This window comes from Typopeltis vanoorti, chromosome 23 (assembly GCF_054136105.1).
Source record: "Typopeltis vanoorti isolate ZY-2024b chromosome 23, IOZ_Tvanoo_1.0, whole genome shotgun sequence".
NCBI classification, from domain to species: Eukaryota; Metazoa; Arthropoda; class Arachnida; order Uropygi; family Thelyphonidae; genus Typopeltis; species Typopeltis vanoorti.
The window spans coordinates 38,396,445-38,921,619 of NC_143571.1; the positions used below are offsets into that span (position 1 = coordinate 38,396,445).

Consider the following 525,175-nt stretch of genomic DNA (forward strand, 5'->3'; position numbering starts at 1 on the left):
CAAAAAAATTAACGAAACAATTTAACATGATTAAGTGCTTTCTAAAACTTCACCGTCAACAACAAGATACATTTGAAACAGACCACCGTCTCAATTTGGAAAGATTAAAGAACAGAATCGCTTTTATTCCTTTATAGAGAATAGTTTAGGCCTTTTAACCCATGGAAAACAAAATAACAGAAAATAAAATAAAATAAAATGAATAAAAATTCTGTAATTCCTTTTATTCCCTAATAGTGAATAGGCAAGGCAGATTTAGCCCTATCTCACTTTTAAAGACAGATGAAACATCAATTACTACTATTAGCCAGAGATAGCTGGCCCAAGACTATCACTAATTAAAAATGCCACTGGGTGACGAGAATACGTCAGATAAGTGTTGCCATCTCTTGGTCCCTGTTCCTCATGCAAAACATTATTGTCCGAAATAGTGTGGGTTCTACTGTAGACTTTTTGAGTCTATGAGACGAAAAATCCAAAGTTCAGGAAGAAAAAGTCTAAAAGATTAGAAAGGAAAAAATATTGTTTACTATTGAATTACAATATAAGTTTCTATCGTTTATTAAAACACAACGTACCTTGCACATGAATATGAACAAGAAAGTTCAAGCTTTTGAAACACTTGATAACACAGGACTTTCCTGAATGTTTTTGTAATGCATTAAACCTTAATTTTTCACACTGCTACTCCAATTAAGTGCATAATTATTAAAGTAAAATGATTAATGAATATAATTATATTTCTAACAATATTACAATAAATGTGCTGTAATGCATTTTACACTCATTATAGACCACACCATAATGTATTGCGCACTGTTTGATACCGCCATATTCAAGGTATTGCTGAAATTCTTTTTTTCCTTTATTTGGAAAGAAAGTTAGTCCTGCTAGTCGTAACTTTTTGTAATATGCACCGCTCTTTATTGCTTTAGTAAAAACTGTCTGTGCATCCCTATCAAAGTGACGATTGCACCTATAGTTCTAGGCCGCCTAAAGAAAGACCATCAAACGGTTCTATTGCAGCCAACGATCAGAGGGATTTTTTCCTAAGTTTTTTTCGGCCAGCTGCGTGTTAGTCGATCTCCGGAATGTTCAAGTAGGATTTTCCTCCAGGAAACTGGTGTTTTTATTAGCGCGCATTAAAAAAAATAAACCGTAGGGCCTATTACAGATAATATTTCGAGTGTTTTGAGTATAGGGCCACGCGATATCGCCATGTGTTTGCCGTACTATCTTTCCCGAAATCCTGAAAAGCCGTGATTCACTATATCTTGGATTCTATGTTTTAAAAGAAGGTTTTTTTGAAAATGGAGAATAGCCATCCTTTAAAAAAATTAAAAAAAAGTCAGCTAGTGCTAATGGAGCTTCGCCTACTTCGTTTTGATAATAATAGACATTGGTTTATTTATTTATTTGTTATTTGTCATTTTTACTTGTATTGTCATTTGAGCTTATGTATGAATAGTTATAAAACCTTAAAGATAAAAAAAATCAGCTAACTCTTTTTGATTCCCGTATAGAGAGTAGCCGAGGTCGTTTTACCACTATCTAACTTTTGAAGAATGAGTGGACAGTTCAGGTCTTCACTGGTAGCCAATCAGAGATTGCTGGCCTAAGGCTCTCATTAATTTAAGCAGCCTACTGTGAAGAGATGGCTCAACAAGTGCCGCCAACTCGTGGTCCCTGACGGAAACATAATATTTTTAATATCTGGAATAGTGTGGGTTCTACCGTCAATATTCTTGAGTTTATGGGAAGAAAAACCGGAATTTCCGGGAGAAAATACCCGCTTGCCCGTGCCAGAGATTGACTCATTCGGGAACCGGTCGTTAGGGTAGGTCTTCTGGTCGTCGACTAGACTTGAGCCTATCTTCGGGCGGTTTAGCGTTGAGGAGTGGAAACACCACTATTTCCACTGAGCTACACTGGCTCTTTAAGATAAAATAAGTTTTTTTTTTCTTTTTATAGAGTAATATATCTGAAGTGGGATAAAGATCTTGATAAAGGAAAGCATAAATTGCCTGAACTTTTCTTATTTATTATTAATACATAATGGTTACAACATTTAGTCTAGTTTATTTCTCTTTATTATTCCCTCAGTTCCTCTTAATTTTCTTTGAAAACATTAAAAACACACTTTTCATCCGTGTCCTTGTCGTCGTCCAGTAGCATCCTCTAAAAGAAGGTTGCAGCAGATGAGCAGCTTTTCTGCATTTCTCTCGGTCTGTTGCCTCCGTCATTCTTAAACCAGTCCATTCCACGATGTCATTAAACCACTCTTTGGTTGACCTTCCACGTCTTCTCTTCCCTTCAACTTTTCCTTATAATATAGTTCTTATCAGATGTCCTGAGGAACCTCTCAGAAGATGTCCAGCAAATCTGGTCTTTTTTTTTTTTGCATAATGTTTTTAAGCAGTATTCTTTCCATCCCAACCCTTCTTAAAACTTCTTCATTTGATATTCTCTCTGTATAGCTAATCTTTTCCATCCTTCTACAACACCACATTTCCAATGCATCAATTCTTTCTATGTTCACTATTTCTGAGTGTCCATGACTCACTTCCATTATTTGCAAAACTCCAAATTGTTGCTTTAACTATTCCAATTCTCACATCTATTTTAATATTCTTATTTACTAAAATTCTCTTCATTTCCATAAATGCCGATTTAGCTTTATCTATTCTATTTCTAATGCCGAACTCTAAAGTTCCTTTCTGTGAGATCCAACTACCTAAATATTGAAAATTTTCCACTTCTAAAATATTTCCTCATATGATCTTTGCATTATCTCCTATTTTTCTGCCCATTATCATTATCTTGGTCTTGTTTGTGTTAATCCTTAGTCCATGTGTTAGTCCGTACTCTTCACAGAAATTTTCAATTCTTTGAACAATTTGTTGTAATCCATTTTAGCTTTCTGCCATCACCACATCATACCTTAAATTATTGACGATTCTTCCATTCATTTTTATTCCTTCTTCTACATCTTCAAGTGCCTCTCTAAGCATCTGTTCACTATAAAGTTAAAATAATAATGGTGATAACTTACATCCTTGTCTAACTCCTCTCTCCACTGGTTCTCCTGTTTCCTCTCCATTTACACATACTGATGCTGTTTGTGTCTAATATATTCTCTTTAAGATTTCCAAATCATACGAGTCAGTACCAATATTTTCTAGAATATCAAAAAGCCTTTTATGTTTCACTATATCCAATGCCTTTTCAAAATCTAGAAACCCCCAAAACACCTTTCCACCATGGTTTATTGTTTTCTCCGCAATAATTCTTAAACAAGTTGTAGCCTTTCTAGTTCCTCTGTTGTTTCGGAAACCAAACTGTACTTCATTAATTTCTTTTTATATTTTATTCTCAGTGGGAGCAATATTTGTGGCAGAATTTTTGAAGTGTGAATTATGACTTATCATTCTAAAATTATTATAATCTAAAACTCCCATCTTTTTTTGGAATGGGAATAAAAATTGATCTTCTAAACTGCTGTGGTAATTCCCGTTTCTCCTAAATTCCGTTAATAATTTGCCATAATCCTTCCATACCTTTTTCACCTATATTTCTCATAAGTTCTATCTGTATGCCATCTATTCCGAGGGATTTTCCTTTCTCATCTTTTGAATTGCTAGATTCAATTCCTCCCTCATGATGTATAAACTCTGCCCACTCTACTCTTTCGTTTGACTTTCTCCTCCTTCTCTGTCTTCATACAATTTAACTACATGTTCCTCTCATCTCTGTAATATCTTCTTTTTTTCTATCAAAATTCACTTCTTTCATTCTTGACTACTCCAATCTATTTTATCTTTCTCCTTCCTGTCATCATATTAATGTTCTTATAAACACCTTTTATGTCATATCTTTCTGCCTTTACTGTTGTGTTTTATTAATTTCATCTAACCACTCTTCCTTTTCCCGTCTTCCCTTTCCCGTGTAACTCCCTATTCAAGTCTTTATACTGCTTATTTTCCTCATCTGTTTTCTAACTAACTACCTTTCTTCTTTTTGTTATTTTTCTCAAAATACTTCCCGTTATCCATGGATTTTTCTTTTCTCTCTTTCCTCCTCTTTTTTTTAACTAAATGTAATTCTATAGCAGTAATTATGCTTTCCTTCAGAATCTTCCATTTTTCACTTACATTATCACATACTTATATATTTCTCTCCTTCATTTCTTCCTCTACTTTCTTTGTGAATTTATTCGCGGTATTAGATATTTTCAGCTGCTCTATATTCTATATAAGGATTAAACCAAGTATACAATTTCTTGCTATCTGTAATTTATAGTATAACTTAGCGGAAAAACTTCCAACAAATCTCATCTTTAAAGTTGAATAGTTAATATTAATTATTTGCCAGGTTGGTTCAATAACGGGATCGGAGTTATCATTAAGTGGAAATTTCCGTGTAGAACTAACTAAAAGCTTACTAGTGTAACGAATTCCATTCTAGCTCCTGCTCTCTCTTCTGTTTATTAATTACTTGATCAAGTTTAGAGTCCTGAATTTCAATAGGAACCTCATAGCTCCTGCTCTCTCTTCTGTTTATTAATTACTTGATCAAGTTAAGAGTCCTGAATTTCAATAGGAACCTTATTACGCCTTGAGCAGTAATAAGCATTACCTTATATTTTGTGATATTTGTTAGCTGTGCTTCTACTGTTACTATAGGGGCAAGAAATTCTCATTTAAAACTATTTGTAAGTCTTGCATGAATCGATTTAAACTTTAGTTACTATGTAGATAAGTAGAACTAGTTCTTTGTTTTGAATCATTAACTCCCAAAATCTAGCTATTATCTATGTGTGTTCTCACTAATTTTTATCGCTCTTTCAACTGAGTTTGATAGGGCTCTATTTCTACTCGCATTTCTCCAATTGCTTATTTTTTGCCTCTTGTAATAGAGGCAGAAACCTCTCCACTGAAATACAATTTATTATTTTGGACGGTTGAAATGGTATGTAGTACCAGCATCTTTTTTTTTTTTTTAATAGTTACACGTGACATACTAATACTGTATCGTTTTACTTTTCAAAATTTCCTTCCTGCAATGGATGCATACTAGTACCTACTGTTTTACAAAACAAGCTCTCATTCTCTTTTATAAAATAAATCCCACTCTTCCATCAGTTTTATGCCATATTTTAAAGTGAATGTTTTCTAGTCTTAGAATTGATTGCTGCAGCCCTTATTTGAACAGAATATTGAATAGTTTGATATGCAAGCCATGCTCTCTACTTTGTTTGCTCTACTGTGATCTTTAAAGGCCACCTATTAGTGGAGAATTAAAACTTCAACTTCTTATCCATCTATCATTTGGTTACTACATAGAAGATAACTTTAAAGGTATGGTCATATAGAATGAGCAGTATTGACGTAAGTATCAAAATGGCAGACCGGCGTGCCGAACTTGAGCGAAAACGACAGAAACTTGCGATGATAAGGGAAGAAAAAGAACGAAAACGCAGAGAAAAAGAAGCAAGAGAGGTTTGTCATGTTATAACCTTAAATGAGTGTTACTGTTACATTTATTTGCATTTAACTATGTTACAAAATAGAAGCACAATTCCGGTTCATTTGAATTAATCATTTGTAAACATTGTGCTTTTCATTATTATTTTTTGCCATTTCTTAGACAAGTGTATATGAATTATAATTTACTGTGTTCGTACAAGCACTCGACAAAATTTCGTTTTGAAATAAAGTTTTCATGTATTAGTGCCCATCCATCAAGTACATCAGTTTATCTATTGCTTATATTGCCTATTTTAGAGTTATTTCAAATGAACATCATTGGCGTGTTTCTTCCAGAATTGGCTAATCCAGTATGCTGACTTCCATTCCTTTACAGTCGGTGGGCACACTTGGTGACAATTTATTTTCTATGAGGACCAGTTTGGTTTTGTAAAGGATCTTTCTTTAGCAGTTTGTTTACAGTTTATGATAAGGTGAAAAAGTTCTTGGAGAAGGGAGATTCATCTGCAGTGATATTGTTGGCATTCATGAACACTTTTGATAGATTGCCACATTATCTAGTAAAAGAGGCAAACCAGCCAGAGAACACATACAGTTAATTGACTTAGTATTGCTCGCAGCCTAAGTTTGGTCCTTATTATAACTAAACCAAATCAGATTGGCACATGTCAATTGGTGTACAGAATGAGGGAGATGAGGGTATTATTATTCTTATTCGTGACACCTCCAAGGACTCCGAAGTCTCATCACGGGAGGACGCCTACATACAACACTCCATCTCCACTACTACAACGAATCTCTACTACCAATTACCTACATCAACTCCATCCACTGCTCACAACTACCACTTCCACAGCTACTATTTTTTGCCTGTAAATTGCGTTTGTTCTGAAGGGCTGATTTGTCTGTGTGTGGGATGAAAAACCCGAGTTTCCAGGAGAAAAAACCCTGCTACCTCCATATGAGATTGGCTAACTCATCTTTGTTTGAAAAAGTCCATATAAAGATTCCTCCCGTCATGACGAGAATCAAACTTAGGCCTTTTCTAATCGAAGGCTCAACATACTGTCGTTCTTCCAATTGGGCTACGGAGGTGATGAATTGAAGATTGGATATCTGAAAGATACCAGTAAGTTGTATGTGGGAGGAGCTGGGAAATTAATTGCATGTATTAGGAATGTGATTTTGGTAATGATATTTCATGTGGTTTGAGGGTGATATTCAGTTGTTTATTTATAAGAGTTAGGAAATGGTGATGTGAGAGTTTTTGCAGTGGTGTGTCTCTTCATTAGGATTTGACTGGAGGGATGGACAGATAATGGAAGTATCAGTGTATCACAACTAAATATAAGGTTTTGAAATTTAGGAACCACGGATGGGAGGCTGTGCACTTCAACACATCCATTCCTTAGGATCGATAAAGTCCCCCTGATTAGGAATCATGACCAATTAATTCAGCTGACACATCACTCCTCTGTTGCATCTCTCTAAGAACAAGTATTTGTGCCTTCAGGTCTTTGTGTTTATGGACTTGTTTGTCTGTTCTGAGGGACAAAAAAAAAAAAAAAAAAAGAATTTCCAAGAGAAAACCCCCCCTCTACTTCTGTGTGAAATTGGCTAACTTACTATTTGATTGAAAAGACTTGATAAAGGTTCCTTACATCATAGATCAGATTCACACCCATGTCTTTCTAACCAAAGGATTTATCTATACCAACTGAGCTGTGGAAGCTCCTCACAGGACATTATATTTTCATTTTTCATCCTTATTTTAGCCAAGCATAAACAAGTTGAAGCCTTAATAATGTCAAAGCTGTTTTTATATAGAGAACATTTGATTATGGTGAAATGTGCATAATGCTTAGCATACTCCTTTCTCAGGGTATAATGCCATAGTGAGAGTTGCCACTGTGACTGTTTTGATTTTTTTATTACATTAAAAAAATAGTATAAAGGGGTCTCAAAACGTGCAAGTGATCTAAAACAGATCACTCTAAAACTGGATCATTCCTGGATATTCAGCTTTGGTTTTGCTGGACAGCCCTATGTCAAACCTTAGATCTGCTCAATGGCAGTCAAAAACTCATCATTGTACCAAATCTTGGTTCTAACTACCAGTGGCCAGCAGGAACATATTCTGTTAAGAGTAACTGCCATTGGAATAATCTCTAATGAAGTTCTAATCAGTGAGCGCTACACCTGTGGAGATATACTAAGAGCTCACTGGAAGAAGTCATATTTCCATATTATTACAGTATTATGGATTAGAGATAATTGCATCAGGTTTTTTTTTCCTGGGAAGAAAATTGTGTTATACTTGGCAAGAAATTTTGCACCCTTATTTTTAACCAAGCACAAGCAAACAAAAATTTCCATGTAAAATATTTTCACTGTAACCAGAATGTTGCCTCGTTAATTCATTCTTTTGGCACATTCGATATAAGACATGGTGCATTGGAAAATTAACCTCATTACAACCTTATTTCTCAAAATTCTGAAAACTGCTATATTCATCAGTCAAGGCATTAAGGGCACTTGCTCAGTACCGTCGACAGGGTGTAGCATAGAGGCAGCCTGCCTCACGGCGTAGCTTAATAAGGGTGCTCATTCAGCCATATTGCGGTAGGTTACACTAACAATTCCTGTTAGTGTAGCAAGCGTGGAAAGAAGTTTTTCCAAACTTAAGCTGACTAAAAATTATTTGCGAACAGCAGTGACCCAAGGAAGATTGGTAGGTCAATTAACTATATCATGAGAGGCAGATGTAGCTTATAATTTAAATTTAGAAGAGCTTATAAACACTTTTATTGTGCGATATCCTTGTAGAGCAAACATTTGATTAATATTATTTTATAATTGTTTTGCATTAATTTTTCTCTTGTAATAAAACCAAATGGCAATTGGAGATTTTCTTATATTTTTGTCTTATAATCCATCAGGGGAGATATTTAACTGTTTGCCTCAGGGCACAATCTGATCTGTTGATGGCCCTGCACTTGCTTATTCCTTCATATCCTAATTTTGCTCATAAGTTTTGTCAGCTCATAAAAATACCAACTACATTGCTACCACTGCTAGTCTTACAGGTTGGGCATGGTTTATAAGAGCTTGTACAGTTTAACCATTATTATTCTTTCCACCTGCTTAAACATTAACTATATAAATAGTATGATTAATAGACCATAGTTTCACACAAAATAATTCAGTGGGGGACATAAAAATGCAAAGCAAAAAAAATGAAGAAATGCTTTGAGTAAGTGACTAGTGAGTTGTAGATATGGTTTCATCAGATGTTTGCATGGTGTTTTTATGACAGTGAAATAGTATCGTGTATGACTTATAAGAAAATAATATGCAGAATTAAGATTTTCACTTATAAACATGATGAAACACTTGCTAACTTGGACTTAAACAAGGAAGGTTAGTTAAGTGCAGAGCATGAATGTATCTGTTCTCTGAATTGAACTGTACCATAGTCACCCACTTTTAGTCAGTGAACATTGGGAATAATGGAAAAATGAATGTTCCTTCAGTGCTGAGCAGCTGACTTTGCTCTGTACGTATCTTATTAATCTTTCCTTCACTGATTTTAAACACTAGGGCTGATATATTATTATAATACATGTATCTCCATGGAGCAGAAGACTCATTTTCACCTGACAGCAGGCAAACTGGCCATTAGACATACACAGTTAACATAATACATTGGCCTCATAGCCCGAGTTGCTTTGGCCATAAATCTGAATAAACGAAACCAAATCGGAAGATTTATCGTGGGAAATCTATTCATCATCATCATCATCATCATGCATATTAAGGAATTATGCCCAGTGTGACCTGTTCTAGCCTCGGAAGTCATCGTTGAATTTTTTAAGAGGACGTCCTGGTTTTCTTTTTCCTAATGGTTTGTATTTTAAAGCTTGTTTTGGTAATCTTTCTATTTTCATTCTTTGAACATGTTCCATCCATTTATGTTTATATTTTTTAATTTTGTCTATTACTGATTCTTGGTTTCATTCTTTCATAATTTCTTCGTTTCTTTTGTGATCAAATAGCGTATACTTTGCAGTTTTTCTCATAAACTTCATTTCTGCTGTTATTAATCTTTGTCCTTTTGTTTTATTGTCCAGATTTCACTTCCATACAATAAGACTGGTAGGGCTAATGTATTGTATACTTTTAGTCTGGTTTGTTTTTGAACTAGGTTTGGTTTAAATATATAGTTAATTACACCTGTTATTTTTAAATATTTTGCAATTTTTACATTTATATGTTTTTCATTTTCATATGTGATCATACATCCTAGGTAGCTAAATGAATTCACCTGTTCTAAGATCTTATTATCGATTACTATCTTAGTTCTTGCTGGATCTTGTCCTTTAAAGGCCATTGATTTTGATTTTTCTGATGATATTATCATTCCCTAATCTTTGGCTATCTCATTTAAATTTAAAATAGCTTTCTGTAAGTTATCGTCAGAATTTGTAATTATTATTTGGTCATCATCAAAAAGGAGAGTGTTTAATTTCACAGTAGGAGAAAGTTTAATACCTTGATGGAAATTTTTATTTCATTTTATTATTATTTCATTTAGGTAAATATTAAAAAGAGTTGCTGAGAGGGGACATCCCTGTCTGACCCTTTGGTTTATCTCTCTCGTATATGATAGCTCATGATTTAATCTTATTTGTGTTTGATTATTTTCATATATACTTATGATAGCTTTTAGGATATTATTTGGTATTTGTCTTTCATTTAATATGTTAAATAAAATGCTTCTTTTAACTTTGTCAAATGCTTTTTCAAAGTCAATAAATGCAATATGTGTTTCTAAATTGTATTCTCTTCTTTTCTCCATTATTAATTTTAGGCAAAAGGCTGGATCTATACATGATCATCCTTTTCTAAACCCATTCTGTACTTCTAAAATAAAGTTTTCGGAATATTTCATTAGTTTACTATTTAAAATTCTGCTATATATTTTGTAACAGGAATTTAGTATGCTTATACCTCTATAGTTTTTAGGGTCATCTGTATTATCTTTTTTAAAGATAGCAATCACAATTGCTTTTTTCCATTCTATTGCTGTTACCAGTTGTATAAATTCTATTTAAAAATGATGAACTGCAACCAAGGAGAATAGAAGTTGTATCGCAGGATAGTGAAAAGAGCTCATTTGAGGCTATTTGGTATGAGATTGAGACTAACGGAACAAAATGTACAGTTTGGTCTGCTATAGACCAGATGATGGAATAGATGGAGATAGTATGCATAGGCAAATTAATGAAATGAGTGGAAGAAGAGTAATTATTATCGGGAATTTCAACTATAGTAACATAGATTTGAAGGAGGCGAGGACACGTGAAGAAGGAACTGGATTTTATTCAGTTACTAAGGGATAACTATCTGAGACAGCAATGGAAAACACTAGGGGTTCGAGAGTGCTTGATCTAGTAATAGCATTTAAGAATTTGACTGTAATGAATATGACCATGTTGCCATCTATTGGTGAGAGTGATCAATAGGGTCTTGACCTGGGAGGTGGCTAAATGTGTGAAATTTTCAATTAAGACAAGGTACATGTGGAATTACCGTGCTGGCAAGTATGACAAGCTTAGGAGATTGCTTGGTTCAGTGCTTTAGCATATAAAACTGCAAGAGCTGGATGTTGATAGGGCATGGGAAGTGGTCAAGGAGCATTTGCAGGAGGTTATGGCTGACTGTATACTTAGAGTGAAGAGTAAATCAAGTAGGGGTTAAATGGATGAATAACACCATTAAACTTGTGTTGCAAAAAAAGAAACAACTGTGGAAGGAATTTAAGGAGAAAGGTGACCTGCAGGTACATGAATGGTATAAAGCGCAGGCCAGAAGAGTAACGAGTGTGGTGAGAAAAGCAAAAACGGATTATGAAAGGAAATTAGCCATGCAAGCTAAAGAGAATCCCAAACAGTTCTTTCAATATACTGCTAGTAAAAGAAAAACTGTACATGGCAGAATGATTTTAAGGAACTGCAATGGTAGGGAGGTCACTGAATCAGTCGATATAGTGGAATTACTACATGAGCACTTTGCAAGAGTATATCATCCAGGTGGTGACGTTGAAGGAACCATTAGTTTATATGGGAATTGTGGTGAATGAAGTGGAGGAGAATAGTCTATTACAGAACCTTAATGTGAATACATCTGTGGGATTGGATGGTATATCAGCAAGGGTTTTATGTGAAGCGGCTAAAGAATTGTCAGTGCCCTTGACCTTATTGTTTAATCTGAGTCTCGGGTCTGGTTTAGTCCCTAAGGGGTGGAAAGAGGGGAAAATCGTTCCACTGCATAAAGGAGGATCCAAGACTACTGTTGCAAATTACCAACCAATCAGCATATCAGGAGTCGTTGTCAAGGTCGTGGTGAAAGTAGTCGAGGGAAAAATACAGGAATGGATTGATGAAAATGAGATACTGTATGGGGGACAGCATGGTTTTGTGAAGGGTAGATCATGCCTCAGTAACTAGGTCAGGTTTTATAACACATTGATGACTGAACTGGATAAGGGTAATTGGTTTACAGTGATACTGCTGGACCTGACTAAGGCCTTTGACAGGATACCACATGGAAGTCTAATCCGTAAACTGCAACATATGGGAATGGATATAGGGTTGGTGAGATAGATAGGAGGGTGGTTGATGGAGAGATACCAGAGAGTAGTTTACTCAAAAGTGGAGTTCAAAAGACGGCCTCTGACTAGTGGTGTGCTGCAGGGTTCTGTACTTGGACCACTGCTGTTTAATTTGTTCATTAACGATATATTGAAGGATCTGAGAGGAACGGTTCATTTGTTCGCTGATGATGCTAAGTTGGGTAGGGCAATAGTGAATGCAGAAGATGTCAAAATTTTGCAGGATGATTTGGATAGATTGGAGGTCTGGGCTAAGGAGAATGGATGTCAATTTATTGTGGCAAAATGTAAGGTTATGCATTTTGGGGTGAAAAAATTAGCAGCAGTATACCATATTGGTGGAACTGTACTCCAGGAGATTGATGAAGCCACGGACTTGGGAGTGTTGGTGGATAGGGAGTTGAAGTTTAGGGGACACATCACAAAAGTGGCTAAATCAGCTCATCAAATCACTTGGATGCTGAAGAATACTTTGACCAGCAGAGATAAGCAAGTTATTATTCCTCTATATCGAGCCTTGATAAGACCCCATCTTGATTACTGTGCTCAGATCTGGCCACCTAGGTTTCTTCTTGATGGGGAGGAGGTGGAGAGGATTCAGAGACGACTGACCAAGATGATAGCAGGTCTATGGAACGAACCTTATGAAAACGGGTTGAAGATTTGTGGGTTGCAGAAATTGGTTGATAGGTGGAAAAGGGGAGATATGATTGAAACATTCAAATTGCTGAAGGGTTTCTATAGGATTAATTCAGAGGATATTTTTGAGAACAGGACTGGTGGTGGGAGGACTAAGTGACATCCATGGAAGCTGGGCAAGAGTGTGGTTAGTAAGGGTGTTAGAGCTGGGTTTTTTACTTTTAGAGTTGTGAATGAGTGAAGTAAGCTGCCAGAGTCCGTTGTGGGTGCTATGACAGTGAATGAGTTCAAGTCAAAGTATGATAGATACTGTGTGAATGTCGAATATTTGTGATGGACATGATGTTTAGGGCCTCCTTGTTGTCGCCCGTATAATAATAAATAATAGAAGTCTTTCTTTGAATCTTGTTCTTGCATATTTATACAGTTCTGAACCTAGCTTATCTTCTCCAGGTGATTTGCCGTTTCTTGTTTATTTCAGGCTGATTTCTAATTCTTCTTTAGTTATTTCCTTTTCATTTTCATTAAGTGTTTGCCAGTTGTCTTTTTTAAAATATTTATCTGTTCACAATTCTGTGTAGAAATTCTTCTAATTTCAATTCATTGTTTAATTTTGTTTTCTTTAGTATCTGCATTTAGGTGTTTCAAAATCTTATATACATTGGGTCTTATTTTATATAAATCATGTTCTAAATTAGAAATGAATTTGTTCCATGATTCTCTGTCTTTTCTGACTTCTCTTTTAGCTATGGCTCTTATTATTTTATCTTCTATTTCATCTTCTAATCTTTTATTGCTTAACGATTTATGATAGGCTTCTTTTTTCATTTTGATTATTTCTTTGGTTGTATCATCCCATATCTTGAGTTTTTTCCTTTTATTGAATTTTTTGGTCTTTCCTAAGCTTTCATTTGCTGCTGCATTTAGTATCGTTTTTATATTAAGCCATTCTATTTCTTCACATTGTTTTATTTTATCTAGATATTAGTTAATTCTTTGTTCATATAGCCATTAAATATTTGTGTCATTTAATAGTCTAGTTTTATAAACAAATGTTTTAAAATTTTTTTTCTGTTTTTATTTGTAGCCATTTAGGTGGTAATCTTAATTTTATTTTAACAAGGAAGTGGTCACTGCTTATTTCATATCCTCTGTGAAATCTAATATCTAACGAAAACTTTGTCTTTTCATTTAAGATAAAATAATCTAATATTGATTTCCCATCCTCTTGCTGCCCAAGTATATTTATGTACCAGTATGTCTTTATGTTTATGGAAAGAATTCATTATTTTTAGGTTATTATAAATTACAAAGTCAATAAATTTTTTACCATTCCTCTTTAGAGTATGTTCTCCATATGTTCCTATATTATTATTAATTTTCGTGTTTCCAATTCTTGCACTTAAGTCTCCTGCTAAAATTACATAATCATTTTTATTTATTTTATATATATTTTGTAGCCGATTATAAAATTCAATATTATCCTGTTCTCTTCCTTTTTCTGGGGCATATAAACTAATTATTGTTAAATGATCTCATTCTATTTTTATTCTAGCTTCTATTATTCTTTCATTCCATAATTTATAATGTTTTAACTGTTTTGAAAGGGAGTTATAATCCAAATCATGACTCCTGCTTGTTCTCTTTGGTCTCTGTCAACTCCACTGTATATCACATTAAAATGTTTGGTTTTCATGGTTCCTTTTAATTTCTTTTTTGTTTCAGTGATTACTGCAATTTTAAAATTTCTTTCATTTAATATTTGGTCTAACTCTATTTCTTTATATGCTATTCCTCTTACATTCCAGTTTGCTATATGTATTATATTTTGCTGTTTCCATTTTCATTTTACCTTTTCCATTCCAGGGTCATTTTCCATAGATTCATTCCGATTACTTTTTTCTGTCAGCTTAAGAGTAGAATTATGTTCTCCATGTCAGATGACTAGCCTGACGATAGAATAGTTCAGTGGTAGGGCTGCTACCTTAAGGAGGCTTCTGAACTAGCCTTCTTCCAAATTTAAACCCATAGGAGGAATAGGGTATATTGAAGGGGAAAGAGTAGATTATAGGAGAATAGAGTAGAATTATAGTAAAGGTTTATAGAGAGGACATAGTTGTAAGGCCAGAAATGCCAAGACCCCATGGCCCTCGAGTATTCTAATAGCATAAGGATCATAAAATAAGAAGAGTTGGCTGATTAGGCCTTATAGGAAAGATTAAATTGAGTGGATCTTCCTCAGAGGATAGATCCAGCTAGGGGTCGATGGGAGTGCCACTTCCCTTATAATTAAGATGATTTCCCCCTGTTAGTCCACGAGTCCTTATTCAGTATATTCAGACCATCCCACTATATATACATACACACCTACATGGTGGGCTCCCCTATCTGGTGGCAGATAGGGGAGCCCACCATGTAGGTGTGTAATATATACACGCTCTCTATTTATTCACATAATACTTATCATACTTCTCCTTAAACTCTGATGAAGCACCAACAACCACCTCTGGTAACCCATTCCACCCATACACAACCCTCCAAGCAAAAAACCCATTCCTAACACCTTTGCTAACCACACTATCATACAGCCTCCATTGGTGACCCCTTGTTATCTCCCTTGTTGCCATGCACTGAAAAAAGCCTTCAGTGTCAGTCCTATAAATTTCCTTTGATAACTTAAATGCTTCTGTCATATCACCTCTTTTTCGTCTATCAACTAATTTTTGAAGCCTAGACTCTCAATGTGCTCTCATAGGAAGCATTCCACAGACCTGCCACTATCTTTGTCACTCACCTCTAGATCCTCTACAACTTCACCATAAAATCCAGATCTCTGCATAGTAGTCCAGATGTTGCCTTATATAGGGGAATAATAATCTCTCTATTCCTGCTTGTGTGTTCTTCAGCAGCCACATAATCTGATGTGCGGTTAAATTCACAATATGACCTCTAAACCTTCAACTCCTGGCCCACCATCACACCTAACTCCCTGCCCTCATCAGTTTCCTGCAGTTCAGTTCCATCGACATACACTGAGTTAGTTTTGCATGAGGAACATCCACCTAATAATGCATTGATCCACTTCTCTATGCAGTCATGGCTCTTTAGACGTGGGTCGAATTATCTCCATGCATAATTCGATCCATGTCCACAGCAGCAACTCTGTCAGTTCATGCTCATTCCGTGGAGGAGGATCAGCAGTTCTTGCACCCCGATATGTTATCATCCTACACATGTTCAATTGGGTTACAGTCAGGGGAGTTTGAGTACCACCAGCCAAGGCAATGTGTCAAATTCATTATTGTGTTCTTCCAACCACTCAAAAGTTGCATGAGCCTGATTGACAAGGTGCTTTGCTCGTTGAAAAATGGCACTGTGGTTGGGGTAGACCTCCTACAGATATGGATGGAAATGGTCGTCTAATAGGTCCCTATAGTGTTCACCATTCAGTGTTTGTGGGATGATAACCAACGGAGTTAGGGTATGCTGGGAAAAAGCTGCCCAGACCATCCACCTCCACTGTCCTGTTGAACCCAACTAGGGATATTGATTCATGCTGTTTACACCAAATGTGAACCCGACCATCAGCATGTTGCAGCAGGAAACAGCACTCGTCATTCCAGCAGACAACCTTCTTCCATCTGTTGAGGGTCCATTGCCACCATTCCTTGGCCCATGTGAATTGTTGTTTGCTCTGCCTGGCCATTGTCTTGGATACTCTTGTTGGTCTCTGGAACCCACAGGTGAAGCAAGGTATGCCACATGGTTCATGTCGAAAGGAGTCGAACTGCCCCACTGTTGTACTGGCAGGTGAGCTGTGTGACTGTTGCATGTCATTGCTGAGATACCAGTCATGACACCTGATGCTCACCTGTAGGATCAAGCCTTTCTGCTGGATGTCTGTTCATGGTTAATCCAATCTTGGTACACCCTTGATACAGTAGTATGAGAGCAACCAACAAGTGTGGCTGTTTCCAAAATACTGGCACTTGCCCTCTGGGCCCCAACTATATGCCCTTGGTCAAATCGGCTTACATTGTCACGTTTCCCCATTACTCGCAAAAGTTTACTTATTACCTACAGAGGTACTTTGTTATCTTGCCAAATATGTAAATTGTAGGGGGGGGTTCCTAAGGCAAAGCTAAGTATAGTAGCTCAGTGTAGTACATAGCTTTAATCTCTTCCCAAAGTACATCACCTTACACTTTGCTACATTAAATTGACAGCCATTTACCTTTTCTCATACTGTTAGTCTATTTAAGTCTTCCTGCAGGATCTCTGCACGACTTTTATTTCCATTGCTCTTCCCAGTTCAGCATCATCATCAAACAACTGAATATTTCTTGTCAAATCATTTAGAATATCATTGATATACAAATTAAACAACAGAAGACCAAGTACTGAGCCCTGTGGTACACCACTGGCCATTTGCCTTCTCCTGGACTGAATTCCTCCATAAACCACCCTTTGATATCTGTCCGTCAGCCACCCTTTAATCCAAATCACCATATTAATATCCATCCTCCATTTGCTCAAATTTATGCAATAGATTCCTAAATGAAATCTTGTCAAATGCTTCTGCAAAGTCTAGCAATATCACTGAGTAGCCATTTCCCTTATCCAACTCCATTGTTACTTAATTATAAAAAGTATGCAAATTACTAAGGCAAGACCTACCCTTCATAAAAGCATATTGCCCTTTATAGAGTATCATCATGTTGGAGGCTTAATCATGTTCCTATCAGTGGCAGCTGGTGAAAATTTTAAGTGGGGAGTGCTGCATATACAAAATAAGAAAAATAATTTATTTTTTCCTAATCAGTAACCAATTTATTAACAAGTAAATTTACATATAAAAAATTTGCTTTACTAAAAATATTATTTGAAAATAAAACCCATTCTTCTATTTTTGACTTGACAAAATTTTTCAATAACGCTCGCAAGCATACCATTCATCTGTAGCGACTTCTCAATGATCAGTGTCGGGTTCACAAATGAATATCAGTGAGTCTAGCTGCAAGTGACCGAACATGATAATTCTGACATTGCTTTAGATCGCAGTGCATTTGTTTCATGTAATGATACTTCAAAAAAGATAATTATTTTCATATTTTCGACAGTGACACTCGTCATAATTCAGCCTTGTATCTATAATAAATAAATAAATATGTTATTTTAGTAGAATAAAATAAGATTTATCAAAATTATTTTGCCCTCACCACGAATACACACCGATAATAAAAGTTTCGTATCTCACAGAAATAACGTGTGCAAACATACAATTTATCTGTAGTGACACTGCTCAACAAGCAGTGTTGGGTTCACTTGTTACATGCAATGACAAATGCAAACAAATATTGGCAAGTCTAGCTGCAGCTGACCTAACATGATAATTCCGACACTGCATTAGATTGCAGCAGTGCATTTCATAATCTAAAGCGTAAATCGAACAATTCCAGTTATTAACTATTCAATCAGTTAAGCAAGGGTGCTTAATGGTCAAAGCTGTATAACTAAGAGGAGATCTCCACATAGCCTTTAAGAGAACCGACCAGGGCTTCTGACCTAATGTCCAATACTCACCTTCTCGTGGTGCACCCTGTTGGGTATCTACCTGGATACTGAGCGAATGAGGATGGGCTGGCAATTTAGGATTAAGCCGACCAAATTGTATTCTTATTGGCTTAAACCAATATACAAAATGATGGTACAACATGACAAAATTTCATGCCGGCTGGGGTGTCGCCCAGTTAAACAAAGCCCCCGTTGTTTTCGCCAGGGAACCAGGGTGAGCAGTGAAAAGTCAGCTACTGGAACAAATCTGAAAGCACGCCCCAATTCAATATCATCAGAGTTAAAGATCAGTACCATCAACATAAGAAGCCTGAATGGCAAATAAATAGAGCTAGCTGAGGAATTAGATAAGTACCAGATCGACATAATAGGGGTGACTGAAAAAAAAAGACAAAAACTGGGGAGATCTTTCTGAGCAATAAATACAAAATTTTATATTCAGTCAATGACAATCAAGGAAAAGAAGGAGTAGCCATAGTATTCAACACTAAATACGAGGCTAATCTTCTTGAATGGCAGGCAGTCTCAAGTAGAGTGATGTGGGCAAATATCAGAATGGGGAATTGGACAATGAGACTTATTTGTGCCTATGGTCCCACAGAAGGTTCTACTGAGGTAGAAGTGGAAGAATTTTTTCATGCTTTAGAGAAAGCAACTGACACAATGAAAAATGAGAAGTTGGTCCTTGTTGGGGATCTAAATAGCAGAGTAGGAAATGATTGTCATACACACATAAATATTTTGGGAAAGTTTGGAGAAAAGAGCAAAGCTAATAATAATGGCAAATACCTGTTGGATTTCTGCTCAGGACATGGACTAGTTATTACTAACACCATGTTCCAACATAAAAATGTGCACAAATTCACATGGAGAGAACAGGCAAGGAATAAGAAAAAGTCTCATTGACTATGTTATTGTTGATAGTGATGGTTTCTCCCTGATTCAGGACACCAGAGTGTACAGAGGATTTGAAATTGGAAGTGATCACTATTTAGTCTTGAGTAGGATAAAATTGAATTTCATATTGAAAAGAATAATATATAAGAAAGTTTTAAAGCGAATAAAAGTTGAGCAGCTCTCAGATGTGAATTGTAGACTAAAATACACAAAGATTATTGAAGAAAAAAATGAAACAGTTTGAGAACAGGAATCAAACCTTGGAGATTCAGTGGCAAATTCTGAAGAAAACATTGATTGATTCAGCCAGAGAGGCATGTGGTGAGGTTGTCTGCAAGGATAGAAAAATCAGAACTCCATGGTGGACACAGGAGGCTAAAGAGGCAGTGAAGGAAAAGAAGAAACCATATCAAAAGTTCCTGGCAAATAAGTCAGCTTGTGCTCTTAGAGAATACAGAGACAAATGTAAGAAAGCTAAGCACTGTGTAAAACTAGCTAAACAAAAGTCATGGGAGGACTTTGGCAAGAATATAGAAAATAAATATCAAGAAGGTGGCAAAATATTCTGGAGGTTGTTGAAGAAGCTTAGAAATGGAGGAAAGAGTGCTGTAAAAGGAGTTAGAGATTATAAAGATGACATGGAAACCGGAGAAAAAGATATCCTTGAAGTATGGAGTAATTACTTCAAAAAATTGCTAAATGAAACAAGCAGTGATAGCACAGTAGTAAAAAACACTCGTCAGGCATACAGTCAGGAATATCCATAGTTGACATATCCATACTTGAAGTAGAAAAAGCCATCAAAGGCTTGAAATGTGGAAAGGCAGTAGGAGTAGATGATATTCGACCAGAAATGCTGAAGTATGGTGGTATAAAAGTCTTGCAGTTGCTGCACTGCATAGTTCAGAAGGCGTGGACAGAGGGACAAATTCCCGATGATTGGAGTAGAGCTCTCATGGTACCCATATATAAAAAGGGAAATAAAACTAAATGTGAGAATTACAGAGGTATTTCCCTACTGAGTGTTTCTGGCAAGATTTATGTCAGTATACTTAAGAAACAGTTGAGAAGAATTGTTGAAGAACAAGCTGGATTCAGGCCAAATAGAGGCTGTCAGGATCAGATCTTCACTTTACGACAAATAGTTGAGAAAGCATGGGAATATAACAAAGATCTGTATTTAAGTTTTGTCGATCGGGAAAAGGCATATGACAAGGTGCAAGAGAGAAGCTATTCAATACGCTACAGTTATATGATATCAATGGGGCATTATATCAAGCAATACTTAGTCTTTATTTGAGTTGATCAGCAGTTAGAATTGAAGGAAGTACAGGAAGATGGTACAATGTTAAATCTGGTGTGAGACAAGGATGTACATTATCCGCTCTCTTATTCATTATCTATATGGATCACATTATGAAGGAAAGTGTTATTAAACATGATATCAGAATTGGAGATGCTAATATATGCTCTTTGCTTTATGCGGACGATTCTAAATAAATCCACTACAAGTTTGCCAGATTCCCTGACTAAATTGAATAACTGTTGTAATAGATATGGTATGAAGGTCAGCAATAAAAAGACAAAGACAATGAAAATAGGCAGAATCATTGAAAATGTCAACTCTGTTGTGAATGGAGAACCTGTGGAACAAGTAAAAGATTTCAGCTATTTAGACACGATTTTTACTGAAGATGGTAAATTAAATATAGAAATAGACAACAGAATCAGCAAAGCTGGTATGGTGGGAAGTCAATTGAATAAATTCATATGGAATAAGAGAGAAATTAGTCAGAACACTAAATTAGCTGTATACAAGTCAGTGTTCAAACCAGTTTTAACTTATGGATCTGAAAGCTGGATCAGAAGTAAAACACTTTACCAAAGACTAGAGACCGCAGATATGAGAGTTCTGAGAAAGATTATAGGCATGAACAAATGGCATCAATAGCAATATCATATTAAAAACGAGGATATTAGGAAATAACTAGACATCGTCATCATTCAGGAATGTGTTAGCAGAGCTAATCTCAGGTGGTATGGTCACTTAAACAGAATGGGTGAGGAAAGATTAGCAAAGCAAGTGTTCTCTGCCAGGTTGGCAGGGAAACGACCCAGAGGAAGACAAAGATATAGGTGGAATGATACAGTACAAAGTGCCTTAGACGATAGAAATATAAGATCTGATAATGTTGGAGTCTTGACAAGTAACAGACTGATTTGGAGGAAAATTGTAGATAGGAAGTTAGTAATGATGTAAATTTTTCATGTAGTACTATCATATCCTGTACACCCCTTGAGGGTACATGTCAGGAATTTGATGATGAACTATTCAATCAATGTCGAAACATAAGCTGTAATTTTAACAATTTGTATTGTATTTATATAACGTTGTAATCAAACACAAAAAAAATTAATTTTTTTCGTTTTTTCCTTGCGGGTGCTGCAGTATCACAGTGCTTATGTACAAGCAGCCAGTGGTTCCTATCCACCTAGTCCCGAATTCTGCCTTTCACCAGTTACTCCAATACCTTAACTACTACTCCTGAGATGCTGATTGGCCTGTAATTTGCTAGTTCTCTCCTGGAGCCTCCTTTATTTAGTTGACTATTTTACCCTCTTTATACTCTATTGGTACTTCCTACTACTGAGTCTTAAATTGAACAGCTTAGTCAAAGGAGCTGACAATTTCCTTGCACATTCTCATAATACATGTACCGGTATGCCATCTAATCCCATGGCTGTGTTTGTCTTGAGATTCTGTAATATTTTTAGCACCTCCATTTCTTCAACCTCTATTCTCTTATCAGGCAATGTCACATCTGGCATTGCAACATCACTTAGATGGTACATCCCCAAAATACTCAGTAATCCAACTATTTGGTTTGGTTCTGTTACCTTTCCACCATCAGCACTCTTTAAAGTCATCCTTCAATAGTCATTCCTCCTTTTATTTGCCTCAGCAAAAGAACTTCTTATGGTTTCTTTTGGCCTCATCACTAGCTTTCTCTCATATGTCATTACCTTACCCTACTTGCCTATGCCTTATACTGCTTATGGACATACTGCTCACCTTTTTCTTTATTATCTCCCCCCCTCCCCCCACAACCTTTTCTTTGTGTGCAACTCCTGCTTAATGAAGCTTCTTCCATCTAACTCCTACCTGATCTGATTTTATCCTTCTGACTTTAGGCATGCATTCAGATACTGCTTTCTTCAAACACCCCTTGACCACCTCCTATGCACTAACAACATCCGTCTCTTCCAAATTCTTATGCCATTGCTCTGCTGAAAGCTGTCTCGTCAGCTGGTCTTAATCACCTGCTTTGTAATTCAACATATATTCCTTCTTAATAGAAAATTCTGCATGTCTGGCAATCTCCCAGGTCAAGACTACATTATCATTTTCTCCAAGCAAAGGCAGCATAGCTACATTGGTTAGTGTTAAGTTATCTAATGCAATGATCAGATCTAGCACTCTTGAACCTCATATCCCTTCCATTACATGTTGCTTCTGGTAATTATCTCTCAGCAGCTGTGTGAATTCCATTTCCTTCCTTACATGTGACCATTCCTCCTCCCAATTGTCCCCATAGTTGATATACCCCCATAATAATTACTCAACCTATACTACTCATCATACTAATTTGCGAGTGGAGTGCATGTCATCTACATTCTCCCATATACTTCCTAGATTACAGCAGCAGCCAGTTACATATTTAGTACTTGACCTCTATATCAAACAAATTGCCTCAAATGAACCATCCTCTGAATCTCTGTCTCTCCCCCCCACCTGATGTACTTCTACTCTTTTTGACTTTCATTCCTCTGCTATCATTAGCAACCTCCCCCCATTTTCTTCCTTCTGCCCTCTCCGAAGATGCTACATCCCTTGAATTCTATTCCTATGACCATATCATCCTCAGCCAGCCATATCTCACTAATGTCTATAACTTTTGCCCAAGTTGTGCTAACCAATGCCCCAAACTCCCCAACCTTATTTTGAATACTTCTGGCATCAGTGTACATAAACTGTAATACCCCCATCATCCTACAGTCTCCTTTGCAACTTGTATTACTTAGCCGACTAAAGTTAACCTGGGGTTTATTTTGCATCGTGTGATCACCCTCCCACTTGTCTGAGCCCACGTTCACCTGCATCTCTCCCTAAACGTTTTTGTTTTCTTTGACTTTGTACTTATGCTTTCTCACTGAGCAACACTTTCACAAGATTCCTGAGACCAAATTCATTTAGATGCAAGCCATCCACCTTATATAAATCCTTCCTTTCATCAAACTCACACCACGAATCCACAAACACCAAACCATTTCTCCTGCACAATCTGTGCACTGACTCATTTGTGGTCATAGCTCTCCATCTCATTTTGCCACTGTCATACCATGGCAACAGATTCACAACTTTTACTTTCTCATTCTTCTTTTTTCACATGTCCTAGAAAATCTTTCACGTCTTCTTGCATACCACACTTGTCACCCTAAATAAACTAAAAGATCTCTTTTACATTAATTCCACATTCTTACTGCATCACTAACATCCCATCCTTTATCTTATCTCTAGGAAAACATGATTTTGTAACCTTCCTTAAGGATTCCTTGTATTAATGAATCACCATGCAAAGTTTATTCTTATTTTCATGCTTTGCTCTTTCATGCTCTGCTTTCTCTCTCCTTCTTTCACTTCTGTCATGTCCTCCATGAGGTGGATGGCATGACAGAAGATGTTTCTCATAACTTAATCTCATGCTTTGTTCTTTGAAAAATTCCATGTAAATGCGTTATCTTTTCCATTACTATCTAGTCACTGGCTTCATTTCCCACTGTCATTCATGAGGTCACTCATACCGCTTGCAACACGAACTATGCTGATTCACATTATCATGCATTTTGTCTTTCAATTCACTGCTATCACTCTTCTTATTCTCTTCACACTTATAACATTTGCTCACAAAATACTTTTGACAAACATGTTCCCACTTTCATTCTCCTTTCAAAAATCTCTTTCAGCAAAGGCCATACTTTTTGACTATGCTGCAGCTTGTGCATCAGCACCATGATGCACAATACAGTGTACAATAAAACAAATATTAAACCTTTACAAATAAGAAAATTATGCACATTACCCTCACAAGTAATCACACAAACACTCCTAAATATAATGATGCAAAGGAAAACGACTTAATTGTTGCAAAAAAAACTTCCAAAAAAGAACTTGTCTTTTGACACTGATTCATCATTGATATCAACTAACAGGGTGCACCACATGAAGGTGAGGGATGAACATTAAGTCAAGAAATCTTATCAATTCTGTGAGTTATGTAGAGGTCACTTAAGGGTCAAAGTTACTAGAACCATTCTTTGGCATAAATAGTTTTCATTTTCCTATTAACTTGGCCTAAAGTTACAGTGAAAAAGGAGAAAAAATACAAATTATAAAAAAAAAAGAAAGGAATTAATATCTAAAATACGTGGGGAGGGGGGTCTCTTTTCAAGCAGTTTTGAGCCAAAGAGTAGTTTAACAATGAGAACTACCCATTTCTTTTCTACCACCACATTAACATTTAGATTAACATGTATTATAATTGTTTATAGATAATATGATATTATAGTGGTGATGGTTAAATTTTTTGTAAAAATGATGTTTGTGACAGAATAAACAGGATTTCTGGTAGAAAAATAAATAAAAATACAAAAAAAAAAAAATTAAAATAACAATAAGCTAATGCCTTTTATTTTCTTTAGGGAAAAAAAAATCCTTATACCCATAGTCTGAATGTACTATAGGTTCACAAATAAACCTTTCATGGATGGGAGTCACATCATCATTTTGATTTAGGTTTGGCTAATGTAAAAGGGGGTTGAAGCTTTCTTTGAAAAGGTATGCATATTTAAAACTGTTTCTATAGAGAAGACTAGCTTCACCCCACCAGATACTGTGTTTAGTGTCAGTGTTATGTTGTCACCTCTGTCATCATCAGCTGGTGTTTACCATACCTTGCAAATGTAATTTGACATACTTTGGGCAGACAGGCCGTTCTGTGGAAAAAAGAATTAATGAACATCAATATTATATTGAATACGTGAAACCTCAAAAGTCTGGTCTGGCACAACATAGTATTGATCCAATAAGATGAAGCTCATATTATCCATAAAAGCAGTTTTAAATACGAATGCCTTTTCAAAGAAAGTTGCCAAGCCCTTTTGCACTGGCCAAACCTGAATCAGAATGATTCTCTCTCTGTCTCCCAAAAGTTTGGGAATTCTCATTCTATGTAAACATCAGAAATAGTTAATATTATTTATTAATATTTTAATTTCTAGCATGCAGTAATTGTTTTCAATTGGTAAACCGATTGTTGTTGATTTGCTGTGTTCAGTACAAATATCTGTATTGTGAGAACTACCTCATAGTCATTAAAATTAATTACTGTGGTTATCGTGTACTTTGTTGTTTATATGAGAGTATACTCTATTTTTTTTTTTTTTTTTTTTGTTTGTTTATGTATGCCAGTCCAGTCAAAATTATATAATACTGTAATATTATTTATGTATATGTGTAATTTTCACTGTTAGAGAAAGTAACAGAATATAAATATGACAACCAGTAGAAACTTGTTTTATGTTCACTTATTTTAAAGGCAGAGGAAGCTTCAAATCGTGTTATTAAAGAAAAAAAGGATTTAAGAACAGAAGCAGAGGAAATTTTATCTTCATTGGGAATTGCTCCTCTGTGTGGTAAGTCATATGTTATCAATTTATGTATGTTCCTTTTTGATTTTAAATTAATGTCTTATTTTGTAAATGTTATTTTGCGTATGTTTGAGAATAACATGTTCTGTACTATTTCATACTGTGTGGTCTAGCTATACATTATCATGGCAGTTGACTACATTGCATTCCTCTCAGGTGCAATTTTCACCTGACGCCGTCATTTGCACCTCTGTATGAAACGGCATAGTCCTGTCTTACTTCCTTTTTGAATAGCTTTGAATACCTCATAAGAATAGTTAAATATCACTAGCATATTTCTTAAATTGATAAATGGTTTTTAAATATTGTCTTCTAAAATACAATGGAAACATAACATATCTAATTAAGATATACTAAAAAACTTAAAATTGTTTTTCTTTACTGAAAGAAAAATTTATTATAAAATATGAAGTGTTTTTACAGATTTTTTTTTTTTTTTAAATAAATCTTAAAATGACTTTTGATATTTTCTATTCCCTTTTGAGAAAAATACCTTAATCAGCAGTGAAATAATGTAAAAAGAGAAACATTTCTCCTCTTTTTCATGAATCACTTTTATGAATGGAAGGGAAAATATAGAATTATTCCTAAATAAAAGGCATTGTCATTTGCAGAAGTTGGCTCTCCCAAATTCTCAACTTCAGCTGTTACACCTGAGAAGCGTCATTCCCCAACACCTGAGCAAGGCTTACCTTCACAAGTTTCTCATTCGTTGCCACTTCCAAAGTAAGTAGTAAAAGCATTAATAATAATGTTTGATTTTAAATCAGAAAATAAAGGTCAGAGTTAGCAAATATGGTAGCATCTTCTGGTCAACCATAAGAATTGCATTGCCAAATATAATCAAAATGGAACCCCTATGGGGGGGGGACACTATCCTCAAGGGGAGTGGGGCCGCATCACTGTTGTATATTTGCGTGACACATCAAAAAGTTTTTTGTGCTGGTTTTAAAAAAAATGTTTTGTGCATGTGTTGCACCTATAGAAAGGCTGTTGTGTAACTGTCTGTCAAAGAGCAAATAATAACTTTATTATATTTATTACTTAATAAATTTTCTTTTCAGTGGTTTGATTACAGCAAAGTTCTTTTTAATATCAGTTCCACTCATGGAAGGTTGGAAACCTGTAGCACATTTTTGTGTTATGGGTGGGCTAAGGACTAAATTATCTGGGAACCTGCAGCAGAGACCAAAAAATGGAACTTCTCAAGCTTTTCCAGTTTTCTAGTAAGTGTATTGATCTCATCTAGATGATGAAAATCATCTACCACTGAAAGATGCTCACAAGCATCTATGCCTTGATATATGCAGGATGCTCATTTTGTTGATTGGAGCATATAAGCACTATCCACTTGGCCAGGTCTGTAAAGTACAAACAGCATTTATTGTCTTTTGTGTTTAGAGTTATTATGTATGGATACTAAATTTCTCTGTTTGTCTCCTGTAAGAACTGCACAAAAAAAGCATAGTGTTATTTAGCTTATACAGTAACTGAATTTAAGTACTGTTAATTTAATTTTTAATAAAAACTTTTGTGGTAGCCATAACTCTCTGAAAACTAAGGCAGGGGCTTCAGCAACTTCATTCAGCTATGTATAGTATTTTTTCCCCCCTTTTCTAAATGATTGGAAGAACCCTATGTATATTTAGGATGACACCAAATGTTTTAATAATACATGTGAAATTCGTATAAAAATGGTCCCAAAAAATTCAAACTGTAGAGTTTTTTTTTTTTTTCTTTTATAATAATGGTACGAAGGACATCCAGAAAGTAAGTTCCGTTTTTAAATATTTTCACTGCATCACTACGATCGCAATGGTTCACATGCATGGTGAGTTTGTTGATTCGTTAGCAAGGTGTGCCATTTTCAGACATTCTCGCAGTGCGTATGCTTCTTGGTGTGTGTTTATAATGTCTAAGAAAATTGAATTGCCCAATGCATGTGAAATTAGGTCAGTTATCCGTTTCTTGAATGCGAGGAACGTTAAAGCAGCTGAAATTCATCGGCAAATTATTGAGATTTATGGAGAACCTCATAAACACGCAATGAGTGATTCAATGGTACGAAGATGGGCAAGACTTTTTAATGAAGGAAGGACAGGTGTGCATGATGATGAACGGAGCGGGCGACCATCTTTAATGACTGACGATTTGGTACGTTCAGTTGAAGAGAAGATTCAACAGAATAGGGGATTCACTATGACGTCACTCTTGCTGCAATTTCCAGAAGTTTCACTTTCATGTCTTCATGAAATTGTGTCAGAGAAACTGAATTATCGGAACAATTCCATCATCCTCTATATAGTCCTGACCTCGCACCAAGCAACTTTCACCTGTTCAAACATCTGAAATCTTTCCTTGGTGGCCTGCGGTTTCAAAACGACGAGAAGGTCAAAGAAGCAGTCAATACGTGGTTTGCATCACAGACGGCAACCTTCTACGACGAAGGTATACAACTCTTGGTGCCCCGTTATGATAAGTGCCTGAATGGCGGAAATTATGTAGAAAAGTAGTGAAAGATGTCTACTTTAATTTCCAGTAAAGTTTTTTTTTTTGTAAGTATATTTTTGTTTCTCTGACAGCCCATTGGAACGTACTTTCTGGACGTCCCTTATATAACTGTTTTAATGAATTCAAGCATGATATCCTTTTGGCCTAAAAACACATGGAGAGGAAAATTTTTTGATTTATTGAGAGTTCTTAGTAGATCTTAATGTTTTGCTTGATTCATTGTAGTTAGTTTCTTAAATAAAATGCTATCTGATGAATGAATAGGAAGAAAAGAATGGATAGAAAGAAAAGATGAAATGATAGAGACCTTTAAGTTAGTTAAGGAATTCTATCAGATTAATACCGAGCGAATTATAAAAAAAGAGTGGATGTTAAGATGGGAAGAATGAGAAGCCATCTCCGGAAGTTGTATAAAGATGTGGTGAAGAGTAGATGGGAGAGTTATTAGTGAGTGGAGTGCATTGTGAATGCAAGTAGTGTAAAATAACTTCAAAGCTCATTGTGATAGATATGTTGCTGTTTGAGTGACACTCCCACTGTATATTAGAAATGTGATTTGCAAAAGAATAAAGTATCTGATAATAAGGATATGAGGCAGGATTGTCAAGATGTTGTGGAGAATGTACTAGAAGCAGTGAGTGATAGTACATAAAATATGAATGAGAGTTTGAAGAAAGTGGTTGAAAGTAATGTTGGATGATGAGATGCTAGTGCAGAAAGAAATTGCACACTTACGCATCCTTCTTCGCAGGACAAAACATGAGCTTGAGTGACTGAAGAAATGATTGCCATGTGATACGGAAGGGTGGTGCATGAAAGAAAGAGTGAATGGGAAAAGCATAAAAGTGTGAGAGACTAGGAGAAAAGAGATCGTATGTATGGGGATTCAATGATAAGAGGTGTACTTAATGAGGAAGTGACAGAAGCATGTTTTCCAGGTGGAAATATAAAGGATGTTAGTGATGCTGTATGTAGAAGAATGGAGCAAGCAAGTTGATTGAAATGATTTGAAATGTGAGAAATATACAATGAGAAAAGATATGAAAGAGTTGTTAGTGGAAGCGAAAATGAAGAACACGAAAGTAAAGATTGTGAGTCTTTTGCTTCGGTATGATAGGATAGAACTGAGAAGGGCCATGATTGCCAGTGAATTAATGAGAGGATTGTGCAAGAGGAATGGCGTTCAGTTTATTGAAGTATGGAGTAAATTTGATGGACTTGGAGGACTTATATATGCCTGATGGACTACGTTTAAATCGTTTTGGAGTTAGATGTTTGGAGAAAGTGTTGTTTAGTGAGAGTGTGGCAGTGCAAAACCAGGGAAATTAGGGTGAATGAAATCCAGCATATGTCTGGTCACCTCTGTGATAAATGAGCATGGGTACAATAATGATTATGCAATGCCAAATGTAATTTCACAGGTCTCCAATTTAAATGGGTTGGTAGTGACATTACACAAGATAGAAGGATGTTGAAAGTTTCTTTTTCACTTGGTTAGACTATAATTTAGTTTAATCCTTTGTCCAAGTGTGAGCAAACAAAGTTTGCGCCTGAAAATATCTTCAGGACTGGGGTCAGGTAGTACAACACCGGGCAACTTGTAGCAAAAGGTGGCCCAAGCTGACATCACTGCTATCTCAGTATCTCCCATAAAGCAAAACACATCTTCTTGTGGATATGTATAACGTTATGCATTAAGGGAAAGGGCACTACCCAGACTAGTTTCGACCTTTATTGAGGTCTCTTCAGTGGGAGCCAGGCCCAGATGTGGAGATACCAGGCAGAAGCAATAGCAAGGTCATCTCTACCTATAGGAGTTGCCAAATATACATATCCGTAAGGAGATGTGTTGCATTATGGGAGATACTGAGATAGGAGTGATGTAAGCTTGCTCCACCTTTGCAATGAGTTACCCGGTGTTGTACTACCTTACCCCAGTCCTGAAGATACTTTCAGGCGCAAACTTTGTTTGCTCACACTTGGATAAAGGATTAAACTAAATTTATTATAAGATAGAAGGTGGGGTATTGCTGATGATGGTTGTAGAATTACAACCAACAAAATTAGAAGTTAAAGAGAATATTAGGTCTGAGGGAGATAGTTCATTTGAAGCTGTCTAGTATGGACAAAATATGTTGTTGGGTGGTGTTATAGACCAGGGGGTCCACAGGAAAATAATGTAATGGCAAATCAGCACAATGAGTGCAGGCCGTACAATTATTATGGGAGACTTTTAACTATGAGAACATCGATTGGAGGGAAGAAAGGGCATGGCAAGATGGAATTGGAAATTATACAGTTTCTGAAGAATAATTACATGAAACAACATGTTATAGAGAGGACAACAGATTCGAGGGTGTTGGATCTGATAATAGCATCAGATGATGTATCAATAACCAAGGTAGACACTCTGCCTCCATTTGAAGAGAGTGACCATGTGGTCTTGTTCTGGGAAGTTGCAAAACACATAGTTTTCTGTTAAGAAGGAGTTTATGTTCAACTACAAGGAAAATATGTCAGTAGTGCATGGCAGTTGGTCAGTGATTGCTTGAGAGCTGCAGTATCAGACTGCATACCCCAGGTCAGGAGGATGAACTAAGTTGGAATTAAGTGGCTGAGAGGGATATAAAGCAAGAGCTGCAAAAAAAAGAAAACATTGTGGAGGAAATATAAAGAAAAAAGTGATCAGCATACTCATGAGCAATACATAGTGCAAGCAAGAAGGGTGACTAATATGGTAAGGAGGGCCAAATCAGACTACGAGAGAGAATTAGTCAAACAGGCCAAAGTAAACTCAAAAGAGTTTTTTCGTTATGTAGCAAGAGTAAAAATGACTATGTTAGAATGACTTTAAACAATGCTCATGGTATGAAGGTGACTGAACCAAAAGAAATAGTTGAATTGCTGAGTGATCATTATGCAAAGGTATATCATCCAGGTGGTGATTTTACAGTTGCTGATTCTACAGATGCATATCTACATTGAGGTAGATGAATAGGAGGTATTCAGCATATAAAAAATTATGAATGTGAACACAGCAATGGGACTGGATGGCTTATCAGACCATGCACTATGTGAATGTGCAAGAGAATTGGCATTACCTCTGAAGTTGTTCAATCTAAGTCTCAGCTCTGGCAGGGTTCCATGGGAGTGGAGAGAGGCAAAGATAGTTCCATTGCATTAAGGTGGCTCTAAGACAGTAAGTCTTAGAGCCACCTTATGCAATGGAACTATTGGTCTATAGCAAGCTATAGACCAATTAATATATCAGGAGTGGTTGTTCAAGTATTGGAAAAGTTGGTGAAAGGTAAAATACAACAGTGGGTGGAGAGGGATACGATACTCTGTAGTGGTCAGCATAGCTTTGTAAAGGGTTCTTAGTAACTTATTCACATTTTATAATAAAGTGACAGCAGAATTGGTAATGCTCGACTTTGCCAAGACATTTGACAGAATACCCCATGGAAAACTAATACAAAAACTGGAATGGATATGAGGCTAGTAGTATGGATAGGGGAAATTGGCTTATGGACAGACACCATAGAGCAGTATATGGTGGAGTGGGGTCTAAGAGAATGATGGTGACTAGTGAAGTATCTCAGGGTTTTGGTACTAGGGCTACTACTCTTTAATTTGTATATCAATGACATCATCATTAACAACCATGGGTCCAATGCCCGTAGGTTTCTGCTGCGATCTTGATATAATTGTGTTTTCATTGCATTCTGTTTTGTGCAAGATGACTCAATTTTATTATTATTATTATTATTATTCCGGGCAACTCCAAGGAGTCGACAGACTCATTGAGGGAGACCCTAACATCATGTCAAGAACAACTATTCGACATTCACACAGTATCTATCATACCTTGCCTTGAACTCATTCGCGGTCATAGCAACCACCACAGACTCTGGGAGCTTATTCCACTCATTCACCACTCTCCAAGTAAAAAACCTAGCTCTAACATCCTTGTTAACCACATTCTTGCCCAGCTTCCATGCATGGCCCCTAGTCCTCACACCACCAGTCCTATTTTCAAAAATATCTTCTGGATTAATCTTATAGTAACCCTTCAGTAATTTGAATGTCTCAATCATATCACCCTTTTTCCACCTATCGACCAATTTTTGCAACCCACAAATCCTCAACCTATTCTCATAAGGTTCATTCCACAGACCTGCTATCATCTTGATCACTTGTCTCTGGATCCTCTCCACTTCCTCCCCATCACAAAGAAACCCTGGCACCCATAACTGGGCACAGTAGTCCAGATGGGGTCTTATCAAGGCCCGATACAGAGGAACAATAACTTGTTTGTCTCTGCATGTTAAAGTATTTTTCAGAAGCCAAGTGATTTGATGAGCTGATTTAGCCACTTTTGCAATGTGCCCCCTAAACTTCAATTCCCTATCCACCAACACTCCCAAATCCCTTGCCTCATCAGTCTCCTGGAGTACGGTTCCACCAATGTGATATACTACTGCTATTCTTTTCACCCCAAAATGCATAACCTTACACTTTGCCACATTAAATTGACATCCATTTTTCCTAGCCCAGTCCTCCAAACTATCCAGATCATCCTGTAAAATTTTGACATCTTATGCACTCACAATTACTCTACCCAACTTTGCATCATCAGCAAACAAGTGAACACTTCCTCTCAGTTCCTTTCCTATATCATTGATGAACAAATTGAAAAGTAGTGGTCCTAGAACAGAACTCTGCAGCACACCACTAGTCACAAACCGTCTTTTGGACTCCACTCCTGAATAAACCACTCTCTGGTATCTCTCCCATCTACCACCGTCCTATCCATCTCACCAACCCTACCTCCTATCCATCCCCATCTGCTCCAGTTTACTGATTAGGGTTCCATGTGGTATCCTGTCAAAGCCCTTGGCAAGATGCAGTAGAATCACTGTAAACCCATTACCCTTATCCCATTCAGCCGTCACTGTGTTATAAAACATGAGCAAGTTACTGAGGCATGATCTGCCCTTCACAAAACCATGCTGTCCTCCATGCAGCATCCTATTTTCATCTATCCAATCCTGTATTTTCCTCTTGACTATTTTCTCCAAGACCTTGACAACGATTCCTGAAATGCTGATCAGTCGGTAATTTACAACAGCAATCTTGGAACCACCTTTATGCAGTGGAACTATTTTCCCTTCTTTCCACCCCCTCGGGACTAACCCAGACCCGAGACTCAAATTAAACAAAATGGTCAAGGGTACTGACACTTCTTTAGCCGCTTCTCGTACGACACAAGCTGGTTTACCATCCAATCCCACAGATGTATTGACATTGAGGTTCTGTAATAGACTACTCACCTCCACTTCATTCACCACAATTCCCCTATAATCTATTGCTCCATTCATTTCTGCAATGTCACCACCTGGATGATATATTCTTGCAAAGTGCTCGCTCAGTAATTCAACTATATTAACTGATTCGGTTACTTCCCTACCATCGGCATTCTTTAAAATCATTCTGCCATATACATTTTTCCTTTTACTTGCAACATATTGAAAAAACTGTTTAGGATTCTCTTTAGCCTGCATGGCCAATGTTCTTTCGTAATCCTTTTTTGCTTTTCTTACCACACTCATTACTCTTCTGGCCTGCGCTTTATATCGTTCATGTGCCTGCCAGTCATCTTTCTCCTTAAATTCCCTCCATAGTTGTTTCTTTTTTTGCAGCTCAAGCTTAATGGTGTTATTCATCCATTTAACCCCTACTTGATTTATTATTCGGACTCTAGGTATACAGTCAGCCATTGCTTCATGCAAACACTTCTTAACTGCCTCCCATGCACTATCAACTTCTAGTCCTTGCAGTTGTACATGCCATGGCACTGAACCAGTCAATCTCCTAAGCTTGTCATACTTTGCAGCCCGATAATTCCACATGTACCCTGTCTTAATTGTAAATTCCACACCTTTAGCCACCTCCCAAGTCAAGACCCTATGATCACTCTCACCAATTGGTGGCAATGTGGTTATATTTGTTACAGCCAAATTCTCAGATGTAATTACTAGGTCAAGCACTCTCTGACGCCTAGTATTTTCCATTACATGCTGTTGCAGATAGTTATCCCATAATAACTGCATAAAATCCAATTCCTTCCTCCCGTGTGTCCTCTCCTCACTCCAGTCAATACGACCATAGTTGAAATCTCCCATAATAATTATCCTCCTTCCACTCATTTCTTCTATTTGCATATGCATACTATCTCCACCATCTTTTCCATCACCTGGTCTATAGCAGCACCCAATTATATATTTTGTTCTGCTAGCCACAATCTCACACCAAATGGCCTCAAATGTGCTCTTTTCTCTATCCTGCAATTCAGCTTCTATTCTCTTTGGCTGCAGCTCATCAGCTATCATCAACAATACTCCTCCCCCCATTTTATTCTCCCTGTCATTCCTGAACACACTATACCCATCACATTCAATCCCACTAGCTATATCATCTACAGTTAGCCACGATTCACTAATGCCAATAACCTGTGGTCTGGAAGTGCCAACCATGGCCAAAAACTCTTCCTTCTTGTTCCTAATACTCCTAGCATTAGTATACATGAATTTAAGAACCCCCATTAGCCCCATCCCTACCTTGATGCCTTATATTAACTATCCAATTCTGATTTGTTGTCCTTATTCGCTCGGGCATATTATACTCATTCATACATTCAACTGCCTCCCTAAGTTCTGTATATCTCTTCCCCCCCCCTAATAAATCTAGTTTCCCTGATTTTGCACATCCACTACATTCAGCAACACTTTTTCAAGTCTCCTTACACCATATCCATTCAAATGCAAGCCATCCATCTTATATAGATCCTTTCGCCCATCGAACTCACTCCACATGTCCACAAATTCCACACCACTCGTCATACATAACCCACGCATAAAGTCATTTGCAATCATGGCCCCTCCTTTTAAACATTTCACTGTCATACCGCAGCAAAAGACTAATCATCCTAACTCTCTCACTCTTTTCTTTTGCTACCTCAAACAATTCATTCAGTTCCTCTATTATTTCCATTTTATTTCCTTTCAAATCATTCATACCTACCACAACAATCACTTCTTTCACCCTTTCCTTTTGCTCTCTAATAGACTCAGTTACATCCTTTATGGTCGTACCAGGTTGGTACGATTTTGTCAAATCCTCTACTAACACACATCTATCCTGCAAGATACTACTAACGTACTAACAAGTCTCCATACAGCACTCTCTCCTTCATTTTGTTTACGTTCACACTCATACGCTTATTTTTCCTGTCATACTTTTTATTATTGGCTGGTACACTCAGTCGACTTTTGTTCAGACGCTCTAGCTGCCGCTTTGCCCTTTGTATCGCTCCACTCAATAACGCGATCTCACTCATTGCATCTATCTCATCTTTTTTATTCTCTGTAAAACCATTAATTTGTTCCGAATTAATACCATCATTCACACTTTCTACATTCACGCCCTCACAGTTCTCTGGTACAACCTCGCCATTTCTTGTCATATCACTGTTTTCTTCATTCTGAAGTTTGACAAAAATATCACACTCTTTTCTCTATCACACAATTTGTGTATAGAGTTTCCACATCATTTGATGATGTCATCACCCCATTCTCCGTTTGGTCTTCCTCTTTTGTTCTTTCATTCAATCATTCCAAACAGCAATGTTTTTAATTTTCTCTCATTATTCATTCTACATATATGACCAAATAGACATAGTTTCCTTTTGATTATTTTCTGGATCAGGTTTTCTTTTGGTTGTATTCGTCTGTAGATTTCCTCATTATTCACTTTCTGTATCCAGCTTATTCTCAAGATCTTTCTATAGCACTTCCTCTCAAATGCCAATATCCTCCTTGCAGATTCTCTCAATGCCTGTATCTGCTGAAGATACAGGCATTCTATAATGCACAGTTTAGTTTGCAGCATTATAGCTCGGCTCTTCCATATTTTGTCCATGGCTTAAAATAGTTGTTGCTCTGGCTATTCTAATTTTTATCTCTTTTTCGGGGTCCAAGTCATGCGTCATGTGACATCCAAGATATGTGAAGTGTTCCACATTTTACAGTTGAAATCTATCGTAACTCTGTTCAGTAATTCCTGTTGTCCTAATATCATTGTTTTAGTTTTTTCAAAGTTGACATTTAGTATATATCTTTTTCCTTCTGTGTATAGTGTTTGCAATATCTGTTCCAGCCTTGCTGCGTCTTCTTCAATCACGACGATGTCATCTGCAAAGCAGAGGTAGTTTATTCTCATGCCATTTATTGAAATGACTCCACCTTCTTTAATCTTATCTAGTGTTCTTCCCAGATGTGTGATGAAGATGATTGGTGATATTGGGCCCCCTTGTTTTGTGCCTTGACTAGTGGCAAACCCATCTCCAGTCTCACCTGCTATTCTGATTTTTGCTTGTGCTTGGCTGTTTATTCTCATGCCATTTATTGAAATGACTCCACCTTCTTCTTTAATCTTATCTAGTGTTCTTCCCAGATGTGTGATGAAGATGATTGGTGATATTGGGCCCCCTTGTTTTGTGCCTTGACTAGTGGCAAACCCATCTCCAGTCTCACCTGCTATTCTGATTTTTGCTTATGCTTGGCTGTTTATATCTTTCAGTAGGCAGATCAATTTTTTGTCCACACCATAGGATTCCAAGACAGCCCATGTTATATTTTGGTCAATATTATCAAATGGTTTTTGGAAGTCCATGAAACAGCAATATATCTTTTTGTTCTTTCTTCGAGCTTTCTCTGCTATTAGTCTTAGTGCGAGTATTTGTTGCACTGTACTTCGATCTTGTTGAAATCAGGCTTGCTCATCCAGAAGATGTGCCTCCATATGCCACTTCAGGCGCTCTGTTAGTATTTTCATCAGCACTTTGCCAAGATGACTCATTGCTATTGATGACAGGAAAAGATTTAAGTTGGTTGCTGATGATGCAAAACTGTGATGTAGATATCGTGCAGGATGATTTAATTAAATTGGCATTGTGGGCACAGGATACTGATTGTCAATTTAATGTTGCAAAATGCAAGGTTATGCACTTTGAAAAGGTTTCATATGGTGTATCATATTGATGGTATTGGGTTGCAGGAAATTGATGAGTCTAGGGACTTGGGGATACTGGTGAACAAAGAGTGGAAGTTCAGAGGGTATATTGCAAAAGTTGGTAAAATAGCTCAACGAATTACTTGGATGTTGAAAAACATGCTAACAAGTAAATATAAGGAAGTTATTATCCCTCTTTATAAGGCTATGATTCAGCCACATCTTGACTACTGCACACAGATTTGGTCGCCTGGGTTTCTTGGGGGGAACAGGAGGTGGTTGAAAAGATTCAGAGACAAGTGACCAAGATGGTGACAGGTCTGTGGAATGCTCCCTACGAGGATAGGTTGAAGGTTTGTGGGTTACAAAGTTTTGTCGATAGACAGAAAAGAGGGGATGTGATAGAAACTTAAGATATTAAAGGTGTTTTAGAAAATTGATGCAGGTGAAATTTTTCAATATATGACAAATAGAGAACTAGGGGCCATCCGTGGAAGTTGTGTAAGAGTGTGGTTAGTAGAGGTGTATGGACCAGATTTTTTGTATGGAGAGTGGTGAGTGAGTGGAATGGATTGTCAGAATTGGTTGTGAATTCCCTGATGGTGAATGGATTCAAGGAGAGGTATGATAGCATTTGTGTGTATGATGACTGATTTGGGTCTCCCATTCCAGACTCCATGGAGATGCCATAAATAATAATAATAATAATAATAATAGTCTGCTTAAGTTATAAAATGATTTATATTGATGATGGAATAAAGGAAGATATCCATGCTGATGATGCTAAATTGGAGTGAGTGATAAGAGACTCATATCATTACAAGGAAGGACATTGCAATGAACCTCTTACGATAAGTCTGCTGACTTGGAGAGTGCGATAATAATATGACACAAGTCCTTGCAGACTGACTTAAGATTTAAGTGTCAATTTTTTCTGAATGTAAGGTCATGCATTATGGATGAAGGATATTGCAAAGTATCATTCAAGGGAATTTGCTGCAAGTAGTCAACAAAACCAGATACTTAGGGATTATAAAATTGAGTTATAATCCCTAAGAAACTTAGAACCATGTTGCTGAGGTGATTGTCATTGCATTGACTAACAATCCCATTGAAGAGAACATTAATTTGTAAAAGATCTGTATTCATGTGTGCAATTCTATAGAGTTGATCATCATTTCCTTAGAATCCAGATGACCATATCTGTGCACAGTAGTCCAGATGTAGTCTTATCAGAAACCTTAAATGGGAGAATTTTTTCCTTATTCCTGCTGGTTAGTATTTTCTCTACTAGAGGTTTTATCCAATTTGACGATTTAATTCCCTTACCATCCTGGCTCCTAAACTTCGACTTAATGTTCATTATAACCTCTAAATCTCTAGCTTCACTGGCTATTGCAGCAATTTCTTTTTAACGTGATACACTGCTTGCAATGTTCTTCATCCATAATGCTTAAAAACACTAATAAACTGATACACATTAACATTTGCCCATAATTCTGTGGTTAAATGTTCTAATCTATTTGAATCATCCTGTAAGGACTTTGTCAGGTATGTCCCATATCACTCACCTAAACTTAGCACCATCAGCAGACGTATATCTTTCTTTAGTGTATCCCCAGTATCATTAATATATAAGTTAAATAGCAATGGCCTGAGTACAGAACCCTGTCATATACACCATTGGTCACCTTCATATTCTTAGACTCAGCAGTATATCACTTGCTGATTGCAGTGGTATGGTCACTTAAACAGAACAGAAGAGGAAAGATTAGCAAAGCAAGTATTTTCTGCTAGGTTGGCAGGAAAAAGACCCAGAGGAAGACCAAGATATAGGTGGATTGATACGGTAAAAAGAGTGCCTTATAAGATAGAAATATAAGTTCTGATAATGTTGGACACTTGACAGGTAACAGATTGATTTGGAAGAAAATTGTAGGTAGGAAGTTAGTAATGATGTAAATTTTTCATGTAGTACTATCATATCCTATACATCCCTTGAGGGTACATGTCAAGAATTTGATGATATCACTAGCCACTTTTCTATTAGTCTGAAGTTTATTTTACATACACATGCATTTAGCATTGTATAGCAACCTTGCAGTGAAATTTGTCAAATGTGCTTTAAGATCAAGAAGTACCATGGTATATCCATTTCTCTTATGTAACTGCTGTCACTGTATTATAGAATAGGAAATTGCTAAGGTGAGACCTACCTACTTTTAAGAAACTTATGCTTTTCTAATTATATGAAGAGCCAAAGGCTTCAATTCGGTGACATGAACTTATTTAATTTAAGGGATATTAGAAACTCAAAGAGTTTCATGCTGAATATAGAAACTATATAAAGTTTGGCGATTCCAAGCGTAAGCAAATACCTGGATAAGTGCAGCACCTGACCCATTTGGTAGTGCAAGCTGAGGCAACTCATAGTAAGGGTGGAGCAATCTCCGATCACTATTCTTGGTATTTACTGATAATGTGAACTTAGCTCCTAGGAGCTGTATTACTGTTCTACATTATGAGAGAAGGGCACTACCCAGACCGGTTTCAACCTTTGCTTACGCTTGGAATCGTCGAACTTTATATAGTTTCTATAATCAACATGAAACTCTTTGAGTTTCTTATTTGGCTAAGAAACAATATGGGATGTAATATCCCTTAACTTAAATAACTTATGCTTTTCTCTTTAAAGAAATTCAGTGGTGTCTACTTGCCTTTGGATGTGATTTCTAATCAGCCTCTCGAAATATAAGGATATCTGTAATAAAATTCAGACCCACAGATTTCATCATCATCATTTAAAATATATAAATGAATGAAAGTTAAGGATTGCTAAGGCAAGACCTATCCTTTAAAAAAAAAAAAAAAAAAAAAAACACCTATACTGTTCTTTTTGAAGGAACCCAGAGGTGTCTACTCACCTTTGGATGCGATTTCTAATCAGCATTTATCCTCTCCAAATGTAGGATATCTGTATTAAAATTCAAATATCCTACAGGTTTAAAATATACAAATGAGTGAAAGTTAAGAAGTTAATAATGAAGTATTATTTTATAAAGTAGTTAGTTAAACGTATATTTCAATTTGTATGCTGTGGACAAGAAGTTTTGCAATGTTATCCTTATCTTTGGCTACTAGTCTTGTTTGGTTATGAAATAAATGTATTTAGATTAAATACTGGAGGCAAATTTTAATTTTATTAGTTGTCAAAAGTTGTAAGGGTGGTGTTATTTATTTAAACATTGTTTACTACACCCTCTGTCCAAAAAGAAACCGACCTTTTAATAGAAAATAAAACACAGGCCAATAATAATTATTCAAATAATTTATTTCAATCAATACTCTTCCTCAGCTTCGATACAGCATTTGGCACGGTCAATTAATTCATTAAATGAGTTTTTTATATCGGTTTTTGGGATACTGTTGAGGGTCGTGGTTACTGCCGCTTCAATGTTTTCAATGGTGTCGTATCACTTTCCTATCATTGGAAAATGAAGTCGGGGGAAGAGAAAGAAGTCACAGGGTGCTAAATCAGGTGAATACGGCATGTGATCCAACACACAAACTTGGTTTTTACTCAAAAACTATCTCACGATGTTCGAACAATGAGATGCTGCATTATCGTGCAAAAGTGACCAGCTGCCTGCATCATGATATTCATGCTGTATGCGACGAATTCTCGCTATCAATTGCTTCAAAATTTTGAGATAAAACTCACCATTGACCGTTTGGCCAGGCGGAACGAATTCTTTGTGGATAATGCCCTTGGAATCGTAGAAACAACTCAGCATTCTTTTGACTTCTCCAAGCGACTTTTTTTTTTTTTTTTTTTCCCGGATGTCACTCTTCTGGTGGTCTCCACTCAGCACTCTGGCGCTTTGTTTCAGGCTCATACTCAAAAACACCATGTTTCGTCACCAGTAATGATCATTTCAAGGAAGTTTGAGTCCTTGCGAGTGGTTTTAATGAGGTCCTTGCAGTGTTCAATTCGATACATTTTTTGGTTGTCGGTGAACTTGTGGAGAACAAATCGCGAATTCAATTTACGAAGGCCCAAACTCTCGGTCAAAATGTTGTGCACAGTTGATTTTGGAATCCTCAATTCATCTTCAATCAATCTCACAGACGATTTCGGGTTTTCTTTTTAATGAAATCACGCACTTTTTGGATGTTAACTTCGCTCAGTCCAGTTTTTGTTCCGTTCCATCAAAGATCAGCTCCCTCCTCTCTCAGTGCCTGGAGTATATAGAGTACCTTGTTCCTGTAAACTGGCTTACTTCGGACAGACAGGCAGATCAGTAAATCCGATTAGAAGAACACATCTGCAATCATGATTATGGTCAATTTGGCCTTGCAGACGATGTTTTGGATACAACCCACAGGATCTCCTGGGGAAAACCACCATGCTCCACCATAGTAAATTCAAAAAAGAAAGTCTGTTTTTTGAATCTGCATCTGCACTCAAGAATCAACCTAATTTAAACAAATATGGTTGCATAAAACTTCCCAAAATTTGAGAAACATTAATTATCAGAGATCCCTCTTTACATCCTAGGCCACCTGCAAACGCCCATAGAGGGTACACCACCTAGATTAGGACTTTAGTTTCACTCACTGTTGTATTGTATTTGTGTGTGTGTGTTGTTACAAAAAGTTTTTTGTAATCCCTGAAGATATCTCTGTGACTGAGACGAACTATTGGAAGCATTAAAATTAATTTTAATCCTCTCTCAGTGCTGATATATTCCATTAAACCTCCAACATGAGATGAAGAACTTCATTGTTTCAAGCCCAGCACTGGAAAGCAGTAATGGCAGTGGACTTGAGTGAAGTTTCTTACTTGCATTTCCGAACATGCAAAAAGAGTGTTATGGAATATTTCTAAGCATTCAGCTTTTCGGGGGAGTAGGAAAGGGACATAGCAGGAGAAAGCTGTGGAGTTTCTCTGTCTTCAATATGTGAAGACTGAACAGAAATTAGAAGAAAAGTTAGAAATGGAAGACTGAGTTAGAATAGAAAGTTGAGGATATCCTTGTTATGAAGAGATAAGCGAAGTTTTTTAGTCTTTAATCCATATAGGATTTATTTCAGTTAAGCTGAAAAGGAACTTTACTGATTTTCCAGTTCAAATAGAATGAGGCCAGTAAAATTTGTTTTATTTAGGATTTCTAACAGTTGTGTTTAGTTATTTCTTCACAATCTTTCATATAGAAGGCAAGGTTGTTCTGCAGTGACAAAACTGTTGTAAGGTTTTAAGGAGACTGTTGAGACTTTCTTATAGAAAGTCAATTCATTCTAAAGTGATGCTGCAGTTTTTAGTAGTTTATTCAATGGAGCTTGAATAAACTAAAAATGGCTACTTTCATATAGAAATTAAAGTTATTGAAGTATCTTGGACGAAAATCAGATATGTTTTTTTCCAGTGTTCTGTGATTTAAGATGCAAGAAGAGTTTTAACTTATGTTACTGTCAAATAGAGAGCATTTTTATTTTGTGTTGGTCTTTCAACTCTGTGAACTTGAAGGAATTTAAGTTTCTGTAAAAGACTAAAGCTCCAGGAATTTTGTCCACGTAGGATAATAACTGATGGTTTATGTGTCGTGACGTTCTATTTTCATGTTGTGTTCTAATCTGCTTCAAGTCACTCTTATTAATAAAACAACTAATTGCAAATTGATCACCGATCCAAAAGTAGGGAAATTTATAATTATACTGCGCCACCCTATTTTTAGATTAGTCTATATAAAACAGTAGGATCAATTCTTAATTAAGTTAGCAGTCTTCTCATTTAGGCCGAATTATTTACTATTCTACTTTGGGACACATGCAAGATTCGAATTTTTTATGAACGGTGCAATGAAAGGGAATTCAGGCAAACACAATATTTAGATTAACAAAATAAAACATTTAATATATGATATATAACAAATACAAGAATTCTACTTTTAAATGGAACAATACAAATAACTTAATACATCTTGCTAAGTCACTCATTCCAATTCAATGTTCTAAACTTTAACATACAATTCACAGCTTCAAAATTACAAGCTTTCTTAACTCAAGTCAATAAAACAAAACTTCTCATTTGATCAGTCTGCACATATCTATCAGTTGTACTTAATGTTTAAATTCACAGCAGGCACTAATCAAGGTAGACAATATTCCAAGCAATCTTATTTCGGACCTTGAACTTCGAAGATACGTTATAGTTAATGTTAGAATAAACAAACATGTATGACTACTCTTACCAGATACAATCTTCAATACAATAATTTATTGTGAGCACACTTATGAATTAACTTATTTAAGCTAGCAGAACACATTAAATAAAATTCTCCAACGCTTTAACTGAACTACTGTTAATCGCGGTTCACTACTCTAAACAACAGCAATAAGGTACTGATATCTTTCCTTGTTTACTTTTCTCTAACTTGTTAAATTCATTATAATTCTTCTCAGGGCAACATAGAATTAAGACGTAATCCTAGACTAACTGGAACTAATCAGAATTTCCCATTGAATGTCCAGTTCTTTATTTATCCGATTACGACATCAATTTTCCTCTACAACAACAGCTGATTTCACTTGCAGCTGAGTATATGATTCACTACGTTTTTGCTCACTTCAAAACACTATTCTCATGAATTTCTGCCCTAAAGAATTTATAATTTTCTTTCACTTTTTTGCTTGTATCCTACCTTCCTTCAGGCTCCGCAAAACTCTCTCCTTTTTTCTAATTAAAAATCTTATTGCCTTTCTTTCTCCTTTTGGTTCCAAGGTCATGCACTCTTCGACTCGTGTTTGTTTATTTCATGCGTCTCCATGACAACCAATGAACGCAAACATTTCGCTAATGTAATACAACGCTCTACTACTACATAAGTGATTACATAACGTTAAATTTTTACAAATAAGAATAAACAGAATATTTGAGCTACTTAATCAGCTTTTTCATTACGTATACAATTATTTATAACAACACTTTTCGTTACTTTATATATATATTTTAGTTATCATAAATTTCTACACATATTATTATTTAATAAATTAATAGTAGGTTAAGTTTAGAATAAATATTTAAATAGCAATCCTTAATTAAGGAACAATAAATAATTTTTATACAAATCATGATTAATATATAATAAGCAATGTTAAATGGGAATGAAAAAAATAAATTACACAACATAGTTTCATTCACAATTTAACATAGGCTCACCCTTTCTTTGAAAAATTTTTGTTATAAGAAAAATTTTTCTTTTCACACTAGGCTCCTTCACGGAAGGACTGGATTACATATTTCCTTTCTGATTCTTCAAGTAGTACCTAGTTTGACTGAAACTTGGTTCCTTATTATGTTTAGTGCATTTATTCTCTTTCACATTCTCATTAAATCTCTTATTACTATCATTATCAATTTCTGCGTGTCTTCTATGTCTGTAGTATGGGATTTTCTCTTCTGAATTAAATTCACGTTTTCTATTACCAGAATTAAGTTTTAGCTGTTTCACAACTTGGTGATTTGTTCCATTATATAGATTGGTCATTTTACCAAAATTGACTTCAACTGTTATCTCACTATTAGTGGCAATTTCTGCTTTAGGCTTTGTCACTACTACTTGTTGTTCATCAGTGACAAGTGGTGTGTCAGACTGAATGTGCACATGAGAGTTATCATCACTATCTCTTTTAGATGATTGATTCACAGCCGACTTTTTTTTAGTAGATGGTCCTAATTCAAACGGCAATCTAAACTGTTTTGTTTGATACTTAGTCTTATCACAATCATGAATTTCATTTCTTCTGGTATATCTCCTCTTGTTCATCAGGGATATTTGCTTCTTAGAAAAGTCACAAGAAAATTGATATCTTGCTAAGAAGTTTGTTCCTAAGATAATGTGAGAACTTAGATTGGAAGTAGTGGGGACCACAAGTAAGTCTTGCCACACGTACAGTCCAAATTCTGGTAGGTATATCCTTGCTCGAAGTTTTTCATGTGCCACAGAGTTTGAGTCTGAGAGAGAAGTAATCCTTACAGGTTGTCTCAGCTTGGCAGTGCTCTTCCACAGTTTGTTCTTTAAGGTTAGGAAATAATCCATTCTGATTGTAGAGGCATTGCATCCTGTATCTAATAAGATGTCGCATTTAGAGCCCAGGATATCACCTCTAATTCTCATCATTCTTTCATTAGATGCTTGATATTTCTGAATTCTGTTATTTCTCCTGTGGGTCACATATCCAAATTTTGAGTTCCATCTGTTGTTATAGTAGTTTTCTTTGTTATGGAAACAGTTCCTAGCATAATGTCCAACTTTGTTGCAATTATAACATTTAACAGGATTTCTTTGTTTTATGTCTGTCTTGGATTGAGGAATAACAGACATTTGTTGTCTAACATCATCTAATCCTCGGATTACTTTATCTAGACTATTTAAAATAGGTTGACTTTGTTTTTCAACTTCATGTTTGATCATCTCATTAATTTTATTTGAAGTGGGGTTTTGAATTTCTTGAGATCTCAAGGTAATAGTCGACAATTGCTTTACAACTTCATCAAGACTATTTAATATTGGCTGATTCAATTTATTCACCTCCTGGTGAATTAAAGTTTTTACTTCTGTCATTAGTTTCTTGTCCAATTGCTCTTTACCTTCAGTTATGCAGTTTACACTACTTGAATTTTTTCCAATATTCTTTGTTTTTCCTTTTTCAACTTTACTTCTCTTTTCTATTTCTGATTGGTTGAAGGAACTATCAGTCTTATTCACAACATTTACAAGACTTACATTGGTTGAGGGATAAAGGTCTCCTAATATTTGTTCTCTTTCCTTGACAGTTTTGACACACTCTTCTAAGGTGGAAATTTTCTTCTTATAGGCTGTTTCTCGCAATTCTTGCCTAAGACCTTGCCTAAATTGTTGGAATACTGCCCAATCTAAGTGAGGTTTATCTTCACCAGTAACATTCAAACTGTTGGCCAATGTTAATAAACGATTGTGGAAATCAATAACAGTCTCCTTATCCTTTTGAATAATTTTCTGTAACTTCCATAAATTAGGACCTACACTTCTAAGTTTACAAAATTGGGACAATAAAGTTTCCTTAAATTTAGAATACTCAAAAGTTTCCCGAAGTATTGGAGAAGAATATAAAAATGTTTTTGCTTTATCTATTAATTTACTTCTAATCAAAACTAGTAATTGAAAATCAGTCCAACTAGCTATCTCTCTAAGTTTTTCAACATAGGTAAAGAAAAATAGTACATCATCTGATTCTTCACCTGAAAATTGGGGAAAAACTTGTTGCGGGTTTACCGTACGAAAGAATTCACTATCACTCATTTCAGAGCTTGATGTGACAGCCATAATGATTAATAAATTACTAACTCAATTAATACAATCTTTCTACTTTAAAATAAACTTTTATCTTTGCCTGACTCCAGATTATAACCAGTTCACTGTGATTTATTTATTTCACTTTCTAAAATTTCAGGGAGCATTTCTATGATTGTTATCACTAAAACTAAACTCAATTTCTTAATTTATAGTTGCTAAATTTAATTCCTATCGATTAAATCACATCCTGTCGACTGCGCCATTTGTCGTGACGTTCTATTTTCATGTTGTGTTCTAATCTGCCATCTTGTTTCAAGTCACTCTTATTAATAAAACAACTAATTGCAAATTGATCACCGATCCAAAAGTAGGGAAATTTATAATTATACTGCGCCACCCTATTTTTAGATTAGTCTATATAAAACAGTAGGATCAATTCTTAATTAAGTTAGCAGTCTTCTCATTTAGGCCGAATTATTTACTATTCTACTTGGGGCACCTGCAAGATTCGAATTTTTTATGAACGGTGCAATGAAAGGGAATTCAGGCAAACACAATATTTAGATTAACAAAATAAAACATTTAATATATGATATATAACAAATACAAGAATTCTACTTTTAAATGGAACAATACAAATAACTTAATACATCTTGCTAAGTCACTCATTCCAATTCAATGTTCTAAACTTTAACATACAATTCACAGCTTCAAAATTACAAGCTTTCTTAACTCAAGTCAATAAAACAAAACTTCTCATTTGATCAGTCTGCACATATCTATCAGTTGTACTTGATGTTTAAATTCACAGCAGGCACTAATCAAGGTAGACAATATTCCAAGCAATCTTATTTCGGACCTTGAACTTCGAAGATACGTTATAGTTAATGTTAGAATAAACAAACATGTATGACTACTCTTACCAGATACAATCTTCAATACATCAATTTATTGTGAGCACACTTATGAATTAACTTATTTAAGCTAGCGGAACACATTAAATAAAATTCTCCAACGCTTTAACTGAACTACTGTTAATCGCGGTTCACTACTCTAAACAACAGCAATAAGGTACTGATATCTTTCCTTGTTTACTTTTCTCTAACTGGTTAAATTCATTATAATTCTTCTCAGGGCAACATAGAATTAAGACGTAATCCTAGACTAACTGGAACTAATCAGAATTTCCCATTGAATGTCCAGTTCTTTATTTATCCAATTACGACATCAATTTTCCTCTACAACAACAGCTAATTTCACTTGCAGCTGAGTATGTGATTCACTACGTTTTTGCTCACTTCAAAACACTATTCTCATGAATTTCTGCCCTAAAGAATTTATAATTTTCTTTCACTTTTTTGCTTGTATCCTACCTTCCTTCAGGCTCCGCAAAACTCTCTCCTTTTTTCTAATTAAAATCTTATTGCCTTTCTTTCTCCTTTTGGTTCCAAGGTCACGCACTCTTCGACTCGTGCTTGTTTATTTCATGCGTCTCCATGACAACCAATGAACGCAAACATTTCGCTAATGTAATACAACGCTCTACTACTACATAAGTGATTACATAACGTTAAATTTTTACAAATAAGAATAAACAGAATATTTGAGCTACTTAATCAGCTTTTTCATTACGTATACAATTATAATAAATATATGATAATACAGTTATCATAAATTTCTACACATTATTATTTAATAAATTAATAGTAGGTTAAGTTTAGAATAAATATTTAAATAGCAATCCTTAATTAAGGAACAATAAATAATTTTTATACAAATCATGATTAATATATAATAAGCAATGTTAAATGTGAATGAAAAAAAATAAATTACACAACATAGTTTCATTCACAATTTAACATATGCAATTGAATGAAGACTGTGTAGCAAAAAAAGTGTTTTTCATGTTATTTGAAGTTGTAACTATTAAATTATTTAAGGAATTTACAACGTATACTGGAATATTAATTAAAAGAAACCTTAATAAATACTTCCTATATTTCGGCAATGTCACATTGCCATCTTCAATGGGAGCATACAACTATGACATGTGCATGCAGCTACAAAAAGAGCAAATGAGGCAGAAGAGAGAAACTACTGTTGTTCCTAGAGTCCTAATGGTGCCCCCTAGCAGGCTATATTGGGTTGTCTTGGATGTTGGGCTGATGTTCTTGTGATGCAAGCTTCCCAAATTTGGGGAAGTCTCATGCATCCAAATTTGTTGAGGTTTGGAAAGTTTTTTAGAGCTGAGGCTGATTCTATGAACAATCTTTCATATTTAAACTTGCTGTGGTGTATTAATGTGGCTTTCTTTCAACGTATTCTGTGGCAGGTATCTAGAGCATGGTCTGCAAGCCCAGAGTGGCTGTACTGATGAAACCGGATGTAGCCTTTATGTTCCGAAATCCCAACATTTGCTGTCCTGCCTGTTTGGCCAAAGTAGGACAGTTTACAGCTGCAAGGGACCTTGTATACCCCAGGTAGGTCTAAGGGAAGTGGTTGGTCTTTGGTGGAGCAGATAAGGGATGCTAATTTTTTATATGGTTTGTAACAAGAAGTTAGGTCATATTTTTTTAAAGATTTTGGTTATTTTTTCTGAGGTGCCCCGGATATAAGGAATGATGATAGATTTAGTGTAATCTTTGTTATGAGGGGGGGGGAGGGGTTGTGGTTATCTGGTTTTAATAATTTGGATTTTTTGGGGGGTTGTAGCCATTGGCTAAGAAAGTATTAAGGATATGATTTAGTTCAGTGGTTAGGGTATTGTCTTCGGAACAGATTAATTTTGCCCAGTTCTATAGTGTTTTTATAACCCCATATTGTTGTGGGGGGGGGATTGCAGATGAATACATCTGCCTATATGGGTGGGTTTTCTGTAAACAGAGAATACCAAGGATCCATCAGGCTGGTGAGTGATTAGAGTGTCTAGGAAAGAGACTGTTGTTTTCCTCATTTTCTAAGGTGAACTGGATTCTGGGGTGTTGGTTGTTTAAGTGTGTTAAGGAGTGGAGTCTCCATCTCTTAATGGATGTAATAAGTTATTAAGGTTATTTAAGAGGTTAAGTTACATATGAGATTTTCCTGGGATACAAACCTGTTTGCTTGCTAGATTTGGAGTTTAGTTTTGGTGTTTTCTTTTTATTTTGAATTTAAGAGTCTTAACCCACTTGGAGTGCGCAAGGGAGGGAAGTAAGTACAAATAAATAACCAGCAAACTCACGAACAGTACAAGGCTCAGGCCAGAGGTGACCAGCATGGCAAGGAAGGCAAAATCAGATTATGAGAAGAATCTAGCCAAGCACGCCTAAGGAAATCCCAAACAGTTCTTTCATTATGTGACAATTAAGAAAAAGAATGACTATGGAGACAGAATCGGATAAAATAGTCGAGTTACTGAGTGACCACTTTGCAAGTATATTATCCTAGTGAGGTTACTGCTTTAACCTATGTGACAGACACTAATGTGGGAACAGAGGTGGATGAATTGGAGGTTCTTAAGTTATTGCAGAATCTCAAATTAAATTAGATAGAATATCAGCTAGGGTTTTTGCAAGAATTTGCAAGGGAACTGGCGATGCCTTTGCCTAGGCTCCTTAATTTAAGTCTCAGCTCTGGTAGAGTTCCAAGGGAGTGGAAAGAGGGTAAAATAATTCCCTTGCATAAGGGACGTTCTAAGACTGCAGTAGCAAATTATAGACCAATCAGTATCTTAGGCATGGTGGTAAAAGTACTAGAAAAATTTGTCAAAAAGAGAATTCAAGAATGAGTAGATAGAAATATTATACTGTATGAGGGTCAAGTGGCTTTCTGAAGGGTCAGTCATGCCTTAGTAATTTACTAACTTTTTATAATAGAGTAACAGCTGAGTTGGATAAAGGAAATGGCTACACGATGATTTTACTGGATTTTGCAAAGGCATTCGACAGAGCATCATGCGGAACTCTGTTACACAAATTAGAACAAATTGGGATGGATATGACACTAGTTAAGTGGATAAGAGGATGGCTGCTGAACAGATATCAAAAAGTGGTATATATATGGAGGGGCAGAATCGAGGGAAAAAACAGGTGACTAGTGGTGTGCCACAAGGTTCAGTGCCTGGACCATTGGTGTTTAATTTGTATATAAATGATATAGGAAATAACCTGAAAGGAAATCTTCAGTTGTTTGTTGATGATGTGAAATTAGGTAGAGTAATAGTTAAACAAGACAATGTGGAGAGCTTGCAGGATGATTTAAATAGGCTGTCAGTATAGGCAGAAGATAATGGATGCCAGATTAATGTGGGGGAGAAAGTAAAGTTATGCATTTTGGGATAAATGGATTACAATCCGTGTATTGCATTGGCACTGTACTCCAAGAAATAGATGTAGCTAGATATTTAGGGGGGTAGAGGGAGACAGTTAAAGTTTATACTGGACATATTGCTAAGGTAGCTCATAAGATTACTTGGCTATTGAAGAACACATTAGCAAGCAAAGATAAGGAAATTGTTATTCCTCTTTATAAGATCTAGATACACCCACCCCTGGATTACTATGTTCAAGTCTATTCCTCTGGGTTTCTTGGGGATGAGGAAGTGTGGAGAGGATTCAGAGGCAAGTGACCAAGATGGTGAGTGGCCTGGCCTGCGAAATGTTCTATGAGGATAGATTGAGAGTGTGTGGATTGCAGAAGTTGGTTGATAGGAGAGAAAGAGTGCATATGATAGAAATATTTAAGTTGCTTAAAGGGTTTTATAGGATAGATGCAGGGGAAATATTTCAGCACTTGGCTAGAGGGACCAGAACAAGAGATCATCCCTTGTCGAATAAAGGTGTGCTTGTAGGGCTGTGAGGACTAGATTTTTTTGCTCGGAGAGTTGTGAATGAGTGGAATGGGTTGTCAGAGTCAGTTGTGAGTGCTTTGTTAATGTGTTCAAGGAGAGGTATGATAGATTGTCTGGATAGATTGGATCTCCTACAATGAGTCTTCAGACTCCATGGATGTGCTCTTATAATAATAATAACATACCCCCTCCCCTCACACACACATACAGTCTACTCACCTTTTGATGTGATTTCTAATGTCTCTCAAAAACCTTGACAACCACACTAATGATGCTGATTGATCTATCATTTGCTGTGGCAGCATTCCTAGCTCCTTCATTGTATAATACAAGTGTTAAATTGTGAATGAAGATGTTTTATAAATATAATACTTCATTCATATTTAACATAATCCTCCATGTCATAAGCAAGACTTGTAAATATTATTTGTTGTTAGTCTCTTGCTTATAATGTGTTATTCATATAATTGCCTTGAATTTTGTTTGTTATTATTTAATAACATAATCTTAAGATATGTAATAGTAATAAAAAGACTGTATAAAAATATCATTCTTTTAATTTACTTTATTCTGTAAAATTTATTATAAGAAACTGTGTGTATATAAATTTAAATGTACCTTATGTGAATTATATATATTTTTTGTTATTTCTGTAAGTAAAAGTAATTTTATGGAATTCTACTGATGGGATTTGATTGGCTAATAACGGAGAAACGGAGTTTATTTTTAGTTAGCTCGTGCGCAGAGCGTGAGCTACTGTGTATGATGAGAAAAGTCAGGATATAAGCTGAACTGGTTAGAACCGGATTTTGGCGGGAAAAAGAGAACGTAGTTGGTTGGAAAACAAAAGTAAGGAGAAGCTCTAGAGACAGCATAGAGATAGGTAGCGATTGGCTGAAGGGGAATTAATATATGCCGAAAATCGACTAGGAAAGGACAAGGAGTTAATAGGCATTTTGAATTACTTCTATGGGAGTTCTGATACTATGATAAATTTCAAATGATTAGAGGAAGAATAGTGCAGAACTGAAGTTGATACATAGAAGAAAATAAAGAATTAGTAGATAACTTAAACCAAGTGCATCAAGACTTGAGTATTTCTGTGTCTATAATTCAGTTATTATAGTGGAAGATTTCTTTGAATTGTTTTGCCATAAAGTAAAATTCAACAAGAATTTTAAATGTGCCTATGCGAATTCGATGTATAGAAGCTGTAACCCGGTAAGAATTGTCCTTTCTATAACCTGTGTGAAGCAATAACAGTTAACTCCGTCAGAAATATTTTCACCTTGGCTGTAGATTATATCATTTAATCATTGGATGTAAGATGTACTGAAGTACTTTCCCCTTGAAATGATAAGCGCTATGTTGTTCTATTAAGTCTTAACTGATTGAGAGAGAATATAGAAATACCTGTCATAAGATTAGCTATTATTACATTTGGAAAGTTAAACTTTTAAAGAACTATTTTCATTCTGATTGACTGAGCATAAAGAGCTGAAAAGTGAATGTTTGATAGTTAATGGATCATAATTATTCTGAATACTTTGAACTAAATTGATATATTTGTGATTTGATTCCTCTAATTGGATAGAGAGAAATATGTGAAAGAAATACTATTGTCTTAAGAATTAAGAAGTGCTTACTTTAGTCATACTCCTCAAACTTAATTGAGGAGTCACTATTAACTAAATGTGAAATTTTTATATTTTTTTAATTGGATAATCTTTTACAGATAATTATACTTGAATGTATATGATGTACTATTCCGCATTAAATGATTTCTTTTGTTGAATTAAACTTAGTTTAATTAAACTGATTTTCTTTCATTGCACCGCTCATAAAATTAATCGGACCTTTGCGGAAGCCTTAAATGCTATTAATAACCTTGACCTGAAGATAATGTGATAATATAAGTATAGTTGATGATTGATTCCTCTATATTATTTATACTGATCTGAATATAGGGTGGCGCAGTATAATATAAATTTCTTTATGTTCAGATGAGCATCAATCAACAACTAACTAAGAAAAACGAAATTTAAAGTGGTAAGGATAAGATTAACAAAAAAAAAAACGGAACAGTCAGTTAGGTGGGACGTTCCAACACAAGATATTAGAATTATCTTGTTCTCCTTCCACTTAGGAATTGCACTTGCATTGAGACCCAAATAGCATGTCAGGGACATTGCTAACTCTTTGTCCTACATTCCTTCAGCACCTGTTTCTTCCAGTCTGGATGTTGTATTTGAATCAAACTCTTGTTTGATTCAAATACAAATTGCTTTAATACAACAATTAAAACTGTTGTAGCTTTAAGGTCTGCCTACATTTTTTCATCCACTTTACTTTTGACATCCAGAGAGCTAATGGGTCTGCTCAGAATGCACACAAGTATACCTTAATGAAGTGAACACTTTACAACTCAGTTATATATAGTGAATCTGTCACTGTCTTACTATCTGTATTCACTAAGTGTATTTTATCATGATCTTTGTTCTTTATACTCTACATAGTAATAAATATCTCTTGAATTTCCTTTTGCCTGTTTGCTTGACTTCTTTTCATAATCCATTTTGGCCTTCATCAGTGCTGGTTCTCCTCACTACTCCTGAACTCTGTTATCACTCTTTTCATGATATTGGATTCACAATATTTTTTATTCAACTCTTAGGATGCAATAAGATGTTGCTTCTTTCAAACATCCTTTAACTAATTCCTAAACTGTTGATTCCTCTATAATGCATTTCCATGCTACAAGCAACCCTTCACACTGCCACCTGCTTTATACTTGCATGTGTCTCTTCTAAATCAGAAAGTGCATATGTGGAATTATAAGAATATTTTCTATCTTCATACCAAAATGTTTCCATAACTTTTATTTAATTACTTTTACATATAGTTTTCTTACCTTTTTCTCTCCTGGTGCCTGCTGACTTGCTAGGGACTTTTGATGTGTTTATTTAATTTTTAAGGCCTGCCTTTTTAACTTGTCTACCATTGAGTTTGAAGTTTTTTTTTCCTTGTTAACAACTTCACCAGTTGCCTTTTCTGACTGAATGTCAACATTTTCTTCAAATTTTGCCACAAGTCTCCAATGTTTGGTTCTTGTTTTCATACTCTTTCATTCTTTTTTCAGTAATATTTGTGTATTTGAATCTACATTTCATCTCTGAAAGCTGGTTGACTGATTCTTTTTAAAGTTTTCTTGCATATTTTTCTTTTCAATATGATTTTCATGTTTATCCTGTTCATAACTAAATGGTGATTCCTTTCTATTTCATATCCCTTGTATACTCTTGTATCCTGAATCAGCATGAAGAGATTGCTGTATATAACATAGTAATTTTTTTATCATTTCTTGTGTCTTCTCTCCAAGTGAATTTGTGCACATCTTTATGTTGGAATGGTGTTAGTAATGACTAGTCCATGTACTGAGCAGAAATCCAGGGTAACTTCTATTAGTTTGTCTTTTTTTCCCCAAATATTTTCAAAATATTCTGTATGTGTAGTATTCATGTCCTACTCTACTATTTATATCTCCAACTTAAGGACCAATTTTTTCTCTTTTTTGTCAGTTGCCTTCTCTAGTTACCTGAAAAATTCCTCCATTTTTTTTCTTAGGAGAACTTATGGGAATATAGACACAAATAAGTCTGTCCAATTCTCCATTTTGATTTTTGTCCAGATCAGTCTACTTGAAATTGCCTATTCCATTCAAGAAGATTATTCTTGTGTTATCATTTCCTGAATATAGCATGGTGTGTTTGTTATTTCAAAGAAACACATTTATAGTATTTGTCTCTGTAATAACAATTATGTTGATATTGTTACTATTTTATACAACACTTGGAGTCCAAAGTCTCAGAGGAAGGCCACTATACACACTTCATGAACTGCCATTAACTACATAACCATCATCCTCACAATGCCGTTTAACTGCCACTAATATTTTTGTTTAATTGCATGTGTTCTCTAGCTATTTTACCTGTATGTGGATGAAAAACCATTTTCCAGCAGAAAAACTCTATTATCATATATGTAATTGGCTAAATCACCTTTAATTGAAAAATTCCATATAATCATCATCATTATCATCAAATTCCTGCCATGTACCCTCAAGGGGTGTACAGGATATGATAGTACTACATGAAAAAAATTACATCATTATTAATTTCCTATCTACAATTTTCCTCCAAATCAGTCTGTTACTTGTCAAGACTCCAACATTATCAGATCTTATATTTCTATCATCTAAGGCACTTTGTACCGTATCAATCCACCTATTTCTTGGTCTTCCTCGGGGTCGTTTTGCTGCCAACCTGGCAGAGAACACTTGTTTTGCTAATCTTTCCTCGCCCTTTCTGTTTAAGTGACCATACCAACTGAGATTAGCTCTGCTAACGCATTCCTGGATGCTGACAATGTCAAGTTCTTTCCTAATATCCTCGTTTTTAATATGATATTGCCATTGATGCCATCTGTTCATGCCTATAATCTTTCTCAGGACTCTCATATCTGTGGTCTCTAGTCTTTGGTCAAGTGTTTTACTTCTGATCCTGCTCTCAGATCCATAAGTTAAAACTGGTTTGAACACTGTCTTGTATACAGCTAATTTAGTGTTCTGACTAATTTCTCTCTTATTCCATATGAATTTATTCAATTGACTTCCCACCATACCAGCTTTGCTGATTCTGTTGTCTATTTCTATATTTAATTTACCATCTTCAGTAAAAATCGTGTCTAAATAGCTGAAATGTTTTACTTGTTCCACAGGTTCTCCATTCACAACACAGTTGACATTTTCAATGATTCTGCCTATTTTCATTGTCTTTGTCTTTTTATTGCTGACCTTCATACCATATCTATTACAACAGCTATTCAATTTAGTCAGAGAATCTTGCAGACTTGTAGCGGATTTATTTAGAAGTATAACATCATCCGCATAAAGCAAAGAGCTGATATTAACATCTCCAATTTTGATATCATGTTTCATACCACTTTACTTCATAATGTGATCCATATAGATAACGAATAACAGAGGGGATAATGTACATCCTTGTCTCACACCAGATGTAACATTAAACCATCTTCCTGTACTTCCTTCAATTCTAACTGCTGACTTACAACTCAAATAAAGACTAAGTATTGCTTGATATGATGCCCCATTGACACCATATAACTGCAGTGTATTGAATAGCTTCTCTCTTGGCACCTTGTCATATGCCTTTTCCAAATCGACAAAACTTAAATACAGATCTTTGTTATATTCCCATGCTTTCTCGACTATTTGTCGTAAAGTGAAGATCTGATCCTGACAGCCTCTATTTGGCCTGCATCCAGCTTGTTCTTCAGCAACCTTTTTTTCCACTATTCTTCTCAACCATTTCTCAAGTATACTTGCATAGATCTTACCAGGAATACTCAGTAGGGAAATACCTCTGTAATTCTCACATTCAGTTTTATTTCCCTTTTTATATATGGGTACTATGAGCGCTCTACTCCAATCATCGGGAATTCGTCCCTCTGTCCAGGCTTTCTGAACTATGCAGTGCAGCCACTGTAAGACTCTTATACCATCATACTTCAGCATTTCTGGTCGAATATCATCTACTCCTGCTGCCTTTCCACATTTCAAGCCTTTGATGGCTTTTTCTACTTCAAGTATGGATATATATATATATTCCTGACTGCATGCCTGGTCAGTGTTTTTTACCACTGTGCTATCATCACTGCTTGTTTCATTTAGCAGTTTTTCAAAGTAATTACTCCATACTTCAAGGATATCTTTTTCTCCCGTTTGCATGTCATCTTTATCATCTCTAATTCCTTTTAGCACTCTTTCCTCCATTCCTAAGCTTCTTCAACAACCTCCAGAATATTTTGCCACCTTCTTGATATTTATTTTCTATATTCTTGCCAAAGTCCTCCCATGACTTTTGTTTAGCTAGTTTTACACAGTGTTTAGCATTCTTGCATTTGTCTCTATATTCTCTAAGAGCACTAGCTGACTTATTTGACAGGAACTTTTGATGCTTTCTTCTTTTCCTTCACTGCCTCTTTAACTTCCTGTGTCCACTAGGGAGTTCTGATTTTTTTATTCTTACAGACAACCTCACCACATGCCTCTCTGGCAGAATCAATCAATGTTTTCTTCAGAATTTGCCACTGAATCTCCAAGGTTTGATTCCTGTTCTCAAACTGTTTCATTTTTTCTTCAATAATCTTTGTGTATTTTAGTCTACAGTTCACATCTGAGAGCTTCTCAACTTTTATTTGCTTTAAAACTTTCTTACATGTTATTCTTTTCGATATGAAATTCAATTTTATCCTGCTCAAGACTAAATAGTGATCACTTCCAATTTCAAATCCTCTGTACACTCTGGTGTCCTGCATCAGGGAGAAAACATCACTCTCATCAATAACATAGTCAATGAGACTTTTCTTATTCCTTGCCTCTTCTCTCCATGTGAATTTGTGCACATTTTTATGTTGGAACATGGTGTTAGTAATAACCAGTCCATGTCCTGAGCAGAAATCCAACGGATATTTGCCATTATTATTAGCTTTGCTCTTTTCTCCAAATTTTCCCAAAATACTTTTGCATGTCTGACAATCATTTCCTACTCTGCTATTTAGATCCCCAACAAGGACCAACTTTTCATTTTTCATTGTGTCAGGTGCTTTTTCTAAAGCCTCAAAAAATTCCTCCACTTCTACCTTAGTAGAACCTTCTGTGGGACCATAAGCACAAATAAGTCTCATTGTCCAGTTCCCCATTCTCATATTTGCCCACCTTACTCTACTTGAGACTGACTGCCATTCAAGAAGATTAGCCTTGTATTTTGTGTTGAATACTATGGCTACTCCTTCTTTTGCTCGATTGTCATTGCCTGAATATAAAATTTTGTATTTATTGCTCAGAAAGATCTCACCAGTTTTTGTCTTTTTTGTTTCAGTCACCCCTATTATGTCGATCTGGTACTTATCTAATTCCTCAGCTAGCTCCATTTCTTTGCCATTCAGGCTTCTTACGTTGATAGTACCGATCTTTAACTCTGGTGATGTTGAGTTGGGGTTTGTTTTCAGATTTGTTTTTCCAGCCTGGTTGACCGAGTTGGTTAGTGTTGCCAGCCTTGTTGGCCGAGTGGTTAGCGTATCCGCTCTCCAGCCAAATGGCTGCGGGTTCGAATCCCGCCGTGGGCATGGATGTTTGTGATTGTCTGTGGAAATACTAGTGGTGGTGGTCATCGGTAGATGGTATTGGCGTAGTTAATGGATTGAGTGGTGGAGACAGAGTTGTACAGCAGGTGCCCTCCCTCGATGAGTCTTTGAACTCCCTGGAGGTGTCAAATAATAATAATAATAATAATAATATAAAGATTCTTCTAATTTTCAATTTGAAAAGCATGTCCCATTGTTCTTCCAGCTGTGTTATGGGATATGGTTCTTCCCTCATATTATTGTTTAGAGGAAGAAACTGATGTCAGGGACAATAATTTAATAACTTCATTTATTTATTAAATTATTAGACCAATATTTTACCTTTTTTCACTAAGATATCTTCATGGGCATAAAGATATGAACTGTTCACTTGCATACGGATATACTAGCTGGAAAGCAAATAGTCTAAAAATTGTGGGATTTTAACTGGTGCCCTCTGAGTTTGATAAGGGGAATCTTGCTCATTCAGTTGGTAGTCTGAAGATGTTAGTCTCCCATATTTGGTAAGTTGAAGAGCTGTATTTCTTTAGATTCAGAGTGTGTCGGAGAGTCATGGCATATTTGAAAAACAGCCCAGAATTGTACCTGCTTCTGTATAAAATTTTTTCCCCCTCATTGTATCTAGTGATCTGTCACTCATATGGTCTGCAGCTTTGGAATAGCTGTACTGTAGATAATGAAATGAACATATTATATATCGACCAAAATGTCATTTTGCAAGAGCCTAATACTGTAGACACCAGAATGTCAGATATATCATGGCTTTTAGTGGTGGGTTATCAAAAAGAGGCTGTAGTTTGAAACTGATCATAATACTGTTGTCTTCGAGGATTAAATTTGACAAGCAGTGGAAAGCAGTGTAACAAATAATGAGAGAAAGCTCTTAAGCTAAATATTTGGCCAGTTTGTGGGGGGGGGGGGAGGGTTAGTAATACTCTTGACTGTGGATCTCAGAAGTACTGTATTTTTTTTTCATTTTGCCATTCTATAAATCTGTAGTGCGGGAAGGCAAAGTTTAAGTTTTTTTAATGAGGTATATATGGCTCAAGTTTTCAAAATGTTGATTCTACTCTCTGAGTAGGTTTGACATTTCAATTATAATTCAGAGTAAGCAGGGATCACCATAGTGATATAGTTATCAGGTGTAGTGATAATCTATAATGCCAGGAACAAAAATATCATTATCACTATACCTGATAACTATATCACTATGGTGATCCCTGCTTACTCTGAATTATAATTGAAATGTCAAACCTACTCAGAGAGTAGACTCAACATTTTGAAAACTTGAGCCATATATACCACATTAAAAAAACTTAAACTTTGCCTTTCCCCACTAAAGATTTATAGAATGGCAAAATGAAAAAAAAAAATACAATACTTCTGAGATCCACAGTCAAGAGTATTACTAACCCTTTTATCAGATTTTTTTTATCAGGTACTGTCGGCAGTATGAGAAGAGATTAAGATTTCTCTTTTAGACATAATTTGTAGTTACAGTATGCCTACAAATTGTCTAAAAGTGAACAAGCCACAATTATGCAACTGCTCCTAAATTTTGGTGCCATTGCATAATTGTGGCTTAGAATATTGAGAGCATTTAGTTTCTTTCTTGAGTTGAACTGATGAAAAATTAATAACATTGTTTATTCTGTTGGAAACTGAGGCTTGTGTTTTTCTGGCCAGATTTTTAACGTTTAATATGATCTTAAATTGAAGAGACAGAAATGCTGAATGTCTGGAGTAATATATATATATATATATATATATATATATTTTTTTTTTTTTTTTTTTGTAGCTTCCATCCATGACAGGTTTTCCCTAAACCTATAGTACATTCATACTGTGGGTGGGCTAAGGAATTATTTATTTTTTTCTTAAATTAATTTTATATATGTTTTTGGTATTTTTAATTAATTTATTACATATTCTGGAACCCTTTTGCTTTAGAGACCAACACAGATCTTTTTCAGGTCTCCAATGAGCTGGGCAGTGGTCTTACACCAGGCGATGAAATTCATCTCATGTCTAAAGGCAATTGCAAACATCCATGCCTAAGGTGGGATTCAAACCCGTAGACCATAGGTTGAAAAGCAGGTATGCTAACCACTTGGCCAACCAAACTGGCATTACTTTCTAAGACTGTGAAGCAAAACAAGCAGTGACAGAACAGCCTTATAAGACTGAAATGTTAGATAGGACAATATAATATATTGGAGTGCTGACAAGTAATCATTTTAATCATCTAGTGCCATCATAATAGCCTACACACACACACACACACACACACACACACACACACACACACACACACACACACACACACACACACACACACACCTTGAGGGTATACATCAGGAAATTGGTGATATGATAGAGCTTCACTTTTTTTTAAATTCATTTTATTAGATTGAAATGTTGGAGATGTTAAGAAGAATCATCTAAAGTTCAATGTTCAATATACTGAACAGCTCTCATTCTGCAATGCTTGACTAGTACTGTTGACCAACATTGATTGTGTGACATCCATTTGGTCTCTTAATATAGCAAGCTAGTGTGACAGTAAATGCATAGCACAAGCTTTAGGTGACTTAAATTGGGATTTGATTTTAATGCATAATTCGTCAGTTGTAACAGATGTTTGAAGAGTGCCAGTCTAAGTAATTTAAGTTTATCTCTGCCTTTCCATATTATAAAACCACCGCATAAGATCAGTATCTTGTTAAGGATGCAGAAAACCTTTTATAAGGCTTTTCAACTATATGAGAGGTTGGCAGGGTTTTCTTTTATGAAAACTTATGTATTTCATACAGTAAAATAGGCAAACCAGCCAAAAGAACAGATGCTATTATCAGACAATACACTAGCCTCACAATCATAGTTGCTTCATCTGTAATCCTAAATGAGGTATTTACATAGGGCAGATGGAAGGAGGGTGTGTGCGAAGTGTGACCTGAATGAGTAATTGATGAATGCAAATATGAAATTGATGACAGAAAGTGTTAGTAGCGAAAATGTCGCCAGGAAAATGAGTGCACATTCGAAAGAGAGGCGAAAGAATGTTAAAAAATCAGTAAAAAAGAAAACAAGTGATTTAAAAGCCATAACGGATGTTAATAAGGGTGAGAGTGGCAGAAGGAAACGAAATTGAGAGAACGAATGAAACTGGAAATGGCATGATGCAGGAATCGAAAGTGGAAAAAATCGAAAGAATGAATGATAGCTAAAGTCGGATGCATGTTGGACCGAAAGTACGGAAGCACAGAAGGATGAATGAGAGTGAAAGAAGAGGGTGTCGAGAGTTAGAAAATTAGAAAGAATGAATGATAGAGAGAATGTGACGCGAGATTCGGAAGTTGAATTGGATTGGATGAGGAAAGAGATGAAATGGATGCGGAATGAAATTAAGAAAATTCGGATAAAAACTATTAAAACTAATCATGATGGCACGAATGATGAGCGAGTGGTGTTATATGGCAACTCCATTATTAAAGGTGTGCTGGATGATAGGATGCACAAGGTATGTTTTCCAGGTAGTAAAATGAGTAGAGTGATTAAGGCATTGGATATGAGGAGGAAGCAAGCAAAGGAGTTGATGGTTTTAATCAACACGAATGATTTGACAGAGGACAAAGAGCAAGTCAGAATAGATGTCAGGAGTCTGCTTAGAAGGATAAAAGAGAATAGTGTGATAGGAAGGGTAGTCAGCGTGTTGCCTAGGTATGAGCAGGGCTGGCCTTCTCTATAAAGGGGCCCGGGTGCAAGAAACCTTTTGGGGCCCTAAAATATTTTTCAAAGGTAAAAATTAAAGGATTCGAAATAAATATATTTACCTGCAAATGATTTTGGCACAGGAAAACAAAAAAAAACATATTCGAAATATAATATGTTTCCACAAATGTGTACTGACTGTGCCCACTCGATCGTGGGGCCTGGGTGCATTGCACCCCCGAGATGGCCCTGGGTATGACTGTGGTGAGATGAGGCAGAGAGCAAGGATTATGAATGATATGCTGGCTGAAATGTATGAGGATATAGAAGTACAGTTTGTTAATGTGTGGAATGAGTTTGAAGGAAGAAGTGAACTAGGGGAGCGATAGACTGCATTTGAGTGCTTATGGTGTGAGTCACTTGGAGAGACTGCTGCTGGAAGGGAGAGAAGTGAGTAGAGTGAGATCGAAGAGGTGGTTATGAATGAGGAAGTGAATGGTATGAGTATAGAAAATGAGAGAATCTGTGTGCAAGAGGAGCAGGGAAACGGGGAGGCTCATGGTGGACAGGGGTACACAGCGTGAGAAAGGTGGATGCTCTGAGAGAAGGTGAGAGCATGTGTAGACAGGAAAGAAATGGGATGACCTGGGATCAAGAGGAAACAGTTGGAATTGAAAAGGGTTTTAAAATGAATAAGCAGAAAGGGAAATGACCCCGATCGAGCATGGGGAGATCACATGGAGTGAGTGGTATGAGTGGAACTAGCTGTAGATCCAGAAATGAGCTGTTGTGTTTGTATACAAATGCTAGAAGTATAAGAAACAAGGCAGATGAAATGGTTGCATTAATTGCATCTGTTCACCCAAAGATTGTCGGAATAAGTGAGACATGGTTGGAAGAGGACGACATCCTGACAGGAATAGAGATGGAAGGGTATGTGTGTTTTGTGAGGATAGAAGGGGAAAAGAGGGAGGGGGGGAGTGCTACTGATGATAGAGAAAGAGTTATGTTCATTCAAAGTAGAGATGCAAGAGGGAAATAGTGCCAGTGGTTTTGAGGCAATATGGTGTGAGATAGAGGTGAATGGAATCAAATACTTGGTTGGATGTTGTTATAGACCAAGTAATGTGGATGGTAGTGACTATGAAATGTATAATCAAATTAGCCAAGCAAATAAGAAAAGGGTGATCATTACCAGCGATTTTAATTATGGCAACATAGACTGGAATGATGAGATAGCAACTGGAAGTAAACAAAATGAATTTCTTGAGTTTTTGAGGGATAACTACCTCAGACAGCATGTAACAGAGGGCACACGAGGATTGATTATCTTGGATTTGGTCATCTCATCAGAGGATGTAATTATAAATGAGATGTCAAATCATCCACCAATTGGTGAGGGTGACCATGAGGTGATTACCTGGGTGGTTGCCAACAGAGTGAGGATCTCTGTGAGAAAAGAGTATATGTGGAACTGCAAGGGGAATGATTATGAAGAGCTCAGGAGACAGCTTGCACATGTGGCATGGAATGAGGAGTTAGCTGGAAAAGAGATCAGTGCAGCTTGGGGGATTTTCAAAAACTATCCAGTAGATGCAATGTCTAAGTGTATTCCAAGGGTGTGAGAAGGTTAAATAAGGTAGGTGTGAGATGGATGAATAAAGAGATTAAGCATGCGATACAGAGAAAGTGGGCATTGTGGAGGCAGCATAAGAGAAGTGGAAATAACAATCCCATGAGGTTTACAAAGACCAGGCAAGGAGGGTGACTTGGTTGGTGAGGGTAGCTAAAGAGAGGTATGAACAGCAATTAGCTAATGAAGCCCAAAAGAATCCTAAGGAGTTCTTTTGATATGTAGTCAGCAAAAGAAAGAATGATTATGGAAGGATGACATTGATAGGAGAAAATGTATAAAGACAGCTGTTGCAGAATGTGTTGTGGTGGAGATACTTAATGAGCAATTCATAACGGTCTTTAAATCTCGTGAATGTGACTTCATGGAGAGATTGAGAGCAGTAGATGATGGGGAGGAGAGACTGACTGTAAGTGAGCAAGAGGTGTATGGGGAGTTGAGTAAACTAGATGTTAATAAGGCTGTGGGACTTGATAATATACCACCACCACGTATTCTGAAGGACTGTGCCAGGGAGTTGACAATTGCCTTGACATATTTTTTTAATACAAGTCTTGCACTCGGTCAAGTCCCTAAGGAGGCAAGATTGTGTCACTTCATAAAGGAGGTGATCAAACTCAAGCATCAAACTATCGGCCTATCTATATGTCAGGTGTTGTGGTTAAGTTGTTGGAGAAGCTTGTGAGAACTAGGATCCAGAGTTGTGTTGACAACAATGGTATTATCTTTGATGACAGCATAGATTTGTTAAAGGTAGGTCATGTTTTAGTAATCTACTTACTTCTTACAATAAAGTGATTGCTTCCTTGGACAGAGGAGAAGGATACACAGTAATATCCTTAGATTTCGCAGAGGCTTTTGATAAAGTGCCTCATGATAAATTGATAGTCCAACTAGAGCAGATGGGGTTGGATATTAGATTAGTGCATTGGATTGGAGGCTGGCTATCTGATAGGTATCAAATAGCCAGAAAGGAAAGTAGAAAAGTCACTAGTGGAGTGCCTCAGGGGTCTGTTTTAGGACCATTACTGTTTAACTTGTATATTAATGATATAGCTGAAGATTTGGATGGAGATATTCAGTTGTTTGCAGATGATGCAAAGTTGGGACGAACCATGAAGAGTAGTGAAAATGTTGTGGCCTTACAAGAAGACTTGAATAAATTGAGTGAATGGGCATGGAAATGGAGATGTGAGTTCCATGTTGCAAAATGTAAGGTTTTAAAATTTGGAAAACAAAGATAGGATGCAGAATTTATGCTTGGTGAGGATATATTGTTGGAGGTGGAAGAAATAAGAGATATGGGGGTGATAGTGGATAAGGATCTGAAATTCACTGGACACATAGCCAGAATTGTGAAGACAACACAAAGGCTTCTGGGAATGATGCGGAGGACACTGACGTGTAGAGGTAGGGAGATTCTTGTTCCGTTTTATTATGCTTTGATTAGGCCACACATTGACTATTGTGCCCAGATTTGGTCACCTGGTTTTCAGAAGGATGAAGAGATGTTGGAAAGAGTCCAAAGGCGACTGAGTAAGGTAGTCTCTGACCTCTGGAATGTCGAGTATGAGGAAAGATTGAGAAGATGCAATTTGCAGAGTCTGGTGGACAGGAGGAAGAGGGGAGATATGATAGAGATCTTTAAGTTGGTAAGGGGTGTTGTTATAGGATCAATGCTGGAGAATTTCTATAGAAAATAGTGGGAGATTGGGAAAAACCAGAGGTCATCACTGGAAACACTGTATAAAGGGGGTATCTGGGAAGTTCTGATAAACATCAGAACAAAAATTAATTAATTTTATGTCTTCTTATATATTCTAAAAGAAAAAGAATTTATTACAATTTGAAATGTGGGGTTTAAAGGGTTTTACGATATGTTCTTTCTTGTGGTTATATCAGTTTCATTATATAATTTTTGTTTTATGTGTTTATCAGAACTTTTCAGACCTCCCCCTTGTGTGTGTATTTTATTTATTTATTTTTAGTTGAATAATGTAGTCAAGACCCTTGTCCATAGAGCTGTTGCTGCTTTTTTGAATACCTTCCTCAAATGGGTAGGTATCGTAAACTATTCAAAAAGCAGACTTATGTATAAACAATAATTACAATTGCTTTTAGGATAAAACAGTTTATTGATTATTTGGGAAGCAAAGGAAAAACTAATCTGTTCTAAATAATGTTACACATACTCAAACATCAGTTTTGCTCAAACTATATTATGTACATTTTCCATGGCTTATTTCTTCATGATACTGTCTAAAGCGCAGATAACTTTTCAGGTTCTTCTCTCTTTAATTTGATGGAATAAGCAGTGACTAAATATAATGGTGGGTTAGTTAATTACTATAGATGATTGGTTCAGGATTGAAGTTTTTGACTAGTTTTAAATAAATCACTGTTTTTTTTAACAATTTTTATGGTTTTTAAACAAAATTTAATTCATGCAATTGCTTTTTTTTCAGCACAATGTAAAAGTCTGAACCAAAACATAATTTATCGACTTTTGATAAAATGATGTGCAGTGCTTAAAGTTGTTAAGCCTATGAATTCACTTTCTTAAGCCTACACAGACACATTCTTTACTCTCATAATAATGAGCACACAGTTAACACGTTCGCTGCCACGCTACTTTGGCATGATCTGTTCCTCTACGCCGAGCAGTTTTCCTTCTTCAAGGTCAGTACGATAATCTCGTTACCGTAGGTAAACGTCCTACGAGTATACTCGTAGTTGGCTTGTACAGAGCATATACCTTCTATGGGAATACACAGTTTTGAAGCTAGCCCCACAAGCCAAGCATTTTCACTTCTTCAAGGTCACTACAATAATCTCGTTCCCGGCGGTAAGCTTCCTACGAGTATACTCGTAGCTGGCTTGTGAAGCAGGTTTACCCACTACGAGTATACTCGTAGTTGGCAGCGAACGTGTTAAAATAAAATATACATCCAATCACTATATTTTTTTGAACAGACTTTTCAGAGAGTTAGTGCTTTGGTCTTGCAGTGTTGCTTATTGAAAGTTTTTTCACTTGTTATGCCATAAATTAAAGATGGCAAGAAATTATATTCTTGATTTTATGCAAGGGTAAGCAAACAAAGTTTGCACTTGAAGTAATTTTGCAACTGGGCTACTTGTATATAGAGGCTAATGACTTCACATCAATTGCCTTAGTATCCCATAATGTAACATGCATATCCTTACAGACATAATGCTATGCATTATGGGAAGGGCCACTACCCAGACCAGTTTCAACCTTTATTGAGGTCTCATCAGTGGGAGCCAGACCCAGAAGTGATACCAAGGTTGAAGTAATGCAGAAGTCATGTTTCCATATACAAGTAGTCAAAAGGTGTCACACCTTATTCCTAAAATACTCTGTATTTTAGGAATAAGGTTGGTATCTTTAGCGTTGGTATCACTTCTGGATCTGGCGCCCATTGATGAGACCTCAGTAAAGGTTGAAACTAGCCAGGGTGGTTGCCCTTCCCATAATGCATAGCATTGCACATGTCCATAAGGTTATGTGCATTACATTATGGGATACTAAGGCAATTGATATGAAGTCATTAGCCTGTATACACAAGTAGCCTGGTCGTGAAATTACTTCATTCACAAACTTTGATTACTTGCACTTGAATAAAGGATGAAATCAAGGTTACAATTTCCTGACATCTTTAATTTATTTGCAGTGTTTCTTTTTTCAAATACCTGAGTGAACTGCTAACATATGCTCATGAATATTAATTAATCAGAATTGACTAACCATACCAGTGACAATTTGCAGGATTTATTATTATTATTTGACACTTCCAGGGAGTCCAAGGACTTGAGGAAGGGCACCTGGTCTACAACTCCATCTCCACCATTCAGTCATCAACTGACTGCAACCACACCAATGCCATCTACTGCCAATCATCCCTGGTATTCACAGACAATCACAAACATCCATGCCCACGGCTGGATTCGAACCCACAGCCTTTTGGCTGGAGAGCAGATACGCTATCCTCTCAGCCAACCAAGCTAGCTAAAAAATTTCTTTAGTCGATGACTAGAATTGAACTCACAACACTGTCTTAATCATTATCAGAAATCATTGTTTTAATAGAATGATTGCTTGCCTATTTCTGTTTCACAAAACACAATATTTTAGTATTCTTCTTAGCTCATGCTGGGGAAATATAATGCAATTTTTATATGTGTAAATTTAATATTTAAAGTTTTGTATATCCTGTTATGCAAATGCTGTCCTCCAACAACATTATTGTATTAGGTTATTACTCTTTATGCTTTAAAAAAGAAAATAAGCTTTGTTATGACCAAAAGTTTGGCTTCAATTAGTACCAAAATCCTTGTTGGTGTACTTTCCGCCCCTCTAGAATTGTTAAGTTTTTCATATCTTTCTGATAAATGTTGAACATTTGAAATTCATAATTAATCAAATTAATTAAAAATTGATTTAAATAGTATGCATTTGTTCTGTTTATATATATACATTTTTTTCTGAACATCATTTATTCTTTAAGTTAGCTGAAAAATATTATCAGAAAATGAATTTTATTTTTATTGTATTTATTAGAAAATCAAACTTAACTGTGGTTAGTGTTCACCAGACTAACATACCCCCAAGAGAAAATGTTTCTTATAATAAACAAACACAGACTACGTCAGTTAATATAGATAGAGAAGGTAAGGATAGTATTTCATTTTATTAAATAAAAATGTTTCTTCGTATACTGAGTTTATTAAGTAACTTTCAGATTTATACTGTCATCTGAAATGAAATTTAACATGACAGTATGCAATTTTTGTACATATGTACCATCAATTTATTTATTTGTATGGGTCCCCCCCCTCCTGCCCACAGTTCTTCTTCCATTCCTTGGTTGAGCCCTCCTAGTGAGGGATTAAGTATGTATTTTATGACTGTAGATCTGTGTGTGTGTGTGTGTGTGTGTGTGTGTGTGTGTGTGTGTGTGTGTGTGTGTGTGTGTGTGTGTGTGTGTGTGTGTGTGTGCATGCATGCATGCATGTTCACGGGCGGTTTGCCCTGAGGGATGAAAAACCCTCTGCCTCCTTATGAGACTGATAACATCATGGATAGGAATCAAACCCAGGTCTTTCCAAATAAAGGGCTTTGTCTATACTGACAGAGCTATGGAGGCTCTTGTACCATCATTGGATATATATAGAATAGTATGGTAGTAGTAGTATATGAAATTTAACATTATTACTAACCTCTTATCAACAGTTTTCCTCCAAATTAGTCTATTTCTCAGGAATCGAATATCAGAACTTATATTTTGGTCTTTTAAGGCACTTCTGACTATCGATCCATTTGGATCTTGTCTAAGTGGATTGATGTAGTCTTTATTTTTTTCTTTTTTTTTTTTTCTGCCATGTTTTATTAACTTTTTCTTTCCCATTCTGTTTGAGTGTCCATACCACATGCGATTAGTCTTATACATTCTGAATGCTGACATTGTCAAGTAACTTTCCAATACTTTCATTTTTAACATGATTCTGCCACTGATGCAATCTGTTTATTTTCCTAATTTTCATCAGACCTTTCATATCTGTGGTCTTCAGCTTTTGATAATGAGTTTACTTTTAATCAAGTTCTCAGATCCTTAAGTTGGTTGGTTTGAACACTGTCTTGTATAGAGCTAGTTTAGTGTTTTGATAAATTTCTCTCTTATTCCATACATATGCAGCTGATTTCCCATGATACCAGCTTTGCTTTGTTTCAGTTTTCATTCAGTTTTCTGTTTTGATATTTAATGTGGCATCTTGATGAAAAATTATGTCTAAATAGTTTTAAGTGTTAAACATGTAATGTGTTTCCCATGCAGGATGTAGCTGATGTTTTTAATATTTGTGACTTATTTCATAGTTTCTTTTTATTGCTGATTCATACCAAATTTATTACAGTAGTTATTCAGTTTAGTCATCCAGTACAAGCCTGTAAGGAATCTTGCAAGCATGTACTGGATTTCTTGAAAGTATAATATCTGCATAAAGTAAAGAGCTGAGATTAATATCTCCCATTTTGATGTTAGGCAAATGATATTTTCCTCATAATGTGATCTGTATAGATCAGTGGTGTTGACTAATTTTTACACAAGATTCACTTTTCTAATAAATATCCATATGCAATTGACTTAATAAATAAAGATCGACGTAATAAAACTTAATAACAGTTTTAAAAACTGTTAAATAAATTTTCATCCTTTGTTCATTTTTCAATGAAATTATCATAAGTAATTCTTCCTTAATGAAAAAGTTTTCATAAACCAGTCTAATCAAAATAATCCTTTGCGATACATCAACTACAACACCAAATTCTTTGAATTGAATTCTAAATGCCTGACAATCCTTGATGTCTTGCAATGATTGTTCTTTTAAATTAGAAGCTATTTCATCCACCCGTAATGGCACTGTATTGTGAGATAACTGTTATGTTGTTGATGGCAGAAACTATTTCTGACTTATTTTTGAAGTCAAAAAACAAAGAATCAGCCACTTATAAAAATGCTTTTTTTGAAAATTGCATATCACTAAATGGTTTCTTATTTTTAGCAAGAACATAACATAATCAGTAGGATGCAACTGTAGCCACCTTTGACTTTGATATTTCTTTAATAAAAATTGATTGTTGAGCTGAAAGGCTTTTTTTCTTTTCTTTTCAGTTCTTTAAGCTGCTACAAATCACTATTTTGTGGATAGTTAATTTCATAATTTCCATGTAATATTTTAAAGTGTTGTTCCAGGTTTCCTTTGTATATGGTAACACAACATGAACATTACAATTAAACAGCATTTGTCTTTTATCATAACAAAAAATAATGTCTCCCATTCATGATAGTGATATGTTTTCTTCTTTTTTGGTGGTGTCCGTGATGTTAAAATTTTTTTTTTTAATAAATAAAAAAATAAGAATAATATAAATTTATTCACATAACCAACACATGCTGTGCTTTGTATATTAGCAAACGGACTTACTGTTTCTTTGCATTGCCTGTTATGATTACTACTAGCTGGTGCTTGTCTGTTTCATAAATGTTGAATAATAGTAGTGGAACAGAGTTGCATACAACATGTATTATATGGCTATGTGAGTTGTGAATCCATCAATTGGAATTGTTTAAGCACATTTATTTCTAAGAATGGATGTACTTATGGTAATATTATTAGAATGCAAGCAGTATCTTGCTTTGAATTCTACCACACAAATTTTTAACAAAGTGCATTCTTAATAATTAGTCTTAAAATAAATATATGAATACATTCTTGGCAATCAACTAAAATTCTTTATCAACATTATGAACATCGCTGATATACGAGGGTGGTCTGAAAAGTTCACAGCCTAACAATGAAAAAACGAATTTATAATTTCAACATTTATAATTTATAATGTTCCAACAATTCGTTGTGCAGATCCCTTAATTTTCCCATTGCCAAAACACCTTTGTGGACAGGTGCATTGTCCTGATGAAAGATGATCTTTTTCTTCTGCAAACTGGATTTTTTCTCATGAATTTTTTTGCTAGTCTGGTTAAAAGATTGGAATAATATTTCCTGGTTATTGTTTTACCCTTTTCAAGATGATTAATCAACAAAATGCCTTTAGCATTCCAAAACACTGATGCTATGACCTTTCCTGCTAATGGAACCGACTTTGTCTTCTTTCGCGCTGAACAACTGGTTTCTGTCCACTGTTTTGACTGCTGTTTGGATTCTGGTGCATTGTCCTGATGAAAGATGAATCCAAGTCTCATCCATAGTAATAAATTGACCTACAAAATCAGTTTCATTCTTGTTAAAAACACTGCAAGCACTGTTCAGAGATTTTCATGAAAGTGTGTTTTTGATCTGCTCTGAGCAAGCGTGGCATCCATCTTGTGCAAAGCTTTTTCATTTGCAATTCTTCATGCAAAAATATATCCTACACATTCTTTTGAAATGCCTGTAGTCTCAGCAATTTCATGCACTTTGTCTTGCCGGTCATCCAATACCATATCGTGTATTGATCAATGATTTCTGGTGTTACACTTTTTGGACGTCATTCACGTGGATCATCTTCAATGCTGGTATGGTCACGTTTAAACTCGGCAGCCCATGTCTTAATTGTCAAAAATGAAGGAGGAGAACACCCATAAACTTTTATGAACTTCGAATGAATTTCTTTTGGTATTAAAACCTTCTTTTACAAAGAATTTTATAGCCTCACGATACTCAATTTTATCCATTTCAAGGGATACAGACAACACTTTTGCTTCAGACAGATGTATAAAACAAACTACTTGATAGAATGACTTGCAATTTCACATGGATGCTTATGACATGGATGTACCAACTTAGAAAAAAAAATCTTGCTGATAGTTTTGCCATCTATGGTCAGGAACTTTTCAAACCACCCTCATAGATGAATAACAGTGAGATAGTGTGCACCTTTGTCTCGGACCTGATTTTCTTCTTGTACTTCTTCAGTTCTAACTGCAGTCTTCCATCTACAACATATAACTGAAGCATTTTGAACAAATTTTATCTTTGCACCTTGTCACAGTGAAAATCTGATCCCACCCATATCTGTTTGTCTCTGCTCATCAAGGTATATTTCAATAACCAAGTGAGTTGATGAGCTGATTTAGCTACTTTTGTAATGTGGCCCCTAAACTTCATCTCCCTATCAACCAACACTCCCAAGTCCCTGTCCTCATCAATCTCCTGGAGTACAGTTCCACCAATGTGGTATACTGCTGCTAATCTTTTCACCCCAAAATGCATATCCTTACATTTTGTCACATTAAATTGACATCCATTCCCCAGAACTCCAATCTATCCAAGTTGTCCTGCAAGATTTTGACATCTTCTGCATTCACTATTGCCCTACCCAACTTTGCATCATCAGCGAACAAATGAACTGTTCCTCTTAGATCCTTCCCTATATTGTTAATGAACAAATTAAACAGCAGTAGTCCAAGAACAGAACCCTGCAGCACACCACTAGTCACAGGCTGTCTTGGACTCTACTCCTGAATAAACTACTCTTTGATATCTCTTCATCAACCACCCACCTATCCATCTCGCCAACCCTAAATCCATTCCCATATATTATAGGTTACGGATTACGGGTAAACCCATTACCCTTGTCTAGTTCAGCCGTCACTGTGTTATAAAACTTGAGCAAGTTACTCAGGCATGATCTACCCTTCACAAAGCCATGCTGTCTCCTGTACAGTATCTCATATTCATCAATCCATTCCTGTATTTTTCCCTTGACTACTTTCTCCAAAACCTTGACAATGACTCCTGATATGCTGATCGGTCGGTAATTTGCAACCATAGTCTTGGATCCTCCTTTATGCAGTGGAACTATTTTCCCCTCTTTCCACACCTTCGGGACTAAACCAGACCCGAGATTCAGATTAAACAACATGGTCAAGGGCACTGATAATTCTTTAGCCGTTTCACGCAAGGCCCGTGCCGATATACCATCCAATCCCACAGACATATTTACATTAAGGTTCTGTAATAGACTATTCACCTCCACTTCATTCATCACAATTCTCGTATAAACTAATGGTTCCTTCATTTTTTAAATGTCGTCACCTGGATGATATATTTCTTGCTCCGTAACTCCACTATATCGGCTGATTCAGTGACCTCCTTACCATTGTCATTCATTTTGCCGTATACAATTTTTTTTGCTTGCAGCATATTGAAAGAACTGTTTGTGATTCTCTTTAGCTTGCATAGCTAGTTTCCTTTCATAATTCGCTTTTGCTTTTTTTACCACACTCATTACCCTTCTGGCCTGCACTTTATACCGCTCGTGTGCCTGCAGGTCACATCTTTCTTTAAATTCCCTCCACAGTTGTTTCTCTTTTTGCAGCTCAAGCTTAATGGTGTTATTCATCCATTTAACCCCTACTTGTTTTACTATTCGGACCCTAGATATACAATCAGCCATAACCTCCTGTAAATGCTCCTTGACCACTTCCCATGCTCTATCGACATCCAGCCCATGCAGTTTTACATGCCATGGCACTGATCCAAGCAATTTCCTAAGCTTGTCATACTTGCCAGCATGGTAATTCCACATATCTTAATCGAAAATTCCACACTTTTAACCACCTCCCAGGTCAAGACCTTATAATCACTCTCACCAATAGGTGGCAGCATGGTCATATTCATTACAGTCAAATTCTCAGACGCTATTACCAGGTCAAGCACTCTCACACCCCTAGTATTTTCAATTACATGCTGGCTCAGATAGTTATCCCTTAATAATTGAATAAAATCCATTTCCTTCCTCACATGTGTCCTCTCCTCCTTCCAATCAATGTTACCATAGTTGAAATCCTCCATAATAATTACCCTCCTTCCACTTATTTCATCAGTTTGTTTATGCATACTATCTTCACCGTCTATTCCATCACCTGGTCTGTAGCAGCACCCAACTGTATATTTTATTCTGCCAGTCTCAATCTCGCACCAAATAGCCTCAAATGAGCTCCTTTCACTATCCTGCAATACAACTTCAATTCTCCTTGGCTGCAGTTCATCAGCTATCATCAATAAACCCCCCCCCCCCCCATTTTATTCTCTCTGTCCCTCCTAAACACTATAACCTACACATTCTATCCCACTAACTATATCATCTTCCGTCAGCCATGTTTCACTAATGCCAATAACCTGTGGCCAGGAAGAGCCAATCAAGGCCAAAAATTCTTCCTTCTTGTTCCTAATACTCCTGGCATTAGTATACATGAAATGCAGTGATCCCTTTGTCCCACCACTATCTTGATGCGTTATTCTAAATGTCCCATTCCCATTTTTTGTCCTTAGTGCTGGCTCGGGTACATTATATACATTCTTACACTCAATTGTCTCACTGATGTTCACATATCCACTCCCTCCTCCCTCCTTGGTAGTTCTAGTTTCCCTGGTTCTGCTCATCCATTTTCACTTCATTCAGCAACACTTTTACCAGTTTCCGCACACGAAATCCATTCAAATGCAGGCCATCCATCTTGTATAAATCCTTTCGCCCATCAAACTCATTCCACACGTTCACTAATTCCACACCACACCATCTGCATAACCTGCGCATAATGTCATTTGCAATTATGGCCCCTTCTAAACTCCTCTCTGTCATACCGTGGCAACTAACTCACCATTATAACTCTGTCACTCTTTTCTTTCGCTACCTTTAACAATACTTTCAAGTCCTCTCTCATAAAAAATTTATCTCCTTTCAATTCATTCGTACCAGCCACAACTATTAATTCTTTCACCCTCTGTTTTTGCGCCCTAATACTCTCACTTACATCCTTAATTTTCGCACGTAAGTATGATTTAGTTAAACTCCCATCTGTCACTCCTCTTAATAACGAGGCGCCATATAACACTCTTTCCTTCATTTCAGAAACTCTCCCACTCTTACACTTATTTTTCCTTTCAAACACTTGTTTATTTATGTTAGCTGAATCACTCTGGAAGGAGTTTTGCAGGTGCTCTAATTGCTGCTGCGCATTTTGTAGCACTGCGTGCAACCTAGCGATCTCACTCCCTACAAATAATTCCTCATTTTTTTCGTCATTCAAACCATTTTCTCCCTCTGTATAGTTGCTTTCACTCTTTCTTTGATCACCACCATCTTGTACAACATCGCAATTCCCTATCAAGCCACTATTTTCACTGACATTCTGGCTTTCTTCAACTATAACTATCTCACAACCTGACACATACTTCAACTCCTCACTTTGCTTACACTTTCTGCACATTCTTCCACCATAGTGACAACTTTCAATCCAAACTCCAGCCTCATTCGGGAATGCATACATCCCACATACATCACATTGGAGTTTTTGAACAAAGGTGTCGTATTTTTGGATGCCATTATCTTACATCGCATTGGTGCCATGTGCTATTCTATGAAACGTATCATTAAAATACTAAATTAAATAAAGCGGAATTCATACCAAAATCACACAGACACAACAAGCTACCAAAATTAGACAATATTACGTTATGATTTAAACCTATATTCTAATTTTCACTCGAATTATACTTAGCTTTTGGGAGCTCTCTGAAAACACTACACACTGTGTAGCCCTCTAGCGGCGACTTAGTGCAGCTAATATTAAGTATATATAAATAAGAGAAGTGAAAACTTCATCGCTAATATCTAAAATAACACTTGTTATGAAATATAATGGAAGAAATCATGAGTTTGTAGATAAAATATTTCAAAAAGTACATTTTCCCCACTTCTGAATAATGTCAATTAGGTGCTGACATATGGCAGTCAACACTACTAACCAGATCCCCCCCCAAAAAAATGAAAAAAAAAAAAAACTAGAAAATTTTCCAAAAATCTTTTCCTAATTAAAATTATTTTTTTTTTTATTTATGTTGTGTCGTGTCTTCTATTTCTATACTACTTATGAATTAGTAGTCACATAAGGTGGAAATACCCTATAGCTCTCGGTAATCATGGCTGCTGTGAATGCAAGGTGAACAAGGTAGAGCTCAGGCGGACCGAGCACTACTTCGTTTGCCCGGGGCAATCCAGAAGAGATTATGTATTTGCTATCGCTGCAGATGCTCAGTCATAGGTCGTATGCAATGCGTAGTGTGTATTCTCAAATTGTCTATTCAACTCGCCCACCCCCCCTCCCCCAAGATTAAATCCCGAGTGCACCACTGCCCTTAACAGAGCAAATTCTGTTAGAACTGCTTGTTCAAAGGTATTAGGTAGCAACCCTATCACTAGACTTTTTCAGCAAAAGGCTAGTAACCTGTCCTGGAAAAATTTCATATACTTTCAAGTTTCAGCCAAAGAAAAGCCAGACTGTCAGGGGAAACGACCATGATTCAGGAAAAAGGTAAAGAAATCTGGAAGAAGGAACATATAATGTAAATTGCAACTTGGAATGTATGGAGCATCACACATAAAGAAGAGGAGGTTGATGAACAACTAAACCAAGTCAGTGTAAAGATATGTATATATAGTAACAGAAACAAAGAAAAAGAAAAAAGGTACCAAACAAACCAATAACTATATGCAATCATTACGGACTAAAAAAACGAGAAGAAATACCAAAGGCAGTTATAATGATACAGAAATATATGAAGAACAGCACTGTATATTATTATTACTAGACTGTGAAAGGCTAATAGAAATTAGACTCAAATCATGAAAAGGTCACATAACAATAATCAGGGCATAATCATTTCCTGATGTTATTTAAAGAAATAATAATAAAAAAAAAACTTAAAGGATTTTTATGGTCCAGTTTTTGAGCACATCGCTTGCAAAATGAATTAAAAGTACTCTTTTCTTCTGATGAATTTGCCAGGAAACCTAGTAAATTTTTTGAAAGAAAATCAACTTCCCATTGCATTCAAGGAAATTTATAAGTTAACAGAACTTGTGATGTTGATTCTGAGCCCTGTTGCTAGTCGAGCATTCTTTTTCAGCTACAAAGAAATACGTATGTATTATAGAAAAAGACAATCACAGGAAAGGCTATGTGGCCTCAGCTTAATCGCTATTGATAAGACATTGATGATGGAACTGAAGGGAAAAAACTTCATTTTATGATGATCTGCTAACACAATTCCTAGGAAAAACATGAGATTGGAACATATGTGTAAATAAGTAAAACGTGTTATTTCAGCCTTTCTTTGATTCATTCCTGAAAAATTATAATTTTCCAAGTGATTAGTTTTTCTGATTTCTGTGTGCATTATATGGGTGTATTTAAAAATCATATCAAAATTCAAATTAACCATGTCTCACTCTAGTATTCATCATCAAATTCCTGCCATGTACCCTCAAGGGGTATACAGGATATGATAGTACTACATGAAAAAAATTACATCATTACTAACTTCCTATCTACAATTTTCCTCCAAATCAGTCTGTTACTTGTCAAGACTCCAACATTATCAGATCTTATATTTCTATCGTCTAAAGCACTTTGTACCGTATCAATCCACCTATATCTTGGTCTTCCTCTGGATCGTTTTGCTGCCAACCTGGCAGAGAACACTTGTTTTGCTAATCTTCCTTCGCCCATTCTGTTTAAGTGACCATACCACCTGAGATTAGCTCTGCTAATGCATTCCTGGATGATTTGCCAATGATAATCTAATCTCACCACAAAGTGTGAACCCTTTGAGAAATGGCATGCGTGAAGCATAGCTATTGTTCAATTGACCTTTATGTATTCCATGTTTAAAATTGTATTAACACGTCTCATTCGCACCGGGGTGTCTACCGTTCCCTTATTTCCTGGCAAGTACTAGCTTTTAGCATAGTATGCAACTACAAGGTTGAGTGGTCGCATTTTCACAAAGCTTTAGTTCCATCCAGACACTTAAACACAATTAGCATTTAAGTGTCTGGATGATATCAAGCTGATTTCAAGTTATATATATATATATATATATATATATATTTATTTTACTTTTCATAAATTGAGTGCTTTCTGTATCCAATGACTATTACAAACAGCTGTTACACATATCTCTGGAAATGAAAATTTGAAAGCAGCTGTTAGACAAATGCCTTTAGTTAGTTTTTCTTTAGTTAGTTTTATTGCCACAATAAATCTGCTCCGTTTGCATAGTCTGCAGGAGTAATGTTTCATTAAGTGTGTCATTCAATTTGTCTTTAATTATGCTAATTGTTCCTAAAAATAGTGCACAAATGTCCTGTATTTAGTGATAAAAAAGCCACTTGTTTTTCTGGCTTCTGCAGTACAGCATCTGTTCAAATTGGAAAGTTTTTTAATGTATAGGGGCATTTTCATTCTGTCTTGGAAACAACAGAAGTAGTAAAAATTTATCAATTCCTAAATAAAAATGAATACTTTTGTGTATTATGAGAGGTTTTTGATCTCCACAAAATACATGTGTGAGATATTTATTATTGATAAGACAGAAGAGCCGCTGACATTAAAAAAAAACAAAACTAGTGAATGTAGGATTCCCAAAAGTATCGATAATTTCAATAATTAAAATTTCATACATATGCCCCAGTAATTAACTATTTGATAATATCCAAATATTTCATCTTAAGTGTCATAAGACATCATCAGTACAGTTATTAAGCAACAATAGGAATTATATAAAAAAAAAACAAAGCACAGTGTGCATGCTTACATTGGAATCCCTCTATATAGACAATAGCGTGTTTAAGGATTAAAAACTATTGGGCTGTAATTAAATTAAAATATAATTGACAAATTTATTTTATACAATTGAGGATAACAATTTCCCAGACTTTTGGGACAGTGAGACAGTTGTTACGGTTAAGATTGGGTCTGTGACCTAAGGCTAGAACGCTTTCTTTATACAAATGTTCATGTTTATATATGGATCTATGTAGCAGATTGGTGTTTTGCCATTGGTTTGTCGTTTGGAGAAGGTAGCAAGTTGTGAATTTGGTTGATTGGTTTAGAGGTAGCAGCGAGTTTGTATTTCTTCATAATTTTTGACGAACATTCAGAGATGCCATATATCAAAGGCATACTATGTATATATATATATATATATATATATATATATATATATATATATTCATTTTTCTAAATTAACTGACTTAAAACTTAAAGAATTATAACACAATGACATTTATTTGAAAAAATGCAACATGTTTCGTCAAGAAGACTTCATCAGGCGATAAGAACATAGAAAGATATTAAAAGACACGAAATTAACATTGACACACTCTAAAGCTATACAATTATAAAGCCTTATACAATTATAATTATACAATTATAATTTCATGTCTTTTAATATCTTTCTATGTTCTTATCGCCCGATGAAGTCATTCTCGACGAAACATGTTGCGTTTTTTCAAATAAATGTCATTGTGTTATAATTCTCGGGTTTTAAGTCAGTTAATTTAGAAAAATGAACATATCCCAACCCCGAGTTAATAGTACTAATCACACACACACACACACACACACACACACACACACACACACACACACATATATATAAGGCAAATATAAATACGCTTGGCAGTGGTCGTGTTATTTAAAGTAGTGCAAGCTAACTTAACCCTGATGCTTTAGATTGCACTACTTAAAATAACAATTAAAATAACCTGAGAGCTTACGAGGATTTTATTCTCTTAAGTTCTCAGGTCAGATTTTGGAAACTTTCATGGTTTCTTCAAACAGTAGGTTTTGAAATAATATTGGATCTTTAATATCCACTATTTCTATGTAATTTATTATACAATTTCTTGGCTTGTGCCATATTTTAAATTTTTCATTTTTTTCTTCTCCCAACTTATCATATATCATATGGATTCATTCAAGTGCCGACAATCTGGAGCATTTGCGTGACCATTTCAGCTGCATGAAAGGAGAAGAAAAAGACCTATTTTGCTAAAGTGATTACTGTAAATAACTTGCATGGTTTATGCATCCGTCGACATGCTTTTAAGCAGTATACTCTAAAAATAAGCAATTATTGATAAGCCAATTTTTTCATCTGTAGTGATATATAGAGATTATAAAAATTAAGATATTTTAGAAACAAAGCGTATCGGAAGCATAACTTGGTTATTTGCATCCTTGACAAATTCATAGCTACATGCCTTCTTCCAGTGTCCCATTTCAATAAAATATCATGTTACTAGCACCTTTCTTGACACTGGCTGAACTATAGCATTCCTGGATAACAATATATCTCTTAGCCTTGATGGGAGAAACGTTACTAATATAACAGTCGAAGTTTCTCAAGATATTACGTGTGATATAACACAAGTTAACAATAATTTAGTTAGGAAGGATGAACATTGATTTATTTGCCAAGCAACTTTCTTTTGCAATAACTTGACTTTAAAAGTTTATATGCAGTTAAACTGCACACTACATATTAATAACAAACATGTTTAATTATTGTTAAACTAGCACTTCATTTGTAAAAAGAAATCGGCAAAGAACACTGCTTAAGTCAGCATGGTGAATGTATTGTACTGAAATGAATAACCAGTGTGAAGGAAGTTGGCTTTACAATTTGAAGTGCCATGGTGCTTTTATAAAAGTGGAATGCTCAAAAAAACATATTTGTTTATACCGAGAGCTTGGGAGGGGGGGGGTAAATGAACACCAAATAACTTCTTGATGAGATAGCCAGAAAAAAGCAAACATCACAGAAATAAAATGAACAAGTTAGGTAGCTCTAACGTAACAACTGCTGTTACTGCAGTGATTCATTTACTATAATCTTTTTTATTTTTTCCTCTTAACTCTAGAACCTAGCAGAGTGGGCACTATCATCTGCTTACCACACACACACAGCAAGAGAGAATATATTTTAATTGTGACCATTTTGAATTGCATTGCCTTTCAAAATTTGAAATGCACATTGCTGTTTAATTTGTATGTAAATGATATCTGGAGAGGTCTGAATGGTGATGTGCAGTTGTTTGCAGATGATGCAAAGTTGGGCAGAGCTATCAGGAGTAGTGTGGATGCTGTAGCTTTGCAAGAGGACTTGAATACACTGTCTGAATGGGTAAATAAGTGGGGATGTCAATTCAGTGTCTCAAAGTGTAAGGTTTTGAAATTTGGGAAGCAGAGATGGGGTGTAAAGTACACAATCAATGCAAATATCTTGGAAGAGGTAGAGGAAATGAGAGATCTGGGAGTGATTGTAGACAAGGACCTAAAATTTCGGGGACATGTTACTAAAATAGTGAAGACAACACAGCGGATAATGGGAATGATGCGGAGGATATTGACTTGTAGAAGTAAGGATGTTATGGTTCCTTTGTATAAGGCTTTGATCAGGCCACATATGGATTACTGTGCACAGATCTGGTCACCTGGTTTTCAAAAAGATGAAATTGCGTTGGAAAAAGTTCAGAGGCGATTGACTAAGGTGGTTTCTGGTCTCTGGAATGTAGAGTATAAAGACAGATTGACAAAATGCAATTTGCAGAAATTGGTGGATAGAAGGAGGAGGGGGGATATGATTGAGACATATAAGCTGTTGAGTGGTTATTACCAGATTAACGTCAGGGAGGTTTTGCACAGAATGGGTGAGGATAGCAGGAGAACAAGAGGTCATTCCTGGAAGCTGTATAAGGAGGGTGTGAGCAAGGGAGTGAGGAGCAGGTTTTTTGCATGGAGAGTGGTGAGTGATTGGAATGCTTTGCCCGAGAGTGTGGTGTGTGCAGAGACAGTGAATATATTTAAGGCACAGTATGATAAACTGTGTGTATAACAGTGGACCTCCCACAATGAGTCTTTGACTCCATGGAGGTTTTTATAATAATAATAATAATAATATTTTAAATGCTATTTCTTTTTTTTCTGAAAGAGTACAAAAATAATTTATTTTTATTTTATATTTTTTTGAATGAGAGGGGATTTAGAATTTTCCATTTGATTGAAAGGATGTAAGTTATATGCAGTTCAGGAAAACGTCTTTCCATTAGAAGCAGAATAAATGCAGCAAGTCAAACTACTGTTTTTGTTTATAGTTTGTTCTGATAAATATTTCTCCCTGCTTTGGGAATCTTTTAACAGCTAACGTTTTTTTGTTTGCTTGTGAGAAAGACATTATGCCGAAAATGTTATTTATTACTTTTTATTTATTATTTGTATTTCTTTAAACTGACATAACCAAAATGCTTTAGTGGTTATGTTTTGATTTAACAATAACACAAGATGCATTTATAGGCCCAGAGACTGCCTTGAGGCCAATAATCCTTCAAGTTATTATTATCATTATTGTAATACCAGTCTTATAAAGTTTCGCTTTACAACAGTCCGCTTATACGATGCTTTTCAATTACAAGTCGCACCCATTCATACGAGGAAGGGGGTGGAAAGTTCTGATGAACATCCAGAACAAAGATCAGTTAATTTTAGGTCTTCTTATATATTCTAAAAGAATGCATGCATAGATTAGAACCCCTCTACATACACAGTCACATGTTCATGGTTTAAAACTAATGGGCTGAAATTAGAGCTAATTAAATTTAAAATTAAAATATAACAGTTGCATTTATTTAATACAATTGAGGATAAAAAATTTTTACAATTGGATGAAACATGACTGAACAGGTTGGTGTCTTTCTTTAAGCCATGCGATTCAGAATAATTTTTTGTTTCTGAAAATTATTCTAAATATTTCTTTTGTGTACCTGACGTAAATGAATGCTTTATTTACATCATTTACACACATATATATGACTACTTAAAACTTTATTTAGCCATTACATGCATTCTGCAAATGATAAAAACAGCAGTGATTCACTATACAGTGAAATTCGCTATGCGGCGGTGGTTTGTAACGTGTTGTACGACTGGGCATGCATGTATTATTATTAGACCTCCCTGCACTCAACAACTCATGGGAGGTCCTGCTTTATACACACAGCTCATCGTACAGTGGCTTGAATGCATTCACCATCTTCTCCCACTACATTTGCAGGCAATGCATTCCAACCAACCTCAACTCACCACGCAAAAAAACAAAACAAAACATTTTTTGCTCATTTGCTCACAACCTTTTTATACAGCGTCCAGGGATGGGCTCTTTTTCTCTCCTGTATCCATCCATTCTATGAAAAAGCGATACTCATTAATCCGATAATTACTCCTTAATAGCTTATGTCTTGATGACGTCCCCTCCATCATTCTCCTATCCACTAGACTCTACAATAACATTCCCGCAATCTTCATGTTCAACATTCCAGAGACTAGAAACCACCTTAGTCAATCGTCTTTGAATCTTTTACAACATAACTTCATCTATTTGAAAACCAAGTAACAAAATCTTGGCACAGTAATCCATATGTGGTCTGAATAAAGCTTTATACAGTGGATTCATTACATCTTTATGCCTACATTTCAGTGTTCTCAGCATCACAGACATAATGTGCTGTGCTGTCCTCACAATTTTAGCAAAATATCTTCTCAACATCACAGATCCCTTATCTCTTCTATGTCCTCTAACATATCTTACCACCATTCTATATTCCGTTTCCCATCTGTGCCTCTCAAACTTTTAAATCGTACGAGCTTGTGCTGAATATTTGTGATAATCACCGTGAAGGAATTGAGGTAGAACCACCTAACTTACTCATTATTCTACATATTTCCCACGAAGTGTTATACATTTATCACAATGATGCTGCCATTTGGAATCCTTTGAGAAAAAAAGCCTTTCCTTTTTTTAGCAAAAAAAAAAAAAAACAGCCCTTAGCTGCAGATATGACTTCATCGCCTGTGGTAATTTTTGTTCCTTTCAAGTGTTTTTTTTAAATTTTGAGAATTGGAAATCGTCAGATGGGACCAGGTCTGGCGAATATGGTGGGTGAGGCAGACATTGAAAGCCCAAGTTGTGTACTGTCTGTTGGGTTTCATAAGCAGGTGCATTGTCCTGCAAAATTAACACGTCTCTGCTGAATCCCATCCTTCAGTACCTCCTTCAATTCCTTCGGAGCTGCTATAACACCTTCCCTGCTGAATTTTTGGTTGAAATATCTTTGACTGTGGAGAACTTTGGTGTCTTCGCTCCATTGACTGTTGTATGTTCTGTAGGTCATAGTGACGAAGCTATGTTTCATCAACAGTCAGAATACGAACCAAAAATTTGCACCCGATTTCTCAGAAATGACCATAGATGTTTTCTCTTTTGGTTGGCATTCAGACATTTGAGGGCACACTTTGCTGAGAATTTCTGCATGTCCAGATTTTGGTGGATAATAACCCCAACTCGTTCCTTAGATATCTCCAGAGTCTTTGCAATGTTTTTGGCTGGTATTTGTTCATCAAGGATCATGGAATGCACTGCATCGATGTTTTGGTGTGATCGCTGGGGAAGGTCTCTCTGAGCTGGTAGCATCTATGCTTCAGGATGCCCAGCATTCAACTTGGCCATCCATCTAGCAATTGTTGGTTATACTGGGGGCATAGTTCCCTAAAGTCTCACACAAAGTTTGGTGAATCTCAGTTGGGAACTTTTCTTGCAGTATGAAAAACGTGATGGCCCGCACCTCCATGTCTTCGAATTTCTTCAAAATCTCTAACATGTCTTCTTACATATCCTGAATGAAAAATAAAAAATTATTACAATTTGAGGAAACGTAGGCATTAAAGGATTGTAAGACATTTACTTCCTTTTGGTTTATATCAGTTGCTTTAATATCATTTTTGTTCCAGGTATTCATCAGAACTTTTCAGTGCCCCTTGTGCAGCTTGTTATGTTCAACTGGTCCTTGGGCCACACCACTAGTGACTTCCTCTTCTGGGATATCGTGCCCCCATACCCAACTTGCCGATACATGTCGGACAGCCAATCAGTCGAGTGCACACTAATGTATTATCCAATCCCATCTGTTCCACTTTAAATGCCAGGTTGTTATTTTGCAATCTATCAAAGGATTTAGCAAAATCTAAATATACCACAGTTTATGCATCCAATTTTCCCAATTCACCTGACTGACTTTTATAATAAATAACTATACTGCTAAAACATGATTTTCCCTTAGTAAACCCATGCTGTTCATCAAAGAGAATACCTCAAGACACATGTTGATATATCAACAAGTCCTAGATGCTGATTGATATTGAGTTTTGTCAATTCCTCATGGATATCTCCAAATCACTCACCATCAGTGTTCCTCTTCCCCACTGACCAAGTTCTGCAGGATGTTATTTTCATGAGGATGAAATACCTTTATGAAATGTTAACATCTCTATTGTATCAGTGAATGATATCCACTGAGACCAGTATAGGTAGTTAGTTAACGATCCTTCATATTGCCCTGCAAAAAATCACTTTCCCAACGAAGTCTGATAAACAGTAGATTACTGTATATAAGTGACCTGAAAGATATATTCCTCTCAAAACAATTCAAAACAAAAAATTGCACACACACATCTTCACTCTACATGCCTTATAAATCATTTTTCAGTGAACTGTATTTTCGACGAATTGTGATTTTTCAATGAATTCTTGTTTTTTGATCAATTGCGTTTCGATGAATTCTGTTTTAAATCAACTGATGATCAGTGAATTGCTTTTTTGGGGAACTGCATTTTGATGAATTGCTTTTTTGATTAACTATTGTTCGATGAAATGATTTTTGATGAATTGTTTTTTCGATAAATTGTTGTTCGGTAAATCGTCTTTCGATAAACTGTTTTTGGTGAACTCTCTGGATACCCTAGATGGGATCCACTTCTCTCTCTCTATGGGCATTTGTAGGATACCTGGGTTGTAAATTGGGATATCTGAGGATTTTGTTTCCCATATTTTGGGAAGTTTCTTGCATTCATATTTATTTAAATTCAGTTGATTTCTGAGTTCAGCTGCAGATTGCAAAAACAGTCTTTTTTTTTTTTTTTAATTTACTGTGGAGCATGTGACTCTTTTCTAGAAGATCCTGTTAGTGGTATTATCCATACATGGTCTGCAGGACCAGATTAACTATTTCAGATGAATGTTTTGTGTTCTCATCTAAACGGATGGTTTTAGATGGCTGATCTACTTGTCAGTCCAAAGTATGTCAACTTGCAAGAACAGCACTATATACTTCAATTGCTGAACTTTAGTGGACTGGATAAAGATAGCAAGTTTCTGGTGTGGCTTAAAAGTTGTGCAAAGGTTGTATTTTTTTTTTTATAGACCTGGCTATTTTTTCAGATGTACCTCGGATGCAGGAAGTGGCATTCCTGAAATCCTTCTGAAGAGAAGACTTAGGATTATGGAAGAGGATTGATTATTTTTTTAAATTCTGTAAGAACTGTAGCCATTGAGTAGGAATATATTGTTCATATAGTTGAGTTCTGTTGAAAGAGTTCCACTGGAACAAAAATTGTAGGCTGTATAGGTTAGTTTTAATGATGCCATATTGTTGAGTGTGATGGTGGTGGGAAAGTTTGTGAATATATCTGCCTGTGTGAGTGGGTTTTCTGTATACAGTGAAAGTTAAGTTACCATTTGGAAAGTGCATCACTAAAGTGTCCAGCTGCAGGATAAACTGTTGTTAATTTCCTTTTCCATCATAAACTGGATTTTTGGATGTAGACTGTTGAGGTGACAGAGGAAGGAGTTGAATGTACCTGAGCCTTGAAGCCAAAAAAAAAACTTCTATCTGGCTATGTATTGAGAACACATGATCCACAATACATAGCCAGATAGAAGTTTTTTTTTTTGGGGGGGGGGTGATTGATTCTATGGCTTGTTTTTCAAAAGGTTTTCATGTAAAAATTGGCAGGTGGGGGTGAGAGGAGGGGAAACTCATAGCAGTTCCCTGTGTTTGTAAAATTTGTTCTTCCAAGAAAAATATCCAGAATTGATGGCAAAGGAAGAGTGATATAAGATATCAGAAGGGAAAACATTTTTGATGAGTATTAAGGGTGTCAAAGCTTACCAATATATCTGTAAAGTTAGATTTTCAGTAGCGGTTTTGAAATGGCTGAAGTTTTTTATATAGAATATAGCATGACTTGGGTTGGAACGTTTGCTAGCTGTTTTGATAATGTGTAGTGTGGGGGAATCAGTGGCATCTCCTATAAGGTCTTAGGGTACTTGGGTGGTTTATGAATGTTAGGTAAACCATATATTGGCAGGAGGGGGGACAAGGACTAAAGGGTGTGAGTTATTTTGTGGTGTTAGGAAGCCAGTAAGCTTTTTTTTTTTAAATTTTATTGACCCGTGTTTTTGTGGGATGTAAGTAGTGTGGTCTTGGAGAATATTCTCCATTCTACGACTGTAATTCACAATCATAATTAGGGTAAAGGGTTAAACAAGGATATAATTTCTTGGTGAGTTTAATTTATTTTGTAACTAAGTGAAAAATCTTCCTACATCTAGGATATCTTTGTCTACAGTTTTCATGTTACTATTATCATCTCATTTTCCTTTAATAATGCACTTTTTGTTTCATTTTTAATCTTTTTTCAGTAGCCTCTAGGATATTGTGCTCTTTCTGTGTTTTGGGATTCTATCCACAAAATGTCATAAATAGGGGTGGGCCAAGATTATTATTTTTTCTATTTTTATCAATTACACACACACACACACACACACACACACACACACACACACACACACACACACACACACACACACACACACACACACACACACACACACAGTGTGCCTGTTAAGTAATGAGACAACAGATTGTTATTATATCAGAACAAAGAACTATATTTGGAATTGTCAATTACACAGATTCAAAATAATCTCCCTCCAACCCCACACAACATTTACATCTGCCACACAGGTGTTTGAAGGCACGGTGGAAGTCCTGAACAAGAACCTCCTTCACTGTCAGGGTCACACCACATTGGATGTCCTCGATGTCGCTGAAGTGCTCCCCTTTCAAGGGACACTTCATCTTTGGGAAGAGGAAAAAGTCTGCAAGGAACCGAATCTGGCAAATAGGGGTATGTTTGATCACACAGATAGACATTGGTTCCAGGAACTGCTTTATAAACAGCGCACAGTGCATGGGTATGTTGTTATGCAACAGAAACCAGTTGTTGTTGTGGAACAGTTCTTTCCTGAAATTGCATGTGGTTGTACTGATATTGCATTACTCCTAAACAGTACTGACCGTTCACTGTGTTGCTCTCAGGAACAAAGTCGCAGGAGATAATTCCAGCAGTGTTAGGGGGAGGGGGGAACAATGACCATTGTCTTGACATGTGATTTTTGCAACTTGACTTTCTTCTGCAGGGGAGAAGATGTTCCACGCTATTCCATGTTCTAGCATTTCATTTCTGGATCAAACTGAAAACAACTTTCCTCACCAGTGACAATTCTTTGCAACACATCATGATCTGATCAACTACGTAGATGAAATTTTGACATTATGCAACTCGGTACTTTCTCTGTTCATGTGTCAGCATGTGCAGCACAGACATCAAACAAATCTTCCTCTTGTGCAAATCTCTTTGCACAAGAGGAAGATTTGTTTGATGTCTGTATGTTTGATGATCAAACATACCCCTATTTGCCAGATTTGGTTCCTTGCAGACTTTTTCCTCTTCCCAAAGATGAAGTGTGCCTTGAAAGGGGAGCACTTCAGCGACATCGAGGACATCCAATGTGGTGTGACCCTGACACTGAAGGAGGTTCAAATTAGGGGGAGGGGGAACAATGACCATTGTCTTGACATGTGATTTTTGCAACTTGACTTTCTTCTGCAGGGGAGAAGATGTTCCATGCTATTCTATGTTCTAGCATTTCATTTCTGGATCAAACTGAAAACAACTTTCCTCACCAGTGACAATTCTTTGCAACACATCATGATCTGATCAACTACGTAGATGAAATTTTGACAATATGCAACTCGGTACTTTCTCTGTTCATGTGTCAGCATGTGCAGCACAGACATCAAACAAATCTTCCTCTTGTGCAAATCTCTTTCTAAGATTAATCTGGCTGTTTCCTTACTGACACCATGCTGTATAGCGAGTAGCCTAGTGGTTATTTGCCTATCGTGGACAACAATTTCCCTAGCTTTCACCACATTTTCATTTGTCTGTGCAGAAACTGGCTGTCCACAGCATGGTTCATCCTCAGGGACTCCAGCACTCAGATATTCATCACTAAATTTTTTTAGGTCTTGGTACACTTCTATAACAGTTTTTTCTAATTTGCAGTAAAAGTTTATTGTAGCTCTTTGCTCCATGATGCAACTTCTGACATGCTCCACTTGCTCACTCTTACTTCAACAGTTGCCACACGAAAACTACTGCATCACTCACTTGAAAGTTGCACCTGTGATTAGAACACACTCTAGCAGTCAAAACTATAGATATATTTGTGACTTTTATTCAAATGACTGTCCTGTAAATAATCAGTCTCATTGCTTAACAGTAATGGGCATATAATATATTTGTATTTTTTATTTATTTCTTGCATAATCTGGAAACTAGTCTAGATACCAAATGTGAAGCTTTTTTTTTTCTTTTCCCAGCCATATTAGGCTTTGAATAAGTGGGATAGTGGTCTCGCTCTGGGAAATGAAATTTATCTATCACATAAAGACATTCACAAACATCCATGCTAATGGTCTGAATTTGAACCCACAGTCTTGGTTGGAGAGTAGATCTGCTTATCACCCAGCCAGGCTAGCAAATTCCTGATATTTAAATTCTCTATTCTTAGGAAAGTCTTCCAATGACTTCTGTTATTATTTTTATATACAGCTTAAATTTTTCTTTGTATTCTCTTGGGATATCTGCTGACTCGTTTGCTAGTAACTTTTAATATGCTCTATTCTTTTCAAGAGATCTATATTAAACAGGTGTTGCAGTCACTTGCATGATATCTCTAAGCTCCTGTCATAACATTATACATTACATTTACTATATATTACTATTACATTACATTATTTACTATTATTACATTACTATACATAACTATGCATACTTACTGCAGTATGCGTGAATTTCACGTTTGGTTTTAATTTCCATTTTACATCTGAAACACAATTATGTTTTCTTGATCAAAGAGAGTAAGTGCTTGTTTTGCAGATTTTAATGTTGCTCCTTCCCCCAAACGAATGCTGTTCATACATTTACAAGACTTCGTGCAATTCCTCAGTGATCAGAATTATACATTCTGATTTTTATACAACAAATGAGTAACTCCACAAATTCACTTTAAACATATGACACTGATTAAGAGAAAGCAGATGCTATGTCTGCTTTCTCTTAATCAGTGCCTGTTCTGTCAAGTTCCTACCTTTCTGCTCTTATTCTTCATAATAGTATAATGATTTCATATGAATATCATTATCAATTTCCTAATATAATATGTACCTATAAAGGGTGCACAAGACACTATCACAGTACTGCATGATTAAATTTACATTATTACTAATTTGTTATTAACAGTATTTTGCCAAATTAATCTCTTACCTGTCAACACTACCGTATTGTTATGTATGTTATATTTCTGTCTTCGAGGACACTTCTGACTGAATCGCTCCACCTTGATCTTGGTCATCCTGTAGGTCTTTTTCCTTCCATCTTGGCATCAAACACTTGTTTTCCTTAACCTTTTACTCTCCTATTCTGTTTAAGTGACCATACCACCTTAGATTAGCTCTGCCCACATGTTCTTAACTACTAATAATGTCAAGTTCCTTCCTAATATCTTCATTTTTAATATTCTTTCTTGCAATGTTACATGGTGCTCAGCATTCATTGTGTAGAATTTATGGAGACAGAAATACACATGTTAGAGCAATTACTTTACTTACATAACACTAGATGTGTTGATCTCTATATCATTGTCATCATCAGGAAAACATATATAAACAAGACACAAGTTACATGACACTTCTTCTGGTTCCCATCTGCCATACGGCCGCGGGAGGGTAGCTATAAGCTACCATTCTAGGGAGAGATGATTATGAGCAAGGTGGTTTCCCGTTGCCTTCCTTGCCGTAAGTATTTATGACTGTAACCTGTGTGTTCACGGGGCCGGTTTGCCTGCTTGCGGGATGAAAAACCCCAGATAAACTGGCGGAAAAAACCCTGCTGCCCACGCCCAAGACCGGCTAACTTGGCTATGGCTGAGGAAGATCCTTAAGCTCCTCACGTCGTCAACGGGAATCGAACCTAGGACACTCCTTCTCCAGGCATATGGTTGCGAAGCGCAAAGAAACTAGGCTAACCGCGCGGACTACATGACACTACACAAAAGTAAATAAATCTAACTGCTTTGATAATCATTTACACTGGCCTGATCTCTTCCGAAAAAAAAAAAAAAAATTTTTTTTTCACCAAATGGTGAAACAAACTAATGATGCATTCCCCCCTTCCCTCCACTAGAGATGTAGACCTAAGGATGCAGATGCAGATGACATGCACTGGCAGATTAGCACAATGAGTGCAGGCTGAGCAATTGTCGATGGAGACTTTAAATATGGGAGATATAAATTGGAAGGAGGAACAGGCCCATGGCAAAATGGAAATGGAATTTATACAGGTATTAAGGGATGATTACCTGAAACAGCACGTGATGGATGGGGATCAGGGATTTGAGAGTGTTGGATCTGGTATGGAAGGTTTCTCAACATGTGGAATTTTCAGTCAAGAAAGGGTTTATGTGAAACCACAAAGTTGGCGATTATGACAAAATAAAGTGTCAACTTGTAGCAGCCATGTCATAAGAAGCAGCATGGAATGGATGTCATTAGTGCATGGGAAGTGGTTAGGGATTTTTTGCGCAAAGCAGTGTCAGACTACATACCCAGGATCAGGAGGATAAACCAAATAAATATTAAGTAGATGAGTAACAATATAAAGCAGAACTGCAAAAAAAAAAAAAAAAACACTGTGGAAGGAATTATAAACAAAGTTGATCAGCTTGCTCATGAGCAGTACAAGCAAGAAGGGTAAATAGTATGGAAAGGAAGGCTAAATTAGATTTTGAGAGAAAATTAACAAAGCAGGCCAAAGTAAATCTAAGAGTTTTTTGCTATTAGCAAGTGAGAGAAAGAATGATTATGGAGAGATAACTTTACTGAGTTCTGATGGTAGTAAAGTGACCGAAGCAGAAATAGTTCAGTTACTAAGTGACCACTTTGCAAGGGTATATCACCCAAATGGTGATTTTGATGAGAAATTGAGGTAGATGAATTGGAGGTACTCGGTATATTGAAAAATATCAGTGTAAATACAGCAGTGTACCTGGACAATATGCCAGCTCACATACTATGAGAATGTGCAAGAGAACTGACAATGCCTCTAATGAAGTTATTTAATCAAAGTTTCAAGTCTGGTAAGGTTCCAAGGGAGAGCAAGATAATTCCATTATATAAAGATGGCTTCAAAGCAGAAGTAGCAAATTACAGAACAAATAGTATCTCTGGTATGGTGGTTAAAGTATTAGAAAAGTTGGTTAAAAGTAGAATTCAGGAATGGGCGGATAGGAATATAATTCTTTATAGGGGGACAGAATGGCTTTGTAAAAGGTTGGTCCTGCCTCAGTAATTTATTCACATGTTATAATAAGGTTACAGCAGAATTGGATAAAGGAAATGGCTACAACATGATACTGCTGGACTTTGTAATGGCATTCTTTTTCAAATTGGAATGCAGGAGACATTGAGTTTTCAATTCTTACTGTTGCTTGATTTCCTTGATATAAGTTCTTTATGAGGGTTACTAGATGGTTTGGTATTCCTGATTCTTGCATGATATCCCACCTCAAACCTTGGAGTAATCTATGCCGCATAAAGGCTTAAGGTGAATTCCCTTGCTTTTTGATTATTTGTCTGATGTTAGATATATGATCTCTAGTTCCTCGACCTTTTCTGATTCCTGCTTGTTCTTCTGAGATTTGATGGTCTATAAAACTTTGTAATCTTTCCTTAATAATGTATAGTAAAATCTTGCTGGTATGTGAGATAAGGGCAATGGTGCGGTAGTTTCCACATTTGTTGTGATTGCCTTTTTTGTAGATTGCGATAATGGTGGAACTAGTCCAATCATTTGGTCATCATCCAGTCTTCCAGATTTTGTTGCATAAATCACGTATCCAGTTAACTGCATTCTCTCCAAGGTATTTCAGCAGATATTGAATCAGGACCTGGAGCTTTGTTATTCCTTAATTTTTTGATTGCTTGTTCTACTTCACTTCTGAGGATCTCTGGTTCCGTTTCCATATTTTCAATAGCTTCTTCATCTTGTTGAATAGCTGGGTCCTTGTAAAGCTTGGTGCAATATTCTTTCCATCTTTTGGCTGTGTCATTTAAGATCTTGTCATTTTCCTCTGAAATTATGTTAAGTTTTGATTTGAATTTTTTGGTTTTATTTCCTTAACCTTCTTGAACAAACCTGTCATTTCATTAGAGTTGGAGTGTCTTTTTATTTCTTTACAGATGTTTTGGATATAGCTGTTTCTATCTTTTTAACAAGATTTCTTAATAGCCTTGTTCAGGTAATTTGGGTTTTGCCAACTTGTTGCTTTAATTTTGTTGCATAAATCACCTATCCAGTTGACTGCATTCTCTCCAAGGTTTTTCAGCATTTCAGTTTCAGGCATTTCCTTTTTTCAATTAGTTCTAGAGTTTCTTTTGTAATCCATGGACTACCATTCTTCTTTTTTATTGGGATGTTTTTGGCTGCAGATTTTACAATGGTTTGTTTTGGTGTGTCCAGTGTGATTCAGTGCTTTGTTCCTGAGGTGTTTTGTTTTGTTTCTTGAGTTCTGATTCAATGTCCATTCTAAATTTGTTGTCCATTTGTGAAAAGTGATATCTTTTGTTGTTGTTGTTATTCTTGTTTGCTTTCAGGTGGATCTTTAGATTAGAAATTAATAATTGATGGTCTGATCCACAGTCTGCACCTGGCAGCGTTTTGTTGTAGTTGATTTGATTCTTACATTGATTTCCAGGTGCTACCCATGTGTATAGTCTCCTCTTGTGCTGTTTGTACATAGTGTTAGTGATTGTCAATTCCCTTTCAATGCAAAACTCCAATAGTTTTTCCTCCTCATTTGTTTCTAATTCCCAGTTTGTATTTTCCAATGATTCCATTTAAGTCACGTGCATTGAATCCCACCTTGGCATTGAAGTCTCCTAGAACTGTTCAGATATCCTTTCTTGATGTTGTATCCATAGTTTTATTTAGGTCTTTGTCGAATTTCTCACTCACTTCAACATCTGCATTTGTTCTGTATCCTTGTGGGTGCATAAACTTGTATCAGCATTGTTGGAATTGGGTTGGGGTTTAATCTTACTGTTATAATTCTGTCATTGACTGAGTTGTATCTTTTTACTGCTCTGTTTTTATTAACAATGATTGCAACTCCATTTTCACTGTTATGGTGTGAACCAAAAAAAAAAAAACACCTTGTTTCCCTTATGTGTCATAAAATGACCACATTCTTTCCAGTGGGTTTCAGCTAACCCTAAGATTAGTATCTTATTATTTTCCATTTCATTCTGTATTATGTCTAGTTTCCCAAGTTGCAGGAGTCCTCTGATGTTCCATGTTCCTATCTTGAAGGTCTTTCTGAGAATAGGTTTATGATAATCTGATTGGTGATTTTGAGATATGGGCTAAGGGTGTCATCAGTCTTGTCAACGTCATTATTCCTCATCCTAGTCAAATTTGGTCTATGTTGCACATTTCTTTCCCCTTCATGTGTAGAGGTACCACCCTTGGTGTGCCGAGCTGGTGGTTGCCCCTCTGTTTTAAGTCTGCATCATCATGAAGATTATCATGGGATAATAATAGAGTGGTTTCCCATTGCCTTCTCTGCTGCAGTATTATCCTGGCCATGGAGACAAACAATTCTTCATTGCCCATGGTTATCATGTTGGAGCTGTGTCAGTCCTCTGGATCTCTGCCTCTTGTAGCATACATATTACAAGAAGTTCATACTAGTAGCACTTCTGCCCATTACTAAGAATGTTAGTGGTTAGTTGATAGAGGAGGAAACACTCCTAGCCCTCAAATACTCTAATAGCTTCTGGGAGAATGGAGGACCTAATCCTGGAGTTAGAAGAGAGAAAAGAGATAGATAGAAAGTTTAAAGTAAAGAATCCCATTAGTAAGAATGTTAGTATGAGGGTAGAAGCAAGAAGTGGAAGAATAAGAGAAAAGTATGATCAAGAGCTTGAAATAGATCATATTTAGCTTTGGGACCTTGGGTTAGCCATGCCCGTGCCTGCAAGCCGCATGGGGTAAGATAACACTATTATAATTTTATTTTTTAGAATTTAAAGTAAAGAACCCTCTTTAGGAAGAATGTTAGTATGAGGGTAGAAGCAAGAAGTGGAAGAATAAGAGAAAAGTATGACCAAGAGCTTGAAATAGATCATATTTAGCTTTGGGACCTCGGGTTAGCCATGCCCGTGCCTGCAAGCCGCATGGGGTAAGATAACAATATTATAATTTTATTTTAGTTGGTTAGAATGTTTCAGATTCATATTCGTGATGGTGGACTTCAAGGATTAACATGTGTATTCTAAAGAATGAAGCTCAATTATATAAATATAAAAAAAAAAAGTTAAAATATTTACTGTAAACATATAAATATATACATCAGGTACAAATTTTTGGTACTTCATTCCTTATAAAATTAAAAGTTCTGGATTCATTTCTACCATTCTATATAACTAACTCTTTAGTACATGAGAATAATTAAATGGCCATTCTAGAATTACTCTGAGCTCAATGACATTCTTGCATACTTTGAACTCATAGCTAATTCAATTCTGAGATATGTCTAAAATACATCAAATACTTTACACAAGATTGAACACAATATTCAGCAAAAAATTCAGTTTCACTTGGCCATATGAAAACTTCGTCTGTAGCACTTATTTTATTGTTTTTGTTCATTCATTCACTCTGCCTAATCTCTCAAATTCCTTAGGATACAAAGTTAAAAGGCCTCACTTAACTACTATACTTACATATGTCTCCTTTCAGTAAGCAAGTTTCCTTAATGCATCTTTTGCTCATTTTTCTGAAGTAGGTATGACAAATAATCGTTCAGACAATAGGAATACATTTAATCGAACAGTTCCAGTTACATTTCCAATAAATGAATTTTACTGCAGATTCTATCTTGTTTCTTGGAACATATATTGCTTGCTTCTTGTATACGATGGTTTGATATACATTATACTCCCCTTCATTTATTAACTTCAGAGTTCTGTATCCTTGGAAAGTAATTAAAGATGCATATAAAAACTTTCCCGAGATTAGAGAACTTAACTTGGTAGTTTATTATACCTTTTTGGCTCTCTTTCCTTGCTTGCCTACTCTTTTTTTGGCTAGCATTCTTGTTACCAAGCCAACAATTGTTCTGAAAACAACTAACACTCATGTCCATTACTGAGATTCCAAGTGAAACTCAAGTGACAACATTGCTGTTACTACAGTGATTGCATGCCATGAGTGTTTGCCATGACTGTAAGCAAGTTTATAACTTAAATTCATTTAAGTCTACTTTTTGTTATGCAACTGCTTAGCCACATGGCAGTTCCAATAATACTAACATATACAATTGCATTAATAAATGCAAACATATTTTAAGAGTACCATATAACAAAATGTATTTCTCATTAAATAAAATTTTCACTAAGCATATATAAAACTGTAAAAAATGTACATAATAAGCAAAACATTTATGTGAGATTTTCACATGGTCACCTCATTTCTTGGGGATCAGGAAGTGGTGGAGAGAATTCAGAGATGAGTGACCAAGCTGTTTATAGGTCTGTGGAATGCTCCCTATAAGGATATGAAAGCATGTGGGTTGCAGAGTTTAGCTGACATGCAGAGGAGAGGATATGTGATAGAAACTTATAAGTTATTAAAGAGATTCTATAAGATTGACATAAAAGAAATTTTTAATACATGAGACATAGGAGGGAGAACAAGAGATCACACTTGCAAGTTGTCTGAGTGTGGTTAGTAAGGGTGTGCAGGCTAGGTTCTTTACTTGGAGAGTAGTGAATGAGTGGGATGGATTGCCAAAGGTGGTTCTGAGTGCCCCAACAGTGAATAAGTTGGAGATATGATAGGTATTGTGTGAATAATGGGTAGTGTGGGTCTCCTGCAATGAGTCTTTTGATTCTATGCAGATACACGTATAAATAATAAAGAATATTGTCTTTTCATTGTATTCATTTTTATCCTACTTCAAACTAAGTGATCACCTCCAGTTTCAAATTCTCTGTATATTCATGTATCTTGAACCTGCATGAAAATATTGCTCTAAACAGTAACTTAGTTAATGAGGCTTTTCTTATTTCTTCTCTTTTCTCCTTGTGAATTTGTACATATCGTTATGTTGAACATGGTGTTAATAACTACTAGTCTATATTCTGGGGAGAAATCCACCAGCTGCTTGTTTAGATTTGTTGCCTACCTTCTCTGATGATTGGAAAAATTTCTCAACTTCTTCCTTAGCAGAAACTTCTGTAGTACCACATGGGCACAAATAAGCTTCTTTGTCAATTTCCCCATTTTGAAGTTTGCCCATGATTGGAAGGCAATTTCAAGTTGAGTTATTTTCATGTTTGGTGTTGAATGCTATTGCTATTTCTCCCTCACCTTGATCATTATTGCCTAAATATAACATCTTATATTATTTAGTAGGATCTCACCTGGATCTCATCCAGGTGAGATGATGCCAGTTATATCCACGTGGTACTTTTTTGTTCATCTGCAAGTTCGATTTCCTTTCCATTGAATTAAAGTTACCAAGAAATTATATTCTTGTTTAATCCTTGATCGAAGTGTAAGCAAATAAAGTTTCCACATGAAGCATCTTCATGACTTAGCTACTTATATATAGAGGTTAATGACTTTTGCAAAATTTCAAATGCAAAAAAAAATGTATGTTTAATATCCCATAATGCAAAGCATACATCTTTTTGGGTGTGTATAATGCTATACCTTAAGGGAAGGCTGCTGCTGCTCAAACCGGTTTCCACCTTTTCAGGTCTTATCGGTGGGAGCTAGACCCAGAAAAGATGCCAAGGTTGAATTAATGCAAAATTGTATATTTCCCATGTATAAGCAGTAAAAAGGTATACCACTTTATTATTAAAATTCCCTAGATTAGAGAAAGGGATTTTATATATATATATATATATATATATATATATATATGTAAATATATATATGTAAATATATGTAAATAAGTTTTTTTATCTTGGGAATAATGTATATTAGGGTTACCAAGTAATTTTATAAACTTGGTTATTTTACTCCTAATCCCAAGTAAGCAAACAGTTAAGTTTGCACCTGAAACGTAGTTCAAGTCTAAAGGTGGTGCAACACCAGGGCAACTCATTGTAAAGATGGATAAAGCTCTGATCACTATTCTTAGTATTTTCCATAATGTAAAGCACATCTCACTAAGAGATGTATACTGCAATACATTATGGGTGGGGTCACTACCCAGACCAGTTTCAACCTTTTTTGAGGTCTCCTCGGTGAGTAGCTAGACCCTAAATACCAAGGTTTTAGTAATACAGAGCCTTATCAACTTTACCTATACAAGTTGCTACTAGGTGTTTTTATTTTGAATAATCTCTGGAGGAGATACAGATGTAAATAAGTTTTTTTACCTTGGGAATAATGTATATTAGGGTCACCAAATAATTTTATAAACTTGGTTATTTTACTCCTAATCCCAAGTAAGCAAACAGTTAAGTTTGCGCCTGAAACGTAGTTCAAGTCTAAAGGTGGTGCAACACCAGGGCGACTCATTGTAAAGGTGGGTAAAGCTCTGATCACTTAGTATTTTCTCACCTTAGTATTTTCCATAATGTAAAGCACATCTCACTAAGAGATGTATACTGCAATACATTATGGGTGGGGTCACTACCCAGACCGGTTTCAACCTTTTTTCAGGTCTCCTCAGTGAGTAGCTAGACCCTAAATACCAAGGTTTTAGTAATACACCTTTAGACTTGAACTACATTTCAGGCACAAACTTAACAAACAAGAAGATAAATATGGCGAGCATACATTTAACGCTAGTAAAAGTTGGTTTTATCGATTCAAAAGCTGATTTTATTTACATAATATACGAATAACGGCAGAAGCTGCTAGTTCCAATGTTGAAACTGTCGAAATTTTCAAGAAAAATCTGAAAAAGATGATAAAAGATGAAGGCTATTTGCTAGAGCAGATTTTTAACGTAGATGAAACTGGACTGTTCTGGAAAAGAATGCCAGAACGAACTTACATTCACAGAGAAGCTACATCGGCGCCTGGTTTTAAGGCATTTAAAGATAGGGTTATGCTTCTTCTTGGAGGAAATGCTGCTAGTTTTAAATTAAAACCATTTCTTGTTTACCATTTACAAAACCCCAGAGCTTTGAAAAACATTGACAAGAATAAATTGCCGGTTTACTACAGGAGTAATCCTAAGGCTTGGATGACAATTGTTTTATTCGAAGACTGGTTCTTAAATTGTTTTATTCCAGAAGTACGTGCCTACTGTCTTGAAAAAAACATTCCTTTTAAAATTCTATTGCTGCTTGGCAATGCTCCAGGACATCCTCCTCACATCAGCGATTTGAATGAAAATATAAATGTGATGTATCTACCGCCCAATACAACAGCTGTGATTCAACCTATGGATCAAGGTTCGATTGCTACATTCAAGACATTAGCTGAAAACTACATTTTCTCAAGCAATAACAACAATGGACAATGATGCTACAACATTACACGATTTTTGGAAAAATTGCGATATTAACGAATGTATCCAGAACATTGGAACTTCATGGAAGGAAGTATCGGAACAATGTATATGAGGAATTTGGAAGAAGTTACTACTGCAGGAGACACTCGAAGAGTACAATGAGCATAGTATGTTAGAACAGATTGTTGAAGAAATTGTTGAAATTGCAAGAAAACTGGAGCTAGAAATCAATATTACCAATATAGAAGGTGAACTGACTGATCAAGACTTGATTTTCTGAAATGAAAGAGTTCTAGAAGAAGAAAGGAATAATGAGGAAGATGAAGAAGTGAAATCGTTAAAAAATTTTACTGTAAAAGGATTAGCTGAAATATTTTCTAAACTAAATCAAAGACTTCAGCTACTTGAAAATATGGATCAACACACTGATCGCTTCGCCAAAGTCGAAAAGCAAATTTGAGAAGCAGTTAGATATTATCGCGAAATACATGAAGAAGAAAAGGGTAAAAAAACCCAACAGACAACATTAACCAATTTTCTGATTAAAAAAGCTATTCCTGATCGCGAGAAATAACTATATATCGTCCAAATGAGTTACAGTAACTCACCTGTTTAATTAAAGACATCGTTAATAAGTTTTTGTTTATGTTAACTAATATTTAAAGGAATTTCAAAAATACACCATTTTTGATATATGTTTGTATTTTTTTTATTAAATTTTTCTTTCTTAATTTTGCATTTATTTATATGTATATGTGCTAATAAATAATTTATAAATGTTTATGTAAGTTTATATATTTTTAACCATTTTAAGTTAAATAGAAACCTAATTTATGAAAATATAACCGAAATCAAACAAATCAAAATTAAAAAAAAAAAGCCCTCGACTTACGACGGAGACGTTGGAACGGAACCCCTTTATAAGTCAAGGACTACATGTATATACTTATGTATCTTTCTTAAAGAAAAAAGTGTATCACTAATAAAACAGAAATTCAAAAAGGCCCAAAGACACCCACTCACATGGTTATTAGTTAAATTTTATTTGCCGTCACTTTCTGACAGTAGCCGCAATTTTTGTGGTTTAAATTAAATTTGAATTAAATCACTTCCATCACTTGAAACACTTTGGCCATCTTGTTCATACTGCATTGGCAAAACGTAATTTTCAATAATTCTGAAGGTTGATTTTTTTTATTACGAACTCTAATTAATTGTTGAGATCCACTTTTAACTAGGTTGTTAATCTTGAAGCAGCCAGTAAAAACTGCGTGATTTTTCTGGAAGATGTTTTATGGAGGAATGCTAAAGAGTGTTCAAAATTGAGAATTTTATTTTCCTAGTGTGAACTTTCATATCTCTGATTATAAATAGGAAATTTACAGTTATTTTCGAGATTTTGTAAAAGAAAAGGGGTTTTCAAGATACGGAACTGTTTCTGTTGAAAAAAAAAAAACTTGTTCAACTTTTATTGGAAGTACAGCTGAGTTAGAGAGAAACAGATACTCTTTTTATCTGAAATATTATGGACCCAGATAAGATGTGATTTAGTTAATTCTCATTTTAAATTTTGAGGTGTGGTTAAAGTTCTGAATACACTCGGGTCTCTTTTTATGTGGATTTGAAGTTATGCGGTATAGTACGCCCACAGATATGAGACCTTCTGACACTTCTGCACATGTCAACAGAAGGAGAATCCATTCCGATAATAGGATAATACAGCATTTCCCAAACTTTTCCTACAATGGAAACACTTCACCAATCCTGAAATTTTCAAGGAACACCTTGGTTATTTTGTAATGTATTAATTAATAATTAATTGTTAATTTAGCTGATGATTTATGATTTATTTTGTAATGTAATAATTAATTCTTAATTTAGTTGATTTTTATTATTAATTAATAATTAATTAATAATAAAAATTCTGATCACCAAAAATTTATAATATTATTATAAGTTCTTACGAGTGAATGCAGACTCTTTCTCCTGTGTGCTGATAGTTTTCCCCTCCTTTTGTACATCCTGAAGATTGCTTTGTAGACTGGATGTGGATGAATCACTATCTGTTGCATCATAAACACCTTCAAAAAGAGATTTCTTAACAACAAAATTAAACAAAGTCCCTTGTCTCTTATTCATATTAAAATTTAAATCTGTAGGCCAATTACTTTTAAAAAATCACGGCACTATGGTTTCGAACCCTACAATATGAACTTGTGAAGAAAGTATTTAGTATTACTAGATCTTAGAACCGGATACAGACTACCTTGGTCTTCAATTTCAGTGGAAAAATTTTCTTTATACTTCCTTTGCTGATTGGTCACTAGCATTTACAACACGGATGTTATTTTGTTCAGTTTTGAGAACAGAGGATACGGCACACATTGTTGTAATCGGCTTGCAGGTAAATTTTATGATCGGTCATAAACAGCGGTATTCCCTTTCCCGAATGGTGAAAGGTTTCAATGTGCGAAAATTAACGATAATTCATGAATACTTCCACATTTAAAAATACACGGCTTGGTCATCACTAACGTTTGCTACACAGATGTTATTTAGACATTCCTGGTGACTTCTCGCTGAACACTTATTCATCTTCTGCAGAACACAGTTTGGGAAACCCTAGGGTAATCAATCCATATTGTGGGATGAGTTGTTTATTATTACACGGCGGAAAATTAACTTCTCTTTTATGATCGTTGTAGTTTTTAAAGTGGTAACTATTTTGCTTGTATAACAGTTGGAAAATTTTACCTATAAAACACGTGATTTCGCATGTTGTTGACCAATTCGTTCATTCAGCGTTATGAATAGCATGTTGCAGCACATTCTGGTGTAACGTGATAACATGTAAGCAGTGAGTGTTCGTGAAGTTTAATTTTGCATGTGAGTAAGTTTGTGTTTGTCTTTTCATTATTGTAATTGTATTGCTAATTTTTATTTTAAAGATTTAATTTGGCCCAATGGAGGAAAAAAAGCACCAAAGAAAAGCAATTTCTTTGGAAATGAAAATTGCAATTTTAGATCGCTTAGCAAAAGGAGAGGGATCTGTGGCAACTGGTAAACATTTTAATTTAGGCGAATCTACTATAAGAGCAATTAAAAAGAATAAAGTCGCAATAAGAAAATCTGTCTTTTCTGGCACAAAACTAAGTGCCAAATTATCATCGTACTCAAGAGATGTTTTATTAGAAAACACAGAACGAGTGCTCGTAATTTGGATTGAAAAATTAACTCAAAGACGAATTCCTATAAGTGGTTATTTAATTAAACAAAAAAACTCTTCGGTTTTATGAACAGATGAAGCAATTGGAGCTTCCCAGGCTGATAAAGAATTTTTGGCTGGTAAAGGATGGTTAACCGGGTTTTTAAAAAGGAATGCACTTCATAATGCGAAGATTACAGGTGAGGTTGCAACAGCAGCAGATGAAGAAGCAGCCAAAAATTTTCAAGAAAAATTAGCCAAAATTATTGAAGATGGTGGATATTGTCCTGATCAAGTGTTTAACACTAACGAAACAGGATTTTTTTGGAAGAAAATGCCTAGTTGAATTGACATCACAAAGTCTGAGAAACATGGACTGGTTATTACTAATACCATGTTCCAACATAAAAATGTGCACAAATTCACATGGAGAGAAGAGGCGAGGAATAAGAAAAGTCTCATTGACTATGTTATTGTTGATAGTGATGTTTTCTCCCTGGTGCAGGACACCAGAGTGTACAGAGGATTTGAAATTGGAAGTGATCACTATTTAGTCTTGAGCAGGATAAAATTGAATTTCATATCGAAAAAAATAACATGTAAGAAAGTTTTAAAGCGAATAAAAGTTGAGCATCTCTCAGATGTGAACTATAGACTAAAATACACAAAGATTATTGAAGAAAAAATGAAAGAGTTTGAGAACAGGAATCAAACCTTGGAGATTCAGTGGCAAACTCTGAAGAAAACATTGATTGATTCTGCCAGAGAGGCATGTGGTGAGGTTGTCTGTAAGGATAAAAAAATCAGAACTCCCTGGTGGACATAGGAAGTTAAAGAGTCAGTGAAGGAAAAGAAGAAAGCATATCAAAAGTTTCTGTCAAATAAGTCAGCTTGTGCTCTTAGAGAATATAGAGACAAATGCAAGAATGCTAAACACTGTGTAAAACTAGCTAAACAAAAGTCATGGGAGGACTTTGGCAAAAATATAGAAAATAAATATCAAGAAGGTGGTAAAATATTCTGGAGGTTGTTGAAGCTTAGGAATGGAGGAAAGAGTGCTGTAAAAGGAGTTAGAGATGATAAAGGTGACATGAAAATGGGAGAAAAAGATATCCTTGAAGTACGGAGTAATTACTTTGAAAAACTGCTAAATGAAACAAGCAGCGATGATAGCACAGTGGTAAAAAACACTGATCAGGCATGCAGTCAGGAATACATATCCATACTTGAAGTAGAAAAAGCCATCAAAGTCTTACAGTATAAAAGTGGCTGCTCTGCATAGTTCAGAAAGCCTGGACAGAGGGATGAATTCCCGATGATTGGAGTAGAGCTCTCATAGTACCAATATATAAAAAGGGAAATAAAACTGAATGTGAGAATTACAGAGGTATTTCCCTACTGAGTGTTCCTGGCAAGATCTATGTAAGTATACTTGAGAAACGGTTGAGAAGAATTGTGGAAGAACAAGCTGGATTTAGGCCAAATAGAGGCTGTCAGGATCAGATATTCACTTTACGACAAATAGTCGAGAAAGCATGGGAATATAACAAAGATCTGTATTATTTAAGTTTTGTTGATTTGGAAAAGGCATATGACAAGGTGCCAAGATAGAAGCTATTCAATATGCTGCAGTTATATGGTGTCAATGGGGCATAGTCTTTATTTGAGTTGTAAGTCAGCAGTGAGAATGGAAGGAAGTACTGGAAGATGGTTTAATGTTAAATCTGGTGTGAGACAAGAATGTACATTATCCTCTCTGTTATTCATTATCTATATGGATCACATTATGAAGGAAAGTGGTATTAAACATGATATCAAAATTGGAGATGTAATGTCAGCTCTTTGCTTTATGCAGATGATGTTATACGTCTAAATAAATCCACTACAAGTCTGCAAGATTCTCTGACGAAATTGAATAGCTGTTGTAATAGATATGGTATGAAGGTCAGCAATAAAAAGACAAAGACAATGAAAATAGGCAGAATCATTGAAAATGTCAACTGTGTTGTGAATGGAGAGCCTGTGGAACAAGTAAAACATTTCAGCTACTTAGGCAAGATTTTTACTGAAGATGGTAAATTAAATATGGAAATAGACAACAGAATCAACAAAGCTGGTATGGTAGGAAGTCAATTCAATAAATTCATATTATTATTATTATTATTATTATTATTCCTGATACCTCCAAGGAGTCCGAAGACTCATCGCGGGAGGACATCTTCAACTGTCTCTACACCTTACCTCTACTACGAATCAACGCCATCTACTGCCCACCTCCAACACCACCACAACTAGTAATTTTTGTCTGTAATATATGGAATAAGAGAGAAATTAGTCGGAACACTAAATTAGCTGTATACAAGACAGTGTTCAAACCAGTTTTAACTTATGGATCTGAGAGCTCGGTCAGAAGTAAAACACTTGACGAAAGACTAGAGACCGCAGATATGAGAGTCCTGAGAAAGATTATAGGCGTGAACAGATGGTATCAATGACAATATCATATTAAAAACGAGGATGTTAGGAAAGAACTTGACATTGTCAGCATCCAGGAACGCGTTGGCAGAGCTAATCTCAGTTGGTATGGTCACTTAAACAGAATGGGTGAGGAAAGATTAGCAAAACAAGTGTTCTCTGCCAGGTTGGCAGCAAAACGACCCAGAGGAAGACCAAGATATAGGTGGATTGATACGGTACAAAGTGCCTTAGACGATAGAAATATAAGATCTGATAATGTTGGAGTCTTGACAAGTAACAGACTGATTTGGAGTAAAATTGTAGATAGGAAGTTAGTAATGATGTAATTTTTGTCATGTAGTACTATCATATCCTGTACACCCCTTGAGGGTACATGTCAGGAATTTGATGATGATGATGATGAAGTGAGAAAAAAACTGAGAAAAAAGCAAAGCAAGCAAAGAATGAGTGACGTTACTTTATAGCAATGCATCAGGAGATCGAATGTTGAAACCTCTCCTAGTAAATAAATTTCTAAGACCACGTGCTCTAAAAGGCAAAGATATAAAACAGCTGCCAGTACATCGGATGGCTAATACAAAGGCCTGGGTAACAACTGCTGTATTTACTGAATGGTTCAATTGCTTTGTACCAGAAGTGGAAACATATACGAAGCAAAAAAACTCCAAATTTTAAAGTTTTATTAATTGTTGACAATGCACCAAGTCATCCGCATTTAGAACATCCAAATGTGCAGGTAGTGTTTTTTCCACCCAATACAACAAGCAATATTCAGCCATTAGATCAAGGCATAATTGCTACTTTTAAAAAATATTACGTTAAGCACACTTTTCAATTTATATTGGATAAACTAGAAAATGAATCATTAACAGTAAGTGACGTTTGGAAAAAATTTTCTATTTTGGACTGCTTAAATCATGTTGCATCTGCTGTCACTGAAATAAAACCACAAACTTTAAATGCCTTCTGGAAAGCAGCTTGGCCTGGATGTGTTGCAAACAGTGCAACCATGCAAACAGCTGAAATCGTTACTTTTGCACAGGAAATTGGTTGAGAAGGTTTTGATACATTTAGCCAGAATGATGTAGACATTGCTTGTGGATAATGCCTTAAGTGACGACGATATTATTGGATATCGATTAACTTTAGATATTGTCGAAGATCCAGAAAACGATAGTGAAGCAGAAGAAAAACTTGCCACCCCCCCCTCACTGCAAATATAATTCGAGGTCTTGAACTGTGCAATAAATTGGAAAATCATTTTCTTGTTAATGACACAAATTCTGAATGAGCCTTTAAATTCCAACGTGAGCTGAAAAACTATGTCTGGATATTGCGAGCTGTATAAAAAATTAGCGAAATCATCATCACAAAGTTTAATCACTGATTACATTGTCAGAAGAAAAAAATCAGCACAGAATGAGGGTGAAGCTAATTCTGTTTGTGAAGAACCATTGCCTTTACCATACAGATTTGATGCACTGACTATCTCTTCTGGTGATGAAAGTGATTTTGCACCAGTTTGCAAATGTTGCCGAATATTGTCTAATAGCAATGATAATTCTGATGACAAAATGTAAAAAAAAAAAAAAAAAAAAAAAAAAATTGTTACTTTTCAATAAAATTAAATGAATAAAGCTTTAAAATAAACTTAGGCATTCTTATTTTCCTGATTTTTCATAAACTTTTTTATGCGATTTTAGGTTTATTTTAATTCATTGCTTCAGCTTTATGCGGTTTTAGAAAATTATGGAACGTATCCCTAATTTTTCAACGTAGGTTTAGGCCTTTATTGTGCAATTTTTTATATGCAGTTTTCTGTGGAACATATCTACCCCATAAAAAGAGACCCGACTGTATTGTAAATTTCTTTTAATGTATTTTAGTATTATTAATCTGTTATTTGTTTTTATATATAGAAGTGTGAAGACTCAATTTACTTAATTATTATTTAATTTAAGAGTGAATTTTGAGAATACAGAAGAATAATCATAGCAAAAAATGTATGTACAGTATATCCTGAATAGAAATCTGATACTGCAGGCAGCCTATTTTTACATTTGGCATAATTGATGGACAGGTTTAATAACAGTACTTCTACAAGACTCTTAAACCTTTTTTCAGCATGGAGCATCAATATAACAGATATTCTTTCCTAAGACAAATTTTTAATTACATAGTCTTACAAATAAAGTAATTTGATATGGATTGAATAGGCTTTTTTTTTTTTTTTCTTCAATGAGGCATATGGGAAAATCTCTAAGGAATTGATGCTGTTTTATACAAATACAAATTTTATACAACATACAAATTTGTCTTTGAGCAAAAATAGGTAATTACATGTAATACATAATTGCATGTGCTGAATCGTAGCAAAATGGTGCATCATTGTATCAACACAGTACTCTGCTCTAGAATACAGATAGTTATAGTATTTTTTGCTGATTTGCAAAGTATATATAATATAACACTTCCCAAACCAGAAAGGATGGAAGCAATTATATTATCATTTTCATCCTTACTTTACCCAGACTTACACAAATCAAAGTCAGGCGAAATTATCTTCATACTGGCTTCTTGTGCATAGAAAACAGTTGACTTCGTATCGAGCTGTTCTTTGCATCCCACATTGCAGATGTTGTGGTAAGAGTCATTATCCAATTTTGTTTAATTTTTATTGCAGTCTCATTAGTAGGAGTTAAACCCATGGAGATACTGACAGCTCAGTTTGGCAGAATCATAGTTACAATGTGCAAGTAGCAAAACAGCAAGTGATCATATTATTACAATATTTGTGAATTGTAAAAAATCGGTCAAGTATAATATACATGGCTTGAAAAATTTTGTTTCCTAATCACAGTCAGGCAGATATCTCACTAGTCAATAAATTATAAATTAAAGATACCAAGAAATTATATTCAGCAACTATCTGTTGTCAGCCTGCGTGTACTCTATCAGTATGTTTAATCATGTGTTTAATCCCAGATTTCAGTTTATAAGCTTTTGCTAATGCTGTATCTATTTTTAATTCTGTAACCACCGGTAGTGAGGCAATATGGTAATACTTATATATATTAGTGCATTTATCTGTCTGAAGAAAAAATTCATGCATTTTATAAGTGTTAAAAGACCATTCATTATTATTTTTTTTATTAATGTACTATTTTTCACTACATTTTCATTTCTAATAATTTTCTGAATTCTGATTATCTATGAAATATTTCTGATAGACAGGCCCAGTGATAGATCTAAATATTGAAATGTAAGTGGATGACATAATGATAAAATTATCCTGCAGTTGATAGCATATGTTGTCACATGCTTGCAATTTTAAGTTTTGTTCTTATTGTGTTTCTCTCTTTGTAATTGTATTGACAATGACTAGGAAACCTGGGTGAATGTTCATGTTCTACAAATTCGCAATTTTTCCTAACGTAAGTGGTATTCTGTTATTGTGTGATAATTTTATCAAGCAGACCAGTGATGTCATATGACATGGCAGCAACTCAGAAAACAATCAGAAAAACATTTAGGTTTGAATCAAAATGAATACTTCTTGCTGAACTTTTCAATTTTATGGTTTACTATTAATTGTCCAATTCTACATATCATCGGGCAAGAAATGAACTAATTACTGCTGCCCTATGTGTATCTATTTTAGGATGATATGCCACAATTAATAGATTACCTCATGGTATGATTGAGTGTTTTTAAAGATAAAATGCCATGTGCATATCCTATTCTCTCATCGGTCATATTTCATTGCAACAAAACAGGCATTTGTAATAACTAGTATTTCCCAATAAAACTTATTTTCCAATAAAACTGATAATTAGACTGAAACGCCTTTTTTTTCTTTTTTTTTTTACTCATCAACTAAACATTCTTACTCATCATGAATGAGTAGACAAAGGCATTTTTCAACCCCAGATCATATATTTTTCCAATTGAACAACAAGAAAAAAAAACTTGCAGAAACTTGTCTGCATGGTTACTGCAGGAAGAAATGGGGAAAAAAATTACATTAAGAAAAGTGAATGATTTATATATTTTCAAAAGATGGAAATGGGCTGTTCTGTTGGCATGTGTAAAAAAGATAAGTTCTTGAAACAAAAGAGTACTGTTTGATAAGCAAGTTTTAAGTTGAAGATGCACTTCATTTTGCTTATGTATAGTTATATGATAGACTATTCTATTTTCCAGCATCTTCTATATGAAGAATACATTAAGAACTGAGGAATTTTGCAGTCATAGCAAAGCTAGTTTGATGCTATAAAATGCAATTAATGGGAATAGTTGTTGGGTTCCTTGACTGTAATGTCTCTTCATCTCGTTCACTTTTCAGAAGTTTTTATCATCATTCTTTGATTCTTAGGAAGCCAACAGTGATTCTTCATCCCAGAGTTGCTTGGATAGTATTGTTGTAGCTTCATAGTAGAACAAAGATGATATATAGTTACAGTGAGAGTAGTATATATCATCTTTGTTCTACTATAAACATACTGTAACATACTGTAACATACTGTAGAAAGTGTCAGCCCAAGTTCCATAGGTGATTCTAAAGAAAATTCACTATGGAAATTGTCTAGTGTAGCAGACTATTCTTGTTCTTACAAGCTGCTATAGTGAAAATTGACCATGAATATCTTTCTAGACTGTAAGAAAGAATTTTAAGTCATGTGTAAGGCTCAGTAATTTTGCCCACATTTGGAATTCCAAATACAGTTGAAAATAGTTACTATATACTGTATTAGACTTAAATGATACATGATACAAATATTGACAATTCAAGCAATTGTTAACAATACATATTTTTTTTAAAAAAGTTAAAAATTGTAGTGTATACAATAAACATCTATAACTTAGTTGTTGTATACATATTCAAGAACTTTTGCCACTCATTATTTATTATGCATGTGAAACTAAAACACTTAAATCTGGATGCCACTTAGATTATTTTATACCTGTTTTCAAAAGTAACTAGTTGGTAACAAAAGACTGCAGTGATGGAGCTGCTAGCGTATATAAAAAAATTTCATTTATTACAATAAGAATGTTTTTCATTCATCTGCAAAAATATAATTACTCTTCAGCTTTGTCCAAAAAAAGTTGTTCAAGCAAAATATTTAAATTTGGATCCCCCCCCCCTGATTTGTCCCTTTTAGTTTCCATATGGTTCACTTTATTTGGAATTTTCTCTGATGGTGTTCTTAAAACACACCCAAACCATCTCAGTATCCTTTCTTTTCATAACGTGTCGCTTGTCCATATCTTTTTCTTATAACCTTGTTCCTTATTCTGTTCAGTTCAGTTTAGATGTTACTCCTAGAATCTTCCTTGCCAAGTCATCACTGCTACTAAAAGCATTTTGATTTTTCTAGATTTAAATTTGTCATCCTTGGGCCTTGGATTTGCTGACTTTTGTGAAGCCTACCAAAGGCATAACTTATAATAAGTTTATCGATGTCTCCATTATTCTATGATTTTGCTGAAATTATCAATCTGCTCTTGTTTCATTCTGTGTTAATATTTACATTCTTCCTATTTGCTACCTTGTGTCAATTTAGCTGAATTACTATGCGTCAAAAATTGCGTGCATTTGAACGTCTCTTGCCTATCAGTATCTGCTGAACATTTTGCTTATTTTAGTATCATCAATACTAGTGCAAATGCACCTTACACCTTGAGATGACAATTGTGAAGAGACTTGGTACACTTCTTCAACCTTTTGGTTCTGTCCACTGCTGGACGAAGGTCTCCCCCAAGATTTTCCAGACCACTCGGTTTTCTGCCTCTCCCATCCATCTCACTCCTGCAATTTGTTCCAGTTCATCCCTCCACCTTCTTCTCGGTATTCCTCTTTGTCTTGCTCCATCCATCCATTGGTCTCCACTCTGTTGTTTTTCTAGTCCATCTCCTGTCACTGCATCTAGCAATATGGCCAGCCCATCTCCACTTAGCCTGTTTAATGTATTTTACAATATCCATGACACCTGTTTGAGATCTTATCCAGGTACTTGTCTTCCTATCTCTTAATGTTATTTTTAGCATACTTCTCTCCATGCGTTGTGTTGTTCTCAGCCTTTTGTTTAGGACTTCTGTTAAAGTCCATGTTTCTCCTCCGTATGTTAGGACAGGAAGTATGCACTGGTCGAAAACTTTCCTTTTTAGACTCATAGGGATGTCACTTCTGAATATGTCTCATTTTTCCATAAGCCATCCATCCAAGGTGAATTCTTCGTTCAATCTCTTTTCTTTGGCAATCCTCAAAGGATAACAATTGGCCCAAATATACATATGAAGTAACTTGTTCTATGGTTATGTATTTATTCATCATTATTTTTGTTTTTACTCTATTTATTTTTAATCCAATTACTCTGGAGGCTTCATTTAGCTTATTTAGCCTTTCTTCCAGATCTTCAAGATTATCTACTATTAGGACAATATCATCTGCAAATTTCAGATGATGCAGCCTTTTTCCATTTATGTTCACTCCTTTTGTTTCCCGATCAAGGCTTCTAAAGACTTCCTCTAGTGCAGCTGTAAATAATTTGGGAGATATGGTGTTGCCTTGCCGGATACCTTTTTGAATTGGGAACTTTTCACTGTTTTTATATAATTTAATTATAGAAGTTGCATTATTGTAAATATGTTTTAGTGTTTCAATATATGGTTTCTCAGTTCCCTGGGTTTCAAGTGCTTTTAGTGTTGCAGATGTTTTAACTGAATCAGATGCTTTTCGTAGTCTATATGCCAGCCTGGTTGGCTGAGTGGTTAGCATATCCACTCTCCACCCAAAAGGCTGTGGGTTCAAACCCCACTGTGGGCATGGATGTTTGTGATTATCTGTGAAGTCACTAATGGTGGTGGGTGGCAGATGGCGATGGTGTGGTTGCGGTTCATTGTAGTTGGTGGATTGAGTGGTGGAGACAGAGTTGTAGAGTGGGTGCTGTCTGGCCTATATAATAAATAATATAGGCCAGACATTAGGGTTTATTGTATTCAATTGATTTTTCAGTGAACTGTCTTAATGTGTGAATATGGTCCAAAGTATTGTAATTCTTTCTAAATCCAGTTTGTTCACAGGATTGCATTCCCTCTAGTTTAGATTTTATTCTATTATTTATAATTTTTGTGATGACTATATATATGGTCGGGAGTAGGCTTATAGGTCTGCAGTTTTTAATTTCTTCCTTATTGCCCTTTTTAAAAATTAATATTAGAAGTGACTTGTTCCAATTTTTTGGAATTTTTCTCTGTTTTAGGCATTTATTAAAGAGTTTAGTCAGCTGTTTGATGACAGGACTTCCTTCCATTATATACAGAATGTATACTTGGTATACATTCTGTTCTTGGTATACAGTATAGCATACACATAGGTGTTGTCGTGACGTTCTATTTTCATGTTATGTTCTAAATCCGCCATCTTGGTTCAAGTCACTCTTATCAATATAACAACTAATTGCAAATTGATCACCGATCCAAAAGTAGGGAAATTTATAATTATACTGCACCACCCTATTCTTAGATTAGTCTATATAAAATAGTAGGATCAATTTTTAATTAAGTTAGCAGTCTCTTCATTTATTTAGGCCGAATTATTTACTATTCCACTCGGGGTTCCTGCAAGATTCGAATATTTATGAACGGTGCAATAAAAAGGAATTCAGGCAAACACAATATTTTGATTAACAAAATAAAACATTTAATATATGATATATATAACAAATACAAGAATTCTGCTTTAAAATGAAACAATACAATCAACTTAATACATCTTGCTAAGTCACTCATGCCAATTCAATGTTCTAAACTTTCACATACAATTCACAGTTTCAAAATCACAAGCTTTCTTAACTCAAGTTAATAAAACGAAACTTCTTATTTAATCAGTCTCCACATATCTATCAGCTGTATTTAATGTTTAAATTCACAGGAAGCACTAATCAAGGTAGACAATATTCCAAGCAATCTTATTCCGGACTTTGAACTTCGAAGATATGTTAATGTTAGAACAAACAAACAAGTATGACTACTCTTACCAGATACAATCTTCAATACATCAATTAATTGTGAGCACACTTATGAATTAACTTATTTATGTTAGCGGAACACATTAATAAAAATTCTCCAACGATTTAACTGAATTACTATTAATCGCGCTTCACTACTCTAAAAAAAAGCACATCAATAAGGCATTGATAATTCTCCTTGTTTACTTTTCTCAAACTAGTTAATTTCAATATAATTCTTCTCAGGGCAACATAGAATTAAGACGTAATCCTAGACTAACTGGAACTAATCAGAATTTTTCATTGAATGTCCAGTTCTTTATTTATCCGGTTACGGCATTAATTTTCCTTTACAACACAGCTGACTTCACTTGCAGGTAAGTATATGGTTCACTATGTTTTGGCTCACTTCTAAACACTATTCTCATGAATTTCTGCCCTAGAGAACTTATAATTTTCTTCCACTTCCTTTGCTTGTATCCTACCTTCCTTTCTGCTCTGCAAAAACTTCCCCTCTTCTCTCTAATTAAAAATCTTCTCTATTTTTCTTCTCCTTTTAGTCCGAAGGTCACGCTCTCTTCGACTCGTGCTTGTTTATTTCATGCGTCTCCATGACAACAAATGAACGCAAACATTTCACTAATGTAATACAATGCTCTACTACTACATGAGTGATTACATAACGTTAAATTTTCACAAATAAGAATAAACAGAATATTTGAGCTACTTAATCAGTTTTTTATTACGTATAGAATTAATTATAATAATACTTTTCGTTACATCTTATATATTTTAGTTATTATAAATTCTGCATATATTATTGCTTAATAAATTAGTAGTAGGTTAAGTTTAGAATAAATTTTTAAATAGTAATCCTAAATTAAGGAATAATAAATAATTTTTATACAAATCATGATTAATACAAAATAAGCAATGTTAAATGTGAATGAAAAAAATTAAATTACACAACGTAGTTTCATTCACAATTTAACAGTGCCATGTTGTTTTGCGACCAACTTTTTAGAAAGTTAATTTACATTGTATTTACAATAGCTTCTTAAAAATCAAACTAGTCACTGACAACATGACACTGTGTATACCTACTAGTTGGATAACAGTAAATTTCCCATCTCAAGAAGAAAGTTGCACTAGCATTGTTTTACGGATTGAAATTATAGTGGCCATTGGCAAGCAACATGTTTTTAGGAGCGGTTATTAGAAAATGGTGCCCATAACTTACCGCAGACACTACAGTTGTTATTATTTGATAATAGTGTTAGCAGAGCTTGAAATATTTTGTGTTTGCTCACCAATCAAGTAATTAGATGTCAGCTTAGGTTGAATACCATTTGTCTAATACACTGCTTGGAAAGAAGTCAGTGGACACTGTAGTGTGAGAAACAGTTTTTTGGCATCATCCTTAATAAGATGTAGGACCTCATTTCACTCCGTTGACTGCAGCAACCTATGGGAAATATTATGCATGTGGAATATTTTCCACATGCGTAAGATAGCGACGATCAATGGGAATTTTGGACCATTCTTTCTGTAGGCATATATTGAGGTCCTGGACTGTTGTGGGGCAGACATCCCTCGACCTCACCTGATGCTCTAGTTCACTGTTTCTCAAAGTGTGGTACGCATACCCCTGGGGGTACACAAAAGGTCTTCAGGGGATACATGGCAATTTTCGGCTATGCATCATTAACACATGGAATCATTATATTTCTCAACAAATAGTGCAATTAGAGACAACCGGGATAAAAAAAACGGCAGTAACTAATGAATCGCATCTCCCCTCCAACAGAAACTTCTGTATAGACTCAAAACCATATGTTGCCGGTGCAACATATGGTTTTGCTCGACACCACCCCATCGCGAACATCTTAAAACTAAGAAATATATAGTGATTGTGTTTCAGATATTATGGAATTCGGTTGAAGAGAATTAACATTTCAACTCAACTGTTGAAATGCTAATTTGTCTTTGGTTCTCGCGATCTTTTGTTAATACCACACCAATCATATGTACTTCTTCATAGCTGCTCTATGTATCTCAAGGCTTGTAAATTAGTTTTGAAATGACACTTTTCTTTATAATTCTGAATATTCTTTAATTTGATTGTTGCTAATCAAGGTACAGTTATAGGAGGTATCATGTCAAACCACCTCAGATATATGGGGTCCCTAAAATTCACAACCCCATTCATCCAGTAGTTGACATCCTAGACAATTTTACCTATAAATGCTAAATCGTTATCCAAATTACTTTCCCCTCTAACAGGCAACTCTTCCTCATTTATTAAAATTCTCTTCACTTTAAAACATTAATAAAAAAATTGCATCCTGATAGATTGACATCATGTTCAGCTTTGACATTATTTCTTTTATTAAAACATTAATAAAAAAATTGCATCCTGATAGATTGACATCATGTTCAGCTTTGACATTATTTCATTCTTTACCATTGTACCTTTGTCAGAGACCCTTGACCTCATTAAGCCACATTTCCTCTCTGACATTTTTGAATTTATTCAGTCAGCATTTGTTCTGGTTATTTTTCATGGAAAAAGAAAAAAAAATTCAAACAGCCAGATGAGAATGTACCTCCCACTCATGCACGCGCACACACACACGCAAACAAAATCCCTAGCCAATTTCTATATGGAACATTTGAAAACCAGGCACCTCAACACCAGTAGGTGCCTGGACTTATGGCCTGAACATGTCACACATATTTTGAGTGCATTTAAACTGCCAACATCCAAAAATGCACTTCATGATAGAAAAATAAAGTAATAATTTCTTCACTTTCTAGACACATTAGTGTTCTAGCAATGACACAACTACCAACTGGTTCATTACCCTTTTCTGTTTATGGAAAATCCACACACACACACATGGAAAAAAAAAAATGCCACACCCACAGTATGGCATCATTAACACTTCACTGAGCCAGAGCTAATGGTTTAAATGATGTAGCCCGTGATACTGAACTCTGGTACCTTCTCAACACTTTATAACCTATGGCTAGAACCCCTATAAAATGGATAAAATATTGCATGCCTCCCCACATCCTTCCTGTAGCCATCACACAAAATATAGCAAAATCATTCCCATCTCTTATATTCATGGTACATCAGAAAGTATCGCTAAAGTTCTCCACAAATATAATCTCCATACTGGCTGTTTTCATATATTCCCTTAAGGATTCATCCTCTTGCACATCCTGGAGGGTGTCAAGTTCCTTATCCTGCAGGTTTTTTTATCTCAAGCCTATACACAAGAGGTTGGTTGATCACTCTATAGTATGTTAGTACTGTGTATGTGAAGTGAGTTGGAAAATGAGAACCTTGTTTATATTTGATTCTCTTAAGGATCAACTTCATCCTCTTGCATTTCCTGGAGTGTGCAAAGGTCCTTGTGACTGTAGATTTTTTATGTTGAGCCCACACATGAGGTTGGTCAATCACCATATAATACATTAATACATTGTATGGGTAGTGAGTTGGGAAAAGAGAATAGTGTTTACTTTTGATTTGAAGACCTATATGTTGTATTCCTTGGGAAAAACGAGAGGAAAAGTAACTTGTTCTGTTAGTTTGGAATTGAACTGTGCAGGGATGTTGGGTGGCAGCTGTATGTGTTTCAACAGATTTAGTAGAGAGTGGAATTGCTGATGGTAGTTCATATGAACATTTATCATGGAAATATTTATAAAAGATACATATTGCAGAAAACAAACCTATGTGAGAGTGATTGGAACAAGTTGGTAAGAGATACATTATTGATCAATCTGATTGCCTTCTTCTGTTGAAAGTTAATTTTTCACTTGGTTAGAGTATAATAAATTTAGTTTAATCCTTTATCCAAGTGTGAGCAAACAAAGTTTGCGCCTGAAAGTATCTTGGATAAAGGATTAAACTAAATTTATTATACTCTAACCAAGTGAAAAATTAACTTTCAACATCTTTCTCTAAATTCAGAGTAATTTATTAAAAAAGGGTGGCACACCATTTGGCAACTCCTATAGGTAGAGATGACCTGCTAATGCTTCTGCCTGGTATCTCCACTTGGGCCTGGCTCCCACTGAAGAGACCTCAGTGGGAGCCAGGCCCAACACTGAAGGTCGAAACTAGTCTGGGTTGTGGCCCTTCCCTTAATGCATAACATTAGACATATCCGCAAGGAGATGTGTTTTGCATTATGGGAGATACTGAGATGGGAGTGTTGGTAGCTTGCTCCACCTTTGCAAGGAGTGCCTTGGTGTTGTACCACCTTACCCCAGTCCTGAAGATACTTTCAGGCACAAACTTTGTTTGCTCACACTTGGATAAAGGATTAAACTAAATTTATTACCTTCTTCTGTATTATTGTCAGGTATTTTGAGGAAGCTCTTAGGGGGATCATCCTATATGCGAAAACAATATTCGATAGTTCACCAGATTTGTATAAGACCTGTATGTTCTACATACAGGAAGCTGAGGAGGCAATGGCTGTGATGTGTTTATGCAAGCACCTGATGTCAAGGTAATTCCAAGGAGGAAAATCTCATCTTGTAAAATTTGATGTGGTTACTGGAACACCACTGAAGGATGGCATGAAGATCAGAATTGAGGGCAGAGAAAGGTTGATGCTCTGTAAGCTGAGGTGATTTGTTCAGTGAAAGGTTTGTCAAATGAAAGGAGTGGAACACAGCAAAACTGTGTATTAGGTTGACAGTCAACTGAAGTGAATCATTGATATACAGAAGGAAGAAGATTGATGAGAGAACAGACCCTTGTGAAACCTTGGCATTAGTTTAATAGTGAAAGGAGGTTAGCCTACTTTGGACAGACTAGATTTAGATCTGTTAACATTTGTCTTGACAAAAACAAAAATTACATCTGCAATCAGCTGTATTGCAAATTGGGACTGGCAGCCCATGCTCTGGATACTTCTCCACGCAGGATTAAATGGAAGAAGATACCTGTGCTACATAGAAGTTATTATTGGTCTGAGAGATTATTTTTAGAATCTGCATCGAATGTGAAGCACTCTCTCACCTCAACAAGTATGGCAGCATTAATTTGCCAAAGATATCTGGGTGACAGCCATTCTGGGACCAAATATAGCCTGACCTCTCCAAATGAACTTTATGGTTATCTGGCCCTTAGAGGATGCATTGTTAGAATTTTAATTATTTCTACAAGTATCTATTTTAACTGTTTCTACAGCTGTATAATGCTGATTTGAAAACTAATGAAATATTAGGAAATTCAATAAATTAATTATTTGTTTCTTTTGGTGATGTTGAAACCATGAAATATTGTTATGAATAACCACAAACACCTGACAAATTTAGTTTAATCCTTTATCCAAGTGTAAGCAAACAAAGTTTGCACCTGAAGTATCTTCAGGACTGAGGCAACTCGTAGTAAAGGTGGACCAAGGTCTCAGTATCTCCCATAATGCAAAGCACATCTCCTTGCAGACATGTATAATGCTATGCATTAAGGGAAGGGCCACTACCCAGACCGGTTTCGATCTTTATTGAGATCTCGTCAGTGGGAGCCAGACCCAGAAGTGGTGATACAAGTTGCCTCAGTCCTGAAGATACTTCAGGTGCAAACTTTGTTTGCTTACACTTGGATAAAGGATTAAACTAAATTTATTATAATCTAACCAAGTGGAAAATAAACTTCCAAATTCTTTCTCTAAATCCAGAGTAATTTAATAATAAGGTGGTACACCTTTTGGCAACTTGTATAAGTAAATATGATCTCTCCATTGCTTCTGCCTTAGTATCACAACTTCTGGGTATGGCTTCCACTGACGAGACCTCAATAAAGGTTGAAACCTGTCTGGGTCGTGGCCCTCTCCTTAATACATAGCATTATACACGTCTGCAAGGAGATGTGCTTTGCATTATGGGAGATACTGAGACAAGGAGTGATGAGAGCCTGGTCCACCTTTATTATGAGTTGCACCAGTCCTGAAGATACTACAGGTGCAAACTTTGTTTGCTTACACTTGGATAAAGGATTAAACTAAATTTATTGTAGTCTAACCAAGTGGAAAATAAACTTCCAACACAAACACCTGAACCTCTCTTTATATAAGTTTTTAATTCTATAACTAATTTGTATAACTTAATATTGAAACAAAAAAAACTTATCAAAAAAAAAACTCATTTATTACTGTTTCTTTATTAATATCACATACACAGTTGAAGAGTAAAATTTGCTTTATTCATGTACACAATATGAAGGTATATATTAAGAATATGGTGATGAGTATATTGCGATGATATGAATGTGGTGATGATAATTGTTTTATTTAGAATTTAAAAAATACATAAAAAAAACCCTACCAGTTTTGTAAGTCATAGGATTTATATAGACTGGAGAAAGGTGTAACAGAAACTGATTAAAAAAAAATAGAAAAATTACACAACATTATGAACTTCCAAGAGCATAACTGAACTTCCTTCAGCTTGAAGGTGTAGCATGGAATGAGGAGTTAGCTGAAAAAGAGATCAATGCAGCTTGGGGGATTTTCAAAAACTATGTAGCAGATGCAATGTATTCCATCGGTGAGAAGGTTAAATAAGGTAGGTGTGAGATGGATGAATAAAGAGATAAAGCATGCGATACAGAGAAAAAGGGCTTTGTGGAGGCAGCATAAGAGAAGTGGAAATAACCAATTTCATGAGATCTACAAAGACCAGGCAAGGAGGGTGACTTGGTTGGTGAGAGTAGCTAAAGAGAAGTATGAACAGCAGTTAACTAATGAAGCCAAAAAGAATCCTAGGGAGTTTTTTCGATATGTAGCCAGCAAAAGAGAGAATGATTATGGAAGGATCACGTTGATTGGAGAAAATGGTATAAAGACAGCTGTTGCAGAATGTGTGGTGGAGATGCTTAATGAGCAGTTCATAAAGATCTTTCAATCTTGTGAATGTGACTTCATGGAGAGATTGAGAGCAGTTGATGATGGGGAGGAAAGACTCACTAAGTGAGCAAGAGGTGTTTGGGGAGTTGAGTAAACTAGATGTAAATAAGGCTGTGGGACTTGATAATATATCACTGCGTATTCTGAAGGAAAGTGCCAGAGAGTTAACACCTGCCTTGACATATTTTTTTAATACGAGTCTTGCATTTGGTCAAGTTCCTAAGGAGTGGAAGGAGGGCAAGATTATGCCACTTCATAAAGGAGGTGATTGAACTCAAGCATCAAACTATAGGCCTATCGGTGTATCAGGTGTTGTGGTTAAGTTGTTGGAGAAGCTTGTGAGAACTAGGATCCTGAGTTGGGTAGACAACAATGGTATAATCTCTGATGGATAGCATGGATTTGCTAAAGGGAGGTCACGTTTTAGTAATCTATTTACTTATTACAATAAAGTGACTGCTTCCTTGGACAGAGAAGGATACACAGTAATATACCTCGATTTCGCAAAAGCTTTTGATAGAGTACCTCATGATAAGTCAACAGTCAGACTAGAGCAGATGGGGTTGGATATTAGATTAGTGCATTGGATTGGAGACTGGCTATCTGATAGGTATCAGCAAGTTGTGTATGGGGGTGCGATATCCAGGAAAAGGAAAGTCACTAGTTACTATTTAACTAGTGACTTTCCTTTTATCCATTAATATACAAGTTAAATAGTTACTATTTAACTTGTATATTAATGATAATGGCGAAGATTTGGATGGAGATATTCAGTTGTTTGCAGATGATGCAAAGTTGCGACGAACCATAAAGAGTAGTGAATATGTTGTAGCCTTGCAAGAGGACTTGAATAAATTGAGTGATTGGGCACGGAAATGGGGATGTGAGTTCAATGTTGCAAAATGTAAGCTTTTAAAATTTATAAAACAAAGATAGGATGCAGAATTTATGCTTGGTTAGAATATATTGCTGGAGGTAGAGGAAATAAGAGATCTGGGGGTGATAGTGGATAAGGATCTAAAATTTAGGGGACACATCGCCAAAATTGTGAAGACAACACAAAGGCTTCTGGGAATGATGCAGAGGACCCTGACGTGTAGAAGTAGGGATTTTCTTGTTCCGTGGTATAAGGCTTTCATTAGGCCACATGTGGGCTATTGTGCCCAGATTTGGTCACCGGGTTTTCAGAAGGATGAAGAGATGTTGGAAAGGGTCCAAAGACGACTGACTAAGGTAGTTTCTGACCTCTGGGATGTTGAGTATGAGGAAAGATTGAGAAGATGTAATTTGCAGAGCCTGGTGGAGAGGAGGAAGAGGGGAGATATGATAGAGACCTACAAGTTGGTAAGGGGTTGTTATAAGATCAATGGTGGAGAAGTTCTACAGAGAATAGTGGGAGATTAAGGGAGAACCAGAGGTCAGCCCTGGAAACTGTATAAAGAGGGTGTGAGTAGGGGGAGTGAGTGGGAGGTTTTTTTCATGCAGAGTTGTGAATGATTGGAATGCCTTGCCTGAGAGTGTGGTGTCTGCAAGGAGTTTGAGTGTGTTTAAGGCTCGGTATGATGAGATATGTGTGTGATAAAAGGACCTCCTAGATGAGTCTTTGACTCAATGAGGTCTTTGGGTAATAATAATAATAACAGAATGAAATCCAATTAAATCAAAGAACATATATGAAGTAAAGATATCTAGTTAATACTGTCGTGTTCTGTGCATAGTACATATCATAGCCATGGTCTCTGAGGATGCCAAATTTTTATTAAAAGATCAAACTTCTGCCTTGGTGTTTTGGTTGCACTATGTAAGGGTGTGGAGCATTTCTGAGGCTTGACTTTTCATACAAAACAGTTCATAAATATAGGGCATTTCTTTTTTTTTTTTTTTTTTTGCTATATTACTTAATGTTTGTTGTATGAAAGGCTAGTCTTAATCTGTATTCTCATCTCTTTTCAAGCAAGAGCAGTGAATTTTATAGAGTTCCAATTTTTTTTATGGATTGGTGTGACAGCTTTGGAGGTTATAAAATCCTTGAAATTGTAAAGCAGTGAAAGCCACTACAATGTTATAGTTATGTAGCATTGCTTCTGATTTTTCTACTCATCAACTAAATCTTCTTACTAAGCGGGCAATATACAGAGCAAAGAAATCCTTTTTTCAAAGCCTGCTTATAAATGACTATTTGTCATCACTTCTTCTTTTCTGTCCTCAAGACAGGTCGAGTCCCAATTTAATAAGAACCTTCCACCGTTCTCTGTCCAAAGTAAGCTCTTTCATGTGTCAACAATATGAAAACATTAATGAAGAAAATGGTCGTATTTTGCGTAAGACTTTCAGTAGATCTACAAATTTAGAACAGCTAATAATTCCTGTTGACATAATTCTGATTGTACGATCAGAAACCTTCTGATTTTGACTTCTCAACATCACAGACAATGTGCAGTCAGAAGTTTCTATTTTCATCCTTTTCCTTTGGGCTTCATATTTGCAACCATTTGAACAGTATTTTGTTGAGTATGATAAAATTTTATTCATTGTTCTCTGTGTGAAGACTATTTTTTTTTAACATATTGCACAACTTGTAATACACAAACACACACACATTATGATGATGATTTTGCCCACAGAAATCATAAACCTATAGCACATTAACATGGGTAAGCTTATGGTTAGATAATCTGATCTTTACTTGCTACTTTTCAAGTCAATTCTGGCTCTGAATAAGCAGAATAGTGGCCTCATATTGAGCAGTGAAAATCATACACCATAATTTACAACCATCTGTGCCACAGTGGAATTTGGTTTCACAGCATGTTGGTTGTTGTAGATGCTGTCCATTTGGACAATCAGGCTGGAGCTGTTAGTGCTTTTAATATGTTTGTTTTGTGCTTATCTTTCTTTTATTACATATATTATAGATCAGAGCATTTTAATAAATCAGTTTTACTGGCATAATTAATATTAAGAGAGTTCCAAGGTTATATTTTGATGTGTAAAATTGATTCAAGGCATATACAAGAGAGCTAATAAAACATTCCGAGTAAAACAAAAATTGACATTTTGAATTTATGAGTTTTAATCTAAAAATAAATAATTAAAAAAATGTTCGAATGATATAATCACGTAATCACAAGAAAGATATTTATTTAACCAAATATTTCGGTCTGGAAATAGCAGACCATCGTCGGTGGTATTACAAGAACAGTTTAAAAAATATACAAGCTAGAATACTAACAATAGATCGTTGAAATTAGAACATGCCGCGTGATGTTATATCACTAAGTATGAAACGAAATATTATGAAGTAGAAACATGATTGAATTTGCTATTAAAAAAAAAAAAAAAAAAAAAAAAAAAAAAAAAAAAAAATTAATGAGTAATCTTGATTAGGCTTTCCCAGATTTTTGATATAGATATGCAGTCATTACGATTCAGGTTGGGATGATGGAGCAAGGCCTCCACGCTTTCCTTGAACAAACGTTCGAACTTGTAACGGGATCTATGTAAGAGGCGCGTCTTGGACCAAAGGATGCTGTGGTCAGTTTCAATCCCGTGTTGAGCCAAACCAGACTTTTCAGGTTTATTGTGAAGAATGGATGATTGATGTTCTTGGATTCTTTTTTCAAGAGAACGTCCAGTCTGTCCAAAGTAAGAGAGATCACAGTTGCAAGGAATTTGATAAACTCCAGGAAGAGATAAAGTTGAGCGTTTGTCTTTAGGAGAAGGAAAATGAGAAGACAATTTGTTAATAGGAGAATACGTAGCTGTTAAATCATATTTCTTCAAAATTCTTGCGATAGGTTCTGAAATACCGGAGATATAAGGAATAGGTACTCGACGTATTGAATCTTTGTTGTTTTGTGGAGGATTATAAGATGTAAGAAGACGTTGAATACTTTTTTCAGAAAAGCCATTGAGTTTCATGTGTTGCTGGATAGTAGAAAGTTCTTTCTGTAGATAATCAAAAGTAGAACAATTAGTTTTGGCTCTTTTGATGAGACATTTTATAATTCCTGTTTTATAACATGGATGATGGGCTGATTCTTTCAGAATATAACGACCTGTGAATGTTGGTTTCCTGTATACTGTAGTTGTAAGAATATTTGAAGATGATCGGATGAGGAGAACGTCTAAAAAAGATAACTGGTTGTTTTCTTCTAATTCCATAGTAAACTTTATGCGATGATGTAAGGAATTAATACTGTTTAAAAAGGAAGATAAAGTGTTTTTACTGTGAGGCCAAATAGCAAATATGTCATTATATATCTTACCCAAAAAGATGGTAGAGGGAAACTAGATGTGAAGAGGACTTTTTCTAAATGTTCTAAATAAAAGTTGGCTAAAGCTGGAGAAAGAGGACTTCCCATGGCTGTTCCTTCTACTTGGCTATAAAATTTGTTTTGACATATGAAATAACCAGAATGTATAACGAAATCGAATAGTTTTATAATATCTTGAGGAAAGATGTCAGCAAGTAGTTTTAAAGTTTCCTTAAGAGGTACATTGGTGTATAAAGATTCTATATCAAAACTAACCATAAGATCTGTAGGTTGTAATGAGACATCTTTTAATTTTTCTAAGAAATCTGAGGAGTTTTTTAAAAAAGAACTCGAGTTGCCAATGTAAGATTTCAGTAATTTAGCTAGATATTTGGCTATACGGTAAGTAGGAGAATCAATGCAATCTACTATTGGACGAAGAGGATAGTCAATCTTATGGATTTTTGGAAGGCCATAAAATCTAGGAGGTCTTGCAAAATGAGTTTTAAGTCTTTCAATTGTGTCTTTATCCAAACTGATGACTTCATCAAGGAGAGAATTTAATTTCTTTAGTTGTCTGTTGGTTGGATTATAATCATAATTTAAAAAGGAAGATTATAATCTTCCTTTTTAAACAGTATTAATTCCTTACATCATCGCATAAAGTTTACTATGGAATTAGAAGAAAACAACCAGTTATCTTTTTTAGACGTTCTCCTCATCCGATCATCTTCAAATATTCTTACAACTACAGTATACAGGAAACCAACATTCACAGGTCGTTATATTCTGAAAGAATCAGCCCATCATCCATGTCATAAAACAGGAATTATAAAATGTCTCATCAAAAGAGCCAAAACTAATTGTTCTACTTTTGATTATCTACAGAAAGAACTTTCTACTATCCAGCAACACATGAAACTCAATGGCTTTTCTGAAAAAAGTATTCAACGTCTTCTTACATCTTATAATCCTCCACAAAACAACAAAGATTCAATACGTCGAGTACCTATTCCTTATATCTCCGGTATTTCAGAACCTATCGCAAGAATTTTGAAGAAATATGATTTAACAGCTACGTATTCTCCTATTAACAAATTGTCTTCTCATTTTCCTTCTCCTAAAGACAAACGCTCAACTTTATCTCTTCCTGGAGTTTATCAAATTCCTTGCAACTGTGATCTCTCTTACTTTGGACAGACTGGACGTTCTCTTGAAAAAAGAATCCAAGAACATCAATCATCCATTCTTCACAATAAACCTGAAAAGTCTGGTTTGGCTCAACACGGGATTGAAACTGACCACAGCATCCTTTGGTCCAAGACGCGCCTCTTACATAGATCCCGTTACAGGTTCGAACGTTTGTTCAAGGAAAGCGTGGAGGCCTTGCTCCATCATCCCAACCTGAATCGTAATGACTGCATATCTATATCAAAAATCTGGGAAAGCCTAATCAAGATTACTCATTAATTTTTTTTTTTTTTTTATTTTTTTTTTTAATAGCAAATTCAATCATGTTTCTACTTCAAAATATTTCGTTTCATACTTAGTGATATAACATCACGCGGCATGTTCTAATTTCAACGATCTATTGTTAGTATTCTAGCTTGTATATTTTTTAAACTGTTCTTGTAATACCACCGACGATGGTCTGCTATTTCCAGACCGAAATATTTGGTTAAATAAATATCTTTCTTGTGATTACGTGATTATATCATTCAGTCTTATGTCGCAAGTATCCTTAAAACAACTAAAAAAATGTTCAAAAACCTAATAAGTTGGAGAAGATGGTCATTAAGACCATCTTCTCCCTTCTTTCATATTTAAAAAAAAAAAAAAAACACTGGATGTGATATGTAAACATATTTATGTGTTGAGTTAGTTTTGATTGGCCTGTCATATCTGTTGATCTAATATTTGCTGTCAGGTTAATTTAATAATAATATACCATATTTCATGCACTATTTAACTTATAGATTTCATCTATAGGTTGAAGTACATCACTTCACTATATATTGTATCTGTGTGATATGAATACCATTCTAATTTGTCTTGTCTTAAAATGTAATCCATTAAATGTTTGTTTATTAAATGTTATAATTATTACAAATCACTTAAAAAAAACAGAACTTCCCTGTGATTGAGTCCATGTTTGTCCTTATTAGTTAATTTTTAGATAGTTGCATAAAGAATTGTTCAGAGTTACATCGGAAGACCTTGGAATATTATAAGTCTATTTAATCATGCTATTTATTTAAAAAAAAATAGATCATTCCTTAAAAAAACTAATAATTCTAATGTTAGTCTCTCTCTCTTTCCCCCATTCATTCATTTATTCATTCATTCACAGGATAGTAAGTACTGTTCTTAGGTGATAAGCTTTCCATATAACTGTATAAGTTGATAGTATTTTATGTTAATATTTATTCATTAAGGATATATCTTGGAACAATTTTTATCATTTAAAATACTCTCTCCTTTCCCTAACATGCAAGGCTCTTTGAGCTCCTCTCCTTTTAAGGATAATGGCTTTGTATGGAGGACTCGTAAAGGTTTGTGATCTTAATCACACCTAGTACATATTTGTGTAACTGCTTTCATCTTGAATCTTGTCTCGTTAAATGTTTTTTTTGTATTCATTGTTAACTAAGGTAAATGATAATTCTTTTTGCTGTAATTACTATTGAGTAAACTAATCATGTAATACACTAAAGGTGCATGTGATACTTTAACTTGTATATTGTTTCTCTTCCTTGTTTTACAGTTTTCTCCCTATCCCTTTCCCATTTCTTATCTACCACTTAGTGAAGCTGTGTTCTTTCAGTTTAAAATATGTAGATTTTTTTTTCCCTTTAAGGTATTAGTGTTTGTGTATGAAAACAATTGTTAATTTTAGTTATGTCCCACACCCTATACACAGTAGATATTACTCAGTTTTTTTTTGGAATTTAGTGCATTGTCATGAATATAAATCCTAAAGTAGATCTCTTGATTTAAGTTTAGGAAGTTAAAATACAATTTCCTACAATGTTATAAATTAAGAGTAGATTCCAAAAAATGTTCATATTCGATAGTATGTCATAAATTTCATTAAAGGGCACTTTGTAGATTAGTGGATTGGGGAGAAAGATTTCAAAATATAAAAATTAACATTGCAATACTTATGGTTGAACTTATACAGAACATTAATATTTAATTTTGTGCTGGAAAAGAATGGAAAATTCTCTTGAAAGACTTCCTACCATTGCAGTGTTTGTATTATTATTTTATTTTATTTACGTATTTCTGAAATTTGTCTAAAGTGGTCAACTGATTTCTTCTTTTGTTCGGTGTTAAAATTATTATTCTTTATCTGAAATTTTTATGTGATGTTAGTTGATGTTAAGATAAATTTCATCTTTTGATAATTATATATACATTTAACACTTGTTAGCTAGAAAATTATTATTATAACAATGCATTGTTTGTCATCATTACAAAAGCATTGTCAAGGATGTTTAAAATTAATAAAAGGAGCAGTATTTAATAACATCGATGCTACTAAGAATGTGCTGCGGTAAGTTTATTGGCATCATTTTCATAGCATTTAGCCACGGTGAATAGTCCAAATCTTGAATTGTTCAAGTAATTACATTTCAGTCTTTATGTTACGATAGTAGTAAGTTCCTTTTACTTCTTTCACTCCTTGCAAGCTAATTAAAATTTCAACTTTTTTCATCAGGCTTAAAATTTAAGATATTTAGATGGTGCATGTAACATCATGGCCTTACTATAATTGATTAATTTCATATTTATTTAATAATCACTAGGACAATATGAAATTCAGGTTTGAAATAGAAAACAGTAATTATCACTTGAGGTTACCTCAGTAATGAAAGAACTGTTAATAAAAACTCAGGTATGCTTTTATTAACAGTTTGTCACAGACCTACAAACATGGATGTGTCTACACAAAGACACATCCGTGTTTGTCCAGCGAGATGTTATCTTCATTACACTAGCTATCAGGAACAACAGTATTTGTTCAATAAGTTTTAAAAGAGGTATACCATGAGTAGACATATCGATACAAAATTAATAACGGAAAAAACTCGTACAAAGATTATTTAATAGTATAATTTTCGCCTGTGTGTCACAGGCATCTTCAGTACATTAAGCTCAAATTAAACAATAACTGACAATTCCAAAAAGCACCACCTAAGTAGCTGGTGTAAGATAACTAAAAAGGTCAACAACTTTCCTAAAAATAAAAATAAAAAAATAATTAAAAAAAAAAATCAATACAATAAAAAATTAGGAAAGATTAGCTGATTTGCAAATCAGCTAATCTTTATCTACGTTTACACACTATCACCTTCAAAATAGTCCCCTTGCATAGCAATACAGCATTCCTGCCACTTCTGGAATATGTCCTTGAAGTCTTCTTTTCGAAGTATCAAGCACCTTCTGCGATTTGCGCTGGATCTCCACAATGGTGTCAAAACAATGACCTTTGATCTGGATCCTCATCTTCGGGAAGAAAGCAAAGTCTGCAGGAGCCAAATCTGGCGAGTAGGGTGGTGCGGGAGTGAGATCATGTTGTTTCCACTGAGAAATTCATGTGTGAGGAGAGTTCGGTGACAGGGTGCATTGTCGTCGTGGAGCATTCAGTTTTTCACACACCACAGATCTGGCTGCTTTCGCCGAATGTCCTCCCTGAGACACCTTAAAGCCTTGCAGTAGAACTTGCTATTGACAGTCTGGCCCCCTGGGGATGAATTTTCAATGCACAATGCCGCGAATGTCGAAAAAGACGATGAGCATGCACTTGGATGAGCATGCTCTTGAAGCACGTGCACCACTCAAAACACCTCAAACGACTCATTGCAGCATCACCGTAAACTTGCTAAATCATGTCAAATGTCTGTGGCAGATTTGCCCAGTTTCATGCAGAATTTCACATTCGCTCTTTGTTCTTACTTGCTGTCCACGATGAAAACGCGCATGGTTAGAATAGTACCAGTTGCACAGCTCTCGATGTACACAGGACGATGTCTTTTGGCACACTGACTTATGAAGGTCGGTGCTCCATGTGACTTTGCATGCAACCATGTGTTGCCATCTGTTGGCATGTTACAAAACTACTCTCGAAACTTTTTGATACCACCTTGTATAATGAGGATGGAATAATTTCAAAGAAATAATGCTCAAGACTTCAGAAGACCTGATATCTCGAAGGAAAAATAGAAAGAAATCAATGACTAATGAAATAATAATTATCTGAGAACTCCAGGGAGTCAAAGATTCATTGATGGAAGCTATACATCACCCAAACCAGCTTTCATACCTTCCCTTAAACTCAAGGCAAACTATTCTACTCACACACTGCTCTGTGTGAGAAAAACTTATCTTATCCCTTTTTTTTTTTTTGACTGCATACAAACTTAACTTCCATGGATGCCACTGTGTTCTCTCCCCATCTTCCTTATAATGAAAAATTTCATCATACGATATCCTATAACATCATTCAGAAGTTTATAGACCTCTAGCATATCACCCCTCTTTCTCCTGTCAACTAGAGTCTGTCATCCACATACTCTCAATCTGTTCTCATAATGCTGATATAATTCTTCTCTGCACTCTTTCCACAGCTTCTTTATCCCCTTGGAACTTGGGAGACCAGATCTGTGCATAATGTTCCAGGTGCTGTCTTATCAAGGCCTTGTAAAGAGGCAACATGACTTCCTTATCCTTGCATATCAAGATTCGCCTCAACACTGCAATTATGGTCTGAAATGTATTTGCAATTTTTGCAATGTGACCTTTGAACTTCAGATTCCTATCCACCATTATGTCAAGATCTCTTGCCTTATCGGTTTCTTGTAGCATAATATCGCTATTATAATATGCCACTAGAAATCTCATCACTCCAAAGCGCATAATTTTACACTTACTAACATTAAACTGATAGCCATTTTCATTTGTTTAAATTTCCAGTGTATTCAAATCATTTTCTGAGTGTTGGATATCAGTTTAATGTTAGTAAGTGTAAAATTATGTACTTTGCCCTGATTGCTTTGCCTATCTTCTCATCATCAGAAAACAATTGCACATCTCCTGTTAGAACCTTCCTTTTGTGATTAATGTATAGAATAAACAACAATGGCTGAAGGACTGAATTCTGAGGTACACCACTAGTCACCTTAAATCTGGCAGATTCACTCCCATCATATACCACTTTTTGATATCTGTTTGTCAATCATCCACTATTATCTTATCCAAGTCAAGAGTTTATATTCCAATCCTGTATTCTCCAGTTTATGCAACAGCCTTTTGTGTGTGGTATCTGTCAAATGCCTTAGTAAAATCCAACATTATAGTGTATCCATTCCCTTTATCCAACTCGATTGTAACATTTTTATATAAATATGAGCAAATCACTAAACACAACCTTCCTTCACTAAACCCATGCTGTTCCTTGTAGAGTATAGCTTGTTTGTCCCCATTTCTGTATGCCAGTTCTTACCAACTTCTCTAAAATATTCACCACCACACCAGAGATACTGATAGGTGAGTAGTTAGACACATCGGTTTTTGCACCACCCTTGTACAACGGACAAGGGTGGTGCAAAAAAGTCCTTCCATTCCTGAGCTGAGACTCAAGTTATACAAACACATGAAAGGCCTAGCCAATTTCGGTTGAACATTCCTTTAGCATACATTTAGCATATATGTTCAGCATTCCTTTAGCATAGACAGATATTCCATCTGTGGAATATCTGTAGAATTTGGCAATAGAATTCCATTCTATTGCCAAATTCTTATCCAGGCTATGCAGCAGCTCTTCAACTTCGTTCTCATGCACCTCTATCTCTTTTTCAGTGTAACAGTAGCACTGTACATCATGTTCCTTACACCTGGTTGATATATCTTAGCAAAGTGAACACTCAATAATTGAACAATTTCATAGCTTCTGACACTATAGTACTATCTGCATTCAGTAGTTGTTTTTCCACATTCATTCTTTCTTTCTTTTGTTTGCAGCATAAGAATAAAATTCTTTTGGATTGCCTTTGGTCTGCATAGCCAATTTCTTTTCATACTCCGATTTAGCTTTCCACACAATACTCATTATTTTCTGGCCTGCACTTTATATATTTCATATCTCCTCTCACTCTTATTCTCGTGACATTTTTTCACATAATCTTCTTCTTATGGATCTCTTGTTTAATAAGATTGCACATCCATTTCATAATGGAGTTAATTAAAAAAAAAATGAAAAGAATATTAAGTAAATATAGAAAAATTAAATAAACTACTACAGTGTAATGAGGTAAAGGACACAAGTTGAGTGGCAGATGTCAAGAAATTAAAAACTCCCAATATCTATGACCAGAAATTCACTTGCTCACTCACTACTGGTGAGTTATCAGAGAAAAGTGGCAAGTGAAATTTCAGCCGTGTTCTAAATTCATTCAAAAAAATATCTATGTGACAAAAAATATATGATGCTACTTTATTTTCTTTGCATAATTTGCACATTTTTTCATTTTAAAACATCATTCTCATCTACTCTGAAGTCATTTTATTATAGTTGGCTGCCATAGTTTGTATGAAAATGCTCACAAAGATATGCCTTGTTGCTGTTTTTTAAAGGTGAAGTACTTTGAATCTGGAATGATAACAGGTGGTACTATTTTTTCTCTTGCCCTCTGTTCTGAACTTAAACTTACTGGGCATTTGCTGGTTAATTTTGAAATAAGTAATCAAGAATTCTCAAACAGCATTTTATTTTATATGACCAGCAAGTCATTACCATTCTTCTTACGAAAATCGGAGATTACATTAGAATAAAAAAAATAAAAAAATGAATAAATCAACACAATTTTCATTTGTTTCGCTGTCAACTATAATACAAAATAAGATGAATTTATATTCTTCTTATTCTAAAATGTTTGGAACACCTTAAATGTCTTTTTAATTCATCCTATTACACAGCTAAATTCAGTAAATCATTGACCATCTTCAAAAACTTGATAGTCTTGCTAAACATGTTTGTAGATACAGCCTAAGTAGCAGAGCAATACCAAAATAACATGAAATATAAAAAATTTGCATCAGTTATTGCTGATATTATAAGAATTACTTAAGGAAATCAAAGCCTGCAGTTGCGTGAGTCTTCTACATGCTTCTATATATATTTTAAATGAGGAGGAACTTGTCTGTCTTTTATATGAGATATATAGATAAAAGTTGAAAGAGGCATTTGCTTTCACATTTCCTCTCCAAAACCTAACAGCTGCAGAATACTTAGATGCATCTATGATTTCTTGCCATGGAACAAACTAGTAATTGGTTAGCAAGTCCTTGACAATGGGCTATTGGCAAAATTGACACATGTCGAATCTTGTATCAACACAGGTTGATACAATATATATCTTGTCTATAACTCCACACACGCGCGCACACACTGTATTATGCATAATTTGAATGTGGTCCTTAAGATCAAGTATCTGCATTTGGAAGAAATGGAAAAGGAGATAATGCTGTAACATCAACGCTTGTTAGAGGAAATGAAGAATGTACTTCTTTGCAAGAGGAATCAATTTTCTCTTAGATTTTTTTAGCTCTGTTCAAGTAACTATCACTGATTTTTCAAAAGGCAAACTACAAATTTGCTACTTAAACAAAATATCTTGTGAATTGCATCCTGAACACCCTGAAAGAAAGAGTGTTTCTTTCAGGGTGTTCAAGGCTGCTAAAGCATGCAGAGAGATATTCAAATGTTGATGATAATGTTATTTTCGACCACTGAATATTATACAAGTAAACATAAAACTGGGTTTAATTAGTTGGAGATATGTGCAGAAGTATAGCCTACCAGTTTCACTGAGTTTAAGGAGGCGGCCTTAACAGAAACCAAGGAATGGTCCTTGGTGACATCTGGAAAACACTCATAAGATCATTCAACACATTGGAGTTCAACTCTGCAGCCAATTATAGAAAGCACCTGTATAACAATGACTGCTAACATACACGCTCCATGCATCTGTTGTAGCATTTCATTTGAATTTTGATAATATTTAGCATTCGGTTATGTTTTAACCTGATACTTTAGCTCGTTTCTGTTTTAAGCTGTTTTTGTTGTTTTTTGTGTGCCCAGATGAAGCCAACAGTAAAGTCGGCGAAACTAGTAGGCTATATTTCTGTACATATCTCCGACCAATTAAACCGAGTTTTGTATGTTTACTTGTATTCAAATGTTGAATTTAAAAAAAAAAAATGAAGGAATAATGCATTTGTTAAAAAAATGTTGGTTAAAAATGAATCAGAAATTGCTGAAGATTTTTGTATTTTGATACATTTACATGAATATCTGGAAGATTTTTGGAAGGAAATTAAGATTTTCGGTCATTGTCAATAAACTTGAATAGATTCTGAGTTCATAGTTGTGGGTAAATTTTGAAACATAAAAGATCTTTTTGAAAGAATAATGAATAATAGGTGCAGGTTTACATTCTTCTCAAAACTTTATGAAATTGCAGCTATTATATCAGCAAGTGACTTCATTATATGAATGAGGTTTCAGTCAGAATGCAATAAAAGGGAAGTTGAGGCCATTAGTGAATTCCTTTACTCTTGATGATTTATTGATGACACTCATGAATGGTCATTCCATATTTATTACAGGTGGCACTAGTGGATAAGCATTATTTTGCAACTTGGAAAAGACATACTGGAGAACATAGAAGCTCTTATGTAAATGAACTGTAAAGTCAGTGGTAACACTGACTTTGGTCATTTTAACACTTTGAGTCCTAGACCTACTGGGACTTAAAGAACCCTGTGTCCTGACCATTTTTAGCTCTATTTTAAAAAAAATTGCTGTGCAGTATTTCTATGGAATATCCAAATAATTATGTTGGGAATTTTTTTCCCCCATTTGCTAGACTATAAATACATATTTAGCTTAATCCTTTATCCAAGTGTAAGCAAATGAAGCACCTGAAGTATCTTCAGGACTGGGGCAACTCATGGTAAAGGTGGATCAAGCTTCACATCACTTGCCTTAGTATCCCGTATTGCAAAACACATCTCCTTGCGGACATGTATAATGCTATGCATTATGGGAAGGGTCATACCTAGACCAGTTTAGACTTTTATTGAGGTCTGTTCAGTGGGAGCCAGACCCCAGAGGTGATACCAAGGTTAAAGCAATGCAGAAGTCATATGACTTCTGCCATTGCTATACGAGTTACGAAACCGATACGATTATTACTTATACGAGTATTATATATATATATATTATATATTTATATATATATATTACCTATACGAGTTGCGAAAAAAAAAAGTCCGCGCGGTTAGCCTAGTGGCTATGCGCTTTGCAACCATATGCCTGGGGAAGGAGTGTCCTAGGTTCGATTCCCGTCAGTGACGTGAGAAGCTGAAGGATCTTCCTCAGCCATAGCCAAGTTAGCCACTCTTGGGCATGGACAGCAGGGTTTTTTTCTCAGTTTATTCTGGAGTTTTTCATCCCACAAAGCAGGCAAACTGGCCTTGAGAACTTAACACTACAGGCCATAGGATATACCGGGGCATAGGGATGACCACCTTATCCTGTAAACGGATTGAGGTCCGATGATCAATGGATCCTCGACACCGCAAGGTAAAAGAGGGTATAAAGAAGATGAGATGATGAGAGTTGTGAAAAGGTGTCACACCTTATTAATATATTACTCTGGATTAGAAAATGATGTTGGAAGTTTTTTTTTTTTTTCACTTGGTTAGACTATAAATTATATATTTAGTTTAATCCTTTATCCAAGTGTAAGCAAACAAAGTTTACATCTGAAGTATTTTCAAGACTGGTGCAACTCATGGTAAAGGTGAATCAAGCTTCACATCACTTGCCTTAGTAATCTCCCACCTATGCCCATTTATTGAATGCCTGAATTGGCTTGAAAATGTTCCAAAAACAAAAAATATTACATAAACAAAAAATGTAAAAAATAATAAAAAAAAAAATCCTTAGTCCACTGAATGGTACTAATACTGTGTGTGTGGGTTAAGACTTAACATCTCAAAGTTTGGCAAACTGATGCATATCAATCATGTTATGAAGGAAAATGAGAGATGTTAATCATAGCTGTTTCTTTTATGTAGATCAGGGTTTCTCAAACTTTTTCTACGACAGAACACTTCACAAATCCTGAAATGTTCATGGAACACCTTGATCAGTTTGTAATGTATTAATTAATAATTAAATCATAATTTAGCTTATTTTATTGTTAATTAATAATTGATAATTAATCATTAATGATTGATAATTAATTTTTAATTAATTAAACATCAATTAAACCAACATTAAATTAATTTGTGCTGATTTTCTTTGACATATCCCATTCTGATCACCAAAAATTTAGTGAATGCAGACTTTTTCTCTTGTGCGCTGGTTTTGTAGGTTAGGTAAATATAAATAAAATACATGAGTAAATCTAAGCATTAAGAATAAACAGTCATTTATTGTCAAATGTTAATTAGTAAAAATAAAACACATAAAAATAGTAAAAGTATATTGCAAATTAAGTTCTTAATGACTCCGATGTTTTTGGGTCTTTGAATTACAAATTCTTTTGATATCAGGTACAATATTAGAAAGTTGAATTCTCATATTTGGTGTAGCGTCGAACCTGTTCCTGGACTTTGATTTGGTTGCAGCATAATATGAAAATCCTGCCTCACATAAATATGTCGTTGTAAAAGGAAGTAAAACAGAAATAGATAGTTTTGACACGCCAGAAATAATTTATTGGCAGTTCTTTGTATTTTTGTTTTAAATCAGAGTGACTAATTAAATCAATTAGATTTTCATAGTCATTTGCACTGAAGCCTGCTGGCTTAGCTGTCACTGTAAATGGATTCAGAACCCAGGAATTGTCCTCACTGGATTTTGGAAAATATTGCAAAAGGGTTGATTGCAAGTCATGCAAGTGTTCTAAAATTACGTTAGATACTTCTTCATTTACTTTAGAATTTATTTCAGTCAAAAATTCATGCAAGGTGGGAAAACAATCAAAATTATTCCGTTCAACTATAGAGATCCAGAATTGCAACTTCCTATCAAGAGATGCAATTTTATCTCTTGTATTAAAAATTGTAATATTCTTTCCTTGTAATGATAAGTTAATTTCATTGCACTTTGTAAAAATATCTGCCAGATACGCAAGACTCATCAACCATGAAGAATTCCTTAATAATTCAATAAAATTTTGTCCTAAATTATATGACATCAAGAAGACCATTAACGCACCACGAAGTTCAAAAAGCCTCAATAATGCTTTTCCTCTGGATAGCCATCTTACTTCGATATGTAATAAAAGTGCGTTATGTGCACTACCCATTTCATCGCACAAAATTTTAAATAATCTGGATTGAAGTGGTCAAGATTTTGCATAGTTGATCATTTTTTCGGCTTCATCCAAAATAGTTTTTAAATATGTACGAATTATTTTTGTAGTGCTTGTCTATGCAAAACAATGCCTTTTGGTGGCTCTTGTAGCTACTTGCAGGATACGTGTTACAACTCCCTTCCTCTTTCCTACCATTGCTTGAGCACTATCTGTACAAATATCAATACTTCTCCCAACTGATTTCCTGTTTTGCAATATAATTATTAATACAGTTGAATACATCTTCTCCGGTAGTTTTTTCTTGATGATATTCGAACACGAGTAAATCTTTTTCGATACTTTTATCAAATATGTAACGAACAAACACTAGTAATACAGCGAGTCCTGCAACATCTGTAGATTCATCCATTTGCAATGAATATTCACTGCAGTCTAAGCCGATGAATTAGCTCTTTTTCTATGTCAGCAGAAAGATCTTTGATGCAGCATGAAACAGTATCGTTTGATAATTGTACTGCATCTATTTTTTAGCAACCTGCTCGTTTAACATGCATGATACAATGTCTTTCACACAAGGCTTAATGAGCGCTTCACCATGAAATGCAATGCGGTAACTCACGCGAAAAGACGCCTCTGTTGCATTTTCAGTTGTAGCAATTGTAGCCATTTGAAGTTTAGATTTTTCTAGCGAGTCACGTCGTCTCTTAAAAAAATCTTTTCCTTTGTAATCAGTGTGTTTCGTTTCGAAGTGCCTACGAAATTTAGCTGGAGCCAAAGAACTGTTTACTGGTATTTTATTACATAAAACATCAGGAGCATGTGTATTGCCAATACACGTAAATCCATAATTTAAATAACTTTCATGGTACTTCCGTTTTGGTCTGTTCTTAGACGACTCTTGTTCTTTAATATTAGCTTTTGAAGAAACCACAGTTTGCAATTCCATATCTTCTCCAATCATATGAGTAGATGTGTCAGCAGAAGTACTTGCTCCTCCTTGTGTTAAAGTTTCTGTCTTTAAATAAGAATCCATGGGTATTTTTTCAATAATATTCCAATTCCAAGTCAGAGCTATAATAAAAACAAATATAATTTTGTTGTAAAGGTAACTTTAGTATGAAATACAATAAGATTATAAATAAGAAATGTCGAATAATATAAAAGTAAATGAATAATGCAAAATAGTGAAAAAAGACTGCAACACACAAAAGTAAATATGAATTGTAACAATACTTGTAAGAAAAGTACTAAACCGTATCAAATAATGTAAAAGCAATTGTAATAAGAATAATTTGATAAAATGTTCAGTAACAAAATTTAAACAGTTCGAAATAAATCAGATATTAATTATAAATTTAGTTAAAAGAGTAAGAAGAATTTTTTTTTTTTAAAAGTCGCCTCGCCTACTCCCTATATACGGAAATAAAAAGGCGTTAGCTGATTTTTTTTTTTTTTCCTGAGGGTCTGGTCCCAACAAATTTACTCGTAAATACCTTTCCAAATTTTGTTAAAGTTCATACATTAACATAAGTATTAATAATTAATTATGGCATAAACATAAAGAGTATTAGTACACTTATGTATACGGTATGGCATGTTGACAAATATAAATTACATTTAAATTAGTTATCAATCACTGGACTAATGAAATGTTGTAGCATGTCATAGTTTATTCAGGCAAACATCATTAAATTAATTTGTGCTGATTTTCATTTACATTTCCCATTCTGATCACGAAATATATTTATGATATTATTATAAGTACTTACGAGTGAATGCAGCCTGATGACTCACTATCTGTTCCGTCACAAAATACAATAAGAGATTTATCAGAGAATAAGTGACCAATAAGAGATTTCTCAATACCAAAATTAAACAAAGTGCCTTGTCTCTTATTCATATCAGATTTTAACTCTGTATTCCTATTACTTTTAAAAAAATCACGGCACTCCGGTTTCAGAACAAGAGCACTTACACACTGCAATACGAACTTGCGAAGAAATTATTCAGTAGTAATAGATTTGAGAACCGGATACAGACTACCTTGATCTTCAATTTCAGTGGAAAAATTTGCTGATTGGTCACTGATATTTGCAACACAGATGTTATTTCGTTCAGTTTTGAGAACACGCCGCCCATTGTTGTAATTGGCTTGCAGGCAGTTTTTATGATCAGTCATAAACGGCGGTATTCTCTTTCCCGATTGTTGAAAGATTTCAATGTGTGAAAATTAACAATAATTCATGAATACTTCCATGTTTAAAAATATGCTGCTTGGTCACTGACGTTTGCTACACAGATGTCATTTCCTTCAGTTTTGAGAACAGAAGATATGACACCAATTGTTGTAATGGGCTTGCAGGCAATTTTTATGACCCGCCATAAACAGCAGCATTCCTTCTCCCAAATGTTGAAAGGCTTTCGATGCGTGAAAATTAACGATACACAGATATTATTAGGTGTTCTGGGTCTGAGCTTTTCGACATATTCACGAATATTATCCTCCTCGGTATATTTTTACTATAAAATATTTATTCATGAAAAATGCTTAGAAAACTAAAATGACAAATTTCAGAACTTCTCGCGGAACACCTATTCACCTTCCGCAGAACACTGGTGTTCCGCGGAATGCAGTTTGAGAAACCCTGATGTAGATGCACTGCAGATTTCCTGACAAAACTGCTGTGGTATGACAATCACTAATAAAAGGATAAAGACAATGAAAATAGGCAGAAACAATGAAAACATCAACTGTATCCTGAATGGAGAGCCTATGGAACAAATAAAATATTTTGCTTTTCATTAAGCATGATTGTTATTGCAGATGGCAAATTGTTTCATGTATCTGGCTATATTGGTGATAAAGAAACATTGGAGGGAATGCAGAGGCAAATAACTGAGACTGTCTCAGAACTCTAGAATATTGAGTATGAGGACAGATTGAGTGAATGTGGTCTTCAGAGCTTGTGGATAGGAGGAGTGTGGTATGATTGAGACATAAACTGGGGAGAAGGAACCTGTCAAGTAGATACAGGGAAGTTATTGTATAGGATAATGGGTGATGCAAACTTTGGAAACTTTACAAAGGTCATGTGAATAAGGAAGCAAAAGTTTTTTTTTTCTTTCACGTGTTTAATGAGTAGAGTGCATTGCTAGAGTGAATTTGTAGTGGTGGGGCTGTAAAAAAAAAAAAAAAAAAAAAAAGATTAAAAAAATTATATCATTAATATAATAATATTTAATAGAATTTTTCTTTTCGTTCATTTCTACAAAGATATAAATGGAATGCTAAATTAAATAGAATAAAGAAAACTACACAATATTTACCTACGATGACGACAATGACGTTAATTTGTGCTGTTTGTGCTCAGCAGCATATCTTTGTGGTTGCAATGCTACCATCAAACTGCACATAAAGTGTGCGTTACCACCACTACCTTATCCCCACTAGGTAGAGGTTTGGTTCTGTCTGCAGCTCCAGCGTTGAGTTTACTAGCCAGTACTGATACTAGCCTGCACAGCACATTGGCTATTGCAGAATACAATTATTGCTACAAAATGAATTATATAAAATACTATCGAGTGGTATTGTATTACAAACAAGAAAATAATAATGGTTTATATATATATATATATATATATATATATATATATAAATTTAAGAACAGCGATAATAAAAATGGAACTTTCATTTTATACTTGAGCGGCTGCAGCCCTTATGGATGAGCTGCCACTGGGGGGAAGTCATGTGATATGATTTAAAGTCGTGAAAAATGTATTGTTTTCAGGTGTGTTGTTTAATCTTTGCCCATGTTAATTAAATTTATGATGATTACCATTGCTGTTACACCTTTTTTATATTGTACTGTTGTGAACCTTAGTGTTTGTTATGGCTGGCTGACTGCAAACAATGTGCCAATGATGCATCACATAGCTTGACAACGTCACCATTTTGTTTGTGTGTATATTTGGTTTATAAACATGTAATTAAAATGAAAATTATAAATGAAGAATTTTTAAAGAAAATGGGGGATATAAAACTTTTCTGTACTAAGTTTCATATTGTGATGAATTTTTGCCATTAATATTCTTCATACACCAACTTATTTTCAGAGTTTGAGCTATGCTTAGAGAAATTTTAAAACTTCCAAGAGATCAAAGTTGATCTTATAAATTAAAGATACCAAGAAATTGTATACTTGGTTTAATCCTTTCCCATAATACATAGCATTATACATGTCTGCAAGGAGATGTGCTTTGCATTATAGGATACCAAGGCAAGTGAATGTGAAGCCATTAGCTTCTTTATACGAGTTGCCCCAGTCCTGAAAATAGTTCAAGTGTAAACTTGTTTGCTTACACTTGTATAAAGAATTAAACCAAGTATATTATTTCTTGGTATCTTTAATTTATAGTATAACCAAGTGGAAAATCTTCCAACCACTTTCTCTAATCCAGAGTGTTTTAATAATAAGGTGTGACACCTATATGAAAATGAAAATATGACATGCAATATCACCTGTGGATCTGGCTCCCACTGATGGGACTTCAAAGGTTGAAACCAGCCTGGGTAGTGATCCTTCCCATAATAAATAGCATTATACATGTCTGCAAGGAGATGTGCTTTGCATTATGGGATACTAAGGCAAGGGGCAAACGTTTTTGCTTATACTTGGATAGAGGATTAAACCAAGTATGTAATTTCTTTGTATCTTTAATTTATAGTATAACCAAGTGGGAAAAAAATTCCAACTAAGATTCCTCATCCTCATTCCACATGTGTGGGATGAGGGGAATTAACAAACTGAATGTATTAGTTTTATAACATTAGTTCTTCAGCTGTTATTTCCAACCAACCAGTTGACTGAAAATCCTGTCCATGGTTTTTTGATAACAGTTCATCGTATTCATCTTTCTTATTGGACTAACCTTGCACTACACAAATAAGCAAACCTTATAGAATATTTACTTCTACAATATTAATTCTAATCTTTAAACCATTCTTCAGCATTGTTCTGATAACTTTGTTGATAACCCTTCATGCATGCTGTTGGCTACCTTTTCTGTTGGATAACAGTTTTAAGAGTTAATGTTTCCCAAATCTTGGGAAGTATAACACAGCCATATTTATTTAGATTAGGTTGGTTTTTCTAAATCTGCTGCTGATTCTATGAACAGTCAAGTTTGTGCTTACTGTAGTGAAGTACAGCAGTTTTATCCCCATCTGATTCTGTGCATATATCCAACGCATGGCCAGCTAGACCTAACTGACCATAATTGTGGCTGCAGATGTATTTCTTGTGTTCTCCAAGGTGGATATTGGCAGATCTCCCAGTTTGTCCATAATGTGACATTTTGCAAGAAAAAGAAGCTTATAAACACTTGGGACAGTGGTTAGGGACTGTCATTTTCAAATGGGAAACATTAAGGCTTCCTTGTCCAACAAGCAAGACTAGAGTACCCATAGAGGTATCCCTTCATAGGACTAAGCGTTTAGTCTTACTCCTTCCACTTATTGTTTTGTGTGTGTTATTACAAGTTTTGTGTTACATCTCAGAAGATGTCTGTGTGTGATGGAAATGAAATACATGAATGATTAAACTTGTGTATTGATTATTTCTCTGTGCTGTATTCGTTTATTAATTCTATTAAATGTAATTATGAGCTTATACCAGTACCTAAGCCTTCATACCTATTTGTTCTGAAAGTCATATTTCCCAATGAAATACTGTCCCATATATGATCTGAATCCTTTCTTTTAGGCTTGCACGGTGATCCGAATGCATTTTTGGAAATTATGGAGACAACTACCGTGTTTGAATAAACATGATCAAAAACATAACACTCGACAAAGACGACTTATTAGTCAGTTTTGACGTTTCTGCCCTTTTCACTAATGTCCCCATCAATGACACAATTCTCCTACTACAGAACAAATTTCCGCCCGACATTACGGCCCTCTTTGCCCACGTACTAAAGTCCGGTTACTTCGTGTGGCAAAACAAATTCTACCTACAAAAGGAAGGTACGGCCATGGGCTCACCATTATCCCCCCCAATCGCGAACTTCTACGTGGAAACCTTTGAGCAAATGGCTCTTGATTCCGCCACGCTTCGACCGACAATCTGGCTCAGATACGTTGACGATGTGTTCGCGATCTGGCCGCACGGTCGACAAACGCTAAACACATTCCTCAGCCACCTAAACAAACAACACGAACTCATACAATTTACCATCGAAATCGAAAACCAAAATTCGCTCCCGTTTCTAGACACACTAGTTACACGTCTTCCTTCAGGCAATCTATCCTTCACGGTCTACCGAAAACCGACACACACGGGCCAATACATACATGCGAATTCATATCACCACCCAGCACAAAAATATGGAGTCATAAACACCCTTAAAAACAGAGCCACAACTATTTGCTCTAACCAGCAGGCCCTGAAACAAGAACTAAAAATCATTAGTGACACATTCATAAACAATGGCTATAACAAAAATACTGTCAATAAAATACTCTATAAAACCACAACAAAAACGAATCTAGACTACAGTAAAACCATAGCTATCCCATACATTAAAGGGTTATCAGAAAAAATCAACAGAATCCTACAACATTATAACCTTAATGCCACCTTTAAACCACCCACTAAACTTAAAACCATATTCAGCTCCTCTAAGGACCCTCTCCTCCCATTAGCACATCCTGGAGTCTATTGCATCCGCTGCACCTGTAACTTACCGTACATTGGTGAAACAGGACGGACAATCCCCATACGCAAAAAAGAACACATTAGACACATTAAATATAACCATTATGGTGAAGCAGGCCTCTCAGACCACGCACTCAACACCTTACACCAAATCAACTGGAAAAGCACCTGCTCCTTACACCGCACAAAAACATGGTACGAAAGAAAATTTAAAGAATCCTGCGAAATCCTGATAAACCACCCAAATATGAACAATAAAGATGGTATGAAAATTCCAAGGATCTGGATGGCACACATTCAGCCAACCTAATTTGAAAGATTCAACACAAGTCAGGACTCTAGCCAATCTGCTATTATTAGAAACCATTCCACTCCAACGGGCTGGAATGATGTTAATATATGTATATAGTAGACAATACAAATAATAGGACTTTAGCGTTGATGTATAATTTTTTTTTTTTTTTTTTTTTCCCCACCAGAGGTCAGGCCAACAATTGTGGTAGCGGTTAGTCAGTGTCTTTAACTAACCAGTATGATTGTAGCATAGCTTGTTTCCTGTGTATGTTTGTACGCTCCAGAAGATGACCTTGACATAAAGGTCGAAACGTCGAATTGTAAAATTTTAGTAATAGCAAACTAAAGTTTTTATTCAAACACGGTAGTTGTCTCCATAATTTCCAAAAATGCACTGTCCCATATACATTACGGATGTGATAATAAAAGATTCTAAAGAAAAAAAAAACATATATACTTGCTTTGTTGATTTTAAGAAAGCATTTGACAGTATTGACCAGAAAGTGACATTAGCAGTTCTGGAATCCTATGGAATTGATAAAAAAAACTAATAACTATATTATAAAAGATGTTTATCAGAATGCAGTTGCAGCAGTTAGAATAGGTGGTGATTTGGGGAAATGGTTTAAAACAAGCAGAGGTACTAGACAGGAGAGACCCTATATCACCAAGCATCTACATTGCATGTTTAGAAAGAGCAATGGACAAACTGAAGGAAGATGCAAAAGGAATATCTATACACAGAATGAGAATTAACAATCTGAGATATGGATGACATTGTTATTATTGAAGAAGACGAAAGAGAACTACAAAAAACTCTGAAACTTAAATGAGGAAGGGAAGAGATTTGGACTTGTTATGAACTTGGAAAAAACAAAGACAATGGTATTTGGTGAGAAGAACATGAAACAAAAGATACAAGTGGATGGGATTGATATAGAAAATGTAGAACAATTCACATATTTGGGAAGTAAACTGACATATGATTTGGACTGTAAAAAAGAAATAAAGATCAGGATTGCAAAGAGAAGAACAAATCTGAAGGCCATGGATAACATCTGGAAAAATAAAGTGATCAGGCTGCAAACAAAACTAAAAGTACTGGAAACATACATCTTTAACGGTGTACTGTATGGATCTGAAACATGGGTAATAAATATGGAATCAAGAAAAAGAATTTTGGCATTTGAAATCACTTGTTACAGGAAGATTCTAAGAATAGGATGGGTACAGAAAATCACAAATGAAGAGTTGTATCGGAAGATACAACCAAAAGAGAATCTAATGCAGAAGATTATAAAACGGAAGCTGCAATTATTTGGACACATCTGTAGAAATGAGGACCGGAATATAAAGACATTTATGTTTGGTATTTTGGATGGTTTAAACAGAAGAGGTAGACCATACGGAGAATGGATAGACGATATAAAGGACTGTGTGGAATGAGTGTACAGAAACTGCTACACTATGCACTGGACAAAGAAAGGTGGAAGGAGATAGTGAAGGAGGCATCGGATACCAACGGGCAGTGAGCCCATGGTTCATGATGATGATGAAAGACAAAATTACATAACCACAGTAAGCTTCTATTTTTCAATGATTTGCACTACTCTGCAAGAGGAGCAAGCCATTGTTGCATTGAAAGAAGTGAACTTGCTATTCCAATCTGGAAAATATATTCAAATTTGTTTGTATTCTCAGTTCTTTGCACCACTGGTGACTAACAGCAAAACTCAGCATGCATCATATGTGGTCTCTTTTTCTGCATATTCTGTAAATTTCTTATAGTTACTTTGACTTTTTTTTGAATCAGCATCAGACTTGAAAGGACATGCAACATCTGTCGTTGCAGCAATTAGTATCCCACATCCGAGTATTAAACTATGTTCTGTAACTGGCATGCATGTAGAATATATTGAAAATAAACTATATATGCAAATTTCTCTATCTTCAATAAAATTTAGTGAAGATAAATGGTAATCATCCCAGTACTTTTCTGAGCCATTATTACAAGGGGAGGAAATTAAATTGTTCAAGTTAGGTGGTAGATGATTTTTAATGCTTAATATGAGATCACCATCTGATGGTTTAGTCATTAGAAGAGAACTCCTTGATTATCTAACTGCATCCCACCCATAATACTATATTTGCACCTTATTTACAATGTATACTATATTTACAACCTTTGATGGGTAGGATTGACAAAAAAACTGAACATTTTTCATAATGACATTGTATATGACTACATGCTATTTAATTTAATTATCCAACTACTTTCATTGATCTTATGATCAATTTTCTCAAGAGTAAGTTACAAAATGAAGTTATTATAAATATAAGTACCTTTGACATTGGTTAACACAGACATCGAGAACATCCATTACAGTTTTCTGCCATGATTAATTAGTTATTGAACCGACACATAATACACATGCAAGATAACAGTGTCATCTTCATTAGTATCTTAACACACAAAATAAGCTTGAAATCCTTTAGGTCAAAGCTTTTTTATCCAAGTTGACCACGTTTGATTGAGAAGTTGTGCCTTGGTCTTTATTGCATTGCAGTGTGTGTCATTTTTGTGACCCCTTTGAATTTCAAAACATTGCCACTGTAGCATTTTTGTGCCATTCCAAAACTGTTTTTTTTTTTTTTTGATAAAAGGTACATCTAAACCTCTTTTTATGCGAATTTTTTTACGCGAATTGGGATATCAAAAAGAATTTCTTTTTACATGATTTTTATTCACTCTTACGCAACCAACGTAAAGTCTAAGTTAGGAAAAAATCCGCAATTCAAGAAAATTCTGGGAATTTTGTAGAATTGCATCCTTGTTTCAATTAAGAAAATTCTGAGTTTTTTTTTTTTTTGCATTCTCGTTTCAATTAAGAAAATTCTAAATTCTTATGAATTTCATTTATTGGGAATTCCCCGAATTACATAACTGACTGCATATAAAAAAGCAGTTCTTAGCCGTTTGAATTTGGTGTTTCAGTAGACAACACAGTTACCGCATTTTTTGCATTTGCAGTTTTTAAGTGAAATCAAAATAAAAATTGTGTTATAAAATTAATAATTTTGCCAAGATATAATAAATGGTAAGCTATATGTAATTTTCGAACTTTAATTTCATAAACCGAAGATTTTAATCCAGCCCTCACATGATGTTGCCAATAACCAAAAAAAAAAAAAAAAAAGAAAGCCGTTTCCTTGGATATAAAAATTCAAATTTTAGATAGTCTTCAAACTGAGGAAGGTGCGATGGCTGTGGGTAAACATTTTGGAGTCTGTGAATCAACTGTCAGATCTATAAAGAAAAATGAAGAGTCTATTAGAAATGCGGTATGTTCTGGTACAAAATCGAGTGCGAAATTATCATCATACACAAGAGATGTTGTTCTAGAAAAGGCCAAAAAAGCTTTAGTGATGTGGATAGAAGATAATGGACAAAAAAGAATGCCAGTTGACGGAAATTCCATCAAGCAATCAGCATTGAGATTTTATGAACAGATTAAAAAACTGCAGCCAGATACTTCATCTCAATTGAGGAAAAAATATGAATTTCATGCAAGCAATGGTTGGCTGGCTAAGTTTATTAAAAGAAATGCTCTTCATAATATAAAAATTAAAGGTGAAACGGCTTCTGCTGATGAAACAGCTGCTAAAGCATTTCCACAAAAACTTGCTAAAATAATTGAAGATGGAGGTTACACTTGTGAACAAGTTTGGAATATGGATGAAACCGGCCTTTTCTGGAAAAAAATGCCAAACAGAACTTAGGTATCAAAAATGTAGAAAACTGTTGGTGGGTTCAAAGCAGTAAAGGATCGCATAACACTCCTATTTTGTTCGAACGCTTTAGGAGATCGGATGTTAAAACCACTGCTCATAAATTGATCATTAAGACCACGGCCAATGAAAGGCGTAGATTTTCAAAAATTGCCAGTTCATTGGATGGCCAACAAAAAAGCTTGGATGATCATTGATATTTTCACTGAGTGGTTCCACAAACTTGTGCCAGAGGTTAGACGCTATTTGAATGACAAGAGTCTCTAATTTAAAGTGCTTTTGATTCTTGATAATGCACCCGGTCATCCTGCCATAGAACACCCAAATGTGCAATTTTTTTTTCTGCCTCCCAATACCACATCATTGCTACGACCTCTAGATCAGGGTATAATTGCAACTTTTAAAACATATTATGTCAGATGAACATTTCAGTACGTTTTGAACAAGCTAAATGATGATGAAACACTGTCAGTTATGGATGTGTGGAAAAAATTTTCAGTTATGGATTGTATTGATCAGGTTTGATTATCATTATCTGAATTGAGACCAGAAACTATGAATGCATGCTGGAAAGCTATTTGGCCTGCATGTGTTAAAGAGAATGTTCCCTTCAATCATACTGCAGAATTCCCCAATATAATAAGTTTGGCATGTGAAATTGGCGGAGAAGGATTTGATGATCTTACTTCAGCAGATATCGAAGAATTGTTAATTGATAAACCTCTTAGCGAAGACGAAATAGTGGAGATTGTTTCTGAGACTCCTGAAAGTGAAGAAGTTAATGATCAAGATAATCCTACTTTTACTGCTGATATAATTAAAGAAGGTGTCTTAAACTGGCCATTAATTTAGGCAATTATTTTGCCCGACATGATCCAAATGAAGAACGTACTGAGAAGTTTTCACATGAGCTTAAGTTAACGTCTTCATACAGAGAATTATATCGCGACTTATCTAAAGCATCAACACAGCGATTAATAACTGAGTTCATGTTCAAGACATGACAAGAAGAATTCCACAAGTTGAGGTGGAAGTCGATGATGATAGAACCATATCTAGTAGTTCTAGTGATATTACAGTCTCACGAAAATGAAAGCTTTCGCGTTTATTGTCAGAAACTGATAGCGAATAACATAATTTTTTTATAGAATCGTTAACAAACAATTCAAATGTTTTTTTAAAGGTATTAAAATTCTTTGTATGTATGTGTGTTCTCCATGAAATGTAAATAAAAATCTTATGATCCTAACGAATTTAATGTTTTTTTTTTTTTCATATTTTGCTTATATTTCAGGTTTGGAACCAATCTTCACTTTTTCTGTAGAGTCAGTAGTTCTTTTTACGCGAATTCTGTTTACACATAATTTTTAGGAACGTATCTATCGCGTAAAAAGAGGTTTAGGTGTACTCATCTTTTTTTCAGTTCCTTTATATGTGTGTTTGTATATATATGTAGAAAGTTTTTTACCTTGGGTATAATATATGTTAAAGATGCCAAGCTATTTTAAACCTGGTTTTACTCCATTTCCCAAGTAAGCAAACAGACAAATAAGTCAAGTTTGCGCCTGCACGTAGTGCAGGTCTAAGTGACCCTCAAAGTAGTGCAACTCGTGGTAAAGGTGGAATAAGCTCTGATCACTATTCTTAATATTTACCCTTAATGCAAAGCCCATCTCCTTGAGGAGATGTATGATACTATGCATTAAAGGCAAGGGACACTGAGTAAAACCAGATTTAAAATAGCTTGGCATCTTTAACATATACACACACACACACACACACACACACACACACACACACACACACACACACACAGGTATCCCTCGATTAACACAGTTAATTAATCCCTCGATGTTACCGCGTATAATAATCAATGGTAAAAATTACAATTTGTCCATGATCGATTACTTATTAATAATTCGTTTTATGTGGTACTCTTTTAGGAAAGATAAAAAAATGAACGCAAAGTAAATGTTTAATAAATACTCATACATACATTAGTTACTGCAATTTTTTTATCAAAAGAAGTTATCAAGAGTCATTTGAACAGTTTTAGTTTTTTCTTATCGGCATAAATTCTACGATAACAAGCAAAATGACTCTCCAGACCTCGGCAAACAATCAATGAAACATAAAGAAAAAGCACTGCAAATATAATACATGACAGTACAAATTAAGTTAATATTGAATCCAACGTTATTTCATAGCCGAATATAGAAACTACAAGAGTTTCGTGCCGAATATATAGAAACTAAAAGTTTCGGCGGATGCAAGCATAAGCAACCTTATGGGCAAATTGTAGTAAAGGTGGAGTAAGCTCCAGATCACTTTCCTTCGTATTTTTCATAATGTAAAGCACATCTCCTAGAGGACATGTATGATAAATAAGCCTTTGGCTCTCTCTTTCAGTAATACATGATGGTTTATTTATTTTCAGTGAACAATCTAGAAATTATTGAGTAAAGAATAACAAAAACAACTAAACCATACTGACATCGGAGGTTGCAGTATCACTCAGATACAATTTACTGTCAATTATCACAAACCTTTACATAACATGTGTTAAACCAAACTGACAGCAAAAAACGGTGTGGAATATCACTCGTAACATATGAATGCACAGCTACTCGTGACCTTCAAGCTATATACTGAATTGTATAAGAATATTTATGTTAAACATTTTGCATGTATCTGTCAGATCATCTGTGAGCTCTGCAAGGCACGTTAATCAAACTTCTTGCTACGTATATCAAGGGATTGCTGCAATTAATTTCGCCACGTTAATCAAATCCCACGTTGTGTGTGTGTGTGTGTGTGTGTGTGTGTGTATATATATATTTTCTTTTAACTTCTTCCAACTATGCTTCATTTAAACATCACATGTTTCAATGTGTCCTTGATGGTTTTTTTTTACTTAATTTCTCCCAACTATCCTGTGTTGCGTCATTAAAATTTCATATAGTGTATGTTTTTATACTCAACCAGTTTTGTGAAGAATGATAATGTGTATTTTCAGTGCTGTTTGAGTATTGATGCAAACTTGCATACTGGACTGAAAGCAACTTTGATATTGTTGACTTCTGAGATATAGCCTATTCTGAATCTGTAACCTTTATATATGGGAAAGAGAGAGAGACTGTACTTTTAGATGTTTTGCCAATTCAAAGTATATGTGTGGAAGTTATTTCTTGACCATAATAAATTTAGTTTAATCCTTTACCCAAGTGTAAGCAAACAAAGTTTGCACCTGAAGTAGTTCAGGACTGAGGCAACTCATAGCAAAGGTGGACCAAGCTCTCATCACTCCTTGTCTCAGTATTTCCCATAATGCAAAGCACATCTTCTTGCGAACATATATAAAGCTATACATTAAGGGAAGGGCCACTACCCAGACCGGTTTCAACCTTTATTGAGGTCTCGTCAGTGGGAAGGCAGACCCAGAAGTAGTGATACTAAGGCAGAAGCGATGGAGAGGTCATATTTACTTATACGAGTTGCCAAAAGGTGTACCACCTTATTATTAATTTATTATGGATTTAGAGAAAGATGTTGGAAGTTTATTTTCCACTTGGTTAGACTATAATAAATTTAGTATAATCCTTTACCCAAGTGTAGACAAACAAAGTTTGCGCCTGAAGTAGTTCAGGACTGAGGCAACTCGTAGCAAAGCTGGCCCAAGCTCTCATTACGCCTTGTCTCAGTATCTCCCATAATGCAAAACACATCTCCTTGCAGGCATGTATAAAGCTGTGCATTAAGGGAAGGATCACATTTGAGTAAAGGATTAAACTAAATTTATTATAGTCTAACGAAGTGGAAAATAAACTTCCAACATCTTTCTCTAAATCCAGAGTAAATTAATAATAAGGTGGTACACCTTTTGGCAACTCGTATAAGTAAATTTGACCTCTCCATTGCTTCACTTTTGGGTCTGCCGCCCACTGATGAGACCTCAATAAAGGTTGAAACCGGTCTGGGTAGTGGCCCTTGCCTTAATGCATAGCTTTATACATGTCTGCAAGGAGATGTGCTTTGTATTATGGGAGATACTGAGACAAGGAGTGATGAGAGCTTGGCCCACCTTTGCTACGAGTTGCCTCAGTCGTGAACTACTTAAGGTGCAAACTTTGTTTGCCTACACTTGGGTAAAGGATTATACTAAATTTATTATTTCTTGACTCTTCTGCACTGACTTAATTTAACTTTTGCATCTTGGAATCTTTACAAAAATTTGTCAGGCCGACACAGTTTTGCTTAAATCAGACCATTTTCAGAGACACAAAGTGGTAAAGTGTTTGAAATTACAAGCAGCCCTCAGTTTACACCTCACCTCCATTCCTGAAAAAACGGGTGTGAACTGAATCAGCATAAAACGAACCCAATTTTAATGGGAGGTATAAAGTTATGTTCTGCGCAATCAAAAAATATGCACATGAAGTATGTGTAACATTATTATATTTAAAGCTTTGATAATACATACATATATATTTGTTAAAATAAAATTATTAATAACGAAAACAAAACAAAATTATATGCAAAAAATATGAAACTTTGAAAAGATATTACATATTTCAATGTTGAAGTTCCTGGTTTCGGATAACCTGCGTTTTTTAAAAAAAAAAGTATCCAGTGTTAACTACCTAGATTTTCTTTTTCTTTCTTTAAGGAGTTCAGTGTAAGGTCGAATAGATGTGATTACACTCCTTTTTACGTTCGCATTCCGTTCCCAATTGTGGTCCATTTCGCAGAGTTCATCAGGCAATGTCTCTATCCTTGCAAGGATGTGCTGTAAATTGGCTGTTTTCATATCTCTCAGAGGGCCTTCTTCGTTTTCTTTTTCCACCTTTGGATGCTGACTTAATTGTTTGGCTAATTCTTTTAAGTCTTCATTGGAAAGCGGTTTATCATGGCTCTCTAAGACTTCTGTCACATCTTCAGCTGTAATATCGTACAATCCTACCTCTCAGGCAAGTTTGGTAACATCTTCAAATAACATTCTCCTCTTGCTTAATTCCTCGAAGTATTGCATAAATGCTGGAAGAAGTTTCGCCATGCTCCTTTTAAACACTTTGCTGACACGTTGTTTCAAGCTGCCTCGATGTTGTTAATGCCCTTCAAAATATTGAATGACTGCCAATAGTCTTTAATAGTTTTTCCTGAAGTGTCCAAGACTCTTACCATTTCCATAAATGTTATATGGTGGTAATAGGCTTTGAAGATTGATATAATCCCCTGATCCATCGGTTGCGAAAGCGATGTTGTGTTTGGGGGCAGGTAAACAACCTTGACATCCAATGGTGTTCTTACTTCAGCAAGGCTTTGAGGCTGTCCAGGGGCGTTATCGAAGAGAAGCAATGCCTTGTCTGGCAAATCATTTTCTTTACAGAAGCAAAGCACGGTAGGACAAAAATAATTTGTGTACCAATCTTTAAAAACGTCTTGTATAACCCAAGCTTTCTTGTTCCATTTCCAGTAGACTGGCAGCATGGTTTTTAGACCCTTGAAGGCGCGTGGTGTCTGTGAATGGTACACCAACATTGGTTTAAGCTTCAAAGTTCCAGAGACATTTGCACCCAACAAAAGCGTAAGTCTATCTTTTGCAGCTTTAAAATCTGAAGCAGAACATTCTTTACGGGGAAATAAAGGTGCGTGATGGCAATTTTTTCCAGTAGACCCAGTCTCATCAACATTAAAACTGAGATTAGGAGGATAACTTCCTTGTTCTACAGAGTCTTGAAATTCTTTAGGAAAAGCAGTCGCTGCCGCAACATCTGCACTTGCCGCCTCACCACATAATTTGACACTATGGCACTAACTTTGAGACTAAATCTCATGAACCAACCTTTGCTTCCTAAAAATGTTTCTTTGCCTCCATCTGTCTTTTTAAGATACTCAAAAATTGCTTTCTCGGTTATAACAGCCTGCGTCAGAGGAATGTTTTTCTGATTCAAGTCATCCACCCATAATAATAATAATTTTTCAATTTTTGCATGAAGTTTACCCCTGCTATAACTTACATGTTTTGCATTTAGTACTGCTGTAGATTGTTTCACATGCTGTTTTATTCTATCTGCATTTTTCATAATTGTAGTAACAGTTGATGGAGGTAAGTTTATGCTTCTACAGACATTAGCATGTGTCTGCCCATCTTCCATTCTTCGAATCACCTCCATCTTTTTTTCAAGTGTGATTGATTTCCGCCTTCTTAACACCGAGTTCTACTAACTCTTCTGCACTTCTTTTATCAGACATGGTATGTAATTACGTACTTTATCAATTTAATAAATTTAGTTTAATCCTTTATCCAAGTGTTAGCAAACATAGTTTGCACCTGAAAGTATCTTCAGGACTGGGGTAAGGTGGTACAACACCAGGGCGACTCCTTGCAAAGGTGGAGCAAGCAACCAACACTCCTATCTCAGTATCTCCCAAATGCAAAACACATCTCCTTGCGGATATGCATAATGTTATGCATTAAGGGAAGGGCCACTACCCAGACTAGTTTCGACCTTTATTGAGGTCTCTTCAGTGGGAGCCAGGCCCACTGAGAAGGTCGAAACTAGTCTGGGTAGTGGCCCTTCCCTTAATGCATAATATTAGACATATCCGCATGGAGATGTGTTTTGCATTTGGGAGATACTGAGATAGGAGTGTTGGTAGCTTGCTCTACCTTTGCAAGGAGTCACCCTGGTGTTGTACCACCTTACCCCAGTCCTGAAGATACTTTCAGGTGCAAACTATGTTTGCTCACACTTGGATAAAGGATTAAACTAAATTTATTATATTCTAACCAAGTGAAAAATAAACTTTCAACATCTTTATCAATTTAAATATGTATGTATGTAAACAAAATTAAATAGAACAATTAAGTAGATTCAACATTAAAACTAGGTTTGATACATATACGTCGTAGTAGCTCGGTAAACACTCAAACACTAGAGTGCCTCCTAGCATCGTTTCTCAGTCAACCACACTACAGTAAGAAAGCACACACAGGCAAACCAGCATTATTGTGAATCAGCGTAAACCGAGGGCTGCCTGTATATAACATAAATTCTCACAGAGTAGCATTAGATAAAAATTTATTTCGGATATTCTCTAGAATATCTCCACATGGTAAAATTTTGGTTTTTAATCAGATAATTTTTATTGGCAGAATTTGACCTGATAATTCAAACTGATAGTACTAACTCCACACTGTTGAAAAAATATGTGATAGGCATTAGAGCCTGTTACTAAAAAAGGGCCTCCCTTGATAAGTTCTTGGACTTCCTGAAGGAGCCATGATAATAATTTGTGGTTATAAAATAATCCCCAAAAGAAGTTGGCATATCATAAACTGCTTAATGATTTTTGACACACTTTTACAGATTTTTACAGAAACACTATATGTGACAGAGATTTTTGAATAACATAAATTTGTCACAGACATTGTGGTAGTTTTTGTGAAAATATAAGAAATATTGACAGGTTGAAAATTCAATCTTGAACAGTTTCAAATCCAGAATTTTTTTTAGATTTAAGACTAAGTTGAACAATTTTTTTCTCCTCCTGTGATTGGATTATTTTTTTATTACAAAATGATCTGAAATGATCTCTCTCTCTGGCTTGATGGAATTTAATGAAATTTGGTTTTTAGGACTATTAAAATTTGTCAGTTGATTTAGTTGGACTATTTTTAACCTTAGAACACAGTTGTAAAAATTATAACAATTCTTGTGGCTCACATATCTTGGTATTTCTGACAAAAATACCAAAATATGTGAGCCCACAAGACTTGCCATTTTAAGGCATTGATTTCTCCCTTCAACACAACATTAGCACTTATCATCTTAATATGTGAATTTTTTTTTAGTTGAAACTCTTAGTACTATCAAATGACAATCCAATCAACGGGAAAAGTGTAAATCGTTTTGTTGTTTTTGGTATCTTGCAATTGTTTTTTAATACATCAGTTATCACAATAAAAGTGATTACCCACACAGTATATTTTTTTAGTTTTATCTTTTTACCTTTCACATTGGACTCTCATTCATGTTACTGCTTATTAATATTTTGCAAATTGATAATGAGATTATTATTCTAACCAAATGGCTTACCGGAAGCTGACTTTCTCTTGTAGCATGGTAGCATCATATATCTGAGTGATGTCATCATTTTATGCAAATAGAACTTAAAAAATTGCCACAAATAATAATAAAGTGTGTTTATATTCATTTTTGTGTAAATGCATACAGTCAGTTCTCAGTATAGTAAATACTTGTATGGCCATATGATTAATTTGTTATAGTGTGAATAGGTTGCTATATTTCTTTAGAATAGCATGTGGAAATTTGATCAGGATTTATCAGTAGTTTGTCATAATGAGGGTCCTTCACAACTGTAATGTGTGTGTGTGTGTGTGTGTGTATATATATATGTATATATATTAACAGTTTAGATTTATACGATTTATAAACATATGTAGATATGCATATTAACAATTTTGATTTATATATATATATGTGTGTGTGTGTGATAATCAGCTTTTACTCGGTTGTTGTGATACATTTTAAAAACATAGATTTAATGACTAAAAACCGAGATAACTTATAAAGATTTTAATAAGAATAATACGACTAGTTTTGGCTTATAACAGCCTTCCTCAGGTATTCTTAAAGGACAAGAATAGTAATAAACATTGAAGTATCAAAACAAACTGGAAATTACAGGTAAAAATTGCCACACATAATTGATACATAAAAAATTTTGTATTTTTTCAAGTTCTAACAGGCGTGCCATTGTTTATTGCAAATGTGCGTGCAGGCTCACGTGAACACCAATATTGAATAACTGCAACATGGCTATCTGGGATGTTATAACTCAAATTGTTGTTTAAGTGGACAGGGTTCAGCAGGATTTTCCTCGATTCTACAATGTTCCTCTCAAACTCATCATCACAGCGAAAGATATTATCTGATCTATCCCAGCAAACGGAGTGGCTTTGTTGATTATCATTAGGATTATTTGAAAAAAGAACATGACTGGATAACGCAGTTGCACGAGATCTTTTGTAAGAGATGTCTCCCTTATGCTCTTCTATACGTTGTTCAATAGATTTGTTAGTTTGTCCAAAATAAGGGATATTGCAATCGCACCATAATTTATATACACCTGGATATTTTAGGTTGTGATGAGTAGGTTTTGGATGGCTGATTAGAGAACAGATTTTAGGAAGTGTGGTGAAGAACGTCTTGATGTTATATTTTTTAAGGACTTTAGCTAATTTTTTAGAGACTGTGCTAATGTATGGAATGGAGATGCTACCTTTTAAAATTAATAGTTTCTGTTGTGCACTGCCTAGGAGGATCCAGAAGAAATTTCTTGATCGTTTTTTCAGAGTATCCATTTTGTTTAAAGATAAGAGTGAGGTGATTTATTTCTTTTTGTAGTTCATCTGGTTCATTCAAGAGAGAGCGTGCTCTCTGTCCTAAGGTAGATATAGTTCCAAGTTTTTGTGGTGGAAAATGATGAGAAAGATTATGCAGATATCTATTAGTATGAGTAGGTTTTCTGTACATAGAGATTTTTAATCTTTCAGAGCATCGTGTAAGCATGACATCCAGGAAAGCTAAGGGGTTATTATTTTCTAGATCAGCAGTAAATTTTATATTAGGATGTTTAGATGATGAAGAAAATCTGTGAGAGATGTGTGTCCGTGATTCCAAATAATGAATATATCATCAACATATCGTTTCCAAACTTTTGGTTTAAATGAGAAGGAAGATATGGCGTTCGTTTCAAAATCTTCAAGGAAGATGTTAGCTAGAACTGGGGACAAAGGATTGCCCATTGCCAGGCCTTGTTTTTGTTGGTAAACGGAGTCCTGATATCTGAAGTAACCAGAATGAATGCAATGTTTTAATAAAGTAAACATTTTTTTGGATAATTTGTCCTTTAGTAATGTAAGTACCTCGTCCGTAGGAACGTTAGTAAATAAAGATATAATGTCCAAACTTGCTAGAATGTCATTTTCATTGATGGGAATATCATTTATATGCGAAACAAAATCTGTGGTGTTTTTGGTGAAAGATGAAGATTTATTGGAGAAACACTTGAGATACTTTGCTAGATATTTTGAAAGTTTATATGTAGGTGAGTAGATTCCTTCTACAATTGAGCATAGAGGGTTGTTTTCTTTATGTATCTTGGGAACTCCATAGATGCGTGGGATTTATGAGGATTTATTTAAAAAAAAAGTATATAATATAAACCTTCACATTAGTAATCTTGAAGCTTTGTCAAGTGCTTATCACTAAAAGGATCCTGTTTATTATTCTTCTAAACACACACTAGTTTATTATTCCAGAATTTGAGTTCTGTGATTTGAGAACTTTTAAATATGCTACAAGGAAGCAAAAGTGTGACATCCTTAGATGTCACACCTCTAAAAGAAAAATATAAGTTATTGTGTTAGGTGATTGCTCAACTCACAGAATGAAATCTAATAGTGTAATGTTGTGATAATTTGAGTTGGTAGGGAGGCTGCAAGGAATGATAGTGAAGTCATTCAGAAGCTGCTTCATTAAACAGTTTTCGGTTCACTCCACTGTTTTAAAATCATAGTAACACAAAGGATGTCATCAAAGCATCTAACACAGTTGTACTTCAATAAACATTGCATTCATTTTGATTGGACCAATTGGACAATACAGCAACAGAAAAACATTCTGCAGGACTTCAGATATACTGCTTTCCTGCTTCACTGATTTGATAGAAAAGGCATGTATCATCAAAAGTTGAGAACAGATTTGTTTTAGATAAAATTGGTTTCTCACATCTGAATAGTCAAATATGAGCACCTCTGAAGTTTATACATTTGACTCTTCCTGATAATTTAATAGTACACAGTTTGATTTAGTGCATATCAACCTTTGTGAAAAACTATTCATCAAAAGGTTTTAACTTTTTCTGCATATATATATATATCATTGGTGTCGCTTGCCCATTTTTGTTGGGTGTACTCTTGCAGCTTATGCAACCCATGCTACAAAATTCACATCAATTTGACCGTTAGGATTGCATTTTTATCAATGCATGAAAGTTTTAAGAGTGCATAGCACATCAGTGCTCATCTTAATTGGTCCAATGCAATTAATTGTAGGATGACTTTGAATACTTTAATTCTAACCAAATCCAAATGCATTTTTTTTTTTTTTTTTTTTTTTGAGAATAATAAACAAGGCCAACAAGACTTGAATGCACTTCACATCCACTTAACCATTCTGCTGTGTTGTATTGTGAAATAGACAAGTGTCTCATGTTCTCAGTTTTTGCATCTTTGTGCTTGCTCAATAAATTTGGAAGAGGATGATGAGGCTTACTTCTTTCAACTACAATCACAATCTGCAAAATTCTGGTAGAAAATGGCACATTCAATTCACAATTGTTTCCCATTGTGAGTATGGGCAAAAAAAAAAGTTATATTAAAAACTTGTCTATATCAGTGTCAATTCACACCTTACGCATGCAAAATATATGAAAAACAGAAAACAAACCCAGAAACTCATGACAAATAACTTCATTTGGATTGGTTGAAACAATATCCAATCACAGCCACTTATTTTTGGGTACTGTTGTCTCAGCACACACCCTGTCTCACTTCTGGGCTAAGAACACTAAGAATATACTTGCTGCACCATCTGTGCATCTGATCAAAGTGTTCAAAGTTGTCCTTCTTTGTGACTGCATAACCGAGCTATTAACATGAATGTGATGCAGTGTTTATGTGCTGAAAAGTGTCCTCTTCATGAAGCATTAGTACTATATGTTGTGTTTAATTTTAGGAATCATGTGAAACCTTTGACAGGAATAAATGCAAAAATATAATATCGTTGTATTGCTATTCCACGGGTGTGCACTGCACATCTAGCACACCCTGAATATACACCCACTATATATACACACATATATATATATATATATCTCCTCACATTATCCCCCTCCCAAATGCATATGTATATATACACACACACACACATGCATACATACATATATGCACACACCTGAAACCCAGTCATCTTCTAAAGATATCTCACAAACATATGGAAGATGATTGATTGGTTTAAAAAAAAAAAGTAATCTATTGAACTTTTTTTAATGTACAAATGGGGGAATATTTTTTTTATAGAAGGAAATGTTTGGGACACACACCCTGAACCAAAACACTACTGGTACAGCTGTAACTCCAACAAGTACGTTGTATTAGAAACTCATGATTTCACATCACAAACTATATTAAGCATTAATCTCTTTGGTTTATTGTTTAAAGTTTAGAAGTGTGGCAAGAAGCATTCGTGTTTATACAGATTCACAAAATCTCAGATCTTCTCAGAACTTTTTTCTGTTGGAAATTGTTAGTGTCCAGTGTATGTGTAACATTCAGCTTCCTGATAACTAATTATCAAGAAGATCAACCTTAAACTAATATGTTATAACTGGTCATCTTTATTTGCTAGTAACTAGTTAACTTTGCATATAGTGTCATTTCAGCCTTACAAAGTAAATCTTGCATATTGAAGTTAATCAAATTATGATTCAGTATTTTATGATGTCCAGAAACCTGCAGCCACCATTCAAGTTGTGATGACTATATAGTTATTTTGAGGATGCAGTTTATATTGTATATTTACCAGAAGAAACATGAATGATTATAAAGATAGACAAGGTTCGGATTTATACATTTCTATTCATCCATTGCTTCAATGATCTGCCTATCTAGCAATGGATAGGCAGATTATTGAACAATCACTTGACCATGAATGCTACTGAGTCAAAATCAATATTGTGGTAAGATTTGTCTCCTGAGGTCTGCTGTAGAACAAGAATAGTAGAATCCATATTGTGATTTCATTGGCCAAGAGATATCAGATTCAGTGAAAGCTCGCATTCCTCCCTTTTTACAGAATCATCATGCAAGATGTAGTTGGGATACCTGAGATGAGTTATAGTCAATGTACATTATTAATATATGTATTGATGTCCCGAATATTGATGAAATGGATGTGGAAGTGTTCCTTATTGCAAGAAATTCTGTTGTTATTTTGGGAGCAGTTTTGATATATTATAGTTTTTCTAATTTTTTGTTCTATTTTTATATATCTACCCTATATATATAAAATGATAAGCCTTTTTATGTTATGTTTTTTGAAACTCAGAAGCTATCCTGAGTATCGAGTCTTCTAAATTCGCGTCATCAGAATTCAAGGAGAATCGGCCTACCAGTCTGGAAGTCTGGGGGTTGGTACCGGGGGAGGGGGGGGGGCATAGCCCTCCTAGTATATGTGTGTATGTATATATTTATGGGAATTTTGTTATATTTGCATATAAAATGCTAATATTGGCATGACTCTTTCATTTCATCGATTAAAAAAGAATAAAGGCAAACAGCTAGTAGAGGGACTTGCACACATAATTCCACACAGGGATTGTCCAGACTCTAATCAAGTGGGGCACTGGAGAGTACCCCTCCCATACACACAAATAACTAATTTGGTCTTCCTCCAGGCATGAATTAATAGAGTAAGCTGCAGTAGAATTATTCAGCTGATCAGCAAACATCTAACAGATGTGTTATCATTACATTTGGTCCTGTCCACTATCTGGTGACCAGACTACAGGAAAGTTGCTTTATTGATTTATCCTCGAATGGAGCAGGTACTGGCTCCCTAGTTCAATAATAACAGTGTGTTGAGCATGCCAAGCAAGGCCATCACCTGCACCACATGTGGGAAGAAGGGGGGAATAGACCTGATGCCCTATTTTGGAAATAAACATGGCAGTACCCACTTCACACCTCCAAAAGCTGAGCAGCAAGATTTCACCAAGCACTAAATGACAAGTATTTAGGATTAGGTGATGGTTTGCACTCATAATACAATTTAATGGAATAACTGCAGCACAATGAGAAATAATTAAACAGCAGGTTTAATTCTTTAAACCTCCATGCAATATGTAAACTCTGAAAAGCAACAACATAATCATTACTTGGGCTGACGAAGGTGATGCTACTATTGTCCTCAATTCCAGTGATTATAATCGGAAAATGAATGCATTGCTCAGAGATTGTGCCACTTATAAACCACTAGATTATAATCCCACCGTGTCTCAGAAGAAAACATTAAAACAACTTCTAAAAAATGTGATACCTTGGCTTCCTGAAGTTGTTAAAAAAAAAAACGTAAACCTTCTTGTCTCTCTCTCTTACCCCTCCTTCTCTTCTCTTCCCCCCAGATATATGGATTGCCAAAAATTCATAAACCCAATTACCTTCTCCATCCCGTAGTAGACACCTGACTTTCTCTCCTTTAAATTACTCATTTAGCTAAACCTTTAATTCTAGTTACTGACTGCATTTCTTATATAAATAATTCCACACATTTCAAATCCTTAATCCAGAATTTAGTTTTAAACAGTAATGATATATTTGTGAGTTTTGATGTCACGTCCTTATTTACAAATATCCTCCTTTCTGATACCTTAAAATTTACTGAAAAATGTTTACCCTCCCCCCCTTGACATTACTGATCTCTTTAATTTTGCCATTCATACTGGTTAATTCTCTTGGAAGGGTGCCTTATATAAACAGAAATAAGGCACCCTTATTTCTGTTAGGAATAAGGAACATGTCAATATAATCAAACCTATTTGATTATATTGACACGTTTTCTATTTCACAACATGCCTTTAAACACTTTACTCTTTTCTTCTCCACCTCAACAGTCAGAACCCCAGAATCCAGTTCACTATTGAAAAAAAAGAAAATAACTTGCGTTTATTAGATACTTTAATCACACGTCTGGCCAGTGGTACCCCTTCTTTTGCATTTTACAGAAATCCACCTACACAATACATACATAAATCCCCCCCCCCCTCCCAAATAATATGGTGTCTCTGTTCCACCAAAGATTCCCTTACAGCAGCAATCACTTTTGTTTGCCATACCTTCCTGTTGAATGGTTACAATTCAAAAAGATCTACAAATTATCTGTCCCTTCCACTTCCTTACATCCCTGCTCAACATAAAGACTACAACAATGCCATTACTATTCCCAGGGCACTTCAGAACAAATAGCCAGAACTTTAAAGAAATATAATCTCTGCCACTGCTTTCAAACCTCATTTTAAGCTGGCTTCCCTTCTGTGTTTATCCACCATTCTATTTTATCCACTTTATCCCCTTTCTGTTCCAGGTGTTTACAAGGATCCTTGTTCTTGCAATTTATATTATGGTCAGACTGGGTATTTCTGCTAACACCTTCTTAGATGAACACACACACACAAACCATCTTCCACCACAACTATGGTTAATCAGGTCTCACAGACCATACCTTGCACAGAATCAGATGGAAGAAAACTATTAAGCTCCATCACAATAAATACAAACTTGAAAGACACTTTTTAGAATCAGTAGCAGATTTAAAAAAAAAAAAAAAAAAAAAAAAAAAACACAGCCTAATCTTAATAAATATGGTTGTATCAAACTTTCCTTCAAGATTTGGGAAACTTTAATTCTTAGGCCCCTCACCTAACATCTAAGGCTAGCCAACAGCACCCATAGAGGACACACCTCATGTCTTCATATAGTCCAATTTCTTCACTTATTGTTTCTTGTGTGTTTTGTGTATATTATTACAATTTTAACATAGTATTCCTGAAGATATCTCAAAATATCGAAATGAAACCTACTGTTTAATTATTTCTCTTTGTGCTATATTTATTCCATTAAATTGTATTATCAATGAAAGATATCTACACCCAGAGGTCTATTTGGTATTTCCTCCAGATGTGTCTAAAGTGGCAACATTTGCTTCGTCAGAGCCCCCAGAACCCATAATGGCTCTGGATGAGAGGGGGGGGGGGGGTTCAAATTAAAAAAATTACTATTCAGAGCAACTGTAGAGAGAGCTAGTAGACAAAATATCTTGAAACTTTGTGGGTACCTTAACCAGATCATGGGAAAGATATTTTGACAATAATAATAAAAAAAAAAATAAATAAATAAGTCATTCAAAAATGTTTGATAGGGGAAATATGGTGCCATGAGTGAGAAAATATATCGATTTTTTTCCAATCACGTGAGCTGTGAAGGCAGTAAAAGTGAAGAAGTGAGACTGACTCTAGTCTCACAATGGGTCTCGCTTCATCTGAATGTGCCTTGCTTATGAAGTGTTTCTATGTGAATTGGGAAAATGCTGTAGCAGCATTTCACAAGTACAGATGCCTGAAGAATTAACAAATGCAGTGTGACAAATAGTTAATCGATTTGAAGAGACAGGCAATTTAACAGTCCAACCAGGAAGAGAGTGCAAATCTAAAATTTTGCAAATGACTGAAGATGCTGCGACTGTAGTTGTTGAGCAAAGCAGTGCTTAATTGCCATAGTAAAGCAATTAAATTTGACATATGCGAATGGACTTGGTGGAGAACTTTGTGTAAAGGGCCACAGCCAAGAGTTACAAACAGGAAATGCCAGTGTCTGAGAAATGTTTACGTTGACATTTCTGGCATGAAGGTGTGGGCCTTCGAACATCCTATGGATGTTCCAAGGCCCACACTCGTAACTTCATCTGGTCTACAGAGAATCCCATGCATTTCAAAAGAATTGTTACATTTGCTAAAGGTCACATTATGTATAGAATTTATGGCCAAGTCATTATTAGGCCATTTTTCTTTTAAGAAATCCATTGAACTGGGCCTGTGACTTTATATGGTCATGGCTGCATATTGTTATTGGGACATGTTGAGCAGTTTTGTGATCCTGCAACTGCAGCAAAAAAGGGTGCTTGCACATGACAGTGTTGATGCAAGATGGAGTACCTTCCCTACATAGCATGTGAAGTTCAACCATTATTGCACCATCATATCACAGAGGATAGAGTAATCAGGTGCTCATTTTCAATGAAATGGCCACCACATTCACCAGACTTTAATCCCTATGAATTTTGGCTTTGAGGTTACCTCAAAAAGCATGGTGTATCAATGCAAAGTTCTTCACCTAGCAGATCTGGGAAAAAAAAAAAAATTGCTCACCATGTGCCAAACCTTTTGACAGATCAGTTGCATTCTGCTGTAGATAATGTTGTAAGGCTGTATCAGCTTTTGGTCCTGCAGAAAAGCCAATACATTAATGTCACCTCCACTGATCATCTGGATCTCCTTGATGGCATATCAGCTTTATGTGATTTGTTTTTTGTATCACATTATTTTATGAAATGAGTGAAATAATTGTAATTTTCTTCTGCTTGCAGCATCATATTTCCCCTATCAGTGTATGTGTGTGTGTGTGTGTATATATGCACATGCTTGTGCTCTTTGTGTGTGTACTTCTAATTTAATTTAGAATATTTAATATGTTAGCACAATAGAAAAGCATTCCATGGAGTCTAATAGTCATTGATGGAGACTTCTAATTACTTCTGCTGACAAGTTGCTCTATTCAGACATTAATTAACACAAAAACCTATATCTAGGTGTAGCTGTTATGCTTGTTGGCCACATCTTAATAAGTTTTCAAGGCTGAATCTTGGTTTTCTCTGTAAATGGCATCAATATATATATATAAAATATTTATTTTTATATAACAATATAAAATTACCTTTAACCCCCCCAACTGGCCATGACATCTATAGATGTCCAGCTAAATCTGGATACGATTCTTTAACACCCGTTGAATAACCTGGATAAGAAGCGCAATTTGGTCTCACTATTTCATCCACCTAGCTGTTAGAGAGGTTAATAGTTATCTTTAATTATTATAGTATAATTCTTAGACATGTAAGTCCTGTTCCTTTCACATTTTGTATTCAGAAAAAGAGTTATACAGTAATCAATCCATTATGAGAAGTGATGTTTTAACCTATAGGTGTGCCTGTTGATTAAAGTGCAATATTGATATGAAATTAAATGTGAAGTTTTGTTGATTTAAATGAAATTTGTGTTAAAAGTATTTATATTGTGCAGTAATGTGCAGATATTCATCAAGAAATTTTTAATATGATAGTGCACATAAAGACATACTACCTCTACTTGTCAAGTAGAGGTAGTATGAAATATGATAAATTATTATATTATTAATGAACAGTCATGTGTACTTGTATTTATAAACATATTTGCCATCAAAAATTATCTGCTATTAGATATGTCAGAGTTTCACTCAGTGTTGTACATGTTGTTATAACTGTGCAATATTGTAGTTCTATTTCAACCTAGCTCTTATTTGCATTATGAAGTTTCTAGTCTGTAATGAGGAAATAGTGCAAAAAAATTATCTCCTTTAGTTGAATTTCTATTCGATTAAATCAAGTGAAGAGTTACTCCATTAACCTTGACTGGTGAATCTCTGGTGGGCCAATCATCACTCAGTGGGAGAAGTGACACTTTTGGATAAAAATGACCAATTAATAAAAAAGTACAAAGATAAACAAGGTACATAATTAAATTGCTCACTTTGCATAAATCATAAATAATACAGTTTACATGAACTCAGTCACGGCTTGCTAGAACACATTGTTACCACCTGATAAAGATAAAAAAAAAATAGTGTAATTTATTTTGTTTCGTTTATATGAACAATTATTTTTAAAAATGGCAACTCTTAAATCATCCAAATTCAGGAATTTTAAAGCAAATTTCATTTTTATAAATGGAATTTTTCATTTACTTAAATATAAAGAGCCAACAGGCTTCATTTCGGCAATATAAACATTAATTAAATTAAGGGGATATTAGATCCCACATTGTTTTTGAAATATTTTAAAAGCTGCTCTAGTTTTGAAAAATAGTTGAATTTCATACACTTACGTTGAATTATAAAGTAGCTGTATTGGTAATCGTGAAGATACCAACTCTCGGGAAGCAACATTCATCATCGTTACAACTTAGCTGTTCTCAGCTTGCTGAGAAATTCAAAATAACTTATATGAAAATGAATTCATATTAAACTTGCACTAATTTTTTTCCACATTATTCATACTCTTCAGCTACTAATTGGTTGGCACCAGTTCAAACAACATGGCAGACTGGACATGGCTTGTGGGCTGCCATTTGAGAAGCCCTGCACTATGCTTTCAGTGAAACATTAATTTTGTAAAGAAAGCTTTACAAATGCATACTGTGTATTTTGATAAAGATTAAAAAAAAATTGGCATATGAATATAGCCACTTAATACAAGAGGTAGCCGCTTTAGTTTTATACTCTGAGAAACTTGACTATTAGTATTATGCATCAAAAAGAATCATGAAAACCAGCAACATATCGGCAAAGTTAAGAAATTCTGTTATCAGAAAATTATAATACATATGTATATAACTTAATCTGAATTCCTGTTTTCTACTCTTCCAATAAAATATATATTGTTATTTCAGATAAACTTTTTGAGCAACATATATATATATGTTGCTCAAAACTACTTGTCTTATTTTCCCCTGCTTTTTCATCACATATCTTTTTACATATGCATAAAAGTTCAATTCAGTAAATAACCTCCTGCTCCCAGCAACATTCAGTATCCCCTTTGATTTCCTGTCAGAAGAATCTTGTCTAGCTTGTACAAGATTCTTCTGATCAGATGGAATTTCTCAAATTTTTCTCTAATTTGATCATGTTCTTTGTCACATTGTGGCTTTCATATTTCATTGGTCTCTCTCTCTCTCTCTCTCTCTCTCACAGCTTGGAAATTGGCTTATTTTCAAATATTCCTAAGAGGGATGAGATCTTTTTATCATCAAATTACTGTCTAATCTCTCTCACTTCACTCGTTAAAGTAAATGGAGAAGACCATTAATATTCAACCTACACTATCTGAAAATCTTATTACCTAATAAAATTGCTGCTCTTTGGTTGGAGAGACCTAGGTTCAAATCCTTGGATGAGAAGAAACATAATGGCTTTACAACTGAAGGTCAGGTCTCAGTTGGAGGTGGCATGGTTTTTCCTTTTACAAAACAGGCAAACTGGCTAGAAGAACAAATCTAGCAGACACAATACACTGTCTATTAAATGCATGTGTTCTTTGACTGTTAATCAATATAGCAACAAGCACAATAAATGATTGTCAGTTTGGATTCCAACATTGTCATTCAGTGGGAAAGGAGGGTGGGTAAACATAAGCAAAGTTGCCATAAATGCCATGGAAAAATTTGGGCAATCTCAAGTGGATGCACTTGATATCTCTGAGGCATGTTTAGCACAAATGTTCATTAAACAAACTCCTATCATATGGCCTGTCTTCTGACATTTGCAACTGGATTACCAGTTTTCTCTGCAATTGCATATTATATGTGAAGGTCTGGGCTTGAAAAATGTGCTTGTCCATGACAAGTGAGAATTTTTAGTTGACGAGCAAAAAAAGAAAAGCAGATGAGTTTCAATTTGTCAGTTTTATTTATGCAGTGCCGGTTCTGTTTTATGTTGTATTTTTTTTTTTTTTTTTTTACATGTATCTTCTATTGGGGAATGCTGGTTATTACAAATGCCTGTATTGTTGCTTATCATCATAATGAGATATGTCCATCGACAGGATATGATACAAGTACATCATTTTAATCTTTAGAGAATGCTCAGTCATACTTTGAGGTACCAAATATCACAATGTGGCAACCTAAAAGGAATATGAAGCAGACAGCGGTAATTAGCTTATTCGCACCCCAATGCAGCATTTGACTATTGACAATGGATTAAAACTTGGAAAGCTGGAGAAGTTGTGTTCTGAGTTGACATCATGTCATACTGCCCCTATCCATCTGATGCTGTTTCAGAGCCAGTCAGAATTTAGAAAGATAGTTATATGTAGACCCATTTTTATTTTATTGACAGTTATTATGATACTATATGTTTACAACATTTGTTTATAATGACAGAGAAGAAATTGTTTGATTTTTTTTCCCATAAAAGTGATTCAAGACATAAGGGTTAGGAACAAACATGTAGCAAAAAAAGATTGAAATATAGATTGAATTTGTGAAGAATCCATCATGTCATACTGCCCCTATCCATCTGATGCTGTTTCAGAGCCAGTCAGAATTTAGAAAGATAGTCATATGTAGACCCATTTTTATTTTATTGACAGTTATTATGATACTATATGTTTACAACATTTGTTTATAATGACAGAGAAGAAATTGTTTGATTTTTTTTCCCATAAAAGTGATTCAAGACATAAGGGTTAGGAACAAACATGTAGCAAAAAAAGATTGAAATATAGATTGAATTTGTGAAGAATCCATGCTGTTTGTTCATAGGTTCCTGTAAGGTAGGGTATCAAAATTATTTTTACATCATATTGTAGTCTGGGTGACGGATGATAATTATCAGTGATCTTCTGAATGGTAGTTTTGCTGTATCCAGTAAACATTCAGATTGCTTTTAATTTTATTCAGTTCATCAAAAGAGCAGATCATATGAGCCTTATGTATTTTTGATAATATCTATCTTCTGAGATGAATGATGGTGTGAGGATGAGTGAATGCTTCTGCCAGTAAAGTTTGGGTTTTGATAAACTGAAGTATTTTACTTCAGTTCCCAGAAAGAAAAAAAAAATGAACTTATGATATACTCCCATATCAAGTTCACTATTAAATGTGAATCCAATAATTGCCCATCCTTTTTTGGATAACTTAATAATTCAGAATCTCCTACAGGTCATACTGAATTTTCAGTTTAATGTGGTGCTCTTATCTCAACTAAAAGAAAATTCTTGTATTTAACATTATTATTATATTAGCTTTAACAGAAATAAACCTCTTTAAACACTTTTCATTATGTGTATCATTACTCATTGTTTTGGTTATGATTGTTTTAATAAAACTGTTTATATATATATATATATATATAAAGAATGCTGTTAACATGTCAATTAGTATAGAATATTATTATTTTTAGTACACATAAACTAATGTAGCATTTTTCTTTTTTTAAGCACATCCTCTTGATTATTATGGTAAGTAAGTGTTTTATGTTCAGTTTTCAGTACATGCATCGTAAGTTGTAATGTTTTTTTTTAGTTTACCTCAAAGCATCACACATGCAGGAATGAGTAAGATTTATGATATATGTATTAGCTGCTTTACTAAAGTTATGCACTATTTAAGTATACACAAAAGTAATTAAATAATAAATATATAGTTATCGGATGTTTGATTTATTTGTTAATATTTGTGTGTTTTGCTTCAATATTACTATCAGTCATTCACTAATGGAAACCATCAAAGTGGCAAAAAAAAAAAAAAAATTCGCTTTATTCACAACATATGGATAGTCTTTCTTCACAGGAGCATGTTGAAATGTTTCAATTGTTTTAGTGATTGAAAATACTGTAATCCAAACATAAGACAAAAAGGAGTTTGCCTGCTAAAACAGAAGTTTCAGATATTGGTTCTCATACTTAATTAATCTTAACTGTGTGATAAACTGACTCGGTAATTATTGCTGTTCAACAGGCTGAGTTGAGTAGATTGTTTTGATTATTGTAGCTATCTTGTCAAAAGGAAGTAAATTCTCAAACATTAGTAACATACATGTCTGCCAAGATGTTTTTATATTTGGGAGTACATTACAAACCTTCAGGAAAGGAAAATTGTTGTAACTTACTACATCCCCTTCTTATTGTCTTAACTCATTCCACTCTCACACAGATAATCTGCTTCTTTCTTATGCATTTTCTGTAAGTCCTTGTTCATGAAATTATGAATGCATCTCGTTGAGCAGTGCTGCATTCATAATTCCTCCATTTTTCTCCCAACTTATAAAAACACAAGCAATTCTCATTATCCACAGGCGACAAACTTAAGCCATTGAACTAGCTTTTCTTCCTCTCTAACACTGTTCATTTAACATAGCTTTTCTCTGAGTTTGTATTTTTTCCTTCCCAAAGATAGTCATCAAGATTGTACTGTTTCTGATTCAGAACTAATGTACTTGTTATTTCTTTGACCTTTTATATCCAGAATTGATACTTAAAAAGAATAATAATAATAATCCTAGAATATTAGCATTATGCTTATTTAGACTTTATGTGTTGGTTATACATGTTAATAAAGAACTTGGATGGTTTTAATAAAACAGAGGTAAAAAAAATTAAATAAATAAAAAGATAAAATAATTTGAATAAGAACACAGAATATTAAGCATGTATTCACATATTTTGATTATGTCCCCTGATCATAGTCAAAGCTAGCGTCTACTCTAGCTTTGACTATGATCAAAATAGAATCATAGAATTACAGTCTCCCAGATGTTAGGAAATTTTTGACATCTATATTTGTTTAGGCTAGGAGTTTTCTGTAAAGAATAGGCAAATTCCTAAAATAACTTTTGGAGTTTACACTGGTAGTATATCCTGTATACTCCAGGTAATGTATGAACTTCATCTTTTGCAGAGCAGAAATGGTAATCTAGTTTTAATTGATTTATGAACAATTTGTAATTGACATTTTTTAGATACTTCTTTAATATAATGAACTATTATTTCTTTGGAGTAATCCAATACTCTCTATTTGTTTGCTTGCTGTTTAGGTGCAGGATTGTAGCATTCTTGTTGAAATTATTGAAAATATCTTCTGATTCTCTTTTGGATTATGTCATTTGAGCAAATCACTCTAGCTTGGTGTGCTGGTGTTTTTATTATATTGTACATTTGTGCAGGATGTTGAATGTGCGTATGTTCAGAATCTGTTAGCATATGTGAGTTTTCTGTAGATAGTGTGAGGAAGAGAACCATCTCTTCCTCACACTATACTGTCACATTTAAGTGACAATATAAATATTGTCACTTAAAAATGTATTCCAATTATAATAATTAGAATACAGTTTTTCAAAATTTCACAAAGAAAAGCTACAATCCTTAAAAAAAAAAATACAGATCACTCCAAAACAGTAATAGTCCCTTATGTTAAAAGTATGTACCTGATAAAATAAATAAATAAATACTATTTATAAACTGCCTGTAAACTAATATTAAAACTAACTTTCCTTATTTTCTCCCCAGAAGATGAAGTTCATATATTATCAGTACCTGGAATATGATAATACTCCAGGTACATTCCAGTGCAAACTCTTATTATGAACAATCTGGCAGATCTGCAGTGAAAGAAAGAGAATAACACTTAAATTATATAATTATAAACCAATATGGACATCATGGATCACTAGACCATGTTCTCAGCATCCTAAATGCAATTAGATAGAGAAAAACTGTTATCTGTTAAAGATTAGACTTCAAAACTGGCATTTTACTTTATCTGATCTCTTGTTCATGGCATTAATGACTTTCTTTTTAACAATCTCTTCATTTGACTCACAATAAATCCATATATGTTGTCAGACACAAATCTCTCAGCATATTATTCATGATTTTTACTCACTGTCTCAACTCATCATTGTCATACCTTAAATTAAAGATGCCAAGAAATTATATTCTTGGTTTAATCCTTTATCCAAGTGTAAGCAAACAAAGATTTATGCACGAAAAATCTGGGCCACTTGTATATAGAGGTTAATGACTTCACATCAATTTCCTTAGTATAACACAATACAAAGCACATGAACTGATACACCTTTTCACTACCTGTATATGGGAAATATATGATTTCTGCATTACCTCAACCTTAGTATTCGTCTGGGCCTGGCTCCCACTGATGAGACCTCAGTAAAGATCAAAACTTGCCTGGATAGTGGCACTTCCCTTAATATATATCATTATACACACCTGAAAGAATGTGTGCTTTGCATTATGGGATACTAAGACAATTGACAAAGTCATTAACATCTATATACAAGTAACCCAACTGTGAAGATACTTCACGTGCAAACCTCATTTGCTTACACTTGGATAAATGATTTAATTTGTAGTGTAACCAAGTGAAAAGAGCTTTCAACATTGTCATACCTGTTTAGCTACTATCCTTTCTATCATACCGTTGTCCTCAGTAATATCCATTCTCGCATTCTCCTTCTGTCCAATCAAATCATTTATTCTTATGGCCACCACTAACTTATTTACTCCTCATATCCAAAGCACCAATCATCATTTTCATTTTTGTTGCTGGAAAACAAATCTTGAACATTCTTTCATTCACCTTACTTTTAATAATAGAATTTTCATGTTGTACTACTCTTGTATTGTCACCTTTTCTTTCCCCCCCCCTTCCAATCATAACTACTTCTAATTTCATTTTGTTGCATTTGTCTTGGTCAACTCAATTTACAAATCGTGGATTATATTTGCCACATGCTCACTTTCTTGCATTCTAGGTTGTGCTACCCCAAACACACACAATTTTGCTTGCTTTTGTTCTGTCAGTTATGCTCTCTTCTATACCCAAAATCCTACTCACTTTTTGGAGAATGTTATATTCTGAATTGCTTATTCACAGTTGGGAAGCTAAGAATCGCCAAACTTTCTTTCATTATTGTTCATTTTTTTTTTTTTTTTCAAGTACTTTTGCATGTGAAGTGAACAAAACATATTTCTGGAATATATATATTTGAGCATCTCTTTGCAATTAGTAAGAGCTTTTCAACCAAAGGGAATTAGCTAGTCCAATATCAATGATGGCAAGGTTTTCTTTCAGTGAATCAAACTTGCTAGAGAATATTCCTTTTTTATAGTCATAGACAGACTATAAAAACGGGATGGAAACAGGATTATTCTTATTATTATTATTATCACAAATTGGGTTTATAAGAAGCCAATTTATTTGGCTGCAACAGACTTTTGGGCCTGTTTATATAGCAGAAAATGTTAGATATTTATAGGTACTTTAAGTTAGCAAATCTAATTTTATTGGTGATATTTTATTTTATTTATTTATTTTTTGTGGTGTTTTATTTTTGAGAATTGACATATGAAGTAAGGATGTAAGAGTATCTTTAAAATTTATCTTAAGATCTGGTTTGATGTAGAACATCATAGACATCTCTTCTCCAGTAAATCAGCTTTGCTAACTTCAGGCATAATTCTTGTAAATCAGTAGGTCACTTAATCGAAAACTTACTAATATATATATGTATATATAGGCACACACACAATATGTATAACATTTGTATATGTGAGACAGTATAATAATTTTCAGTTCTTATTTTATAAAGTTATTCATTGGGATGAAGGTATGTTGCATTTTCTTGCCATTTTTGAAGTAAATTTTTTAATAATAGTTATTTTGATTTGGAAAATTGCTGTTGATATTTTATTTGTGTAAATCTTTTATGAAAACAATTGATTCTGTAAAATTGGCATGCAATTCACTGTATTTTAAAATTATTTTGAATTTTTTGAAAAGCTCATTAAAAGTATACTTCTGCAAAAAATATATATATCCAAATACATTTAATGAATCAAGTGAGGATATAACTAACTTACAGGATTTGTCCTTTCCTTACCCTGCAACTTGACTATTCATGTTTGTATTGAATGGAGAACTTCAGTTTTCAATGTAGTTTATTTTAATTTCTACTCACTTAATTCATTAATGAAATTTATTGCCAGATAATTTATTAGTTTATTACTGACGATCATGGAAGTAAACATTTTTTTGATATCTCCCACACACTATATGTAAATTCAGGAATTTTCCATAAATTTCAGCATAAACATAACACTCTGCAAGTATACAGAAGTAGATTATTAATACATTGGTTTATACAAAGTGCTTATCCTTTATCATGGGAACAGAGATTTGTTCTCATGATAAAGGATAGTTTATCTACATAATACATATTTGTTTATTGCAAAATTTATGTCCCACAAGAAAATAAGTTATATGTTTCATACAAAACTTGATACAATTCTGTTAGTTACACAACCAGCATGCACATAATCCCAAAGGTCTTGCTTTCTTGAAAGATGGCACTGACTTGCAAGAATTTGCGTTCGTGTAAACAGAGCCAGTTTGAATGAAGGGCATATGAATTTATGATGCAGAATGTTTGACACGTCATGCAAATGAATAGGAATTGTATTAAACTAATTTTAATAAATTGTTGGCTTGTTTTGTGTTTCCATTTCCATTTAATACTGTGATTCTTCCTTACTGCAATAGTTTGTGATAATACTACAGTAATTATATGTTTTATTTTCATTTATAGTGCTTCTCTTACAAATAAACAAAAATCTAAACAAAACATTATTTTCATTCAGTGTGTTAGTTAGATACGTCAGAGTTATATACATAAGAAAAAGGCTAAATTTTGGTGGTTTTAGTAGATTCATCATTATGGACCTAAAATATAGGCTTCTCGAGTTTTGTATTAATGGGATTGAGTGTGTCTCATAAATTGTTTTAGTTGTATATATATTTGGATGAAATTAGTTATTTAGAATCTTGAATAAAATAGCAACAAGATTTCATATTTGGTTTATGCTGGATAATTTCAAGTCTCTCTATTACATTCCATTAATAGTCTTTGTCCATGTGTGTGTATAATAACATCAAAATCTGCAATCAAGAGCAATTCTCTTCTTGGTAGCAGATTTTGATGTTATTTGGTATTTAACATGCTTACTAAAATTTATTGGCCGATTTTGGTTTTAAATGGTCATGAAGTTTATTTTCAGGATTCTTTCATATTATTCTCACACTTGTTTTTTCTTGGATGGTTTAACTGACCTAGTTCATTTTTAATTGATTTTCTTTCCTTGTACAAAGAGACATAGTAGTTGTGAATATATTTACTGAGGTGTTTGAGAACAAAAGTGATATTATGCAGAAGTGATCTGTTTTCAAATCGGTTTATCAATTTGAATTAGAGAATATAAAGAAACTCTTGATATGAGAGGACAGTGGGATGGGGGGAGTAGGAATGGTTGACTAATCCTATGATTATCATGAGATTTATCACTCTCAAATCCCTTATCTTTTAGTAGCTATATAAATTTCATTTCTTCCCCATGTTCCTTTTCTCCTTCCAGTCTATTTCCTTAATTGAAGTTTCCCTTAATAGTTACTTATCTTGAGGAAATTTACTGATCTATGTCCAATATATCTTCCTTGCACCCACTAGTCTGTAGCAGAATTGATTTATGTTTTGCTTGGTTGGTCTCTAGCTCACATCAGATAGCTATCTGATGTTGTTAATTGCTATCTGATGGAAATTTCTACTGTTATCAGCAGTAGAAATGCCTCATCCTATCCTGTTTTGTCTATTTCCCCTAAAATCAGCATAAGGAACATATAATTTATATATTTAATTTTTTTATGTTAAAACATGTAGAAAAATATATTCATTTTAATATATTATCCTTGTATGATATTGCATTGAGGAGTTCCAACTTTTATTTCACAGTAAGAATAGATTTTATTGTCTTTTGTCAGTTGATTCTTTTCTATAGTGCATAACTTGTTCACCAGTGGAAATATTGTTTCACTGATGGCCTTTGTTGCAGGTAAACATCATCATGCTAATTACAGATATAGACCATATGGTTTGTTCTAGTCTCATTATCCATCTAATATCCTCTTTTCCAGTTGGTTTATATTTTATTAATTGTTTAGGATATGTCTCCTAAGAGTTTGAAGAATAAATAGGGTAGGAGTCAAATGGATGTGTAATCTTATCAAGCAAGAGATTCATAAGAAAAGGATGGCATGGAAGGAATACTGCATGTCATAACGGATGTCATAAGGATGACATCCGTTATGAAAATTATAAGCAGTATGTCAGAAGAGTTGCAACTGTTGTACAGAATGCTAAGTCTGGGTATGAAAAGAAACTGGCTTTGCAAGCCAAATATAATTCCAAAGAATTCACTCCATATGTTGCAGGTAAAAGAAAGAATGAATATGGAAGACTAATTCTGCTGAATACAGATGGTATGATGGTGACAGATGCAGAAGAGGTTGTTCAACTAATGAGTGTCCATTTTTCTAAAAAGCTATCAACCTAGTATATGCAACATTGACTTAACTGCTACCTCTTCACTGGATGAAGAAACTCAGGTGAAACGAACTTTGATATGTAAAGATAATGATGTCATTTTGCTGTTTCACAACCAAAATAAGACTTCAGCAATAGAAATATTATTAAGAGAGACCTCTAGAGAGTCCCTAATTCCCTAGAGGTCTCTTAACAATAATAATATCGGGTGTTGGCCATTCAGTTTATTTATATGTTCTATCCAATTTTGCTTGTAATTATTCAGTTTTTCTTGTATTTTATTTCTTTTATTTTTAGTTGTTTTAAAATATCCGTTCCTTTTTTTTCGTCTAATGATGTGCATTTTTCAGTTCTTCTCATGAATCTCATTTCACTTGTTTGTTTATCTTGTTTATTGTCAAATTTCACTGCCATATAATAATGTTATGTTATTATATACCTGACAAGTGTTACAATATTTGGTTTGAGTGTTTTATTTATCAGCCTGTAATTTGTAAAAAATTTGAAGTTTTTAATTATGTATTTTTCTCCTTCCTAAGATATTTCATTGTCCCATACAGCAATCCCTCGATTAGTGTGTTTTCGATTAGTGCACCATTTTTTTTTCGATACCCAAATTCGATTAGTATGCCTCTAAAATTCGATTAGTGCACCTATATACATCTTAAAAATAAATGTTACAGATTTTAAAAAATTTTCTATCTATACATTTTTATGGTTAACTATTTTAAAAAATCACTCACCAGAACGAATTAATTTAGTTACCGATTTAAAACATTTTACAAAGTTAATGGCATACTACACTATTTCTATGTACACTATGTATACTATGTTCCAAATTTTTACCACCGAAATTTATGTCGTCTGCTATAGTACGCCCATAGATTCGAGACCCTTCGACACTTCTGCACATGTCACAAAAAGGAGAATCCATTCCGATAATAAGGTAATCAATCTATCTTCTGGGATGAGTTGTTTATTATTACATGTTGGAAAATTAACTTCTCTTTTATGATTATTGTAGTTTTTAAAATGGTAACTATTTTGCTTGTATAACAGTTGGAAAATTTTATCTATAAAGCACGTGATTTCACGTGTTGGCAACCAATTCTTATGTCCTTCATTTCTTTCTCCCCTTCAATGATAATGTCCAAGAGTTAATTAAATCTCATTCTGAAGAATTGAGTGACTCTGACCTGCTAAATTTAGATGCACAATGGGAAGATCCTGAAGAATATGAAGAAAATTTAATCATTGACAAGCCCAAAGAGATTTAACAGAAACAATTTGAAAGTATTTTTCATACAATCGAAGTTTTTAACCAGCAATGCTTATAGACTGACCCTGATGAAGAGAGAAGCAGTAAAATTTGCTGAAGTAGTGGAAGAGGCAATAGGGCCATACCTTCGATTGTATGAAAAAAATAAACAAAATGCCCACCAAACTACGTTTGCTCAATTCTTTGTTAAGAAGTAGAATCATAAAATTTATATTCTGAATATGTTTTATTGTCTTTCAGCTTCATGGTTTTCATTCAACTAGTCCCTGAGACATGCCTTAATTCTTTTATAAAAAAAAATTAAGGTTCAAAATAGAAATTTGAGGAACGAATTATACTTTTTCCCATAGGTTATTATATTCGATTAGTGCGATTTTGATTAATCGCCTGTTTTAAAGAACACATTAGGCTCACTAATTGAGGGATTGCTGTAGATGTAATTTTTTATTTTTATGATACTTTTTGTGTGTTCCTAGATTTTTGTATGCTGCTGATGTAATAAATTTTTTTTTTTTATATTATATTATTCCATTCTTTCTCGATCTCTTCATTTTCTTGTATTGTTTCTAAATAGTTATTATCTTTGTTGGTATAAATTTCTTATACTTAAATCGTATAGTAGTCTTACTTTGAAATTAGATTTTGTTTCTCTAGTTTATTTTATTTTATTTTTTTTTGTAACCAGTTTGGTGGAAACCTTAATTTTGCTTGCACTAAATAACTGTAAACAAAGTAAGTAACTGTAGGTTTTTTTTAGCATTTTTATAGAGCACACACCTGTTATCCAGATGCCAAATCCACCCATCTTACAGTCTCTAAAATTTTTTTTTTTTTTTTCCATTTCATTCTCTTATTTTAAAGAACTTTTTTTTAAGCTTGCTTTCTTCTATCTCACAACCCTCTTCGGAATTGAGAATGACATACTCTTATAATTTCCCAATTCTGCCAGAATTTTTTTTTTTTTTTAATCCAGTGTTTTCTGTGAATGTATTTCTGAACATCGTAGCTAGAATATAAGTTTGATTGTGCAGGATGAATTTTTTCAATTCATTTTGCAATTTCAGAACCTTCTGAAACTTCCATTATTGCATTTTTCCTTTAAGTTTAATTTTTTAAACTGTATCATAAGGTATATTGCTACCTGACAATGGAGTAACTTTTAATTATCATTAAAGAGCATTTCAGTAACCATCAGATACTTTTCTTTAAAAAGAAAAATGATCATGAGAGTGAATTTCCAAATGCTTCCAGTTGTAGTTATTGGGCAAGTCATCTGCATTTGCTATAACCTGATTCCACTTTTAATTCCACTTCTACATCTTTATAATTCTGTCATTGATACTACTCTTATGATATAAATAAGAAAAACAACTGTAACTTTTGTTCATAATTATATATATTCTCAACACTAATAAAAGATCAGTGGTCATTTGAATGGACTCGTGAAATATATGAGGTGCAAAACAACTCTAATAAACTTTCTTGTATTATATCTGGAACTAGATTTTTTCCTTGGAGAGTTGTGAATGATTGGAATGGGTTGCCAGAGTAAGTTTTGAGTGCTTTGTTAATTGGTTCAAGGAATGATATGATAGATTGTGTGAATAGATTGGTTCTCTGGCATTGAGTCTTCAGACTCAATGGGGTGTCCATATAATAATAATACCACTTTTTGGCTCACATGGTATGCAAAATTCACTATCTTTACTCACACAATGCTTCATTTCCCTGTTTATCATTTTATGAACTTATTTTTTTTTTTGTCAAAATCACTTCCTCAATGGTTTACAGTATCCACCAAGTTTGAGGATATTTCGTCTATTGGTTCTCTCAGCAGATTGTCCTGAATAAGGATACTATCAGTGGGAAGTTTTCAGTATCGAAGCCACATTATAACATAAATAAAGAGTTTAATAAAAATAAATGAGCCTCTGTAGCTCAGTCGGTATAGATGAAGCTCTTTGGTCGGAAAGACCTGGGTTCAACCAGATAAAGGTTCAAGGAACCATTATCTGATCTCTTTAGACTAAAGGTGAGTAGCCAGCATATGGGTGTGTGTGTGTGGGGGGGGGGGGGTTGTCACCCGGAGACTCGGATTTTGCATCTCCCCAGAACAGGTAAACCGGCTCCATGAACACACATCTAAAGATATAGGGCAGACCAGGAGGCATAGGGCTAACCACCTGTGGTGGTCAGTTTCGAATCATAATAGGTCATGCCTAATATGATGTAACAGGCCACAAGGGCCTAATATACGTATAAGAAGGAGAATAAAGGATACTGTCAATTTTGCTTTTTAGTGCTTTAATGTAATTGTGAAGACTGTTTGTGGAATGTTTATTCTAAAGAGGATGCCAATTAAAAATAATTTCTGTGATAAATTCTATAGGACTGTAACAGAAAGTAAAGAATTGAATGGAGATTGTTTCTCTGAATGTTTGAAAGAAGTATTAAACTTTTAAGTTGATCAGTTATGAGGTTAATATGATGTTTGGCTTTCATTGAATAGATCTAAGTTTGAATGCCATTACTATGTGTTTCTGCTATGTGGAAATTCCTACATGTGATCATGTAGAGATTTTCAGCTTAACATAAGGTAATTAGTCTGAATGTGGAGGCACCTGGGGTTTTTCATTAATCAGGAAAATCAGCATTATGAACCCATGTCTATAGACATGGTACATTCCATTAGGGGCTGCAACAGAGGGGTGGCAAATGTGACTGCAGTAATACCTGCAAATCCCTAACAAGGAGACTTGCACTCATCTTGGAAGAAATGAACAAGAATATGTATTTAAACTAATGCAAATTCATCACTGAAACTATTAATGCATGGTGTGATGCTATTTGATGTGTATATGTGCGTAGCAGAAAGTAAAGTCACCTGTGGGCATAAAAATCTATGCTCTTTACACTGATCAGTGTAAAGAGCATAGATTTGTGACTCACATTTGACTGGTGGTGATGATGACCCTTGTTCAATGTTTTGCTTATGAACATGTAGATCCATTTCTGTATGCATCACTGCAGTAAAGTATTGTCACAGTAAATATTTGAAAATAAATATTTAATAACTCAGTTACTTAATAATAAGAACTCAGTTGTGAGTTCTTCATCTGTAAATGAATTCAAGAAGAGATATGATAGATATTATTTTGATAGTTTGGGTCCCCCTCGATGAGTCTACTGACTCCATGGAGATACCCGTAATAATAATATTTGAAAACAAAGAAAAATTACAGATAGCTTTGTTTTGTAATGCATGATCTGTGGAAACTATGTTATACACAGTATTTTATTTTTTTATTTTTTTTGTGATTGTATGCAATGGTACAACATACTGGCACCTTTATTAACATCGACATATAGCATACAGATATGCATAATTTAATTTTCAACTTTTCCTGCTAGCAAGGAATGTGTATCAGCACCTATTATGTTTTAAATGCATCACTGATCATAGGGAGTTAATTTTGCAAATCAGAACTCTCTTATATAGCATTTTAAATGTGTGCATTAGGGTTTAAATGTTGTGGGGGGGGGACTTATCTTTCACTCAAGCTTAATGGAGTGAAACACTACTGAGAAAGGATTAAATATATTATTTAATTCTTCCAGTATTTCTTCTCAGGCAGAGCCATCTTCAGGAAGTACAGTATGAGTTTTAAGGCTTACAAAGGCAATACAAACTAAGTGAAATGTACAGATGAAAGACTAGAGTTCTGACCAGCTGGGACATCCTCTATGGGCACCTGTTGGTAGCCTAGGATGTAAACTGGAATCTTGAGGTATTAGGGTTTCTAATATTTTGGGAAGACTTCTCTTCTTCTTTGGTAATTATAACAGCACATCACAACATCATGTCTTGTGACCTCCTTTTTATCTCTTCATAACTCTTAGCACCAGTTAGCATCATTATGTTATTTATATGTGAAATTTTTGGTCTACCTTGTGGCCTCTTTCTTTCTACAGTTTCCCTCCATTATTTCTGTAATCAGTCCCCCATGCCTCAAATGGTGTCCAATTAGGCTTTTTCTTCTCTTATTGATGTGTTTCATTAATGACCGCTCTTCATGAACTATATTTAGAACTTCTTCGTTACTTTTCCTTTCTGTCCAACTAATTTTCATCATCTTTCTCCAGCACCAAAATTCAAATGCCTCCAACTTTTTCATGTCTTGTTTTGTTAGAGTCCAGGCCTCACAACCATATAATTCAATGCTCCATATGTATGTTTTCACTAGCCTTTTTTTGAGCTGGATGCTAAGTCCTTTACTGGTAAAAATGTTTCTTCTGTTATAGAATGCTTTTTTGGCTAGGATTATTTCTGCTTTAATATCTGATTGGTTTCTTCCATCTTCTGTGGTAAGACTTCCAAGATATTTAAAAGAGGATACCTGTTGTATTAGGTTACTATTTATTTCCAGGTTTATTTTCATTGGATTTGCTTTACTTGTAATTAATAATTTTGTTTTCTTATAATTAATAATTTTGTTTTCTTATAATTAATTTTTAGGCTGTACTGTGTGAAGATTTCTTCCATCTTTGTTAAGGTGGCTTTCAGTTTGTTTTCGATATCAGCTATAACTGCTATATCATCTGCAAACCGTAGCCAGTTAATATCAATTCCATTTATCTTAATTCCTGTTTCTGTTAGTTCTTATACAACCATATTTATTCACGTTAGACTGATTTTTGAGATCAGCTGCAGATGATTCTAAAAACAATTTTTCTAAATGTGCTGCTATGGAGCATGTGGTCTTTTTCCAATTGATTCTATGAGCAATATCCAAAACATGGTATGCAAAAGCCAACAACTAATCATGGTCATGACTACAGATGTATTTTTTATGTTGTTTTATGCAAATTGTGGCTGATCTTCCTGTCTGTCCATAGCAGACCAACCTGCAGAAACAGAGAACTCTATATACACCAAGAAAGAACTGAGAAAGGAGGGTGCTGGTTTTTAGTGGCATAGATAGTTTCAAGTGGGACTTAAAAGCTGTGCCGAGGTTGTATTTGTACAAAATTAAAAAGCCTATTCAAAAATTTTTTTTCTTCCTGGCCTTCTCAAATCATACTTAAACCCTTCAGTTCTTTCCTCCCCTAGTTGTATGGTTTACCTAAAATCCACAAACCCATCCTCTTCTTTCCAGACCTATAGTAGATGCTACTGAATTCCTCCTGCTCTGAATTATCCAGTTATTGAAATCTTTAACCTTTTACTGAACATATACTACATTATATATTAAAAAAACTTGACCCATTTAAAAATTTTATATTGAAAATCTGATTGTGAATAATAGATATCTGTCAGTTTTGACATCATCTCACTGTTCACCAACATTTCCTTAAATGACACCTTATCACTTTTAAAAAAACATTTTTCCTCTTGGTATCACTTAATAGATCCGTTTTCCTTTGCTATCCATTCCTAATATTTCTCTTGGAAGGACAAAATTGACAAACAGATAGAGAATATCTGTTTTCTCTCCTCTCATCCTTCCCTTATACCAATTTTTTCATGGAAGATTGTGTATGCTCTTGTCTCAGTGTCCTCTCAAACCTTGTAGCTGGCTAAGATATGTCGATGTATGTTCTCTATTTGGCCTAATGGCCCGGATACATGATTCTTTCCTCCGTCACCTCAGTAATATCCACTGTAGCATCCAATTTACAATGGAAAAGGAAACTAATAATCATGTAGCCTTCCTCGGTCATCTTTTTGACATTCCTACTAATGGTATCTAATGATAACCTGTACTTTTCAGTATATAGGAAATCTACTCAACACAAGCAGATACATTCACAAACTCTTCTATCATCCCCCTCCCTCAACAATATGGTATCATTAAAACACTAACCAATAAGAGTCTATAATCATTGTGCCAGTGAGGCCACTCTTGCAACAGAACTTAATCATATACACACCTTCCTGTTTAATGGCTACAGTTCCCACAGGGGGGAAAAAATCAATCCTTGCCCAGTCTATGACCTTCTTTTCAGAAAGATTTTAGTAATGCTATCACCATCCTCTATCTGAGGTATGTCAGAAGAAATAGCCACAATCTTGAAGAAAGAACTTCTGCACAGTTTTTAAGTTCATTTTGACTATCTGCTTCACTAAGGACCATTTTCCTTCTCTCTCAATTCCTGGTAAAAAGACGCCATACTCCATAGCAGCAAATTTAGAAGAGAAAGTAGTTACTAAAGAAAGAGCTTTTTGACCTCATTTCAGTGTTGTAAAATTACATATGAAAAGTGTATATTAAAGTTCCAACATTATTTTCAAACCAAATGTTTGAAAAAACTTATGAAAGTTTTGTAAAATTTGACCTGAGAGCTTATGAGAATATAATCCTTAGCATCAGAGTTGCCTTACCTTGCACTACTTAAAAGAGCATGATGCTGCCCAAGCATCCATATGTTTGCCTTTTATTAGTGCATTTTTTTCAGTGCATCAGGCCTCTGAAATCTTAAAAAAGTGCACTAATAAAAGGCAAAGATTTGGGCAGCTGTCATGTTCTTTTAAATAGTGCAAGCTGAGGATTGTATTCTTGTAAGCTCTCGGGTCAAATTTTACGAAACTTTGATAAGTTTCTACCAATATTCAGCTTTGAAATGTTTCTAAAAAAACATTTGAAATGATTCTAAAAAAAAAAAGTCTCTCTCTTATTACATAGGAAAAGTGGTTATTAAAGAAATAAGAGAGAGACTTTTTTTTTTTAGAATCATCTGTAGCTGCTCTCAAAAATCAGTCTTACCTGAATAAATACAGTTGTATAAATCTCTCCAAAATATGGAAAACACTGATACTTAGAGATTCCAGTTTACATCCTAGGCCTTCTACAGGTGCCCACCGAGAGTGCCCCACCTAGTTAGGACTCTACTTTTTTGTCCATGTGTTTCACTTAGTTTTGTGTGTGACAAGTCTCGTATTTTACTCCCTGAAGATGTTTCTGTGACTGAGACAAAATATTGGAAGAATTAAATAATATACATTTTGGAAAATTATGGAGACAACTACTGTGTTTGAGTAAAATTTTAGTTTAATATAAACCAAAATTCACATTCGACGTTTCAACCTTTATATCAAGGTCATCTTCTGGAGCATATATACCATATACAGAGAAACAAGCTGCACTACAATCTACATGGTATGTTAAAGTTACTGACCAACACCAAGCCGGTTGAGATTTCTTAAGGTTGCAGTATGTAATAGCAGACCCTGCACTTGCAAGATAAAAACACTAGAAAGAAGATTTCAATCAAAAAAATCTTATTTAATAAGTTTTATTATTTAATAATAATAAAACAAATAAGACAAAGTAGTTGTCTCCATAATTTTCCAAAATGTATTCAGATCACCGTGTAAGCCTAAAAGAAAGAATTTAATAATATTTTTAATCTTCTCTCAGTGCTGTTTCACTTCATTAAGTTTCCAACATTGATAATTTTCAATCATTTAATACATTGTCGTGGATTGAATCAGGAAGTGTAGTCAGAAATTGCTACTAAATGTTTGTTTTCTGGCATATGATAAATATACAATCTTTTTTTGATATTTATAATTCAAAATAAAAAAGTGAAAGATATACTGAACAATTTCAAAGAATGATTCCAGTCATATCTGTTTATAAATAAATCACTGCTATTTTGTGGTCTTTATATTCTGAAATATTGAACTGTTATTTTTTCAGATGAAATGCTATTGTTATCTTAAATTTCATAACATTCAAGTAGTTTTTATATAATAACCAGTAATACTTCATTCCTAATAAAACATCTTTTTTTTTTTTAATGTAAATCTTTGCACTAGGAAGTTAAGTGCCTGTAATAAATCAACCAACATATAAATAATCAGAATAAATAATTAAAAATAAAGATTTCTGATTCTGATATTAATGTGAATATGTATAAAAACATATATCATGCAATTCATTACAAATAGTTATTAAAACTTATTAATAAGTTTTATTATTATTAAATAATAAAACTTATTAAATTATTAAATAAGATTTTTTTTTATTGGAATCTTCTTTCTAGTGTTTTTATCCTGCAAGTGCAGGGTCTGCTATTACATACTGCAACTTTAAGAAACCTCAACCTGCCTGGCATTGGGGGGGGGGGATGGAATATATTTTATATCTGTAGATGTGTATTCATGGGGCCAGTTTGCCTGTTCCGGGGGAGACAAAAAACTTGAGTTGCTGGGTGTGTGTGTGTGGGGGAAAATCTACCTCTGTATGAGACTGGCAAACTCACTTTTAAGTCGAAAGACACCAGATTTAAGGTTCCTCACATCTTGGACGGGAATCGAGCCCAGGTCTTTCCAACCCTTCATCTATACCAACTGAGCTACAGAGGCTCTATTTTGATCAGAATATAAACGAGTGAAATGGCAGTTCTAAAAGATAGAACAACAACAATGGATTTGAAACAATATGAGCCATGTACTAGTGTAATACAATACAGTATTACACTAGTAATAATTACAGTAGTTTGCAAGACATGGTTTAGAAAAAGAAGCACTGCTTATAACTAAATAAGACTCTCCCAAATTTTAGACAAAGAAGGTCATTTGTTTATAGTTCAAATTTGGGTGATGTAGTAGCTTTTGCACTCTTTAAACATTTGAACAGATGCTGAAATTTGAAGTAGTAACAGTGAAGTAGAAGAGTTTTAGACAATTCTGTGGTTAGTGTCAATTTGATGCTGTGCTAAACTAGAGTTCTCAGACTTATAGATGATATAAGATTGATGTTCCTGTAGTTTATTCTCAACCGTATGACCTGTTTGTCCCATGTGAAAGAGATGCAATCACAAGGAACTTGATAGATACCTAGGAGGAATAGAGGAGATCATTTATACCTTGGTGGCAAGTAACCAAGATTGAGATATTTAAATTCTATTATTGTAGGTCTACCTTTTAACACATTCATGTTGGGAAGTGTTTTGTATGTTTAATGTACCCACGGGACTTCTCAATACTATTTGTGTGCTGCTTCCATGTCGGGCTGGCAGGATTACTGACACAAAGTTTATACATCATGTTAGTTGCAACTCTTTTGCTAGAATTTTAGCTGAAGTTAGTATTTGTGATCTGTCTTAATAGAATCAAAAATTTCAAATGTTGAAAACACTTATTTCATGTAATTGAAGATTTGGACAAATGTTATGACAATTATTTTTAGTTAGACGTGTTTGGTGGTACAACAAATGGTTTTGCTTGTGTCTATGCAGCATTGTTTCTGTGGGAGGGGACGTGTTTCATTAGGTAGTGCTGTTTTTATCCTAGTTGTCTCTTATTGTACTATTTGTTGACAGTATATTACACAGACTGCAAATATCGATGTACCTTATTCAGTTACACAATAAAACTACTTTTCTTTTTTTTTTTTTTTTTTGCGTCTGCGGTATAGAGGCTGTTAGGGAGGACATGTTGTTCACTATATAGAGACAGCTGCTTCCAGTCTTTGAGCAGTATACATGTAGGGAGTAAAAATTGAAAATGAAATATATAAAGAAAGAAAGAAATAGATACACATAAGCACAATAAATTGTACAAGAAGATTTGCTCTTCCATCAAACCATATGTAATCCTGCCACACCTACACGAATGACCTGATCACCATCATTAGATCATGTGATAAGTCCCTCCCTATAGTTATTTACTGAGCTAGCATATGCAGTGTTTCTTATTGGTTAGTGATTTATATTTTGCAAATAAATTCCTTTCCATCTATTCATACATTTTTTTTTATGCCCATCATAAATGCAAATAAAGTCTAGAGTTTATAGATCATGTATTCTTTACTCCACTCCTAGATACTTATAACACAATCACACATATAATATCCCAGATGTAAATTATTCATAATCCATTTTACAGTACTGGAAGTATTTTTATTCATGCTTCTTCTTTCTCTTCCTTATATTTGCTATTCTTTACATCTTTTAGTAAATCAAGTATAGTAACTTAATGTATTACAACTACTTAATATATTACCTCCTATTATCCCCCTTTTAATATATTACCCCCTAACATTATGGGTTAGTTACAATTGAAGAAACAGTCACGAAAAGTGGTGACGCTTCATGACTGTTTCTTCTGTTCGCAGTGAGAGAGCTATGATCACCCTGACGTGAATGTGTTAAATTATCATTTCACTAAATATACTGTTTAATTCAGTTCTAAATTTCTGATTTAATAAAGTTTTATTAACTTCTTGTGTCAAACATGTTTCAGCATTTGCTTTCTACCACACCACAAATGCTTAAAGATGTTGATACGCTATGCAATTATTCATAGGTATCATGTGATTACAGGGTTTTATATACACAGTCTTGACATAAATACTGTTACTCACAGAATTGTGCGAGCCTGGTTCTGTTGATGGTGCTGTGTGCAGCCAACATTTGCATGTTTATCAGTGGAGAGAGAGAGAGAGAGCGATATGTCTACTGTACAAGTTAACATGCAGTAGGGAGATTATGACAACCGTGTAGCTGTAATAGCACTTCACATGGTTGGAATGCAGCTACCTGTTATTTTCAACACTTTAAAAACACTTGGGATCAGGATGTTTGTGTATTAGACTATTAACCATTATAACGATCTAGAAGATGTATTGTTACATCGTCTGTATTGACTGCCAAAGAACAGGTTGACCATGCTGCATTAGGTTGCAACAGCTTGTGAGGGTTGTGAAGGCATGCCTCCACTGTAATCCTGTGAGAGCAAAGAAAGTGATATCGCAAGAAAAGAAATGAACATTTTGCAGGGAACAATGTTACATGTTCTAACTGATGACCTGGGGTGAGCCTGTTGTCATTCTACTGGACACTTTCTAACACCACGACTTATGCAGCAGAGGGTGATAAAAATAAAAGGCACTCCTGGTAGTACATGAACAACAAACACAGCACCACTAACGGAACCAGGCTCGCAAATAGCACACAGTATTCAGAGAAGTTATCACCCCATAGTCAGTAATGGATTGGTGGAGGGGTGACATATCAGGGGATATCCAAGTTCCATTTCTGCGAGAAAAGGATCAAAACCTCTGACAAAGTGTATGAAGACACCATGCTGGAACCTGTGGTAAGGCCCCTGACAACTTGTTTTACTGTAGGCAGTGGACCTTCCAACAGGACTCGGTCCCTGCACACAAGGCGAGGACCACAGAACAGCGGTTGGAGGCTAATGTGCATGACCACATATCACCATCTGATTAGCCATCTGGAAGTACTAATCTGAATCCGTTGAGCTTCAAACTGCAGTTGGAGCTTGATAGAGTAGCCTACAAGAAACTACACCCCAGCATCGCAGCCTGAAGGTGGATTTGGAGTGACAAATGGCAGTGTTATCGTTGGATGTTGTGCATGCTGCCATTGGAATATGGCTTCACAGACTTCTGGTGTGCTTTAAGGAAAATGGAGGACATTTTGAACATTTAGTGCTGCTATATGCATGTTATACATGTGATTTGTATGTGCTGAAAGCAGTAAATTAATTGCATGATAGATTAAAGGTTTATGCTCTGTTGAAGTTATAACAGTATTTATGGCTAGACTAGGTACTTGTAATAAAGTGGCAAAAAAAAGTAACACATACAGGAACAGGAGTGCAATTTCAAATAATCCTATTATACATAATTCTAATTAAATTTCATGTGAAATAAACATTCTGCTGTTTCATGTTGCAGATCACCTAATGTATGAATATTTCTTCTAAACCTTTAATAACCTATAATAAATGATACTACATTTTTCTTTCTTTCTTTGAAATTATTTATATGCAATGGCTTCCAAGGTTTTTCTCACTTTAACCATATCACTTCTGATATGTCACGAGTGAGAAATCATGCTGTGAGCCATGTCTGTAATTTATTGGTTTGAAAATATTGAATCCAGATGGTTACAGAAGGTGATAGCATAATGTGATGGGCTTCCACAGCCAACATCTTGCAGGAGTAACCTCAATCCATATAACACTAATAACAGGTTATGAGGGGCAAACAACTGTTATGTATATGTAATGTTGTCTATTAACAGTAATAGTCTAATAACACATGGAACAGCGATGATATACACCGTATGTTTACTTGAGATGCATGGGATAGCAAGTGAGGAAAGGGAATCATGAATCTAGTATCTCTCTGTTGCTATTGTGAAATATAAGTAAATGAGGTATGGAGAAAGAGTGTATACTATATTTTGAATTAAATTCATTTGTTTGTATAAGCATTAACATTTCTTTGACTCAGTGTATTGATTTCGATTGATTCTTCTTGGTTTCGTTATTTGTATTAATGTAGCAACAGATGAACGTATTATCTTATCTTTTTTGTAGGTGTGTGTATTCTGTCCTTTCCTCTCTCTCTAATGTGTGTATATATATATATATATATATACATACACTATCTACCAATAATTATCCACACACTTTAGCAATTTACAGTTGATACCAGTAGGCGAACCCTAATATCAGGTATGTCCATCTTCATTCCTCCATCAAAGGAGCACCGAGTTCAGCAACAGATAGAGGATGTTCTACTCTGCACAGGCCAGGGCAGTCATTTAACACCTATCTCTTTATACCATTCGATAACAGCTGCAGCTTTGTGGCATTGTCATCTTGATAGCAACATAGGTCTGTTCCATAAAAACTCCACAGTGTGGGCAGCACCTGATTATCCAGAATATCAAGGTACTGAGCTGCCTTCATGGAACCACGGACAACGACCAGTGGGCCCACTCCAAACAAGCTGAATGCATCCCACACCATTACTCCTCCACCACCAAACTTTACTGTGGGTACAAACACACTGTGGTAACAAGAGTCCACTAGGCTGCCTCCATTCCCACATCCTGCCATCAGACTGGAAGCTGGTGAACCTTGATTCATCGCTCCTCCCATTTTCCACTGGTCAATTGTCCAGCTCACATGCTCTTTGCACCAGGCCAGGTGAGCCATGTTGTTCATTATTGTGATGTTCAGCTTTTGTGTCGCTGCTCTTCTGTGGAACCCAGTAAATGGAGTTCTTTTTGTACAGTATTAGTGCTCATTTGTGTTATGGCACTCTGAAACTCATCATGGATGGTCTGTGCCGATTGTAGCCAGTATTTGCGTATACCACCCATTTTTAATACCCTCTTGTCTCTCTTAATCATTTTCAGAGGCATCCCTGGGTGTTTTTCTGCACTAGTGATTCCATAACGTATCCATTTGTTGATCACATTGACAGCTGTTGATTTTGGATGCTCCAGTTGAGTGACAACGGCACATATGGACATGCCACCAGTTTGACAGCCCACAATGACACCTCTCTCTCTCTCTCTCTCTCAAGTCACTTAGTTCACCTTATGTTGCCATATCACCTGTATTCACTACTATAATGAAATGCTGCATCCTGCTATCTGTATGCCGGTTTTTATGTTATTAACAAACCCAGAATGTTCCATAACTTCAAATAACAGGGGTGTCAGGACAATTATTGGTAGATGTGTGTGTGTGTGTTACTAATGTATATATATACACATTGTGTATATATATACATTAGTAAAGTAATATGTGTATATATAATGTATATATATACACACACACACACACACACACATATATATATATATATATATATGAGGGGGGACTGAAAAGTTCTGATAAACACCTAGAATAAAAAAAAAAAAAGGAAGAAAAAAAAACATTATTGCAATTTGATGAAACATGGGGGGGTAAAAGGTTTTAAGATATATCCTTTCTTGTGGTTATCAGTTGCTTTAATGTTATTTTTGCTTTGGTTTGTCAGAACTTCTCAGTCCCCCTCATATATATATATATATATATATATATATATATATATATATATATGCAGTTTATGATGTAATTATATATTTTAATTCTATAAATAGACCATAGTTCTCAAATTAAGAAAACTGTTTTTGTTGCACTTTTAATGTGACATGGACATTATTAGCAATGAACCACATTTAGAATGGCAACTGTTATAACATTTTAATTCTTTGTCTGCACATTACATTGGCATGTAAATATTTTTTTATTGCATGCTTTTTGTTGTGTTATAATTTAGCTTTTTATTAGTTAAGAATACATCTGGAAAGTGTATGCACAACATTCTGATTATGTAAGAAAAATTTCTTACATTTTGGAACTAATGGAATTTTTATATGTTTCCTATATTAATAGTTTTCTAATGTAGATTAATAGAAATTAATAAGTGGATAAAGCACATAACTGTAATATGCTAGCATCATATTATCCTTTGAAAGACATATTGAAAGAAATTTGTATAATAAATTTTTCAAATCAGTCTCACAAAGTCACAGATGTAGATATTGTTACTTTCTCCAGGATACATTATTTTACATAATGATGGTACTGTTGTATAATCAAAATGACTTTTTGCAATGTTGGCATTTTATAATTTTTGTCTACAACATATGAAGATGGAAAATTATTTTGGCAATTATAAAAATATATTTTTATAAAAAGAAAAGGTCTTTTATGATATGTTTTTTTTTTTTACTTTTTTTTATGTATACACTGTGTGTGAGGAAAAAATCTTACCTAGTTTCTTAGGCACTAATTACTAATGCATCTAATTATTTGTATATAAGTGATACATTTATTTGAATAAATAGTCTTTGTGACTTCAAGATGTTTTTTCGTTACGATCTGTTTCTCCTATTGCAGGCCAAGCATTGTATCTATGTATCCTATAATATTCACCAGAAAACCATTAAGAGTTAAACTGGGATATTGGAAAATTTTGATTGGCTTATAATCAGGTAGAATTTATAAAACTTATAGGCAGATTCCTTTCTTTTAGGCTTACACAGTGAACCAAATACATTTTGGAAAATTATGGAGACAACTACTGTGGTTTAACGTTTCGACCTTTATATCAAAGTTATCTTCTGGAGCATATATACTATATACAGAGAAACAAGCTGCACTACAATCTACATGGTTTGTTAAAGTTACTGACCAACCGTTACAACAATTATTGGCCTCACCTCTGGTAAAAAAAAAAAAAAATAGGCTGATTTGGGATTAAAAGGATATTTAACCCTTTAACTGCTGACTTTATATTCTACTGACATTGTCCCATGTGCTGAATTAATTTTGCAAAAAATTTATAAATAAAGTCAGTTAAAATTCTTACTGAAGTAAGAAGTCCGGACAGCATCATACATTCTTGATATACACTTGTTCACTCACAAAAATGGCAATAATAGTGTTTTATAAAATTTGCATAATCAAGGAGTGTCCACTTGATTATGCAAATTACACACATTAATTTACGTAGAATCACCAGGATCTTCTTTATCTGAAGTACACAATTCACTTAACTCGGACAATTCTTCTCCCGACTCGTTAACAATTTATCAATTTGATCATCAGTGAGATAACGTGGATATTTACTGGTAGACGCCATATTGTGACATCCCGGAAATCCCTGCAGTCACGTGGTTTATGCATTATGCTGCATATTATTATTATTCGTGACACCTCCAAGCAGTCAGAAGACTGATTGCAAGAGGACACCTACTGTACAACTCTCAGTCTCCACCTGAACCTCTACTACCAATCATCCACATTAATGCCCTCTACTGCCCTCCACCACAACTAATATTTTTTGTCTGTAAATTGCGTGTGTTCTGAAGGGCCGATTTGTCTATGCGGGCTGAAAAACCCAAGTTTCCATGAGAAAAAACCCTACTACCTTTGTATGAGATCGGCTAACTCACCTTCGATTGAAAAAGTCCATATATAAAGATTCCCCATCACGATGAGAATCGAACTTTGGCCTTTTCTAATTGAAGGGCGCAATGTACTGTCGTTCTTCCAATTGCGCTACAGAGGTGCTTAATATGATTAGTTGCACCAGTTCAAATTTTTCTCTTTAGATGTCATACAAGGACAGAAACCCAAGTCAAATAAACTTCAATTGGTTGGCAATAGATGGAGGCACCTACCTGTGAAGTTTGAATATCTTATGATGATTCTTTCCATACTAAAAAATTGTCTGAATATGGGAGGTGTGCCAACCATTCAAATCGAGTTAACTCGATCGTAGCAAGGTCACCAGTTTTTTCTGCGCTTGAGTTAACTCGACCGTAGCAGTTAAAGGGTTAAAAAGATTACAAGAAACGAAAACATATATCAGCTTTATTTTAATAATGATTATTGATTTAATTTTTTTTACCCCAATCTGTGTTTTGCTTACTGCTTTGAAATAACAAAATAGCTTGTTTATTTTATGAACTTTAATTTACTTTGCATGTCTACACATTTAGGCATCTTCATTCACATGTGTTGGAAACTCTCCCCTTCTTCCACACACGCACACCAAGGGGGGGGGGGGGGGAAATATTCCTAGTACAGAAAAGTGATGAAAGTGTTGCTTTTTTGAAAGCATGTTCCAGAACTCAGATATGCTGATCATCACACTTAATTGCATAGTGATTTTTTTCAAAATAAAATATGTGAGTATCCATCATACACAATTATTGAGACAGATCCTACAGGATTTGGCTGAGAGTTGCAATAGCAGAAATGCACGTGTTGGCAGTACGAATGTCTTCTATCATATGCACGTACATAGTGATTTGTGTATATAATGATATATTAATATATTCATAGCGTAAATAAAGAAATTTTTCATATCTTTTATTTCTTAAAAAAAAAAAAAACTCAAAAGCACAAATAGTTTAGAGTTTAATGCAGTATAAATAAATCCCATGTGTGGCCAATTCCGATAATTAAGTCCTTCCATTTTTTTCCCCCATCACTGAGTAGCAGTAAGATGTTTTAAAATATGTTTTAACTTATGTAATACTAGAACCTGAATACATACATTGTTCCATATTCCTTTGCACATGTAGTACTTGTCTTTGTGTGGGAAACATTAAGAATCAGCAAACTGAAAAATTTCTGTTGAAAAACAGAAAAATATGATTTTAGAAAATGCAAAATTTGACTCACCTTGGTTATGTTAAAAGTATTATATGTGAAAAGCATAAGAAACAGTTTGTGATTTGTATTTTTTATGCAAATAAATGTTATATGTGAATGAGTACTGTATTCTGCAATTAAATCTCACAGTCTGTATATATATATATATATTTTTTTTTTTTTTCGTTTATTTTGAAAGCACCTTTAATAGCCAAAAAAAGTGTTAAGTCATAAACATTGAATTTATTTGCAGATTTTCACTAATACAAAAAAGAATGAAGAAACTGAAAAAGTCTAATCCTTGCAGACCTTGTTTTTGCTGATGAATTAAATAAATCCATGAATATTTTCTTTGTATTTTCTTGTACAGAAAAGTTTGAAAAAATATTTTGAAATCTTCCATAAAATCTCATTGTTATCTTTTCTGCAGACATATCTCCGTGCATCTCTTATTAATTTTCTTATAATTCTCTGTATTTGCTATTATTACTCATATTGTTATAAATTTTGGGTACTATCTTATTTTTTCTTATAACAATCTCAACCAAAGGTTTATGTTAAACAGAACAGTGATCCCATCCTGGGCAAAGAAAATTGAATGCATTATAATTATTTTTAATTCCTCTTTTGTTTTTGCTGCAGGAAAGAAATGAATCACATTCACTATAACTTAGAATCTGATATGTATACAGTGGCTTATTTCTTATGCTTTCCTGAAAACTGATATATAAAGCAAAAATACATTATATTATAGTTCGCCCACTGTTTGTAGATCTCTCTTTGGCATTTTGCCAAGAATAGTCTATTCATGCTGAAGGGGAGAAAGAAATGAAGGATGTACGAATTGGTTGCCAACATGTGAAATCATGTGCTTCCTTGTCTGTCGCTGTACTACTACTAGCTTGATTTTTGTTGTTGCTTTTTTGCATTATTTTTTTATTATTAATTTGTTGACTGTACTGGATCCATCATACAAGTTCTGTTGTTAAACGTTTCAGTAGCTCTTGCAAAAGAATATTGAATGTGCTGACATTCTGCGAAAAAGAATCATCTCCTTGTTCCCCTTCCTCAAGTCATAAAACGTGCAATTGCAGGTGTATCGGGGTCGACTGTTAAAAGAATTTGTAGGGAATCAAAAGGTGAAGGTAAGCCAAAATTTAACTCTCCAAAAAAAAAAAGCGCCAGAGTAAAGAAAACCATCGAAATCGTAGCTTTGAATGATTTTGATATAGATATAGATATTATAAGAAGAACTATTCACGAATTTTACGTGGTCAAGAAAAGAGTGCCAACTGTTTTGAAATTGATTCCTGTGCTTAAAGAAAAAATTAATTTTCCTTGGAAAAGAGAAACTTTAAGGAAAATACTTCATGAAATCGGATTTTGTTTTAAAAAGTCCCAGAATAAAAGGAAACTTATCATGGAGCGAAGTGACATTGTTTTATCTAGAACGCAGTATTTGAGAGCAATAAGATGTTTCAGGGAGTGAAAAAAAACGATTGTGTATATCTAGATGAAACTTGGGTTGAGAGTAATTTAAATTATGGAAAATGTTGGCACTCTAAAGAAGAATGTGGAGTGCTACAAACTGGAAATGCCTCACGGCTGGTGGAGAAATGGGTTTTTTGCCAAATTCAAACTTACTATACAAAGCCAATTACCATAGGCAAATAAATTCTATGATCTTCAAAAAGTGGGCAGAAGAAATACTGATTCCAAACCTTCCTAATAATGCTTCATATCTCTATTCGTGCAAACAAAGTTCCAAATTGGTCTAATAAGAAGCAAGTTCTTATGGATTGGCTCTCTGCAAATAACATTTCTCATTCCCCAGATATTCGAAAAATTGAATTGCTTAATTTAGTCAGAAGAAACTCGCCCACAACTAAACTACTTAAATTCGACACGATGCTCAAAGAGCATGGATTTCTAGCTTTGAGGCTACCACCATATCAATGCGATATTAATACTATTGAGCATGTTTGGGCAGAAGTGAAAAGTTGAAACTCTCTGATTCCAATCTCTGAGTTTCTTATTCGGTTTTAAAACAATGTGGGATTTAATATCCCCTTAATTTAAATAGTGAAAAGTTTCATTCGCCATTGCAATGTAACTGGAGATATTGACGTCGAAACTTTTTAAGCTTTCAGAACAGGCGACTGGAAGTATTACAGTTCAAAAGTGGGGAAAATATTGCTTTCATGTCACCTCATTGGAAAATATGTATTGGGACAGACGGAATTATCGAAGAATTATGTGAACCTTTGGTGATCGGTTTAAGTGAAAGTGATGGCGATTCGGACACCGATTCAGGTGACTATGAAGATTAAAAGGATTTGATAATGGTATTTTTTTCCAACCCTTTTTTTGCATGGGTTTGTTAAAAGAGTCACAACGAGTGATAAATAATTAATCGGTTTAGGACATTAAAGTGTCTCAGTTCTCTCAACTGTAAGTTTAGAATATCTAAGATCATTTGAAAAAATTTCTGTTTTTCTATATAATTATTTTTATTTTACAGAAAACTTTCTTAAAAATAAACTTAGTTAAATTTTTGTTTTATGCTATACCTTTTTTAATTTTGTTAATACTCTACGTACATTTTTCCAACTGTAAGCAAAATAGTTGCCCTTTAAAAACTACAATGTTCGTAAAAGAAAAGCTAAATTTTCTGACTTGTAATAATAAACAAACACATCCCAGAAGACATATTGATTACCCTATTATCGAAATGGATTCTCCTTTTTCTGACATGCGCAGAAGTGTCGAGGGACTTCTAATCGGTGGGCGAACTATATTATTTTTGCCAGTTCACAGGAAGGGTCCTAGAATGTTTCACTATGCTCTTTTTTTTCAAAAGTTGCACTTTGGAGATCCAATTCTACTGTTCTCTTCCAGATGATTTTTTGGCATCTGCTTGTTGATTGACTTGTTCTGTTCTTTTTATTTATTTATTTTTCTTTGCTCCACATGTAATATTAAAAAAAAAAAAATGCAAAGTCAGAATTTTATCTTATTAAATCGAGTAATAGAATTCTAGGACTTAATATTTATAGCACCCTTTAATCCATACAATACTCACTATACCTTTCCTTAAACAAATTTGTGATGTGGGAACAGTTTTTAATAGTTCATTACCTGAAACTAGTTTAATAAAACAATTAAAGGATTTCAGTTGATTAACACATACAGCACACACTGATTTGCATTTTAGTCATGTTATTTTAGTACAGTAGATTAGGTTAATTTGAATTTCAAGGACTGAAAATTATTAGGCATGAACATTTCCATAAAATCAGTTCATGCATACCTTGCCCTTTCTTGTATTCTGAAAATTATGAAGAGCTGACAAACAGTTAGTAATTTTAGTTTTTTATGAAAATAAGCATTATGCAGTTAGATGTCACAATCTGTATATCATGTGTATTTTTTTCCCTTTGAATATAATGCCTTCTCTAATCTGGTAGGGATGCTTGGACATTGCTTATCACTCGTATTGACGTTTAGTGGAGAAAACACGCATCTAGAGATAATCGAATCTTTCATAGTTGCACAGCATTTATTATAATAAATTATGGAGACAGCTACTGTGTTAGAGTACTAACTTCAATTTTAATATAAACCAAAATAATTGCCTGATATTTCGACCTTCACATCAAGTCATCATCTAGAGCAGTGTTTCCCAACCTGTGGTCTGCGGATCCCCGGGGGTCCGTGGGATAGTTTATTTCCATTAAACTTTATCTTATCATGTTGTTCACACCTGGCCTAATTGATATGTTCATATTCTTCCGAATATCTCCATTTATAACAGTATTGCATTGTCATAAATGACACATTTAGTGTTATAAAATTGTAATTTATTGCTTCAGCTTTATGATATGTAAAATATAAAAAATTTCCATTTTGGATTTTATGGGGGCCGCGGTGAATTAACATTCGCTACAGGGGATCCGCAACTTCAAAAAGGTTGGGAAACACTGATCTAGAGTATGCATATACAGGGTGTCCCATAAATTTGTAAATATTTTAATAATTCATAAAAATCAGAAAAATTGGTATGTTAGAGTATGCTTTGCGTGAAAGTGAATTGCAAGGAGGGGGATTTTTTTGACAGGGAAAAAAACAATTTAGTTCAAAATTTCACCGATAGAGGAGCAACAGCAGTAATGACAGTCAGAATGGCATTGAAAACTTATTCGTATGCAGGAAACTTATTACATATGACTACAGTAATTGTTCAACTTGTCCACGGTCACAAGCAATTACATGCTACAAACAGGTGAGAAACCCCTTTACAGAAATGTGGAACATATCTGGGTGGATGCAAGCAACTTTGTGGTGGATAGTATCTTTTAAATCTGCTAAGGAAGATGGCCTGCTCAGATACACTCAGGACTTTAAATAGCTCCACAACCAAAAATCTACTGGTGTCAAGACTGAGGGGGAGGGGGCATACGGAGTTGCAGTTATGGCTGGCGAGTGGTTCTTAACCAAATGTGCAGATGAGAAACTGCTTCATGAGAGATGTGATATGAGATGGCACCTCATTCTGCATGAATGTGACTGTGTGAAGAACATTTTTTCTCTCACAAGCATGGTACCATGTTTTCATGTAGCAGTTTGCAAGTAGTGCTGTGCATTTACTGTGCACATCTTGTTACACATGGCTCGTCAAATAAAAAGGGACCTACAATGAGAGATGCAGTGAAGCTGCATCAAACAGTGAGCGACGGTGAATGCAACTGCTCCTCTGTGTAAGAGTGTGGATTGTCCTTTGCCCAAATTTGACAGTTATGTATATTAACTGTACCATGCAATGAAAATTAAATTTCATCTGTCCAGAAGATATTGTCCAGTCATTGTGGCGAATTCCTCCTGCTTAGTGGTATCACTTGGTAACAAGCTGGTGAAAAGATTGCAGCTTTTATGGATAAGTTTAACACACCATGAAGAATGCAAAAAAACAGACATTTTTGCTATCCCATGATTCTTATGGCTTGCCATGCACTGCTTACACCACTCGTTGATTCTGCCACTAGGACATTCAGTTGCGATGCTACAGTGGTGCTGGTATGGGCTTTAGATAACACTGGTCTATGGGTGCGAGGGCAATCTGACAAACTTCCAGTTTCCTCAGAACATCGTATTAGAGACTGTAGTACAGCAGGAGTGGTGGGTCCTCGACCTTTCTTAATTCTTCTCTGTGTTCGAAATTTTCATAAAGCTTCTGCTGCCGATTCCTCGCTTACATAAAACAATTTTACTAGCAATGTATTAGCTACCAATGTCAGCATCACAGCAACAAACCTTAATTTTCACAGAGATATTTCTTTTTGCACCAAAGACTTGGAAATCACACACATTCATTATGAGCTGCCAGCGGTACACCCTGAATTTTATAGGACTTGCATTTGCATGTATCTCACAAATGAGGCATGTGGTATAGCACCTTCCATTGGTGAAATTTTGAACTAATTTTTTTTCCTTGCCAAAGAAAATCCTCCTCCTTGTGATTCACTTTCATGCAAACAGCACTCTAATATACCAGTTTTTTTCAATTTTTATGAATTGTTCAAATATTTACGAATTTATATGACACCCTGTATATACAAAGCAGCAATCTATATTACAATACACATAGTAAGCTAAAGTCACACTAATTTGGTCAACTATTAACAAACAAGATTGAAGAAGTAAAACAAACCCTGCTTATCCAAAGCTAGAGTCCTATTGTCTGTTTGGCTAGAGATTGTTAATTTATCCACAGATAAAATAAAAATTAGCTAGAGATTACTTACAGATAAATTAGAAAAAAAAAAACAGTATTGATGATGACCAATATATGAAATAGAGTTGAAATTATTGCTTACGGTCCTAAAGTTAGTATTGCTGGATAACTTGAAAGAGAATAACATTATGTTGGCTGAATGTATGCCATCCATATTTTTGGGATTTTTAGACCACCATTATTATTTTTTTTAATGTGACCTCCACTCACAAAAGGCTTCTATAAACCTATAGTACATTCATATCATGGGTGGGCTAAGGATTTTTATTAATTTTATATATATTTTTTGTACTTTTTAATTTATTTTTTTACCATGTCCAGAAATCCTGTTCTAGAGACCAAACATAGAACTTTTTCAAGTCACTTTATGCCTCCAATAAGTGGGGTGGTAGTCTCACAATGAGCAATGAAATCCATCTCCCACCATTAGGATCATTAAACATGTGATCCTAAAGACATTCACAAACATCCATGCCCACATCAAGATTCACACCTGCAGCCTGTTGGTTGGAGAGCTGATGTGACTACTCGGCCAACCAGGCTGGCAATATTTAGATTAGGATGGTTGATCAGAATTTGAGAGGCTGCCTTAAATTTCTCTTTATACAAGATTTTTGTATGATGTAAGGAATGGGTTCATTTCAAATCAATCTTAACATCCTGAACCAAATTGATTGGAAAGGAATCTATTCCTTACATCATACAAAAACTTGGTATGAACACATTTACAGACCTGTGAAATTTTGATAGTCCATCCTAATGCAAACAATAATGGTGGCTTAAAAAAAAATCCCAAGAATATGGATGGTACACATTTAGCCTGCATAACTTTTGTTTCTAGTTCTCCAGCAAATCCTTCTAACTTTATGACTCTAAGCAATGATTTCAGTTCTTATATTGGTATCATCAGTATGGTTTTTGTTCTAATTTATTTAGTAGTAATCGCGAGGCAAAGAGACGGGACTCTACCTTGGATGTAGTAGGGTTTTTTTTCCTTCTTTCATCACTGGTCAGACCAGTAGTGTTAATGGTGGACTAAATGAGTGTGACTTAAGTTTGCTTTGTGCATTGTAATGTAGCTTGTCTTTATGTATATATGTGTGTACTCCAGATGATGACCTTGATATGAAGGTCAAAAAATCCAGTGATTATTTTGGTTTATGTTAAATTTAAGTTATTACTCTAACAGGGTAGCTGTCTCGTAATTTATTATAATAAATCTAGAGATAGCTAACTAAATTAATTAGCTGATCTAATTAGTTAAATATTTAGCAAATTAATTAAACCACTTTCTGTACTGTGTCAGTATTTCTCTAGTTCAAAAACCATTCCACTAAAAGGCATCCCCCTACCACTTTCTTCTTGCAGTGACTTTACTCCAAAATGCTAATATTGTTGTGCCTTATAACACATCTCATGCTGCATCGGTTGTCGAGCTGTGTTCAGGTCTTAAGCAGTCTCCATCAAAAATCAGTGATGTTGTGAATGAGCAACACAGAAGGTATAAGATTAATTTTAGAAGGGAATTTTACATAGGCACAATGAATGTTCGAGGTCTCTTGAGATTGTCGGTAAAGAGATAGATAGTATAAAATTGACATCCTGGAAATTACAGAGACCATACCAGATGGAATGGAGAAGGTCACTTCAAAAGACAGGATTCTAAGCTAATTATTTACTCAGGTGGTGAGTCAAAACATCATGGGGTAGCTGTGATACTGAAGACAGCTCAGGCAAGAAGCCTTCTTGGTTATAACTCCATTAATGATAGGATACTTTCTATTAGACTTAAGGCTCAGCCTACCAGTGTATCAATCATGGTAGTTTATGCACCTAGTTTATGCACCCCACATGGATAGGCCTGAAGAAGAGTAAGGAATTCTATGAAAACTTACAAACTGTTTTGGACTGCCTACCAAGGAGAGACATACTTTACATCTTAGGAGACTTAAATGCAAAAGTGGGAAAAAGTATGAGAGTCAGGCCAGAGTGTGGCATGTGGCAATACCTGCTTCAGAAACATCCACGACAGACCTATACTTGGATATCTAACATTGATAGGTCAAGACACCAGATTAATTACATCCTGCTCTCCAGTGGTGGAAGACGAGCATCTCTGATGTGCATACTTGTCCTGGAGCAGATTGTGTTACAGACCATCAGCTAGTAAGAGCCAAAGTAAGACTAAGACTCTGAAAACTTTCAGGTCAGGCATATGGATGTTAGAGTAATTCCTAATGGATTCACAGAAGAAACATCAACTCAGTTGGATGATTTTTTGGAGACCAATGAGGAGAAATACCAGAAATGCTTTGGGAATGAGTCAAGGTGATAATACGGGATACAGCAAAGAAGTATCTTGGCCTAATAAGAAGACTAAGAGACCCATGGATATCAGATTCAACATGGGAACTAATCAAAAGAAGGCAATTGGAAAAACAAAGAGACACAGGGGCCGAAGAATATAAGAGATCACATAGAGAAGTCAGAAGAGCCTTCAAGCAGGACAAGGAAAAGTTCTATACTAATAAATGGGAAGAGATAAGTGTCAGATGAGGAGGCACAGTTATAAAAGGATGTTTTATTTAGTTTGTGACTTAAACCACAAGTTTAAGCACAAATTGAATGTCATCAAAGACAGGAATGGAACATTACTAACAGAAGAGTTGGAAATCAAAAACAGATGGAAAGAATACCGTGAGGAACTGCACAGCAAAGTGGATAAAGAAAATGTGGAGCCCTCTCAGCACGAAAATTTTGATTTGGAACCTCCTCCACTTAGGCGTGAAGTTGAAAAGCAGCTTAACAGCAATAAGGCCCCGGGTGCAGATGAAATCCCAGCAGAGTTAATTAAGGCCACAGGGGACGGAGGGATAAGAGTGTTTCATAGATTGATTACAAGGATATGGGAGACAGGATCATGGCCTAAAGACTGGAAGAAGTTGGTTTTCATACCACTACATAAGAAAAGTGATATGAAGTCGTGCAAGAACTATAGAACTATTAGTTTAATATCTCATGCAAGCAAACTTTTATTGAAGATCATGCTAAATAGGATTGAGGCCAAAGTTGAGGTAGAGATGCCTGATGAACAAGCAGGTTTTAGGAAAGGTAAGGGCACTAGAGATCAGATCCTTTGCCTTAGACAGATCATAGAAAAATTTAAAGAATTCAGACTCCCTCTGGTAATGTGTTTCTTACACTACTCTAAACTTTTGACTGTGTTGAGCATGTGAAACTGCGGGAAGTAATGAAAATAATGGGTTTTCTTCAACACACTCTCAGGTTGATAGCCAACTTGTACAGGGAGCAAGAAGCCACGGTAAGAACAGGTGTTGGATTGACTGACTGGCTTCAAGTTGGAAAAAGAGTTGGGCAAGGATGTTTACTTTCTCCTCACTTGTTTAGTATATATGTGGAGGACATCATGCATGAAGCATTGGATGAGCTCAACACAGAAATTAGGATAGGAGGTGGATTGATCAGTAATCTGAGGTATACTGTATCATCAGCATTTGTAATGTAAACTCCTTTGTAATGACATGGAAGAACTAAGATTCTTGACCAAGTAACAAGATCAGTAATAACAGAGGACTTTAACTCAATCTTAGCAAGACAAAGATTATGGTTCTCAAAGGAAATATAAATAGGCAAGCTCTTGAGAAACAAGTGTACCTTAGTGGAGAAAGAATTGAGGAAATCAGCAAGTTTTGAGTACCGGGGATCCATTATTAATTGCTGTTCAGAAGACATCAAAAGAAGGTTAGGAATGGCTAAAACAAGAGATAGAGACTTGTCTAAAATCTGGAAGGATGAATCTATCTCAATGGGAACAAAGTTGAGGATTTTGGATGCAGTTCTTTTTCCAACAGCGACTTATGGATGTGAAACTTGGAACCAAAGAAGTCAAATAAGAAGGTATCTGCTTTTGAGATGTGGTGTTACAGAAGGCTGTTGAGAACATCATATACTGAAAGGCATACAAATGAATGGGTGTTAGAAAAGATTAGTAGAACTTTAAGGCTTCTTAAGGATATTGATAGAAGAGAGTTAAAATATTTTGGACACATTGAAAGGATGGAAGGGGGACTTCTCCGAACAGTAATAGAAGGTAAAGTTCCTGGAAAAAGAGGAAGGGGTAGACCCTCAATGAGATGGATTGTGTGTGTGTGTGTGTGTGTGTGTGTGTGTGTGTGTGTGTGTGTGTGGAGTGACTGATCATCAGAGAGTTGAGGCCTCCAGAAAAGCAAACAACAGGACTACATGGTGTGGCACATCGCTGAGCATTGGAGTGACCATACGGCATTTTGAACATGCCCTATGGTAACTCCAGTGCCCAGTGAACATATAGATAGACAAAAGGCATCTTCATGGGCATGCTCTCCCTTTGGTCACACAGCTAGGGCATGTTCGAAATGTTTCTCATCTTTGTAAGACAGGTACAGGCTATCATGAACAATAACATTCCAGTCCAGTCTAGTGGCAGCCAAGAGTTGTAAGAGTTCATTTCACTGATATTCTTGAAGTTTTCTATCCACTTTCTTCTATCCTGGTGAATTTTTTCTTTCTAGTCTTTTCCATTTCAGAAAACTTGCTAATGGGCATTTTGTACACGTCCATACCACTGTAACTGTTTTACTCTGATTCTTTTTATTATTGAAATATTGTAGTGTAATTCTTCTCTGAACTAATTGCTTTTCATTTCAGTCCATGATGTTTTATTTATTTTTCTCAACTATTTGTTTTCAAAGCCTGTCAATCTATCTTCTTTCTTCTGTTTGTTAACTCAAGTTTCTGCTCTATAAAGAACTGTAGAGAGCACCACTGAACTATCTAGTCTAGCCAGAAATACTGTTACAACTTGAACAGCACATAAACCTTTAATCTATCATTAAGTGATTTAAAGCTTCTAGCACATACAAACCACATGTATAACATGCAAATAGCAGCACCCAATGTTTGAAATCCCCCCCCCCTTTTGCCTTCACACTCACTCAAAGTCTGTGAGGCCACATATCAATGACAACACACAAACATCCAACAGAAGCACTGCCACTGCTCACTCTGAATCCACCTTCAGGATGGTGATACTGGGGGTGTCATTTCTATCAAGCTCTGACTGCAATTTGATGCTCAACAGATTGGGACTTCAAGATGGCCAATCATATGGTTAATTTTATTTTTTTTAAATTTAATTTTGCCATAGTATTTGTATTAGTACTCGAGGATGATATTCAGTGCATTTTCAAGCAATTTATTAATTTCTTTCTACTTATTGAGTCAAATGCTTGCTTAGTCTATAAAACAGCAGTCAAGATACGTTTTTTCCTCATATTAATTCAGTTAATTGGTGTAGAAGAGTATAGATTGCATTAGTTGTAAATCTCCCTCTCCTAAATCCCATTTACCATTCCCCTAAATGTCGCTAATAAATTGCTTTAATTCTGTTTTGTATAATTCTGATGAATTGTGTGCGACTTAATAAGGTTAGTGGTCTATCATTTGTACATTCCTGTATACTGTCTTTTTTATGTGTGGGAATTATACTTTCCAATTTCCAGTCATCAGAAATTTCCCCAGAATTTAAGACTAGGTTGATTAACTGCACTAAATGCTTTGCTGTTTCTCCTTCATTCCTCCAAAACTGTTAGTATTTCATCTGTACCTTATATGTTTTCTTATCTTATCTGTTTTCATCTCTCTCTGATTGCAGCATCTATTTCCATTTTTAATATTTATGGGGTCTCCTCACTTTTAGCAAACTTTTTTTCATAATTTTTAGTGTTAAATTTTACAAAAATCTGTTTAGAATAAGTCCAGATTTTCTTTTTTTTTTTTTTTTTTTTTTTTTTTTTTTTTTTAACTTCACCAGTAAGATTTCCTTTTTATTTTTATTGGTATATGTTTGTGTTTTTGTGAGTTCTTTTATTGTGTTATATAGTAATTTTGATTGCAGATATCAATTATGATTGATATCTATATTCTGATATATATATATATATATATATATATCTACTTTTAATTTATCTAGTTTGATTTTGCTTCTCTACATTTATATGTAATTTTATTTTTTAATGGCTTCTGGTTTTATGAAATGTGTTTTGTGCATTGAAGTCTTAATTTTCATGTGAAAATTCTTAGGGGTCTTTTCCTACTGATGGTTGTTTTGAACTTAAGCTTTATATTTGCTGATAGAATTTCATGATCAGAATCCATGTTTTAAGGTTTTTACATTTTGAAATGTTTTCCATTTTTTTTGTTGACTGAGGTATAATCAGTATAGTTTTTAGTTATACCATAAGGTGAGGTCCATGTGTATTTATGACTATCTCTTTGAAAAAACAGTGTTAGTAATCACTAATGCTGTTTTATTGCAAAAGTCGAGGAATCTATTTCATCTTTCATTTCTTTCATCAATCCCAAATTTTCCCATTACTCTCCTTCCATGTCCTCAGAATACTTGCCTATTTTTTCATTGAAGTCTCCTATTTATGATTATTATTATTATTATTACAATAATAATAATTACCATCAGCATGTCTTTTCTAGTAATATTACTAGTTTCTGTTTACAGATTTGGAAGAATTTCTTCACATTCATTATCCCCATGAAAGTGAGCTGGTGCATAAACTTCATATGTTTTTTTTCCCCCTTTTGTCTCTAATCTTAGCAAGATTAATCTTGAGGATACTGGGATAATTTCTGTTATTGAATTTAAAATATGATATTTTACTATGATTGCTGTTCCTTCTCTATATACTCCATCTTTTCTTCGTGCGTAAAATATTCTTGCATTTTGGATGTTAACATATCCATCATCTGTCCAATGCATCTCTGACATACCTAATATACTCCACTTAAATTTTTTAAATTCTTCTAACAGGTTAAGTTTTCTGGTTTTAAATAATGTTCTAAACATTGATTATTGATATTTTTGTGATGTTCTTTGCTGACTACTTTGCATATCTCTCATCTCCCTTAACTGGTCTCTGGGGAGACTCATCAACTGTGCTGAATGTGGTAACTTATATCACATCCTGTGACTGCTTCTTCTGTTCATAGTAGTTATAGGTAAAATACCGCAGACATCTTGCCACTCCTCTGCTGCAGAGTCCATTAAGGATAGGGTCAAGCCTTAGGAGAGAAGGCAGATTCCCACTGCATGAAAAAAGGAAAAATGAAAGATCATCCCTAGCCCTCAAGTATTCTGATGATAACATTGGGAGGAAGTATCAAGAAAGGGGAAGAGATACAGGCAACATGTCAAAATTATACTGCATGAAGTAAGACTAAGTCCAGTGTTGGGTACCTCTGTTTCACCACTCCTGTACTCACTATAGTGATCCCCTGATGCACCTTAACATTCAATACCCAAGTATCTGTTTCATCATTGAAAAGGAAAACAATAACTACCTGCCCTTCCTTGATGCTCTTGCCACCCAACTATCCAACAAGTCTTTATCCTTTTCTGTCTACAGAAAACCTACCCATACTGGAGGATACAACCATCATCTCTCACATCACCACCTCTCAGCAGCATGGTGTAATCAGGAACCTCAACAAATACAGTTAGAACCATCTGCTCTTGATCATATTAGCCTCTTCAGTGAAATTGATTACATCCAGGACACTTATTTTTTAGCCAATGGCTTTCCCTTTTCACAAAATCAACAGAACTCCCCAAACCCTCTCTCAAAATAAAATAAAATAAAAAAATATGAAAAAAAATCCATTGCCATTCCATACATCTGTTGCAAAAGGTATAACATACAAACCGTCTGAGCCATACAAAAATTAGCAGCCCTTATTTTCTCACCAAAAGATTATCTTCATTATTTAGAACTGTTTACAGTATCCCATGATCTTGCAAACTAACTTTGGACAAACTGGAAGAACAGTGAAAATCCATGTGTTGGAATATAGCAACTTTGTCTATTAACAGTACAGCTGTTTTGAAATAGCAGGCAATGCCTTTTGCATTTGTGTGTGTGTGGGTAGCAGAATCTCCCTTTTATATAGAAGCAGATATAAATCATAGGCTATTGTTTAGAATCTGCCACAGCACTATAGTATTTTCCAAATCTTAACAAATTTGGCTGCCTCACTTTACATACCAACGCTGAATTTAGATCCCATATTTCACTTAGTTTGTTTGCCTTCCTGTTGGTGTGCCTGCATGTACATGCTTAGTATATTTCTTTATGCCAATTGGACATAAAGAAATAATCTAATCAGTAATAATCTAATTTATTACTAATTTAATTATTAAATTGGTAATAATCTAATTAATAATATAATTAGCTACATAAATTTAGTTAATTATCTTTAAATGTGTGCTTTCTTCACTAAACTTAATAATAGTGCTACAAATTATTTAGTTTATTTTGCATGCATTTTTCATAGCCACAAAAAAAAAGTTTCAGCACATTATTGATTGAATTTACTTGCAGATTTTTGGTAAAACACACACACACACACAAAGAAACTTAGAAAAATTATGGATCTCACAGTCAGTTTGTTTTTACTGATGAATTAAATAAATCCACAAATACTTTCACCAGATTATCTAGAACAGAGAGAGAGAAGTTTGAAAAATATTGTGAAATTTTAGTTGAAATCTCATTGTTGTTTTTTTCTTATAGTCTGTATGTTTATGGCAGCCATCCAGCTAAAGGTGTTTAGAATTTTAAATTCTAAGCACCTTCATTCTTGATCTATCAGTCCTTCTTCCTATTTTTATTCATCATTGCTGCAACTCCCTCTATATGAAATACACCAACAAAATATTACATGGGTAGCCCTCTGTTTCCATCTTTTGCAAACTACTATTTGAAACAATTCGAAGATACTATGTTCTCATCCATTCATCCTCAACTATCTCTTTGGTACCATTATCAATAATGTTTTTGCTGTTTGGCCACACACTGAAGATGAACTTCCCACTTTTCTACAACAGATAAATAACGTTCACCCACACATCCAATTCACTATGGAAAAAGAACATTCTGGTACTTGACCATTTTTGGACATCCTCCTTACTAGAACGTCTTCTGGTACCTTATCTACAAGCGTCTTTCGAAAACCCACATTTATTGGTAGATACATTCACAAAAAGTCTGCGCATCACATCTCAAAAACACATCTCAAAAATTTGGCATTCTTGAGTTTGCTTTTCCTCAATAATCTTACAACAAGAACTTTCCATCATTAAAAAGTTAATGGAATCAAATTACAACTCCAATCAAATCCAACAGATACTTGACTCTTATGTTCCAATACCTACAGTTTCTTCCACAGTCCACAGAGTTCTTATTTCGTACATTCCAGGAATCTCAGAACCTATAGGTAAAATTCTGAAAAAGTATCAGTTGATTCCAACATATATTCCTATCAACAAAATTTCTTCATTGCCTTCTACAAAGGATAAACTGTCTTCTCTATCTTTGGCTGGCGTTTACCAAATACCTTGTGAATGTGATGTCTCTTATTTTGGACAAACTGGCCGTTCTTTGGAAAAAAGAATAAAAGAACATCCATATTTTATTAATTATAACAAACCTCTGAGGTCTGGTCTGGTGTCCAGTGGGATAAAGCTGTTTTCCTCCATAGATGTAGATTCAAATATGAACGCTTATTCAAAGAAAGTTGTGAAACTATCTTACACCCGACCGAATTTAAATAGAAACGACTGTCTTTCTCTCTCAAAGATCTGGGAGAGACTTTTATCTTATGTAAAAAACTATTTATCTTAATAAATTAAATTTGTTATTTTCTATTATTTCCTAGCACGCGGTAACAATTGTATTTTAATAGGTGATCCACTGAACATTTTGCTTGTATTCTATTCCTATTACTGTAATAGACACCAAAGATGTACTATTAATTTTAGTACGAAATATTTGTCCTTTTACTAATTAAAGATATCACTGTGGTTTTTACGTGTTTCTTTATTATTTAATCTTCAACTGAAGTCATTCTTCCACTTTCATTATTTCTTGCTATACTGTTAGCAACATAACTGTAGAATTCTCTAATTTGCTGTGTTGCTTCAGCTAATCTTTCATATACCAATTTCTCCTTTCTCACTATGCCCATCACCTTAGCTTGTACTTTATATTCTTTGTGTTACTAGGGGATATCTTGTACTTTACATTACATCTTCTAAAACATTTTCTTTCTCAGTATCTTTTGCCATATTCCATGATTCATCCATTTCATCCTCTAAACCTTAGAAATAAAATACAATCTGACATTGCCATACGTAACTAATTTTGGACCAAGTCCTAGGCACTGCTGGTTTCTCTCCCTTTCACTTAATCAAGCTATCATCAATCTGTCTCCTTAATTTATCACAGTCTCCTGTTCTGTAATTCCACACATCTTTTTATTGGTGAAGCTTATACCTGCCTAACCATTTCTCATGTCAAAACCACATGATTGCTCTTCCCAATTGTGGCATCATAGTAACATATTCTGTTGTCACTCTGTGAGATATTATATCTAACACTTGTGTCTCACACAAAATCGCTCTTCTCAATTGGCGCCATCATAGTAATATCTGTTATCACTGTGAGATATTTAATCCAGTGTCCTATTGCTGCTGCTCTCAAAATTACTTTCTATACTTGCTCAATTTTTACATCTGTCACCACAGATTCTCCACACAGCACTGCACTACTATTCACTATTCCATTGCAATCATTCATCTGTTAATTCTCTGTCACTGTCACCTTCAACTACCAATCTGTTGTCTAAATTTTTCTAAATTCATTCTCTAATCTTACTAGTTCTTTTCTAATATCTTCACTTAAGTTTGTCTTTCATCTTTACTATTCTGTTTTCATTCTTTTACAGTTCCATTACATGGAACTAAAAGAATGAAGCACATTTGCTCTCTTCACTTTTGTTGTGCCATATTGTTTATGCCTAATCACTCACTCACTTTTCTTGCCGTTTATCTTTCTTCACTATCAGATAAGCACTTGCTCATCTTGTTACTTTCATGCTACTCTTGCTTTGTCAACCATACATCATTACTTTTCAACTTGGCTTTCAAGTCACTTCACACAATCTCCTTCCATGTGATTTCAAAATTTGCAACCTATCATATTATCCTGTGAATGCATGTTGCGCACCTGGCATTTCACAAAACAGCTAAAATCAAAATTTAATTCACTAGTAGACAAAGTAAACACCATCTTGCAGTTGATGTCCATCAGTATACATCACTCTACCTTTAACATGTTCATGTCTGGCATGTCACAAATCGTGTTGCTTGGTACTTGTCCAGAATACAATAAATCATTACATATGCTTTCTAGAGAAACCAAAGTTATGTTAGAAAGGAAAAGACTTTTTGCTTAGGAATATATAATTCACCAATAACTAAGAGAAATTCTATAACAGTTTGTATTTTTCATTGTGTAGAATTTATTGAGACAAAAACACTCAAGTTGGAGGAATTACTTTACTTACAATTAAGCAAATAACACTCAACGTTTTGACCTCTATATTGAGGTCATCATCAGGAAAACGTACATATGCGCAGGATATGTACGTTTTCATGTATGCTACATGAATCTAAAGTAAGTTAAATCTAATTGCTTTGTTAATCATTTACACTAGCCTGACCCATGGTGGGGAAACACACACACACACACACAAATTACTTATTTAATTAATTAACATAAAATAAGTTTTTACATACATAAGTATAATAATGTATATATTTATATACATAAGATGATTCAAAAAAGAACTACATCAAATACATCTCTAATGTTGTCTTATCAGAAGATTTCTGGTGTTGGGGTTCTGCCATAATGTTCTGGATGCTATATCGATTGTAGATGGATCTTCCAGATTCTTGGAATTACTAATCCATCCTTGTTGAGATTAGGATGATGTTTCAGCATCTCACAAGTTTCCTTAAATTTTCTTTCAAATCAGGTTTTGGTGCAATGTAGAACTTGTTGCCTTTCCAGTTAATTCTCTGACATGTTTGAAATGCATGGTCTCACAGACCTGTTTTACCATATAGAAGGAATTTAATGTGGCATTAGTGTTTGTCTTTTCTTGTTGGAATGGTTTGTCCTGTTTCCCTTATGAAGGGCAGGGTACAGCTGCACTGAATTTTGTAAACTCCCAGGGCAAGGTAGAGAAGGGGATCTTTGAATGAGCTGAGTATACTTTTTAATATTGCAGGAAGTTTGAAAGTTGCCTTAATATTGTATTTATGTAGTGTTCTATTTTTTTCTAATATTCCCCTAATGTATGGTATGGTTATAGCATTCTTTTAATCTTTTTTTGCTTTTCATGGTATTATTGTGGAGGATCTTGTGAACTATTTTATTGTAGCAGTCATTTTTTATGAACATTTGACTAATAATTTCAAATTCCTTCTTTAACACCTGCTCATTGGAGCAAATTGTTTGGGCTCTTATGTTCGAGGGTTTGGATGACCACAATATTTGTGTTGGATATTGGTATGAATCCTTGGATACATATTGGCCTGTGTGTATGTAGGTTTGTGTTACACTGTGAAGGAAAGGCAGCCTGAGTGAAGACATGTGTCTAGAGAAGTAAGGGTGTTATTGTTTACAATCTCAATGGTAAATCGAATACGTTTGTGCTCTTTGTTCAGGTGACTTAAGAATGTATTTTGTGAACTGTTTATCCTTTTTGCTTCAATAAATTCTACAATAAATACTGACTATCATGTATCCTTGAAAGAAAGAATGCTTGTGTTTTTATTTCTTGTTAAACTTGATAAAAATGAATATCACATTGAAAAGAACAGTATGTAAAAGAAAAAAAGTTTTAAAAAGATTTAAAGTTGAGCAACTTTTATAGGTAAACGGTATTCAACTATACAAACATGATTGAAGAAAGAATGAAACAGTTTGAAAACAAGAACAAAACCTTGGAGTCTCACTGGCAATCTTTGAAGAAAACATTGATTAATTCAACTAGGGAAGTGTGTGGTGAAGTTGTCTACAAGGATAGAAAAATAAGAACACCATGGTGGACACAAGAAGTCAAAGAAGCAGTCCTGGAAAATAAGAAAGTATACTGAAAGTCATTAGCTAATAAGTCGGAAGTTGCCATAAAAAGTATATAGAGAATAATGTAAAGAGTAAGCTATTTGTAAAATTAGCTAAACAAAAATCATTAGAAGACTTTGTCAAGAAATTTATTATTAACGGTATCTCCATGGAGTCTGGAGACTCATCGTAGTAGACCCAAGCTAACATTTACAAATGCAAAACCTCTTTTTCACTAGTCAAATAAACTTTGCAATCCACACACCTTCAACTTATCTTCATATGGAGCATTCTACAAACCTGTCACCGGCTAGTCACCTGTCTACTACCTGCTGATCCCCTTGAAACCTGTTGACCAAATTTGTGTACGCTGGTCAAGGTGTGGCAGAACCATAGCTTTATAAAGAGGAATAATAACCCCTCTATCTTTACTTGTTGAAGGTTTTTCCACTTGGTTATATTATAAATTAAAGATGGCAAGAAATTATATTCTTGGTTTCATCCTTTATCCAAGTATAAGGCAAACTAAGTTTGTGCATAAAGTAACTTCATGCACATGTAGTAATAGATAACAAGATTTTAGAACAGGTGAATTCATTTACCTACCTAGGTTGTATGATTACATATGAAAATGAAAAAGATATAAACCTAAAAATTGCAAAATATTTAAAAATAACAGGTGTAATTAACTCTATATTTAAACCAAACCTAGTTCAAAAATAAACCAGATTAAAAGTATACAATACATTAGCCCTACCAGTCTTAATATATGGAAGTGAAATCTGGACAATAAAACAGAAAGACAAACAAAGATTAATAACAGCTGAAATGAAGTTTATGAGAAAAACTGCAAGGTATACTCTATTTGATCACAAAAGAAATGAAGAAATTATGAAAGAATTAAACCAGGAATCAGTAATAGAAAAAAATTAAAAAATATAAACATAAATGAAATGAACACGTTCAAAGAATGAAAACAGAAAGATTACTGAAACAACCTTAAAATACAAGCCATTAGGAAAAAAAACTAGGATGTCCTCTTAAAAGATTCAACGATGACTTCTAAGGTTGTAACAGGTCACTAGGCCTAAATCCTTGATAGGCATGATGATGATGATGATGAGTAACTTCATGACAGAGCAACTCATATATAAAGGCTAATGACTTCACATCAATTGCTTTAGTATCCCATAATGCAATACATAATACCTTACAGACATGTATGATGCTATGCATTATGGGAAGGGCCACTACCCAGACCAGTTTTGACCTTTATTGAGGTCTCATTAGTGGGAGCCAGAACCAGAAGTGATATCGAGGTTGAAGTAATGCAGAAGTCATATTTCCATATACAAGTAGCCAAAAGGTGTCACACTTTATTATTAAAATATTCTGGATCTGCCCACTATAGAATGTTATATCCTTATCCACTCACTGTTGAATTTTACCTTTAACCAACTTTTCCAATACATTAACGACAACTTCTGATATATTATTTGGTCTGTAGTATGCTACTTCTATCTTGGAGCCACCTTTATGTAATGGAACTATCTTTCCCTTTTTCCACTCCCTTGACACCACTCAGACTTAGATTGAGCAACATCAGAGGCAATGCCAATTCTTTTGCATGCTCATGTAGTACACTAGCTGATATGCCATCCAGTTCCTGCTGTGTTCAAATTTAATATGTATTTGTTCATTGGCCTCTTCACCTCTATCTTGCACCAAACAACCTCAGATGAACCATCTTCCCCAGACCTAAACTCATCTTTAATTTCTAATTTTGTTGGTTGTAATTCTTCAGCTGTCATTAGTAATATTCCACCTCCTGTCCTGTTCCCTCATCCCCCCTGAAAATACAATACCTTTTACATTCTATCCTTGAAACTATATCATTTTCTTCACTGATGTCTATAATTTTTGGCCAAGTCAAAAAAAAAAAAAAAAAAAAAAAAAAAAAAAAAAAAAAAAAAAACCCTTCTCCCTTATTTCCGATGCTTCTCTGACGACATTTGTGTATATACATTTCAACATCCCCTTGAACCACAATTACCTTTGTGTAATGTCATTTCCAACCTACTTGAATCCTGAAACCTGTGTAATTGCATTCAGCATTTCATAATCATTTATGTACACACACACACCTATATATCACAGTGGTGGCCAGACACATGCTTGTTTTCATCCCCTTCCCTCTAATATCTCTAGATATTAGAAGGGATGCAACACTTTCTCCAACCATCTTACTCAAAACCATTCAAATGTAGTCTATCAGTCATGAGTTCATTTGTCCATCAGATTTGCTCTGGACGTTTATAAATTATACACCATTCCTCCTGCACAATCTTCTCCTTGACTCATTAGCAATCATAGCCCTTCTTCCCAATTCTGTCCTATCATGCCAAGGCAGCAGACTGTCTTTACTTCCTTACTCTTCATTTTCCTTCTTTCATATCTTCTCTCATTGCATATTTCTCCCCTTTCAAATCATTTGTTCCTTCCAAAACAATCAACTCTTTCACTTACCCCTTTTACAAACTAAAAGCTTCTTTAACATATTTGATCTTCACATCTGATTTAGGATATAAGATAAACATCTAAAAGGTGGAAAAATTTTCTGGAGGCTATTGAAAAAGTTTCGAAATGGAGGAAAGAGTATTGTAAAAGGAATCAAAGGTGATAAAGGTGACATGAAAATGGAAGATAAGGATATATTAGAAGTCTTGAGTAATTACTCTGAAAGACTGTTTAATGAAACAAGCAGTGACTAAACTGTAGTAGTAGAAAATTTTCAAGAGAAATGCATATAGGAATACATATCAATACTTCAGACATCAAAAGACATCGAAAACTTGAAATGTGGTAAGTCAGCTGGAGTAGATGATACTCAACCAGAAATGTTCAAATATGGAATAAAAGTTCTGCAGTGGCTATGCTACACTGCATAATTCAAAGGTCCTGGTTAGAAGTTCTAATTTTAGATGATTGTAGTAGAATGCTCATAGTTACCATCTATAAAAAAGGTAATAAAGTTGAATGTGAGAATTATTATTATTATTACCCCAAGACCTCATGGAGTCAAAGACTCATCTGGAAGGTCTTTTATCACACGCACGCACTGCTCATCATACCGTGTCTTAAACACACTCAAACTCCTTGCAGACACCACACTCTCAGGCAAGGCATTCCAATCATTTACAACTCTGCACGAAAAAAACCTGCTTCTCACTCCCCTACTCACACCCTCTTTACACAGTTTCCAGGGATGACCTCTGGTTCTCCCCCGATCTCCCAGTATTTTCTGTAGAACTTCTCCAGCATTGATTCTATAACAACCTCTTACTAACTTGTAGGTCTCTATCATATCTCCCCTCTTCCTCCTGTCTACCATACTCTGCAAATTACATCTCAATTTTTCCTCAAACTCGTCATTCCAGAGGTTAGAAACTACCTTATTCAGTCGCCTTTGGACCCTTTCCAACATCTCTTCATCCTTCTGAAAACCAGGTGACCAAATCTGGGCACAGTTCATGTGTGGCCTAATCAAAGCATAATAAAACGGAACAAGAATCTCCCTACTTCTACACGTCAGTGTCCTCTGCATCATTCCCAGAAGCCTTTGTGTTGTCTTCACAATTTTGGCTATGTGTCCCCTAAATTTCAGATCCTTATCCACTATCATCCCCGATATCTCTTATTTCCTCCACCTCCAACAAAATATCCTCAGGAAGCATAAATTCTGCATCCCATCTTTGTTTTCCAAATTTTAAAACCTTACATTTTGCAACTCGCATCCCCATTTCCTGCCCAATCACTCAATTTATTCAAGTCTTCTTGCAAGGTCACAACATCTTCACTACTCTTTATGGTTCATCCCAACTTTGCATCATCTGCAAACAACTGAATATCTCCATCCAAATCTTCGCCAATATCATTAATATACAAGTTAAATAGTAATGGCCTTAAAACAGACCCCTGAGGCACTCCACTAGTGACTTTCCTTTTCCTGGATATCACACCCCCATACACAACTTGTTGATACCTATCTGATATCCAGTCTCCAATGCACTAGTCTAATATCCAACCCCATCTACGCTAGTTTGAGACTATCAACTTATAATGAGATAATCTGTCAAAAGCCTTTGCAAAATCCAAGTATATTACTGTGTATCCTTCTCCTCTGTCCAAGGAAGCAGTCACTTTATTGTAATAAGTAGATTACTAAAACATGACCTCCCTTTAGCAAATCCATGCTGTCCATCAAAGATAATATTGTTGTCAACCCAACTCAGGATCCTAGTTTTCACAATCTTCTCCAACAACTTAACCACAACACCTGACACACAGATAGGCCTATAGTTTTTGATGAGTAGGCCTTGAGTTCTATCACCTCCTTTATGAAGTGGCACAATCTTGCCCTCCTTCCACTCCTTAGGAAATTGACCCAATGCAAGACTCGTATCAAAAAAATATGTCAAGGCAGGTGTCAACTCAGGGTGCTTAAGGGTCAAAGCTGTATAACAGAGACGAGACCCCCACATAGCCTTTAAAGGAATGCGGAGAACCGACCAGGGCTTCTGACCTAATGTCCAATCCTCACCTTCTCGTGGTGCACCCTGTTGTGTATCTACTTGGATACTGAACGAACGAGGATGGGCTGGCAATTTGGGATTTAGCCGACCAAATTGTATTCTTATTGGTTTGGAAAAAAATTAAAAAAAATCCGCTAAAGCCTTTTTATTCCTGTATGTGGGGAGTAGGCGAGCCCATTTAGCCCTATCTAACTTTTGGAGACTGAGTGGGCAGTTCAATCTCCACTGGTACCAATCAGAGATAGATGGCCCAAGGCTATCACTAATTAAGCAGTACACAGTGAAGAGAGACGGCTCAAATGTGCCGCCATCTCGTGGTCCCTAACCCTAACACAATATATTTAATGTCTGAAATAATGTGGGTTCTACGGTCGATTTTCTTGAGTTTATAGGACGAAAAACCTGAGTTTCCGGGAGGAAAAACCATCTTGCCCGTGCCAGAGATCGACTAACTCAGGAACCGGTCGAAAAAAGGCTTAGAAAAATTTCCTCTAGTCGCCGACTAGACTCGAAACCAAGTCTTCCTTCGTGTGGCCAAGCACCGTAGTGTGCAAACGCCACATCAACTGAGCTACACAGGCTCTTATTGGTTTGGTTAAACCAAAATAAAAAATGACGGTACAACATGACAAAATTTCATGCCAGCTGGGGTGTTGCCCGGTTAAACATAGGCCACTGTTGTTTTCGCCAGGGAACCAGGGCGAACAGCGAAAAGTCAGCTACTGGAACAAATCTGAAAGTACACCCCAACTCACATCACCAGAGTTAAAGATCGGTACTATCAACATAAAAAGCCTGAATGGCAAAGAAATAGAGCTAGCTGAGGAATTAGATAAGTACCAGATCGACATGATAGGGGTGACTGAAACAAAAAAGACAAAAACTGGTGAGATCTTTCTGAGCAGTAAATACAAAATGTTATATTCAGGCAATAACAATCAAGGAAAAGAAGGAGTAGCCATAGTATTCAACACAAAATACGAGGCTAATCTTCTTGAATGGCAAGCAGTCTCAAGTAGAGAAATGTGGGCAAATATGAAAATGGGGAACTGGACAATGAGACTAATCTGTGCCTATGGCCCCACAGAAGGTTCTACCAAGGTAGAAGTGGAAGAATTTTTTGATGCTTCAGAAAAAGCAACTGATACAATGAAAAAGGAAAACTTGGTCCTTGTTGGGGATCTAAATAGCAGAGTAGGAAATGATTATCAGACATACAAAAATATTTTGAGAAAATTTGAAGAAAAGAGCAAAGCTAATAATAATAGCAAATACCTGTTGGTTTTCTGCTCAGGACGTGGACTGGTTATTACTAACTGTTCCAACATAAAAATGTGCACAAATTCACATGGAGAGAAGAGGCAAGGAATACGAAAAGTCTCATTGACTGTTATTGTTGATGGTGATGTTTTTTCTCTGGTGCAGGACACCAGAGTGTACAGAGAATTTGAAATTGGAAGTAATCACTATTTAGTCTTGAGCAGGATAAAACTGAATTTCATATAGAAAACAATAACATGTAAGAAAGTTTTAAAACGAATAAAAGTTGAGCAGCTCTCAGACAATGTGAACTGTAGACTAAAATGTACAAAGCTTATTGAAGAAAAAATGCAGGAGTTTGAGAACAGGAACGAAACCTTGCAGATTCAGTGGCAAATTTTGAAGAAAACCCTGATTGATTCAGTCAGAGAGGCATGTGGTGAGGTTGTCAGCAAGGATAGAAAAATCAGAACTTCATGGTGGACTTCAGGTAGTTACAGAGGCAATGAAGGAAAAGAAAAAAGCATATCAAAAGTTCCTGGCAAATAAGTCAGCTTGTGCTCTTAGAGAATACAGAGACAAATGTAAGAAAGTTAAACACTGTAAAACTAGCTAAACAAAAGTCATGGGAGGACTTTCGCATGAACATAGAAAATAAATATCAAGAAGGTGGCAAAATATTCTGGAGGTTGTTGAAGAAGCTTAGAAATGGAGGAAAGAATGCTGTAAAAGGAGTTAGAGATTATAAAAGTGAAATGAAAATGGGAGAAAAAGATATCCTTGAAGTATGGAGTAATTACTTTGAAAAATTGCTAAATGAAACAAGCAGTGATAGCACAGTGGTAAAAAAACACTCAACAGGCATGCAGTTATGAATACATATCCATACTTGAAGTAGAAAAAACCATCAAAGGCGCTTGAAATGTGGAAAGGCAGCAGGAGTAGATGACATTCAACCAGAAATGCTGAAGTATGGTGGTATAAGTGTCATACAGTGGCGGCACTGCATAGTTCAAAAGGCCTGGATAGATGGATGAATTCCTGATGATTGGAGTAGAGCTCTCATAGTATCCATATATATATAAAGGGAAATAAAACTGAATGTGAGAATTACAGAGGTATTTTCCTACTGAGTATTCCTGGTAAGATTTATACTAGTATACTTGAGAAACAGTTGAGAAGATTTGTGGAAAAAAAGTTTGGTGAATAACAAGCTGGATTCAGGCCAAATAGAGGCTGTCAGGATCAGATCTTCACTGTATGACAAATAGTTGAGAAAGCATAGGAATATAACAAAGATCTGGAAAAGGCATATGACAAGGTGCCAAGAGAGAAGCTATTCATTATGCTACAGTTATAGTCAATGGAAAATTATATCAAGCAATACTTAGTCTTTATTTGAGTTGTAAGTCAGCAGTTAGAATTGAAGGAAGTACAGGCAGATGGTTTAATGTTAAATCTGGTGTGAGACAAGGATATACATTATCCCCTCTGTTATTCATTATCTATATGGATCACATTATGAAGGAAAGTGGTATTAAACATGATATAAGAAATGGAGATGTTAATGTCAGCTCTTTGCTTTATGTGGACGATGTTATACTTCTAAATAAATCCGCTACAAGTTTGCAAGATTTCCTGACTAAATTGAATAACTGTTGTAATAGATATGGTATGAAGGTCAGTAATAAAAAGACAAAGACAATGAAAATAGGTAGAATCGTTGAAAATGTCAACTGCGTTGTGAACAGGGAGAGCCTGTGGAACAAGTAAAACATTTCAGCTACTTAGGCACGGTTTTTAGTCAAGATGGTAAATTAAATATGGAAATAGACAACAGAATCTACAAAGCTGGTATGGTAGGAAGTCGAGTAAATAAATTCATATGGAATAAGGGAGAAATTAGTCGGGAAAACTAAATTAGCTGTATACACTCTCTTGTATAGGTAAAACTGGTTAGTGTTCAACCCAGTTTTAACTTATAGATCTGTGAGCTGGGTCAGAAGTAAAACATTTGACCAAAGACTAGAGACCGCAGATATGAGAGTCCTGAGAAAGATTAGAAACGTGAACAGATGGCATCATTGGCAATATCATATTAAAAACGAGGATATTAGGAAAGAACTTGACATTGTCAGCAACCAGGAATGCGTTAGCAGAGCTAATCTCAGGTGGTATGGTCACTTAAACAGAATGGGCAATGAAAGATTAGCAAAACAAGTGTTCTCTGCCAGGTTGGCAGGAAAACGACCCAGAGGAAGACCCTGATATAGGGGGATTGATACGGTACAAAGTGCCTTAGAAGATAGAAATATAAGATCTGATAATGTTGGAGTCTTGACAAGTAACAGATTGATTTGGAGGAAAATTGTGGATAGGAAGTTAGTAATGATGTAAATTTTTCATATAGTACTATCATATCCTGTATACCCCTTAGGGTACATGTCAGGAAATTGATGATGATGCTAATGATGAGGTGTCAACTTCTTGGCACATTCTTTCAGAATACGTGGTGATATATTATCAACCCCCACAGCCTTATTAACATCTAATTTCCTCAACTCCCCATACACCTCTTGCTCACTTACAGTCAGTCTCTCTTCCCCATCATCAACTGCTCTCAATCTCTCCATGAAGTCACATTCACAAGATTGAAAGCCCTTTATGAACTGCTCATTAAGTATCTCCACAACACATTCTGCAACAGCTGTCTTTATACCATTTTCTCCTATCATTGTCATCCTTCCACAATCATTCATTATTTTGCTGGCTGCATATCGAAAGAACTCCTTAGGATTCTGTTTGGCATCATTAGTTAACTGCTGTTCATACGTCTCTTTAGCTACCCTCACGACCCAAGTCACCTGTCTTGTCTGGTCTTTGTAAACCTCATGGAATTGGTTATTTCCACTTCTCTTATGCCGCCTCCATAATGCCCTTTCTCTCTTTATCGCATGGTTAATCTCTTTATTCATCCATATCACACCTACCTTATTTAACCTGCTCACCCTTGGAATACTCTTAGACATTGCATCTACTAGATAGTTTTTGAAAATCCCCCAAGCTGCATTGATCTCTTTTCCAGCTAACTCCTCATTCCATGCTACACCTGCAAACTGTCTTCTGAGTTCTTCATAATCACCCCTTTGTAGTTCCACATATATTCTTTTCTCACAGAGGTCCTCACTCTGTTGGCCATGAGTGACCAATTGGTGAGAATCCACCAATTGGTGAGAGTGACCATGAGGTGATTACCACCCAGGTAATCACCTCATGGTCACTCTCACCAATTGGTGGATGATTTAACATCTCATTAATAATTACATCCTCTGATGAGATGACCAAATCCAAGATAATCAATCCTCGCATGCCCTCTGTTACATACTGTCTGTGGTAGTTATCCCTCAAAAATTCAAGAAACTCATTTTCTTTACTTCCAGTTGTTATCTCATCATTCCAGTTTCTTCTTCTTCTTCTCTTCCATCTAAGACAGGTTGAGTTTTCTCTTGAACAGGATCTTCCAGTCTTTTCTATTCCTTGCTGTTCGAAAAAGTTCCTTATATATTCTGCATCCCGATATGTTCTTTATTAATTCCAGCCAGGTAATTCTTGGTCTTCCAGGTCTTCTTTTTTCAGTTGGAAAAGTATTGATTAGGACGTTAGGAAGTCTGTCTGCATCCATGCGTACAGCATGTCCAAACCATCTCAGTTGTTGTTTTCTAATTTTTTCTATTATTGTCTTTTTAAACAATAGTTCTTGTCTGACTGTGATGTTTGTTTTCTTTTCTATCCAACTTGTTCTATTTATTTTTCTTAAGCATTTAATTTCAAATGCCAGCAGTTTTTTCTCCTCTCCTTTTTTAACTGTCCACGCTTCTGCTCCATAGATGACTATTGGTATAATTATTGCTTCATATAATTTGATTTCGGCTTGTTTAGATATCTTGTTTGTTTTCCAGATTTTCTGTAATTTTCCCATGGTGGTCCATCCTATCGCTATTCTGTGCTTGATTGTTTTGAGTTCATCTATTGTTTCTGTTAGTTTTGATCCAAGGTATATGAAGTTATCTACTTGTTCTATTTGTTCTCCTTTTAGGGTGGCTGAGATGGTAGTTCTGTTCCTCCCTATTTTCATCACTTTTGTCTTTTGTATATTTATTGTCATGTCATATGTTTTACAGGTTTCGTTTAGCTTTTTGATCAACTTTTGTAGTTCATTTGGGGTTCTTGCAAGAAGGACGAGATCATCTGCATATTTGATATTATTTATGTTTAAACCGTTGACATCGATTCCAGGCTCATTGCCTATTGCTTTCTTTACAACTTCTTCTAGATATATGTTGAATAGGCATGGGGATAATGGGCATGCTTGCATTACTCCTTTTTGGATCTCTATGGGTTCTGTTGTGAGTGTGTCCTTTTTAATTATTGCATTTGTCTTAGAGTAATATTTTATCAGAAACTGTATTATATTGCTTTTTCTAGTAGAATTTTAAGAAGGATTTCTCTGTTGATGTTATCAAAAGCTTGTTTAAAGTCCACAAAACAACAATATAGTTCTTTGTGGTCTTCCCAGCTGAGCTCTGCTAGTTGGTGCAATGTGAAAATTTGGTCTATTGTTGAATAGTTTCCTCGGAAACCAGCTTGTTCTATGCCTATCATTTCTTCGTAGGTGTTTTTTAATCTATTTTGTATAATTCTTATGAATATTTTATAGGTGTGAGGGAGTAAATTGATTGGTCTGTAATTTCTGCAGTCTCTTTTGTCTCCTTTCTTGTATATTGGGATGATCTTCCCAGTTCTCCAGTCATCTGGGATCTCTCCTGTTTGTAGTATTTTATTGAATAGGGTTGTTAAATATTCTATTGATATGCTGCCTCCATATGATCACAGTTAAGTAGGGATAGTATCAATGCCTGGTGCTTTATTGTTTTTCATCTGTTTTATTACTTATCTAACTTCTTCTTGTAAAATTTTTGGGTAATCATTATTTTCTTCTATTGTTGGCATTGTAGTTTTGTTTCCTTGGTGGAAGATAGTCTTAAAATGGTTTGACCAGATTTTTCTTATATATTCAATATTCCCGGTTTCAGTCATCTTGTTGTTTATCATTGTTACTGCTTTTGCTGAGAATTCCTTTGTAATTTCTCTTACATTATCATGGAAGACTTTTAGGTTGTTTTGTTGGTATGCTTCTTGGCATTTCTTAGCTTTTTCTTCTAACCATTTTTCTTCGGCTTTTTTGCATAGGTTATCAACTTTATTTTTTAGTGCTCTGTATTTTTCTCTATTCTCTTCATTGTTTTGTTGGTTTACAAGTATCTTGGCCTCTCTTTTCTCTTCTATGGTAGCTATGATTTCTTGGGTTATCCACTGTTTGTTTATTTTGGGTTTGGAACCTAGAGTGTCTTTTGCAATTGATAACACTGTTTCTTTTCCTTCTTCCCAGTATTTTCCGCTGTTCTGGAAGATGGAGGGTTTTAATTTCAAGCACATCTGTTCTAAAAATCGACTTCTGCTTGAGCTATCTTTTAGTTTTGATAGGTTGATGTTTTCTTCTTTTCTGATATTATTTTTCCTGTTGAATTTAATCTTCACTTTGGCAGTTAATATCTCGTGGTCAGTGTCAATATCAAAACTTCTTAATGTTCGTACATTATTTACTGATCTTTTCCATTGTTTGTTTATGATGATATAGTCTATGCAGTTCTTTATGTTACCATCTGGGGATGTCGATGTATATTTATTATTAGGGCATTGATAGAACAATGTGTTTGTAATCATTAGATCGTTTGCTTTACAGAAGTGGAGTAATTGTTCTCCTCTGTCGTTAAGCTCTCTGTATCCAAATTTCCCCATCACATCTTTTTTGTCTGCTGTGAACTGTCCTATTTTAGCATTAAAATCTCCCATCACTATCTGAGTTCTCTATTTTTGGGATTATCTATTTCCTGTTGTAGTTCTTCATAGAAATTTTCTATTTCTTCCTCTGAATGGTTACTGTCTGGTGCATATATTTGGATTATTTTAATTGTTTGACCTTTTTCTTTTGCTTGAAGTTTGGCTGTTATTATTCTAGGAGACACTGAGTTTATTTCAATTACTGAGTGTGTAAGTTTCTTTTCAATTAGTAATGCAACTCCTTCTCTGTGTATGTTATCTTTTCTTCCTGAGAAGTACAGTCTTCCTTGTGGTAAATCGATGAATCCATCTCTGCACCAATGTGTCTCTGATAAACCTAAAATACTCCATTTCAGTCTTTTTAAATTTTCCTGGACTAATTGCAATTTTCCAGGTCGGTATAGTGATCTTATGTTGAGGGTGGCTACGTGTTTCACATCCTTGGCTGACCACATTGCTGATTTCTCACCTACTCTATGTGGTCTTTGAGTAGGCGCTTCGGTTGTCCCGTATGCAGTAGCACTATCTCGGTTTGTAGACTTTCTCCTGCTCATGAAAGTTACTGGCATAATAATGTAGCCAGCTTGCCATGCCTCTGCTACATCCTTTGGTCCACGGCTCTTTATTCTTTATTTAGAGCAACCCATTTGGGTTTCCCCCATCCGCCACCCGGGGGACGCGCCTGGTAGGAGTGTGGTCTCCCCCATTCCAGTCTATATTGCCATAATTAAAATTGCCCATAGTGATCACCATTTTCTTATTTGCTTGGCTGATTTGATAATACATTTTGTTATCACCACCATCCACATTACCTGGTCTGTAACAACATCCAACCAAGTATTTGATTCCATTCACCTCTTTTTCATACCATACTGCCTCAGAACCACTGGCACTATTTCCCTCTTGCATCTCTACTTTGTATGGACTCTTTCTCTATCATCAATAGCACTCCCTCTCCCTTTTTACCCCTTCTATCCTCACAAAACACATCATTCCCTTCCATCTCTATTCCTGTCAGGATGTCATCCTCTTCCAACCATGTCTCACTTATTCCAACAATCTTTGGGTGAACAGACGCAATTAGTGCAACCATTTCATCTGCCTTGTTTCTTATACTTCTAACATTTGTATACAAACATAGCAGCTCATTTCTGGATCTACAGCTAGTTCCACTAATATCACTCATTTGATGTGATCTCTCCATGCTCGACTGGGGCCATTTCTCTTTCTGCTTGTTCATTTTAGAACCCTCTTCAATTCCAACTGTTTCCTCTTGATCCCAGGTCATCCCATTCCTTTCCTGTCTATACATTCTCTCACATCCTCTTGGAGCATCCACCTTTCTCACACTGTGTACCCCTGTTCATCTTGCACACCCATTCTCTCATTTTCTATACTCATGTCACTCACTTCCCCATTCTTAACCACCTCTTCAATCTCTCCTGTCTTACTCTCCTGCTCTTCCACATCACTTCCCACTTGATCTGATTCATTCTCTCTACTCACTTCTCTACTTTCCAGCAGCAGTCTCTCCAAGTGACTCACACCATAACCACTCAAATGCAGTCTATCGCTCCCATACAGTTCACTTCGTCCTTCAAACTCAATCCACACATTAATAAACTGTACTCCCCTCTCCTTACACATTTCAGCCAACATATCATTCATAATCCTTGCTCTCTGCCTCATCTTACCACAGTCATATCTAGGCAACATACTTACTACCCTTCCTGTCACACTATTCTCTTTTATCTGTCTAAGCAGCCTCATGATATCCATTCTGTCATGCTCTTTGTCCTCCGTCAAATCATTTGTACCTATTAAAACATCCACTCCTTTGCTTGCCCCCTCCTCATATCCAATGCCTCAATCACTCTACTCATTTTACTGCCTGGAAAACATACCTTGTGCATTCTATCATCCAGCACACCTTTAATAATGGAGTCGCCATACAACGCTACTCGCTCGTCTTTCGTGCCATCATGATTTATTTTAGTCGTTTTAACCCGAATTTTCTTAATTTCATTCCGCATCCATTTCATCTCTTTCCTCATCCAATGCAATTCAACTTCTGAATCGCACGTCACATTCTCTCTACCATTCAATCTTTCTAATTTTCTAACTCTCGACACCCTCTTCTCACTTTCACTCTCATTCATCCTTCTGTGCTTCTGTACTTTCGGTCCAACATGCATCCGAATTTCGTTATCATTCATTCTTCCAATTTTTTCCACTCTCGAATCTTATGTCATGCTATTTCCAGTTTCATTCGTTCTCTCAATTTCATTTCCATCTGCCACTCTCGCCTCACTTTTGTACTTTTTTACCATCCAATCACTTTCAAATCACTCGTTTCCTTTTTTACTGATTTTTTAACATTTTTTCGCCGTTGTTTTACACCATCCTTCTCTTTAGAACGTGCACTCATTCTCGCTACTAACACTTTCTGTGATCAATTTCATATTAGCATTCATCAACTCTTCGTTCAGGTCACACTTCGCACACACACACCATCCTTCCACCCGCCCTAAACATCCACAAATCATTTATGTAATCGAAAGAATACATATAGCACACCTCACACTTAACGAAATGACTGAAGTCTAAGTTAAAGTCATGGAATGACAAAGTCGCTGCCATGTTTCGTTTGCCGGTTACTACTCTGAGGTCTAATAATAACGAATCCGTAATTAAGTTTAGGCAAAATATCCCACACACTAATAACAGGGCACAACTTTTATAGCAGCTTTTACTCAAATAAATACTCATATACAATTACTTATTTCTAGAATAACTTATCTCAATCCGGAGCTCTTCTTACACACATGCCATGCTTCCCTCACGAGAACCCTCTATCACAAAGGAATTTCTCTACTAAGTGATCTAGGTAAAATTTATGCAAGCATACTTGGAAAGAATCTGCGAAAAATTATGGAAGAGAAACTGGGACAAGAACAAATTAGATACATGCCAAATAAAGGTTGTTGGGATCAGATTTTCATTTTATGACAAATATTGAGAATTCATGGGAAAAGCTTTTCACAACATCCCAATTTTATGGGGTAAATGGAATATTATACAGAGCAATGCATAGTCTATATTTAAGTTGTAAGTCAGCAGTTAGAAGGAAATACAGGAAGGTAGTTTGATGTAAAATCAGGTGTAGGACAAGGATGTACATTATCACTATTCTTATTCATCATCTATATGCATCACCTTATAAATGAAAGTGGCATTAAACCTGATATTAGAATTTGAGACAACAAACTTGCTGTTTACGTTATGCAGATGATGTAGTCCTAAATACATCCATTGCAAGTCTCTAGGATTCTCAAACTAAATTGAATAACAGCCGTAATGAATTTGGCATGAGAGCGATAAGAGACTAAAACTGTGAAAACAAGTGGGAACATAGAAAACTTCAGCTGTATTCTGAATGGAGAGCCTATAAAACGAGTAAAATATTTCAGCTATTTAAGCACAGTTTGAGTTGAAGATGGCAGGTTAAATCTGGAAATAGACAACAGAATAAGCAAAGTAGGTATGCTGGGGGAGCCAGTTGAATAAATTTATATCGAATAAGAGAATTTAGCCAAAACACTAAACTAGAAGTATACAGGACAGTGTTCAACCAGTTTTAAGTTATGGATCTGAGAGTTGGGTTAGAAATAAAGCATTGGTCAACGATTAGAGACCAAGGATGTGAGAATTCTTAAAAAATTAGGGGCCTGAACAGATAGCATCAATGGTAGAATCATTGATGTCATCTGAGAAGAATGACATAATCAAAAATGAAGACATTAGGAAGGAACATGACATTGTTTGCATTCAAGAATGTGAGCATCTGAGGTGGTATAGTCGCTTAAACAGAATGGGAGAAGAAATGTTAACAGGTGCTTGAATCCAAGATGTCAGGAAAAAGACCCACAGGAAGACTAAGATCTAATCAGATTAATTCAGTCAGAACTGCTTTAGAAGATCAAAATGTTAGATATGATAGTATTGGAGAGCTGACAATTATAGACTAATTTAGAGGAAAATTGTTGATAGGAGATTATTAATAATGTAAACTTAATCATTGTAGTACTGTCATAGTAGCCTGAATTCCTCTTGAGGGTACATATCAGGAAATTGATGATAGAAATTAAATTTTTTAAAATAATATTAAAAAAAAATGTCATCTAATAACTCTAAATAAGAAAACATTAGTTTTTGAGATGTTTTCTATTCCATAAAGGCAGTTCGTAAATAAACATTAGTTTTACACAAAAATTCTTTCAAAAAATTTGAAATTGGCATGCCATATATATATTGTGGAATGTGAAATATTTGTCTGCATACCCACTTGAAATGTAAGTGACATGTTACAAAGTCAAGTGATTTGTTGCCAGCTGTGTGAAATCTGCCCAGTTTGTATGTGTTAAAGGGTTTGAGAGAAAACTGAAACAAGCACACACTGGATGTTTTACAATCACACAACGTCTACAACAGTTCTCACACACAAACTCATAAAAACCCACAGTTAATTACCCCCCCCCCCCCCAAAAAAAAATACATACATATATATAAAATAAAATCTAAACCTGCAGCATTGTTGATCTCAACTATTACTAAAAAATAACATAATGATATTCTTATTAACAGGTAGATGTTTAGAAACATGTTCTGAAAACAAAATAAATGGTGAATTTTTAAATGTTTCAGTAGAATTTTGGCAAGTATTTATCGTTATTATTCTGCTTATATCAACTTACTAGTCCAGAGTTTCATTTGTAGATGGACAAATTTTAAAAATTCTTTGCAAAAGAAATGGATTATTGGAAGTCACCTTCTGCATTAAGCATTCATGTTTTGTATGACAGAATATAAGAAACATGCAGAAAGTCTTATAGGCAATAGCAGTTCATCTTAGAATTTATACAGTTTAATTGTCAACACAAGGTTTTATATTAAAAAAAAATCAATAAAATATTCACTTAGTTGCTGATATTTCACTGATTTTATACCCAGCATCTTCAGAGCACAAACAGTTTGTCACGGTACTCAAAGAGCAGCAGTTAGAGCAGCTTAAAATTGTAATGGACAATGCAAAGAAAAGCCCTAATTGGCACCATCTGTTATTGGATAAAGAGAAGTTTAAAGTATTAATTTGGCCATAAAATGACTGTCTCCCAGATTTTTTCTGAATTGATACTGCCATACTTGTCGAGATTTGCTCTGGATTCCAAACACAATCTTTCAGACTTCTACATGTTTCCTGTGTTCAGTAATAATGTCTCTGTAGCACTGTGTTTCCTCCCCCTCCATATAATCCCATGTGAAGGAATTTCCAAAAGCATAGTCTTCTAATCCCATAACTTGATATAATCAACATTAAAAATACATTTGTCATTCATTCATCAATGTAACCAAAAAAATTCTAGGCCTCATGTTCCTGTTAACCATACTCTATACAACTTTCAGGGATTATCTCTTGTTTTTTACCTTATCGTGTATTGAAAAATTCCTCTGCATCAATTTTTTAATAAAATTCCTTTAGTAATTTTTCTTCGTATCATGTTCCCTCCTGTCGGCCAAATTTTGTAACCTATACCTTCAGTCTCCCTCTCAATGGACATTCCACTTGTTACCATTTCTATCACTTTCATCTTGATACTCTGCTCTCCCATCCTGTAGGTAAGGAGATTCATTATGGATCTTGATTGGCAGAATCCATTTTGATGGCTACTGACTAATTAGTTGATAGTTCTTCAGAAGTTGAAGATGTTGACTGTTGATGGCCTTCCCCATTATTTTAGACAATACTTAGGTGAGAACATTTGATCAAATATTTTTGTGGTAAATACCTGTCACCTTTATCCTTATACACTATCTCAACATTTTTTAAGCTTCTGTTTAATTATGCTACTCATCAGTTTAACTCCCAGTTGATTAATTTTCCTGATCCTGGATATGTGGTATATTCTAGTCCATTCCCACAAACCACTTACATCTTTCCTTGCAGTCTCTTAAGTTTAAGTTTGTCACTGATAGCATTTTTCCCTTTCAGTTTCTTATGCAACGGCATTCTAAGTTACCTCCTATGTTTATCCTAATTTTCAATAAAAGAGTACATGTTGACCTAAAGAACCAGTGATTAGGGATTAGAGAGCAACATGTTCACACAAAATTTTTTTTACATAAATAACTATACATATAAATTAGAACAAATATGGATGGTGGCCAATAAAAGCTTGGGATTGTACATCCAGTTTCCCCAATGGAAACTGGACGTACAATCCTGATCTGTAAAAAAGAACACAAATGGCACATTAAATTTAATAATTTTGGTGAAGCAGGCCTCTCAGATCATGCTTTTAACACCCTACATCAAATTGATTAGAAAAGTACTTGTTCCTTACATCATACAAAAAATCTAATATGAATGGAAATTTAAAGAAGCCTGTGAAATTTTGATTAACCGATCTAATCTTAATAATAATGGTGGCTTAAAAATTCCAAGAATTTGGATGGCACACATTCGGCCTACTTAGGTCAAGTTTTCCAGCAAAACCTGACTACACAATTTTTCAGCTTTTATTGGCCACCATCCGTATTGGTTTGTTCTAATTTATATGTATAGTTATACAAGTAAAAATTTTTCTGTGTGAACATGTTGCTCTCTAGCTTAATTTAATTTTGTAACCTAATAGATAATAACAGGACTTTAGCATTTATGTAGTAAGGTTTGTTTTTTTCCCTCACCAGAGGTCAGGACAGTACTTTTAATAGTTGACTAAATCAGTCAACGGACTAACTTCAGCATACCATGTAGATTGTAGTGCAGCTTGTTTCTTTATATATATGTGTATACACCAGATGATGACCTTAATGTGAAGGTCGAAATGTTGAGTGATTATGTTGGTTTATATTAAACTGAAGTTTTACTCTAACATGGTAGTTGTTTCCATAATTTTGAAGATGTATTCTGATCACCATGTAAGCATGAAGGAAAAGATTCCCATGTTTATAATCTCCCAGATCAAGACTGCATTACCATTTTTCCCAATTTTTAAGCTTTTTTGGTTATGGTTGGTTGGGTTAGGATTTATGGCTGAATCAAGGAAGGCTATGAAGCCAGTATATTGTGTGTGTGTGTTCTAGAAGGTTGCCTGATTTGTGGGATGAAAAAACTGTCATTTTGACCTTGGTTATGGACAAATTCTGTAAAGCTGATTAGAAATTGGTGCTCTCAAACTCTTGGTGCAACCCCTCCAACACAACTATGTTAGGAAATTACCTCCAAATAGCAGTATCCATTCCCCCCCCCCCCCTCCATTCTGTGTTCTCCAGTTGAAGTCTCTCAATACAGTAATTGCTCACCATACACTTATTGAGCTAGTTTGCTGGTGCATGCAATTTATGTCTTCCATTGCACCTTCTAGGGTTATAGCAGCAACTAATAATATATTTTATTCTCTCGGATTATATCTTACAAGATAGTATCAAATGCCTTTCCTACCACAGTCCTGCCTTTCTGCTGAACTTCTGTGTTTGGTTACAGTTGTGTGATTATTAGCAATTCTCAGTCACTGGCCTGTTTTCTCATTGAAAATACAATATAGTTTGTATTTATCCCTGTATCATCATCATCATCATCATACAAACAGAGGCTGCTAGTGCCAATAATTTTAACAAACTGAACCAACCAGTGTTAATAACCCATGACATTTTTGGCATTTGTATATTTTGAATAACAATATTCTCCTTGAGCTTGCAACAACTTTTGCATCTTATGACAATCCCATTCTAATTAGATATTTCAGAAACTACATTCAGAATTTTTTGATCATTCTCACACTTTTTTTTAACCTCTAATTCATTACAGGCCACAACACTGCCTTTCATGTACAGAGCACTTTGGAGGTATGGAATTATTGACATTAGTGAGACGTAAATGTTTGAGTGATGATGATGATAGTAGGATAAAATGCAAGGGATATTGTATTTTCAGGTAGGATAGAGAAAAAAAATGAGAACTGGATGAATAAGGTAATTGTGGATGATTGCAGAACTACAACCAGGTTCGGCAGGAAAGCAGGGCTTTGGCAGGCAGTGCCTCTGAAAGAAGTAAAGGAAACGATCTAATCTGGTGAAGGCCCTGGTGTTTAGTATATATATATATCATTGTATCCATGAAGATGCCTTGGTCACCAAGGCAAAGTATTGGCTTAATACATTAAGAGCTAAATAAATTTAATTAGTTGTTATCCATAGACATATTTTCTTTCCTCTAAACATCACGAGTAATAAGCAATGTCTAAATGCCGGTACTAGATTATAACTTAACGGATAATTAGTTTCTTTGTTATTAGGTTTTTACTTTTGAGCCACACCCAAATTGTTTTGTTTCTATTTTTTTTCCCCTCCCTTATCTCAGCCCTTAAATAGTATTATAACATTGTATATTTAACCTTTCATCATTTATTAGTGGCAGGTGACATACCTCTCATTTGCTACTAATCCTAAAAATATCTACATTTATATCAAGTGCATTTTCATTTCCTCTGTTGGACCTCCATTTAATTGAAGTGAATACATTTCCATTTCAATTAATTGATGGGAAAAACTTTTTCCTGGGATTTTTCTTGTGTTAAGTTCAGTTTTAGGTGAGTTATTGGTTTTTTTCATTCTGAGATAGAGACAAACCAGTGTGCAGCTTTGCTAGTCAACTTACAAATATATCACAGTGTGTGTTATCTTTGTTACTACTCCAAAAACATTTAAACCAAATCTTGCATGAAGTTCATGTTGTGGTTTATTCTCTAAACATATGTAGCTTGCTGCTATTTATATAACACTTATGACTACACTGCAGATTTTGCTAAACATGGTGATTATCACTAATATATCACTGCATCTTCTATATACAAATATATCACAACAGCCTGTATATACAAGTATAGACTAGTTGCAAAGATGCTTCACATGCAAATTTCGTTTGCTTACACTTGGATATGGATTAAAACAAGAATATAATTTGTCAATTAATATATTTCACTAATATATAATTTTATTAATTTAAATTTAATCCATTCTATTCAAACTATAAATACGATTTAGAGTATAACACTAGGTTTGCATTAGTGATTAAGCTAGTACTATATGATTATTCTTCCATATCTTCATATTACTGTCATACATACATGTTAACTTTTTTAACAGTCAGCAATGTTCAATAACAGGAATCATTTAAAGTGATATAGTGTTTTTTTTTTTTATGGCTTATGCTTGATCTGCAGTAGGGTAGAAACATGATAAATTTGGTATTCAAGCAGTGTTTTTGTATACATCTTTTTCATATCTCTTAAATAATCTGGTTGTGGTGGTGGTGATATATGTTAACCTTAAGGCTTTCTTTTTTTCCCAATATCTCACTTTGAAATCCTTCTTTCAAGATAAGATTATTAAATTACGTTTACTAATTAAATATATTATTTAGTTGCATTTAAAAGATTTTTTAAATAAATTTTATGTTTTACTTAAAAAAATTGGTTACTTTGTTTTTCCTACCACTTTAGAATGGGATGACGAGTTTCAAGGTAGGTTAATTTAATGAATAATTTTTTTGACTATTAAGTATTTTAATTTTATTCATAAAAGATTTCTAATTTTAAATGACTTTTGAAAATGTAGTCCTTTTCACAAAAATTTGTGCTTTTAAGCTTGAATTCTGACAAGAACTTTGAAAGTTTGTATTATGTTATTGCATTTACAGATACAGTATTTGATTTTAGACAGCGTTGAAATTGGATGAGGAATTTGCAACTGGAGAAGACCTCATCCACTATGATGGACAAAGCATTTAATCAGAAATATATAGTAGTTGTGGAAGATACTATTTAAGAAATTATTCTAAACAGTTAATTTCCTTTTAAAAAAAAAAAGTGCACACACACACACACACACACACACACACACACACACACACACACACACACACACACACACACACACACACACAGGGTGTTTCAAAATGGTGTATACAACTTTGCAGGAGAACAGAGAATAACTTGGAAGACATACAAAAGCTGAGTAAGTGTCATAATGTAGTGAAACACATCAGTTTTTGGTCACATAATTTTATTACCAAATGACAACACTAGATGATAGCATGATGCATCACACCATTTGAAAATGGCAACTTTTGATGGTGCAGAGTGAGTATGTTGTGTATTTTGGTTGGAGAAAACAGAGTCTGCAACACAAGTTCAGAGGAATTTCTGCACGCAATGCAGCAAAGAACCTCCTAGTAGGTGCACGATCTACATGTGGCACAACGATTTTGTGGAAACAAGCTATTTTGTGCATTATCCAAGGTCAATGGGCACTTGCTGCCAATGCTGTTGTGGAAGAAATTCGGGAAGAAATTTGTGGAATTCCAATTTGAAGAAATTCAAATTGGAATTCCACATGTGACTATGTGACATGACAATGCCTACATTTAAGGCCCTACAAATTTATCCTTATACAACATTTGAAGAAAGAAGATATGTCAGGATTTCCGTACGGAAATTATCAGTAGGATTGAACAAAATGAGGACTTTTTGGACACAATTGTTTTCGGTGATGAGTGCACTTTTCATTTAAGTGGGCAAGTAAACACTGACAGCTGCAGAATTTGGGAAGCAAAGATCCACATGCCATCGTAGAACATGTTCGTGGCCTCCCAAAGGCTAACGTTTTTGCTCCATAAGCAAAAAAAAAAAAAGAAGTATGTGGATTCTTCTTTTTTTTTTTCCAGAGTGTACCGTTACTGGTGGTGTGTATCTGGACATGCTACAAGGATATCTAATACCACAATTAGATGATGATGACCATGGACTTGCATTTTCAGCAAGACGGAGCACCTCCTCATTACCTGACAGACTTAAGGTCTTACCTCAGCACCTGTTTTCCAGTCAGATGGATTGGTAGAGCAGCACGTGTAGCTTGTCCACTGCATTCTCCCCGACCTTGCACCATTAGATTTTTTTCTTGTGTGGCTTTATGAAAGGTTGAGTGTTTGTATCACCATTACCAGCCAATTTGGATGAGCTGTATTCCAGAATTACTGCTGCCATTGCTGAAGTTATGTCAGATATGCTCCGCCACATGTGGCAGGAAATTGATTACAGATGGGACATCTGCAAAATGACTGGAGGCAGTCATATCGAATTTTAACTGTCTGTGTTGAAACTTTAAGTGTTACGCTACATTTACATGGTAATAAAAAATTGTTCATCTCACTCTTTACCTTCTATTGTCATTCAAAGTTATATTCCCCTTTTGAAACACCCTCTCTGTGTGTGTGTGTGTGTGTGTGTGTGTGTGTGTGTGTGTGTGTGTGTGTGTGTGTGTGTGTGTGTGTGTGTGTGTGTGTGTGTCAGGGGTATTTAGAGAGGGGGGGAATCTGCTATTGAAATAGGAAACCATTAGAAAGATACCTATATACCAAAGTGCTAGCATTTTTTTCTTTTCTTTAATGACTGGACATTCCTTCAAAATTTTTTAAGTCAACTGTTTTACACAAAAATATAAGCTTAAAGCTAATTATGAACCTTCATTGGTTGACTTTGTATATTTTACATTACTGTTTAGCAGATAGGATATATAGAAATAAATCCTGTCATTAGTATTTTCTGATGTATATTCTCAAGGAACTATATCAGGTGTTATGATAGTCTGATTGCATTTGATTATTGATTCCTTAATAAAAATTTCTCTGTTTTCCAGGAAATATGGACAACAATTAAAATGTTATTACCTTTTTAATAAAGTATATGCTCACTTTTGATCTGTATCATAATATTAGTCTATAGCAAACTGTTATGGGAAATTAACATCCATTCTATGTGTGGAATGTTTTGAGTTATGCCAATGTATGAGACAATTCCAGGAGCTCCTGGCCTGTCCAGTCCATTGCAGGTATATTATCTTCAAATTAAACCATAATAGGAGCATTATCTTGCTAGGAAGGGTGGGCGGTTGTGTGTGCATGCATGCATGCCCCTTTTTGCACCAATTCCATAGCATGAATTTTCCTCCCTCTACTATCGCACTTCACCACTACTTTGCTTAAAGTTGGAAAATTGTTGTCCTGCTTAAAGTATTTTCCAGGCTTCTCTCAGGTTCTTCTATCTGGTGAAAACAACTTCTAGCAAGATTGATCAGTCCAAAGCATCTGTTTCCTTCCTGAGTCCAGTTTAAGTATCACTACAATCATTGTCAAGCATAAGTTTTATTTTCATGTTTGAAGTCATTAAGCTGTGCTCCATTGCTGTTTTAGTTTAAATTGAATGTGGTGTGCTTGCTAATTTCTAATATATCTTCTTAGAATACTATCAGCATCTTTTGCATAGCCTCAGCTTGGTCTTTGCTTATTTGTGCTTCTTCTGGGTCCTTCAATATTTCTAGTGACAGTATGTATTAATGTATGTGTATTATGGCAGCATGATGCATCACTTCTGCTGTTTATAAATGTACAAACCTTGATGATGAAGCAACATTTTAGGTATTTGCTTATTGAGAAACTTAAAATGTTTTTCAAGGCAGAAAAAATTGAGCCAGAGAAGTTCATTTATCCCATTAAGTGATTTAATACAACCTGCCACATCTTTCTACAATTGCTTTCTTCTTTGGCATGTGTAAATGACAAAATTTTAAAAAGCAATATGCGGTTCTTATCTTTTTTTTTTTCTTTTTTTAATTGTTACTTTACAATGTTTTCTAGAACTCAGACATTGTAAAGTTCATATAGAAATGTGCAAATATAACGATATTTAGATGCAGAAAGATTTTAAATTGGTAAAGAAATTGTACATGATGGAAGGGTGAACATAGTTTATAGGTAACTCTCGTTATACGCACTTTCTTTCATTATCCATGTTTTTTGCATATACACTGTTTTATTTCAGTAAGGACTGTAACTGTGTCCTTTTTTGGTCCCTCGTTGTCATATACACCAGAGTAGTATGCCTGAGTGGTTCATTACTTTTTAGTTATCACAGATTTGGATCCAGGATATTAATATAATAATTTAACTTAAGACATTGAGTCATGTTCCCTGGGACCTTCCATAGGGTACACTCCCTACAAGGATGCTAACGGATCTCTGTGAAGAACAATGGACAAATCAGCAGAGGAGAATTCATATCTCAACGGTGAAATGTGTGGAAGAATCTTCAGAGGAGCAGACCTTTATAAACAACCTGGGCTCAGATGGCTCCGGCTGTCAGTACCTGGTTAGGGCCCCTACTTAGGGTTACAAGGAAAATTAAAGGATTCAGTCCTCTGACAAAGGGAAGCAGCTTTGTCAGTACTGACACAAGGTTGAAGTCTCATGATGACGGTAAAGCTTGTGATTAGAAAATTGCAGATGGCAATACAGTTTATTGTGTACATCTGTAATACTGCGGAGCAGAAAGCAAATGGAGAAACTACTGCTCTATTTTCTCCAGACTAACCACCATGGTGAGCAAATCTACACAAATGGCCCCGAGTTCCCGGCGTCCCTTAAATAGGACAGGAATGCAAAGAATCTCCAGACTCAAAATGGTGCGTTCACTGAAACTGGGAATTTGGAATGTCAGAACCCTGTACGAAGCAGGTAAGCCAAGAAATACTATTCAGGAAATGAGAAGACTTGAAATTGAGATTTTAGGAATGAGTGAAGTTAGGTGGCCAGGATCAGGCAAAACTCATGTTAATGACATGACAATGTACCACTCTGGAAGTAGTGAAAACAACCATCAAAATGGAGTTGGAATAATATTAAACAAAGATTCCAATAAGTCACTGTTGAGCTTCATCCCCTACTCAGATAGGATGATGTTATTAAAACTAAAAGGTCAACCACTAGATATTAATCTTATACAGTCCCCTACTGCTGACAAGTGATACCGAGATCGAAGAATTTTATGACCAATTAAAAAAAACTAATGAAAAACACAAAAAAAAACATATTAACATCGTCATGGGTGATTTCAATGCTAAAGTTGGGAAAGGTAGAAGTGGAGATATAGTTGGCGAACATGGACTGGGAACAAGAAATGAGAGAGGAAACCGTCTTATTTAATTCTGCCAAGAAGAGGAGCTAATAGTCACAAACACATGGTTTAAGCTACCATCCCGAAGGCTATATACTTGGCAATCACCACAAGATAATAATACAAGTATAGCCCAGAAACCAAATTGATTACTTGCTAATTAATCAACGATTTCGAAGTTCCATAAAGAGCACAAAAACCTATCCTTGTGCAGATATTGCTTCTGATCATAATCTACTGGTGACAGTGTTAAAAATTAGACTGAAAACTATACTTCAGAAACATCAACAAAAAAAGGTTTAATTTAGGAAAGTTAAAAAACCCAGAGATGAAATTCTACAAGAAAAGCATGACAGTTTTAATCTACACAAAAAGCTGAAAGAGACCTCAGGTATATTTAAGAAAAAACAACTATGTGTCCTTTGAAACAAAAAGGGAGAAATAATATATGAAAAAGATGACAAAATACAAGAATGGGTGAAATATGTAGAAGAACTCTTTTCTGATAACAGACAGAACTCAGAAAATACTTATGAACAGATGAATGGTCCATGCATTCTAAGATCAGAGGTAGAATGTGTGCTGAACTCAGCTAATACCAGCAGAAATAGTAAAGTTATTAGAAGGTGACAACATTTCTATATTAGTAAAGCTATTTAATAAGGTCTATGATACAGGCATATTCCCACAAGACTGGTTACAGTCGACCTTCATCATGCTACCTAAAAAAGCAAATGCAAAAACTTGTAATGGCTATAGAATGATCAGCCTAATGAGTCATGTTCTCAAAATGTTCCTGAAAATAATTCAAAAAAGAATATACAGAAAATGTGAAGACACCATCAGTGATACCCAGTTCGACTTTAGAAACAGTTTGGGAAAAGAAAGGCTCTTTTCTGCTCTCAAATCTTATTCCAAAAATTTATTGATCAAAACAAGGAAGTATTCATTTGCTTCATTGACTTTGAGAAAGCATTTCATAAAGTCCGACATACTAAAATGATTGCACTATTAAAGAGAATTGGATTAGATGATAAAGACATCAGGATCATTCAAAACTTATATTGGAACCAAAAGGCATCTGTTCAAGTTGATGACATTATTACAGACCCCATTAACATCACCCCTTTTTTTAACATATACTCAGAAGCCATATTTCAAAAAATCTTAAAAGGAAGAGAGGAAGGGATTAATGTAAATGGTGAAATTATCAGTAACATCCAATATGCTGATGACACAGCTCTCCTGCCCGACAATATTCATGATCTTCAAAATCTTCTGGAACTAGTGAATGAAGAGAGTGAAAAAATGGAATTAAAAATAAATATCAACAAAACTAAATTCATGGTCATAAGCAAGAAACCAATTCTTAATTCATCACTTTCTTTAAATGAGAAACGAATGGAAAGAGTGACAAAGTTTAAATATCTCGGATGCTGGTTAAATGAAGAATGCAATCCAGAAATGGAAATAAAAGTTAGAATTGAAATGGCAAGAAAAAATTTTCTCTTGATGAAATCAACACTGTGTAACTGTAACTTAAACTTAGAGCTTAGAGTGTGCATGGTTAAATGCTATGTATGGTCTATACTGCTGTTCGGTGCAGAAACTTGAACCTTGAAGACAACATCAGTAAAAAAACTTGAAGCTTTTGAGATGTGGTTATACAGACAAATGTTAAAAATCTCATGGACAGAAAAATGTCCAATCAGGAAGTACTAGAAATCACGTATATACTTTTAAATACCATAAAAAGAAGGGAAAACTGTATATCTTGGTCACCTACTTTGTAATGAAAAATATAAAATACTTCAATCCCTTATAAAGGGGAAGATAAATGGAAGAAGAGGACAAGGAAGACAAAGAAAATATTGGCTGGTAGACATCAGACAGTGGACTGGCATGAGCTCTGAGGGACTATTTAGAGTGGCTGAGGATCGCTCAAAATTTGCCAAGGTGGTCGCTGACCTCCGATAGGAGATGGCACTCAAAGAAGAGGAATATCTTTATTTACAAACAACTAATATTAGTATAAATTTATAGTATTGTCTTAACGGTGTGTGTGTAAAATATTTGTTTCACAAGTGCTATATACAAATTTGCATTATAAATAATAATGTATCTCCTAAACTGCCCATAAACTTGATATAACAGACTTAAAAAAACACAAACATCATGATTTCTTTTCTATTCTCTTTGAGATCACAGGATTTGATGAGAATATATTGACTTCAAACTTATAAGTCACAGTTTCTTCTGGTCTAAAGAGTAGCCATAGAAATTGAATTAACTCATACTTCTTTTTCTTTGAAACAAAAAGATAATTTTTGTTTCAAACTTTTCTTAAGAAAGAACGTATTTCTTTTTTCATATCTTCTCTACAATATCAATTCACAATATGCTTGTGAATGTCTTTGAACAGTGGTCTCCAAACTTTTCGCCGTGAGGGCCACATTGGGTACTTCAGCACTGTTGCGGGCAGTAGTAATAAAAAACTCTAGAACTAGATATATGAGTTTTATTGAAAGCATAAATTGTAATTGCATAAATATACATTTATGCAATTACAAATTGAGTGTTACATTGCACCACTGCAAGTGGTGCAATGTAATAATTTGGATATTTCGGTTAATAACTTACCTGAAATATCTAAAAAAGAAGAAAAAAAATTTTTTTTTTTATTTAAAAATTTAATTTTTTTTGATTTATTTCAAAAAAAATTTTTGTAAAAATTACCCAAAAAATCTTATCATGACAATTTCTACGCGCGAACTGATACTTTTTTTTTTCCCTGAAATAGCCGAATTCATTTTTTTCCATTCGGGAAACAATTTGTTTAAATTTTTGCTAGTCGTTAGTTTTTCAACCAAATATACACTGACAATTTGCATGTAATTTTTTTTTAATATCGTATAACTTCGAGTTTTTTGTCAATGAATACAGATCTGGAAATTTTGTTTTTTATTTTGTTTTTTGCTCATTAGTTAATTTTAACCGTGTTTTTACTGATTTTTTTAAGTGTTCTTATTTCATGCGACATAAATTTTTTTTGTTGATAAAAAAGTTTATTTGGATGTAACTTTTTTATTTTGTTTTGAATTCTTTTAAATTTTTTTTCTTCGTTAGTCCATTTTAACTGACCTTTTACAGTCAGAAAGACCGTAACTTGGATTACGGTTACTTTTTGCTATTTGGGAATATATTTTGAACACAATTTTAATTAATGCATTTGAAATCTATCAACACTGTGTTTTTTTTTTTTTGCTGATTCTTATTGAAAAATTAGTCCAATTGGTGGGCCGGATAAAATCATATCGCAGGCCGTAGTTGGAGACCCTTGTCTTAGAAGATGAATTTCACTTCCTCAAGACCACTTCCCCACTTATTGGAGGCCTGAAGTTGCTTCAAGCCACCATTAAATGGAGTATCGAAAAAGTTTCATGTTTGACCTCTAGAGCAGGATTTCTGAACTACGTAAAAAAATAAATAAAAATATCAAAAAAAAAATGAAATTGAATATATAAAAAAAAGGGAAAATAAATCCTTATCCCACCCCATGGTACATCACCATCATCAACAACCATAGGTCCAATGCCTGTAGGTGTTTGATGTCATCTTGATGTGATTTTTCCATTGCATTCTATTTTCTGCAAGATGACTCAGTTTGCGTATAGAGTTTCTGCACCATTTGACAATGTCATCATCCCCATTCTCTGTTTGGTCTTCCTTTTTTGTTCTTTCCTTCAATCATCCCAAACAGCATTTTTATTTTCTTCTCATCGTTCATTCTACTTATATGGCCAAAGAGACATACTTTCCTTTTGATTATTTTCTGGATCAGGTTTTATTTTGGTTGCTCACTTTCTGGATCCAGCTTATTCTCAAGATCTTTCTATAGCACTTCCTCTCAAATGCTAATATCCTCCTTTCAAATTTTCTCAGGAGTACCCAGGCCTCACATCCATAGAGCTGGTGCTGACGATATTTCTACAATGCACAATTTAGTTTGCATCTTTTTAGCCTGGCGCCTCCATATTTTGTCCATGGCTTTTAAAATAGTTGTTGCTCTGGCTATTCTAATTTTTATCTATTTTTTGGGGTCCAAGTCATGTGCCATGGTACATAATTTTTATGCAACTTGTACCCTTTCATGGGTACAAGTGGCATAAAAAAAAAGTAAATAGATCTATTCTGTATACAATCAAGCATTTTTGAAGGAGGATTTAGGAGTGGCACTTCAAATAAGAGAACAATATTCTAAAGTTTGTCAGATTTGAGATTTATAAAGCATCAGGAGCTGAGCAGAAGTATTGTTTAAAATAAAAAAAAAAATAGCAAGCTTTTTTTTTTTTGCAGGCTGAAGAGGCTAGATTTAATAATCAATCCAAGACAAACAAGTCAAGTTTGTGCCTGCAAGTGTTGCAAGTCTAGCTGACCCTGCACGTAGTGCAAGACCAAGGCAGCTCATGGTAAAAGTAGAATAAGCTCTGATCACTAATCTTAATATTTACCCTTAATGCAAAGCACATCTCCTGGAGGAGATGTATGATGCTTTGTATTAATGGCAAGGGCGAAACCCAGACCGGTTTCAACCTTTATTGAGGTCTCATCAGTGGGAGCCAGGCTAGAAATACCAAGATTTTAGTAATACAGAGTCATACATCTCCTCCAGGAGATGTGCTTTGCATTAAGGGTAAATATTAAGATTAGTGATCAGAGCTTATTCTACTTTTACTATGAGTTGCCTTGGTCTTGCATTACGTGCAGGGTCAGCTAGACTTGCAACACTTGCAGGCGCAAACTTGACTTGTCTGTTTGCTTACTTGGGAAATGGAGTAAAACCAAGTTTAATATAGCTTGGTATCTTTAACATTTATTATACCCAAGGTAAAATACTTTCTACATTTATATCTCCTCCTGAGATTTTTATTTAATAAGGTTGAAGCACCTTATGGTAACTTGTTCTGGTAAAATACTTATAAGCTCTGTATTACTAAAATCTTGGTATTTCTAGCCTAGCTCCCACTGATGAGACCTCAATAAAGGTCGAAAACGGTCTGGGTAGTGGTCCCTTGCCTTTAATACAAAGCATCATACATCTCCTCCAGGAGATGTACTTTACATTAAGGGTAAATATTAAGATTAGTGATCAGAGCTTATTCTACTTTTACTATGAGTTTCCTTGGTCTTGCACTACATGCAGGGTCAGCTAGACTTGCAACACTTGCAGACACAAACTTGACTTGTTTGTCTGTTTGCTTACTTGGGAAATGGAGTAAAACCAGTTTTAAAATAGCTTGGTATCTTTAACATTTATTATACCCAAGGTAAAATACTTTCTACATCAATCCAAGAAGAGAAAATTGATCCTTGTTGATGAGTAAAATGTTATCTAAAATAAGGTGGAATTAAAACTCACCAGGTTTTTCTCGTCCTACTTGATAATAGCAAGGAGAATGTTTTTAAAGCATTGGTTTAAGAAATTTTAAGGCAGCCTGAATCACCTGAGCATTATGAGATTATGTAAATAAATAAGAGGAACAGAGCGCTGTCATTGGCAAAACTATAAAGTGGCTTGGATGTCAAAGAGAGGAAGAGTAGGTCAAAGCACAGGGCCCTGCGGTACTCTAGTACTGATTGAAAAATTTGATGAATGGAAAACATCCACCATGACACAGTGAATAAGCACAGAGGTGGCAGGCAGTCTGTTCTCAAATGATAGAAGGAATACCATAGCTTGGTATGAATTCATGATGCCAGATGCAATGAAATGCCTTGCAAATGTTAAGAGTGACTACTGAAGTTTTTTCAGACTTTTCCATGGCTTGTTTCCAGTGGGTAAGGTTAGGTAGATATCCTAGGGAGTGGGATGGCAGAAGCCATATTGGTGATCACTAAGTTATTAGTGAGTATCTATGTAATGAAACAGTTGCTGTTGATTACCCCCCCCCCCATCATTTTCAAGAGTATTGAAGTCAGAGCAATAGGGCAATAGCTTGATGGCTTATTTTTATCTCCTTTTTTGGGAACAGGCTGGACTAAAAGCTTGCTTGCCCAGATGAGAATGACCTCTACAAGATGGGTCTTCTTGTAGCACATGCTTTTAGTACAGTAATACCCCGACTTACGTGAATCCAGAGTTACACGGTTTCTTATATGTATGTATTCCCGTCCTGCTTCACTACTAGTCGTATCTTTCCACCGCTGGCCACGTTCATCAGTGTCGCACATGCTGTGAACAAGCACTGACATATTTCGTGCAGTCTCATTCATACACAATTTTTATAGTCTACAAACCTTGCGATTGTTTAATGTTATGTTCTTGATAAAAATTTTATCACATAAAAAATAATAATATCATCCAAAAGAAGCAAATCCGATTCTTCTACAGCTAGCAAGAAAAGAAAAACATTGACTTTGGAAACAAAACTCAACATTATTAAGGATTTTGAAGGCAGAATGAAAATTTGTGAGCTAGCAAAGAAGTTCGCTCTACAGGAATCCACAGTAAGAACAATCATAAAAGATAAAGAAAAAATTCTTGCTGCTGTGAAAAATGCCCAGTCATTGAATTCAAGCATAATTCGTAAACGTCATGGGATTATTGGTGAGATGGAAACGATGCTTAAATTATGGTGTGATAATCAAGTGAGAGTAAAAGATTGTCCAGTTGATCAAACGACAATATGTATCCAAGCCAAGCTGACTTTTGAGAGGCTAAAAGTAGAAGCTGGAGAAGCAGCCAAGGAAGAAAATTTTGTAGCCAGTAATGGTTGGTTCAACCGATTTAAAATTGCTGTAACTGGCACAGCATTGCGGAGAGTGGAGAGGTGGCAAGCGCTGATAAAGAGGGTACGTCTTCTTTTTCTGAGACACTTAAGGCTATCATCGAGGAAGGTAGCTATAGCAGCCAAACCATATTTAATGTAGATGAGACTGGTTTGTTCTTGAAAAAGATGCCTAAGAGAACTTTCATCACACTCGAAGAAAAAATGTTTCCTGGCTTTAAGGCTTCCAAAGACCAGTTGACAGTAATGCTTGGTGGAAATGCAGCTGGTGATTGCAAGTTAAAACCTCTCTTAATTTATTGCTCCGAAAATCCAAGAGCTCTAAAAAAAATCTAAAGCTGGCTTGCCAGCTTTAGATTTTTTTTTAGAAGTCAAATTCTAAAGCTTGGGTGGCAGCTTCTATTTTTGAAGACTGGTTTGGTCATTACTTCATACCTGAAGTTGAACGTTATTGCTAGTTAACGTTCAACTTCAAGTATGAACAAAGTTTTTAAAAAATTCCGTTTATATGCTCATTATTGATAATGCACCTGGTCGACACCCTCCTGCAACTTCAATTGATTTTGATCCATGTGTAAAAGTTGTTTTCTTGCCTCCAAATACAACCAGCTTACTTCAACCGATGGACCAAGGAGTTATCAAAACATTCAAAGCGTACTACGCATGCTTCATTTGCAAGTCTGAACGAAGTTATGAGGCAAAATGAGCAACTGTCTGTTAAAGAATTTTGTAAACAGTTTAATGTTTTAGATGCTGTAAGGATTATCGGAGATTCTTGGGGAAAAATTTCCCAAAAAACCTTGAATGGTGTCTGGAAAAAACTTTGTCCATCCTTTTTTAAATGTGAAACGGAAATATTGCCAGAAACTGATGAAGTTGCTGAGGCAATAGAAGAAGTTGTCAACCTTGCCAGGCAATTAGATTTAGAAGTCGACAGTGAAAATGTCAGCGAGTTGTTAGACACTCATAACAATAAGCTTACAATCGACGAGCTCATAGTGATGCGTGAGCAAAGTGCTACTGAAGAGACCGAAACCTCAGATCCAGTTCTACCAGAAAAGCACATGACAATTGCAAAATTAACAGGTCTCAGCTTAAGTAAGAAAGGTTTACAGATTTTGGAGGACATAGATTCTAACAAGGAACGAATTGTAGCCACAAGGAATAAAAAAATCACTGGCTTGCTATGAAGAAATTTTGCATGACAAGAAAAAGACATTATGCTGTCAGACGAATCTATTAGATTTTATGAAACCATCGACATAGAAATAACTTTTTTTTTTTATGTACGAAAACTACAATTATGATTATATAATATTTCTTAAAAAAATAGATGTTTTTGTAAACCTTTGATCCCAATTAACTAATATTTTGTATGTTTGTATATATAAATTACATGCAAAATTATACCCTGAGTTATGCGAATTCGACTTAAGCACTTTTTGTTGGTTCCCACCTACCGCGTAACTTCAGGGTTTTCTGTACATTGTTCAGGAACAAAAGAATTATTGGTATTAAGGCTACTGAGTATATCTCTGATGTTCCTGCTGGCCTTGTTGGTCTAGCAGGTAGTGTATTCACTCTCCAACCAAGAGGCTATGAGTTCGAATCCCACTAAGTGCGTAGATGTTTGTGATTGTTCTGCTAACTGTTTTCCATGTATACTGCTATAAACCTATGTCCTTGTGTCATAAAAACAAATCCCCACTTTGATGTTCCTTCTAGTACAATTGCAGAGGAGATTTGCCTTGGTTATTTAAACAAGAGTTGGAGTAAAATACTGAGAGGTGTGCTTTATCTTTAGGAGATAAAGCACATCTATGTTAGTTACCCTTGTAACATCAGAATGTGAGAGAGAGAGAGAGAGAGGGAGGTGGATGCTTGGAAGGACAGAATTTGCACCCCTAAGCCTTGGCAGGGAAAGGCTTGATTGCTGTTTGAATAGGAGGCAAACCAGTGTATATGGTCCCTTATAAAGTCTGCTTTGGATTTGTTGATAGTTTTTTTGCAGTTGTTACAGGCTCTAGCATAAGCTATCAGAAGCTGGAATTTCTGACTCAATCCATTGCACATATACTGAATTTTTGGTTTGGACTGCTTTGGCACAGTTGGAGAACCAGAGCGTGAATAAGAGTTGTAGGTTTTGAGTGGAGTTAGGAATAAAAGCAGTCATCCCAGTGAGAATAACTACAGTTGTTAGATCAGAGCAAGTGCCAGAATCAGAAGAGTGGACGCGGTAATCAGACCATGGAAATGAGTAATAGAAATCCCAAAGGTCATCTGATGTAGTACTATTGTAGTTGTTTAGGATATGAAGCTGAGATTGACTTTGAGAATGGCAATCTGTCGTAAAGGAAACATAGACAAGGTTATTGTTAGATTTTCCAAGAAAAATGCTAATGTCAGTGGTGTATTTTGAGAAAATATTTAAGAAAAAATGTATTAATTTATTACTGACTGTAAACAGTTCAGCTTTTATCACAAAATGTAGAAATGTAAGAGCATGACATATTCTAAGTAATTAAATTATGGAATGTACTTGCATTGGAAATAAATATTTATTGAGAGCAACATTTTCAGTCTGGTTTCAAGACTATTCTCAGTGCAAACAGTTGAAGAGACAACATACAATAGAATAACAATTGAAATTTATAGTGCATAATATAATCATTTCAAGGGGAGGAGAGCTCAGTCAGTAACAATTAGGTTTCAAGGAAAGATCAGTGAAATTTTATCATTAATAAATTACTGAAACACAATCATCAGTATTGAGTAAGATAACTTTACAAATCCTTTGGAAGCTTAAGAGTAATTTCTGTTCTTACAAGGAGGATGAATGCAGACAATAGCTTTCTTTACATAATCTTTCCAAAAAAAAAAAAAAAAAAATCATCAGCTTCTGTGTAATAGTTTAGTCTTATTCCAATGACTCATTTTTTTATATGAAAGTGTTTTATATAAGGAATGTTTTATATTCATAAGTAGCTGTCATTTTACCAACGGAATTTTTAGATTTGCTAATTTACTTATAATTTACCTTTTACTTGTGCTAGGTTCAGTCTTTTTTACTTTAACTGTAAGTTTCTTCAGATTTTACAGATTTGTTATTTAGAAGAACTAAGAGTTAACGGTTTTCACATTAGCACATGGATTATTCTATTGTCTGGTAAATGAAATTAACTCAGTTTTAAATAATAACACACACTATTTATATTTCAGTTTTTGGCTACTTTTTTCTGCTGTATAAATGAATAAAATTTAATGGTACCCTGTGGAAACGGCATTTGCATCCATTTTGCTCAATTTTGACTAGCAAATTCATATTGAATTTTTATTCAATATGAATATCGAATCTTTCATTTGTGAAATATGTCGTGTGTTGCATGACATGTAAGCCATTCATTTCTGAAAGCATAGGTTGGTTGTTTGGAATGATCGGTTTTTAGGATTAGGGAAGAAAGTATATAAATAATCAGGCTGGTTAGGTAACGTTACAAATATCGAGACATTTGTAAATTGGAACAAATTACTATTGTACTTTTTTAAGTTATGTAGTTTCACTATTTAAACAGTTAATAAATCTTTAAATATCAGAATTGGAATGATCATTTTTTGCAGACCTTTCTTATATTAATTAGGATCACTAATTACATAATCTACATGGCTACAACTAATAATATCGTAGCAGTTATATTTTACTTGTAACAGGATGGTGACTGATCAGTTAATCCTGTTACTAGATCTGACATACATAGAGATATGATTGACTCTGGCTGGTTGGTAAGTTTTTCAAAGAGGTGGGTGGGGGGGTGAGAAATGCTATTATCTCCATAGATATAAAACCATCTAACTAACTTTGTTGAGATTCATTGTGTAGGATTTAGGGAGACAAAAACACATGTGTTGGAGGAATTACTTTATTTATAATTAAGCAAATAACATTTGACATTTTGACCTCTATATCAAGATCATCATCAGGAAAACATACATGTGAACAAGACACAAGCTACATGACACTACACAAAAGTAAGCTAAATCTAACTGCGTTGTTAATTCTTTATGCTAGCCTTGATCTCTGATAAAAAAAAAATAAAGTAAATAAATAAAAATAATAATAATAATGAAAATTACATTGGAACTACATCAAATGCATCTCTACAGTCCTGTTGTCTTAAGGTTTACGTTGGGATTCTGCCATCATGTTCTGGATGCTATATGGGTCTTTCAGATTCTTGGAATTACTAATCCATCATTCTTGTTGAGATTAGGATTATGAATCAGCATCTTACACACTTCCTTGAATTTCTTTTCAAACCAGGTTTTGATGCAGTGTAAGGACTTGGTGCATGGTCTGACAGACCTGTTTTGCCATAGTGAAGAAATTTAATGTGGCATTTGTATTAGTCTTTTCTTGTTGGAATGCAGACTACCATGTAACCTTGAAAGAAAGATAAAGCTTGTTGAGATGTTCTTATAAATGCACCTCATATCCTTAACACCCAGGTATTTTCAGGCAGGCTTCCTTACTACCGAAATATTAGCATCTGATAAGCCTAAATGAATTAATTAGAAATATTTCAGTTTTTTGTCAAGGTTTTTCTGCTTTTATCCTTCATAACCTGACGATTCATTCAAAATGGCCAGCACACAGTCATTATTGCTGGTTGCCCATCTATAGAATAAATTTTCTGTTTCTTGTTTTAATTTTTGTTCTTTTACTGTGGTTTACTGTATTATATATTTGCTTTTTCATATAAATTTATTGCCTTTTCTATTTTATATTTATACTTTGTCTTTACTGTATTCAGTATTAAATATATATGAAAATATAAACATATCATGTAAACAACTCAAAAAGTGCATCAGATAAGTGATCATCTTTCTTCTGAAGAATTTCAAACATGTTTTTTCAGTTGGTATCTGTTTAATAATAAGTTTTAATATTAAATAGATTATTGACTGAAAAATACATACCTGAAATTCTAAAGTAATTTTTAAAAAATTACGGGAAAGGCTTAAACTAGTTAAGTAAACATTTAATTCAGAAACAGCAAAACAAGCCCTGTCACAAGCTTGAAGCCAATCCTTCCTGTTCTAGCACAAATAAATGCATTATTGATTATTTGGTTTGCATAATTATTGCCAAAGCAACTATGACTTCGAGGCCAGCATATTATGTCTGTTAACTGCATGTGCTCTTGCCTGGTATATCAGATTTGCAGTATGGAAATATAAGAGCTTTTCAACTGACAAGAGTTAGTCATATAGAAACGATAGGTTTTTTCTTCTTCTGAAAACTCAGGGTTTTATCCCATTAAACAGACTAGAAAAATAACTCCCTAATCTTAGCCACTTTCAAACAGCCTAATCCAACAGGGTGTAAAAACCTAAATTTTTGGGAGGTGAAAACCATGTCACTTTCACATGAGACCACTAGGACATGAAGAACTTTTAGATGGTTTCTCATATTTATATTGTTACTGGTGAATTAACTAGTCTCATATGGAGGTGGAGGATTTTTTCCTTCCAGAAACCAAATTTTTTTCACCATGCAAAACAGACAAACTGGCTAAAAGAAATGCACGATTAATAGTGGTCTTGTAGCCTTAGTTTCTTTGGCAGTAATCCAAACAGCAGTAACCATACATGACATCAGCTAACTAGCTGATGTCATATGGTTGCAGCCTTATAAAGATTATGATAATAAGAAAGCAAATATAAAATCTAGAAATAAAAAAATATAAATCTAGAAAGCAAATATAAAACCTTTCTAAGGTTTTATATTTGCTTTCTAGATTTGTTACCTGGAATATAAATGAGAGACAACATTACTTGTGTGTTATATTTAAGCTAGGGGTAAAGATGCATGGAATGAAGCAAAGTCTAATCTATAAGTGAAAATTCTTTCAAGCCACTCTAAGAGAAAAAAAAAATTATCATTATCTGCCAGTTTTGTTAACAAAGTTAATTCAAAAAAAATAATGTAGCTACAATTTGAATTAACATTTAACTGAATATTATGAAAATTTACCCATTAACTAGTAGAGGAAATAACTGAGATGAAGTTCCTAAATATGAAAATGTAGCACTCCATGTTTTTAGGTCTATAAATAGCAGAACTCTAAGCCAAAAGACATTACATTAATTGAAAATGAGGTTTGCTTATTTGTGAGCCTTGATCAGAATTGATAGTAATCATTAACCAAAATGAAAGCTGTAGCACAGACTAAGCAGTTTTGTTAAGCAAACTGAAATTTAATTTTTAGTACTACCATTGCTTTACTGTTTGATTTGACATTTATTTTTGTGTTATATTTTCTACTATGACACAGTATTCGTAGACTGTCTAAAATAGCCCTTTTGAAATAATATTGTCAATTAGATCTTTTACTGTTTCTTAGATCTTACACAATGTTTCTTAAAGCATTGTGTATGTAACACATACATACACAATGCTTTAATCATTGTGTATGTATGTTCACTATTTTTAACCTGCTATTGTAGAAGATTGTGACTCACTGCTTGCATGCATTCTCAGCCATCTCCTACTTTCCTTTTCTGTTTTGATGTTTTGCATAGTCTATGTTGTATAATCCCAGATTTCAATCCTTCTGTTGCTTTCATGTGAAATTCTTTAGGTAGTAGATTTTTTCCTCTTTTAAGTTGAGAGCACTTCCCCTTGTTTATTGGAGATCTGAAGCTGATAGAAAATAAAAATACATTGTTTAATCTCTTCAACAAGGTTCCTAGATTATCTAAAATGTGGTTTCATAAACTGATTTACATTAGGAAAGGAAATTTTTGAGGTTCTTAAAGTTAACAGCAAACTTTTCCTATAGGTGTTTAAAAGATCTAGAAAATTTCTGTAAAATGTCCATCCTATAAAAGATAAAAATATTTATCTTTAGTTAATTAATGCAGCTGTATTTGTTGAGATATGGGGAGTGCTTCAGCAGGCATCAACTATGAACACTTCCCCAGCCTCGATCAAAATTTTGCCAGATAATCACGTATCTGACAACAAACTTCCATTTCAGTGTTTCATTTCACTAGTCAGCTGACGTGTCACCTTAGTGGATATGTGCTAATTCATTGTTCATTCACTTTCAGTGATCTGATGTAATTAGTGGTTTCTCTGATTTACTATCTGCTTTCTAATTACATAAATCAAGTTGTGATTTTGGCTGTTCCCTTTTGTGATTGTTCATTCATTCATTGATGTGAACTCTGCCATTGCTGTTTCTTTCCCAGCAGCATACAATACTCACATCTACAATGACTTCACCATGAAAACTTTGTAATCAGCCATGAATTTTGGTAGCACTTGCATCTTCATGCATCAAAAATTCCACTGCTGTGTTACACTGCTTGGAAAGACATCAGCAGACATCATAATGGGAGGAACAAATAGCCATGGTGCCCACCTTAATAAGATGTAGGACCTCCTGTTGCTGTGATGGCTGCAGCAATCATATGAGACATACCTTCCCCAAGCATACTATAGCAATCAGTGAGAATTTTGGACCATTCTTCCTGTAGGCATGTAATCAGCTCCTGGACTGTTATGGATGTCCCTTGATTTCACCTGATGCTCCAGCTCATCCCACAGGTGTTCGCTAGGGTTTAGATCAGGTCTTTATGGCCTGATCTAAACCCTACCGAGGCCATTCAAATGTGGTGACTTTCATGTCCACAAACCACGCAGTTACAGCTGCAGTCTTATGATATGGTGCATTGTCTTGTTGAAAGAAACAATGGTTAGTTCTTTCTCATAGACGGCTTATACGTTGGTTATGCATTACTAAATCACTTCAGGAATTGAACAACATAGATACGAATATAAATTAAATTACACTTCAATAAATATTTCCGATATTTTGACAATGTCACGTTGCCATTTTCAAAAGGAACTTACAAAAAAAAGCACGTGCACGTAGGCAATAGAACACAGTAACTGAGAATGAAGAGATGAAGCTATTGTTCTCCTAAAAGTCCTGATGGTGCCCTCTAGCAGGCTAAGGAGATGTCCTTGGCTGAAGGTTCTGCTGATGTAAGCCTCCCAAATTTGGGGCAGTCGCAATTAGAACCAAATTTGTTGAGGTTTGGAGAGTTTTCTTAGGGCTGAGGCTGATTCCATAAATAGTCTTTCAAATTTGTATTTGCTACAGTGTATTACTGTAGCGTTCTTCCACTGTATTCTGTGGCATGTATCCAGAGCATGGGCTGCAAGACCAGAATAGCTGTACTTGTGAAAACGGAACAGCCTCTCTTCCTTAGTAGACACACTAGTCACCCCGCCAGCCTGATGGAACCTTGGTTTTCTCATTTTATAGAAAACCCACCCATACAGGCAGATACATTCACCAACAATTTCCCCCCCCCCCCCTCATACAATATGGAGTGGTGAAAACACTATACAACAGGGCTAAACTAATCTGTTCTAACGACATGACCCTAAACACTGAACTAAATCACATCCTCAACACTTTCTCAGCCAATGGCTACCCCCCCCCCCCCCAAAAAAAAAAAAAAAAACCAAAAAAATATTAAAACCTACAAACCACAGCCCTCCCCTCCACAACAAGGATTACTCTAAATCCATCACCATTCCCTACATCCGAGGCACCTCGGAAAAAATTACCAAAATCTTAAAAAAACATGACCTGACCTCCTGTTACAGGCCTTAGAGAAAATTGGCATCCCTTATCCACTCCACCAAAGACCAACCACTTCCCATAGACCTACCTGGTGTATACCAGATCCCTTGCGGTTGTAAACTGTCTTACTTTGGCCAAACAGGCAGGACAGTGAATATCAGAATTTCTGAACACAAGGACTACATCCGTTTTCACAAGTACAGGCATTCTGGTTTTGCAGACCATGCTCTGGATACACTCCAAAGAATACAGTGGAAGAAAGCTACAGTAATACACCGTAGCAAATACAAATTTGAAAGACTATTTATGGAATCAGCCTCAGCCTTAAGAAACTCTCCAAACCTCAAGAAATTTGGTTGTATGCGACTGCCCCAAATTTGGGAGGCTTACATCAGCAGACCTTCAGCCCAACAGCCAAGAACACCTACTTAGCCCGCTAGAGGGCACCATCAGGACTTTTAGGAGAACAATAGCGTCATCTCTTAATTTTCAGTTACTGTGTTGTATTGCCTACGTGCACGTGCTTTTTTGTAAGTTCCTTTTGAAAATGGCAACGTGACGTTGCCGAAATATCGGAAATATTTATTGAAGTGTAATTTAATTTATATTCGTATCTACGTTGTTCAATTCCTTAAGTGATTTAGTAATGGTCAGTTCTGTAAAAACACTACAAAGTAGGAAGCATTGCATTGTTCAAGAGGTCCGAGGGCCAAGCCAGTAGAAACAGGGCCATATCCTTTGAAATTCCTAGTTGGGATTGCACACTTTGGTAAGAGATGTTCACTGGGCATTTGTCACCCCCATCCATCTGCTTCGTAGAAGGTGTAGCATGATTTGTCACTCCATATTTTGGAGCTTCCACATTCCACTGTACATGCTCTTTGCACCACTGAAGACGGTGCTGCATGTTGGTTTGGGTTATGTGGGGCTTGCATATGTAGTAGTTTTTACATATTATCCTTTGTAGCACCCTATGGTCACGTTCGGTGAGTGTGGTGGGTTGTCCACCGTTGGTAGCATTTGCAGTTGACTACCTGTGCTTCCATCCCAGTATAGTATTACTGATTGTTGACTTGAGATGGCCCAGTTTGTCAATAATTTGCTGAACAGATAGGCTTGCAACATGGCATCCTAACACGATGCTTCTTTCAAACTCCATAAGTTCCTTTTTCACAGCCATTTCATCTAGACACAGTTGCACTGACTTAGGAGCATTATATTCCTCCAGTTTATACCAGCTACAAAACCGTGACTCATTACATGGCATCTTAACCATGGGGATGTCTTTGGACTTCCTTCCAAGCAATGTACCTTGACAAATTTACTAGATTCATCCATACAGTAAACAAAACAAAGATGATAAATTTAGTTTAATCCTTTATCCCAGTGAGAGCAAACAAAGTTTGTGCCTGAAAATATCTTTAGGACTGAATATAGTGTTGTACTATCTTACCTTGGTAAGTAGTACAACATCAGGCAACTCGTAGCAAAGGTGGAGCAAGCTACCAACACTCCTATCCCAGTGTCTCCCATAATGCAAAACACATCTCCTTGTGGATATGTATATACTGTTATGCATTAAGGGATTGGCCACTACCCAGACTAGTTTCGACCTTTATTTGAGGTCTCTTCAGTGGGAGCCAGGCCCAGAGTTGGAGATACCAGGCAGAAGCAGTAACAAGGTCATCTTTACCTATAGGAGTTGCCAAACGGTTTGCCACCTTTTTTTTTTTTTTTTATTAAATTACTCTGGATTTAGAGAAAGATGTTGAAAATTTATTTTTCACTAGGTTAGACTGATAAATTTAGTTTAATCCTTTATCCCAGTGAGAGCAAACAAAGTTTGTGCCTGAAAATATCTTCAGGACTGAATATACTGTTGTACTATCCTTACCTGGGTAAGTAGTACAACAGGGTAAGGTGGCAAACCTTTTGGCAACTCCTATAGGTAAAGATGACCTTGCTACTGCTTCTGCCTGGTATCTCCAACTCTGGGCCTGGCTCCCACTGAAGAGACCTCAATAAAGGTTGAAACTAGTCTGGGTAGTGGCCAATCCCTTAATGCATAACAGTATACATATCCACAAGGAGATGTGTTTTGCATTATGGGAGATACTGGTATAGGAGTGTTGGCAACTTGCTCCACCTTTGCTACGAGTTGCCTGGTGTTGTACTGCTTACCCAGGTAAAATAGTACAACACTATATTCAATCCTGAAGATATTTTCAGGCGCAAAGTTTGTTTGCCCTCACTGGGATAAAGGATTAAACTAAATTTATCATAGTCTAACCTATTGAAAAATAAACTTTCAACAAAACAAAACCAAAAAACTTAAATTGTGCATCACTGTGTACCAAACTGTGCTGGAAGAATGAAAGAACAAAATGCCATTCACTTTCCATACTGTGTATGTGCAAATACTGCTTTTGTAAACCATCATATTGTTCCATCCATCATTATATCTGATATTCTTAATTTTTAACCAGAGTACTTATTCTGCTTTGTTTGCTTTTATTATAAGTCTGTATGTGGGAATTTCTGAAGTTGAAGTATTGTTCTTGAGAAGAACAGAAAACTTAATATTTTCTTCGTTCTTCAGTATTATCAAATGTGATAACAGGTCATTTATAACACCTACTAGTTTTGCACATATTAGCATTTATCACTTCATGTCGTTATTGTTTTAAACTTATTAAGTCAAGCCTTCATGATTTTGATCCATTAGGCAACATTCTTAAAACTTTATGACAATACAAATAAGTTATCTATAATACAAGATAAAGTTTAGCTACTAAATCACAATTTGTTACTTAATGTACAGAGCTTACTCCACTTGCATGTGCTTGGAAGAAAATAATAATATCATGAGAAAGATAACATCATTGATCAAGGATATTGTTTTTTTTTTTTTTTTCAATCATGTCTTTGGTACATGATTTTCATGAAATGAATAAGATAATTGTAGTAGGTAGTTACAGGGCTGTAACATGCCCCCCCCCCCCACTACCACCATGTAAACTTGTGAATAGTGCACCAAATTCACACTATACTATTTGTAAAACAAAATTGTTATGTTTCCCATTAGAAATATATAAATGCTGTAGGATTCTTTGTTGACAAATTGTCACTTTTTTCCCTTCAATCTGTATATCTGGTTACTATACAAACATGTAAATGTTTTAATTGCCATACCAGAAACCGAATTAAATATATTCACATTATTGCAGAAAACAGCCAATGGCACTTGTTGTGGCTCTTTAGCAAGCATGTTCAAAAAGATGAATGAAAGCTGTTTAGTTAGGTGTTGTGAGATGGAAAGTTTTGTTAATGAGTCATGAACTGGATGAGTGTTTGCAGAGATGCCTGTATAGTAATAATGAAATAGTGTTTGTTACAACCAAAATATTCTTCCCATATTCAGGTGTTTATTAAGTTGATTTTAAGTGATTATGTATACAAATTAGTCATAATAATGGACTTTTCACAAAAGCCTAAAGCCATATACATTGTTTTAGGCTTTTACTGAAGTAATAGTTTGGAAATAACAAATTAAGGTGGGTTCGTGCCAAAAATATAAGGGCTATTCAAATGGGGAATTAGTTTTATCAAGCGTGTATAATATACTTGTTACTGTGTGTTTCAGTAGGTTTTGGTGAATATAGTGATACATTTTGATGTTTGTTTAGCTGAACTGAATCTATAAAAAGGCATAGAGAAAAAATATTTATTCATTTATTATTTTATTTATATATTATTTTTTTTTGTGACAAACATTGGTGAGATTGTTTCACTGATTGGTATAAGAACCAGAATATCTGAAAGTTGTGTTTCAGCTGTGCAACCTTTTGTCTTATGCTCAGTTAGAATCAATGATAGTGGAACGAATTGGGGAGAGATGCCTCTATCAATTAATCAAACTTCTTTCTTCAAAACATCATCAGATATGTTTAATAAGATGTTTCAGACATTATACTAGATGTCATGAATGTTATTCTATTATAAAATAAATTTATCATCATCGTCATCAAATTCCTGACTGTACTCTCAAGGGGTGTACAGGATATTATGATACTACTACTACATGAAGAACTTACATCATTACTAACTTCCTATCAACAATTTTCCTCTAAATCAATCTGTTATCTGTCAAGACTTCAACATTATCAGATCTTATATTTCTGTCTTCTAGGGCACTTTTTACTGTATCAATAAACCTACATCTTCCTCTGGGTCTTTTTCCTGCCAACCTGGCAGAGAATGCTTGTTTTGCTAATCTTTCCACACCCATTCTATTTAAGTGACCATACCACCTGAGATTAGCTCTGCTAACACATTCCTGGATGCTAACAGTGTTATTTCCTAATATTCTCATTTTTAATATGATATTGTGATTGATGCCATCTGTTTCCTCCCCTAATCTTTCTCAGGACTCTCATATCTGTGGTCTCTTGTCTTTGGTCAAGTGTTTTATTTCTAACCCAACTCTCAGATCCATAAGTTAAAATTGGTTTGAACACTGTCTTTTATAGCTAATTTAGTGTTTTGACTAATTTCTCTCTTATTCCATATAAGTTTATTCAGTTGACTTCCTACCATATGAGCTTTGTTGATTTTGTTGTCTATTTCAATATTACCATCTTCACTAACAATTATGTCTATGTAGCTGAAATGTTTTACTGGTTCTATAAGTTCTCCATTCATGATGCAGTTGATATTTTCAATGTTTCTGCCTATTTTCATTGTCTTTGTCTTGTTATTGTTGATTTTCATACCAAATTTATTACAACAGTCATTAAATTCAGTCAAGGAATCTTGCAGACTTTGTACTGGATTTAAAAGTATCACATCATCTTCATTAAGTAAAAGCTGTGATTAAAATCTCCATTTTTGATATCAAGTTTAATACCACTTTCCTTCATAATGTGATCCATATAGATAATGAATAACAGAGGGGATAATGTACAACCTTGTTTGACTTCAGATTTAATATCAAACCATCTTCCTGTATTTCCTTCAATTCTAACTGCTGACTTACAACTCAAATAAAGACTAAGTATTGCTTGATATAATGTCTCATTAACACCATATAATGGTAACGTTTTAAACGGCTTTTCCCTTGGCAACTTGTAATATGACTTTTGCAGGTCTACAAAACTTAAATACAGAACTTTGTTATTTATTCACACGATTTCTCGACTATTTATAGTAAAGTGAAAATCTGATCCTGATCTCTATTTGGCCTGAATCCAATTTGTTGTTCACCAAGTTTCCCATCCACAATCCTCAACTGCATCTCAAGTATACATGCACAATTCTTACCACTAACACTCACTAGGGAAATACTGCTTATTCTCAAATTCAATTTTATTTCTCTTTTTGTTTATGGATCAGTGGCATCCGGTGAAAATTTTAAGGTTGAGTGCTGCATGTACAAAATAGAAAAAGAATTCATTTTTTCCTAATCGGTAACCAATTTATTAAATAAGTAAATTTACATATTAAAAATTTGCTTTATTAAAAATATCATTTTCAAATAATATTTTTAATATATACAGTAAAACCCCTTTTTTACACTTTTCAGGGGACTGATGGAAAAAAAGTGCAAATAGCAGGAAATGTAAAAAAAACATTTAAAAAAGGCTAAAAGATGACTTACTACTAGTATGTGAGTCTACATACTAGATTACAAAATTTAATATCTGAAAATAAATGAATTTACAATGTACTTACATTTATCTATTTAAAAAATTTTTTAATTGATTGTTTTTGCTTTTCTTTTCTTTTTTTTTTTGAATTATCGCCAGATTGCTTTGCATTGAGTTCAATGCTTGACCTGTTTTTTTACTATCGTGTTCAAAGTGGACACGGAGAGTCCAAGATCTTATGCTAAATGCACACGTGTTCTGGCAAGCCAATTTACACGTCGTAGAATTGCCATCTTTTCTTCTACCGAAATACATTTTCTGTCTTTTTTCTCCATGTTACTAACATGAATAACACTGTCCAACACAATTTTTGCTGACTTTTATATGAGACTTGTTTTTTTACTAATTTGGGTGCACTGATTTCAAATATCAAACCCATTTTTCTCTATCACGTCAGGTTTTTCCTCTATGGCATTTTCTTTTTGCTAATTTGTAAGTTTTTGATAGTTTTAAGGAGGCAGTACTATTTAGAGGATCAAAAAAAAATCGATTTTTTAATATTATTTTCTGAAAGTATGTACTTTTAAAAATCTGTTCCTAACTTTTTATCAAGAAATTCGAAAATTTCCCGAAGATATAGCCTATTATTCAAAGCGGTGCGCAGATCAGAATCGGAGCGCTCACCGCACTCTTTCGCTTGTTAGTAAACGAATAAATGCGTAAGAACCTGCAACGGCATGTACCTGCGCTTTGAATGAGAGAGAGGCCAATAATTAGATACATAACTACTTAACAATATTCATTAAAAATTACAAGAATATTTATAAAAAAAATAACAATTTTACTTACACATGAGTTTCAGGGAATAAATTTTTGTTTGTAGCATTTTCTGCTGTGTGTTCTGTTTTGGCAATCCCTTTGAATACTCCAACAGTAGTCGGCCATCATGTAAGAATACCATCTTCCTTGGTACCGATCTTCGATAGTTTTTAAGTCTTGATGAAATCTTTCACCTTATTCATCGCTTACAGCACCTAAATTCTTGAGAAATCTATCAAGATGACTGTATAGGAAATGAAGCTTTATGCTCATATTGCAACCCAGGCGCTGGAAATTTTCAAGCATTGTTTCCACTAGATCTTTGTAATTGCACGCTTTTTTGTTTCCAAGAAAATTATTCGCAACCATCGTAAATGAAGTCCAGGCCTCTTTCTCAATTTCGTTCTTAGAGTTGATGAAATTTGGGTCTCTCATTAAAGTTCTAATTTGCAGTCCATCAAATACACCGGCTTTAATTTTTTCATAACTAAGTCGTGGAAATTTTTCACATGTATTGGAAACGGTCACCTTGTAAATCTAAAGCTTTAACATACTGCTTCATAAGACCTAGTTTGATGTGTAGAGGTGGAAAAATGATTTTTTCTCTGTCGATTAAAGATTGATTTATAACATTCTGTTCTCCAACATTTAAGGATATTCTAATAAGCCAATGTTTCTGACTCCAGTGTTGGTTTCTAGCTCGACTATCCTAGAAGCATAGAAAACATGGGAACTTTGTATATCCTCTTTGAAAGCCACGTAAAAAGTTCACCATTTTAAGATCCACACAGATGATCCAGTTATGGTCTGTATATTTCAATAACTTCAGAACCTTTTTAATGTCCTCATATGTTTCCTTTAAGTGGACTGAATAGCCAATAGGAATTGAGCCATACACATTCCCATTGTGTAGTAAGACACACTTGAGACTTCTGCTTGAACTGTCGATAAATAAACGACACTCATTTGGATGATATTGTACAACACTCATTTCAGTTAGTAAACCTGACACATTGTTACAGTAAACAAACCCACACTCGTGTTTAAACTATTGTTCAAGATTACTTTCCCTGCTACTATAAAAAGTTATCTTCGTATCTTGCTCCAGTAAGTATTTTTCATTTAATCTTGAAGGTAACAATTCCGATGATTCCTTTGATAGGCCCAGATCTCTTACTAAGTCATTCAATTCCGCTTGAGTAAAATGTTGTGGTCCAGAACTAGAAATTAAATTTTCATTGTCTAAATCAACATCCGGGTCTTGCTCCTCAAGAACATCTGGCATATCCCAATCATGCTCGTTCTCAAGTAAAGGAAGTCCTTTATAAATTGGCACGGCTATTTCATTGGAATGAGCAACTGGCTGAATTGCTGAGTCGAGATTTGGATACACAATTTTTTTCTTATTCTTCTTATTATAACCAGAAGTCTGAACTAAACAAAAATAGCAATCATCTACGTGATTTTTCGGTTCACGCCAAATCATTGGAATGCCAAAAGCTAATTTTTGGTGTTTTCCCTTGCTCCACTGTCGTAAATTTTCTACACGTGATTTACACACTTTAATTGGAGTGCATGACTTGTCCTGATATGCAATTTTTACATCAAAGTATGCAAAGTACACTTTCTTAATGAAATCAGTGATAACGAAATCCTTTGACTGGGAACAGTAAAGTTGCCACAAATGTAGCAGAAGGAATCTACACTATTGACACAATTTCGAGTAGTAGACATGATGTATTTTCTTCACTGCCGACTAACATGCAATTAACAAGGCAAAAAAAAAAACCAGCGACTTTATTGAATTATAAGCGCTCATCATACTTTCACGATCGATTAACGATTGACTGATTTCGATCGTTCTTTGTCCGCTATGATGCATATAGCATTCATTTGTTTTAGTCAGTTCTCATCGCCTACTTTTCATCACCTAAATGTATTAGGTCAGTTATCGGCCTCTCTCGCATTCAAAGTGCCAGTACGTGCCGTTGCAGGTTCTTACGCATTTATTCGTTTACTAACAAGCGAGAGCGGTGAGCGCTCCAATTCTGATCTGCGCACCGATTTGGATAATAGGTTATATCTTCGGGAATTTTTTGAATTTCTTGATAAAAAGTTAGGAACAGATTTTTAAAAGTACATACTTTCAGAAAATAATATTAAAAAATCGATTTTTTTTTGATCCTCTAAATAGTACTGCCTCCTTAAAACTATCAAAAACTTACAAATTAGCAAAAAGAAAATGCTATAGAGGAAAAACCTGACGTGATAGAGAAAAATGGGTTTGATATTTGAAATCAGTGCACCCAAATTAGTAAAAAACAAGTGTCAGATCATAATCGGCAGAAAAAATTTTTTTTTTTGTTGGCCAGTGTAATCCACCACCGCAACTTGAAAGCAACTTTCACACTATAAATTACGTTGCAGAGATTCTGCAATATCAATTCGTACTGTGATTGCGCACAAGTCACCGTGATGGCAGAAACAAAACTACAGCCGAAAGCAACGCCCGCCACCTGAGAACAGAAATGTGCAGATTTCCGCTGAAATCGATTCGAAAATCAGTATTGCCATCGAGAAAAAAAATGCAAATCACGGGAAATAACGTCCACATCAAGTTGTTAATGGCGGGAAAACAATAATACATCGTGAGAATAGGCCTTAAGACGGGACCAACAGAAAATGACGTAAATTGCGAGAACGTTAAAACGGGGTTTTACTGTATTTAATTTAATATTAATAAAATTTGTAATAATATTTTTGCGAGTGACAAATGCAAACAAATATCGATGAGTCTAACTGCAACTGACCGAACGTGATAATTCCGACACTGTGTTAGATCGCAGTGCATTTGTTCCATGTAACGATAATTGAGAAAATATAATTCTTTTCATATTTTCAACAGTGACACTCGTCATAATTCAGCCTTGTATCTGTATTAAATAAATAATTTTATGTTATTTTACAGAATAAAATAAGATTTACCAAAAATATTTCACCCTCACCACGAACACACAGCAATAATAAAAGTTTCGTATCTCACCGAAATAAAGCTCGCAAGCATACACTTTATCTGTAGCGACACTGCTCATTGAGCAGTGTTGGATTCGCTTGCTGCGTGCAGTGACAAGTGCAAATGAATATTGGCAAGTCTAGCTGTAACTGACCTAACGTGATAATTCCGACACTGCATTAGATTGCAGTGCATTTGTTTCGTAATCTAAAGCGTTAATCGAACAATTCAAATTATTAACTATTCAATCACGAAACGTAAGCTGTAACCTTTAACATGTTGTATTGCATTTATATAAACACATGGATAGGCTTATGAGTTCATCAGACATGTTGTAATAGATTTAATGGTACTGATATGAACACAGATGGATAAGAAAATAACTATTTATTAACTTAAAAGCTAATATTTCACTGGTATTATATCCAGCATCTTCAGAGCACACAACACAAAGTTTGTTACAAATGCAAGGCAACCACAATCTGGTGTAACAGTGGGGTTAGTATAAGTAATTGCAGAATGAACACAAGACTAAAGTCCTAATAGGGTGCCATCTAGGTTAAAAAAAAAAAAAAAAAAAAAAAAAAAAGATAGTCCAAATAATTGTCTTAGAAAGTTTGAAAAAAATAAAATAAAAGTAATAAATATTAATTTGGTCTTAGGATGACTGTCTCCCAAATCTTTGGTAGATTTATACAGCCATACTTGTTACGGTTTGGAGTATACTCCAAACCGTAACAAGTTATTTTATTTTATTTTTTTCAACCTTTCTAAGACTATTATTTGGACTACTTTTTCAAAACTTTGAACTACTTTTTTTTTTTGTAACCTAGATGGCGCACTATTAGGACTTTAGTCTTGTGTTGCATTCTGCAATTACTTATACTAACCCCACTGTTACACTGGATTGTGGTTGCCTTGCATTTGTAACAAACTTTGTGTGTGTGTGCTCTGAAGATGCTGGATATAATACCAGCGAAATATTAGCTTTTAAGTTAATAAATAGTTATTTTCTTATCCATCTGTGTTCATATCATTACCGTTAAATCTATTACAACCTGCATTTATATAATGTTGTAAGCATTGTTATTATTTATAAACACAAACAAAATTAAATGTTTTCGTTTAATGTCGCAGTGCTTATGTACCAGCCGCCACTGATATGGATACTATGAGAGCTCTACTGCAGTCATCTGCAATTGTCCCTCTGTTCATGCCTTCTGAACTATAGTATAGAGTATAGAGATATACTTTTATATCTCTATACTTGTGCATTTTTGGTCGAATATCATCTACTTCTGCCTTTCCACATTTCACGCTTTTGATGGCTTTTTCTACTGCAAATATTGATAAGTATTCCTGATTGCATGTCTGTTGATTGTTTTTTACCACTGCTGTCACTAATTGTTTCATTTAGCAATTTTTCTAAGTAATTTCTCCATACATCAAGGATATCTTTTTTCTCCAGTTTTCATGTCACCTTTATCATCTCTAATTCCTTTTACAGTACTCTCTCCTCCATTTCTGAGCTTTTTCAACAACCTCCAAAATATCTTGCCAACTTCTTGATATTTATTTTCTATGTTCTTACCAAAGTCTTCCCATGACTTTTGTTTAGCTAGTTTTACACAGTGTTTAGCTTTCCTTACATTTGTCTCTGTATTCTCTAAGAGCACAAGCTGACTTATCTGCCAGAAACTTTCAGTATGCTTTCGTCATTTCTTTCACTGCTTCTTTAACTTCCTATGTTTATCATGGAGTACTGATTTTTCTATCCTTGAAGACAACCTCACCACATACCTCTCTGGCTGAATCAATCAATGTTTTCTTCAGGGCTTGCCACTGAATCTCCAAGGTATTGAAAGTTTATTTTTCACTTGGTTAGAGTATAATAAATTTAGTTTAATCCTTTATCCAAGTGTGAACAAACAAAGTTTGCGTCTGAAAGTATCTTCAGGACTGGGGTAAGGTGATACAACACCAGGGCAACTTGTTGCAAAGGTGGAGCAAGCTACCAACACTCCTGTCTCAGTATCTCCTATAATGTAAAACACATCTCCTTGCGGATATGTCTAATGTTATGCATTAAGGGAAGGGCCACTACCCAGACTAGTTTCGACCTTTATTGAGGTCTTTTCAGTGGGAGCTAGGCCCAAGCTGCTTGGGCCTAGTTAACTAAACTAAATTTATTAGAATCTCCAAGGTTTGGTTCCTGTTCTCAGACTGTTTCATTTTTTCTTGAATAATGTTTGTGTATTTTAGTCTACAGTTCACATCTGAGAGCTGCTCAACTTTTATTCGCTTTAAAACTTTCTTACATGTTGTTCTTTTCAGTATGAAATTCAATTTTATCCTACTCAAGCCTAAATGATTTTCAATTCCAATTTCAAATCCTCTGTACACTCTCACTGGTGCAGGACACCCAGTGTCCTGCACCAGAGGGAACACATCAATATCAACAATAACATAGTTAATGAGACTTTTCTTATTCCTTGCCTCTTTTCTCCATGTGAATTTATGCACATTTTTTGATGGAAAATTGTGTTAGTAATAACCAGTTCTTGTCCAGGGCAGAAATCCAACAGGTAATTGGCATTATTATTATTAGCTTTGCTCTTTTCTTCAAATTTTCCCAAAATATTTCTGTATGTTTGACAATCATTTCCTACTCTGCTATTTAGATCCCGAACAAGGACCAACTTTTCCGTTTTCATCATGTCAGTTGCTTTCTCTAAAGTCTCAAAAAATTCCTTCACTTCTACCTTAGTAGAACCTTCTGTGGGACCATAGGCACAAATAAATCTCATTGTCTGGTTCCCCATTCTGATATGTGTCCACATCACTCTACTTGATATTGCCTCTCATTCAAGAAGATTATCGTCATATTCATTGTTGAATGCTATAGCTACAACTTCTCTTCTCTGATTGTTTTTGCCCAAATATAACATTTTTTATTTATTGCTTAGAAAGATCTGGCCAGTTTTTGTCTTTTTTTTTTTTTTTTTTGTTTCATTCACCCCTCTTATGTCAATCTGGTACTTATCCAGTTCCTCAGCCAGCTCAATTTCTTTGCTTAAGGTTTCTTGTGTCGATAGTATCGATCTTGTCTGGTGATGTTGAGTTCGGGTTTGTTTCAATTTTTTTGTTCTTGTAGCTGACTTTGCTGTTCGCCCTGATTCCCTGGAGAAAACAACAGAGGCCTTGTAACAGGCGACACCACAGCCAGCATGAAATTCAGTCATGTTGTGCCATCATTTAATTTGTGGTTTGAGCCAATAAAAATAATTTAGTCGGCTAAATACCAAATTTCCAGCCTATCCTCGTTCATTCAGTATTCAAGTAGCTACCTAACAGGGTGCTCCATAAGAATGTGAGATCAGAATCCCTTGTTGGTTTTTTGCATTCCTTTAAAGGCTGTTTGGAGGTCTACTCTCAGTTATACAAGCTTGACCTTTAAGCAACCTGAATAAATTTATCTATGGAATTAATATTCAATAAGTCATTAATATGGTGGGCAGAAAGCCCACCTTTTTCAACATTAAGGAGCTCAAGATGTGACATATGTAAAAGTGCAGAAGGTTATAATGCTACTCCAAATAAAGAGAGATGTTTATTTTTGAGGTCTGAATATTATCAAAGGCAAGAATAGATGAAGAAAATATTGTCCATTATATCCCTTTTACTGGAGAATGACACTTAAGTTGCTGGCAGTAGGTATTCTAAAAGCCTAATTGTGATGATATTTTTATTCAGCAAATAAGATAATTGATTTATAAATATGAAAGGAAAGAATAAATGAAGAACCCAGAAGTAATGCAGTAGGAGTGGAAATTGTGAAAATAAAGAACCAATTATCATCATATGCATTGAGCATCCAGAGAAGACACTTTCCTCCCATTTGTGAAAGGGGCAGAAGGAAGGAAAAAAGAATCACAGCAAGAGAGCTTATTTAATGGTAGGTGAATTTCTTTCATCACCATTGCAAGAGTTGAAAAGGTATTTTTATAGCTATTTTGCCTAGTTTTGTTTGGAGTGCACCTTTTATGATGTCATTGACTTTTTACTCAATTTTTAGGGCATTACTGATGTTTTAAAAATATAGATTATATGAAGAATATAAGGAAGGAATGGTTGTGATCTTATTGAGTGGCATATGGCGATATTATAAGCTAAATTTTACATTTCTCTATCTCCACACTCCCTGCCCTTTCAGTCATACTCCAATAATATCGCCATATGCCGCTCAATAAGATGACAATCATTCCTTCCTTATATTCTTCATATATCTATATTTTTAAAACATCAAAATTTTAAATTAAATTTTTTTTTAAATTTTATAAAAAATGTAAGTATTAAAATTTATTTTAATGTATATCCTAGTATACGTTATAATTTCCTTAAGCTATTTAGTAAAAATGCATAACCAACGTCTAAGCCTTTCCACAAGAATTCATGTATCTATATTTTTAAAACATCAGTAATGCCCTAAAAATTGAGTAAAAAGCCAATGACATCATAAAAGGGGGCACTCCTGAACAAAAATAGGCAAAATAGCCATAAAAATTAATATCTATTGCAGAACTGTTTGGATGCAGAAGAAGTGAAGCAAGTTTAGACACTGGTGAGAATTATTAGCTTTATCAAGAAACTAGAAAGAAAGGCTGTCATTTGATTACAAGCTGTTTTATAGCCTTTTTTAGAATTGGTGGTCATGTAATGGTGGATACATTAATATTTTTCACATAACTATATAAGCTATAATCAATATATACCTTTTTCTTTTACTATGGGGGAAAAAGGTGTTAATGCTGAATGTCAAGTTAAAATTTATACAAATGATATATATTGATTGCATTTCCATAGGTGTTAAATTTATATTTTGTTGTGAAAATATTTTATATATCTTATCATTAATCAATTTTGATAGCAATTTTTCTTTCAGTGTGTTTTATGTGAAGGCATATATTTTATATATGTGTTTTGTAATGATGTTTTATATACAACTCCCTTCACAAAAAAAAAAAAAAAAAAAAAAGAGGAAAATAATCAGTGTCTGTATTTTTGTGGCTTGCAGGACACTTAAAATTTACTTGATTATGTTTGATTAAATTAATTTATACTAATCAAATAGTATTATATTTTTTAAGAATAAAGTGAGCTTTTAATTCTTTGGCTCTTCATTATAATTAGTAACTAAAGAATAGTATTTTTATTTGAAATTTAAGTAAAAGTTTGGTTATAACAGTTAATGAAATTTGCAACTAAACAAACACAGTACAGGTGAACCTTTATTTATGAACTTTCAAGATATGAACAATTTCTACTTACGAGCATGGGCTAATAAATTGAAATTGAAAATGGGAGAAATTGTTCTCCCATTTCATTTAACAAACACTAAACCCCACACTTATGAAAATTTTATGATGACCGAAGTTCACTGATACATTAAGAAGTTTGACAATATATTTTATGAAAAAATTAATTCAAGTTATGAATACATTTCAAGGAATGCATTATGTTCATAAGTTGGGGTTTCTGTGTACTGAATCACCAGGAGACAGGTGAATAACCATCTTATACTCGTTAAGTGTTTTACTTACTTGGGGAAGCATTTTAATTTAGAATTTGCATTATAGATTTTTTTAAGTCCTGTAATGTATTTTTATGCATTTTGCAACCACTGACTGGTTTCTTTTCTTCCTGCTCTTAAAATGGATAATCTGGCTCTGGATCTGATGACTTGATCTGATTTGTTGACTCGTCTTAATTTAAATATAAATGAGTTACTTTTAATATCTAAATTATGTGAAATTATAGAAAATAATATGCATATTATGTGTGTTTTTTCAAGCCATTTTATAAGTGAATTTACCATAAATACTGTAATGTTCTATGATAACAGAACATTATTCTATTTGTGGTTTGATAGTTGTGAAGCTCTTCAGAAATATCCAACAATCTGGTGGTCTCATAACAAAATATATTCTTCTGAAACTAGGTGAACTGTGATAACGTTTTCTCAAATAATATAGAAACTGGTCTATTTTCTGAAATCTAGTAAACTGTGATAAGTTGTCATCAATATCAGCCGGCCATTTAAGGCTCCACCAGAGTGAGAATACATAAAATATACAGACTTAACATATTCGCATCATAGCTTAGTTACTTTGATGTAATCAATGGTCAACAGCAGTGTTTTGAGTATCAGTATGAGAATTTTAATTTCTGAAGTTATATTATTGTTTATTAATTTACCAGTTTATTGATGTGATTAGAAATCTTTTCCATTGAGTTTTTGTGACCACTGTTATAGTAGCTTGCTTTTTGTTAGCTGATAGGAGTGGAGATCAGTCTGCTGCCATAACCATCTGTGACAGAGTTCAATACTGTTGTATTGAACTGCCATTTGACTGAATATAGTCCATTTGTTAGACTACACAGTTCTTATAAACCTTCATTTTGGATGTTTGACAGTTGTTGAACCATTCTCAGTATTACAAATATTGTGTCTGTACTATATGTTAATGGAAATATCATACTTCACTCACTTAGGTTGTGCCATTGTCCCTTATCATATTGAATTGTGTGGACCTGAGATTCTCTGATGGGATTTCATATGTGATTGGGAGGTGCACTTAATAAATTGCACATGGTTTATACATATTTGATATATATGAATATATTTATGAAAAGAAGTCATATATATTTATTAGTATTATTTTATTTCCAGGCCTCCATGGAGTCAGAAGACTCATCGTGGGAGGCTGAACTCTACGGATTGCAGTATGTGTCCTACATCATCTCGAACACATACAGCATTAGGGCATTCACCACTCCTTCTGACAATTCTTTCCACTTATTCACCACTATCCATATTAAAAAAAAAAAAATCTTCTTTCATTTCCTTACGTGATCCATATACATTTTTTTTTTTTTTTCCAACCACCTATTACCCAATTCAAGGAGCCTCCTGGCTCATTTAGTAATGACAGTACTATTTGATTGGAAAGACCTGGATTCGAATCCTGTATAGAATGCAAAGGACTTTTATGAGGAATTTCAACTGAAGATGAGTTAGCTTGTCTCCTATGCAGGTGGAAGGGTTTTTTACTTCAGGAAATTAGTTTTTATCCTGCAAAACAAATTGGTTAGTACAGGTGCAATTAAAAGACCATAATACATTTGACCTTATAGCTTTAGTTGCTTCAGTTGTAATTCAAAACTCAACCCTATTGAATATTTCCCCTACATCTGTCTCATAGGTCCTCTCATCAACTTTTAATGCTGTTACATCATCTTTTCTCCTGTCTGCCAAGCTATATATGACATTTCCTCAATCTGTCTTCCTACATTATTCAAAGTCTTGAGACAGTTGTTGTTGTTACCTGCCTCTGCACACTCTTCTTAAATGCTTCCATATCACCCCAATATCCAGGTGACCAGCTGTGTTCACAAAATTCAGATGTGCTGTAATCAGTACTTTATACAGTGACGCTATCACCCCCTTATCTGTAGTTGTCAGTGTCCTTTGTATTGTTATGGTAGGAATTGAGTATTCCCACTGTGTGCAATGCATGTGCACAACAGTCAGAAAGAGAGTGCACATACCTAGTAACTGTGTGCAAAAAATTCATGTTTAATGAATTTTATGATAAATCATACTTGACATTTGTCTTTACTCCAGTATTACTCTAATCCATTCCAAACTTGATACTACTCGCCAATTACTTTTAGTTTGCACTTTGTGTGCGAACTGATGCTGACATCAGTAGGTTGCAGAGGTATATTTGTTTAGAGTGTGTACTGTCTAGACAGTACACACTCTAAACTCTTGCAAAGGTGGATGGATTTTTGTAGCTATGGAGATTTAAACAAATTCATTTAGTGCTTGCAATTTTGCAGATTATAGCTAGCTGGGGGGGGGGAGAGAAAGGGAGGAGGGGTAATATTGATATGAGTAGTGTGTTAAACCCTCAAAATGCCACTGATGAAATTGAAGCAGACAAGAGCTGCATATTCTTTTAAATTTGAGTGACTGAACAAATGTGACATAGTTTGTTTATAAACTGCATGTATATGTAGTATTTAAGTAGATGGAGTAAGCATTTAGGTTCTTATAAAAATATTTAGTTTAGCATGCAATGTGTAAGATCTTTTAAGAAAGATGTCACAAATTTTAGATATATCAAATTTAGAGTTTGGTGGCTTGTGACTTTTGCTATTATAAGCACAGGTCTTTCATTGGAACCTTGCACACGGACCAGAAAAAATTATAGGGAATATTGCCACTAATACAGTATCCTTCATTCCATATCCTCAGAACAAAAATATGTGAATTTACATTTGAGAAACATATTGACTGATTGTTATCCTCATTCATCATCATTATGTAAACTAAGTAACAGTGGCCACAAAACAGATTCCTCTATTACACCACTTGTTTTGAATGATATCTCATTTGTAACATTACACATACATACATATACAAGAATCCAGAAGACAGAATAATAACCATTCCGCTAACCATTTGACAAATTGTGACTATCCATCTTTGCATCCTTCTTCATTTCACCAGTAGTTTTTCAGGTGATATTCTATCAAATTTCTTGTGGGAGCGGAGCAATCACTGTGTAAGCATTTCCTCTGTCCTGTATACGTCACCCTTTTATAAAATGTAACTAGGTTATTGAAACAAGACCTCCCTTCAATAGACTTGTTCTGTCCTCTAGAAAGATTCTTATTCTCATAAATCCACTTCTTTCTCAAACCAAGTCTCTATCACTTCACTACCATCCTGATATACAAATTGGTCAGTAGTTTGCCACCACAAACTTGGATTCTTCTTTATGCAGCAGCATTATTTTTTCCTTCTATTAAGGACTGTTACTGTTGCCAGATTTGTTGAACAGCAAGTCAAAGGTACTGTTAATTCCTTTTGAATATCTCTGTTAAAATAAGCTTGGTACTTACAGATATTAAATATCTGTGGCAATATTCCATTCATTTCCATAGCCTGATTAATTTCATTTCAATAAAATTATGGAGACTACAATCTTCCAGCTGCTCCTCTTCCTTCCTAATTGTATTCGATGATACTCCCAAACCCTTAAACGTGAAAAATGCTGACAAAAATACCCATTGAACATTTTCGCTATATTTTTAGCAGATGTGTCCCAGGTTTTATCCTTGGCAGCTAAAGTTGGTCTTTCACACTTCCACACAACTAAAATGCTTTAGCTTTTCCTGTGCTCTCCTTAGCCTGTCACAATTGCACCTGTACTTTAATGCTGCTGATATATCCTCTTCTTTATATATTTTCTTCCATAGCTATTGTAGCATCATGAGCAATAATTCATTGCCATGATTCATTTCATTGCAATTATATTTATCCTCCTTACTTTAGGAATACTATTTGACATTGCCATCAGTAATTGATCATCTTGAACAAAGTCCCAAGCACTACTGATTTTTCTCCCTTTCAACTTACCTTGCTGCAGCAGGTTACCAGCCTGTTTCCTTATTTTTTCATGGTTGTACACTTTTTTCTGTGTAGCATTCACATACCTAGTCACCTCCCATGTCAAAACTGCATAATCATTCTAACCAACCACTGACATTATGGTAACTTATTCTGTTATTGCCATATAAGACATATCTAACAACACTAACTCATAAGCAACCCCAGGAACTTATTCACACATATTGTTTCCTGTTTCCATAGTTAAAATTACCCATTATTATCACCTATTGTCACTATCGGTGTCATCTCACTGAACATTTCATAATAATCTCCCGTAAATTTCCCTATTGATCTTTTTTGTCTTCTCAAAAATTGCTAGCCCCATCAGTGTAACATCTATCAATAATGTCTTGCCAGTACCAGCGTGGGACCAACTAATATTATCACGGCCACAATGTCTGTCTTTTTATTTCTAATACCATTCACATTGATGTATAAATATCACAGCTTGCCTCTAATATATCTTCCCATTCCCCATTCTTTACCCTATCATTCCATAAAATATTGGATTGTGCTGCTTCAATGAGGTTCTCTGAGGTTTCTCTTGTACCACAATCATTTGTCTCATACTTATCCTGATAGTTATACTCACAATTCCACTGTCTATTATTTTCTTTCCTGTTGGATAACGACTCTACTTTTCTGCTTTCAATAGCAATCTACTCAGCTCCACCCTATCACTCTTACTCAGACTATCTCCAACAGGTCTCTTCTTCCTATTAATTTATCCCACTGCATACTTAAGGCCCCTCTTCCTCTCACTTTCCACATTCTGTGTACCATGCCATTTGTCCTTACTTTGATAAAATACCTCATAAACCACTCAAAACTCCTCTTTCACACTTTTGTATTACTGTTTATAATAGCGCTCTCAAATTCTGTGCTATCTCATTCATACTTCCCCATAAATTATTTTTCCCATCATTTTATATGTACATACATATATCAGTACCCCCATATGCACAAGAGGTCCCAAGAACTATGACACAACAGTGCTGTGTGTGGGTAATGGTTAGAAAGAAATTTGTTGATGTATTTCTTAAAAACCTGATGATTGTAATCATTGAGGATAAAACAGTACGAGGAAGACTGTTCCAAAGAGTAGAAGCGAAAAGAATAAAAGCAGAGGATGAGAAGTTGGTTCGATAAGTTTCTGCTTGTGTTCATGCATGATTAGAGGAATGGCAGCTCAGCAGAGTAGCACCAATGAAATATCTTTAGAAGCAACATAATGCAGCAACCTTGCCTATGGAAAAGTGACTGGAGGTAGTGGTCATCAATTGGGCAAATTGCTTGCTTCTGAATGTAATCAAGCATTCTGATGGAGGTTTTAGGTACACCACCCCAAATGTGAGAACAGTATTCTAAGATCAGGCAGTTGTGAATTTTATAAAATGTCAGGAGTTGAGGAGAAGAGAAGTACTGCTTAGAACAAAAAAAAAACAAAAAAAAAAAAACAAACAAGCTTTTTAGAAGTTGAAGAAACTGGATATAAAGTGATGTGCTTGTGCCAGAATAGGTCAGATCTGAAAGTTAACCCGGACAATGGTTAAAAAGATTTTGAAGCTTGAATTACCTGAGCATTAGGTTTTGAAAAAGAAGAGTGGAAAGTACTGTCATCAACAAAGGTATGAAGAATAGGATTGGATGTCAGAGAGAGAGAGATCATTGATATATAGAAGAAAGAGTGTAGTTGAAGGCACAGAGCCCTGAGTACATCAGCATTGAAGCAGTGTTTGAAAAAAAGCTGATGAAACCATTCACCATAACTTGCAGTGAATGACTGGAGAAGCCTTGGTAATCCATTCCCAAAAGGAAAGCAAATTCATAAGATGGTAGCTTAATAAGAAGGCGACAATGCTAGACTTGTGCAAATGCATTGGAAATATCAAGGAAACCACTTGAGTTTCTCCAGACTTTTCCATTGCCTACATTTAAAGGTGAGTGAGGTTGGCCAGGAGGTCTGCTGTGGAATGAGAATGGTGGAATCTAATTTGGTGAGTCTTTATGTGGTGAAGCAGTTGGTTGTGGATGACCTTTTCCATTATTTTTGAGTGCCCTAAGTTAAAGCAATAGGACAATAGTTTTATGGTTGCTTTTATCTCCCTTTTTAAGAACAGGTTGGATAACAGCTTGCTTCTGCAGCTGTTGAATAGATGATACAAGATGGATGTGAGTTCTGGAACACAAGCTTTTATTGCAACTGGAGGAATACCATCATAGCTAGGAGACATTGATATTTTGGCTACTGAATATTTTTCCGATGTCCTGGCAAAATTGCAAAGGAGGCATACTGAGGATAGTTTGTGATATAGTTGGAGGAGATCAGCATTGGTTGTCTGTACAATAGATGGATTATAAAAAGCAATACTAAGAGGCATCACTTATCATTGCACCATCAGGATGTGGGAGGTGGAAACATGGAAGGACAGAAGTTGCATCCCATAGACCAGAAAGCTGAACTGTCATTTGAACAGGCGACAAGCTTAATATATTTGGTCCTTACAAAATCTGCATTGGATATTTTCCATCTCTTATGAGATTTAGTGTAGGCTGGGTGAGAAGCTGGAGTTTATTTTATTTTAGCTATTGGGCAGACTGAATTTTTGGCTCTGATTGCTTTGGCACTGCTATTGGAGAAACAGGGTTTGGATAAAGGTTAATAGTTTTGAGTGGAATGGGGAGTAAAAGTTCTCATTCCAGCAAGAATAATTTCTGCTATCAGATCAGAGCAGATGCTAGGATTCGATTTTCTGACTCAATGATAAGATTTAATTCCACTCATTTCATGTGCACTTTCTTCCCTTTCTCTAGTCTCATTTGCTTTTTCTCAACCATCCTCACCTCCTCTGTTTGAAAAATCATCATAGTTCCCACACAATGCTACATGCTCTCTTTACTATACCCCCCCCTTCCCACTCTATTTTCCAATAATTTCTGCTGTCATATCTTCAGCATCACTTTCACTGGTACCTGCCTTCCTTCAAGTTTCATCCAATATCTTCTCTGAATGCTCTGTCTCATTCTTCACCTGCTTAAACAGACATAATGCACTGGTCTCATAGCTTGAGTTGCTTTGGCTGTAAATCAAACTCTTCATTCATTTTTCTCTACTGTGCTATATATATATATATATTTTTTTTTCTTTCTTCTTTTCATTCCCCTCTTCCCTATCATTCTCTGCTGTCATACTATGTTTATTCTGTCTGCTTTTGCCCTACTCTTCTCATATCTGATATTATTCATGTTACTTTAGCTAGTTTCTTACTCAAACACTCATCCTGTTTTTCTCTCTCTTTTTTTTCTGTTGCTAATTCATTCACTCCTTGTTTCCTCTAGCATGCTGCTCTTTGCAGTCAACTTTCTTATGATCTGTGCTCATATTCATAGCTTATTCACATCATAAACTGCTGAATATAAAACATTTTAGTCTTTGCAAATTTGAAGACTAAAAAAACAATCGAAACCTAAAATGCTGAAATATGATTATATAAATGGTAATGATGAATACATCATTAAGATTTGCTGAACATTTAGTTCATGATATTCCTTAGTATGCAATAGCTAATCTTAGTGCAAATTGTAGCTTTTATTTCTCTTCCATTTTAATTTAGATCTTTAAATATATTTCTCTCTCTATTTTTTTTTTTTTAATCTATGTTAAACATTACTTTTAATGCTTACCTAATTAAACTTCTAAATACAGGTAACCCTCGTATAACACGGTACTTATACAACACAGTTCTGATAAAAACACGGTCTACAAATCATAGTAACCCTTTATCTTTTCATATGTTTTTCACCGTGCAACTTAAAAATCAAATTTTATCTTCGTTAAATTTGTGTCTGCCTGTATCCCATGTAATTATAAGTAGCGAATTTATATTAGGGGAAATACCCTTTAGCACGCATGTACCTCAATTGTTTACATGTATAAAACATTTATTGTTGAAAATTGTCCTCGTTTCTGCCAGGAAAGTGCATTTAAAATCATAAGTGTGTTCATCTCAAGCTTAACACTTTATTTTCTGGTGAGTTACATACAATATGTAATGCTTGCTTTTTTGTGTAAAATATTATTTTTATAGTAATGGCCACAAATTGCAATGAAAGGGAAAAACCAACATTAAAACCAAAATTAATTTTTCTCGAATAAAAATATTCAAAATCTTGAATCGGTTGAAAAATGGAGAAAAACCAGGAGTTTTTGCAGGGACTTTGAATTTAAATGAATCAACAATTCGAACAATCAAACAAAATGAACGTGAAATCCGAGAAAGTGTTTATTGATGGGTAAACAATGAGTGCAAAGCGCATTGCTTGTGTACGCGATATTTTAATGGAAAAATGGAGAAATCTCTAATGATTTCGATAGAAGATTGCACTCCAAAAGAAAATTCCTATGGATGGAAATCTTATTAAACAAAAAACTCTCAAAGTTTATAAACATTTATAGTGCAGACCAGATGTTCAATGCAGACGAATCCGGGTTATATTGGAAAAAAGTGCAAAAACACACCTATTTTTCGAAAAATGAAAGATCAGCTCCTGGATTCAAAGTTTCCAAAGATAGAATTACTCTATGTTTTGTAGTAATGTATCAGGTGATTAATGACAAAACCAGTGTTTATTAACCAATCTTCAAATCCTCGTGCTATGAACGATTAAAATATGCACTATTTTATTTTGCCTAAAACATTTATGCATTATGTGCAATGAAGTTTAAAAATTACAATTTGTAATTTTTATACTTTTATTATTATTATTTCGGGCTACTCCAGGGAGTCCTTAGACTCATCGAGGGAGGCCCTAAACATCATGTCCACACAACTATTCGACATTCTCACAGTATCTATCATACCTTGCCTTGAACTCGCTCACTGTCATAGCCCACAACAGACTCTGGCAGCTTATTCCACTAATTTACCACTCTAAAAGTAAAGAACCCAGCTCTAACACCCCTGTTTTATACTATGTATTTGTATAGTACATAGTATATAATACATAGTATTATATACTATGTATTCATAGTTTATATGTTTTCTTAACTTACATGAATTACCTGAATTAAATAAAAAATATATTTTTTGTTGGATATGTTATTGTTGTTTATAGAATTTAAAAAAAAAAAAAAAAAAAAAACAATTTCGGAACATAACGCTACTTTTTCTATGTGATCTGAGAGTCGCATAACGCGATTTATATAACGCGGCATTTCTGTGGAACCTAACATCCGAGGGTTACCTGTACTTTTATTTCGTTCTTACTCTTACATTGTATCTGCTCTCCATATTTGGGTTCTCTTGTGTTTTCATATTGTTACTGTATTTGACTTTCTGTGATATCACATTTCTATACAGAATTTGTACATTTATTGACAGTCATTCAACTTTCCACCTTAAGTTTCATAACACTGTAAATCAACTTTCTAAAGATAGTTTCATTCATCTTCCTGTGTCTGAAAAGACAGACTACCATTTTCAATCTCCTAGTCAGTGTGATTATCACAGTGTTGTTTTATTGTTCTTTAAATTATTTAATTTTAAGGCCTCATTGAGTTCGGTAAATATATACAGGGATAACTCCAATTCACACTAAGCTTAGCTAAGTGTGAATTAGCTTTATTAACTAATGAGTATTATTGATGAACATATTTTTATATTGAGGCATATATTTTATGCATGTATTGTTTGAACATATGTCATATCTATTTCTGCTGTTTATCCTCTTGAGCTGTTCCAGATATTATGACTAGAAAAAAAAAAAATATAAACACAGTAATAAACTTTAATGAAATTGCACAAATATTTCATATTGAAATTAACAATATGAAAACAAAACAAAACAGGAATACAAAGTAAATACAGCAATTGGTTTACTATTGAAACAGCTGCCACATGCTAGAGAAATAATATCAAAACTTTATTAATATTTAAAGTATTTTTGATATTTACATAAAATGAGAATTATTGTTTTCTATTTGGTCACTTAACATTATAATTTGAGTTTTTTTCTTGGTTTTATTCGTTGACCATATATTAATAAATGATATACACAAATTCTCAACAAGTTTCACCAGCTATTCTGTCTGGCTTCTTCAAGACAAGTATGATGGTACAATAACATTTACTAGTAAAAAAAGAATGTTAATTTACTTAAAGTATGTTAATTTACGTTCACAAGGGATCTGGTAAACACCAGCTAAATACAATTGCAACAGATTATCTTTTGTTGATGGTAAGAGATGAAAAATTTTATTGATAGGAAAATATGTAGGATTGAGGTGAAACTTCTTCAAAATTCTGCCAGTAGGTTCAGAGGTCCTAGAAATATATGGGATGGGCATCCTGTGGTCTAGCAAAGCATCCTTAGATATTGTAACATGGAATCAATTATCCAACGGTTATATCCATTTAATTACATTAAAGTTTTGACAGTTGTAAGCCTAAGGAAGAACAGCAAACATTATGTGCTCAATTAATTAATGGCTTGACAACACAGATTTTTTTTGGGAGGTGTGATGGGCAGACTTTTAGTGTATATATCTGATAGTAAAGGGAGATTTCTGATAAATGCTGGTTAACAAAGTACCAGAGGCCATGAAAGTAAGGAAGATATTCAAGAAGTGCAAATTACCAGCACTTTCTTTCTCCATGCTGAACTGAATATATGGTTGAAGGCTATTGATCAAATGTAGAAAGGTGGTAAGTTTTACTATTATTATTATTATTATTATTATTATTATATGATACCTCCAGGGAGTCCAAAGACTCATCAAGGGAGAGCACCTACTCTACAGCTCATTTTAACCACAACTACACCAATGCCATCTACCTCCCACCACCACTAGTATTTCTGCAGACAATCACAAACATCCATGCCCACAGCGGGATTAGAACCCGCAGCCTTTCTGGCTGGAGAGTGGATTCACTAACCACTCGGCCAACCAGGCCAGCACCTTTTGAGAAGATAGCACTGTCTGCATTAAAAAGTTGCAAAAATGTTAAACATATGAAACCTGCTTGCTAACCTATCATAGAGTGATGTTGACAGAGATGATTAGTTGTTTAGAACAAAGTATACATAGAAAAGGTTACAAGATCAGATACCACAGTGAAAATTATTTATTGTATATTTCTTTTTATATATCATAGGACATCAGTGTTAACGAAGAACATCAGGGATTTGAACAAAAGAAACAGAGTGCTTGTATTGCGCCCAGACTTCGGATTGCATGTATAGAATCCCTCTATACATGCAATCACATGTCTGGTTGGATAAAAACACTATTGGACTGAAAAAGACAGCAAGACTTTATGGACAGTAAGGCAGTCATTATGATCTAGTTTCAGTTTTGGGGAGAATTTCTTTTTATAAAAAAAAAAAGCCCATTCACCACTCAGCTTCGCTAAAAAAAAATTCCACAAAATTTCTCAGAAAAATAAGACAAAACTGGCATTTTCAGATACAATAGTGAGTTATGACATCATCTCCCTCTTCACAAATATTCCTCATACTGAGAAAATAAAATTTTTAGCCTCAGAATTTCTATTAGACATTGTGGACATTCAAATTCATTATCAAATCAGATTCCTTCACATGGATGGATAAACTATACAAGCAAATTGAAAGAACCGAGATGGGATTACTGCTAGTTTAGGTAGCAGTAATCACCTAACCCAGCTAACTTTTATCTACAATGCCTGGAAGAAATAATCTTTCTCTTGTGACCCAAACCATCTATATTTTCATGCTACTTAGGTGATATTTTTATAATTTGGAATCGCAGAGAGCCAGAACTAGTTCTACAAAAACTGAATTTACACTCTCAAAATAACATTTTCACTGGAAAAGAATCCTTTCTGGAAGTGCATATCATACAGGGAACCTCATAAATTACTCTCCATTCTATCCAAAGCCACTTTTGCAGGTCACTACATTTATAACGTATCTGCTCGCCATCAATCTCAAAAGTATAATATTGTAAAATCTTGTGACTAAAGCACAACAAAATTGGTTGCTCTGAAGGAGTGCTCCAACAAGAACTGGAAACTATGAACCAAACTTGACTAAATGGCTACAAACCAAGAATAAGACAAAAAAATAATTTAATATCTCCCTTTTTTCAACATCCAAGGGAAGCAGAAGTCCACAGGTTCTTATACCTTATATTAAGGACACTTCTGAACATGAAGTAAAGCTCATGAGGAAATACAAACTTACTGCTACCTTCAAGCCAATCAATCATTGGCTTGAAGGTAGCAATCTCTTACCTTCTCTTAAAAGACAAACTTTTGCCAAGCTCTATGTTTGTGCTTCTTGTCTTATTATGGACAAATAGGAAGATTGTCAAAAAACATTTCTGAGCATCAACACACATCCAGCTTATCAGACCTCATAAATCTGGCATGGTATGACACAAAATCAAAAACACTAGCCACATTAGGATGCAAAAGGATAACACCAAACTTTAACATAGATCTAAGTATAAATATCAGCATTTATGCAAGCTGTTAAGCCCTATTTTGTCAATTAAACTTAAATGCAATGGCTGTCTATTTATCTGTCAAGTTTGAGAAACTGTTATTCTCAACTGCATTAAACAGTTTTATTCCCCAGCCCAGTAGTGTTTTTATCTGAACAAACATATGACAGCATATACAGAATGATTCTAATTTAACACATGCTGTTAAATTAGAATTAGTTAACCATTGCTGTTCCTTCAACCTGTTTATAGGTCTTGTTTTTTCCAGTTGAAATGTTCTGATTGTATAACAAATTCAGATATCTTAACCACATTAAGAGGGAAATCATCACTAAGAAAACTAATAGCATCAGACTTTTATAATTTAATATATTTTGGGCAGACAGGCCGTTTGGTGGAAGAAGGAATTAGTGAACGTCAGCACTATATTAAATACCTGAAACCTCAAAAGTGTGGTCTTGCACAGCATAGTATTAATATCAAACACAGTATCCTGTGGAATTAATCTCATATTCTCCTTAGAAGCGGTTTTAAATATGGATGTTGAAATATGGATGTCAAAGAAAGTTGCAAAGCTGTTTTACACTGGCTGAATTTGAATTGGAATGATTCTTCCCCCCCCCCCCCAAAAAAAAGTTTGGGAGATTTTCATCTTATATAAATATCCAAAATAGTTTTTTTTTTTTAATTAGAATTTTTTAATATCCCTATCACATGACCAATGTTTCAGTAGTAAACTGCTTGTTGTATTGCAAAGCAACCACTGCTTGTTCCACACTCTGATGTGCTGTATGAAATATTTGTACAATTTTTTTAAAGTTTATTACTGTGTTTATCATGTGTTTTTAACTAGTTGATTGTTATGCCTTTAAAGATATTTCATGACTAGTCTCTGGGCAGCATAATATATTATGCTGCCCAGAGCTGTCATTGAGCTATTGTTTTTCAGGTCTGTTTGTTCAACACCTGTATTTGTCCTGTAAAGCACTCATGAGGAGTATCAACTTTCTAGTTATACTATTGATAGCTATCTATCTGTTGTCTCCAGTCTTTGATCTTTTGTTTTATTTCTAACTAAACTGTTCAATCCATTAAAATGCATTTGAATGCTGTATTGTATGGCTTGGTCTTTTTGATTGATTTAATTTATTCAGCTGTCTTTCCACCACTTGCCTTACTTATTCTGTTATCTTTTTCTATATTTAATTGTCATCATCTGAATAAAAAATTGTGTCTAAAAGTGCTAAAATGTGTAATCTGTGCTATAGATTCATCTACTGAAAATGCAATTAATGTTTGCTGTTGTCATAAATGTAATTTTTATTACTGATTTTGCCAAATTTGCCGTTGCAATTATTAATTTCGTTAAAGATTCTTGAAGATTTACAGCAAAGTTATTTGAGAGGATACAATCATCTGCAAAAGTAAAGAACTAAACTTTTTAAAAGTTCATTTAAAAAGATCTATTAAATATCAAGTTTAATACAACTTTCCTTAATTACATATCCACAAACATTATTAAAAAAAAAAGAAAAAAAAAACAGCCAAAACTTTTTATTATGGTTATGTTCTGTTTATGCATGCAGATTGAATATTTCAGTCACATTTTCCTTTGATTCCTCACATGCCTTTTCAAGATTGAAGCTTAAATACAGATCCTTATTGTATTTCTATAACTTTCAAGCTATTCATTTAGGTAAAAATCTAGTCCAGGTAGCTTATTTGTCTAAATCCAACTTGTTCTTCACTAATTTTTTCTTTTAGGGTTACACGGTGATCAGCATTCATTTTAAAAATTTTTATGGAATTTACAACCGTATTAAAAAAAACTTTTTTTATTATTCCAACGTTTCGATCTTCACATCAAGATCATCATCTGGAGCGTACATAAATATACAGGATAAGCTGAGTTACATCATTAGCTGTAAGATATGTATAGAGAAACAATGATTTGATCACATGTTATTCTACTGGCATGACCTCTTGTGGGGAAAAAAATTAATTAAAAAAATAAAAAAAAATTAATAAAATAAAAAATAAATTTTTACATCAAGCTAAATTCTATTTTTACAATGACTTATTTTTCCTGTCATTGGTATGAACGGAAATTCAAGGAAGCCTGTGAGATTATCAGCAACCACCCCAATCTGAACAACAATGATGGTTTAAAAATCCCAAACATATGGAAGGTATATATTCGACCTTCCTCACCAAGAACAACTATAAACAGGACTGTAGAAAATCCAGTATTGTAAATCAAAAATAAGAATTGCAATACTAAAAATAGGACACCATTTGTTTCTGAAAGAAAACCATCTAAAAGAATGTTTATTCCTGTCATTGTAAAAATAGAATTTAGCTTGATGTAAAAATTTATTTTTTATTTTATTTTATTTTATTATTATTTTTTTTTTTTCCCACAAGAGGTCACGGCAGTAGAATAACATGTGATCAAATCATTGTTTCTCTAGCTTACAGTTAATGATGTAACTCAGCTTGTCCTGTATATTTATGTACGCTCCAGATAATGATCTTGATGTGAAGATTGAAACGTCGGGATAATAAAAAAAAGTTTTTTTAACACGGTTGTAAATTCCATAAAAATTTTTAAAATGAATTCACTAATTTTCTTTTTTAGCTTTTCAGATATGCTGTCATAAATTTATCTTAAAACACTTAGTAAGAAAATAAGGAAATACCTATATAATTCTTATTGTTTTACTTCCCATTTTATAAATTAGGAAGCTAAGAACTTCACTCTACCTTTGGGATTTTACTTAATGACCATATCTTCTGGATTAAGCAGTGTAGCCATTGCAAATATTTTATATCAGTTATGCATGCATTTGTATATGTTTGATGTGTAAATGTAATTTATTCAAAATATCCATAATTCACTTAGTGTTGATGATGATGATGCCCTTTAGTTGAATAAATCTGTGTTCAAATCCCTCTAGGACAGTAGTGTCCACTAATTTTTACCCAAGATCTACTTCTTCAATAAATACCCATCCATGATCAACTTTATGTACTTAAAATAATAAATTTTATATTGGTTTATTTATTTTTACTTATTTTTAATTGTTTACCTAAGCATCATCCTAAGGAAGACCAAAACGACAAGAGGAACTGTTAAATTTAAGAAGCCAAATAAATTAACAATACTATCATAAAGGCATTGTTGTCAGCAATGTCCAATATTGTGACAACACTTTTTTCACAATATATGGACATCTAAGGAAGGTCAGACTTCTTTAATACAATGATGACAACAATTTTATGATAGTATTGTTAATAAGAAAAAGAAACACAAAAACGGTTATTTTGAACTTCCTGGATTGTTTAAAGTCACATTGCTTGTTCAACACTGCAACAAATCCACAATCTTCTTGTAATTTGGTGTGTGATTAGTCAAAGCATTTCATAAACATGAGTCCAAGTATGCTGCTTTGGATCAATATATTTACAATGTAAATACATTGAACCAAAGCTGACATACACATTTTTTTTGCATTTTCTTAAATTTGGGATACTTGTCACTTTGCAAATATTTCCAAAAATTATCTTCCAGTGCCCTTGCTTTGACAAAAACATCATTTTGTAAGGTTTATTATTTCCCTCAGGTTCAAGAATATCCATTTGAAAGATTTTCTGCAATTGTTTTGACTTTTTATGTTAGAATCAAATAAAAAAAACTCATATATAAAACTCTTCTATCACATTTTTAAAACCACAGTTTCTTATTTTTAGCAAGAACATTACGAGGGTGGTCTGAAAAGTTCTCAGCCTAACAATGAAAAAACGAATGTATTATTTCAAAATTATTTTTATTTTTCAACATAATCTCCCTTAAGACTAATACATTTATTCCAGCACCATTATCCTATCTCTGTAGTGGTTCTCAGTAAGACCTGGAAAATATCCCTCTACAGCTGCAATCATCTTTTGATTCGAAGAGAAACGCTGACTGGCGAGGAAGATTTTCAGTTTTGGGAAGAGATAAAAGTCATCGCGAAATCTGGAGAATAGAGTGGATGTTAAAACAATTCATAGTGCAGAACCTTAATTTTCCAATTGCCAAAACACCTTTGTGAGCAGGTGCATTGTCCTGATGAAAGATGATTTTTTCCTTCTGCAAACCGTGTCTTTTTTCATGAATTTTTTTGTCTAGTCTGGTTAAAAGATCGGAATAATATTCCCCGGTTATTGTTTTACCCTTTTCAAGAAAATTAATAAACAAAATGCCTTTAGCATCCCAAAACACTGATGCCATGACCTTTTCTGCTGATGGAACTGACGTTGTCTTCGTTGGCTGAACAACCGTGAACAATCTGTCCACTGTTTCGACTGCTGTTTGGATTCTGGTGTGTAATGGGGGAATCCAAGTCTCATCCATAGTAATAAATCGATGCACAAAATCAGCTGTATTCTTGTTAAAATGCTCCAAGGCACTGTTCAGAGATTTTCATGTGAGTGCATTTTTGATCTGCTGTGAGCAAGCATGGCACCCATCTTGCACAAAGCTTTTTCATTTGCAATTCTTCATGCAAAATATATCCTACACGTTCTTTTAAAATGCCTGTAGTCTCAGCAATTTCACGCACTTTGAGTTGCTGGTCATCCAATGCCATATCATACATTTGATCAGTGATTTCTGGTGTTGTTACATTTTTTGGATGTCCTTCACGTGGATCGTCTTCAATGCTGGTACGACCATGTTTAAACTCGGCAGTCCATTTCTTAATTGTCAAAAATGAAGGAGAAGAGTGCCCATAAACTTTTATGAACTTCGAATGAATTTCTTTTGGCGTTGAACCTTCTTTTACAAAGAATTTTATAACCTCACGATACTCAATTTTATCCATTTCAAGAGATTCAGACAACACTTTTGCTTCAGACAGCTGTATAAAACAAACTACTTGATAGAGTGACCTGCAATCTCACATGGATGCTTATGACAGATGTACCAACTCAGAAAAATAAAAAAAACTTGCCGATAGTGTTGCCATCTATGGTCGAGGCCTAGAACTTTTCAGACCACCTTCGTATATGCTCAGAAGGATGCAGTTCTTTAATTTTAGCCTTCTGCAAATCACTAAATCACTTTCATAATTGCTATGTACTGTTTTAAAGTGTCATTCCAAGTTTACTTTCTTTGATAACGCAACATTAACTGCAAATTATTATTATTATTTTGGTAACTTGCATGGTTACCAAAAGTTACCAAAATAATAATTTGTAGTTAATTTGAGTACAGACTCATTGCAGGAGGCCCGCTCTACCAGCAACATGTCTATTATAATGAGCTTTGAAGTTGTTTACACTACCTGCATTCACAGTGCACTCTGGTAATGCATTCTACTCACTAACATCTCTCCACATAAAAAAATCTACTCCTCAGGCCTTTCTTCACCACATCTTTATACAACTTCCAGGGAATGGCTTGTTCTTTCCATCTTAACATCCACTTTTTTATAATTCCTTCTGGATTAATCTGATAAAATCCCTTAACTAACTTGAAGGTCTCTAACATATCTCCTCTTTTTCTCCTATTCACCAACCTTTGTATTCCACATTCCCCCAAACACTCTTCATAACCAACACTTCAGAGTCCTGATATCACTTTTCACATTCATCTTTGTAAACTTCTTTAGTGTTTCCACATTATAATGAAAACTAGGTGACCAAATTTGGGCACAATAGTTCATATGTGGTCTGACCAGTGCCTTATGTAGAGGCATCACTACCTCTTTATTCCTACATGTCGATGTATTTTTTATCATAGCAGCAATACGATGTGCAATCTTTGCAGTACTTGAAATGTGCTCTCGGAACTTCAGCCCACTGTGTATGTGAATAAATTTATATTTTCTTAAAATAATTTAATTTTTTGCATCACAGACAACACCAAAAAGAAGAAACATCACTATCATGAAGAAAAGGAGCAAGATTATTTTTTGTTATGATAATAGACAAATGTTTAATTTGTCTTAGAAAATGAAGGTGATCAGTGGTGTGCCTCAGGGTTCTCTTCTTGGGCCACTTACTGTTTAACTTATTTGTTAATGATATTTCAAGTACATTGATTGGGGATATTCAAATGTTTGCCGATGATGCAAAGTTGGGAAGAATTATCAGTAGTGCTGATGTTAATTCTCTACAGGAACATTTGAAGAGACTTTTAGCTTGGACAAACGAGTGGGGTTCAAAGATATAAAGCTACATACTGTATTGGTGGAGCTGTACTTCGGGAAGTGAAAAAGATTCAGCATCTTAGAGTGGTATTAGATGCTGAATCTTTTTCACTTCCCGAAGTACAGCTCCACCAATACAGTATGTAGCCTTATATCTTTGAACCCCACTCATTTGTCCAAGCTAAAAGTCTCTTCAAATGTTCCTGTAGAGAATTAACATCAGCACTACTGATAATTCTTCCCAACTTTGCATCATCGGCAAACATTTGAATATCCCCAATCAATGTACTTGAAATATCATTAACAAATAAGTTAAACAGTAAGTGGCCCAAGAAGAGAACCCTGAGGCACACCACTGATCACCTTCATTTTCTAAGACAAATTAAACATTTGTCTATTATCATAACAAAAAATAATCTTGCTCCCTTTCTTCATGATAGTGATGTTTCTTCTTTTTGGTGTTGTCTGTGATGCAAAAAATTAAATTATTTTAAGAAAATATAAATTTATTCACATAACCAGCATACACTGTGCTTTGCTAATAAGCAAATGGATAACACAAGTTAATGCATATTCACATTATCATTATAACTTCTACCAACTGGTAATTGGTGCATGTGCATCTTGTCTTTTTCATGAACGATGATTGGGGGGGGGTGGAATGGGATTGCATACAACATGTATTACTTCTGTACTAATCTGTTTATTATTTGGGTATGTGAGTTGTGATTCATCAAGTGGGGTTGCTCAAGCAAAATTATTTCTAAGAATGGATGCACTTTTAGTAATGTTAATAGTATGCAAGCAGCTCTTGATTTGAATTTTACCACACAAATTATTAACAAAGTGCGTTCTTGATAATTGCTGTCTTAAAGAGGAATAGATGAATATATTCTTGGTGATCAGCTAAAATTCTTTTCACAATTGACTTTATGAACACCACTGCTCTAGGACATGCAGAACCCTTTGCTTTTCAAATGAAAGTATTTGAAAAGTTTACAAAGTTTACCTCTTACATGGCAACTTTTCAGTGGCTGTTGCCATATAAGAGGTAATATAGTTTTTCTTGCCAGAAAATGGGATTTTTCATCATCATCATCAAATTCCTGCCATGTACCCTTAAGGGGTGTACAGTAAACAATAGTACTACGTGAAAAATTTACATCATTACTAACCTCCTATCTACAATTTTCCTCCAGATCAGTCTATTACTTGTCAAGACTCCAATATTATCAGATCTTATATTTCTGTCGTCTAAGGCACTTTGTACCGTATCAATCCACCTTTATCTTGGTCTTCCTCTGGGTCATTTTCCTGCCAACCTTGCAGAGAACACTTGTTTTGTTAATCTTTCCTCACCCATTCTATTTAAATAACTGTACCACCTGAGATTAGCTCTGCTAATGCATTCTTGGATGCTGACAATGTCAAGTTCTTTTCTGTTATCCTCGTTTTTAATATGATATTGCCATTGATGCCATCTGTTCACACCTCTAATCTTTCTCAGGATTCTCATATCTGCAGTCTCTAGTCTTTGGTCAAGTGTTTTACTTCTGACCCACTCTCAGATCCTTAAGTTAAAACTGGTTTGAACACTGTCTTGTATACAGCTAATTTAGTGTTCCGACTAATTTCTCTCTTATTCCATATGAATTTATTCAGTTGACTTCCTACCATACCAGCTTTGTTGATTCTGTTGTCTATTTCCATATTTCATTTACCATCTTCACTAAAAATCGTGCCTAAGTAGGTGAAATGTTTTACTTGTTCCATAGGTTCTCCGTTCACAACGCAGTTGACATTTTCAACGATTCTGCCTATTTTCATTGCCTTTGTCTTTTTATTACTGGCCTTCATACCATATCTATTACAACAGTTATTCAATTTAGTCAGGGAATCATGCAGATTTGTAGCAGATTTATTGATAAGTATAACATCGTCCACATAAAGCAAAGAGCTGACATTAACATCTCCAATTTTGATATCATGTCTAATACCACTTTCCTTCATAATGTGATCCATAAACGCAATGAATAACAGAGGGGATAATGTGCATCCTTGTCTAACACCAGATTTAACATCAAACCATCTTCCTGTACTTCCTTCAATTCTAACTGCTGACTTACAGCTCAAAGACTAAGTATCATTTTTTATAATATTGACACCATATAACTGTAGCAATTTGAATTGCTTTTCTCTTAACACCTTGTCATATGCCTTTTGCATGTGTGCAGAACTTAAATACAGATCTTTGTTATATTCCCATGATTTCTCAACAATTTGTCGTAAAGTGAAAATCTGATCCTGACAGCCTCTATTTGGCCTGAATCCAACTTGTTTTTAACCAAGCTTCCACAGTCCTCAACCACAGCTCAAGTATATATGCATAAATCTTACCACTAGGGAAATACCTCTGTAATTCTCACATTCAATTTTATTTCTCTTTTTGTATATGGATACTATGAGAGCGCTACCTGCAATCATCTGGAATTTGTTCCTTCATCCATTTGTGCCTTCTGAATTATGCATTGCAGCCACTGCAATACTTTTATACCTCTGGACTTGAGCATTTCTGGTTGAATATCATTTGCTCCTGCTACCTTTCCACATTTTAGTCTTTCGATTGCTTTTTCAACTTCAAGTATGTATATTTATTCTCGATTGCATGCCTGTTTAGTGTTTTTACCAGTGTGCTGTCACTGCTTGTTTCATTTAGCAATTTTTCGAAGTAATTACTTCATACATCAAGGATATTTTTTTCTTCAGTTTAGTTTTTATGTCACCTTTATCATCTCTAATTCCATTTATAGCACACTCCTCCTATCTGAGCTTTTTCAAGCCTCTGGAATATTTTCCACCTTCCTGATATTTATTTTCTATGTTCTTACCAAAGTCCTCCCATGACTTTTGTTTAGCTAGTTTTACACAGTGTTTAGCTTTCTTACATTTGACTCTGTGTTCTCTAAGAACACAAGCTGACTTATCTGCCAGGAACTTCAGTATGCTTTCTTCTTTTCTTTCACTATTTCTTCAACTTCCTATGTCCATCATGGGGTACAGATTTTTCTATCCTTGCAGACAACCTCACCACATGCATCTCTGGCTGACTCAATCAATGTTTTCTTCAGAGCTTGCCATTGAATCCCCAGGGTTTGGTTCCTGTTCTCAAACTCTTTAATTTTTTCTTGAATAATGTTTGTGTATTTTAGTTTACAGTTTACATCTGGGAGCTGCTCAACTTTTATTCACTTTAAAACTTTCTTACATGTTCTTTTCAGTATGAATATCAATTTTATGCTGCTCTAGACTAAATGGTGAGCACTTTCAATTTCAAATCCTTTGTATACTCTAGTATACACCAGTAAGAACACATCATTATCAACAATAACATAGTCAATGAGACTTCTTATTTCTTGCCTCTTCTCTCCATGTGAATTTATGCACATTTTTATGTTGAAACATTGTGTTAGTAATAACCAGTCCTTGTCCTGAGCAGAAATTCAACAGGTATTTGTTGTTATTATTAGCTTTGCTCTTTTCTCCCAATTTTCCCAAAATATTTCTGTATGTCTGGTGATCATTTCCTTCTCTGCTATTTAGATCCCTAACATGGACCAACTTTTCCTTTTTCGTTGTCAGTTGCTTCCTCTAAAGCCTTAAAAAAATTCCATCTCTTCTACCTTAATAGAACTTGCTGTGGGACCATAGGCACAATTTAGTCTCATTGTCCAGTTCCCCATTCTGATAGCGATTAATAGTTCATGTGGAAAGTTAATAGGTAAGTTCTTAACTACCTGGAGGTCTGGCAGTTAATTAGTGAAAATCAATATGAATTCTCCTATCTCTGATCCTCAGATGTTTTAGCTAACATTGCCTTCTATGGATACGAGTTATAGAAAATTCGAAGAACTGTATGGTCATCCTTGCCACTTCCATGGCAGTTGATGAAGTCTGTCGTAGTGGCTTATTTATCAAACTGCCATCTCATCTTCTAACAATTCCTCTTTGTGGTTATTTTCTGTCTTTAGATTTTCTCCTCAGCAATGCTGAAGTGCTTGAGGGCTTTGTAGTTTCACCCATCTGTTTTTCATATGCAAATGACAAATCCTTCCTTAGTTCTGCTGATTGATGACTGTACACTGTTTTTCCTCTGCTAGATGTGACAAATGTAGTAATGCTCAAATGTTTTATACTTCAAGATGCTTTGTAACCAGTGACTTAAGCATCATTTCTGATTATTTATGAGTACTTCATTGTATATTATACTCGTTTGAATGATGCAATGTAACATATACAAGGGAGGCAATACTTCAGGAACAAAAGTGAAAGAACCAGATATGTATTTAAATCTTAATGTTTAATTTTTTTTTTATATGAATTCCATCCATGAAAGGCCTTAAATCTGTTGTACATTAGTATGAACAGGTGAAAGTTTAGATAATCTGGAAACCTCGCTGTTGAGACAGACATGTAACTATTCAAGCTATTACTAAAGAAAAAGCCATCTAGCTTCATTTTAGCAATGAAAAATTATATAGGAAAATCGGATATTAAAGATTCAACATTATTTTGAAGCTGAATGTTTGTAGAAACTATGAAAGTTTCTACAAATACATTTTTGTTATACTGAATGAGAGTTTTTGTTCTCTTGAGGTTTCTGCCTGGTCTCTGAAGAGAACTAACCAGTTCAAAACAGCTGTCAGGTCAGTTACTAGTGCAAGCTAAGGCAAGTTTGATGCTGAGGATTGTATTCTCAATAAGCTCTCAGGTCAAATTTATGAAACTTTCATGGTTTCTACAAACATTAGGCTTTGAAATAATGTTGGATCTTTAATATACACTGTTCCTATGTATTCGAGCTAATTCTGACCTCCAGTAAACTGCATTGCATATTTCACCAGATAATGAAATTCTTTTTGCAGCTAGAGATATTTACAAATGTCCATTTTTACTGTGAAATGTGAGCCTGCAGACTGTTAATTGAAAAGTGGAAGTGCTTTCCATTCAACTAACCAGGCTAGATAAATCCAAACATCCTTAGAATACTTTCTCACATTTGTGGCACTGCACCTTCATAAATGCTATGTTTTTGCCTTATGGCTTTTCTGCAATTAATTTCATAAGCACTGCTCTACCCAATTAGTTACCGCCATTCCTTACTTTTTCTTTAAGTTTTGAAAACACTAGCAGCTGATGCTGATTAACAGCTATATGCACTTCAGCTTCAGACCTTCCAAATGTTCTCATTCTCCTCTTTCATGTTGACCTCCTCTTTTCTTTGTAACTAGCCTTCCTCATGTTCGTTCTCTCAGAAACTCAAGTTTTTTGTCCCTCAGAACAGGCAATTAACATACATAATACACAGACCTCGTAGCCTGAGTTGGTATGCCCATAAATCTAAATAAACTAAACCAATCTCCCAGTGATAATTTATTTGCCAAGAACTGTTTGAGTTCTTTTCTTGCAGTTAAATCAGCATATAGTGAAAAATCTGAAAAAACTGAGCAAAAGATAGTTGTATAGAGATCTAGAATAAACTTTAGAATCTAGACAAATAGCATAAACGTGGTAAAAAAAATGTTCAGAGAAATTCAGAGGAAAAGGTTTAGTGAGAATACCAAAAAACTAGAAACTTCAGGAAAGAGTATTACTGAAAACATCAGAGATACAGTAATTCATCTGTTATTTCACCTCAACTATCAGACATGCTGATCACATAAATGAAGGGTCAGTTAACTAAAGGTACAGTTAAGTGATATACTAAAAGTCTGTTGACACATTCACTCAGAGATGTGTTATTTGAATGTTAGATAACTGAGAGATCAGTGTACTTTATTTTTTTCATTATTTTTTGTACTTTTGAATATGACAGGTTTCTGCAGACATCATGTGGTTCTTGTTTTTTTTTTTTTTTTTTTTTTTTTTAACTCCTCTCTAATATTGATACAAGGTTACAGAACCTATAGCACATTAATACCCTCTATGGGAAAGTGAGGAGAATTCTTGTTATATTATATATCATGAGGTAGTTATCTTGGGAACTAATCTAGATGGAATATATATGGAACTAGAAGGTGGGTGGTTATGGCAAGCTGCATAGTTGTATAATGTCAATAGCATAGCATAGAATGATGAGTTGCGGGGAAAAGAGATTGATAGGGCATAGGAAACATCCGACTCAAGCAACTACTATATTCTGAAAGCCAAATAAATAAATAAAATAGGAGAGAATGAATGAAAAGCAGAATTAAGCATTATGGGAAAATAAGTTATCGAGGTGATATAAGATAGTAGGGAAGGATCGATTGAACGAAGAGTATAAAATGCAGACCAGGAAAGTGATAAGCAACGGAGGGAGGGGGGGAAGTAATAAGAATGCCAGGTCAGAGGAAATCCAAGGAATTCTGTTAATCACAGAATTCCTTGGATTAAGATTAAGAATAGTTACACGCAGGTGGATAGTGATTGTGGTCAAATGAACATCAGTGGATGTAGCAGAATTATTTAATGAATACTTTTCATTATATATTATAATGGTGTGAATGATGCAGAGTGCAATACCTAGAAGAGAGGCAAATGCTGCAGGGGGGGTGGAGAGCAAAAAAAAAACAGAGATGTATGATAACGATGTTTTGAGTAGTGTTGTAAATGTTAATGAGCTGTGGAAGTGGATGACTTATTACTATGTATTTATTATTATCGGAGACCTCCAGGGAGTCAAGGACTCATCGAGGGAGGCTGTAAATTACCCAACCCAGCTATCATACCTTCCCTTAAATTCATTTACACTAGATGCACTCACTACCCCTATGGGCAAATTATTCCACTCACTCACTGCTCTCTGGGAGAAAAACCTAGCTCTTACCCCTTTCTTGACTGAGAACAACCTTAACTTCCATGGATGTCCCCATGTTCTCTCCCCACCTTCCATGTAACGAAAAATTTCATCATTTGAAATGCTATAACACCCATTCAAAAGTTTATAGACCTCTATCATATCACCCCTCTTTCTCCTGTTAACCAGAGTCTGCAATCCACATACTCGCAATCTGTCCTCATAATCTAAATCCCATAATCAGGATATAATCTTCGTAACTCTTATGTATCTCAAGGAGTGGAAAAGAGACAAAATATTTCTGCTGCACAAAAGGTGCTAAGACAGTATTTTCACTTACAGACTATATAATTGTTCAGTATATCTTCAGTTATGGTTAGATTACTGGAGAGATCAGTTTGCAATAGAATGCAGGAATCTCTACAACAGTCAGTGTAGTTTCATAACAAAGGGTATCCGTGTTACAAAATCCTCTGGTCCTTGCCTCATTGTTGACTTGTTTTAATTATGGCGAAAGCAACTAAGGCAGATGTATTCTGTTAATTGTTCGTGTTCTTCTGGCTGATTTTGCCTATCTTGTGTGATGAAAAAACCAAGTTTCTGGAGGGAAATACCCTGTTACTTCTATATAAGCCGACTAACTTGTTTTAGCAACATAACTTTTACAACCATTCTATGATATGTCTCTTTATCATGTAACTGTTTTGTGGTAAAGTAATCAAGTACAGGATAAGAAGCAGGCTCATATCAGCAATATTATCAGTGCTGTTTGAGACATCCAAGGAGTTAGGGTTTTCAAGGGAGGCCACATATCACTCACACTATCTGCAGTTACCACCTCCGAAAGCAAGCCATTCCAATCACACACACCACTGTCTGGAAGAAAAATCTAGCTATAATTTCTATCTTCACTGCTTTCATGGATGCCCTCTCTCCACATTTCTATAAAATGAAAAATTCCATTTACTGTTATCCTGTGTCATCCTAGAGATGTTTGTAGGTCTCTATTATATCACTCCTCTTCAAATCGTTCTTAAATTCATCTGGATTTTGGTTGTATCCACACCTTGTAAAGAGACAAAATGATTTCATTTTGTCTCTTTACAAGGTGTGGATACAATATTCTTACATGTCAATGTTTGTTTCATATTGTAATTATCCTCTGAGTTGTGTGTGTATATATTATTATTATTATTCATGATACCTCCACGGAGTCCAAAGGCTCGTCAAGGGAGGGCACCTACTCTACAATTCTCTCTCCACCATTCAGTCCACCAACTACAACGAACTGCAAGAACACTACCACCAACTACCACCACTAGTATTTTCACAGACAATCACAAACATCCATGCCCACAGCTGGATTCAGACCTACAGCTTTTTGGCTGGAAAGCTGATATGCTAACCACTCAGCACCAACCAGGCCTGCTATATATATATATATATATATATATATATAGCAGGCCTGGTTGGGACTAAAATTCCAAGATACCTAGCCTGTCTTTCATCATTAGCAAATAGCTGCATGTCTCCTATCAAATCCTTTCTAATGTCATTAACATGAAGATTTGATAACAGTGTGCCAACTATTGATTGCAGGAGCACTGCTGTCACTTTAAATCATGCAGACTCACATCCTCCATATTTGTTAGTTCAGCCATCCTTATTCAAGCTAATAGTTTGTAATCCACTCCAATATTCTCCAATTTATGCAAACAGCCTTCCATGCTGTATTCTGTCAAAACCTTAGCAAAGTCCAGAAGTAGCTATTTCTCTTGTCTGACTCCAATAACATTATTATAAAATGTGTGCAAGTTACTCAAATATGATCTTTCCTTAGTAAACTCTTGCTGTTTATCAAAGTATAAATCTCTATCAACCTATTTTTTGTATGCAAATTTCACCAATGGTTGGAATATATTTATCACTGCTCTGGAAATATATTGGTCAGTAGTTAGAGACATTAGTCTTTGCACCATCCTTGTACAATGGGATTATCATACGTTCTCTCCACTTCTGTAGAAACGTCTCCATTCTGAGACTCAAATTATACAGCCAGATCAAGAGCACAGCCATTTCTGATGAACACTTTTTTAACATCCATGCTGAAATCATCTGCCCCTATAGCCAGATTCTTTGCTTTCTGCAATAGCTCTAGTACCTTCTCATACCTGAGTTACATCAGTTCACATAGAGATAGAGCAGCTATGAAGACGTACATTCGATTGCTGCAGTATTAACAAAAGATTGCACAGCCCAACGACAAAGGCAAGCTGACAAATGTTGAGTTAAAATACTAATTCTCTTCAACCAAATTTCATAATATCTGTGATTTATCCCACATCATGTGGGCAGGCTGTAACTCACACAAACTTTCCACTCTTCATTTGCATTTTATTGCTGCTTGTTTGGGTGCCGCTTCGGCATCAAGCTGGCAGATTTTCAGTAGAATTTTATTTGAAGTTAGCCTTGGCGGTCTCTATTATATCACTGTCTTAATGACATCAAAATTTTCAAATGCAATGAAAAACACTTATTTCATGTAATTGAAAAATTGGACAAGAGTTATTTTATAAATTAAAGATACCAAGAAATTATATACAGTACTTAGTTTAATCCTTTATTCAAGTGTAAGCAAACAAGTTTGCGCCTGAACTATTTTCAGGACTGGGGGCAACTCGTACAAAGAAGCTAATGACTACACATCACTTACCTTAGAATCCCATAATGCAAAGCACATCTCCTTGCAGACATGTTTAATGCTATGCATTATGGGAAGGGTCACTACCCAGACCGTTTTGACCTTTATTGAGGTCTCATCAGTGGGAGCCAGATCTCGAGGTAATATTAGGTTGAAGTAATATTTTCATATACGAGTAGCCAAAAGGTGTCATACCTTATTATTAAAATATTCTGGATTAGGGAATGTTGTTGGAACTTTTGGAACCTTTTGGCTACTCGTATAGGAAAATATGACTTCTGCATTACTTCAACCTTACTATCACCTCGAGATCTGGCTCCCACTGATGAGACCTCATCGAAACCAGTCTAGGTAGTGACCCTTCCCATAATACACTTGGATGGATGTCTAAATGCACAGAACAGAAAAATAGTGAATGGTTAGAAGAATAAATATTCTTCTAACCATAATGCATAGCAATGTACATGTCTGCGAGGAGTGCTTTGCATTATTGGATACTAAAGCAAGTGATGTGTGGTCATTAGCTTCTTTATTTGAGTTAATGACCACACATCACTGCGCCTGAAAATAGTTCAGGTGCAAATTGTTTGCTTACACTTGGATAAAGGTTAAACCAAGTATATAATTTCTTGGTATCTGTAATTTATAGTATAATCAAGTGGAAAATCTTCCAACAGTAGTTATTTTAGTTAGATACTGTGTTTGCCAGTACAACATATAGTTTTGCTTGAGTTTATGCAGCATAGTTTCTGTGAAAAGGGATATGTGATTTATTACTTAGTGCCATTTTTATCCCATCTGTCTCTAATTGCACTATTTGTTGAGAAATATATTACACAGAACTGCAAATGTCTCTGTACCTTATTAGTGATACAATAAAACTACTTGTTTTTCTTGCATCTGCAGTATAGCGGCTGTTGGGGAGGGCATGTTGTTTATTGTGGGGAGCGAGTTACTATCACGCCAATGTGAACATGTTTAAACTTTTTTTCGTGTGCAAGGTATATGTGAAACTTTTTAATTTCTTTTTCTGTAAAGTCAAATCAGGGGTGCTAATTATATTCGAGTAAATATGATATAGCACACAGATTTGGTCACATGAGTTTCTTGGAGTTAGTTGAAAGGATTCAGAGAAGAGTGTCCAAGATGATGACAGGTCTATGGAATACTCCCTACGAGGATAGGTTGAAGGTTTGTAGGTTACAAAGTTTAGTTGATAGGTGGAAAAGAGGGATCATGATAGAAACTTTAAAGAGGTTTTATAAAATTGATGCAAGTGAAATTGTTCATTATATGACAAATATTCAGAGAACTAAGGACCATCCATGGTGGTTGTGTAAGAGTGTGTTTAATAGGGGTGTGCAGACCAGATTTTTTGTGTGGAGAGTGGTGAGTGAGTGGATTGAATTGCCAGAATTGGTTGTGAGTTCCCTGATGGTGAATAGGTCTAGAAGAGGTATGATGGTTGATTTGGATCTCCTGCATTGAGTTTCCAGACTGCATAGAGATGCTGTAAAATAATAATAGTCTTTCATGATAATTGCTCATTTGTCACCCATTCGACTATTTGATGATACATTTCATCTTCACCAGCAACTGATCCACTAGGTTTGTAACAAAACCCCCTAACATGTATTTTAACTTGTTAGGCTTGATCTCATACCATATAGTTTCACTTACTGCTACATGGAACATTATTACTAACAATGCATCCATAACTTTCTCCCTTGGCTGGATCATATCATCTGATATCATTAGCAGCACTCTCTCTCTTTTATCATGTGTACCCTTCTTAAAACTACTGAATCTTTTACATCCAACTCCAGTTAATATATCTGAAAGCTGGGTCATACTAATGCATACAATCTGAGGTCACAATTTATTCAGCAAGAGAAACTCAACCTCTTTGTTCCTGATATTCCTGGCATTTGTGTACAGTTATAAGTTCCTTCCAGTCTTCTTTGTACACTCGCCTTTGTAACCTGCTTGGTTCAGTTGGATAACTTTCAGATCTTTATTTTTATCTGATATATTGCTTATATAGGTGTCCTTGCGCGCGCGCACACACACACACACACACCTCCTAAGTCTGAATATGGCAAGCACACAAGTGTCCTTTTATCAGTTTGCTTTCTCTTACTATGCTCATTTGTATCACAATTCTTTAATTTAGTCACCCCCTATATATGGAGGATACTCTTAGTTCCCTACAACACAATCTCATTTCCCTGACTTTGATATATGGCAGTGAGAGTATATACTCCTTTTCATTGTATTGGTGATGGGGAACTTCATCACCAATACTGAACATCACGGTTGGCATGATGCTCAGTTGTATCATGCCAACTATGAAGTTTAGTGTGATTTATGGAAAGTTTTCTCACTTTATTACAGTGTATGTTATACTTGACACGCAATTATGTTTTTGTTTTAATCCTATACTTAAGTCTAAACATAACTGTGAAGTAACTTCATGACTAGTCTGCTTGTATAATAGAGGCGGCTGGTTTTACATAAAAAAAAAAATAATAATAACTTTGTGTTTTTTAATATCCAAACAAACAAAATGTTGAAAGTCCTTAGAGGGCATGTTGTTAGGTCATTAGTTTCTTTTTAGTTACAATTTGAATTGTTTCTACAACTAACTAATTAATTCAGTTCTATATTTGTAATTTTGTGCTCCAAGGATGCTAGGTAGAAATCCAGTGAAATATTAGTAAGTTTGTTAATTATTTGTTTCTTCTCTGGCATTGTTTATACCATTAACTGTTATGACTGCTTGCTGTCATTTGGCCCTTGCACTTATAGTGTTAAGTATGCTACAAAATTGGAATCAATACGATATAATTCATTACATATTTTATTATAGTTGCTGTTAACTTGGAATGTAAGGCAAAGGAAAACAACAAACAAAAACAAACTGAAATATTTCTTTAAGCATAATTTTAAATTCTTTTATATAAATGAATTTTAATTTTATGTCTAAATGAAAATATGTAAGTGCAGTATGTGTCTCCCCACTAGCAAGGATGTTTCCTGTACTTGGAAATACATAAGAAGTATGTCTTATGTATTTATGTATTTCCAAGGCTGTGGGTTTGAATCCCACTGTGACATAGTTATAACTGCATCATCAGTTGATCGAATTTCTTTACATGGTTGAAAGTAGCTTCCAAAAAGATTGTTTTGTTTTTAGAGCAAAGATTCCAGCTTATTTGATTCTGACATATGAGAGCTATGAACCTTTCGTGGATATAATTCACAAAAATCACACAAAAAAAATAATAAAATAAAGTAACATTAATTCTTTCCTGTTCTCATATGCTGTTAGTCATTAGGTGGTAGACCTTAATGATATTAAGCTCTTTTTCTTGTTTTTCATCATAAATTTCCTGATATATATCCTCAAGTAATGTTTAGTTGTTTTTCATATATATAAATATTTGTCCTGCTTAGATTTCTTTAATTTTTATGATCCTGTCTACCAAAGATTTTAGATATAATATGGCTGTGCTAAATCTTAAAATAATCTGGAAGTTTTTTTAATGGAGACCAAAATGGAACAAGTCATTTCAGATATCTAATAAGTTGTTGTTGATTTATAGTCATACCGAGTAATGATTCACACTATCTAAAGAAATTCACAAATCATCCATTTATGTTGTAGAGTAGTTATGCTTGCAATATACTGAAAGCTTATCCTATAATTCTGTTATTTTGTGAAGAGAATGGCTACTGTTTTGAAAATGAGCATAGTCTAAAACGTAAAATTTCTTAGTATGTACAGGTGTACATATTCTTATTTTGGTGCCAGATGAATTTTCACATTCATTTAATGGCATTATAAATACCAGTGAATATGTTAATATGTTCTATACACTGAATTTAATTTACTTTTGCTTATATGTGAATCCCACCTGCAGAAGGTGGGTGAATGGATTTGCATAAAATTCATATGGAATTACAAAGCACTAGTTTAGAATTACAAAAAAAAAAGCACCTCTATAGTGCAGTTCGAAGAATGACGGTACATTGCACCCTTCAATTGATTCTCATCGTGACGGGAGGAATCTTTATGCTGTTGGTGTAGAAGATGGAGACGAAGAGTTGTAAAGTAGATGCCCTTCCTTGATGCGTCTTTGAACTCTTTGGAGGTGTCTCAAAATAATAATTAATAAATAATTACACCTGTAATACATTAAGACTGTAGGTGGGATAAGAGTTAGATAATCTAGCTCCCCTACTCTGTGAAAGACCACTTGAAAGAGTATGTTTTTTCTTAAAAAAATGATACAGGTTTTATATCTTAACAGATATAAAACCATGGGTTTTACTCCTGTTAAGAATTCAAATCCATGTCTATGAAATATTCCTTACAATAAGGACTTGAGAAACATTTCATACCTTTATATTTAAATTTAACCCTGACATATTCAACATTTTTTTTTTTTTTTTTTTTTTTTTCATTTGCAAATTTCATCTTGTTTTAGTGCATCTATTCTTGTCTTTTAAATGAATGTGTTATATTTGTAAATCATTTATCAGTTACATTAAATGTTCATTTGCAGTTTTGTCTCCATGAGATCATTTTCATAAAGAAGGGACACAGCTTTAAGTATGTAAAATTTTTTACCCTTTAAGAGAAAGGGATACATACTCCATAGGTGTACCAGTGGTACTTTGGTAATGAACTTCTCAATTTATTGCGTGTGTGTGTGTGTGTAGTAAGTATTCTAATTGTTCTGGAAAAACAATTTTGGAATGCTTTTCAAATTTCTCATATATAAAATATTGTGATTTTTATTTACCCTTGGTTAAACAGTCATCAAAATTGCTAAGTTATATAACATTAAAAAAAATCACAAAAATTTTTCAGAATATTTTTGTGATTTTTTTTTTTTTTTTACCTTGACATATATTTTTGTCCTGTGTTTGTATTTGTACACCTTGGCTGCATTTCATGCAGTAGGTGTCATTTGCTTTGTTTGTGAAGGATATATTCTCATTTTTGAGGTTAAATTGGCATCTTTAGATGGTGGTGAACATTAAAAGAAGAAGTGGGGGGAAAACTAATAAAATGACTACTATGAAATTTCTTATCAATGATTTTTTTTTTATAATTCTCCATTTATTTTTTATCCACTTATATGTTAATAATTCTCATTTGTAATTATTATTATTTTTATTTATATACTTTTTTTCGACTTAGCTCTATGTTCTATTTGCATAGAATAGTGACATTGATATATTATGTGAGACTGTTCCAATTCTCATATTATTTTTGGTCAGTCACCTCTAAGATAAATAATGATGTATATACTGCAGTGATGTCTCAGGAAGTGGTAATAAACAGTGATAGGACTAATAATTGAAAAGGATAAAAAGATAAAAGTACAAGACTTTGATGTTGTAATAAAAGAAATGGTAATAAACAGTGAAATAAAACTACAAGACTTTGATGTTGTAATAAAAGAAATGGTAATAAACAGTGAAATAAAACTACAAGACTTTGATTGTGATCATTAGTATATATGACAACTGATTTTAAAAAACACTGTGCAAAACATGAATGTTTTGCACAGTGGCTAAATGTTATTTGAAGGTACTAGAAGTTTCAACTAACAAACTGACAGAAATATTGAAAAATCTGAGTTGTAATATTTATTCCCATTCACTTTTACAGAAAAAATGAAGGGAAGGATAATTTAAGCATAATAATTATCATTTCATATAATGCTACATCTCCAATATAAAAAAAATGTTTTCTTTCAAACCTTATAAATGTTGTAAATTTGAAATTCATATGAGTTTTTGTTGTTTTTATTGAAATGCTATTCTGTTGGAATTCAACTATTTTATGTTACAGGTTGTTTTGAATTTTCACTGTCTACCAATTCTACTGTGATATAAATATTTATTCTGAATTTTCTATTTAGCTGAACCATTCACTTTGCTAAGCTATTATTTCACCTTGCATTTGTTGTTTAATGAAGCACTTTTTATTGCATTAGGAAATGTAATGCATGAATGCTTTGGACTGTCGTTATTCATTTATGCAATGCCAAACAGCAAATAGCTCTTGCTTTAAACACAGTATTTTTAGTCTTGCACCAGTCAGAGAATTGTGATATATAATTCTTAATGAATTGTGGGTTTTTAGTTAGAATTTTGCAATTCACTTTATAAAGTACTCAAAATGCAAAGTTTTTATATTTGAATTTAAAAGCTTCCACTTAGATATACTTTAGTCATGTAGTTGTTGATATATTGATAATTGACTACTTTGAAAATTTACGGCTTCATTTCAAATTTTCTAGGTAATTTAATTTTAATAGCACTCAATTTGATTATAAGTATTTTTGGTATTTTATTATAATACAGCATATGCATCAGAATTGTCAAAGCCTTAAAAAAAAGTTCTATATTATCAAAGTGAAGTTATTATTGATATTTTAATTATTTTCATTAATTTAAATTTAAAATAGTTCTTATTTATAGTTACTATTTTGCGAAGCATAGTTTATTCATAATGTAGTTCTCACTTACGGTGATGTGTCAGTGGAAGAAGATGGAGAAGGCTCGTCTCTTACATCTCATGATTTGGATACTCCACCTCACTATCATGGTCATCTTCCACCACACAAGCTGACTGGTCTACCTCATGTGGAAATGGTCCATCCTGCACAAGTACCAGAAACAGATGCTTCTACTGCCATGACTCCATTACAAGAACAAGCAAAGGATGATAATAAATCAAAAGGTTTGTTTTTTAAAAAAGTTAGAATTTTTTGACTTTTAAATGCTATCTTTGTATTAAAAACCTGTTTTGTCACACTTAGGTAGCAATTTTTATTTTATTTCATTTATTTATTTTTTATTTATTATTATTATTTTTGCATTTCCTTCAAATAATTTATGTATGCGTATTCCATTATCTGAAATTACATTACCATGTAAATTTCAACTTCATTGGTTTCAGTTTACATTACTACCTAAACTTCAACTCAAAACATTTCTCTGACTGCATTTTGAATGTTTTGAATTATATTAACCTCACTGTTGACTGAAATGGATCAAATATAGGAATAATAAAAGAACTTCTGTCTGTTAATGATAGAAGACAGAAACTAGTAGATTCTGTCTTCTATCATTAACAGATTATATTGAAACAGAGATGCAACCTTTTCAACATTTATGTCAAGTACCACTTGACATAAATGTCATCAAATTCCTTATATGTACAGGGATTTACAGGATATTATTGTAGTTCCACATGAAAAAGTTATATCATTACTAACTTCCTATTGACAATTTTCCTCCAAATTAAGCTGGTATCTGTCAAGACTCCAATATTATCAGTTCTTATATTTTTGTCTTTTAAGGCACTTCTTACTATGATTTATGATTAGAACATGGAATGTTAGATCACAATACTGAAGTGGCTAACTCTTAATATTGGAGCAAGAACTTGCTTGTCATGAGTGGTCTGTCATTGGTATGTGAGACAAAATGGCTAGAATCTGGAGAATTAACAACAGAAGAAGGAAATTTCTTTATTCAGGTACTCCAGAAGAATATATTACTCCCCCCCCCAATAACAGATTACAAAAAATCCATAACTCAATTCCCTTCTAAGACCTGTAGTAGATTCTACAGATTCCCCATGCTGCAAATTAGCAAAACAGCAAGTGCTCATATTCCCCCCCCCCTCCCACATGCACACACCAGTCATATCATATCCTATAAAAAACTACCAATTTAAAAAATTCTATTGAGAATTAATGTTAAATAATACAGATATTTTGATTAGCTTTGATATCATCTCACTGTTCACCAATATTCCCTTAAATGACACCTTATCACTTAAAAAAAATGTTTGTCCTTTTGATCTCTCGGATCTCTTTTCCTTTGCTATCCATTCTGGATATTTCTCTTGGAAGCACAAAATTTATAAACAGATAGAGAGTACCTCTATGGGCTCTTGGATATAGACATACAGTCTGCCTGATTAAGATTAGGATAGTGGTGTAGGACTTCACACGATTCAAAAAAATAGATGATCACATTTGAACCTGCTGTAGTGTAGCATCTTGGTATGATTCCAGTGAACTATGTCTTGATGGCATGAGAATAAGGCCTGAACCTTCAGATTCCAAAAATCTTATATAATCTTGATGTTCCTGGATTCTAATCTTAACAGAATGGTCAGCTTCTACAGCTTTTACAAGTAGATTTCTCTGATGACATCATTGAGTTATTTAGGTTTACCATCGATGCTGATTATTTTACTTGACATGATAAATTGTTTTAAGATCAAGGGCACTGTGATGGGTAGTCCTATGTCATTTGCTTTAGATGATTATTTTATGAAGCATTTAGAGGATGAGATTTCTAACACTGTTTCAACTTTATATGTGGTACATTTTGTGGATGATATCTTTGCAATCTAGTCTCACTCTGAAAAAACAGAACTACTTCAATTTCTGGATAAAATTAACTTTTGGGTTTTGCATTCTTCAAAATATATTCTGTGACTGCAATACTTATTGACTATTTTAAGAATTGTAAATGTCATATAAATAAACACTAATTAGGGAAAGACTATTAGTAATGATGCCGATGTGGTGGCCCAGACAGATGGGAAAATGAATGGAGATATCAGTTTACGTTAACTAAATATAACATCTTGAAGTTTAATATCCACCAATGGGGGGCTGCATACTCTGTTGGTAGAGCTATATTAGAGGATGTAGATGAATCAAGGGATCGTGGAGTGTTGATAGAAATTAGACGTTTAGGGGCATATCACAAAGGTGGTGATGGTAACCTAGAGGATTGCTCAATGTTGAGAAGAATGCTGACTAAACGCAGGCCATGTGGACTGCAGAGTTTGGTGGATAGAAGGGGTGAATATCATTGAGACATTTAAACTGTTGAGAGGTAGTTATAGGGTTAACATTGGGGAGATCCTTAATATGGTAGAACAAGGGGGGGGAAGAAGCAAGGACAAGGGGCTATCCTTGGAAATTGTAAGTGGAAATGACGAGAAAAAGATGAGGTGGCTTTTTTTTTTTGCATAGAGTGGTTGGACCATGGAATGCATTGCGTGATAGGTAGTGAGAAGATGAATGGTATGATTGATTTTGTATTTAATATAAGTCTCCCATGATGGGAGGCCTATATTGTGTTTAATATAGGCCTCCCAAGAACCTCCACGGAGGTTCTGAATTGAACTACATTTATGGTGGCAAAAAATTTACTTCTATGAACTTCAGTATTTTTTTTTTTTTTTAATAATAGAACTTCATTATTATTGTTATTGACTATGCTTTAACTCAATTCTGGTAACCTCTTCTTCCTTCCTCTTTTCCCACCTTATATTGAAAATATCTCACCAGTATCTATCCTGTAAAATCTCTTCACCTGCTTTTTTCTGTCTTGTCCTTGTTTTCTACCAGTCTACCTGGCTATAATCAATGAGATTTTAATTTGTTCAAATAGTTAGCAAAGTAGTCCAGCAGTCGTATAGTAGTCAAAAACATGGCCCTATAAACAATGATAACTTTCTTATATCTACATTCCAAGAAGAGTATCTGTAGTTCAATTGATATCAACAGTGCCATTTGATTGGTTCGAGACTAGTTTGAAACTTGTCTAGGAGAACACAAATTTTGAGTTTTTCATATGAAGTTGAGTTAGCTGATCTCATACAAAGATGGCAGGGTTCCTTCAACAGAGAGTTGTGTGTGTGTGTGGGGGGGGTCCTGTGAACTATTGAATAGGGAAGGTTTGAGGTCCTTACAATATGTTTGGCATATCCATGAAGTGTCACCCACACTGCACAAGAAGGAGACTGAAACCTTACTCAACTAACCAAACATGGTGCCTGAGCAAGGTTTCTGGTTTCTTTGAGCAAGCATGGGCTAACATTAAGCAACACAGTAGTGTTTCACATGGTGATGAAATTCATCTATCACCTGGATGACCAATTGAGAGCCATATGTGGTTCCAAAGGCTATATGGAAATAGATTTCTTCTATCTAAACAGTTCCTTAATTTTCTTAGGGAAATGAAGATGCTTGAGTTATTTAAATTTTTGCTTGTAGTATATGATTTAATATTAGAATTTTTAAATGTCACTCTCAAACATGAAAGATTGCAAAACTTATAGAACATCAGTATTGTGTGTATATGGTTAAAATATGACAGGGCTTAAATGAATATCTGTTCTCAGTAATGGAGATGTATTGATTATAGATGATCTGTTGTTGAAAATGTTACATAAATGATATAAAAATGTGGTGCTCAATATTCTGAATTTTAAGAGAATCACAGACTAAGAAAGAACTTAGAAATAGTGAATCTTAAGTATATTAAGGATTTTTTTTGTTTTTATTCACTGTTTAGGTCAGGAATTAAGTGAAGAAGAAAAACAGCAAATAATGATGAGAGAAGATTTCCATATTTTCTTTGATCGTGCCACTCGCATTATAGAAAGAGCATTATATGAAGATGTTGATGTGTGTGTAGATTATACAGGAAAAGGAGAGGATCAAGAAGGGTAATTGTTTTGTTACTACAGTATTGTACATATATTAATGAAAGTAAAACACATTTTAAACCTATTAAAATGCATTATCCTTCATTTCATACTTGAAGTCCTTAGGACCTTGTAATTGAAAAAGTACTTTTTTTTCATCCAATTATTCATTTGCATTTTTTGTGACTTGACTTCTCCGACACTAATCTCTCTCTATATAATAATAATACTTATCAAATGACATGCTATGCCTGTCTTTGTTATTAAACTTTCATTTGATAACAGACAGGTGTAATAGTGCTTCCATGATAACCATAAATTCTGCATTCAAGTCCAACTTTATGCTACAAATTATTTTTAATTGATAAGAAGGGAATAGAAATTGTGACATTTTTAGCATGCTGTGCATGTATAAAGTATTCAGATATGCTGTCTAGAGATCAGAGGTAAGAATAATCAAATACTAGGAAAGGAAAAGAGGAGGGGGGAAAAAATCACAGGTTCAGTATCTGAGGTAGAAATTTTTTCAGCTGTACCTGATTTATGAAGGCAAACATTTCTGGATCAAATCGATAACATTTAAAAAAATAAATTATTGTGGGTGTATTAATTTCTTGTTATTATTTAATTTAATCACTGAAATTGTCATTAAAAAAAAAATATATATATATGTGTGTGTGTGTGTGTGTGTGTATATATATATATATATATATATATATATATATATAGACAGTAAAACCCCATTTTTACGTTCCCACAATTTACGTTTTCCTGCCATTTACTTCATTTTCTGTTAGTCCCGTCTTAAGGCCTATTCTTATGATATATTGTTTTCCCGCCATTAACAACTTGACGTGGTCGTTATTTCCCATGATTTGTGTTTTTTTTCTCGGGTGGCAACACTGATTTTCGAATCGATTTCCTCTCATTCAAATCAATTTCTGCGGAAATCTGTGCATTTCTGTTCCCAGGTGGCATTGCTTTTGGCTGTAGTTGTGTTTCTGCCATCACAGTGACTTGCACGCTTGCAGCAGTGATGTAGCGATACCGTGATTTTTCAATCACAGTATGAATTGATATTGCAGAATTTCTGCTACGTAATTTAGCGTGTGATAGTCACTTTCAAGTTGCAGTGGTGGATGATCCATGTTAGTAACATGGAGAAAAAAAAGACAGAAAATATATTTCGGTAGAAGAAAAGATGACAATTCTGTGATGTGTAGATTGGCATGCCGGAACACGTGTGCAATTAGCAAAAGATCTTGGATTCTCCGTGTCCACTTTGAACACGATAGTAAAAAACAGGTCAAGCATTGAACTCAGTGCAAAGCAATCTGGCGCTATGTCAAAAAAACGAAAATATATCTGGACATCGACATATGATGAATTGGATAAACTTGTGGCAGAGTGGTTTGTTTCTACGAGGGCATCGGGTATTCCAGTCGATGGTACTATACTCTGAGCGAAAGCCCTTGAATTTGCTGCGAGGTTGGGGATTAATGGTTTTACTGCGTCAAATGGATGGATTGATCGTTTCAAGACTCGTCATAATGCTGTGTATAATCAAGTGTGCGGAGAAAGTAATAGTGTTGCAAGGGGAAACTGTAAACCAGTGGAAACATGAACTAAAGACTATTATTCAGGACTATGAACCGAAAATATTTTCAATGTTGATGAAACTGGGCTCTTTTATAACATTCTGCCAAGTAAAATATTGTGTTTTAAAGGAGAGAAGTGTCACGTTGGAAAACTCAGCAAGCAGAGGGTATTTTGCTCATGGTCAATGCTGATGGATCAGAAAAATTACCTCCACTGGTAATTGGTAAATTTAAAAAGCCAAGGTGTTTTAAGAGCGTGAAAAATCTGCCTACTAAGTATGATGCCAACAGCACAGCATGGATGACCAGCAGCATCTTCACATCCACCATGCATGCTCTGGATGCTAAAATGGGGACAAATCACCACAAAATACTACTACTGCTAGACAAATGTCCTGAAGATCTGCAGCTCAGAAACATTAGATTAGTGTTCTTTCCCCCTAATTGGTGAGCTTCAGCCATTGGATCTGGGCATAATCCATCCATTTAAATGGAAATATAGAAAAATGCTTGTTGAAAAAGCTGTGTTTATGCATGATAATGGTATGGACCCAAAACAAATGGCCATATCAATCCTTGATGCCATGCATTATTTGGCCAAAGCATGGTTGCATGTTACTCCTGAAACCATATCCAACTGTTTCCGGAAGGCAGGAGTTACGTTTGTGGAAGAGGAGAAATAAGTACTACAGGAGGAAGAAGAAGATATGTCAGAGCCCAACAACTGGTATGTGATGGATGAGTCTTCCTCATTTCAAGACTATGTTGATGTTGGTGTGATCACAGCAATGGTCCCAAGTGTAGAAAGCATCCTTTCCAACCACTTTGGTGAAGAAGAAGTGGTTGAAGAAGACTGTGATCAAGAACCTACTGTCCCTTCTAGTAAAGAAGCAATGGAAGCTATCTCTGTTTTGAGGCTGTATATTGCAAGTGCATCAGGAGAGGATGGGGCATTTAATGCCTTATATACTGTGGAGAGGCAGGGGGAACTTATAAGAGTGTAGGAAAAGCAAAAACAACAACAATTAAAGATTTTTTTAGATAGATAAATGTAAGTAATTGTAAATTCATTTATTTTCAGTTATTAAATTTTGTAATCTAGTATGTAGACTCACATACTAGCAGTAAGTCATCTTTTAGCCTTTTTTAAATGTATTTTTACATTTTCTGCTATTTACACTTTTTTCCATCAGTCCCCTGGGAGGTGTAAAAAAGGGGTTTTACTGTGTGTGTGTGTGTGTGTGTGTGTGTAAAAAATGGGGATTTCTTATCAGTCAAAGTTAGATAACTGGGAGGAGACCTCCACTTAACCTTTAAGTAAACCGATTAGGATTCTACCAAATGTCCAGTCTTTACATTCTTATAGTGTACCCTATATATTTATCTGAATACTAAATTCAGGGTTCTCTGGTTCTGTTTTGTTCCATTCCCACAAAACAAAGGAAATGATAATAAAGTATCAGTGGTAAATAGACCAAAGGAAATGTCAAATCACCCAGAATGACAAAACAACAACACAGAACAAGTACAAATGCAAACAGTAATAGAAGATGTATAAGAAAGAACTAGTGAAATGTGAAATTATAAAAATGAAAATGCAGAATTAATATTTAAATTTTGAAATTATTTGATTCAGTAAATGATTGTACAATACTTAGGGCACTACGAAATCAACTGTTCTGCGAAGAGTATGGGACAATCAAATCAGCATACACCAATGCAGTAGCAGCAGTTCATTTTAATGGAAACATCTCTGGTGTGGAAATACAGAGTGGCATAAAACAAGGTGATACAGTATCCTCAAAACTATTCACAGCATGTTTGGAAGAAATATTCAGACTTCTTGAATTCTGAATATTTCTTCCAAAGAAGTGGGAAGATAAATGGGAAATTTTTAAGATATTTATGCTTTGCAGATGACATGAACTACATTCATATCTGTAAATTCCACATTTCCATCAAAATGGCTGGCTTGGAGATAAAGGTAATAAAAATCTGTGATAAAATTGAACAAGTGAATCACTTTTTGATCTGCTCTGGCTCAAGATTTCCTCAAGATTTCCTTATTTCACTTTATAGCTGTCATTTGCTGCCTTTATTGCTCCCCTAACTCTGACAAATCATGCTGCCCTTTTTGGCTACTTATTGTTAAAAATTGATTTCACACAAACTAATTACCAAAATTGTGAAATTGTCTTTCTAGGGACTTTAATGTTCATAATACAAACTGCCTCCCCTACTCCAACTTCACAGATCAAGCCAGAAGAGAAGCTGAATCATTTGCCATTAGTCATGATCTATTGCAAATAGTCAACTTACTAACAAGAATACCAGACAGTCATCATTCTTCCAGCACTCCGGACCTTTTTCCTGTCTCTTCCTCCATATACACTGCAGATGTCTGCTTTCCTCTTGGCAACTCCAATCACAATCTTATTTGTCTCCTCTGCAGTCCACCCTCCTCCCAGCCAATCTCAGCCTTGTACCCTGTGGCACTATAATTGTGTCAACTGGGATGACCTCTCGAACTTTTTTGCCTCTTTTTCCATGGTCAGATTACTGTTTTCATTCTTCTGATCTGCACTGAACTAATAACTGAAATAATCCTCACTGGAATGAGTCTTCATTCTCCATTCCACTGCAAACCCTAACCTGTATCCAAGCCCTTCTCAGAAAAAAATGCACATCTGCAGTCCATGATAAAAATGCAACATATGTTCAGTCACTTTAATTAAAAACTCCAGCTTTTCATTCAGCTTTACACAACACTGCACCCAGGGTTCTGTACTTTGACCCCTCATGCTTTTTCTTTTGCATCAATGACCTTCTCCCTCTGACTTCAAATTCTTTTACAGTTTTGCAAAAGACAGTACTCATCTTCCTCATTCCAGAAGTCCTGTAGTACTCAAATGTTAGAAGTCTTAAGATCTTCCATAACCCATCATTTAAATGCCGATCTCCTCAATATTCTCAAATGTAGTGAAGACAACTTAGAAACAATTTAGAAAACAATAAAAGGGGGTGCTTAAGGGTCAAAGCTGTATAACTGAGAGGAGACCTCCACATAGCCTTTAAAGGAATGCGGAGAACCGACCAGGGCTTCTGACCTAATGTCCAATCCTCACCTTCTCGTGGTGCACCCTGTTGGGTATCTACTTGGATACTGAACGGACGAGGATGGGCTGGCAATTTGGGATTTAGCCGACCAAATTGTATTCTTATTGGTTAAACCAAAATAAAAAAATGATGGTACAACATGACAAAATTTCATGCCGGCTGGGGTGTCGCCCGGTTAAACAAGGCCCCCGTTGTTTTCGCCAGGGAACCAGGGCAAACAGCAAAAAGTCAGCTACTGAAACAAATCTGAAAATAAACCCCAACTCAACATCACCAGAGTTAAAGATCGGTACTATCAACGTAAGAAGCCTGAATGGCAAAGAAATGGAGCTGGCTGAGGAATTAGATAAGTACCAGATCGACATAATAGGGGTGACTGAAACAAAAAAGACCAAAACTGGTGAGATCTTTCTGAGCAATAAATACAAAATGTTATATTCAGGCAATGACGATCAAGGAAAAGAAGGAGTAGCCGTAGTATACAACACAAAATACGAGGCTAATCTTCTTGAATGGCAGTCAGTCTCAAGTAGAGTAATGTGGGAAAATATGAGAGTGGGGAACTGGACAATGAGACTTATTTGTGCCTATGGTCCCATAGAAGGTTCTACTAAGGTAGAAGTGGAGGAATTTTTTGAGGCTTTAGAAAAAGCATCTGACACAATGAAAAATGAAAAGTTGGTCCTTGTTGGGGATCTAAATAGCAGAGTAGGAAATGATTGTGAGACATACAAAAATATTTTGGGAAAATTTGGAGAAAAGAGCAAAGCTAATAATAATGGCAAATATCTGTTGGATTTCTGCTCAGGACATGGATTGGTTATTACTAACACCATGTTCCAACATAAAAATGTGCACAAATTCACATGGAGAGAAGAGGCTAGGAATAAGAAAAGTCTCATTGACTATGTTATTGTTGATACTGATGTTTCCTCCCTGGTGCAGGACACCAGAGTGTACAGAGGATTTGAAACTATTTAGTCTTGTGCAGGATAAAATTGAATTTCGTATTGAAAAGAATAACATGTAAGAAAGTTTTAAAGCGAATAAAAGCTGAGCAGCTCTCAGATGTGAACCGTAGACTAAAATACACAAAGATTATTGAAGAAAAAATGAAAGAGTTTGAGAACAGGAATCAAGCCGTGGAGATTCAGTGGCAAACTCTGAAGAAAACATTGATTGATTCTGCCAGAGAGGCATGTGGTGAGGTTGTCTGTAAGGATAAAAAAATCAGAACTCCCTGGTGGACACAGGAAGTTAAAGAGGCAGTGAAGGAAAAGAAGAAAGCATACCAAAAGTTCCCATCAAAGAAGTCAGCTTGTGCTCTTAGAGAATATAGAGACAAATGCAAGAATGTTAAACACTGTGTAAAACTAGCTAAACAAAAGTCATGGGAGGACTTTAGTAAGAATATAGAAAATAAATATCAAGAAGGTGGCAAAATATTCTGGAGGTTGTTGAAGAAGCTTAAGAATGGAGGAAAGAGTGCCGTAAAAGGAATTAGAGATGATAAAGGTGAGATGAAAACGGGAGAAAAAGATATCCTTGAAGTATGGAGTAATTACTTTGAAAAACTGCTAAATGAAACTAGCAGTGATGATAGCACAGTGGTAAAAAACACTGACCAGGCATGCAGTCAGGAATACATATCCATACTTGAAGTAGAAAAAGCCATCAAAGGCTTGAAATGTGGAAAGGCAGCAGGAGTAGATGATATTCGACCAGAAATGCTGAAGTATGGTGGTATAAGAGTTTTACAGTGGCTGCACTGCATAGTTCAGAAAGCCTGGACAGAAGGACGAATTCCTGATGATTGGAGTAGAGCTCTCATAATACCCATATATAAAAAGGGAAATAAAACTGAATGTGAGAATTACAGAGGTATTTCCCTGCTGAGTGTTCCTGGCAAGATCTATGCAAGTATACTTGAGAAACGGTCGAGAAGAATTGTGGAAGAAAAGCTTGGTGAAGGACAAGCTGGATTCAGGCCAAATAGAGGCTGTCAGGATCAGATCTTCACTTTACGACAAATAGTTGAGTAAGTATGGGAATATAACAAAGATCTGTATTTAAGTTTTGTCGATTTGGAAAAGGCATATGACTAGGTGCCAAGAGAGAAGCTATTCAATACGCTGCAGTTATATGGTGTCAATGGGGCATTATATCAAGCAATACTTAGTCTTTATTTGAGTTGTAAGTCAGCAGTTAGAATTGAAGGAAGTACAGGAAGATGGTTTAATGTTAAATCTGGTGTGAGACAAGGATGTACATTATCCCCTCTGTTATTCATTATCTATATGGATCACATTATGGAGGAAAGTGGTATTAAACATGATATCAAAATTGGAGATGTTAATGTCAGCTCTTTGCTTTATGTGGATGATGATGTTATACTTCTAAATAAATCCGCTACAAGTCTGCAGGATTCTCTGACTAAATTGAATGGCTGTTGTAATAGATATGGTATGACGGTCAGCAATAAAAAGACAAAACAATGAAAATAATCAGAATCATTGAAAATATCAACAGTGTTGTGAATGGAGAACCTGTGGAACAAGTAAAACATTTCAGCTATTTAGGCACGATTTTTACTGAAGATGGTAAATTAAATATAGAAATAGACAACAGAATCAGCAAAGCTGGTATGGTGGGAAGTCAATTGAATAAATTCATATGGAATAATAGAGAAATTAGTCGGAACACTAAATTAGCTGAATACAAGACAGTGTTCAAACCAGTTTTAACTTATGGATCTGAGAGCTGGGTCAGAAGTAAAACACTTGACCAAAGACTAGAGACCACAGATATGAGAGTCCTGAGAAAGATTATAGGCATGAACAGATGGCATTAATGGCAATATCATATTAAAAACGAGGATATTAGGAAAGAACTTGACATTGTCAGCATCCAGGAATGCGTTAGCAGAGCTAATCTCAGGTGGTATGGTAACTTAAACAGAATGGGCGAGGAAAGATTAGCAAAACAAGTGTTCTCTGTCAGGTTGGCAGCAAAACGACCCAGAGGAAGACCAAGGTATAGGTGGATTGATACGGTACAAAGTGCTTTAGACGATAGAAATATAAGATCTGATAATGTTGGAGTCTTGACAAGTAACAGACTGATTTGGAGGAAAATTGTAGATAGGAAAATAATAATGATGTAATTTTTTTCATGTAGTACTATCATATCCTGTACACCCCTTGAGGGTACATGGCAGGAATTTGATGATGATGATGATAAAAACTCAAGTCTACTATATTATCTGCAAGAAAGATCTTACTTCACTCCTAGTTTTGATAATGTTTCCAATTTCCTTTGAAAATCAGCTTTCTCTTCTTATGCTGACTGTCACAGTTAGTTTATGCTGGCATAATTTTTATATGTATTACACATGTTAATAAACGTATTACATACACAGCCTCCTCAGCCTCTAAAAAAACTTGGTGTTTTCCATTCAAAACATTGCTTCTTTTCTGCTCAACTCCTAACACTTCATGTCTCATATCTGACTAATCTGGAAATATTCTTCCCACATTTGGGGTGGTTCATTCTAAGCCTCCCTAAGAATTCTTGATAATATACAGAAGAAGGCAATCTGCTTAATAGCCAATCCTTCACTTAGAGATTTCCTTCAATCATTTCCCCATAGGTGCTCTGTGCCTCTTTTTTAAGTGCTTTCATGGGCATTGCTCCTCTGAATTGGCTGTTATTATTTTAATACTTGCTTATAACAATGTATAGTAGCCACTGGCTAACAGCCATACACTGTCCAGCTCCATACTGAACATACTTCATCATCCACTGCTGTTCTATCCACCTCTGCTCTTTGGAGCAATCTCTCCCATATTGTTTGTCCCACTCTACCAACTCTAAAAAAATATTTCAATAGATTACTTCTTTCTCCATAAGCACTTGCCCACATATGGCACTCTTGTGTTATAGGTCCTGTAACCTATCTGTTTGTGTGTGGGTGGGGGCATCATAAAAAAGAAAAAACAAAAAAATTTTCCCTATAATGAACATATGGCTTTGAAACATGCCGTTAAAAATAAAGGAAACTCAAACTAGGAACAACACAATTTAATGTGGGAAGATGTATGCTTGATGTTACAAGACTAGATCACAAAAGGAATACTCAGATAAGAAATCAAACCATAGTCTCTCACATTAGAGAAAGGGTGAAACATTTGAAGCTGCAATGGACTTGGCATATTGCCTGAGGCAAGACCAAGGTAGACAATTGGATTCCAGGAAGAAAAGCAGCCAGAATGGCAACTAAAATTGCTATGGATTGATAAAATCATCAGATTTCAGCAATGACATGGAGAGGAAAAGCCATTGACAAATGGAGTTGGAGTTATTTTGGAAAAACCTTCATTCAGCAGTGTATTGATAATGGCTAATGATATATATGTTACCACTAAAGTGCAGAAATCAGTTATTCTACAGATTATCTAGGTATTGTGCAGATTAACTAGGGTGATCCGTTAAAATGCCGAAAATTGTGTCATTTCTCAAATTACCTAGGTAATCTGCACATTACCTACTAGGCACTCATTAAAGTGAAAATAAGATCTTTGCTGGAACAACAGCAACGTTTCTGTACGCTTAAATTAACACAATGTTATTTATTTATTTTTCGATATCTAAAGAATCAAGTTAATACAATCAAACAATCAACAAATTAGTTGATAGAATCAATCATCAATCAATCAATTAAAAAACTATAATACATAGAATCAAACGGTTTAAAATATTATTACAATTAAGGAAATGAATTTGCAAATCATATGACACTGGCGAAACCAAACTAAAAGTGGAGGGAGAGGGGGAAAGGAGTAGGGAAAGGAAATGAGAGAAACAAACTTTTGAACTTTAACAATACGGAAGCCGTTAATGTGCACATTACCTAGGTAAAATGCGGAAAACTCTTGATTCCACACATTAACAGAGCAAATCAGTTAATCTGCAGATTAGCTAGGTAATGTGCACATTAACAGCTTTCGAGCTTTAGCGGTATCATTATATATATGTTACCAGTACATATATATGTACTGAGCCTCTGTGCCTAGATCACTTTACAGATACATTGGAGAAGCCTATGGTTAAATCAGACTGTTGTAATTTGCCTTGTTCTTCATTTATTGTCGATTTAATGTTTAACTAAATTGGCAATAAATGATGAGCAAGGCAAATTACAACAATTATATCCATCCAGCAGTGGTCCTAACAGGCACTTAAGCACCCATGACCTTCCAACTATTCTTAAACTTCACAACTTGAGGATAAGGTGGTTAGCACTGTGCCTTCCGGGTGTCCAGTGTCTGTAGATATGTGTGTTCACAGGGCCAGTTTGCCTGTTCTGGGGGACAAAAAACCCAAGTTTCTAGGTAAAAAAAAAACCCTAATCTCACGTCACTGACAGGAATCGAACCTAGATCTTTCTGACCAAAGGGCTTCATCTATATTGATTGAGCTTACAACAATTATATACTCCACTGTAAAATTATTTACAGTGCAGTACATATTTATGTTCTCAAAAATGTCTGAAAAGTGAATTTGAGAATACAAATTCCTTAAAGAATCAGAAAGCAATGCCATCAGGAGAGGAGCATGAACTTTTTATCTTTCAGGAATCTGGAATGAAATTAATGGAACTTACTCCAAGTTCCAGTTGTCTCATTTTGCAATAAGCACAGTCTTAAAGAATATATAAAAAAGTTTTATATTATAAAGCTCAAACTGTATTTCCAGAAATGTAATCCCCATTCATGACGATGGGTTTGTGAGAAATTAGGGTTTGATTTTATGACTGCTTGCTTAATGGTGTTTTCCACCAGTTAGGTTGTAAAAGTAGAAATCTACTATGTATTTATATGCATACAGGACTTGAAAAATTCTGTGCTCACTGGTCGAGCAAATATATCACTAGTCAGATCTCAACCTGGATGAACTCTACCATGGCCGCTCTGTATATCGTAATTATTATTATTATACAAATACAAATTATACAGATTGGAGTCTGAAGACTCATCACAGGAAACCGAGTCGATCCACACAAGCTATTGTACCTCTCCTTGAGCCCATTAACAGTCAAAGCACTTACTACTGACTGACAACCCCTTCCACTCATTCACCACTCTCCAAGCAAAAAATCTTGTCCTCACACCCCTACTAACCACACTTTTATTCAACTTCCAGGGATGACCCCTTATTCTGGTCCTTCTAGTCAAGTGCTGAAACATTTTCCCTGCATCTCATCTATAAAACCCTTTAAGCAACTTAAATGTCTATCATATCCCCTCTTTTTCTCCTATCAACTATCTTTTGCAATCCACACACACACACTCAGTCTTACCTCATAGGGAACATTCCACAGGCCACTCACCTCTGAATCCTCTCCACTGCTTCCTCATCACCAAGAAACCTAGAGTCCAGAGCTGAGTGCAGTAATCCAGATGTAGGTGTATCAAGACCTTATAAAGAGGTATTACAACTTCCTTATCTCTACTTGTTGATGTGTGCTTCAATAGCCAAGTAATCTTATGTGCAACCTTAGCAATACATCCTCTGAACTTTAACTCTTCTACTACCACTCCTAAATCTCTAGCTTCATTATTTCTTAGAGTACAGTGCAATCAATGAAATCTATTTATCCCAAAATGATAACCTGCCATTTCTCCAATTAAACTGACACCCATTGTCTTCTTAAGGTATTTTTGTTGATTTTGCTGAAAGTCAGCATAAGAAAGAGTAATTTAAAAAAACCAAATAAAACAAAAAACTTTGACTTCCTCATCACCAGGAGTGTGTTGAGTCTTTTGTAGAAAGGTGTTAGTTGAAGACATAGAATATCAGAGAAGCAAAGCTACGCCTCTACCATCACTTGTTATCTTCAGCTGATTCTTGCGATGCCTCATAAGAAAGACATCAGGTTCTGTGGAATAATTTTGAAATCTTACACTTCTATTTTGATAAGGCCAAGAGAAAAATCTGGGAGTCTTTAGAGATGTTGATAGATCCTGTATATCTGAATATAAACCATATCATTAATCTGTCTGAATATTTAGTAGCTACAACAATGGTCACATCCTCACAGCTAATTTGAATTATTAGAATTCAACATAATGCTGTATTTGTCGTCACCGTGCTAATCTTTTATGTTGTAAGTTTGTCTCTTGATATTTTGTTTCTTTCACACCTGATGAAGTCTCATGTAATTTGGAAGAAACTAGTGGTTAATAAATAAGTAGAAGTTGTTTTGTCTTAACCTGTTTTCCAGTTTTTAGTCATATGAATACAAGATTTGGCAGAGCCTGTAGCACATCAGTGGCATATGTGGAGAAGGGATCAAGAAAAAAGAACTTTTTTCTTTTTTTTTTCTGAAAGAGTTTAGGTTATGGTCCTTAGAAAAATAGTGTGGGGAAGACTGTTTCAAGTGCAATTGTAAGTGGAATGAGAGAGGCAGACCAGGAGCTGATTTAATATGTATAGAATCAGACAGTGGAACAGATGTTAACCATTGGCTGCTCTTTGTTGGGTTTGAAGGAAATTGGGGTCTTCCAATTCAGAGGAAACAGTAAATTTATGAGAGAACAACTGAAGTTTGTGAGAGGGGTCACCAGTTAACCAGATTACTCTCTTTTGACTGCTATGAGACATTTTTAGAGACTTTTTGGTGTACTACAAAATATTCTAAGACAGATTTACAAGTGAGAAGCAATGTCTTAAGTGGGAAAGGACATATTTTTTGGAAGCAGAGTAGCCTATGGATATAATGTGCTCATGGGGGAAATGGCTAAAGGTGTTAAGTCAGTACAAGAAGGGATATCTGATCTTGTGTGGAAATCTGAGTATTATCATAGGTGAGGGAAGATGAAATGTCATTTTTATTCCATGGAAGACCGGTGTAATCCATGTGTTCCATAATCCTTATTTCAGATCTATTTACTGGTGTGACCAAATGAGAGAGAAAGCAAATAAGGGATATGAAGGTGAGAATAAGGAATTTGGTAACTGGCTAGATGGTAGGTATTTTATCCTTCAGTGTGAGTTGAAAAGCAGAAAATTTGTATTACATTCATGAAATATTTTCACCATTTTTTAATATGTTCTGAGATTCCTTTTACACACACATGCACACACTGTCAATGTCCTGTTATATTCTAGTTTACCACAAGAAGAGAATAATGATCAGTAATATGTTGTATGTTTTTTCATCTTGTGGAACCAAGATTTTGAGAACATTTGATGGATGTACTAACCTTCCAGAGTAGGTTTGTGATTAACTGAACAAAAACCATCTTGTTTGCATCTAACAAGAAATGACAAGCAATTGTTAGTTCTTGCTTGCAAACTTGATCATGGAATGCAGTTATTAATGTTCTGAAGGAAGGGAGCAAGTTCTGATTCTGACTAACAAATACATCATCTCCATAACAATCTCAAACTAGACTGAGGGTCCATGTCATTCTAAAAAACAGTTCCCTCTTTATCAGAGACTTATCGATTGATAATGCTAGTAAGCTCAGATTTTGAAGTGTGCAGGTATACCATTTGCTTAAAATTTCCTCATCTATAAACTGAAGGCCCTCCACTCATTCAGAAAGAGTAATGTCATCAGGAAGATAAAAGAGAAGACTGTTATAGGAATGGATTAAATAGAACAGTTTTCTTATCTGTGGAAGTCGGGAATTAATGGTTTCTAGGTGTATGCATTTTGAAAGGGATAGGAAATATATTTATATATTTAATGGTTGACTCCCTGAAGGGGTATTTTGCAATTTTTCTTAAGAGTTTAAAAGATAACATCATTAGAATGTGGAAATGCTAGAAAAATGACAAGAAAAGAATCAAGTGGGATCATGAAGAATATTCTGATGTGATAGTGTTTACTTTGGCATGATTCTAACATTGGAATAATTGTCTAAGAAATTAAACTCCTTCTTCTGACCCTTCTTCTTTTGGATTAGCATCCTGCTTATTGTATAATCTTTCATGTCTTCTGCTTCCATCTATACCCAACTATCTTGTCCTGCCCTTATATGTGCTGCTTCTACTATAATCTTGTTATTATTTGAATCCAATATCTCTCCACATCACCATCCACATCTTAATCAAGTTTCCTGCAGTTTTTTCCCCCCTATTATACCTGCAGTTACGCTCTTTCTAATTACATTACTTTTAATTCTCTTTTATTGTGATCGCACACATCCACCTCAGCCATCTTTTTTATGTGGTTACCACTCACGAAAGCTTATTACTAAACCTATAATACATTTTTGCCATGGGTGGACAAAGATTTTTTTTTTTTTCATTTTAGTAAATTTTATATATATTTTTTGTAATTTTTTATTTTAATTTTACATGGTCTTGGAAACCCTGCTCTAGAGACCAAACAAGGAACTTTTGCAGCTGCTTCAGGCCTCCAGTAAGCAGGGAGATGGTCTCACACCAGGCAGTGAAATCCATTTTCCATCTGAAGACAATCACAAACATCCATGCTCACAGCAAGATTAGAACCTGCGACCTGTGGTTGGAGAGTGGGTATACCAACTACTCAGCCAACCAGGCTGGCTATCTACATTTCTACCTTGTGTTTTTTTCCATTATAGTTGTCCTTACTGCATTTTTACAATCACATAAAACTCGCTGGGATGTCTCTAATTCATGCACCCATTTTACTATCCATTTCCTCATTGTTTTGTCAATAGTCTAGGTACTTAGTTGATTCTTCAACTAAGTACCTAGACTATTGACAAAATTTGCTCAAGTCTAACCTAAGTGCCATCCCCTATTTTTAATTGCTCCTTCTATCATCATCATTCCCAACTTATTTCTTCTCTCATTTATTCCCTTTCATTCTGAAAATTACAATATCAAACCATTAGTCACCTCCTTAAACCCCAAGAAGCTGTTTCATTTATTACACTTTTTTTTTCCTTACCAAAATGGTTCTACCATTTTGCTTTATGTTAAAGTTCTGTTCTGTCTTTTTGTTTGTTAAAATTACTGTGAGTTTTGTTTTATTTACCTTATCTGTTTCTTGGATTTCTGTTCTTTATTCTCATTAATCCACAAGTCCTATATGTGTAAGTCCCATGGCTTCTATTCTATTACACTGTAACATTTTTTTTTTTTTTTTTCTTTTAAATAAAAATTAAAGTTGGGGAACAGTGACAGTTTGAATTTTTGAAAACAGATGCTTTTTAATTGCAGTCTTGCTACTTATTTATTAATAATTATTGGAGTACTATGTCCATAAAGAATGAAATGTGTATGAAAGAATTTGTTTTTTACACCCACCCCAACTTGAATCTGTATTATGTTTGCTTGATTGCCTTTGATGTTTGGGTTAGAAATACAGGTACCAGTAAGTTATGTTTGTGTAGGTGTGTGTCTACATTTTCATGAAATAAACAGCATGGAGCTCATCTAGTAGTAAGGCTTATACTTTGGCTATTCATAACTGTATTTTTTAAGGAAATTACATTGTTGACTATTATATTAACTAAAATAAATAATTTAATTAATACTTCCAATATTTCAGCAAAGTTGAATTGCCATCACCAGGTAACAAAATATCGTATAATAAGATGTGCATGCAGGCACTACACTAAGAAAAGAGGCTGAAGCATGTCAACTGAGAGTAATCCTAAAGTCCTAATTAGCACCCCTTAGGTTGGCTAAATTGGACATCCTTAGCTGTTGGACTGAAGGACAGAAGTCGAGAGCTTCCCAAATTTGGAGCATTTTCATACAACCAAATTCATTGAGGTTAGGGTAGGTTCTTAAGGCCGAGCAGATTCAAGGAGAGCTCTTTCTTGTGTATATTTGCTTGTGATAGAGTAGAGTGACCTTCTTCCAGCTTATCGTAGCGAGCATCCAAAGCATGGTCAGCAAGTCCTGAGTGGCTATAGGTAGTATAAAAATAGATTGTACTTTTTTTAAAGGTTTTTGTTGGTTTTTCAGATGTGCCTTGGATATATGGAATGGTGATATCCCTATAATTCTCACATGCCATGTGATTTCCTTTCTTAAAAATGGATACTGTTATATACTTCTGATGAAATCTCTGGTATCTTGATCATGTTGATAGAAAATTTTCGAGATCTTAGCCAACCAAGTCAATATACTCTTCTTACCTTCTTTTTAGCATTTCTGCTGTAATCTCATCATATTCTAGTCATTTATGAAGTTCAATTTATTTGTAGCCAGTCTGACCTCAGATGGTTTAATAGAACTGATTTCAAATGACATGGAACTAGTCTGTTCACTTACTGGATCACAAGACTGAATATTGTTTAAAAGATTATCAAAGTGTTCCTTTCAATTGTCAAACTTCACTCCATTCTCTCTATATTAATAACTTCATATTGTTCTTTGTGATTTTTTTTTCCTCGCTAATTGCATTCTCTGCCATGCTGTTAAATCAGAAGTTTTCATTTATTTTCAACTGTGCTTTTATTGATTTCCCTTAGTCTATTCTCATTATTTGGATGCTGTTTCTGCCTCTTTCTATATTCTCTTCTTTCAGCAATTAAATGTGTTACATTACTGCTGAAATAATTCTGTTTTGACTTTTCACTAACATTTAAATCAGATTGAGTAGTTTCATACACAACCTTCTTGAAGCTATCCCACATATATGTTTTACATCATGATCTTGTAGGGAATGCTCTTTTGTAACATCTGAGCAACTCTTGCTGGTTTTGTCACTATCAGCATTGCTCAGTAGATAGTAGTGAGCCTCGGAGTACATACATTCATTCAAATATTTTGGTAAAGAAATTGCTATGTAATTACTAGTTTTGTACAACATTTTCATGTACTTCTTCAGATAAAAAAAAATAGATAGGAAAAGAGGTATTCACAGAGAGAGAGATTTCTAAATTAACAACTCTCATTATGTTTTACAAAACTAGTAATTAAATAATAATTTCTTACTAAAAAAGGTGTACATGGTACTTGCCAGACACAAAAGCATGGATATATGAAGCCACAGAAACCTTACCTCCTCAGAGTACATTTATTCAAAGCTACAGTTGTAGTGTGTGTGTGTACTCTTAATCTGATACTGGTCAGATCCTATCTCTGCATCACTGTATGCTGTAGTGTTCCACATAGAACTTGCCTCTTTACTGTTAATTAGGACATAAGCATGTTCAGTACATGAGAGAAAATAGAGGAAATGAATGGAGGATAAGTCATTGCAAAATCTTAATACTGATATAGCAGTGGATTTGAACAGGTTAACAGTTTCCCCACAATATCAGATAATATTTGAATCACTTCAGACCCCACATCCATGGGCAAAACATCAAGATAGTTACCAGGTCACATTTCATACCATATTCAGTACTTCATTTATGCAAACATGCTGTTTATCTGAGGCATAATATAATATAATAGGCATAATATATGTTAATAAAAATTGCTTGAGTTAAAAACCATCACAGGGCCTTCAAAACTTTCATATTTTGTCTCGTATGTAACAGTGCCTCTTTCTTTCAGTTCCTTTCATACTAAAAGAAAATAACAGATGAAACATTAACCAAAGAGATTCCTTTGTAATTTTATCGTGTGCTAGTGTTTGTATGAAAAATCAATTATTTTGATTTCTCCTTCCCCGTTTTTTTTTGAGTGTTATATGAACATGTTTATTATATTTTGACACAAAGTAATCATAGAAGTAATCAATGTCTCTCAGCTTGCTGCAATAAATGGATTAACTCTATGCCCTGAGTTTTTTGCATGTTGGGTCACAGTTTTTAGTTAAACCATTTCATAATCTTAAAATGAAATAAATGAATAGATCATAACATTTATGTGCTTTTACAGAAAACATTCATGAACTGAATGTTTTCTGTAGTGGTCATACCTTTGAACTAGCCACGATTGAAATTGGGGGCATGTGATGTTGTCTGACCAATCTTGTTCCATACAAGATGTTAACTTTCTTTCTTTCCATCTATAAACAGAAGGTATACTGAGGAAACTAGTCGCCGAAGGATTTAAGTAGTTTATTATTGAAATTATTTCAGAGAAATAACAAAATAGTTGTTAAAAAATGTAGGCACTGTATTGTACACACACACACACTCACGAACAGGCTCCCAAGGATCCCCATAAGGATAATTAAATTAATAATTCAGGAACTAGTTTCTTCCGTGCATGTAAACAAACTCTCATTGCATAAGCGTTTGTTGTTTATTGTTAACTTTTTTTATTCGCTTTTGTGAGTCAGTGATTACCCCTATGACCATGCCTTCAAAGTGAAAGTCCACTGTAAATGCAAGTTAGCCTGCAGCAAAGAGAAAGGTGATTATGATGGAAACAAAAGTAGAAATAATTAAGCATTTGAAGAGAGGCCAGATGCCATCATTCGTTGAGAAAGCATTAGGCTTCAGTCACCTGACTATCGGAACAATTATAAAGGATAAAGTGAGAATAATGGAACATGTGAAAGACGGTACTCCAATGAAAGCATTATTATTACTGAGCAGAGTAGCGGATTAATTATAAATGCAAAGGTTATTATTGTTTTGGTTAGCAGATTACTGGACAATGCTCCTGGACATCCAACATCTTTAGATGACATTCACCCTAATGTAAAGGTTGTATTTTTACCACCCAACACTACATCATTACTACGGCCAATGGGCCAGGAGTTATTTCTGCATTTAATGCTTATTACTCACGCTGTACATTCCTGCAAGCAGTCAGGGCTACGGAAGATGATGTGATTACCTTGAGAGAATTAGTTCTGGAAGAATTATAACATCTGTGATGCCATCAAAAACATTGCTGATTCTTGGGAGGAAGTGAAGCAATCAACAAGGAAAGGGGTGTGTAGAACAAACTGTGCTCTCAATTCTGTGATTATTTTTGTGACTTCACAGAAGACATCGCTGAAGCCAGAAAAGCTGTGGTGGATAGTGGCAATGCACTGCAATTGGACATCAATGAAAATGATGTCATTGACTTACTAGAGTCCCATTCACAAGAATTAACCAATGAAGACCTTATGGAGAGAGAGAGAGAGAGAGAGAGAGAGATGCAGATGATAGAAACACAAGAATATGAAGAATCAGAAGATCCAGAGCCAAGAAAGTTTGAGTTTGACAAAAGAATTAGCTGAAGCCTTTCTTCTCATTGAAGAAGGATTTGCTATGAGGAGCAAGAATCTAACATTGAATGGTTTAGAAAGGTTTACCATGCAGTTAGTGAGAACCTCAGCTGCTACAAGGCCATTTATGATGAAAAAAAGAAAAAGGCTGTGCAAACAACCCTAGATACCTTTTTCAAGAAACTGACTTCAGTGATAAGCTTCCCTTCTCCAGTAACAGAATCAAATCCCGATTCTCCAGCACCATCTCCATCATCTTCCGATTAATGTGAGCCTACCTTCTGTTTATGTTCTGTTTGTCAGAATTAAAAGAAAGAGCACAATAGTTTATGTAACTTATTATTAAAGTACAGGGGTATTATTATTATTATTACAGTATTACACTGTATTATTATTGCAAAATATGAGCCATTATATTATTATTACTGTATATGCGCTGTTCATCAGGGATCCGAGTTACATACAGATATGACCGAAGGAAGTTCTCAGGAACGTATCTCGTCCATAACCCGAGGACTGCCTGTATATAAAATATAGTTTCCATGTATGTTTTGCTAACATGACAACTTACAGATTATTTTATGCATAAAAGCAATTACAGTTAAATCTCATGACATGTAACAGAGAAATAGTGTGTTATAATGAAAGATTGCTATAGCAAATTTCTTTTGAAGCAGCATTCTTTTTAGTAGTTTCTTAAATTAAGTTTGCTGTAGTAGAAGTCAGCTGCAGTGATTATTAAATTAAAGCAGAACATAAATTGATATAATTTAATGAAATTTTTATTCACTTATGTTTCTAATTTATATAAAGGATAATTGCCTGCATAGGCAGTTCAGTTAGTAAAACCCACTGCTTGTTTACTGCAAAGGATGTGAGTTCAAATCCTGCATAATGTATGCATATTTGTAAAAGCTTACCTCCAGAGGTTGTATGAGTACTTCAGCTGTTTTTTATTTTGTATTAATTATTAAAATAAAATAAATATGATTTTAAATCATAATTTTTTTTGTGTGTAGTTATTCACTGAATTATCAATAAAACATATTTTCAATAATAGAATATAGCTTTCAGCTGTAAGCAGTTTGTAGGCTGTGATGGAATTATTTCATCGCATTAAAATTTTAATTCTCTTTCTTCTTTTAGAAACATGTTTTGAATGCTTTTTAATTCTGTTTGCTTTTATTTTATATTATAAAAGATTTTATCTGAGCATTAAGACTTGTGTTTTTAAAATTTCTTTTCTGTTTTGTTCATAAGGGATGATAAAAGTGGGATAAAACTTTCCCTCTGCCGAACCTTTTTTGATGATCACTGGTCAAAAAATCGTACTATTACCAGTTTTGATTGGTCCACTCAGGTAAGCTTTTCATTTTTTAATAATAATAATTATATTTTCTTTAAAAAAATACATACATTAGGATTTGCTTCTCCCTTCCATAGTAAATAGAATTAATAATGATTTTAATAATTAATAAATGATTTTTCCATTATATTGTAATTAGATGAAATAAAGGGAATAATAGTGAATTTATTCCATTACTTGCTTTACCGGTGAAACTGCATATTGAATTATGGATGAAAGAAAAAGAAAGGAAGGAATACTAATTTGTAAAAAAAAAAAAAAAAAAAAAAAAATGTGAAACAGCAACAGTCATAATACTGTTTACTGTACCTTTCTCTTTGTATATAAGAGAGCTTAAGGAAACACTGCAGAATTCAGAAGAAGGAATAAAGATTGGAGGTAGACAGATATTTGAAATAAGATATGCAGATGACAAGGCATTATTATCAAATACTGAAACAGGACTACAACATCTGTTGAACAGATTACTCGAATCTTGTATCAATTGTGGAATGAAAATTAACATCAGAAAAAAAAAAGGTAATGAAAATAGCAAGGAAAGAAGCAAATATGGATATCAGAATAAATGGGAAAAAATTGAATCAAGGAAAGAAGCAAATATGGATATCAGAATAAATGGGAAAAAATTGAATCAAGTAAAGACATTTAAATATCTAGGAAGTGTTATTAGCAGTGATGGAAGATGCAAAAGTGACAAAAACAAGAATAGTGATGGGAAGAGATGCCTTTAATAGAAAATGGAATTTATTCAGAAGTAAAATGGATAGAAAAATAAAGAAAAGACTAATAAAATATTATGTGTGGAGTGCTGCCCTCTATGCAGCTGAAACTTGGACATTAAAGAAAGAAGAAATTAAGATTTTGGAAAGCTTTGAGATGTGGATTTGGAGAAGGATGGAAAAAATCAAATGGACAGATAAAATAACTAATGGATAAGGCTTAAAAAACAGCAGAAGAAGAAAGAAGTCTGTTAAGGAGGATAAAAAGAAGCAAGGGAAACTTGATCGGACATATTCTGAGAGGGAATGGAATCATCAGAGATGCCATCAAAGGAAAAATAGACAGAAAAAGACCCAGAGGAAGAGTAAGGAAAACAATGCTAGATGACATGCTGAATGGAGACAGGTACACAACCTTGAAAGAGAAAGCTCAGAACAGAAGAGAGTGGAAGGAAAGTTTCTGCTACTAAAAGAAGAACCTTCTCAATTGCATAATACTCAAGAAGAATGGCCAAAGCTGTATAACTGAGAGGAGACCTCCACATAGCATTTAAAGGAATGCAGAGAACCGTCAAGGGCTCTTGACTTAATGTCCAATCCTCACCTCCTTGAGGTGCATCCAGTTAGGTATTTACCTAGATACTGAATGAGGCTAGGCTGACAATTTAGGATTTAGCCGACCAATTTGTATTCTTATTGGCTTAAACCACAATATAAAATGATGGTACAACATGACAGAATTTCGTGTCAGCTAGGGCAGTGGCAAGTTAAACAAACCCCCCCCCCCCTTTGTTTTCTCTAAGGAACCAGGGCGAACAGTGAAAAGTCAGCTACTTGAACAAATCCTGAAACACACCCCAACTCAACATCACCAGAGTTCAAGATCTGTACTATCAACATAATAAGCCTGAATGGCAAAGAAATGGAGCTAGCTGAGGAATTGGATAAGTACCAGATCGACATAATAGGGGTGACTGAAACAAAAAAGACCAAAACTGGTGAGATCTTTCTGAGCAATAAATACAAAATGTTATATTCAGGGAATGACAATCAAGGAAAAGAAGGAGTAGCCGTAGTATACAACACAAAATACGAGGCTAATCTTCTTGAATGGCAGTCAGTCTCAAGTAGAGTAATGTGGGCAAATATGAGAATGGGGAACTGGACAATGAGACTTATTTGTGCCTATGGTCCCACAGAAGGTTCTACTAAGGTAGAAGTGAAGGAATTTTTTGAGGCTTTAGAGAAAGCAACTGACACAATGAAAAAGGAAAAGTTGGTCCTTATTGGGGATCTAAATAGCAGAATAGAAAATAATTGTCAGACATGCAAAAATATTTTTGGAAAATTTGGAGAAAACAGCAAACCTAATAATAATGGCAAATACCTTCTCTCCATGTGAATTTGTGCAACATAAAAATGTGCACAAATTCACATGGAGAGAAGAGGCAAGGAATAAGAAAAGTCTCATGTTATTGTTAGATAGTGATGTTTTCTTACTGGTGCAGGACACTAAAGTGTACAAAGAATTTGAAATTGGAAGTGATCACCATTTTGTCTTGGCAAGATAAATTGATAAATTAGCATATTAAAAAGAAGAACATGTAAGAAAGTTTCATCATCATCTTCGTTTTTCCCTCTTTTACCTCGCAGTGTCGAGGATTAATTAATCATAGGACCTCAAACCGTTCACAGGATAAGGTGGTCACCCCCTGTGCCCTAGTGTATCCTATGTCCTTGGTCTAAACTGGGGGGGGGGGGAACCCTACTGTCCATGCCAAGACCAGCTAACTTGGCTATGGCTGAGGAAGATCCTTCAGCTCCTCATGTCTCCGATGGAAATCAAACCTAGGACACTCCTTCCCCAGGCATATGGTTGTGAAGTGTAGAGCCACTAGGCTAACCGTGCGCACTAAGAAAGTTTTAAAGTGAATGAAAGTTGAGTAGCTCTCAAATGTGAACTGTAGACTAAAATACACAAATATTATTAAAGAAAAAATGAAAGAGTTTCAGAACAAGAACAAAACCTTGGAGATTCAGTGGCAAGAGCCCTGAAGAAAACATTAATTGATTCAGCCAGAGAGGCATGTAGTGAGGCTGTCTGCAAGGACAGAAAAATCAGAAGTCCATGGTGGACACAGGAAGTTAAATAGGCAGTGAAGGAAAAGAAGAAAGTATATCAAAAGTTCATGGCAAACAAGTCAACTTTTGCTGGGAAGACTTTGGTAAGAACATAGAAAATAAATATCAGAAAGATGGCAAAATATTCTAGGCATTGTTGAAAAGGCTCAGAAATGGAGGAAAGAGTATTGTAAAAGGAATTAGAAATAATAAAGGTGACATATAAACTGGAGAAAAAAGATATCCTTGAAGTATGGAGTAATTACTTCGAAAAATTGCTAAATGAAACAATCAATGACAGCACAGTGATAAAAAAACACTCAACAGGCATGCAATCAAGAATACATATCCATACTTGAAGTAGAAAAAAAACATCAAAAGACTGAAATGTGGAAAGGCAATAGGAGTAGATGATATTCAACCAGAAATGCTGAAGTATGGAGGTATAAATTTCAATGGTTGCACGGCATAGTTCAGAAGGCCTGGACCTGGAGGATAATCTTCTTGAATGGCAAGCAACATCAAGTAGAGTGATGTGGACAGATATGGTGGGCAGGAACTGGACAATGAGACTTGTTTGTGTGTATGGTCCAGCGAAAGGTTCTACCAAGGAAGAAGTGGAGGAATTTTTCAAGCCATTGGCAGCTAACACAACAAAAATAAGGAAAGTTGATCCTTGTTGGAGATCTAAACAGCAGAGTAGAAAATGATTACCAGATATATAGAAATGGGAGAACTAGGGGACACCCATGGAAGCTGGGCAAGAGCGTGGTTAGCAGGGGTGTTAGAGCTGGGTTCTTTACTTTTAGAGTGGTAAATGAGTGGAATAAGCTGCCAGAGTCTGTTGTGGGTGCTATGACAGTGAGCGAGTTCAAGGCAAGGTATGATAGATACTGTGAGAATGTTGAACAGCTGTGTGAACATGATGTTTAGGGCCTCCCTCAATGAGTCTAAGGACTCCTGGAGTAGCCCGTGGTAATAATAATAATAATGTTCTGGGAAGTAAGTACACTCATACCTCGCTATACGGCTGAGATACGTTCGTGGAAAGTTGGCCGCAAAGCAAAATATTGTATAACGAATCATTTATTTTCATATAAAGCCGTATAAATTCGGTAAGATCCGTTCCAATTTTATAAAAAATTAGAAAATCGTTGCACCCTGGGTTTCTGGTTGAAAATGCATTTTATATTTCATTTAAAATATCGTTTCCATTAGTTATTAATAAAAACAAATATATAATTCTATAATACTAATAATATAAAATGAAATAAAACACAAATAACAAATGAACGTTTTTTTTTTTTAAATTTTCGAATCAGTCTGATGACGAATTGCATGACATCACTTTGTTAGTGTCACCATCTGTTGTTGTCTGAGGACCCGGTTTAAAAAATTTGTCCAACGTTTGTTCTAATGAATCCCTTTTCTTTTTGCAATTCTTTGTAGTAGTTAACAGCTGTGTTAATGCCGTTAGAAACTTTGGCGCTGCGTTCTTCATTAGGATCGTTTTGAAGTAGGATGTTTATTCCTTGTTCGAAATGAGTAAGCACATTCAATAAATCCTTTGAGGTTAATTGTTGGCAAACAACTAGCTCTTGTTGTTCCTCATCAAATGTACGGTTTGTTTCTAACTATAAATTCTTCGTTAGAAAGTGGTTCTCTATCAGCATCTAGCAAATCGATTACATCGCGTTCTTCCAAATCCTCAAAACCAAGTTCATTTGCTAGGTTCAATATATTTTGTCTCATTTCAGAAAGGAGTTCAAATTCAGAATCATTACTTGTAATGCATTCTGGCCAAATTTTTTTCCACACACATGGTTCATTGTGCTTGATTTCAACTCATTCCATGATTCGCTAATGTTGTCCACAGCATCTTTGATGTTGAATTTTTTCCAGGACGATTCACCATCGTCATATAAATTTATAAATGAAAACTTATAAATGAAACTATCGGTTTCATTTATAAGTTTTCGAAGGTTTTTCATATAATATGCCTTAAAAGTAGCTATTGCACCGTGATCCATTGGCTAGATTAGGGCCGTTGTTTTTTTAGGTAGAGATTCAATCTCCACATCTTCAGATAATTCAGATAAGTTAACTGGATGCCCTGGAGCATTATCCAACAGGAGCAAGAATTTGTTACTTACATTTTTCTCCTGCAAGTATTTTTTGACATCAGGGCAAAAATAATTTTTGAACCAATCTTTGAAGAGTATTTTGGTCATCCAAGTTTTTTGTTGGACCTCCAAATGATGGGCAATTGTTTCTTGTTCAATCCTTTTAAAGCTCTTGGATTTTCAGAAGCATATACCAAAAGCGATTTCAGCTTAAAATCCCCTGCCACATTCTCACCAAGGAGCAAAGTTAATCACTCTTTGGACACCTTATATCCAGATGCAGCCCTTTTGTTTTTTGAAATGCAAGTTCTTTCAGGCATTTGTTTCCAATAAAGTGCTGTTTCGTCCACATTAAAAACTTGTCGAGGAATGTATCCACCTCTTTCAATAATTGATTTCAAAATGTTTGGATAGGCTAGAGCTTCATCGCCGTCAGCACTAGCTGCTTCACCATTCATTTTTAATATTATACAAATTATGGCGATTTTTAAATTTTTCAAACCAACCGCGGCTTGCTAGAAAAGTTTCATCTGTCGGACCTTCACTAGTATCTTCACTCTTCAAATTTTCAAAAATACTTTTTGCCTTTTCCTGGATAGTCATTTGGCTCATTGACATTCTCTGTTGATTGTTGTCTTCAATCCATATGTTTAGTAATTTTTCGATTCTTTCCATATTGCTACTTCTTTGGCATGTTAATTTTGAAATACTTAAAGGTGCAGCTGACTGTGAATGTGCATTCAATTTTTCTTTGTTAGCGCGAATTGTTTGAACCGTAGATTTCGCAAGCCCTAATGCCTACATATGTCAACAATTTTTTTCAGAAGCTTCAATACGACGCAAAACATCTAGTTTAGTCTCTAGTGAGACAGATTTTTGGCTTCTTTTTTTTTAACTCCATCACTCTCCAAATTTAAAGAATGTTTCGGGCTCATGTTTCCCCCAAATACATACTGGATTCTATTTAAAAAACAAAAAATAATAACAGTTATAATGTACACACTTTATAGCAACACAAATACATACATATTTATTGAACACTTTAATATGTATTTACATACAAATGCATATTATGTACTTATCAACAATGTTTATAGTTGAAACAGAATGCAAGAAGAAACAAACACTTCTACTTTTGATACTGAGGATTTACCTAATTTACTAAACTGATCACTAAATACATCTACTCATGAACACGTTTACAAAAGGCGGGGATGAATTATGTGTTATGCAAAGATTGCGTGACTACAAGACGACGCAAATAGCATTCCTGAGCTGCGTGACCGGCCTTGAACACATGACAAAAGACGTACACAGGGGATGTCTCGACTTTTTGGCTGTATATTGAAAAATTGTGGACCGTAAATCGAAACTTAGCCATAATTACACAAGGCTGTTATAGCGAAAAGCCATATAAAGAGGGGCCGTATAGAGAGGTATTTGCTGTACTTGCTGGATAGAGTGTACTTGCTGGATTTCTGTTCAGGACATGGACTATTTATTACAATTACTAACACCATGTTCCAACATAAATATGTACACAAATTCACATAGAGGATGCAAGAAATAAGAAAAGTCCCATTCACTAAGTTATTGTTGATAGCAGTGCTTTCCACTGCTAGGAAATAGGAGGATACACAGGATTTGAAATTGGAAGTGATCATCATTTAGTGTCGAGCAGAATAAAATTGAATTGCATATTGAAGTGTAAGAAACTTTTAAAAATCAGTTGAGCAGCTTTCTGAGATAAACTATAGAATCATACACAAACATATTATTCAAGAAAAAATGAAACAGACTGAAACCAAGAACCAAATCCTTGAGATTCGGTGGCAAACCCTAAAGAAAACATTGATTCTGCCAGACTAGCATGTGGTGAGTCCACTCCATGATGAACTCAGGATGCTAAAGAGGCAGTCAAAAAAAAGAAAGAAGTGTATGGAAAGTTCCTAGCAAATAGGTAAGCAAAGCCCTGTGTAAAACTATCTCGACAAAAGTCATGGGAAGACTTTATTAAGAACAGAAAATAAATATCAGGAAGGTGGGAAAATATTCTGGAGGCTATCAAAAAAAGCTTAGAAATGGAGGAAAGAGAAATGTAAAAAGAATCAGAGATAAAGGTGACATGAAAACTAAAGATATTCTAGATGTATGGAGTAATTATTTTGAAAGATAGCTAAATGAAACAAGCAGTTGCAGCATGATGGTAGAAAGCACGGAACAGGAACCTATCAGTGCCTGATATATATATATATATATATATATCAGATAGATAGATAGATATATAAAAAAGAAACCTATTGAAAACCTAAAATGTGGGAAGGCAACTGAAGTTCATGACATTCAATCAGAAATGCTCAAACATGGAGGTATAATAATTTTCCAGTGGTTGCATAGCATACATCAGAAGGCCTGGTCAAAGAATTGAATTCTGAATGATTGGAGTAGAGCTCTTGTAGTATATACCCATCTATGGAACAGTGTGAGAGTTACAGAGCAATTTCCCTACTGAGTGTTCCTGGTAATAGTTATACAAGCATACTTCAGAAATTGCTAAGAAAAATTGTGGAAGGGAAGTTTGAAGAAGAACAAGCAGGATTCAGGCCAAATAGATGAAATGAATTATCAAATAAAGATGATGTGTGCGATAAGAGTAATCATAATGGGAAGCTTTAACTATCCAAGCATTGACTCTGCAGCAGTGAAATCTGATTAGAAGAATGAAACTGAATTTATCGAGCTGTTGTGAGTCAACTTCATGAAGGATTGACAGAAAGAACTTGAGGTCAAAGAGTGTTTAATCTAATTATAGTGTGAGAGGAGTATTTCTGTTAAAGACAACCATTCTGCCTCCAAGTGGTGGTGGTGGTGGTGATCATGTGGTACTTACTTAGGAAGTGGCTAAGTTCATGAATGCTTCATTCAGAAAAGTTTACATGCTGTACTATTTATTTATTTCATATCCAAACACAGGTGGTACAGTAATAAATGATTGGTACAACAATTTTACAACTAATTAGGATATATTACAAATGAGAACAACTTAAATTTAATAGATAAATTATAAAGGGAATAATTGGTAAAAATATAAATGGAATTGAAAACTGTATACAAATTATATATAATAAATATAGTAAATAGTATATAAGGTACTGGAGGAACAATTGCTCTTTCTGTGCAAAATGTAAGGTCCTCTTTGGTGCAAGGTGACTGAAGAAGAGGCAAGAAAGGTGTTCCATGGACTGAGTTGTCCCACACTCACATTTATCAGGTCCAGTGAGGAAGCCCCATTTGATGAGATTTTGTTTGCAACATCCTATCATTTGTAGGCTGTTGAGGCTTTACCAGGTGTTCTAGTCCAAGTGGGCAGCAAGTGGAAGATGTTCAGCTATTGGATTACCAGTATTATTCTCTGGGTATACCATTGTTGAAGCCTTGTCTCTGGAGGGTTTTTTGGGTGGTTCAACAGTTGCTAGTAAGCTATGTTGAGATCTTAGTCTTTGAGACACTGGAGTCTGACCAAATAGTGGGTGCTCATCATTTTGTCAGCTTCTTTCATCAACTGAGAATGCATATCTTGTTGAAAGGGGAGCAATACCGGTCAAAGTATACAGATCTCTTAATGGTGTTAGTTTCAGGCATTCTGTTATTAAGCAGCAACTCTCATTCAATGCTGGGTCCAATTTTTCAGCATGGCAGTATCTGGACCATACAGGACCAGCATATTCAGTAGGTGAATAACAAAGGGCCAAGGCAGAAGATCTTGGTGTACTAGGGTTCTGCACTCCATTTGGAGGAAGTAAGCTTTCTTAGTTTATTGTTTCTTGCATTAACTTTTGCCTTCATTTTTTTTTGTATGTGTTTTATATGAATGAGTGTGATCGAGAGTCAAATATAGACTGGGTTCCAGGAATGTTCTATATGGGATCCTTCCCAAGAAATCTGTAGCTTCTTGTTGGGTTCCTTATTGCTAGGTGGAAAAGGCCAGTCTGGGTTTTCAAGGGGTTTGATTTTGATTGATTATTGCTATAATATGTGGTTAGACTATTTAAGGAAAGTGATAGGATAGTTTCAATAGACTTGAAATTATTTGATTGAGTGGCGAAGGCAAGGTCATCATCATAAATAAAACTTCTAGTTTCTGGAAATAGGGAAATCATTCACAGATGTTGAAAAGTAATGGTGATAACACAGTTCCCCGGGGAAAGCATTTGGGGGGGATTGCCAACCACTCTTCCCCCCAAGCCTACAAAAAAAAAGCATCTGTTTTGCAAGAGGGATTGTCAGGAGGACAAGGTGATAGTCTCTAGTTATTCAATATATTTTATTTCTCAGTGTGAGATGGTTTATGGCAGTGCTTCTCAAACTTATGGATGTAAAGGTCCCGTTGGAAAAATTAAAATATTTCACAGCCACCATTGAAAAAAAATTTCATAATACAGACATATTATTATAATATTTATTGTATTTATATTCAATACAAAACATATACAGCGAATATTGCAAAAATCAACTCCAAATATTACATTTTTAGCATCTTACATACACATTTGACATGCACATTATCTTATATTTTTATATAGATAGATATACTGTTATTGTACATTTGCAGTACAAGCACATGAAACGTGAAACAATTGGTAATAAAGTAAGAATTAAAAACATAAGAGAAGTTCAATAACAATTTAATGTGATGGATAATTGTTTTATCCTAGTGTAAAGAAATAAAGTTTGCACATGAAGTAAGTATATTAGCAGCTAAGGTTTTTTTTTTTTTTTTTTTTTTTTTTAAAAAAAATTACTTGCTCTCACCCACAAAATTTTATTTTGTAAAGCTGTGGTGCATTTTGTACCATGGGTAGTCTAAGGATATTTTATTTTCTATTTATCTTTTAGTCTGAAGACTGCTTGTTTATATATATTTTTAGTATGCATCTACCAACCATCCTATTATCCACAGTACCAGCTTCATGTCCATCCCCATCTGCTCTAGTTGGTGTAACTGAGTTCCATGCAGTGCCTATCAAATGCATTTACAAAGTGCAGTAGTATATCATCATGTTACCATTCCCTAAATCAAACTCATCTTTCACTCTATTATAAAAAGTGAGTAAATTACTAGGGCATATGACCTACCCTTCATAAAGCCATGTTTCCATCAGAGTATCTACAGGAACAGCATGGCTTTATGAAGGATATGTCTTTAGCACTTTTACAACCACCACTGAGATACTTGTCTATCTATAATACCTCTGTTTTGGAGTCTTATGCAATGGAACTGTTTTGCTTCTTTTCACTCCCTTTGAATCTTATCAGAACGAAAGACTTAAACAGCCTGGTTAGAGCTGCTCTTAATTCTCCTTCATGCTCTTGTAATGCACATGCCAATATCCTCAGCACCTCCATTTCATCTGTTTTCTCTTTCCCACATCAGTTCTTGTCATCACATATGGTAACAAATATTGTGTTAAATACTCACATGTGAGAGGTTGAAGAACCTGCAGCACACTATGCAGGCAAAAATTAGGTGGGAAAGAACCTGTTGACATTTTTCTTGAAGAGCTGGAGTTGTAGTTGTTTAGCAGGCCTGTTCTAGAGAATAGAAGCCAGTGAATAAAGTTGAAGAGGAGAAGTACATTCAGTTTGTTTGAATTTAGACAGCAAAAGTATGTTGGATAGCTGCTGTTTGTGTTTCAGCAAGTTAGCATAGGAATGTGGAAAGCATATCAATGGTGGATAACAGTTTAGCTAAGCAGTAGCCATGTAGAGACAGAAGACTTAAAAGGACATTGGTTAAAATGAGTTATCGAGAAAAATCATCGATCAGCTGAACCACCCTCCTCTGCATCTCACCAGTAACTTTTAGGGTAATCCTGTGCATGCTCAAAACATGATAATGGTATTCTAATATTGGACAAGTGTTTGACACAATTCCATTGCATCGCATTAAATGTTGAGGAAGCATTTCATGTGATGTAATCGTGCCAGGAAAAGTTATAAATGCCAGTAATTGAATATCTAATCTTGTCTGGTGATGATCCTTTTTGCATGACAAAGGATAGAGATATGTGTTTTGTAGTCATTGAAGGGGACTAAGTTATCCTCATTTCATCAAAAAATGGTATGATGGTTGGTATTTTTGGTATTTAAAGAGCTGATTGCAGATGATTCTGAAGCTTGAGATGTTTAGGTAGTGAGGCATCTTAAATGAGTCGGAGGAATGGAGTGTACTGTCATTAGTAAAACTATGGATAGATATTTTGTTAGTGAGAAAAAGCTATTCATGTATAAAAGAAAGAGCAGCAGGAGGAAGAACAGAGTCTGGAGACACTCCTGCATTAGCTGAGAAGCCATCCTCTGTGATCAGCTAGGGTGTTCATGAAATTGGCTACACAATTAGAAGATGAAAAGTAAGATGGCAGTTTCCCACCATGCTAGATCCACTCACATGCTCTGGAAATATCAGTAGTAGCGCAGGTTTCTCCAAACCTTTCCATGTCATGAAAGATTTGCAGGTATAGATTATGGCATAATCCATACATCAGAGCCAGATGACTTTTTGCTATTTAGGTTATTTAAGACCCTTCTGATGCCTTCCTGCAAAAATAGTACAGAAAACATACGGTATACTCATTATGGTGTGACAAGAGGCTATTTGTCTTGGTCCTTTATGCAAGAATAAGTTGGAGAAAAAGAATAATTCCAGGAAGTCAGCTTTATTCTTCAGCAGTAATGTTGTTCCACAGTGCTATCTGGATGAGAAAAGAAGTGGAAGTATAGATGAATAGAAATTACACTTAATTTTCTTTGCATCACAGAAGGTAATGAGTGCTATTTGTATAGCAAATGAGCACTTTGCTTTTTAAAGTCAGATTTGGATTTTTGGTTGTTGGTTTTGCATTTATTACAAAACTGTTGTCTTAGGATGATAGTCTCCCAGATCTTTGGCAAATAAATACAAATTAAGAGAGAGCCCCTTGCAATTTCTATAAAATAAATAAAATGTTGCATCCTTCGTTATAGGATGATAATGGAGTGAAGTTCTTGTCTTGAGCCACTACTTGTGGTATGGTGTCCCCCCCCCCTCTTTCCCATGGACTGGTTTGATATATCTATTGTGTTAAATGTCTGTTGTGCCAAATTCTGTTCAAAAGTCAGTCTTTTGAATAGAATTTGGAATGAAGGCCTCCATTTCAGTGTGGCTTATGTCTTATTTTAGTAATATGCTTACAGCAAGTTCAGATCATATGAGTACCTCAGGGTATAAACATCACAAACTACAAATATGATAAACACATACTACTTAATTAGGTGGTTGTAACTGAAAAGGAACTAATATCCTGACAAGGTGTCCTCTAGGGATCAGATAAAAATTAAGTTAATTCAGGAAAGTCAGACTAAATGTAGTTTTAAAATGATGGTCTCTCAGATCTTTGGCAAATTAATACAAATTAAGAGGGGAACCCCCCTCCCCTCCAGCTACTGAATTTAGGGACCTTTGCAATATTTTTTTAGCCAAGGATTGCAACTCCTATAAAATAGATACTATGTTCCCTCCCATCTTCGCCCACCCTTCCTGCAACCAACACACAAGATCACAGCAAAATTCTTAACTCTTATGTTCAGGATGTATCAGAAAAGATACCTAAAGTGCTATGCAGATATATTCTCTATGCCACTTTTGAATCACACGTCCAACTTGCAATCTTCAGTGATTCTTCTAAGGATCAACTTCAACCTCTGGTAGATCCTGATCCTGGAGTGTGTGAAGTTTCTTGTGCCTATAACATAGCTTACTTTGGACAGACTGGCATATGTATTAACATCCACTTTGAAGAATGTAAAAACTGTGGCTGCGATCATCTGTATGGCAATCATGACTGGCAGGCCACGTTCTTGATTTTCTTTCACAGAACATTAAATGGAAGAAAAGACAACTGTGCTGCATAGAACTCACTATAAGTTTGAGAGAATATTCTTAGAATTAGCATTAACTACCAAAGATCTGTGGGGCTGCCATTCTAAGACCATATTTAGCCAGACTTTTCTGACTTTTAAGAATAAGTTTTTATTTGACCCCTAGAGGGCACCTTGTCAGGATATAGTTCCTTCTTGATTCTAATTTGAATTGTTTCTACAACTATCTTAGAGCTATGTGTTTACCACAAAGGTCAGAAATAGATTCTAAATTTGGCATTTTCCCACATGGATACAGAACCTCTTCCGTCATATAATATTTTTTGTGATATTTAATTTTTTGAAAGAGAGCAGGGTAGACCATGAGAAGAAATAATCTTAGATATGCTGCTCATACAGCAGATAATAGCCAATCTCCTTGTCATAATGTGGCCTTGATAGTGTCTCTCACATACCACTACTTGTACTCCTCTCTCTCTCTAGGTACAACCTGCTTAGTATGTGGCAGAAGGGCTACTATGTTTCACTAAAGCAAATACAAATTTGAAAGACATTTTTCTGGTACCAGGAAACCCAATCTAAATAAATATGGTTGTGTTAAACTTTCCAAGATTTGAGAAACATTAATACTTAGATCTCCCACCCAAAAGCTACAGCTAGCCTTCAGGAATATAGACCTCTAGTTTAACAACTCCTACTTATTGTTTGTGTGTGTGTGTGTCATTACAGTTTTTATATTGTACCCCAGAAGATATTTGTGACAGAGATGAAATATTGAACTATCAAACCTGTTTTGTTTAAAACAATTAAGCAAAATTATTTCTTTGTGCTGTTTTCATTCCACTAAATCTAATTATCAGCTTAAATTTGCACCTAAGTCTTAATACATGTTTGCTAATTCTGTGATGTGTAAGCATAGTACACAAAGCTAAACGATATGGTAAGTGGAAAGTCCATTTATCTGTTGAACTTAACCAGCTAATCTTCATTAAAAATATGCAGGAACACAGTAATTTATACATACCTGTGTAAAGTTTAAAATCAAATTTCACTCCTCTGAGCCCTCCGAATCTATAGACATACTTGCTTTTAATTACTTCGAGAATAGTTGACAACCACTCAACAAAACTTTAACAAAGCCATTAGCTCTCTTCACACTGAACCCTCTTTAATTCTTACCTTGGAACTTTGGAGTATTCTCTCTGATATTTCAAATAAACTTGCCCATAATTATTTTCAAAAAAAATAAAGAAAAAACATACAATTTGATGATCTATGGAGATCTTTTCTCAACTGCAGCATTAGTCTATTCAGGTTGTCATCAACCTTTTGTAAAAAAAGGCTTGACTAAACAGCCGTGAGCATCCATAACTTCAACCGAAACTTTGTAGTAGCACCTTGTCAAGTTTCAACATCTAGTTCTCCTGTTGCATATAGTGTAGTGTCCACAGCCTTTTTCAACATATTGCCATTGACATCAGGCTCAACTTAGCTGACTTCCTTATGCAAGCTTCACAACCTAAAAAATCTCTCCAACAACCAACTTTCTATGAATTACATAAAGACAAAAATATAATTACCAGAGCCAATAAGGATAGTGCTACTCTGGACTCAGTACTAGTGAATACAATCAAAAAGGAACATGTTGAAGACTACACCTTGTACAAACCTCTAGATATTGAGCCCAGGAAAAAAAAAAAAAAAAAAAAGGACACTAAATATAAAGAGAGATAAAGGGTGTAGTAGGCTCCCTTCTCTCCTACTCTAGCCAATTTCTATATGAAGCATTTTGAAAAACATGCTTTTGTTACTGCAATTCCCAAACCTTCTGTCTGGTTAAGATACAAAAAATAAGTAAATAAATAAATAACAATTTTCCATCTTTTCTAGATAATATTAATCTCATGTCTATTCATTGACTTTCTCAGTTTACAGAAAACCAATCCACACTGGTAGATATACACACACAAATTTCCCCATTATCCCCTCTCCCAACAATATGATATCATAAAAAAAAACCTTGTTTCAACCAGACTTCCCTCATAGTTGAATTATCCTGTATTTATTGTACCTTCCTGTCTGATGGCTATAATACCAAAAATAAATAAAATAATAATAATAACAGTCATTCCTCTTATCACTTTACATCCTTTCAACAAACTTGGAGATCTACCATCATCTACCTTGAAGAACAAGAAATACATCTGCTTCCACAAGTATGGTCAGTCAGATTTAGCTGAATAGGCCTTGGATACATCTGCAGAATCTAATGGGGAAAAAACTATGCTTCATTGTAGCAAATACAAACCTTACTTTTTTTGTAATCAGCAACAGATTTTAAAAAGCCCACTGAATCTAAATAAATATGGTTGTGTTCAACTTCTCAAGAGATTTTTGAAACGTTAATTCTATCAGCACCCATGAAGAGTGCTCCTTTTAAGAATTCAGATTTCTAGTCTAACATCTTTCAGGTATTTTTTTTCTATATGTGTGTGTGTGTGTTATTACAGTTTTTATATTATATCCCAGAAGATGACTCTGTGGTAGAGATGAAATCATGGAACTGTTAAACCTTTAATTGTTTCTTTGTGCTTTTTTATTCAATTAAACCTAATTATGAGTTAACTCCAAACACATTTCTTAACTAGTTCCCAAATCACTAGTAATTTCTTCACTTTCAAGTACCTTCAACCATTATAGATTTGAAAGCTGGCTTTTAAGATGTGTCACAATCTCTCATCTATTAATTCACATAATATCACTTTTAATCTGGCATCTCCACTTGCCAGTTTATCTTCCAATAATCAGGTGATTACACTCCCAACTAGAGACAAAACTGAAAAATGATTCACAGTTACATATTCTTGGTTCCATGTTTCTTCTGTTGTGTGCTGTACTTATGTTAGAAACTCCAGGAATTCACTTTCTTTATTATGTTTGGTTGATTTTTCCTTCTAGTGTCCTATAATGACCACTCACCCCTGGCACTCATTAAACAAATTTGTTAAAACCTGCCTTCTTTACTATACCTCACAGCATCCTCTACAGAGTCCCTCCCATTTTCATCATAATTCTCTACTCTGATGAGATAATTATCATGCAGTCATTAGCAGGAGAATTGTTTCATCAGAGTAGAGAATTGTCTCTCAATTTCTATTCCTGTAAGAGTATCATCCTCAGTCAATGTTATTTCACTAATACTCATCATTTTTTGGACAGATTAAATTGGCTAAGGTAATGATCTCATGTCACTTATTTTTTGTATTTGTATATAAAGAATGCAGTGCATTTCTAGATCATATTATCTGTAAACCCATTGTTGCTTTCTCCTGTTTCAACAAATCTTACAACTTTCTATTAATTGTTTTTCCTCTACAGTTATCATCCTCATCCCAGTCACTCTATTGCCAGACATTAGCTTCCCTAAATTCCTACTCTAGTTATTCAAATGCAACTCATCTTCTGTGCAGTACCTTTTTACCATTAAACACATCCCAAATATTCACAAACTCCAAAGTTCTCTTTCCACGTGTTTTGGCTATATTTCCATTTGTCTTTGCTCCTACTCAAGATTATCCAACCTTGGTAATATGCTCAAATTCCTATAAGGATTTTGAACGTATCTCTCATTTATGAGAGATCAATTATATATATTTTAATAGTTATATTTTTGTAATATAGTATAATATATATTGACTAGAATATCCTCTTCATATGATATCAAGTGCACTAAAAATATTCTAATTTCAGTTCCCAGAACTTCTAGTTGCATCTTACAACAACAATGAAGATTCCCCACATGATCCAGATGGTGTGTGTCTGATTTGGAACTCAAAATTTAAAAAAACAACACCAGAATACATTTTCCACTGTCAGGTATCTGCTTATCTGTCTGTATTGTGTAGATATTTCTTATTATGAATCATCCTTTAGTACCATTCCTTTACAAGAAAAAAAATTGCTCTGTCACAAAGTTTTATAAGCAGAATTAATGTAGAGAAAATTCATTCTAAAGAGCAAATTAATTAAAATTTACTCTTTTTAAATTACAGTATATTTCCCATAGCTTCATAAGTGTACAGTGCTATATTTAACACAAAGACAAAAATGGCAGCAGCACATAAGTTGCACATCTAAGATTTTGTTCTCCTTATTAAAGAAGAAAAATAGTAAGGTAATAGCAATATTAATATTGGTATTAATATTGCTATTACCTTACTGAAAAATAGTAAGGGGGGAGATGCACACAGGATTCTACGATAGGATAACATGTGTAAGTTTTATGATTCTTTATCAACAACTTTCTTCCATATTTATCTTTGATTTGTCAGGTCTTTGTTATTCATGATCCTTACATTTTGGTCTGTGAAATAGTTAACTGTGTTAGTTCACCTAAATGTCTTTGTTTCTCTTTTTCACCTCCATTCTGCATAAAACACCCATTTGACTAATGCTGTGTGCTTTCTAATATCTTCATTTTTAATATGCAAATTAACTTGAAGTAATTCTTATTTTTAGCCTTTGTCCAAACAAAAGTAAACATTTGCAAGTGTGCATATATATATATATATGCACACTTGCAAATGTTTATATACATAGGTTGTATATAAACATTTGCAACCATTATATATATAGGTTGACTTCACATCAAACTGGCTCAGTATTCAGTAATGGACTGCAGTGCAAAGAAAGGTGTGACACCTAAATTAATTTGACTTGAAGCCACTGCTTCTATGTACAAGTGGCTTAGTTTTGATACTTCACAACTAGGCTATTTGTTTATAGTCTGTATTTTTTGTTTTTTTATGCTTCAGTGACTATTAGTCAAGATAGCAACATCATATTACAATGTCCAAGCTGGAGAAGTAAAGCTTTGGACAGAATGGGTTGGAGGCAACAAATCCAGGAAGCCAATGCTGGATTTCGGCTGTAGAGCTATAAGAAGAAGATGCTTCATCAGAAAGTAAACTGAAGTATATAATATAAGACTATAATTGTCAAGTTTAGTTTACTTTCTGATCAGGTAAAAAAAACTTGCTACAACTATTTCTTATTCAAGGTATTTTAATAAGATGCTGATACACTATTTTCCTATTTATTTATATGTAAAATATGCATTGATTTAGTTTTCAGGTCTATCTCCCACTAGGCAAACAACTGCAAGAAAGCTGATGAAAAATTAAAAAAAAAAAAATACAAGAAGCCAGATACACAAATGTGCTGTCACAAATTGAATACCCTATTAGATTCATCTAAAATCTAGAGGTTATAGACTTAATAGTGTATATAAGTATAACTCTAGATTTAACTGGATCACAGAAGGGAGGTGACACTCTGACACCATGTAACTTCCTTCTGTTGTCCAGTTAAACAGTTAAATTCATGCTGCACTTCAACAATTACTACTTCTCAAATAAATAACTGGAGCTTTGAAAAACCTAGCGGGCAGGTCCCCCCTCCCCCATGTCTCAACAGTAGGCTGCTGCTACTGTCGAGATTTACCCTCTCATGAACTGTATTGAACAATTTGGTGATTTTTGATTTGTATGGAGTTAGCAGCTGGGCAGAATGAAAAATAGTGTCTTGAGTGAAAAATAACGCTAAGTTGTTTGAAGCTAACTATGCTATAGATGTGGCTCTGCTAGGAAAGGATAAGAGTAAGTTTTGATCCAAGAAGCACTTCTGGGCTTGACTGTTAAGCTGAGAAATATCAATGGTAGGTGGAGAGATAGAACTGAAATCTTCTTTTAATGAGAAAAACATGAAATTGTGTTTCAGAAGCATTAAAGGTGACAAGACCTGGGCTTGACTGTTAAGCTGAGTATTATCAAAGGTATGGAGAACATTGTTTAGGACACTGATAGTAGATGATCTTGAAGCTTAAAAGGTTTCAGCACTGCAAGGTTTGTTGTATGAGCAGGATGAGTAGACAGTGTTATCATTAGCAAAACTGAGGATGGAGTTTGAGATCAGTGAGAGAAGGTTGTTTACATATAAATATGAGGAAGAGGGTGGGTTAACAGAGCCCTGAGGAACACCTGCATTTAGAGGAAAATATGAAGAGAGAATAACCTTCACCATAATGACTGATAGATATCAAAAAAGTGGTGTATATGGAATGGTAGTCTGTAATAATTAACATGAACAGTGATGTACTCCAGAGATCAGTCCTTGGTCTATTGTTATTCAGTCTTTACATTAATGACATTGGGAATAATTTAACAGGAGACACATGGCTATTTGCTGATGATGGAAAGGTAGACAGGGTAATTAGGAATGCAACTGACATGCAATACTTGCGTAATGATTTGATTAGATTGGAATTGTAGATATGTGAAAATGGCTGTCAGTAAAGTTATGTATTTCGATGTAATAAGATATTTAACAGTAGGCTATATTCACAGGATTATGCTAGAAGAAGCTGACCAGGCTAAGCATCTTGGAATTTTAATAGATTTTTAGGAAGTTGAAGATCTTGGGCCCGTATAGTAAAGATTGAAAATACCATGCAGAGGATATTGCTCTGCTGAAACAAATACTGACATGAAAGAATGCGGAAGTCATTTTGTATTGATATGACCTCATCTAGACTACTGTGCACCAGGGGCGAATTCTCCATGCTTGCTGCACGAGCTCATTAACTGAGAAAGAAGTAATATTTATTTGTTAATAAGTTACAACCAACTTTTTATGACGATGTTATTGACAAGTTCATAAAGAAGACCTGTAGGATAGAATTTGAATTCAAGTAACTAAATTGAAAAAGATACAACATTTATTTTACAAATGATATTCTATTTGTATGATTAAATGTACATAAATTTCTAAATATATAGTTTTAAATGGTCAGTAATTCACTATTCCGCTAATCAGACTTCAATCACACCTCTCTCTCCCTGAATGATAACAAGAGTAAGCGTGAATTTCAAGATGAGCATTTGCTCCTGCTGTGCACAGATCTGGTCTCCTAGTTTACAAGGTGATGCAGATACAGTGGAGAAGGTATAATGGAAAGTGTTAAAAATGATATCAGGATGGAATGTAGATTGAGGAGAGATTGAGAATTTGAGGATTGCAGATGATAGGAGAAAGTGGAGTGATACGATAAAGATCTGCAATCTTTGGAAAGAGTCATACAGAATACCAATAGATGGAAATTTTTTGGCAGGGAGAGGATGAGAAGGCATTCATGAGAGTTGAGAATGAATGCAATCAAGAAAGGAGTGAGGGCTAGATTTTTTTTCTCTCGCAGAAAAAATCTAGCTCTCACTGCTTTCTTGCACATATGTGAATGAATTCTAGAGAAGGTATGGTGGTGTGAATGATATCTAGTTTCCCTCGATGAGTCCATTACTTCTGGAGATATCTTTCTTCTTCTTCTCCAGTTCCTTCCACCTTTCTCTGTTCTTGGCAATGGTTGGCCAATTTTTCCCAAAATTTGACAATTCATCACTCCACCTTCTTTTAGGACATCCTCAGCCTCATTTCCCTTCTTTTGGAATCCAGTTCGTTAGTATGGTGGTCCATCGCTTATCTTCTCTTCTGGAAAGATGTCCTGCCCATTTCCATTTTAGTCGCTTGTGGTGAAGAATGATGTCAGTGATATGAGTCTGGCTTCTTATCCAGGTGTTTCGCTTCTTATCTTTTAATGTGATGCCTAGCATCAGCCTCTCCATTTTTCTTTGAGTTGTTGCTAGTTTGTCAGTGCTTTTGTTAGAGACCAAGTTTCACAACCATATGTGATGACTGGAAGTATACACTGGTTAAATGTCTTCCTTTTTAAGCAGAGTGAGACATCATTATTTTGAGGTATCTAGAAATAATAAAAATACACCGTGAAGCATTGAGAGAAAACTGGCAACTAGTTACAAAGGGTGGAAGACAGACCATAAGATAGGCATTTGCTGAGAAGCCATTGATGCTAAACCCTCCCAGATGCCTTGGAAATGTCACGTGCATAACAGTATAAGTTTCTCCAAACCTTACCATGACGTGTCTTGAAGTGGTGGATTTAGGCAAGGAGATTGGCTGTGATTATTCACCAGTGGAATCTGTATTAATTAGGCTGACCATATTTCCTTGAGACAAAAACAGGACATTGGGATAGCAAAAATGGGACCGGGGTTATGTAATATTCTGTATTCATGAAAAAGTAAGACGATAAAAAAAGTTTTATTACATAAACGCATAATTTTTGCCAAGTCTTTTGCAACCACCAAAATTGGTGTTCGTGTTATCTGCATACAAAGCAACAGTTTTGTTTTGTAAGGTAAATTTGTCACTAACTTCCTTCAGCATAGCACACTGTATGTTGGATGTTTCACCAGGTAAGGAAATAGTCTATAATTTTGTCTTGAACATCACAATTTGGCAAAAAGTACTGCACAACAAATGGAAAAAGTTTGATGTCTTTTTTGTTTGCATCTAAGCTGACTAATGCTTTTTCTTTTATTCAAATCCTCTATTACTTCAATCAGTATGTATGGTGATAAAACATTGGTAATTCCTGCTTGCTGAAGGAAAATTTGGTTCATAAATTTTATTTATCAATGTCGACAAGCAGTCATTTGCACAAAAACTTTCTCTGTGACGCACAGTATAATAAACAAGAGCTTCACTTGCTGCAGTTTTATCGCTTTCACTATTACCACATCTCACCATAAACGAACTGATGTTTTTAACTGAAGCCAAAGTCTTTTCAGCATCCTTATGTTTTTAGCTATGTAGATGTTGATGTTGCTTCTGCCTCCATGAGCAATGGAAAAATGGACATTACAATGTTGGCATACCACTTTTGTTCCATCACTACACAGCTTGTCCATTTTAAAAAATTTGAATCCTTTCTGGAGATCGTCATTAAAACTGCAGTTTTGCCTCTTTGACATTGCAAGGATAGACTTACAGCTTTAAAGAATAAGACTTAAAACTTTAAAAAATATGAACTTTAAACCACCAGCATTGAATAACAGAGCCCCCAGTTAGCATACAGGCAAAACAAAAACTAATGCTACAGCAGAACAGATGCCATGTCTGAGATGTGCAAGTGTTGCCAACATGTATTTTTTATTTTCTCTGAATAAATCACTGCAGATATTGATATTTAATATCAAACAATGTGACTCCATGGTTATACAAATTACTAGTATCCATGATATTGATATATGATTATAGGTTATAAATAATAATTTATGATTGACCAATATTAAAGTATATTTATAGTTTTTATTAAAAACGGGACAAAATTGACATTTTTATTAAAGCGACAGAACAGCTGGGAAACATGAAAAAAACAGTACTGTCCCGTTCAAAATGGTACGTATGGTTCACTTAATATTAATGGTATTGCTTACTTGATAGTTTTCCAGGGGTTGAAGTTGACTGTTAATGACCTTTGCATTACTTTAGGTAGCACATATCTGAAAGCAGTAGGGTTATAGTTGGCAGATGCTTATCTCCTGTTTTTGGAATTGGTATGTGAACTTGTGTTCATACTGTAGGACAGTTGCTAGCTGAGTAAATTATAGTATAGAAATGATACAAAACAAATTTGTAGCTAACCAGACCTGTTTGAACTGCTATAATATGTGCAGACTAAAAATTTAGATTTTTTGCAATCATCAAATTCCTGACATATACCCTCAGTGGGTGTGCAGGATACATCATTACAAACTTCCTATCAATAATTTTATGCCAGATTAGCTTGTCATCTGTCAACATTCCGATATTATCAGATCTCATATTTCTGTCTTCTAAGGCACTTTTTACTTTATCAATCCACCTACATCTTGGTCTTAATCTGCGTTTTTTCGTGCCATCCTGACAAAGAACACTTGGTTAGCTAATCTTTCGTCTCCCAGTCTGTTTAAGTGGTCACACCACCTGAGATTAGCTTTAGCTCTGCTAACACGCTCCTGAATGCTAACAATCTCAAGTTCATTCCAATCTTCATTTTTAATATGATACTGCCACTGATGCCATCTGTTCAGTCCCCTAATCTCTCAGGTTATACCTTTGGTCTCTAGTCTTTCATCAAGAGTTTTATTTCTAACCCAGCTCTCAGATCCATAAGTTAAAATTGGTTTGAACACTGTCTTGTATACAGCTAGTTTAGTGTTTTGATTAATCTTTCTTTTATTCCATATAAATTTATTCAGTTGACTGCCTACCTTACTAACTTTGCTAGTTCTTCTGTCTATTCCCTAATTTACAAGGGTTGTTTGAAAAGTTTGGTAAATTTCCAATAGACAGCGACACAATTCATTCATTCATACCAGTGTTGGCAATGATCATCTTTTTCATGACCCCTGGCAAAATTTTAGCCACATGCGACACGTAGTTCTCATTTTGCAAACATTTAAAATTACCGTGTTTGCATTTTTCATAAAAATGGAGAAAAACAAGTTTTGTGTAGTGATAAAACACTTATTTGAAGAAATGGATGGCTGCGCAGATCAAAGTTGAGTTAGATGCAGTTTATCTAACTCAACTGGGACTCTGCACCAGCTTTAAAGTCTATTTATTTTTGGATAAATGAGTTTAAACGTTGTCGTAAGTCCATCGAAGATGAAGTGCACTCCGAATGCCTGACTGAGGTCACTACGCAAGAAATGATTGACAAAATTCTTGGTATTGTTATGGAAGACCACCGAGTAAAAATGCGTGAGATTACTGAGATTGTAGGCCTCTCAACTGAAAGGGTGTATAGTGTCCTGCACAAAACATTGCACATGAAAAAGTGGGGAAAAATTTTCTTTGAACGAGGATGTGATCAAGGCTGTCAATGACTATTTTGCACAATTTGACAAATCCTACTTTTTAGATGGGATGAAAAAATTGGAAACTTGCTGGACCAAATGTGTAGACCTCGATGGAGACTATGTTGAGAAATAAAGGTGATTTTTTTCCCCCAAAAAAATGTTTTAACTTTTTTTTTTTTTTTTTTCAAACTTTTCAAACAATTCTTGTAATTTAGCATTTTCTCTAAAAATTGTGCCTAAGTAGCTGAAATGCTTTACCTGTTCTGTAGGTTCTCCATTCATGATGCAGTTGATGTTTAATGTTTCTGCCTATTTTCATTGCCTTTGTCTTTTTTAATGCTGATTTTCATACCAAATTTATTACAGCTGTTATTCAATTTAGTTGGAATCCTGCACACTTGTACTGGCTTTATTCAATAGTATACCTTGATCTGCATAAAGTAAAGAGCTGAGATTAACATCTTCAATTTTGATATAATCTTCAATACTGCTTTCCTTCATAATGCTATCTATATAGATGATGAATAACACTGGAAATAATGTAAACCATTGTCGCACATCTGACATAACATTAAACCATCTTCCTGTACTACTTCCTTCAATTCCAGCTACTGATTTACAACTCAAACAGAGGATATGTATTGCTTGATATAACGTCCCATTTACACCATATAACTGGAGCATTTTGAGCAGCTTTCCTCTTGGCACTTTGTCATATGCCTTTTCCAGATCTTCTTCTTCTTCTGCAGCTTTTCCAACTTAAGTAGGGTTGCTGTTTGTGGTGAGTCTCCTCCTGTCTTGGACTGTAGCCACATCCAAGTTCTTCATCCTCAAGTCCTCCTCCACCACCATCTCCCTCCATCTCTTCTTTGACTGTCTGCGCTTCCTCCTCCCCTGCACATCCATCTGCATGACCTTTCTTCCCACATACTCTTCCTCTCTCCTCATCACATGCCCAAACCACGTCAACCTTGCCTCCTGTATCTTTTCTCCTAAGTTCGTAACTTTCACCGTTCCCCTTTCATAGTCATTTCTCAGATATCCTTTCTGGTCACACCGCACATCCACCTAAGCATTCTCATCTCCACTACATCAAACCTGCTGATGTTATTTTTACTCATGGCCACAGTTTCCATAGCATACATCATAGCTGGTCTCACTACTGTCTTTTCCAGATTTACAACTTAAATACAGATCCATGTTATATTCCCATGATTTCTCAACTATTTGTCTTAAAGTGAAAATTTTATCCTGACAACCTCTGTTTGACCTGAACCCAGCTTGTTCTTCTCCTCCACAATTTTTCTTAGCTATTTCTCAAGTACACTTGCATAAATCTTACCAGGACATTCAGTAGAGAAATTCCTCTGTAATTCTCACATTCAGCTTTATTCCCTTTTTTTACAATGAATACATTGACTGCTTTACTCCAATCATCTGGAACTTGACCCTCTTACCAGGCTTTTTGAATTATGCATTGTAGTTACTCGTATTTTAGCATTTCTGGTTGAGTATCATCTACTCCAGCTGCCTTTCCACATTTCAGGTTTGTGATAGCTTTTATTTTTTTTTCTACTTCAAGTGCAGATATATATTCCAAATGGCATTCCTGTTGAGTGTTTCTGTCACATGCTGTTGCTGCTTGTTTCATTTCAAAATAATTATTTCATACATCAAGAATATTTTTATCCTCATTTTTCATGTCTCCATTATCATCTCTAATTCCTTTTACAGTACTCTTTCCTCCATTTCTGAGCTTTTTCAATAGCCTCCAGAATATTTGACCACTTTCCTGATATTTATTTTCAATATTCTTACCAAAAAATTCCCATTACTTCTGTTTAGCTAGTTTTACATAGTGCTTTGCTTTCTTATATTTTTCTCTGTATTCTCTCTGAGCACATGCTGACTTACTTGCCAGGAACTTTCGATATACTTTCTTTTTTTCCTTCACTGCCTCATTGACTTCCTGAGTCCACCACAGAATTCTGATTTTTCTATCCTTGCAGATTACCTCATCACGTGCCTCTGGCTGTATCAAAGTTTTCTTTAAGGTTTGCCACTGAATCTCCAAAATTTGGTTCTTGTTTTCAAACTTTCAGTTTGAATAATGTTTGTGTATTTGAGTCTACAGTTCACATCAGATAGTTGTTCAACTTTGATTCATTTCAAAACTTAGACACCTTTTTCGATATGAAATTCAATTTTAGCCTGTATCAACACTAAATGGCAATCACTTCCTATTTCAAATCCTCTATATACTCGTTTCCTGAACCAGTGGGAAAACATCACTGTTGACAATAACATAGTCAACGAGACTCCTTATTCCTTGCTTCTTCTCTCCATGTGAATTTATGTTGGAACATGGTGTTAATAATAACTAGTCCATGTCCTGAGCAGAAATCTAGCAGGTACTTACCATTATTATTAGCTTTGCTCTTTTCTCTAAATTTTCCCCATTTTTATAAGTGGACAAATTTTCCGAAGCATGAGAGAAGGCAACTGGCACGATGAAAAAGGAAAAGTTGGTCCTTGTTGGACATATAAACAGCAGAGTAGGAAATGATTATATGTCCAACAAGGATCAACTTTTCCTTTTTCATCGTGCCAGCTGCCTTCTCTCATGCTTCGGAAAATTTCTCCACTTCTTCCTTATTAGAGCCGTCTGTGGGACCATAAGCATTATCCACTTCTGCATTCTGATATTAGCCCCATCACTCTACATGATATTGCCTGCAATTCAAGAAAATTATCCTCATATTTAGTGTTTAATGTTATATATACTCCTTCTTTTCTCTGATTGTTATTTCCTGAATATAATATTTTGTATTTGTTGTTTAGAAAGATCTCACCTGTTTTTGTCTTTGTTTTGGTAACACCTATTATGTCGATCTGGTACTTATCCAATTCCTCTGCTAGTTCCATTCTTTTTCAGTGATGCTTCTTATGTTGCTGATGCCAATCTTGATCTCTGTTGATGTTGAGTTTAAGTTTAGGTTTGTTCCAGTAGCTGACTTTTTACTGTTCACTCTAGTTCCCTGATGAAAACTGAAAACAACGGTGGGGCCCTTGTTTAACCAGTTGATGCCCAGTCAGCATGAAATTCCATCATGTTTTACCATCATTTTGATTTGTGATTTAAGCCAATAAGAATACAATTTGGTCAGCTAAAATCCCAAATTGCCAGCCCATCCTTGTTCATTCAGTATCCAAGTAGATACTTAACAGGGTGCACCATGAGAAGCTGAGGATTGTATATAATTTTTTTATTGCAATTAAGATAAAAAAAATATTAGGTCAAAAATTCTAAATCAGAAATTGAGATTTTGAGCTATTAAAAATGATCTATTTTGCAAACAAATTTCCTGACTTTTATTTAAACTTAGTATTAAAAAAATACCGTGTATTGTGCAATTTTTCTTCAGTTTACAGTTCTAAGGAAACAGTATCTGTTTATGCCAACTGCATGTCACTTGTCTCTGTACCATGAGGATGCTGTCATTCACTCTGACTTTCCATGATTTTTCCCATCCTCTCAGGTGACTAATGCAGACTAATATTCTTCACTTATGCTCGCTTTCTCTTTGAAATTGGAAATATCGTGTTATCTGATTACTGAAGTTTTCAGGTTATGTACTGCACACATGATGGATCTGGACAAGTAAGAAGCAATGTGGAAGAGCAAGGTAGAAGATTGAAAGTGTTTTTGAACGGGAGAAAGGATTAGCGTAAGTGAGGAGAATAAAATAACAGGAGTGCAAGACAGGAAAATGGTGAGAGTCTGACTGTATGCTGGGAGAACCATAAGAAAGGTTACTGGAAGAGGAAGTAGATGTGTAAATAGATAAGAAAGCAATGGATGGCCTGGGATGTGGGGAGATCTAGGATGAGTAATGCAAGAGAGGAATGGCTTAAGAGGAAATGGAGGAGTCATATCTAAGAAGTAGTATCAGTGGAACTTGTTATAGACCCAGAAATAAACTTATGTTTGAGTACTGTTGCTAGAAGTATCAGAAATAAGAAGAATGAAATTGTTGCTTTGAGTTTGCTCACCCAAAATTATCAGAATAAGTGAGATGTTAGAGGAGGATGACACCCTAGAGAGGGATGGTTATTATGTTTTTTATGAAGATAGAAAAGACAAAAAAGAAAAAAAAAGTGGAGTGCCATTGATGGTAAAAAAGGAGTTGTGCCCATGCAAGGTAGAGATGCAAAGGAGAAATAGTGGTAGTGGTTTTGAAACAGTATTGTATAATGTAGTGGTAGATAGAATGAAATACTTGGATATTGCTATAGACCTAGTAATATGGAGGACGGTGACAATGAAATGTATAAGCAAATAGAAAAAGAAAGATCGTTATGGGTGGTTTAATTATAGTAATACAGATTGGGATGAAGACAGAGAATCTGAAAGGAAAGAAAACGAATTTCTCAACTTTTTAATTGACAACTACTTTAAGCAGTATGAAAAAGAGGGCATGCAAGGATTAAGGGTCTTGGATTTGATCATCTCATCAGAGGATATGGATGTCATTATAAGCAAGGTGCCAACTCTTGGAGTGACAATGAACACAACTCAAGTAGTGAGCATGAAGTGAATATCTGGGTGGTTGCAAGCTATATGACAACTTCTGTGAGGAAAGGATATATGTGGAACTACAAGACTGGATATTCAATTGGTAGCTCATAGGTGTATCGTGGAGTGAGGAATTGAGTTGAAAGGAGATGAATGCTATTCTAGAACTAACTCGTAGAAGCAATGTCTAATTTATTTCAAGGGTTAGAAGGTTAAATAGGGGAAATGGATGAACAAAGAGATTAAGCATGCAGTTTGGAGTTAAAAAAAGCAGTATGGGAGTTGGGAGATGAATTTTGTTTGCCCTGTGAGAGACCACCTCCTTGCTTATTGGAAGTCTGAAGTGTCTTGAAAAAGTTCAGTGTTTGGTCTCTAGAGCAGGGTGTCCAGACTATGTCAAAAATAAATTAAAAATACAACAAAAAAAATATATATACAGTAGACGCTGCTTATTGTGATCACTTTGGGACAGTCACTTTTCGATAACAATCACCGTCTGATAAAATTAAGCAAAGAATACATTGCATCATTTATTTAAATCAATTGTTATGAACATTATTTATTTATTGTTATAAACAACTTTTTAATAAGCAACAACATAAAATTTATTTATAAAAACTTATCTAGTGTTGTATGTCGTGTGTTTGAATATAGTAGTTCATGAATAAATTGCTTGTACTCATAATGCCTTTCAACGTTTGTTTCTCTATGTTGCACACCACAACGAAGTATTCGTAGAGCTTCTTGCATCTGGGCATTGGTTGGAGGAGCTTCAAAAATTTGTTCTTCTACTAGTTTAAAGTTCTCATCAGAAGCAGCTTGAGATATTTCCAACACTGTCATTATAGCCACCACTTCAAAGTTATCAATATCCAACCAGTTTTCAAATTCTTCTTTTGACATACCATTTGGGGTTTTATCGAAAATTCCATTTGTAAGATATTCAAATTCTTTGGAAGAAGTAGTTTCAGAGTTTATTTCAAAAATAAATTTAAAAAATTATTTTTTTTTAGCTTCCAAAAAGCCTTCTCTGAGACTTGCTTCCATGACATTGCTACCAAATGCAATGCATCAAGATGGGAATTTTTTTTTTGCAATTGCACTTAAAATGAGCAAGACTTGCAGCTGGCTCTCAAAGAAACAGAATATAATTATAGAGCATTTCTAAAAGTGAGTAAACTAGTAGATATCACCTAAGACTTCACAATAGGATTGTCCTCCATAAGGTAAACTTATGCTTAAGATATAGTTTCTTGGCTTAGTTGAAACTTACTACCCCCAGTTTAAATGTTCTCTCGCTATATATTAAGTATTTCAGAAACTGTTTAGTTCAATCTTTAAAGGTACTTGTGGCATAACAATAAACAATAAATTACACACTAACCACAGTAATTAACTTTAATAAAAGTACAGATATTTCGTACTGAAAATAACAGTATACATCATCAACGTGTGTAGAAACAAGCGAATCAAAGAACAGGAATACAAGATACATACAATAATTAGTCTACCAATTAAAAATGGATGCTGAGAAGAAATTAATATATTAATAAATAATATTAAAACTATTTTTCATATATTAAAAGAGAGTCGGATTTGTTCATTGCATCAGAAGGAGTCTCTGTGAAGAATATGACTATTTTACCACCAGTTGATGACAGTGGTTGTGCTGTGATTTCTTGGGAAGTATCTAATTATATCGATGTTCCCATTAGAAAAGTTACATGCTGAACTACAAAGCTGGAAATTATGATTAACTTAGGAGAATGCTATCTTTGGTCCCATGGTATCAGTTACTGAATAGGAAAAATGTCAACAATGCATGGTAATCTTTTAAAAAAGGGCTTAAATGAGGCAGTATCTGAATGTATCCCTAGATCCACAAGAAGAAATTGATGTGGAAAGAATATCATGAGAATACAAGTGAGAGGAGTTATGAAATATATAAAGCTCAAGCCAGAAAAGTAATGACTTATTTCCTAAACTAAATCAGAGTATGAAAAGAAATTAGCTATGCAAGCTAAAGGCAATCCAAAAGAATTTTATCATTTATAAGGACTTGATAAGACCACATCTGGATTATTGTGCACAGATTTGGTCTTCCGGATTCCAAGGGAATAAAGAAGCTATGGAAAGGATGCAAAGAAGAGTTACAAGGATTATATCTGGATTATGGGATTTAGATTATTAGGATAGATTGTGATAATGTGAATTACAGACTCTGATTAACAGGAGAAAGAGGGGTTATATGATAGAGGTCTATAAACTTTTGAATTTGGGTTATAGGATATTGTATCATGAAATTTTTCATTATATGGAAGGTGGGGAGAGAACACAGGGGCATCCATGGAAGTTAACTTTGTTCACAGTCAAGAAATGGGTAAGAATTAGGTTTTTCTCTTACAGAGCAGTGAGTGAGTGGAATAGTTTCCCCTTAGGGGTAATGAATAAATTTAAGAGCAGATGAGACACTTGGTGATTTATAGCCTCCTTGGATGAGTCCTTGACTCCCTGTAGATCTCAAATAATATTTTTGATGTTTACATAAAATGAGAATCTTCCGAACTTTTTGGGAGAGAGTTCACAAAGTCCATGGTATAAACATTTAAAAACAAGTATCTCATTTCAAATATAATTTCATAAATATTCTTTGAGCTCATATTATGGTTTAATGGAATGAAAACAACTGCTAGGATTTAATTAGAAGTTTAATGATTCCACTGTTTTGCTGCAGTCACAGAGAGATCATTGGGGATTCAGTATAAGAATTGAAACAGCACACACAAACTACATGAAGAATAAGTTGAAGAGATTAGATTATTGTAAACCTAAAGTCCTAATATGATCGCCCTCTATGGGCACTGGTTGACCTTTGCTGTTTGGAAAGACGTCTAATAGACTTAATCCTGTTGGAGGTCTCAGTTGTAAACTGGGATCTTGAACAATTGATGTTTCCCATACTTTGGCAAGTTTTATGCATTTGTATTTATTCGGATTAGGCTTTCTGATGGCAACTGCAATGATGCGTGGTTATTTTTTGATGATTCTACGAGGGTGGTCTGAAAAGTTCTCAGCCTAACAATGAAAAAACGAAGTTATAATTTCAAAATTATTTTTATTTTTCAACATAATCTCCCTTAAGACTAATACATTTATTCCAGCAGTGTTCCAACACCATTATCCCTTCCCTGTAGTGTTTCTCAGTAAGATCTGCAAAATACCCCTCTAAGCTGCAATCACCTCTTGATTTGAAAAAAAAAAAATGCTGACCAACGAGGAAGAGTTTTAGTTTTGGGAAAAGATAGAAGTCAGAGGGAGCCAAATCTTGGGAATAGGGTGGATGTTCCAACAATTCATACTGCAGATCCCTTAATTTTCCCTTTGCCAAAACACCTTTGTGGGCAAGTGCATTTTCCTGATAAAAGATGATTTTTTCCTTCTGCAAACAAGGTCTTTTCTCACGAATTTTTTTCATTTAGTCTGGTTTTGAAGATCGGAGTAATATTTCCCGGTTAAGTTTTACTCTTTTCAAGATAATTAATCACAAAATCAGTTTTATTCTTGTTAAAACGCTCCAAACACTGTTCAGAGATTTTCGTGTGATTGCGTTTTTGGATCTTCTGTGAGCAAGCGCAGCACCCATCTTGTGCAAAGCTTTTTCATTTGCAATTCTTCTTGCAAAATATATCCCACGTTTTTTTGAAATGCCTATGGTCTCAGCAATTTCACGCACTTTGATTCGCTGGTCATTCAATACCTTATTGTGCACTTGATCAATGATCTGGTGTTGTTACACTTTTGGACATCCTTCACGTGGATCATCTTCAAGGCTGGTATGGCCACATTTAAACTTGGCAGCCCATTTCTTAATTATCGAAAACGAAGGAGAAGAGTGCCCATAAACTTTTATGAACTTCAAATGAATTAATTTTGCCATTAAAGCTTCTTTTACAAAGAATTTTATAACTGCACGATACTCAGTTTTATCCATTTCAAGGGATTCAGACAACACTTTTGCTTCAGACAGCTGTATAAAATAAACCACTTGATAGAATGACTTCAATTTCACATGGATGCTTACGACAGATGTACCAACTTAGAAAAAAAAAATCTTGCCGATAGTGTTGCCATCTATGGTCGAGGCCTAGAACGTTTCAGACCACCCTCGTATGAGTAGTATCTAGACCATGATCATGACTGCAGATGTATTTTTTATGTTCTTCTGTGCAAATGATGGTTGATATTCCTGTCTGTCCATTGTAAGCCAACTTGCAGGAAGCACCAAAAAATGAGAGAGGAATTGGTCCTTAGTGGAATGGAAAATATTTTCTTAATCTTTTCACAGGGTTGTTTTATTCTATTAAGCCTCTGACATGAATTCCTCCTAGCACTTAACAATCCCTTAACACAAAGTCTAATGAGAATTACTTTCCTAAATCTTAGGGAGTTTCACACAATCATATTTATTGAGATGAGGATGGTTTTTAAATCTGCTGCTGATTTAAAAAAAAAAATAACTAAATAAAAATAAAATAAAAAGAAGTCTTTAACGCAGGGGTCTTCATCGCATGGCCCTGGGCCACATGTGGCCTGCAGAACTCTTTGCCGTGGCCTGCTGGCCATTTTGAAAAAATAACCACTTAACATTAAAATACAATTAAATAAAAAATAATTTCAATGAAGCCCGCGGGCCACTAAGCTATATTGTGGTATTTAGAATTGTAAGATACTTTCCAGATTCACAAGGAACACTGTGCATTTGATACTTTACATAAAATCCTATGAAAATAAATATTAAATAGACATGCTTCTTCAACCACCTACCAGCTCCAAGCGGTACTTAAGTACAATAACGTTGCAGGTAGATGGCTGAAGCAGTAGTTCATTCGAGTGCACTGTCTAGTGTCTTCCAGATACATCTCGAAGGTTCTCGATACTTCGTTATTTTCATATAAATACAAGAGGATCTCATCCACAATCAGCGTGCACAGTGTGATACTCATATATAAGCACATGCAGGTTTGTTGTGTCAGCCATAGCTTATTGTGGTTTTATATTTCCAGACTTTTTTCATTAGTGAGAGACATATTCAGTGGACAATAACCATTATGCAGCTATTTTGAATAATTTTTTGGGTTCACCTTCCATCACTATGGCATCTACGAGTAAAAAGCATAAACCAAGTGATTCTTGTTGGGTTTTTTAATGAAAAGTGGACCAAATTGTACTTTTTTGTGCCGATCGACAATAAGCCAGTGTGTTTAATTTGTTGTGTGTCAGTATCAAAAGAATACAATATAAAATGACACTATGAGATAAAGCATGCATCCAATTTCGATCACCTTCAAGGGCAGCTTCATTGTGGACAAAGTGAACCATCTCCAAATTGATTTAAAATGCCAGCAGGGTACGTTTAAAAGGTAGAGGGAAGAGAGCAAAGCATGCATCAAAGTAAGTTATATAATAGGTGAAAAAATTGCTAAAAAATCAAACGCCTTCTTGGATGGCGAGTTTGTGAAAGAGTGTCTCATCGCTGTTAGGGATATTCTGTGCCCAAATAATAAGGAAGTGTTTAAAAAAACCAAGTTTGTCTGGGATAACTGTAGCACAATGTGTCGAAGAACTTGCCAATGACATTGAAGGAACTTTAAAAAAAGGTAATCTGAATTTACGTCATATTCACTTGCTTTAGATGAGAGCACAGATGTGAAGTGCTTGTACCTATGAAGGAAACAATGAAAGGCATTGATATTCTTGAAGCTGCCAAGAAAATGCTCCAGCGTTTCGACCTCAGCTTAATCGACCTCGAGGGCGTGGTAACTGATGGTATCCCTGCTATGGTGGGAAAGAATGAAGGGTTTGTTGCGCTGCTACGAAAAGAACTGGAACTAGAAGGGAAAGATTTTGTCCATTACCACTGATTAATCCACCAGGAGAATTTGTGCATGAAAGCTATTGGATTTGAGAATGTCATGAAAGTTATTGTGACTGTCGTCAACATTATTAGGGCAAGGAGATTGAATCATCGTCATTTCCAAGAGTTTTTGACCCAAGAGTGCGAAGCGGATCACACCGATGTGGTTTATTATAGTAATGTGCTTTGGTTGAGCAGAGGGAAGGTTCTTAAAAGAGTCTTTGACTTAAGAAGCAAAATACAGCAGTTCATGCAAACCAAGGGGAATCCGATTGTGGAATTTAATGATCTGAAGTGGATGACAGACTTTGCCTTTGTGACCGACATCTCGTTGCATATGAATGACCTAAATACTCAGCTACAATCCAAAGACCAACTGGTGCACACTCTGTTTGATCACATCAAGGCGTTTGTGGCCAAGCTCAAACTTTAGGAGGCACAACTTGCAAAAAAAGATTAACTCATTTTCAGCTTCTTGCTGAGTCCAACTGTTTGTCTCTTGATGAAAACACTACAAAATTAGCCGTGTTGCGAAGTGAGTTTGAAGAGAGATTTAGTGATTTTCGTAATGAACAGTCTTCTTTAGATTTATTTTCAATCCCATTCAGTGTCAAATGCTGCTGAAATGGCAGGCTCAGTACAAATGGAGCTGCTTGAACTCCAAAACAACTCTTCTTTGAGAGAAAAATTATTCAATGTGCCCTTGCTTACATTTTACAAAGACTACATTTCTGAGGACGCATTCCCTAATCTTCGCCAGCATGCTTTGAAGACGTGTGCTTTGTTAGGAAGCACATACTAAGAAAGAAATTTAAAGAAATTCTTATGTGAGCATTTCTTCTCCAGAATGAAGCATGTGAAGTCCAAGACAAGAACTCAGATTATGGACCAAATCTTGAGAATACTCTTGCGCATAGCGACTTCCAACATTGATACCAATATCGACAAGCTGGTCAAGGAAAAACATTGCCAAGTTGTTCATTGACATTGTAAAAAATGAATGCTTTCTTCATTAAATTATCTTTTTTCAAGTATTGATTGTATTTACTTATCATGAACCCGACTCCTACCTATGCTCTTAAAGCTGAGTTTGTTTATTTTTATAGGATTTTATGTAAAGCATCAAATGCACAGCGTTCCTTGTGAATCTGGAAAGCATGTTACAATTCTAAATACTGGAGTATAACTTAGTCACCCTCGGGCTTTATTGAAATTTTTAATGCAGCCCACACTGTCTGAAAGGTTGAAGACCCCTGCTTTAATGTATGCACATTTGACCCTTGAACAGCAGGAATTAAGGGGCAAGAACCCCCTATGGTCGAAAATCTGCATATAACTTTTGGCTCCCCAAAAAACTTAACTACTAATAGCCTACTGTTGACCAGAAGCCTTACCGATAATATAAAACAGTCAATTAACACATATTTTGTATGCTATATGTATCATTATATTGTGTTATTACAATAAAATAAGCTAGTGAAAAGAAAATGTTATTAATAAAATTATAAGGAAGTGAAAATACACTTACAGTGCTGTATTTATTGATACCTTAAACTTACGTCATCTGTTTTACAAAATAATCGTCTGCTGTCAGTACTTACATCAATATTAAATAATAAAGCAACACATAAAAACCATAGTGATATCTTTAATTAGTAAAAGGACAGATATTTCATACTAAAATTAATAGTACATCTTCAGTGTCTGTAACAGTAAGGAATGGAATACACAAAATGTTCGGTGGATCACTTATTAAAATACAATTGTTACCGCGTGCTAGGAAATAATAGAAATAACAAATTTACATCAATATTGTCATATGATACAAAACGCTGTAAATGTTATTCATATTGCTAACACTAGACATCAAAAATGAAAAGGTAATGTGAAAAAGAAATTCATAATTATTTATAGGTATAGCAATTCATGCATTGATAATGAAGAAGCTTCAGTGTGATTGCTTTATGGTAGCCTAGTGTAATCGATACTATTGCTTCATGGTAGTAGCCTAACCTATACAGTAATAATGAACGAATTGTTATAAAATTTTTATGGTGTACAGTATTACAGTCATATTCATAATACAGTATTGGAAGTTACATTTTAATCTGCGATGATAGGCTGATACACAGTTTCTCCAATTATGAGAGAGAAAGAGAGGCATACTGTACAGTAACGTATGGCACTCTTTGAAAGAAAGGTTATAAAACAGTAAGAAAACTAACACATTATTGATTTTATATTAAATATCACTCATAAGCTATCCACCTCCATACAAGTCGTCTTGCACAGTGTTCTACATGATGAAGGCGATGATGATGACATAAAAACGTCTCATACAGTTCTTGCCATAAAGTTATTAGATTTTCACATGATGACACTCACACGTACAACATATGATACACAGCAGATAAGTTTATTAACTTATGTATGATGATTATTTATTAATCATTAAGTGGAAGTAGATCATCATAAAGGTCTTCATCCTTGTCATCTTCACATTGAGTAGGCTGAGGAAGGGATGGTCTTGCCGTCTCATGGATGGCAGGCAGAGGAGGTGGAAGGAGGGGGGGGAGCAGGAGAGGCAGACACACTCATTGTAACTTTGCAGAAATGCATCATAATTTCTGTCTGGGTTTTTTTGCTTTTTAATTTCTCTAAAAATGTTTCTATATGGTACCAATCCTTCTTCCACCGTTTGCTTTAGTTTCAGTTCCCATATCAAAGAAGGGTCCGTGTTGTAAAAGGATTCAAAAGCAGTCTTGAATAATCTGAACCCTTCTGTCTGATTGTCTAATGTTAGTTTCTTTCCTGGCACTGGTTTGAAAGCATTCGTCTCCATCAATATCGAATATATTCATTATTATATATTGTACCTCCCCCCAACACACACACACACACACATGCGCACACACCTTTTTTGCCATATCCACAATCTGTTTCATGATTTCCTGGATTGGCTGCCATAAATTCCGTGAAGTCATGCACATCTGGACATAGTTTTTTCCAGCAGGAATTTATTGTTTTGGGCTCAATGGCTTTCATGGCTTTTTCTATAACAACGATGGCATCTTCAGCAGTGTAATCCTTCAAGGCTTTTGTGATGTTCTCTCTGTCGGGATTCTGTTAAATAGCATCAACAGTCCTTTCCATTCTCTTCTCTCTTCCTTACTAATAAATGTCCTTTATGGCATTTTTTTTTTTCAGAATAGAGCACTTTCTTCTGCATTAAAAACCTGTTCAGGCAGATATTCTTTCTTTCTTCTTAATGAGTTTCTTAATGGCATCTGAGAACTTGTCTGTTGCCTCTTGGTCAGCAGAAGCTGCTTCTCCTGTTATCTTGATATTTTTAAAGCCAAACCTCTTTCTAAAATCCTTTTCTGCTGCTATTAATGCTCCTGCTTTAGATCCTTTACCTTCCTTTGCTTTAAGTTCTCATATAATGACTTCACTTTTTCTTGAATCATATTAGGGTCTATAAGTATACATTACTTATAGCAAGCCTGCACCCACATAAAAGCTGCATTTTCAATGCAAGAAGACAGCTTGCAAGTGTAGCATGGAATGAGGAGTTGGCTGGAAAGGAGATCAGTGCTGCTTGGATGATATTCAAGAACTATCTAGTAGAAGCAATGTCTAAATGTATTCCAAAGATCAGAAGGTTAAATAAGGTAGGTGTGAAATGGATGAATAAAGATATTAAGTATGTGAAACAGAGGAAAAAGGCATTATAGAGGCAACATAGAGGAGTGGTAATAATCAATTCCATGAGGATTACAAAGAACAGGCAAGGAGTGTGGCTTGGTAAGGGTAGCAAAAGTGGAGTAAGAGCAGTAGTTAACTAATGAAGCCAAAAAAAATCCTAGGGAGTTCTTTCAGTATGTATTGTATCCAGCAAAAAAAAAGAAAGATTATGGAAGGATGACATTGATTGGAGAAAATTGTATAAGAACAACTGTTGCAGAGGATATAGTTGGGATATTTAATGAGCAAATTCATAAAGGTCTTTCATTTTTGTGAATGTGATGTGGAGAGTTTGAGAGCAGTTGATGATGAGAGATTGATTATAAGTGAGCAAAAGATATATATTGGGAATTGGGCAAACTCGATGTTAATAAGACTGTGTGACTTGATAATATATCACTATGTATTTTGAAGGGTTCACGGACAATTCATTGTAGAGAAAATTCACTAGAAATGTTATTCGCTAGAAAATTGAAATGATATTGCATTGATACCAATATGTGAAAAGCAAATGCAGTGCAAGAGAAATTTCAAAAAATATAGTTTTTTTTATGTATTTATGTATTATTTATATAGGTTTTAATTAGATTTTCATGATATTTTTATTCTTATACAGTGATAATATTTTATTGATTGAGTTTCCTAATTTATGTTTCATCTTAAAAAAAAAAGTTGTAAATATTCTTTCTTACTCAGATACTACAGGTTCTGCGGGTGGAATATTAATATTTACAAAACTGGAATAGATTGGTTTAGAGAGAAAGGGCACCATATTTAAGAATATTTATTCTGCAAACCATTCACTATTTCTCTGCGCACGTAGACACCCATCCAGATGTGATCTATGTGCGTGTGTGCATACATACATACATTTACACGCACACATTTTATCTGAACTAATTCAAAAGGTGAGGTGTTTCAGTTATTGAATACAGGTATGTTGTATGCTGTTATTGTTTATAGAGCTAGTTTAAGATCATAGGTGCACTTTTGCATAAATATATTAAAGAAAATGATAATAAAATTACGTAAATGCTATGATGTAAATCATTACGATAGCATTTAAATTGCCATCTGTGGCTGCAATTCTAGTCTTTACCTTTTCCTCCAATGCTAGTATTTTCAGATGAAATTCATCCTGATAACAATTACAAATATCTATGCCTATTGCGAGTTTTGAATCCACAGTTCATTGGTAGGGTTGGCAGTGTTTCTTAAAGTGTGGTACGTGTACCACAGCATTATATTTCTCAACAAATAGTGCAATTAGAGACTAGGATAAAAATGGCACTAGCTAATGTATCACATCTTTCCTCCAATAGAAACTGCTATATAGACTCAAGCAAAACCATATGTTGCACCGGCAACATGTGGTTTTGCTACACACCACCCCGTCGTGAACGTGTTAAAACTAAGAAATATATAGTGAATTTGTTTCAGATATTAGGGAATTCGGTTGAAGAGAATTAACATTTCAACTCAAGTCTTGAAATGCTAATTTTTCTTTGGTTTGTGCAATCTCTTGTTAATACCGCACCAATTATATGCACTTCTTCATAGCTGCTCTATGTATCTCAAGTCTTGTAAATTACTGGTAATTTTTGCTTGAAATAATGGGAAAGAAGATGAAGCTATTTGGGTAGATGACTTTGACGATATACACAAGGAAACTGTTCTTGATGCCAAAAGTAGCAGTAGCGAGTTGGAGCTTCTTGGTAAGTCGCACCATTTTCTTTTTTCTTTTTTTTTTTCTGAAAACTTTAGTTTCCGAAAATCCCCGCATATATCTCGCACCATGATTTTTTAGCTTTAATTTTGGGAAAAAAGTGCAAGTTATATTCGAGTAAATACGTTAATTTTTTTAGCTTTCAAATTCTTAAGTATGGATCATTGGTTAAAGATTGGATTTATAATACCCACAAAAGAGAGCAATATAGCAAATACAAGCAGCTGTAAGCAACAAGAAAACGTTGATATTGCATCTGGATCAAATGAAATTGATAAGGGTGTGTCGTCTGACATCTCTCTCGAACCAACTAGGAAGAAGATGAAAAATCTTCTGAAATGTGGATTCTCATGGACTGGAAATGAAGAGGAACCTATTCCAAATTTTGTTCTATTAAAAATAAATCATATTTTTTATTTACATGAACATATAAATTCAAATAAAATAGACATTTACAATGAAATATACTTTATTTATTTATTTATTATTTGATTAGGGGATACTTGGTAATAATGAAAATTTAAGGAGTACGTGGATATCTGAAGTTTGAGAAACACTGGGATAGGGTATGTTATCTAGTCGGTTGTTGACGATATGATATTTCTGATTACAGTTTATTTTTGAATGGTTCACAAGAGAAGTAATTAATTACATATTTCACTTTGAGAACATCCATCTATCTATCTATCTATATATTTTTTTTCTTTTTTTTTTTTTTCAGTAAAGAAGACTAAATATAAAATTTAATTTCTTAGTGTCATAAAATACTAGTATTGGAGGAAAAGGTGAAGACTAGTTTTGAAACACGGATGGTAATTTAGTTTATGCAGATTTACATCCTTTTGATAGCATTTATATAATTTTATTATCATTTTCTTTAATATAATTACTTAAAATTGCACCTCTGATCTTAAATTAGCTCTGCAAACAATAGAAGTGTACAAGATGTCTTTACTACTCAGGAAAAGTGCAGTGATTTTTAAAATACATGTGTATTCAATAACTGAAACACCTCACCTTCTGAATTTTTTCAGATAAAAAATATATCATCACACCTGGATAGATGTCTAAATGCACAGAATAGTGAAAGGTGAGAAGAATAAATATTCTTAAATATTGTGCCGTTTCTCTCTAACTGTTCTTAAATATTTTATTCTCCCTAATAACTATTCTAACTATTAATAGAATAGTTAATAGGAATATGTAAATAGTTAACTATAAATATTAGTTGGAAAGAATTATTATTCTTAAATATTGTGTCCTTTCTTCCTTACCACCCTATCCCAGTTCTGTAAAAATTAATATTCTATTTACAGAGCCTGTAGTATCTAAGTAAGAAAGAATATTAATAACTTTATATGGAATAAAAAATTTCAGAATGCTAAATATAATCGAAATAATAAATAAAATATTTCTTCTTTTTTTTTTTTTTTTCCTTTTTTTTGTTCATATTTGGGAATGACATGAAATAGGATTTCAAATTTTCTTGCAAAGAATTTTCCGTGTAAAGCATTTTCAATATGATGAATCACCTGGACATGATTTTGAAGTAATGTGCCAGGGAGTTTGCATCTGCCTTGACATATTTACTTAATATGAGTCTTGCACTGGGTCAAGTTCCAAAGGAGTGGAAAGAAGGCAAGATTGTGCCACTTCATAAGGGAGGTGACAGAACTCAAGCATCAAATTATAAGCTGGTGAGAACCAGAATCCAGAATTGGGTTGACAACAGTGGTTTTATCTTTGATGGACAGCATGGATTTGCTAAAGGGAGGTCATGTTTTGGTAATCTACTTACTTATTTCAATAAGTAAGCAGATTACGACTTCATTGGACATACACAGTAGTATACTTAGAGTTTGCAAAGGCTTTTGATAGATTACTGCATGAGAAGTTGATAGTCAAACTAGAGCAGATGGGGCTGGATATTAGACTGTCTATTGGATTGGAGATTGGCTGTCTGATAGGTATCATGTATGGGAGAGCAATATCCCAGAAGAGGAAAGTCGCTATTAGTGTGCCTCAGGGGTCTGTTTTAGGGCCATTGCTGTTTAACCTGTATATTGATGATATTGGGGAAGATTTGGATGGGGATATTCAGTTGTTTGCAGATGATGCAAAGTTGGGACAAATTATCTGCTCTACTGCTCATAGTTCGTCCCAACTTCTTGTTCTGGCCTTACAATCTATTGAATGAAATTATTTCATTCAATAGATTGAGTGAATGGACATGAGAGGAGATGCCAGTTCGATGTTGCAAAATGTAAGGTTTTAAAATTTGGAAAACAAAGATGGGGATGTAGAATATACACTAGGATGTAGAATATACACTAGGAATTTACAGTTTTTAGTGGATAGGAGAAAGAGGGAGTGATATGATAGAGATGTACAAGTTTGTAAGGGGTGTTATAGGATCAATGTTGAAGAAATTTTTCATAAAATGGTGGGAGATCAGGGGAGAACAAAAGGTCATCCCTCCCTGAAGACTGTATAAGGAGTGTGTGTGAACAACAGAGTGAGAAGGTTTTTTTTTGCATGCACAAATTGTGAATGATTTGAATGCCTTGCCTGAGAGTGTGGTATCTGCAGAGAATTTGAAGTGGAGAGTAGATTTTTTTTACATGGGAGAGTGGTGGGTTAGCAGTGTTAAGTTCTGAATTAAACAAAAATTAAATTACTTTACGTTTCATTCAGACTTAACATGTGCTTGCAATTTTGAATCAATTATTGATGTACCAGAATATACTAGACTCTTGTAAATTTCACTAAAATATTACTAAGCTGAGAATCCTTCATTTAATATGTGATATTATAAAGTATTGAGAATTGCTAAACTGCTTAAGTATAAGTACTTATATTGCTGGGTGAAAGAGATAATCCGATTAAATAGAAATGGCCGGAATCGAAACACATGCATCATAGAGTACAGGTGCACCTTTTCGTAAGCAAATAAGGGTCCCCCCCCCACTCATGTACAGAAGAGTAGGCTAAGATTTCCGTGTGTGGTGTGCAATTTAAAAAGTCGTGCAGCACCAAGGAAACTCTCTTGTGTTCTGGTGCCTCTGGTTCTTTAGGTGGAGTTTTATTCTTACTGGTGTGTGGAGTTACACTCCGGAGTTTTCGGGTAATCTTGCTGATGTCTATGTAGCCTCCTTGTGGCGTCCCCTCATTCCCTGCGGATTCGAGACAGTGACGGAGCAACTTTGCCGTAGATTTCCCAACAATTTACCGGTCAGCGACCAGCCAGCAGAAGGTATTCACCGATGCTTACGCAGATGTAGTTATGATGTTGAACGAGTTCACCATGGAACAACGTCTACCTATCTTCGGCGACAGAAGTATGTACAGATTGAACTTTTGAAGAATGCCTCAGAGAAAGCAGAAGGAATGTGGTGTCGAAAGTAATTGTCCAGACGAGATATGTAAAGTGGCCAGGTAATTCCCCAGCAATTGATAACGTACAATCCATGTTTTATTATGTGTACATGTGTGTTAGAAGAATATATGTAAAATTTAGGAAGGACTCTAGGGGATGTTTCTTTGAATGATAAAGTAATAATGAGAATTTTGAGTATTTTGTTAAGTAAATTAATTGAGAGCACGTGGAGCCTAAGAATTGTCTTTTAATGATAGAAAGGGTTATGAGAATTTTGTGAGAAGAAATTGTATAAGAGCGCATGAAGCTAGTTTAGTTATTCAGCTAATAATTGTCCTTAGTATTATTGAATAAGTGTGATTTTTCAAGTATAAATTGTAAGCATTAACTGAAGCTCTTTGTCATGCATGCTAAGATAGATATTGAGAATCAATTAGCAATTGCAGATTAAATATTAAGAGTGAATTCATAGTATGTACAATGTTTCAATTGAATTAAATGTTTTGTTTAACTGATGACTTGCCTGATTTTCTTCTCTGTTGCACTTGCTCATAAATTATGGACCACAGCGGGAGATTAATTTATAGAGAGGCTACGGCTGCAAATGTAACTCTTAGTAACATAAGATTATATGTTAAACTGTGTTCTGATTCCTCGATTCTACACTATCTGTTAATCTAGGATTTGGGGTGGCGCAGTGAAAAATAAATTTTCCCTGAATCCGAAAAAGGAATTAGAACCAGTGTGAGACAAAGGAATAGGTATCCGCCATTAGTAATTCCTTTGTCCCACAAACCACTAGCATCGTTCTTGTAAGTAAAGATCAGCCAATAGAGATATTCAAGTTAAAAGAATTAAGATTGAAGATTTAGTATAACTTAAGAATAATCAAGATGTAAACATAAGAGAATATAGACTAAATATAGAGTAAAATAATAAGAATAAAATAAGAAAAAAAATTTTACAGCAGAATGCATTACAAGAATGAGTTGTGAATGCTGGGAGTGTTAAGGAGTTTAAGGTTCAGTATGATAAATGTGTTTCTAATTAATGGACTCTTCCACAGTATGTCTGTTTGCCATACTTGTGCTAAGTGTGGTCTATCATTAAGCTTTTTTTTTTTTTTCACTCTCTCTCTCTCTCTCCTTGCCAAGAGCACCAATTACAATGTGGTTTGTGCATAATTTTTTGTCTAGTTCTTGAACGATGGCTTACTAGCTTTGGAGAAGTATAAAAAGTGATAAATTTTAAGACCTTTATATTTGTCGTTGGAAATATATATATATATATAAACTTCAGATATGAAAGGTTGCAAATGTACATTGCATCAGTTCTGTGTATGAACAACTCTGAAGTTAGAATTATGCAAAAAATTTATTTTTACTGTGACTCTGAACTTTTCAAACAGTCCTTTTGCTTACTCTGTGTATATTATGCAGTATGATTTTAAAGAATGCCAATGGTAGGGAGGTAACCGAATCAGTTGATATAGTGGAATTACCGAGCGAGCACTTTGCAAGAGTATATCATCCAGGTTGTGACATTGAAAAAATGAAGGAACCATTAGTTTATTTGGGAATTGTGATGAATGAAGTGGAGGTGAATAGTCTATTACAAAACCTCAATGTCAATACATCTGTGGGATTGGATGGTATACCAGCTCGTGTCGTACGTGAAGCGGCTAAAGAATTGTCAGTGCCCTTGACCATTTTGTTTAATTTGAGTCTCAGGTCTGGGTTAGTCCCAAGGGGGTGAAAAGAGGGGAAAAATAGTTCCACTGCATAAAGGAGGTTCCAAGACTGCTGTTGTAAATTACCGACCAATCAGCATATCAGGAATCGTTGTCAAGGTCTTGGAGAAAATAGTCAAGAGGAAAATACAGGATTGGATAGATGAAAATGGGATACTGTATGGTGGACAGCATGGTTTTGTGAAGGGTAGATCATGCCTTAGTAAATTGCTCACGTTTTATAGCACAGTGACGGCTGAATGGGATAAAGGTAATGGGTTTACAGTGATTCTACTGCACCTTGCCAAGGGTTTTGACAGGATACCACATGGAATTTTAATCAGTAAACTGCAGCATATGGTGATGGATATAGGGTTGGTGAGATGGATAGGAGGGTGGTTGATGGAGAGCTATCAGAGAGTGGTTTATTCAGGAGTAGAGTCCAAAAGACGGCCTGTGACTAGTGGTGTGCCGCAGGGTTCTGTTCTTGGACCACTACTGCTCAATTTTTTCATTAACGAAATAGGAAAGGAGCTGAGAGGAAGTATTCATTTGTTTGCTGATGATGCAAAGTTGGGTAGAGCAATAGTGAATGCACAGGATGTCAAAATTTTGCAGGATGATTTGGATAGTTTGGAGGACTGGGCTAAGGAGAATGGATGTCAATTTAATGTGGCAAAGTGTAAGGTTATGCATTTTGGGGTGAAAAGATTAGCAGCAGTATATCACATTGGTGGAACCATACTGCAGGAGATTGACGAGGCAAGAGATTTGGAAGTGTTGGTGTATAGGGAGTTGAAGTTTAGGGGGGCACATCGCAAAAGTGGCTAAATCAGCTCATCAAATCACTCGGTTGCTGAAAAATACTTTAACAAGCAGAGACAAACAGGTTATTGTTCCTCTGTATCGAGCCTTGATAAGACTACATCTTATCAAGGCTCGATCCAAGGCTTGATCGGGAGGAGGTGGAGAGGATCCAGAGACGAGTGACCAAGATGATAGCAGGTCTATGGAATGAACCTTATGGGGACAGATTGAAGATTTGTGGTTGCAGAAATTGGTTGATAGGCAGAAAAGGGGTGATATGATTGACATTCAAATTATTGAAGGGTTTCTATAAGATTAATTTAGAAGATATTTTTGAGAATAGGACTGGTGGTGGGAGGACTAGGGGCCATACATGGAAGCTGGGCAAGAGTGTGGCTAGCAAGGGTGTTAGAGCTAGGTTTCTTACTTTTAGAGTGGTGAATGAGTGGAATAAGCTGCCAGAGTCTGTTGTGGGTGCCATGACTGTGAATGAGTTCAAGGCGAAGTATGATAAATACTGTGTGAATGTCGAATAGTTGTTCTTGACATGATGTTAGGGCCTCCCTCGATGAGTCTATCGACTCATCGAGGGAGGTCCATAATAATAATAATTATGTTTTATGTATACATTTTTTCTCTAAGTATAGTGGAGAGAACTAAAAAAATTAATATTAGTATTTATGAATTTGTTTAGTCTCCTGTCATGTCCACTTGTTTTGCAAAATTTCATCCAAACCTGGTTCTTGGTGGAACATACTCAGGCCAAATAATGTTGTGGGACAATAGAAGTAACAAGAGAACACCAGTGCAAAGAAGTCCACTCTGTGCTGCAGCTCATACCGTAAGTAACCATGTTATTTCTTATATCATACATTAAATAATTATTAAGTTTTCTACATGATTTAATCTTGAAAAGGCTGAAGTTAATTATTTCTGTAACTAATATTTTTTAAAATTTTTATCTTGAAGCATCCTGTATATTGTGTTCAAGTAGTTGGTACTCAGAATGCTCATAATCTTATCAGCATATCAACAGATGGAAAGTTATGCACTTGGAGTTTAGATATGTTGTCCTCACCACAAGTAAGTATTTTCTTGAATAATATGAATTGCAATAACCGATTTAACCCCTCAACCGGCCACGATGTCTATGGATGTTCAGCTAAATCTGGATACGAAACTTTAACACCCATTGAAAAACATGGATAAGAAGTGCAATTTGGTGTCACTATTTCATCCACATCGGCCGGTAGGGAGGTTAATGACATTTTTATATTAAAAATAATAATAATTTGCACATGACTAATTCTATGTTTTGAAATCATCTACAAAACTGATTATTTTTTACAGGATCCCCCCCCCCCTCCGAAATAAAGTTTAAAATGGTCTCCAGTTTAGTATGAATCATCATTTTCTGCAATAATGAATAATGCAGGGCTAGAATATAGTAATGATCCAATGTAATTACAACTTCATTATTAGTTTATCAGTTTTCTTTCATTTTTGTTATTTGTTATGCCCTGAATGTAATCAGAACTAATTCATACCATCTAAGGCAAGATGATGTTGTATGCCTTAGAGACAGTAGTTTTTATAGTCTAAGCAGGACTGCTTATTCCACCTAAATCTTCATCTCTTTACTGATTTTTCAAATGTCTATTATATATCTTCAAATACCTGAGTTTTAGGTTGTTACTTTGGTGTTCAGCTGTAATGATCCATATATTAATAATTAACTGGCTTCCCAATATGCATATGTCATATAGTTGTTTAATTCTATTTCCTTAAAATTTAATTTCTTGCCCTCTAAAAAATTATGCCCTAGTAGCTAATGTGGTACCTGATCCATATTGAGAATTCAATTGACATTCTATGCCTCTATATTTTTTCATAACTTTAATCTCCCAATTGCTGTTTTTCATTCTGAGTTCATTATTATAGATAATAAGTCTTGATGACCTATAGAGGATTTATTTAGGAGGATAAATCATGTACTGAGAGCTGAGTGGAATATGTGTTGAGATCAATGGCCATTGCAGGCTATTGAGGCTACAAGGAACTTGATGTCATATAAACTTAATTAATGCATGCCAAAGCATGCATTCTCTGCCTGGCTTTTTCTCTTTTACAGAATGAAAAAACTGAGTTTTTAAAAGGAAAATCCCTCATTACCTCTGTATGGTACTACATAACTCATCTTCAACTAAAAAGCTCTGGTAATCTTCATATCATATCCTGGTTCCAACTCTGGTCTTTCCAGCCAAAGGATAGCTTGATACTGACTGAACTGTGAAGCCTCATGTAATATTTATCAGTTTTAATTTTCGTTTAATATTGCTTTACTTTATGATGTGGCCAAAAATTAACAGATCTTTAGACTGACAATACCATCCCCCCCCCAAAAAAAAATTACACCAATGATTTAGGTAAAATAACCACAATGAAATACAGGATGACCTGGTTTAAAAAAAAAATAATAAAAAATAAAAAAAAAAAAGGTGGGGGGGGTAAAATAGGGAAAAGATGAGATAAACTCCGATCTTATAAATTTGCTGGGGAAAAAAAATGTCATCAGAGATTAAAATAAAGAACTTTTATTATTAAAAGACCAGAAGATAAATGATAAAATATACAAAGAGCCAACAAGTTTTACTAGCCACTGTCCAGCATTTTCAAGTCTGAACTGGTGTGAAAACAAATGCATTAAGTTACATTTAAAACATACACTTTAGTAACTGTTAGGCCGTTACGTTTGATCATTCGTGTTTGATGGCGTGCATGTGTTCGAATGCTTCAGTCAGAATCCGGTACATGACCACGTGTTGTGTATTTTTTTGCATATTGTAGTTCTGTTGAACTGAGTTCAACAGAACTTGAAAATGCTAGACAGTGGCTAGTGAAACTTGTTGGCTCTTTGTATATTTTATCATTTATCTTCTGGTCTTTTAATAATAAAAGTTCTTTATTTTAATACATCAGACCAAATACGTCATCAGAGATTATTATCATTTTTAAATAAAATATGAGGTGTGACAATTTAATTCCCATAATGCACCTGTAAAAAAAACCTACATTCGGAGCTATACATTAGTGGCTACTGTCGCCTTCGAACTAGTCCCCTTGTGCTTTTATACACTGGTTTAGATGGTGTTCCAATTTTTGGAAACAGGCCTGGAACTCATTTTACGGAATACTCTTCATTTCCTTTATCACATGATACTGGATATCAACGATGTCAGAAAATCTTCATCCTTTTAGTGCAGTCTTTAATTTTGGAAACAGCCAGAAATCACAGTGAACTAAGTCAGGTGAATAAGCAAGGTGACCTAATTTGGTAATCGATTTTTTAACCAGAAACACTCTCACAACGAGCGCACTATGCACATTGTCATGATGAATGATTCACTTCTCAGGCCACAATTCATGTCTTTTTGTCTGAACAGAATCTTGTAATCTTCTCAGCACCTCTAAATAGCATTTGTTGGTTGACTGTTTGTCCCTGTTCAATGAATTCATAGTGGACTATCTCCCTTGTGATCAAAGAAACAAACACACCAGCGTAGTCTTGAATTGCAAATGTGATTTGTGTGTGTGCTTTTTTCAGACTTGATGAACTCGGGAGTTTCCACTGGAGGCTCTGGTGTTTTGTTTCAGGATCGTACCAGAAGCACCAGGTTTCTTCACCTATAATTACTTTCGTAAACATGTGCTTATTTGCAGAAAGATCAGTTGCAACTTGAAGCTGCCACTGCTTCTGTTCATCTGTCAAGATCCGAAGCGCAAACTTTGCAGAAATCTTTTGCATACCCAATTCTTCAATTAAAATTACCCTGACTGTTTTTTGATTCATTTGCAATTCATCCATTAATCACACAATTAATTGTCTGTTAGACCATACCAAATCTCACACTCTGTTCACATTTGCATCCATCATTTTTGTTTTTGGCTGCCCACTTCTGGAATCATCATTCACATCTTCTCACCCTCCTTTGAATCTCTTATGCTACTCAAAGACACTTGACTTTTTCAGCGCATCCACACCATTGAGCACACTTTCAACAGCTCCAACATTTCAGTAGCAGTTTGCCAATTTCGACACAAAATTTTATGTTAACACGCTGTTCCAAATTTCGATCAGACATTTTTATGCCAAAGTTTACATGCAGATCTCTATTGTTTTTGCAATAGCCAACTAACAAATGGTTCTATCAGATTGAGGTTTATGCATGCATTAGTTAAAACGTGTACAAAGACAATTACTCGTGTAACTCCACTCAAATCACTACACAGCCATTCCAGGAATTAAATTGTTAAGCCTCGTATATACATGTGGACAAATACCAGTAAAAAATGAGATGAAAGAAAGCCTGCTAATTACAGAGCCGTTATTTTATTGAACAAATGCTACAAAATATATAGTAGACAAATATTATTATAACGTTGAAATGGATTTAGTTTTTTATTTAAAGTTACTTATAGAGAAAAGAAGAGGATTTCATTTAGAAACTCTTCTTTTATTTATAGATTAAAACAGCATTTGATAAAGTAAAAAGATATGTACTGTTTGATATGTTACAAAGCGTAAATATACTCAGTATTTTATTACAGGGGGAATACTTAAATACATATGAAGATAATGAAAGAAAAATTTTACTTTTGAGAGAAACTTGTGACATGAAATTAAGAATTTGTACACGTTAGCACAAGAAAGGTATATTTAATATATTGCCAGATATTTCAGTTTGAAAATAACAAACTATAATCAGTGGCTAGACAGAAAACATTTTTTTACAAGGTAGAATACAAACAATTGATCATTTAAAATTAGAACGAGACGTGTGATGTTACATTGTTAATCATGATATCATTTCACTGAAAAAATGCAACCATACGAGTGCAGAATGGCTACATGTATAATTTTACAATGTCATACAAAAAACTTAATTTATAAAATCATACGAATGATATCATTAGACAGATGTAGTATCTAGAAGGTCTTCATTAAAAAAATAATAAATAAATAAATAATTGATGTGTTATTCGGATCAAACTTTCCGATATTTTTGACATAGATAGGCAGTCATTACGATTCAGGTTAGGGTGGCGAAGTAAGGTCTCAGCACTCTCTTTCAATATGCGTTCAAATTTATACCAACATCTGTGTAGAAAGCAAACTTTGGACCAGAGAATGTTGTGGTTTGTCTCTATTCCATGTTGCGCCAATCCAGACTTATCGGATTGGCCAAACCATTAATAAGACTGATGTTCTTGTATTCTTTTTTCTATACATATTATTATTATATGATTTGGTGGCGCTAGTGTCCTTGGTGAATGTGGCGGTCGTGTTTAGTTAGTCTAGAAAATGTGTTTTTAAATTTAAATATAGTGTGGCTTTTTGTCTCAAATTGTGCTACAGTTGTGCATCGGTTAGATACAAGTGTCCTTTAGTGGTGTTATTGTTTGGAACTGTGTTGTATATATTGTGTTTTCGCTGCCGTTTGTTTCACTACTTCAACGTGTAAAGATGGCGTCCAACAAGAAACGTACATCAGCGGTGCGCAGGACTTCTACTTCTACACGAAAGACTGGCTCAGTGTTAGATTTTTCGCAATGGATGTGTTGCGGAAACTGATACATGTATGCGCTGAAGAATGTGAAGGATCTGTGGTCGATGTGTGTGAGAAGTGTTGGGATAGGCTGGAGCGTTTGGGAATTGAAGCTGACATTGGGACTGTAGCGGAAGAACTTCGGCGGGAGTTCATGAAAATGAAATATGACCTTCATCTTCTGCATGAGGAATTGGAAGTGCTCGGTAAGGAGATACTAGAAGTTAAAACTGAGTTTAATGTGTTAAACAGAGAAATTAGGACTATAGAGATTACTTTAGCTGAAGTAACTAGAACAGGATTATGTATGAATGTCTTTGGTGAATGATGCAGTAATAAATAGTATGGGTGTGATTGGGAGTCAAGAAAATAAAACCCCAAGTGGCCTAGAAGAAACGAGATGTCGTGAGAGTGGTGGGAGTAAGTAATAGAGCGTTGAGTAATGAAACTGGGAGAGTCATGCTGAATAGTGTAGAAAATGAGTCCACGAGTGACGCTTGTGTGGACTTGAATGAAGTTAAGAGTGGTAAGATATATGGTGAATCTATGATTAAGGGTATGGAGAGTGGTATCCATGAAGAGTGCTTGGCTGGTGGGACAATAGAAAGAGTGGCTTTAGCAATAAAGAGAGGGCCCGAAGCAGACAAGATGATAGTTATGGTGGGTACAAATGACCTGAGTGGTGGTATAATTCAGGTAAGAAAAGATTTAAGAACATTGTTAGATATTGTGAAGAGGAAAAGTGTCAGTGGGAGGATAGTGTGTGTGCTGCCTCGTTTTGACAATTACGAGTTAAGTAGACGAGCGATGATAATGAATGATATGATTGCAAGAATGTGCAAAAAAAGAGGTCTGGAATTTGTTGATGTTTGGAGTGTGTTTGAAGGAAAAAAGACAATTGTATGCTAGAGATGGACTGCATCTGAACATGGAAGGACATAAGCGATTGAAGAAGTTACTGTTTTATGAACAAGTCGAAGTAATTGGGCAGGGAAACTAATATTGAAAAGGTTGAGTGTAAGAGAGAGAAACTTTAGCACTGATTGTATATTTATTGATCCTTATTCGCAGAATAAATTGCAGAAGAGAGGGGATAAAAATCGGCATGGGACTACTGAAATTAGTGACTTATATATCAGTTCTAAAGCCGGTACAAGATCTAGAGGGAATCTGCAATTTTTGTATACCGATGCAAGAAGCATTCAAAATAAGAGAGAAGAATTTTTGGCATTGTCAGTGCAATCTCACCAAAAGTTATAGGCATTAGTGAAACTTAGCTGTCAGTAGAAGATGTGGTCACTGGAATTGAATCTGATGGGTACAGTATTTTCAGGGAGGATAGAGAAGATAGAACAGGGGGAGGAGTACTGTGATGATAGCTGATGTGTTGCAGCCAAAGAAAGTAGTATATCAAGATGATAGCCACGTGAATGCGAGTTCATTTGAAGCAGTCTGGTGTGAAATAGTGACCAATGCAACCAAATATACAGTTGGATGCTGCTATAGGCCAGGGAGTACAGGGGGAGATATTGAATTCATGCATCAGCAAATTAGTGCAATGAGTGCAGGGTTAGTGATTATTATGGGGGATTTTAATTATGGTGATATCAGTTGGAAGGAGGAAATATCACATAGCAAAAAGGAAATGGAGTTCATACATCTTTTACGAGATAATTACTTGAAACAGCACATAACTGAAGGGACACGTGGTGTGAGAGTGTTGGACCTGGTTATTGGTTCAGAGGTTATATGCATAAGTAAGGTGTCCTCGTTATCTCCAATTGGTGAAAGCGATCACGTGGTATTGACTTGGGAGGTTGCAAAATCTGTGGATTTTTCTGTTAAGAATGGGTATATACGGAACTACAGGTTAGGCAATTATAACAAGCTTCAGAGTGAGCTTGCAGCCATCCCATGGCAGAACATATTGCAGGGGAAAGATGTTAGCAGTGCATGGGATAAAATCAGCGGGTATCTGAGGAAAGCAATATCAGATTGTGTCTCCATGGTCAGGAAGTCAAACAAGGGAGGCATTAGATGAATGAGCAGTAGTATCAAGCTTGATCTGCAAAAAAAGAAAATGTTATGGAGAATTTACAAGGAGAAAGGCAATCAGTACACCCATGAGCAGTACAAGGCTCAAGCTAGGAAGGTTACCAGCATAGTAAGAAAAGCTAAATCAGGTTATGAGAAGACCTTAGCCGGAAGACAGTACTCCAAGAGATTGATGAGGCTAGGGACTTAGGGGAGTTGGTAGATAGGGAGATCAGGTTCAGAGGACACATTGCTAAGGTGTCCAAGATTGCACATAGGATTACTTGGTTGTTGAGGAACACACTGACATCCAGAGATAAAGAGGTTATTATTCTCCTTTATAAAGCGTTGATACTTCCACATTTGAATTACTGTGCTCAGGTCTGGTCACCTGGATTCCTTGGAGATGAGGAGGCTGTGGAGAGGGTTCAGAGAAGAGTGACCAAGTTGGTGAGTGATGTAAAAAATGCTCCCTACATTGATAGATTGAGAGCTTGTGGATTGCAGAGGTTGGTTGATAGGCGGAGAAGAGGGGATATGATAGAAACATTTAAATTACTGAAAGGTTTTTATAGGATTGATGCAGGGGAAATGTTTCAGCTGTGTGATAGTGATGGAAGAACAAGAGGTCATCCCTGGAAATTAAAGAAGCGTGTGGTTAACAAGGGTGTCAGAACAAGATTTTTTGCCTGGAGGGTGGTGAATGAGTGGAATTCATTGCCTGACTTAGTTGTGAGCTCTTCGTCTGTAAATGAATTCAAGAAGAAATATGACAGATGTTGTTTTGCTAGTTTGGGTCTCCTGCGATGAGTCTACTGACTCCATGGAGATACCCATAATAATAATAGAGCATCCGGTTTGTCCAAAGTAAGAAAGATGGCAGTCACATGGAACTTGGAGAGAGACATAGTTGAGCGTTTATCTTTAGACAAAGGGAAATAGGTGAATATTTTATTAATAGGAATATAAGTAGTTGTTAGATCATGTTTCTTTAAAATTCTTGAAATTGGTTCTGAAATTCCAGAGATATATGGGATTGGAACTCGGCTTATTGATTCTTTGTTGTTTTGGTTTGGCTTGTAGGAGTCAAACAGATGTTGTGTAGTGCTTTTTGTGGTCCTTTCAGAGAATCCGTTTAATTTAATGTATTGTTTGATAGTAGAAAGTTCTTTCTGTAAATGATGGTGAGTTGAACAATTAGTTCTAGCTTGTCAAATTAATCATTTAATGATTCCTGTCTTTTGAGAAGAATGATGTGCAGATTGTTTGAGAATGTAACGTCCAGTGAAAGTGGGGGTTAGATATATAGACAACATTTCTGCAGTCTGGGCTCGCAACAGAGATTCCCTACCTTCCTTTTTAGTCAAAATCAATACTCTACACCCTCGTATCAAATTCACCATGGAAATTGTAAAAGACAACAAATTATCCTTTTTAGACATCCTTCTCATCCACTCACCACCAGGTAATTTAACATCAGTCTACAGAAAACCCACTTGTACTGAACATTACATTCTCAAACAATCTGCACATCATCCTTCTCAAAAGACAGGAAACATCAAATGTTTAATTCCACAAGCTAGAACTAATTGTTCAACTCCCCATCATTTATAGAAAGAACTTTCTACTATCAAACAATACATGAAATTAAACAGCTTCTCCGAAAGGGCTACACAACATCTCTTTGACTCCTACAAGCCAAACCAAACAACCAAGAATCAATACGTCAAGTTCTAATCCCATGTATCTCCAGAATTTCAAAACTAATTTCAAGAATTTTAAAGAAAATATGATCTGACAGCTACTTATATTCCTATTAATAAAATATCCACCTATTTCCCTTCATCTTAAGATAAACTCTCAACTATGTCTCTTCCTGATGTATACCAAGTTCCATATAAATAAAATTGGATAGAATATACAAACTGAACGGCCAACACCTGATGATCTAAACAATTAATAAAATATAAACCAATTGGGAAGAAAAATGGAGTGATACACATCCTGTGTATCACTCCATGTAACTGAGCTATCTCCCTCAGCACAGCCCACTCTTCATTTGTTACATCCATCATACTTCTATTCTGTTGATCAACACTTTTGCTCACTTTCTCTCTTCTCTTAATTGTGTCACTTTTAATCCTATTCTGTTATACTGTCACAGATATTTTCACACGTATCTCTTCTGTTCTGTCCACTGATTCAATCTTGCTACCTGACCTCACTTTTGATCCTCGCTTTCACAGCATTTTCGGCATATTTTCCCACCACTATTACTTTCAAACCAAATTTCCTTTGCCATTTTGGTGATGCGTACATCTCACAAACATTGCACTGTATGAAGTCCCTTTAGCTGAATTCTTTAAACAATGCCCCCCCCCCCCCCACCCCCCCCCCCCCCCACCCCCCCCCCCCCCCACCCCCCCCCCCCCCCACCCCCCCCCCCCCCCACCCCCCCCCCCCCCCACCCCCCCCCCCCCCCACCCCCCCCCCCCCCCACCCCCCCCCCCCCCCACCCCCCCCCCCCCCCACCCCCCCCCCCCCCCACCCCCCCCCCCCCCCACCCCCCCCCCCCCCCACCCCCCCCCCCCCCCACCCCCCCCCCCCCCCACCCCCCCCCCCCCCCACCCCCCCCCCCCCCCACCCCCCCCCCCCCCCACCCCCCCCCCCCCCCACCCCCCCCCCCCCCCACCCCCCCCCCCCCCCACCCCCCCCCCCCCCCACCCCCCCCCCCCCCCACCCCCCCCCCCCCCCACCCCCCCCCCCCCCCACCCCCCCCCCCCCCCACCCCCCCCCCCCCCCACCCCCCCCCCCCCCCACCCCCCCCCCCCCCCACCCCCCCCCCCCCCCACCCCCCCCCCCCCCCACCCCCATGAAATTCAGTTTTATCCTACTCAAGACTAAATGGTGATCACTTCCAATTTCAAATCCTCTGTACACTCTGGTGTCCTGCACCAGGGAGAAAACATCACTATCAACAATAATTACATAGTCAATGAGACTTTTCTTATTTCTTGCCTCCTCTCTCCATGTGAATTTGTGGACATTTTTATGTTGGAACATTGTGTTAATAATAACCAGTCCATGTACTGAACAGAAATCTAACAGGTATTTTCCATTATTATTAGCTTTGCTCTTTTCTCCAAATTTTCCCAAAATATTTTTATATGTCTGACAATCATTTCCTACTTTGCTATTTAGATCCCCAACAAGGACCAATTTTTCATTGTGTCAATTGCTTTTTCTAAAGCCTCAAAAAATTCCTCCACTTCTACTTTAGGAGAACCTTCTGTGGGACCATAGGCACAAATAAGTCTCATTGTCCAGCTCCCCATTCTGATATTTGCACACATCACTTTACTTGAAATTGCCTGTCATTCAAGAAGATTAGCCTCGTATTTAGTGTTGAATACTATGGCTACTCCTTCTTTTCCTTGATTGTCATTGCCTGAATATAACATTTTGTATTTATTGCTTAGAAAGAGCTCACCAGTTTTTGTCTTTTTTGTTTCAGCCACCCCTATTATGTCGAACTGGTATTTATCAAATTCCTTAGCTAGCTCCATTTCTTTGCAATTCAGGCTTCTTGTGTTGATAGTACCGATCTTGAACTCTGGTGATGTTGAGTTTGGGTAGGTTTTAGGACTTGTTCCAGTAGCTGACTTTTTTGCTGTTTACCCTGTTTCCTGGCAAAAACAATGGGGGCCTTGTTTAACCGGGCGATGCTCCAGCAGGCATGAAATTCTGTCATGTTGTACCATCATTTTTTATTTTATTTTAAGCCAATAAGAATACAATTTAGTCAGCTAAATCCCATATTGCCAGCCCAAACTCGTTCGTTCAGTATCCAGGTAGATACCCAACAGGATGCACCTCGAGTAGGTGAGGATTGGACATTAGGTCAGAAGTCCTGATTGGTTCTCCGCATTCCTTTAAAGGCTATGTGGAGGTCTCCTCTCATTTATATAGATTTGACTCTTACATACCCCACCTTAACAGTCGGTACTCTAAAATTCACTTCACATTAGAAAAAGAATCTAATAACTGGCTGCGTTTTCTTAACACATTGGTCACTCACCTTTAGGTGGTTCACTATCTTTTTCTGTTTATAGAAAGCCACCACACACACTGGAAGATATGTACACAAGCAATCACATCATCAGGCCCAACACTATTGAGATCCTCAAACACTTATTCATAGTGCCAGAGCTATTTATTATTGTGATGTAATCCTGGTCCACAGAACTCAACTATCTTCACTGCGATTTTTTTTTGGTCAGTTGCTATATCTCCTACAAAATAAAAAATATATTAAAAAAATACTGCATGTGCCCCTACTTCCCCTTCCCCAAACACACAGCAGCAAAACACTACTATTCCCATTTCATATATCCAGAATACATCTTAAAAGATAGCCAAAGTACTAATTAAATATAACCTTTACACCACATTCAAACCACACATCAAATTAGCAACTCTGATCCGTTCTCCTAAAGACAAACTCCATTTTCCATAGTACATCCTGTAGTGTATGTGTAAAGCTAAGTTATCATCACAGAACACTTCATACATAAGTGTTCTATGATTATAACTTGGCTTATTGGCCTATGATTATAACTTGGACAGACAGGAAGATCTGCTTTGGTGAACACAAGAAATACATTCACTGCCATCATATTGGCAATTCAGTTAGGATTGGCAGAACTGCTTTGCACACCTCTTTGCACAGGATTAAGTAGAAGAAAAACTAATGTGCTCTATGGAAGTCATTTACAGGTTAGAGAGACTATTTTTAGCATCAGCAGTGGCTATGAACCATTCTCCTAACCTTAAAAGGTATAGCTGCATTAATCTGTAAAAATTTGGGAGACAATCATCTTATGATCAACACAACAGCAATGATAACTTCTTTACAATATCAGCAGATGCCTAATTACAGCTTTAGATGTTTTTTGTCCTTTACAGTTTAAATTATTTCACTTATTATCTCATGTAAACTGGAACAAGTAGTTGTGCTCTGAGGATTCAGGGTTGAAATTCAGAAAAATATAAGCTAGTCAATAATCATCTTTTTTTCCCTATGATTTAGAATTTTGTATTGTAATACTATTAAAAAAACATATAACATCCAACATAAGACTGTTTACAAGATGTCTTGATAATCTTTCTCAAGGATAGATTGCATAATAAATTAAAGATACCAAGAAATTATATTTTTGTTTAATCCTTTATCCAAGTGTAAACAAACCATGTTTGAGCATGAAGTATCTTCACGACCAGGCTTCTTGTATGTAGAGACTGACTCCACATCAATTGCTGTAGATGCAATGATGCTTAGCATTATACTTACCTTTCAGGTAAGATAATGCTAAGCATTATGGAAAGGGCTACTACTCTGACCAGCTTTGACCTTTATTGGGCATGTTGAAGTGCAGGGATATCTCTCCAAAAACTGAGTGACCAAAAAACACTAAATCTCACTGAGTGATCCTAAAAGATCACTATTAAACTCATTACTCCTGACCTGAATGACCCAGGACAAGAAACTTAGTGGTGGCTCCATTCAGTGACTGGCAAAGCCTCTCCACCAAGCATAGCTAGCCTCTTTACTCCCCAGAAAGCAAGCAAACCTGAAAACATTATCAAATGTCATCAGTGGAAGCCAGACCTAGAATGGATACAAGATTGAAGTAATGCAGAAGTCATATATTATCCATATACAAGTAGTCAAATGGTGTCACACCTTATCGAAATACTCTAGATCAGAGATAGACATTGAAAGTTTTTTCACTTGATTATACTATAAATTAAAGATGCCAAGAAATTATATTCTTGGTTTAATTCTTTATCCAAGTGTAAACAAACAATGTTTGAGTGAGATGTATCTTCATGACTGAGATACTTATATATAGAGGCTGACTTCACATCAGTTGCCATAGTATCCCATAATGCAAAGCACACACAAACCCTTTCCGGTGAGTATAATGCTAAGCATTATGAGAAGGGCTACTACCCAGACTGGTTTCAACTTTTATTGAGGTCTCATCAGTGGAAACCAGATCCAGAAGAGATACCAAGGTAGAAGTAGTGTCCCTTCCCATAATGCTTAGCATTATACACATCTGAAAGGGTGCATATGCTTTGCATTATGTGATGATACTAAGATAACTGATGTGAAATCATTAGCCTCTATATACAAGTAGCCCAGTCATGAAGATACTTCACTTGCAAGCATTGCTTGCTTGCACTGGCATAAAAGATCAAACAAGAATATAATTTCTTGGCATCATTAATTTATTATACAATATATCCTTGTGAAGGATCATCAAGACATTTTGCAGACAGGCTTAGGTATTGAACGTTATAACTTTTATTAATTGTATTACAACATAAAACACTAATTCAGAGAGAAAAAAAGATGTTCGACTGGCTTGTTTACACTTGGATGAAGGATTAAACCAAGAATATAATTTCTTGTCATCTTTAATTTATAATATAACCAAGCAAATAAACATTCAAGATATATTGTACACAAAGTGCAACAATTTGGTATGTGAAAATTAAAATTAGCCAGTCAACAGGTTACCCTTCCTTAAATGATGCCAGCACAATTCCAGCTTTTCTTAAATTCAAAGAAAAGTTATGAACAATGTCCAACATCTAAGCCTGTCTACAAGATTACTGTTAAAAAGATGAAAACTATTAAAAATAAGCAGGATAAACTCCAGATATTATATTTTCAGGGATGAATGAACAGATCAAGTACAAAATTTTCAGCTACTGGGTACAGCTTTTCATGAAGATGGCAAATTAAACAAAAGTAATATAAAATGAAATAACCTAATAGAATAATTAAAGTTGTTATGGCATGGCAGAGAGAAATTTCAGTAAAATTATATGATGAAAGAGAAACTAGCCAAACATAAAAGTAACAATACACAAGATAACATTCAAATCAATTTCAACATATATAGCTGAAAGATGCACTGGAAACAAAACAGTTTAATGATTCTAAATATATGAGAATGCTTAGGGGAAAAAAATCATGCGAATGTATATATAACTTTGTAGAAGAACCAATTAAAAGATGAAGATATTAGAAAAGAACTGGATATTTGGTTTCAAAAGAAGAAACCTTTGATGGGAGATTGGAGAGCAGGCATGAGCATTCTTGAAGAAAGTCTTGGGAGTTAACCAATGTTTAAATGATAGAATCATATTAATATCCAAAAAAATACTGAAATCTGAATGGGTATTTATATCCTAATTAAGAGTGTCTTAGAAGAGCTGATCATATTAGATTTTATATGGCTGATTGGAGCTGTATATCAATATGAATAAGGAAGTGAGAAGTGTATTTTTTTGCATCATAGAGTGGAGATAAGAGGAATGCATTCCTAGAATGGTCAGTTAGTGCACTGATGATGTGTTCAGTGCAAATTGTGATAAATACCATAGTCTGTACAGAATTTAGCCTCTTACAATGAGCCTTGTGGCTTGCTCCATTGGAGACCTTGAAAATATTCAAGATTCAGTAGGGATGCTTAAGGGTCAAAGCTGTATAACTGAGAGGAGACCTCCACATAGCCTTTAAAGAACCAACTAGGTCTTCAGACCTAATGTCCAATCCTCATCTACTTGTGGTGCACCCTGTTAGGTGTCTTCCTGGATACTGAATGAATGGGGATGGGCTGGCAATTTGGGATTTAGCCGAACAAATTGTATTCATATTGGCTTAAACCAAAATATAAAATGATGGTACAACATGACAGAATTTCATGCTGGCTGGGGCATCACCAGGTTAAATAAGGCCCCTATTGTTTTCGCCAGGGAAGCAGGGAAAACAGCAAAAAGTCAGCTACTGGAACAAATATTAAAACTCACCCCAACTCAACATCACCAGAGTTCAGTATCGGTACTATCAACATAAGAAGCCTGGCAAAGAAATGGAGCTAGTTGAGGAATCAGATAAGTACCAGATCGACATAATAGGGGTGACTGAAACAAAAAAGACAAAATCTGGTATTGGAAGTTTTTCCCCACTTGGTTCGACTATAATAAATTTAGTTCAATCCTTTATCCAAGTATAAGAAAACAAAGTTTGGGCCTGAAGTATCTTCAGGACTGAGGCAACTCATGGTAAAGGTGGACCAAACTCTCATCACTGCTTGTCTTAGTATCTCCCATAATGCAGACACGTTTAATGCTATGAATTAAGTGAAGGGCCACTACCCAGACCGGTTTTGACCTTTATTGAGGTCTTGTCAGTGGGAGCCAAACCCAGAGGTGGTGATACTAAGGTGGAAACAATGGAGAAGTCATCTTTACCTATATGAGTTGCCAAAAGATGTCTCACCTTATTATTAAATTATTCTGGATTTAGAGAAAGATGTAGGAAGTTTTTTTCCACTTGGTTAGATTATAATAAATTTAGTTTAATCCTTTATACAAAGACAAGTAGTGATGAGAGCTTGGTCCGCCTTTACCACGAGTTGCCTCAGTCCTGCCCCAAACTTTGTTTGCTTACACTTGGATAAAGGATTAAACTAAATTTATTATAGTCTTACCAAGTGGGAAAAAACTTACATCTTTCTCTAAATCCAGAGTAATTTAATAATAAGGTGAGGCAACTTTTGGCAACTCGTATGGTTAAAGATGACTTCTCCATTGTTTCCACCTTAGTATCACCACTTCTGAGCCTGGCTCCCACTGACGAGACCTCAATAAAGGTCAAAACCGGTCAGGGTAGTGGCCCTTCCCTTAAAGCATAGCATTGTACATGTCTGCAAGGAGATGTGGTTTGCATTATGGGAAATACTAAGACAAGTAGTGATGAGAGCTTGTTCCACCTTTACCACGAGTTGCCTCAGTCCTGAAGATACTTCAGGTGTTTGCTTACAGTTGGATAAAGGATTAAACTAAATTTATTAACAAAATCTGGTGAGATCTTTCTGAGCAATAAATACAAAATGTTATATTCAGGCAATGCTAATCAAGGAAAAGAAGGAGTAGCCATAGTATTCAACACTAAATACGAGGCTGATCTTCTTGAATGGCAGGCAGTCTCAAGTAGAATGACGTGGGCAAATATGATAATGGGGAACTGGACAATGAGACTTATTTGTGCCTATGGTCCCACAGAAGGTTCTACTAAAGTGGAAGTAGGGGAATTTTTTGAGGCTTTAGGGAAAGCATCTGACACAGAGAAAAAGGAAAAGTTGGTCCTTGTTGAGGGATCTAAATAGCAGAGTGAGGAAATGATTGTCAGACATACAAAAATATTTTGTGTAAATTTTTAGAAAGCAGCAAAGCTAATAATAATGGCAAATACCTGATGAATTTCTGCTCAGGAGATGGGCTGGTTATTATTAACACAATGTTCAAACATAAAAATGTGCACAAATTCACATGGGGAGAAGAGGCAAGGAATTGACTATATTATTGTTGATAGTGATGTCTTCTCACTGGTGCAGGACACTAGAGTGTACAGAGGATTTGAAATTAGAAGTGAAAACTGTTTAGTCTTGAGCAGGATAAAATTGAATTTCATATTGAAAAGAAGAACATATAAAAAAGTTTCAGCTCTCAGATATGAACTGTAGACTAAAATACACAAACATTATTCAAGAAAAAATGAAAGAGTTTGAGAACAGGAACCAAACCTTGCAGATTCACTGGCAAGCCCTGAAGAAAAAAGTGAGCGATTCAGCCAGAGAGGCATGTGGTGAGGTTGTCTGCAAGGATAGAAAAATCAGAACTCCATGGTGGACACAGGAAGTTAAAGAGGCAGGAAAGGAAAATAAGAAAGCATATCAAAGGTTTCTGGCATATAAGTCAGCTTTTGTTCTTAGAGAATACAGTCAAATGTCATGGGAAGACATAGAAAATAACTATCAAGAAGGTAGCAAGATATTCTGGAGGTTGTTGAAGAAGCTCAGAAAAGGAGGAAAGAGTGCTGTAAAAGGTATTAAAGATGATGAAAGTGACATGAAAACTGGAGAAAAAGATAACCTTGAAGTATGGAGTAATTACTTCCAAAAATTGCTAAATGAAACAATCAGTGATGGCACAGTAGTAAAAAACACTGACCAGGCATGCTGTCAGGAACGCATATCCATACTTGAAGTAGAAAAAGCCATCAACAGCCTGAAATGTGGAAAGACAGCTGAAGTTGATGATATTCGACCAGAAATGCTTAAGTATGGAGGTATAAAAGTCTTCCAGTGGCTGCACTGCATAGTTCAGAAGGCGTGAACAGATGATTGGAGTAGAGCTTTCATAGTACCCATATATAAAAAAGGAAATAAAACTGAATGTGAGAATTACAGAGGTATTTCTCTACTGAGTGTTCCTGGTAAGATTTATATAAGTATAATTGAGAAACAGTTGAGAAGGATAGCGGAAGAAAATCTTGGTGAAGAACAATCTGGATTCAGGCCAAATATAGGCTGTCAGGATCAGATCTTCACTTTACGACAAATAGTTGAGAAATCAAGGAATTTAACAAAGATCTGTATTTAAGTTTTGTAGATATGGAAAAGGCATATGACAAGGTGCCAAGAGAGAAGCTATTCAAAATGCTACAGTTATATGTTGATTCAAGCAATACTTAGGGCGTTATATCAAGCAATACTAGTTTTTATTTGGGTTGTCAGCAGTCAGAATTGAAGGAAGTACAAGAAAATGGTTTAATGTTAAATCTGGCATCAGACAAGGATGTACATTATCCCTTCTGTTACTCATTATCTATATGGATCACATTATGAAGGAAAGTGGTATTAAACCTGATATGAAAATTGGAGATGTTAATGTCGGCTCTTCGCTTATGTAGATGATGTTATACTTTTAAATAAATCTGCTAAAAGTCTGCAAGATTCTTTGACTAAGTGGAATAAACTGTTGTAATAGATGTGATATGAAGGTCAGCAATAACAAGACAAAGACAATGAAAATAGGCAGAAGCATTGAAAATATCAACTTCATTCTGAATGGTGAACCTACAGAACAAGTGAAACATTTCAGCTACTTAGGCTCGATTTTTAGTGATGATGATAAATTAAATATGGAAATAGACAACAGAATCAACAAAGCTGGTATGTTAGGAAGTCAATTGAATAAATTTATGTGGAATAAGAGAGAAATTAGCCAAAACAATAAATTAGCTGTACACAAGACAGTATTCAAGCCAATTTTAACTTATGGATCCGAGACCGCAAATATGAAAGTCCTGAGAAAGATTAAGGGTATGAACAGATGGTATCAATGGCAATATCATATTAAAAACGAGGATATTAGGAAAGAACGTGACATTGTCAGCATCCAGGAATACGTTAGCAGAGCTAATCTCAGGTGGTATGGTCACTTAAAGAGAATGGAAGAGGAAAGATTAGTAAAACAAGTGTTCTCTGCCAGGTTGGCATGAAAAAGACCCAGAGTACAACCAAGATATAGGTCAATTGATATGATAAAAATTTCCTTAGAAATATAACAAAAATATAAAAATACAAAAATAAAACAGAAATATAAGATCTGATAATGTTGGAGTCTTGACAGGTAACACTGATTTGGAGAAAAATTGTAGATAGGAAATTCGTGATGATGTAAATTTTTTATTTTAGTACCATCATATCCTGTACACCCCTTGAGGGTACATGGCAGGAATTTGATGATGATGATGATGAGAGATTCAGTAAATAATGTAATATTTTGGAATACCTATTGTTAGCAAACTGGTATTGAATTCTTAAGGACTACTCCTTAAGAATGCTTACAAAGAGGTAATGGTAATTTTTTGAAATTAGGAATGTTTTAAGTTTAGAAGGAATAAAAAAAATATAGAGATGCTCTTCAAAATTCCATTATATCAACTACATGAAGAGAACCTAGATTAAAAAAAATTAATATAATAACTCAACCATTTTTGTGTGCCAACAGGTACACTCCATCAGGCATATGCTTGTAAGAGTAAATAGCCAAGACATATAATGTATCTTAGTAAGCAGCAAAAAAAGAATATAGTGGATGAAAGCAAGTGTACCAGCTGATGTTATCACATACTACATCAACATTCATATCATAGCCAAGGTCTGGAAGTGTAAGAATTTCGAAGAATGAGACCAAACAAGGTCCAAATCATGCCTTAGTTCGTATTGCATTGAGTTTGAAGCATTTTAGAAACTTCTTTCAAGTTTCTGACAAATCACTTAAGTTCAGTATACAGCATTTCTGTTTTTTTTTTTTTTTACAGAGTACCAGATGACCTTCAGCTATTGTGTGAAAAACTAAACCAGATAAATATTTTCTTTTTGACTTCTTTAATATGTTCTGACGTGCATATTTCTCTGAAACTTCCCATTTAACCAACTTAACAAATGCCACATGAACAATGAATCTTGTAGATACCTGCTTTGAGTGGAGGATGAGGAGAATTTGGAGATGTTATATACTGGAGTGAAAGCTACTTTTATGCCATGACTCTGGAGAATCTAAGAATTTTGTCCATAACATTGCAGATGTAAGGAAGGGTGATCAACTTTGAAGTCTTTCTTATTTATCAATGTCTTGCAGGGAATTTTGTGAAATCCTAGTGATCATCTTGCACCCATATAAAGGAAAGGGTATGGGTGAGGTAATGAAGTTCTTTATTTCTTTTGTATATGTTGCTGAAGTAGTAGTAGTAGTACACTCCCTTGGAGTTTTGATTAAAGGAAGATGTCAGTCATAACATCACTGAAGACTTTGACTTGTTCTTGTTTATATACACTATATATATTTGCACGTTATATACAAAGGTATTAGAAGGCTTGCATTTATCAAAAACTCTCCCTTCATTAGTATGATTGATGGAGAGAGAAATTATTTTCAGTTATTTAAAATAACTTGATAAATAATTAAACGGAACCACATATTGCATGAAAATTAAAAAAATTAAGTGTTTCCAAATCAATTGTGGGAAACATGCAATCTGACTATTGTATTATATTGTAACATGGAGAATGATCTCCACATCCAAAGTGCAAAGCAAATCAAGCTTTTCATTATCCAAATGATAAGATTACTGTTTGCACTAGGAAATTAATTTTCATAAAAATTCCCATTCACAAAATTTATCACTTGTTTGCTGGCAACAGGTTTTAAATCACCAGTTGGTAATGTTCTTGTTACTTTTCTTTCTTGACCTTCATTAAGAATAAATTTCCTTACTTTGTCAAATAAAAATGTGCAATTTGCATTTTAAAAGTTTTTTGAATTTAATTAGTTAATTTGCATTTCATTATCATTAATTTAATATGAATATGAAAAACTGGTTTCAAATTTATTTCAGGACACAATGGAATTAAATCATCAGAAGCAGTCTCGTGCAGTAGCAGTTACATGTTTATCTTTTGCAGCTGGCGACTTCAATAATTTTGTAGTTGGAAGTGAAGAGGGAGCAGTTTACACAGGTGATGAATTGCTTAATTTATACTACTTGAAACCTAAGAGTATCTTCTCTCTTACATTAATTAAAATTTTGATCTAGGTTGCAATTTAAAAATATAAAAATTCTAAATATTTCTTAAAGCTGATTTGGAGAAAACATACACCTGTCAACCATTTTGTGCACACACACACACACACCTTTTTTATCAGAAATTCCCCAATTTCCACTTTTCAGCATTTTGTTCAATCTGATTTTGAAAAAAATCTGTTTTCCATATTTTCTTGTTCTCCTAATGTGCTTCTTAAAAGTCCTCTTTTAGTTATGGCAGTTCTCACACTTGTTATCCATTATCCATGTACTTCTTATTCTTGTTCCTCTTGGATCAAGTCCAATCAAAAAGAACCTTTGGTATGAATTCTTCATATATTCTGTTAACATGAAGTAATTTTTAGCTAATCAGTTCATTTATTATCCTTTCTATTTTTGATTTTCTAGTTTGCCAATAATCCATTTTCAGTTTGACTATGATATTATTTTTGAGCCCAAGTTTTATTATACTCTGAAATAAGCTTCCTAGATATTTTTTTTTATCACTCCCATACATGAGGTGCTGCAAGGCCTGTGGCAAAGGTGAGCTGAGGTCAACAGAAAAAGTAATATATTGATATTTTTAAAAGCTGAAGGTTCTAATTTTTTTGAGGAATACTTTATGAGAAAAACTGTTCCACAGAACTGAGGTGGATGGAATAAAAGATGGAATGGGAATAGCAGGGTTCAGTGAGTTAGCAGTTCAACCGTAAGTGGATGTTGGGCAGTTATTTGCTTGTGTTAGTATAGGTTTAGCAGAAATGGGGGGTGGGGTGCATGATGAATGTTAGTTCTTATGAACAGTGCCCATGAAAATATTTGTAGAAGAAATGCAATGCAGAAACTACAATGAGAAAGTGGTGAAAGAGAGTCTATGTGAGAAGTCATCAGTTGACTGAAGTGTTCTATTCTGGACTACATCAGGAATCTTTAGAGATTTTAGGTGCACCCCCCCCCCTCCCCAAATGTGAAAGCTGTATTTCAAGATTGATTAGATTTGGGATTTGTTCAGAGAGACAGATAAAAAGTAATGTGTTGAGTGAAAATGGATAGCAAAATGAAGCCTGTTGGCGCTTTATATTTAAGAAATGGATAGCAAGTTTTTTAAAGCTACAGATGCTATAGAAGTAATCTGTTTATGCCAGGAAACTAGGAGTAAGAGTCAATCCCAGAAGAGAAATTGGGTCTTGACTGTTAAGTGGAGCATTATCAAAGTTGGAGAAGAACTGAAGTCTTTTTTTACCACATAAAATAAAAAGTGTGTTTTGGAATCACTGAAGGTGACTAGGGGTTATCACCTCATTGAAGAATGATCTGCATGTCATTCTCATCTTTCTTTGAATTCCCCAGTCTATAGCAGCAGCCAGCTGTATTATAGTTGGCTGCTGCTATTTCTCACACTAGATTGCATCAAACGTACCTCCCACTCCTGTCTTCCTGGTGATCTCTTCTATTTTTGGCTGTAATTCATCTACAGTATCCATTCTCCAATCTCTTCACTCTGTCCTCCATGAAAATACCAGTAGTAATGCATCCCTCACATTCTGTTTCTGTAACTATATCATCTGTTGTCAACCAAGTTTCACTAATGCCTATAACTTTTGGCAAGGTTGTGCCAACAAATACCAAAAACTCTTTGCTCTTATTTCTCATGGTTAACAGAATACTTCTGGCAAGATAGACTCAGCCTGTGGATCTTTATCAGTTTCTGGGGGGGGGGGTCTAAAAGCAAATTAGGTTTGCTTAGTAGTGGGCACTTGGCTCACCCATTGTGAGCCATTTAGCAGTGCATTTCATATTTCCCTGCACAGTATGGTTTTAGGGCATTTGTATCTTGAAGACATGTTCATTGCAGTCCACTGTCTGGCAGATTTATGGGTTAGAGTAGATGCTGCATTTGCAAAAAAAGTTTGCAGCCATTTTGCATAAGAAGGTTGTGATAACTAGATTATTGACTACTTGGTGAAGCTGTACATTCCTCATGAACCATGGAGTGTTGAACAGCATACAGATGCACTTGTTTTGTATGATTTGTATTTTTTTAATGTTTCAAGTCTGCTGTGTGTTCCCCCAGCTTGGTGATTCACACATCAGTATAGGTCTGATCATCATTTTTAATAGAAATAACCTGATTTCTTGCCTAGTTGACCACATCAGTTCAGTAACAGGTAAAGTTGTCCTATTGCTTTGTTTGCTTTTGAACTGATGTAATCTACATGGGATGAAAAAGTGAAGTCCTTTGTGTAGCTGTATTCCTAAGTATTTGATAACTGGCTTCCAGGGGATGGGAGTGTCAAACATTATTACCTTGCCTTCAGGGTGTGCTGTTTCCTCATGAAGAGGACAGCAGCACTCTTGTTTGCTTTGACATCGATGATGCAACATCTCCTGAACCACTACTCTAATTCTGAGATAGCAGTCTGCAGCTTTTTGTTTCAATCTTGGTCTTAGGATCTGGCCAGTATTGTGGTGTTGGCCATATAGATGGTGAAAAGTAAAGGTGATAGCAGGGAGCCCTGGGGAACTCCTGCTGTGATTCTGCATTCGGATGATCTGATTCCCTGTAATTTCACATGACGCTTCTAATCTTCAAGATAGGATCTTGTAAGGCTGGTCAGGTCTAATGGGAGTTAGACATTGTTTAGTTTATAGAGTAGCCCTCTATGCCAAACCATATCAAATGCTTTTGCAATGTCAAGAAAGACAGCACCAGTGCGCTGTTTCCAGTTGTATCCCACACTAATATGTTCCAAACTGCTCATCAGTTATAAAGTTTTTTCCCCTCATGATTTTTTGCGATTTTGCCAGTATCACTTGTTTGGTAATCTTTCCTAAACAGGAGAGTAGACTAATTGGGCAGTAGCTCTGAGGGAACTGATTTGCTTTCCCCAGTTTTGGGATTGTGTCAGCTTCTTTCTAACATGACAGAAAATAGTGAAATCTTAGCATTGCATTAGAATTAAAGATGCCAAGAAATTATATTCTTCGTTTAATCCTTTATCTAAGTGTAAGCAAATCAAGTTTGCACGTGAAATAACTTCACGACTGGGCAACTTGTATATAGAGGCTAATGACTTCACACTACTTACCTTAGTATCCCATAATGCAGAGTACATATCCTTACCGACATGAGTGCGGTGGTTGAATGCAGACGCCTTCATTGGTGTTCTTAGCCTTACTGAACTCTATTTTATGAATTTTTAGAAATGCAGTCCACTGTACCTTGTCTCGCATTATGACCAGAGTTATTCTTTCCTTTTTGTTGGTCTCTGCATCCGTTGGTGTTTCTGTGTTTTGATTAGTTATTTCCTTGTGCCTTTTTTTGCATCTGACTTATTGGACTGTGCACCATTCCTTCTACACAACCTATGCGTTGGTTCATTTGTAACATGACCCTCTTCCTCAAGTCACTTTTGTCATACCATAGTAATACACTAGCACATTCCAGTACCTTTCTTTCATATCTTCTCTACCATTCACCTTTCAAGTCATTAGTCAAGTAATGCAAATTTATTTTAGTAATTTGTTAAGTAAGCAAACTTTGCAAGTTATGTAATGTTACTGTAGTAAGTATTCTTCTAGCAATTTTGCACAGATAACTTTTTCAGAGTATTTTCATTTTTTATGTGATGTATCTCCAAGAATAATATCACCTCAATGAAACTTTAAGTACATATTTAAATACGAAGACCTAGATATAGGTGGATTGATTGGTAAAAAGTGCCTTAGAAATATAAGGAGTCCTGACAGGTAACAGACTGATTTGGAGGAAAATTTTAGATAGGAAGTTAGTAATGATGTAAATTTTTCATGTAGTACTATCATATCCTGTACACCCATATGACAGGAATTTGATGATGATTATTTCTATGCTTACCATTATTGACACAATGCCTGTCATACCTCCCCATTCAACTTGTTCCCCAACAATTGCCTCTGGTCTGTCTCATTTATCACTCTCCACACAAAAGACCCTCTTCACCCTTCCCCCACTAACGAAACTCTTTACACAACTTCCAGATCTACTGTTTTCTCCCACTCAGTCATACATTGGAAATTTCTTAGCATCTATTCCAAAACACCCCTATTAGCATCTATTCCAAAACTCAGTCAAGACTCAGTGGGAGGTACACAACTATCACACACAAAGCTCATCCAACATGCCTTAAACTGATTCAGCATGTCTACATTCAGACAGTGCATTCCACTCACCATTCACTCTCCATACAAAGACCCCGATCTTCATTCCTCTCACACCCTCCTTATACAGTTTCCAGCAATGGCCTCTTGTTCTACACCTCTCCCATTCTATGAAAAATCTCTTCCATGCCAACCTGATAACAACTGCTGACTACCTTATGTCTCAATCATATTCCTCCTCCTCCTATTCATGAGACTTTGCAATTTACAGTCCTCCTGTAAGGCCATAATGTCTGCTTGATTCTGCATTGCTCCCCCCAATTTTGCATCATCTGCAAAACAACTGCATATCACTAGTTAAACCCATCCCCAATATTATTAATATACTAATTGAACAATAATGATCTGATAACAGACTTCCGATTTGGATTGGTGTCTGACAGCCAGTCACCAATCCAAATCAGAAGTCTGTTATCCAATCCCATCCATTTAAATTTATTTAACAACTTGTCATGTAGTAGTCTATGAAAAGCTTATGCAAAATCTAAGTATACCACTATATGCATATCCCTTGTCCAAGGCCTTTGTTATAGTACATAAGTAAGTTAGTAAAATATGACCTCCCTTTAAAACCCATGCTGACAACCACAGAGAATACTGCTATTATCAGCCCATTTCTTATCCTAGTTCTCACCGATCTCTCTCTCTGTAGTACCTTCACAACAACTCCAGATATACAGATTGGCCTATAATTTGTAGCTACAGCCTTATTGCCACCTTTATGCAGTGGAACAGTTTTACTTTCCACTTTCTTGGAACCTGTGCTGTTGTAAAACTTGTATTAAACAGGCATGCTAATTCCCTTAAGATGCATGGTGATGTGTCATCAAATCCTATTGCCTTATTGACATCAAGTTTATTTATTTCCTCATATACCTCTTCCTCACTCACAATTAAGCCATCCTCTCCTATGTCCTCTAACTTGAGTTTCTCATGATTTCACCTGATGAGAATGAACCACCCTTATTAATGCATTAACAATGTCTTTTGCAGCAGTTACCATTCTACCATTAACATTATCTTACTATAATCATTCTTCCTTCTACATGCCACATATCAAAAAAACTCTCTAGAGTTTTTCTTTTGAACTTTTTCTTTTTTTCATTGAACAACAATGTCTGAAAACTTCAAGCTGTCTCCTAAGCTTGTCATAATCACTAGCCTTGTACTTATATCCTTTGCTCACAGAAGTCTTCACCTGATTTGCTAATTTCTGCTCATATTGCACTAATTGAATCATTCTCCTGACTTGCTCTTTATACTTTTCATGTAATGAATTATTACATTATTCTTGTACTGCCACCAAAGTCCCTTCTTCCAGATTTCATGCTTAGTACCCTCATTCGTCTATTTTGCACCTACCTTATTCAGCCTTTTGACCTTCGGAATACATTCACACATTGATGCTGTATTTCTTTGTGAGTTCCCAAGCAGCTTCTATTTTCTTACTGCTCAGCTCCTCATTCCATGCTGTAGCTTCAAGCTGCCTCCTAAGCTTGTCATAATCACCAGCCTTGTACTTCTATATATATCCTTTGCTCACAGAAGTCTGCATATGGCTAGCCACAACCCAGGTGATCACTTTGTGAGCACTCTCGCCAAATGGAGGAAAGTGCAAAACCCCAATCACAATTACATCCTCTGATGAAATGATCAGATCTAAAACTCTCAATCTCCATGTGCCCTCCTTTGCATGCTGCCTGATATAGTTGTCTCTCAAGAACTCAAGGAATTAATTTTCCTTATTCCCAAATGCTATCTTGTCATTCCAATCTATGCTGCCATAATTTATTGTTGTTTATACATTTCTTCATCACCATCCTCCACATTCCCTAGCCTATAGTAACATCCAACTAGATGTGTTTCTAACCTCCACCTTACACCACACTGATATATGATGTCATTATATATGATATGTGATATATGTCTTCTGAACTTCAACTCTCTCCACTAGGCTGATCAATTTCTTGCAATGCTAGTATAATGAGAAAAGGATAAACCATTTCAAATCAACCTTTAGGACCTCTATATTGTCTTTATTTCATTAATTCATTAAAATGTTTTTGACTAGATGGTGCCAGTCTCACTCAGTGAGCAAAACTGATTGACATTTGCAGTGAAAAATCAGAATAGGTCACTATTTATGTTCTACATCTCGCCACCATCTTGTCCATAAATGTGACATCATAAAACCTTTAAAGACAAGAATGTGTATCATGTGTGATAAGAACAAGAAGGAACAAGAAATAGCTCACATGAGAGAATCTTCTTAAACAGTGACTAAAATATTAAAACAGTGGTATCCTACAAAAACATAGTGATTCTGCAAATAGTTAGGACAATAAAAACTGCAAAGGCACAGTTTGTACACCAAAAATATCACAGGCAAAATAGTTGTGGTGCTGAAACGACATGACCTCAAACTCATCTATGAAAAAATTTCCTTAGTATTAAGATTACCTAACCAACCTCATTTCCCTTTCAAGAAGCCATGTGTATATACATTTTTTCCTCGGGCAGTATGTTGTGTTGATTAGAAAGGGTCATCATCAAATTCCTGACATGTGCCTTAAGGGGGTGTACAAGATATTATGATAGTACTACATGAAAAACTTACATCATTACTAACTTCCTATCAAAATTTTCCTCCAAATCAATCTGTTATCTCTCAAGACTCCAACATTATCATATATTATATTTCTGTCTTCTAAGGCACTTTTTACTGTCAACCTGGCAGAGAACACTTGTTTTGCTAATCTTTCTTCTGCCATTCTGTTTAAGTGACCATACCATCTGAGATTAGCTCTGCTAACACATTTCTGGATTCTAACAATATCAAGTGTTTTCCTCATTTTGAATATGATATTGCCATTGATGCCATCTGTTCATGCCCCTAATCTTTCTCAAGACTCTCATATCTGTAGTATCTAGTCTTTGATGAAGTGTTTTATTTCTAGACCAGCTCTCAGATCCATGAGTTAAAATTGGTTTGAACACTGTTTTGACTAATTTCTTTCTTATTCCATATAAATTTATTCAGTTGACTCCCTACCATACTGGCTTTGTTGATTCTGTTGCCTATTTCCATATTTAATTTACGATCTTCACTAAAAATTTTGCCAAAATAACTGAAATGTTTTACTTGTTCTATAGGTTTTCCATTCACAATGCAGTTGATTCAAACAAAAAACATCAGGTGATCTGGGAATAAGAGAAAAGCTGTGTATTCAGTTTAATAGCTATGTTCTCAAGTTTGAAGAAACTTTAGATATGGTGCAGTGTCTTACTCAATTCAACAAAAATGAAGCTTCATCATAAACCAGCTTTATTAATTTAGTGTAACAGCAAATTTAGTGTTACACTAAATTATAAATTTAATAATTGAACAAATATAAATTTATTCACTTGACTTTCTACCGTACTGGCTTCTTTGATTCTGTTGCCTATTTCCATATTTAATTTACCATCTTCACTAAAAATTTTGCCAAAATAACTGAAATGTTTTACTTGTTCTATAGGTTTTCCATTCATGATGCAGTTGATACAAACAAAAAACATCAGGTGATCTGGGAATAAGAGAAAAGCCACCTACCGAGTTTAATAGCTATGTTCATAAGTTTGAAGAAACTTATGAACATAGGGAGGTTTTCTACTATATGGCAAGCAAGAGAAAGAAGAATTATGGCAGATTAACACTGGAGGATAGTCATGGCAGCAGAATAACAGCTGCAAAGTATATTGTGGAATCATTGAACAAGCACATTATCAGCGTATATCATACTGATGTAAATTATGCTATGCTGTATATAGAAGAGAGGCAAGTATTAGGAGAATTGGAAGTGAAAGAATCATAGGTGTATCAAATGTTGGATGGGTTAAATGTTAATAAGGCTGTGTGAACGGATGACATATCACCACATATTCTTAAGGAATGTGCACTCCAGTTGGCTATGCTATTGATAGGGTTAATAAGGAGTGGAAAGAAGGCAAAAAAAAATTATCACCACACAAGCATGGTTCTAAGACAGAAGTCTCCAACTATAAATCAGTCTATATAACTGTGGTTGTGGTCAAGGTGTTGGAAAGATTGGTAAGGAATAGAATGCAGGATTTGGTTGATGGACATAGCATTCTTTATGATCAGCATGGATTTGTAAAGGGTAGGTCCTGTTTTAGTAATTTGTTTACATTTTATGATAAGGTAACAAGTGTGTTAGATAAGGCAGAATCATATACAGTGGTATTCTTGGATAAGTTGGTGTACAAGCTACAGAGGATGGGAATAGATAGTATATTGGTTAGATGGAGCAGTGTCTCAAAAAAAGGAGGGTAACCATTGGTGTGCCCCACGATTCTGTTCTTGGGCCCCTTGCTGTTTAACTTCTTTGTAAACGATATATCATGTGGACTGACTGGGGATCTTCAGTTGTTTGCTGATGATGCAAAGTTCGGAAGAATTATAAGTAACACTGCTGATGTTAATTCCCTTCAGGAAGATTTGAATAGACTTTTAAGTTTTAATAATGGCAAACCGTGAGCAGACATATAAATACAAAATGAATAACGGAAAAACTCACGTAAAAAGATTATTTAATGGTATAATTTTCGCCTGTGTGTCAGGCGAAAATTATACCATTAAATAATCTCCATTAAATTATACCAGCTTAAAATGTAATGGTTTAATGGTATAATTTTCGCCTGTGTGTCAGGCGAAAATTATACCATTAAACCATTACATTTTAAGCTCAAATTAAACAATAACCGACAATTCCAAAAAGCGCCACCTAAGTAGCTAGTGTAAGATAAGTAAAAAAGGTCAATAAATTTCCTAACCAAAAAAAAAAAAAAAAAAAAAAAAAAAAAAAAAAAAAAAAATTATATATGCAATAAAAAAGTTAGGAAAGATTAGCTGAATTATAAAGTACTATCTCCCATAAAGGGAATAGACGTAAACCATCAGATCTGTGTAAGTTAGGTGAGTGAAGTAAAGTTTCACATATTTCTTTATAAAACCGTTCCATGAGGAACCAACGTTTGTGAAGGACTCTTGTCTTTTTCCAGTGGACTCTATGTTTAGTGATGATGGCATGTTCTGCAAGTCCAGACTGTTTAGGTTCACTGTATTGAATATAAGACTGGTGTTCTTCTAGCTGAATAGAGGCAGATCTTCCTGTTTGTCCGAAATAAGATAATCCACAAGAGCAAGGAATCTGGTAAACACCTGGATAATTTTTTTTTTTTTTTAAAGGAAATTTATTGACCTTTTTAGTTAGCTTACACTAGCTACTTTGGTGGTGCTTTTTGGAATTGTCAGTTAATATTTAATTTGAGCTTAAAATGTACTAAAGATGCCTGTGACACACAGGTGAAAATTATACTATTAAATAATCTTTTTACATGAGTTTTTCCATTATTAATTTTGTATTAATAGACTTTTTACTTGGACAAATGAGTGGGGGTTGAGGTTTTAGTATCAATAAGTGTTAGGTGTTGAATTTTGCAATGCAGAAATATAAGGCTGTGTACTATATCGACAGTGCCATGCTGTAGGAAGTGGATGAAATTAGAGATTTAGGAGTTAGGGTTGACAATAGACTAAAGGCCAGTGGGCATATTGCTTAGTGTTGCAAAAGCTGAACATCATAGTGCTGTTATGATAAGAAGTACTCTAACATGTAGGATAAGGAAGTGAATGTGCCACTGTATATGGCACTGGTCAGATCACACTTGCACTATTGTGCTCAAATCTGGTCACCTGGTTTTCAATGTGATGTGGAGACATAGGAGAGGGTCCAGAGGCAATCAGCTAAGACAATGTCAGGATTTCAGAATGCTAGCTATGGAGAGAGATTGAAGAAATGTAGATTACAGAGTTTGGTGGATAGGAGGAAAAGAGGTGATATGATAGAGACATTTAAGTTAGTGAGAAGATTTTATCAGATTAATCCAGAGGGGATTATAAAAAGAGTAGAAAGTGAGAGGGGAAGAACCAGAGGTCATCCCTGGAAGTTATATAAAACTGTGGGGAAGAGGGGTGGGAGGAGTAGATTTTCTACATGGAGAATTGTCAGTGAATGGAATGCATTACCCGAATGTGTTGTTAATGCAAGGGGTGTTAAGGAGTTTAAGATTCTATGTGATAAATATGTTGTCAGTTGAATGCACCTCCCATGTAGAGTCTGCTGACTCCATGGTGGAGGGTGTAATAATAATAAATAAAATTAATTATTATTAACATTTGGCATTATTATTAATCAACTTAACATTGTCAGCATTCAAGAATGTGTGAGCAGAGCTAACATATAGTATGTGTGCTTAAATTCAATGACATGGTAAAAAAAAGTATCATTCAAAATTCAAATCATTCATCTTTTTTTCTTGAATAATGTTTGTATATTTTAGTTATTTTAGTCTACATTTTGCCTCCGAAAGATGCTCAACTTTGATTCGTTTTAAAACTTACCAACACACTCTTCTTTTCACTATGAAATTCAAATTTAACTTGCTCAAAACTAAATGGGGATCACTTCCAATTTCACATCCTCTGTATACTCTTGTGTCCTGAACCAGTGGGAAAACATTGCTGTAAACAATAGTATTCTCTACTTGTGAATTTGTGCATTTTTATGTTGAAACATAACATAGTTAGTAAAACCTAGTCCGTGTCCTGAACAGAAATCTAGCAAGTATTACCATTATTATTAGTTTCCCTCTTTTCTCCAGTATATTTGTATATGTATTTCCTACGCTGCTGTTTAGATCTCCAATAAACTTTGTGTGTGTGTGTGTGTCACTGCCTTCTCTAATGCTTCAAAAAATTTCTTTGTTTCTTCCTTAGTAGAACCTTCTGTGGTATCATAAGCACAAATAAGTCTCATTATCCAGTTCCCCATTCTGATATTTGCCTGCATCAATCTTCTTGATAGTGTTTACCATCAAGAAGACTATCTTTATATTTAGTGTTAAATACTATAGCTACTCCTTTTCCCTGAGTGTTATTGCATGAATATTAAAACTTATATTAGGTGCTTAGAAAGATATCACCTGTTTTTTTGTCTTCTTTGTTTCAGTATGTATCTGGTACTTACAAATTCAATTCTTCTGCTAGTTTCATTTATTTTCCATCGATTCTTCTTATGTTGATGGTGCAATATTGAACTCCACTGATGGTGAGCTGGGATTTGTCCCAGTAACTGACTTTTTTGCTGTTAGCTCTGGTCCTGATGAAAACAACAGAGACATTTTTTTTAATCGTGCGACCTCCCAGCCTTCAAGCAATTCTGTCATTTTGTACCATCATTTTACATTATGGTTTAAGCTAGTAAGAATACAGTTTGGTCAGCTAAATCCCAAATTGCTAGCCTGTGGTCATTCATTTAGTGTCGAAGTAGATGCCTAACAGGGACTGCAAGAAGGTGAGGATTGGACATCAGCTGTTCACATTCCTTAAAAAAAGCTGTGTGGAGGTCTTCTACCAGTTATTCAGCTTTGACCTTAAGCACACTATTTTTAATAAGTTTTGCAAATTTTCTTGTTGATTCGATTTAATAATTTGGTTTTATCTAAGAGAAACCTATGGTTTTTGCTATGTTGTTCAGCAATGCCAGATTTTTTTTTATTTTTTTTTCAGTTCAGTACGAGATTAATGTTCTGAAATGCAGTGTGCATTGGAACAGCTTGTTTGTCTGAAATTGGTCAAATTGCAACACAAGAAATTTGCTGTACTCAAGGTAGCAATAGTGGTTGGACATCATCTCTGTATTGCTCAAAATTTGAAAAATTGTTATCAGTAACTGTATTATTTGACCCTAATAGTATAATATTTACCTGACACTTGCATTGCATTGCATGCTAGAACATACAGTTCTCCATGTGCTTTGTTGTTTTTGAGTTTTCATTAGTCACTTTCTGATACTGACAGTGATTTAAGATATTTAAACTAAAATATTTGTGTAATTTATTATTACAGTAGTCCCCCCCCCCTTATCCACAGGTTCACTTTCTGGGGTTTCAGTTACCTGCAGTCAACCATGGTCTGAAAATATTAAATGGAAAATTCGAGAAATAACACAATTCATAAGTTTTAAATTGCACGGTGTTGATTTGAAATGGCATTTGACGGGACGTGTCGGTACGTATCATCATTTTCATGACCCCTGGCAAAATTTTAGCCACATGCGATACATAGTTCTCATTTGGTGAACATTTAAAATGACCGTGTTTGCATTTTTCATAAAAATGGAGAAAAATGAGTTTCGTGCAGTGATAAAACACTTTTATTTGAAGAAGTGGACGTCCGTGCAGATCAAAGCCAAGTTAGATGCAGATCATGGGGACTCTGCACCAACATTAAAGACTATTTATTTTTGGATAAATGAGTTTAAACGTGGTCTTAAGTCCATCGAAGGTGAAGCGTGCTCCAGAAACCCAACTAAGGTCACTGTGAAGGAAATGATTGACAAAATCCATGGTATCGTTATGGAAGACCGCCGAGTGAAAGTGCGTGAGATTGCTGAGATTGTAGTCATCTCAACTGAACAGGTGTATATCCTGCATGAAAAATTGCACATGAAAAAGCTGTGTGCATGATGGGTGCTGCAGTTGTTGCAGCACCCATCATGCACACAGCTTGATGTGATGACTGTAGATGAAACTTGGATCCACCACTACACACCTCAGTCCAAGCAGCAGTCAAAACATTGGACAATACCCGGTGAAAGAGCACCAAAAAAGTGAAGACTGTTTTGTCAGTTGGGAAGGTGATGGCCACTATTTTTTGGGATTCCCAAGGAATTATCATGATAGACTATTTGGAAAAGGGTAAGACAATAACAGAAGTCTTTGCGTCATTGTTGGATGATTTAAAAGAAGAACTGAAGCTAAAACGACTAAGATTGGCACGCAAGAAAGGGCTCTTTCATCAAGACAATGCCCCGTCCCTCACATCGGCCGTCACAATGGCAAAATTGCACGAATTGAGGTTCAAATCGGTTCCACATCTACCGTATTCTCCGGACTTGGCCGCATATGTGACTACTTCTTGTTCCCAAACTTAAAAATTTGGCTTGGTGGGAAAAAATTTTCTTCGAATGAGGATGTCATCAAGGCTGTCAATAACTATTTTGCACAATTTGACAAATCCTAATTTTTAGATGGGATGAAAAAATTGGAAACTTGCCTGAACAAATGTGTAGATCTTGATGGAGACTATGTTGAGAAATAAAGGTAATTTACTCCATAAAAATTTGTTTAACTTATGTTTTTATCAAACTTTTCAAACACTCCTCATACTGTATGAATTACCTGCCTGTTAGTCACTTAGGGTTAAAATTGGGAGGAATTGAATACACCTAAAATTTCAAAATTTGCATATCATGCAGTTTCATACCTTTTAGTTATAACAGCACAACAAAAGTCATACTCCTCTTCCAATGGTCATTTTGTTAATATGGGAGTTTACAGAGGCCTTCCTGCATGACTTATTACAGTATATTGCTATAATTGTTCTATTTTATTATTAGTTATTGTTGTTAATCTCTTACTGTGCCTAATTTATAAATTAAACTTTATCATGGGTATGTATGCTATAGGAAAAAACATAGTATATATAGGGTTCAGTGCTATCTGCAGTTTCAGCTATCCACTGGGGGTCTTGGAACTTTTCCCCTGCGAATAAGGGCAGTTATTGTATTGTTATTACTAAAGACAAAAATTCGTGCACTCATAACAGAAAATTCAGCTGTGCTGACATGGAAGCACTGGTCATTTAATACTCAAGTCCAAATAGTTATTTTTAAAAAATTAAAATTAAAATTATGATGAGCATAGTGTCAAGGAGATAAATACACTATGTTGACAAAAGTATTTGGACACCTTACATGCTATGCAAATATTCAGGGAATGTCTATGTGAGTCTAATGAAACTTGGTATGTGCTGCATGCTTTGCACTTTACTTGATATGAAGATACCACATTCAGCTGAACTGACAGACCAATGCAGATGATAGTTGGGTGTTATGTCAGTAGTCTTTCTATCCATGATGTTGCTACCCATCTCAGTATATTGAAATCACTGTTGCTTATGTTATTTGTACTTGGAAAGTGGATGGTGCTGCCACAGGAAAACACTCTGGGAGGCCACGGCACTCATGGACTGAGATTTACAAGTTCTGTCTCGGAATGTTCGAGCATCCTGCACATCATCAGCAGTGGACCTCGCAGCCAACCTGGAATATAATGCAGGGATATCTGTCAGCACTAGAACTATCTGCAGAGAGTTACATGCCTTAGGTTACCACAGCAGAGCTGCTGCAAACACGCACACAGTGCCAAAATTTTTTGACCGGTGTTTTTCATACCGTTCCTGGACTGTAGATGATTGGAAAAGGGTTCTGTTGAGCAAGACGAATCACACTTTCAAGTGTTTCACTCTGAAAGCTGTGTTTAGATCTGGATATTAGACAGGGAATGGTTTCAGCAGGACTGCATCATTCCAACTGTCAAGTGTGGTGGAGGTTCAGTAATGGTGTGGGGGTGTTTCAGTTGGGTGGGACTTGGTCCATTGGTCGATGTTCCCAAAACCATGACATCTGATGGATATCCTGGACAACTTCATGCTTCTGCTGTGGAAGTACTTCAACAGTGACCTTTGCATGTTTCAGCATGACACTGCTCCATGCCATACTGCACTGCACTGCATGTCTGAGACTGGTTTCCACAAAGTAACATTCAAGTGTTGGACTGGCTGGCTCAGAGTCCAAACCTCAACTCCATCAAACATCTTAGGGACAAATAAGAATGCCAAATTTGCTCAAGAATAAAACAGTGACAGCCATTAGCAATGGAGATAGCGTGTTGCAAGGAATGGAAGAAAATTCCTGTTGCAACGTATCAGAAATTGATTGAAAGCATTCCACGAATAGTTGCTGTCATTCAAGCCAATGGTGATCCCACTCGGTACTAGAAATGTAATTAAAATGCTTTTTTCTTTTTTTTTTACCACAACTAGGTGTCAAAATACTCTTGTCATCATATCAAATTCCTCACATGTACCCTCAAGGGGTGTACAGGATATGATAGTACTATATGAAAAATTTACATCACCACTAACTTCCTCTCTACAATTTTCCTCCAAATCAATCTGTTACCTGTCAAGACTGCAACATTGTCAGATCTTATATTTCTATATTCTAAGGCACTTTTTACAGTATCAATCCACCTATATTTTAGATATTTTAGTCTTCCTCTAGGTCTTTTTCCTGCCAACCTGGCAGAGAACACTTGTTTTGCTAATCTTTCCTCTTCCATTCTGTTTAAGTGACCATACCACCTGAGATTAGCTCTGCTAACACATTCCTGGATTTTAAGAATGTCAAGTTCTTTCCTAATATCCTCATTTTTAAATATGATATTGCCATTGATGCCATCTGTTCATGCCCCTAATCTTTCTCAAGACTCTCATATCTGCGGTCTCTAGTCTTTGGTTAAGTGTTTTACTTCTGACCCAGCTCTCAGATCCATAAGTTAAAATTGGTTTGAACACTGTCTTGTATACTGGTAGTTTAGTGTTTTGATTTATTTCTCTCTTATTTCATATAAATTTTATTCAGTTGACTTACTACCATACCAACCTTGTTGATTCTGTTGTCTATTTCCATATTTAATATACCATCTTCGCTAAAAATCGTGCCTAAGCAGCTGAAATGTTTTACTTGTTTTATAGTTTCTCCATTCACAATGCAGTCGATATTTTCAATGCTTCTGACTATTTTCATTGTCTTTATTATTCCATTTAGTCAGGGAATCTTACAGACTTGTACGTATTTGTTTAGAAGTATAACATTATCTATATAAAGCAAACAGCTGACATTAACATATCAAATTTTAATATCAGGTTTAATACCTGTTTCCTTCATAATGTGATCCATATTGATAGTGAATAACCCAGAGGATAATGTACATCCTTGTTTGACACCAGATTTCACATTAAACCATCTTCCTGTACTTCCTTCAATTCAAACTGCTGACTTACAACTCAAATAAAGACTAACTACATATTGCTTGATATAATGCTCCACTGACACTATACAACTGTTGTGTTTTGAATAGCTTCTCTCTTGGTGCCTTGTTGTATGCTTTTACCAGATCTACAAAACTTAAATACAGATCTTTGTTATATTCCCATGACATCTCAACTATTTATCGTAAAGTGACAAATCTGATCTTGACAGCTTCTATTTGGCCTGAATTCAGCTTGTTCTTCACCAAGCTTCTCTTCCATAATCCTTCTCAACCGTTTCTCACGTATACTGGCATAAATCTTACCAGGAATATTCAGTAGAGAAATACTTCTGTAATTCTCACATTCAGTTTTATTTCCCTTTTTATATATGGGTACTATGAAAGCCCTACTCTAATCATCTGGGATTCGTCCCTCTCTGTAGGCCTTCTAAACTATGCAGTGCAGCATGTAAGACTTTTATACCTCCATACTTGAGCATTTCTTGTCGAATATCATCTACTCCAGCTGCCTTTCCACATTTCAGACTGTTGATGGCTTTTTCTACTTTAAGTATGGATATGTATTCCTGATTGCATGCCTAGTCAGTGTTTTTTACCACTGTGCTATCACTGCTTGTTTCATTTAGCAATTTTTCAAAGTAATTACTCCATACTTCAAGGATATCTTTTTCTCCAGTTTTTATGTCACCTTTATCATCTCTAATTCCTTTTACAGCACTCTTTCATTTCTGAGCTTCTTCAACAACCTCCAGAATATCTTGCCACCTTCTTGATATTTATTTTCTATGCGTTTCCATGACCAAAGTCTTCCCATGACTTTTGTTTAGCTAGTTTTACACAGTGTTTAGCTTTCTTACATTTGTCCCTGTATTCTCTAAGAGCACAAGCTGATTTATTTGCTGCCAGGAACTTTTGATATGCTTTCTTCTTTTTCTTCACTGCCTCTTTAACTTCCTGTGTCCACCATGGAGTTCTAATTTTTCTATCCTTGCAGATAACCTCACCACATGCCTCTCTGGCTGAATCAATCAATGTTTTGTTTAAGGCTTGCCACTGAATCTCAAGGTTTGATTCCTGTTCACAAACTCTTTCATTTTTTCTTGAATAATATTTGTGTTTTTTAGAATATAGTTCACATCTGAGAGCTGTCCAACTTTTATTCACTTTAAAACTTTCTTACATGTTCTTCTTTTCAATATGAAATTCAATTTTATCCTGCTCAAGGCTAAATCTTTCATTCATCTAAAATCATTTTAACCACTGTTAACAATGAAATTGAAAGAGTCTTAACCCATGAACTAAGTAAACAACAGAAAGGCTTCAGAAGAGGGGGAACTAAGTAAACAACAGAAAGGCTTCAGAAGAGGGGGAACCATTAATTCTATCCTGGAACTAAAAATATTAAAAGATCACATGAAAGGAATAGGAACATATACATTTTCTTCATAGACTTTTGAAGTGTTTGATAATCAATTGAAATTAGACTTAGTAGATTATGTATATAAACTTTTAAAAATGATTTACTCCAAGCAGAAAATGCAGCTGTTTAACTCTGAGTCTTCTGAAGTGAAAATAAAAATGATGAGTTAGACGGGGTTACAATTCTTTCACCAAGTCTATTTATTATTTGCAGTGAGACAGTGATGAAAAAGATCAAAATATAGAACTCGGTATGAATGGTATAAAATACAACAGTCTTAGATATGCTGATGATACCATTCTAATCACAGAAAACAGAAACAAATTAATCAAATTACTGCACCTACTAAATGAAGAAAGTAAAGATTTTGGCCTACATTTAAATGCAAAAAAAAAAAAAAAAAGACCAAATTTATGAGAATCTGAAAAGAAATTTGATCCGAGCCAGAAATATTCATAAACAATATAAATATTGAGCATGCAACAGAATACAAATATTTAGGTACATACTTCACTGCAGTTGGAAAACAAGATAAAGAAATAAAAATAAGAATTGCCATAGCTAAAGATGCCTTCTGTTAAAATAAACATCTGCTCAGAAATTCTGTGGGTATAGAGACAAAGAAGAGAATGATAAGAACGTTAGTTTGGCTTTTCACATATGGAAGTGAGGGGTATTCAAGAAGAGAGTAAGACAGCAGATAGTGGCCATTGAAATGTGGTTCTGCAGAAGAACCTGAAAATCTCATGGACAGAGCATGTGACAAATGCATGGATACTACAGAGAATGAAAACACAGACATCTTTATTACAGGAAATGATCTAGAGAAAGATGAGAGTGACAGAACATGTATTGAGGGGATCAGCAGGACAGAGGACACTAACAGCTTTAGAAGGAAAGATAATGAGAAGAGGATTAAGAGGTAAAAAAAGAAGGATATGGTTTGATGATATAAGATCATGGACAGAATCATGTGACTATGCTGAAACGAAAAGAAGAGCTGCCAACAGAGAGGACTGGAAGGACGTGGTGCTGCACCCTTGCATTGAGGAAGCTACATGATGAAGGTGGTGGTGTGGAGGTGATAATTACAGGATATTTAGTGGGGTGTTGCTATAAGCCAGGCAGCATAGAAGGTGAAGAGCAGACAGTTGAGCTTGGGTGAGTACAAAAAAAAAAAAAAAAAATCTTCGATAACTTTTTTTTTTTGTATAAATTGAGAAGAGGAAGCCACTTGTGATGGTGGTAATGGAATGGAATTTCTGGAATTCTTGAGGGACAAACATCTTTGGCAACACATAGTAGAAGGAACACAAGGTTCTATAGTTTTGGATTTTGTCATGGCATCAAAGGATCTGATGGTGATTGAGATAACATCCCTGTTCCCCCACTTGGAGTGAGTGACCATGTGGATTTGACTTGGAGGATGAAAAGACAGGGGTATCAAGGAGAAAGCAATTAATGTGGAATTATAAGGCAGGTGATTATAATAATCTTAGAAATCAGCCTGGAGCAGGTCCATTGAATGGAGGAATTGGAAGGGCAAGATATTAGTGCATGAAAATTAGTAAAGAAATATTTATTAGCAGTAATGGCAAGTTGTATACCTCAAGTGAAAAAGAGAACACAATTTGGTTAAAGTGGATGACAAATGATATCATATGAGAACTGTGGGCGAAGAAAAGGTTATAGGCGAGATGTAAGGAGAGGGATGGAGAGCAGATGTATGAAGAATATAAGACTCAGGCCAAGAGAGTGATCAGTATGGTAAGGAAGGCAGAACTTGAATATGAGAAGAGATTGGCTCTGAGATCAAAGAAAAATCCAAGAGATTTCTTTCATTTATGGGGGCAGTTGGAGGAAGAGGAATAATTGTGGAAGAATGACATCGTTAGATGAAGATGGGAGTCAAGAGACTGATGCAGAGGACATAATGCAGTTGTTTAATGATCACTTTAGTGGGGTATTTCATCCTGGAGAAATAAGTTTTAATATTAGAGGGATGTGGAGAGTTCAGAGTTTACAAGTGCAAGAGGAGAGCGGGTTTCAAATAGTGAGTACTCAGGATGTCAGTAAAGCAATGGGACTGGATGGGATTGTGCCACAGGTTTTGAGGGAATGTACTAAAGAATTGAAAGCTCCACTGATTTGGATTTTCAATGAAAGTGGCTATGGAAAGGTGCCCAAGTAGTGGAAGACAAATAAGATGATGCCATTGATAAGCCAAACTATGGGTCAGTTTGTATTCCTTCAGTAATTGTTAAGATTTTGGAGAAATTAGTGAGATCATATACAGCAGCGGACAGATGTGGATAATTTATCTGTGAACATCAGCATGGATTTGTTAAATGACATTGGATTACTGATCCTGTTTTGTGGTATTTAGAGAAATTGGTTGTTGCTCTTGATAACCACAAGTGAAAAATATTAGTTTTTAACAGAGGGTTGTGAAAAATTAACAAAGCCATCATTGTTATTATTGTTACGGGAACTCCAAGGAGTCTCCTTAGACATCGAGGAAGGTCCTAAACATCATGTCAAGAACTATTCAGCATTCACACAGTATCTATCATACTGCCAGAGTCTGTTGTGGGTGCCATGACTATGAATGATTTCAAAGCACCCACAACAGATTCTGGCAGCTTATTCCACTCATTCACTACTCTCCAAGTAAAAAACCTAGTTCTAACACCCTTGCTAACTACGCTCTTGCTCAGTTTCCATAGATGCCCCCTAGTTCTCCCACCACCAGACCTGTTCTGAAAAATTTCCTCTGAATTAATCTTGTAAAAACCTCTCAGTAATTTGAATGTCTCAATCATATCACACCTTTTCCTCCTCTATCAACCAATTTCTATGACCCACAGATCTTCAACCTGTTTTCATGAGATTCATTCCATAGACCAGCTGGTCACTCGCCTCTGGATCCTCTCTACCTCCTCCCCATCAAGAAGAAACCTTGGTGCCCAGATCTAGGCACAGTAGTCAAGATGGGGTCTTATCAAGGCTCGATAAAGAGAAACAATAACCTGCTTGTCTCTCCTCATCAAAGTATTCTTCAGTAACCAAGTGATCTGATGAGCTGATTTAGCCACTTTTGCTATGTGCCTCCTAAACTTCAACTCCCTATCCACCACCACTCCCAAATCTCTGGCTTCGTCAATTTCCCAGAGTACAGTTCCACCAATGTGGTATACTGCTGCTAATCTTTTCACCCCAAAAATGAATAACCTTATACTTTGTCGCATTAAACTAACATCCGTTCTCCTTAGCCCAGTCTGCCAATCTATCCAAATCATCCTGCAAAATTTTGACATGTGTATTCGCTATTGCTCTACCCAACTTTCCATCATCGGCAAATAAAGGAACAGTTCCTCCAAATCCTTTACTTATCATTAATGAACAAAGTAAACAGCATTAAAATTAAACAAACTTCCAAAATTAAACAGCAGTGGTCCAAGAACAGAATCCTGCAGCACACCACACCACTAGTCACAGGCCTTCTTTTGGACTCTACTCCTGAATAAACTACTCTCTGATATCTCTCCATCAACCACCCTCCTATCCATCTCACGAACACTGTATCCATTCCCCCCCATGTGATGCAGTTTACTGATTAGAATTCCATGTAGCATCTTGTCAAAGGCCTTAGCAAAGTTCAGCAGTATCACTGTAAATCCATTACCCTTATCCAGTTCAGCCGTTACTGTATTATAAAACATGAGCAAGTTACTGAGGTATGACCTACCCTTCACAAAACTGTGCTGCTCCCCCCCCCCCCATACAGTATCCCATTTCTATCTACCCATTCCTGTATTTTTGCTCTTGACTAATTTCTCCAATTCCTTGACAACGACTCCTGATAAGCTGATCAGTAATTTTCAACAGCAGTCTTGGCGCCTCCTTTATGCAATGGAACTATTTTACACTTTTTCCACCACCTCGGGACTAACCCAGAGCTGAGACTTAAATTAAACAATATGGTCAAGGGCACTGACAGTTCCTTTGCTGCTTCACATAAGACTTGAGCTGGTATACCATCCAATCCCACAGATGTGTTCACATTAAGGTTCTGTAATATACTATTCACCTCCATTTCATTCATCTCAATTCCCATTGGTTCCCTCATTCCATTATTTAAATCAAAAGTGGCAGGAAAAAAATCAAGTGATAAATAAATCTGTAGATGATTTTCTTTGTTCAGGATTGCATGTGAAGAATCAAATTAAAGAACTCATAATTAATAGACCAGTTTTGAAGAAAATTGTTGAAAATAGTAAGGAAATCTTCATTTTTTGACTATTATAATACCATAAACATTACTTGGAGTTATACTGATGTAATTTTCTAAAAAAAAAAAAAAAAAAAAGAAAGAAAGAAAGAAAAAATTTCTGTCACTTCAGTTTGCAATCAGCAAGTAGCATGCTTATAATTTAAGAGAACGTTTGTCATTCATTAAAATTTTAATTCCTAAACAAAAGGAAATCAGATATGCTGTTTTAATTTATAACTGTGTCTATCGTTATTCCTGTGCAAATGTGGAAAAGTAGCCATGTGCATTTGCAGTAGGCAGTGGTGTAAATATAGTCTTCTTCTTAATATATAAGACTTTCCTTAATGCTATTTTTGTTATAAAATAAATAGTTCACAAATTAATGAAATACTTTTCTGATTTCATTCTTTAAGAAATTTAATTTCAACTAATTTAGTCTTTAATTATATGTTGACTTTCTACATTATTTTAGCTTGTCGTCATGGTAGTAAAGCTGGAATTTTGGACACATATGATGGCCACCAAGGTCCTGTTACTGGAATAGATACCCATAGTGCTGCAGGTCAGATTGACTTTTCTCATCTGTTTCTTACCTCTTCAATTGATTGGACTGTTAAGTTGTGGAGTTTGAAGGTAAAAATGGATTTGGATTTTATGTTACATAAATTCCATTTAAAAGTTATATTTTTGTAATACAAAAGCATAGAACTTCCATCAAAAGTCAAGGGAATGCGAGCAATTAAAAGTTTGAAATGTTCCCCAGTTATTTCCTAAGTTTAAACAGTTAGATTTATATTAGATTTGTGTGTGTGCACGTGCATGCCTACCCCATTAGACTTGTGTTTTTTTGTATGGTACTTTCCTCTTGGTAACTGAATATCCAACTGTCCCAGTAACTTGTGTTTTGTAATATAAAAAAAAAAGTGTCATGTTAGCATTCTTATTGCATTTGTACCTGGAATCATTTTTGGTATATGTGCTGCAGACATTTTGTTTGCTTAATTTTTACTTAGAGGTTATTTAAGGGTAAAATTTAGATAACAGAGAAGAGCTCCATGTAACTCTTTGAGCAATCCTGAGAACCAACAAGGCTTCCTACTCACCTTTTCGTGGTGAGATTGAGCCTTTCATCTACCCAGATACTGAATGAACAAGGATAGGTTCACAGTTTGGGATTCAGCCTACAAAATTGTATTCTTATTAGCTTAAACCAAAATACAAAATGATGGTATAACATGATAGAATTTCAACTACAACTCAACATGACCAGAACTCCAGATTGGCACTATCAGCATAAAAAGCGTCAGTAGAAAAGAAATCCAGCTAGCAGAAGAATTCAACACATACCAGATCAACATAATAGGTGTTGCTGAAACAAAGAGGATGAAAACAGGTGGCATTCTTCTAAGCTACAGATCAGGATGTTATATTCAGGTAATATCAGGAAAAAGTAGTAGCTGTAAGTACTTTGCACTAAATATGAGAATCATCTTCTTGAATTGCAGGCAAGGATAAGTGCATAAAATAATAATAATAAAAAAAGCTACTATCTTATGGTTTCCCACCCTTTGTAAGTGGATTGCGACTTTCCTCTGTGGTCATTCATTGAATGTCATGGTGGATGGTTCTCTTATCTGATTTTTCCATCGCTGCCAAAGTACCCTAAGACTCTCACCTACACTCTTTGTCCTGTACATCAATATTTTCATTCACTAGCATCTGATCTTATTCATTGTGTTACTGATGATACTACACTCCATTCCTGTCATTTACAAAATCCTTCTAGTACTCAGAAGACTCAAGCTTCAAGATATTCTATGGCCAGTGCCTTAAACACTGATCTTCTAGCCATTGTCAAGTTGGGATGAAGATAGATTCCACCCCTTCTGATTGGTCATGTCAAGCTCAGTGGCCTGTCATGGCCAAGTAATTTGGCTTCTTTAAAACCTGATACTGTTTATAATAGGATGGTTAATCCTCTCTGCATTGTCTGCATGTCTATAATTGTGTACTTCTGTCCAGTTTGCCTGTTTTGCAGAGTGAAAGAGCTGAGTTTCCAGGAGGAAAACCCTGCCACCTCCATATTAGCCAATCTTATATGGAGGTGGCAGGGTTTTCCTCCTGTAAACTCAGCTCTTTCACCCTGCAAAGCAGGCAAACTGGACAGAAGTACACAATTATAGACATGCAGACAATGCAGAGAGGATTAACCATCCTATTATAAACAGTATCAGGTTTTAAAGAAGCCAAATTACTTGGCCATGACAGGCCACTGAGCTTACATGGCCAATCAGAAGGGATGGAATCTATCTTCATCCCAACTTGACAATGGCTAGAAGATCAGTGTTTAAGGCACTGGCCATAGAATATCTTGAAGCTTGAGTCTTCTGAGTACTAGAAGGATTTTGTAAATGACAGGAATGGAGTGTAGTATCATCAGTAACCCAGTGAATAAGATCAGATGCTAGTGAATGAAAATATTGATGTACAGGACAAAGAGTGTAGGTGAGAGTCTTAGGGTACTTTGGCAGTGATGGAAAAATCAGATAAGAGAACCATCCAGTTGTAAAGCCCTGATAAAGATTATTTGCATCCTAGACAGCGTTCAAACCCAGATCTCTCCAACTAAAAGCATTGTTGATACTTACTGAGCTACGTAGGTTTTTTTGGGGTTAAGATAGCAATTCAGTAAATTTTAATACTACTAAAACATAATCCTGCTTTATTCAATTAATACTGCAAAAAAATAAATACATAAACAATTTAATAAGGCAATGGCTAGTTTTGCATGCCATTATTCTGTTCTGTACTTCTGAAGAATGATACAATGAACACAAATATAAAGAAGCATTAACATGCTGATCTCCAAATAGCAATTTTTTTTTTTTTTTTTTTAAATTCATTCAACAAGTGGCAGACATTGATTGCAGAAGAATCTTGTCAAAACTGCACACCTACTTCCTTAATAGTTTAAATCAAAAAATCCAATTTACATCACAGGTAGAAAAAGATAGATCTTTTTCCTTCTTGAATGTTTTCATTTCATTTGAAGATCGTAATAATCTTACTTTCAAAGTATACAGAAAAATTAATACTGTCAGTATCTGCATCCAATTCCTACCACCATCCACAAAAACAGAGTATCATCAAAACATTAAAAGAGAGAGACATTATGTTATCAAATAGTGATAATAAAAGAAGCAAGGAAATCACTTACGTTAAAGACATTCTTCAAAAAAATGATGACAACACCAAAACTATTAATAATGTATTGAATCATCACAGGCTCCAAGACAACAACCAGATGACTACAAAGATATGGTTTCTTTACTCTATATCAAAAATGCTACAGACAAAATAGCAAAAGTCCTATAAGAACATAACTTGAAAGTTACCTTTAGCTGTCTACAAAAAAAATCTTCACAATGTTATGATCACCTAAACAATCACATCATCCTATGAAGAGAGTTTATAAAATCTACTGCAATTGCAGTGTTTGTTATGTTGAACAGAGAGAACGTTATGGAGAAATCTATCAGAAATCTGACACAAGAACATGTCAGAGATGTGGACAAAAAAAAAAAAAAGCATATAAATCTGGATTGGCTTTTTGCACGACCAACAGAAACCATCAACTCAATTGTCAAATCATCAAAATACCATACATAAAATTTAATACTTGTATATGCAAATTTAAAGCAGCTAGTGAGATGATATGATGTTCAACTTAGTGTAATAAAAACTGAGGTCTAATATTAAATCAACTCTGGATGGCATACATAAGAGATCTATGTATTGATGAATTAGGCTCTGAGACAAAATATGTTATATCTTGTAACAGTGGCCCATGCTCATAATATCTCATTCCTGCATTCAACATCTGTTGCATATTGAATGAATTTAAAAAAAAAAAAAAAAAGATAGTTTGAACTTATTTAGAAATTTCCATGTTAATACCTCTTTATGTTTGTGTTTATTGTATCAAGCTAAAGAAGTACACAATTAAATTGTTAAATTATTCACTAAATAATTCAATTAAACAATTAAATTATTAAATTGTTTTACTTTCTTATGGTTTTTTTAGTATATTAATTTAATAATTATGAGTACTTACAAATCATGGGAATATATATTTTCCATATCTTGCTTTATTCCCATACATGTGACTGTTTCTCATCCTCTTTCATGTTTGATAACAATCCACTTGCCAACTAAGATCAGTTTACTCTTCTTGAGCTGATTTCACCTCTAGCCTATCTTGGCATAAATACATCATATCCATAGTCTTTTCAGCATTCAAAAAGATTTTTTCCACCACCTAAATCTACCCAACCTTAGGATGTTGTTCTCATATCTCTGATGGGGCATCAAAAATCTGCTTCAAAATGCTAGATCATATCCAGAAGAGAGCTGTTACTTAATTAGATGACTCTTTTTTTTTCACAGACTTTCTCCATTCTCTTCCCCATAGATGCTCTCTTTCTGCATTAGGTTTTGTATATATGGAATTTTACCACTACTTCTGCATTGATTTAACCTCAGTATCTTTGTGGGTCCAGCTCCCACTAAGGAGGCCTCAATGAAGATGGAAGTCTAGATAGTGACCACCCCATCTCATAATTCTTAGCAGTATACATGTTTGAAAGGAAATTTTATTTGTATTATGGAATACTAAGATAATTGGTGCTTAGCTAACAGCCTCTGTGTACAAGTAGTCTAGTCTCTGAAGGTATTTCACTTGAAAACTTTGTTTGCTTATGCTCGGGTATAGAATTAAAGCAAGAATATAATTTTAGGTCTGTTATAATTTACTCTTTGTTGGAGCCACTTTGTTCTTCACAAAGTTTATCTTCTATACATGATTTCAGTTTTGAAGTTACTTTTTGTGTGTATAGCTTATAACCAGTAGGAGACATTGTTTCCACATTTATATTGGAATAGCCTTATTCCAGGTTTTTCTCTGTTGCCTACATATTTAATAAGTTGTATATTTAGTCCTTCTCCAGATGATTTTCCTGATTACCCTGATGTAAGAAGTCAGGGCAGGTTTTTCATTTGATTATTTCAGGTTAATTTTTTTTTTCTCTCTCTCTCTCTTTTTCTCTCTTTATTTGTGTATTGTAATATTTTGGTCTCTTTACCATAAAATCTCTAACCAGTTTTGAAGTGATCTCCTGTTCCTATATTCTTTTTCCTGTATGTTTTGTGTGTGTGCTTATAATTAATTTCTGCATCTGTTAATTTTGTATTTATTCATTGATTATACACTGGTGTCCAAAACCTAAGGACAAACACTATTCCTGAAGATTACAAATGCAAATTAATTCACACAAATCAGCTTGTGCCAATTTGCATAACTAACTATTTCGAGCAGAAGGCAAGTACACATGTAAATTTTCGAATTGCATGCAAAAGGGGGGTCACGTGGTACCACTCAACAGGATAAAAGGCAAAAAGGCTGTACTAAGTGAATTGTGTTTGAAGGAAGTTCTTTTTGTGAAGGAATAAAATAGCAAATTTGGATGTCTTGTAATGTCTCAAAGCCATAATCTAGATGATTACACACAGGGAAGAATTATTGGAAAGCAATATCAGAATTACTGATATTGCCAGAGAGTTTGGAATCTCACATAGCATTGTATCCAGGCTCAGGGCAGCACTTCAAACCAATAGAATATGTTCCTGCTAAGAAATTGTCCTTGCTTTACTACAGAGCACGAAGTCAGGTTTTTGGTTATAACCACAAAATGTTATTGATTCACCATGGCAGGTCAGCTTGCAAGTTGGTTCCATTCAAGCACTAGTATGCAGATATCTCAAACTGTGACAAGATGTCGGCAAAAAGAGTAGACCTATATGCCTGTTGGTTTTATCCATAAAAATTGGACAAGACACCAATGCCCTAATGTACTCTTTACGGATGAGTCATTTTAGTCTTAATAATAATCTGAATAGAGTTGGAGATAAACTACATCTCTATCTGATGCCCTGATTTATTTCAATCTCTTCTGTTAATTTATTACCTAATTGTATTTTTGTATCTTTATATAAACTTTGTAGATCTTGTACCAAATGTAATGGATATCCTTGTTTTTCATTATTATCCATAGTTTTACTCTGTGTATTTTATTGAAAGCTTTCTCATAATCTATAAAGGCCGTATGAATTTCCAAATTAAATTATTATTATTACATGACAGCTCCAGGGAGTCCAATGACTCATCGAGAGAGAGGGCACCTACTCAATAACTCTCTGCCTCCACTACTCAATTCACCAACTACAATCATCATCTGCACCAATGCCATCTACCACCCACAACCACCACTAGTATTTTCTCAGACAATCACAAACATCCATGGCGACACCTGGATTTGAATCAGCAGCCTTTTGGCTGGAGAGTGGATACACTAACCACTAAGCCAACCAGGCCGGCAATAATTTGTTTTAACACATAAATATTGTGCATACATGTTCTTCCATGTCTGAAACCATTTTGTTCTTCTGAGAGTAGATTGTTTGCAATATTTCTAAGTCTTTTATTCAGGATTTTACTGTAAATTTTGTAACCTGTATTTAATAAACTGATTCCTCAGAAATTTCCACAATCATCTCTGTCTTCTTTCGTAAATACCGATATAACCTTAGCTTTTACCCATTCTTACAGAACCTCACATTTCCTTCAATAGTTATTTATTAATTTTAATAATTAACTGTAATGTAAATATTCTTCACCATATTTTCAAAAAGCTCTATATTTATGCCATCTAATCTGGGTTGATTTTCTATTTTTTGTACCTTTATTGCTTCTTTTACTTCTTCCAATTTTATTGGTTCTATATTTGTACTGATTTCTTCATTTTCTGTTATTAAATTTGGGTCATACCATAAATTCTTATAATGTTCTATCCATTGTTTCTCTTGTAGTATGTTGATTTTTACTGTTTAATTTCTTCATTGTTTAATTTCCTTAATATTTTATAGGCTATATCTTGTCTTCCATGTATGTCTTCTTCTGTTTTATTAATAAAATGTGTTCCAAGAGTCTTGATGAACTTTCTGTGCTATGGTTTTATCTATATTTCTTTTGTTTTTGTATATTCTTCTGTTTCCTTTGTATGTTTTTGAAAGAGTCATTTGTATGCCATTTGTTTTTCTTTTATTGTATTTTCTATATGTGTTCCAGATTTTTAATATTTTTGAAATATTTTTTTTTTTTTTCCCAAGGACTTCAGAGGCTGTTTCATGGATTATCTTTATTAAAATTTTCTATTTTTCTATATCTTCACTGATTTGGGCTTCTTTTAGGTAATCTGTTAATCATGATTGATACAGCATTTTAATGCTTTCTTCGTGTAATAGATATGCTTTGTATACTTGTTCTATTTCTTGTTTTTTCTTATTTACTTCCTTTCTCCATTTTGCTAGTACAAGGGTTGTTTGAAAGGTTTTGTAAATTTCCAATAGACAGTGACACAATTCATTCATTCATACCAGTGTCAGCACTTATCATCTTTTTCATGACCCCTGGCAAAATTTTAGCCATGTGCGATGCTTAGTTCTTCTCGTTTGGCAAACACGTAAAATGACTGTGTTCACATTTTTTCATAAAAATGGAAAAAACGAGTTTTGTGCAGTGATAAAACACTTTTATTTGAAGAAATGGATTGCCATGCAGATCAAAGCCGAGTTAGATGCAATTCATGGGGACTCTGCACCAGCATTAAAGACTATTTATTTTTGGATAAATGAGTTTAAACGTGGTCGTAAGTCCATCGAAGATGAAGCACATTCTGGATGCCCAACTGAGGTCACTACAAAGGAAATGATTGACAAAAATCCATGTTATCGTTATGGAAGACCGCCGAGTGAAAGTGTGTCAGATTGCTGAGATTGTAGGCAACTCAACTGAACGGGTGTGTAATATCCTGCACAAAAAATTGCACATGAAAAAGCTGTGTGCGCGATGGGTGCTGCGATTGTTGACTGTCAATCAAAAACTCGTGAAAAGACATTTCAATGCAGTGTTTGGCGATGTTTAATCGCAATTCACAGGATTTTTTGCATCAATTTGTGACTGTAAATGAAACTTGGATTCACCACCACACACCTGAGTCCAAGCAGCAATCAAAACAGTGGGCAATACCCAGTGAAAGAGTACAAAAAAAAGTGAAGACCGTTTTGTCAGCTGGGAAGGTGATGCCAATTGTTTTTTGGAATTACCATGGTAGACTATTTGGAAAATGGTAAGACAATAACAGGAGTCTATTATGCATCATTGTTGGACTGTTTAAAAGAAGAACTGAAGAAAAACGGCCAAGATTGGCGCACAAAAAAAGTGCTTTTTCATCAAGACAATGCACCGTCCCACGCATTGGGCAAAATTGCACGAATTGAGGTTTATACTGGTTCCACATCTCCACCATATACTCTGTACTTAGTCCCTTGTGACTTCTTGTTCCAAACTTAAAAATTTGGCTTGGTGGGAAAAAATTTTATTCGAATGAGGATGTCAATGACTATTTTGCACAATTTGACAAATCCTATAATTTTTAGATGTGGCGAAAAAATTGGAAACTTGCTGGACCAAATGTGTAGACCTTGATGGAGACTATGCTGAGAAATAAAGTTGATTTTTTCGAAAAAATTATATTTAACTTATTTTTTTACCAAACTTTTCAAATAACCCTCATATTTCCATTTTAGAAACTACTAAATAGTGATTGGAAAAAATTTCACTTCTTCTGTAAACATGTGCATCTCTCATATATAGAGCTGATTTCTGATTAGTAATGATGTAAGCAATTATAGATCTTGCTTCTATGCCATTCCAAATATATTTACTTATATTCTTTTCATGCAAATTTCCCCATATTTTCCTAAGACATTTGGGATTGGATTATTTCCAACTCTGGTATTAAGATTTCCTGCTATTAATATATAGTCATTTTTATTACATTTATTTAACTGTTTTTTTGTAGTACAAGAGTTTATAGCTCTTGAGGTCATTGGTGCATGCAAGCCACCTTATTGTGTCAAGGTAGAGATACCATTAAGAAGGCTTATGTAGGTGAACTACAAAATTATGTGACAGCAGTATACCAAGGTTTATATATATGTAGTTAGTATCAGGACAGGTAGAAAGTATTGCCTTGAGCAAGGAAGGGTGTTTTTTGAAGTTGAGTAGCTATAGAAGTGATGTGACTCTGCCTGGAAAGGATACAAAAGCATCAATCCAGTGAGAAAGGTCTGATATTGACTGTTAAACTGAGAGTTATCGAAGTTATGAAGAACTTGGGTATTTTTTTTCAAAAAAAAAAAAAAAAAAAGGCCAAAAGTGTGATTTGGAAGCATTAAAATTGACTAGTCTTTGAATGATATGGAGATCATTGTTTAAGGCAATGTATGTTGTGGTGGATATTGAAGCTTGGCATGTTTGACCACTGCAAGTCTCGTCACATGAGTTGTAGGAATGGAGAATGCACTATAAATTGGATTTAAGGCCAGTGAAAGAAGGCAGTTTATGTATATGAGTAACAGGATGGGTGAGATAGCAGAGCCCTGAATAAAAGCTGAAGAGAAAACATCCATCCTCCACCATACACACAGTCATTGATCTCAGAAAATCCACTTACAGAGGGTGGAAGGTAGTCTATAAGATAAGTTTGCTCTGAAGCCCTCAATATCAGACCTTATCAGATGCCTTGATGTCAAATACAACAGGACAAAGTCTCTCCAAACTTTTCCATGTAGCAGAAGTAGGTGATGTAGATGATGAGATCTGCCTGTGGATTGCCACTGGTGGAATCCGTATTTGTAGTTGCTTGGTTATTTGACTGTGTTTTTGATGCTGAAGAAATTGAATATTGAAATATCAAATCTCACACTATGAGATTCAATATTTCTCAAAATTGCATCTTTGTGGTGAATAGAATCATTTAGGATGTAGTTTGGACAGTTAAGATGCTGTAGTAGTCAAATCAGTAATCTGAGGTTCAGTCAAAAACAGGACATTGGGTTTGGATGCTGGCACATGAGGAGTACACATAATTTAAGTTGGTGTTTTTTTACCACTTATTTATTTATTCGTATGGAGTTTCCTCCCTTTTTTCTCCCCAGTCCCTATTGGGGCGAGTTGAGCCTCCTCATGGAGGGTTAAGTATTTATGGCTGTAGATCCATGTGTGTGTGTGTGTTCATAGAGCCGGTTTGCCTGCTTGCGGGATGAAAAACGCCAGATAAACAACTGGCAGAAAAAACCCTACTGCCTGTGCCCAAGACCGGCTAACTTGGCTATGGCTGAGGAATTTCCTCACGTCTTCGACAGGAATCGAACCTGGGACACTCCTTCCCCAGTCATATGGTTGCGAAGCGCACAGCCACTAGGCTAACCATGCGGATTTTTTACCACTGATGTTGGTGAAGTGAATGCTGATTATTTTTTTTTGTAAGGTGAGTTTTTTAATTAGATATATGAAAAGCCAAAGGCTTCAATTCGGCAACATATGACTTGTTTAAGTTAAGGGATATTACATCCCATATCGTTTCTCAGCCGAATAAGAAACTCAGAGTTTCATGCCGAATATAGTAGAAACTATATAAAGTTCGGCGATTCCAAGCGTAAGCAAATACCTGGATACTGCAGCAACTGACCCTTAAGATAGTGCAAGCTGAGGCAACTCATGTCAAAGGTGAAGCAAGCTCCGATCACTATTCTTGATATTTACCCATAATGTGAACTTAGCTCCTAGGAGCTGTATTACTGTTCTACATTATGAGAGAAGGTCACTACCCAGACCGGTTTCAACCTTTATTGAGGTCTCATCAGTAAGTAGGTAGACCAAGTTAATATCAAGTTTGTAGCGAACAGAACTTACAACCCTTTTATGGGTATTGCCGAGAGGTGTCCTAATGAATTATTAGATATATGAAGAGCCAAAGGCTTCAATTCGGCGACATATGACTTGTTTAAGTTAAACAAGTCATATGTCGCAGACTAACCAGACTTCAAACCAGACTAACCTTTCTGAACATTTCGTACAATTTAAATACTGATAACATCTTCCTTGGAGACTTCAGTGTTTAGAATTCAAACTGGTTTCTTTTCTCTAACTTAGTGGCTCAAACTGGAAGGAAAGCCAACTATTTTTGATAATGTTCTGACACATTGCTCACCTACCTAATAAAATACCAGATAATCCTCATCATTCTCCATTACACTGTAGATGTTACATCTACTACTGACCAGTCCAGCCATAATTTTGACCATGTTTCATATTCTACAAATTAACCTTCCTGCAGTCAATCTTAGTTTTGTGTCCTTTGGCATTTCTGTGCTGCTTTTCACTGGTCTGACTACTATTTCTGCTCTCCAAATTCAAACACTTGTTCCAATCAGATAAGTGAAATAACCTCTGCTAGATCAAGGGCCTTTATTCTCATTGCTATTCAAAAACCCCAACCTCTATTCAAGACCTGATTCTTCAGTCAACATACAAGGTAGTCCAGGATAAATATTCAACATACTTGAACATAGCTCAAGTCAAAAAGACTAACTTCTCACTCAGCCTACACTACAACTCATAATCATTAATCAACAAATCCAAAGCATGTTTTATAAAGCCAAATCATGTAGATAATCAAGACAAATCCCTTCCCATTATACCTTAAACTGCGCACAGCATGCCTTGTCTGATCTTTCACTAGTAGGACCTACTGTACTCTTCCATTTCTATTCCCATTAGGATATCATCTTCATTTAACCATATTTCACTTATTTTAATGATTTTGGGGGCGAATAATCTCAATCAATGAAACAATCTCATCTCCCGTATTTCTGATATTCCTGGCATTTGTAAATAAACACAACAGTTCACTTTTAGGTCTATAACCAGTCCTACCCAATCCACTTGTTGGTTGTAATTTTCCCCACTACACCTGCCCATTCCCAATCACATTTATCACTGCTTACTACATATATGAGGGTGGTCTGAAAAGTTCTCAGCCTTGACCATAGATGGCAACACGCGGCACGATTTTTTTTCCTAAGTTGGTACATCTGTCATAAGCATCCATGTGAAATTGCAAGTCATTCTGTCAAGTAGTTTGCTTTATAAAGCTGTCTGAAGCAAAAGTGTTGTCAGTATCCCTTGAAATGGATAAAATTTAGTATTGTGCGGTTATAAAATTCTTTGTAAAAGAAGGTTTAACGCCAAAAGAAATTCATAAACATTTATGGGCACTATTCTCCTTCGTTTTCGACAATTAAGAAATGGGCTGCCATTTTTAAACGTAGCCATACCATCCTTGAAGATGGTTCACGTGAAGGCGGTCCAAAAAGTGTAACAACACTAGAAATCATTGCTCAAGTACATGGTATGGTATTGAATGACCGGCGAGTCAAAGTGCATGAAATTGCTGAGACTATAGGCATTTCAAAAGAATGTGTAGGATATATTTTGCATGTAGAATTGCAACTGAAAAAGCTTTGCGCAAGATAGTGCCACGCTTGCTCACAGCACATCAAAAACACACTCGCATGAAAATCTCTGAACAGTGCTTGGAGCTTTTAGCAAGAATATGTGCATAGATTTATTACTATGGATGAGACTTGAATTCACGATTACACACCAGAATCGAAACAGCAGTCAGAACAGTGGACAGAAGTCGGTTGTTCAGTGCCAAAGAAGACAAAGTTGGTTCCATCAGCAGGAAAGGTCATGGCATCGGTGTTTTGGGATGCTAAAGGCATTTTGTTTATTAATTATCTTGAAAAGGTAAAACAATAACTGGGGAATATTATTTCAATCTTTTAACCAGACTAGATGAAAAAATTCGTGAGAAAAGAGGTTTGCAGAAGAAAAAAAATCATCTTTCATCAGGAAAATGCACTTGCCCACAAAGGTCTTTTGGCAATTGGAAAATTAAGGGATCTGCAGTATGAATTGTTGGAAAGTCCACCCTATTCCCAAGATTTGGCTCCCTCTGGCTTCTATCGCTTCCCGAAACTAAAACTCTTCCTCGCTGGTCAGCGTTTTTCTTCGAATCAAGAGGTGATTGCAGCTGAAGAGGAATATTTTACAGATCTTACTGAGAACCACTACAGGGACTGGATAATGACGCTGGAGCATCACTGGAATAAATGTATTAGTCTTAAGGGAGATTATGTTGAAAAATAATTTTGAAATTATAAATTCGTTTTTTCATTGTTAGGCTGAGAACTTTTCCGACCACTCTCATATCTGCACTTTCTCAACTTCCCCACTACATCCTGATCTGTTCCATTTCTACGCTAATCATCCTCATACATACATTCTTTACTACTTCCAGCATCCACTCTCCCTATGCCATGTCATCCTATACACCCAAGCTCTCCCCCTTTTTACTCCTCCTGATTACTACCAACAGTAGTAGTAATCTGTCACATTACTACTGTTTCCATTTCCAAATACCTATGTCTCTTCAGTACCACTCTCCTGATCTTTCACTTCATCTCTTGCTTGCATCTCACACACACACTGTACTTCCATCTAGCAATGATTTCTCCAGTTATCTCACTCCAAAGCTATTCAAATGCAATCCATCATCAGTATAATCCCATTCTTCCCTCAATTGCATGCCATACATCCACAAACTGCACTCCTCTTCTCCTCACATAGCTCCACTAACATATCATTTATGATTCTGGCTCTCCATCTTAACTCATTATTGTCATACCTCAGCAACATACTAACAACCTTTTCCAATATACTGTTATTTTTCACTCTGCAATAACCTCCTTATATTTGCCTTTACATTCCCCTTATGTCCTAAAATCGTTTGTCTTCACAACTACCACTCTTGCTTATTTCCTCCTTATGTTCAAAGCATGAATTATATCTTACTCATTCTCCCTCCTGGATAGCAGACCTTAATAACTCTCATTAACCAGTCCTCTAACAATGGAATCTCCATATACTACTATTCTTGAATCACTCATCACTTCTTTTACACTTTTTTCTTTCATTCTATTTTTTTTGCACACTTTCATTTGTTTCCACTAAACACCTAATATCATTCTACATATTCTTCATTTCATTTTTCAGTTTGAATAACTGTTTTATCAAATCTTGCATTCTGATAATTTCACTCCTGTAGTCTGGCTACCTCTCATTCTGCTGCACCTTACTTCTGTTTCCTCATTTATACTTCCTTTCACTCCCTTATTGCTTGCTTTTGCTTCTACATTCTTGCATTATTTCACTCCCTGTTGTATGTATATATTTTATGTTTATCTCTCTTGTACAATACATTCCTTGTCTTGTTATGGGAGATAAGTAAATTGGTAAAACATGACCTCCTTTTACCACACCCATTTCAGTAGCCTAGCACTTGTTTACATTTTCTGCAACAAGTTATCAATCTGCCATTTTTATCCATTATCATCTTCTTACCATAACCATTCTTTCTTCTTACCATAACCATTCATTTTGAAAAAAAAAACTCTAGGATGTTTCTTGGCCTGATTGGCTATTTTCTGCTCATATTGTACTTTTGCTGTCCTGACCAGCCTGTCACTCCTTCCTAGACTGCTCTTTGTACTTGTCATGCAGCTGATTATTACCATTATTCATCATATGTTTGTTGCCCCCCATCGTGTCATCTTCTACTAGATTTCATACTATTAATCCTTTCATTCATTCCATTTGACACCTACCTTATTTGAACCTTTCAACCTTCAGAGTATGTGTTGTTATGATGCTGTTAAATAGCTCTTGGTGCGAAGCATCTCTCTCTCTCTCTCTCTCTCTCTCTCCTTTAACTCCTCATTCCACATTATAGCCCCAGGCTATCTGCTAAGCTTTTCATAATTATCAGCCTCATAGTTCCAAATATATCATTTCCTCACAGAAGTCTTCCTATAGCTGGCCACCATCATTAATTTTTTCAGAGATATATTTGAATTAACTTTGAGTGTGTTTAAATTGAGAATAATTTTTAATTACAATTGATTTTTCACAAATTGCCTGATTTCAGTATTCTTGTTAAAATTATGTAATTGCAGTCACTTGTTTCAAGCCATGTTTTGTTAGTAGCTTATATATTTTCAAAATCATGCTGAATTCAAAAGTAAAAAATTTTTACATTAGATCATATATATCAAGAATGCATTTAAAAGTCTTTATGATGCACTTGATTAGATGTCTTAAAATATCCGATACTGTGTAAAATTTCTCTTGTAATTACACTGGCCAACAAAAAAAAAATTTTTTTCTGCTGATTATGATCTGACACTTGTTTTTTACTAATTTGGGTGCGCTGATTTCAAATATCAAACCCATTTTTCTCTATCACGTCAGGATTTTCCTCTATGGCATTTTCTTTTTGCTAATTTGTAAGTTTTTGATAGTTTTAAGGAGGCAGTACTATTTAGAGGATCAAAAGAAATCGATTTTTTAATATTATTTTCTGAAAGTATGTACTTTTAAAAATCTGTTCCTAACTTTTTATCAAGAAATTCAAAAAATTCCCGAAGATATAACCTATTATCCAAATCGGTGCGCAGATCAGAATCGGAGTTCTCACCGCTCTCGCTTGTTAGTAAACGAATAAATGCATAAGAACCTGCAACGGCACGTACTGGCGCTTTGAATGCGAGAGAGGCCGATACCGACCTAATACATTTAGGTGATGAAAAGTAGGCGATGACAACTGCCTAAAACAAATGAATGCCATATGCATCATAGCGGACAAAGAACGATCGAAATCAATCGATCGTGAAAGTATGATGAGCGCTTATAACGTTTCAATAAAGTCTCTGTTTTTTTTTTTGTCTTGTTAATTGCATGTTAGTCGGCAGTGAAAAAAATACATCATGTCTACTACTCGAAATTGTGTCAATAGTGTAGATTCCTTCTGCTACATTTGTGGCAGCTTTACTGTTCCCAGTCAAAGGATTTCGTTATCACTGATTTCGTTAAGAAAGTGTACTTTGACGTAAAAATTGCAGATCAGGACAAGTCATGGGCTCCAAATAAAGTGTGTAAGTCGTGTAGAAAATTTACGACAGTGGAGCAAGGGAAAACGCCAAAAATTAGCTTTTGGCATTCCAATGATTTGGCGTGAACCGAAAAATCACGTAGATGATTGCTATTTTTGTTTAGTTCAGACTTCTGGTTATAATAAGAAGAATAAGAAAAAAATTGTGTATCCAAATCTCGACTCAGCAATTCAGCCAGTTGCTCATTCCAATGAAATAGCCGTGCCAATTTATAAAGGACGTTTACTAACAAGCGAGAGCGGTGAGCACTCTGATTCTGATCTGCGCACCGCTTTGAATAATAGGCTATATCTTTTCGAATACTTTTCGAATTTTTCGAATACTTTCACATACTTTCATAAAATAATATTAAAAAATCGATTTTTTTTGATCCTCTAAATAGTACTGCCTCCTTAAAACTATCAAAAACTTACAAATTAGCAAAAAGAAAATGCCATAGAGGAAAAACCTGACGTGATAGAGAAAAATGGGTTTGATATTTGAAATCAGCGCACCCAAATTAGTAAAAAACAAGTCTCATATAAAAGTCAGCAAAAATTGTGTTGGACTGTGTTATTCACAGGTTGACAGTTATTAGTTATTCAGAAAATGTCAGACCACTGTATAAGTTTACATGTTAATTTTTTTTACATTTTTTTTAGTTTAGAAAAATCTGAATTTAATAGTATCTTTTCCCACTGCTAACTTAAGAGTGAGAAGCATTCACATGTCCAGAACACAATTGAGATTATGGTGTTACTCAACCTGAAAAACATTTATTTTCTTCAATGCTAATTAGAATACTGACATATAGCTTATTTTGTAATGGTTAGTAATATTGATAATTGATTATTATTATTTTTCAAGGAAAACAAGCCACTGTATTCATTTGAAGATAATGGAGATTATGTGTATGATGTGAATTGGTCTCCAGTACATCCATCATTATTTGCATGTGTTGATGGAATGGGAAGACTGGATGTCTGGAATCTGAACAGTGATACTGAAGTTAGTATTGTTTTCTTTTTCTTTTAAACAGTTATTTTATATTTTGAAGTATATAACTCTTGCTGTCAACTTACTGAGTATCACCCAATTAAAACTGTTGTACTCAGTAAATAATTTTTAGTCATTATTTATATACAGTATATTGACACAGAGATAGGGTATGCTTGAAATCCCTTTATATATTAGCTCTACTTATATCACCTGAGATCTCAAAATATTATGGCTATAATAAGAAGAATGCTACACTAGAGACAATGATGTTGGTATCCTAACTTGTATTGTCAACGTTAAGCATTTGTTCATAAATAAATTATGAAGATAACCTTTTAAGAGTAATAATTTTTTCTTCTTTCTCTATTTTGCATAAACTGCTTTTAGTGCTGCTGTTTTTTATCAGCACCATTCCACCGAAGATGGTGGGATGGTGTTGTTAAAAATTTGGTCCTCTTCTGCTTCCCTTTTCCTTTCTTATCCAGTCCTATACTTTTTTTTTCTCCCATCTGTTATGCTGCATTCTTTCTGTACTTTTGGATGCAGTTGTTTATTGGCTTTATTTTACATCTCAGATTTGTGTGTTCTTAATTTTGCTTAATATTGTTACAAAGTAGATTTTTCTCAGTATTTAATTCATTTGATTTTTTTAATTAATGCATCTATCTCTGCTGCATATGTTAGTAATAATTTGATAATTTAAATTAGGCTTAGTGATAATTTCACCAAAACATAACTTAACATAGACATTAGTTGAAAAATAGAAAAACAAAATTTATTTATTTTCCTTGATATGTTTGTTGCCAGTCATCTCTTCCACTGGGCCTCCAATATTTATTGTCACTCTTTTTAAAAAAAAAAAAAAAAACGTTATTTTTATCGGTTCTAATAGTAAGCACTTGAAGCATACTTATATACTATTAGCAACAATTTGGTTAAACTTAAATGCAACAAAAAAAAAAAAAGTAAAATCTCTTTTTTTTTTTTATTATTATTATTATTTATGTCTGACAAGTGCTCAAACACAGAAATACAAAAATATTTTGGAAAAATTTGGAGAAAAGAGCAATGCTAATAATAATGACAAATACCTGTAGGATTCCTACTCTGGACATGGACTAGTTATTACTAACACCATGTTCCAACATAAGAATGTGCATAAATTCACATGGAGAGAAGAGGCAAGTAATAAGAAAAGTCTCATTGTCTATGTTATTGTTGATAGTGATGTTTTCTCCCTGGTGCAGGACACCAGAGTGTACAGAGGATTTGAAATTGGAAGCGATCACTATTTAGTCTTGAGCAGGTTAAAATTGAATTTCATATTGAAAAGAATGACATGTAAGAAAGTTTTAAAGAAAATAAAAGTTGAGCAGCTCTTAGATGTGAACTATAGACTAAAATACACAAACATTATTCAAGAAAAAAATTAAAGAGTTTGAGAACAGGAACCAAACCTTGGAGATTCATTGGCAAGCCCTAAAGAAAACATCAATTGATACAGCCAGAGAAGCATGTGGTGAGGCAGTCTGTAAAGATAGAAAAATCAGAACTCCATGGTGGACACAGGAAGTTAAAAAAAAAGCAGTGAAGGAAAAGAAAAAAGTATATTGAAAGTTCTTGGCGAGTAAGTCAGCTTGTGCCCTTAGAGAATACAGAGACAAATGTAAGAAAACTAAACACTGTGTAAAACTAGCTAAACAAAAGTAATGGGAAGACTTTGGTAAGAACATAGAAAATAAATATCAGAAAGGTGGCAAGATATTCTGGAGGTTGTTGGAAAAGCTCAGAAATGAAGAAAAGAGTGCTGTAAAAGGTATTAGAAATGATAAAGGTGACATGAAAACTGGAGAAAAAGATATCCTTGATGTATGGAGTGATTACTTCAAAAAATTGCTAAATGAAACAAGTCACATACACTGGTAAAAAAAAAAAAAACACTCAATAGGTATGCAATCAGGAATACATATCCATACATGAAGTAGAAAAAAAAAGCATCAAAGCCCAAAGTGTGAAAAGGCAGCAGGAGTAGATGATATTCAACCAGAAATGCTCAAGTATGGGAGTATAAATTTCAATGGCTGCACAGCATAGTTCAGAAGGACGAATTCCAGATGATTGGAGTAGAGCTCTCATAGTACCCATATACAAAAGGGAAATAAAACTGAATGAATTGCAGATGTATTTCCCTACTGAGTGTTCCTGGTATGATTTATGCAAGTATACTTGAGAAAAGGTTGAGAAGGATTGTGGAAGAGAAGCTTGGTGAAGAACAAGCTTGATATTCAGACCAATTGAGAAATGGGAATATAACAAAGATCTGCATTTAAGTTTTGTAGATCTGCAAAATGCATATGACAAGGTGCCAAGAGGAAAGCTATTCAAAACACTACAGTTATATGGTGTCAATGGGGCATTATATCAAGCAATACTTAGTTTTTATTTGAGTTGTAAGTCAGCAGTTGAATTGAAGGAAGTATAGGAAGATGGTTTGATATTAAATCTGGTGTCAAACAAGGATGTACATTTTGTTTATTTCTACGGTATATATTAGAACACAGAAAAATAAGTAAATAATTAATTTATTAACTTATTGCTGATATTTAGCTGGTGATATAACCAGCATCATCAGAGCACAAAACACAGTTTGTCACAATATGCGAGACTATAACAACATAGTGTAATCAATGGGCTAGTTAAACAAAATTGTAGCAGCAACACAAAGACTAGAGTCCTGATTTTGGTGCCCTCTACCTGGAAAAAAAAAATTGCAGCTATCATAAGATTAGAGTCCTAAACAGAGAAAAAACCGGTACTAGTTTTTTCTTAAGATGACTGTCTCCCAGATTTTAGGTGAATTTATACAGCCATATTTGTTGAGATTTGGAGTGTGTTTCAGGGCTTCTGTTGCCTCTAAGAACAATCTCTCTGACTTGTAAGAACTTCTGTGCAGTACTTTTATGTTCTTCCAGTTGATCCTGTTTGCAGGGGTATCCAGAGCATGGTCTGCTAGGCCCGACTTGCCATAGTGATAATGCCAGACATATCTTTTGTGTTTGCTGATGCAGATGTTCACAGTTCTTCCTGTTTGACCGTAGTAGGCTTGATTACATGAGCAGGATACTTCGTAGACTCCTGGTTGTGATAGAGGGGGAATGCTGTCCTTGGGTGAGCGGATAAGGGTTGCTAATTTGTCACACAGTCTGAATGTGGTGCGTAGTTCATATTTATTAAGAATTCTTGCAATCTTTTCAGATGTGCCTTTAATGTATGGGATGGTGACTGTTTTGTTGTAATTCTCTGTGTGTGGGGGGGGGGGGGGGGGGATAGTGTGAGGAGTTTCATAGGGGCGTTTAGTATTTTGTCAAACAGGAAGAACTGTGAACATCTGCATCAGCGAACACAAAAGATACGTCTGGCATTATCACTATGGCAAGTCGGGCCTAGCAGACCATGCTCTGGATACCCCTGCACACAGGATCAACTGGAAGAACACAAAAGTACTGCACAGAAGCTCTTACAAGTCGGAGAGATTGTTCTTAGAGGCAACAGAAGCCCTGAAATACACTCCAAATCTCAACAAATATGGCTGTATAAATTTGCCTAAAATCTGGGAGACAGTCATCTTAACAAAAAACTAGTACCGGTTTTTTTCTCTGTTTAGGACTCTAATCTTATGTGATAGCTGCAATTTTTTTTTTCCAGGTAGAGGGCACCAAAATCAGGACTCTAGACTTTGTGTTGCTGCTACAATTTTGTTTAACTAGTCCATTGATTACACCATGTTGTTATAGCCTCGCGTATTGTGACAAACTGTGTTTTGTGCTCTGAAGATGCTGGTTATATCACCAGCTAAATATCAGCAATGAGTTAATAAATTAATTATTTACTTATTTTTCTGTGTTCTAATATATACCGTTAAGAAATAAACAACATGTACGAGGATGTACATTATCACTTCTGTCATTCATTTTCTGTATGAATCACATTATGAAGGAAAGCTGTATTAAACCTGATATCAAATTTGGAGATGTTAATGGCAACTCTTTGCTTTATATGGATGATGATGTACTTTTAAATAAATCCTGTACAATTATGCAAGATTCCCTGACTAAATTGAATAACTATTGTAATAAATTTGGTATGAAAATCAGCAATAACAAGACAAAGACAATGAAGATAGGCAAAAATATTGAAAATATCAACTGCATTGTGAATGGAGAACCTATAGAAGAAGTAAAACATTTCAGCTACTTAGGCATAATTTTTAGTATACAGGTAAATTAAATATATAAAAATAGACAACAGAATCAACAAAGCTGGTATAGTAGGAAGTCAACTGAATAAATTTATATGAAATAAGAGAGAAATTAGTCAAAACACTAAAGTAGCTAAAAACATTGAAAATATCAACTGCATTGTGAATGCAGAACCTATAGAACAAGTAAAACATTTCAGCTACTTAGGCATAATTTTTAGTATAGATGGTAAATTAAATATGGAAATAGACAACAGAATCAACAAAGCTGGTATAGTAGGAAGTCAACTGAATAAATTTATATGAAATAAGAGAGAAATTAGTCAAAACACTAAAGTAGCTGTATACAAGACAGTATTCAAACCAATTTTAACTAATGGATCTGAGAGCTGGGTTAGAAATAAAACACTTCACCAAAGACTAGAACAGATATTAAAGTCCTGAGAAAGATTGGAGCATGAACAGATGTTATCAATGGCAATATCATATTCAAAACAAGGATATTAGGAAAGAACTTAACATTGTTAGCATCCAGGAATGTGTTAGCAGAGATAATCTCAAGTGGTATGGTGGCACTGAAACAGAATGGGAGAGGAAAGTTTAGCAAAACAAGTGTTCTCTGAAGGTTGGCAGGAAAAAGACCAGCTGGATTGAAAGTATCCACCTGGTAAAAAATGTGTTAGAAAACAGAAATATAAGATCTGATAATATTGGAGTCTTGACAGATAACAAATTGATTTGGAGGAAAATTGTTGACATGAAGTTAGTAATAATATAAGTTCTTCATGTAGTACTATCATAATATCCTGTACACCCCTTGAGGGAACGTGCTAGGAAATTGATGTTGGTGATGATGATGAATCTCTATTAATCAATGAGCACAAGAAAAGAATAATGGTTACAACAAAAGTAAGTTATGAAAGTTGAGTTTCTCAATATTGCCAACCAAATTGAAGAATGTATTAAGTAGTACTAAAGTCCCCTTCTTGCTCCCTACAAAACATTAGAGAAACTGAATGTGCAATATTGATGCAGAGAGAAGCACATAAAGCATCAAGCATATTCATCATTACAAACCAGGCCCTTCTAATTATTGCTTGAAAACTTTCCATGGAAGTGTTAGAAAGGTATCTGATCTCTACATCATACCAAGAAATGGAATCAACATATTTAAGAAAGTGGTTAACTAAGTTGTAGGTTGGAAATTGTAATTCATCATCATCAAATTTCTGGTGTGTTTCCTCAGGGAGGATACAATCATATGTAATAGTGTAGTGCTATCATAGTATTCTTTATAATACTATGATAGTACTATGTGATTAAGTTTGCATTATTACAAGCTTCTTATTAATAATTTTCTTTCAAATTAATTTGCTAATTGATTTCATCATTTTCAAATTCCTGGTATGTATCCTCAAAGGGTGAGCAGGATCCTATAATATCACTACATGAAATAAGTTATTTTAACTGTAAGATCTTATATATAGGTTTTCTAAGGCCCTTTTACTGCATCAATCCACCAAGATTTTAATTTTCCTCTGGAACTTTTTCCTGACATACTGGTATAAGACACCTGTTTTGCTAATCTTTCATATCCCCATTTTGCTTAAGTGGTCTTACTACCTACAATTAACTCTGCTTGCACATTCCTGAAAGTTAACATTGTAAAGTTCCTTCTTAATATATTTAATATGTTCTGTCATTGATGCAATCTCTTCTCTCCCATAATTTCTCTCAGAATACTCATATTGGTGGTCTCTTTGATTAACTGTTGAAAGTTTATTTTTCACTTGGTTAGACTATAATAAATTTAGTTTAATCCTTTATCCAAGTGTGAGCAAACAACAAAGTTTGTGCTTGAAAGTATCTTCAGGACTGGGGTAAGGTGGTACAACATCGCTTCTGCTTCTTACAATGCTTCTGCCTGGTATCTCCACTTGGGCCTGGCTTCCACTGAAGAGACCTCAATAAAGGTCGAATCTAGTCTGGGTAGTGGCCTTTCCTTAATGCATAACATTATACATATCTGCAAGGAGGTGTGTTTTGCATTATGGGAGATACTGAGATAGGAGTGATGTTAGCTTGCTCCACCTTTGCAACGAGTTGCCCACTGTTGTACCACCTTACCCCAGTAAGGTGTACAACACCGGGTATCAAGTTTGCGCCTAAAGATACTTTCAGGTGCAAAGTTTGTTTGCTCACACTTGGATAAAGGATTAAACTAAACTTTGATTAACTGCTTTATTACTAACCCAGCTCTCAGAACCATAACTTGAAATTGGTTTGAACACTGACTTGTATACAGCTATTTTAGTATGTTGACTAATTTCTATTTTATTCCTTATAAATTCATTCAGCTGACACCCTACCATACCAGCTGCTTTGCTAATTCTAATGTCATTAGCATCTGTTTCCTGGCATGTACCCTCATGGAGAGTACAGGATACATGACAGTGGTCATGTTATTACTAAACTCCTATTTGAAATGTTCTTCCAAATTAGTCTATCACTTATAACTCCAGTATTGTTAGATCTTGTATTTCTGTCTTCTAGGATACTTCTGATTGAATCAGTTCACCTAGATCTTGATCATCCTCTGGGTCTTTTTCCTGGCATACTTGCATAAAACACCTGTTTTGATAATCTTTCCTCTTCCATTCTGTTTAAGTGACCATGTCACCTGAGATTAGCTCTGCTTACACATTCCTGAATGCTAATGATATCAAGTTCCTAATAGTCTTAATTTTTAGCATGATTCTGCCATCGATGCCATCTATTCACTGCCCTAATTTTTCTCAGAACTCTCCTATATATAGACTCTAGTCTTTGATCAACTGTTTTATTTCTAACCCACCTCTCAGATACATAGGTTAAAATTGGTTTGAACCTTTTTGTTAGTATTTTAGCTAATTGCACTCTTATTCCATTTAAATTTTTCAACTCGCTACCCATCATACCAACTTTGTCATTTTATAAAAATGGCATCTAAATAGCTGATATATTTTAGTTATTATTATAGGTTCTCTGTTGAGAACCTATTGTTGAGAATACAATTAAATTTTCTATGTTTCTTTCAGAGTTTTGTTCTTTATGTTGCTAATTTTCATGCCAAATTTGTTATTGAGTTCTTTACTAGTCCTGGAGACTTTCACTGACTTGTTTAGAAGTTTATCACCATCAAAGAAAAGATCTAAGTTTATTTCCAATTCTGATAGCAGCTTCAATACCACTTTCTTTCATAATATGATCCATATAGATCAGCAGTTTTCAACCAGTGTGCCATGAAAAGTCTGCAGGTGTGCTGCTGTGGAAGTTTGGAAGAGGTCCAAAAAGAAGCAAAGGAAAAAAAAAAAAAACTAGCTAAATTTTATTTTTCCATAGAAGGCCAATAAGAATAAAAACAAGAAAACCTTGTACTTTTACCACTTACCTTTCACCCCTGTGAAGTCACCAATGGATGTCAACCATCCGACCTCAGACAGGGTACACCATGAGACATCAATCGCCAAACACAGGTTTCCCATGATATTTTTATGTAAACAAAAACTTTTTATTTCTACTCGTGTTAAAAAAAAATTCTCTTACTATCTTCATACTTATTGTAAATAGAAAACATTAATGTAGAATTAAAAATATTTATCATAGAGCAGACTATTTTATTCAAAACCTGATTTTTCTTCATATATCCTTTTTTTTTTATTTTTTTTTTTTTTTTTATTTACAAAGTTTTTAAAATTTTAGTTATTGAACTTTTGAGCACAATCTTAATGCTTGCAGATTTTTTTTTATGATAAAATCTCTCCTTAAAAAAACTGATGGTTGGTGCCTTGACAATTTTAGTACCTTGTTCAGTGTGCCACATGAATAAGATTGGAGATAAAAAGTGCATCCTTGTTGTACACTTGACTTTATATCAAACTGCTTTCCAGTACCTCCTTGAATTATAATTGCTAACTTACAGTTTAAATATAGACTAGATATTGTGCAACATACTGCTTCATTTACCCCATATAATTGCTACATTCTAAACAGCTTTTCTCTTTGCACCTTGTCACATGCTTTTCCAGATCCACCAAACTTAAGTACAACTCCTTGTTATAGTCCCACAATTCCTCAATTATTTGTTATGAAGTGAAAATCTGAAATTATTTGGCAGAATACAGCTTGTTCTTCTCCAAGTTTCTCTTCCATAATTTTTTAGCCTCCATTATGCATCAGTTTTATTTCCTGTTTTATAGATTGGAACTATGAGACCTCTATCCCAATCATCTGGGATTTCACCTTCTGACCAGGCCTTCCAAATTATGCAGTGTAGCCACTGTGAAACTTTCTTACCTCTATATTTGAGCATTTCTAGTCAGATGCCATCTATTCCAGCTGTCTTATGAGATTTATGATGTACTTCTAATTGAACTCCTCTCAGATATTTTCTGCTATATGAGTCTTTTGATGTAATTACTTCAGGATATCCCGAAGCTTCCTGACCTAATCATTTGTATCTTGGATCACTTATAGCACCTCTTTTTATCATAGTATATAATATTGTTGTTATATTAAAGGCACACCAATCAAAAAAAAATTTTTTTTTGATAAACTGGGCTAAGGAAGTATACGAATACTTAAGTTTCTGTGGTTTAGCAGTTTTGTAGACAGCTTCTGATATTCAGACCACGTTTTATTATTTTATTATTAAACTTGTTATTCTCGTGGAAAGGCTTAGACATTGGTTATGCATTTTTTACTAAATAATTTAAGGATATTACAATGTAAACTAGGATATAGACTGCCTCAAATTTGGGAAACCTACATCAGAAGACCTTCAGCCCAATCGCCCAAGAATACCAACATTGCCACTAGGGGGCACCATCAGGACTTGAGGAGAAATAAGAGCTTCCTGCTTCTTCCTCACTTACTGTTTGTTGTGCCTGCGTGCATGTCTTGTTCTTAAGTTCCTTGAAAATGGCAACACGATGTTGCCGAAATATTGAAGTATATTAAAATTTATTTTAATATATATCCTAGTTTATGTTGTAATTTCCTTTATATATCCTTGGTTTCTTAAACTGTTTATTTTTAATTAAACTTTTTATTTATCTGACTTATCACATGGAACTTTTTCAATCACTTCAGTAGCTTGAAAAAGTTCCATGTTTGGTCTCTAGAGCAGGGTGTCTGGACTGTGTAAATAAAATAAATAAATAAATAAAATAAAATAAATATTAATTAAAACAATATAAAAAATATAATATATAAAATTTATAAAAATAGAAAAAATCCTTATCCCACCCACTGTACAAAAATGTGCTATAGATTTGCAAATAACTTTTGATGGGTAGGAGCAACATAAAAAAAATGTGTAATAGTAGTTTCAGTATATTATTTTATTTAAACTCTAATGGTTAGAATTAAGCTCTCCTCCTGCTTTTAACATCATCATTATTATTATTATTACAAAGAACTCCAGGGAGTGAAAGCCTCTTCATGGGAAGTCACATATCACTAATACCACCATTCATACCCTCTCTTGAATTCATTCATGTTATCTGCACTCACTGCCTCCTGAAGGTAAGCCATTCCAATCATGCATTGCTCAATGAAAGAAAAATCTGGCGCTCACCCTTTGTCTGCATTCATTCTCAACTTCTGTGAATACTCTTTCGTCCTTCTCCCATTCTCCATAAATAAAAACTTTCATCTACTGCAATTCTGTATGATCCTTTCAAAATTTGTAGATTTCTATTCTAATCATCCCTGTTTGCTAGTGTCTGTAGTTCACAAATTCTCAGTATTTCTGTTTCATCTACATTACAGTCCCAATATTGGGCTGTTATTCATGCTCAACTGCTTGTATCCCTATCTCAGAAACCTGACCAGACCAGATCTGTGCACATTAGTTCTACAGATGAATCCTATCAAAGCCTTGTCAAGAGAAAACGACTTTCTTATTCTTACATGTTGGTGTTAATTTTTCAGCATTGCAATTATCTTTGTTATGGTTTGTAATCTTTGCTATATTGACCCCTGAACTTCAACTTCCTATCTACTAAAACTCCATGATCCCTAGCCTGTCAGTTTCTTATAGTACAATCCCATCAATATAATATACCACTGTCCAGTGGTATATTATATTGATGGTTTGTAATCTTGGATATCTCAACAAGCCAAATTGCATAACTTTACTAACATTGAACCAACAGCCATTTTCACAGATTGACAATTCCAGCCTATTCAAATCATTCTGCAGGTGTTGCATGTCAGTTGTTTTCTTCATTGCCTATTTTGACATAATCAGAAAATAGCTGTATGTCTCCTGTCAAATCCTTCCCATTGTTATTAATGTAAAAATTGAATAATAATGGACCAAGGACTGATCTCAGTGTACACCACTGATCACCATAAATCTTGAGATTCACATCTTCCATATACTACTTTTTTTTGATATATCAGTTAGCCATCATATATTGTGTCATGGGCAATAATTTTCACTTGTTATTCTATCTAAGCATTGATAAAAATGATCACGAAACTTCTGCCCTCATTATATAATTTCTGTCAACATACATGAATATATCTCTTAATTAGTTTGTCATTATAGTGCAAACATATTGATATTTCAATATATAGTCTATATATTCCAAATAGTAATCGTAGTATTTTTAACAGCTTTTCTGTTAGCAGCTTTTTACATCTACACAATCCTAACATATTTTCCTAATAATAGATCCTATAATATTTTCATAATTTCATAACTATTTCTTTTAAGGTGAAAATTTGATATTGACAACTCTTGTTTAGTCTGAACCAGCTTGTTCTTATCCAAGTTTTTCTTCATTTTATTTTGGCATCTCAAGTATGGTAGCATAAATCATACTTAGGACATTCAGTAACAAAATTGCTCTCTAATTCTTGCATTGTTTCATTTCTCTTTTTATGGAAAGGTATTATGAGAGCTCTGCTTATCCAAATTCATCCAAATTTGACTTTCTGATCAGCTTCTGAATTCTATAATGTGCCCACTGTAAAACCTTTATGCCCCCATATTTGAGCATTTTTGGTCTGCCTTTTTGGCATGAATTTTTTTATCTCAGATATTGATATGTACTTCTGATTACATTCTCTTGAATATTTTCTACTATGGTTTTTGCACCCCCCCCTCCCATTTAACAGTCTTTTAAAGTTTTCTCATATAAACTACTTATACTAGCTTAACTTTCATTCATTTTCCTTTGCATTCTCTCAGGACACCTGCTGACTTACTTGTCAGGAACTTTGAGTATAATTTCTTCTTTTCCTGGCCTGCCTCTTTTAACTTTTTGAGTCCACTATGAAGTTCTGATTTTTCTGTCTTTGCAGACAACTTCACCGCATGGCTCCCTGGCTGAATCAGTTATTTCTAAAGAAAAGCCAGTGAGTTTCCAAGGTTTGGCTCTTGTTCTTTAATTTTTTTTTTTTCTTTCTTCAATAATGTTTGTATATTTGAGTCTACAGTTCACCTACTCTAGCAGCTACTCAGCTATGATTTTTTTTAAATGTTGATACATAGCTTTCTTATCAGTATGATATATTCATTTTATCCTGCTTAAAACTAAATAGTGATCATATAACAGACTGTGAAACTTAAATGGTGATCACTTCTATCCCCTGTACAATTTTGTCCTGAATGAGTGAAATGCTATCAACAATATCATAGTTGATGTGACTTTTTTTTTCATGTTTCTTGTGTGTTCTTTCACTGTGAATCTATGCACATCTTTACATTGAAGCTTGGTGTTTGTAATGACTAGTCCATGTGTTGAATAAAAATCCAGCAGGTAGCATTATGATTAGTTTTGACCTTTCTCCAGATTTTTTTCAAAACGTTTTTGTATATCTGGTATTTACCACCCACCACACTCACACCAGATGGTCTTTGTGGATTGTGTTACTTGGAAATTGTGCTCTGATATTATATTATGATATTATATATTAGGAAATTATGACCAACTGAGGAGTATACTGAGTTCAGTGGAATGGGATCGGTTGCTGGATGGAAGGAATATTGACAGTGTATGGGAAGCATTTAAACAATACTTAAATGATGCAATATCAGAATGTGTTCCGAGAGTTCGAAGAATAAATAGAGTAGGAGTCAAATGGATGTGTAATCTTATTAAGCAAGAGATTCGTAAGAAAAGGATGATGCTGAAGGAATACCGTTTGCATAAAGACGTCTGTTATGAATGTTATAAGCAGCAGGCTAGAATAGTTACAACTGTTGTACGGAAAGCAAAGTCTGATTATGAAAAGAAACTGGCTCTTTGTGCTAAAGACAACCCACAAGAATTCTATCGACATGCTGCAAGTAAAAGAAAGAATGAATATGAAAGAATAATGTTTCTAAATCCAGATGGCATGAGAGTTACAAATGCAGAAGAGGTTGTTCAGTTAATGAGTGCCCATTTTGTTAAAAGTTATCAACCTGGTGAACGCAACATTGAGCTCAACTGTTACCTCTTCACTAGATGAAGAAATGTAGGTATTAGAGCCTGTAGGTATTAGAGACCGAGGTATTAGAGCCTGTTGCATGAACTGAATAAGAATTCATCAATAGGGACTGATGGAATATCACCGTGTGTACTAAAAGAGTGTTCAGCTGAACTGGCCATTCCTTTGACCAGGATGTTTAATATGGGTCTCAGAACAGGGAAGCATGGATCTCCACAGGATTGGAAGGAGTGTATGGTAATTCCATTGCACAAGGATGGTGCAAAGACCGATGTATCCAACTATCAACCAATTAGTATCTCAGGAATTGGTGGTGAAGATTTTGGAAAAATTGGTTAGGGCCCGCATTCAGAAATGGGTTGACAGTGAATATCTACTTTGCAATGAACAACATGGGTTTACTAAGAGAAGGTCATGTTTTAGCAACTTGCTCACATTCTATAACAATGTTACCATTGACCTGGACAAGGGGAATGGATACACCATGATACCTTTGGATTTTGCTAAGGCTTTTGACAGAATACAGCATGGCACACTGCTGCATAAATTGGAGAAAATGGGTTTGGGTTATACAATATTAGCATGGATAAGAGGATGGCTGACTGACAGATATCAAAAAGTGGTATACGGGGGATTTGAGTTTGCAAGGTTTAAGGTAACAAGTGGTGTACCACAACGAACAGTGCTTGGTCCACTGTTATTCAATCTGCACATTAATGATATAGGGAAGGATTTGACAATTGACATATAGTTATTTGCTAATGATGCAAAGATAGGTAGGGTAATCAGGAATGATGCTGATATGCAGTCTTTGCAGAATGATTTGAATAGGTTGGAATTGTGGGCATGAGAAAATGGTTGTCAGTTCAATGTGAGCAAATATAAAGTCATTCGCTTCGGCATGATTAGATATTCAATGTTGTATTATATTGGTGGGATGAGGCTAAGGATCTTGGAGTGTTAATTGATAGGAAGTTGAAGTTTAGGGGCCATTTGGCAAAGATTGCAAATACAACTCAAAAGATAATTGCAATGTTGAAACGAACGTTCATGTAAAGATAAGGATGTTATTTTGCCTCTTTACAAGGCCTTGATAAGACCTCACTTGGACTATTGTGCACAGGTTTTGTCTCCTGGTTTCCATTGTGATTCTGATATACAAAGGAGAGTGTTAAAAATTATATCAGGATTGTGGAATACTAATTATGAAGACAGATTGAGAATTTGTAGACTGCAGACACTAGCAAACAGGAGAAAGAGGATTGATATGATTGAGACTTAAAAACTTCTGAAAGGGTCATACAGAATTTCAATTGATGGAATTTTTCAATTTATGGAGGGTGGGGAAAGGACGAGAGGCATCCTTGGAAGCTGAGAATGAAAGCCGCCAGGCAGAGTGTGAGGGCTAGATTTTTCTTTCAGAGGGTGGTGCGTGATTGGAATGGATTGCCATTGGATGTTGTGAGTGCAAGCAGTGTGAATGAATTCAAGAATAAGTATGATAGCTGGTGTGTGTGTGTAGTATGTGGCCTCCCTCAATGAGTCTGACTCCCTGGAGGTCTCTCTTAATAATAATAATTATTATTATTATTCATGCTGAGGTTTCTGTAGTTAAGAAGTTCGATCGAATCATTCCAGTTTTGTGACCACATTTTTATTAAAAACAGACTGTTTTTTAAAACTAAACAAGTACTAAAAAACAAACCCGGCAAGTTTTATTAGTCATCAGACTAACATCTTCAGGGGTAAAGATAACTAACAGTTTAAAGCACAAACTATAAGAAATTATGAAAAAATAAGCAAAAAATTTATTGCTATTATGAACATCAAAAAAGTTCTTTAAAAAACCGAATAACAGATCTATACAACCGTTAATACGTGTTAGCTGGAAACAATGCTATTTGATGTTGCGTTCTGTGGTTCACTTTCACTCTGTCCGAGGTCTGAACTGGGTAAATTTTTAATAAATGCTGACCAAACTTGATTTAAAATCAAGCCTTGATTTTTATTGCATTGTGTAGGAATTTTAATCATATTTGCTGCCTCTTTGAATTTTCTTGTGAAATAGTTTTTATCAATGTAGGACATGTTTGTTCTGTCCTAGAGTACATCATGACCAGTAGAAGCTGTGTGAAATGCCAAGCCAGACTTATTTTCTCTCTTTTTTTCTATGTCCTTTTGATGTTTGCTCATGCGGATTTCTCTTGATCTCCCCGTCTGGCCTATGTAGCAGGTGCCACAGGAACAGTGAATATTATAAACTCCTGGTTTTTTCATTGGGTGATGTGGAGGTTTCGGAGGATGAAGAGATTTTGATATTTTTTCAAGTGGTAGGAAAGTCACTTTTATGTTGTACTTGTAGAGAAGTTTGGCTAATTTATCTGTTACATTTTTGATATAGGGAAGGGTGACTGTGTTCTTGAAGTCTTGTTTATTTAAGTTTCTTGTAGGTGCTGTATTGAGAATTTTCTTAATTGTCTTAGTTTTGAAACCATTCAATTGTGGGATCTGTGTTGAGTATTGTATTTCTTCTTTCCGCTTTTCTTCTGTACTGGGGATGCTGTAAGCTTTATCCCTTAAGGTTTTTATGAGGCCTATTTTTTGCTTGGGATGGTGGCGTGAGGTAGCATGAAGGAATCTTCCTGTGTTTGTTGGCCTTCTGTTTCACGAGAAAATTCAAAGTGCAGCAAATATGATTAAAATTCCTACACAATGCAATAAAAATCAAGGCTTGATTTAAATCAAGTTTGGTCAGCGTTTATCAAAACTTTATCCAGTTCAGACCTCGGACAGAGTGAAAGTGAACCACAGAGCACTACATCAAATAGAATTGTTTCCAGCTAACATGTATTAACGGTTATATAGATCTGTTATTCGGTTTTTTAATGAACTTTTTTGATATTCATAATACCAATAAATGAACTTGTTTTTTCATAATTTCTTATAGTTTGTGCTTTAAACTGTTAGTTATCTTTACCCCTGAAGATGTTAGTCTGACGACTAAGAAACTTGTTGGGTTTGTTTTTTAGTACTTGTTTAGTTTTAAAAAAACAGTCTTTTTTAATAAAAATGTGGTCACAAAACCAGAATGATTCGATTGAAATTATTATTATTTTAGAAGTAATTTTCTCAAAGAACTGAAGAACACTAAACTAACTATAAGTACCTTGAATATGTCAGAAAAAAAGTTTTCCTGTATTCTAATGTTGCTCATGGTAAGCACTTCTTTTTCAGGACTGCTTCTTAAATGTCTTGAGTCCACCATGAAGTTCTGAGTTTTCGATTCTTGCTGTTAACTTTGCTGCATCTTCCCTGGCTGAGTCATGTTCAGGTTTTACCATGGATCTCCAAAGTTTGGTTCTCGTTTTCAAACTATATATTTTTTACTTCAATAATTTTTGTATTATTGCAGTCTACAGTTCACCTTTGAAAGCTGCTTGACTTCAATTATTTATAAAACTCTCATACATATTTTTCGTTTTGGTATGATACTTTTTATCCTACTCAAAACTAAATGGTGATTACTAACTACTATTTCTCATCCCCTTGCACATACTCTTGCAACCTGAATAAAGATACCACTGTCAACAATAACATAATCAATAATTCTTTTCTTAATTTTTGTATGTTCCTTCCATGTGATTAATGATTTGTCCATGACAGAAATAGAGTAGGCACTTAACCAAAATTATTAACTTGGCTGTTTTTTCCAAATTTCCTTGAAACATTTTTGTATGTCTGAAATTAAATTTTCTCCTCATCCTCAATAAGAGCTAGCCTTTCCTGATCACTTTTCTCAAAATTTAACATCTTATTTATTATTTAGCTGTTAACTCATCTGTATTTCTTCTATCTCAGCAACACCAGTTATATCAACATACGAGGGTGGTCTGAAATGTTCTCGGCCTTGACCATAGATGGCAACACTATCGGCAAGATTTTTTTTTCTAAGTTGGTTCATCTGTCATAAGCATCCATGTGAAATTGCAAGTCATTCTATCAAGTAGTTTGTTTTATACAGCTGTCTGAAACAAAAGTGTTGTCTACATCCCTTGAAATGGATAAAATTGAGTATTGGGCGGTTATAACATTCTTTGTAAAAGAAAGTTTACACCAAAAGAAATTCATTCAAAGTTCATAAAAGCTTATGGGCACTCTACTCCTTCATTTTTGACAATTAAGAAATGGGCTGCCGAGTTTAAATGTGGCCGTAACAGCCTCAAAGATGACCCACTTGAAGGATGTCCAAAAAGTGTAACAACACCAGAAATCATTGATCAAGTGCATGATATGGTATTGGATGACCGGCAAGTCAAAGTGCATGAAATTTCTGAGACTATAGGCATTTCAAAAGAATGCGTAGGATATATTTTGCATGAAGAATTGCAAACGAAAAAGCTTTGTGCAAGATGGGTGCCACGCTTGCTCACAGCACATCAAAAATGCACTCGCATGAAAATTTCTCAACAGCGCTTGGAGAATTTTAACAAGATTTAAACTGATTTTGTGCATCAGTTTATTACTAAGCATGACACTTGGATTCACCATTACACCAGCAGTCGAAACAATGGACAGAAACCGGTTATTCAGCGCCAAAGAAGACAAAGTCGGTTCCATCTGCAGGACATCAGTGTTTTGGGATGCTAAAGGCATTTTGTTTATTAATTATCTTTTCTTTTAGTGTTACACGGTGATCAGCATTCATTTAAAAATTTTATGGAATTTACAACTGTGTTAAAAAAAAACTTCTTTTTTTATTTAAATTAAGGGGATATTAAATCCCACATTGTTTTAAAACCGAATAAGAAACTCAGAGATTGGAATCAGAGAGTTTCTTGCCGAATAATGTTTATATCACCGAAATTAAGCTTATTAGCTCTTTATATTTAAGTAACTTAATGGTTGCACCTGTTTGGAAACTCGTATAGCAGAGTATATAAGTTCTTTTCGCTATACACTTTGGTATTAATTGGTCTAGCTACTCACTGATGAAGCCTCAAAAAAGGCTGAAACCAGTCTGGGTAGTGACCTTCTGCCATAATGTAATAACAGCATACATTTCCTAGGAAATGTGTTTTTACATTATGGGAAATACCTAAGAATAGCGATCAGAACTTCACCACCTTTGCTACGAGTTATCCGGTATTGTACTACGTACTAGGGTCACTTGCATTAGCTCACGCTAGTGGTCGCCAATACTTTATAGTTTACTATATTCGGCAAGAAACTCTCTGATTCCAATCTTTGAGTTTCTTATTCGGTTTTAAAAAAATTTGTGGGATTTAATATCTCCTTAATTTAAATAATGTTTATATCGCCGAAATGAAGCTTATTAGCTCTTTATATTTAAGTAACTTCTTTTTTTTTTTTTTTTAACTAGTGGTCATGCCAGTAGAATAACATGTGATCAAATCATTGTCTCTCTAGCTTACAGTTAATAATGTAACTCAGCTTGTCTTTATATTTATGTAGTATGCTCCAGATGATCTTGATATGAAGATCAAAACGTCAGGATAATAAAAAAGTTTTTTAACACTGTTGTAAATTCCATAAAATTTTTAAATGAATGTTTATTAATTATCTTGAAAAGGGTAAAACAATAACTGGGGAATATTATTCTGATCTTTTAACCAGACAAGAAGAAAAAATTCGTAAGAAAAGACCCGGTTTGCAGAAGAAGAAAATTATCTTTTATCAGGACAATGCATCTGCTCACAAAGGTGTTTTGACAATGGGAAAATTAAGGGATCTGCACTATGAATTGTTCGAACATCCACCCTAGTCCCCAGATTTGGCTCCCTCTGACTTCTTCCAAAACTAAAACTCTTCCTCGCTGGTCAGCGTTTTTCTTCGAATCAAGAGGCGATTGCAGTTGTAGAGGGGTATTTTGCAGATTTTACTGAGAACTACTACAGGGATGGGATAATGGCACTGGAGCATCACTAGAATAAATGTATTAGTCTTAAGGAAGATTATGTTGAGAAATAAAAATAATTTTGAAATTATAAATTTGTTTTTTCATTGTTAGGCCGAGAACTTTTCAAACCTTCATAGTATTTCCATAACACCTCTGCTATCTCCACCTCTTTTCCATTGATACTTCTTATGATTAGTATCAACAGAAGGTGTGTTGAGCTAGGAGAGTTATAGAAAAGGCTGTGTTGACATAATTGGTGTTTTTGAGACAAAGAAGGCAAAAGCATGATCTTTAGATCCTTGTTCAAATTTCTTCCTGATTTATGCAGTGAAGAAAGGTAAGATAGACAATATTTAACCCATCTTATTGCCCCTAAAATAGCTCAGCTCTCTTTTCTTCCTATTATCTTGCTGTTTTATTTTGTTTACAGACTGAAATTTGTATTCTCCCCATCTGAATGCTCCTTAACATTTTGTATTCAGTTCGAAAATTAACCATCTGATTCTTTATTCAATAATTTTGATGGACTTGCATCAAGAATATGCAAAACAAGCTTTTGTATGCCCTTCCTCAGTTCTAGCTTCAAACTATTTCTAAATTAATAGAATAAAAATCTCTCTACTAGATTGTTACCTTTGTTCTGATATTGAAAATTTTAAATAGCTTCATTGAACTGCTCTGAATATCGATAACAGAGCAAACTGGTTCTCAGTTTCATTTGAACTGTATATGCAAGACTTTTTTCAAAGCTTGGATCTAGTTCTAATTTTCTTCAGAAAATTAGAACAAAATTTTCCAAGAGGAGGGACCTCCGCTTCTGTTATATGAGATTGGCTAACTCATCTTTAATGAAAAAGCCCATATATAAAGTTTCCATGTATCACAACAAAAATTGAACTAGTATCTTTCATTAAAAAATATCCACCACATGGCAAATTAAATCCATGTCTTCCATATAATAGGCAAAGTTACTAATCACTACACCCTCAAGGAACTGTTGACAAGATAAAAATTACAAAAAAAAAAAAAATCTTAAGTTTAAAATCTAAATTATAACTTGTGTGTATCATGTTCCATATTATGTACAAAGTATGACAATTTTGAACTGTCATAAGTATGGCAAGCCTGCCAAAACTATATGACTGCATGTTTTGGACATCTGTGCCTAGTATCACATCAAAACAATCAAGCCAGTAGTTGACAAACTGTGGTAGTTTGCACATTCATGTTTGTTGCTCTCAGTGGAAAAATGGAGGAATAGAATTTAGAACAGCATGTTAGTATCAAGCTTTGTGGAAAGTTAGCAAATGTGCAAGTGAAACACCAGACATGTTAAAGAGCAATTTAAGAGTGCCATGAAAAATCTAGAGGCTTAAAGAGAGACAGGAAGATGTGAGCAACAATAAAAGAAATGGGCAAACACACTCATTGAATATGTGAAAATGTGGAAGGAGTGTGGTTGTTAGTTCAGTCTAAGCAACAATTAAGTTTATAGTTAATGGCTGAAGAATTTAGACAGAGAAATGTGAGAATGGTTGACAGATGCTTTGTGAATGAGAAAAATTTCCACAAACATTTTGAGTGCAGATCAAAAGCAACATTGACTTGGTGTTTGTTGTGATCTTCCTTCACTTCACAGTTGGCTGTTTTTCTTAGTTATTTCTGGTGATGAAACTTTATACTTTCAGTACAACTCTGAAACAAAACACCAAAACATATAATGGAAAATATCATCCTCATCAGTACCAAAAAAAAAAAAAAAACCTTGAATGTCTCAATCATAAGAGCATAGTTCATTTTGATTTTCATTAAACAAGGTCAAACAATGAGCCAACTTTGTTATTAGAAGTGCCAAGAAGGTTACGCGAAGCTGTTCATAAGAAGAGACCTGAACTTTGGCTGAACAGTTGGATCATTCATCACAATAATTTCACTGCACATGATGCAATAGCTGTCTGCAAGTTTTTGGCTAAGAAATCAAACGCAAAACTGGACATCTTCTATATTCACTAGATTAGTCCCTTATACTTTTGATTATTCCCAAAACTGGAGAATGCTTTGAAAGGATGTAGATTTTTTGATATTTTCTGGCATTCAACTTTATATGGTGACAGTAATAAAAAGCATTCTAGAAGACAAGTTGCATAAATGTTTGGAACAATGGCAGCATCATCATCTAAGTACATTACTGCACAAAGGAATTAGAAAGATGAGAATAGCCACTAGTATATAGGTAAGCAAATATAGTTTATGTGTGCATTCTTGGAGTTGACATATCTTGTAAATATGAGATTATAACATCTCATATTTGCTAGATATGTCATAAGTACATGCAACTAAGGTTTCCCAAAATCAGTACCAAAAAAAATGGCAATAAATTCTAATTAAGATGTAAAAACAACAGAATTTAGAAAAGTGAACCATAGGGCATCATTTTAATTCAGTAACATGTTTATTATATAAAATAAATTTTTGCATATGCAGTATACTAATATATACATGTAATCAAGGCTCCAGAAATCAACTCGCCACAGGTGAGTTATCAGAGTTAAGTAATGAGTGAATTTTCAGCTTTGTTTTCTAAATGCATTCAAAGTTTCATTTCCAGAGAGCTGGAAATAAAACTTCTGGATCTGAAATTCTTAATTTGAACACTATAGCATTCCCTTTTAAAGAATCACAAAGACATAATTTTAATTTGCCAGTTCTCTCTAAAAGTCATAACATAAATCGGACATCTTCACTTTCTCCCATTCTCTAAGGTTCGGAAATTTTTTTTTTCATAGTAATTAAAAACTCAACCTGCTATATCTTCTCCCCCTCCGCCCCCTCTCCCCAACAGTTGTTCTGTCGTAACATAACAATTGATAGCTGCATAAGTTGACATACTTAGAAAAATTAAACCTAGCAACTTAAACTTACATCCGCTCGGTTAGCCTAGTGGCTGTGCTCTTCGCAACCATATGCTTGAGTAAGGAGTGTCCTAGGTTTGATTCCCGTCGACGATGCGAGGAGCATAAGAATCTTCCTCAGCCATAGCCAAATTGGTCGGTCTTGGGCATGGACAGTAGGGTTTTATCCCAGTTTATTCTGGGGTTTTTCATCCCGCAAAGCAGGCCAACCGGCCTTGTGAACTCAATACTACAGACATAGGATACACCGGGGCGTAGGGCTGACCACCTTATTCTGTGAACGATTTAGGTCCAATGATTAATAAACCCTCAACACTGCAAGGTAAGTTAAACTTACATGAAATAAACTTATTGGCTGTAAAAGTTTTGCTTCTGTGTCATAAGTATCCTCAGTACATTGAAAATGGAACACAGTATAAAATTACAATTAAATAATCATTTTCAAAAAGCTCCACTTTAGTGTTATAGGACAACAAATGGTCAGTAAAATTCTCAACTTAAAATTATAACAAAGGTTGGTCAATTGGGAGCCTCTGCTACTAATGGCTCGCGCAAAAAGTTAAGTAAGTTTGAGCATGGTTAGTAGTTGGCACGGGACAATCGTTCGATGCTGTTGGCACACACTTTCTCTCTCTCTCTCGATGAGTCTTTGGACTCCCTGGCGGTGTCTAATAATAATAATAATAATAATAATAATATAATGAGGAATTTGCATAAAAATTATTGTAATAATATTTCCCATAAAGGGAATAACTGAAAGCCATCAGATCTGTGTTAAGTTAGGCTCATCTCAACTAAACAAGAATGGTCTCACAAATCTCTTTGTACAAGTGCTCTGCTTCTATGTGAAAGCTTAGTTTTCTTGTTTAGTTGAGATAGCATGCTATGCTAGGCCAGCCTGATTGGTTCAAGTTACCAGATGTAAGATTTGTTTCTTCATGATAGCTGCAGATCTGCCAGACTGTCCAAAGTAAGACAAATCACAGCATAATGGGCTCTGTTATACACCTGGAAGATTGAGTGGAAAAAGCTTGTCTTTAGATGAGGAAAGGAAGGTAGAAATCTTCCTGACAGGATGAAAGGATACTAAAATATTAAAAGTTTATAGAACTTTAGTTATATACAGGTGGCTATAATTAAAGAGGAAGTGTTCATAGTCCTGTAGTGAAAAATGTGTTCGACGAAATTCAACCGAACTTGGTGTAAGTACACTCTCGAACATGAAGTTTTGATTTAAAAAAAAAAATAAATAAGATTCTTCCACCAGTGGACAGTTGGCACTAGAATTGCATGATAATTTCATAATCTCACTGTTTCTACTGATGAATTGGTGGATATAAGGAAGACTGAAACAGATTTGCATCATTCTGATAAGACAGGAGTGCTATGGATCTCATCTTACCAGAATGTACGTTGCTAATCAAGCTTTACTATCAACAATGTGGTAACACTAATCTGCACTTCAAGAATTCTGATGTTTGAAGGATAGAAGAAAAGGTTCATTCACAATAAGAAATCTTAGAAAAATGATTTTATGATTTGAAAATGGTGGATATTTAGTAGTGAGGCCAGGATGAGGGTTTCAAACAGATTATTCCTCTACAAGTTGACAAAGTTGCAACTGCCATCATGGAACACAGGATGAATAACAATACGAATAATGAGAACTGAACAGTACTGTTAACTCGCACATTTGCTGCATTTAGGCTGCAAATAACTCGTGTGTTCCATCAGACACCTTTACACTCACTGAAAGTCATAGTGTGAAAGTAGTTTTACTGGATCATTTATTATTGGTCTGTACTTTTTTGAAGAACTTCACCCAACAGGACCAGCAACTTGTGCCATCTTTGCTGTTAGGTATCAAGAGATGCTGCGCAACTTTATTATTCCCTAACTGTAGCAGCGAAGATGCCTTGACGTTACTATGTTCCTGCAAGATGGAGCACTACCTCATATTGGATTTGCCAGTACAGCAAATTTTATGGAAACACTTCACAGAACACAGTGATTAGTCATGCATTTTCCACAGCAGGGCCAGCTTGTTCACCTGATCTCAACCCTGTGACTTTAGTTGTGGGACCATCTGAAATGCATGGTGTATGAAGGATGTCCTGCAGATGTTATAGCCTTACAGGAGGACAGAATAATGCAGTATGTGAGGCAAATCAGTACAGATTGTTGCGTTCTGCTGTAGAAAATGTCATTCACAGAATGCAGTTCTTAGAACATTTGAAAGGAGGACACACTGAACCACATCTGTAAGTTATACAAACACAAAAATTGATTTGTTGTTTCTCTTCTAGCCATTTATTTAATTAATCCCAAACCGCATGGTTCTAGCACGAAATGTCCCCTGGTGGCAGAATTTTGTACTTTTTTATCTTCTGTAAATACCTCCCCCCCCCACCATCTTCCAGAGTGTACTTACACAAAGTTTGGTTGAATTTCGTCCAGTATATTTTTCGCTACAGAGCCCTGAACATCTTTAATTATGGCAACCCTGTACTCAGAAATCCCTTTAATATAAAGGAGTGGAATCTGAATGATATCTTCCAGAGATCCAGAGACTGGTTGTATAAAGCTGTTAAAGGCTTATTTATTAAAATATACATTAAAACTATTTTTCACAAAAGAAGATTTGATATAATTTAATTATTGCTGTAAAAGGTCTTCAGTGGAACAAATATTATGAGCACAATGTAACAGGCTTTTAATAGTTCCAATCTTTTGACTAGGATAACGATGAGAATTAGCATGGGGATAAGTTTTTACATAGAAGTAGATTCCTTATAGAGTGGTTATATAAAGAATTGTGGGACCTTTCTACACCAACCTAACAAACAGATCTCATATTTATGAATTTAGGGACACACAATACACGTATTGAAAAGATTATTTTACTGATTAATAATAAAATAATAACTTTACATTTCAACCCCTGTATTGAGGTCATCTTCAGAAGGATACGTGTGTATAAGAACCAAGCATGCTGTTGCACTCTATACAGGTAAATTACATCTACGTTGTTAACTAATCTTTTATCTTAGCCTGCCCTCTAGTGATAAAAAAAAAAGTAAAATAAAATAAAAACTACAATAAACTCTGCTAAAGTCCTCAGGTGTTGGGATTCTTCTGGAATTGTACAGTTTATATTGTTATATTACGATTATCTTCTGGATTTGTACAGTACAGGTTGCTATTGAATGTTCAGGAGGGGAAAAAAAAAAAAAACACTTCACCAAGTCTTCTTGTATTGAGATTTTTCTTCATGGTTGCTATGAAGGTTGTAGATGGGTCCTCCACATTCTTGGAATGGTTAGACCATTTTTATTCAGATTCGGATCATGTTTGAGCATTTCACATGCTTCCTTGAATTTCTGCTCGAACCAGGTTTTGGTGCGGTGTAGGAACTTGGGACCTTTTCAATCAATTCTGTGGTATGTTTGGAGTGCGTGGTCAGAAAGGTCGGTTTTTCCAAAATGGAGGTATTTTATGTGACGTTTGTGTCCATCCTTTCTGATTGGGATGGTTCGCCCTGTTTCCCTTATGTATGGTATGTTACATGTGCAATCTATTTTGTAAACCCCTGGGTGGACTAGGCGTGGCAGGGGATCCTTGGATGAACTGAGTAGGTGTCTTAAATGAATGGTTTTTATACTGTATCCATTTTTTATAAAGGTATGTTTGATGGTCTCATAATCATTTGAACAAATGGTTTGAGCTCTGTGTTTAAGGGTGCTTATGACCCCTAGTTTTTGTGTTGAGTGGTGATAAGAAGTTTTGTGTATGTACTGGCCTGTGTGTGTAGGTTTGTGGTAAACTGAGAAGGAGAGACAGCCTGAAGGAAGACGTGTGACAAGTGTGTCTAGGAATGGAAGAGAGTTGTTTTTTTTCTATTTCAATGGTGAATTGGATGCGTTTGTATTCTTTGTTCAGGTGGCTATGGAATGTATCTAGTGCTTGGTGGCTGTGGGGCCAAATGGCGAAAATATCGTCAACGTATCTGAGCGAAATTTTGGGCTATAGGCACGCCGATTCTAGAGCTCATTGCTCAAAGTCTTCCATATAAAAGTTCGCTGGTGGGGGGAGTGGTGAGCCCATGGCTGTACCCAATTTTTACCTTCTTTTTGAAGGTAAAAATTGTTTTGTCACACAAAATATCTGGAGCGAAGTACGTTGGCAAAGAGGGCTGTGATGTCGTGTGGAAATATGTTCTGTAAGAGTGAGATAGTATCATCGATTGGGACATTGGAGAAAAGGGAAGTTATGTCAAACTGACTAATAGATCTTGGTCGTTGAGTGTAATGTTTTTAATTTTGTTTATGAATTGTTGTGTATTTTTTATGTGGGAAGGGGAATGACCAACCAATTCCTTGAGTGTGGCCACTAATTTTTTGGCTAAGTAGTAATTCGGACTGTCAATTCCTTCCACAATTGGACGTAATGGTGTGTCTATTTTGTGTACTTTTTGCAGGCCATAAATTCTGGGTGCGCGGGCATACTGCTGCGGTATTAATTTTTTAATTGTTTCTTCCGGCCACGTGTTAACTGATTTAAGTAGTTCGATAGTTTTCTTTTTGTTGCGTTGCGTGGGGTTGTAATTTACCATTTGGTAGGTGTTGTGGTCCGATACCAAATGGTTCATTTTTTCAATGTAGGTTGTCCGATTTAAAAACAATAGTGGCATTCCCTTTATCTGCTTTTGTGATAATAATGTCACTGTTATTTTTTAGGGATTTGAGGGCCAGTTTATCCGCTTTGTTTTGGTTGCTGCTTAATTTTTTGGTTGCATTTAGTAAACAGGCAGTTTCCATTCGTATTTTGTGAGCTAAATTGGTGAGGACGGATCTTAAACCTCTCTCGATATGATATATTATATCTAGTTTATTTACTGACCTTGGAGCAATGCTGTAATTTAATTTAAACAGATGTGATTGCCTTCAGTTATTTATCCCCTTTATGGGAAATATTACATCATTTGTATGCAAATTCCTGATTATTATATTTATTTTTATTATTCATTATTATATAATATTATTATTATATATTCTCACCAATGGAGAGATTGGTGAGAAGTAGGATATAGAAATGGATTGATAACAGCAGTATTCTCTGTGGTTTTCAGCATGGATTTGTTAAAGGGAGATCATGTTTTATTAACTTATGTACTATAACAAGGTGACAAATACCTTGGACAAGGGAGATGCATATACGGTGGTATATTTAGATTTTGCATAGTCTTATCATGACTATCACATGACAAGCTGTTAAATAAGTTTAAATGGATGGGACTGGATAATAGATTTCTGAGTTGGATCAGTGACTGGCGGTCAGGTAGATAGCAGAATGTTTAATATGGGGGTGCAGTATCCCGAAAGAGGAAGGTCACTAGTGGTGTACTGCAGGGGTCAGCTTTGCACTTACCTGCCCATTCATGTAATCTATTCAAGTCCTCCTGCAAGGCTATAACATTGTTTGACTCTGCATTGCTCTCCCCCAATTTTGCATCATCTACAAACAGCTGCATATTACTAGTTAAACCTGTCTCAATATAGAGTCAAGCAAATGTTATAGCCTTACAGAAGGACTTGAATAGATTGTATGAATGGGCAAGTAAGTGGAACTGTCAGTTCAGTGTTTAAAAGCGTAAGATTTTGAGATTTGGTAAGCAATGATGGGATGTGATTATACACTTGGTGGGGAAACATTAAAGGAAGTAGAGGAGATGAGAGATCTGGGAGTGATGGACAAGGACCTGAAATTCAGGGGCCACATTACACTAGTTGTAAAGACATCACATCGGATAATGGCAATGATGCAGAGGACTCTGACATGCAGAAATAGAGAGGTTATGATGCCATTGTATAAGCCCTTGATCAGGCCTCATATGGATTGTTGTGCACAGATTTGGTTGCTGGATTTTCATGATGAAGAGGATATGTTGGAAAGGGTCAAGAGAAGATTCACAAAGGTGGCATTTGGTGGAATGTGGAGTACAAGGAATTGAGAGAATGTAAGTAACATGGAAGAGATTTTTCATAGGATGGGAGAGGGGGTAGAACAAGAGGCCATCTGGAAATTATATAAGGAGGGTGTGAACAGAGGAGTGAGGATCAAGTTCTTTGCATGGAGAGTTGTTGGTGAGTGGAATGCATTGCCTGAGTGTGTTGTGAATGTAGGCACATTGAATCAGTTGGATGAGCATTATATGCAATAGTGTGTACCTCCCATGATGAGTCTCTGACACCATGGAGGTCAGATGTTAATAATAATAATTTCTTTAAATAATTGAGAATTTTATTTACCAAGTATTAATGCTATAGTGGTGCTTTTTGGAAATGATTTTCAGTTGTACTTTTATATTGGGTTCCATTTTCAGTGTACTGAAAATGGAACCCAGTGATGATGCCTATGATAATATATAGGTGAAAATTTTATAGCTAATAAATTTATTTCACGTAAGTTTGAATTTCCGTATTTAATTTTTCTAAATAACAATAGATAACTTTTAAATGGCTTTCTTTCTATATGAAAGACTTTATAAATATCTGCTTTTGAGTTTCAAAAATCCCTTCATTTCTCTCATGGCAGTTTTATTATATGACACCTCCAAGGACTCATCGTTGGAGGGCACACCACTCTACTCCACTACAAACATGCAACTCTTCCAGGTTTTTTTACTAATGAAGTGAGAAAAATGAGCCAACATCGTGTTACCATTATTCTGCTTTACTTGAAAATAAATCTCGTACACTTGAAGTGTGAGAGAAAATGTATATGTTTTTTGTATTGTGGATACACTGAAATGAAATGAAATAAATTTTTAATCAGATCAATGCATTCTAGTTCAGTATTAAACTATACGCATGCATACTGTATGCTCGACATATGCAGTAGACAATCTGTTATTTAAAAAAAAAAAAAAAAAAACTAATTCTACTTTTCTCATAATATAATTTTAATACTGTTACTTAAAAATACAATTGCAAAAAGTCAAAGAATGACTGCATTGTGAAAAGTGAGTTTTGCTCCACAGCAAGCACTGTCTTGTTTTTGTGAATTTTATTATTTATTCTTTATTCTTCTTTTAATATTAAATTAATGTTTTTAATTAAAGTTCACTTTTCATTGTGAACATTTAGCTTTTTAAAACATCACTTATGACAATATTTATATAAAGAACAACTGATACCTTGGGCAAGTAAAACTTTTTTTGCGCTAGTAGATTTAAGTTGTATTTCTGGAGCCCTGCATATAATTATCTTCCATGTACTTAGTCACACACATATGCAGTGCAGAGGAGTAACTTCCTGTGGAATTCCCAAGAGAGAGAGAGAGAGATGGTGGTACTAAACTACGCTTCTTTGTTAGACTATAAAGAAGTTTTTATCTATCTCATAAACATTTCTACTAAAGAAGATGCTATCCATTTTCACAGAGAAATCTGTTAACAATTCTTCACACTAATTTGACTTAGAAAGAAATCTGGACACTTATTTGTCCAGATTTCTTTTTTTTTTTTTTTTTTAATGGCTGTCATTTATATGCTAAAGCATTCAATGCAAAGTTCTACATTAACAACATAGTAATAGCATAAGCTCCACTTTGAGTTGATGGTCATCAAATGAAAATACTCTTAATTCACAAATTCTTAAAAACAGATTTCTATAACTTCAGCAATTCAAACTTAAAATACTGCTAGACAAAAAGTTTTTTTTTTTTTTTTTTGCAATTAGTTTCCTTCAAAATTTCCAATTACAGTTCCTTTCATTAATATTCTAGGATTAGAATCTCAGTGCTTTACAGTTTGACTGCATATGATCTAAAACCAATCATCTGTTTGATTGGTTTTAGTTTGATGTAGGATTATTCAGTAAATAAGGAAAATAATAATAATTATTATTATTATTAAGAGAGACCTCCATGGAGTCAGAAACTCATACCTGTTCTTGAATTATTATTATTATTTGACACCTCCAGGGAGTCCAAAGACTCATTGAGGGAGAGTGTGCCAACAGAATCGAACGATTGATCCCACTTCCAACTACTCATCCACATTACTTTCACACACAACATCCAACAGCAATCCATTCCAATCAGCAGTATTCTATGGGAGAAAAATCTAGCCCTAACTCCCTTCTTGACAACATTCATTCTTAACTTCCATGGATGCCCTTGTGTCCTTTCCCCATCCTCCATAAAATGAAAAATTCCATCTACTGAAATTCTGTATAACCCTTTACAAAAGTCTGTAACTCTCAATCATATCACCGCTCTTTCTCATGTTTGCTAGTGTCTACAGCCCATATTATGAAGACAGAATAAATTCTTATTCTGTCTTCATAATCAGTATTCCACACCCTGATATCATTTTTTGATACTCTCTTTTGCACTATCTCCACTGTATCTTAATCACCATGGAAACCAGACTGGCCCGCTATAGTCTAAGGAAGGTCTTATCAAGCAAGGCCTTGTAAAGAGGCAAAGTGATTTCCTTATCCTTGCATGTCAAGGTTTGTTTCAGCATTGTAATTATTCTCTGAGTTGTATTTATAATTTTTGCTATATGACCCTCAAACTTCAACTTCCTGACTGCTGAAAGTCCAAAAATCACTAGCCTGATCACAGTGAAGAATTTCTTTCTTTCTTTCTTAATCCTCCTCTTCTACCTTTTATAGTGTCAGGGTTTCATGTTCTTTCAACCACAACCGTTTCGAGGATAAGGTGGTCAGCCCTATGCCTCCCAGTGTGTCCTATGTCTGTAGATGCATGTGTTCACGGGGCTGGTTTGCCTGTTCTGGGGGGATGAAAAACCTGAGTTTCCAGGTGAAAAAACCCCTACCTCCGTATGAGACCAGCTAAATCACCTTTTGTCAAAAGACACCAAATAAAAGTTCCTCACGTCACTGACGGGAATCGAACTTGGGTCTTTCTGACTAAGGGGCTTTAATGGCTGAGCTATGGAGGCTAGTGAAGAATTTATGGAAACAAAAACATGTGTTGGAGTAATTACTTTACTTATAATTAAGAAATCTGAAAGCACACCCCAACTCAATATCACCAGAGTTAAAGATTGGTACTATCAACATAAGAAGCCTGAATGGCAAAGAAATGGAGCTAGCTGAGAATTTAGATAAGTACCAGATCAACATAATAGGGGTGACTGAAACAAAAAAGACAGAAACTGGTGAGATCTTTCTGAGCAATAAATACAAAATGTTATATTCAGGCAATGACAATCAAGGAAAAGAAGGGGAAGCCATAGCATTCAACACTAAATACGAGGCTAATCTTCTTGAATGGCAGGCAGTCTCAAGTTGAGTGATGTGGGAAAAGATCAGAATGGGGAACTGGACAATGAGACTTATTTGTGCCTATGGTCCTGGTCCCACAGAAGGCTCTATTAAGGTAGAATGGGGGAATTTTTTGAGGCTTTAGAGAAATCTACTGACACAATGAAAAAGGAAAAGTTGGTCCTTGTTGAGGATCTAAATAGTAGAGTAGGAAATGATTGTCAGACATACAAAAATGTTTTGGAAAAATTTGGAGAAAAGAGCAAAGCTAATAATAATGGCAAATACTTGTTGGATTTCTGCTCAGGATATGGACTGGTTATCACTAACACCATGTTCCAACATAAAAATGTGCACAAATTCACATGGAGAGAAGAGGCAAGGAATAAGAAAAGTCTCATTGACTATGTTATTGTTGATAGTGATGTTTTCTCCCTGGTGCAGGACACCAGAGTGTACAGAGGATTTAAAATTGGAAGCAATCACTATTTAGTCTTGAGCAGGTTAAAATTGAATTTCATATTGAAAAGAATGACACGTAAGAAAGTTTTAAAGCGAATAAAAGTTGAGCAGCTCTCAGATGTGAACTGTAGACTAAAACACACAAAGATTATTGAAGAAAAAATGAAAGAGTTTGAGAACAAGAACCTTGGAGATTCAGTGGGAAACCTTGAAGAAAACCCTGATTGATTCAGCCAGAGAAGCGTGTGGTGAGGATGTCTGCAAGGATAGAAAAATCAGAACTCCATGGTGGACACAAGAAGTTAAAGAGGCAGTGAAGGAAAAAAAGAAAGCATATCAAAAGTTCCTGGCAAATAAGTCAACTTGTGCTCTTACAGAATACAGAGACAAATGCAAGAAAGCTAAACACTCTGTAAAACTAGCTAAACAAAAGTCATGGGAGAACTTTGGCAAGAACATAGAAAATAAATATCAAGAAGGTGGTAAGATACTCTGGAGGTTGTTGAAGAAGCTTAGAAATGGAGGAAAGAGTGCTGTAAAAGGAGTTAGAGATGATAAAGGTGACATGAAAACAGGAGAAAAGGATATCCTTGAAGTATGGAGTAATTACTTCGAAAAATTGCTAAATGAAATGAGCAGTGATAGCACAGTGGTAAAAAAACACTCAACAGGCATTCAGTCAGGAATATATATCCATACTTGAAGTAGAAAAAGCCATCAAAGGCTTGAAATGTAGAAAGGCAGCAGGAGTAGATGATATTCAACCAGAAATGCTGAAGTATGGCAGTATAAAAGTCTTACAGTGGCTGCACTGCATAGTTCAGAAGGCCTGGACAGAGGGACGAATTCCTGATGATTGGAGTAGAGCTCTAATAGTATCCATATAAAAAAGGGAAATAAAACTGAATGTGAGAATTAGAGGTATTTCCCTACTGAGTGTTCCAGGCAAGATTTATGCCAAATATTGTGGAAGAAAAGCTTGATGAAGAAGCTGGATTCAGTCCAAATAGAGGCTGTCAGGATCAGATCTTCACGTTACGACAATTAGTTGAGAAAGCATGGGAATATAACAAAGATCTGTATTTTAGTTTTGTCGATCTGGAAAACGCATAAGACAAGGTGCCAAGAGAGAAGCTATTCAATACACTACAGTTATATGGTGTCACTGGGGCATTATATCAAGCAATACTTAGTCTTTATTTGAGTTGCAAGTCAGCAGTGTGAATTGCAGGAAATACAAGAAGATAGTTTAATGTTAAATCTGGTGTCAGGCAAGGATGTACATTATCCCCTCTGTTATTCATTATCTATATGGATCACATTATGAAGGAAAGTGGTATTAAAAATGATATCAGAATTGGTGATGTTAATGTCAGCTCTTTGCTTAATGCAGACGATGTTATACTTCTGAATAAATCTGCTACAAGTTTGCAAGATTCCCTGACTAAATTGAATAACTGTTGGAATAGATATGGTATGAAGGTCAGCAATAAAAAGACAAAAACAATGAAAATAGATAGAATCGCTGAAAATGTCAACGGTTTGAACGGAGAACCTGGAACAAGTAAAGCATTTCAGCTACTTAGGCATGATTTTTAGTGAAGATGGTAAATTAAATATGGAAATAGACAACAGAATCAACAAAGCTGGTATGGTAGGAAGTCAATTGAATAAATTCATATGGAATAAGAGAGAGATATTAGTCAGAACACTAAATTAACTGTATACAAGACAGTGTTCAAACCGATTTTAACTTATGGATCTGAGAGCTGGGTTAGAAGTAAAACACTTTACCAAAGACTAGAGACCGCAGATATGAGAGTCCTGAGAAAGATTAGAGGCGTGAACAGATGGCATCAATGGAAATATAATATTAAAAACGAGGATATTAGGAAAGAACTTGACATTGTCAGCATTCAGGAATGTGTTAGCAGAGCTAATATCTAATATCAGGTGGTATGGTCACCTGAACAGAATTGGCGAGGAAAGATTAGCAAAACAAGTGTTCTCTGCCAGGTTGGCAGAAAAACGACCCAGAGGAAGACCAAGATATAGGTGGATTGATACAGTACGAAGCACCTTAGACGATAGAAATATAAGATCTGATACTTTTGGAGTCTTGACAAGTAACAAACTGATTTGGAGGAAAATTGTTGATAAGAAGTTAGTAATGATGTAAATTTTTCATGTCATATCCTGTACACCCCTTGAGGGTATATGTCAGGAATTTGATGATGATAATTAAGAAAATAACACTCGACATCCCAACATTTCAACCTGATGATGACCTGTGTGTTGAGGTCATCATCAGGAAAATGTATGTATGCACAGGATATGAGCTACATGGCACTACACAAAAGTAAGATAAATCTAAATGCTTTGTTAACCTATACCCTAACCTTACTTCTGGTGAAAAAATTAATGAATATAATAATAAAATTAATAATAAATACAAAAATAAAATAAACTTTTAAAGTGAAACTACATTAAACAATTTCTACAGTTCTCTTATATTAAGATTTTCTTTATATGGGTTGTAGATGGGTCCACCAGATTCTTGGAATTATTAATCCATCATTCTTGTTTAGATTCACCATCTCATGGACTTCTTTGATCCTTCTTTCAAATCAGGTTTTGGTGTAGGGACTAGATGTTTTTCCAGTTGATTCTGACATGTTTGAAGTGAATGGTCTGACAGGCCTGTTTTACCACAGTGTTTATATTTGTCTTTTCTTATTGGGATGGTGCACATTGTTTCCCCTATGTAGGGTAGGTTGCAGGTGCACTGAATTTTATAAACCCCTGGGTGGGAAAGGTAGAGAAGAGGATCTTTGGATGAGCTGAGTATATGAGGTGTGGCTATTAAATAACGAGACTGGTTGCAAAAATGTGGTTTATTATTACAATTGTACAACTTAATTGTTATCCCCCTCAGCATACTCCCTCCTCTATCTATACACCGTTGCATATGAATTTTCCATTGTTGGAAGCAGTGCTGCAAGTCATCATGTGTTATCTGCTTCAGTAGCGCTGCCGTTTTCTCCTTTACCTCAACCACTGACTGAAAATGGGTGCCTTTCAATGCAGATTTCAACTTTGGAAAAAGGTAAAAGTTACATGGAGCTAAGTCCAGTGAGTAAGGTGAATGGTCTAACACTGGGATCTTCTTATCAGCTAGATAGTGCTTTACAGACAGTGCACTGTGGGCCAGAGTGTTGTCCTTATGGAGAATCCAAGCATTGTTCTTTCACAGATAGGGTCTCTTCTTCCTCACTCGTTCTCTCAGCTTGGCCAGAACCTCAAGGTAATAATGTTACTTGACACTGTCTGACCCTCTGGTACCCATTCAATCATTACCACACCATTGATATAAAAAAAAAAAAAAAATGCTCGACATTGCCTTCAGTTTTGACTTGCTCATTCTTGCATTTTTCATTCTTGGTGAAGTGGGAGTTTTCCAGTGCATCGATTGTCTCTTTGTTTCTGGATCGTACTGGAAAATCCACGTCTCATCACATGTGGTGATCTTCTCCTGCAAATCCGCATTGAAGGTCGCCCATGCACTATTAATACCTTGCAGTTTTACATGCCATGGCACCAATCCAAGCAATCAACTGAAAATTCCACACGTTTGGCCACCTCCCAGGTTTAGACTATATGATCAATCTCACCAGTTGGTGGCAACATGGTCATATTTGTTATAGGCAAATTCTCGGATGTAATTACTAGATCGAGCACTCTCGGACCCTTAGTATATTCCATTACATGTTGGCTCAGGTAATTATTCCTTAGTAACTGCATAAATTCCATTTCCTTTCTCTCATGTGTCCCCCCCCCCTCCTTCCGATTTATGTTCCCGTAGTTGAAATCCTTCATAATAATTCTCCACTCTTTGAGCTTATTTGCCAATGCATACTATACCCATAATCTTTTCCATCCCCTGGTCTATACAACTATCCAACTGTATATTTTGTTCTGTTGCCGTCAAATGTGCTATTTTCACTGGCCTGCAGTTGAACTTCTACTCTCTTTGGTTGTAGTTCATTAGCAATTATCAATAACACTCCCCCATCCACCATTCTTTTCTCTCTATCCTCCCTGAACATACTATACCCTTCACATTCTATCCCACTAACTATATCATCTTCTGTTATCCATGTCTCACTAATGCCAGTAACGTTTGGTCAGGATAAGCCAAATTAATTATAACAAAATAAATTATTTAATAATAATTTATTTTGTTATAATTGGATCTGTTATTGGCAAAATAATTTGAAATGATAATTTCCTGCTTTATCTGAATTCTTCTGGCCATTAGTGTACATAAAGTTCAAAAGCCCCTTAAACCCACTACTATCCTGACACTTTATACTAACTATACTGGCTTGTTATACAATATACTTTATACTAACATTCTGGCTTGTTACCAGTGGTACAAACTTAGCATATTATACACATTATACACATACTTACACTCATCTGCCTCACTGATGTCTACATATCCACTCAACTACATACCCCCCCCCCCAAAAAAAAAAAAACCTAGTTTCCCTGATTATGCTCATCCACTTGCACTTCTTTCAAATACAAGCTGCAGAGATGAGATTTTTAAGAACAATTAAAGGATGTACAAAATTGGACCATATAAGAAATAAAGTCATCAAAAAATAACTAGCTATTTATAACATAAATGAAAAGATCAAGGAAACTAGAGAGAAACAGAAAGGACATCTAGTTAGGTTGCAAAGATATCGGCTGCCAAATGAAGGTGATAATAAGTGAATTTTTTTTTTTTTTTATAAAAGTATTGACATCCTGTAGATTTTTTTGAATAATGTAAAAATTCATATCTAAACAGTTTCACCTCTTTAGTAGTATATGTAAACAGTTATAAAAGCTTGCGCAATATGTATATTTGGATGCTTAGACTGCAGCACATGCAGATTAGTCCTTGGTTTGACTGGTTAAATGAATTGGTTTTTATTTAATAATAATAATAATTTATTTTGTTATAATTGGATTTGTTATTGGCAAAATAATATGAAATGATAATTTCTCCATGGCTTGATGTAATTTGAAATTTAGTATTTAGAATCTCTATTAAAATTTAGTTGTTCCATTTGGGCTATTTTAATACAGAAATAGAAATATGCCTCAAAAGACTATGTTCACTTGTGATAATGAATGTTCACTATATGAGAATGCTGTTGCAGAATACAGCTTTTTTGAATGATTTTGATATATTTGTTCAAGAAACCATTTGTTTCTTATATGTATACTTTATTTTTAGCTTCCCACAGTGAGTGTTGTAGTAGATGGAGCTCCTGCATTAAATAGAGTGGTATGGACCCCATCAGGCCATCATGTAGCAGTTGGAGATGACCAAGGAAAAATATGGATATATGATGTAGGAGAAGTAAGTATTAGCAATCATCAAGGTCTAATTAAATAAAATTATTGACCATTCTGTTAAATGAATTTGCAAAATAAGCTAAAAACTTATGATGAAATATATGCCAGAAAATTTGGTAAGGATTATGGTACTTTTTAAATTTGCTGAAAATATCTAATTTTTTTATATTATACAGTCATCCCTCGATTTACGTCCGGGTTCCGTTCAATCTGGCAGGACGTATGTCGAATTGGACCTAAGTTGATACATTAAATCAACAGAGTTATAGGGGTTAGGGAACTTAACCATAATAAGTATACTGTAATTTTAATTTTTAAACCTTATTATAAAACTGTACTGTGTTACTGCCACTATTCCAATGTGCTTTGCTTATTCCTTTTCTTCTTTTCATCATAAATTTGTTCATAGCAATCAAACGCATCATGTACTTTCGTTTCTGCTAATAAGTAGCATTCAACATTGGGGTCCATGTCTTCAGTAATTTTGAGAACATCGCTAACTGCAAAGAACATTTCTGCAAGACCCTTCACTGTAAATTGTTTAACTACCCCTTCCTGTGTCTCTTTTCCCTCTTCCTTTTCTTGTTTTTCCTCCAGTTCGACCAATTCTTTGTTGGTCAGCTCTTCAGGGGAACTTTCTATGAGTTGAATTATGTCGTCATCATTCACTTCAAAATTCAGATTGTTTGCTAGGCTATTACAAACTTCCAGAATCATGCACAAACCTTTTTAATGTCTTTTTTTATATGCCATTCATACATTCACAGTTCACTTCGTCCCAAGCCACAGCAATATTTTTAATAGCATGATAAATATTGAATGTTTTCCAGAATTGCATGAGAGTCTGATCATTTCCTTCAATGGCAGAAATGGTGTGTGAAAAAGTTGTCCGTAGATATTAAGCCTTAAAGACTGCAAAAACTCCCTTATCCATCAGTTGGATCATGAAGTAGTGTTTGCAGGGAGAAACATGACCATGAACTTGGTGAAGATCCGTACAAGATGGATGACCTAGAGCATTATTTAGAATTAATAAAATTTTAAATTCTACATATTATTTCACACAACAGGTTTTTATTTCATTGGCATAACATTTGATTAATCATCCATGACATCTTATTGCTCCGATAATGAACTGGGAATATGCTTCCTAATGTTTTTGAAGATTCGTGGATTCTCACTGTGCCATATGACAAATGGTTTCAGTTTATATCCAGCCACATTACCCGTAACAGAATCATAATACGGGCATTAAAGCTTTGAAACTAGATATAGATTTTAGCTTTTTGTGGATGACTGTCCACTTGGACATGTTTTTCCAAAACAAGGACGTCTCATCCATATTAAATATTTGCTGTGGCAAATAATTTTCCTCTGTAATAATTTTATCCAATTTTTCCACAAACTCCTGGCAGCCTTCTTAGCACTTGCAGATTCCCATACATTTTCACATTATGCAGCGCAAAACGCTGCTTGAATCTCATGAACCAACTAGAAGAAGCGTTGAATTCGTAGTCATAATCGGGTTCTGCTTTTTCTTTCAACATGCTGAAGAGATAGTGCCTTAGCAGTTATGGTCACAGTGCTAAGGGATATGCGCTTTTGATTCAGGCCTCTATAAATAGCCAAAAAATAGTCGAAAACTGTTTACATATCTTCGAAAGGACGTAACTCAAACGGACATAAGTTGAGGGATGACTGTATTGTGGTGGCAATTAAGAAAACAATTATTATTACGCTCATCGAGGGAGGCCCTAAACATCATGTCCACACAGCTATTCAACATTCTCACAGTATCTATCATACCTTGCCTTGAACTCATTCACTGTCATAGCACCCACAACAGACTCTGGCAGCTTATTCCACTCATTTACCACTCTAAAAGTAAAGAACCCAGCTCTAACACCCTTGCCCAGCTTCCATAGATGTCCCCTAGTTCTCCCATCACCAGTCCTGATCTCAAAAATATCCTCTGAATTAATCCTATAGAAATCCTTTAGCAATTTGAATGTCTCAATCATATCTCCCCTTTTCCACCTATCAACTAATTTCTGCAACCCACAAATCTTCAACCTGTTCGCATAAGGTTCATTCCATAGACCTGCTATCATCTTGGTCACTCGCCTCTGGATCCTCTCCACCTCCTCCCCATCAAGAAGAAACCTAGTGACCAAATCTGGGCACAGTAGTCGAGATAAGGTCTTATCAAGGCTCGGTACAGAGGAACAATAGCTTGCTTGCCTCTGCTCATCAAATTATTTTTTAACAACCAAGTGAGTTGATGAGCTGATTTAGCCACTTTTGTAATGTGCCCCCTAAACTTCATCTCCCTATCCAATAACTCGCCCAAGTCCCTGGCCTCATCAATCTCATGGAGTACAGTTCCACCAATGTGGTATACTGCTGCTAATCTTTTCATCCCAAAATGCATAACCTTACATTTTGTCACATTAAACTGACATCCATTCTCCTTTGCCCAGAACTCCAATCTATCCAAGTCATCTTGCAAGATTTTGACATCTTCTGCATTCACTATTGCCCTACCTAACTTTGCATCATCAGCGAACAAATGAACTGTTCCTCTTGGATCTTCCCTATATCGTTAATGAACAAATTAAACAGCAGTGGTCCAAGAACAGAACCCTGCGGCACACCACTAGTCACAGGTTTCTTTTGGACTCTACTCCTGAATAAACTACTCTCTGATATCTCTCTACCAACCACCCACCTATCCATCTCACCAACCCTATATCCATTCCCATATGTTGTAGTTTACGGATTAGAATTCCATGTGCTATCCTGTCAAATGCCTTAGCCAGGTCCAGCAGTATCACTGTAAACCCATTACCCTTATTCAGTTCAGCCGTCACTGTGTTATAAAACTTGAGTAAGTTACTGAGGCATGATCTATCCTTTACAAAGCCATGCTGTCCCCCCCTACAGTATCTCATTTTCATCAATCCATTCCTGTATTTTTCCCTTGACTACTTTCCAAGATCTTGACAACAACTTCTGATATGCTGATCGGTTGGTAATTTGCAACAGTAGTCTTGGGTCCTCCTTTATGCAGTGGAACTATTTTCCCCTCTTTCCACACCTTCGGGACTAAACCAGACCCGAGACTCAGATTAAACAACATGGTCAAGGGCAATGATAATTCTTTAACCGCTTCATGTAAGACCCGTGATGGTATACCATCCAATCCCACAGATGTATTCACATTAAGGTTCTGTAATAGACTATTCACCTCCAATTCATTCATTCATTCATCACAATTCCCATATAAACTAACGGTTCCTTCATTTTTTCAATGTCACCACCTGGATGATATACTGTTGCAAAGTGCTTGCTCAGTAATTCCATTACATCGACTGATTCAGTGACCTCCTTACCATCGGCATTCCTTAAAATCATTCTGCCGTGTACAGTTTTTTTTTTTTTTTGCTTGCAGCATATTGAAAGAACTGGTTGGGATTCTCTTTAGTTTGCATAGCTAGTTTCCTTTCATAATCCGCTTTTGCTTTTTTTACCACACTTGTTTCCCTTCTGGCCTGCGCTTTATACCATTCGTGTGCCTGCAGGTCACCTTAATGGTGTTATTCATCCATTTAACCCCTACTTGTTTTACTATTCGGATCCTAGGTATACAATCAGCCATAACCTCCTGTAAATGCTCCTTGGCCACTTCCCATGCTCTATTGACATCCAACCCTTGCAGTTTTACATGCCATGGCACTGATCCAAGCAATCTTCTAAGCTTGTCATACTTGCCAGCACAGTAATTCCACATATATACTGTCTTAATCGAAAATTCCACACCTTTAGCCACCTCCCAGGTCAAGACTTTATGAGCACTCTCACCAATAGGTGGCAACATGGTTATATTCTCAGAAGCTATAACCAGGTCAAGCTCTATCAAACCCCTAGTATTTTCACTTACATGCCGTCTCAGATAGTTATCCCTTAATAATTGAATAAAATCCATTTCCTTCCTCACATGTGTCCTCTCCTCCTTCCAATCAATGTTACCATAGTTGAAATCCCCCATAATAATTACCCTTCTTCCACTCATTTCATCAATTTGTTTATGCATACTATCTCCACCATCTATTCCATCACCTGGTCTATAGCAGCACCCAACTATATATTTTGTTTTGCCAGCCTCAAATGAGCTCTTTTCACTATCCTGCAATACAACTTCAATTCTCCTTGGCTCCATCAGCTATCATCAATAACACTCCTCCCCCATTTTATTCTCTCTGTCCCTTCTAAACACACTATAACCTATATATTCTATCCCAATAACTATATCATCTTCCGTCAGCCATGTTTCACTAATGCCAATAACCTGTGGCCAGGAAGAGCCAATCAAGGCCAAAAATTCTTCCTTCTTGTTCCTAATACTCCTGGCATTAGTATACATGAAATGCAGAGGTCCCTTTGTCCCACCCCTATATTGATGTGTTATTCTAACTATCCCATTTCGATTTCTTGTCCTTAGTACTGGCTCGGTACATTATATACATTCTTACACTCAACTGTCTCACTGATGTCCACATATCCACTCCCCCCCCCTCCTTGGTAGTTCTAGTTTCCCTGGTTCTGCACATCCATTTTCACTTCATTCAGCAACACTTACTTTTTCCAGTCTCCATACACCAAATCCATTCAAATGCAGGCCATCTATCTTGTATAAATCCTTTCGCCCATCAAAATCATTCCAAAACACACTGTCTGCATAACCTGCGCATAAAGTCATTTGCGATTTTGGCCCTCCTCCTAAACTCCTGTCTGTCATACCGTGGCAACAGACTCACCATCCTAACTCTGTCACTCTTTTCTTTCACTACCTTTAACAATACTTTAAAGTCCTCTCTCATAAAAAATTTATCTCCTTTCAATTCATTCGTACCCGCCACAACTATCAATTCTTTCACCCTCTGTTTTTGCGCTCTAATACTCTCAATTACATCTTTAAATTTCACACCCGGTAAGTACGATTTAGTTAAACTCCCATCGATCAGTCCTCTTAATAACGAGTCGCCATACAACACTCTTTCCTTCATTTCAGAAACTCTCCCACTCTTATGCTTGTTTTTCCTTTCAAACACTTGTTTATTTCCATTAGCCGAGGCACTCTGGAAAGAGTCTTGCAGGTGCTCCAACTCTCGTTGCGCACTGTGTATCACTGCGAGCAACCTAGCGATCTCACTCCCTACAAATAATTCCTCATTTTTTTCATCATTTAAACCATTCTCTCTCTCTCTCTGTATAGTTGCTTTCACTCTCTTTGATCACGGCTCTCATTGCCATCTTGTACTACATCACAATTCCCTATCAAGCCACTAGTTTTCTTAATTGCCACCACTCTCTTTGATCACGGCTCTCATTGCCATCTTGTACAACATCACAATTCCCTATCAAGCCACTAGTTTTCTTAATTGCCACCATTTCTTAATCACTGGCCCTGCCTATGTTTGGGAACCATTCTGAATCCAGAAAATCCACAAATATAGTTAGTGCATGTGTTATACTATCGGTTTTATTTTATTCAGGGTTTTTATGATGATTTTGAATCTTTTTAAAAACTCAACATTTGTTGACAGTGGCACTGAGTTATGTTTCATTAAAGTAATTCCATATGTACTGTGCTACTACAGAAACCATACAAAAATTATCATGATAAATAATAAATGGTATCACTGATAAAATGTATGAATTTTCTGTTTGTTCTTCATGTCTCATGGATTGATAAACACAAATATACAAGTGGATTTTTTGTTGGGTTACAATGATAGTCAGTATGGTGGATGGGTCAAGTTCTTTTTTATTTTTTAAAGTTTATTTATTTGTATTTTCATCTACTTTTTATAATCCAGAAATCTTATGCTAGAAACCAAAACGTAGTTTTTTCAAGCCATTTAAGGCATCTAAGATAAAAATTAGCAATGATATTAACATTTTTTTAATTGATCAAGTCCAAGATTTGACATGTGACTATGATATATCAGGCAACCATGGTACTCAACATAAGATGACACCTAGCTAGCAAGATGTTTGCCTAATAGGTGAGCTAGCACAAATTTTGTCAGGCTGTATCTTTGTTATATTGTACCAGCTCTACATTTCATTGCAACTTGGGTTTTGATTCATAGAAATCAAATTAGCACTTCACAGATCTACCAGTTCATGTCAGTGGATGTGTATAATCTGTTTACATTATTTTTATTAACTTGAAAAGCATCAAAAGCACTGGTTTTAATTTTTTTTGTGCACTTTATCCCTTATCCTTTCGCCGTTATAATCTACTTGTATTTCCTGAAATTTTACAAGTTGACCTTGTTTTCTTTTCTACTCTAATCAGTGTTTCTCAGACTTTTCTGGCAATGGTCAATTTGGACAAAGCATAAAACTCTGGGCAGCATATGAAGGCTCACCTCTGGTGGAAAAATGGGGCTAGTGGGGCCCCGAGTTTTATGCTTTGTCCAAATTGACCATTGCCAGAAAAGTCATTTTCTGGCAATGGTCAATTTCTCTGGTGCATTTCTCAGTGCCATGACAATACTGTGGCTGATTTTATGTAACGCTATATACTCCCATGTTGAGATATACAGAATATACCAAAATATTATGCATATTATCATACTGAAATTAAACAAGTTACGTAAAAGAATTTACGGACCAAGATTTAAAAAACAATTTTTATTTCTTAATAAAATTCTCTCATAACTTGTTAATGGACCACTGTGACCACACTTTGAGAAACACTGCTCTAAAGAATATGTACCTGCAAAAATTCTGTGTTAATGTTATGTGAAACATAACATTAAATGCAAAATATATTTTCTTAATGTGCCTAGATGTTAATTCATTTACCTTAGCTGGCTTCTTTCTTATTTATAGCTTTGTGCAGGATGAAAATAATATAGTTGTTGTGAAACTACATTATTACACACACACATTTTACCATGTTATTAATACACAAAAGTTCTGCAATGCATGGGATAACTTTTAGAGAGAGGGGGGAATGACATGAAAAGTTTTTTTGGCTTAAAACGTTTCTTTGGTTTTGTCACTGAACTGATGGCAGCTAATTCATAGAAACAAATCCTAGTTTGGTTGTACACTCTGATGTGCTTGATTTATATTAGTAGTAAGGCTGTTTTATTTTTTAACCATCTGCCAAAACACAAGATTTAATTTGAAAATGATGATCTGAATGAAAGAGTACTCGCCCACAGCTGTGGTTTTTCTTGATGCAATAGAAGGTACCTCGTTGCTGGAATCTTTGTTAGTAGAATTAGTTGGAAGGATTGAGAAAAGGAAAGGGGAAGAGATTAGTGAAGAGAAATCCACTAAAAGTAGATATAAAACTATCATCTATAATAATAACTTCAGAACAGAGGTCATCAAAGGAAGAAGACAATTGCTAGTCACATGCATTATGGTATTGAATTAACACTGAAGCTTCAAGTTGCATATGTATATAATCTGATCAGTCACACATACAAGGAGTTTCTGAATATTTATCAAATTGGTTCCATTTCTGGGCAGGTGTTACCAGAAAAAGAATCTGATGTTTGTTTTAAACAGCTGGAGATGGTAGTCTGTGGGGGGCAGGGGGGAAGATTACTTCATGGGAAGGCTATTCCCATGAGAAACAAGTTTATTGATTTTTTTAAAAAAATTTTTCAAATTTTTAAAAGTCATACACACTACTTAAAGTTGGAGAAACTGATGTATGTCAATCATATTATGAAGGAAAATGCCATTAACTTGATATCAAAATTGGAGATGTTAATCACAGCTGTTTCCTTTATGAAGATGTTTAATACTCCTAAATAAATCCAGTATGAGTTTTTCCTGACGAAATTGAATAAATGCTGTAACAAATGTAGTATGGTAAATAGTGATAAAATGATAAAGACAACGAAAAATCAACTGCATCCCGAATGGAGAACCTATATCCTTCACTGCCTCTTTAACTTCTTGTGTCTACCATGGAGTTCTGATTTTTCCCAGCCTTGCAGACAACCTCACCACATGCCTCTCTGGCTGAATCAATCTATGTTTTCTTTAGGATTTGTCACTGAACCTCAATAAAAAAAAAAAAAACTTTTTTTCTTACTCTTCAATTAAATTACAAATTCTCACTCATCATGGGATGAGCAGACAAGTGCATTTTCTTTTTCCAAACCCTAACACTCATGAGCGGTTGAATTAGAGATACCTGCCTGGTAGTGGGTAGCACCCCTTTCGCCTTGATGAATGCGGCATGGTATGGCCTCCACAAGGCACCAGAAGTGTTGGAGAGACAAATTGATCCATGACTGCTGCACAGCCTCCTACAATGCGTGGAGATTGGTCGGAGCAGGGTCTAGGGTACATATATCTCTCTTGACAGCATCCCAGATGTGTTCAATAGGATTGAGGTCAGGGGACCTCGGGGGCCAGCCAAGCATCCTCGTGTCTGTGGAGTGTTCATCCACCCAGTCGGCCACAATTCGGGAGCAGTGGGCTGGTGCATTTGTGTTGCTGTAGGTACAGGTCTCCTGCAGGGTGCTGTAGGCACCAAAATGGGTGCAAACGATCTGACAGCAGGTCCCTGTATCGTTTGTTGGTGTGGGACGATGGTAGATGTACCAGGGGACCCATTTCATCCCATGTAAACAGTCCCCATACAAGAATGCCACCGACCTGAACTGTACCCTGCTGGCATGAGGGATCCATCGCTTCATGTGCTTGCCGACGCACTCATACCCTGCCATCGGCGTGTACCTTGACTCATCAGTCCAGGCGACCTTTTTCCATGCATTGAGGGTCCAATGGCGGTGTTCCTGTGCCTATGCTAATCGTTGTGCCTTGTGATGTGCAGTGAGCAGAGGTGCCCTAGTCGGGTGGTGGCTTCTGTACCCCATAGCGAGGAGATGGTTCTGGATGGTGTGGCTGCTCTCACGTCGTTGTTGTCCAGGATTGAATTGGCAAGTGATTTGCGGCACTGTGGCCCGTCTATCCGCTGTTTCCATCCGAGCTAGCTGACGGCATCCCCTGTCATCGACACATTGTACACCACGCCAGTTTTCCATGGCAGCTGTGGATTTACCCAATTCCATGTACTCGTGGTATACTCTTGACACAGTGGCCCGTGAAAAGCCCAGTGCCTGCACGACTTCGGAGATGGAGTTTCCCATACATCTGGCTTCGACGATCTGGCCGCGATCGAATTCGCTGAGATCTCGAGTCTTCCCCATTCTGTGCTCAACTATTACTCAGATGGTCAGTACAAAGTCTGACGACATCCCCGTCATGTGCCACTATTCCATTCGCTGGGGCGACCACAGCATCAATTCGCCAACACAGCAGGTATCTCTAATTCAACTGCTCATGAGCGTATTAACTGAACTGACAGTTCCACTTACTTGCCCATTCATGCAATCTGTTCGAGTCCTCCTGTAAGTCTATAACATTTGCTTGACTCTATATTGAGACAGGTTTAACACGTTCGCTGCCACGCTACTCGGGCATAGTTTGTTATCGTACACAAAGCAATTTCATTTCTTCAAGGTCAGTACGGGTAATCTCGTTGCTGGCAGTAATCGGCATACGAGTATATTTGTAGTTGGCTTGTGAGGCTTATATACCATCTACGAGTATACCCACTTTCACTGCTAGCTCCGCACGCCAAACATTTTCACTTTTTCAAGGTCAGTATGGGTAATCTCATTGCCAGTGGTAAGCATCATACGAGTATATTCATAGTCGGCTTGTGATGCTCATATACCAACTCGTAGTTGGCAGTGAACGTGTTAAATAGTGATATGCAGCTGTTTGTAGATGATACAAAATTGGGGAAAGCAATGTAGAGTCAAGCAATGTTATAGCCTTGCAGGAAGACTTGAATAGATTGCATGAATGCGCAGGTAAGTGCAAAACTGACCCCTGCAGTACACCACTTCCTCTTTTGGAATACTGCACCCCCATATTAAGCAATCTGATACTACCTGACTGCCAGTCACTGATCCAACTCAGAAATCTGTCCAATCCCATCCATTTAAACTTATTTAACAGCTTGTCATGTGATAGTCTATGATAAGACTATGCAAAATCTAAATATACCACAGTATATGCATCTCCCCTTTAGCAAACCCATGCTGAAAACCACAGAGAATACTGCTGCTATCAGTCCATTTCTGTATCCTACTTCTCACCAATCTCTCCATTGGTGAGAATATATAATAATAATAATCAGGAATTTGCATAAAAATGATGTAATAATATTTCCCATAAAGGGGATAAATAACTGAAGGCAATCAGATCTGTTTGTTAGATTGGTGTAGAAAGGTCCCACAATTCTTTATATAACCACTGTATAAGGAATCTACTATGTAAAAACTTATACCTATGCTAATTCTCATCGTTATCCTAGTCAAAAGATTGGAACTATTAAAAGCCTGTTACATTGTGCTCATAATATTTGTTCCACTGAAGACCTTTTACAGCAATAATTAAATTATATCAAATCTTCTTTTGTGAAAAATAGTTTTAATGAATATTTTATTAAATAAGCCTTTAACAGCTTTATACAACCAGTCTCTGGATCTCTGGAAGATATCATTCAGATTCCACTCCTTTATATTAAATGGATTTCTGAATACAGGGTTGCCATAATTAAAGAGATGTTCAGGGCTCTGTAGCGAAAAATATACTGGATGAAATTCGACCAAACGTTGTGTAAGTACACTCTGGAACATGGGGGTTTACAGAAGATAAAAATAGTACAAAATTCTGCCACCTGGTGACATTTGTAAAATCACCCTATATATATACACACAAGGGTGATTCAGAACTCTTGGGGTGATATAACACACCTAAACAAGCACTTTTCGTCATACAATGCATGGTCCGAACTCAAGCGGTGAAGCGCTACGGGTTAGCAACTACTGTGTCAGGAAATGAAGAAACAAGAATGACAGAGGAGATTTGAAACAATTGCAGAAATTATAGAACATAAATTAAAGAATTTTATTGAACAAATTACAGAAACTGCTCAAAATCACGACCACCAACATTAATGCAAGCTTCACACCTTCGATGTAGTGATTGGAGTACATTGGCGAAAAGAAACCAAAAAGTCCAGACATGAGCGATCATGGCAGCCAAGCGATGGGACGACCCTGACCAATCCATCATCCTGGAAATGTTGCATTCAAGGTGTTTTGCACATCCACGCTGAAATGCAGTGGCACTCCATCATGTTGGAACCACATACGCGTTTGAATGTTTGCTGGAACAGGGTTCAGTAATTCTGGCAAGACCTCTTGTAAAAATAAGAGGTATGTTCTCCCATTCAGTCATGCTGGCAGAAGGTATGGACCAATCAAAATGGTGATGTAGGATTCCAGCCCAAACATTTATGGAGAAATGCCACTGATACAAATGTGGATGTGTGGATTTCTGCTTGCCCACACAAGATAATTGTGGGTATTAAAAATGCTCTCACGTGTAGAGGTGCATTTGTCTGTGCATAAGACATGTGCATCAAAGTCCGCCTGCAATGCAGTCTGTTGCAGGAACCACTGTGCAAAATCTACACGAGGCCGGTAATCTGCAGGTATCAAGGCATGCACCCTCTGTGCATGGTAGGGGCGTAAACGTTTGTCTCGTAGAACTCGCCACACCGTCGATTGGGACGCATGGGAAATTGCTCGCATGCTACATTCAGGATGATCTGCAACCCTACGTAGAATTTCCTCTGTAACACGTGCCATCCTCACATGCCCTGTATCCCACTGACAAAGGAGCCTATTATCCACAGATACCAGTGCAATCGCTGAAAGGTTTTACAATCAGGCATGCGTCTGGTCGGAAAGCGCTCTTGGTACAGTCTTTGGGCTTCCCTCGCATTCCCGTAAATGAAATGCATGTCAGCCTTCTCTTGATTTGTGAAGGAATCCATCCTTTTTGCACTCCACGGTAGAAATAATGACTGCAAAAACCAGTGCTTATAAGTGTTCACTGGAAAGCGCCCTCTAGCACTTCACCGCTTGAGTTCGGACCATGCATTGAATGATGAAAAGTGCTCGTTTAGGTATGTTCTATCACCCTGTATATATATATATATATATATATATATAGATAGAGAGAGCCTTTTTAAAGTTTTTTATAGTGAGTCTGTGAGGAAAGAAGAGGATGAGAGAGAATGTTATTTAGAATATTTTCTGTAAGCATTCTGTTGTATATGAATGTCTGCTAGTTGCATTTTCAAAAAAAAAAAAAAAAAAAAAAACAGTGCTATCAAAACTGATTAATTTATTTTACTTTTCTTTTTTTTTCTTTTAGCAATTAGCTATTCCAAAAAATGATGAATGGTCTCGGTTTGTGCATACTATTCAAGAACTGGAGAACAACCAAGCAGATCAAGAACTGGATGCATTTAGTTCCCTATCAAGCACTCCATCTTTTGTCTCTCCCTTACGCTAATGGCTTATCTGCTTTTTTATGATAAATATAAAATTATGTTGACCATGTTTAGTTTGATTTTATGTTACATCCATATAACATTTTATTTTGAGATGTTAAAATATAAAACCTTAAAAAAAGTTATTGCTAATTCTAATGAAATTAGAATTAGCAATAATAATCATTTTTTTGCCTTTGTTCTTACTTGCTCGAATAAATCAAGCCGTATGGTCAGTACTCTTATTTATTGTATATATTGCTGTGATTACATTCCTTGTAAATATTATGTATGTAAGGAATTAAGAAGAAAATATGCCTAATTGTTGAAGCATTTGCATTTAGCACAAAGCAAAATTAAAATTAATATATATATATATATTTTTTTTTTTGAGAATATAATAATTTACCTTAAGACAGTATATTTACTGCATGATTAGATAAAGTATCATATCGCCTGGTTATATACAATTGCAGTAAGTAACGTCTTTGTTTTAAGAGCAATGCTTTTATCAGAGACTTGAAATAAAATATTTATCTGCTACTATATTTATGAATTTTTTTTATATACAGCATGGTAATAGAATTATAGAAATAATTTATAATGAACATCTTAACATTTTTTTTAATGAATAAAAATTATTTTAATGGCTAAATTTGGGGTGACAGAAAAGTATATTAATGAATATAATATCTGTTATATTACTTTCTCAAAACTTGAATCAGGTAATAGAATAAGATTCCAAATGTAGGTTGTGAATTTGTTATCTTCTTGCTGAAAGTAGCAGTTGTAGTAAAATCAAAACTTTCAAGTTGTTAACATCCCTACTGGCCAATGTGTATGAAATAGTGACACCAAATTGCACTTCTTATCCATGTTATTCAATGGATAAGAGTTTCGTATCCAGATTTATCTCGACGTCGTGGCTGGTTGGGAGGTTTAATTTCACAGTTTTTGTTTGAATAAAATGCAGAGTGTCTGATAAAGAAATTTGAAATTTTAATCTTGCCAGAATGATATTCCAGCTTAATTCACACACGACATATTTTGAGGCATTTTGTTGATTGCCACTATAACAATCCAACATCACAAGTTCTGTATAGTATCAACTTTTTTCTCTATAAACAATATATTTTACATAGCCTCAGAACTAAAAAACCCATCTGCATTAGTCAGTAGTACCTTGTAGGCTATGCAACAATTGAATTGCTGATCTCATGACTAGAAAAGAAGAGCATTGCATATTATTTGGCCTGAAGATGTCAAGTTTAGCTGTTTGTGGAAACAATTATCTAGCATATTCATGTAAAATGTGCTGATATCCTCCATTAAGATGAAAAGGTTAGGCATGATACTGCTCCAGATTATTATTCTTGAAGTATCTTAAACATTTTTAAACGCTGCATACATATAAATCACTACCACAAATTTTGAAACTGTGATAGTGTTAAAAATGGCATTATTCTAGCATAATGGCCAAAATTTATGCTTTTTTTATTATTATTATTATTATGTAAGATGAAGTATATGAGGATATGCTGAAAAGTTGTGATAATCACCATGAAGGAATTGAGGTGTTTATCAGAACTTTTCCGTACCCCCACAATATCTTTCATATATTTCCATATTCTGTTCTGTAAAACCTGGAATATAACATGTTCTACAACCTCTTGGGATGTGCCTGGTAGCAGACCATCTAATAGCTTTGATTAAACTTTCCATAATTTTCTGGTCTGGGTGAAATGTTAGACAAGTTTATGTCTAATTTGAAAACTTTTCCCAGTTAGCTTTTTTAAAATTAAAGCATCTTCTAAGTGGGATCCCCTTAAGTCGGACTGGTGAGAAAACATGCAGTATTATTGGTCTATGCTGTGAATTTGGGATTGGTGCAAGTACCTAATTAGTGCACAGATTAGCTATTCTTTATTAATAAATCCAAGGTCTGGGTTATATCCTCTTTTCAAGGCCTATAAAGCCTCTTATCAAGGCCTTATAAAGAGCAATTACAACTTCCTTATCTCTACTTGTTAATGTGTTCTTCACTAGGTAATCTTATGGGCTAATTTAGCAACCTTAGTTATATGTTCTCTAAACTTTAACTCTCTGTCTACCACCACCCCTAAATCTCTAGCTTCATCTATTTCCTGGAGTACAGTGCTATCAATGTGATACACAGCTTGTAATCTATTTATCACAAAATGCATAACTTTACATTTCTCCTCATTAAACTGATAACCATTATCTTTTGCCTATACTGACAACTTATTTAAATCATCCTGCAAGCTCTCCACATTGCCTTGATTAAATATTACTCTACCTAATTTTGCATCATCAGCAAACAACTGAAGATTTCCTTTCAGGTTATTTCCTATATCATTTATGTACAAATTAAACAGCAATGATACCAGCACTGAACCTTGCAGCGCACCACTAGTCATCTGTTTTTGCCTCGATCCTCCCCCCCCTCCATATACCATTTTTTGATATTTGTCCAGCAGCCATCCACTTAACCAGTGTCCATCCCCATTTGTTCTAATTTGCATAACAGAGTTCCATATGGTATTCTGTCAAATGCCTTTGCAAAATCATTGTGTAGCCATTTCCTTTATCCACCTCAGCTGTTACTCTATTATAAAAAGTTAGTAAATAACAATGTCATGACCAGCCCTTCACACAGCCATCTTGACCCACATATAGTATCATATTTTTATTTACCATTCTTGAATTCTGTTTTTGACCAATTTTTATAGTACTTTTATCACCATGCTTAGATAAATATGTTTCTGGCCAAGTAATACTGGACATTTTGGCAGAACTAAACTATTTCCTTTTAAACAGTCAAACTCCAGGCACAGATTTAAAAAAAAAAAAAAAAAAAACTCCTGTAATTAGAATTAACATGTCTGCTAAATGTGATTTCTACCAAGCCTGCATGTATATATTCTACACCAGATCCACTATCTGGTGGTTTATTTCCACTGTCCTGACAACATATGTTGTCAGGACAGTTGAAATAAACTTCTAGGAAAATGTAAATCACTGTAATCTCTGAACAAAGTATAACCAAATATTCATCATCAACAGAATACATACAAATGGAAAAAAACTGAATTAAGAACTCGTTAGATACCTGAATAAATTTTAGGCTGCAATAAGATATTTCTGATTGGGGTAGTTAACTGCATGATGAATCAAAAATTGAAATGCAACTATAGACCTGGTAATGTGGAAGGCAGTGAGATGGAAATGTTTAGAAAAATTGGTCTGGCTAATAAGAAAAGGGTGATTATGGGTGATTTCAATTATGGTAATATAGACTGCAATGAAAAGACAGCATGAGGAACCAAAGAGAATGACTGAGTTTTTAAGGGATAACTACCTTAAGTAGTATGTACCAGAGGCCACACATGGATCAAGGGTCTTGGATTTCATTATCTTATCAGAAGATATTGTTGTAAATGAAGTGTCACATGTTCCTCCAGTTGGTGAAAGTGACTATGAAGTGATCACTTGGGTGGTGGCCAGTCATATCAGGACTTTTGGGAGAAAGGATTATATATGTGGAACTATAGGACATGTGATTATGGCAAGCTCAGAAGGTGGCTTGCAGCAATATCATGGAATAAGGAATTGCATGGGAAGGAAATCGGTGTTGCTTGGTCTCTACTCAGGAACGTGTCTAGCAGAGGTAATGACTGAGTGTATTCCAAAGGACAAGAAATTAAATATAGTAGGTGTAAAATGGATGACTGAAGAGGTTGAAGTATGCAATCTGGAAAAAAAAAAAGGCATTGTGGAGATAATCAGTTACATGAGGAGAGCAAGCAAGGAAGGTGACTCATTTGTCTCTTGACTCCAAGGAGGTACTGTTGATAATTCCCTTTACAGTGTCTGACATTGAGAGAGAGGGAGCATTGGGAAGGGTGAGTGAACAAAAGTCATGTTTCTGTTGCAATACTTTTCATTTATAGAACATGACATTTGATAAACGTTTGATAATGGAAATGCCTGAATAAATAGGACCCCTGCAATCTTTTTCATTAAACAGCCATTATGAATGTATTATAACATTTTGGACAGGCCAGTCTGTGGAAAAGAGAATCAGTGAATGCCCATAGTATATGTCATGTGGCAGTCTATCAAAAGCCTTTGCCAAGTCTAAGAATACCACTGTATATGCACCTCCCCTGTCCAAGGTATTTGTCACCTTGTTATAGTATTGAATATATATAAAGATAATGAAATAAAAATAAATGAAAAGTTGTCTGAAAACTTTAATAAAGTTGTCAGACCTATCCAACATATCTAGAAAGATTTATACAAGCATAATAATACAAAAAAATTTTTAAATTTAATTGACTATTTACGTAACATAAATCACCTTAAAGCATTTAATTAAATATTTAAATTATTCATCTGAGCTATAAAAATGTAATGTTTGTGTAAACAAGTCTTGTTTTGACCAGATTAGAAAGTTGTGAAATAATTGCCTGCAGTTTGTTATTAGAACTAAATGGAAAGATTAACTTTTTAAACTATTAAAAGGAGATATTAACAAATAACTATTACTGCAGACCAAATTCTGTGGGAATTAAAAAGAATTTGTGCTGTGATAGACATGAAAGGTTACTTTGAATTCTTTGTAGGAAAGTTGCCATTTGTCACAGAGTATATATAATTTTGATAGGCGATTATTAATAATGTAATCTTAATATAGTGCTATCATAGTAGCCTGAACATCCCTTGAAGGTACATATCAGGAAATTGGTGATAATGATATAATGAAAAAAATAAATTCTACTTGCAAGCACATTTTCAAGAATGTATTATGTTTGTAAGTTGGGATTTGCTTGTATTCCAAATTTGGTCAAATACAGTCAAACAGTTTTAGGCTTTTGAAGTGTTGGGAACCTTTCTCATGCAGTCTCTCTTTATTTTAGGCTGATTGGGCTGAAATTTTCTGGGAGCATGGACATATAGAAAAGAATGGTATTGAGCCAAATATGCTGATAACTTTCTTTTCTCAATAAATTTCTTTCAGATACAGTTGTGCATGATAAATCTTTAGAATATGCCAACTGGTTACAGGTATGATTCTGATACTAAATTAATATTTTAATTCTGCTTAATTAATATTTAAAATATTTTTGCCATATTTACAACTTTAAATAAATATGAGGAAAATAGTTTTATACAACTCTTCTAAAAATGAGAGCTATGTTAGTACAGTGTACAACTTTAATGAAACTAGCAGTACATCATTCAGGTTACAAATGACAGTAAGTGCCTCTATATGGAGGGATTATGTTAAATGTATAAAGGATGTTCTGATATTTACATGGGATGAGAATTTTTTTGAACTTTTAATAGAGACAGGCTATCACTCAGATTTAAATTAGGCCAGTGTGTGGGACTTTGGAACTTTCTTTGAAAAGACGTTTGTGTTTAAAACTGCTTCTGCAATCATGGAGAATCTTGTTCCAGAATATACTCTGTTAGGTTTCAGTGCCATGTGTGAGACCAGATATTTGAGGTTCAAGGTATTTGATACTATTGGCATTCACTGATTCTCTTTTCCACAGACTGGCCTGTCCAAAATGTTATATTGCATTCACAAGGAATTTGGTATATACCAGCTATAGACAGAGAGAAAAACTTGTCTTTTGTAGTTGGTACGAGATAAACTTTGTTGATGGAAACAAGTGTGAGTATTGGGTGAAACTTCAAGATTCTGCCTGTAGGTTTGGAAATGCCAGAAATATGTCAGAAAGGAGCCATATGTTTTATTGTGGTATACTTGAGTATACCACAATAAAACTTGAGTGTAGGAACATAAGAGCCTGTTACCCATTGAATGTGACAAAGATTTAGCCATTTCATTCCATTAAAGTAGTAAGAAGCTTTTTGTTATGAGGATGAAGGAGAAAACAACAAATGTTAAGTGCTGTGTTAATTATGGATTTGACAGCTTCAAATTTCTGGGAGGTATGATATGCAGAACGTTGTATCTGTTAGTAAAGGTTGGTTTCCGATATACACTGATTGACTTGCTTCTAAAACTGAGAAGCAGGTTTAAATAGAAACATATTTTCCAAGAAGGTTCTCTGAGGCTCTGTTACACTGACCTAATTTAAATCTCAGTGATTATATCTCCCCCCCCCAAAAAAAAAGTGGGAAATTCTCATCCTGTGTAAATATCAGAATGTTTTGTTGTGTATTTGATATGATTCTTCTAGAATGCAGAAGACTGTTATCAGTTAAATGAATTATTGTTGTATTTGCCTCATGCTGTATTATTTCTTTGAATTGCATGTTTGTTCCACACGGATGTATTGTTAATTTTGGTGTGAAATATTTGGACCATTGCATGCAGGTCTGGTGTCCCGGTTTCCATGGTGATTCTGATACAGTGGATAGAGTGCAAAGAAGATGTCAAAAATGATATCAGGATTGTGGAATACTGATTATGAAAACAGATTGAGAATTTGTAGACTGCAGGCACTAGCAAACAGGAGAAAGAGGTGGTGTGATTGGGTTATACAGAATTTCAGTAGATGGAGTTTTTCATTTTTTGGAGGGTGGGGGAAAAGGATGCTAGGGCATCCTTGCAAGTTGAGAATGAATGCTGTCAATAAGGGGGGGGTGAAGGGTTATATTTTTCTCATAGAGTGATGCATGATTGGAATGGATTGTCATTGGATGTTGTGTGTGCAAGTAGTGTGAATGAATTCAAGAACATATGACAACTGGTGTAAATAGTAGTAATAGTACACAAAAAATAATCAGTAATGGCAGAAGAACAAGTAAAGTAAACAAAATGCAAAACGTTAGCTATGGAACAATATGTCAGTATTTAAAAACAAGGGGTACAATTTATAGAAATGGGTTTAAAAGCGGGGGGTACACAAGTGGTCTAGTCCAAAACACCTTGCTTATGTACTACATAAAATGTAGTACATCATTTGAATGTTTAAACAATCTGTTAATTCTAAGAAATATTTGGGATAGAAAACATGTCGTGCCAGAATGCATAGATTTAGCACTATGACTTTCATTTATTTTGGCTTTAAGTAATATACTGTTTACTATTAAATAAGTAATTTTTTTTTCCTATAATGTTGTATTGAATATTTTGTAACCTGCTCTAGGAGGATTTTATGGCCATATTTTTAAAAAAAATATATTTGCTTTTTTCATCTAACAGTATTTTCATTTAGTTGTGATTGGTTGCATACCAAAAGTGTTTGCTAACAAGATTTCTCTCTATATACTCTAGAAAGAGGTGAGGAAGGGAGCTGATAGTGTCATGTGACCTAATTTGATTAGGTGATTACTGCTTTTATTATACATAACCATTCTTTCTTTTTTGCATTGCTAAGATTTTGTGATGCTCACTAGATTAAGGAGAAGGGAAAAAATAATTTCCCTTTGCATTAAGCAGGGGGAGGAATGTTTCTATGATGCTCTTTTAAATCCTCATGAGAATTTTATAGCACTTTATGGTTTATTAACATTTCAAAAAAAACTTGAGGTTTGTGTTTCATGTTAAAAATTTGCTTTTATTGTGGTTCCCATTCTTCATGGACTGCTCAAATCAATGTCATATTAGTACTTTTTATTATGAACTTCTAAATGTTGAAAGTTTATAAACTTTCAACATCTTTCTCTAAATCCAGAGTAATTTATTAAAAAAGGGTGGGACACCATTTGGCAACTCCTATAGGTAGAGATGACCTGCTAATGCTTCTGCCTGGTATCTCCACTTGCGCCTGGCTCCCACTGAAGAGACCTCAATAAAGGTTGAAACTAGTGTGGGTTGTGGCCCTTTCCTTAATGCATAACATTAGACATATCCGCAAAGAGATGTGTTTTGCATTATGGGAGATACTGAGAGAGAAGTGTTGGTAGCTTGCTCCACCTTTGCAAGGAGTGTCCTGGTGTTGTACCACCTTATCCCAGTCCTGAAGATACTTTCAGGTGCAAACTTTGTTTGCTCACACTTGGATAAAGGATTAAACTACTAAATGTCCTATAAAGCAGTGCTTCCCAAACTTATGGATGTAAAGGCCCCTTGGAAAAATTATATTCATTGTATTTATATTCAGTACAAAACGTAAACAGTGAATATCGTAAAAATTAATTGCAAATATTACATTTTTAGCATCTTGCATACACATTTGACATGGCACACTTAGTCTCTTAAAACATTTTAAATTTGTTTTCGTTATTTCATGTCCCCCCCCCCTCAACAAAACTGAAGGCTCCCAAGGGGACTGCTGCCCACAGTTTGGGAAGCACTGCTATAAAGGCATAATAAAAATACTTGTAAATTTCTTTGTTGTTTCACTTGTTTAGGGGGAGGTTAAGAATTAAAGATACTGTTTAATAACCTGTTTTTCATGTAGAGTAAATGAGGTCATTCTGAAATATATTAACTCATAATACCTGATTTATTTTTATTTTCATAGTTAAGATCATATATTTAACAAACCCATAAGGTGAATAACTATAATTTTGTAATATTTGGGTAGCAAAATAAATGATATAATTACATGCACAGTTTTTTTTTTATTATTTCACTTAACTACAACAAAAAATATTGCATTTAGATTATTATGTGACACCTCCAGGGAGTCCAAAGACTTATCAAAGGAGGCACCTACTCTACAGCTCTATGTTTTTGCAACTACCATCATCATCAATGCCACAACTAGTATTTTCACAAACATCCCATGGCGAGATTTGAACCCGCAGCCTTTTGGCAATAGAAGCGGATATGCTAAATACTTGGCCAGCAAGGCAGACAAATTAGCCAAAAAGCAATGAAAGTCTTCTTTGTTAAATTATACAATGGAATTATTTAACATGCTTAGAAAATAGTGCATCAAGGTATTACATAATCTTCAACCATGGAAACTAATGTTTATCATACCATATATTCAGTCAAAGAAAATTCTTCGTGGATATGTGAAAAAAAAAAAAAAATTTCCCATTTAAGATATATATTATTTAATATATCGATTATATTTAGCTTTCTGAAAATTTTTATTCTGTATAAAGTTGTTAACATTCTTTCTTACTACAGGCTCTGTAGATGGAACATTAATTGTAAATGAATAAAGACATGAGCCTCTACTGGCTTGAAATTGTGGGGGTGCTGCAACTTTCGAAATATACATACGCGCTGTAAGTACGTATTCAGTGTATACGTGTTTGGATAAAATATCAAAATTATGGTAAAAAATTTAACATGAAAAAATATTGTATATTATCGATAAAAATTAGTTTAGAATAATTTAAAATTACTATAACAAGTGTTATGTCGTCTTTAATTGTAATGTCCAAATATTTAAAGAGATGGAGTAAACACGATAAGCACTACAAACACTCTACTACTGGCAAACTGCATGTAAACAAAAGTGGAACTGCACGCCAGACAGTGCCGCATTACGCTAATAACTCTCATCTCACTATAATGTGTATATGCTTGTGCACGTAACAATATGGCACTGTGGAAAACAGTGTTGCTAGCGTCCTTCGCTTTCCTAAGTGCTACAAGATAGATTATTTTTTTTTTTTTTACAAAATAAGATAATTGTATAGGATTGTTGATGAGTAAATATATTTATATATCGAGAAAAATTGGGGGTGCTGCAGTTCTGCAGTGCCTATCACGAGCCACCCCTGATTCTATTAATAGTTAGAATAGTTATTAGGGAGAATAAAATATTTACGAATAGTTAAAGAGAACAGGCACAATATTTAAGATATATTATTTAATATTTCGATTATATTTAGCTTTCTGAAAAATTTTTATTCCATATAAAGTTATTAATATTATTTCTTACTACAGGCTCTGTAGATGTAATATTAATTGTTACAGAACTGGGATTATGATGGTTAGGGAGAAAAAGCTATTAACCAGGAGCAGCTCATGCATAAGCACTGCAGACTGCAGCACCCCCAATTTTTCTTGCTATATCATCATAATCAAATTCCTGCCATGTACCTGCAAGGGGGTGTACACGATATGATAGTACTACATGAAAAAAAATTTACATCATTACTAACTTCCTATCTACAATTTTACTCCAAATCACATCTTATATTTCTATCGTCTAAGGCACTTTGTACCATATCAATCCACCTATATATTGGTCTTCCTCTGGGTTGTTTTCCTGCCAACATGACAGAGAACACTTGTTTTGCTAATCTTTCCTCGCCCATTCTGTTTAAGTGACCATACCACCTGAGATTAGCTCTGCTAACGCATTCCTGGATGCTGACAACGTCCTTTCCTAATATCCTCATTTTTAATATGATACTGACATTGATGCCATCTTTCTCAGGCCTCTCATATCTGCGGTCTCTAGTCTTTGGTCAAGTGTTTTACTTCTGACCCAGCTCTCAGATCTATAAGTTAAAACTGGTTTGAACACTGTCTTGTATACAGCTAATTTAGTGTTCCGACTAATTTCTCTCTTATTCCATATGAATTTATTCAATTCACTTCCCCCATACTAGCTTTGCTGATTCTGTTATCTATTTCTATATTTAATTTACCATCTTCACTAAAAATTGCCTAAATAGTTGAAATGTTTTACATGTTCCACAGGTTCTCCATTCACAACACAGTTGACATTTTCACTGGTTCTACCTATTTTCATTGTCTTTGTCTTTTTATTGCTGACCTTCATAATATATCTATTACAATAGTCATTCAGTTTAGTCAGAGAATCTTGCAGACTTGTAGCGGATTTATCTAGAAGTATAACATCATCCACATAAAGCAAAGAGCTGACATTAACATCTCCAATTTTGATATCATGTTTAATACCACTTTCCTTCATAACGTGATCCATATAGATAATGAATAACAGAGGGGATAATGTATATCCTTCTCTCACACCAGATTTAACATTAAACCATCTTCCTGTACTTCAATTCTAACTGCTGACTTACAACTCAAATAAAGACTACGTATTGCTTGATATAATGCCCCATTAACACCATATAACTGTAGCGTATTGAATAGCTTCTCTCTTGGCACCTTGTCATATGCCTTTTCCAAATCAACAAAACTTAAATACAGATCTTTGTTATATTCCCATGCTTTTTCGACTATTTGTCGTAAAGTGAAGATCTGATCCTGACAGCCTCTATTTGACCTGAATTCAGCTTGTTCTTCCACAATTCTTCTCAACCGTTTCTCAATTATACTTGAATAGATCTTGCCAGGAACACTCAGTAGGGAAATACCTCTGTAATTCTCACATTGTTTTATTTCCCTTTTTGTATATGGGTACTATGAGAGCTCGACTCCAATCATCGGGAATTCGTCCCTCTGTCCAGGCTTTCTGAACTATGCAGTGCAGCCACTGTAAGACTCTTATACTGCCATACTTCAGCATTTCTTGTCGAATATCATCTACTCCTGCTGCCTTTCAACCTTTGATATGTATTCCTGACTGCATGCCTCTAGAGTGTTTTTTACACTGTCCTGTCATCACTGTTTGTTTCGATTAGCAGTTTTTCAAAGTAATTACTCCATACTTCAAGGATATCTTTTTCTCCTGTATTCATGTCACCTTTATCATCTCTAACTCCTTTTACAGCACTCTTTCCTCCATTCCATTTTGCCACCTTCTTGATATTTATTTTTTTTATTCTTTCCAAAGTTCTCCCATGACTTTTGTTTAGGTAATTTTACACAGTGTTTTGCAGTCCTGCATTTGTCTCTGTATTCTCTAAGAGCACAAGCTGACTTATTTGCCAGGAACTTTTGATATGCGTTCTTCTTTTCCTTCACTGCCTCTTTAACTTCCTGTGTCCACCATGGAGTTCTGATTTTTCTATCCTTGCAGACATCCTCACCACACGCTTCTCTGGCTGAATCAATCAGGGTTTTCTTCAAGGTTTCCCACTGAATCTCCAAGGTTTGATTCCTATTCTCAAACTCTCATTTTTTCTTCAATAATCTTTGTGTATTTTAGTCTACAGTTCACATCTGAGAGCTACTCAACTTTTATTCGCTTTAAAACTTTCTTACGTGTTATTCTTTTCAATATGAAATTCAATTTTATCCTGCTCAAGACTAAATAGTGATCACTTCCAATTTCAAATCCTCTGTACACTCTAGTGTCCTGCACCAGGGAGAAAACATCACTATCAACAATAACATAGTCAATGAGACTTTTCTTATTCCTTGCCTTCTCTCTCCTTGTGAATTTGTGCACATTTTTATGTTGGAACATGGTGTTAGTAATAACCAGTCCATGTCCTGAGCAGAAATCCAACAGATATTTGCCATTATTATTAGCTTTGCTCTTTTCTCCAAATTTTCCCAAAATATTTTTGTATGTCTCGCAATCATTTCCTGCTCTGCTATTTAGATCCCCAACAAGGACCAACTTCTCCTTCTTCATTGTATCAGTTGCTTTTTCTAAAGCCTCAAAAAATTCCTCCACTTCTACCGTAGTAGAACCTTCTGTGGGACCATAGGCACAAATAAGTCTCATTGTCCAGTTCCCCATTCTCATATTTGCCCACATTACTCTACTTGATAATGCATGCCATTCAAGAAGATTAGCCTCATATTTTGTGTTGAATACTATGGCTACTACTCCTTTTCCTTGATTGTCATTGCCTGAATATAACATTTTGTATTTATTGTTCAGAAAGAGCTCACCAGTTTTTGTCTTTTTTGTTTCAGTCACCCCTATTATGTCGATCTGGTTCCTCAGATAGCTCCATTTCTTTGCCATTCGGGCTTCTTATGTTGATAGTACCGATCTTTAACTCTGGTGATGTTGAGTTGCGGTGTGTTTTAAGATTTGTTCCAGTAGCTGACTTTTCGCTGTTCGCCCTAGTTGCCTGGTGAAAACAACGGGGGCCCTGTTTAACCGTGCAACGCCCCAGCCGGCATGAAATTTTGTCATGTTGTACCATCATTTTTTATTTTGGTTTAACCAATAAGAATACAATTTGGTCGGCTAAATCCCAAATTGCCAGCCCATCTTCGTTCGTTCAGTATCCAGGTATATACCCAACAGAGTGCACCACAAGAAGGTGAGGATTGGACATTAGGTCATAAGCCCTGGTCGGTTCTCCGCATTGCTTGAAAGGCTATGTGGAGGTCTCCTCTCAGTTATGCAGCTTTGACCCTTAAGCAACCCTTCTTGCTATATAAATATATTTATTTATATTTGCTTGTAATATTTAATTTTATCATCAAAAATCCTATACAATTATCTTATTTTGTAAAAAAAAAAAAAAATCCATCTTGTAGCACTTAGGAGGGTGAAGGACGCTAGCGGCACTGTGTTTTCCACAGTACCATATTGCTATTACCTCAATGCGGCACTCTGTCACGCAGTTCCACTTTCTTTATATGCACTTTGTGCCAGTAGTAGTCTTCATAGTGCTTATCATATTTACTCCGTCTCTTTAAATATTTGGACATTACGATTAAAGGCATCCTTGGAAATAATAAAGATGAACTACAAAAATCATTATGGAGTGTAAATAATGTGATATGGAAATATCAACTGACAAAACAAAACTCATGGCCTTCAAAGGTGATAATCCAATAAGAAGCAAAATAGTAATAGAGCAAGTAAATACATTCAAATATTTAGGTTGCACAATGTCATATGAAAATGATGCTGATATAGAATCAAAGATATCAAACTTTTTAAAAGTAACAGGCATTATAAATAATATTTTTAAACCCAATTATGTACAAAAACACACACGAATAAGAATCTACAATACAGTAGCTAAACCAGCCTTACTTTATGACAGTGAGATATGGACAATAAAAAAAGCAGATGAAAGAAGAATTGAATCATCCGAAATGAAATTTCTGCACAGAACTGAAGGAGTCACAATAATGGACAAAATGAAAAGCAGCGAAATCAGAAAAAAAACTTGGAATTACAACCTCCCTAAATGAAACAGTTATTTGCTATACAGAAAAATGGAAAGAACACATACTAAGAATGAATAGAAGCAGAATACCTAAACAAATTCTAAATTACCACCCAAAAGGTACTCGATGCAGAGGAAGACCCTTAAAAAGATGGAATTGAGTTCAGAACAGGCCACTTGGCCTATAAGCCTGGAAAGGAAGAAGAATTAAAGACATATCATTTGTTATAGTAATTTTGAATTATACTAAACTATATAATTTTATCCAAACACATATACAGTGTGTATGTATTAATTAAAAAAAAACACGTATTAACCACAGTGAAAATTATTTAATTGTAAATATTTCATCCTAAGTATCTTAGGACATCATCAGTACAGTAGTTTAAACAATAATAGGAATAACATACAGTTAAGGTGCATTTTTTTTACTTCTGTAACACGTTATGCATGTTTAATGAGATTCTATTGTAATAATGCGCCCTAACTGTATGTTATTCCTATTATTGTTTAAACTACTATAATGATGATGTCCTAAGATACTTAGGATGAAATATTTACAATTAAATAATTTTCACTGTGGTTAATACACGTTTTTCTTTTAATTATGATCTCACCACAGGTTTTCGTTATTTAAAAAAGTGTGTATATATATTTCGAAAGTTGCAGCACCCCCACAATTTCGAGCCACCACTGCTATTAATAGTTATTAGGGAGAATAAAATATTTAAGAATATATAAGCAAACAAAGGTTGCTCCTGAAGTATCTTCAGGACTGAGGCAACTCGTGGTAAAGGTGGAACAAGCTTTTACCACTCCCAGTATCTCCCATAATGCAAAGCACATCTTGCAGGCATGTATAATGCTATGCATTAAGGGAAGAGCCACTACCCAGACCGGTTTAGACCTTTATTGAGGTCTCATCAGTGGGAGTCAGACCCAGAAGTGGTGATGCTAAGGCAGAAGCAATGGAGAAGTCATATTTACCTATACGAGTTGCCAAAAGGCTTCTCTGACTTCTCCATTGCTTCTACCTTAGCATCACCACTTCTGGATCTGGCTCCCACTGACGAGACCTCAATAAAGGTCGAAACCGGTCTGGGTAATAGCCCTTCCCTTAATGCATTGCATTATGGAAGATACTGGGACAAGGAGTGATAAGAGCTTGATCCATCTTTACCACGAGTTGCCTCAGTCCTGAAGATACTCCAGGTGCAAACTTTGTTTGCTTACACTTGGATAAAGGATTAAACTAAATTTATTGTAGTCTAAAAGTAGAAAAAAGAAAGGGCACAATATTTAATGTCGGTTAAAAGAATAAATATTCTTTTAACAGATCTGAACTAATTCAGTAGCAGACGTGTTTCAGTTATTGAATACACGTGTATTTTGAAAATTACTTCACTTTTCCTGCTTACGAAAGACGTACACTGTATATTTTACACAGCTAGTTTAAGATTATAGGTTCACTTTTGAGTAATTATATTAAAGAAAAGTATAAATTACGTAAATCCTATCATCATTATGTAAATCAGCATAAGTTAAATTAACATCTGTGGGTGCAATAATAGTCTTTACCCTTTCCTCCAATAGTAAGAAACTTTATATTTAGTCTTCTTTACTGGAAAAAAAAATGTATAGATGCATGTTCTCAAAATGAAATAAGTAATTAATTATTTCGCTTGTCAAAAATAAACTGTAATTAGAAATATATCGTTAACAACCGACTAGATAGTGACCTTCTCCCACCAATGAGCTGTGGATTCGAAACTCGCAATGGGCATGGATGTTTGTAATTGTTTTTATGCAAGAGATGAATTTTGTCGTCTGATGTGAGACTACATCACTGCTTATTGGAGGTCTGAAGTGGCTTGAGTGGTTTCCATGTTTGGTCATGGAATTTGAGCAGGATGTCTGAACCAGGTTAAAATGAATAAAAATTATAACGAAACTAAAATTAGGAAACTTGTCAATCAATAAATATGTATATTACTTTCATTATATAAGAATAAAAATATTATGTAAATCTAAACAAATAACGCATAAATACATAAAAAAAACTATTTTGTGAAATTTATCTTGCACTGCATTTACTTTTTACATATTGGTATCAATGCAGACACTGCAGAATACTTAAGACCAATGCTGACATTTTCGGCGATGAATTGTTCATGAACCAAGAAAATTACACAGCATATGTCATCCTGTCTTAAGCATTTTATTTGTAATAGTAATAAACTAAAACCAAATAAATATTTATTATCATTGTATACCATACTAGTAGTCAAACAGTATTTATTCATTAAAAATACTGTGTTCTGAAGGTGATAGAGAGCTTATAAAATTGAATGAGTTGCTTTGTATTGTATACCATCATTCAAAACCTAAGGACAAACACTATTTCTGAAGATTGCAACTGCAAATTGAGATGAATCAGCTTGTGGCAATTTGTATAACTTCCAACTTCGAGTAGAAAGTGAATACACATTCAAATTTTGTAAACTTGTAAAGTCTCAAAGACATTTAGATCAGGGTTTCTCAAACTGTGTTCTGGGGAGGGTGAATAGGTGTTTCGCGAGAAGTTCTGGAATTTGTCATTTTAGTTTTCTAAGCATGTTTTTATGAATAAATATTTTATAGTAGAAATATTCTGAGGTGAATAATATTGGAGAATATGTCGAAAGGCTCAGACCCAGAATAACATCTGTGTATCGTTAATTTTCACACATCAAAACCTTTCAGCATTTGGGAAAGGGAATATCGCTGTTTATGACGAATCATAAAAATTGCCTGCAAACCCATTACAACAATGGGTGCCATATCCTCTGGAAATGACATCTGTGTAGCAAATGTCAGTGACCAAGCAGCATATTTTTAAACATGGAAATATTCATGAAGTATCGTTAATTTTCACACATCAAAATCTTTCAACAATCGGGAAAGAGAAAACCACCGTTTATGACTGATCATAAAAATTGCCGACAACAATGGGCGGCGTGTTCTCAAAACTGAATGAAATAACATCTGTGTTGCAAAATGTTAGTGACCAATCAGCAAGGAAGTATAAAGAAAATTTTTCCACTGATATTGATGATCAAGGTAGTCTGTATCCGGTTCTCAAATCTATTAATACTGAGTACTTTCTTCGCAAGTTCGTATTACAGTGTGTAAGTGCTTGTTCTGAAACCGGAGTGCCGTGATTTTTTTTTAAATAATAGGAATACAGATTTAAAATCTAATATGAATAAGAGACAAGGCACTTTGTTTAATTTTGGTAATAAGAAATCTCTTATTGAAGGTGTTTGTGACGGAACAGATAGCGAGTCATCCACCACCAGCCTACCACGATCTCCAGGATGTACAAAAGGAGGGGAAAACTACCAACACACACAGGAGAAAAAGTCTGCATTACTTATATTATAAATTTTTGGTGATTAGAATGGGATATGTCAATGAAAATCAGCACAAATTAATTTAATGATGGTTTAATTGATGTTTAATTAATAAAAAAAAAGCTAAATTACCAATTAATTATTAATTAATACATTACAGAATAACCAAGGTGTTCCGTGAAAATTTCAGGATTTGTGAAGTGTTCCGTCATAGGAAAAGTTTGAGAAACCCTCATTTAGATGATTTCACAGGGAAGAAGTATTGGAAATCTTCAAGAAGGCTGCAGAATTACTAACGTGCCAGAGAGTTTGGAATCTTACATAGCTCAATGGCATGTGTTCCAGATGTTTCCTAAGAGGTCGTTCTCGCTCTTCCAATGAGGAAGAAAACAGACTTTCAGTTATAACAACAAAACATAATCGCCACACTATGGCAGATCAGCTTGCAAGTCCAAGCACATGTACGCAATTATCTCGACAAACTGTGACAAGACATCTGCAATAAATAAGCCTATACAAAAGTCTCTAGTCTGCATCCTTTTATGTACAGTTCATCATAGAACATGTTTTTTGAAGGAAGGAATCTTATATAGTGTTGTATTCAGGCTCTGGGCAGCATTTCAAACCAATGAATGTATTCCAGATGCTTGCTAAGAGGTCGCCCTCGCTCTACCATGGAGCATGAAGAAAGACTTTTGGTTATAACAGCAAAACGTAATTAACGCACACGTACGCAAATATCTCGGCAAACTGTGGAAAGACGTCTGCGACAAGTACACCTATATGTCCGGAGGCCTGTAGCCTGCGTCCCTTTATCCACTGCTTATCATAGAGCAGTTTTCACGACTTTTATCAAACTCTATCCAACGTTTTCACTAGTGTTGTATCCATAAAAATTGGACAAAACACCAGCGAGATAATATACTCTTTACAGATGAGAGTCATTTTAGTCTTCCTTCCTATTCTAGACGACACTTGATCTGGCTTGAAAGTGGTACCTAATCATTATGAGAATGTTCTTGAAAGGAAGAGATGTGGCGATGTTGGAGTCATGGTGTGAGAAGGCATTATGCTTAATGGATGCACAGAGCTACAAGTGCTGGAAAAAGGCACTATGACTAGTGGATCATATTGCATTGAAGTCCAATGCAATATCATCCACGTGTTTGAAACAATCAAACACAGCGTGTTTGATTGTTTCAAGATGCTGTAGGAGATGAATTCATTTTTATGAATGACAATGCCACACCTCATCGTGCATGAGAAATTGAAATACTTCTGGAGAACGAGAATATTAATCGAATGGAGTGGCCAGCACGTATTTCCCACATCTGTCTCATAGAACAGGTTTAGAATGCAACAAGCATATGCATTGCTGCTTGAAATTGCCCTCCAGAAAACAAATAAGGCCTTATCCTTTCTCTTAAGCAGGAGTGGTCCAGTTTGCCTCGAGAACTAAGTCCCTTGGTGCTAAGCATGGTACCACGTTGTGAGAGCTGCATCATAGTTTAGGGTGGACATGTTCCATACTGAAATATCTCTCTGCAGAGTTTTCTGTATGCACTGCATATTAATTCCTCAACTACCTCCTTAGGAAATTTGTAACTTTTGCCAAAAGTGTACTGCAATTTAATTTGTACAAAATTTATAACACACTTTTTGTGTAATATTTTTTTATTAGTATGCTGGCAATAAATTTATGTACACATTTGGCTGTAGTCGTGAAATTTTTTTCACACCCAGATAAAAGTGTATTTTGTCCATCGCTTTTGGACACCACTGTATTTAAACAGCACAAACTCTATCCAAGAATCCAGATTTTTGCCTTTTATTTCTGCTTTAAATGCAAGGTTTTCTGCTCTTACAGCTCTTTTACAGCTGTGGATTCTTTCATCAGAGACTATGCAGACACCATTCTGAGTTACTACATCTTTGATGAATATCAACACTTATCTGATTTATTTGGGAGATAGGAATGTAGAAGTTTCAGTTAAAAAGATCTGGTGGAATTACTGGACAAAGAATAATGATAAGTTTAGATGTCAGTTACAACAAGAGAAAGATATCAACAGGGAAACATTGTGAATGTGGCAGTATCCAACTGTATTCCCAGAATTTGAAAAATAAATTGGGAGTTATGCTTGGCATACAATATTTTTGGCTACCTTTCTTTTTTTATACACCTCTTCCCTCTCATTTATCTACACATGTAGATAATTGAGGTGTGAGGCTTGTTTGTTTCATCCTGATCTCCACGTTGGGGATTTCAGTACTCTTACCAAGCAAAACTAACTACTCTGCTTTAAAAAAGAGATCATAAATAAATTTGCGTTAATTAAAATCTGCTGGCCTTATTAGTATTACTTCGAATTCTGCATGGAGTTCAAAGACTCGGGGGTTGAACACTCACATATCACAGTAACTATCCTTGACTACATTCAGCAATGGAACACCCTCCACTCACTCTGTCAGTGCATTTCACTCATTCACTGCCTGCCATGCAAAAAAAAAAAAAATTTGTTTTCACTTCCTTACATGACTTTTGTACAGTTTCCAGGAATGACCTCTTGTTCTGCCATTTTCCATTACCCTATATTACCAAACTAATTTATGTTTCAATCACATCACTTCTATTTCCCAAGTTATGCAAGACCACATGCCTTTAATTTATCCTGTAGATTTAGTAATTTATGCCTTCAGATCTGCATGTTCATTCACAGGGCCAGTTTACTTTTGAGCAACAACGTCTCTACCAACTGAGCTATGGATTCTCTGTCCAATCCTCTAGTCACAGTATAAAATGTAAGTTACTAAAGCAAGACCTCTCGTTAACAAATCCATTCTCTCTCTAACCAGCCTTTCTAACACCACCAATACATCAGATATACAAACTCACCTATAGTTTGACATCACTGACTTAGATTCTCTCCTCTGCAGTGGTACAATTTTTATCTTTCCACTCTTCTGATCTCCAGACTCCTGTTGAACAACTGAATCAGGGCACTCCCAGCCCTTTCATGCACCTCTATATAATATCAAGGTTACATAATATTCTAAACTCTTCCCATTCCTGAACTGTCAGTCTTCTGTCCTCCTTCCTATTTTTATTCAACATAATCCCTTACATGAAATACACTAACGAAATACTCACTGAACATTTCATCAGATGCGAACTGTGTTTTCTGTCTCTACCAACCAAAGCAGTCTTCCAAATTCATCCATTCGCAATATTAATATAGAATTCCATAGGATTTTGCTTTAGTCAATTTCTCCTTCACTACACTTTCACCTTCCTAGTCTGTGCTTTATGGTGCCCGAAGGGTGATACCCTGTTCTTTATATTTCTGTAATTGTCTATTTCTCAGAAGCTCCTGCATAATTCCATGATTAATCCATTTCACCTTACTTGATTTATCTTCCTAACCTTTGGAATGCAATCTGACATTGCCATAAGTAACATATTTTGAATCAAGTCATTGCTGATTTCTCTTCCCATCAAGCAATCAAAATATTGCACATCTCTTTCTGTAATTTATATAGTTCCCTTGCTCTATAATTATCACCCATTTCTTTTGATCCAAGAATTGTGTTCCCACTTAGCCACACTACATGTCAAACCCATGCCCACTCTCCCTAGCTGGTGGCATGTTATCACTGTGTGAGATATTAAATTCAACACTCATGTTGTCACATGTATTACTTCAACTACATGCTGTTTCCTGCTTCTAGTCAGTGTTTCCATAGGTGTCCATTATTATCACCCTCTTTTCATTCACCAGTTTCATCTATATAAACGTTTCACTCATCTCTATCTACACTTCCTAACCTGTAGTAACACCCTGGTAAACATTTGAAATTCGTGGCATTTTAATCACTGTTCTCATCTCCAGCTTCCAACTATTATATCTTCATCATGAACCATGGGTTGACTAGTTCGTGGTGATGGTTCATGAACCACGAACCAGTCAGCCCATGGTTCATGATAATGAACGAACCATGGGCTGACTGCCCATTGGTGTCCGATGCTTCTTTCACTATCTTTTTTACACCTTTCCTTAGTTCAGTGCATAGTGTCTGTAAACTCATTTCACACCAGTCCTTTATGTCATCTATCCATTCTCTGAATGGTCTACCTCTTCTCTTTACACCATCCATAATACCAAACAGAAATGTCTTTATCTTCTGGTCCTCACTCATTCTGCAGATGTGTCCAAATAATTGTAGCTTCCATTGTATAATTTTCTGCATTAGATTCTCCTTTGGTTGTATTTTTCGATAGTGCTCTTCATTTGTGATGTGATTTTCTGTATCCATTCAATTCTTAGAATCTTCCTGTAACAAGTTCTTTCAAATTCAAAAATTCTTTTTCTTGATTCCTTATTTATTACCCACGTTTCAGATCCACCGCTAAAGATGCATGTTTCCAGTACTCTTAGTTATGTTTGCAGGCCGATCACTTTACTTTTCCAGATGTTATCCATGGTCTTCAGATTTGTTCTTCCCTTTGCAATCCTGATCTTTATTTCTTTTTTTACAGTCCAAATCATATGTCATTTTACTTCCCAAATATGTGAATTGTTCTACATTTTCTATATCAATTCCATCCACTTGTATCTTTTGTTTCATGTTCTTCTCACCAAATACCATTGTCTTTGTTTTTGACAAGTTCATAACAAATCCAAATCTCTTCCCTTCCTCATTTAACAGTTTCAATGTTTTCTTGTAGTTCTCTTTCGTCTTCTTCAATAATAACAGTGCCATCTGCAAATTTCAGATTGTTTGTTCTCATCCCATGTACTCATATTCCTTTTGCATCTGCCTTCATTTTATCCATTGCTCTTTCTAAATGTGCGATGAAAACGTCTTGGTGATGTTGCCCCCCCCCCTCCCGTCTAGTACCTCGGCTTGTTCTAAGCCATTCCCCTAAATCATCACCTATTCCAACTGCATTCTTATAAACATCTTTTAATGTAGCTATTAGTTTATCAATTCCATAGGATTCTAGCACTGCTAATGTCACTTTCTGGTCGATAATGTCAAATACCTTGTGAAAATCAACAAAGCAAGTATATATGTTTTTGTTTTTTCCTCCTAGTTTTCTCTGCTATTAACCGCATTGTCAAAATCTGTTGAATTGTAGTTCTATCTTTCCTAAATCCTGCTTACTCGTCTGCAAGCTAAGGTAAGTCACCTTGGTAACATGATGATTCACCTTACCAAGGTGACTTGTCAAAGCAATTATTGTATAATTTTTACATTCTAGCTTATTTCCTTTCTTGCATAATGTCACTAATATCAATTTCACCCACTCCTCTGGCATTTTCCTTTTCTTTCCATACCATAGTTGGTGCATTTCTGTAACCATGCTTTTGCCACCATATTTAATCATATCTCCAGTGATGTTATCGTTTCCAGGACTCTTGTTGTGTTTTAGCCATCCTATTGCTATTTCTACCTCTCCTCTTAAAATGTCCATATCATACTTATTACCTGGTAGTGATATCTGCTTCAGTTTCCCAACACTATCTAAATCAGTTTTTCTTCATATAATTCACTACAGTACCTTGTCCATTGATGTACAATTTTATCTTTATTCATCAATACTTTGCTTTTTTCATTTTTGATTGGTCTCTAATCATTTTGTACACCACCCTAGTTTTATGCTCTCCATAGTTCTGTTCTATATTATTGCACTGGGCTTCAAACTATTTAATTCTATGCATTCTGACTGCTTTTTCCCCCTCATTACATTTTCTTCTATATTGCTCTTCTATTTGTTCTGATATATCCCTTCTTATCTTCAACATTCTCTTCTCCTGTACAAAGTTCAGTGTTTCTTGTCTAATCAAAACAAGAAATCTTCTTGTCTTGATTAGACAAGTAAATTTTCTTGTCTTGATTAGACAAGTAAATTTTCTTGTCTAATCTTCTTCTGGTACTATTTCTTCAACTGCTATCGCCGTCATTGTTCCTTTCACTCTTAGATTTGAATTTTTTCTCTTTGTCTACACTTTTGAGTTTCTCTTCTAACACTGTTCTGTACCTTCTTTCTATTTCTGCTTCACTTTTCTTGCTGTATCTCTTCGTTTCCGATAATGGGGTTTATATTTTCTTTTTAATTTCAACTTGATGCTTGCAGTCACTAAACAATGATCCGAATCTATATCCACTCCTTAAAAAGTTCAACACTGCTGTACCGATGTTATCTATCTTCTTTTAATCATATCAATCATGTTCTTGGTTTTCCTTCATTTGATTGCCACGTCCATTTTCTACACTCCTTATGCTGGAAATTGTGTTACAGATAAACTTCTCATCCACAGCAAAAATAGTTTTCACATCTTTCATTTCTTTCTCCAAAACAATATTTTCCCAACCATCATTATCTATTCCATCTTTGGCTTTCCAATCTCCTGCAATAATTAGAACATCCTGCTTTGGTATTGTTTCTATTGTCTCTGTCAGATCTTTGTAAAATAAGTCAATATCCTCATGTGTTCTGTCAGATGTGGATGAATATATCTGACTATTGATATATTAAATGGTTTTGCTTAAAATCTTGTTACTATGATTCGTTCATTGACCGGTTTTTAAGCAAAACTGGTCAATGAACTGCCTTTCTAGTTTTTTTGTTTAGAAGGAAACCGATTCCTGAATTGTGCTTGGTGTCATGCTCTGACCACATATAGCTTCGCATCCATTTATCAATTCTGATGATGTCCATTGCATCTCACGTTGCCATTTTCAAAAGGAACTTACAAAAAGGCACGTGCACACAGGCACTACAACACAGTAACTGAGAATGAAGAGATGAAGCTATTGTTCTCCTAGAAGTCCTGATGGTGCCCTCTAGCGGGCTAAGTAGGTGTTCTTGGCCGTTGGGCTGAAGGTCTGCTGATGTATGCCTCCCAAATTTGGGGCAGTTGCATACAACCAAATTTCTTGAGGTTTGGAGAGTTTCTTAGGGCTGAGGCTGATTCCATAAATAGTCTTTCGAATTTGTATTTGCTACGGTGTATTACTGTAGCTTTCTTCCACCGTATTCTTTGGCGTGTATCCAGAGCATGGTCTGCAAAAACCGATGTAGTCCTTGTGTTCAGAAATTCTGATATTCACTGTCCTGCCTGTTTGGCCAAAGTAAGACAGTTTACAACTGCAAGGGACCTGGTATACACCAGGTACGTCTAGGGGAAGTGGTTGGTCTTTGGTGGAGTGGATAAGGGATGCCAATTTTCTGTAAGGCCTGTAACAGGAGGTCAGGTCATGTTTTTTTAAGATTTTGGTAATTTTTTCCGAGGTGCCTCGGATGTAGGGAATGGTGATGGATTTAGAGTAATCTTTGTTGTGGAGGGGGGGGGGTTTGTAGGTTTTAATATTTTTTGGATTTGGGGGAGGGGGGTAGCCATTGGCTGAGAAAGTGTTGAGGATGTGATTTAGTTCAGTGTTTAGGGTCATGTCGTTAGAACAGATTAGTTTAGCCCTGTTGTATAGTGTTTTCACCACTCTATATTGTTGTGAGGGGGGGGGATTGTTGGTGAATGTATCTGCCTGTATGGGTGGGTTTTCTATAAACTGAGAAAACCAAGGTTCCATCAGCCTGGTGGGTGACTAGTGTGTCTAGGAAAGGGAGGCTGTTGTTTTCCTCTTTTTCCAGGGTGAACTTGATTCTGGAGTGTTGGTTGTTTAAGTGTGTTAAGGAGAAGAGTGTTTCAGTGCCATGTGGCCAAATAGCGAACACATCATCAACATAGCGAAGCTATATGGTTGGTTTTTGTGGGGCAGAGGCTAAGGCTTTTCCTTCAAAGGTCTCCATAAAGAAATTGGCCAAGGGTGGGGAGAGTGGTGAACCCATGGCTGTCCCCTCTATTTGTTTGTAGAATTTTCCCTGCCAAACGAAATAGCCTGAGTTCATTGTGAACTGAGGTATCGGGAGAAATTTAGCTTGGATTAGCTCTAAAGTGGGACATTTGTGAATAAGGAGGAGACGTCAAAGCTGACCATTATGTCAGTATGCTGGAGTGTTAGGTTTTCTGAGCTGGCTTTGAAGTGGGCTGAGTTTTTTTTTATGTGTGATGGTGTGTTGCCAGTATAGTGTGTGAACTCTTTGGCCAAATGTTTAGCTAATTTGTATGTGTGTGTGTGTGGGGGGGGGAATCAATGCCATCCACTATGGGACCTAATGGCACATTTTCTTTATGTATTTTTGGGAGTCCGTAAATATGGGAGGAGAGGGTATAGAGTTAAATGGCTGCTTTAATCTGTTGGTAACTTCTACAGGCCAAAAAGTGACTTTCTTAAGGAGCCTATGAAGTTTTCTAATTTGTGAGTTGGTGGGATTGTATTCGACAGGGAGGTAAGCCCGATCTAATAGAAGAGCATTAAGCTTACCTTTGTAGTCCTTTTGGTTAAGTACTACAGTTGCATTTCCCTTATCCACTTTGGTGATAACTAATTCGTTATTATTCCTCATTTCCTGTAGAACTTTAAATTCTTTGTTGGATATGTTTTTGGTGGTCTTGCTTTGGAGAGGACACAAGCTACATCCAATCTTACACTGTTGGCGATTTGATGTGGAAGGTGGCGGATTCTGCGTTCGATCTGGATCATAATATCCTCACTAGATATTTTTCTGGGAGCAATGGTAAAGTTGTGGCCACGTGAAAGTGCGTTGAGTGCTTCAGACTTCAGGGTGACTGAAGAAAGGTTGATTACGGTGTTGGTAGCAAGTTTTGGATTGACGGTAGAATTCTTTTTTAATTATTTCGAATTTTTTCATCTGTCGGCCTCGTATTTTTTCAAATTCTTTGTCTGTAGCGGTACACGAGATGTCATGTAAAATAGACCACAGTTCGTGATTTAAAGTGCATGAAAGCTCATCTTCGAAGACGACACGAATAGCTTCGTTAATTTCCGCTAAGAGAAACGTGTAGCGATGATTTGTTCGACAAGAAGCCTGTCTACGAGAGATAATAATTCTGTTAGTTTCAGTTTCTTTCTTTTGGTATCCCACTTTTCGATCCAAACCTGATCACTCGCAGACCTTGCTCATCCGGACGACGTCCGAGCCGGCATGTTTTAGCTGTTGATCGTATAGGCATCAGATAAGAATCGTGTTTTTTATTTGTGGTCAGAGCATCGACACTCATCTGATCAACCCTCCTCCTTTATCCAGGCTTGGAACCCTCATGAGACCCCTAAGGATCCCATGACGAAGTTTTAATAGGTGGCGAGCTGCACTACCTGTCTTTCACTTTCTTACCTATCATTCATATTTCCACTCTTCACATATCTCTAAAGATACTAGGTTCGAAATAGCTCATACTTATTCCATATTATGTTTCCAATCATTTTAATCACAGTGCTGTTTTTAGTCATTTGCATTATGAATCCCTATGTTTTCAACATATTTTACGAATTCTCCCTTTATATTGGTTGTTCGAGTTTTAAGCATTATATGCTCATTCTTATGTTTGGCTACTATTTGCATATTTTCCAATCTACAGCCCATACCATTAGTTTTGTTAATGAATAATAAATCACACCTTTTTATCTTCAATACAATCCAGAGGTAGGTTTTAATGTTAAATAAAAACATACTATTGGCCATGTTTTTATACTTTTTTTGCTTTATACCCTATGTGCAAAAAGTGTCTGTACACAGTGATGTTTAGACAATACTGCATTTGTTGCAAAATCAATGAGGAGTTGGTCCACCTTTGGCCACAGTTTCATTATGCACTCTCTCAGTAAGATGCTGGTAACTAGTCACAAGTATATTTTTCCATTCTTCCTGCAACGCAGTGGTCAGTTCATGCAGAGAAGTTGCACATGTCGTTCTAACCCGAATCTGACATTCACATTTATCCCAAAGGGCTTCTGAGGACTGTACTTACTTTTTCCAAGACGCTAGAGTGCTCTGGGGCTCCCTACTCGAGGGCCCCAACTAGAGTCTCATGCACTTGTGTATAAGTATGGCCCTTGGGCCTATATAGGATTGAGGTTGGGACGTGAAGCTGGCCAGACAGTGGCTTGTTTCAGTATGAAATGGTGCATGCTTTATGGCACAGGTGCATTGTCATGCTGAAACAAGCTGCATGTTTCCATAAAACTGGTAAAGTGTGGCTTTGTCTAGAATGTCCTGGTACTTCGTAGCATTCATGTTTCCACCCACAGCCAGTAACGGTCGAAGTTCATTTCACAAGAAACATCCTCAGATCATAAAATTGCCAACACCAAATTTAACAGTTGGGATAACATGCTGGCAGATACTATTCACCTGGTATACACCACACCCGGCAACTACAATTAGAATTAAAAGCAGGTAGCATGATTTGCCAGTCCATGCCATTCATTTTCACTGGTCTAGGCAGAGCCGTACTTACCGTTTTCCCGAGGTGAGCGGGGCCCTTAAATTTTTCGGGCCCCAGCCTCTTGCACCTGTGCATAAGTATGGCCCTGAGTATAGGATCCATTTATGACGTTCTTTGCACCAAGCAAATCGCTGACATTCATGCGAGTTATTGACGGCTTATATGCAGCACCTTGGCCATGCAAATTTAACTTGTGCATTTCCTTACAAACGGTTTTTGTGCACACACACTTATCCATGTTGACTCCTGCAAATCCTTGGTGGTGATTTCTGCAGATGACTGACGGCACTCACGAACGACACGTTTCAGAGCTCTTTTCCCTTTCTGTCAATTTACGTGTCCTTCCTGAATTTCTTAGTAGTCGACTAGTCGTAAGTCCCTCGCATTTCCATTTACTAATAATGACTTGAACAGTTGACTGTGGGTTTTTCAACTTTTATGCAATCGCACGCATGGACAGGTTGCTGATATAGCACCGTATAATAACACATCGTTGAAAATCAGTAAGCTTAACACGCATGGCCATGTCTCACAAGGAGCTCGCCCGCAGTTTTAAAAGAATTCTGGCACATGTGATCAATGCAGTGTTCCATTTTGTTGCAGAATGGGGTGTCCAGACACTTTTCCACATAGGGTATTAGCATAAAATATAACTTCATACCACTACAGGATTACAGTTGATGAAGTAGGATTCCTATGTACAATAAAAATGCTATTACATTCACACTTTTCCACTTCACTGCCTCTAACAACACTAGCAAGTCTTGCGCTACTTCGTTCACACGTCTTACAGATCATTTTTTCCGCAGTATAGGCAACTTTTCTACACTTGCTCTCCTCTCCAGAGCCTCAGTCACTCTTCATGTCGTTGCTTCTCATACTTTCGACACTTGCTGCATATATTCACAATTTTTACCAGAGTCCCCATACAGCACTAGACTACTTTTCACCGTCTCACTGCAATCATTCATCTTTATCAGTCTACCATTGGCACCTACAACCAGTAGTTTTTCTCTAATTGTTTTATCTCTCTGCAAACGCCTTATTTTGTTCTTCAATCTTACCATTTCTTTTCTAACATCCTCACTTGTGTTCATATATTTCACAGTACTGTAAATACCGTTCCTGACTTTCTCTTTGCTACTTTCCACCTGTCACCGATACACGTCACCAATTCTGCATTCAAGCCGAACTTCGTGCACGCACAAACACACTCCTTTCATTCACCTTAAAAACCATAACTTATCCACATAATCCAATGAGTACATCTTACATTTTACAAAACGACAAATCAAAATTTATTTCATGAACAAACACAGCAGTCTCCAGCTTGCTTTTGATGACGGTAAATCGAAAGCAAGATGGCTCTAAGTTTGAAGGTCTTTTTAAAAAGCTTAAAAAAAAATAATAAAATGCACACTCACTACAAACACAATTTCTACAGCTGCTCTTGCATAAAGAATAAACTTTAAAATAAAAGGCCTCGTATACTCACTATAAGGGAACAAAAGGCGTTCTTTTACAATTTAGTGTAACACGAAAGGAAAGGAAAAAAAGAATAAAAGGTGTTATCGTACGCTCATAGTTCATAGAACCGGAACAGGCAGATTGCCAAGAATAGTCAATTCATGTTGAAGGGGAGAAAGAAATAAAGGATGTACAAATTGGTTACCAGCACGAGAAATCCCGTGCTTTCTTGTCTGTCGCTGTAGTAGCTTGATTTTTGTTGTTGCTCTTTTGCATTAATATTTTTATTATTAATTTGTATGATGGATTCAGTGCAGTCAATAAGTTCTGGTGTTAAACCTTTCAGTAGCTCTTGCAAAAGAATATTGCATGTGCTGACATTCTGCGAAAAAAGAATCGTTAGAAGCCAGTCGCCTTGTTCCAATTACTCATGTCACAAAACGTGCAAGTGAAACAGGAGGCGTATCAGAATCGACTGCAGTGGCAGCTTGTCCATAAGGGCTGCAGCCACTCCAGTATAAAATGAAAGTTCCTGTTTTATTATCGCCGTTCTTAAATTTTTATAGATTTCTCTAAAAGTTATTTTCTTGTTTGAAATACAATACGCACTCAAGATTTAATCTTTGGGGGGGGTTTGCTGAGTCGAGTAGACGATTTGAGAATAGACACTATGCATTACACACGACATATGACTGAGCATCTGCAGTGATCGCCAATGCATGAAACCCGTGATCTCCTCTGGCCCGGCTTGGGTAAAAGAAGCAGAGCTCGGTCCGCTTGAGCACTACCTCGTTTGCCTTGCGTTCACAGCGGCCGTGATTCCCGAGAGCTATAGGGTATTCCCACCTTATGTGACTGCTAATTCATAAATAGCGTAGAAATAGAAGACACGACAACATAAATAAAAAGATTAATTTTAATTAGAAAAAGATTTTTGGAAAATTTTCTAGTGTTTTTTTTTCCCTTTTTCTTTTTTTTGGGGGAGGGGGGAGGGACACGGTCCCCTTGTCCTTCTCCCTGGGTGTACCAGTGTATTCGATAGTATTTTATATAATTCATTTTTAGCAATAATTGTATTTTGCAATAGTCAATGTGCTGTGCGGGATAGGGTATCAGTACTGGCTAGTATACTCAACGCTGGAGTTGCATTCAATGCAGCCCGCACCAAACTACTACCTGGGGATAATGTAGTGGTAAAGCATAATTTACGTGCAGTTTGAGCTGGTAGCATTGCAGCCCCACCACTACAAATTCTTCCGAGCTTCTACTGATCGACTGTTAAAATAATTCGTAGGGAATCAAAAGACAAAGTTTAAATTACTTAAAAATAGCGAGAGAAAGAAATTTATCAAAAACATAGCTTTGAATGATTTTCATGTTGACGACACAAGAACTATTCATGAATTTTACGTGGTCAAGAAAAAAGTGCCAACTGTTCTTAAATTGATTCCTGTGATGAAAGAAAAAGAGAAACGTTAAGGAAAATACTTCATGAAATCGGCTTTTGTTTCAAAAAGTCACAGAATTAAAGGAAACTTATGGAGCGATGTGGCATTGTCTATCTAGAACGCAGTATTTGACATTTCAGGGAGAAGAAAAGACCGATTGCATATCTAGATGAAACTTGGATTGACAGTAATTTAATTTACGGAACATGTTGGCAATCTAAAGAAGAATGTGGAGTGTTACAAATCGAAAATGCCTCGCGACGTGTAATAATTTTGTGTGCGGGAGGAGAAATGGTTTTTTTTTACTGAATTTAAACTTACTTTACAAAACCAATTCAACTATTGGTGATTACCATGGGCAAATGAATTCTACGATCTTCGAAAAGTGGGCAGAAGAAAAACTGATTCCAAACCTTCCTAAAAATGCTGTTATAGTTGATAATGCTCCATTCAATTAACCAAGTTCTAAATTTAGGAAATATTAATTAAAGAATTTAATTAATATTCTATTGTACGTTGTCTTTCCCTAAAATCTGACAGTTATGTATTACCAACGTATAAGTTTATCTACAAGAAAGTTTCAAATTGTTCTAATAGGAAGCAGGTCATTATGGATTGGTTCTCTGCAAATAACATTTCTGATTCCCCAGATATGCGAAAAATTGAATTGCTCAACTTGGTCAAAAGAAACTTGCCCAAAACCAAACTATTTAAATTCGACACGATGCTCAAAGAGCATGGATTCCTAGCTGTGAGACTACCACCATATCAATGTGATATTAATGCTTTTGAGTATGTTTGGGCAGGTGAAGAATTTCATTTGTCATCGCAACGTAATTGGGGATAATATTGATATGTCGAAACTTTTTAAGATTTCAGAACAGGCGATTAAAAGTATTACAGTTCAAAACTGGGGAAAGTGAGTTATAGATCTAGTAACTGCATCTGAAAATTTGTCTATGATGATGTTGCCACCAATTCTTGATCTTGACTATGTATTTTCAGTAAAGAGGGAGGGTATATGTGGAATTACAGGGCTGGTAATTATGACAAGCTAAAGTGATTGATTGGACCAGTGCATTGGCATGTGAAAATGCAGAGGATGGTTGTTGATAGCGCACAGTCGTAAATGAGTTTGAGGGAAGTAATGGCAGACTGTGTACCTAGAGTCAGGAGAGTAAATCAAGTGGTAGTTAAATAGATGAATATCGTTAAGCTCGAGCTACAATTTTTTTTCCCCTATCTCACTTATACAAATCCAATCTTCCCTCAAACTTATTACTCCACACAAAAGAAAAATTTACATAAATTCCTATTACACAGCCTATGCATCAAATCGTTTGCCATCATAACCCTTCTTCGTAATTAATTTCCATCACATTTAGGTAATATACTAATGATTTTTTTTACTTTCTCACTCTTCAATTCTTCCATCAATCTTTTCATATCCTCTCTGGTACTGAATTTATTGCTAGTTAAGCCATTGTTTCCTACCAGAATTACGACCTCTTTTGCTTTTCAACTGAATACGTTAATTTTTAATTTTTGTTCCGGAAAACTTGATGTTATAATCAGCTCTTCAATGGCATGTTTTATGATAGTCACCATACCAAATATCATTATTTTTTTACAATCAACTTTATTTACCAGATTTTTGTTATTACATACTAACTTACCTGATTCTGTGCTTTATTTTCCATTTTGCTGATGCCTTTTTTTTATTTTTCCTGTGTTCCTCTAAACGCTGCTCCACTTTCTGTTATTCCCTTATCACCTGTCTAATAATATGCTTTAACCTAGCGATTCTGGTGGTTAAATTATTTTCAACATCCTCTTCAATATCATTATTAGTGGAGAAAACCTTGTTTATTACTTAGCTGTTCTTGTTAGTGTTTTGTTTCTTCTGTATGTTTGGTGCCATTTTAATTCTATTTAATATTACAATATCACAATAAAAATATGTTATAAAGACACTTAATACTCTATAAAGACGAAAATCTACTCTAATATACTGAAAAAAAAAAAAAATCAGCTAACGCCTTTTTATTCCCATATAGGGAGTAGGCGAAAAAGGAACATAAAAATAAGTAGAAAGATTCATCAAATATTACTCCTGTTTTTAAATTTTTACAGAGCATTATTTTATATAAATTATGTACAGGGTTTAGCTGATTATCAACATGACTACACTAGTGACTAAGCTCAACAATAAAATGAGGGGAGTTGCTTAAAACATGAATAATGGTTAGTTCAGTGTTACATAACTCGTATGTAGACATATCAACACTCCTCAATATGAAGAATTAGCTGATTATAAACTATGCAGACTGAGAAAAAATGATTTCCTTTTTAAGGTACCTGTGTACACTAGACTGCCACATTCCATGATGAGTGCCATTGGGATAAAAGTTTTTGTGTTATAATCTTCCTGTAATTAATCTAGGTAGGAGATAGGTGGATAATAAACGCTTGAGCTGATGTAGCTGCAGTGTTATTTCCTTTAATCCCAACGTGGCTTTGGATCTAACAGAGGTACAAACCCAAATGTAGCTTCCATAACTGAGAGATCCCCAGATGATTTTGCAGATCTAGACATCTTATTGCATAAAGAGAACTTTGTGAATTTGAATATATTATGCACTTTGATAGCAGTGCAGTCTTTTATGTATTTTAATACAAACTCTATTGTATACAGCAAAGCATTAGGTTGGATATAAAGTTCTTTATAAAGAGAGGGAGATACTCTCTGAGATTAAAGTTGTGTAGGTCATTCAAAATTCCAAATCTACAAAGTGTCATATGCTTCTTCCATATCAAAGAAAATCAATACCAAGTACTCGTGTTTTAGAGGAAGGCATCTCTCGAATGCATGCTTGCAGAGACTACATTAGTGGGATTTGGGCAGATATTATGCTGCCTGGAAGGATACCAAAAGATCCTAATAGGATCCCCTTATTGACATGAAGCCTATTTATTTCCTCATATACCTCCTGCTCATTCACAATTAAGCCAGTCTGGTTGGCCGAGTGGTCAGCATATCCACTCTCCAGCCAAAAGCTGTGGGTTCAAATCCCACTGTGGGCATGGATGTTTGTGAAAATGTGATGGTGTTGGGAAGTAGATGGCATTGGTGTAGATGATGCGGTTCACTGTAGTTGGTGGACTGAGTGGTCAAGATGGAGAGTTGTAGCATTTCCTCGAGGAGTCTTTGAACTCCTTGGAGGTGTTCACTTAACAATAATACCTCAACTGTATTTTCTACAGCAGTTACTATTCTACTACTTTCATCCATTAACATCATCTTACCATAATCATTCTGCCTTCTCCTTGCATCATATGTTAAAAACTCTAAGATTTGTCTTGGCCTGATTTGATTTCTGCTTATACTAGTTTTGCTGTTCTTACCAATTGAGTCACTTTCCTGGTTTGCTCTTTATACTCATGTAATTGATTACTACCATTATTCATCTTGTGCTGCCTCCACAGTATCCTCTTCTTCCAAATTTCATGCTTAATCCCTTTGTTCATCTATTTGACAGCTACTTTATTGTCTTTTGATCAGTTCCCATGCAGCACTCCAAGCTGTCTCCTAAGCTTTTCATAATCACCAGCCCTGCAATTCACAGATAGCCTTTCCTCACAGAAGTATTCACATGGTTAAGCACAATCCAGGTGATCACTTCATGAATACTTTTGCACTTCTCACCAACCGAAGAGAAGTGCAAAACCCCACTCACAATCACTTCCTCTAATGAAATGATCAGATCTAAAACTCACAATATTTGTGTGCCCTCTTTTACATCCTGCCTAACATAGTTGTTTCTCAGGAACTCAAGAAATTCATCTTCCTTATTTCCAAATGCCATCTCTTCATTCCAATCTATACTAACATAATTAAAATCATCTATAATAATCACCCTTCCCTTGTTAACTAACCCGTTGCTTATACATTTCATCACCACCCTCTGCACATTCTCTTCCTCAACCTCCATCTCACACCATACTGACTCAAAACCACTGCCACTATTTATGAGTACATCTTGAATCTCCACTTTCTGTGAACATAATTCACCTTTGCAACCCGTCTTCCTGCTTGTCCTTTCTATCCATGTGAAAAATTTATATCCTTTCATTTCTATTCCCATCAAGATATCATTCTCATCTAACTACATTTCACTTATTCCAACTATTTTTGGCCAAATAAATTCAATCGATGCAATAATTCAATCTCCCTTATTTCTGATACTTCTGCCATTTGTAAATGAACACAGCAATTCACTTTTAGGTCTATAAATCAGTCTTGCCTATGCCACTTGTTGGGTGTGATTTCTCCACTCCTAACCATTCCAACTACATTTATCACCACTTACCCTAACCATCTCTTCAGACTAAGTACAATTCCTACATCCTAGGCCATCCCATTCGAATACTCACCATTGCGATACACATATTCACTACTCATGGCACCATGTGACCATTTCAGTTGGGTGTGCCGTCATGTGCATTATGCAACCCATGCTACAAATTTCACGTCAATTTAACCATATGCATGGGCGACCACAGAAAATTTTCTAGGTGGGGGACAAAGCTTGGAGACAAATAATTACATCAATAAACATCTTTTAACATTTTTTTTCTAGGGAAGAAAAATAATTCCTTATATCCATTCTGAAAGAGGGGAAACACATAAAAAAATATTTTTTAGAAGACTATAAATATATTATTTTCATTTTACATCGATTTTAATGATCTTTAATTCTTGGAAAAAAAAGTATTTGGAATTAATACTGTTTTTAGCACAATTTCATATAAAAAACTGACCAGCATATTTTATTAAAAATCAACTAACTAATTAATCCCAAAATCCTATCCTAACCTAACCACCTTACGGGCCATCATGGACCATATACGCATCCTCATACACTTCGTATCCATCATATATTTCAATGTAAAATCAATGCCACTAAAATTTTCATATGCACTTCACATCGATGATAACCTTGACATCTATAGACGTCTTGGCCGGTAGCATGATTAAATTATTTCAGTTTAAAAGCAAAATAATCATAAAACTAACAAGTAAAATAATATAAATTACATACACTTACATTTTAAAAATGTATTTTTCAGTTTAAATTTGTTTCGCTATAAATTTACAATTCACACTTCACTCAGTGACTCACTAGACACAGGGGAAAAACGAACTGGTCGCTGTTTGCAACAGTAATGAACATTTTTTTTCACAAATCAGAAAAAGATGAACAAAAAACAGGAACAAGTCCTATGGTTGCCCCGCCATGGGCTGAAACAGGCCAACCCTTAATAAAAATTTAAGACAGATAAGGCATCCCATGATCGAGGGCGTAAGGTTACATATCTCAATCACTTTTGTTTATTTGTGGAATTTTTTACTTGATCCCAGGGGGGTATTACCCCCCCCCCCTTCCTCTGCGGACGCCCATGACCATATGATTGTATTTTTATCGATGTATGAAAGTTTGGAGGGCACATCGTAATTGGTCCAATGCAATTAATTGCAGGATAACTTTGAATACTTTAATTTATCAATTAATTGTAACTAAATCAGTGTAGAGGAGGGACGATCTGCTTGTTTTAGGATTTATTACAAAACAACAATGAAGAAGAATGCTATAACTGGTTGGTATTGAAATACTTAAGGGTGAATATATGTGAACCATCATTTATAAGACGTGAGAATTGGAAATGAAAGGAAAAAATAAGTGAATGAATTATGAGTAGGTAGCATTTGTGATATGTCTGTCCTATAAGTTGCTGGGTGGAGCAAATAGCACAATCCTATAAAGTGAATAAGTGAATTTATGATAGCATAATTAAAAAAAAAACTTACGAGGAGACGGGGAGTATGGCAGGAATAACAATGGTTTGATGGAGCAGCAAATCATCTCGTAAAATTTATTGCGATGTTATGGTTAGTGTATATATTTTGCTCCGTTTTCTAAGAATTTTCCTTTATTTACTGAGACTCAGTACACATTTTACGCAATAATAGGATATATAATATCCGATCATTATCGGAATTATACACTTTCGGAACGCCTACGTTCATTCGTTTTTTATTTTTTTTAGTACCAGCAGTTCTTCTGTTTCATTAATCTCACATATGCTAGTATTTTGTTGTAGATCAACAACGTATTACAATCATCGTCATCAAATTCCTGATATATACCCTAAAGGGTTGTATAGGATATGATACTACTACATGAAAAATTTACATCATTACTAACTTCCAATCTACAATTTTCCTCCAAATCAGTCTCTTACCTGTCAAGACTCCAATATTATCAGGTCTTATATTTGTCTTCTAAGGCACTTTTTACTGTATCAATCCACCTATATACTGACCTTACTCTGGGTCTTTTTGATGCCAACCTGGCAGAGAACATTTGTTTTGCTAATCTTTCCTCTAACATTCTGTTGAAGTGATCATATCACCTGAGATTAGCTCTGCTAATGCATTCCTGATGCTATGTCAAGTTCTTTCCTAGTATTCTCATTTTTAATATGATACTGCCATTGATGCCATCTGTTCATGCCCCCTAATCTTTCTCAGGACTCTCATATCTCATATCAAGTGTTTTACTTCTAACCCAGCTCTTAGATCCATAAGTTAAAATTGGTTTGATCACTGTCTTGTATACAGCTAATTTAATGTTTTGGCTAATTTCTCTCTTATTCCATATAAATTTATTCAGTTGACTTCGTATCATACCAGCTTTGTTGATTCTGTTGTCTATTTCCATATTTAATTTACCATCTTCACTAAAAATCGTGCCTAAGTAAGCTGAAATGTTTCACTTGTTCTATAGGTTCACCATTCACAATGCAGTTGATATTTTCAATGCTTCTGCCTATTTTCATTGTCTTTTGCTTGTTATTGCTGACCTCAGGGCCGGTTCAAAGAGCATCTGATGCCCCCTAGGCAAAGAAAATTTAGGCGCCTCTATACATTGCCTCTCTATATATATTTTGTCATACTCACACAAGCACACATACACCTACACATACCCGAAGTCTTAGTACCCCTAGGCAATTGCCTAGGTTCGCCTAATGATAAAACCAGCCCTGGCTGACCTTCATACCATATCTATTACAACAGTTATTCAATTTAGTCAGGGAATCTTGCAGACTTTTAGCAGATTTATTTAGAAGTATAACATCATCCGCATAAAGCAAAGAGTTGCCATTAACATCTCCAATTTTGATATCAGGTTTAATACCACTTTCCTTCATAATGTGATCCATATGGATAATGTACATCCTTGTCTGACACCAGATTTAACATTAAACCATCTTCTTGTACTTCCTTCAATTCTAACTGCTGACTTACAACTCAAATAAAGACTAAGTATTGTTTGATATAATGTTCCACTGACACCATACAACTGTAGCATTTTGAATAGCTTCTCTCTTGGCACCTTGTCATAAGCTTTTTCTAGATCTACAAAACTTAAACATAGATCTTTGTTATATTTCCATGATTTCTCAACTATCTGTCGTAAAGTGAAAATCTGATCCTGACAGCCTCTATTTGGCCTAAATCCAGCTTGTTCTTCACCAAGCTTTTATTCTACATTCTTCTCAACTGTTTCTCAAGTATACTTGCATATACTTACCAGGAACGCTCAATAATGAAATGCCTCTGTAATTCTCACATTCAGTTTTATTTCCCTTTTTATATATGGGTACTATGAGAGCTCTACTCCAATCATCTGGAATTCGTCCCTCTGTCCAAGCCTTCTGAACTATGCAGTGCAGCCACTGTAAGATTTTCATGCCTCCATACTTGAGCATTTCTGGTCGAATATTATTTACTCCTGCTGCCTTTCCACATTTCAGGCTTTTGATGGCTTTTTCTACTTCAAGTATGGATATGTATACCTGACTGCATGCCCGGTCAGTGTTTTTGCCACTGCACTGTCATCACTGCTTATTTCATTTATCAATTTTTTGAAATAATTACCCCATACTTCAAGGATATATTTTTCTCCTGTTTTCATGTCACCTTTATCATCTCTAATTCCTTTTACAGCACTCTTTCCTCCATTTATGAGCTTCTTCAACAACCTCCAGAATATCTTGCTACCTTCTTGATATCTATTTTCCATGTTCTTAAAAGTCCTCTAATGACTTTTGTTTATGAAAGATTATTCATAGAATCAGCCTCAACTCTAAAAAACTTTCCAAACCTCAACAAATTTGGGTGCTTGAGACTGCCCCAAATTTGGGAAGATTGCATCACAAGAACAACAGCCAAGACAATCCAATATAGCCTGCTCGGGGGCACCATTAGGACTCTAGGAACAACAGTAGTTTCTCTCTTCTGCCTCATTTGCTTTTTGTAGTGCCTGCGTGCACAAACTGAATAAGAATTCTTATTCAGTACAGATGATAAAAGTGTGTTCAGTTGAACTTTCTCTTCCTTTGATCAGGCTATATAATTTGAGTCTCAGAACAGGGAGGATTCCACAAGAGTGGAAAGAATATATAGTAATCCCATTGCACAAGGGTGGTGCAAAGACTGACGTATCCAACTATCGACCAATCAGTATCTCAGGAGTAGTGGTGAAGATTTTTGGAAAAGTTGGTTAGGGCAAGCATTCAGAAATGGGTTGACAATGAATCTCTACTTTGCAACAAACAGCATGGGTTTACTAAAGGAAGGTCATGTTTTAGCCACTTGCTCACATTCTATAATAATGTTACCACTGAGACAAGGGGGAAATGGATACACCATGATACTTTTGGAGTTTACTAAAGCTTTTGAGAATACAGCATGGAAAACTGTTGCATAAATTGGAGAATATGGGATTGAGTTATAAGCTATTGGCATGGATAAGATGGTACAAGAATTGGACATTCTGATATCTGATTGACAGATATCAAAAAGTCATATGTGGGGTGTGAATCTGCAAGATTCAAGGTAACTAGTGGTGTGCGTGTGTGCCTCAAGGATCAGTCCTTGGTCCACTGTTATTCTATCTGTACATTTAATGACATTGGGAAGGACTTGACATGCAACTTACAGCTATTTGTTGATGATGCAAAGATAGGTAGGGTAATCAAGAGTAGGGTGAAATTGTGGGCATGTGAAAATGGCTGTCAATTTGATGTTAAACATTGAAATGACATTTGCACTTTGGTGTGATTAGATATCCAGTGTCTTATTATTGGTGGGATTATGCTTGAAGAAACTGATGAGGTTAGGAATCTTGGAGTTTCAGTACACAGGAAGTTGAAGTTCAAGGGTCATATAGCAAAAATTGTAAATTCAACTCAGAGATTAATGAGAATGCTGAAAAGAACGTTGACATATAAAGATAAGGAAGTCATTTTGCCTCTTTACAAGGCCTTGATAAGATCTCATTTGGACTATCGTGTGCAAGTCCGGTCACCTGGTTTCCATGGCGATTCTGACACAGTTAAGAGAGGTCAAAAATGATGTCAGAATTATGGAATACTGATTGTGAAGACAGATTGACAATTTGTAGGCTGCAGACACTAGCAAACAGGAGAAAGAGGGGTTGATATGATTGAGACTTGCAAACTTCTTAAAGGGTCATACAGAATTTCAGTAGATGGAATTTTTCGTTTTATGGAGAGTGGGGAAAGGACACATGAGCATCCATGGAAGTTGAGAATTAATGCTGTCAAGAAGGGGGTTTAGGGCTAGATTTTTCTCTCAGAGAGTAGTGCATGATTGGAATGGATTGCCGTTTGATGTTGTGTGTGTGTGTGCGCACGCGCGTGTGTGCAAGTACTGTCTGACCACAGATATGAGAACCTCAGCTGGAAAATGAAAGGACAGAAAGAAATAAGCCAATGTATGAATTCGTTGCCAACACATGAAATCATGTACTTTATATGTAAAATTTTCCAACTGTTGTACAAA

General features: G+C 35.2%; 1 protein-coding gene across 2 annotated transcripts; it reads left to right on the forward strand.

Moving 5' to 3' along the window:
- Positions 1-5,307: 5,307 nt before the first annotated feature.
- LOC150093788 (cytoplasmic dynein 1 intermediate chain 1-like) lies at positions 5,308-484,882 on the forward strand. Of its 2 annotated transcripts, none has more exons than XM_090413194.1 (16): positions 5,308-5,498; positions 25,926-26,022; positions 26,652-26,763; positions 68,931-69,040; positions 170,583-170,603; positions 305,665-305,865; positions 309,513-309,666; positions 329,749-329,848; positions 346,485-346,610; positions 376,058-376,204; positions 376,333-376,446; positions 396,328-396,448; positions 418,900-419,060; positions 435,309-435,449; positions 472,060-472,185; positions 484,521-484,882. In XM_090413194.1, the coding sequence occupies exons 1-16, from the start codon at positions 5,373-5,375 to the stop codon at positions 484,659-484,661; spliced, it is 1,998 nt and encodes a 665-aa protein (XP_090269320.1). In that variant the 5' UTR covers positions 5,308-5,372; the 3' UTR covers positions 484,662-484,882. The 2 variants fall into 2 exon arrangements, with proteins under 2 accessions (XP_090269320.1, XP_090269319.1); XM_090413193.1 differs by having other exon boundaries at positions 5,311-5,498; positions 305,641-305,865.
- The last annotated feature ends 40,293 nt before the right edge of the window (positions 484,883-525,175 follow it).

What these genes read in the sequence shown, in the direction of transcription:
- LOC150093788 (XM_090413193.1), top strand. Translation starts at nt 5,373, where the DNA reads ATGAGCAGTATTGACGTAAGTATCAAAATGGCAGACCGGCGTGCCGAA. An exon ending in ACATCCTCTTGATTATTATG is followed by an intron (nt 170,604 to 305,640) that starts GTAAGTAAGTGT and finishes TTCATAATGTAG; the next exon opens with TTCTCACTTACGGTGATGTG. An exon ending in GGATATATGATGTAGGAGAA is followed by an intron (nt 472,186 to 484,520) that starts GTAAGTATTAGC and finishes TTTTTCTTTTAG; the next exon opens with CAATTAGCTATTCCAAAAAA.